The 576,716-nt window shown below is 44.0% G+C and overlaps 10 protein-coding genes, 2 long non-coding RNA genes, 1 other non-coding gene and 1 pseudogene across 36 annotated transcripts; 5 read left to right on the top strand and 9 right to left on the bottom strand.

Moving 5' to 3' along the window:
- Nucleotides 1–64,924: 64,924 nt before the first annotated feature.
- Nucleotides 64,925–134,235, top strand: LOC123847241 (fibrous sheath-interacting protein 2-like). The gene is made up of 20 exons (XM_064573621.1): nt 64,925–65,205; nt 65,595–65,720; nt 68,112–68,273; nt 68,950–69,039; nt 69,407–69,546; nt 70,645–70,786; nt 71,700–71,810; nt 79,166–79,736; nt 82,789–82,889; nt 83,312–83,403; nt 85,241–85,250; nt 88,287–88,347; nt 91,606–91,642; nt 96,394–96,427; nt 100,208–109,088; nt 110,228–119,568; nt 122,313–122,810; nt 123,834–123,934; nt 125,027–125,073; nt 133,940–134,235. The coding sequence occupies exons 1-20, from the start codon at nt 65,107–65,109 to the stop codon at nt 134,083–134,085; spliced, it is 20,790 nt and encodes a 6,929-aa protein (XP_064429691.1). The 5' UTR covers nt 64,925–65,106; the 3' UTR covers nt 134,086–134,235.
- Nucleotides 134,236–137,526: 3,291 nt separating this feature from the next.
- On the bottom strand, nt 137,527–154,011 carry RBMX2 (RNA binding motif protein X-linked 2). The gene is made up of 6 exons (XM_045879240.3): nt 153,886–154,011; nt 153,577–153,692; nt 152,411–152,462; nt 147,198–147,327; nt 145,174–145,351; nt 137,527–144,715 (listed from the first exon to the last, which is right to left on the bottom strand). The coding sequence occupies exons 1-6, from the start codon at nt 153,888–153,890 to the stop codon at nt 144,225–144,227; spliced, it is 972 nt and encodes a 323-aa protein (XP_045735196.2). The 5' UTR covers nt 153,891–154,011; the 3' UTR covers nt 137,527–144,224.
- Nucleotides 154,012–170,443: 16,432 nt separating this feature from the next.
- Nucleotides 170,444–171,451, top strand: GPR119 (G protein-coupled receptor 119). Its single transcript, XM_045867911.1, has one exon. The coding sequence runs from the start codon at nt 170,444–170,446 to the stop codon at nt 171,449–171,451; it is 1,008 nt and encodes a 335-aa protein (XP_045723867.1).
- A 14,377-nt stretch (nt 171,452–185,828) lies between these two features.
- On the bottom strand, nt 185,829–216,897 carry SLC25A14 (solute carrier family 25 member 14). Of its 3 annotated transcripts, XM_045882510.2 has the most exons (11): nt 216,801–216,897; nt 216,551–216,704; nt 211,172–211,265; nt 209,732–209,879; nt 206,631–206,725; nt 204,866–204,951; nt 200,222–200,317; nt 195,300–195,424; nt 194,079–194,214; nt 187,250–187,330; nt 185,829–186,273 (listed from the first exon to the last, which is right to left on the bottom strand). In XM_045882510.2, exons 2-11 carry the CDS (start codon nt 216,680–216,682, stop codon nt 186,232–186,234), a joined length of 1,035 nt encoding a protein of 344 aa, XP_045738466.1. In that variant the 5' UTR covers nt 216,683–216,704; nt 216,801–216,897; the 3' UTR covers nt 185,829–186,231. The 3 variants fall into 3 exon arrangements, with proteins under 3 accessions (XP_045738466.1, XP_064430636.1, XP_045738474.1); XM_064574566.1 differs by lacking the exons at nt 216,551–216,704; nt 216,801–216,897 and adding an exon at nt 216,174–216,382; XM_045882518.3 differs by lacking the exons at nt 216,551–216,704; nt 216,801–216,897 and adding an exon at nt 216,183–216,381.
- Nucleotides 216,898–233,443: 16,546 nt separating this feature from the next.
- LOC135362034 (uncharacterized) lies at nt 233,444–237,981 on the bottom strand. The gene is made up of 3 exons (XR_010406324.1): nt 237,893–237,981; nt 236,821–237,280; nt 233,444–234,299 (listed from the first exon to the last, which is right to left on the bottom strand). It is a non-coding gene; the product is annotated as an uncharacterized LOC135362034 (long non-coding RNA).
- Nucleotides 237,982–262,839: 24,858 nt separating this feature from the next.
- On the top strand, nt 262,840–338,618 carry ZNF280C (zinc finger protein 280C). Of its 5 annotated transcripts, none has more exons than XR_010406258.1 (26): nt 262,840–262,988; nt 271,264–271,309; nt 271,428–271,474; nt 278,542–278,688; nt 281,157–281,222; nt 281,320–281,456; nt 285,943–286,057; nt 288,967–289,137; nt 289,286–289,395; nt 295,199–295,416; nt 299,332–299,489; nt 300,164–300,264; nt 301,042–301,188; nt 307,704–307,835; nt 309,406–309,704; nt 310,423–310,563; nt 317,356–317,418; nt 321,171–321,289; nt 321,435–321,555; nt 325,207–325,351; nt 327,020–327,128; nt 328,633–328,915; nt 329,552–329,819; nt 333,410–333,481; nt 336,610–336,757; nt 338,482–338,618. XR_010406258.1 is itself a non-coding variant. In XM_064574565.1 (20 exons), the coding sequence occupies exons 3-20, from the start codon at nt 271,444–271,446 to the stop codon at nt 321,693–321,695; spliced, it is 2,292 nt and encodes a 763-aa protein (XP_064430635.1). In that variant the 5' UTR covers nt 262,840–262,988; nt 271,264–271,309; nt 271,428–271,443; the 3' UTR covers nt 321,696–323,530. The 5 variants fall into 5 exon arrangements, 1 of the variants encoding a protein (XP_064430635.1); XR_010406256.1 differs by lacking the exon at nt 338,482–338,618 and adding an exon at nt 337,823–338,361; XR_010406257.1 differs by lacking the exons at nt 333,410–333,481; nt 338,482–338,618 and adding an exon at nt 337,823–338,361.
- Nucleotides 338,359–349,612, bottom strand: RAB33A (RAB33A, member RAS oncogene family). The gene is made up of 2 exons (XM_045882501.3): nt 348,340–349,612; nt 338,359–338,930 (listed from the first exon to the last, which is right to left on the bottom strand). The coding sequence occupies exons 1-2, from the start codon at nt 348,595–348,597 to the stop codon at nt 338,475–338,477; spliced, it is 714 nt and encodes a 237-aa protein (XP_045738457.1). The 5' UTR covers nt 348,598–349,612; the 3' UTR covers nt 338,359–338,474.
- A 3,484-nt stretch (nt 349,613–353,096) lies between these two features.
- On the top strand, nt 353,097–386,061 carry AIFM1 (apoptosis inducing factor mitochondria associated 1). 3 transcript variants are annotated; one of them, XM_045882483.2, is made up of 16 exons: nt 353,097–353,334; nt 360,737–360,879; nt 368,196–368,295; nt 369,591–369,715; nt 369,843–369,973; nt 371,380–371,470; nt 374,309–374,393; nt 375,267–375,343; nt 376,255–376,363; nt 377,829–377,936; nt 378,281–378,369; nt 379,067–379,207; nt 381,700–381,842; nt 383,620–383,744; nt 385,278–385,474; nt 385,798–386,061. In XM_045882483.2, the coding sequence occupies exons 1-16, from the start codon at nt 353,229–353,231 to the stop codon at nt 385,867–385,869; spliced, it is 1,842 nt and encodes a 613-aa protein (XP_045738439.1). In that variant the 5' UTR covers nt 353,097–353,228; the 3' UTR covers nt 385,870–386,061. The 3 variants fall into 3 exon arrangements, with proteins under 3 accessions (XP_045738439.1, XP_045738447.1, XP_064430633.1); XM_045882491.3 differs by lacking the exon at nt 360,737–360,879 and adding an exon at nt 362,068–362,198 and having other exon boundaries at nt 353,098–353,334; XM_064574563.1 differs by lacking the exon at nt 360,737–360,879 and having other exon boundaries at nt 353,120–353,334.
- Nucleotides 379,191–401,289, bottom strand: LOC135361967 (uncharacterized). 2 transcript variants are annotated; one of them, XR_010406255.1, is made up of 3 exons: nt 401,152–401,289; nt 379,430–379,577; nt 379,191–379,327 (listed from the first exon to the last, which is right to left on the bottom strand). It is a non-coding gene; the product is annotated as an uncharacterized LOC135361967 (long non-coding RNA). The 2 variants fall into 2 exon arrangements; XR_010406254.1 differs by lacking the exon at nt 401,152–401,289 and adding an exon at nt 383,916–384,854.
- On the top strand, nt 392,779–436,216 carry ELF4 (E74 like ETS transcription factor 4). 5 transcript variants are annotated; one of them, XM_045882454.3, is made up of 9 exons: nt 392,779–392,863; nt 426,581–426,861; nt 430,053–430,224; nt 430,651–430,743; nt 432,125–432,316; nt 433,185–433,268; nt 433,345–433,537; nt 434,120–434,482; nt 435,359–436,216. In XM_045882454.3, the coding sequence occupies exons 2-9, from the start codon at nt 426,790–426,792 to the stop codon at nt 436,161–436,163; spliced, it is 1,974 nt and encodes a 657-aa protein (XP_045738410.1). In that variant the 5' UTR covers nt 392,779–392,863; nt 426,581–426,789; the 3' UTR covers nt 436,164–436,216. The 5 variants fall into 5 exon arrangements, with proteins under 5 accessions (XP_045738410.1, XP_045738418.1, XP_045738389.1 ...); XM_045882462.3 differs by lacking the exon at nt 392,779–392,863 and adding an exon at nt 401,118–401,250 and having other exon boundaries at nt 432,149–432,316; XM_045882433.3 differs by lacking the exon at nt 392,779–392,863 and adding an exon at nt 401,118–401,250.
- LOC123849670 (small ribosomal subunit protein uS17-like) lies at nt 415,243–415,712 on the bottom strand (annotated as a pseudogene).
- A 7,367-nt stretch (nt 436,217–443,583) lies between the features above and the next one.
- On the bottom strand, nt 443,584–507,708 carry BCORL1 (BCL6 corepressor like 1). 10 transcript variants are annotated; one of them, XM_045882411.3, is made up of 15 exons: nt 507,449–507,688; nt 506,096–506,175; nt 487,659–487,790; nt 482,750–482,840; nt 479,239–482,514; nt 473,474–473,639; nt 472,283–472,363; nt 469,889–470,287; nt 465,717–465,940; nt 461,441–461,662; nt 459,162–459,328; nt 458,077–458,222; nt 450,674–450,751; nt 449,331–449,484; nt 443,584–445,836 (listed from the first exon to the last, which is right to left on the bottom strand). In XM_045882411.3, exons 3-15 carry the CDS (start codon nt 487,742–487,744, stop codon nt 445,554–445,556), a joined length of 5,373 nt encoding a protein of 1,790 aa, XP_045738367.1. In that variant the 5' UTR covers nt 487,745–487,790; nt 506,096–506,175; nt 507,449–507,688; the 3' UTR covers nt 443,584–445,553. The 10 variants fall into 10 exon arrangements, with proteins under 10 accessions (XP_045738367.1, XP_064430630.1, XP_045738372.1 ...); XM_064574560.1 differs by having other exon boundaries at nt 479,239–481,230; nt 507,449–507,682; XM_045882416.3 differs by lacking the exon at nt 507,449–507,688 and adding an exon at nt 506,730–506,890.
- Nucleotides 507,709–512,689: 4,981 nt separating this feature from the next.
- On the bottom strand, nt 512,690–512,762 carry TRNAK-CUU (transfer RNA lysine (anticodon CUU)). The gene has a single exon. It is a non-coding gene; the product is annotated as a tRNA-Lys (tRNA).
- Nucleotides 512,763–545,315: 32,553 nt separating this feature from the next.
- On the bottom strand, nt 545,316–565,171 carry UTP14A (UTP14A small subunit processome component). 2 transcript variants are annotated; one of them, XM_045882398.2, is made up of 15 exons: nt 565,025–565,171; nt 563,932–564,004; nt 562,657–562,727; nt 561,629–561,693; nt 559,455–559,597; nt 559,002–559,157; nt 553,619–553,738; nt 553,426–553,520; nt 552,706–552,829; nt 552,544–552,621; nt 551,675–552,062; nt 549,346–549,752; nt 548,366–548,559; nt 548,137–548,236; nt 545,316–545,753 (listed from the first exon to the last, which is right to left on the bottom strand). In XM_045882398.2, exons 1-15 carry the CDS (start codon nt 565,048–565,050, stop codon nt 545,481–545,483), a joined length of 2,313 nt encoding a protein of 770 aa, XP_045738354.2. In that variant the 5' UTR covers nt 565,051–565,171; the 3' UTR covers nt 545,316–545,480. The 2 variants fall into 2 exon arrangements, with proteins under 2 accessions (XP_045738354.2, XP_064430622.1); XM_064574552.1 differs by lacking the exon at nt 561,629–561,693 and having other exon boundaries at nt 565,025–565,104.
- Nucleotides 565,172–576,716: the final 11,545 nt, after the last annotated feature.

Genomic DNA, 576,716 nt, shown 5'->3' with positions numbered 1-576,716 from the left:
ATTATTTCAACCCATGAGCATGGCATATATTTCCATTTATTTGTGTCTTCAATTGTTACCTCAATGTCTTATAGTTTTCAGTGTACAAGTTTTTCCTATCTTACCCCTGCATCTCCTCAATTAAATTTATTCCTAAGTATTTTAGTCTTTCTGATGCTATTATAAATGGGATTCTTTTCTTAATTTCTCTTTCTGACAGTTCATTGTTAGTGTGTAGAAACCTAACTGAATTTTGTATATTGATTTTGCATCCTGCAACTTTACTAAATTTATTTATTAGTTCTAATGGTTATTTGGTGGAGTCTTTAGGGTTTTCTATATAATATCATGTTATCTGCAAAGAGGGACAATTTTACTTCTTCCTTTCAAATTTGGATGCCTTTTATTTCGTCTTCTTGCCTAATTTCTCTGGACTTCCAGTACTATGTTGAAGGAAAGTATCTTTGCCTTGTTCCTGATCTTAAAGAAAAGCTTTCAGTTTTTCACTATTGAGTATGTTGTTAGTTGAGGGCTTGTCATATATGGCCTTTATGTTGATGTACATTCCTTCCATATTCAATTTATTGAGAGTTTTTAACATGAATGGATGTTGAAATTTGTCAAATGCTTTTTCTGCACCTATTTCAATGGTTATATGATTTTTATACTTTATTTTCTTAATGCAGTCTATCACATTGATTGATTGGCATATGTTGAACCATCCTTGCATCTGATGAATAAATCCCACTTGATCATGGTGTATAACCCTTTTAATGTATTGTTGAATTCAGTTTGCTAATGTTTTGTTGAGAATTTTTGCATCTATGTTCATTAGGGATATTGGCCTCTAATTTTCTTTTCTTGTAGTGTCCTTGTCTGGCCTTGCTATCAGGGTAATGCTGGCCTCATAGAAAGAGTTTGGAAGTTTTCCTTCTATTTTTTCTCAAAAGTTTTAGAACAGGTATTAACTCTTCTTTAAATGTTTGGTAGAATTTAACTTCTGAAGACATCTGGTCCTGGATTTTTGTTTGTTAAGAATTTTTGGATTACCCATTCAATTTTGCTACTAGTAATTGGGCTGTTAAAATTTTCTATTTCTTCACAATTCAGTCTTGGAATATTGCCAAGCTGATTTCACCCTGGTCCCTCAGGCAGCAGTTTAGTCAAACCCCTTCCAGGGAGAAACTAGGAGGTGGATAGATTTTGTGTGTTCCCTCTACATGGGAAGGGGTGCTCTGCACCTGTTTCAAAACTGTGTTTTTATTTGCTATGGGATTCATGAATACTAGCCCCATTGGCTTTTAGAGCTAGGTGATTTGGGGGCTTATCCTTCAGGTGGCAGTCATAAAAATTATGGCAATAAATGTGCAGTCTCTTTCCAGGGAGATACTGACAACTTGGTTTTATTGTTGTAGACAGCCAGAAGAAGATCGGAGAAGTGCCCACCAGCATTTTCAGACTCCAGGGAGGATTGCAGTCATCATCTAGCTGCACGCTAATTAGAAGCCCAGGCAGCAACTTGGAAAGTATGCAGTCAAACCCTTTCCAGGGAAAGACTGAGAGATGAGCATTGTTGCCTGCTCCCTCTGTGCTGAGCCTTGGAGGATTACCACAGTGAGTGCTTGCATGCCATTAAGAACTGCATTAAGAAATTAGAAGCATTAGGGCGCCTGGGTGGCTCAGTTGGTTAAGCGACTGCCTTCGGCTCAGGTCATGATCCTGGAGTCCCTGGATCGAGTCCCGCATCGGGCTCCCTGCTCGGCAGGGAGTCTGCTTCTCCCTCTGACCCTCCCCCCTCTCATGTGCTCTCTCTCATTCTCTCTCTCTCAGATAAATAAATAAAAAAAAAATCTAAAAAAAAAAAAGAAATTAGAAGCATTAGAAGCTTGTTCTGTGGAACTCATGAACAGAAGTCCCATTGGTTTTCATAACTTTGGGAGCCCATCCCTCAAGTGGGAATCTTAAAAGGTGGGGCACTAGATGTGTGGTCCAAACCTTCTGTTCCCCAGGGAGAAGCTGTGAGTTGGGAATTCCCTCCCAATTTTATGGTTCTGTGCTGGGGGTGGGGTTTATAGCAAAAGTGTGTCATACCCTTTCCTATGTTTCAATGTTGATATCTTCTCAGTTGCCCAATATTTAGGAGTCACTTAATCTAGTTTTTGGATTTCTCTCAGAGGGAATTTCTCCAGGTATAGCTATACATTTGATGCATCAATGGAAGGAGGGAAATTCAGGAGCCTCCTATGTTGGCATCTTGTCCTGGAATCCTCCTGGACTGGGTTTTTTTACTCAATGTAATTCCCTCCAGATTCATCCAACTAGATGTGTGTATTAATTGTTCATTTCTTTTCATTGCTGAATAGTAGTTCATGGTGTAGATGTACCACAATCTGTTTAATCATTCACTTGTTGAAGAACATTTAGGTTGTTATACTTTGTGGCTATGAAAAATAAAGCTGATATAAATGACATATTTAATAAGGGGTTAATATCCAAAATATATAAAGAACTTATACAACTCAACACCAGAAAACCAAATAATCCAATTAAAAATGAGCAGAGGACATGAATAAACATTTTTCCAAAGAAAACATCCAGATGACCAACAGACACATGAAAAGATGTTTGACATCACTAATCATCACAAATTCAAATTCAAATCAAACACAAATTCAAACCACAATGAGATATCACCTCACACCTGTCAGAATGGCTAAAATCAAAAACACAAGAAATAACAAGTGTTGGTGAGGATTTGGAGAAAAAAGAACCTTCATGTATTATTGGTGGGAATGAGAACTGGTGCATCCACTATGGAAAACAGTGTGGAGGTTCCTCAAAAAATTAAAAATAAAATTAACTTATGATCCAGTAATTCCACTAGTGGGTATTTATGCAAAGAAAACAAAGACACTAATTCAAGAATATATATACACCCCTATGTTTGTTGCAGCATTTTTTACAATAGCTAAGATATGGAAGCAACCCAAGTGTTTGTTCATAGATGAAGGGATAAAGAAGATGTGATACACAAACACACAGACACACACAGATTCACACAGACACACAAACACACACACACAGATACACACACACACAGGAATATTACTCAGCCATAAAAAAGGATAAAATCTTGCTATTTGCAACAACACGGATGGATTTAGAGAGTATAATGCTAAGTGAAATAAGTCAGTAAGAAAAAGCAGACAAACTAAAAAACAGACTCTTAAATATAGAGAACAGCTCAGCAGGGAGTCTGCTTGCGATTCTCTCTCCCTCTCCCTCTGCCCCTCTCCCCAACTCTTTCTCTCTCAAATAAATAAATCTTTAAAAAATTTAAATAAATAAATATAGAGAACAAATTGGTGGTTGCCAGAGAGAAGATGGGAGGGGGAATGGTTAAAATAGGTGAAGTGGATTAAGAGTACACTTATTGTGATGAGCACTAAGTAATGTATAGAATTGTTGAATCATTATATTGTACACATGAAACTAATATAACACTGTATGTTAATTATACTTGAATAAAAATATGTAGGTCATAAAAATAAATAAATAAAGCAGCTGGTAATATTTATGTATCGATTTTTGTGTGAACATAAATTTTCATTTCTCTGGAAGAAATGACCAAGAGTGCAATTGCTTACTGATGTCTTTTAAAGTATAAATGTTCTTAATTTTGTTGAAGTCCATTTATCAACTTTTTTATGCATTGGCTTTTTTTTAAGATTTTATTTATTTATTTGACAGAGAGAGACACAGCGAGAGAAGGAACACAAGCAGGGGGAGTGGGAGAGGGAGAAGCAGGCTTCCCTCCGAGCAGGGAGCCCGACGTGGGGCTCAATCCCAGGACTCTGGGATCATGACCTGAGCCGAAGGCATATGCGTAACGACTGAGCCACCAAGGCACCCCTATGCATTGGCTTTTGATGCTGTATCTGAGGACTCAAAGTCATGGGTTCCCAAGGCCATGATTTTCTCCTGTTTTCTTCTATAACTTTTACAGTTTTAGCTCTTATATTCAGCTTAATTATCCATTTTGAGTGGGGTTTTATATATGACCATGATGGGGTCCAAGTTCACTCCTTTTGCAAATGGATATTCAATTATCCCAACATCATTTGTTAAAAAGACTATTTTTTCCTGTTTAATTGCCTTGATGCCTTTGTAGAAAATCAGCTAACCACAGCATAAAGGCTTATTTCTGGATCCTCAATTCTGTTCGATTGATCTATATGTCTATCCTTGTGCCATCACCATCCTATCTTGTTAACTGTAGCTTTATAGTAAATTTTGAAATTAATATATTCCTCAAATTTTGTCTTTCTTTTTCAAAATTGTTTTGGCTTTTCTAGGTGTTTGCATATCCATATAAATTTATGATACATTTATCACTTTCTACAAAAAGAGGCCTGCAGATTTTGATAGGGATTGCAGTGATTTATAGATCAATTTAGTGAAAATGGCCATCTTGACAATATTGCATATTCCAGTCTATGAACATGAACTGTCTCTCCATTTACTTAGGTTTTCTTTAATTTCTCTCAACAATATTTTGTAGTTGTCATTGTATAGATCTTTCACTTCTTTTACTAAATGTATTCCTAAATATTTTTTGATGCTATTGTGAATGGAATTATTTTCTTAATTTTAGTATCTGATGGTTTATTATTACTGTGTAACAACACAATTGACTTTTGTACATTGATCTTATATCATATAACCTTGCTAAACTCATTTATTAATTCTAATAATATTTTGTGGATTCCTTGGGATTTTCTATACCATGCTATCTGTGAATAACAGTCATTTTAATACTTCCATTCCAATTTTGATGCATTTTACTTATTCATTCATTTATTTATTTATATTTTTGCCTTATTTCGCTAGTTAGATATTCCAGTATAATGTTGGAAGAAATATTGAAAGCACACATCCTTGCCTTGTTCCCAAACTTATGGGAAAGCATTCTGTTTTCACTATTAAGTCTGATGTTAACTGGATGGATTTTTTTGTAGATACTCTTTTTTAGGTTGAATAAGTTCCCTTTGATTTCTGGTTTGTTGCATCATGAATGTTAGCTTTTGTCAAATTCTCTTTTTGCTTCTCTTGAGATGATCATGTGTCTTTTTCTTTATTCTATTAATATAGTATATTACGTTAATTGATTTTCAGAGATTAAACCAATCTAGCATTACTAGACTAAATTTCATTTGTGTCATGGTATATAATCCTTTTTATATGTTACTGAATTTGGTTTGCTAATTATATTAGTTTTCTATTGCTGCATAACAAATTACCACAAACTCAGCAGCTTAAAACAACACCCATTTATTAGCTCATAATCCTGTAAGTCAGAAGTCTGGCATGTCATGACTGGGTTCTCTGCTCACGGTCTCACAGGCTAAATTCAAGGTTATCAGTCAAACTGAATCTCATCTAGAGGCTCTGAGGAAAAAATATGCTTCTAAGCTCTTTCTTGTTGGGAGAATTGAGTTCCTTGTCAATGTAAGACTGAGGGACTTGTTTCCTTTTTGACTAACATCTGGGAGCTGCTCTGAGCAGCTAGACACTGCTGATAACCTTGCCCACTCCATTTTCAAGTAGCAATAGCATATCAAATCCTTGTCATGCTCCTGATCTCTGACCTGCCCTTCTGAGACCAGCCAGAGAAATCTCACTGCTTTTAAAGGGCTTATGTTATTAAGTCTGACCCATCTGAATCATTTCCCTACCAGTCAACTGATTTAGGAACTTAATTACATCTGCAAAATCCCCTCACAGCAATACCTAGGTCAGTATTTGATTAAGTAACTGAGAAAAGATGTGTGTACACCTAGGGCCAGGAATCTTGGGTGACCATGTTAGAATTCTATCATACTAATATTTTGTTAAGTGTATTTGCATCTATGCTCATGAATGATATTGGTTTGTACTTTTCTTTCATTGGGATATCTTTGACTTTGATGTCAGGAAATACTGGCCTCATAATGACCCTTTTTCCTTTATTTCTGAAAGTGTCAATGATTGGTATTATTTCTTCTTTAAATATTTGATAGTAAAGCCATCTTGACATGACTTTTCTTTTTTGAAAATTTTTAAGTATTATTTCATTTTCTCTACTTGTTATTGGTTAATTCATATTTTCTATTTCTTCCTGAATCAGCCTCATTACTTTCTTTTTTTCTAAAAATTTGTCCATTGTATGTAAGTTGCCCAATTTGTTGACACAAAATTGTTTATAATACCATATGTATTTGATTTAGTGGTGTCCCCTCCCAAAATTCATGTCCATCCAGAACCTCAGAATGTGATTTGGAAATAAGGTCTTTACAGATGTCATTAGTTAAAAATAAGGTCATATTGGATTATGACCATTTGGACCCCAAATCCAATGACTAGTGTCCTTAGGAGAAGGCCATGTGAAGACATGGAGTAGACACACCCATAGTGGAGAAAGCCTTGTGAAGACAGAGATTATAGTTATGCCACAATCCATGGAATGCTAAAGATTGCCAACAATCACCAGAAGCTAGAAGAGGCAATGAAAAATTCGCCCCTAGAGCTTTTAGATGAGGTGTGACTCTGTCAATAACTTGATGTCAGATTTCTAGCCTCCAGAACCGTGAGACAATAAATTTGTGTTGTTTTAAGCCACCCAGTTTTTGGTAATTTGTTACAGCAGCCCTAAGAAACTAGTACCCCTCCTTATAGTTCTTTTAATTTCTGTAGGGTCAATAGAGGTCTTTCTTTCATTCCTGACTTTAGTAATTTGTGTCTTTCCTTCTTTTTTGGTAGTCAGTCTAGCTAAAGATTTGTCAATTTCACCTTTTTTCGAAGATCAGTTTTTGTCTTTGCAGATTTTTTTCTATTATTTTTGTTTCCTCTTTCACTGGTTTCCATCCTTCATTGTTATTTCCTTCTGCTTATCTTGAGTTTAGTTTGCTCCTTATTTTTGTTTTGTTTTGATACTTAGGGTAGAAGTTTAGATTGTTGATTAGACTCCTTTTTTCTTTTTCTTTTTTTTATTTTTTATTGTTATGTTAATCACCATACATTACATCATTAGTTTTTGATGTAGTGTGCCATGATTCATTGTTTGTGCATAACACCCAGTGCTCCATTCAATACGTGCCCTCTTTAATACCCATCACCAGGCTAACCCATCCTCCTACCCCCCTCCCCTCTAGAACCCTCAGTTTGTTTCTCAGAGTCCATCGTCTCTCATGGTTCATCTCCCCCTCCCATTTCCCCCCCTTCATTCTTCCCCTCCTGCTATCTTCTTTTTTTTTTCCTTAACATATATTGCATTATTTGTTTCAGAGGTACAGATCTGTGATTCAACAGTCTTGCACAATTCACAGCACTCACCATAGCACATACCCTCCCCAATGTCTATCACTCAGCCACCCCATCCCTCCCACCCCACCCCCCACTCCAGCAACCCTCAGTTTGTTTCCTGAGATTAAGAATTCCTCCTATCAGTGAGGTCATATGATACATGTCTTTCTCTGATTGACTTATTTCACTCAGCATAACACCCTCCAGTTCCATCCACATCATTGCAAATGGCAAGATCTCATTCCTTTTGATGGCTGCATAATATTCCATTGTATATATATATACCACTTCTTCTTTATCCATTCATCTGTCGATGGACATCTTGGCTCTTTCCACAGTTTGGCTATTGTGGACATTGCTGCTATAAACATCGGGGTGCATGTACCCCTTTGGATCCCTACATTTGTATCTTTGGGGTAAATGCCCAGTAGTGCAATTGCTGGGTCATAGGGTAGCTCTAGTTTTAAATTTTTGAGGAACCTCCATACTGTTTTCCAAAGTGGTTGCACCAGCTTGCATTCCCACCAAGAGCGTAGGAGGGTTCCCCTTTCTCCACATCCCCGCCAACATCTGTCGTTTCCTGACTTGTTAATTTTAGCCATTCTGACTGGTGTGAGGTGGTATCTCATTGAGGTTTTGATTTGGATTTCCCTGATGCCGAGCAATATTGAGCACTTTTTCATGTTAGACTCCTTTTTTTCTGACATATTTTCTGATAATAGGCATTTAAATCTATAATTTTCCCATGAAACACTGCTTTTAGTCACATCCCATAAATTTTGGTATGCTGTGTTTTTATTTCCATTCAATTCAAAATATATTCCACTTTTCCTTGTGATTTCTTCTTTTGCCTATGGGTTATTTAGAAGTATGATATTTAATTTCCAAATATTTGAGGGTTTTCAAGATTTATTTTGTTGATTTCTAATTTAATTGTGTTGTAATCAGAGAAAATACTTTGTATAATTTCAACCCTTTCCAATTTATTAAGACTTGTTTTATGGGCTAGTGTGTTCTATTTTGAAGAATATTTCATGTGTGCTTGAAAGAATATATATTCTGGAATTGTATAGTGGAGTATTGTATAAATATCAGTTAGGTTGAGTTGGTTGATAGTCCTCAAGTCTTCCATATCATGTAATTTTCTGTCTAGATGTTCTATCAATTATTGAGAGTATTAAAATCTCCAACTACAGTTGTCAAATTATTTCTCCTGAGTCTCTGTTTTGGGTCTATATATATATTTTTTTTCATTTCTGTCTTTTTTTTAAAATTTTATTTTATTATGTTATGTTAGTCACCATACGTTACATCATTAGCTTTCAGTACAGTGATCCACGATTCATTGTTTTCATATAACACCCAGTGCTCCATGCAGTACATGCCCTCCTTAGTACCCATCACCAGGCTAACCCATCCCCCCACCCCCCTCCCCTCTAAAACCCTCAGTTTGTTTCTCAGAGTCCATAGTCTCTCATGGTTCATTTTTCATCTCCCCCTCTGATCCCCCCCTTCATTTTTCCCTTCCTTCTCCTAATGTCCTCTATGCTATTCCTTATGTTCCACAAATAAGTGAAACCATATGATAATTGACTTTCTCTGCTTGACTTATTTCACTTAGCATAATCTCCTCCAGTCCCATCCATGTTGATGTAAAAGTTGGGTATTCATCCTTTCTGATGGCTGAATAATTTTCCATTGTATATATGGACCACATCTTCTCTATCCATTCATCTGTTGAAGGGCATCTCAGCTCTTTCCACAGTATTTATAATAGCTATACCTTCCTTATGTATTGACTCTTTTATACTTTTGAACTGTCTGTCCTTTTTCTCTAACAATATTTCTTAAACTCTATTTTGTTTGATATTAATGTTTTACTTTCAACCTATTTGTGTCTTTTGAATCTAAAGTATGCCTCTGTAAGCAGCATATATTTGGATCGTGGCTTTTTTTTTTTAATCCAGTCTATCTCTATGTTTCATTTAGGATATTTAGACTATTTACATTTAATTTAATTCTTGTTATAGTTTAATTACCTTTGCCATTCTCAATTTGTTTTCCTTCTTTTAAGATTTTATTTATTTATTTGTCAGAGAGAGAGCATAAGCAGGGGAAGCTGCAGGAAGAGGGAGAAACAGACTCCCCACTGAGCAGGGAGCTGCACATGGGGCTCAATCCTAGGACTCTGGGATCATGACCTGAGCTGAAGGCAGATGCTTAACCAACTGAGCCACCCAGGCATCCCTCTCAATTTGTTTTTTATATGACTGCCTTTGCTGTTTTTCATTAACTGACTTCTTTTGTGTCAAATAAGCATTTTTAATGTATCATTTTAATTCCTCTGTCAAATTTTTTACTCTATTTTTTGTTGTTTTGTTAGTGGGTGTTCTAGGGATTACAACACTTGTCACAATCTACTAACTTATTACAATCTATTTCAAATTAATATTAAATTCTGATAAGCTAGAGAAACTTTGTTCCAATATAAATCAGTTTACTCCTTTCACCTTTGTGCTATTATTGCCATATGTATTAGATTTCTGCATATTTTAAGCCCAGTAATACAATATTATAATTATTGCCTTATGTGATCTTATATGTCTTAAGGAAGGGAATAAATGAGAAAAATATAGTCTTTTTTTTATTACCCCACATACTTACCATTTGTGACACATGTCATTTCTTCCTGTGGATTTGAGTGTACCACATTGTCACTTCATTTCAACCTGAAGGACCTTCGTAAGCCCTTAAATCATTAAGGTTTTCTTTTTTTTAACTTTAAGGATTTCTTTTAAGGCTGGTGTGCTAACAAAAAATTATCTTAGTGCTTATCTGGAAATGTCTTTATTTTGCCTTTGTTTTCAAATGATATTTTTACGAAAAATAAAATTCTTATTAAAAAGATTTTCCTTTTTCCTTCAACATTTTGCACATGCTATCCCCCTGACTCATGGCCTCCATTTCTTCTACTGAGAAAGTTGATAATTGTATTGATGCTTCCCTATAACATAACGAGTTTTTTTATTATCTTGCTGCCTTCACAGTTTTCTTTGTCTTTAAACAGTTTGACTATAACGTGTCTTGGTGTGGATCTCTTTGTATTTTTCCTACTTGAGGTTTTTTTTTTAGGTTCTTGGATGTGTATATTAATATTTTTATCAACTCTGGGAAGGTTTGGGCCATTATTTCTTCAAATATTTTTTTGCCCCTTCCCCTTTCTACTCTTTTTCTGCTCCTGTATCTCTCTACTGCCATTACATGTTTGTTCATAGGCTTACAACAGTAAGGCTTACTGTTGTACCACAGGTCTCTGCTCATTTTTCTTCAATCCTTTCCCTTCTATTGTTTGTGTTGGATAATTTCTATTGAAATTATCTATCTTCAAGTCCACTGATTCTTTTATCATCTAGAATCTGTACCTGAGCCCCTGTAAAACATTTCTCATTTTAGTTATTATAAATTTCAACTTCAGAATTACCATTTGGTTTTTTTTTATCATTTCTAGCTCCTTATTGAGAATCTCTATTTGTTGATTTATTGTTGTCAGACTCACATTTAATTCTTTCAACATAGTTTCCTTTAGTTCATTTGTAATACATGCCTTGAATTCCTTGTCTGCTATATCCAACCTCTGGGGACACTTGGATGCTGTTTCCACTGATGTATATTTTCTTGGGTGGGGGTCAAACTTTGTTTATTTGTAAGTTTTTTGGGTTTTTTCCCTAAAAACTGGACATTTTATTTATTTTTTTATTTAAAATCAATTAATTAACATATAGTATATTAGTTTCAGAGGTAGAGTTTGGTGATTCATCAGTTGCATCAGTGCTCATTACATCAAGTGCCCTCCTTAATGCCCATCACCCAGTTATCCCATCTCCCCACCCACCTCCCTCCAGCAACCCTCAGTTTGTTTCCTATAGTTCAGAGTCCCTTATAGTTTGTCTCCCTCTCTATTTCATCTCATTTTGTTTTTCCCTCCCTTTCCCTATGTTCATCTGTTTTGTTTCTTAAATTCCACATACGAGCAAAATCATGTCTTTCTCTGACTGACTTATTTCATAGCATAATACCCTCTAGTTCCATCCACATCATTGCAAATGGCAAGATTTCATTCTTTTTGATGGCTGAGTAATATTCCATTGTGTCTATGTATAGATAGATGATAGATGATGATGATAGATAGATAGATAGATGATAGATAGATAGATAGATAGATATAGATACAGATATAGATATATATCACATCTTCTTTATCCATTCATCTGTTGATGGACATCTAGGCTTTTTCCATATTTTGGCTATTGTGGACATTGCTACTATAAACATTGGGGTACATGTGCCCCTTCAAATCACTATGTTTGTATCCTTTGGATAAATACCTAGTAGTGCAATTGCTGGGTTGTAGGGTAGTTCTATTTTTATCTTGAAAACTGGACGTTTTAAAGATTTTTATTTATTTATTTGAGAGAGACAGAGAGAGAGTGAGCACAAGCAGGCAGAGGGTCAGAGCAAGAGGGAGAAACAGACTCACTGCTGAGGAAAGAGCCCAACATGGGGCTCAATCCCAGGACCCTGGAATCATGACCTGAGCCAAAGGCAGATGCTTAACTGACTAAGCCACCCAGGCACCCCGAAAACTGGACATTTTAGATAAATTTTGTAGCCACTCTGTATTCTGGTAGTTTTCTCCTGAATGTTTTTGTTGTTGTTGTTTTGCTCATTTGTTTCTCTCTTTGTTTAGTAACTTGCCTGGACTTAATCTGTTAAATATGTCACACTTGCATTGTGCAAGTGTAGGGTCACTAAGGTCTCTGCTCAGTTGTTTTTCAATATTCTTGTTATTTTTATTTTTAAGCCTTGCTTCCTAGAGGTTGCTTCTGTATCTGTGTAGCTTAGTGGTCAGAGCTTCTGCTCAAACACCCAAGCCAGAATCATCTCTGGATCTGTGCCTCGGTAGGAGATTGTATTCAAAGTTCAGATTGTTTTCAGGCCTGCCCCTCGTTTTATTTTCTGTCAGGCCCTTTTGAGTCTCCTATAAGCATGCATACAGCCTGAGTTGGCTAAGTGGGTGACTGGTGTGGGGCCCCTCAAGGTCTTTGCTATGCATTTGAGCAGCTAGGAATAGGTTGTTAGCCACAACTATGACAACCTCAAGCTAGTAGAGCCAAGCTGTTGGCCTTTTCCCACTGGCCAACCTCCTAGAAGTCAATTCCACCGATAGTGATGCTAAGCATGGGCATTTGCTCTCTTAAAATAGAGAGAGCCCTGTCCCTCAACCTTGGCAGAGAAGCTGCCATGTCAAGATCTGGTAGAAGATCCACACCAATGGAGCTGAGGTGGGATAGGTACATCCCTAGGCCAGAATGACACAGATACCCATTGTTCTTACCCAAAGCTCAGCAGGTGGTCAAGTATAAATACCTCTCAGAGGGGCGCCTGGATGGCACAGTCAGTTAAGCATCTGCCTTCAGCTCAGGTCATGATTCCAGGGTCCTGGGATCGAGCCCCACATCTGGCTCCCTGCTCAGCCGGGAGCCTGCTTCCCCCTCTCCCTCTGCCTGACAATCCCCCCTGCTCATGCTCTCTCTCTGTCAAATAAATAAATAAAATCTTTTAAAAAAATAAATAAATACCTCTCAGAATGTTGCATGACTGATTAATTTCCAGAATACCAAAACAGTTGTTTCTGTCATTTTGTCCAGCTTTATAGTTGCTTTTTGGGGGATGGATTTGCTTTTATTTTCACTTAGCCACAGTCTAAAGTCTTGCTCCTGACAGACTTTGAAAGTTTTTTTGCCAGTCAAATGGGTATTTAGTGGTTTTTCACTGTGGCTTTCATTTGCATTTTCCTGATTATTAATCAGGTTGAGCACTTTTTATGTTTATTGGCCATTTGAATTTCTTCTTTTATCAAGTGCCTGTTTGAGACTCTTGTTTATTTTTCTATTAGGTTGTCTCTCTTTTTCTTTCTGATCTTTAAGAGTTCTTTATATATTCTGGACATGAGTTTTTTATCGCTTTATAAATTTTGCAAAATCATCTTTACATGTGTGGCCAGTCTTTTCACTACTTTCTTATGATGTCTCTTGATTAAAAGTTCTTAATTTTATTGTAGTTCATTTTATTAATATTTTCCTTGGTGCTTATTACTTTTTTTCCTGTTTTGTAAACCTTCTTTACCCTGAGATTATGAAGTATCCTCCTGTGTTAACTTATAAAACTTTTGCTATCCCATTTAGGTCTTTTTTCCTCTTAGAGTTGATTTTTATATACTTAATGTGTGTTGTAGGGGTCAGGTTTTTTCCTATGGGGACCCAATTCTTTTAGCATTATTAATTGAAAAATGCATACTTGTCATGCCACTTCAGTTTTATATGAAGCATCAATTTGTGTATGTGTCTCTGTAAGTATCTCTGGATTCTACTCTGTTCTGGATTATTTATTTCTCCCCATAAAAATGCCACCTGTCTTAGTTGCTATAGTTTTGTAACAAGTCTTAATTACACTAAAATTATAGATTGATTTAGGGAAGAACTGTTATCTTTCATATACTGAAATTACATCTGATTTTTTTTCCTCGAATTTTTCAAGGTGGCAGAATTACACAAATTTATTTTCTTGTGTTAAGCCAACTTGCATTCCTAAAATGAACTCAACTTGGTTGTTATATTTTAAAGCAGTGCTAGTTTCAATTTTCTAATATTTTGCTTAAGATTTTTGCATCAATGTTCGTGAATGAGATTGGCCTATACAGATCTTCCTCAACTTACAGTGGGATTATATCCCAATAAACCCAATGTAAATTGAAGATATCATAAGTCAAAAATGCATTTAATACATGTAACCTACAGAATATCATAGCTTATCCTAGTTTACCTTAAATGTGCTCAGAACACTTACGTGAGCCTACAATTGGGAAAATCATCTAACACAAAGCATATTTTATAATAAAGTTTTGAATATCTCATGTAATTTATTGAATACTGTACTGGAAGTGAAAAACAGAATGTGTGTATGGTTACACAATGGTTGTTAAGTGTGTCAGTTGTTTACCCTTGTGATCTCTGTGGCTGCCCAGCATCACAAGAGAGTATCACACCACATATCACTAGTCAGGGAAAAGATCATAGTTCAAAATTCGAAGTATGGTTTCTACGGAATTTGTATCACTTTTACACCATTGCAAAGTAGAAAAATAATAAGTCAAACCATCATAAGTCAGGGACTGTTTGTAATTATTTCACAGTTTTCTTTTTTTTTTTTTTAAAGATTTTATTTATTTATTTGACAGAGAAAGACACAGCGAGAGAGGGAACACAAGCAGGGGGAGTGGGAGAGGGAGAAGCAGACTCCCCGCCGAGCAGGAAGCCCGATGCGGGACTCGATCCAGGGACTCCAGGATCATGACCTGAGCCGAAGGCAGTCGCCTAACCAACTGAGCCACCCAGGCGCCCCTATTTCACAGTTTTCTTGTTGGGTTTTGTTATTAAGGTTAAGCTAGCTTTATAAAATGAGTTGGGAAGTATCCTCTTTTTCTATTCTCTGGATATGTTTGTACAAGTTTGGGGTTATCTCATTTTTGAATATTTGGTAAAACTCACTGGTAAAGCCAGCTGGACCTGGAGTTTTTCTTCAGAGGAAGATTTAATTACAGATTCAATGTGTTTAATGCTTATAAAAAATTCAGGTTTTCTGTTCCTTCTTGAGTCAGTTTTGGTAAGATGTCTTTTTACCTCCACTCTAGCTCTCCCAAAACCACCCTCTACACATCAGCTGATGAAATTGTTCCAAAAAGCAAAGCAGACCATATCATCCCTCTATTTAAGAGATTTTAATGGCTTTTGGTTTCATTAATAAAACAAAAATGAAAACTACTTGCCTTTGCCTATAATACCTTGCTTGAATTGGTCCCTGCCTAACTCCACAGTCTCATTCTGTTCCACTCTTACCCTTACTTACTCTGCTTTAGCCACACTGGCCTTCTCTCTGTTCCATAGTACAGAAACAGGCTGGTTTGGGCTTTGTGTTTGCTGTATCCTCTGCCTAGAATGCTCCTCTCTAAGTGTAACAATGCTGGCTCCTTCTCATTCTTTATATTTCTCTGCTTAATATCATCTCCTCAGTAAGACCTTTACTGACCACCTCATCTAACTAGGTTCTTCTGTCATTTTCCTTCATGGCACTTAATTATAATTTGCAGTCCTACTTGTTTTTTTTAAAATTCATTTAGCCTCTATTTCTTGCTCCAGACTGTAAAGTCTTGGAGGCCTGGAATATTGGTTGTCTTATTTACCATCATATTCCTAGTACTTAGCCCAGTGCCTAGAACATAGTTGGCACTCAATAATTTTTATGAATAATTAATGACCCTAATCAGAGCTCAGATATGGATGAAGGGCATAGCTTGGTTAGGGATGAATCAAGATATAAGCAAATTCACTCCAAAGGGTTAGTAAAGACAGGAAGTTCAAGTGGATCTGATACTCAAAAACAGTGAACAAACCAGAATTGAATAGGGGTCTTGAATGCCAGACTAAGGAAATCTTAATTTTATCCTAAACACACTGAGAGCCATTGAAATTTTGGCAGGAATAGATTAAACAAGGTGCCCCAGTTTTAATAGATAATTATGGCTGAGCCAGAACTAAAAGCAAGGTCCTTGATTCCAATTTCTCTGTATTGGGTTGCTACTCTAAGTAATAGCACTTGGGTTAGAAATATAAAAGTACAGTAGTTAAGTGATTGGGCTCTAGACTCAGCCTGCCCATGTTCACATCTCAACTCTACCACCTCTTAACTGTGTGGCTTTGGACCCCAGGTTCTACATCTATAAAATGGGAATAACAGTACTTATTTCATTAGATTATTTGGGGGATTAAATGAGATAGTGTATAAGGACATAGTAAGTGCTCAATAAATGGTAGTTATTAACTGCATGTATCCTCCTATTTCTTTTTCCTTATCAGTATTTTCTAATTTTTCTACAATAAGCATATTTTGTGTGAAAAGACTAAATGGCGGAATTTAAATAGATGAGAAAGTGATTTTAAAAAACAATATTCCTTGGGACGCCTGGGTGGCTCAGTCAGTTAAGCGTCTGCCTTCAGCTCAGATCATGGTCCCAGGGTCCTGGGATAGAGTCCCACATCGGGCCCCCTGCTCAGCGGGGAGCCTGCTTCTCCCTCTCCCTCTGCCTGCCGCTGCCCCTGCTTGTGTGCGCTCTCTCTCTGATAAATAAATAAATAAAATCTTAAAAAACAAAACAAAACAATATTCCTTCAGCTTAGAAGGACCATCTCATCCCATTTTTTGGATCCTCACCTGCATCATCTTTTGAAGAGACTAATGTGAATCATCAGCAATAAATCTCATTGTCTTTTCTGAATTCATTCTGATACAATATTAGAGGAAGGAACACCGAGTTGGATTGGGAGACCCTATTTTTCAAAGATTATAATTTATAGGGATCCAAGATAGAGAAGAGGGGAAATTTTAAAGGGAAGTCTTCATTCATTTTATTCAGAAATAAAAATTCTGAATTTCTATTCATTCCCTTGTTAAAAGGAGTAGGAAGGATGTACAGAGAGAGTTCTCCAGCTGAAGAATTAACTTCCAACTTGCTTGGAATTTCAGGAACCGCTCATGTGAATAAGCGCAATTTCACACTCTGTTCTTCTCATCTTCAATATCCAAGAAAGTAAATTCAACAGAAAACAGTTCTTTTAGGCAGTGCCACATCAATTTACTTAGTGTTTCTCAAGTGTTGATGCAGCTGGGAGAAGGCAACTTGGCTCAATCCAAAAGTACAGAAGCATGAGCATTGCTGAGCTACAATGCCTCTAGTGGCCTAACACATTAGCCTATTTCTTTTAGTTCCCTTTCTGTAGGGTTGCTGGTTTCCAGAGTTGAGTGACCTAGATACTTTCTACATGACAACTTTTTAACCTGGGACCCATTGATGGGCTTCAGGGGTTCTATGAACCCCCTAAAATTTATGCTCAGTTTTGTGTGTATGTGATTTCATCAGATTTCCAAAGGACACCATGACCCAAAAGCAGACACAGCTCTAAAAACAAATGTGGCTTTACATCTATCATTGTTATAGTTTATAAATGCAAAGAATTGAAACCTTACTGGATTTGCAAAGCCATAATGAAGAGGACGAGCAACATGAATTAGAAACCTGCATAAATGGTTTAAGTCGGAGAGACTCTGAAAAGGCCATTTGCCTTAAATATATCCCCTCTATTGGTTTACCAGAGTGCCCAAATTCTTTTCATTAGCTTATCCCTGTAAGGGCCTCCTTTGATTTGAGAGTCCCCAGAAGCTTTTGATGCTCAAAAGCTTCTGGGGACTTCCATTCCATTAATAAGAGGCTAGGTTATTCAGAAGAACCAACCTGCCAAAAACAAGAAAAAAAATCCTAGATAATAAACAAAAACATTCCCTTAAAAATATTTCCATAATTAAAGGATAGTGTGAGAAATGCAAGGTCATATTTTCAGGAGAAAGCCTGATCTCAGAGAAGTAAGCTAAATATCAGAACACCAAAGCCACTTGAGCCCTAAGAGCATTTGCTGATACTGTACACTCTGAGCATCAGTTCTACAGTCTCAAGGGGCAAAGTGCAGAGAAGTCAAGGCTCAGAGTCCACCTAAATTAAGGAGTCTGAAAGGATGCCTAACCCACAAAAAGCAGACACTGTAAAGGGCTCTAAGTTAGGGTATGGACAAATCACAACTAAAATAGCTTCCCTATAGGGGTGCCTGGGTGGCTCAGTTGGTTGAGCGACTGCCTTCGGCTCAGGTCATGATCCTGGAGTCCCTGGATCGAGTCCCCGCATCGGGCTCCCTGCTTGGCAGGGAGTCTGCTTCGCCCTCTGACCCTATCCCCTCTCATGTGTTCTTTCTCTCTCATTCTCTCTCTCTCAAATAAATAAAATCTTTAAAAAAAATAGCTTCCCTATATTAATGAGGGTTCGGTCAAGAAAAACAGAAGTCACTCTACATATACCAAGAATAAAGAGTTTTAACACAAGGAAATAGACTTACACATCAATTGGAAGGGCTAAAGGAACAAAGGTCAGGGAAGCTGCTGCCAGAGTTCTCACCCTGCAGCACCAAAGCAGGTGATTCTGAAGAGCTCACCCCGAAACCACTGTGACTCTCAAGAATCCCTGGGTAGTTCCCATCAACATGTATTTCTGACTCCTTTACAGTGAAAATCTAAGTTCCTAATAACATTAGCATACTTACTTGCTTTGTCCTATGATATATATAAAATTGTTTCAAAATTGAAATACTATTAACAATAAACCTAATGAGGAAAGCTGTCTTTGTAGTTCTGTGTCCTTAGAATATATCTCACGAAGTATTTACAGAATAGTGTGCTCATAAGTTACTTTAAAAATTATTTACTTTGTATATACAATTAGGTTCTTTTAAAGTGTGGTAGAACTTTGGTGGAGCCATCTCCATCTAGTCCAGAAGTTTCTTTATAGAACAATTTTCTCACAATTAAAAAAATTTTAACAAAATGTTGAAAGAATTGTATAGTGTATAGCCACATACCTTCTACTTAGATCCAACATTTTTTTTAACATTTTGCCATATTTGGTTTATATAAATAGATAGTAGATGTACACGTTTTATTTTTTGCTGAACCATTTGAAAGTTGCAGGGATCATGAAAGTCCACCCCTAAATTCTTCAGCATGCATCTCCTAAGAATACATTCTCCTGCATAACCACAATATTATTATCACCCAACACAATTTACAATAATTCCTTAGTGGGGCACCTGGGTGGCTCAGTCATTAAGCATCTGCCTTCAGCTCAGGTCATGATCCCAGGGTCCTGGGATCGAGCCCCACATTGAGCTCCCTGCTCATCGAGGAGCCTGCTTCTCCCTCTGCTTATGCTCTTTCTCTCGCCGTCTCTGTCAAATAAATAAAATCTTTAAAAAAAATAATTCCTTAGTAGTATCTAATATTCAGTTCATATTAAAATTTCCCCAATTGTCCTTAAAATATCTATAGCTTTTGTAAAAACAGAATTTGTGAAATGCATTTGGTTTTTATGACTCCTTAGACTCTTTTAATCAAGAACATTTCCTCTACCTATGACATTCACTTTTTCCTTTTTTTAAATTTTTCATTGTTATGTTAATCACCATACCTTACATCATTAGTTTCTGATGTAGTGTTCCATGATTCGTTGTTTGTGCATAACACCCAGTGCTCCATGCAGAACATGCCCTCTTTAATACCCATCACCAAGCTAACTGATCCTCCCACCCCCTCCCCTCTAGAACCCTCAGTTTGTTTTTCAGAGTCCATCGTCTCTCATGGTTCGTCTCCCCCTCCGATTTCCCCCCTTCATTCTTCCCCTCCTGCTATCTTCTTCTTCTTTTTTTTCTTAACATATATTGCATTATTTGTTTCAGAGGTACAGATCTGAGATTCAACAGTCTTGCCCAATTCACAGCACTCACCATAGCACTTTTCACTTTTCACAGGCACATGTCCTTTCTTTTTTTTTTAAATTATGTTATGTTAGTCACCATACAGTACATCATTAGTTTTTGATGTAGTGTTCCATGATTCATTGTTTGCATATAATACCCAGTGCTCCATGCAATACATACCCTCCTTAATATCTATCACCGGGCTAACCCATCACCCCACCCCCCTCCCCTCTAAAACCCTCAGTTTGTTTCTCAGAGTCCATACTCTCTCATGGTTCATTCTTCATCTCCCCCTCTGATTCCCCCCCTTCATTTTTCCCTTCCTTCTCCTAATGTCCTCTATGCTATTCCTTATGTTCCACAAATAAGTGAAACCATATGATAATTGACTTTCTCTGCTTGACTTATTTCACTTAGCATAATCTCCTCCAGTCCCATCTATGTTGATGCAAAAGTTGGGTATTCATCCTTTCTGATGGCTGAGTAATATTCCATTGTATATATGGACCACATCTTCTTTATCCATTCATCTGTTGAAGGGCATCTCAGCTCTTTCCACAGTTTGGTTATTGCGGACATTACTGCTATGAACATTGGGGTGCATGTGACCCTTCTTTTCACTACATTTGTATCTTTGGGGTAAATGCCCAGTAGTGCAATTGCTGGGTCATAGGGTAGCTCTAGTTTTAAATTTTTGAGGAACCTCCACACTGTTTTCCAAAGTGGCTGTACCAACTTGCATTCCCACCAACAGTGTAAGAGGGTTCCCCTTTCTCCACAACCTCTCCAACATTTGTTGTTTCTTGCCTTGTCAATTTTTGCCATTCCAACTGCTGTAAGGTGGTATCTCGATGTAGTATTTGAATTTCCCTGATGGCTAATGATGATGAACATTTTTTCATGTGTCTGTTAGCCATTTGTATGTCTTCTTTGGAGAAGCGTCTGTTCATGTCTTCTGCCCATTTTTTGACTTGATTATTTGTTTTTTGGGTGTTGAGTTGGAGAAATTCTTTATAGATCTTGGATATCAGCCCTTTGTCTGTAGTGTCATTTGCAAAAATATTCTCCTATTCTGTGGGTTGCCCCTTTGTTTTGTTGACTGTTTCCTTTGCTGTCAGAAGCTTTTTATCTCAATGAAGTCCCAAAAGTTCATTTTCGTTTTTGTTTCCCTTGCCTTTGGGGATGTGTCTTGAAAGAAGTTGCTGTGGCCAATGTCGAAGAAGTTACTGCCTATGTTCTCCTCTAGGAGTTTGATGGATTCCTGTCTCACATTGAGGTCTTTCACCCATTTTGAGTTTATCTTTGTGTATGGTGTAAGAGAATGGCTGAGTTTCATTCTGCTTTATATAGCTATCCAATTTTCCCAGCACCATTTATTGAAGAGACTTTTTTCCATTGCATATTTTTTCCTGCTTTGTCGAAGATTATTTGACCATAGAGTTGAGGGTCCGTATCTGTGCTCTCTATTCTGTTCCATTGATCTATGTGTCTGTTTCTGCAGGCACATTTTCTTATAGAAAGTCCCACATTCGGAATTTTACCTAATTGTTTCCTTCTGATGGCTTTAATCTGTTCCTCTTTCCCATGAATGTCTTATAAGCTTGAAGTTAGATCTAGAGTCATGCTGTCTAATATGTTAGCCACTGGCTACGTTTGACTATTGAGTGTTTGCAATGTGGTTAGATTAAAATGAAATGTACTGTAAGTATAAAATATGCAATAGAATTTGAAGACTTGTTAAAAAAATAAAATATTTCATTAAAAATTTTGATTCATGCTGAAATAATATTTTGGATATACTTGATTAAGTAAAATACATTATTAATATTAATGTCATCTATTTCTTTCTATTTTCAATGTGGTTATTAGAAATTTAAAATTAAGAGTGCTTGGGTGGCTTAGTCGGTTGGACGGCTGCCTTTGGTTCAGGTCATGATCCCAGGATCCGGGGATCGAGCCCTGTGTCAGGCTCCTTGCTCAGTGGGGAGTCTGCTTCTCCTTCTACCTCTGTCCCTCCCCCTCTCTCTCAATAAATCAATAAAATATTTTTTAAAAAGAAATTTAAAATTACATGTGTGGCTTCCATTATATTTCTTTTGGACAGCATTTGATAGAGGCTTGATTAAATTCAGGTTAAATTTTTGGAGCAAGAAAACTTCACTGGTGGTACTGTGTACATCGTATTGCATCACATTAGGAGACTATCTTAGTCCATTCACATTGCTGTAACAAAAAATACCATATAGACTGGATGGCTTAAAAACAAACATCTACTCCTCACAGTCAGGAGGCTGGGAAGTCCAAGATCAAGGTGCTGGCAGATTTGGTGTCTGGTGAAGGCCTGCGTCCTGGTTCATAGACAACCGTCTTCTCACTGTGTCCTCACATGGTGGAAGAAGCAAGGGAGCTGGCAGATTTGGTGTCTGGTGAAGGCCTGCGTCCTGGTTCATAGACAGCCGTCTTCTCACTGTGTCCTCACATGGTGGAAGAAGCAAGGGAGCTCTCTGGGGTCTCTTTTATAAGGGCACTAATCTCATTCATGAGGGTTCCACTCCCATGACTTAATCACCTCCCAAAGGCCCCACTTCCAAATACCATCACACTGGAGGGTAGGATTTCAACATATGGATTTAGGGGGATACAAACATTCAGTTCATAATATTCCACCCCTCATCCCTCAAAATTTATGAACTTCTTGCATGCAAAATGCATTCACTCTATACCAACAGCTCCAAAATTCTTAACTGGTTCCAGCATCAATTCTAAAGTCTTAAGTCCAAAGTCTAATCTAAATATCATCTAAATTAGATATGGGTAAGACTCAAGGTCTGATTCATCTTGAGGCAAATTTCTCTCCAGCTGTGAATCTATGAAATGAGGTAAATTGCATGATTCCAAAATATAATGGTAGGACAGGCAGAGACATTCCTATTCCCAAAGAGAGAAACAGAAAAGAAAGGAGGGGGTAATGAGTCGCAAGTAAGTCCAAAACCTAATGGGGCAAATTCCATTAGACCTTAAGGTTTGAGAATAATCCTCTTTGGCTTGATGCTCTGCCTTTCACACCCACCTCAGTGGCAACATCACCCCTACCACTTGGTAAGGTTCTTCCCATGACAACAGTCCTCTGCAGGGGCCCCACCCCTGAGGCCTGAACAGTGAGGCAGCCTCATCCTTGGAAACTCCTCCACCCCCCAGGCCCTTGCACTCTGAGTCCTAGTGGGAATGATACCTGAATCACCTTGGCGAGGAGGAGTTCATTCTTCCCTTGTCTTGAAGAATAGTACCTGGCTTCTGTTGAGATGGCTGTTTAAGTCCATGGTTCATATCCATTATAATCTCCTTATCAAACCATCACTTGGCTACACCCTTAGTTTTCTTTTTTGAATGCACCTTCTCATTCTTTGCAATATAGATAGACTGAGAATTTTCCAAATCTTTAAGTTCTGGCTCTTTTTTGCTTAATAATTCTGCCCTCAAATCATATTTCTCTTCTCACATTTTACTATACGCAGTCAGGAGAAACAAGACCACTACTTTAACATTTTGCTTAGAAATCTCTTCAGCTAGGGATGCCCAGGTGGCTCAGTCCGTTGAGTGACCAACTCTTGGTTTCGACTCTGGTCATGATCTTAGGGTCATGAAATCAAGCCCTGCATCAGGCTCCGCACTAGGCATGGAGCCTGCTTAATATTCTCTCTCCCTCTCCCTCTGCCCCTCCACTCACTCTCTCTCTCAAATAAATAAATCTTTTTAAAAAAAGAAATCTTTTCATCTAAATATCCAATTTCATCTCTCAGAAGTTCTACCTTCCATAAAACACTAGTACATGAACGCAATTCAGCCAAGTTCTTTGCCATTTTATAATAAAGATCACCTTTTCTTCATTGTTCAATAACATGTTCCTCAGGGCGCCTGGGTGGCTCAGTCATTAAGCGTCTGCCTTCGGCTCGGGTCGTGATCTCAGGGTCCTGGGATCGAGCCCCATGTTGGGCTCCCTGCTCCGCGGGAAGCCTGCTTCTCCCTCTCCCACTCGCCCTGCTTGTTTTCCCTCTCTCGCTGTGTCTCTCTCTGTCAAATATATAAATAAAATCTTTAAAAAAAAATAAAATAACATATTCCTCGTTTCTGTCTGTGATCTCATCAGAATGGTCTTTACTATGCGTATTTCTAACCACATTCTGTTTATGATTACTTAAGTGTTCCCTATGAGACTGAGGCTTTCTCCACAGCTCTCCTCTCTTTTTTTCTGAGCTCTCCTCAGAATTTCCTTTAAAATTCCTTTCACATTTCTAGCATACACTTCAAAACTCTTTCAGCCTCTACCCATTACCCAGGTCCAAAGCTGCTTCCACATGTTTAGGTATTTGTTACAGCAGCACCCGACTTCTCAGTACCAATTTCTAAGCCAGTTTAGGCTTCTATAACAAAAATACCACAGACTGGGTGGCTTAAACAACAAACATTGATTCCTCACAATTCTGAAGGCTGGGAAATCTAAGATCAAGGAAGATGCAGATTCAGTGTCTGGTAAGAACCCACTTCCCAGTTCATAGATAGCCATCTTCTTGCTGTCTCCTCACATAGCAGAAGGAGCCAGAGAGCACTCTGGGGTCTCTTTTATAAAAGCACTAATCCCATTCATGAGAGCTTCACCCTCATGACCTAATCCCCTCCCAAAGGCCCTACTTCCTAATACTATCACATTGGAGGTTAGGATTTCAACATATAAATTTGGGAGTGGTGGGAGGGACACAAACATTCAGTCCATAACAGAGGCATATAATGTCAGATCATCCCATGATTAATTATTGATTGTTAGGTTCAGGTGGTGACCTCCAGATATCATGTACAGTTTCCCTTTTGCAATTACTAAGTAAATTGTGGAGTGATTCTTCAGCATCGTGTAAATATGCTTTTTTCCTAACAACATTTTATCCAATGGTTTTAAAATACACTGATGATTGCTGCTTGACCCAGCCAGCAATTATTACATCAAGTGTTATAAAATAATGATATCTCTAATTCTATCATTCTTTGATAGTTACTATGAAGAAGAGCTTTTCTTTTCTCTGCTATTCTTTTATATAGATATAGATTACAATAGATGATGAGAGGTAGATAGATAGATGAGAGATATATAGATGATAGAGATATCACAATGGACTCATGGATTTTTAAAAAATCAATGTGTTATTAAACAATTATAATCATTCTTTTTTTGATACTCAGATTGTTCCAAATTTGGCCAGAGGGTTCCCCTTCAAGCTGTCTCCCATGGTCTTTCGATATGAGCCCATTATTCTTTGTGTACTTTGCTGCTTTCTGGCACAACAGGATGTCCTGTACATCCTGTACTTCCCCTGCCCCACACCTGGAATCAACTATTTCCATAAAGAGCCTTTGTTTTCTTTTAGTAGCAAATAGTATTTAGAAACCAAGGTCTGAATGCTGGATAAGCTCATTGATACTGAAGTATCATTACTTCTAGGTCATTTTAGTGGACAAAGATAGGAAATTGGTTTTTTGAGTCATGGATTTATAATCATACAAGTAAAATTACTGTGACGAACAACTTTAAGAAAAGCACATTTTTCAAGGTGCCTTGCTGGCTTGGTCAGTGGAACATGTGGCTCTTGATCTTGGGGTTGTGAGTTGGAGCCCCATATTGGATACAGAGATTACTTAAAAATAAAAAAATCTTAAAAAAAAAAAAGAAAGAGGGGCACCTGGGTGGTTCAGTTGGTTAAGCATCAGACTCTTAATTTCAGCTGGGGTTGTAATCTCAGGGTCATGGGATCGAACCCCACATCAGGCTCCACACTGGGCATGGAACCTACTTAGGATTCTCAATCTCCTCTCCCTCATCCTCTGCCCTTCCCCCTCCCTCTCAAATAAATAAATAAGAAAGAAAGAAAGAAAGAAAGAAAGAAAGAAAGAAAGAAAGAAAGAAAGAAAGAAAGAAAAAAGAAAGAAGAGCACATTTTTCTTCAATAATTTTTTATATCCTTAATACCTATATTTTTCTTACTTTTCTTAGGGTCATAATTATTTCTGGTTAGCAAATGAATATATGCTCATTCTAGAAAATGTACACAGAAACATGTAAAAAAAAAGCAAAAGTAGAAAAATCCCAGCAGCAACCATTTCTGATATGCTAGAATATTTCTTTTGTTTCTATATTTTCCTTGATGCTCCTAAGCGCATATTGTGTGTAAAATTTTGTATCTTTATTTTTAATGTTGTAAGCCTTTTCAAAACTCATTGAATAAGTTTTTATCAACACATTTTCAAATGGCTATTGTATTAGTTTTCTATTGCTGAATAACAAATTACCACAAAATTTTTGTTTTAAAACACGAATCTATTATCTCATGTTGTCTTTGGGCCAGGATTCCAGGCATGAATTAGCTAGGCTGTCTACTCAGGGTCTCGCCAGGATGAAATCAAGGTGTCAGCCAGAGCTGTGCTCTCATCTAATGCTCAGGGTCTTCTTGTCAGCTCATTCAAGTTTGTGGCAAAATTCAGTTCCTTGTGGCTGTTTTCTTGTTAGCTGTCTGTCAAGAGTTGCTCTTGGCTCTGAGAGGCCAATCCCAGGTCCTAGCACATGGCCCTCTCATAAGCCAACTTACTTCTTCAGAAACAGACAAGGGAGTCTCTATCCAGCCTGCTATAATATAAACATGCGAGTGACTATCTCATCACATTTACCACATAACATAACCTAGTCAAGGGAGAATTATCCATCATATCATATGTCTTGCCCACACTTTAGGGAAGGGGGTTATGCCAAGTGTGTATACCATAGGCTGGAAACTCGGAGGTCATCTTAGAATTCTGCCAACCACAACCATAGAATATTTCATCCTATGTTTGTACCATGAGTTATTTAACAAGTCTCTTATTATATGCCACTTAGCTTGATTTCAAATATTACATTGACCCGTCACTGAAAATGGCATATTTTTTGTCAAAAGTTTTATAGTTTATATAGTTATTTATTTATTCAATTATAATTCTCAAGATGAGAATTGACACTAACACTTCATCTTCACAATGAGGTTTTTAATAGGGGGTTACCCCTTTTCTATCATGTGACCCTTGAACTTTTAGACAATGATTTATGAACAGAATGTACCAGGAACAGGCATTGCAAAATTTTTACTCAACTCTTCTATTAGGTCTCCAAAGCAGCCACTGAGTATTGCAATGCTTTTGTGATATGTGCAAATGGCAAATCCTTTGTCATTTTTCACTAAGATTTGGACGCTTGACCCAATGCATACGTAAATTGATTCCTGGAAATTACTATTCTGACTGAAATGTCAAGAACATTTTGCCCATCCTTAAGTATAGTGTAAGAAAAGAACTCTGAATGAACTCTGTAAAATACAAAAGGGTGGGGGAGGAACAAGCATCTTGTATAAGGTTTAAAGAGAAACACTAGTAAAACTAGAGGGACTGAACTGAAATTTAATTTGGATATTTGAGGCTGGTTGCTCCTAGCATTCATCCACATGCAGTATTTGAGAACTGGATTCCTAGAATCAGAGATCTGAGATGACAGCATGGTATTTGAGGTGGCTTCCCAAACCTCGTCCTGTCACATACACAAAACATGGGAAAGTTAAATATAAGAGAGTATTGGGAGGACCTGAGGACAAAGTCCCAACCATAAGAGTGGGCTTTACTGATATCCAGTACACCTTGCCCTGGATTACATGAAAAAGCCTCTTCTAACTCTAGAGTTCAATGTTTCTATGGTACTCTGATTTAAGATTCATACCTACCCGCCAAATAATTTGAAATGAATTTTAAGATTAAACACAATCCAAAAATAGGACAAAAATATGAAAGCAGAATGGAGGCCATTAAGGAAGTAGAAAAATCATATAATCAGAAACGCAGGGAGACAAATATCCAGGTAATGTTTTTCAGAATAGTGACAAACTTTGAGACATTAGGAAGCCACCATTAATATCCTGCTAAATAAGCAGTGGTGCCATTATCCTTTTTCTTTTGCAGAAAAGGATTTTGAACCACTGGCCTCGGAACCACACTGCCTATGCTACAATCCTGGCTAGCACAATGGATGGCCTCTCGTGATGTGCCCATACTTTTTGCCAGCCTCATGTCTTCTAGCATCCCCTTCTCACACTAGGTTCTGGACAAACAGAAACATCTGCACTTACCCAAGTGTGTCATACTACTTCAAACCTCCATGCCTTTGCTCCTATTATTCCTCTGCCTGGAATAGCCTCGCCTCCACCCCCGATCTATCTGTCTAGTGAACCCCTGGTCATCTCTCATCTATGAAGCCTTCCCTGAACCTCTCCGGTAGAACTGACCATTTCCTCATCTATGACCCTGCCATGCATTGCAACACTTACATATTTTAGAACACTTTATATATTTCCTGCTACAACACTATGAACTCCCGAAGGGGAAAGAACATGTCTTTTCATCTCTGTATTCCCAGTGCCCGGCACATAGTAAATGACTAAATTAATCAATTTTGAGGCTAGGTTGTAAAAGTAATTTCATAACTGTTTTTAACATCATTTAAATTATTATATAATCCCACAGTGACTACTTTGAAGGCAAGAACATTAATTTGGGGAATTATAAATCCTGGCAAGTTGTTAAAAACCGGTCACATTAGCTTTATCCTCACTTTTCATAACTGTGTCCTCAAAGACACTACTACGTATTAAATTAAGGGACACTTTCCTTTTGCTTTCTCTGGCATATAAATCAAGATAGGCCAGGTTCTATTGCAATAGTAAACAATTTCAAAATCTCAGTGGGTTAAAACAGGCTAAGTTTTTTCTTTCCCACTGCAGGTCTGGGTGACTATCTTGGGTAGCTGTCCTCCGTTAGTTGGCTCAGCATTGCATTTCTGCCATCACAGTACTTCCCCATTTGGCAAGGCCAAGGAAGAGAGCACTAGAGAATTGAGAACTAACAATTAACTGCTCCACAGAGAAATGATGCATGTCACTTTCGCTCATATTCCATTTACCAAAGTAAGTCATATCACATCTCACTTCAAGAGAGGAGAAAACTATAGTCCCACCCTGTGCCCAGAAGAAAAAGCACCAGTAATATTAGTGAGCAGCACTAACGATTACCACAGTGGGGCACTGGCAGACCCCATCTAGGCAAGGAACAATGTTCCTCAGGCTACCTTTTGAATTATGAGCCCAGTTCATATGTGCTAACTTAATTTCACTCCTAATATCTCTGCTTTTTTCTTCATCATCCCCTTATGGAGCACTCCTAGGTGCCAGACTCTATGCTAGATGATTTCCCAGCTATTGTTTTACTGGATTCTCACAACTGTCCTAAGAAATAGGTCCTATTGGGGCACCTGACTGGCTCAGTCAGAAGAGCCTGTGACTCTTGATCTCGGGGTTGTGGGTTTAAGCCCCACACTGGGTATAGAGATTACTTAAATAAATAAATATTTAAAAAAGAAATAGGTCCTATTATTGCCTCCATTTGACAGTTATGGAAACCGAGGCTGAGATAGATTAAATGATTTCAACAAGGTCATAAGTTATGAAGTAGCCAAACCAGGAAGCAAGATCCAAATTTGTAATATTATAAAACCCGTGTGTTGTCCATTGTACCACACATATGCTCCTGTCCAAAGCTGAGCTCTCCAACTCTGCTCAGCCCCCTTCCCTTCCCAGTAACTCCAGGAGCTCACTCCATTACTGATTTCCCACCCTCACTGATTTACTTGAACCTCAGTCTCTCCTCTTCTATCCTCTTCCTGTCAGTTGTTCAAAATCACTTAGTATCCCCCTTTGAAACTGGTTTTCTTCAACCAGAGATCTCTCCTTCTCTCTGCCCTGTTTCTACCCAACCTCTGCATCCACCTGTGCCCTATTCTCTTTTCCCTTAATCCTCTGCAATCTCTCCTCTGTCCCCACCAGCCTACTGGCTGCAACTTCTCTGAAGCATCCCAAGTGACCAAATCCAACAATTGGGCACTTCCATGTGACTTTGTCCACTGCAGTGACTTAGAAACATTCAAAATTCTTGTCCCTGCACTCCTAAAAACCCCTTCCCCCACCAACCTCCAGAGCATAGCACCCCTCTGACCATCATTTCTGTCTCTATGGGTTCCTTTGCCTCCTTCTGTCTCTACCTGTGGACATTCTCAGGTTCTATTCACACTTTCATTTTTTTTCTCTTCTCTTCTCTTCCCTTCTGCTATGGACTGAAGTGTGTTCCCTCAAAATTCCTATGTTGAAGTCCTAATCCCCAATGTGATGGTATTTGGAGATGGGGCTTTTGGGAGGTAATAAAAGTTAGATAAGGTCATGAGGGTGAAGCCCTCATGATGGGATTAGTCCCATTGTAAGCTCGTTTGCATCCTCTCTCTCTCTCTCTCTCTCTCTCTCTCTCTCTCTCTCTCACACACACACACACACACACACACACATCAAGAAGGCAGCCTTTTCTAAGCCAGGAAGAGAGCCTTTGCCAGGGAACCAAATCTGCCAATACCTTGATCTTGGACTTCTACCCTCCAGAACCCTCCCATTGTTTAAGCTCCCTAGTCTATGGTATTTTGTTATGGCAGCACAAGATGACTAAGACACCTTCACTTCCCTTTTACTTCCCTCTCCTCTCTGCCCCCTTCTCTCTCTCTCTCTCCTCTGTCCCTCTCATTATCCTACTCAGTAAGCACATCTACTCCTAGAGCTTCAACTATCACCATTACATACACAGCTATGTGATATAATCACAGTACAATGTTAAGCAAGTTACTCTGCCTCTCCAAGACAGGTTCCTCATTTATAAAATGAGAGTAAATATGATGCTGTCCTTTACAGCACTGCTGGAAGGACTAAATGATCTGCTGAATGCAGAAGAGTTTATACAGTTTGTGGCACATAATAAGCGCTCAAAATATGTGGAGTTTTGTTTTCTGTTTTTCTGCATAGCTGAGTAGATAGATCCAGTGTAGAGAAAGCAGTTGAAGGTACAGTAGGGAAACCATTTTGGAGAAATGGCACAGACCTCAGATTCTGGCACCAGTTAAACCTCAGTTCCAGTTCTACTACTTATGCACCTTGAAACCATGGACAACTTTCTTAGTTTTTTGAGCCTCAGTTTCCTCATCTGTAAAATCAAAATAATTAAGTATACATTCATCAGGTAGGCATTGAAGTACGTCCCCTTATACTCTGGCTTCAGTGTGCTTTTCTAGTTTTCTGACCCACTATTTTCCTAAATATACCGTATGTTGTAGCCAAACCACATTACTCAGGGTTCCCTATGAAGAATTTAATCATTACATTGGATTCTTACTAGGTAGCATGGTGTAGTAGAGTCAAACAGACCTAGATTTCAGTCCCAGCTCTGCCACTTAGTAGCTATGAAACCAAGGGCAAATTATTTACTCTCTCTGAGACACAGTTTCCTTATGTGTAGAAAGAAGATAATATAATAATAAAACTCATCTCAGTGCCTCAACCTTAGTAGCAGAATCCACAAAACCCTTTATGTTCTGGCCCAGTTTAATTCTCCAGCTTGATTACTCACCATTCCATGCTCACATCTAAGTTTCAACCAACTGAACTGGTTTTGTCTCCCCAAAAGTCATGCCCTTCCTCATCTCTGGATATTCATACAAACTTGTGCCTAGATGTTCCCGTCTCTTCTCCCACAACCCCCCACTTTTTTTTTCTTTGCCTAACTCTGACTTACATTATAGATCTCAACCTGAATGTCATTCTTCCAGGACAACTTCTCTGCCGCATCTCAGCCCATGTTAGGTACTGCTTCTTTGTACTCCCACATAACATTCATGCCCCAAATTATATCTTTTGTTTACTTCCCTGTATCTCCAACTAGTTGTGAGAACTACGAGGGCAAGAGTTATAGCTTCTCCAATGTCACCCCCACAGTGAGGACATCTCTGGCCAACAATCTAAAATCACGGTGTACATATTACCTTATTTCAATTTCTTCAGAGTTTTAATTATCTGAAATTATCATATTTGCTTATTCATTTGTTTGTTCTTTGTCTTCCTTACCAGAGTGTAAACTCCATGAGAAAGGGATTGTATTTGTCTTAGTCCCACAGATTTTCAACTTCTAGAAGAAATGTGAAACATGATAGGATTTGTCCTCATTTGGGTTTAGAAGACCCAGGGAGTAGAGAGAATATTGTCCAAATTTAAGAAAAATTACATGCAGAGGTGTTTTGATACAAAGAGTATAAGGACATAGTGAATAGGAGAACTGTAGATAGCTTGGAATGCTGGGCCAATGCATTTTTTACTTAACCTGGTAAACAGAGGGAGCCATGGAGAAATTTTTTTTATAAAAACATTTTATTTATTTATTTTTAATTTTTTTATTATGTTATGTTAGTCACCACATAGTACATTATTAGTTTTTGATGTAGTGTCCCATGATTCATTGTGCCATGGAGAATTTTTGCACTGAGGAGTGACATAAGGTGTGAGGTATGTGCATATATATTGGAAAGATAAGAACCAACAGGATGATTAGAAAGCACCAACTATTTTACCCTTTGAAAACCAAAAGAGGGGCTGCACACCCCACTGTAGTAGACAAGCTTCTCAAGAGAAACAGAATCAAAAGAGTGTGTGTGTATGTGTGTGTGTGTGTGTGTGTGTGTGGTGTTTGTGTACAGAGAGAGAGAGAGATTATAAGGAATTCACTTCTGTTGATTATGGAGGCTTGATAAGAACAGAATCTGCAAGGCAAGCTGGCAGCCTGGAGATCCAGGGAAGAGTTGACATTGCAGCTCTAGTCCAAAGGCAATCTGGAGGCGTAATTCCTTCTTGCTCAGGAGAGATCAATCTTGGTCTCTTAAGGCCTTCAACTGATCACATGAGGCCCACCAACATTATGGAGGGTCATCAGCTTGATTCAAAGTCCACCACCAATTTATTTTTTTTTATTTTTTTTTAAAGATTTTATTTATTTATTTGAGAGAGAGAGAATGAGAGAGAGCACATGAGAGGGGGGAGGGTCAGAGGGAGAAGCAGACTCCCTGCCGAGCAGGGAGCCTGATGCGGGACTCCATCCTGGGACTCCAGGATCATGACCTGAGCCGAAGGCAGTCGCTTAACCAACTGAGCCACCCAGGCGCCCCACCACCAATTTATTTTTGGTCATTTTTTTTTAGGGTGGGGAGGGGCAAAGGCAAAGAGAAAATCTTAAGCAGGCTCCACACCCAGGACAGAGCCTGACACAGGGCTTGATCTCATGACCTTGAGATCATGACCTGAGTGGAAATCAAGAGTTGGACTCTTAACCAACTGAGCCACCCTGGTGCCCCCTCCCCCAATGTTAATATCATCCAAAAAACACCTTCACAGAATCATCCAGGATTATGTTTGACCAAATATCTAGGCACTGTGGCACAGCCAAGTGGATACAGAAACTTAACCATCACACCTACACAGAGCCAATGTGTACTGAGAACTCATTACAGGGACTAACTAATCTGGTCTTGTTCAGAAAACCATGCAGCCTAGGGGCGCCTGGGTGGCTCAGTTGGTTAAGCGTCTGATTTCAACTCAGGTCACGATCTCGGGAGTCCTGGGATTGGCCCCACATCGGGCTCTGTGCTCAGGGGGGAGTCTATTTGTCCCTCTCCCTCTTCCTCTGTCCCTCCCCCAACTCATGTTCTCTCTGTCTGTCTCTCTCTCAGATAAATAAATAAAATCTTTAAAAAATTAGAAAACCATGCAGCCTACTAGAAATCTAATATCTTCCTGACATAGTCTAATTTATATTTAAAAAGTAGAAATACCATCCATGACTTCCATAAACAAGCCCTTTTTGCTAATCTTTTCCTAGATATATTAATTAACCCTGCAGTAAGAGAGTCTCTACCAACTCTTGCCATTTCGGAAGCAATTTCACTTTCTCTATGTCAGAGCCTTTTTGAGTTTTTAGCATGAATTGCTTTGAGTGTATGTGGTGGGACTGGAGAGAGGTGGCAGGGTCAGGGAGCAGGGAGGCATATGTACTTGTGGAAGGACATACATGAGGTTACAACTGTATTTGTAATATATAATTATTTTAAAACTTGGTGATGAATGTATTTATGTTTGCTATATTATTCTTTTTTTACCTTTGCAGTATTTGAAATTTTCATATCTCTATTACTATATATAATCTATATAATTATATTTTAATATATTTATATTATATTTACATATATATATATATGGCTCAGTAAATTCAGGTCATATTTCTAAAGTCACAGAGAATTCAAAACCAAGATTTTGGGTGATGCCAAAGTCCTTACTATTTTCATTCTGCCTCATAGTACCCATTAATAATGCCCTCTGTAAAGTTATACCAATTTTCATCATCAGTTGCTTTAGTCATGGCTAGATAACCCCTGTTTCTTCTCCCCGAATTCAATGCAATCTTCACAGCATACTATTAGCCATACTAGTTCCAGCTAAGTTCCAGCCCCGGGAAAACACCATCAAGAAGATTACAAGCAAAGATCCCTGTTTATGAAAATTCCAAAGCATCTGTCATGAGGTCTGGTTTGGGTATTTCCCAGTGTAGATTAGCAATACATGTGTATTGACAATTCTTGGTAACTGCACCAGTGCCAGAATGGGGAAGAAGGTAGTTATTGGTGTGCATTTGTTGGCTTTTATGCTTGGCAATAAAACATTATCCTTGGATCCTGTCACTGTCCTGTGAGATTGCAGTTACAGCTGTATTACCAAGGCAATAATATAAAAGACCTTCTGTTAGCACGGCCCAGATGCATTGGCTTGAAAACAAGATGGAGAGAACAAAGGTATATCTGGAGAGTGCCACACAAGCAGAGGACCTACAACAATCCTCAAAAACTATAACTATGCCTAGAAAAACAATGTTGGCCATCACATCTACCCTATGTAACCACCAACCAAAATGTATTCATCACAAATCTTCCAAATCTCAGAATAAGCACAAGCAACAAAACAACAATAAAATGATTTTACAGATTCAGTAGAAGGCTTGGGCAAGCAATTATAACACTGACACCACGGACATTTTGTTTCACTCCCAAGTACAAATACAATGTAATCTAAAGCAGACAAGTCATGTGTGCTGGGTACTTACTCTTTTGACAAATTCCCCTCCCCGAGTTAATAATATTTACCCTTTGAAGATTACAAAAGTATCCAAATTGGGTGTATTCGTTTCCTTGGGCTGCCATAACTAACTACCACAAATTGGGTGGCTTAAAAGAACAGAAATTTATTGTTTCGGGCACCTGGGTGGCTCAATCGGTTAAGCATCTGCCTTCAGCTCAGGCCATGATCCCAGAGTCCTGGGATCTAGTCCTGCATCTGGCTCCTTGCTCAGCAGGGAGTCTGCTTCTCCCTCTGCCTGCCACTCCCCCTGCTTTGCTCTCTCACTCTCTCTGACAAATAAAAAAAATCTTTTAAAAATTAAAAAATTAAAATTAAAAAAAAAGAAATTTATTGTTTCACAGTTCTGGAGGCCAAAAGTCCAAAATCAAAATGTCAGGAGGGCCAGGCTTCCTCTGATGGAAAAGAATCTTTCCTTGCCTCTTCTTAGCTTCTGGCATTTGCTGACAATCCTTCCCCTTCCTCGGCTTGTAGACACATCATTCCAGTCACGTGGACATTTTCTCCTTGTGTGTTTTTGCATTATCTTTCCTGTGTGTGTTTGTCTCTGTGCCGAATTTCCCCTTTATATACAGACACCAGTCAGACTGGATAAGGGTGCACTCTAAAGACCTCATTTTAACATGATTACCTCTGCAAAGACCCTATTTCCAAATAAGGTTGCATTCTGAAGTATTGAGGGTTAGGACTTGAACAAATCGTTTTTGAGGGACATGATTCAACCCATAACTGGGAGGCCAGAATCAATTTAAAAATGGAGGACTTTGGGAATAAATAAATAAATAAATAAATAAAAAGAGCAGAATTGTCTGTAACTTATGGCTTAATAAATTAAAAAGCTCTTGACTAGTGTCAGGGACTTGGCCTAGCCTCAGATATGTCATGAATACCCTTCCTAGCCCTGAACAAATAAGTTGACATCTTTGAGTGTCAATTCCCTTTAAAACAAGTGGTTTGGGGGCGCCTGGGTGGCTCAGTCAGTTAAGCATCTGCCTTCAGCTCAGGTCATGATCTCAGAGCCCTGGGATCGAGCCCCATGTCAGGTTCCCTCTCAGCTAGGACTCTGCTTCTCCCTCTCCCTCTGCGCTCTCTTGCTCTCTCTCAAGTAAATAAATAAAATGTTTTAAAAAAAGTGGTTTGGACTTATGGTCTCTAAACATCCTCTGGACTCTGATATACCATGATTTTTTCATTTAGAGAAAAGCAAACTAAAAAATCAAATTCAATAAAATATATGGTGGATGGCATAGGAATCTAGCACTTGATTTAGCATCCTCTCCAGTCTCGAATGCCACCATCAGATTTATGCAGGGTAAAGAGAGAAAATAAAAGGAAGAGAAGAGAAGAGAAGAGAAGAGAAGAGAAGAGAAGAGAAGAGAAGAGAAGAGAAGAGAAGAGAATCGTGGTCCACTTTCCACCTCTTTTCTTTTCAGTGGAAGGTGGACAATGATTTCCAAAGGTAACCTTTATATCAACCATCACAAAGCCCTGGAGCAGCCCACACAGAGGGCCATACAGGTCATAATGTAAGGGTTTCTGGAAGGTGACTTGTGCCACACAGTGAGGAAGACACAGAGCCTTCTAAGGAGTAATGGGAAATGTGGTCTATTGCACTAATTAGGTCAGGTACACTAGAAACATTCGACAAGTTGATCACATTGAAGCAAGATGGCACAATCATGAGGATTCCTTAAATCCTTGGTTTGGGATCCAGTGATATTTCTCCTGCCTCCCCATTCTGTTTTCCAAAAACAAAAAGCAACTGGCAAGGGAGCAGGTAATGGTTGTGCAACTACTCAGGCTCTGTTCTAAGCTATTTACACACATGATCTCATTTTTTAAAACCCTATGTAGTAGGTATTAAAATAATGATCAGCATTTATTGACTGCTCACACTGAGCTTGGCACTTTTTATGTATAATTTATTGCCTCAAACAATACTGCAAAGTACAAAATACTGTTGAGCACAATTATTCCCATCATATAAACAAGGCACCTTTGGCTCAGAGAAGTGAGATAATTTGCCCAGGTTCACACAGCTAGTAAATGGCAGAACTGGACTACCTGGCTTCCCAGTCTCCTTATATTTTACCATGCTAATTCCCCATTTACAGATGAGGAGAGGCTGAGGGAGAAGGATGAGGGAGGGAGAGAGAGCATGATCCATGGACCGTTACATTAGTCTTCTGTTGGGATGCCTGGGTGGCTCAGTTGGTTAAGCGTCTGCCTTCGGCACAGGTCATGATTGAGTCCCATGTTGGGCTCCTTGCTCAGCGGGGAGCCTGTTTCTCCCTCTGCCTCTGCCCCTGCTTGTGCTTTTTCTCTCTCACACACACACACAAATAAATAAATAAAATCTTTTAAAAAATAAAATTAGTTTTCTGTTAATAGAAGAGACCACGAGAAGGACAGAAAGAAGGAAGAGATGCTACACACTGATGGAGGAAAATGAAAGTCTTCTACAGAAGTGATTCACAAATCATTCTTATCAATTACATTCTAAGTGACCGTGAGGATTACAGGGATTAGAGGAATTGTTGGGGGAAGGGGAGAGCCCAAGAAGGAGGACTAGCCATGAGAGACAGTTAATTAGTAACAGATGCACCAAATGAGATTGTGTGTGGGATGTGTGTCTGTGTGTGTGTGTTTGATGAGACAATCAAGGCAAAACAGCAGCAGATGCTGAAGTAATACTCTCCCTTTGGAGGAAGGGAAGTTGGGACAGGGCATGCAGCTATAAGACAAAAGCAAAAACATCCCAAGGAGACTGTTATTGTTAGTACTTATTATCCCATGGAAATGACCTTCAATCAGGATGCATAATCACTATATTGCATCCAATTACAAGCTGAAGATGAAACGTGATTGCTGGTGTCATGTTTGTATCTAATCAGAAGTTGGGAGACAATTATGGTAATTATGTGGGGTGCTGGGGGGAGCTGATATCAGGAGGAGAGTGCAAACCTTGCTTAAGGACTCATCTCTTCTCTGCAGAAGAGTAGAAGTGAACTGGGGCTCTAAAGCCATGCCAGCTAAAGGATACTAGGGGGTCTCAGACTGTAGAATGATTTGCACTGTGGAATGCCCAGGAGTGCCATGGGGTAGGGAGAGGATGGATCTCACTGACCCATGGTTTTCAAAGTCTGATTTTGGACCCTGGCATCTCAATCACTTGTGGTGCTTCTGATTCCTGGGCCCCATTCCAACCCTCCTGAACTGGAACCTCTGAGGATGGAGGTCCAAGAGACTAAATTTTTACAGAATATCCAGGTGCCAATTCTTCTGATGTGCCCATTTAAAAAATGGTGGATCAAAGAGAAATGAGATGTTGCATACCCCAGCTACATATTTTTTTTAAAAATGGATTGTTACCAATTGTAATAGTGATGTTATAAATTATGGGTGAAAAACACAGAAGTTCTTTGCAGTCTTGAATTTTGAGGATTTTAGCAAGGGCAGATTATTGCACCTTTCTTGTAACTTAGTTTAAAACCTTAACTATGAAACTCTAGAGTGCAAAGAAAATAGACATGTGGATATATATTTCTTACCCCTCTATCCTCACATTTATGCTTTCCTTTTCGAAGCACCTTTAATCAGGCCAAATAAAATGAATCAACCCCAAAGTACACACACATCCAATTCATTACATATTTGCTTTAAATGACTGTTATTAACATTAAACAACTAGGGGCACTTGGGTGGCTCAGTTCGTTAGGCATCTGACTCTATGTTTTGGCTCAGATCATGATCTCGTGGTCTGAGATTGAGCTCTGAGTCAGGCTCTGAGTTCAGCACTGAGTCTGTTTCAGTTTCTCTCTCTCTCTCTCTCCTCCTCTCCCCTGCCCCACTTGCTCTCTCTCTCAAACAAATGAATAAATAAAAAAATCTTTTTTAAGAAAACAAAAAAACAAACAACTATAATTTACTTGGCACCTACTGTGTGTTAGGCACTGGGCTAACCACTCCAAATACATTACTTCACTGAACACGTTCAACAATCCTCACAGGTAAGTACCATTATTATCTCCATCTTAAATAGGAGGAACTGAGGTTCAGAGGAGTTATGTAATTTAGCCAAGGTCACATAGCTGGTCATGGGGGAAGCCAGGATAATAATAAACTCTTGAGTGCCTTGCCCTGCAGCAAAGAAGGGAAGCCGCAATACAGATGATAGAAAATAATAGGAAATTCGCAAGCCCTTCAGAGTTTGCTTTGGAATGCAGTAGGTGACTTTTGGCAGCAGAGCAGCCTCCCTAATTAAGTTTGTTTGGGCCACTATTAAAATTAGTCTGCCAGTGCTGAACTCTTGTCAGCAGGGGCCACTAAGGAACAAGGCCTGACCTCGTTTTAAAAGAGCCAATGAATAATCCAAACTTAACAGTATTTAAAAGAGTAAAAAGTGATAGGAGAATAAGAATAAAGCAAAGAGTCTGAGCACTATGCTTGGTGTTCATATCTTGAATAGAAGCACTTGCTTTCACATTGAAATCTCCTACTTCTTCCAGCCAATTTACAGCTTTCATCTTCGTGCTCCCCACAGATTTACTCTTTATAGTAATATCCATGTCATCTAATGACAAGATGTGATAACTAATGTGAGGTTGTGGCTGACCCCTAATATTCCCACACTGAAACTCTATTCAATTCCACATTGACAGCTCCTTCTGACTCCAATCTACGAGCTTTGCACTGAGCCAAAGAGTACAAGGTCCCTCAAGAGCAAAGCAATTTATTTAAGTAACACAGTTAAGTAGATGGGAAAATGTGTTGCATTCAGAAAGTCAACATTCTCCAGCGGAAAGCAAAAGGCCCAGTGTGGCCCCCACTTCAGTCCTTCTGTTGGGTCATTTCCCAGTTCATTTCAGTGGATCCAGCTAAATTAGTTTCTGAAAGTTGTATTTGCAAGAGGGTTGTAAGCTTTCTGTGGGGAAAACCCAGACTTTGGCTTACTGCCCTCAACACCCACAGACTTCAGCAACCCCGGGAAGGACAAATACTGAGGAACCAACATGCCTGTGTCCAGATGGGTCAACAGAGCAAAACGCTTGAGCTTCCCACTGTTTAAAGAGTTGCCTGGACTCCTTTCTGTTCAGAAAGATTCAAGGGATCCTGCCTACTATCTAATGACTAAGAACTTCTGGGACTCCCCCTAGGGAAGGTGAAAACACCTAGTTTCTGAGGTCATGTTTACATCTTCCCTTTGCAGTCGTTGGGAACTCCTTGACTGTAAGGGTGTAATACGTACGAACATGGAAATGCAAAGTCTACTCAAGTAGAACTTGAATCGCCATCGATTCCTTTCAACTGATAGAGGTTTAATTGGTTGTGTAATGAGGCTGCCTAGGTGCTGAGCACAGCCTGAAATTGTGTCAACTCACTACAAGAAGGGCTGAGCCAACTGCAGCTGTCAGGTGGTCTCTGACAGAAGCTAAAGAGAATCAGTCAGGCCATAAATCTTTTAGAGGAACCCTGGGTGATGGGCAGGCATTGAGAGGTGTGTTCTTAGCATTCTGCCAAGACACCAAGGCTCTATATGTAGGCCTGAGCAAACTTCAGTTGCTCTTTCCTTTTCTTGTGGCTCATTCTCTTCCTCAAAATATTTCCTCTCATTTATCTTCCTTTAGTCCCATATCTGAAAAAGAAAATTATGCTCCTTTCCAAGGACAATCCTGCCACTAATTCCTATCTCAGCCCTCCCCCTCCATGATCTCTTTGTATGAATTAACCGCCGGGAGACTCCCTGTGGGGACTCTCTTTCTCCCCACAGGTCCCTTCCTCTCTGCCTTCAAAGATGCTTGACTCCATAAGCCTTCCATTCTGGCCCCCCAGGCCATCAGTTGCTAAGGCTCACTCACCTTCCTTCCACTACCACATTCATCCCTTTATGTCTTTGAAATCTGGCTTCTACTCCCACCATTCTACCATAAGTATTCTTTAGGGAGGTCTTGAATGCATTGTGATAACCAAATATGGTGGCCTTTACTTCATGCTCATTCTCTTAACCTCTCTCCAACTGTTGTTTTACAAAAAAGCAGTGGCCACCAATCTATGTCATTATTCTGATGCTCAAAAATCTTCAATGATCCCCTAATGCCTGCTAAATAAAGGGCAAACTCCTTAGCCTGGCCTTCCAGGCCATGATCTTCCTTCCCAGCCTAACTCCCCCCTCCTCCCTGACACACTTCTTTTGCTCTGGCCTAAACCACTTCCTGTTTCCAGTATACATTGTGACTATTTTATTTTATTTTGGTAAGAACACTTAACATGAAATCTACCCTCTTAAAAAAATTTAACTGTACAATACAGTATCGTTAACTATAGGCATGATGTTGTATAGCACATCTCCAGAACTTATTCTTCCTGCTTAACTGAGACTTTCTGCTGATTGATTAGAACTCCCCATTTCCCCCTCCCCCAGCCCCTGGCAACCACCATTCCACTCTTTGAGTCTATGAATTTGATTATTTTAGAGACCTCATATAAGTGGAATCATGTAGTGCTTGTCTTTCTGCGACTGGCTTACCTCACTTAGCATAATGTCCTCAAGGTTCATCCATGTTATCACATTTTGCATAAATCCCTTCTTTTAAAAGGCTGAACAGTATTCCATTCATGTATATGCCATATTTTCTTTACCCATTCGTCCATCAGTGGGCATTTAGGTTGTTTCCACATCTTGGCTTTTGTGAGTAGTGCTGCAGTGAACATGGTGCAGATACCTCCTCGAGATCCTGACTTCAATTATTTTAGATAAATATACAGAAGTGGGATCACTGAACCATATGGTAGTTCTATTTTTTTATTTCTTGAGGACCCTCCATACTGTTTCCTGTAGTGACTATACCATTTTGCCTTCCCACCAACGGTGTGCAAGGCTTCTAATTTCTCCACATCCTTGCCAACACTGGTTGCCTTTTGTTTTGTTTTTGTTTATTTTTATAATAGCCATCCTGACATTGTGACTGTTCTTGTCTCTACAATATTGCTCACACCATTCATTCCATTTGTGATACTCTTTATCATATTTTATCTAACTCCATTTTAATAAATATTTCTTGAGCACCTATTTTGTGCCAGAGCCAGATCAGATATCACTACCTTTGTGAAGCTTTCTCTAGTCCTACAAACACAGGATCCCTACAGATTTTTTTCTTTTTTTGTATTTTCCTTGTGGAAATTCAAGTCTACAAAGACTTTAAAGGTTGTTTTAGGCCTCTATTAACTCATACACTCTGTAAGGAGAGAGAGCATGTCTTTGTTTTCCTGCTGTCTTCAGCACAGTGCTTTCTTCATAACACACATTCAATAATTTTCTGTCAAATAAATTCAGATCATGCAATTAATGATTTCCATTCACAATTCCAATAAAGTCTGAGACATTTATCCTCCTAGGTCCTCACTCTCCCCAGTTCAACAAGACAAATATGCCCCCTTTGTACCCCTTTGCTGGGTAAGAATCATAAGGCTCCAGGAACACCATATGCCAGCAGTCCTAACCAGGGCATATGTGAGTGATACCTAAAAGGGCACGCTATTTCAAAAAAAGAAGCAACACCAAAGCTGCAGAGATTATCAGATGCCAGAGCCAACAACACCATATGCCAAAAAACTGAAGCCAAAGGTGAGTGCAGCATCACATAGAAGATGAGAAAGGCATATAGGTCTTCTGAAAATATGATGTTTCGAATTTCCTATATGCTCCAAACCCAGTACTAGCATAATTGTCACAAAGATACTGAGACTCCAGAAAATCCCTAGACCTCAGGCCCTTGTGTTTGGGGTGGCAGTAATCTACCTGAAAATAAAAAGCTGCCAGAAAAGTGGATGCTTAGCAGAAGATGAAAAAGCTGAAACATCAGAAACACCTTTGTTTCATGGAAATAACACTAATTTAGTGAAAAGGGGAAGTGGGCTTTGGAGAAGAAAAAATATAGTTCCACCAGACTGTAGATAACAAACAGCTCCCTTTCTCTGGGGTTGAAAGCGAGTGAAATGAGCAGCCAGGGTAGTTCAAGGGCTAAGGAGCATATTTGGGGCTTGTTATTATTTTGTGGTGAGAGCTGACTTGTGCTTTTCATTTCTGGGATAAGAACAATGTGTCTGGGAAACATCACGGAGTGGCAGAAAGATCACAAGCTTTGGGGCAGATCAATCTTAGTTCAAACTCTAGCCTTGTGCTTATTAATTGTACTTTGGACAAGCTATTTAAGCCCTCTAAGTTTCAACTTTCTCAACTATAAAATGGAGGTAATTCTACCTATTTTGCAGGTGGCTGAAAGGCTAATGATAATAGCAACAGCATTCACTGGGTAGCAGGCACTCCAAGGTTAGCACGCTTGTTATTATTTCACATGTGGCATCACACGAGCATCCAAGCTAAGCTCTTTTAGCTCCCCCATCTTACATATGAGGAAACTGAGACTCTAAAGAGTGCAGTGATTTATTCCAGGTCATACAGCTAGTGAATGACACAGCCAGGACTGAAACCTAAACCTGGATGTCCTCTTCTTCACTACAGTAGTCACCCTTGCTAAAGACCATCTTCAAAAGCAGTCACACTTTCTCCCCAGGGCTAAGACTGGGGATAGTCGTCAGCCTATTCCTTACTCCTTCTGTTGCTTCGCTTCTATACCGTTGTTCCTCCGCCATATCCCAAGAACCTTGTACTATCCTATACCCAGCTGTGTTGTTCTATCTGGCAAGAATTTTGGTTATTAGACCCTGAAACTTGGCCTTTTCAAAGCTATTGGATGTGTCTTATTCCAGTAACTCATAGTAGTAGAGGCAGAGATAGTCATAATGGTATCGATAGTAACAATAACAGTGATAAGAGCTTAATGTTATTGATAGCTTGCTGTACATCAGGCACTGCACCAGGCACTTCATATACATGAGCTTGCTCAACCTTCCAGTGGGGTGGGCACTATTCTTAAATAACATAATACATTTTAAGTGTCTGGCTTACTCTGTAGGCTTAATAATTGCTCATTCTTATTGTGAATATTATTTTTCAATAGGTCTGCAAAATACAAAGCACCCATAGAAGGGAAGGACCATCATTTTTCTATTAAGAGCAATTGTGTCAAAGGGGGCAAAAGACAACTTGAAAGAAATTAACTACATTAGGTTTTATGGGCAAGAAATAAAGCCCACTCGTTTTCACAATAAAAGGTAAAACGGTTCAATAAATAAAAGTGACTAAAGGAAACTTTGCTTCCATTTTATGTGTAAATAAGGGAGAGAGACCTTGGATTAAATGGGAGGTGGAACAGAGAGAAGAAGCCCCTCTCAGTCTTTTGGGGGTTCTGGATCTGGGCAAGTCGGAGAAGCTTACACAAACTACAGATCCTTTCCTTACCTGAATTTTCAAGGAGCTCATAGCCTCTCTGAAGTCCATCCTTCGTACTCTCTATCCCAGGAGGAACACGGAAAGAGAATGTAATCAGGTCAGCAAGAGGAGAGAAGAGAAACCATTTTTTTTAAACAGCCAGTATGCTCTGTTTGACCATTTATTAGCCACTGTTTCAGAAGCCTTTACCCCTACACCCCTTCCAACTTTGCCACCTTAATGTCACCTCCAGTTATCACTCAGCAAGGTTGGCATACCCAAGATCATCAACTCCTCACCTTCACTAACTTCCTCTCAAACTTACTCATGCTCAGCCCAAAAGTGAAGCAGACTCCATAACTTCTCCCATTGCTATCACCCACCCAACTCCTCCCCCCTGAAAACTAGGTCTCTGTGCAAAGACCTCTCCCGCTCAAAGGCCATCTCAGGCTACTGGGGCCTGCCTCTTAACACACAGAGGTCTCTTTTGAATTTATGCAATATTCACATTGGACTTGACTTGAAGAAATTGTCTGTATATGAGTGTGGGTTCGTGTAGGTGGAGAAGGGCGAGAACTCAGAAAATTGCTGCTTCAAGTTGTTCTAAGTTAAGCCCAAGGTCACATCCAAATGATAAGTCAAAGGTTTCTATGTCTTTGCACTATGGTATAAAAATAGTTTCTCCTTCTTGCTCTTGACTCTTCTCTATGGCAGTGGAATTATTTTTCCCATACAATTTCTATTTTCAATTCAAGGCTTTCATGCACTAACCTATTGTACTTCTCTGAAAAAGCCTGATATTATGATGTATTATAAGACTTCCAGGGACTCTAAGCACCAGAATTCAAGTGCTCTTGCAATTCACTGATGGAGAATGGAAGCAGGTGGATATTTATCATCTGTATGTGAACAATGACTATTAGTGATCAGAAGATCAGGGGCTGTACTACTGCATGGAAAGCCATTACTTTCTTTTTCTATTATTTTTTTTTAAGATTTCAGTTTTTTAAGTGATCTCTACACCCAAAATGGGGCTTGAACTCATGGCCCCAAGATCAAGAGTTGTATGCTCCATTGACTGAGCCAGCCAGGTGCCCCAAGGAAAGCCATTACTTTAATATGTTGTGCCTGTGCAATATTCATGATAAAAGGTGGAACTTTTTTAAAAATGAAATTTCTATTTCAGTCAGAAGGAGCATCTGCTGGGCGGGTAATTTTCTGGAAGGAATGGAATTTTACACCTGTCACAGAGACCATTCCCTGTTAGGCCTTTTAAATTAGAAAAGGTTAATTATTTCATGTCTGGTTATAACGACTTCATCGAGATTTCTTGTGAAATTTGATTAGAAGGCAAATATCTGATTGTTGGCCTGATAGAGATCACCACTGTGTCTTCTGCAGATGGGTAGGTATGCCTAAGCTGACAGAGCACATGTGGTGTTTGGTAATGAAGAGTAGTGAGTTAACATTAAAGAGTCTAGAGAGTTGGCATTAATCAGACATACATTACTATGACTTATTCTTTGAAACTAAGGAATTTAAAAAGTGAAAAGCTTGGCATTTTCCAATATTAGGCATGATAGAAATCAATCTTATTTTTACTATTTCAGGGTATTTTTTCTTTGTTTTGCAACACAGTCATTTAACAATTGAGGTTAAAAGGCTGTAAGTCTCTAAGTATTGCTTCTGTTTCCAAAACTATAGGAATTTTGGGACACTGTTGCAGATAACATGGTTCCCATTGCCCATCAACTTGCATCCAATGTTGGCATGTTCTTCATTTTCCTGCCCCCTTGCCAGCTGTTCAGTTGGCCACTACATTCAACTTTGGCCTGTGTCTATAACATACACGAATGGGCCTCCCTTCAAGGGCTTTGTTAATGGCTTTCAGCATCTGCTTGCATTCCAAGCATCGAGTACTAAATCCAGAGAGGGCCTGGCATATGGCTGCATTGTTCTACTTGTAGAAAATGAAAAACATAGGAACGCACCCTCAACTACTGAACTTTAAACTTCCATCCACTGCTGGCTTAAAGCAAAAAACTTAAAGAGCCCCTTTTGTGTGTGTGTGTGTGCGTGTGTGCATGCACACACGCACGTGCACACATTTGTTTATAGAAAAAGATCTGAAAGTATTCACATCAAAAATACATCAAGATATTAATGGTTACCTGTAAGGACTGAGATGGGGGTGAGGATGTAAGGAACTTTCTCTCTTTATACTATGTAGGTCTTTCTATTATTTGAATTTTTATAACAATTACACAATCCTCTTATTATTAAAAACAAAAACTACAATATATATAAGCATAGAAAAATGTTGGTGAGGGCCCACATCAAAGTGTTTAGAATTGTTACCTCTGGAGGGTAGGATTAGAGAGGTCTTTTACCTCTTTATAGATTATATATGCTTATAAATTTTAAATGGTTGGATTATGGGCTTGTTTTCTGTTTTTATATATATAACACTATGGTATTTTTAAACTAAAGTGTTAAATTACTTTAAAAAGAATAATGGGGGATGCCTGGGTGGCTCAGTTGGTTAAGCGTCCAACTCTTGATTTCGGCTCGGGTTATAATCTCAGGGTCATGGGATTGAGCCCCGCATTGTGTGGAGCTTGCCTAAGATTCTCTATCTCCCTCTCTCTCTAAAAAAAAAAAAAAAAAAAAAAATCATTACAGAAAAGTGTTCTAGACCTCATGAATTCTGTTAATATCTATTACTTGCAATTACTCATTTGGTTCTCCCATGTGTTAGTGGTATGATTTTAAGTCTAACAATTTCCATTTTGTTTTCCTATCATCATTGAAGGATTTGGGATTACAAACAATCATATGAGTCTTGGCCTGATTGGATAAAGTTGAGAAGTAAAACATAAACTTTCTGTACATTCTGTAGAATGTAAGTTTCACAAGTTCAGAGATCTTGTCTGCTTTGTTCACCACTACACACCCAATGGCTAGCATTTTTGCCTAATATATAGCATGTATTCAATAAATATTTGTTGAAAGACTAGATGAATAAATGTTCAAATCAAAAGACAAAATGAGCCACTCAGATATCCTTATAGTGAAAGAGCAGAGGATATGCCATGTAGATGGTAAGAGAAGAGAGGAGCATTGTTTAATGGGGAAAAACCCCCACTGAAATGGGGAGTCAAGAGATCTGGATCTAACTGACTGGATGAGTGAACTTGGACAGGTCTTTTCCTGTCTCTGGAACTCGATGTCCTCATTTGTCAAGTGAGAGAATTTGAATAAATTTATAGTATTTGAATTGTTTATAACAATGGGCCCATATTATTTAAAAGAAACCGAAGAGCATGTAAAATAGTTACAAAAGTAAAAATTCATACAGTTGTCTGAGATGATGTTCACCTAGCATTAATGACGGTTATTTGTGGAGGTTTATTTTCATTTTGCCTTCCTCAACTTCTGGAATATTTTATAATGATCATGTATCATTTTTATAAAAACAAACATCATTGCACTATTTTAAAGTGATGATCAGCCTATGGGGAAAAAAAAGTATTGCAATTACCTACCATGATTAAAAGAAAGGCCTAAGGGTTACAATTCCTAAGGGTAAGATCAAGCCTCTTCCAGACTTGACACCTCTCTGGAGAAGGTCACGGGGTGCCCAACGTCCTGCATGCTCTTGTTGAGACCACCACTCCTCTTCCCCTATAATCTCTGTTATCAATTGCTGTGCACTAAATAAGGCACCAGTCCCAAGAAGAGGTTACATCTAAAATTGACCATCTGCTCCCCAGCCAAGAGATCTTTGGGACTCATCAAGTTCTAAATGCCTATTTACTTCAGTCATCACAAAAATTTCAAACCACTTAGATCATCCATTATCACTCACCTTCTTTTGCACATGAAAATGAATTCCTACACCCATTAATCAGACTCAATCTACCACCCCTCCTCAAACTTCCCCAACCCTTCTGTTCTGCTCTCTGCAAAATCCCTGACATCCTTAATTTCTTTAAATTTTCCCTTGAGGGCGCCTGGGTGGCTCAGTTGGTTAAGCGACTGCCTTCGGCTCAGGTCATGATCCTGGAGTCCCGGGATCGAGTCCCGCATCGGGCTCCCTGCTCGGCAGGGAGTCTGCTTCTCCCTCTGACCCTCACCCTTCTCCTCTCTCTCTCTGTCATTCTCTCTCACTCAAAAATAAATTAAAAAAAAAATAAATAAATAAAAAATAAATTTTCCCTTGATTTTCATGCTTTATCAAAAACTTGGCTCCCTTCTGAAGACACTGCTTCCTGTACAGCCTTCTCAAGTGGTGGCTATTTTTATTCATACATGATGTACCACTCGGCTGAAGGGCAGGATATGTGTCCTTGATCTTCCTTGGCACTTTCTGTTCATGGGTCCTCTCTAAATCCCCTGGCCCAACTCCTTTTAATCACTTTGCTATCAGATTATATCACCTGCTAGACTTCCTTATTGCAGTCACCTATTCTCCTCCTGTTCAATCTCCCTTATTCATTCCTGGTTTTAGCTCATGGGTTCGCTCTTTCTCACAACTGCTTGTGTCATCATTCTTGGAGATTTCAATATCGATGTGGAGTCTACATACATATATACATACATACATTGTCTACATTGTAAACAATCCATGCAATACCCTGGCCTGTCAGTTGCTTGACCTCCAATCCAAAGATCTTATCCTCTTACCAAGCTCAGCCACCCATTCTAACACTCATTTCTTAGACCTTGTCAATACAAATTACTACAACACCTTAAAAATCTTGATTTTAGTACCCCAGTCTCATCTTTTTCTATCTAATTCCCTCTAATACATCCACTCCACCAATCCTCCTACCCCTAACCATTATTTTTTGCTCTCCATTACTTCCCTCATATCCTCATTTCCATGTTTATCCAACTTAGATCCCATGGTCCATTATTATAATCACTCTGTGGCATCCATTCTCAACTCTCCAACTCCCTCTTCCACCATCACAGCTACCTGGAAAAACCTGAACCAAGACTTAATTGGATTCTCCATCTTCTTTATATCTGTATTCCAGCAACTGATCCTAGCTGGAGCAAGTTTCAATTTAAGCTTCATGACCTCAGATCATAAGTGGGCTCTTATACTCACTAGAAATCACTCCCAAACTTTTATCTCTAGCTCTGAATCCTTTCCTAAATTCCAGGCTCATATAGCTAACTGCTTCCAGTACTGGACATCTGCACTTGAATGTCTAATAAGCATCTCAAATTTAATTTGTCCAAAATCAAGCTGTAATTTTTTCCCGTAAATCGGCTCTTCTTCTACATTTACTATCTCAGTTCTTGCTAATTTCATCCTTCCAGCTTCTCAAGCCAAATGCCTTGGAATCATCTTGCATTCATCTCTTTATCTTAGGCCTCAGTCTGTATTCCTCAGCAAAGCTTTTTCGCTCTACCATCAACATATATTCATAACCAGATCTATGCTGCTGCCCTGCCCCAAGCTCCCCTTATCTCTTGCCAGGATTACTGCAACATCCTCCTGTTTGGGGTTAAGTGTGTTCCCCAATAAGGTATGTTGGAGTCCTAACCCCCCAATACCTCAGAAAGTTCCCTTAGTTGGAAATAGAGTCACTGGGGATGTAACTCAATAAGTTAAAACGAGGTCATACTGGAGGAGGATGGGCCCTTAATCCCATAGGACAGGTGTCCTTATAAGAAGAGGGGAGAATCACAGAGAGGAGATACCCATGTGAAGATAGATACACAGGGAGAAAGCTACATGACAACATAGGCACAGACTGAAGTGCTGCGGCTACAAGCCAAGGAATTCCAAGGATCAACAACCAACAGGAAGAGGCAAAGATGGATTCTACCCAGATTATCAGAGGGAGCATGGCCCTGATGATACCTTGATTTCAGACTTCTAGCTTCCAGCTCTGTGAGACAATACATTTCTATTGTTTTAAAGCCACCCCATTTGTGGTACTTTGTTATGGTCCTAAAAAACTGATGTACCTCCTAACTGGTTTTCTTGTCTCTACCCTTGACTACCTACTGCCTCATTTTAATGCAGCAGCTGGAATGATCTTGCTAAGCCTCTGAGTCAGATCATGTCTTTCACCTATTCAAACCCTGCAATGGCTCCACTTTTCATATAGAGTAAAAGCCTTACAAAGGTCTCTAAGTCCCTAAGAAATCTCTTCCCCTCTTATGGATCTGGTCCCTTCTATTACTTTCCCCCTCATTCACTCTACTCCAGCCACACTGACCTACTTTGCTGCCCCTCAAACTTCCACAAAGGCTTCCATCAAGTCTTCTCATTTGATGCTATCTGTTATAACAATAACAGAGTCTGACCCAGTGCAAATTCCTGAAGGTTTGCTTAGCTTTAAGCTGAGTGTGGCCCGTATGTGCTTTGTGGCTTATACAACTTTACATATAAACAAATGCATACAGGCTGGAATTGAGGGAAAAAAGCATGGTTTTACAAACTGCCCACTTGGAAAGGCCATGTAGTTTAATGGCTAAGTAAATAAAACTTAGGGAGTCTGAAAGACCTAAGTTAAGTCATCAAATTACTTAATGGTGAAAGAAGGAAAATGACCTATCTGATTTTTACTTTAAAAAATCACCCCTCAGGGGTGCCTGGGTGGCTCAGATGGTTAAGCGTCTGCCTTTGGCTTGGGTCGTGATCCCAGGGTCCTGGGAGCCCGCATGGGGTTCCCGGCTGAGCGGGGAGCCTGCTTCTCCCTCTCCCTCCCCCTCTGCCTGCCTGCCTGCCTGCCTACTTGTGATCTCTTTCTCTGTCAAAAATAAATAAAATCTTAAAAAAAAAAAATCACTCCCCAGGCCTCTGTTTCCTCATCTGTAAAGTGAGAAAATAAAAATTAACTGCACTATTAAATTAGCTGATGCATGCGAGGTGCTTGCCACGTAGCAAGCATTGGTAAATACCAGCTATTGTTATTACTAATCAATGAAATTTAAAAGAAGTTTAAATATGAGTACTGAGACACCAAGAATAATTATTTTGAGGTCTACTGAAGAATAAGCTAGGTTAGCATTTGAATGGACGCATTTTCCTTTAGGACAAGTGTGGGCTTAAAAAGTTCTTAATAAAATTCATATCAAACATTTGTGGAACTGTAGGATTTCACCAAGTACAGATAGAAAATGATGCTGTTTGTTTAGGTCTCTCTCAGCACTGACACTTTCTGACTGTGTCCAAATGATGTATTCATCATAGCACCCATGAACTGGCACAATCCTGAGTCTTGCAATGGGCTTGCTTCTTGGCCAGATTTCCCCAAAAAGTATTGCCACCCTTAAACACCTCCTCAAATAAGCCCAGCTCTGCCCCCACACACACCCCAATATCAGGATTGATTTGCCTTTTGAACAAAGTAAAAATCCTTTACCTTTTTCTCAAAAACTATCAAACTCACAAAAGAAAAAAACCTTTAATCTCTAAAAATAAAAACCAGTCTCATAGCTCCAAAGGGAGGATGACCTATTAGGGCAGGATCATTGACAGGGTAGTTGTGATGATTTCCACCCCTGTGGAAATGTGAGGAAATTGTAAGGAGAACCTACAGAACCTCAAGAGGGTTCATATTACTACCTATGGTAGAGAAGTAGAATTAGACTTAAATAGAAAAGCCAATATTTTTGACAGTCACGGGGCAGACCACAGACTACACCTTCTCATCCTAAAAGTAAAGTAAGCAGACATAAGATAAATGAAAAGGATGCCAGGATACCATGCTGGTGTTGCAAAAGATGGATGGAAGTTAATTTTTGTTGTTGTTGTTAGATTTCAAAAAATGTTAACAGTATTTTAGTTTCAGAACTTTGTATGGTCTTTGATGAGAGTGCGCCCTCTGGTGGCTCCAGCCATGACTTGCAAGTGAACGGGTACCTTAAGTCTGACGCTCTCCACCTTGAGCGACTTCAAATTCTCTAGAGGTGAAAAAAGGAAAATGATCTGATTTTAACTTTAAAAAATCACCCACCCTTCAAAAGCTTATACCATCAAGTTCAATTTACTTTAATAACTCTCTTTTTTTCTGCCCAACAGACACATTTGAAAAAGTGCTCAACATCACTTGGCATCAGGGAAATCCAAATCAAAACCTCAATGAGACACCACCTCACACCAGTCAGAATGGCTAAAATTAACAAGTCAGGAAACGACAGATGTTGGCGGGGATGCAGAGAAAGGGGAACCCTCCTACACTGTTGGTGGGAATGCAAGCTGGTGCAGCCACTCTGGAAAACTGTATGGAGGTTCCTCAAAAAGTTGAAAACAGAGCTACCCTATGACCCAGCAGTTGCACTACTGGGTATTTACCCCAAAGATACAAAAGTAGGGATCCAAAAGGGTACATGCACCCCGATGTTTATAGCAGCAATGTCCACAATAGCCAAACTGTGGAAAGAGGCTAGATGTCCATCAACAGATGAATGGATACAGAAGATGTGGTCCATATATACAATGGAATATTATGCAGCCATCAAGAAATGAAATCTTGCCATTTGCAACAACATGGATGGAACTAGAGAGCATTATGCTAAGCGAAATAAGTCAATCAGAGAAAGACAAGTATCATATGATCTCATTGATATGAGGAATTTGAGAAACAAGACAGAGGATCATAGGGGAAGGGAAGGAAAAATGAAACAAGATGAAACCAGAGAGGGAGACAAACCATAAGAGACTCTTTATCTCAGGAAACAAACTGAGGGTTGCTGGAGCGGTGGGGGGTGGGAGGGGTGGGGTGACTGGGTGATGGACATTGGGGAGGGTATGTGCTATGGTGAGTGCTGTGAATTGTGTAAGACTGATGAATCACAGACCTGTACCCCTGAAACAAATAATACATTATGTGTTAATAAAAAAATAATTCTCTTTTTTCAACATAAAGGAAGATACCCAGTGTTCACTTTGTCTTTGAGTGATGAGTTCATGTTTGCTTTCTTCTTTCCTCTAATAAGCATGCAATATCTTTCATTTTCAAATATTTTTATTTTGAAATGTTATAATCAGATAGAAAACTATACCTGTGCATATACCACTCAGGTCTCTAGGATTATAATATTTTGCTATATTTGTTTCAGAGTTTCTAATTATTTTCTCTTTTGAAATTTACAGAAAAGTGACAAGTACAATTCAGAACTTTTTTCTAGTTGCTGATTTGATGCACCAAATACTTTAGTATTCAATATGAGCAAATACATTTTCCTACATAATCACAATGCAACCATGAAAATTTTCAGACCTCACGTTCTGCCAATTGTCTCAATAATGTCCCATGGTGGCTCTGATAACCCATACCAGACTGTCCACACAGATAGTCAGTCACCTTCCTCACCTTGCTTGAATTCCAACACTCCAAGCTAGGTCGTCCCTCCTACATGGAGGCCTTTCTCACCCCATCAGGCTCTGGCAACCCATACCAGACTCTTCCCCTCCTGCCCCCATGTAGAGCACAGCCTTGCTCACCTTGTTCAGTTTCAGAAATCTAGCACACCTCTCATAAATGCTCTCCTCATCCTGCTTGGGCTCATAACCCCTCACCAAGGTTTTTCCTGAATAGATGCCCTGCTCATACTGTTCAGGGTCTGACACCCCACACCATGCCACTCCTATGTGTGGATGTCCTCCTTACCTTGCTCCAGCTCTGATTCCCCATGCCAGGCTGCCCACACAAAAGAAGAATCTCTTAACCTTGTTTAACCTCTGTTATGGGTTGGATTGTGTACCCCCCAAAAAAGATATTTTGAAGTCCTAACCCATAGTACCTCAGTATGTTGCAGATGTAATTAGTTAAGATGAAATCATACTTGAGCAGGGTGGGTACCTAATGCAATATAACTGGTGTCCTTATAAGAAGATGGCTCTATGAAGACAGAGACATAGAGAGAGAGTGTCACATGGTAATGAAGGCAAGGATTGGAATTATGCAGTTGAAATCCAAGGAATACTAAAGGTTGCTGGCAAATCACTGGAAGCTAGGAGGAGGCAAGGAAGGATTCCCCTACAGGTTTCAGAGGGAGCACAGCCTTGCTGATACCTTGATTTCTCAGACTTCCAGCCTCCAGAACTGAGAATAAATTTCTGTTGTTTGAAGCCATCCAGTTTGTGGTACCTTAAGGCAGCCCCAGAAAACTAATACAGACTTTGGTATTGGGAAGTGGAGTACTATGAGGCTGTAACAAATACCTAACAATGTGGCTTTGGAATTGGCAATAGGTAAGGGCTGGAAGAATTTTGAGGTTCATGACAGAAGAAATCTAGATTGCCTTGAAGAGAATGTCTCTTGAAATATGAATGTTAAAGGTGCCTTTGGTGAGGTCCCAGACAGAAATAGCAAACAAGTTGTTGGACACTGGAAAAAAAACTGATCCTTATTTTAAAGTGGCCGAAAACTTGGCCAAATTATCTTCTACTATTGGGAGGAAAGTGGAACTTTTAAGTGATGAACTTAGATAGTTAGCTAAGGAAACTTCCAAGCAAAGTATGGAAAGCACAGCCTGGTTTCTCCTTACTGCTTGTAGTAAGGTGATAGAAGAAAGAGATAAAGAATGAATTGTTAAGCAAAAAGGAGCCAGAACTTAAAGATTTGGAATATTCTCAGTCTAACCACATTGCAAAAAAATGGGAAAGCATGCTCTGGAGAGAACAAAAAGATGTGGCTGGGCAATCTTTGATAGATTGTGTGTGACTCAAGGATCCAATCAAACATCTCAACAGATGCTAGGAAGAGATGCAGTTATCCAGTTAAGATATGTGGAGAATCTTCTTTTCTGATGGCTTGGACTTCTGTGAATTGCAGGGGAAGCTGGCAAATTTTTTGAGAATTTTATTCCTCATAAACACTACCAGCATGGACTAGAAGGAACAGAGAGGGACAAAATGAAGAAAGAATGACTGGAAGAGCCATTGATGCACCTGGGCAAATCAGGCCTGGGTTCCTGAGGGCAGAGCCACCACTTCCTTCTAGATGACAGAGCCACTGCCCAGGAATGAGAGTGTGGGGTCACCATCTAGAATGAGGGGGGTGGAGCTACTACTCAGGACAAGGGTGAGGGGGTGGCCGGGGTGGGGATGGGGGGTAATAATGGGACTGGTCATGTCCTGGGTTCCAGAGATCAGAGCTCCCTTCTGGGCTTACAACTGGGGCCTCTTCCCAGGGCTAAGAAGGCCAGGTCACCATCTTATTTCCAGAGGAAGGATCTACCTCCTCAGCTCTAGAGGGTAGGGTAGCTGCCCAAGACTAAGGGGGTGGGACCTCCACCCAGGGCCCAGGGGTTAGGGTTATTGTCCAGGCGTGATCGTCAGGGAGGCCACCTAGAGCTAGGGGCCAAGCTATCTCTTCTTTACAGATGGTGGACTACCACTCAGAGCTGAGGAGGTGGGCCCAGTGAACATAGCCACAGAGAATTATTCTAAAGCTATAAATCCTAATTGAATTGCCCTGTTATGTCGCAAACTGCTTTAAACCAGTGACACCTTTTTTTTTTCCTTCCAATTTCTCCCTTTTGGAATGGAAATGTTTGTCCCATACTGTTCCATCTCTGTATCTTGGAAGCAGATAATTTGTTTTCTAGGTTTCACAGATCCACAGCTGGAAAGGAATTTTGCTCCAGGATGAACCATACCCTATCTTACCCATACCTAATTTAACGACACTTGGATAAGATCTTGGACTTAGCCTTGATGCTGAAATGGGTTAAGACTTCTGAGGCTGTCGGAATGGGGGAAATTGCATGTGGGAAGGCCATGAACTTGGGGAGAGAGGGCAAAGGGCAAACTATTATTGGTTGAATTGTATCCCCAGAAAATGATATACTGAAGTCCTCACCCCCAGTGTCTCAGAATGTGATCTTATTTGGATATAGGGTCATTGTAGATATAATTAGCTAAGTTAAAATGCGATCATACTGGAGTAGCATGGGTCCCTAATCCAATATGACTGGTGTCTTAATAAGAAGATAACCACATGAAGACAGAGACACACCTGGAGAATTCCACGTGACAACGAAAGCAGAGATTGGAGTTATGCAGCTGCAAGCCAAGGAACACCAAAGATTGCCTGCAAACCACCAGAAGCTAGGAAGACTAAGGAAGGACTCCTCTGAAGGCTTCAGAGGGAGCATGGCTGTGCCAAGACCTTGAGATGGTGGCATCTCTGTTCCTTCCCCATGAACCTGGGTGGACTTTTGTAACTGCCTCAACCAATAAAATGCCGTGAGAGTGCACGACTTCTGGGGCTAGCTCATAAAAGGCAACATAGCTTTCACCTAGTGCATGCTCTCTCTCTCCCTCTCTATGTCCGTCTATCTGTCTCTCTCTCTCTCTCTCTGCCCTTGGAATGCAGATACTATGTTGTGAGGAAGCCCAGTCAATACGGAGAGACCAGGTGTGGGTGTTCTGACTGACAACCTCAGATAGGCTCCTAGCCAACACCTAGCATCAATTGTCACACATGTGAGTGAACAAAGCCTTAAGATGATTCCAGCCTCTACCTTCGAGTCTTCCAACTGAAACCCCAGATATCATGGAACAGAGACAAGCTATACCTTCTGATGCCCTGTCCAAAACAGAAGCCAAGGAGGTAATAAATGGTTTTGTATTGTTTTAAGCCACGAAGTGGAGGGGTAATTTGTTACACAGTAATAGGTAAGTAATGCAAATTGTTCATAGTTCATAGTTCTCTGGAATAACAAAAAGCTACCTCTGGATATACTTGTAGATGACAAATCCTGGACTTTGGAGCTGATGCTATAATAGGATAAAACTTCTGGGGTCTTGGGAAAGGTAAGTATATTTTGCATATAGGAGGAATATGAACCACAGGGACGAGAGGGTGGACTGTGCTATATTGTTATATTAATCACCTCCAATGAACAACACCTCTCTGTATCTAAGCCCTTGGTTAAGCTTCTCCTAGGCTTGACCATGTGACTTGCTTTGACTGATGTGATTCAATCACAATCTTGAAAGTACTTGTACTTTGGGGCTTGTCCTTTCTCAATGCTGGGACCTGTAAGATCACTATGTGAAGAAGCATGGCCTTACCTGCTAGAGGATAAAAAAACTCATGAAGAGAGGACCCAATTATCCCAGTCATTCCAACTGAGACCCCAGAATTAACATGCAAAAAAGGAGCATAGTCATGCAAGGCAGAAGGAACAACATGAGCAAGGGCACAGAGTTATAAACTAGCAGGCTTCATGCAGAGGACCAACTAAAAGCAGTTCTGTATTACTGTAGGGTCAATTTTGAGAGGTGGTATAGCAATAGTGTTTTGGAAGACCAAGCCACAAAGATATTTTATGCTTTGCTTTCATTCTTCCTGAGTATCATTAGGAGTTTTAAGCAGGGGAGAAACATGATCAGTTTGCAAATTAGAAAGATCACTTTGATGGCAAAATTAAAGATGGGTTGGAGAGGTGAAAGATAGAAGAGATATAATGAGGCTGTGATAATAGTGAGGACAAGAAATGATGAGTGGCTTAACTGGAGCAGTGGTAGAAGAAATGGCAAAGAGGGAAGAGATATGGGAAATATTTACGAGATAAAAACAGTAGGACCCTGGGATAGACTGAATGCTAAAGTTGCAGAGAAACAGAGATATCTAGGAGAGTCTCTGGTTTCTAACTTGGATAGAAGTGGTACCAGTCACTGAAAGAGGAAATACAGGAAGAGTAACGAGGCCTTTGTTTTGTTCTGTTTCACTGAGGGGAGGTTGAGTTGAATTTTGAGTATGTCAGTTTCAGTTGCTTGTCAGACATCCACATAGAGATGTTTGGCTTGCAGTAGAGTATATCACCAGGCTAGAGTTTTAAATGCAGGAGTTTTAATTATATATGTGGAATTAAAACAAGAACACATGCAAGAGTGCAGTGCATTAAGAATACAGCTTTTGGGGGGAGCCTGGGAAAATGGCAGAGTAGGGGGAACCTAAACTCACCTCATCCCATGCATACACATAGATTACAGCCACATCAGTACAACTAACTCAGAAAACAACCTGAAAACTGGCAGAATAGACTCTCCTCAGTTAATCATAAAGAGGAGGCCATATCAAGAAAGTAGGAGGGGCAGAGACCCAGTTGGAAACCAAACTCTTGGGGAGACTAACCACAAATGGGAGGGACACCACAATCATGGGGAAGGGAGAGGAACAGACCCCACACCAGGCACCCCACACATGGAGAAACTACACTGGAAAGACAAGTCCCCTTTAACATTTGGCTTTGCAAACCAGTAGGGCTTAATTTCAGTAGTTTATACAACCAGCGGGGCTTAACTCTGGGTACCTTAAAAATCAGCAGCCTTGGCTCTTGGACAGCCAGATGGTTACAGGAAACTAAGTCCTCACCCTTAAAGAGACAGCATAACAAACAACCCCTCAGAGATACAGCATAGAAGCAGCAGTTTGAAAAGTATTGGGGTATATGGGAGGAAGAGTTATTTACTAATCTCAGAACACATGCTGGAAGGGCAGAGATCTTTAGGAGACTTCTCCAAGAACAAAAGAGTTGGAAGGCAACATTTCTCTCCCTGCTCCTCCCAGCCTGGACCCAGACACCTGTGGGAACCAGCATGAACACTCTCCACCTAGCTTGTCAACACTGCAAACCCCACCCCTGCATTTTCCTGAGGAGCCACCCCATTCAAACTGCCCCACTCAGCAGGAGTCCCTCCAAAGTGGAGTCTCATTGTGCAAGCAGCCATGACAGTGACCAGTGCCACTCCAAAATGACTCCTGCCCTGGGGAGAGGGGAAGGTAACCACACATACCAGTTCGACTGCAGCCTGAGTGCAGCAGGCTGGGGGCAGACATCTGATCTGACTGCCGGCCCTACCCACTAACAAAAACCTCACAGGGAACAGCACAAAGAGAAAGCCCTGTAGTCTGGGATCACTGAAAACCTGACAGACAGGCAGCAGTCATCTGGTCCGACTATAGGCCACACTCACCAAAAAAAGCCACTCAGGGGTCAACACAGGGAAAGTGCCCTGCAGTTGGTGCCACCACATCCCCTGCAAATGAGCTGAGGGCAGGCATCTGGTCTGATTCAACTATAAACCCAAAGCAGCCTCAGACTGGACCCTTAAGGGCACAGGGACAAAACCCTGCCCACAAAGACAAAGTGGGCCATTGCAGCTGACTGGACTAAAGGCAAATGCAGCTCAGCCACAGAGTAGGGCGCATGCAACACACATAGGAGATACCCCTGAAGCACCTGGTTCAGGTGAACAGGGGATACTGCACTACAGGGCACTAAAGGATCTCTTCATAAGGACACTACTTTCAAGATCAGGATACATAGTTGACTTTCCTAATACATAGAAACAAACACAGAGTGTTGGACAAAATGAGGACACAGAGGAATATGTCCAAAATAAAAGAACAGGACAAAATCAAAGCAAAAGAGCCAAATGGAACAGAAATAAGCAATATGTCTGATAGAGAATTCGAAGTAATGGTCATAACGATACTTACTGGACTTGAGAAAAGAGTGGAGGATCTCAGTGAGACCTTCAACAAAGAGAAAATATAAAAAAGAACCAATCAGAGATAAAGAACCCAATAGCTGAAATTAAAAATATACTGGAGGGAAGGGCGCCTGGGTGGCTCAGTTGGTTAAGCGAGTGCCTTCGGCTCAGGTCATGATCCTGGAGTCCCTGGATCGAGTCCCGCATCGGGCTCCCTGCTTGGCGGGGAGTCTGCTTCTCCCTCTGACCCTCCCCCCTTTCATGTGCTCTCTCTCTCATTCTCTCTGTCTCAAATAAATAAATAAAATCTTTAAAAAAAATGGATCAGCAAGGTGGAAGATAAAGTTAACAGAAAGCAACCAAGCTGAACAGCAAAATGAAGAAAGAAAAATAAAAAATGAGTATAGGTTAAGGGAACTCAGCAACATCATCAAGCATGATAACATTCACATTATAGGGATCCCAGAAGGAAAAGAGAGAGAAAAGAGAGCAGAAAATTTATTTGAAGAAATAATAGCTGAAAATTTCTGTAATCTGGGGAAGGAAACAAACATCCAGATCCAGGAGGTACAGAGAGCCCCCAACAAAATCAACCAACCAAAAGAGGTCCATACCAAGACACATAATAATTAAAATGGCAAAAAGTGATGATAAAGAGAGAATTTTAAAGGCAGCAAGAGAAAACAGTTAAATACAAGGGAAATCCTGCAAGACTATCAACTGATTTTTCAGCAGAAACTTTGCAGGCCAGAAGAAAGTGGCATGCTATATTCAAGTGCTGAGAGAAAAAAAAAAAACAACCTGCAACCAAGAATACTCTATCAAGCAAGACTATCATTCAGAATAGGAGACAAAAAGTTTCCCAAACAAAAACTGAAGGAGTTCATCACCACTAAACCAGCCTTACAAGAAACGTTAAAGAGAATTCTTTGAGTGGAAAGAAAAGGCCATAATCAGGAGTAAGAAAATTAGGAAAGGAAAAAAATTTCACAGGTATATAGAAACATAATAAAAGTAATAGATTAATCACTTATAAAACCAGTATGGAAGTTAAAGCACAAAAGCAGTCGAATCAATTCTATCCATAAAAATCAGTCAAGGGATTCACAAAATAAAAGGATGTAAAGTATGACACCATATACATAAAACATGGGGGGGGGGCAGTAAAAATGTAGTGCTTTAGAAAGGGTTCAAACTTAAGCAACCATCAACTTGATATAGACAGCTATATGCATAGGATTTTTTTTAAAGCTTTTTATTTATTTATTTGACAGAGCGAGGGAGAGAACAAGCAGGGGAAGCAGCAGGCAGAGGGAGAAGGAGAAGCAGGCTCCTCGCCAAGCAAGGAACCCAACATGGGGCTCAATTCCAGGACCCCGGGATCATGACCTGAGCCAACGGCCAACACTTAACTGAGCCACCCAGGCGCCCCCATGCATAGGATGTTATATGTCAACATATTGGTAACGACAAATCAAAAACCAGTAATATATATGCAAAAATAAAGAGGAAGGAATCTAAGCATATCACTAAATAAAGCCATCAAACCACAAGGGAAGAGATCCAGAAAAGAAAGGAATAGATAAGAACTACAAAAACAATCATAAAACAAGTAACAAATCAACAATGAGTACATACCTGTCAATAATTACTTCAATTGGAAATAGACCAAATGCTCCAATCAAAAGACATAAGTGGCTGAATAGATAAAAAAGCAAGATCCATCTATATGCTGCCTATAAGAGACTCATTTCAGACCTAAAGACACATGCAGATTGAAAGTGAAAGGATGGGAAAACATTTACCATGAAAATGGAAGTGAAAAGAAAGCTGGGGTAGCAATATCTGTATTAGACAAAATAGACTAAAACAGACTGTAACAAGAGACAATGACACTACATAATCATACAGGGAACAATCCAACAAGATGATATAATAATTGTCAATATTTATGCACCCAACATGGGAGCACCCAGATATATAAAACCACTATTTACAGACATAAAGGAAGTCCAGACAAAAAATCAAAAGGAAACAGTGACTTTGCATGACAGATTGGGCCAGATGGATTTAACATATATTCAGAACATTCCATCCCAAAACAGCAGAATCCACATTCTTTTCAAGTGCACATGGAACATTCTCCAGAATAGATCACAGGTTAGGCCAAAACAAGCCTCAACAAATTCAAAAAGATTGAAATCATATCATGCATCTTTTCCAACCACAAGGGTATGAAACAAGAAATCAACCACAAGAAAAAATCTGGAAAAAGCACAAACACATGGAGGTTAAATAACATGCTACTAAACAATAAAAAGGTCAGCCAAGAAATCAAAGAGGAAATTAAAAGAATACATGGAGACAAATGAAAATGAAACCATAACAGTCCAAAATCTTTGGGATGCAGCAAAAGCTATTCTAAGAGGGACTATTATAGCAATACAAGCCTATCTAAAGAAGCAAGAAAAATCTCAATTTAACCTTACACCTAAAGGAGCTAGAAAAAGAAGAAAAAAATCCCAAAGCCAGTGGAAGCAAGGAATAATAAAAATTAGATCAGAAATAAATGATATAGAGACTTAAAAAATAATAGAACAGATCAATGAAACCCGGAGCTGATTCTATGAAAAAATCAACAAAATTGATAAAACTTTAGTCAGACTCATCACAGAGAGAGAGGACACAAATAAATAAAATCAGAAACGAAGAAGGAGAAATAATAACTGACACCAAAGAAATACAAAGGATTATAAGAGAATTTTATGAAAAATCATATGCCAAAAATTAACCAACCTAGAAGAAATAATTTCCTAGAAACATATAACCTTCCAAAATGAAATCAGGAATAAGTAGAAAATTTGAACAGACTGATTACTTGCAATGAAATTGAATCAGTTCGGTAGAATTCACCTCTGAAGCCATTTGATCCTGGACTTTTGTTTGTTGGGAGTTTTTTTTTGTTTTTTTTTTTTTTAAAGATTTTATTTATTTATTTGAGAGAGAGAGAGTGAGAGACAGAGAGCATGAGAGGGAGGAGGGTCAGAGGGAGAAGCAGACTCCCTGCCGAGCAGGGAGCCCGATGCGGGACTCGATCCCGGGACTCCAGGATCATGACCTGAGCCGAAGGCAGTCGCTTAACCAACTGAGCCACCCAGGCGCCCTGTTGGGAGTTTTTTGATTACTGTGTTCCAAAGTTAAAAAAAAAAAAAAAAAAGGAACACAGCTTTTGGAATCAGTTAACTTGGATTCAAATCTCAGTTCCCAGTTCCATCACATAATAGCCATTGCCATTAGATGAGGTTTTGTGAGGATTAAGAGATGAGTGTTTAGCATAGCGTCTAAAATTAGTAAATTCTCAATAAATGGTAGTTATTATTACTAAATGCCCGAGAGAACAAAGAAGTAGACCAAACACATGGAGACAGCAAATAGCCAACAAGCATATGAAAAGCTATTCAACATCACTAATCATCAGAGAAATGCAAATCAAAACCACAATATCACCTCACCCCATTAGGAGAGCCACTGTCCAAAAAGTGAGAAAAAAAATGAACAGAAAATAACAGTGAGGACATGAAGAAATTAGAACCCTTGTGTACTGCTGGTGAGACTTTAAAATGGTGCAACCACTATGGAAAACAGTACAGAGATTCCTCAAAAAATTAGAAATAGAATTATCACATGATCCAGCAATTTTTCACCTGTAAAATCCAGCAACTTCCAAGTATATAGCTAAAAAATTTTGAAGTAGGGTCTCTAAGAGACATTTGCACACCCATGTTCATAGCAGCACTATTCAAAATAGTCAAGAGGTGGAAGCAACATAAATGTTCATTGATGGTTGAATGGATAAAGAAAATGTGGTGTATACATACAATGTAATACTATACGGTCTTAAAAAAGGGAAAAAAAATCCTACCATATGCTACAACATGAATAAACCTTGAGGACATTATGCTAAGTGGAATAAGCCAATCACAAAAAGACAAATAACATGTGATTCCACTTATACCACTTATATAAGGTATCTGAAGTAGTCAAATTCATAGAAACAGAAAGGGTTACCAGGGGCTGGGGAGGAGGGAAGAAAGGGGAGTTGTTTAATGGGTACAGAGTTTCAGTTCTGGAAAATGAAAAATTTCTGGAGATCTGTTGCACAACAATGTGAGTATACTTATCATTATAAGATGGTAAATTTTATGTTTGGCCAGCTCTTTTATCACAATAAAAAGATGCATAAAAAAACATGGAGGCAAAGTACAAACTCTTGACACACCAGGTGCAGTCTCCAGCCCTTAATGTATTTACCGTCTAGTGAACTCCTAGGCAGCAGGGACTATGTTTTACTCACTGTTCTATCCTCAGCACCCAGCTCAGTGTCTGGCATAGGGCAGGCACTCAAGAAATGTTGGCTAAGCTAATGAGAAGGTAGAAAGAAATAGAAGAAAGGGGGAGAAAGGGAGCGAGAGGAGGCCAAGGAGATGATGAGCCCAAGACAGGAAAAGGGAAGACAAGGGAAGAAAGCATTGAGCCCTAAAAAAGTTATTGTGCCCTATGTGGGACCTGGAGAGATAGTATGCCTAGGGCAACGGGGGGTCATGGTATCTATAAAGTTGGCTGATGTGGAAAGCCAAGCCTCTGGCCCTAGGACAAACCACACAATTACTCGGGACATGAGTTGAACAGAATCACATAGCTTGTTGGGCGGGGGGACAGGAAGAACTCTAAGAATTACAGCCAGCTACCCACTGACACAAGTTGGTACATTCCGGTTTAGTTTAAACGAGGGAGTGTTGGGACGCCTGGGTGGCTCAGTGGGTTAAATGCCTTCCGCTCAGGTCGTGATCCCAGAGTCCTGGGATGGAGCCCCCCCGTGGGGCTCCTTGCTCAGCGGGGAGCCCGCTTCTCCCTCTGCCTGCCACTCCCCCTGCTTGTACTCTCTCTGACAAGTAAATAAATAAATAAAATCTTTAAATGAGGGGTGTTGCTTTCAGAGGGAAACGTAACCTCCGCCGCGCGCTCTCACACCACACCTTTGGACCACTTCCCCAAACGCTGAGGCTCTTAAACCCGCGCATGCGCTGAAGGTTCGCGGCAGCAGCGTGAGCGGTGAGTGGTCACCGCTTCCTTTCCCCTCCGGGTCGGTTCTGCGCGATGAGGACGTCAGCACCCCAGCGCGGAGCGCCGCACAGTGAGGGGCGTGGCCTAGAGGACGCGTTACCCTGGCGACCACCGTCTCGGCGGCCCAGACTTGATCAGAGCTTAGAGCCAGAAAGGTGTGCGTGAAGAGGAGAAACGGCTTGCAGCCCTAGCCCCCGGCACCCTGGGGGCTGACGGGCGGCCATGGATCTGTACCTCAACAACTGCTATAAGGCTGCTGAAGCCGCTGCCACTAAGGCAGCCGCCAGCAGCCTAACAGCCGACAGAGAGCACGGCGACACTGTGAGTGGCGCCGAGTCTCTAGTCACCCTCCTCCTTGCTCCTGGGAGGGGTCTCGGGGTGGCGGGCGGACGGAAGGGGCGGAGACCTCATCAGAGCGAGGGGGAAAGGGGTCGGTGCTTGACGACTCAGCTTCAGGCTCCCAGGCCCCGCAGCCAGTAGCGAGAGCTGCCTGTGGCCAGGACCCGCCTTGGGTGGGGCCCAGAGATAGGGCCGGTAACCCGGGGAAGCTGGGAGGCTTCCGGGTTGTCAGCAGGGAGGGCTCTTTCAACCCTGAGTGTAGGATTGTTTGGTTTATTTGGAAATATTAGCCCATTTTAATGTGAGTAGATTGGTCTAAACTAAAAGAACAGTTCGTAAAAATCGACAGACTTTCTCATTGTATCTGACAGGGCTCACACAAAAAAAACATTCCAGAGGTCGGAGCAGCTAATCTATTGGATCTTCCTCTTGGGGTCAAGCTGCCTATTATCCCAGGAAGCAACAATATATTCTATACTACAAATATAAGTGAAAAGGTAAACTGAGTTTTAATAGTGCTTAAGTGATTTTCTTTACCCTTTTTAATAGCTTGCTATTAAACTTGAAACACTGCTATGATTTTGCTTTATGTCAACTTCAACTTAACACACCAAGTTAAGTTAAATGAATTGATTGGTGTCTGAACTTCACTTTATGATGGAAGGCCCCATGATATGCCTCAGCCGTGCAGTTCAGCCTTATCTCCAACCCAGAGCCTCAGTTCCCAAAGGTTGGGTGGGGTCTTTTCTGCCTACCTACACTTATCTTGCTAATTCTTACATTAAGTTCTTTGTCCATCTGGCTCCCACAACCTGGCAGGCACTCTTCTCTCCTTTCTGACCTTCGATTTGAGCCATCCTTTAAGAGCTACTATACAAAGCCTTTCCCAAGTGTCACAACACCCAACTATCTCATCTTTCCTTAGAATTTACCTGCCCTTGGTCTGCACTATCTTACTCAGCACTGAGTCAGCACTGTTAGTGATGCAGTGTGTTGCACTCACATTGTTACACATTTTAAGTCCTCTGCCTAACACCCCGTGCTCTGTCCATAATTAAGGCCAAGCCCGAAGGAGGTTCAGAACTTTCTAGTTGAGAATGTGCTTTGATCACAATAGCAAAAGGTTCTACAGGAATAATTCTGACTTCCTTACTCTTGCACTGTCTAGCACATCATCAAGGATGAGTAGGGGCTTCTTGGTATTTCTGATAATTGTCTAATATATATGATTATTTTAGGTTTTATTGCTGGAAAACAATAGAGTTTCTCTTTTGAAAATGCATAATGTTCTACTAAATATATGCCAACCTCACAGAAATTGACTGAATCACACTCCCACAAATTAGCTTTCCTGAAACATACTCAAAACCTATTTCACTACTAGTAATAACACTGCTTCCTACTTTGTAACTGTGGCCCTATCTGCTGGGGTTTTTTCCTCAAATATCTTCTATTTGCTATTATTTCTGTTCTGTTCCTGTTTTTCACTTGCTAACTACTTCTTATTTCCAGATTTTTTCTATACTAAATTATATTGATTATCTCTGTACGTTATTATATTGATTACCCCAAAATATATGCATTTGATCACGATCAGGCACTATATTCAGGTACCCTGAAGACTAACTTTGTGGGACCTTTATCTTTTAGCAGGATCTCCTCAAGGAAGTAAGACTTTATATTTTACACCTTTAGGTGTTGTTGTTTTTTTAAACTCATTTTACCCTCATGACCACCTTGTAAGGTGAAGCTATGATTTATCTAAGGTCACAGGTAGATAGTAGCAGAGTTCAGACCAGAACCGCTGTCTCCTGATTCTTAGGCCATACTCTGTTACCTGACCTTGCTGCTTCCTCAGCTGCAGACCACTTTAGCAGATCACTACAGAAACAGGAAATTTAAAGGTCTTTCATGTTGTTTTGAATGCAGATAGAAGCAAAATGATGGTATTTGACTGTCTTTTTTCCAGTCAGATTAAAATGTAACAATATAACCTACCTATCTTTAGCTATGCATTAATCCAAACCTGACAACTGATCCTATACAACATTTTGATACCAAACTTATTCTCAGGTAATGTATTTATAAATTAGTTTGCTTATTAATGTACTATACTTAGGTAGCAACTGTTCACAAACTCCTTAAATTGCTTTTATTGAATGTTAATAGTAAATACTTTGCCAATTAACTTCGACATTCTGCTTTTAAGAAAAGATAACATGTTAAGTGAAAGGAACAATTTGCACACTTTTGAAAGTCTCCCTTGTGACCTCCCCCTGGCACATAGTGATGCTATAATAGACTCTTCAGTTCAGGGAAACCAATTACTGTAATTGACAATAGAAAGCTTACACTGGCCTCAACAAATGGATTTGTCTCTTGCTGGATAGGTCAGTAGCCCAGCGTTGGTCAACACATGTCTGTTACCAACAAAAGTCAACATCTAAAAGAAGCAATAATCAATCCACTAATTGCAGCAGTGTTTCAGCTGCCATCACTGTTGATCACTTCTCTTCTGGGAAAGATATGGGCTTCCTATCTAGTCTCACTGTAAATTAAATCATTGCCCAGAAGGATGTCTTTCTTTGCCCACATATGAAGCATCCTACCTGCCTTGCAGGACTCTTAGGGCCACACCTCAGTGTTCATGAATTGAACTGAGGTTGAGGCTACCACCCCAGCCTAAAGACAGCTCTGGTAGAGGAGAGGGGAAGAGAAAGGGCGTTAGATTTACCTAAATCAATCCATTTTCCGGATTCCCTCACTTCAGGTCCTGCTTTCATGTTTTATTTTCACTGACCAACCTAGTCATTTCAACAACTTGAGGTTTAAAAGTGCAACTTCATTCATTTTACACACATAATACTTTTGAATCCGTGTGTTTGCAGCTTTATCAGCCTTCTTATGACTTTAACCTGACTGATCCTTATTGCCAACTTTTGGAAACCAGCTATAAAAGTCTGCATGATCCCCATTTAAAAGCATACCATAAGCGAAAGGATATCCTAAGGAGATTAAAGAAGGGCGGTTACATCACCAGCAATAATAAAGTAGGTTGAAGCCTCCTTCCTCTTAACCAGTAGAAACCCCTAGGGACTTGATAGACATTCGGTTCTGTACTTCACTAGGAGCCTGTTTCAGCTTTGGTTAAACAATAAAGAATATTTATTAGAAAACTCAATTACTCAGTATTTGGATTTCTAAATAAGACTACTTGTTCCTTCTTGACTTTTTTCTTTTGTCAAATATGTAAAGACATACATACAAATGTTTTTATTTATGTATTTTTTCCCTACTGTAGTATAGTGCCTTTCCTCTGGCTTTAAAAGTAATAAAGGCACAGTATACCTATCAAGGGATATTTCCTATACGTTTTGAGAAGAGACAAAATGGAAACCTAGCAGAAAACAGCATGATGAAATAAATTGGGGGAGTGTTAAATGTCATTATTATACTGGTGTTTTAATAAAAAATTCATTGAGAATTGTAAATTTCTGATTATGATGTGAACCATATTATTGAAATAATACTATTTAGATAGAAATTTCCTGGTGATACAGCAGTTTTAGATACCGCTTTCCAAATTGCTCCCAAAATGTGCTATTATTACCCTTGATCCTAAAATTGTTACTAAAATGAATATTCTTATGACACTCTTCTCTGGAAAGCTTTATGATTGTTACAACTTTCTATTTATATGTTTGGTTTTTGATTTTGCTTTTATAGGTGATATGTACCTTGAAAGAATTGAATAAGTACAGGCAGTATCTGACCACTTTAAAATTAGATTTTGAAAGAAACTATGTAAGAGAACAAGTAAGTTAATACTTAAATTTGTTTTATTTTGGGGTCTGTAAGATAGTTTTTATGTAGGGTTTGGAAGAAAGGTTTGGTCCTTTGCAGAATATTTACTTATAATTACCTGACTTAGAATTATGAAGATAACAAATCAAATAAGAACCCTAGAGATTTATAAGATATAAAAAATTAGACCTTTGCCTTTAATTTACAGAGAGAAATTTTCACTTATCTGGAATGGAGACACACTAGACTTAAATGCACGTTAACAGAATTAACCATCTGTAAAGTGTAGGAGGTTTACCAAGCCCTACACTTAAGAGGGCCTATCGAAGGACAGGTCTATTTCTAGCCAGTATAAAGACTTTGATTTTTTTTCTCTCAGAAAATGATTGAAAAACAAGTAAATAAATTGTATGAAACCAGAAGAGCCTATAAGAGTTATGGAAACAAACCTTTCCAAGAATGGCTGTTACAGGAAGATACACAAGCAACTCCAGACCAAGAGCTGATAATAAAGCACAGGTACGGCTGAAGGCAATACATGGACATATTGTAGACCCTAGAAAGTTGTGAAAATACTAGAAAGAATTGCAAGCAGGACTCAAAAAAAGGATTAGACACTCTTGAACCCCCTATAGTTTTAATGTGGAGAGAAAGGAAAAGGGATTAAGAGGTAACGGGATTGGGAACCCCCTGGTACCAAGGCTTGGGGGGAGAGTTTCTACCTGAGAAACTGGACTCACTAGAAGCCCAAGAGGTAAGCCAAACTGAATTTGAAGAAATCCAAAGTCCAAATCCCTGAGCTTGGGAAACCCACATCCATAGTAGCAGAGAGAGAGAAAGTGTGTTAAGCATGTTTCAAAATTAAGTTGAAGGAAGTCACTGCAGGGTCAGAAAGGGAGAGTTCCTATAACTTTATCTGATGCTAATACAAACAGGTGTTGTTCCCCAACCAATCATGTATGTTCATTCAGCTACCACCCACACACATTCAGTGTTACTATTCAGAGGCCAAGCCCATGCCCCAAGAGGCAGAGATGAGCTATAGTTCTTTCTCTTCCTCCTTTATCAGGGACAAGGGCCAGTTCCCCTTACCCTGCCTCTTGAAGTCCATGGGTTCATGTCATGATATGCCAGAATACATGCTGATCCACCAGGGTCCCAGACTGGGAGTCTGCGGACCTCTCTGTACATGGAAGGTCATTCAAGGACTTGGGAATTACAGAGAGGCCAGTACCCACTTATTTTTAAAGGCAATTCAAATCGACTTGTGTTTTGAAGTCAGTCTGTAAGTTGATTTCAGCTGTCTTTGGAAATTCATGTTCCTAAAACTGCAGAGCTGTATGTAATCTCTATGTAAAATGCTTTTAATCACTCTGTTCCACATTTTGCCATTGTCCCAACCACAATAACAGATTTGTATAACAGGGTCTGGTAAAATTAGTGCAGTATGGTGAGCTGGTGGATCAGGTTAGCTTAAAGGTCCCTGAAAAACTCTACATTTTCTGTATTCAGGAAATAAAAAGCAACCCAGAAGGTGGTTTGGGAATATCAAAATTGATAATACCATCACAAGGGAAACACCTAATTTACCTTCCCTTATATTTGCACTTTTATTAGATATTTAGATATGATTAGTAGGGAATTAGACAAGGTTGAGCACACGGCAGAAAAGCAGAGCATACTCCGGATGAAGGAAGAAAAACAACGACATCAGGACCACATTAGAAGAAAACTTCATCTCCGTAGACAAATTGAAGAGGTGAGGAAAACCAAATTTTAAACATTGGAGGGGAAATTGCATATGTTTGTTGCATTGATAAACATTTTTAGCAGTCCCACCATATTACCTGAAGCTATTTCAGGTCTAAAAATTAAACCACTATTAAAAATAATAAAGAATAAACCACTATTAATCTTTTATCACTGTTATAATAGACACGCTTTTACTTAACATAGTGAGATTAATACCATAAATTATTTTGCATTTATAGTAATACCTCATCTGCTCTTAAAGCTTTAGAAATTAACTAGTGAAAAATAATCATGGTTGTTGGGGTGCCTGGGTGGCTCAGTCGTTAAGCGTCTGCCTTTGGCTCAGGTCATAATCCTAGGGTCCTGGGATCAAGCCCCACGTCGGGCTCCCTGCTCGGAGGGAAGCCTGCTTCTCCCTCTCCCACTCCCCCTGCTTGTGTTCCCTCTTTCATTGTGTCTCTCTCTCTGTCAAATAAATAAATACAATCTTTAAAAATAATAATAATAATCATGGTTGTATTCTCTCAAAATTCAGACAAGCCCATTTACTTATCTTCTCTACCAAAATACATTTAAGGGCAACAGATCACATATGATATACCCTTAGGCAATAAGAGAAAACCCTCTTGCCAACATCTTCGTAGATCTATCTTTGAAGCCAGGTTTATACTTGAATTAAGTTTCCAAAAGCAAAATAATTTCCTTCCTTTTGCCATTCCATTGCATCCACCAACATATTCCCAGTAAAAAGCAGTGAGAAGCCCATTCTAAAGCCAACATAAGATTTTCATTATTGTTAACCCAATTTTTGTAAGGCCCTTGACTTGATCTAATTTGCTTTTTGACATGATACCAAAAAAAAAAAAAAAAAGATAATGAAAGAGAACCCCTGCTAACTACCATAACATTGTGCTCCTTAGGAATGGAAGACAAAAGAGATGTTACTTTTGACAAAGATTGGAGAAGAAGTAAAAAGAGAAGCAAGAATTGAGGAACAACGTCAAAAAGTCAGGGAGGAAGCTCACCAGAAGGTAGAGTGAGCTTTTACTGATAACTTGGGCTATTTGAGGAAAAGCTTTTGCCAATTTTGATATTTTAAAGTTTGAATTAGCAAAAGTGGCCTAAACTCACGAGGATAGCTGTTGATGGAGAAACCTGGTTTGGTCTGAACCTGGACTTCAAGGACTACTCTGAAATGGGACCAGTCTGCAGAAAGAGCACTCTTCTTCATGCTGGACAACAAAAGGAAACTTACCCCTTACTACCTTCCTAGTTTTGTACTCATTATGACCAGAAATCTCAAAATAGGAATGAGGGTGCCCTTCAAGTAGACCATCATATTTGAAATATCTGTTTTGCATTTCCAGTAGCAAGCTGCTAATTAAATTTATAAATGTTAAATATATATTTTTAATATTTTAGAAACAAGCACTTCTAGAGAAAAAAATCGCTTATCACTTACAAAAAATGCAAAGAGATGACGTTAAGAGAGACAGACCGGAGGGAAATATATTTGAAAACAAAGGACAGGATAAAAGAGAAGGTGAGAGAGAAACAATAAATGATAAAGTATCTAAGTAGAAGATGCATATCTATATATTAAATATTGGTGGCTTGGGAAAAAAAAAAAAAAAAAACACCTCCATGTGCTTATGTGGTGAGGTCAGAAGACCCCTGGAAAGGGAAATCCTAGAAGCTCACACTACCTGTGCCAAGCACTATGCAAGGCATCTCCCCGTTACAGCTCAAGTTGTAAAGAATGTACACATACAATATTATTATATACATTATAACAAATTCAACACTTCTATAAAGTGGCTCAGTAGACAACACCGCCTGTACCACAGGCTTAAAAAGGAGCCGGGGCACCTGGGTGGCTCAGTCGGTGAAGCAGTGAAGCATCTGACTCTTGATTTCAGCTCAGATCATGATCTCAGAGTCATGAGATTGAGCCCCAAGTCAGGGTCGTGCCTGGCATGGAGCCTGCTTGAGATTCTCATTCTCTTCCTCTCCCTCTCTGCCCCTCTCCCCACTCCCGCTCATGTGCGCTGTCTCTCTAAAAAATTAATTAATTAATTAAAAAAGAGCTAGTAAGATGGGACAGTACAAAAAAAAAAAAAAAGAAAAAGATACGACAAAGAGGGAGAAAGATGTATATAAAGGGAGAGGGAGACAGAGAAGAGGAGCCAGTAAGAGAAAACATTACCAAAAAAATAGACTGCAACAGAGGGAGACAAAAAAAAATATTTAAAAAAAAAATTTTAACTGAGGACTAGTAAGAAAAGATTATACAAAACACAAAGAGAGCAAGCTAGTAAGAGAAAGAGAGAAAAAAAGTGTTTTTTAAAGGAGACAAAAGAAGAGTCATTTAAAATATACCAAGCATGAAACAGAGATAGATAAAAAATAAGACCAAAAAGGTTAAAAAGTTAGTGGCAGTAAGAAAAGATGGTACAAAAAGAAAGAATGAAATGAAGAGAAGAGGGAAAGAATGAATAAGAGAAAAAGAAAGAAAACTGAACAGAAGAAACCAGTAAGAAAACACACACACTAACACACACATATATACAACACACTGGATGAGGGCGGGTGGGAGGAAAACAAAGGCAAAGAGATAAGAGACAAAGAGACTAGACGAAGGATAAAGACAAACAGGCAAAGAAAAAAGGGAGTGAAAGAAAAGGGAGAAGAAACAGACATACAGGGGATAAAATATATGAACAAAGAGAGAGAAAGGGAGATGGAGAAGAAAAAATTTAAAAGCATAAGTCAGTAGGACAAAGCCAAATAAAAAGAGAGATTGTGAGAGTGAGAAACAAAGGAGTTTGAAAGAGCATCTAAAAAGAAGTCAGTTTAGGGGCGCCTGACTGGCTCCGCTGGGAGAGCACGCAATTTGATCTCGGGGTCATGAGTTCAAGCCCCATGTTAGGCATAGAGCTTACTTAAACTTTTTAGGGGCGCCTGGGTGGCTCAGTCGTTAACTGTCTGCCTTTGGCTCAGGTCAAGATCCCAGGGTCCTGGGATGGAGCCCCGCATCGCATTGGGCTTCCTGCTCAGCGGGGAGCCTGCTTCTCCCTCTCCCACCCCTCCTGCTTATGTTCCTGCTCTCGCTGTCTCTCTCTGTCAAATAAATAAAATCTTAAAAAAAAAAAACTTTTTAAAAAGAAGTCAGTTTAAAAATACATTAAAATTAGAAGGATGGATCAATCAATTCATAATTACTTACATACATACATTCATATACAGACACGTAGATCTGATTTTTAAAAAGAGAAGCCAGTAGTAAAGACAAGACAAAAAAATAGAGAAAAAAGGGAAAAATAAAGTAGCGAATATAATGAGATTAAAAGAAATGGGGGGAGTGGGGAGGGGATTGAATTAAGGGAAGGAAGGGGCAGGAAGTAAAGAAGTTTATATAAGGGGTGAGTCTGGGAAAAGGAATTACAAAGAGTATGAACCTGAGAGACAGAGAGACAGGATGCTGAAAAGAAGAAGCTAGTGGGAAAATTACATAATCATGGACAGGAGGGGGGAGATTGAGATCTAAAAAGAAGAAATTAGTTAAGAAATACAGTAAAATAAAATAGATACAGCGATACATAGAAAAGACTGGACTTTAAAAGTACATTCCACTGAGAAGGAAAAGGAGCATAAAAAAGATAAATAGGAAGATGTTCTAGGAAGCAGGTATGACAGCTTAAGAAGGGAGGAAAGGATGGAGGGATGGAATGGAAAGGAGGGAGGGAGAAAGCAAAGAATTTTGAAAGGGATGAGGCTAGGAAAATTGGTAAAATAAAAAATAACAGGATGTGAGAGTAAGGGACACAGGAGTTTAAAAAGCAGGAGCTACTGTGAAAATTAAGTGCAACTGAGGAAGGCAGGGAGAGAGAAAGATCTAAAAAGAAATTACTTAAAAATAGAGTAAAATAAAGACAGGTAAAGTGATGAGACAGCTCAACAGTAGTGGGTGGATGGATAGACAGATAGGATTTCATATAGGAGAAACCAGGAGTAAGACAGGACAAAAAAACATACAAAATGAGAGAGAGAAGGAAAGAAGTTGTTATAATGAGCCACAAAAAAGAAAAAGGAAGGGAGGGAGCAATAAGAAGCAAAGAAGGAAGAAAAGAAAAGTTTGTACAGGATGAGTCAATAGGGAAACATTACTTACAGGGGAGGGAAGACCAGTAAGAAAATCAAGTACAATTGTGTGATTTGCAAGAGAATTAAAAACTAGAAGGCAGTAAAGAAAGACAGTAAAATAAAGACAGAAAGATGATTGATAGCTGTATAGATAGCCAGCTAGGCAGGTGTATAGGTAGAAAAAAACCTGATTTTTTTAAAAATTTTATTTATTTATTTATTTGAGAGAGAGAGCACGTGCACGAGCAGGGGGAGGGGCAGAGGAAGAGAAAGAAGCAGACTCCCCACTGAGCAGGAAGCCTGATGCGGGGCTCAATCCCAGGACTCTGAGCCGAAGGTGGATGCTTAACCAACTGAGCCACCCAGGTGCCCCGAAAAAAAACCTGATTTTTAAATAGGGGAAAGCAGCAGTGAAGGCAGGACAAAGATGCATAAAGAAAGAGAGGGGAAAGGGGAAAAAAGTTTAAAAAGAGTAGTAGTAAAAAAGAGAGTAGAAGAAGAATGGCAGGAAGAAAGGAAAGAGGAAGGAGGAGAAATCGAAGAAAGGAACGCAAATGGGAGAGAGAGGGTGAGCAGATGGGTGAAGGTAAGAAAGAAGGAAATAGGAGGGAAGGAAGGATGAAGGAAGCAGGAGGGGGGGAAGGGAAGGGAGGAAAGAGGAAGAAGTAAGGCAAGCATGCAGGCAGGGAAAGAAAAGAAAGAAAAAGACAAAGAAGGGAGTGAGAAAAGGTAAAGGGTATCCAGAAGAAAGGGAAGGAGGGAAGAGGGAGGAATAGAGGATAGAGAGATGTAAAGAGAAGTCAGCTAAAAAAATAAGGGTGAGGGGCGCCTGGGTGGCTCAGTCGTTAAGCGTCTTCCTTTGGCTCGGATCATGATCCTGGGGTCCTGGGATCAAGCCCCCCTCCCCCACATCACACAGCAGGGGGCCTGCTTCTCCCTCTCCATCTGCCTGCTGCTCCCCCTCCCTGTGTTCTCTCTCTCTGTCAAATAAATAAAATCTTTTTTAAAAAATAAAAAATAAGGGTGAAGGGATGGACGGAAACCACGTAGATAGGTAGACAGGATTTTCTGAGGAGGGTCTCATACAAAAGACAATATTAAAAGGTAACAGGAGAGAGTGTGAAGGGGGAAAAGTTTAAAAGGGGAATCGGTATAAAGGAGTATATGAAGAATGGAGGGCAGGAGGGAGGAAAGGAGCAGGAAAAAGAAGAAAGGGAGGAGGTGAGGATAGAGGGAAGGCAAGAAGTAGGGGTGAGGAGGGAGGAAGGAAGGCAGAAGTGCAGGTTCACCAAAAGAAGACAAAGCAATCCAGAGGAGGAGTAGGAAGGAGATGTAGACACAGGAGATGGAGGTGGAAAGGTAGAAGGGAGGGGAGAGAGGGAAAGAAGAAGGCGAAAAAGAGAAGAATTCTAAACTGGGGTGAGACTAGGAAAATAGTAAAATAAAAAGAACAAATATTAGAGTGAGACACAGAGGAGTTGAAAAGGAGAAGCTAGTAAGAACATGAAGTACAGAGTGGAGGACAAGGAGAAAACAATCTAACAGAAGTCACATAAAATTGAAATAAAGATGGAAGGATGATAGCTAGATGGTAGGGAGGTGGATGGTAGCTATATAGATTTAAAAAAAGGTGGAAGCCACTAGAGGAGAATATATAGGAAAGGTAGAAGGAGAGAAAGGAGAGAAGGAAAGGAAAAGTGTTTAGAAGTGGAGCCAGTACAAAGAAAGTAAAGGGAAAATGGGAGGAAGGAGGGAGGGAGGGAAAAATGGGGGCAGAGGGGAGGAGGAAGGGAGGGAGAAATGAAGATGGGAGGGACGGAGGGTTGGAGGGTGAAGAGAGAAACAGAGAAGGAATGTGGCAAGGAGAAGGGAAGGAGGATGAAAGGAAGGAAGAAAGAGCAGAAGTAGGAAGTTAAGGGGGAAAAGACAAGTGGATGAGCGATGAATCCATAGAGGTAAGTGTTAAATACAGGAGAGAGGGAGACAATGGGAGAGGGGGAGAGAGGGGCCGTTGAGTAAAGCAAGTGCAATTATGTATAATGGGGGGGGAGGGGGGAAGACTTACAAAGGAGAAGTCAAGTGTGTGTCAACTATACTTCAATAAAAAGCAGTCAATAAAAGATACAATGTAATAAAGATGGATAGATATCTAGGTAGGTAAATGTGGGTAGATGATGGATGGATGGATAGATAGACAGGCAGACATGGATAGAAAGATATATACCTAAATAGATAAGCCTGATTTGAAATAGGAGAAACCGGTAAAGAGTACATAAAAGAGAGAATTGGAAAGGGAAAGAAAAGAAATGGAAAACTTTTTAAAAGTGGGCCAGTAAAGAGAGAGTAACAGAAAAAGAGTGGATGGGTGGATAGGATAGGATAAAATAGGGCAGGGGAGGATAAGATAGAGCAGGAGAGGATGGGGCAGGATAGGATAGAGTGGGGTAAGATAGGGCAAGAGAGGAGAGGATAGAGCAGGGTAGGATGGGGCAGGATAGGATAGGGCAAGGAAGAAGAGGGAAGGGAAGCAGGAGAGAGGAAAAGGAATAGAGAGAAAAGAAGTTTTAAAAGGAGTACAGAAAGTAAATGGCTTTTTAAAAGGTTTTATTTACTTATTTGAGAGAGAAAGAGAGAGCATGAGTGGGGCGGGGGGCAGAGGGAGAGGGAGAAGCAGACTGCCCACTGAGCACAGATCCGGACACGTGGCTCCATCCCAGGACCCTGAGATCATGACCTGAGCCAAAATCAGCCACTTAACTGATGGAGCCACCCAGGTGCCCCTATATAAAGGGCTTTTTTTTTAAAAAAAGAGAGAGAAAATATGTGCAAGAGAAAGTTTTTAAAGGACGAGCCAGTAAGAACAGACAATGTGAAAGGAAGGAAAGAATGAAGTTTAGGAAAGGGGAGTCAGTAAGAAAAGCTCATAATGTAGTTCAGTGAAATGATGAGGCTGTAACCTCTGCCTCCGGGATAAAAAAAAATCACTTCAGCAGCTATATTGCTTCCTCCATCTTTAACTGTTAACTCTTACTTTAGGTAGGAAGAAAGTTTCAGGTAGGCATCTTAAAGAGTGGCCACCTCAAATGGTTTTTAAAAAGGAAAATATAAAAAAAAAATCATGTTCACAGTATCATCACATAGGTGGACCGGAGAATGAAGAGATCTCTTTCACATATGAAATAGACTTCTACCACTATAATAAGGCTGTCATCTTCCACCACGTAGACCCAAAGGGATCCACATCTTTTTTTGTAAAGATTTTATTTATTTATTTATTTATTTATTTATTTATTTATTTATTTATTTATTTATTTGAGAGAGAGAAAGAGAGCAGAACGAGAGAGTGCACAAGAGTAAGGGGAAGGGCAGAGGGAGAGGGAGAAGCAGGCTCCCCACCGAGCAAGGAGCCCCATGCACCAGGAGTCGATCCCAGCACCCTGGGATCATGACCTGAGCCGAAGGCAGACCCCTAACTGACTGAGCCACCCAGGCGCCCCAGGGATGCACATCTTAAAACTCTAGTGGGAATCCAGTCAGCACACACAGTTTGGAATTTGTCTATCTAAATGATTAGCAACAGGAACTTCGGTCACCTCTTTCCCAGCTGAGGTCCATGAGCATTGTTGCCTCCACCAGAGCTCTGAGGTACGGCCCAGGATGATCACAAGCACTCTCGTGGGGTCTCCAGCATAGTTATTGCACTGCTGTGCCTCCCCACGCAGAGAAAAGGCCACATTCTCACTGGGCAGGCTGGAGGGTTGGAGTTTTTCCCTTCTCCCAGAAGACAACTCTGTTTCCCCGAGTAGAGCTTTAATTACACAAGATAATATCATAAAAGCGATTGTCCTGCCTCCCCATCACATCTCTCCTCAGGTTTCTCAACCTTGCCGTTACCGACCTCTTGGGCTGGATAGCGCTTTGTTGTGGGGGCCATCCTTTGCCTTGTGGACTGTTTAGCAGCATCCCTGGCCTCTACCCACTAGATGCCAGGAGCAAACCTCCCTCGCCACATCTGTAACAATCACCATGCCTCCAGACATTTCCAAATGTCCCCTAGGGGACACAAGTGCCTCCCACTGAGAACCCACTACTTACCCTCTCCAATTCCTCCCTACAGCTCCATATGTAGATTAGCATATGGCTCTCCTCCTACTGGGCCAGAAAGAATAAATAGAATCTATCTTGGATAACTTGGTCATTTCCACTATTTTAAAAAATAAATATTTTCCTGTGTTTCTTTAAGCTTCTTCAAAGATCAAGAAAGCAAGTGATACCGCCAGTGGCCAGCAATCGCACCAGGAACAAAAACGTAATTGAATTGATTACGACTGGAAGTGCTAGAATAGTAATTTGTGGAAAGACGGGATTTGGTACTGACCTCCTCTGCTTACAGGGCAGAGAGATCCTCACTCTGTCCCCTGTTGTGAAAGACGGATTTCGAGGAATGCCTACCCACAGGGCCATGGCCTCTCTTGCCCTCTGGGTCAGACTCCCTGCTTACACACTCAGTTCATGTCGCTGCCCCCACACGCCCAGGAGCAGGGCAGCCCGCATTTTGCAGCTGACAAGTCCACACGCCCAGTTCAGGGCCCTTCTTCTCCAGGGCCCCTGCTCCCGATCTCCTTTCTGTACTTTTCCATTACCAACAAGACCCCGCGGCATTTTTTTTTTTTTGAACCTGTTCCTCACTGGCCGCTACTGCTACCTCTCCTTGTTCGGCCTCTGCCTCCCAGGGAAGCTTTCACCTGCAGCTCATGTGTTGCCTTCCCCTGGAGAGTCATCCTTGCAGATTGCTGACTGGAGGTGCCACGGAGGTTTCTGAAGCCAGTGGCCCTAGGGACCTAGTGAGGACCGAGACCCCAATCAAAGCTCCTTCTCAAAAACCTGCCCTTCCTTAGACTTTGGACTTTCCGGGCCTGGAGTAACTTCTGTCGCTTTGCTGGCAGCAGAAATATTTTATTCTGCCACATATTTTTCTGCAGCAGTGGACCTGCTGCTCAGTATTGCCCATTCTCGATCCCCTGTTCCTTTTAGAACAGCCTGACAGAGTAGTAGGTGTTGTCGTTCTAAAATGTCAACCTATTTCTTGAGTAGGCTTTAGTACACGTAGGGCTAGCGCTGTTTGCTGGATCTAAGTGCCTTCCTTCCTTTTGCTTTCTCGCTCAGTCACCGATTTTTCTAACTCATTCCTCTGGACTTTGCCTTTGTGGGGCCCCCATAATGGCCCAGACTTTCAGGGAGCCTCCCCCCATCTTTCTGCTTCTTTCCTGAAGATGATGTCCAGATGTCTGGGGTCAGAGGTGTGGCTTATGTTCTTACTCCTCTGTGTGTCAGCAGTACGGGCAACACCTAAAGAGCTTATTAGAAATGCAGATTCCCAGGCCCCACCCCAGACCTACTGAATCGGAATCTACATCTTCACAAGATCCCCAGGGCTTTATATGCACATTAAAGTTTGGGGAACAGTGGCTTCCGTGACCTCATGGAGGTGGAATAAAGTCATGGCGCTTGGACAAAATGTCTTCTGCCTCTTCTGGTCTCCAGAGAACTGTTCTTCCCTGCACTGAGATAGTGCTTGGCCTGTTGGCATTTACAGTTCAGTGACTCATGGCCTGGTCTCACTGAGCTTAGAGTCCTCTGGCTTTCCCATCCCACCTCCATTCTGGCTGGCTGCCCCATAACGCTCAGGGTGGAGTGCTCTCACCTCCACCCCAGTTATCCCCTTGGCAAGCTCCCCAGCTAGACTCTCAGCCCTTTCTGGGCCATGTCCATCACACAGGAACCAAGAGTGGCTTGAGAAAGCAAAACCTCAAGAGGAAATAGGAAGAGGTTGGTAAAAAGGTACAAACTTTAGCTATAAGATGAATAAAGTCTGAAGGGCTAATGGAAAAACATGGTGACTATAGTTGACAGCACTGTATATATAACAGAAATTTGCTAAGAGAGCAGAACTTAAAATGTTTTCAACAATAAAATATAAATACGTGAGGTGATAGATGTGTTAATTAACTAAATGGGGGGGTCCTTTCACAATATATACATATATCAAATCACCACGATGTACACTTTAACTATCTTACAATTTTATATGTCAATTAGATACATCACTAACTGAAATTAGGAAGAGAGAGAGGGAAAGAAGGAAGGGAAGAAGGAAGGACCAACCTCAGAGAAAGCCTTGCTCTGCTTGACCATACTATATTGCAGAGTTTCTGGGCCATGTCCCAGGTGAGGAGGAGGAGGCAGCAAGTGGGAGGTAGCCTAAGAGATTTCTTTCTAGAGTCCCAAATGGGAAGCAGAGCAATAGTTCTTTTCTCTCTGTGCTAACTTCACTTGTCTGAAGCAACCAGGGCCCAAAGTAAGAAAAATGTGAAGCCTCATCTGATTCCTTTGTTCTCTAGCCTCTCCCACCACCCTTCCACTTTCCCACTATCTCTGAGCTATTGAAGGAGTGAACTTTCCCTCCTACCTTTCTTTAAGTCATGTCTTCCTTCTTTCTGAGCCCAGATAACTCTTGTTGGTGGGCTAGGGTATCTCCAGTACACTAAGGGAGAGTTTTCTGAGCTAAGTATTCCAGTCTGTTGCTACACAAAAAGGAAGGTTAAATTCTGGGAAGTTCTCAAGACAGTTGCATGGCCTGCAAAGCATACTGTCTTGACTATGTCATCCTATTTTGAATGACAGGTGCTGAATATTACTTGGGTGTTTATTGTGGCATCCCTCCTGTTAAAAATTCTAACCTCCTCTCCCCTAGTTCCACCCCCAAGCAGGTAGATGATTATGGAAGACTAGGGCAGAGTTCTTGTACTTAGGGAGTCAAAAATGAGAAAATAATAGCCCTATTGCATAATGGCTGTTTCGCATCTGTCAAGCCCCAAAAGTAGGCACAATGAAAGATGGGTCTCCAGACCTACATCTAGAAGGTATGCTCACTGTAAAAAAAAAAATTTATAGAAAAATATGTGATATATAGAATGCAACAACCTAATAAACATGGGGAAAATGCACTGACATTTTACTGAAGACATACAGATGGCAAATAAGCACATAAAAATGCTGCTTAATATTATTAGTCCTTAGGGAAATACAAAGTAAACCACAATGAGATACCACTACACACCCAGTAAAATAGCTAGAATTTAAATAACTGAATTTAAACAAGTATTTGCAAGGACTTGAAGCAGCTAGAACCCGGACACTGCAGGTTGGGGTGTAAAGTGGTAGAACCACTGTGGAAAACAGTTTGCTAACTTAGGTTAAACCACCATGTGATCCAGCCATTCCTCTCCAAGGTATGTGCCCAAAAGAAATGAAAATATATGTCCACATAAAGACTCAGCAGCATTATTCATAATAGCAAAAAAAAAAAAAAACTGGAAACAACCTAAATGCCCTTCAGTGGCCCAATGGATAAAATGTAGTACATCCCCATACTATGAAATACTATGTAGTAAGAAAAAGGAATAAACAATTGTTGCAGGCAACAATATTGATGAATCTCAAAATAAATATACTAAATGAAGGAAGCCAGACACCCTCCCCCCAAAAAAGAGAGAGAGTATATCCTGTTTGATTCCATTTATAGCAAACTCTAGAAAATGCAAACAATTTATAGTGACAGCTGATCAGTGGTTGCACAGGAGATAGGGAGAACTAGAGAGAGAGGGATGAATTATAAGGGGAACAAGGACACTTTTGGGGGTGATGGAAATGTTTATCTTGATTGTGGTGATGGTTTCATGGGTTCGTACATATGTCAAAATGGAACAAATGGTATGTTTTAAATGTGTGTGGTTCCTTGTACTTCAATTGTATTTTGATAAAATTGTTTTAAAATTCTATTACTTCTCTTTCATTTACTTTTAGAACCAGGCCATTCTCATAGTTTTGTAAAGATTCCTGCCAAAAAACCATCAGTCTTCGTATCTTCTCAGCCTGATGTACAGAAAAACAAAGCAGAACAAAAGGTAGATGCTTTGTATTGATCATTAATTTATCTGGTTAACTGTTATTTCTATGGGATATCCTCTACACTGGCATGGTACTGACTGGTCAGAGATAATGGGGTCCTACACAGATCTGGCTCCTCTCCCTAGCAGAGAAGGTTCTGAGTCAGCTTCATGTTAAATGTACCATACGGTTTAGCAGAAACTGACTTAAATATCTGATGATACTGATGATAGCTAATGTTTACTGAAAACTTGCTGTGGGCCAGGGCCCATGTGAAGCTAGAAGGAGGAGAAAGGGGCAAAACAGTTGACATAGGATACAGAGATGGAAGAGACATCATCACTACTCATGAGAACCCACTGTCCAGAGATTTAGACACATGTAAACAAAAGTCCTTACAATAAAATAAGAGGAGAGTTTTGATTTGTTCAAAATGCAGGAGGAGCACAGAGTATTTAGAGACTTGTCCTGCCTAGAGGAGCCTAAAAAGGCCTTATTAAAGGAGGGCTTCATCGAATTAGGTCTTGAAGTGTGAGTAGGAAGTTTCCAGATGAACAGATGTGAAGCTATAGTGAGGCAGTATTACAGACAGGTGTTAAAGTGTTCAGCGAGAGCCGCAGTGTGAGCCAGCGAAGCCAGGGCACGGCCACAGAGGAGACTGACAAGATAGGTTGCCGCCAAGGCTTTGTACGCCTTGCTGGAGAATGGGTTTAGCCTCTCCGTAGCAGAGAGCCATTGCTGCTTTTTGAGTAGAGATGTGAAATAAGAATGAGATGGGTTTTAAAAGGATAATCTGGGGACGCCTGGCTGGCTCGGTTGGAAGAGCATGCGACTTTTGATCTCAGGGGTCGTGAGTTCAAGCCCCACGTTGGGTATAGAGATTACTTAAATAAAGACACTTTACTTTTTTAAAAAAGATTTTATTTATTTGAGAGAGAGTAAGCCAGAGAGAGAGCACGAGGGGGGAGGAGCAGAGGGAGAGGGAGAAGCAGACTCCCCACTGAGCAGGGAGCCCGATGTGGGGCTCGATCCCGGGACTCCAGGATCATGTCCTGAGCCGAAGGCAGACGCTTAACCGACTGAGCCACCCAGGTGCCCCAAATAAAGACACTTTAAAAAAAGGGAGAGAGAGAAGTCTTTTTTTTTTAATTAAAAATAAAAAGATAATCTGGTTGAAGTGTGTGACATAGATGCAGTGTTTGAGGGAGAGGAGATTAGAGGGAAGATAGTTTTGAGTCTACTGGGATGGTCCAGATAAAAATGATATGGTGAGCGCTGTGAACTGTGTAAGACTGTTGAATCACAGACCTGTACCTCTGAAACAAATAATACATTATATGTTAAAAAAAAGAAGATAGTAGGAAGGGAAAAATGAAGGGGGGGGAGTTGGAGGGGGAGATGAACCATGAGAGACTATGGACTCTGAGAAACAAACTGAGGGTTCTAGAGGGGAGGGGGGTGGGGGATGGGTTAGCCTGGTGATGGGTATTAAAGAGGGCACATATTGAATGGAGCACTGGGTGTTATACACAAATAATGAATCATGGAACACTACATCAAAAACTAATGATGTAATGTATGGTGATTAACATAACATAATAAAATAAAAAATAATTTTAAAAAATGATAAGGCACTGGCAATGAGGATGACCCAGAGGCCACAGATTTAAGATATTTCAGAGTCAGACTATGTCCGAATTTGGTGACTCAATAGACGTGTAGATTGAAAGAGAGGGAGAGGATGAGGATGATGATGATGATGAAGATATAATTTTTGTATATAGGTTCTCTTGAAGTGGGATGTCTTTTCTCTGTGCCCCCATAGTGTTCACGCTGGCCTCTATGTCAGAACTCACTATACTGTATCATATTTTCCTGTCTGTCCTACTGGATGATAAACTTCTTGAGGTCAGGAATTGTATATCTTATTTTAATTCCAAGCAGTGTGCTCAATAAGCATTAGATTGGATTGGACTGGCCCTATCTGAAATAAATGGAGTAACTCTAAGCTTTCTAGAAGAGATCACTGGATAGATTGTTATGTCTTTAACCAAAAATATGGAAGACAGAGGAGGAGCAAGTTTGGAAAGATGGGAGTACATGGGCACATGATAAGCTTCATTTTGAACTAGTTAGTTTAGGTACCTGTGAGAGATATTCATCAAAGAGGTTGATCCTATGTATTAGCATTGAGACCAGAGCTTAGGAGAGAGGTAAGGGATCTGGAGCAAAGGGAGATATTATATCAATCTGCTTGCTCTAGAGCCAGCAAGTCTCTTTTAGAAGCTCAATTACTAATGAATGCTTTTTTCTTGAATGTTAGAACATACAGAAAGATAAAGAAATGACTAAAACATCACATACTTTAAATGATGAAGGTAAGAAAATGAACAATATTTATAATTGCTCTGTTATCTTTCAGTTAAATAATTATAGTTTTGTCATGTAGTTTTCCAAGTTATGCTTTTTTCCCGATTATAAAATCTGTGATTATTTGGATTAAGGAAGATGTAAAAATTATTCATGGTTGTAAATGTCAGTATCCCACATTTTTGAGTGATTGCTGGGTGAATAGGCCCTTAGGAATTTGCAAACCAGGGAGAAGTTAGAGTCTCTGCTGTGGCTGCCTATATGGATAGGCAGAGTAAGTTTCTGAAGTACTGCGATTTGTGCAGAGAATTCTCCCCCAGGAAAGTCTCTATCCTCTAATGTCATCCTTTCTCCCCAGACGTAAAAATACATCCAGTTTCCCATGTCCCCAGCTAGACTAGAGATTAGCTAAGTCTCTGTTAGTCTCAGCAAAAGATTCCCATGCATATTCTATACACACACCAAGAGCACTAGGACATCTCTGCCTGGGTGACCAATTAGCACCTCAAATCCAGTATGCACAAAACCAAATTCATCATCTTCCAGTCAGCCCCAAACCTGTTCTCGGTTCCTCCTTTTATTCAGGCACAAAGCCAGAGTCATCTTTGACTCTTGCCTATTGCCCATATTCTACATCCAAAAGTTGTCACATTTTGTCAAATCTGCCTCCTTTAACTATCTCATAATCTTCCCCTCCTTTCCATTCACACCACCTGTGCCCTTAACTACTGCAATAATTTGCCTCCAGTCTCTTTTTCCTCCTGTCAGTCTAGCCTACATTTTGTTGTGAATGTAATCGTCTCGAAATACAGCTTTGAACATATAATTCCTCTATTCAGAAGTCCTTGGTGGTTCCCCCTTGCCTACTGAATAAAGTGCAAAGCAGTTCATTCTGGGGCAGGGGGAGTGGTGGGAGATAAAGCTGGCAGAGTAATTTAGGGCCAGAAGTTAGGGAATTCAGGCTTGTCCCTCACAGTGGTGGTAAGACACTGGATGGCATCTTGTATTTGGAGATACTGCCTTTACTTGCATAAATAAATACATCCCTGACTGCAGTAATTCCAGACATTATGGCAGCAAGAACTATATCATTTTTTCATATTTAAAGGTACCTTTTCTTTCCCCCCCTCCCGCCAGGAATTAAAAGTATCTCACATCAAGCTCCAGATGCTTCTGCTAAAACAGAAAATGTCCCCACACATTTTATACAGGCTATTTTGAAACAAGAGGCAAGTAACATTTCTTTTGTCCCAGATACAGATAGAACAAATGAAGTATGAAATTATTATCAAGACTGGTATAACAGAGTTTCATTCATTAAAAGACAATTCAGAACAGCCTTATTCCCTGAAATTAGCCACCCTATAGTAAGATTTTATAAAAATTGAAATGCAAACCCACGGTAATAATGCTGTGCTACTTCAGACTTCCAAAGCTCACAGCTATCAGTTAGTGTTGTCATACTGTAAGTAGAGGGAATATCAGTAACAAGTTGTAAGCCAGCAAAAGTAGTAAGACTGAGACTTTAAATTTATTAAACGGATCCAAAATTTGAATGTTATATTTGCCTCCATTTTAACAGAGATTTACCAGAAGCAACTTGAATGCTCCCACTTAGCCCTTAGGTTAAAGGCTTCCTAAATGATGAGCTTCAAGAGCTTCAAAGTACAGACCTGTGCCCTGCAGAGAAAGCAACAAATCGGGCTTTGAGAATCATTTTCTTCTAGTGCTGATGGGTTGCGCAGAGACAGCCAGGCTGCCTTACCCTGTCCCCTCTGTGACCAGTGATCACTCACCTGATGGTGGAAAGTTGGCAGCATTCAGGGTGCGGCCTCTGGTCACAACATGGATTGCCTTTGTGGACTGCCAGATTGTCATTTTAAGAATCAAATCCACATCCTTGGCTCTGTTAGCACTGTATTAACCGGCTCAGCTGTTCTAAAAAGTTAACATGGTTTGAAAGAGATGTCATCAAGCAGGAAATTCACTAAAGTCTTCCCCAAAGTCTACCTTCACAACTAAGGTAGAAAGTGGCATCATTTGCAGTGTCCTACATGAAATGCATAGAAAGCAACAGACCCAATTATATATAGCTGCTCAAATGCAGCATGTTAGCCACAGTATGCTTCTCTGTATAGAAAAATATTTATCAAACACCTGCTGCGACAGGGCACTGTGTCACTGTGTCCACATCCATAATCGCTATGCTTAGTTTCCGAAGAAAAGAAACTTCACTACTTCGAGTTAGTGTAGTAGTTGTACATCAGGAATTTTTTTTTTCACTAGCCTCACTATAGAGCCAGGAAAAAAAGTATGCCCTGAGTTGTCACATGGATGACAAACCTCATCCTACATACTTTGCCCCCAAAAAAGTCAATAGACAAATTTAGACTATCTGTTTTTAAAGGAGGCTTTAAAATACACATGAACAATATGACTACATCAAATGGCCACAGAAACCTAATTTATTTGGAGAAATAGCATGACCACTTTTATTATAATAGAATAGGATACTATTTCCCAACTTATTTCACCCATTCCATCAGTGCCAGGAAAGGTACTTCTTGTGGCTTGTGTTTAGTTCTCAGACCTGGGAAAAAATTAGTCTACTCTTGTTGGATTTATCTTTCTGTACAATTATCTCGGTAGGTAAAGTTTTCAGCCAAATCAAAGAGTCATATCCTATATAGGCGGAAAACCTGCTCTCTGCCTTCCAGCTTTCTAAAATCATGTCCCCTATAGTTAACTTTGTTTAAAAACCACACATCATCTTTTTAGCTGTTCAATTGATTACCATCCATGCTGCTCAGTGCATTCCTCAGTTAATTTTAGAATACTGATGAATTCTACAAACCTGTGAATTTTATAAGTAATACATGTAGTATAAACCAAGTAAAACATGTACTTTTATCACAAATGGACTTCTAAAATCATTTTCTTAAATTTCTGTATTTTAAATGTGAGAAATAGCCGATGTTCAAATTCTTTTAAAACTCCTTTGAGGATTTTCATTGTTTTTTTTTTTTTTCTTGTGGCATATATAGGTGACATATGCTGATGTTAATGAAAAAAAGACCAAGAAACCAAGTTTTAACCATGAATCAGGTAAACAATAGCAACAGTTATTATGTAAATCCTGCCATCTACTCATCCATTCATTCCACGAACATTTATTGAGCTTCCACTACATGACAGACATCGTGCTAATTACTGCATACGTACAAGGTAGAAACCATACAAAATAGAAAAGCCATGCTCCCTATCCTGGATTTTACAGTTTAGTGGGGAACACTCACACCAATAACCACAACCCATTATGATAATTGTAATAATGGAGGTACGTACATAGTTCAGCGGAAGCATAGGGAAGCCAGGGAAACTTGTCCAGAAGAAGCCACAATTGGGCTGAGACATGAAGGATAAGAAAGAATTTCCTAAGCAGACAAATGCAAGGAGAACCTTCCAGGAAAAGGGAATACATTTACCAAGATATAGACATTAGAGCATAGTACGTTTTTGGAAATACAGATTTTCTCAGAATTGCTTTATCTAAAAGTTCAAGCTAGAGAATTGCAGGAAGTGAAGCTAGACTGCTAGAGAAGGGTTAGATCATTAAGTTTCTGGTAGGCCATGCCAAGAAATCTACCTTTTATCCTGTTATTGAAGGGCAACTATTTAAGAATATTGTCAAGGGTGTAATATAATCAGAATTTGTCTTTTCTAAAAAGGGAAAAAAGAATTAGAGGTGAGGGGACTAGAGGCAATGAGACAATAAAAATAATAGCATTTATTGAACACTTAACTATATGCAGTTACTACACTAAACTCTTTATATCCTCTCATTTAACCCTCCCAACAATTTACTGAGGACAGAAGTATTTTTATCTACCATTTTACATATAAGTAAACTAAGTCTCAGTAATCCTGCCCAGGGTTTCACAGTGTATGTGACAAAACCAAGGTTTTAACCCAGGTCTGTCTTACTCAACCAATTCTAGCCGCAATGCCATGCTGCCACTTAACTACAATTAGAGAGACTATTACAATAGTCAAGGCTAGAAATGAGTCTTGAACAAACTCAGTGACAGTGAGGGTACAGATTTGACTCAAACTAAGGAGGTCGAATGGATGAGATTTGGTACTGATTGAATATGGGAGATGAAGGCATTGAAGACAACACCCAGATTTCTAGACTGGGCAACTAAATGGGTAGTGAATAGTGGTGCCATTCAGTAGACAGGCAGTACAGAAAGATGAACAAGTTTGGAGGCGAAAAAATTAGTTCAGCTTTTTGAGGTAGATTATACTTTGGCCTCTTAATTCCCTCTTCGATCTGAGAGTTATCCATAAGTATGTTTCTTAATTATTAAGAAATTAATATTTTGGGTCACAATTTTTTAATTAAATTTGGAGAATATAGCCTGTAAATCTTGAACACACTGAAGTTGTTGAGGTTGTTGTTTTTGTTTTTGTTTTTTTGTGGCCAAATATGTGATCGCTCTTTGAAAGTGCTCCATGGACATACCAAAAAAAAAAAAAATGTGTATTCTCTATTTGAAGGATGGAAAGCTCTAAATGGATATCAAATTACATTTATTGATTTTATGTCTTTACAGATTTTTTTGTCTACTAGACTTTTTTTATTGTCTACAAATGTGTCCAGCTATTAAAGAGGTGCATTAAAGTTCTACACTCTAATTGTATATTTATCAAATTCCCATTACATTTGTAATAGGTTTCACACAGGCTCTTCAGGATATTTAATCCACCATATTCCTAGAAACCATAGAAGAGTTATTTATTTTTTCTAACAGTCACATTAGTTATCTATTGCTAAGTAACAAATCACCCCAAAACGTGGCAGTTTAAAAAATATATATATAGTTTCTGTGGTTAGGAATCCAGGAATAATTTAGCTGGGTCGTTCTGACTCAGGGTCTCTCATGAGTTTATAGTCAAATTGTCATCCAGAGCTGTTGCAGTCATTTAAAGGCTTAACTGGGACTGGAGGTTTCTCTTCCAAGATGACTGTCAGCAGGAGGCCTCAGTGCCTCACCTTGTGGACCTCTCTATAGGGCTTCTTAAGTATCTTCATGATATGGCATCTGGCTTCCCCCAGAGTGAGTGATCCAAGGTAGAGGGGTTGAAACCACAATATATTCTATAACCTAGTTTCAGAAGTTATATACCATCAGTTCTACCCTGGACTGTTCATTAGAAGCAAGTCACTGAGTCCAACCCAGACTCAAGGGGAAGAGAGTTAACCTCCACTTCTTGGAGGGAGTATTACCAGAGAATTTGTAGACATACTTTGAAAGCACCACAACAGTATTATCTTCACACTTAATTTTTCAGGTTTATACACTATTAATTCCAGCTCCTTCCAAAACTGTACACATGCAAAAATATGCTCATACACAAACTCAAGAAGGCACACAGAATTTTAAGCAAATGTTTTCAAACAGATCGTTGGAATTTACTGGTTACTCCAAATACACTTTACATTTTTTAGGAGAAAAATAGCAATTTGCCTTGACTTTGAACTGGCTCCAATTGGTAATACTACTTTCTATTACTCAGAGCATTCTGTTTGTCTAAGACTTTAGTGGTGTATGTGTATAATTGATATACACCATTCCAGTATTCCTATGGAGATATTCTACATGAAGACTTGCTTTACTATAATTACCTAGAAATATTTTCTAATATCCACTTATGGAACTTTGCTAGATGGCATGTTAGACAGTATTTGAGTGGGAAGAGATTAATGACTGTTAGACTAATAAACATTGATCCAACACCTGTGTTAAAGAATTGGTTCAATAAATAAGTGTTAATGAGTGCTTACTATATGCCAGACACTGTAAACTATAGCACAGTAAGTCCTATAATAGAAGGAAGTATAGGGTGCTTCAGGAGCATTGACAGAGGATGCCTGTCTCTGTAGGCAATTTCAAAAGGCTCTTTGAAAGAGGTGACACAAGCTGAGTGAATCCTAAAAGGTGAGGAATTTGGAAGAGCGATATTAAAGTTATAAACTAAATAGTAAGGGCACAGGCAAAGGGAATTGCATGTTGTTCAGGATCTCTGGAGCACAGAATATATGTAGAATGGTGACCAGAAGTGAGGCTGGTGAGGTAGGCAGTGGCCCCAGATCATAAAGTATATTTTATGCCTCCCCAGCAGTCCCTGGAGGGTTTAAACACAGCAGTGACAACAGGGAATAAAGACCTATTAATAGATGTTAATTATCATTTACAAGTAGCTTGGGAAGGCTACCAACAAGTAGTTATTTTCTTTTTCTCTCTGAAAATTCACCAACAAGTAGTTATTTTCTTTTTCTCTCTGAAAATTCACCTGTAGCTCAAGGAATCTTCCCTTCTTGTGATTCGTCAATTAAGTAAGTATCTAAGAAAGCTTAATAAATTAATGTGTTATTTTAAATTAACCTTTTAATAATTACACCAGAGTGCTGCTTGAGGGCAGATGCTCCCGTGGAATCTTCAGTTCTTGTAGTTCTACTTGCATTCATTTTTTGCAACCTCTCAGGACTAAGCAGGCAAAGTTATTTATGTTCTTTCACCTTCCCTCTAGTCTCACTTTTGTTCTGTACTCCCCTAATCCCCAGGGCCTTCACTCCCCTACCTCTTCTTTCGAGGTAACTTTCTGGGATCTGTATCTATTCTTTTCCCCTCTCCACATTCAAACATATATTACTTGTGCCTTTTGAGGTTATTGGTTCTCTAATGATGATGCATTAGTCTACCATATAGTATTAATGACTTAATCTGTTACCCCATCCTGAGGATATTTGTACTGTAATCTAAAGTAATAAATCTCTAATGATACAAAAATCAAGGACAATGGAGAAGTTTTTTGTTGGTTTTTTTTTTTTTTGGCCTAGGTGCCTTTCAGCCCTCAAACCTTGGTGGCCCCTTAGTCTGCTAAAGTGCAGTTCCCCTCAAACTTGAATATTTCATGCATATCAAATAACCCCTGATGGAACACACATATCCAACACCATCATCTTCTAAACCCTCAAACCAAATGAAGTCCAGGATAGGTTTTATAAATTCCAAATTCTGATGAAAATGGTTGGGTAAGGTGAAGTAGCATGTGGTGGTAAATGGTATTGACATTCAGAGCGAGCTTCCTAGAAGAAGGATTTTATGCTTAGGAGTGATGAAGTAAGTTTGACTTACTGAGTGCTCATAAGATGCAAAGATGCTGAAGGAAACTGACTAGCCCAATATTAGGACAGTTTAAAGAAATAAAGGTGAGGAGTGATGATTATGTAGTTTTAGAAAATATTAATTCCTACTTGCCTCTTCCTCCTGCCTTCCCACCACCCTAGACTACAGAGCTACAGAATCACTTGAGTCTTTTCAAAAGCACATGCTCTGGATACCCTTTTGCTAAAAATCTTAGCTCAGCTAAGATGAAGAGCTCTGCACAGGACCTGGAGCTTCTTCCCCATTCCTCTCAAATACACAGGGTTAAAGTACTTTTAGCTAGGGACACCTGGGTGGCTCAGTCGGTTAAGCGTCTGCCTTCGGCTCAGGTCATGATCCCAGGGTCCTGGGATCGAGTCCCGCATCGGGCTCTCTGCTCCGCGGGGAGCCTGCTTCTCCCTCTGCCTCTGTCTCTCATGAATAAATAAATAAAAATCAAAAAAAAAAAAAAGTACTTTTAGCTATACCTAGGACAATTCCAGGCCAGAGCCCAATAAAACATGGCTAACAAGACCATCTGGTCTGACTCTGCCCATTGCACCCATGTCACATCACCTTACCTTACAGAGAGGAACACAGGTTCAAGGGCTTGGACTTCGTCCTCTTTCTCTGATGCAGCTCCTTGCTTCCCAAGCCTCAGTGCTAGATGCATCACATGTGTTCCACCACTTACCTCTCTCCCTTCTCTCCTCTCAACTTCTTCTCTGTTTTTCCTAACGCTTACACAAAGGCCATACACGGTAAGCTTAACAAAATAGAATTAGAAACCAAAGAAATCAGGACAAAAGGAAGCAAATGTGATAAGATAGCCTTGGGGTAGACAGTTGGAATAATTAAGCTTTGCATTTAGATACTGAGTATGTTCTTGTGATTGGGATGGAAGATGAGAGGACAAGACCATGCTCAGAAGTCTGTATTTCATCCACTGAATGACAGTTTAATGGTTTTGAGTTGGGATATGATATTATCAAGTCAATATCTCTGCTGAACACCTGTGACAACAGCAGGTAGGACAAATGAAAGATAGTTAAATAGGTGCCCGTTACAGAAGTCCATTAATGATTTGTGGCCTTGTACAACGGCCTTCCTTTTGGAGTAGAGAGAAGTATGCATCTAAAACATGTTAAATGGGAATTTATGTGCCAAACTTTCTTGAGAACCTACAATGTTCAAAGTATAGTTCTGGGTATTAGAGGGATACCAAGATGAAAAAGCACTACCTCTGACCTCAGTTGTGCTTTACACAGCAACAGGACAAAAGACAGGGAGACTTGAGGAATGCCAGAGAGTGGACTGAGTGCAGGGCAGTAGATAAAATGTCAGGAAAAAGGAAGGCCACCGTGGTACCACCTAGTTTTGGGGTTTCAGATTAAACCACTGATGTCAGGATACAGAGGTGCTGCTTTAAATTCCCAGTTAGCCACTGGAATGAGTAAACAGATTTGGCAATAGGATAGACTACGTGTGTGGATGAGCAGGAGGTATCAGGCATCACCTCAAAGCTATGGGCCTGAGATACAAACAGAAGGCCACCAATTACATTAAAAATTAGATATTCAGAAGGATTAGGCCGACTAAAATTTAGGCTTGTCACATTAATCCTCAAGGGGTGCTGGCCAACCATATGAAGATGTCTTTAAGTTATCTTCTGGATTAAAGTGAGTTTGTATGGTGGAGAAGGTCAGAAGCAGAAAGGTATATTTATAGTTTTGTGACATGGCAAGTTAAACTGTGAAAAAGTGTGCCTTCTCTTTGGGGCTTCTGGACTAATGGTCATTAATATCACTGCCCTCTTTAAGAAGTAGGAAGTTAGCAGTACAGATAACCTAAACCTTAGGCACTTTTCTCTAGTAGCGTCAACCTGTCGAGGAAAACCACCTAAGACTAGGGAAAAGTAGGTGGAATATCGTGTCACTCCTGGAATGGTGATGGACCTTTCCAATATAACAGCAAGTTCATTTGCATGTTTCTGTTCAATTGACTCCAACAAAAATTTGATAATTCGTTGTGAATTGTAGATTGTATGTGGTATCACAACTATTTTCTAGTGGTCTTATATGAGGTTTTCTCATTTATCTGGTTAGTTTTGTTCTCAGATCTTTGCTATTTCCTTTTATCTAAATGCGTGCCTTTAGGACAGAAAGCCTTTGAGCACAGGTAGCAACAAATACACAGGACTCACTGGGTTCCACTTGCTGCCAGTTGTATGAGTTAGAGAGAGCAGAAAAAAGAATCTGTATGCGTTAGGTTGCAGAGAACCTACAAGAAGAAACTGAGCTAGAGTTGGCCTGAGAAACTAACTGAGTCTTAGAAAAATAAATGAAGCCAAAGGATAGGAACTGTGTCACTGACTCAGCACTCATGCTCCAGGTTCCATATTACAAGAAGGTACTAGTCTGAGGATGGGCTATTGCTCCCTAACCCTAGCTGACACCTCTAAGTTTTTCTTTTCCTACTAGGAGTTAGGTTGTAATTTCAGAGATGGGCTATATTTTTCAAAATTGAATTGTAGGCCTTGGGGGAAAAAGAAATTTTGATAACAGAAGGGCAGGCCAAGTAAAAATGAAGATAGAGTATGCTTTTTCCTTTAAGAAGGTCACGAAGAAGAGAAGCAAATGATCCATGTAGGAAGGAAAATAAATCGGAATTAGAGTCTTAGGCCTTGTTTTTTATAACTTTTTTTAGTATTCTATAATTTACATGATTGTGTTCTCTTGCTACAATTTAGTAAAATATATTTTTGGTTCCATGTAGTAGGTGATAATAAATAATTTTGATTAAAACAGAGAATAGATTGCAATGACATGGCTGGAGCTAGAGAGTATAATGCCAAGTGAAATAAATCAGTCAGAGGAAGACAAATACCATATGATTTCACTCATATGTGAAATTTAAGAAACAAAACAAATGAGCAAAGGGAAAAAAGAAAGGCAAACAAGAAACAGACTCTTAACTACAGAGAACAGAAGGATGGTTATCAGAACTAAAGGATGGTTACCAGAACAAAAGGATGGGAGAAATAGGTGCTGGGGAGTAAGGAGGGCACTTGTCGTGAAAAGCACTGGGTGATTAAAATAAAAACTTTAAAAAAAGAGAAAAAGGAACGCCTGGGTGGCTCAGTCTGCCTTCGGCTCAGGTCACGATTCCAGGGTCCTGAGATTGAATCCCGCATCAGGCTCCTTGCTCAGGGGGGAACCTGCCTCTCCCTCTGCTTTCCGCTCCCCCTGCTTATGCTTCCTGCTTGTTCTCTCTCTCTCTGCCAAATAAATAAATGAAACCTTTAAAAAAAATAAAATAAAACAAAATAAGACGAAAAAAAAAGCATAGAACAGAATACTATAATACCTAGAAAAGGGCTACATCTAATTTGGTATTGCATATGATCAGAAACCCATTATTTTAATCCATCGTTATCAAGAATCATCCATGGATCTTTTCCTACTGTAGGGTGAGGGGAGGAGACTAGGAGTTTTGAGGAGGTGGGCAGAAAGTGAGTTATCAGGAAGCTCTGATCAAGCAGAGCAGGCAGAAAGGACTAGCCCACCCCCTCTCTCCCCAGCCCCATGCTCTTCCCAACTCACTACGAAACAAACATGGCTAAGTGGTTCATGAATAGTAATATCAGACAGATGTTAGTTTATGCAGCAGCTGTTTACTATTCTACTGTTTATTCAGCTATCACTCTACTCCTGTGAGTAATGGAGCATGTCCTGTACCCACAGACCAATATCTAAGTAGGAGGCTAAATAAGGGAATTAGACAAAAAATAAAGCCTATTCTTTTTTGTGAATTGCTAGGGAGAAAAAAAATCTCCCAAGCACAAAGGATATAACCTGATTCAATGCTTAGGAATTGGGGGAGGGGGGAGTTACATAAATTATTGATCAGAAGTAATAAAATTAATCTCTTTACTTTTCAGACAACAACAATATCAAAATTGCTGTCAAGAAAAAGTATGTATGATGAAATTCACTGATAAAGCAACATGTTAAGGATATTTTGTAATATGAAATTAGAGAAAAGTCTGTGAATCAGACAACAAGCAAAATCATCTGCTGACATTAGTCAGTTCCCTCTTCGCCTTCTTCTCTTCTTGACTTTCACTCTCAGTTAATCTTGAGTTTTGCAGGGGTCCAAAGTTACTGTTATTGGCCCTTTGGGCAGGGGGCTCAGGAGGCTAGATTAAGGGAGCATTAGGAGGTTTAGTTATCATGAGAAAAGCATCAAATACCACAAACCGGCTCCATAATGGGAAACCATTAAGGGAAATGCCTTTGCAGACCATTGAGATCTGGCTTAGGGCTGAGCATCCTGTCCCTTGGGCATGTGAGCCAGGATGCCTAGATCTGTCTCCTAATTTTCCCGGGAGTAAGAAAAATCTTAGGATGGTACTCCATCAAAAGAAGGGACCTGGTCACCTGAGGACTGCAACTTGGACCAGGCAAAGATGAGGGTGAATGTGATGAGCCCCAACTCTGGGGCTAGACAGAGGAATCATGAACATGAGAGGGGTGCAGGGGAGTAGTGCACACACACAGTCTTTCACATCTACACCCACTCAACTCAGAGAACATGCAACAAACACAAAGACCTAGACATACTGGCACCCAAAGGATATTTCTTGGTTTAATGTATAGTGAAAATAAGCTGAAAATCAGATTCTATTTATCACATTTCATTTCATTAAAAACTTTAGGAATGCCCGTGGGTTTTTTTAGTTTTTATTGTTATGTTAATCACCATACATTACATCATTAGTTTTTGATGTAGTGTTCCATGATTCATTGTTTGCGTATAACACCCAGTGCTCCATGCAGAACGTGCCCTCTTTAATACCCATCACCAGGCTAACCCATCCCCCCACCCCCCTCCCCTCTAGAACCCTCAGTTTGTTTCTCAGAGTCCATCGTCTCTCATGGTTCATCTCCCCCTCCGATTTCCCCCCCTTCATTCTTCCCCTCCTGCTATCTTCTTTTTTTTTTTTTCTTAACATATATTGCATATTTGTTTCAGAGGTACAGATCTGAGATTCAACAGTCTTGCACAATTCACAGCGCTTACCAGAGCACATACCCTCCCCAGTGTCTATCACCCAGTCACCCCCTCCCTCCCACCCCACCCCCCACTCCAGCAACCCTCAGTTTGTTTCCTGCGATTAAGAATTCCTCATATCAGTGAGATCATATGATACATGTCTTTCTCTGTTTGACTTATTTCGCTCAGCATAATACCCTCCAGTTCCATCCACGTCGTTGCAAATGGCGAGATCTCATTCCTTTTGATGGCTGCATAATATTCCAGTGTGTGTGTGTGTGTGTGTGTGTGTGTGTGTGTGTGTGTGTGTATACCACATCTTCTTTATCCATTCATCTGTCGAGGGACATCTTGGCTCTTTCCACAGTTTGGCTATTGTGGACATTGCTGCTATAAACATCGGGGTAGGAATGCCCCTGTTTTATATATCAAGGTTGAAAATGCCTCTTCTCAGCTACCTTAAGAATAATAATGTACGTCTTCTGTACATTTTCTGTGGTATTAAGAAAATAATATATATTGAAATTCTTAGCTCATATGTATTAGAACAGATTTGGACCAATTTAGACCAAGAAGGTAAGTAACTTACCTATTAATGGTTAGCTATTATTCTGAGAAGTGTTTGATTTAGGACATGTTTATGTAAAAGAAGTGTTTTTCAACCATATGTTGTCATCCCAAACTATGTTTTTCAAACTCAATAGCCATGTTCTAGTCGGGGCAGAAGGTGACAAAGAATGCATTAAGAGAACTAGATAGTGGTGATGTTTGCACAACATTGTGAGCGTGCTTAATGTCACTGAACTGTATGCTTTAAAATGGTAAAATGGTACATTTTATGTTCTGTTTATTTAATCACAATAAAAATGCATTAAAAGATTTGGGAATTGGAGTGGGGAAAAAATGGCTTTATCTGAAGTGGTTCTCAAACCTTCTCTAATGGATCAGGAGAGATATGCTATATTTGACAAAGTGTTAACTTTTCATTGAATATTGGCCTAAACCTGAACAATCTGGAAGCTAAATCTGGAGGTAACTGGGAGGCAACAACCACATTCTAGGGAATCTGGTGCCCAAATGCCAGGATATCAAACAATGCATAGCCAGAATGCAAGGCATCCCACCTTTGCTGCCAACTTGTATCCACAGCTTTGAGAAATAAGAGTGTCTGCAGAAGGTATGCATTCTTGGTCTGGCTGTCTTGAGGGTAACAATAACTTAAAAACAAATACTATTTTATTATAGGCAGGAGGATTTTTATGTTCCCAAAATATATCTGCAATAAGAAGTACATAAACAAGTATAGAGTTTTGCAGGTGCAGTTTGCATCTGCCCCCGGTCCAGTCTAAGCTGTGACAGTGAGTACAACTAACCAATGAGGAAAAGGTCATTCAGGCCTGGTCCCTGGGTTTCTACTTCAGCTCACAGTGAAGGAGACCCCCAACTTCCCTCTACTGCCCAGCCTTCTGGCCCTTTGAGTCCATCCCAGTTCTAGCTCAGCCTTTTTGACCGAGATTAATGTGTTTCTTTATTTCATGAACCATCCTCTGCCTCCCTCTCCAAGACAGTTTACGCTGATAGTCTCTTGTTGGACCCAAAGCCTATTCATTTCTGCTAAATCATGACTGCTAATTGTTGACCATTCATTAAACCTTAACAAGTAGCTGTGGTCATCTGCATACATAAAAACACAGTGAATGGACAAAGGAAGGCAGCAGCCGGTGGGCCGCAGAGCCCACAGGCTGACCCTTCTGCTGTGGTACTTTTTCACCCTTACCTGCTAGCTGGACAGATGCCTACATAAAAGGAGGCTATCTCTGCGAAGGCACATAAATGTTTTGACTGCAAATTTTTTTTGTGAAATAGTTTGTTAGAGGTAATCTGGTTTGTATTTTTTTTATTATGTTATGTTAATCACCATACATTACATCATTAGTTTTTGATGTAGTGTTCCATGATTCATTGTTTGCGTATAACACCCAGTGCTCCATGCAGAACGTGCCCTCTTTAATACCCATCACCAGACTAACCCATCCCCCCACCCCCTTCCCCTCTAAAACCCTCAGTTTGTTTTTCAGAGTCCATAGTCTCTCATGGTTTGTATTTTTAAGAAATATTGCTTGGATCATCAACACAGTTTTACTTTTTGCCAGAGCATTTGTTTTCTTTTTTTTTTTTTAAAGATTTTATTTATTTATTTGAGAGAGAGAATGAGAGACAGAGAGCACAAGAGGGAAGAGGGTCAGAGGGAGAAGCAGACCCCCTGCTGAGCAGGGAGCCCGATGTGGGACTCGATCCCGGGACTCCAGGATCATGACCTGAGCCGAAGGCAGTCGCTTAACCAACTGAGCCACCCAGGCGCCCGAGCATTTGTTTTCTATGAGTCTAGACACCCTCTTGGCTATTTTTTAAACCAGGAAGCCATTTATGCTCAGCAATAAATGCTGAAAATCAATGTTCCTAGGGATTTTGAATCAAATGGAATCGTATTCAAAGAGCAGATCACAGCCACAGAGAATAAACCAATTTGAAATTAATCTCTTATTCTAAGTAGAGCCTTTCCTATGTTCTCTCTATACACCATGGCTGGATTCTAGCTATGCATTGTTTGATACAAGGAATTAAAGGTTAGCCCCTGTCCCTACAATAGAGTAAATTCATATGTGATTTCCCTTGTGTCCTGCTTACCTCCTTTCCAGGTAACTTCAGAAGAACTGAACAGTATAGTTCATAATATAATGACCTGGGTTGTGGCTGCAGTGACCAGTATATTATATCCAGCCATCACAAAATATGAAGAAAGGTTGCAAAATATTATATACCCGATGCCTGATGACTCTACCCTCTCTTCAAATAGTGCAAGTTGCTGTAGCACATGCAGTGAAATGCTTCTATATGAAACAGGTATTCAGGCAGAGACATTTCAGGCAGAGGCCTGTGCGGACACAGATGACAGGTCAATAGGGCAACCAGCGGCACCCGTAAAACCATCTTCTGCCCACAAAGAAAGAACAGTTATGGGAAAAACACATCACAGGAAAGGACAACCTAAAACCTCTGAACCTAAACATAATAAGACCGCTGAATCCCCCAAACTTAAAACCTGTAAACCCGACAGTCACCTTTTTGCATCGATTGAAACAGGCACAAAGAAATCTGAAGATGCTACCACTAAAACAGATGCCTTAGAACACCCACCGTCTTCTGATGAAAAAGCAAAAGTCGTAAAGGAGATGCAGGAGTTAAAGAATGTTTTTGATAACTTTAAATATCACCTAAAAGAGGAATCTGAGTTGATTTTAGAAAACATTTTTCATGAAATGATGCCTGAATTAACCAAGACCATCCCCACTCTTGCTTCTGTTACAGCCAAAACTTTGGTTGATCAAACTGACACTGACAAAGGAGACTTGCTCTCCAATGTCAGTATCTCCTCAGCAGCTGCTGAAATTATGGAAAATGTGCTTGAGAAGCTACAGTCTGCAGTTGAGAAAAAATGTATTGAGGTATTTGCACAAGAAAATTTGTCAGTTCACTTTAAATCAGACTTAACAGCCAGTGGGGAACATTTCATTTCACCAGAAGAAAAAACGTCAAAAGCTTCACCGCCTTATACTATGGAGAACATGAGTGGTATTGCAGAAGATATGGTTCATATGATTTTAGAAAAGCTGACATCTCTTGCATCTTCTAAGCAAAATGAACTTGCTCATCTTGAAATCACGACTGAACCTGCTTATCAGCAACACAGGAAAGATCCAACATATGCATTCCTTCAAAGAGCCAGCAAAAGTAAATCCAGTGCTGAACCTGATGCAGCCAATTTGATTAGCAAAGAAGACATAAAAAATTTAGTGTCAAATATTTTTTCCCAATCCTCTCTGGTTGGTTATATAGAGGAAGCAATCAACACTATACTAAGTTATATACAAATTGAACTTAATAACGAGAGACTCATTGCATCTGAGGAAACAGTGATCCTCCTTCATCTACTTGATGATGTCTTGGCTCAGTTACATCAGAAACCAGCAAAAACAGATGTCCAAAAGAGAAGACACCCAAGACTGAGTAGTCCTTCTGGCACTGAAGAAGAGCACAGACTCACCAGCACCAGCGTAGCTAATGATCCTAGACATGGATGCCTCTTTCCACCCATTAATGTTCCTGGCATGGTCCTTTATTCTGAAGACGAAAATAAAGAAATAGACAAGATTGTGGAAAATGTACTGATTTCATCTATCAAAGATGAAAAAGCAAAATTACAAGAACAGGCTCCTGATCACTGGTTAACAAGGGAAAATGCTGATTTAAAGTACAAAAGAAATATGAACTTATCGACAAAGCCTGCTTATCAAGACGAAGTAGCATTTCATGATTGGGGATTAAAGACTGACCTTCCAGCTTTTAATAATAAGGACCTTTTTAAGGACAAGCCATGTTTGAATAAAGACCTTTTGATTTTCAGCCAAGATGAAAAGCATCAAATACAAAAAGCCTCAGAAGATATAATTACAAGTATTTTAGCACAGATGCTCCAAGACCTATCTTCTGGGCTCTCTGGTCACTCAGGTTATAAGGAAGCTTCACTTCTTACATCAGGAAGCCCACAAGATCTGTCCAATCAAGAATGGATGAACCAGATGTTCTCTGCGTCAGAAATCCAAATAGTAGCTCAAGAAATTGTAGATGCTGTATTAAAAATACTTCACATAGCTTATAGTCACATTATCAGACATTCTTCATCAGTACCTCAAACTTCTCTAGATAATGCTGACGTACCAAATAAAGAGCCATTAGAAATATGGCTTGAGAGTAACAGGAAGATGAAATTTTTATCTGTACTTGACATAGACCCTACAAAACATCCCTGGTTAGAAACTGAAGAAACTGAATCAACACCTGAACCTGTAGTTCACATTAATGATAGGATCACTTACACAGCTTTTAAGAAGCTAAACTCATTTATTTGTCCAAAATTGCAAAACTGCTTTAAACTAGAAAGCCATGCTGATCATTCAAAACCTGCACCTGACAAGAAATCTTCATTTCAATCTTACCTTAGTACTTACACAACTAAAGTGGTAAAAATTGTTTTGGATGCTATCCAGAAAGAACTCAAATACAATAAGAAAAATCTAAATCTTGGGAAGTGTGGCCCTCCCAAAGACTTTATAGATACAGGAGTTTTTGCTGACAATGAAAAGGAATTAGACTTTGTTGTCACAAAGCTAAATAATGACATTATGACAAGTTCGTTAGCAACTTGCATTTGTGAACTGTTAAGTGGAAATACAGATAAAAGCAATGTTCTCCCTTCAGATAAGCTAAGGTCTAAAATCTCATATGAAACTGCTGAGATTGATCAACAACAACTTGTGCCTTCTCAGTGCCCTCATATGCAAGAGGAAGTCCACAAATGTACCAGATTGCAAGTGTTAGATAGAATTGGGGATACCTTATATGACATGTTACACAAGCTCACAGGAGACCGTCCATGTTCTCCCCTATCTGATGAACAAAATAGAGAGTGGATCAATGAGAATTTGAGAACAACCACTGTATTACAGTCTAATATTCAGCTCATTTCTTATACAATTCTAGAAGATATCATTAGAAAATTATGTAGTGCTGAGATGGATCAGATTTTCACAAATTCAGAATTTAAGGCTATCTCAGATTATATTGATACTGACAGCCTATCACTTGCTTTGCTTATTGAGGAAATGGGCATATGCTCTGACATAATCTCCAGCATGTTGTTCAGTGTGATCCAGCCAGGTAGTCAAGAGGTGACTAACAACAAGGGAAAGCCAACTGCCCCCAAAACAGGAACCACAAAAGAAGAGCACCCAAATAAACTGGAAGTCATGGCTTCTGATATCTTTGAAATGGTTTTTGCTAAATTGAAAGGGTTTGCCAAAAGAAATTTAGAAACTCTGGGCACTATAATCAATGGAAATAAAAAGAGCAACAAGAGGTACTGGGAAAGTGAAAGTATCAACATTTGCACAAACACACATGAGAAACAACTGCAGTCTGCTTTATACATGCATGCAAAGAAAGTATCAAGTACTATTTTGAAGGCTATTCAAACAGAATTAAATGTGAGCTTGCCAGATTTGGAAACAGGCATAACCAAGCCACTACAGGAGAAAGAAATGCTTAAGAATCTAGTCGATTTAATTTTAGGGCCTCCTCATATATTTAATGAAACTGAACCAGAAGAGCAAGGCATTGAAAATTACAGATACAGGCCAATCTATGGAAATTTTCTTCCAGGAGGGGCTGACCCAGAGTCCTATCTAGAAGAGCCTGCAGATACAGAGAAAGAAAGTGCTGGAGAGGAAAGACCACCAGAAGAAACTAAATCAGAATCTCTTAAGCAATGGGAACTAGAAAGAACATTTAAAAAATGTGAAGTAGAACTCAAAGAACCAGAAAAGTCCCCAGTTGTGCCCATTATAAGAAAGATTTTGAATGAAATTTTTCTGAATGACTTAATTGATCAATTAAATGTGCTTACTCTCTCCCAGTCCCCTTTATGTGACATTCCTCATCCTGGTGATAAGCCAGTTGCTCACAGATCAATTCAATCTATGGATAAAATAATGGATCCTTTAGTGTCTGAGGCAGATGTAACCGTTGTTGCAGATAATGTTGTTAGAACCATACTTCAAAAACTTTATTCTGCTGTCATGACAGATAGAAATGCAAGTGAAAATAGATCTAACATTATCACCTGTCCAGCAAATATCTCTTTTCCTGAACACACCAGTGGAGAAAAGGCCTCTCTTCAGTGTACCATCCTGGACAGAAATCCATGCACACTTCAGTCCACATTTAGTAGTGGTAAAATGACCAAAATGTATGTAGTTGAAGATATTATACAGTCGGTATTAACAAATTTAGAAACATTTGCTACTTCCAAAGTAAAAACTCTCTTTTGTCCTCACATCAATTTCACAATTCCAATGGCTTTGCCTCTACAAGAGGATGAGACTGCTTTCAGCCAACCATGGCTATCAATCAAAGATTCATATTCTGGTGATCAGTTTTCCTATTGCTCAGTGGATCATAACAAGTCAGGAAAGACCACCTCAATATGTCAACTGACTGCCTGTAAATTAAATTCATATGCAATAGAAGTGGCTAGACAAATTTTACAAGGAATCAAACATAAGTTAGATAAGGAAATGAAAAGTCCATTCTTAATCCATAATATTGTGGTTTCCAACAGTATCCCAAGCCAGGTTGTTAACACAGTGTTAAGTATTCTGTCTACTAAAGGCGAATATGAAAAAAACCTGTTTGACAGAGAAATTGATCCAGGTCAGCCAGAAGCTATTGTTGAAAAGCTGTTCAATAAAAGTGACTATCGAAAAAAACTTCAATTTCAAATACTTGATACCATCAAAGGTATCTTAAGTGACATCTGTGAGAAAACACTAGACGAGAATAATCTCCTACCTGCTGCATCCACTCTTAACAAGTGTAACATAAGTGGGAAACATTTAGAAGCAAACTCTGAAACAAACACCAAGTGTGCACATAAAGCTATCCCAATGCTTTTAGTTCCTAAGTCGTGTGTCACAGTGATTTCCAATGATATGGTGGATATTGTTCTTCAAAATCTAACTTCTGCTCTCATGCTTGGCATAAATGCAAAGGATTCTATTTCTCTGAAATTGCCCCTGACATTTTCTGATGCATTTCCCAAAGCAGAGCATCAACCATCTCCTGTTACAGACTCAATGACTGAGGGGGAAAAGGAGATAATTACATTTGCAAGAAAGGGAAGAGATGTACAGCTGAAATCAGTTTATTCTGATGATAATCGGACAACTGTACTTAAAAAACAAGATGCCAAGAACTCTGCTTCCAACCCATGTGAGGAAAATGTTCACTTTATTACTAAAGCCATTTTGAATAGATTAAAATCTTTTGCCACAGAAAGAAGAGATTTGATACTTACTCTTGATACTAAGACTACAGAAAAAACATATGTTGGCCCAGAATTTACAAGTTGTAAACAAAACAACAGTGTATTTCTTGAAGCAAACCAAATGCCATCGGATGTGAATATCCTAGAAATCTCAACAGTTAGAACCGTTCTCAGTCAAGAGGTCACAGATTACACATTTGCTAATTACAGGGGAAAACATGGACCTGCAATTAATATATCACAAGCTAGTCTTAGGGAATATGCTGACATAATTGCCAATACCATTTTGATGCTTATAAAAAATGACATAGATTCAGAAATCCAAAAGATGTATTCGTATCCAAACAATACTTCATTCCAAGAAAACATAATTTTGAGTGAAACTGTCAACAACATCTTAAAGAGTTTACATGATAAAATATCTTTGAAGGCAAGTAGGTTTTACTCACAGCAGAATCCCAGCCTGTTTACACAACTAGCTGTACAAAATGAAATATTGCCAGGTCAAAGGAAGATGGAAGACAACTCTGAACTGTCTCTTTTTTCAAAATACTCCTATCAAAACCAAATTATATCAGAAGCAGAAAACCTGAGAAGGGTTTTGGAAGAAATATTTAGAAATGGAGACTTTAGACAGGAAAAAACAACTGCCTTGTTAAGGGCGGTTAAGGAAATTTTAAAGAAGGCATATCAGAGGGTAATGGAAGACATAGACCACTGGCCTCCATTTAATGAACCCCCCCACTCTACATCTGATTCTAAAATGAAAACAGCAGCAGCTTGGAAAAAAACCTTGCAGTCACATATAAGCAGTGTTGCAAATGACATAGTTGAAAGTGTTTTCAGAAAAATGTTCTCAATAGTCATGACATCCTTATATGAAAAGAATGAGACCAGGGGAGAATTGGAAGCATCTGGCCGTGATGAATTACTGGCGACCCCATCAAGCTTTCGGGAATCAAAACAAGCAGAACGAAGTGTCCCCCCTGAACCTGTGATACTGCGAGTTTATCCTTACACAGGCAGTATCAGTGTCACTTCATTGGAAAACACCTTACTGCAATTTTCTCCATTGCAAGTGGGCGAAGAATTGGTCCAAAAGGTTCTCCAAAATATTACGAATTTTGTTTTGCTGAATCTAGAAGAGAATTTGTCCCTGAAAGATCAGTCTGATGGAATGCAGTCTCTGAGGCCACGCAGCTTTAATGCTAGTTCCAAAGGCAGCCCTCATGTAAGTTTTAAAACAGACTTCAAAGCAAAATCAAAAGTTATCTTTTTGCCTAAATTCGGAACAAAATCACAGCTAGGACCTGGTGGTGCTAAAGCCAAAAGTACGTCCAAGTTAAGTCCTAGAGAGAAGACTTTCAGAGGCAGTCAGTCCAGTACTGCCATTGGTCTGCCATACCTGCTATCCACAGGGGATGCCAAAAACTCCTTGGTGAGAATAAAACTCCCCACTGCAGAACTAAAAATGTATGCCAAGGATATAGTAAGCAATATTCTGGAAACAATTGTGAATGAATTTCAAAAGGTGAGGCAAAATAGACTAATGGTAAATGTAAACACTTTAACTTCTGATCAAATCATGACAGCAAGTACAATAGTTAATGCAGTTTTGCAAGGATTATATGCTACAAAGAATGACAATTTGGCCGACCAGATAAAAGGCTCATACTCACATGATCTCAAACTTTCACAGAGGAATTTTAAGACAATCTCTCTTGCAAATCCAGAAGTTCGTTTCTCTTTGGAGAATGTTTCTTCCCAGCTAGAGAAAATCTTCCCTAAAGAAGGTATTTTTAGTCAAATGTTTGATAAATGGCAAATGGAATCAAATGACATGGAAAATGAAAAATATAAGCTATTGATGATAGCTGAGACTGTTTTGAATGAAATTTCAATGAAAACAAAGGAATTAGAACAATCTGTTTCACTTTTAAATTTGTCACCTCTTGAGGCTTGTGAAAGCAGGTATCATAACTTTAAAAGCGCTGCTTCTGGAGCTGAGGGTTCCCAAGCACAAATTAATATATTTGGTCAGGAAATTGTTAAAAAGCTATTAGAAAAATTAGATGTGTACTTCATGACTCATAAGTTCTTAACAGATGGTAAAGAAATGCTAGAAAGCAAGAAAGAAACTACTGCTAGAAGTCAATGTGGCTCCTTAAGAACAAACAACCTCAACAATGTACCAATCTATAACGCAAAGCTGAAAGACAAAATACACGGGGGCTCTAGCCACCAAATTGCTCAAGAGATCGTGGAAGGGGTTCTGAACACCTTAGAATCATTTGTAGACCTACAATTTAAACATATCTCTACATACGCTTTTTCTGAAATTGTGAAAATACCTATTGAAAACTTTTTTGCTGTCCAACAGAAACCATTCATGAAAACAATATTGCCCAAGCTACAACCACTGAGTAAGTTTCCTAATGGATCTAAATCAAGTAGTATGATTTCCCAGGAGAACATGCACAATACCCTTCGACAGCTTCACTCGTTCCATTCAGAACTGCTTACTTACGCTGCTAATACTGTCAGTTACATGCTTGGTATACTTAAGAACAAGTTAGACAAAGGAAAATGCCAAGTGGAACCATCTTCAACAAGCATATTTGAAAAAAACATTGTGGCAAGTCAGATTATCAGCACACTGATGGACCAGTGTACTCATTTCTATGAGTCAATGATCAAAAGCCATCCAAAGGAAAATCAGCTCCAACTAGCTGAAAATGCCTGCACTGCCAATTGGCCCAGATTTGCAACTGGGACGGGAATGTTCACTTCAAAGTCAAAGGGAGTTAGCTGCAGGGATGATCTTCCACAAATCCCTGGCTTGTTTTTTTATTCAGAGGAAGATAGTAAAGTAAAGGAGAAGGCTTCATCAAATCTACCTTCATATGTCAAATACTCTGCAGGAGATACACTTAAAACCACAGAGCCATTGGAAGGGCTCGAATCAGAACTTAAACTGTTATATTCTAGAAGTGAAGCCCAAGGCCTTAGCCATTTTGATCAAGCCGTGAAAGGAAACCGCTCTCTCCCCTTACAAAAACCACTTCAGAAATCCGGGGACTCTGTGCAAGCAGCACCAGAGCACCCCATGTCCTTCATAGAAATGGAAGAAAGTGAAAATCCAAAAGTTCTTCACTATGAGCTCCCCAAGCCAGTTATTAAGCCAAACCAAATACAGACAACCGTTTCTCCACTCAAAATAGGTATAGCTGCAGAAAATATTGTCAATACCATGCTGTTGAGTTATGGCCTTCCAAGCCAAACCCCATATACTAATGAAAGTATAGAAACAATGAAGCCATTTTTTGTATCAAAGGAAGGGCCTTTGTCTGTGATGTCTGAAGAACAAAAGGATGAGAAAAGTTTGCTTAAAATATGGGAAAAAAGAATCAGCTCTAAAACCAAAGAAGAAAACCAAAGCCTTGCAGCAAGTGGAAAAGATTTCACTTTACTGGAAAAGTGGAAAGATAAGTACCCGAAGTTAGAGAAACCAGAACCTCCTGAAGAGGCTGAAGTCACTGCTTTTGCAGATCAGGAACTGGGACCACATGAAATCCACCTAGTAGCAAGATATGTTACTACAGCTGTGGTCACACATTTCAAGAACTTTGAAACCAGAGGTGAGTGAGGGATGACTTATAAAGAGTTGGCATCATTTTAGAGAAAAAAAGTCAATGAGTTTTGGCACTCTCACATCCAAGAAGCTGTATTCATTACTTCTCTGAAAATAGCCTTGGATTTGGGGTGGCTGATTAACTATGTGCTTTTAAACTGGTCAGTATGCTAAAAGAAAAAAATGTTGAGCACATTTACCTAATTGTTATTTGAAGGAGTATTGTTCAGTTTTTGCTATCAACAGATGAAATTAAATGGGCATAATTTAAAGTGAGATATTTTGGGTGGGCATGAGTTATGACTATGACATGATGAAACCAGTTGTCTTGCTTGGGACATACAACTGCTCTAAAGGCAATTCCCAAATTGAAGTTCAAAGAGGGTTTTCTTTTTCATGTGCTTTTTTAAAAAATGACTTCTTAAAGTATAGTCAGACTTCATACATAGTTGACTGTAATGATCCAACTTCTTTTTGAGATATACAGTTAAAGTCTTTGCAGTTATTGATGATAGAGTTTATAAGAACAATGGCATTAAATTTCTTGTTCTGTTCATATTCCAGTGTTCTGACTTAAGTTCTTTTTAAGTACAGTACTCCAAACCCATGTTTACAAATAGGATATCTGCACTCCCTTTCTATGAATGCTTACATGCATATATTGAGTTGAACCATATGAAATAACCATTTTGTGTGTCAAAAACTGTCAAACATCAGTAGTTTCATCCAGTTCAATTTAGTGTATACTATATAGTCCCAAACTAGATAATTAGTTAAACAGCTGAAAATATCTTCAAGAATTATATGAGGTCTGTAGTCATCACTGGAATCACTCTAGGGCTTTGCAACCAAAGCTAAAAATCATTTCTCTGCCCTAGGATTTCCAGCTTTTAATTCCTTATACAAGGAAGAAACCAGCAGTTAGAGATCTGAATTCTATTAGGCTATATTCTTAACTTCATGGCCGAAGTAAGGTTCCACAGGTGGGAAATAGAGATTTGAAGACAACTCAGTTCCGAAATTTCTTGACTAGGTTTTTCTATTTCTTGAGTTAGGTAAAATTCATTATAAAATATTGCTAGTATTTTGAATGCTCAACATTTTCCCTTAATGCATGTTAAAAATAGTAATGTTTTCTGTTTTAAGGTCCTCTTGATGAAAAAGTATTTGTTTCCACACCATTAAGGAAAAAATATAAATCAAAACAGCCTCTAAGAAGCATTAACTATGATACTTCACTTTATCAATTTTGTGAACATCTCACTGAATTGGTTATTTCCTATATAATGTCAAGCATTTGTGATTTTACTGAAGATGGTGGAACAAAACAGAAATCACTGGAAAACCAAGATGCAGCTTTTAGCAAGTTTATTTTAATTCATTCACAAGTATTTGTAAGTCGGTCAGTTTCTATCAGAGGACTTGCTTTAAGCATTTCTGAAATCATTATTCGAATCCTTTTTAATAGCGACATTTTAAAGGTAGACATTACACAAGAAATGGTTTCTGCGAAAACAAAATATATTTACTGCCCAAGAGTAGCTGTGGCTGACTTCGATGATCTCTTTCAGGATCTCTTAATAGGAGTGATCCATGTTCTGTCCAAGGAAATAGGAATAAAGCATCAGCCTGACAGGAGAGGAAGAAACAAACCACTCTCTGGGCTTAAAAGTCATAGTTTGCCCATTTGCAACGAAACCAAAACTATGAAAAGACAGACAGGCTCCAGAGGTTGGAAATCATCTACTCACCGAATTAATCAACTAGTACAGAAAAATGAACTAAATTCTCTGGCATGCAAATTAGGCACTCTGGTTGGTAGCCTAAAAACTCATGAATCCAAAGAAGTAGTCAATAAAATTTCTAATTTGGTTTTGCCAGATGTATGCCCAAACTGGAATATGGATTCTGGTAAAATACCACGAAAAAGGTTCCTATCTTCAAATAACCAGCAAAGTCATAGAATACCTAGAAATAACCCAGGGCTCTCCCCAAAATCAGTTTTTCTTCTGAACATTGTATGTGAGAAATTTATTAAAACACTTTTGGAAGAATGTACAGCCAACAACCTCCTTACAGATGGTGCTGTTTCTGGTGAAATACCAGCAGAAGGTCAACTGCCCAACATACTTCAAAACACAGAGAATTATTGCAGGGGAACAATGGACCGTGGCTCATCATTTGAAGAATATAACATGTCAGCCCTTTTGGAAAATCTGGCAGAAATAGATCAAGAATCTATGCTTAGTATTACTTCCCATACCTTGGTAAAATCCTTAATGGAAAAACTGTCCTGTGGTATAAACCGACCTCCCAGAAGCCCACTTTTTGCAAACAAGCATTTAATGAATAGAAGAAGACAAAGACTCCCTGGTTTCCCAAAAAGAGAAAGGCCAAAATTAAAAGAATCAAGACAGGGTAAATGCTCTGCAAGATTCATGAATTATGACAGCAAGCCTTTGAGAGAACCACTGAATAATCTCACTGTGACTCATTCCAAAATACAAGCCCCATTTGGTAAGCAGTTTTCAGGAAAATTCCCTCCTCTACCTCCTCTTCGAAGACCAGGTAAAAAGGAAGAGAATGCAACAGCTATTCTTAACATGCAATATCCAGGAGGCATGAACACAGGAGTTTACTCTGCCACATTTCTGGAGGAAATAATTGCAGACATTTTCCTTAATCTCTCCACCTCTTTGCAGGGCAAAAATGTAAACATCACTGAAGCTCAGCTCAATGAGATAAATATATTAGATGTCAACTCTGTGGTGAATGAGTTTAACAATGCTCGAGTCACTGTTTTACGAGATGTTGAAGAAAGGGTATGTTTTCCACCAATTGATAAAGAAACTGTTAGAAAGATTGTTGACTCAGTTAATAGTGCTGTTTCATGGGAATATGCATTACAAGTTACTGGTGGCAGTCATCTGACAGATGCTACCAGCTCAATAGCAGAACAGATAACTAACGGCATATTGAGAGAGAGTGCAGACTACCAACTCCCACTGTGCTTTGTAGGAAAGCTCATGCCTAATTCATATTACCCTCTTAAAGCTGAAAATATACTGCAGAAACTTCAAAACAACCTGAGAGAACTTAATTACCAAGGTCAACATTCAACGGGCTATACTACCATGTTATCACACTCATTTTTAGAAGATGTCATCAGGAAGTTATTATCTCAGCTCATTTCTCCACCCTGCAAGCCTTCGTGCTTGGGAAAGAAGTATTTATTGACTTCAGATTTTAATGAGGTATCCACCTGTTTAATAAATAAGATTTTGTCAGCCATTTCAAAGCATAAGATTTGGCTCACTAAATATGATTGTCAACATCTATATACAGAAAAAAGCCTTCAAAATATGGTGGAGTCTGTTTATAATAATGTTTTAGAGATGTCTGACTCTCTTGTGTCAGTCCAGAAAAGTATAGTAAGCCAAAGCCCAATTATGATTGACCGAATGGCCAGTCTCATTATTCAAGAGATTATTGAAAATCATCTTCAACCCTTTTTGTGTGGAGAGGGCTTACCATGTTCAATGACTTCACTAGATGAAATATCAGATATGGTTAAAGAGGTTCTCAGTGAGGTCACAGGGTCACATAGACCCCAGAAGCCATCATCACTAGGTATGGACTTTTATCCTAATGCATTTGTAGAAGATATTGTTGCCCGGCTATTATCAAAGATCTTCAATCCAATATATAACACTGAATGTGAACTGGATAAAATGACCCAAAAAATAGTAAACTCAATAAATAACCATTTTAACAAAGCTAAAATCTGCATTCTTCATGATGACCAAGAGCAGTCTTTCCCCACTGTAGATCTAGACACTGTGGATGAACTCGTCAGTTCAGTTTATGAGAATGTTCTGCAACAGCATGGACTAACCACTGAGGTTGATAATGAAGAACTCAAAGACAGTGATATTTTTGCAGAAAATGTTACCAATTTAATTGTAGCCGCTATTTCTGATTATCTTTTTCACCCACTGTTTTCTGGGGACTTGTCGTCTTCCTCCTATGCTACTTTAACAGCAGAGAACATTATTCAGAACATCTTTAGCAGCAGCAGTGAATCTACCAAACCAAGCCAGCATTTATCTCCATATAACACCTTGCTGCCATACACACTTTTAGAAGACATAATTAGAGTGCTGTTATCTAGAATCTTTCCTTCTACATATAACATGGTTCCATACAGCAAAACTCCAAAAGGTAGATCAGGAATTAATTGTGATGAAATCTCTTCAAAGCTAATCAGTGATATTAGGATGAAAATTTCCCAACATGAAATTCGATTTTCAAAAGATGAAGAAGAAACCAAATCTATTTATTCAGAGGATGATGTTCAGCATCTCGTTGATTCTGTATTTAGAAATATGTTGCAAAACTCTGGGTCTCAAGAAGCAGTTGAGCACAATATTACAAGCAGTAACAATGTTCTTATTGATAGAATAGCAGGTTTTATCATTAAAAATATCTGTCAACAGCATCTCCATCCATTTGTGTATGGAAAGTCATTACTTCCTCCATCATATACATACTTTGATGATGTGAGAAGGCAGCATTTTTTTGCCGGTGTTTACTCCTCAGCCTTTTTGGAAGATGTAATCTCTGGGGTTTTAAGCAAAATATTCCACAGGGTGTTAGGTATTGTGCAAACAAACTCATTAAGAGATTCAGGAAAAGAACTGTTAGAAACAGCTGAAAAACTCATATATTTGATAACGGAAGAATTCTCAAAAGCTCAAGTTAGCATCCTAGAAAATGCTAAGGAACAATTATGTTTGCCACCAGTGCATACAGAAGTAGTGATCGAAATTATTGACACGGTATATAGCAAAGTTTTACAAGAATATGAACTGGAACCTGGTAAAGACCTTCTCAATGATACAAAAACATTGGCTGAAAGGGTAACTAAAATTATCCTGGCTGAAGTTTTTGATTTCCAAATTCATCCAGATTTCATAGCAAAGCTGCCTTTTAAATCATATTCAAGACTCCATGCTGATGCTTTGATAAAGAGAGTTCATTATGCTATTAGTAAATCAAGACTCCAGAGACAGACTTATACACCATATACCACCATATTATCACATACACATTTGGAAAAAATCGTCACTCAGGTTTTATCTCAGATAAATCCATTGAACTGCAGTGCAGAAGACCCAGACATTTTGCAGTCAGACTTCCACAACACAGTTGTGAGGCTGATTGATGAGATCATGTCAATAATTTCTAAACATGCAATATGCATTATTAAACATGGAAATGAAAAACAAAATATGATTTCAGAGAAAGATATCCAGGCTATGGTTGATGCCATTTATGCTGATATTTCTCACTCAAATCTATGCCAGTCTCTTACAAAAGATAAAAAAGGCATAAGTAATATACCTATTACAAAAATAGCAAGTTATATAATAAAAGAAATATTTAACCATCATCTTGAGTCATTTTTATCTGCAGATAAAACTCTTCCTTCAAGTACAGTGGGTCAAACTTATCAACAGAGAGCAACAGATCCTCAACAAAGAGAATTGTTGTTTATTGTGAATTCAGCTGTCTTTTTAGAGGATGTAATTTCTGATCTTTTATGCAGAATCCTTTATGTATTCTCACATAATGTCTTGGCTGCCGAAAACCCATGTAAAGCAAAAACCAATGTAACTAACATTGTTACAACATTAGTAAAATCAATTGTGCTGGAATTCACCACATCAGAAATTTTAGTTGCAGATCACTTGGATGAAAATCTGTATTTTTCAGAAGGATATAAAGAAATAGTCAAAAAAACTGTCAGCCTAATTTATGAAAAACTATTAGATGATTATAAATCGCTGATTCATATTTATAGAGCTATACAAAGTGATGCTGTCAGTTTTGGGCAAAAAATATGTTATTTGCTATTAGGAGAAATTTATGATTATCAAGTGGAGTCATTAGTTTTGGGAGAATTATCAACCTCTTCCTATTCCTCCCTCCAAGATGAAAACATCATCAGAAATGTGCTTGACAGCATCAACGATGATAGCCGTGTCTTGCCGTCATGCATCACTGTATTGCCACGTTCCCTTTTAGAAGATATTACTTATAAGCTTCTAGCACATATATTCCCTTCATCTGAGACTGAAACTGAACTCAATGAGAAAGAGGTGCCACCAGATTATGAGTTTGTGAATGCAGCTTCAAAACTGACAGATGAAATTATAACAGAAATTTCTGAACATGAAATTAGACTGGCCACAGCAGGGGAGCACGTGGAAAGTATGCAATTAGAGGCAAGTGAGAACTTTGTTAACTCCATATGTAATGGTATTATGAAAAAACTGAAATTAGAAAATGAAACAAAGAGTGATACATACAAAAAGGGAGGCTTGTTCCTCAGGAAAATAGCTGGTTTCATTATGAAAGAAATTGTGGACCACCATCTGCAGCCATTTTTACATGATGAAGAATCACCTCCCTGTGACTTACCCAAAAATGACCATATCATTGAACTCTTGAATCCTGATAAAGAAAAAATACTCACAGGCTTCCCACAGGCTTCTGTGTATTCTGCTACATTTTTGGAAGATGTCATAATTGACCTTGTTCGCAAATTTTATACTCTCCCAAGTATTGCTGAAAACCCTAAGAACAAAGAGATATCAGAAAAAGACCCCATGGGCATGGCTATAAAATTTGCAAATGCCCTGGTAGGAGAATTTAGGAAAAGTAAAATTAAAGTCCTAGCAAATTCTGGAGAAAGGTTTTCTTTTCCACCAATAGATAAAGAGACAGTCAGTAACGTATCTGATTCTGTGTATGATGAGGTCATAGAAATGTATGGATCTAACAATGTTCAGAAAGATGATAGAAGTAACATTGTTATAGAGATGATAGCTGCTTTAGCCAAAAAGGCAATCTCTGCTTTCAAGATTCAACCACTTTTTTCAGGAGACTGGTCTTCCACCTTCTTTTCATTTCTAAATGTGGATAACATCATCCAAAGAGTTCAACACCTACCATATAATACCTTTACAAAAATAAATAAAAGCTTGAAGGAGAACCCAGTTTCTTCACTAGAACAATTACCCACACTTACTCCTCTAACCTCAGGCCTGAAAGACATAACAGACACTTTGGAAATAGGTAGAGGAGCACTTCATGGAAAAGAGAATTTCAAAAAGGAGAAGACATTTATGAAGACAAGCAGCATCCAGGAGCCGATATGTACTGCTCTAACTAGCATTGTGAAGGGCGAATTAACTACCCTAGCATCAGGTTTAGTTGGAGGTGTGGCAGATAAAAAGAAAGGGGATGAAAAGAAAAAGGAAAGGTCCATTGGAAAAGAGAATGAGAAGGCATCAAAAGTTACTTTTCCAACAACTACTGTGGAAAGTGAAGATACTCGGGGACCAGATTTGAGTATGGCACCTAAAAAGAATGAAAGCAAGAAGAAAGACACTTTGGGTATAAAAGAGGAAAAAGGGCAAGGTGATGAGGTATACCAACATCTTTCATCAGCTACTGATGATACAAAAAACAAGAAGGTTGTCCTGGAACCAGATTTAAAAATAGATAAAAAGAAAAGTGACAAGAAAAGAGGGAGTTCATTAGAAAAAGACAATAGACCTTCTGAATTACCATCTCTGAAATCCAAAGTGAGAAATAGAAAGATCCAAGAGAAGAGGAGAGATTCTCCAGCTTATGGAGTTACAGATGACAAAAAGACCTTGCGTCTTAAACGTGTCCAAAATTTCACTGAAAGCATTTACAGAAATGTTTTAGAATTGTCTCCTTTCCAAGAACCAGTAGATGATTCAAAATCCCCAAATCCCCTAGGTGATAAAGCGGTATATGTAACTCAAGCAGATGGCAAGGGTTTTGCCCAGCCTGACTCAACAAATCCAGCTAAACACAATGCTCCTGCAAAAGAGGAAGAGAATAAAAAAAGTAAAGATAAAGAGATTAAAAGTAAACCTAGTAAACCAGACAATCCACCAGAAAATAACCGTGGGATTTTTCCTGCTAACTTTTTAGAAGATGTTCTCTCTGAAATAGTAAACAAATTGGTTTTTGATTCCTCACTGGGTACAGATGATGCATGTCAAAATGTAACCAAAAATGTAAATCCGACTGAGCTCTATGACACAGCTATGAAACTGATTGATTCCCTGTTAAAGGAGTTTTCAGATGCTCAAATTAAAGTACTGAACCTAGGTCAGGGAAGTCAGTTCCTCCCATCTACAGATAAAGTTTCATCAGTTCACAATGTACCTCTCAGGCAAAAAGAACCATCTGTGAATAAAGCACCTCGAGAGAAAAAAACGGCAGCTGCAACTAAGATAGATTCTTTAGATGAGGCACCTTCTATGGCTAACATACCATCAAGTGATAAAATGTTGGTCAACAAGGTTGTCCACTCCTCTATATGCAGTATTTTGCAGGAATATAGATCTCAAGACTCCATTTATAAAGACATAAATAGTAATGGTGAAAATTTAGCAAGAAAGCTAGCTAATGCAGTGATAGAAGAAATTTTTCAGCATCAGCTAAACTTGCTACTTTATGATGAAGCTCCGGCTGCAGCATGTTTGCCTCTAGAATCTAAGGAGGTTATGAAAAAGGTCCATAAGGTAGTCCAAACAGCCTGCAAAGAATGTCAAACATCATCGCCATATACCATAATGCTACCTTATGAATTTTTAGAAAGTGTAATTTCTTTTCTTTTATCAAAAATTTTCTCAACAGTAACCAATGCTAAAACAGAAATATCCGAAGATAATTTGCACGCAGAACTGGATTTCCTTCAAATGAAGTTAGTAAGTACAATTATGACAGAGATCTCCAAAGATAAAGGCATGATTGTACAGTATGTAAAATCCTTACATCCTAATGATGATGAAATTATTCAATTAGTGGCTCAGACTATTTATAATAATCTCTTGCCACAATTTGGATCTCAAGAGCGCATACAAAATTGTGTCAGCAGTGGTTGCAAAATCCTTTCAGAAACCATAGTTAATTTAGTTGTACAGGAAGTGGCTGGCAACCAGTTGCAGAACTATTTTTCTGGAGAGCTAACGTCACATCAGTGTACAGAAGTTGACAGTGTTATTGAAAGTATCCTTAAAGATGTCATCCAAACCACTGAAGTTCCCCAGCCTCAGCCGTCACGGGCTTACAAACTGCCTTTTTACATAATAGAAGAAATTGCTGTAAATTTTTTGTCAAAGCTTTTATCTATGTTTCCAAAAGTGGATAAGAAACAAAACAATTCTCTAAACGCTGAAATGCAAACAATAATCTCAAAAATCCTAAATTCATTCCAAGAATATCTCTCTAAAAGTCGAATTATAGTAGTGCCACAGGCCAAAGAATCACCCACGGTATCTTTCGCAGACAGTACAACTATCGAAAAAGTAGTTACTTCTGTTTATAACAGTGTTTTAAGGTGCTCTGGCTCCCATATTTCAGTGTATAAAGATTTAATGGGTAAGAGCAATGTCCTTTCTGATATAATAGGATTTTTAATGGTGAAGGAAATTTCCAATTCAGAACTTCATCCTCAAGTGGAAGAAGAAGCATCAAGTTCAGAGTTAGTTCTGGAAGCTGTCAAAATTATGGAAAAAGTGGTTAAGATCACTGATGACCTTAAGTCAGAGAAAAAGCCTTCAACCAAAAAAGAGACTGTGTTAGATGCTAGATTTTTAGAGGAAATGCTGGCCTTGTTCTTGGCTAAACTAGTAAAGTTGCCAAGTGCCTCAAGCAGAGATGTGAAAAACTTATCAAAGTCTGAGGTAAATAAAATTGCATGTCAATTGACAAAATCTGTGACAGCTGAAATTTCCAGAAATAACATTAGTGTTGTAGCTGATAAACCTGAAGAAACATTTTTAAGTCCAGAAAGTACAGAAATTATTTCTCAGATCGTCGATTCTGTTTATAATCAGGTACTACAACAATCTGGAACTCATGAAGAACTTTATTATGACATGAAAGGTACAAACAATGTCTTCCCTAAAGAGGTAGCTTCTTTACTCATCAGTAAAATTTCCAATTGTCCATTAGAAACACTTAGCCCAAAAGATTCACAGGCTGATCTCTTTGGCGATTTGGATCTTAGTCGAATTGTTGAAAAGGTGCATGAGCATGCTGTTAAAAGAGGGCCTGAGCAAGAGCAAAAAGAATTAGGTCAAGATTTAAGTGAAGAGGAACTTCCAATTAAAATAATTCCTCACCGTGGGAAACAACCAATCAATATCGATCCAGACATTGTGGCAGATCACCTAGGAGTCATTTCTATAAAAACACAACCTCTTGAGAAACTGCAGTTGGAGTGTTTAACTAGAACCGGATGCAGCATCAAGGAACTGAGAAGAGTGTCAGTGAGTGGGAGGAGTCACTCAATGGGCACACCTGATGCAGGAAAGCAAAAGCGAGAAAGACGCATCTCACTGGATGAGATGGGACGACTGAATGTAAAACCATTAGAGGTAAGTGCTAAACGCAATGGTGAAAAGAAATGAGTAGTTACTGAGACCTGGTTGTCCTGTGATTTCCTTCCTCGGGGAGGTCTATGGGAATGCATTTATAAAATATGGTCAATTTCCTCTTGCCCAGCACAGTAGAATTGGGACACTATGATTCAGCCACTTCTCTGCTTTCCTGGGACTCACCCATCAGCAGTGTGGCTCAGTGTAAAAGTGGCAGGCTATTTTCCATTAGCCAGTCAGACTAAACTGCCATTTCTTGAAGAATGGAATACAGGGAAATACCCTTACCAGCAAACAGGACTGAATGGAACTGTAGTCCTCATTTGGCAACCCGAAAGAAATGCAATTTTTATAGTCCCCACAGTTCTTTTTAATGGATATACATTATCATAGTATTATATGGGTCCAAAAGGGCCAGTTAGAATAACAGGTCAACCTGTTAAAGATTGAAATCCTCAAACTTAAGGCTCCACAGTAGTATTGTTTTTACTTAGCAACATTCATCAACAAACATCAGACTGCAAGCTCTTTAGAGTTCATTTGCTTCTTCTTATTTCACTTCCATTACATAATACTCTCCCAGTTCCCTATACTCTTACATACTCAGGAGGGACCCAGTTTCTTTCCTAGTCTACCCTTGTTCTAGACCCAGCTGTCTTCATACTTCTATTTTTATGAACTAGTTTTTCTACAGTCTTATATTTGGGCTTTAAATATACTTTAAAGGGGCTTGAAATGCCAAAACACTGTCCTTGGTACAACATAACAATTGAAAAAGTAGTTCTGTTTACAGATCTTAGGGCACTAGGACATAGGGATGGTCTTTCCGGGAGATGGAGTTACACTAATCCAGTCCCACATTCTCACATAATACCAAAGTCTATCTGCATAAATGAGCCTCCTGCAAGGATGATGGTGTGCACTCACACTCAGTATATAGTCTGTGATTTACAAACTGAGCAAAGTTCTATAGAACCAGCCTGCTTAGAGCACAAGCCTAGGAGCGTGTTTTCCTTAGCATTATTTTCCAGCCCACTGAACTAAGTCTCAGAGCTGGTGAATACATTACGGATCTTTTTTTTTTTTTTTAGTCTCAAATACTGAGATTGTCGTAGGCACTGATGGAGTCTCCTTGGTCCTTAGTTTCTTGGACCAGTTGAAGGTCCTTTCCAGTTCTAAAATGTCCTTTTCTCTCTATAGAACATTACCTCTAAGTGATTACCTCTTAATCACCTGTCAGTTTTGGCTACCTGCTTTCTTCTTTTACATCCTTTATCAGTACTTTAACTATCTCTTTATAGCCCACAGAAAGTTGGAAGAGAATAGCTAATCCAAAGAAACTACTGCTGCTACTCGTAAGGGAAGCAAAAGCTATCTCAGGGAAAGCAAACAGACTTAGCTAGCTCAGTTAAGACAGATGCTTTGTAGCTAGGTGGACAGTGGTGCCGTCCATCCCCAACATGGGCATGGAGGTTTCAGAAAGAACGGGAGATCAGTTTAAGGAATCCAGGCAACTCCCAGGCTAGTCCTCAGTCAGGAATCCATAAGCAGTGCTTCATTTGCTATTCTGAGGTACCAAAGCTTCCCAACACACCAGACAAACGCCTCTCAAAGATTCCTACAGTTACACATCCTGGAGCCATAGCGATGACTCTGAGCTTTTGAACCACTATTTCCCTCCCCCAGATCATCAAGACTGATCATGTTTCAGTTTCTTACAGGAGTTCTTTCATTTTGTTTTGCACAAAAGATACCACTGTAAAGGCAGCATTTATCTGAAACTCTGGGTTGCAGTTTTACAGAGATCTAAGATTGATAACCCAAATTAATGTAAAGGTTCTGTGGCATCATCAAAGGCTACAGAAATGAAAAAGTCATTTATGACTGTCTTTTCCTTGATCTGTCTTTACCATTGCAAAATGGAAAGTAACATTTGACCAGGGAGGTGAGGAGGAATGAAAAGTTACTCTCTGAAGCTCCCTTTGGAAAATATGTTCAAGGGTTAGAATGTGGAGGGTGAAAAGTGAACATGCAAAGTCTTTCACAATCATGTTTTAAAATCCAGGTCAGCCAATACCTTCTCTTTTGTTCATGAAAATATATACATTTAGATTGCTCTTATGATTGACTCTCTCACTAAGAAGTTTAGAAAAACATGTCCTAAGTCTGTCACAGAACTTTCCAGGTAAATGATGAAAACAGAATGTAATTACAGTATTTGTGCATTTTGCATTTCTTGGCAAGTAAAAAGTAAAATTTGAAGCAAAAACAAAACTTACTAGGGTTCCCTTCTTTGGACTGGATAACATTATTCTTTTTTTTTTAAGATTTTTTATTTTTTATTAGAGAGAGAGTACAAGCAGGGGGAGCGGCAGGCAGAGGGAGAGGGAGAAGCAGGCTCCCTGCTCAGCAGGGAGCCCGATGCGGGGCTCGATCCCAGGACCCCGGGATCATGACCTGAGCCGAAGGCAGACGCTTAACCATCTGAGCTACCCAGGCGGCCCAAGGATAACATTATTCTTGAATGCAAAAAAAGAATTACTGAAATGAGCAAATATTGCTTATGATTTTTATTTATTTCTTCTTTTAAATATATCACATATTATTACTCTACCAGTAAGTGGCATTTGAGGATAATTTTACTAAATTGAAACTGAAAACCATGTGAAAATTGCTTTATTACTATAGAACCATAGGAAAAATGACTGAGGCAATAGTTTTTAATATTTTCTCTTCAATTCCAGACTGCTAGTAGGAATTCATTTCAGAACTTAATAAAGCCTGACATCACCAAAGTGGAGCTTTTAAAAGATGTCCACAGCAAAAAAGATCTTATCATTCGTTTGGTAACTCATGATATTAATCAAGAAGTTTCAGAAAATAAAGTGGAAGAGGGCTTAACTTCTGATGAAGATGAAGTTGTTTTACAAGACGTTGAGAAAGAAGAACTTCCAGAAGGCCCTTTGGAAGATCAAGTAAAAGAAAACATAAAGCCCATTATAAGCACAGTGGCTTTTCCCAAGCCACTGAAGAGCAAGAGAAATCTGAAAAAATTTTTGTCACTAGGAAAATGTTGTCATTGCAAATCCACTGAAACTACAGCAAATACTGAGGCATCACCAAATCAATGGACAGAATCTGAGGAGACACAACGAAGAATTGTTTTTAATGCTGATATGACTACCTCCAAATCCTCGACTGGCACAGATTCTTCCTTTTGGGAGAGAAAGACACAACTAAGTGTAAGTGACAAATGGGACTCTCAGTGACTGGGTTTCTATAGGGAAGGTAGAGTTTCACAAACTTAGTCCAAGTAATTTACATTGGGTAGGAAGAAGAGGGCAAAAACTGAATCCGGGCAGTCTCTCCCAACTTTGATGATATTTACAACTACAGGGAAATGACTAACAGATGAAGTCAGAAGCCTCAATTGAAGAAAAATAGATCATGGAAAATGTCCTAGATTAGTCAGAAGGACAAGAAAAACAGAAAAAGGAAACCAGTTAGGAGAAAAGCAGTCTAATTATTTAAAATCATATATTTAATTTTTCTTTGTACTCTGACCTATAAATAGTCACTGGAAGTTTTGTTTGCAGAAACTCCATGCCAGTGGGCAGGACCAGAAAATGGGCTGGAGGGGAGTAAAAAGATTCATGCAAATTCGGCCCATCTGGGTTTGAATTCTGGCTTTGCCACTTAGTAGCTATGTGACCTTTGGGCAAGTTACTCTCAAAAATTCCTTACCCAACTTGTTGAAACGTAGCAAGTTATTCAAAGTATGTTGAATATTCCTCAGTCCATAAGCCCCACTATCACTCTGACACACAGCTCCTGTCCCTGGTTCTGTATCATTCTAGTGACTGATCACTTATCATCCTCTTGGGTTAGCCCTACCAAAAAAAAAAAAAAAATTTGCACTGTACATGCATTTGGAAGATACACATGATTTAGGATTTCCTGGTGAGACAATCCCCCTGGATTATCCATTTGCAATGATTTCCAGGTTAACCCAGAAACTACAAGAAAACACAGAGATACAACTCTGGCCAATTCAGAGGCTCACCAGGACAAAATAGCCTCAACACAAACTCACATCTGTTTATTAGGATCTATTTATTAGGAAGCCATGTGAGATTTTAGGGGCAAACATAGTGTGCCTGATCAGAATGCTGGCTACATAGATAACTAAGGAAACATTATAGTGTATTTTACTTAATTTATTACAAAATCTCCTTTTTATAATTACCTGACTTGTACTTTTCCAGAGAGAAGAAAGGAAAGCTAGTACTGAACCGGCATATTACTTCTTACATAGAATTATGAGTTCATCCTCATACAATGAAGAGGATCTGCCTTCATTTTCTAGGTACAGTCAATTAAAGCAATATGAGTTGGCTAAGAAAATAGAAATCCAAAATGAAAATTACATTAATGCGAAGCACGGGCCCCTCAAGTAAACATGTGAGAAAGCCAGTGTCTCTCCCCTCAAACTCCCCTCACTCCTTCCCCTCATTCTCCTCTGTGGTTACTTCCTGGGCCTCCCCTTTCCATGTTCTCTCCTATTTCTATTTATCTGGTCTCTACTTCCTTCTTTCTAGTATAGTGGTCTAGTTAGTATAGTTAGATTAAGTCTTTAATGTGTTAGATTCTGGAACCTAAGAGGCCCTGGGTCAACAGTAGTTCCTGCACTAAGGGCTTCCTACTTAGTTTCCTTATGTACCTAAACACTCAACAGTGTGGCACTGACTGTCACAGGGATCCCCAAAATGGAGGGGTTATGTAAGTTGGAGCATTCAGGGAAGAATTCTCAAAAGCAGTGGAGTTTCAGTTGGGCCTTGAAGGATGGATGAGCTTTAGACAAGACCATCCAAATTGGGGAAGACTGTAAGAGAAAGGATGGACTCTGCAGTATTTATAGGAGACAAAGAGGAATAAAGTACACTGTAGACTTGAAGTCTGATTAACACTTTTTCTAGAATAGCCTAAACGTGCCTAAAATTGTTCCAGTGTTTATAAGAATATTCACAAACTGGGAAGGGTAGCATTTTGTATCATGGGAAAACTAGGGTATAAGGAGAAAAATCTACCTGATTTTAACTATATTCTTTTCTACTTGGCACTATGAAATTAAGGTGTCTTTTTGACCTGATGCCATTTTAGGACACCTACCCCTAGCCCACCATTGATCCTTTCTCCCTTCAAGATTGTAGTAACAGACCTAAGTAGTAAAGCAGGCGACTCTCAATTATTTGTGTCACCGGAGAAGATGAGAGGGCATATATAAAACCAAATAAAAGTCAATGTAGCAGTCATTTTCACTTGATTTGAGAACTCAGAGACATACCATTCTAGATTTACTTCTATATGAGTAATGATTTTGACATTGTTCTTTTACTTAACCAGTATTCCTTCATATATTAAATACATAGTAAATAAAATGTCTTTTACCTTTTTTTAGTGATGATGATGATCGTCCCTCATATCCAAGTGCCAAAATAACAGAAGGTTGGATTGATTTTTTTTCTTAGATACTATTTAAAGGAGACTTTGTTCTTTGCATTGATAAAATTTCCTCTTATGAAACATGAAACTAACACTAAGTTTTCTAATAGGTTGACCTACTTTGGGGGAATAGTTAACATGAGCCAATGAGTTTGCTTTTTAGGAATCACCAAAATTTCATTAATAATTTTGGTATAAAGTACATGGTGTGATATTATGGGTTTAAAATTGCCATGCTTCTGTAGGAAATATCCAGAAAATATGGGTTTATCGCATCTAAATGTGGACTGGAGCTCATGCTGCAAGGATTTAATCTCTCTTTAAGAGTATATCCTTTCTTTGTAGGACTAGCTTAGCCCCAGTAAAATATATTTAAAAAGCTTTTATTTTTTTAAGATTTTACTTATTTATTTTTGAAAGAGAACACTAGCATGGGGGAGAGGCAGAGGGAAAGGGAGAAGCAGACTCCCTGCTGAGCAGGGAGCCTGCCCTGGGGTTCAGTCCCAGAACCCTGGGATCGTGACCTGAGCCAAAGGCAGACCCTTAACAAACTAAGCCACTCAGGTGCCCCCAAAAGCTTTTAAAGCTAAAAATTAAACCTAAATTTATTTATGTTAGAATCTGGCTAGGGTAGACTCCACTTTATCTTTTGTCTCTGTTAGAACTGACTCATTAAAATATTTACAACTTGAGTTCTTAGTCCCCTATTCTTTTATTTTTTTTTTCTGAGTACAATGTACTTCACAATACAAATTTAAAGAATTTTTAAAGCATGAAATAATATACAGTTTTCAAATATTTATTTTCCCATGTGATGTGGCCATCTCCCAGGGTTTTTTTTTTTAATTTTTTATTGTTATGTTAATCACCATACATCATTAGTTTTTGATGTAGTGTTCCATGATTCATTGTTTGTGCATAACACCCAGTGCTCCATGCAGAACGTGCCCTCTTTAATACCCATCACCAGGCTAGCCCATTCTCCCACCCCCCTCCCCTCTAGAACCCTCAGTTTGTTTTTCAGAGTCCATCATCTCTCATGGTTCGTCTCCCCCTCCCGTTCCCCCCCTTCATTCTTCCCCTCCTGCTATCTTCTTTTTTTTTTTTCTTAACATATAATGTATTATTTGTTTCAGAGGTACAGATCTGTGAGTGCTGTGAATTGTGCAAGACTGTTGAATCCCAGGGGTTTTTTTTAAGGATTTTATTTATTTATTTGAGAGAGAGAGAGAGCATGAGAAGGGGGAGGGGCAGAGGGAGAGGGAGACACAAACTCCCCACTGAGCGGGGAGCCCGATGCGGGGCTGGATCCCAGAACCCTGGGATCATGACCTGAGCCAAAGGCCGAAGGTGGACGCTCAACGGACTGAGCCACCCAGGCGCCCCGGTCCCTTATTCTTTTAAACTGCAAAGGATCAATGGGTTCTCACAGTGGCAGCACTGGCCTAAAGTTGGGAGTGTAATGTTTACTATAAAGGTGGCCTTGAGGGGCGCCTGGGTGGCTCAGTTGGTTAAGCGACTGCCTTCAGCTCAGGTCATGATCCTGGAGTCCCGGGATCGAGTCCCATGTCGGGCTCCCTGCTCAGCAGGGAGTCTGCTTCTCTCTCTGACCCTCCCCCCTCTCATGCTCTCTATCTCATTCTCTCTCTCAAATAAATAAATAAAATCTTTAAAAAAAAAAATAAAGGTGGCCTTGAAATACAAACTGCAGGACTGGAGTTGACCTTGATTATTTCAAGCCTGCAACCCACTCAAAAGGTTACTCAAGAAAGCTATCCTCTCCATTTGTAAGTGGAAACATTTATTAAAAGATGAACCATAGAGTGTTGTTAAATTTGCCAGAATTCCATGGACAGGTCATAGTCAGAGGATGAGATAATGTATCAATGGTGTGCAGCCTGCAGTATGGAATCATCATAGGCTGTTAGAGCCAGAAAGAAGCCATCTACTATAACCTCACTTTAAAGATGAAGAGCCTGAGGTTCAGAGTGGGGAAGTGACTTGTCCAAGGTCATACATTGAGTCAGAGTATAGATCCTAAGTCTCCTAAACCTGAATCCATTTCATTGTTTTCCTCAACTTCATTGCACTACATTATGCTTAGTTCCTATATCCTTTGGTAATATTGTACCTGTCCAGTTGATTCATTCAATCACGTTCAACAAAGATTCTCTGAGCACTTTCTTTGTGCTGGACACTGTTCTGAGTTCTGGAGATAAAGCCATGAGTAAGAGAGACAAAGTCCTTACCCTCATTCTAACTTGGGAGCCAGGGGGCAATATAAACACAATAAATCTAGATAAAAATAAGTACCCCCCCATCTCACACAGGGTAAAAGCCAGTGGCTTACAAGGCTCCACATGGTCTGGACAGCATTCCCCCCTCCCCATGACCTCTCTGACCACCTCTCCTATGATCCCCTCTTAATCACTCCACTCCAGCCACACACACACCCTCAGACATGCCAGGCATTCTCCTTTCTCAGAACCTTTGCACTTACTGAGCTGCCGAAAACATTCTTTTCCCAGGTATCTGCATAGTTCACTTCTCACCTTCTTCAGATCTTTGCTTAAATATCATCTTCTAAGTAAAGCCACCTCTGAGCACCTTCTTTAAAATTGCAACCCCAGCACTCACGGCCACCCCAGCACTCCCTATCCTCCTGCCCTGCTTTAATTTGTTCCCTAGCATTTATACTATCTGATAGATTGTATGTTTTTGTTTGTTGACTGTCTCCTTCCCCTAGAATTTAGCTCCATGCGGGGAGGGATTTTTGTCTGTCCACTATATCCCCACATACCTAGAAAACAGGCACACAGTAGGCACTCAGTAAGTATTTGTGGAATTCGTGAGTGAATAAGAAGAAAAGAAAGAGAGTGGCTGGCTAGTGTCCCAGGCACAGGGTACAGTAAGTGCAAAGACCCTAGGATGGGATGAGCTTGGCATGTTAGAGGAAAAGAATAAAACCAGTACCTAGAGCCCAGTGAGAAGGAAAGTGTTATGAGATGAGGTTAGAGAGATAGATAGCTAGGGGTCAGATCATGTTAGGGCCTTTTATAGACAGTGGAAATGAGCGTAGGTTACTTTGGGGTTGCTGTAGGAATCCTGTGGGGGATTTTAAGCAGAGAAGTGATATAATCTAATTTATGAATTTTTTTAAATAAATCCCTCTGACTACTATTTGGAGAGTGAACTAAGTAGAGATAGGATTAAAGCAGGGAGAACATTTAGGAGGCTTTCATAATAATCCAGCCAAGAAATAATGGTGGCCTGGACTAGGGGTATAGCCATGGAGGTGGTAAAAAGTGAACAGATACAGAATGTATTTTGAAGGTAGAATCAGCAGGAACTGCTAATGGAGTGGATGTGGGAAGTGAAGAAAACAGAAAAATCAAGGATGATTCCTACAATTTTGGCTTGAGCAACTAAGTGGCTTGTGGTACCATGTGGTGAGACAGGCAGGGGAGTGAAGGTGGAGGGAACAAGAATTCCATTTGGGCTGTGTGAGATTGAGGCCATTGGACACTCAAATGCACAGATCACATGAGCAGTTGGATAGTTAAGTCTAGAATTCAGTGGGGAGGTCAGGGCTGGCAATACAAATTCATTTCACAGAAGAGACAATAAAATCTCAACTTGACTCTGACCATCTGGAACTCTCAAGTACCTGGAATGTTTCCATTCCCTCTTTATCAAAACAACTTCTTAGATATATCTAGAAGGGATGCCATGCATTTAGCCTAGATGCTTGAAAATTATGTTGGAATGATGGCCCGGATAAACCCAAATGGCCCCAATTACCAAAAAAAGTCAGTTCAAATATGTACAGTATACAAGACTTCCTAAAATAGGAAAGTACATTCAGACACTTTTGAACAACTAGCAACTGATAATAAAATTGAGTGGATATTCTGGTTAACCAATTTCATCAGATAATTCAAGTAATGGGATCTCTCTCATATTCAAGGTAACTGAGGTTTTACTGTATTTTTTCTAGAATCCTTGGCCCAAAGGTTAATCCAGAGAGAATCTTCTCATCTTGGTCCTTAATGATTACACATGTATAAAATGTATATCAAATACACATTACTTCACCTGGCCCTCTTGTGAGAAAGTAGTCACATCCCCATTGTACATATGAGGAAACAGAGTCAGAGAAGTTAGAACTCACCGTATTCACAGAGCTTTAGATAGTGAAGCTAAGATTCAAACACCGTTTTTCTGACTCCAAACAAGTCTATTGCCCCTTTTACTACTCGCTCCCTCCCTCGCTGTGGGTCTTTTGGAAACTTCCCTCTTGGTATCATATCCAGATCTGGAGAATGCAAGCAGTATTAAGGTAAATATTTTTCACTGGCCCCTTATTGTGGCTAGTGAAGCCCTTACAGAAATAAGGGACTCTCTTCAAATAAGGGACTGCTTGTGTGTCGTGCTTTGAGGGGCCTCAGGAACCTCAGTGTGATCCCAAGAAATTCCCCTTCCCTAAGGCGCTCTTAGGAAGTTTCCAATAATGGCTGAAGCCATAGATCTGCCTGGACCCTCTTCTCTGTTTTGTATCACTTTTGCTTTCCTCTAGGTTTACTCTAACCACTCCCCAGTGTGCGTGTACACACACCCTCTCATACACCCCTCATCGGTTTTCTAGACACTTCTCATTTAGCAATAGTAACATCTATTTGACAACCTCAGGCATCACTTAGAGGCCAGTCTGGAGGCCTGCTGACAGGCTTTTCCATTGCCAAGCTGATTCCCTGGCTCATTGTGACTCCTCTTACTGATTGTCCTTCTTGCTTGCTGAGTTTTTTCCCATTGTAAATTATAGTTAAAGGCCTGATCCATTAAGATATTCAGCATTCTTTATCGAGTAGCACAGAAATTCCTGCTTGGCATTCAGCTCCAGGTAAACATTAGTCACTGTACACATGAATACATACACTCTCCAGTGTCAAGACACAGAAAAAGAAGCCATCATGTTTCCCTTAATGCCAAAGGCCTTGCCGTAGTCTACAGGGCCCTATATGAGCTGCCCACCCTCTCTTCCCAACCCCCATTACCCGTATTGTCACTCTGTTACCCCTCTGTCCACTCACTGTCACTCCTCCAGCCACACTGGCCTCCTTACTGCTCCCCTAAACTGCCAAGCAAGCTTCACCTCAGGGCCTTTGAACTTGCTCTTCCTTTGCCAGGGACACAACTATCCCCAGATAGCTGTGTGTCTTCCTCCCCCATCTCCTTCCAGTCTTTGCTCAAAAGTCACCATCTCTGTGAGGCCTTCCGTGACCACCCCATGTAAGATGGGCACACACACACTATCCTCCCTTACCCTGCTTTATTTTTCTTCACAGCACTTGAGTCACTATTCAGTCAACCATTCATTCATTTAACAATTTTTTATCAAGTGCCTACTATGTGCCAGGCACTGGAGATTCAGCAGTAAAGAAAGCAGACAAATATTCCTGTTCTCATCCTCTGGTAGACTTTATATTCACTTGAATATAAGCTTCATGATGGCAAGGTCTTTGTTTTGTTCATAACTGTATGCCCAACACCTAACACAGGACTGAAATATAGTAGAAGCCCAACAAACATTTTTTTGAAAGAACAGCCTTAGCCGTCAGAACCAAATTTAATCTCTGTGTTGGGAGTTCCCTAGCTCTCTCCCCATTAGTCAGATGTATAGCCATATTTGGGAACTACTACACAGAGCAGAGGTTCTCGATCCTGGCTGCACATTGGAATCATCTGGCAAACTTTAAAAGTGGATTCCCAGGCCTCAGCCCCAGAGATTCTGATTGGTCTGGGTTGCAGCCTGGGCCTGGGGAGTTCTAAAGGCTGCCCAGGTGATTTTAATGGATAGCCAACATTGCAAACCATTGACTCTACCTACTCATGTCAGGCCATTCAGAAGCACCCACCCCCCACCTTCCTTTAGATCAGGAGCGCTCAGCCTGGCTGCACGTTAGTCACCTGGATAACTTAGAAAACAAATAAATGCTTGCCCCACCCTCAGGGGTTCCTGTTTAATTGGGTTGGGGCCAAAGCATGCCTATTTTTAATATTTATCCAGATGGTTCTCTTGTGCTGCTAGTGTTGAGAACTAGTTCTTTAGATTGTCCCTGTCCTGGTTGATCCCTGTAAATATCCTATTTTGCAATGTCTTAATCCATAAGCTGCCTCGAATCCTCTTAGAAGAATTAGAGTCAACTTTTACAATAATACTCCGCCCCATCAATATAAAACACAACTTCTCTCATCTTGCATGCATTTATGCCTCAGTTCATGGATTTGCTACTTCCTTTTTAACTGCTGCCACCATGGAGTGGCTACCCTGCAGCCTGTCCTTCTGGGATCAGGCCGCTTCTGCATCCTAGGTGGTGATAAAGGTCCATAGAGCAGAGCCAGCATCCGAGCCACTGGCCCTGCCCTACCACCTCCGTGCTCCTGCAGCCCCACGCGGCCACTGACTTGCTCCACACCTCACAACTGTTAAGAACTATTTAAAGGAAGACTGGGGTAGTGAACTGGACATCCCTTTTCCCCCTTCTCCCCTAAAGAACCCCCCCCCACCATTATCTTCTCTCAGAGAAGTATCTAAAACATGTCATTTATTCCAAGCCCCAGAAGGGGACAGGGGCACGCATGGCTGGCATTTTTTGCAACCTGGGACACTTGAGCCCTTGAAATGATCCTAAAGGGGCAGTGCATGTCCAAGCCTGGGGCCAATCCTGGGTGTCATAATTGGCAAAAATCATGAGAAGTCATGCCTAGGAACAGCCAGAATCCCAGAGAATTAGTCTTCGAGACTGCAGAGCACCACCACTGGGGTGTACAAATGCCATGTGGTTGTGCTTTGTCCCTTGAGGGTTTCTAGGTACTTCTGGTGTTTGCTGTCCAACAAAGGACAGAGGCTTAAGCTAGTATTTCACCTCTGTCTTGGCAGTTTATCACCCTCTATCAATGCAAAAGTGCTCTGGTCGGCCTGTATTCTTCAAATGATGACACTTCAGGTACAACATATTTATGATTTTCTAATAAAGCTTTCAGTGATGTCATTCTAAATATATTCACTCCCCCTGCAGTGAGTGGCTCCTGCCTTGCACCCTCCTCTGCCACCAATATGGGGTTGCAATAATATTACTATGTATATAGATTGTGATTTGCAAATTGGTATGCAGTTCTCAGTTGAACCTCCCAGCAAAGGGGTGACAGTTCCTAGCAGTAACATTTATCAGGCATTCTGCTAAGTGCTTTTCTCACATCCACCCTGTGAAGCACCATGTCCCAGGGCAGTGTCCCAAAGTGTTGTTCAGTGATGGCTCGCTTGTGTCATGATCACCCAGGATGCTTACTATCAATACAGAATCCCGGCCCCTCCCCAGAGCAGCGCGGTTCGTATCTCTGGGAAATGGGATCCAGGCATCTGCATTCTTAACAAGATCTTCAGACTGCAAAAACAAATCTTCATCTTTCCCCTCCAGTGAGATTTCCAGAATATGGCCTTGTAGCGCATGCCTCAATCCTGTAACTAAAAGTCGTTGGCTTGCTTTTTCAGACTGTAGATCTCTCCATTCAAGCCTTTGTCTTTGCCTCTGCAGATTTTGACTTTTTCCTGACTAATTTCTAGGTGGTTCTTATTTTGTTAACTACTAGCACAATCCAGTACTGCATTATTACTTTGAAAAGCTAAACTTTTTCCACTTATTTGGGAGCAAATTTGCTGTCTACCACCTTACTTTTAATCATAGATTCTTGAGATTCCCAAGGTTATGTGGCTGGAGATTAAAAGCTAGATAACTGCAAAAGCTAGAGGAGAACTTTGTCGTTTACTGGAAACAAGAAAGTCTGTGCTTTATTGCCCTGTGTCTTTTCATGACATCCTGTCATGATGCATCAGCAACACAGATAAATGCTCATTTCTGTCCTTATAGACAGAGTAATCATTCTGTTAACATAAACTATGAGATGATTTGCACAAAACAAGTGGTGCAGAAAAAATGGGTCCAAATGGAGACTCTTATTGGCCACACAAGTCCTTTATAGCTCACACAACAAACAGATCACTTGGGGTCAGTCAACTGAAAATTTACCCAAAGCAAGTCAGAAACGATAACCTTTTTTAATGCACTGCTGCTTTTACCTGGACATTCTGAAACGGATGCTCACACTGTTGAGAACTGGAAGTTACCTTTTCGTGTGGAATCAGCTCCTCAGGCTGTTTTGGATGAGGGAGAAGGTACTGCTGAGCGGGCTCGAGAAGCGTCACGTGCAGGGAGCACAGAGCTGCGCACCAGCGCCTGGGCTCTATCTAGTGCCAACTAAGGCCTCTGACATGAGGCATCCAACCTCACTGAATGTCTCTGCTTTCCTTCCCAGGGGGCTCAGAAGGAGCAAATAAAGAGTGTGTTATCATGATGAGTACTGAGTAATATATAGAATTGTTGAATCACTATGCTGTATCCCTGAAAGTCATACGCCACTGTGTATTAACTACCCAGGAATGAAAATTAAAAACTTTTAAAAAGGGAGGGGGGGCACCTGGGTGGCTCAGTCGGTTAAGTGTCTGCCTTCAGCTCAGGTCATGATCCTGGAGTCCCAGGATCGAGTCCTGCATCAGGCTCCCTGCTCAGCGGGGAGTCTGCTTCTTCCTCTGACCCTCCCCCCCCCATCATGCTTTCACTCTCTCTCTCAAATAAATAAAATCTTTTTTAAAAAAACTTTAAAAGAAGACTCTCTGTGAAAGCACTTTAAAACTCAAAAGTCATTATATAAATGCTTCTTTCTGAATCCTAAATCATCAACCCCAGCCTGACAGCCTTAATTGGAAAGCCCAATAATAAATGACCAGATTTCTCTTTTGGTTTGTTCACAGATGCTGATAAGCCCAGTACTTCCAAACAGGGTTCTGAAATGATGAAGAAGGTATCATCAGCTCTGTCCAAAGTATTTTCAAGATCTAATGCCAATGTTTCCAAATCTTCCTCACCCCCACCCCCCCCTCACCAGGACAGAAGCTGAGACTGTGACAGCTAACATCAATAAAGGTGCTGACCTTCCCCAAAAATAATAAATGGTTTTTAAAGCATGACATTGTGTCCTACACACTGATTCTTATAAATACTTTTAAATTCTTATAAATAAATAAGAGCAGAGAATGTACAAAAAGGCAGCTGGAAAAAAGAAGGATTTGATAAATGCTTCTGATAGGCATTTGGCACAAAAAGAGGGACTGTGCCTCCCATCGAGATACATCTGCCAGTAGGACTCAATCTCTGCTCTTCAGGGCACTGAAGCCTTGCTGGGAAGAGAAGACTAACTTAAAACCAAAAGGAACTGGAATTGAGGCAATCCTCAAAGGGCAGGTAGGTCTGGAAAGCACCAGGAAGGCTTTCACCTCTGGTCCCAGAGCTGCATATAAAGCCACCATGCCTGAATGATCTAATTCAGTGTTGTCCAATAGAATCTTCTATGATGATGGAAATGGCGTACACACACACATAGATATATAGATATACTCCCTCTGGCTACATTTTCATTCCAGTACAGTAGCCGCTAGCTCCACATGGCTATTTAGTCACTAGTGTAAGTAAAGAACTGAATTTTTCATTTTATCTCCATTTAAATAGCCATGAGGAGCTAGCGGCTCCTTCCTTCGATAGTGTCAGTCTAGTTAGTACATGGCTTCATGGGCAGTAGCCCATTCAGATCAGGAGAAGAGTTCCCTGAAAGTTCAGTTCCAAAGTCTATCCACAAATACCTAGGGCAAGGCAAGGATCTGACTCCTCAGAGGGGTTTTGAAGCCTCCAGTTACCCTCTTGGCGCCTTCAAGACACATGAACCACCGAAGTGGCCAGAGGGAGCTCATGCTTTCCAGTCATATCTCGGCTCCTGCACTTGCCAAAATTCCATTGATGGGGACACCTGGGTGTCTCAGTGGGTTGAGCGTCCGCCTTTGGCTCAGGTCATGATCCCAGGGCCCTGGGATCGAGTCCCGCATCAGACTCCCTGCTCAGTGAGGAGCCTGCTTCTCCCTCTACCTGCCGCTCCCCCTGCTTCTGATCTCTCTCTGACAAATAAATAAAATCTTAAAAAAAAAAAAAAAAAAAAAACCTCCATGGATGGAGAAAGGACAGGTCCCTTCTAGAACACCAAAGTCAAGGAATCACAAAGAGCAAATCAGAACCTGTACCTGCCAACTGGCTTCAAACACAGTGCTTGGCTAGAAACTGCTTCCATGAGACAGAAACACCACTCTGGTACTGAAACCACCACTCCGGCCTCCCTCTATGCAGTCAACAGGAAGAGGATCACTCAACTAGTCATTCTCATACCCCAACTTTATCCAAAAAGTTAGGTCAGAGGAAGGTCCCAGCCTTACCCAAAACTCCCTGGGGAAATATTTCCAGGCAAGTAAATTTCTTTTATGTTGTACCTATAGTCCATAAATGTTACGTTAACTGAACTTTTGCAAATAAAACGGCAGGCAGTTCTGCCCAGATATCACCTATTCCCAAGTTGGCCACCTTCATCTGTTCCCTCATTCCTTCCCCTACATACTGAAATTCATCACATGCAGCAGCCTAAGTTTTAAAGTCATTTTGTAATGGTTCACAATAATGACAAATACTAATCTTACATATGGATTTAATTTGTCTTTACTAATAATACAAATCCAGTTTGGAAGTCAAAAGTACAAATGGTGCGGTGAAAAGTAAGCCTCTCCACCTCTGCTCTTCTAGCTGCTACCTGGCTCTGCTCTCCAGAAGCAATCTCTTTTATCAATGGATCCCTCCTAAAGGCAGAAAACAGAGAAAGGAAGAGGTGGAGGGAGGTGAGAAAGGAAGGAGAGAATGCAACCATGCTATTTGACAGATACTATTGCCTCAAGCCACTGATTTGGTCTGTTTCTACGGTTTCATTTGTAGCTTCAAATAAAGTCGGACCTCGTTTTAAACAAATGTTTTTTGTCAAATGAGCTAAATGCCAAAAGGCGAGCCCCACAATGGGAGGAAAGATGCCTACCATAGTGATTCAAAGTCTGCTGGTCAAAATACACTAAGCATGTTTGAGCTAGTAGCTACACTCCTTGGAGATGGAATCATCTAAATGTAAAGAAATAGATGAAAGTACTAAAAGTAAAAATGCACAGCTTCACTTGCAATGAAAGAAAATGCAAATTAGAATAACCTGAAGTTATCACAATATACCTTCCAGAGAAGAAAAAAGGAAATGATAAATACCAGTGTTGTCCAGAATGTAGGGGAAAAATTATATTTGAACTCTACAGTGCTGATGGTCCCACAAATTTGATCTTTCTGGAAAGCAATCTAACAATAAGACAAGTTATGGTTCTGTCTGCACTTTTGGATCTGGTAACACCCCTTTGGGGAATGTGGTCAAGGGAATAATACAAAAGGAAAAATTTAAAAAGGACTCTGTATAAAAATGTTCATAACAGTAGTATTAATCATGATGAAAAATTAAAACAATCCAAGTGGGGGGAACTGGACAGCCTATTAACAAGAAAGAATGCTATATAGACACTGAAAATGACAAGGATTAGTGACAACCTAAACAAACAGAAATGCACATTTGAAATAAGCAAAACCAGCCTGCAAAATAAGATGTGTGCTCTAACAACCAGAGTATACTTTATGATTTGGTAATCATATGGCATACTAATAAAAAATCCAAAGAAGTTAGAGATTTAATAATCATGAAGGTTTTTTGCTGTTGTTAGCTACTTGCTAGTAAATGCCTTTCTCTTGAAGAAACATCATCGTATTCATCATCGACATCACTTCTTAAGCCACCTGTAACCCTCTTCTAAGCCAAATGGAATGATATCTAATACCTCAGTTTCTTATGAGGCATGACGAAAAGGAAAACATCAGTTCAGACTTTTTAAAATGGCTTCTTTAAAGAGGCTAGGTCATCTCCAATCATCCCCAAGGTACTCTTCTAAAGCCTAAGCTGGCAAAAGGTAGTCACATTTTTGACTGAAGTTCATTGTAGAGAATATACTGTCCTTAAATTAAATATACAATCACAACAGCCATATATCTGCATGATACACATATGTTTTATTTTTAAAATTTTTTTTTCACATATACTTTAGAGTAACAATTAACATATGTCATACAGTTTTGCCCCTTTATAGGACCTGGCACATCATTTCCGTATTTTTAGTGATTTATTTAGAGACCAATGTATCTTTGATGACATACTATTGGTCATATTTAATTTATAGAATACCAAATGCTTATCGTAAATGTAATTGTTGATTATTTCCTACTGAAAACTGACCTGCTCTTATCTATTTTATGACGCAGTTTCCAGTAACACTTGCAGGAATCAGGAGCCACTTATTTAGTAAAGGAAGAATGCTAGGTTAAATCCTTCTAGTGCAAATAATCACACCCCAAATTATGTCTTCAAAGTTTACATTTTCAGATAAAATAAAAGACATCAGGAAACATTTAACTTTATTCTTTGGTCCTAACAGCACAGGGAAGAGCATTTTACACTTCACTAGAATCCCACTTAGATGATGACCAGGTTATTCCTTTCAAAGAGCTTCAAAACATGTTTACAGGAGGGATGTCCTGTACCAGATAAGGATTATCTCCAATTTCGGATTCAATGAGTCCACAAACCGCTGAGATAGATACTTATTAGGTACATGCCCCAGTAGGTTAGAGGAAGCAAAAAGGGACAGACAGACAGACTAGGGTGTTAATTAGGCCACCATGAAAGAAAAGCTGATACGGCAAGAACCGAAAAACGTCCTTAAAGAGCACTTCATTCAACGTGGCTGTTTAGCCTTGAGATCACTGGGAATTTGCCCACCAATGAATTCCAACTGTCCTCTGTGAAGTGAATCCATTAAAGGAACAAGGAAACATTCACTGTTCCCAGCGATCCGCTAAAACCCGTTGCTGCCTGCTTGTGTCAGGCTTGGCTTGCTGCAGCGTGTACGTGCGCCTCTCAGATTTCTGACTGCAGGGGGCGCGGGTGACGAGCGGCTCCGGCTGCGGCCGCGGCAATCCGTTATCCCTGCGTTTCCACGAAGGCCAAGCTTCCGTCAGTGCCCGAATGTGGCAGGGACACTGAGACAGGCCATTCCTGTGAGACGCGGGGTTCCCTTCACAGGCGACTTGGGAGTCAGAGATGCTACCGGGGAAGAAGTCCAGCCTCACAAAGGACAGCAAGGACTAGACCTGTCACCACGTCACAGGGGCAGGAGGTAGACAGTGAGACTTACTGGCTTAGAACAAGACGGCGTATGACAGCACAGCAAACAGCAGCAGCAGGAGTACTGGCGTAGTTGTGCCGGTCCCCCTGTCCCAAGTCCCACAGGACAATGTAATGGGCTCAGGCGGATGCCACCCATGCAGTGGGTTGCATGGCAGCTGAGGAACCCGGGCTCGAGGGCCTGGGACTTTTTGAGCAATGAGCAAACAAACCAGTGTCCCTCCCCTGGGAAGCAAGCAGTTAAACGGGAGTCACACTGTGCTCACCTTGCCCTACAGAAATGGCTCAGTATTTGGAGACCAATAAGCCTGGCTTTAAAAACCCTCACCAAGAACGTGCAAGGATGCTCACGACCCACAGTGGACTGCCTCTCCCAACAGACGCATTTGCTTTGCCAGATGTTCTTAGAACTGCACCGCACAGTCCAAGGTCTTCCCTACCCACCGCTCCGCCCTTCCTGCTCTCCTCCACAGGATTTACACCTGCACCTAGTCTGTCCGGCAGCTCTCCTTGACTCCTCTGACATCAGGCATTGCCTGCTGGACAGAATGGACACGGTCCTGAGGGGGACAGATGGTCCCAGGCACAGGACGGCAAATTATGTCTTCAAAGGGGGACAGATGGTCCCAGGCACAGGACGGCAGTCCAACTGCTCAGGATTTCTCTGGAGATAACCTGGGAACACTGGGAGAATGGCCTGGCAGATGTGGTGACTCAGATCTTCGAAATACACGAGAAGAATAACACCTAGAGAGACGGTGGAGATGGCTGGACACTGTGAAATTGTACTGGACGCCCTGCAGCCGGGGAACGGAAATGGAAGACAGTTAATAAGGAGCTAAAGACCAAGCGTGAGGGCCAGAGGGCTTCTGCCGGAGCTCACAAAGCCCCTTTCTCCTGCAGTGAAGGAGCAGACCAAGGGAGAACATAATGGAGCGGCCGAACTCAAAGGAGATCAAATACTCAATATTTAACATGTGGCGTGTCTGCTTTGTGCCAGTCAGGGCCACATGATTCCATGTGGTTGGGAAATCCTGGGACCCTGAGACATGGAGTGGGAGCATCTGGCCAGACACTCCTCAGGGTGTTGGCTCTACGGACACCCCCACCCAGGCTTCAGTTTGCAGAGGGGACCACTCTTCCCTCCTAACAGCTAGCATTTCCTTTGTGCTGGAAGATGCTGCAGAGCCTGTTCCCCCGACAAAGCCACTCGCGTCCCCCTCCAAGAAGTTGTGCCTGGCCCCTCTCCTGGTTACTAAGCTGATAACTAGGATTAAATTCCAGCATAACCTGGCCTAATTAAGAGAAGAAAGTATACACCAAAGAGCTGCAAGAATTAGCTGATGGGTACTGACAGGAGCCACGGAAGCACTGGGGTTGGATTTCAAGGGTGCTATATCAAGAGGGGCAGAAAAGCAAAAATCAGAGACTCAGGAGCACATTCTCAAAATAGAGATTTAATCCCCTGGCAAGGACCCACAGGGGATACAAAGTCTCTACTAAGTGGTTCTTAGAGGCCTGGAGAAAGTGATGGCTACCACTGAGCAAAGTAGAAATGCCTGAGCTGCCCTGACCAATGGCAAAAGAAAGAATGAAAAGGCAGAAGGAAGCACACATGATGCAGTGGATAAATTGCACGAGGTAAAAACCCCCGTGAGAGGGTAGTGTTCCACGGTGCGGGGTGGGGGGGCTCAGCGGGAAGCAGAGGACACCTCATTTACCAAGGTCATCAGGAAGGCTGTGGTAAAAGGGGCACCAGCATCACTACATTCAGAGGTGACCTCCTCTGTAGGCCAGGGATGGCGGTAAGAGACCATCACAGAGCTGGGGCCCAGAGTAAGAGAAACCAGGTGGAGGTGCTACCCACCAGAAGCCAGGAGGCCACAAATACCAAAACAAACCACAAGGCCTGAGGGGCAGCCAAGGAAGCTTTACCCTCAAGGAGTTGCAGAGATGGCAAATGGACTAAGTGTCCCTAGGAATAATACAGATGGACAGCCAGCAAGGGTATTGAGATCTACAAGCTGAAAAAGACAACAGTGGAGGCGCAGGGGTGTGAGGGAGCTTTCCCAATAAAAAGTCCTCTAATTCCTTGCTCCATTTCCAGACTTCAGCTGTTTTCTGACCTCGAAGAGGTAGCTGGGTCCCTAGAAGGAAGGACAATGACGAATATCCCCCCCCCCCAGTACTTCCCCTAACGGGACCTATAGCCACTAACTTCAGTGTATATACACAGTGTACATAGTCGGACATTTGAGGAATACTGGGCTCAAGATCAAAGTTGACATTGATACCTAGAGACCTGAAGCATGACCACGGCCCAGTTAGACTGGGGGCTTCAGGGTTGAGTAATCACTGAAGTCCTGGCCTGAAACAAGACTCACAGGGGGCCGGCAGACCTACCTAGTGGTCATTTCCTACTCCTCAGGGGTGTAACTGGGATTGAGGTGGTGCTTGAGAGTAATGCCCACGGGGGCCCTGGGCCAGTAGGGCAAGAGCTGTCACGGTGAGGAAAGTCAAGTGGGAACCTCTGAAACTGATCCCCTCCCCCAGACACAACAATAAATGGAGATGGTTACTTTTCTGTGTCAACTTGGCTCAGGCTAAGTACTCAATTAGTCAATCAAACATCAATCTAGGTTTTGCTATGAAAGTATTTCATAGTTGTGATTAACATCTACCATTGGTTGATTTTAAGTAAAGGAGATTATCCTTGATAATCAGGGTGGGCCTTGTGCAATCAGTTGAAGAACTTAATAGCAGTTCCCTGAAGAAATTCTGCCTGTGGACGACAGTTTCAGCTCCTGTCCAAGTGTTTCCAGCCTGCCAGCCTGCCCTACAAATTTCAGACTGGCCTAATCAGTCCCTACAACTGCATAATTCAATTCCTTGCCCTACACACACACACACACACCTACCTCAGAGCTACTGGGGGTTCAGTTCCAGACCACAATAAAACAAGTCACTTGTATCTTTTCATTTCCCAGTGCATATAAAACTGATGTTTACACTGTAGTCTATTAAGTGTGTAATAACATTATGTGTAAAAAAAAATGTGCATACCTTAATTTAAAAATACTTTATTGCTAAAAATTACTAACCATCATCTGGGCTTTCAATGAATCATAACCACTGATCACAGATCACCATAACAAATGTAATCATAATGAAAAAGTTTGAAATGTGATTACCAAAATCTGACAGAGAAACGAAGTGAGAAAATGCTGTTGGAAAAATGACACCAAGACTTGTTCGACACAGGGTTGCCACAAACCCTTAATTTGTATAAAAATAACCACAACAGTCATCTGTGAAGCACAATTAAGCAAAGCACAATAAAATGAGGTATGCCTGTAGGCTTTCTCATCAGGAATTGGCTTACAGCAGGATACATATATCCTACTGGTTGTTTTCCTGGTAAAACCCTAATTGATAGATAAATCAAAACAATATTACATCTCAGGGGAGACAGAGTAGATCAGTGCAACTATTAAGACCCTAAAAGACACAGAGAATGGTAGCCCCTATATCTTTGCACCTATAGCCAAATGGGGGTTCCTGTGTGACCAGGAGAGGGAGAAAACAGCTTGAGCTTGGTTTATAGGTGGGTCAGCTCAGTATGTGGGTACAAAGTGAAGATGAATGATATCTGCATTACAGCCATATTCAGGGGTGCAGAAGGAAAACTTTTCTAATGGACAGGACCTCAAGCAGTGCACCTGACTTGGTGTAAAAGAAGCGGCCGAACATGAGAATATTTATCGGATATGCAGACTCCTGGGCAGTGGCCAATGGCCTGGCCGTCTCGTTGGGGGACTGGAAGGACCAGGGCGGAAGATCAGAGACAAGGAGAGCTGGTGTGAAGACTGTGGACTGACACATGGGAGGAGCAAAGTGTGACTAGTTCTGTATCCCATGCTAACAACCATCAGAGCATCCACCATGGAAGAGGCACTGAACTGGCAAGCAGACACAGTGGCTAAGCCAGGCGCACGGGCCTTTGGTCAGCGGCCACCACACAACTGGCACAAAGGACACATGAACACAGAGCCACACGACTGACAAAGGCCCAAGAGCAAGGACTCCCGCTTCCCAAGGCTGATCTCGCGGGACTCCTCGTGACAGGTGCTCTACCTCAAGGACTCACCGCATCATTGGTCTGGCTGACCCATTCTCAGAACTCCACAGCAGTGTGAGACTTTTCCTACCCAACCTTCCTTCTTGCCTTCCCTCTTCTCCAGAGGTTAGACCTCTATCAGAGTCTGACTGCTTTCCCAGACTCCTCCAACCTCCTTTCCCACTTTCTTTCATGGGCATTTTCCCCTTAAAAAAAAAAAAAAAAAAAAAATCTCTCGCACATCTAATCTTGGACCCAAACTAACATACCAGGTAAACTAATTAAATGTGCTCACTATTAAAGCTCTATTCCTTTGTTTTGCAGGGTCAGAAGTTCAATTTTAGTGATTCAGCAGCAGTATTAAGGTCCTGTGAATTAATTCCTACCTAACTCATAAGGGACTGATTGATAAAATAAAAGGACAAGATTCTCCAAATGAGAAAAAACTGCCAAGGAGACCAGAGAGATATGCAATGAAGCTGACAAAGTATTCCCATCTCAGCAATAACAGCTACTTGAAAAGGAAACTCAGCCCACAAGTAGCCTGGTAGGTCTGAAACTCGGAAAGGGAGCTGGCTAGCCAAAAGGTAGAAACAACCCACATGTCCATCCACTGAGGAATGGACAAACAAAATGTGGTCTATCCATACAATGGGATATTATTCAGCCATAAAAAGGAACGAAGTCCTGGGACGCCTGGGTGGCTCAGTTGGTGAAGCGTCTGCCTTCGGCTCACGTCATGATCCCAGGGTCCTGGGATGGAGTCCCACATCGGGCTCCTTGCTCAGCGGGGAGCCTGCTTCTCCCTCTGCCTGCCGCTCCCCCTGCTTGTGCTCTCTCGCTCTGAAAAAATAAATTTTTAAAAATCTTAAAAATAAAAAGGAACAAAGTGCTGGTCCATGCTACAACACGGATGAAGCTCAACAACATACCAAGTATGGCCCAGACACAAAAGGGCCACATGTTGTATGATTCCACTTATATAAAATGTCCAGAATAGGTAGTTCCACAGAAATGGAAAGCAGACTGGTAGTCGACAGGGACGAGGAGGAGGGAATGGAGAGTAACTGCTTCATAGGCACAGGGTTTCATTCTGGGGTGATGGAAATGTTTTCGAACTACACAGGAGCGGTAGTTTGGCACACTATGAATGTACCAAATGCCACTGAATTGTTCCCTTCAAAATGGTTAATTTTGTTATGTGAATTTCACCTCAATAAAAATAAATAAATAAATAAATAAATAGCAAGGAGGTGCGTGGATGTTAAAAAAGAGACATTTAAAAAATTTTTTAAAAAGAGGGTGGGGTGCAGAGGGAGCGGCCTGGCATTGAGAATTACTATCCCATTCACATCGAGCTGTCTAGACCTAGTTAAACCACCCTTCTCTACGCACGGCTGTACCTGCCAACTGGAAAGGTCACCTACACCTCTAGCACAAAGACTAGAATTCTAGAATTGCCTGCTATTTCCCCTTTCCTGGCAATTTCATCATACACTGGGGTCGTAAATTCAAGGACCACATTTATGAAACCAAATTTAGAATACCTCCTCTGGTAAGTACTGAGCATATTCCCAGGAACAATGGATTTCGCTCAAAAATCCAGGCCTATGAGGCTGTTAAAACTACAGCTCTCAATGACTCTAATACTCAAGGGATTGGAAGAATTCGGCCTCAGATATTTTACTTAGAGTAACAGTAAAAGCATAATTGAGTACGATTGCATTTTAAAGACCAAGTTCATTTCCAGTTCCAGTTCTACCAGGAAGAGAGAGAGGCCGCAGCTTCAGTGGTGTCTGCGGTCACCGGGGTTAGAGGACTCCTGGTCCCACGAGTGCCGGGCCCTCTTCGGCCTGTGGGACCTCTCTCGGCTCCTACTTCTACTTCGCTGACTACGCCCCTCAGAACGCCCATTGGGCCGGCTGGAGTGTGTGTCTGAGCTTCGGCCCCGGTCTCTATCTCTGTTCTTTTCTTCTCTGGTTGAGGACCTATGTTCATGCTTCGGCTTCTCCTTCTTCGGCTCCCTCTCTCTGTCCCCTGCTCCACCGCGGCAGGTCGCCCTGACCTCGGGAGAGCTGGGCTGGTGCTTCCGCACCTCCCTGGGCTCGGACTTCTGACCCCACTCTGAGTTCTTGTTGCTATGCTTTTTAGAGCCATGGTCGTCCTTTTCCTTTACCATCTTGTTTCTGGGTGGCGAAGAGGGGGCTGGCTGCTCCGCCTGTACCTCCCGGTCAGGCTTCTCTTTGTCTTTCTTTCTTCTCTTTTTTTCCTTTTTGTCTGGAGGAAAAAAGGGGCACAACCAATGAGGAAAGGAAGATGGAGGAGGGGAGGGGATGCAAAAGGAAAGCACTGCTGGCAGTGGTGGCAAGCAGTCGTAATCGACACTTCCAGAAAGTGTCTCCGAGAAGCCAACTTGGATGTCTGTCCCCCTTGATATGTCAAGTGGCTGTATAAGGCAATTCTCACCCTTAATTACCTGTCTGAAGACACTGCCTCCAAATACAGTCACATTCTGAGGCACTGCGGGATTAGGACTTCAACATAGGAATTTGGAGGAGACAGAATTTAGCCCTTAATATTAGTCTTCCACTGACACCTCTCCTTTCCCAGTTAAAGTAAGGTTCCCCACACCTTTCCCCTTCATACGTGAGAAATGATTATCAACTCTCAGTGAACGCTAGGAAGAGCAAACACTAAGACTACCCAGAATCTTCTCTTGGGTCTTAACGCTTTACCTTTTTTGTGTTTTTTTGTGGGCTTGTCATCTTCAGAACCTTCAGATGAACTCACTGAGGGGGTGTGAGCCCCACAGCCCCTCTCCTGGAGTTCTTTGGACACATCATCTATTTCTTCAGAGTCCTTGGGAGCTCGATAGTTGGACACATGATCCACTCGAATAGTTCTTCCTTTGATCTAAGACAGACAGGCAGTGCTTCAGCAGAGATGGCCCTCCCGTTGAACTATTTGAACCCAGCTGCAAAATGCCATAGTTTGAACCACACCCTTTACCTTCCTGCTAATTCTATTTCTGGGGAAATTACTCTGAAGGAGACCTGCCCAATTGATGTCACAGCACATATACCTAGATAATAATTTGCTCAGCCCTTGGGGCAGCCAGGTAGGGCCTGGGGCAGCTGGAGTCCCTGAGGCACTTGTACCAGACAGCCTCCTCAGTTTACCCCAGTGTGCCACAGAATAACCTTCATGTTCTACGTGTGCCATTAAGTGAAGAAAGGCTGGGCAGTACTGCCCCAAAGCACAAGCAGCAGGGAAAAATGAGAATTTACATGCATAAACAATGAATTACCCTCAATCTGTAACATTTATTCACAGTAAAACATACTGTGGCCTGGCAGCTAGAAAGAATTCCTGAAATCAAGTGCAGTGCTGCAGCTGTTTTCTTGATACAGCAGTCAGGATGAGGCCAAGGAAGACCAATAGCTAGAAAGGGGTAAGGAAGCTTTTTCTTAAGCCCTCACACCTTGCTCTACCCCCACCATAATGGACAACTGGCTCACACTGATATTTTTGCTGTGAATCACAACTCTCTGGGTGAACAACAAAAATTAACCCCTCACTTAAAAACATTCAGGCAGGGCACCTGGGTGGCTCAGTCAGTTGAGCGTCTGCCTTCAGCTCAGGTCACGATCCCAGACTCCCAGGATCGAGCTTCAGGGATCGAGCCCCAGGGATCGAGCCCCACGTCGGGCTCCTTGCTCAGTGGGAAGACTGCTTCCCCCTCTCCTCTGCCCCTCCCCCTACTCCTTCTGTCTCTCTCTCTCTCTCTCAAATAAATAAAATCTTAAAAAAATTCAGGCAGATACAGACCTATTCTATAGGCAAAATCATCCAAAATTTTAAAAGTCTGGCTTTTATTGTTCCCACACAAGAGCAGATTTTTATTCTTACCTTTAAGCCTGAGCAGTTGGTCATCTTTCCTATTCCCCTTTTGAAAACATTTTTGAAAACCTCCCTTTTATGGTGACTCCATTTGACTGCTGGCTCTCTTAAAAATCAAGCCTAGTACCTTGTTCCACCCTGTCCTATAGTCACCAGCTATTCCATACTGGTGCAATCAGTGACAAACTCTCCAAATCAAAAGTCACACCCCCCCCCAAGCTATGACAATGCTTAACCAACTGCAGTGCTTTTCCTAAATAAGCATCGGAACCAGGTAGAGCATACATAAGCCTGACTTGCCCATCACCTTCTCTCAGGCCAAGGGTGGAGTAAGAGCGAACAGAGGAGAAACAACTTCAGAATGAGTTACTTTTGTAGAATTTGTCATCAGACTTTTAACTAGAGAATTTCCAGGGCCCAGTAATGCTAAGTCAGTGGAGATATATGACAGACCCACAAAGCTATGTCTTAGAGCATGAAGCCATGAGAGAGCCCCAAATCCCCTGACAGAGCATAGCATGGAAGTCTCTTTGTTGCCCAATACATCAGAGATGAGAGTGGGGTTTGAGAATGGAAAGGTGAGAAACCAGAGACTTGGGCGGGAGTGGGGGGCATGGTACCTATGCTCCTGGGAAGATGAACATGAGGAAAAGGAACAAGTGTTAGCAGGGTCATACGCCAATGAAATTATTTCCTGGGATCATTTCCTGGTCAGTATGTCCCCACACCTCTGCAACTCTCTCAACGCACCCAGGTGACCAGTACTGCCCTTGAACCTGTGGCAATCAGGTGGGAAATTAAACCGAACCCTTACATACAGGTAAAGTCCAGCCAAATCCTGCTTAGTGAACACACTCACCTTGATCCCATTAAAATTGTCAACAGCCAGAATTGTGCTCCTCTGGTCTTCATAGCAAAGGAAACAGAATCCTTTGGATTTCCCAGTCTTCTTGTCCCGCACCAGATTAATGTTAACAATCTCCCCATATCTATTTATTTTATAAAAGAGTAAGACACTATTGATTTAAAATGCAAAAACTTTCAGACTGAATGACAAAACAAAATTCAAATAATATAATCTGTACAGGAGACACATCTAGAACAAGATAACATAAAAAGGTTAAAAATAAAAATTAGACAAGGACAGAGCAGGAACACCCAATTACAAAATGGGTGGTAATATTAAGATCAAAGATGAATTCAAGGCCAAAAAAGATATTTAAATGGGACTAAGAGAGCTCTTTTACACTGAAAAAGGTCCTGATATATTACAAAGATATGTCGTGAACCTTTATGCATAAGCTCACAAATCAAAAATTTAATTACAGAAACTATTAAAAATACAGAGAAACTGGTAACAAAGGTTATGAGGTATTTTAACATACTACTTAAGTTTATAACACATAAAATTGGTAAAAATAAGGTCAGATGAATTAATATCAATATATAATTATATAACATAAATATAAATAAATAACAATTATGTTAACAAATATTAATGTCAAACCAGTGGATATATAGATATATTTGAATCTTACAAAAAGAGGACAATTTCTTCTCAAGAATCCATGAAATATGTATTAAAATTGACTACAAAGTAAACCTCAATAACTTCTAAAAACAGAACAGAATATGTTCTCCAATCACAATGCTCTCCAGCTGGAAATAATATTTTAAATAAAAAATACCCTACTAGCTAGAACTTGAAACCTACTCTCCTAGCTAACAACTGGATGAAAGTGAAATAAAGAAAAAAATCAACAGCAGATTACTTAAAAAATAACAAAAATGAGAAGAATATATACCAAAACTTATGGGATGCAGCTAAAACCACACTCAGAAAAATCTGTAACCTTAGAGAATTTTACTGTTAAAAAGGCAGAATGAGTATAAAACAAATCGAAGGAAAGCAGATGGGAGTTAATAAAGATAAAAGCAGAAATTAAGAGAAAATAGAAAAAAATTCAACCTTACTCCTTATACAAAGTTAAATTCCAGATAAGTTAAAGATTCATAAATTAAAAAGTAAAGTCATAAAAATAAAATAGGAATTGGTGGATACTTAATAACATGATCACATACATACATTCCGGCCAGATATCTAGCATCTTACCTAACAGAAAATACAGGTTTCTCCCGCTACCCGAATGTTCATTTTATGTCACTTCGCTTTTACAAAAGACCTACATTAGTACCTGTTTTCACTAACCGAAAGAAAGCTGAAGAGGATTTTCACTCTTATGACATAGTAACTGCTTCATCACTTTATGCCGTTTTAGCTTAGAAAGCTTTCACAGAACACTCTACCTCCGAATAGCAGGGGAAACCTGTACTGGAGCTGATTCAACTAAGGTCAGGAACTATTTAACACTATTTAACATTGTAGGTATAGGCCAGTGCAATTAGACAGGAGAAAACAGATGTAAAAAAATGAAAAAGTAAAACTATCTCTATTTGAAGATTTATATATAATAGTATGTATAGAAAACCCAAGAGAATTAATGATAAACAATGATAAAAACAAACAGTAGAATAATTCAGGAAGGTAACAGGATATAAAGGTAAAAAAATAAAACACTCTCTTACAAAAACAATAATCAGTTAGAAGATATAACCAAAGAGAAACCCCATTTGTATTAGCAACAAAAAACTTAAAATACTTAGAAATAAACTTAGCAACAAGCAATGTACAAAGTCTATATAGAGAAAATTTTTTAAAACTGAAAGACACACACAGATTTGAACAAACATAGAAGACATCCCCTGTTTTTGGGTAGGATGACTCAACATCTTAAAGACAGCAACATCTTCCCCCAAGTTAATACTTAAATTTAATGTAGTACAAGTTGTGTTTTACTTTCCTGGAGCTGGATAAGTTAATTCTAAAGTTCTCATGGAAAAATGAACATGTAAGAGTAGATGGAAAAACTTTAAAAAAGGAACAATGAGGGAGAGTAACTCTCCCAGATACTAAACACACTGAAAACATTGTGATTAATTAGTGTGGTACTGGCACATGAAGAGACAGACAGACCAATAGAACAGAAAAGAAAGCCAAGAAAGAGACTCAAGTATATATGGAAAAATTAGGAAGATGATATGGGTGACATCCCAATTTGCTGGGGGAAAATATGAACTTTTTTATAAATGTTGGGACAACTGGATAGCCATTGAAAAAACATGAAATTGGATCCGTGTCTCACACTATACATCAGAATAACTCTAAATGGATCAGAGATTTCAATGCATAAAATTGAAACCATACAAGTACTAGAAGGGAACACAGATGGGTGGGTGGGGAGAAATACTATCTAATTATGACTCAAAATCCAGAAGCAACAAAAAAAGACTGATAAATCTGACCATATAAAACACTAGAGTGTGAGACTATACAGGGTCTGCACAAAGGAGTTTTTGGGGGGGATGGAATTGTTCTTCATCCTAACTGTGGGGGTGACTACACAAATCTATACACGTATTAAAGTTCACAGGACTGTACACTCCCTAAAAAAAGTCAATTTTACCATATAATTTAAACACATGAATAAATTTTTTTAAATTTTGCACAGCAAAAAAAAAAAAAAAGAAAGAAAGAAACCCCACAACAAAGTCAAAAGACAAATGACAAAATAGGAGAAAATATTTACAACTCATATCACAGATAAAGGACCAGAAAGTAATTTTTTTCCTTTTTGCTATAAAGAACATCATCAGGACAACTGGTAAAGCTGAATAAAGTCTATGGATTAGATCAGTGTTAACTTCCTGAATTTAATCACCATACCGAGGTTAAACAAGAGAATGCTCTTGTTTTGGGGGGAAACAAATATTGAAGAATTTAGGGATAAATGGGCATCATGCCTGCAACTGACTCTCAAACAGTTCAGAAAAAAATAATAGGTATACGTGGAGAGAAATGACAAAGCAAATGTAGTAAAATGTTAACATCTGGGGATTCTAAGCGAAGGGGAAACAGGTATTCTTTACACTACTTTATAACTTTCCTATTTTAAGCCTGAGATTATTTCCAAATAAAAAGTAAAGAGAATATAGAAACTCATTTAAATGGACTCCTACAGACCAAATTGGGACAATCTGAGCATCAAGAAATAATAATGATGGCAATGTAGTAAAACACATCAAATTAAGTAAAATAAGTCCACAGTAACACAATACATGACAAAGTGGTATAACAGAGTTGAAACCATTAAGAGCTTTTGTAAAATCACTAAGAATATGAGGAACACATCAACAGAAGAAAACAAGCAAAGGATATGAAAAGACAACTTAACAAAAAAACAAGAAATAATGGCATGTAAATCTATGAAAAGATGTTCTACTTCACTGATAATTAAATAAAGGCAAAGTAAACTCATAATGAGAAACCATATGACAAATATTTTTTTAAAATAACCACTGCCAATTAGGATTCAGAAAAATGGGCATTCTAGTGAGAGTAGAAACTGATACAACCTTCTCAGAGAGCAATTTGGCCATATTTACAAAACATCTTAAAAATGCTGATCTAGTAATTTCACTAAGGAAATTATCAGCAATGCATACAAAGGATGTATATACTACAATGTATATACTAAATATGTATATACATATACTATAATGTATATACTGAATATATATATGTATACATATAGTGTGTGTGTATATATATATACACTAAAATGCAATACAATTTATAACAGCAAATAATGCCCAACATTTAAAAAAAAAAAAGATGATAAAAAAATACACCAAAATGTTAACAGTTTTTCCTTAAAGTACATTCTGGTTTCTTCTCTATGCTTTCCCTTTTTGCCAAATGTTCTATAGTGATTACACATTACCTTGATAATCAGAAAACAAAACATTTTTTGAAAACCACTGTTACCAACGGCAAAGGCAATCTTCATGGAGAGCAATGTGTACAGCCAGAAGAGAGAATGAGAATAAACAAACACACTAGCTGATCATCACTCAATGCAAATAAGACAAAAACAGCCTCTAGATGGAAGGCTGGACCAGGCAGAGGTATCATAAGGGGTGGAAATTACAGGCTGCACCTGCTGTGACCTTCCAGCTCCCCAGAAGTAGGAGGAAACAGCCTCTGTCCCTTTCTGGGCGCTTTGCAGTGTGGGCTGCGGAGGCCCTCTCCCATGGCCTTCAATGTGTATTGCCCAATTGCGTTCCCATGGCCCTCTCCCCCATATGCTGCCCGACCACTCAGCCAGGGTCCTCCTCCTATCGGACGGCCCAACCATCCCCTGCCATGGCTGGCTGTGTTTGCTTCCCCAAACCCTTCCGCCACGGTCCTCTGCCTGTACATGCTGTCCAACTTCTCTGCAACAGTCCTCTGCCCTCGGGGCCCCTCTGGCCTTACAGACTGTCTAACCACTCTGTGTAGCTCTGGGTTGGGCCCAGCCCCTCTCTACCAGCTGCCACAACCAGAGCAAGCTGCCAAGACGCTCTCCCACCCAATGCTGCTGCTTTCATCTCATAGCGGAATGAAGAATATATGGTTGACCTATTCATTCTTGTTCCTCAACAGCCTGTAATTCTCAGCTTCTGGGTAAAGAGACTGGCTCTGCTCAGTAACCTTATGCTCATCTAGAAACAAAGAAAACAAACTACTGCCTAAACCTTTTGCTTTTTCTCCCATTCTTCTGTGCTTTGCCCTAATCCTGCAACACCACACAGGTGTAAGCCAGAAGGGCTCTGTGATCATGGAAACCCCTTAGTTTGCAGGAGCCCAAAGAGCCCAACATGGTAGCTTCCTGTGAGTTCCAGTCTGTTCTGGTGTTGGCCCAGGCTGAACAAGCCTCACTGAAGAAGCAATAAAAACAGTCCAGAATCCCCAAGACAGCCTCCTAAATCATCCAACTTCTTGGATTGTCCATATTGGAAGAGTTCTACAACCATGTCCTGGGGCTCATCTAGACTAGAGCAGAAGCTCCAGCCCTCCCCATGCAGGGAGGCCAGTGAGCCTACAATAAAATAAATGGATTCTGTGATGCCACAAAATGCATTATGGAAGCATACTCTGGTGACCCAGAAGGCAGGAAATGAAAAAAAACTTACTGTGAGAACACACAGATGATGTCCCCTTCAGTCAGTTCATAAGGAAGCCCTCCTAGAAGAGAAAACCACATTTCAGTTCCACAAACATTTACCAAGCGTCTACTACATACCATGCACCAGGCCCGGCACTGGGGGGTGCAAAGAAGAGTAAGCCACAGAGCCTGCTCTCAAAGAACTCAGTCTGATGACACAACAGAAGCATACATAAGGTGCAGCATTAGTGCAGCAAAAGAAGTGATTAACTTTGTGGAAAGGTTGGTGTCCCCACTAACCAAATACTCCTCACACCCAAAATCTTATGGACAAAGCAGATAGTTTCTGGCATAAAACTCTGCTTCGACAAACACATCTTGAACTCACCTGCTCTTTACCCACAAATTCACAGCTAAGATCCAAAAATCAGTTTAAATATGAAAATATTAACCCCACCTCACATAGACTAAGGAGTTTATAATCCTTAGTTGTCTTTATAGACAACTGTTCAGCATTTCATAGGAAATAAATTCCCCTGCAAATCTTTCCTTCCTCATCTGTAAAATGGGGACTTTGGTACTTACTTCACAGAATTGTAAGAATTAAATAAAACAATGGATATAAAGTGCTTAGCACAATATAACAGAACAAACTGTCAAATTACTGGAAGTGACACAAAGTGAATATAGAGATGACAATATGGCCATGGGCAGAAGGCAGGAGCTAATTAGATGAGGAAAATGAATTCTGATGGAAGGGGAAAGGGCAGGGGACTAGCAGTAATACAGGATCGTGCCTGAGACCATGAGTTCTAGAATCCCATAGTGCTGGCTGTCCCACTTACTAGCTGTGTGACCTTACGTAAGTCCATTAACTTCCCTGCACCTGTTTCCTCAGCTCTGTAATAGGGGACGCGGTATAACAATGGTCTCTGAAACCAAGAAACCAAGTGGCAAGACTCTTACCACAGTGAATGGCAAAGGGTAACTATCACGGACACTGGTTTGGCAGGGGGAGCAGACTAAAAATGGGAGAGAAAAGAGATACGGAAAACGGATTTACGGGGCAGCCAGCAGAAGGAAATAAAAGTGCGGGATGAATGCCGGGAGGAATGAAAGGCGGGAATACTGAAAGGTTAGGAAGTAGGCCAGGAGAGGAGGAGGAGCCGTGCAGGGGAAAGATGTGGACCTCACCCAGGAAGATCCAGGCGCTGTCTTTGTACTCGGAGTGCCAGGACACCTTATCTGCCACCCCAAGCTGGACCTCACGCTCATTCAGCTCGTTGATCAGCTTCACTTTAGTTAAAGGGCTGCAGAGAGGGCGTAAAACCGGACCTTAAGTGCGGCCTGGCCAGAGGTAAGGGTGAGCAAAACTAGGGGACTAGTTTCCAGTCTCCGCGCCTCTCCCGCCCCTCGGCCCGGCAGACGCTCTACCACCCCAGCCCTGGTGGACCACCTCCCGCGGCCCATCCCTACTTCTTCAGAGGTAAACTGAGTCCTTACTTCATCTTCTCAGGTTCGCGCTCAGCACCGAGACCCTGACTTCCGGGCGAGTCTGCACCGCGCGTGCGCAGCCCCGACGCAGCGCTCCCATTGGACTCCGCGGAGCTCGCGTCGCGCCGGAAGAGCTGGGCCGCGCCGGGGTGTGGCGCTTGCGCACTAGCGCGGAAAGGGACTCCTCGCTCTGCGTGTTTCGCTCCGCCAGAGAATTTTTGTCTAGTCCCTCGGTCCGTCCCTCTGTGGGACGGGAACGTGGGTGTGAGCCGGGTTTATTATAGGACCCTCAGCCCCTGCACGATGCCTGGCATTGATTGGGCGAGCTATAAATGTTTGCTGAATAAAGACTGAAAAATGTGCCCGTTATGGCGACTTAAGTCCCAGCCTTTGCTTGCTCTCAGTGCAAATCCCTACTGGGGCTTCATTCCCAGCCAGTTGCTCACGCACACACACACCCATCAAAGCATCCCTGTTCAGGAATTACAGCAGAAAAGTGAAGAAGATATGTGAGAGGGTAAATCTTTTTTTTTTTTCTTCCTCAAATTCAAATGCACAGGCAACTGACCAGTGTGCCTCCATAGGCTGAATTGAATACCCAGATTTGTGTTAAGAGCTGTTACCCTCAGCCACCCTTTTCCATTGTCTCGCTTCTACTTAAGCAGGAGGCAGAAAGAAATAGTGAAAAAGCTAATAATTGAGCAGATGCTAGATTGTGTGCTAAGAAATTCACATGTACTGGCCCTCCATCCTCACAACCACCCCCATAGAGTCTATAGATACAATTACCCTCCTCATTTTACAGAGGAAGAAACTGAGATTCAAAGGAGTTAATTAGTTAATTCAAAGGAGGTACTCTGCCTCTACCTATCAGGTCTGGTTGATTTAATCAGTTCTTACTGAGTATCTATATTTGTCCTATAAGGCATGTCTGTAGACAGGAATGTAAGGTGAGGTTCTCTGCCCGAAGGAGCTAATATCTTTGAGGAGACAAGATAAATTTGCTTGGTAGATTTCACTCCAGAAATAACCAGGAATCCATAGAAGAGATGGTGGCATATAATGTGTGATTTAAGCCATATTGAAGCTTTGACTCTGTCTCACATGTGTCCTCATCAATAACTGGTATCAGACCATGCATGGTATAAAAGTGAAGTTCCAGAGCTGTGTAGTTCTCTTTGTAAGCCTAGCTCAGAACCCCAGAAATTAGGCACTTCACCAAGTACTCTGATGATGATGGTGATGATGACAACTCTACCCTCAATGACTCACCATCTACCCATATCCTGCCAAAAAGCAGGAAACTCCCCACCAATGACAGTTTCTCTTCATTCATTCTGTGTTTGTGCCCCTCCCCCAGTCCAAACCAGCTATTCATTAACTTTGTGAAATTATCTTGGCAATGAAAACTAAACAGTGACAGATTGCATACAGGTTTCATCTGCTCCTGGGAATCTTAGGTTGCTTAGTTGTAGGGTTGAAGTAGCCACTGCAAAGTGGTAAACTAGCATGCAGCATTATCTGGCTGGATTCTTCAGGCAACTGTGAAATGAGAGAAATAGGGCTAAACCTGTGTCTTGGTCATCAGGACGGTTCAAAAGGAAGCTGAAGTGAAAGAGGAGATTAAGACCAACCAAAGGGAAGGACAGTTTAGTTGGAGGAAGGCGTGGGAAGATTGCTACTATCTAGCTAGTAGGTTCAGCAGAGATATTCTGAACCCGGGAGAACTTCAAACCATCCCAGGTTACCCGGGACATCTCCATTAACATGCTTCCAATTGGTAGGAATTGGTAGGTAAGATGATGCCTAGAGATATCCACAAGTGTAAGTGGAAAGGGGATGAGGATCGAGGGGACCCTCTGATCTTAGCATCTGAGAGGAGGACCAGGGTTTGCTATTCAAGGTGGCTACTAGTGATCTCCACCAGTAACATTGATTTAGCACCCACTGGATGGACAGTTCAGGTCTAGGTCCTCTGGGCAATGTTAAGGAAGCCAAAGGCAATCCTCACATTCAAGGCAAGGCCAAGCAACATGTCCAGCCAATTTCATCTCTTCACTTCCCACCACACCACATCCCAAAACAGCTTTCCCTCCTGACTTCCCTATTTCAAGCAATGCTATCACCATTTTTCTGGTTGCCCAGGTACAAACAGGGGTTTCATATTTCAGTCATCCTTATTCCTCACCCAAAGATATCTATCAAATCACTAAGTCCTAATAATTGTGCTACTGCAGTGTCTATAAAATGCATCTCATCTAGTCACAGTTCTGTTTCTTTTTTAAAAAAGATTTTATTTATTTACTTATTTATTTGAGAGAGAGTGAGAGACAGAGCACGAGTGGAAGGGGAGGGGTGGAGGGAGAAGCAGGCTCCCTGCTGAGCAGGGAGCCAGACACGGGGCTCAATCCCAGGACCCCAGGATCATGACGTGAGATGAATGCAGATGCCTAACCGACTGAGCCAGGCACCCCAACAGTTCTGTTTCATTATCACATGACTTCTAGTTCTTTCACTACTCTCAGAACTGCCTTGGCCCCTATTCTCCTGTCTTTCCTCCCACTGCTCCCCAACACAAAGCCTCAACTTCAGCCAGGTTACACTTCTATCCATTTCCTCAGGGGCTCCTTTCATTTCCAACCTAGACACCCTGCTGGGAAAGCCCCACACCCCTGGATGGCTCTTCTCTCTCTGAAATCTGCCCAAGCTCCAAACCCCCATCCAGGCACCCCTTAAGCAGGAAACATTTCCTGACCTCATCAGTACACAGTGATGGTTCCCACTTCTGAACTCTGCAGCACATCATAACATTTTCATGTTATCTCCCCAGAAAGAGTGTGAGATCCTGGAAAAGAAAGGTTCTTTCTTTTTAAGCCCTCAGCACCTCAAACACCTTTCTGCACACATAGCAAGCAACCAATACAACTATTGGTTAATGAAATTGAAAACACACAGAGCTATGGTTACCTTTGCGGAAGCAGATGAGGAAAGGAGGAGAGAAGCTTTTACTTACCCTTTGTTTCTTTCTATACTGTTAGAATTTTCTTCCCTGGGCTCCTGGGTGGCTCAGATGGTTAAGCGTCTGCCTTCGGCTCAGGTCATGATCTCAGGGTCCTGGAATCGAGTCCCGCATCGGGTTCCCTGCTCAGTGCAGAGCCTGCTTCTCCCTCTCCCTCTGCCACTCCCTCCGCTTGTGCTCTTCTGTCTATCTCTCTGTCAAAGAAATAAATAAAATCTAAAAAAAAAAAAAAAAAAGAAAAAGAAAAAAAGAATTTTCTTCCCTTTATCCAGATTATCACTTACATTTTTTATTTTTATTTTTTAAAAGATTTTACTTATTTTACTTGACAGAGAGCACACGCAGGGGGAGCAGCCGGCAGAGGAAGAAGGAGAAGCAGGCTCCCTGCTGAGCAGAGAGCCCAATGCAGGGCTTGATCCCAGAACCCTGGGATCATGACCTGAGCCAAAGGCAGATGCTTAACCAACTGAGCCACCCAGTTGCCCCATCACTTACATTTTTTATTGCCATGTTATCTTGGCAGACCTTTATTTTCTCACTTTTGTCTTTTGTTCATTCAACAAATATTCATTGAACAACTTTTACATGCTAGACACTGTTCTAGGTGCTAGGGTTATAACAATAAATAAGGCAAGGAGAGTTCCTTTCCTCATGGAGTTTACATTCTTGGGGAAGGAGGAAAATAAACATATAAATATACATCCAACGTTGAAAAGTGCTATAAAGGGTAAGGGGACAGAGAATGACAAAGTTTTGCTATTTTAAAAAGGTGATGGGTCAAAGAAGCCCTCCCTGATAAGGTGACATGGAGGCAGAGACCTGCAAGAAGATGGGGAGCAAGTCATGGGGATGTTCAGGAGAGGAATGTTCAGGCAGAGTGAACAGTAAGTGCAAAGGTCCTGAGACAGGAGTGTGTTTGAGAAACAATAAGGAGGCCAGAGTGGCTAGAGAGGAGCAGGCAAGAAAGAGAATGACAGATTTTTGTTTATTTAACAAAATCTGATTTAATACCCACCATGTACCAGACATTGTTCTAGGTACTTTATATACATTAACACATTTGCTTCTCACAACAATCCTATGTGGTAGACACTATAACCCCATGTTGCAGATGAGGAAATTGGGGCACAGAGAGGTCATTTGCCCTATGTCACACAGCTGGTCAATGGTAGAGCCAGGATTTGAATCCAGGTGGTATGGCTCCAACGTCTGCACCCTTAGATAAGTGGGGTAAGAGGAACAGATCAGGCAGGGGCATGTTGGGTATCAACTTTAGATTTGACTCAGTGTGAGGTGAGAAACCAACAAAGTATTCTGATCTGGCTTACAATTTAGCAGGATGACCTTGGCTGCAAACTGTGGGTTGGAAAGAGTGCCTAGGGTAGAGTCAGGGAGACTAGGAAGCCTTGCAATAATTCAGGCAAGAGATGATGGTGGTTTGCCTCAGGGAGCAGCTAAGGAGAGGGTGGCCCATGTTGGTATTTTTTAAACTAAAAAATATATTAAAAAGAGTAAAGAACACACATGACATCAACAGAAAGGTATATGATGTTTATGAGTGCTCGGGTGCTGGGCTAGATGCTGAGGATACTACAGTAAACAAGATCACAAGACCCAGTCCCTGCCCTTGAACAGCTCACAAAGTTGCCAGATAGTTGTATATGTGAATAAACATAATACAAAGGGATGAGGGTCAAAATGAAGGTGTGAGTGAAATGTCATTGGAACCAGTTGAGGAATCAATTAATTCTGACTACTGGGAGTCAGAGGGAGGTGGGGGTGGAAAGCAGAGTGTCAGGGAAAGCTACCGTGCAGCAGGGGACAGTTGAAAGGCAGGGAGGAAGACTGGGGTGGGAGAAAACAGATGAATTTGGTTGGCAAATTGTTGAGTTTAAAGCACCCAAGGAGCCAACAAAGGAGACCAAGGAAGAGGAGGACAGATGAAGATGAAGCAGCAGGAGAAAGTAGGATTCAAGAAGAGAGCAAAAAGGGGCGCCTGGGTGGCTCAGTCGTTAAGATTAAGATTTGACAAACAGACAAACAATGTCTGTTCCTTAATTATAGGTTGTCTGGAGGAATAGAGAATAAGAAATGATGGGTTGTGTTAATAGCATCTTACCATCTCTTCTGGGAATATTAACCTGAATCCATACACGGGCTTCAGTGAGTCTATAAGGACCCTGCATTTGTTCGTATGATGTCTATGTTACATGAACATGTGCATTTTTAAGGAGAAGGTCCATAGCTTCTAACAGATTCCAAAATGGTTCCATGGTTGGGAAAACAATAGCTGAGGACCACTGCCTTAGAGCATCTAAGCATTATCTGTGAATATCGTCATGTACAGATAATTCAGAGCAGTTTGCAAAGCTGTTGCAGGAGAACTGGCATGAGCTATGTGAGTCAGATATCGACCAATTGGAAGCACACCACACCCCCGCTGGCTCCCCCCAGGCTCAGCACAGCTGCTTGCTCCCAGCAATCTGACTCTTAGGTATAATCTTGAGGAGCTGGACAGAGAATCCCAAAATCTTGAGGAAGAGGAGGCCAAGTCACTTCCAGGGGTGAACATGCCTTCTAGAAGATACACGGCAGATGTCCTTTTATCACGTGCTTGTCGTTGTTCAACTTTTCTCCAGTGCCCAGGCCAAAGCAGTAGCTTTCCAAACCTCAAGCAACACAAATTTCAGAAGTGGCTAAGAATTCTGACGAGCTGACTTTAAAAACAGAATCCGGTTTCTAAAGAAGAAATCGCTGGGGCAGTAGACGGCTCTGATTCAAGTGGAGCCCACCTGTAATCACAAATTTACTCTCAATTCATGATGTGAAGTCCCCATTGGCATACAGGCCTATGGACCATGTGAGCAGAATTGAACTGAATGGGATCATCAGACCGGGTGGGATGAGGAGTAGAGGTGGGCCAATCGGACTGGAGCTGAATAGAAAAGTATTTTTGAGGGATGGCAGGAGCCTGCCTAGAGTAGGAGTTCCTAAAAGGTCTTGGCACTGAAGCAGGTCAATCTCCAAGCCAATGACTAGTGAGTGCCCTACCCTCTAGTCTTCAAAATATTCCTTGCATTACCAGCTTTTATTGCCCTCTCCGTGATTCTCACTGTTTTGAGCCAGACTTCTTCTAGGGTGTTCTGTTGCTGAGCCACATCATAGGATGACATACTGAGACCAAGGGGGAAGAAGCCATTTAGCAGGGGTGCCAGGTGAAACACTGATCCAGAGGGTAGGAGACAGTCTGTAGATTAGGAAAAGGGGTAGGCGGCCACGTGGCTGAGCAGCCAGACAACTGAGACACATGCTTGTAGAGACTAGAGCAGATGGGTGATCAGAGGGACAAACTGAGAAGCAGGCAAAGCCCTCAGAGATGAGACACGGGACAGGCCTGTATCTTGGCTCAAAACCCAGTGACATTGCAGGCAGGCTGACTGCTTTCCTCTTCTGCACGGTGGATGCTGGCATCTGTCACGAGGCTGGGCACAAGCTTTCAAAGCCATAGGGTGATGCCACACGGCTTTCACTCCGCCTCTGTTCAGCAACTTACACTTCTGTAACAACATTGCAATTCTGAAGAGACCGGCTGGCATAGTTAGATGAATATAGACTCCGAGACTCGGCAGGCCTGGGTTCAAATCCCACTTCTAGCACATGCTAGCTGTGGAACTTCGGGGGATTTAATTAGCTTCAATTAACTTTATGTGCATTGGTGATAATATCACCTCACGGGCATATTGTGAGGATTAAATGAGTTCATGCATGGAAAGTGTGTGTGACAGATCTGTACCTCTGAAACAAATAATGCAATATATGTTAAGAAAAAAAAAAGAAGAAGATAGTAGGAGGGGAAGAATGAAGGGGGGGAAATCGGAGGGGGAGATGAACCATGAGAGACTGTGGACTCTGAGAAACAAACTGAGGGTTCTAGAGGGGAGGGGGGTGGGGGGATGGGATAGCCTGGTGATGGGTATTGAGGAGGGCACGTTCTGCATGGAGCACTGGGTGCTATGCACAAACAATGAATCATGGAACACTACATCAAAAACTAATGATGTAATGTATGGTGACTAACATAACAATAAAAAAAAGAAAAAGAAATAAACCTTATTTGAAATAGATTGATCCCTCCCCAAACAGCTGATTACACATTGTGAAAGCATAATGATTTGAGGCATCATCAAATTAAAATTCCCATATTTTACAGAATGCCAACTTATATATCCACTTGGCCACGCTGTTTTCCTACTTGTAAGTTGAATTCCTGTTTTAAAACTGGGCCAACTCCTCGTGGGTGTTCTGGTGATGAAAACGACTTTCCTTAAGTTTTAGCCAAGACTTTTTCACTCTGGTATCTGATGAAAAAGGATGTGTGGGGGCACACACCACAATAACCAGGCAGGGGAGGGGGGAGAACTAATTTTTAGACAACTATTTTGATGTTTAAAATAAAAGGGGGACAAAAGGATGCATTAAAAATAATATGCTAATTGATTTTAATATATTCTGTGATTCCACATACACCAAGTTTACTGAATACTGAATTACTGATTTTTTTTAAAAAGCTGGATATGCTTGTTTAGAATATATTAGTGGGGCACCTGGGTGGCGCAGTCAGTTGAGCATCCAACTCTTGGCTTTGGCTCAGGTCGTGATCTCAGGGTCGTGAGATTGAGCCCCACATTGGGCTCCATGCTCAGTGCGGAGTCTGCTTGGGATTCTCTCTCTCCTTCTGCCCGCCCCCCGTGAAATAAATAAATAAATCTTAGAACAAATACATTGTTGTATATGTAAACACATGCAAACAAATCAAACCAAAGAAAGAAGAACACAGAAAATGATAAGCTCAGGGAAATGTGCATGAACCGGATGAGAGCAGAAAGTCTGACGGCTCTGAAACGCTTCTAACCCCAAGGACTCCTGGTCAGTTGAAGCAGATACATGACTGCTCTCTCACCCGAAAACCATTCACCTCAAGAGATGAGACAGATCAGCTCTGCTACCCAGAGACCTCTACAGGAGACGCAGTGTCCCAAGTTCCTGGAACTTCTCCATCTGTATATGTGGTTCGGTAAGTCTTTTTTTTTTTTTTTTTAAGGTTTTATTTATTTATTTGACAGAGAGAGACACAGCGAGAGAGGGAACACAAACAGGGGGAGTGGGAGAGGGAGAAGCAGGAGAGGGAGAAGCAGGCTTCCCACAGAGCAGGGAGCCCGACACGGGGCTCGATCCCACGACCCTGGGATCATGACCTGAGCCGAAGGCAGACGCCTAACGACTGAGCCACCCAGGCGCCCCTCGGTAAGTCTTTTTTTAAAAAAATGTGACAATACCACAGTCTAGGAAAAAGTAGTAATACCACGATTGAGCTGAAAAGTGACCCACTCACCTGATTGATGGAGTTGGCAGTACAGGATGCAAGGCCTGTGCCCAGAGAAGTAAGCAGAAAGCAGGGCCAGTCAAAAGGTCCTGGGGCCAGTGCAAATCCAGCCGAAGTGGTGCTGACGACCAGAGCTGCAAGACAGAAAGAGAGTGGACATCTCATCACTGAAGTGCAGTCCGGACCATAAACGCCAAAAACCCAGCCCTCTTCCATACAGACCAATCCATTTCATCGGTGACACAAACTGCAGGCTAACCCTCTCTCATTAAAAAAATTAAAAAAATTTTTTCTGATTATCAAAAAAAAAAGTGTGTGTGATAAGAGGTATTATGAATATTAATAATAATCCTCTTCTCAGATTCCAAATACCTCCGGCCATTGTTATGATCCCTCCACCCCTTCTGCAACCCCCAAATCTTACCCCCAGATCTTCCTCGGGAGGAAGCTGGAAATGGCCATCTGAGAGCCAGAGGGCTGCAATATAAAACTAGGCTAGAATGGCCCCTTGAGTGCAGTCTTTCTTGAAAAATACCCTGAATAGCCTTCAAGACTTTCAATGAAAAAAACCAAATGTTAATTGAATGTATACTTTCTCCCCTCACCCCAGCCCCACTGCACAAGCCATGGGAATGAACCAAAAGTATTTGTACCTCATTACCCAACTCCTAATCTGCAGGAGAGGGAAGGCTTTCCATGCTCTAGTCCCAACAATAAAAATAAATAAAAGGAGCAAGAAACTTCTGAGCCCTGGGTGGCAAATGAAAACATTTCTGTACTCGCCGTGCCCCTCTGGCCTGCATGAAGGCATAGCTAAGATGCAAAACAATCAGAGCAACCCAGAAGTGCCTAGAAGGAACTTTCTTCCTTTTAAAGACCCCTCCTCTGTATATAGCTAGATTGGAGCAAAGCTTTCCAAGGATTGCTTTCTCCCTGCAGAGTGCCTGCCCTCTGCTGGGCTTCATGGTCATTGGCATTTGGCACCTCAGTCCAGCAAGCTGCTCTTTCCTGGTAAGTAGAAATCTTCGTCGTATCACAACCAAATGTCTCTCAGGTGGCAGGCGCTGCCAAGCAGCAATATAACCAGAACACAGTTTTTGAACCGTCTCCTCATATTAACCCTTTAGTTCAATGTATGAGTTTCCTATTGCTGATGTAACAAATCACCACAAACCTATGGCTTATAACAACATGAAATTTATTACCTTACAGTTCTTGAGGTCAGGAGTCCGAAATCAGCTTCACGTCAAAGCATCAGCAGGGGGAAGCCTGGGTGGCTCAGTGGGTTAAGCGTCTGCCTTCACCCCAGGTCATGATCCCAGGGTCCTGGGATTGAACCTCTTGTGTCGGGCTCCCTGCTCAGCGGGGAGCCTGCTTCTCCTTCTCCCTCTGCCTGTCGCTCCCCCTGTCTGTGCGCGCTCTCTCTCTCTCTCTCTCTCTCTCTCTCTCTCTCTCTGTCAAGTAAATAAATAAAATCTTAGGAGTGCCTGGGTGGCTCAGATGGTTAAGCGTCTGCCTTCGGCTCGGGTCATGATCCCAGGGTCCTGGGATCAAGCCCCACATCGGGCTCCTGGCTCAGCGGGGAGCCTGCTTCTCCCTCTCCCTCTGCCTCTCTCCCTGCTCATGCTCTCTCTCTCTCTCTGTATCTCTGTCTCAAATGAATAAAAAAAAAACCCTTTAAATAAAATCTTAAAAAAAAAAAAGCATCAGCAGGCCCAGTTCCTTCTGGAGACTCTAGGGGAGACTCTGTCCCCTTGCCTTCTCTAGCTTCTAGAGGCCTCTCGCAATTTTTGTCTTGTGACCCCTTTCTGGCATCACTCCAATCTCTTGCTTCCATCTTCCCCAATATTACTCACTGATCTCCTGCCTTCTTCTTATAAGGACCCTTGGGATTATATCATTGGGCCCACCCAGAAACTCCAGGATAATCACCCCATCTCAAGATCCTTACTTAATCACATCAGCAAGTCCCTTTTGCCATGTAACGCAAGATATTCACAGGTTCCAGGGACTCAGACACAGACATCTTTGGGGGTCATTCTTCAGCCTACCACACCCAGGCTTCTGCAGCCTGGAGGAGCAAAAAGCTAGTGGACAAAGAGTGATGAGAACTGGATGCCGCTCCCAGCTCTGCAGCCGCTTCCTGGCTGGGTAACCTCAGGCAGGTCCCTTGGCCTTTCCAAGCCTCAGCTTCTTCACTTGTAAGCTGGGGAGAATAATACCACCTAGCTCACAAGGTGTCATACACTTGAATGTATGAAAAGCTCTAAGCATAGTAGTGAGCACAGAGCAGGTGCTCCATGAACACGCTGGAAGGGGAAGTTAACATGGGGAAAGATAGGACGAGCATTTAGAAGGCTATGACCACAACGCAGATGAAAGATAATAAAGTACTAGGGGCGCCTGGGTGGCTCAGTGGGTTAAGCATCTGCCTTTGGCTCAGGTCATGATCTCAGGGTCCTGGGATGGAGCCCCGCATCAGGATCCCTGCTCAGCAGAGAACCTGCTTCTTCCTCTCCCTCTGCCCCTCCCCCCCACTCATGCTTGCGCGCGCTCTCTCTCAAATAAATAAATAAAATCTTTTTTAAAAAGAAAGACAATGAAGTGCTAAATGAGAGAGGCACTAGCAAGAATGGAAAGCAGGAGTGGGAAGATAAATGGAGAAGTGTAAGTGAGTCCAGAATCCTATATTTCCTTGGGCTCAGGGTAAAAAATAATCCTCATTTTCCACAATCATTGGGCTTTAGTGACCAAAGAAGAGGGGAGGATCTTCTACTTAAGTTCAGCTCAAGCACCCGTGAAAAAACCTAAAGCATAGACGTGTCAGCTTGAAGGCCTGAAGTCGTAGGATGGGCAAAGGCACAGAGGCACAAACTGGCAAGAAAAGGGGACAACATGTAGTCTCTATGGTTGACAAGAGCCAGGACAAACTCTCGGTGGCTGTTCCACACAGGTTTCTGACCTGTTTCCAACACCTGCTGCTTATGAGCTATGTGGCCTTGGGCAAATAAGTCAGCCTCTGCATGACTGGGTTTTCCCACCTGTAAAATTGAGGTATTACTAGTACCTACCTTATAGAATTTTTGTGATGATAAAAGGAGAAAATGCTCGGCATTTAAAGTACTCGGCATTTAAAGGCCCCATAAGGGATACCTGGGTGGCTCAGTCGGTTGAACGTCCGACTCTTGATTTCGGCTCCGGTCATGATCTCAGAGTCGTGGGATAGAGCCCTGCATTGGGCTCCACGCTGGGCGCAGAGTCTGCTTGTCCTTGTCCCTCTGCTTCTCCCCCTGCTCTCTCTCTCTCTCTCTCTCTCGTAAATAAATAAATAAAATCTTTAAAAAAATAAAATAAAGGTCCGGGGCGCCTGGGTGGCTCAGTTGGTTAAGCATCTCTCTGCCTTCGGCTCAGGTCATGATCCCAGGATCATGCTCAGCGGGGAGCCTGCTTCTCCCTCTGCCCCTCCCCCTGCTCATGCTCCCTCTCTCTCTCTCAAATAAGTAAGAAAAATATTTTTAAAAAATAAAAAATAAAGGTCCCATAAATGTTAGCTTGTATCACTGCTACAAGGAGGCTCAGAAGCCCCAGAAACCTAGGGCCCTCCTTCAAGTGCCTCCCACCCCACGAAGAGACTAAAGCCTCAAATACGGATTGATTTCTCCCCCGTTTGGCCCTGCCACTTCTCCCAATCCGCACACAACTACAGCACAGGCAGGTAACAACAATATGAGCAAAACAAATACATTACTATATATATATTCATATATAAAATGTGTGTGTGTGCCACATACGTTTTTCTGCGGTCTGCAAAGGGCCTTGGCAAAGTGGTGCTTGAGCTGGAATGGGGAGGGGTTTGAGGGTTTTTTTCCTTCTGAAACTATATGAATACATCCTCGCTGTGAAAATACATAGAAAGTCAGAAGTAGTCAAAGTAAATTGTGACAGTTACTCTCCTCAGTTATTCTCTCTCTGTTAACATGCATTTATTGTGATTTCTATGTATTTTTCACAAAGCTGGGGTTGGGGGCTTTATTTTCATAAGTGGGTCCAGACGCTACATACTGATGTGTGACTTGATTTATCAATCAACAATATGCCTTGGAGGTCTGTGTCAGGACATAGAAACCTAGCCCGTTCTTTTCATACCACTGCATAATATCTAATAGCAATGGAGGTACCAGTCTAGTCATTCATGAAGAGATATTAAATGTCACTGCTGCCTTTGTCCTTGGGCAAGATGCAGCTAAACTATAGAAACAGATGGCTGGTCTAGGCACCACAAGGAATCAGGCATGACTTGTCTTGGATAGCTTCCTAGAGCTCCTCTCCCAGAGGCCCCACTCTGAAGGTGGTCTCTGCTGAAGCCTGGCTTCTCCTCCACACCCATTCCAGGTGAAGCCTCTGGTCCTCAGTCCCATGCCCTCAGGGTGGATGAAGCACCCTATTGCATCGTTGGTGACAGCCCGCTATGACCAACATTTAATGCATTGGTTACGTGATAGTTTGACCAGAGAATAAGCCCTCTCATCCTTTACCTTCCTCCCCTTTGTCAACCCCAGCTTGTTTACCTTGTCAGTGCTCCACTCTAGAGACTGAGAACCCTCAGCCTCAGGATTGTGAGGACCAACCACCGACCTTCCAGGAAGGAACCATGTTCTCTGTAGTTTTGATCCCCCAGCCTGGGCACAGTCATAGGACATACAGCTGAGTCCATGTGGTAGTGTGAGAAAGGGGACAGAAAAGCCCAAGGAGGACACAGAGGAGGGGATAGCTAAGAAGGAAGGGAGGGGGCTGAGGGAGGGAAAAGACTCCCAGGGGCCCATCAAAACCAGGTTGTATAGGGACTGAAAGCCAACTCAATGGGAATAACAATGTTTTGCAGATGTTTTGCACTGCCGCAGGAATTTCCTCTAAGGCCCTCCCGACAGGTGAGCATTCAGGTTCTGCTTGCATACTTCCAATGACAGGGAGTTCACTATTTTCCAAAGCTGCTGAGATTAGTTTAAATCAGCTTGTGGATGCCTGAGAGGACAAGAGAGAAAACAAGAAAGTGTTGATGGCTAAAAGAAATAAATGTCTAGGACACGAGCAAAGGAAGATTACACTGAGAAGAGCACCTTTCGGGAATGGAGGGAGAAGATGTGAGCAGCAGAGAAGACTGGTGTGGGAGGCAGAAAAATGCCCCCCCCAAAGGTGTGCCTGTCCTAATCCCCAGAACCTGTGAATATTTTTTTTTAACCTTACCCAGCAAAAGTCATTTTGCAAATGTGATTGAGTTAAGGATCTTGACATGTGGAGGATAGCATGGATTATCCAGGTAGACTCAATATAATCACAAGGGTCCTTAAAAGAGGGAGGCAGGAGGGTCAGAGTCAGAGAAGGAGATGTGACTATGGAAACAGAGGCTGGAGTGATGTGCCATGAGCCAAGGCATGCAGGCAGCCTCTAAAAGCTGAAAAAGGCAAGGAAACTGTTCTCCCCTGGAGCCTCCCAAAGGAATCCGGCCCTGCCAGCACCTTGATTTGAGCCCTGTAAGACCTATTTTGGACTTCTGACCTCGAGAATGGTAAGATAGTACATTTATACCCAACCTAAGTTTGTGGCGGTTTGTTACAGCAGCAAAAGTTAACGAATATAACCAGGCACCTGAGAGTGGGAGGGAAGAAAGGACAACTTGAATGTGCATACAGATCACCTGGGGATCTTGCTCCAAGGCGGACTCGGCTTCGGTAGGTCTTGGGCAGGGCTTAAGAATCTGCATTTCTCCCAAGTTCACAGGTCATACCAATGCTCCTGATGTGAAACACACCTTGATTAACAAGAGACTAGAAAGCACTCCACAAAAATACCTGTGTAACATTTTACAGTTCATTAAGCCTTTTAATATCTATCATACCTCAGGGGCACCCGGCTGGCTCGGTCCATGCAGCATGTGACTCTTGGTCTCAGGGTCGTGAGTTCAAGCCCCACGTTGAGTATCGAGATTACTTACAAATTATCCATCATACCTCATTTTGTCACCCCTGCAACATCAAAATTATTGTCCCCATGTTACCACATGAGGAAGCCAGAGCTAAGTCAGAGAGGTGAAGTCATTTGTCCAAGTAAAATGATATCAGAATCTCTTGGTGTACAACCCAAACATCCGTATTTTTGGAACCCCCAAGTAATTCCACAGCACAGCTAAGGTTAAAAAACATTTCACTAGAGTAGTGCTTCTCAAATGGGGTCCCTGAGTCAGCATCAGCATCACCTGGGAACTTGTTAGAAATGCAGATTCTCAGGCCCACCCCAGCCATAAAGAATCCAAAACTCCGAGTGAGGCCCAAGATTCTGGACACAAACACGCACATCCCCCTTCAGGGGATTCTGGTGCATTCTCCAGTTTGAGCATGGGCTTCAAAAGGACCATCCTGACACCATGCACGTACTCAAGAGCTAGGGAAACAAGAGCACAACCTTCGATCCAGGCATAAAATCAGGCCAGGTACCAAGCAAGTGAAGTCAGCTTCCTAACGGGGGTACCAAAGAATAAGAATAAGAACTGTTCTCAGACTGGCAACTGGGATACCGAGCCCCCATGCCATGGCCCTTCTGCTCCTTGTAGAAGAGACATCTGTCAGAGGCCCTCTCAGGCTGTCAAAACATCCTGGAATATAATATTTGCCTCCAACCCTGTACCTTGCTCTCCGCTCCCTCACTTAAAACACTAACCTCGCCCATTTGTGCTCTCACCTGAACTGAGTAAATACGCTTCAAACCACTCTTCTCCCCACCCCTCTCTTCTTGGTATCCGAGAGTAGCAGGCAAAAGGTTAGTTCTAATGTACCCGAACAAATGGATATACAACCTAAAATAGGAGTGACCAACACAGCTGCCTTCTTGAGCACATCTCCCTTACCTCAGCAACACTGCCACCCTTCAGCCTAACGCTATTCCACAATGGAAAATGGAAAATTCCACAACCAAACATGAGAACAGATACTTTGCAGAATGCAGCCCACCTCCTCTTCTCCTGTCTCAACCCCTGGGTCTACAGGATCAAGAAGGGCAGGGTTGGCGGCCACTACTTATGATCAGAGACATGTTTTCAATGAGTATACCCAACAGACAGCAGCTTTAAAAAAAAAAATTATTTATTTATTTGTCAGAGAGAGCACCCAAGCAGGGGTCGCGTCAGGCAGAGGGAGAAGCAGGCTCCCCGCTGAGCAGAGAGCCCGATGTGGGACTTGATCCTGGGACCCCGGGATCATGACCTGAGCCGAAGGCAGATGCTTAACTGAATGAGCCACCCAGGTGTCCCCAGACAGCAGCTTTAGACAGGGAGTGGGCTCTCTTCTAAACTGAATAACAACCATTAACAATTCTCTCCTTTCATTTTCCTGCCCCTCTGATTCAGCTGAGTTATGAGGGATGAGAACGGGGGGAACAGCACACCCTATTTGAGAGAATTAGAATCCGAGGTGTTAGGAAACAAAAGATAAAAAAAAAAAAAAAACAGCTTAAATGTGTGGTGACTCCCCTTAAAGTATGCTGGGCCCTGAAATTGCCTGCCTGCCCTCACTTCCCACTTCAACTGATTATGATCATCCTGCTGGACTGAAGGCAGTAATAGTAGTGACTGAGAATTCGTTATTAAGTAAATGCTTCATTAAGCCAAGAGTAGCTGTTAAGCTAGTCCTTGAGGCTTAGGAAAAGAAGTGGAAGTTCAATATCAAGCTATGGAGGGAGAAAAAGTGTGATTAGAGTCAAATGTCTCTGCTGCCAGACAGGAGACCCGATGAATGCCCCAGTCCCTCCAGAGAAAGTCCTTGAGGCATCAGTGAGGAAGAAAGCCTGGGGAGACAGGGTGCACCAGGTACTCGGGAGTTGTCTAGCAACTGGAGTGTTGGAGGGGGAGGGCCTAGCTCGGGGCCCAGGGGGAGGTCCGCACTGGGATTGCCGCCTTCAGAGAGCGGGAGAGGCAAGAGGCTGAGGACTGAGCGAGGGCGGGAGATTCGTGGGGAGCCGCAAGATCTCCAGATGGCAGGCTGCCGGCCTGCACTGCCAGCAGTGGCCAGAGCTATGTTGCGGTTCTGAACTCCGCTCTTTCTCCTGCAGCCCGTGACCACTTGAGCTGGAGAGCCGGCATGCCCCGGTAAGTGGAAATCCTGCCACTTCAAGACATGGAGTCATCTTTCCCATTTGGAGCGATCCTTGCTGTCCTGGCCTCCCTCATTATTGCTGCTAATGTGCTAGTGGCCGTGGCTGTGCTGTTGTTGATCCACAAGAATGATGGTGTCGGTCTCTGCTTCACCTTGAACCTGGCTGTGGCTGACACCTTGCTTGGTGTGGCCATCTCTGGCCTAGTCACAGACCAGCTCTCCAGCCCGGCTCGGCCCACACAGAAGACCCTGTGCAGCCTTCGGATGGCATTTGTTACTTCTTCCGCCACTGCCTCTGTCCTCACGGTCATGCTGATTGCCTTTGACAGGTACCTTGCCATCAAGCAACCCCTCCGCTACTTCCAGATCATGAATGGGTTCGTGGCCGGGGCCTGCATTGCCGGGCTGTGGTTGATGTCTTACCTCATTGGCTTCCTCCCACTCGGAGTCCCCATATTCCAGCAGACCAGCTACCACGGTACCTGCAGCTTCTTCGCTGTGTTTCACCCACGCTTTGTGCTGACCCTCTCCTGCATTGGCTTCTTCCCAGCCCTGCTCCTCTTTGTCTTCTTCTACTGCGACATGCTCAAGATTGCCTCCATGCACAGCCAGCAGATCCGAAAGATGGAACAAGCAGGAGCCATGACCGGGGCCTACCGGTCTCCGCGGACTCCCAGCGACTTCAAGGCTGTCCGCACCGTGGCTGTTCTCATTGGGAGCTTCACTCTGTCCTGGTCCCCCTTCCTTATCACTGGCATTGTGCAGGTGGCCTGCCAGAAGTGCTACCTCTACCTGGTGCTGGAACGGTACCTGTGGCTGCTCGGTGTGGGCAACTCCCTGCTCAACCCACTCATCTACGCCTACTGGCAGAAGGAGGTGCAGCAGCAGCTCTACCAGATGGCCCTGGGAGTGAAGAAGGGGCTCACCTCGTGCCTCCGCCTTCTCTCAGCCAGGGATGGTGGCCCAGAGGGGCGCAGGGAAAATTCCTATCCTTTTGCCATTATCTCCCACTCACATCTTGATGGCTAAGACGGTAAGGGCAGAGACGTTTCAAAGTGTCTTCTCCCTCCCCTCTCTGGGCCCCCAACTAGGAAATCAGATGGAGCTAGGAGAATGAGAGTCCTTGCTTCAGGCAGCTGACCACCCCTCACCTCAGACTGAGAGAAACCGAGGTAGGGTGCTGACTTTCTTCTATAATCCATTTCCTTCTCGGCAAATCTCCATTCCTCCCTATCTTTCTTTTGCAATGAGTCTGTTTCTCCTGTACAGGTATACTTACCGCAGGAAAGGTACTACTGAAATGATCATAAAAAATCAAATCCTATTTCTGAATGCCCTACAGCAGCACTATCCGACAGAAATATCACGCAAGTCACATATAATTTTAGATGTTCTCGTAACCACATTAAAAAGGTAAAGAGAAAGAGCCAGGCAAAATGTATGTTAATGTTTCATTTAACCCAACATATCTAAAACATTCTTTCAATATGTAATCAATATAAAAATTACTGCACTGTGTTTTTCATGCTAAATCTCTGAATCTGGCGTGTATTTTACCTTTACAGAACGTCTCCATCCAAACTAGCCTGATTTCTAATGCTTAGTAGCCACACACGGCTAGTAGCTACCATATCGGATAGCACAGTACTAGAGAAATGAGGTGGTTCCTTTTAACTGTTGACTGGTGACTGACTATAATAAAGTGAGGAGTCCTGCCCACCCTGATGTAAATCAGACTTTTTAGGCAGTGAGTTTGCCTAAAATGTAGGGACTTGAATTAGATTCTACAGCTTGTCTTCTTTTACATTTCATGGTGTTCAAAACACCGTCTCTTTGGAAATAGCCAATCTTGTGGTTATTTCTGCTACTACCCCTCCCAATCCACCACTTTTCTAACTAACTCTGTGGTGCCCTTTCCCCTCAGTTGGCTTCTTATCTCATGTGTAGCTACTTGCTGATAACAAAGCTGAACCACCAATTCTGAGACACTGGAAAGGGAAGGAAGAGGGAAAAGGGGTAGTACCAAGAAAGGCACTGCCAAGCTCTCCACACTGGACCCACTTTTTCCCTTTGAGCTTGACCTTCTTAAATCCGCATTTTCCTAAGAAACTCAGTGGCATAAGAGGATGCCTCTGACATGGCCCAGGAGACCAGCTGAGGAAGCGGTGTCTCCTCCTGCTTTCTGTGGGTACAGAAAATGGCTGTTGGCAGCCAGGAATTGTGGCCGGGCTCCCCCTGGGCACCCCTGGCAGCAGAAATTCAAGAACCGAGTGGGGAAGAAACCCGGGAAATATGCTCAATCTTCCTGAGCGTCCATGTAATCCCTTCCTCAATCTCCTGGTCTCCACAGTGGATTGCAGGAAAGTTTGCCTCTTAAGGCCCTCAACTAGATTATCTCCCTAGAAAGCTGCTGAGTGGACAACCAAAGAAGGCAAGAAGAAACCAATACAGAATGGATTAAATTTGTCTGGGATTTGGTGCCAAAACAACCTTGGAAGGTTAACCCCTTGATATGTGTAAATTGATGGCCTGAGGATGCATCTGAATCCCATGTGTAAAGGCTAATGCCAAGAGGCCCATGAAATTTTTCATTCAGATCTGAAACTATAATGTTTGGAACCAGGAGGGAATCTGGCCATCCTCCTCTCCAAAGGATGGCACCACACCATGATATTTTGCACTTGGGTTTTAATTCCCCTTCAGTCTTAGATTAATGCCCCGCTGGCTTCCCTCGGTTGTTTGGAGGTTCATGATCGTCCCTTTCCATTTCCATACTCTGGAAAATTCCCTTCTCTCTATTTTCACCCTCTTCCTTCAGCACAAATGGTCTGTTGCTCACTGATCTATTCTAATACACACCAACCCTCCTTTGGTAGACTTTTTTTTTTTGCGGTTGCTTTGCTTGCCACTCTGGCCCAGAGGAGAATCGTGTGTGCCTTCACCGCAGCAGGCTTTATGTTCCTACAACTGAAGAACTTTTTGGCTTCCAAGTGGATGATGGAACCCCATGTGCTTTGAAGTGCTGAGCACCCAGCAAGTACCACTTAGGCCACCAGTAAGGCACCCTCTTGGACTGGGGTAGGAGTTACTGGGAACTATGTAAAACACAAACAGTAACTGGGTTTGGGGACAAGATGGGAAGCTGGCTCAAATCCATGCCCTCCTTACTGGTGGTTCAAAGCTTAACTTCCTGGCCTTGCTGCAAAGGACTGATCCAGCCAAGGTAACACAAGCAAAGTGGAATGGAAATTAGTTACAGGAGAAAGGCAGGAGCTGAGGGGAAGCTAAGTGACTGCTGTGTTGTTTGTTAGGTTCAGTGTAAGAAACCTTGCTATCCCTGGGAGGCAGTGTGTTGAGTAGAAAAATCACAGGCTTTGAAGTCCGATAGACCAGTGTTCAAATTATGATTCATTTGTTTAAACTGTCAAAGCTACAGTTTCCTCATTTGTAAAACCGGGGTAATAATGCCTACCTTATATGATTATAGAGAAGATTAGCTCAGATAATGTATGGGAAAATGCCTAGTAAACTACAGCAGATGGTTAGTACTCAGAAAATGTTCTCTTCTTCATCCTTAAAAATCCTGAAGAATAAAATATTTAGCTGACCAATTTAGGGAGTCTGTCATATCTGTAGATATTATGGCCACCAGGACAAGGACAATTAGGCTCCAAACTGTGAATTCCTCAACCCCTGAATGTTTTTGAAAATGAGTGATGAGAGATGACTCAGGTTGAAAAAGACAAACAGTAAATCTAATACCTTAGCAGGATCAAGAGAGCAGATACAAACAAGGCACTATTATCATACACTTGGGTTTAAGAGTAACTACAATCATGGACACGGTATTTAATAAGCCACCAAGAGCAGAGATACAGAATGCTATGCAAAATCTAATGGCTCTTTGATGTAGGCTCCGGCACAGGTAAGGGAATGCATTGGGGAGGAAACATTTAGATTTTCTGACGCTGTCTCCTGGTGGACTTGCCAGATCCTGTTCAGCAATTTGATCAAAATAGCCAAAAGATATTACAAGGACAGAATGTAGGTCAATCGGTTCCATTTATAATTACCATAAAGAGCTTGTGAATTTGTTATAAAAACTGCGACATGACTAAGTTTTCTGCTACTTCTTTGGGTAGCTAACATTATGCATAGCACACCTGTTTCAGAGGACTACTCTCCAATACATAAGAACACACAATCCTCTGTCCGGGGGCATTTTGAGTGGTCTCACAAGTGGTAGAGGCAGGTTGCCCTGATCTACCAAACTCTCCTGCTTGTGTAATAAGCCCATCTCTGAGAGTTGGCCAGCCAGAGTTAGCCTTGGGATATCTTCTCCCCATATGGAAAAGTATTTACTGATTCAAATGGAAAATGAACTCGTGACTTTGATTTCATTCACACTTGCTCAATCAATGGCCAAACTGAATAGAGACCAATGAAAATAGCAAGCACAAGTTATATTTCAAGGACACACATAGAACAAGAAGAAACATGGTGTTGATAGCTGGGCAACAAGAGCAGCAATGGACCCAAGGCCAGACCACAACTCCTTAGCTGCCATCAGCCACTCATTTTGTGACTCCTTCAGTACCTCCCATGCCACCCTTCAAACTGCTGCCTGGTCTGGAATCTTCTCCTTTTAATTAACAAATCATTTGTTATTTCTGCAGTCATATAAACTAGATAATGGTACCTACAAGTGTCAACTGTTATTCATTCATTCATCTGTCCATCTATCTATCTACTTACTCCACAAACATTTTTTGAGAGCTAGGTGCTAAAATTTCCCCAGCTTTGCTGGGATTTCTTTCAGAGATATATGATGGTATATATGAGATTCGTTATTCTTTTCTGATTATAAAAATAATCTTTGTTCATTTCAGAAATTTTTGAAAATACAGAAAATCATAAAGTTCCCCGTAATTGTACCATCCAGGGATGATCACTGTTATTCTCTATGTGTTTTCTTGACTTAACATTATATTGCGCATATTTTCCTATGTAATTAACTTTTCTTCAAAAACACGACTCGTGGGGCCCCTGGGTGGTGCAGTTGGTTAAGCATCCAACTCCTGGTTTCGGCTCGGGTCGTGCTCTCAGAGTCTTGAGATTGAGCCCCGTGTCCCTCTCTGAGCTCAGAGAGGAGTCTGCTGGAGTTTCTCTCTCCCTCTGCCCCTCCCTGTGCTCGCTTGCTCTAAAATAAATAAATAAATAAATTTTTAAAAACCATGACTGGTAATGGTTGCATGTTATTTCAACATATGAGTATATAATATTCTAACCATTTCCCTATAGTTGTACATTTGTTATTTCCAATATCTCACTGTTATAATACCCCTATAAATACCTTTGTGTATAAATCTTTGACACATCTGTTTAATTCCTTAGGATAAATTCTACAAAGAAGTATTACCAGGTCAAGGAGCATTAAACATATATAAGAATTTTGATTCATATTTTTGCTGGCATTTCTTAAAGTGTAACATTTGCCTAAGATATTTGTTAAGAGAAGTCAAGAGCAAGCCACAAATGAAAAGACCACACTGATATGAATATCTCAAAGAAATAAAAGTACATGGTTTCTGAAGGCATAAACCATGCCAAGGGTTTAACCAGTTGTTTGTTGTTGTTTGTTTACAAAAGAAAGCCTATTGACACATCCTACTGCTAGAGTTAATCTGCAGATTTAGAAATCTGGATTAATGGGACACAGCAGTTTAAGAACACCTCTTAAAACTGCATCATCAATATGGCACTGTGTAATATTCAGGTATCAATTTCAGTGTGTTTTCACTCTTCAAATTTTCTGAGTTAGTTGCTTTGTGCAACACCATAAAATGCTAAGTAGGCATGAGAATATGAACACATAATCACATGGAGCCAGGAGACCGGTCGTGATGCACATGAGATCTTGAAGCCATAGTTTTGCTGAGTTGCTGAAAGTGAAAGGTGTGCTCCACCTAATGGATCAACCGTGCAGGGTAAAGCGCATGAGCTTAACATGCTACTACCCAGCCATATGTTCACTGGCTTTACAAGCTGTTGGGACCATAATCAGCCACTGGGCTCAAAGAGCCCTCTCATGAGGAGTCCTAGAAACAACCAATGCAGATGTTAAGGGTCTGAGTCTGTTTTAATGACAAAGCAGTTCCTGGTTCTGGAAAATGCCTTCTACACAATAGGGCAGGCAGGATCCATTTGCTCCAACACACAGGAGGGGACTAAAGTCATGTAAGACCCAGAGCCTGAGGACAGTCTCTTTATTGGTTTAGGTTTATTTTTATTTGGTGTATGTTGCCCAACAATCCCATGATTGAATCATATTTCCTATTTACTATAATAAATCTGTATCAGTTCCAGTTCTGTCTCGGTTGTGTTGACATTAAGGTACTAAAAAGCTGATAAACATGCAGAGATAACAGTCGTTGGCCCAATAAAATGCCACACTGTCTTGTAAAGCTGTTCATTGTGCTTTTACCACTCATAATATTTTTGCAGATTTGCCCACTGAGCCATTCAACAAATACTAAAGCACTTTCTATAGGAAAGCAAACTGGTGTCATGTCATCTCAGAAGTGGCTCAAAAAGTAAGACAACTAGGGGCACCTGGGTTGCTCAGACAATTGAGCATCCGACTCTTCATCCTGGCTCAGGTCATGAGATCGAGCCTCGTGTCGGGCTCTGTGCTGGGTGTGAAGCCTGCTTGACATTCTCTCTCTCCTTCTCCCTCTGCCCCCACCCCCCTTGCTGGCATGCTCTCTCAAAAAAAAAAAAAAGTAAGAAACCTAAACCAAGAAACTATAGCCAAATGGCTATGAGGTTATTTCAAGTGTGGAAAAGATTCATAATCCAAAATTCCAACTACCACTTTAAGATTACCAGGTCCCTTAGTAATCTTTTTTTTAAGGTTTTATTTTTATTTATTTGACAGAGAGAGAGCACAAGCAGGGGGAGCGGCAGAAGGAGAGGGAGAAGCAGGCTTCCCGCTGAGCAGGGAGCCCGATGCAGGGCTCGATCCCAGGACCCTGGGATCATGACCTGAGCCGAAGGCAGACGCTTAACCGACTGAGCCACCCAGGCGCCCCTCTCTTAGTAATGTTAAGCAATGATGCATTAAATTGTTTTTCTTATTTGCTAAATAAACAGGAAAGAATGCATAAAGAGTGTTTATAGTGAGTTAGGCACAGCCCAAAATACAACTGAATTCTGATGCTGAGAAAGTTATTAGAAGAAACATCCTCTAGTGAAATCTCAGGAATTAATACAGAGTAGCTACTATAAGAAGATATTTGGGTTTTGTTTGTTTGTTTGTTTTTAAAGATTTTATTTATTTATTTGACAGAGAGAGACACAGCAAGAGAGGGAACACAAGCAGGGGGAGTGGGAGAGGGAGAAGCAGGTTTCCCGCCGAGCAGGGAGCCCGATGCGGGGCTCGATCCCAGGACCCTGGGATCATGACCTGAGACAAAGGCAGACGCCTAACGACTGAGCCACCCAGGCACCCCAAAGATATTTGTTTTTTAAAAAGCAATTTTATGACTTTAACCTACATGCAATATTCTGACTGGGCTGGGCTAGCAAAAATATTACTCCTCAAGTGATATGCTTTAGTAAATAGAAAATAAGTATTTATAATCAGGTTCTTAGTAGTTTAATCATTCCTCCCATAAATCTGTTTATAAGCCTAACAACACATTTGTTTGTGCTGGAGGAGAGAGGGTGAGAAGTCTAGCCCCATGTCCAAGTTATTCCATTTCAAACTAGTGGCTTCTTTATCAATAATTCCAAGTTCTTCAACAAATATAACAACATACAACAAAAACAAGTTCCTGTGTGTATGGTGAACTGCGCTCACTTAGACTGGAGAAAGAAGGGGTGGGCTCGTGAGGAAGGAGGTTGTGGAGAAGGCCAACAGAGAAAAGAGAGGGAAGAAGTAGAAAGTGGAGAATAAGAGGGAAATTATATATTTGCAGTTACAGGTCGCCAGGAAAATAATTTAAAGCCAGTGTTACAGTGAAGTGTCAAAGAGTGACCCACCACAGCTATTGACCTCCTTTCTCCCACTCCCCCTCCTTGTGTCCCCTCTCTTGCTGTGTCTCCCTCTGTCAAATAAATAAAATCTTTAAAAATAAAAAATAAAAAAATAAAACTGGGATCATACAGGAGCGCCTGGGTGGCTCAGTTGACTAAGCGTCTGTCTTTGGCTCAGGTCGTGATCCCGGGGTCCTGGGATTGAGCCCCGAACTGGGCTCCCTGCTCAGCGGGGAGTCTGCTCCCTCTCCCTCTGCTCCTCCCCGCATGCCCCACCCCCGGTTGGGCTCTCTCATTCTCTCAAATAAATAAAATCTTTAAAAATAAAGAAATAAAACTGGGATCATAACAACAGGTGGACTTTTGTGTCTACTTCTTGCATTTAACATGTTTTCAAGGTTCGTCCATGTTGTAGCAACGTTGTCAGCCCTTCATACCTCTTTACAGCTGAATACGCCATTGTATGGATATACCACAATTTGTTTATCCATTCATCAGTTGATAGATATTTGGGTTGTTTCCCTCTTTTCGTTATTATGAATAATGCTGTAATGAACATTGGTGTACAAGTATCTGAGTCCCTGTTTTCAATTCTTTTGGGTACAGAATTACTGGGCCTAATGGTAATCTTATGTCTAACTTTTGAGAATGTGCCCAACTGTGTTCCAAAAGGGCTACATCATTTTACAACCTCTCCTGCAATGTACAAGTTCCAATTTCTTCACATCCTCACCAACTCCTGTTACTGTCTGGCTTTCTTTTTGATATGCTGGGCTTTTTACCTGGGAAAATCATTTCTCTACCACATCAGTGGTGCCTGCTCATCTTTGTGTTATACCTTTTCATTCTAGCATTTTTGAAAAATTAATAGACTTCATTTCTTATTGATTTTTTAAAGACTTTATTTATTTGAGAGAGAGAGCACGAGCAGTGGGGGGAGGAGCAGAGAGAGGAGAAGCAGACTCTCCGCTGAGCAGGAAGCCTGATGTGGAGCTTGATCCCAGGACCCTGAGATCATGACCCGAGCCGAAGGCAGACGCTTAACCGAATGACCACCCAGGCGCCCCAACAGACTTTGTTTTTTAGAACAGTTTTAAGTTTACACACAAATTGAGCTGACAGTACAAAGAGTTTGTCTTATTTTGTTTTTTGACCAAAAGGTTGTTTTTTTTTTAAGATTTTATTTATTTGACAGAGAGAGACACAGCGAGAGAGGGAACACAAGCGGGGGGAGAGGGAGAGGGAGAAGCAGGCTTCCTGCAGAGCAGAGAGCCCGATGCAGGGCTCGATCCCAGCCCCCTGGGATCATGACCTGAGCTGAAGGCAGATGCTCATCGACTGAGCCACCCAGGCGCCCTGATAAAAAGGTTTTCATCCAAAGTCCTTAGTCCCTTTAAAGACTGTTTCCTTGTACTCATGGACTCTGAAAGATTTCCCTTATCAATCTCCCTTCAAAAGACACTGGTGGGTCTATTTCATACCGTTATGTCCCTAAAAAGTTATTTTTCAATCAAAAATTGCAATTCATATATACAATGGGGAGCTATTACTTAAGGGAACTCTATGGTGAATATTTTTGTGAAACACTGAATTCTTCATACACGTAAAATAATTCCCTTCAAATGTTCTGTGGTAAGAGACGCTTACTTACTCTCTGAGGCGCTCTTACTGTAGTAGCCTATTTCACTATAGAAATGGGTTAGTCCCTAGTGTTCAATCAAAATACTCTCTTCATCATATTGGTTATCCGAGGGGCTACTGTATTAATCCATGGCTAAGAATAGGATAGGATAACACACCTAAAATAAAAATAACAAGTCAAATTCTTTAATTTGAATTACCTACCCATGATTATGGCTACTATAAAGGTATCAATCTTTAAAGCTTTGGTAATTTGGATAAAGATATCATCAGCTTCAAACTCTTTTTCTTCAAATTTTGTATTGAAAATAATTGGCCCTTCCTGCCCTTTTACTCTGTTTCTACCATTAAAATATTGGGTTTTTTAATACTTCAGACTGATTCTTAGTCATCACCAGTGTCCTCTGCAATGTCCTCCCCAAACTGTTTTATGCTGGACTGGCCCAGGCTCAGTTCTTAGACCTCTTCTCTTGCTACTGACACTCCCTTGGTGATCTCATCATGGCTTTAAGCACCATCTATATGCTGATGATTTCCAAATGTACATCCCTGGCCCATGCCTCTCCCCTGAACTCCACACTTCCACATCTCACTGCCTACTCTACATCTGTATTAAAATCTAGTAGGCACATCAAACTTAACATGTACAAAACAAAACTACTACTTTCCTGACCAAAAACAAAATCAACCTGTGCCTTCCAGAGCCTTCTCCATCTCTATGGCAATACTGCCCTTCTAGAGACTTGGGTCTTGGAGTAATCCTTACCACTGCTCACTTTCTCTCTTACAACCCACATTCTATGCCCTAGCGGGTCATTATTCACTCTTCTCCAAAATATATGAATTTCAACCACTTCTCAAAGCCTCCACTGCTGCTACCTTCATCCAAGCCATCATCACTTCTTGCTTGAATCATTAGACTCCACGTAGACTCTCACCTCAGAGACTTTGCATTTGCTTTAACCCTAGAATGGCTCCTTTTCTCACCCCCATAGACTTAAATTTGGCTTTCTCGGTATGTGACCTTACCCCAATATTCCCCCTCCCCTGCTTTATTTTTCTGTAAATGACTTATCACCATCCAGTAAACTATATATTTTACTCATTAATCTTTTTGTTATATCTCCCTTCTGTACACAGTAAGCTCAATGAGGCAGGGACATTTGTTTAATGATTGAACAGATAATCAATTAAAAAGATTAGGTGTATCAGGGTACCTGGCTGGCTCAGTGGGTTAAGTATCCAACTCTTGATCTCAGCTAAGGTTTTGATCTCAGCGTCATGAGTTCAAGCCCTGCGTTGGGCTCCACACTGGAGATGGAGCCTACTTTATTATATAAAATAACAATAACAATAATAAATAAAAGATTAGGTGCATCTCCCTCCCCAAGCACCTCTATTTATCCTTAATAACCTATTCTTTATCATTCCAGCCTTATCTAGTAATTCAAAACTTAATTTCATTCCATTTAAATCCCACAGTATTTGTTTAATCTTTGCCATGTTTTAGGTATTTTATCAGCTCTTTGGATACAGATAAATTCATTTTTTCATTTAACAAATATTTACTGAGTATATGTGCTAGGCATGGAGAACACAGCAGTAAACAAAATCAACAGAATCCCTATTTTTATGGAGCTTACGGACTAATGGGAGATATTGATATTAATCAAATAATCACACAAATAATAGTATGTAGTTATAAATATGTGGCATAAGAATTATAATGAGGGGCGCCTGGGTGGCTCAGTCATTAAGCATCTACCTTCAGCTCAGGTCATGATCCCAGGGTCCTGGGACCAAGCCCCGCATCAGGCTCCCTGCTCAGCGGGAAGCCTGCTTCTCCCTCTCCCACTCCCCTTGCTTGTGTTCCCTCTCTTGCTGTGTCTCTCTCTGTCAAATAAATAAAATCTTTAAAAAAAAAAAGAATTATAATGAAGAAAGTTAGACTGGTAGAGAGAAAATCAATGTAAGGTTTCCCCAAAGGAATAACATTTAAGCTGAGGTGAATAGAATGCCAATTTCCAATATATATAAACCCTTTAAGAAACTACCTTCCAGTCTATACCCTTGTGAAAAAATGACTTCCTTTTTGCTAATCTATTCAGGAATGAGTAGGGTATCTGACTAGTGTAGTAGTCTTAAAAAGCATATGTACACAATGGAATATTATTCAGCCATCAAAAAGAATGAAATCTTGCCATTTGCAACAACATGGATGGAGCTAGAGAGTATAGTGCCAAGCAAAATAAGTCCATTAGAGAAACACAAACACCATACAATTCCACTCATATGTGGAATTTAAGAAACTAAACAAATGAACAAAGGAAAAAATAAAGAAAGAGACAAACCAAGGAACAGACTCTTAACTATAGAGAACAAACTGATGGTTACCAGAGGGGAGGTGGGGGGATGGGTGGACTAGGTGACGAGCAGTAAGAGTACACTCATCATATGAGTAATGAGTAATGTATAGAATTACTGAATCACTATACTGTACACCCGAAACTAATATAACACTATATGTTCACTATCCTGAAATTAAAGTTGAAAACTTTAAAAAACTTTTTAAAGTGACAACTGATAAGAAAAAAAAACAACAAAGAAAACAATGAGATACCACTGCACACCTAAAAGAATGGTCAAAATCCAAAACACTGACACCACCAAAAGCTGGCAAGGATGTGGAAAAAGAGCAATTCTTGTTCATTGTTGGTGGGAATGCAAAACAGTACAGCTACTATTGGAAGACAGTTTGGCAGTTTCTTACAAAACTAAACATACTCTTACAATACCATCCAGCAATTGTACTTCTTGGTATTTACCCAAATGAGTTGAAATTTGTGTCCACACGAAAACTTGCACGTATTTATAGCAGCTTTATTCATAAATGCCAAAACTTGGAAGCAACCAAGACATGCGTTAGTAGGTAAATGGATAAATACACTGTGGTACATCCAAAAGAAAAGAAAAAGTGAGCTATCAAGCCATGAAAAGACATGGCATGAAAAGACAAGAACTTAAGTACATATTACTAAGTAAAAAAGCCAATCTGAAAAGGCTACATACCACTGTCTAACACTCTGGAAAAGGCAAAAATATAGAGATCATAAAAGGATCAGTGGACTGCAGGGGTTAGGGGAGAGGGAAGGATAAATGGGCAGAGCACAGAGGATTTTTTGGGCAGTGAAACGATTCTATATACTATAACAATGGATACATGTCACACATCAAAACCCACAGAATGCATAACCCTAAGAGTGAATCCTAATGTAGATAATGGTTTTGGGGTGATAATAATATGCCATTGTAGATTCACTAACTGTAACAAATGAATCACTCTGGTGATGAATTTCAAAGTAGGGTTAGGGGTACACAGGAAATCTCTGTACCTTCCACACAATTTTGCTATGAACCTGAAACTTCTTTTAAAAATAAAGTCTATTTGGGGCGCCTGGGTGGCTCAGTCAATTGGGTCACTGCCTTCGGCTCAGGTTATGATCCCAGGTCCTGAGATCGAGCCCCGCATTGGGCTCCCTGCTCATCAGGAAGCCTGTTTCTCCCTCTCCTTCTGTCTGCTGCTCCCCCTGCTTGTGCATGCTGTCAAATAAATAAATAAAATCTTTTAAAAAAATAAAGTATATTAAAATTAATTTTAAAAAGATAGTACTTTAAACTGATAGTTAAGAAAGCACTGTGGAGTGGTAGAATGAGACAGAGAAGAAATCTGAGAACTATGCGCTAGTCTCAAATCTGCCACAATCCAGTTATGTGACTTAGGACAAACTGTCTTCATTTTTGTGGACCGTATTTTATCTACCTGTACATAAAAAGGAGTAGATTTCAGCGGGTCTTAACCTTTTTTGGGTTGCTCCCCTCCAGGCTACCCTCCACAACAGGGTTATCCTCCTAAAATTAAAAGCTGGTTATATTATTCCCCTATTTTTAACTTCCTTTGCCTACCCCCCACTCCAGGATAAGAAAGTCAAACTCTTTCCTAGTGCATATAAAGATCCCTCATAATTTGACTCTTTTGGTCACAGTATTCTTATTTCATTTCATTCCAGCCCACAGTTCTGTACAAGTGCTTCCCAAAGTGTAGTCCAAGGACCACCTGTGTCAAGTATCCGTGATGAAAGCAAATGCCTTTGCCCCAGATAAGGTTAGGAGGGCAATGGAATGTAAGAATCTACATTTTCACAAGATCTCCAGGAGATTCTGCCTCACACAGTATTTGAAAACCACTGCCCTACATTTTAGCTACTGAACTTTCCCCTATTTCCCTGCCTGGAATGTCCTTCCCTGCCTTATCCATATGGTAACATCTGCTATTTACCTCAAATGTCATCTCTTCTATGAAGCCTTTGGCCAATCCCCTAGGTAACTGGCTGTTCCCTTCTCCGTGCTTCTAGCACTTTGTTCATCTTTCACATAGTACTTAGTACCTACTATAATTATCTACTTACATATCTCTTTCTCCTCCTATAATGTGAGCTTGAAAACAGAGACTCTCTCTTAACTTACTTTTATATTCCCAGCATCTAGGACATAATAGACACACAATAAATGTTTGTTGAACAAATCAATGAATGGATAAAGATGAAGAGCTAAACTATTCATTCCACAAATACTTTTTAATTTTTTTAATTTAAATTCAATTAATTAACATACAGTACATTACCAGTTTCAGAGGCAGAGTTCAGGGATCCATCAGTCTTATATAATACCCAGTGCTCACCACACCACGCACCCTCCCCAATGTCCACCACCCAGCTATCCCATCCAGCAACCCACCCCTCCCTCCAGTAACCCTCCCCTCCAGCAACCCTGTTTGTTTCCTGTGATTTTTTTAAATTTTTTAAAATTTTTATTTTATTTTATTTAAATTCAGTTAGCCAACATATAGTACATCATTAGTTTCAGATGTCGTGCTCAATAATTTATCAGTTGCATGTAACACCCATCATATCATGTGCCCTCCTTAATGTCTATCACCCAATCACCCTAGCCCCCTTCCCTCCAGCAACCCCGTTTGTTTCCTAGAGTTAAGAGCCTCTCATGGTTTGTCTCCCTCTCTGATGACTTCCCATTCAGTTTTCCCTCCCTTACCCTATGATCCTCTGCAATGTTTCTTATATTCCACATATGAGTGTTTCCTATGATTAAGAGTCTCTTATGGTTTGTCTCCCTCTCTGATTTCATCTTGTTTTATTTTTCCCTCCCTTCCCCTATGATCCTCTGTTTTGTTTCTTAAATTCCACATATGAGTGAGAGCATATGATACTTGTCTTTCTCTGATTGATTTATTTCGCTTAGCGTAATACCAACACCCTCTAGTTCCATCCACAAATATCTGAGTGCCTACAATGTGCTAGGCACTTTTCTAGTACAAGAAAGTAGCCAAAACTTTTTGCCTATAAGACAATTAGAACCCTGGACACAAGGTTCTATTTTAAGCCTCTTTTTACATTTAATCTGTAGAAACTTCCAAATGAGCCACTTGTTTGGTTATTCATGCTTAGGAAAGAACCATTTACCAGATGTTTACAAGTAAGTAGCATTATGACGACGAGTGGCAGTGGGAAAACACAATGCACTTTGTCTATTCCCATAAATGTGCTTTAAGAGTCCAGACTCAATTTCATAGTAACCTTTATCACTTTCTGGAGAATGTAACTTAAATAGCTGGCAAAAGAGAAAGCAGTAAATGAAAACAAAGCCAAAGTGATTCTGCCAATAAATACTTTAATGAGAACCGAGGTCTGAAACATACATAGCAGTAACTGCCCTGGCCTATGCCTTCTGCTCTAGCCCAAGTCTGGGGCTAACCAACTACATTTAACCAACATTTGAAAAGAAGGCCATGTTGAATGTCATCCATCAGTATCCATCTTCATAGAAGATACCAATCTGGGGCCAGAGTCTCAATGTTAACACTTCCTCTCAGGGAAAAAGTTAACATGGTAACACAAACACATGAACAATTTTGAACCATCCTATAGTTCTTCCATCAGGAGGCTCCTGGGAGATCAGTGGTTCAGTAAACACAACTTTGTCAAAATACATTAGAACACAGAAAAAGGGAAAAGAGTAGAAAGGTTGCAGGGCTTGGCTCACATATAATTCAGTCCTTAGATCTGAAGCCTCTTGAGCTGCTCGTATGTAATAAAAAACTGAAGAGTAAGTCATGGAAGATCACTGGATTGATAGTGAAAACCTAACCAAGTTCTAAAATTGTGTACTGCATTCTCTTACATTGAGGTATTTAGTCTGGGCTCTTCTGAGTTGCACTTGCTTAAGTCTTTTTAAAAACAATACCTGGCAAGTCAAGCATGTGCTGAGTGCCCACCATGTCCCCATTATGATTTGGCATGCAGTAATAAAAACAGATTAAAACTAACATACTTATCGTCTTCAGGGGCAAACGGGACACACACAGACACACGCACACACAGATACACCCACCACCACCACCTCCACCCCAAAGAATATTAATGACAACATATAATTCCATGCTAAGAGTAACTGTTACAGACTTTAGGTGATTAGATCAATCCCAAGGAGGGAGAAGAGATACTATCTCCATCAACCTATAGTCTCCGCAAGGGCAAGGAGTTATTTTTCAACCCTGCAATACTCACCACTATACACATAAACTACACACAATATCCAATTCATCTCTCTACACAGAGGAGGCACTCAAACATGGCTAAAGAAAGGAAATCCACCCATGAGGAAACAGCCCTACTTGGCCTGGATTCCTTTGCTCTAAGAGTGTTTTCTGTCTTATTATTTCCCATTACTTTGGTCCTATAGTTAGGAGTAGGAAATACGGACCACCTCAGCATGTACTTTCCTAGGGCAAATCCCAACAGGGTTTCCAAAAACTTCATAACCCATTCCAGCTTTGGTTGTACTTGTTCTGTTTTAAAGAGGAAATTTTGGTATATCTTTTCTGCTGCCTTCAGTTTGTACTAGACTCCAGCTGAAAGTCATTTCTCTATTAGTTCCATCCTCAATGGTCACAATTAGAATGCTTCAGTTTCTCACTTGCCTAAAGGTGTCAATAATCAAATTTTCCTTCCCATAATCTAGAATTACCTGGGAGCTTGAAGCATCGGATTTCATTCTCATATTCTAAAAGGATACAATGATGTTCCAGGGTCCAAGTCGAAGCCAGTTTGGCCAAAATCCTTTATAGAGTGCAAAAAATCCCTCATGTTTCCACATCTGAGGGACATAATAAAAAACAGAGTGATTTCCCCTTACTATTTATAACTGACAATAACTTTTATTTTAGTACTCCTTTTCCATGTCCCTCTCCAACAACTTATGGCTCCATGAATGCTGTTTTTCTAAAGACATACATTTTGAATTCATATGTACTCTGAATCTACCTACTCATTCAACAAATATTTAAGCACCTTCTATATGCAAGGTACTCTTTCTTGATGTTTACTATACTCTTCTCTAGTTTACTATTATTACTATTATAGTAACATTATTAGTAGTAATATTACTATTATAGTAAACCAGAGAAGTACCTGTGGCAGCCAGCCTCCAAGATGACCCCAATGAAAGCCACCGCCAGTTATTCATACCCTTGTGTAACCCCTCCCACAACATCCCAGGAGAGGTCTGTGTCACCAAGAGAATACAGCAGTACTCTGTCACCTCCACGTTATGTTGTAAAAGATATTTTATATCTAAAAGGCTTTTGCTTCTTTTTCTCTCTTGAATTGTTCACAGTAGAGAAAGCCAGCTGTCCTGTCATGAGGAGAGGCCCAAATGGTGAGAAAATAAGGCTTCCTGCCAATAGCCATGTGAGTGATCTTTGAAGCAGATATCCCAGCTCCAGCCAAGCCTTCAGATGGCTGCAGCCCTAGCTTGACATCTGACTACAATCTCATGAGAGAATCTAGGCTGAAATCATGGAGCTAGGTTGCTTCTGAATTCCTGACCCACGGAACAGCGAGATAATGTTTGTTGTTTTAAGGCACTGAGTTTTGGAGTGATTGGTTATACAGGAAGAGAGAACTTATACAGCTCCTCCCCTCATGGAGTGCATACTCCAGCAGAGCTGATAAACAAATACACAGATTGATATATATTATATTCAGAAATGACAAATTCTAGTAGGAAAACGGAAGTAGGGTAAGGGAATAGGGAGGTGGGTAAGTCACTATCCTTCTGTTTCATCAGAAACGTGGACTACCTCATGCAAATGCTTTCAGGATTACATGAGGAACAGTGTGAATTGCTTTGAGTTTAGGTTTCCTGTTTTATACAGTGGGAGCCCTACACACACCCACTGAGTGGTTATTAAAATTAAATGACAAATTATGCATACTAAAGGTCGTAAACTGGTGGTGTGTGTTGAATTCAGCCAACAGAAACAGTTCCTATTTAGTGGACAGACTGTTTTAAAATATCTATTAAGTAACTCCTGTATGTTAGGCACTGGGTCATTGAAAATGTTATTCTGCCCTTCCACTGGTAAAGTAAAATCCACCACTATACTAAAAAATGGATATATTTGGATAAGACAATAATATGAGAATCCAAACTTATAAATGTCCCCTATCCCATCCTATAGATTAGAATACTCAAGATAATTATCATAACCACTTTTTTCGAGCCAACAGTAACAGAGTAAGGGCACTTTTTATAGAAACAGAGTGGTAATATGCTTCCCCCCAATGGATTACCAGCCAATGTTGAAGGTCTCAGACCAAAATTAATGTTGGAAAATTGTGAAATTCAGCCAAAATAAAGCCCAGATGCAGATAACCTAGAGTTAGACTGCTAAAATGGCAAAGGACCTTAGAGATACAATCCAATATAATAAATAGTTAATTTATGTATTAAATCATAGTGTCACTTTCCTGCCTGATGCTCTCCAATGGCTTCCCTGTGGATTTCATCCTAATTGCATATTTTCTTCGATGACCTGCAGGATCCTACATGATTCAGCCTCTGCCAGTCTCTCCAGTTTCATTTCCTGCTACTCTCTCCTTCATTTACCACACTCAGCCACACCAGCCTTCTTTTTAACCCTTGAACATATCCAGTTCATTCCCAACTCAGGGCCTCTGTACCTGTTCCTTCTTTATGAAATGTTTTTCTCTCAGATTTTCATGTGGCCACCTTCTTCTCATCATTCAGACTTCTGCTCAAATGTCACCTCCTCACAGCATTTTCCTGGCTAGCCTAGCCGAAGTATTTCCCTACCATCATTACCAAGTCACTGTTTCATGCTCTGTTAATGTCTTCATAGCATTTACTTCTACCTAAAATTATATTATTTTTTGTGTTTATTGTCTGTCTCCCCCAACTAGAATGTGGTCCCCAGGACAACAGGGACTATGTTTATCTTGTTCACCATTATAACCCCACCACCTAACACTGTCTGCCACAAGAAAGTTCCCTATAAATACCTAATGAATATTTGTTGAGTAAATGAACATACAAACACAGTGAGGATCTCTAACACTCCCATGAGCCATATGAATCTTTAAAGAGCCCCAAAACAGTGACCAACTCCTTTAGAACATTAGGACTGGGAGACCCACTTTTGGGCTTCAGGCAGTTGTGTGAAAACAAACAAGAACTTCTGTAGATAACAGAGACAACAGACTACTTCGTAAAGTTATGCACCCATTCAATAAATAATTTCTGTGGATAAAGTGATTAAGATGCACATAGCCCTGCCTTCATGGAACTTACATGTCTAGGGGGACAGTCTAGGGGGACAGACGGACATTAAAAGCAATTACAATAAAATGTAACAAGTGTAAATAAATGTGATATAATCATACAATGGAATATTTTCCAGCCATAAAAAGAAAAACACAATGATACACACTACAACATGAATGAACCTTGAAACATTATGGTAAGTGAAAGGAGCCAGTCAAAAGGGTCACATATCCTATGATTCCATTTATATGAGATATCCAGAATAGGCAAATCTACAGAGACAGGAAGTAGATTAGTGGTATTTTAGGACTGGGAGGGAGGGAGGGAAAAGGGGGGTGATAACTAAAGGGTACAAGGTTTCTTTTTGAATTCATGAAAATGTTCTAAAATCAACTGTGGTGATAATGGTCACACATACCTGTGAATATACCAAAAGCCACTTTGTATAGGTAATTTTATGATATGTAAATTAGTTCTCAAAAAAGATGTCTTAAAAAATATAATAAATGTTGGGGCGCCTGGGTGGCTCAGCTGTTAAGCAGCTGCCTTCGGCTCAGGTCATGATCCCAGGGTCCTGGGATCAAGCCCCGCATCGGGCTCCCAGCTCAGCGGGAAGCCTGCTTCTCCCTCTCCCACTCCCCCTGCTTGTGTTCCCTCTCTCACTGTGTCTCTCTCTGTCAAATAAATAAATAAAATCTTTAAAAAATATATATATATATAATAAATGTTGACAGAGCAAGTACAAGAAACTATGTACACATAACCTAGTTCAACAGTCAGGGAAGGTCTTTATGAAAAAGTAATGAGATCTGAAGAATGAATAGGAGCTAGCCAAGTGAAAAGGATATTTAGGCTAGTGTGGGGGCATCTAACAAAGTATGTGGCATGGATGAAAATTTGGGAATGAAAAAAAGTCTACCAGAACTTGTACAGTCCATCTGGAATGTAGAATAAAGGTAGCAGCAATAAAGCTGTAGAAGGAAAAAGGGGCCAAATCATATAGAGCCTTCAGTCAATGAGAGGCCAAAGGTTTTAAGATAGAGGTGACAGGATAAGATTTGCTGCCGTTTGTTTCTAATGTCAGGATGAATGCATTAACTCCATTCACTAGTGCTCTGGGACTCTTACTGATGAAAAAAATAAAGCATGATGTGATTATATATAATGACAATATAGAGCAGTCATTATAAAGAATTTCAACAGCAAATAAGTGAATGAATGAGTAAATATAAGTAAAGATTACTGCCAATATGAAAATATGTTTCTGCCAATACAACACAACATGGTGGTTATATAAACTTTGGAATCAGAATCTGGTTTAAGTCCCAGATCTGCCACTTATTAAGTGTGTAATCTTGGGTAAATACTTAGCCACTCTGACCTGAGTTCCCTTTTTTATAAAAATGGAAAACATATCTATTCCATAGGGTTACTGTGAGTTAAAGGATATACCACAGTGTGTGGCACATAATAAGCATTCACTAAATGCTACCTATTACTCTATTATTGTGCCTTCTATCTCCTCTTAACCAACCTTCTTGAAAGAGCATTTTACACTTGTCTACTTACCCTTGATTCCTATGTGTTTATCTGTCTCTATTACACGTGTCATGAAGGCTGAAACTTTTTGTTCACCCAACTAGAACAGCACCTGGCACTTAAGACTTAAACATTTTGGGGGGCGCCTGGGTGGCTCAGTCATTAAGCGTCTGCCTTCGGCTCAGGTCATGATCCCAGGGTCCTGGGATCGAGCCCCACATCGGGCTCCCTGCTCTATGGGAAGCCTGCTTCTCCCTCTCCCACTCCCCCTGCTTGTGTTCCCTCTCTAGCTGTCTCTCTCTCTGTGTCAAATAAATAAATAATTTAAAAAAGACTTAAACATTTTTGTATTCAATGAATAATTAAACACACTCCTCAATGCAATCTAGCTTTTGCAAACACCAACCCAGCAAACCTCCTCTAGAGCATATTAAATCCAACAGATATTTTGTAGGTCTTATACGGGATCTCTCTATTCCAGTTGGCATTAAATAAGTACTCTTCTTGAAACTCATTACTCCCTTGGCTTCCATGACTCAAGTTTCCTCATATCTTTTGACTGTTATCTTTTGGTTTCTTTCCTAGGTTCCCCACCTGCCAAGCCCTTAGCAATCGGTATTCCCCAGAGTTATTTCCTTGGCCCTACCTTTGTCCCTACACCAGTTGTCACGTGGAAGGATAAGCATGTCAGAAATATTAAGGAGAGGCTTTTACCAAACTCTACTCCCCAGAGTCTGAGAATCATTTACTCTGAATCACTATTAATGGAAGGAGCTCATAATACTCTAGTGTGCTAGAAAGGCAAAAAAAGATGGGAATTCCTCTACCTTTTCTCCTTGGTCTTCCCCTCCACAGTTAGGTAACACCTGTACACTACTGATTCCCCAGGCTCCTATCTATACCCCCAAACTCTCCCCCCGAGTTAAGACTAAGATATCCAAATAGATCCACTGGGTGTTCCTCATGCACTTCAAACTAAGTGTCCAAAACTGTACTGTCTCCCAAAAAATCTGCTCCTCTTCCTGTGATGCCTGTCAGTGAGTATCACCACATGGTCACCAAAACAAAAAAACCAGGAAGATATCTCTGACACCTCCTTTCTCCCACACCTCTCCACACCCAGTCAATCGAATCCTATTGACTTTATCAACTAAATTATTCTCAGCTTTATCCCACCTTCTGTATCCCCACTACAATGCTCAAGTTCAGGCTTCATTGCCTCTAACTTAGATTACTATAATAGCCCTCTAATCAGCTTCCCTATCTCTAAGTCAGTGCTTCTCAAAGTGTAGTACCCAGATTAGCAGCATCAATATTGCCTGAGAACTGTTAGAAATGCAAATTCTCAGGTCCTACTCCAGACCTACTGAATCAGAATCTGGTGATGGGGCCTCTGGTGACAGGGCCCAACCAGCCATCTGCATTTTAATAAGCCCTCCAGGTAATTAGGTTCCATGTTAATGTCTTAAGAACCACTGCTCCAGGCTTATCCCCTTAAACTAATGACTTTCAACCTTAGGTGAACATTGCAATCACCTGAGGAGTTTTAAAAATACTTTCAACCTGGGTCCTACCCCCAGAAGTTCTGAGTTCACTGGTCGAAAAGGTAGACACAGGAGCTGTGAAAGTTCCCCAGGTGATTCCAATCGTGCATCAAAGACTGAGAACCACTATCTCAGATCCAGGCTCTACAAAGCCAAAGTGACCTAAAATACAAATCTGACTTGATTAAAATCTTTCAACAGCTCCTCATCAAGTAAAAAGAAAAAAGCCCAAGCACCTCAGCATGGCATTCAATATCCTTTATAACTTAATTAACCCTTAGCCATCAACATGAGAAAAGCACTATAGTATAGAGCTTGAAAATGTTGTTTTGAAGCCAAATGGTCTGAGCTGAAATCCCACTAGCTGTGAAACCTTGGTCAGGTTAGTGCTTCAGGATCTACCTCATGGGATAATGACGAGGATTAAGTGAATGAATATATGTAAGTCTCATTAGGACAGTTTCTGATACACAGTAAAGCATTCAATGGACGTGAGTTACTATTATTCAAGATGCCTATCCTAAACTTCCAAATTAGACTAAAATTCCCTCCCATAGGTCCCTGAGTTTATCACTTACCGAGCTGTGTTAGTTGTTTGCACACCTGCAGTATACTCTAATTTCTCTGTATCTACAAAATGGTGCCTCGTAGATAATAAATGGTTGTTAAACTAAACTGATAGCAGCAGAGAAACCATATGGAAATGTCATATTTTAGCCGCAAATTTGCTTTTTGTAGAAGGATGATCACTAGTGATTACATCATACATTTATGATATTCAGCTTCCTACAAATATAAGAGCAGAAACTTTTCAAAGGCAAAGTCTGAACAACAGCACAATACTAAACTGAAATTGAGTACTGGATTTTCTACTACAGGGTCTCCGTCTTGTCTGAAGCAGGCAAATGTGGGATATGTTAAGTCCCTTCTGTCAATAATTCTACAAGGTACTATCAATAAAAGTATCCTGCAGTCTCAAGCATTCAAATTGGAATAATAATATTAAGGACCAATGTGTATCAGCAGATTGCCAAAGAGATAGCTTTTCTACCTGGGAATTACTCTGAGAGGCTATTAAATATATACATCATGATTCTTCCATCTTCAAAATGATACATAGCAACTAAGAATAAGGACTGAATGTCTGAGATATCAAAGAAAATTAAAAATGTAAAACAAGTCTACAGTGTGTATACCTTTAAAATACCATCCAAAGTACCCTTGTAGAGGTCCACATGTCCCACGATTGCCCTCTGGTTCATCATGCGAGTTCGAACCACATCAACTGGATTGGAAGCCAGAGCCCCAGCCAAGCCACATGTAAAGCTGGAACTAAAGGTGAAAACTTTTAGACTGCCTCACTTCTAACCGTGACTAAACAGAAATTAAGCCAAACATAAATGCATAAATGTACAGTGAGTCAGACTCATCAGATAAAATCTGGCTCTTGCCCTTTCATTATAATCTAAAGAGAAATATTTTCTAAAGAAACATCACTCAAAAGTTATCTCCATGGGATGTCTGGCTGGCTCAGTCAGTAAAGTATGCAACTCTTGATCTCTGGGTAGTAAGTTTGAGCCCCATATTTACTTGAAAAGAAAATCTTAAAAAAAAGTTAGGGGCACCTGGGTGGCTCAATTGGTTGAGCTTCTGACTCTTGGTTTCAGCTCAGGTCATGACCTCATGGGTTGTGGAATCGAGCCCCTTGGGCTCCGTGCACAGCAGGGAGTCTGCTTGGTGATTCTCTCTCTGCCCTCCCCCCACTCACTCATTTTCTCTCTCTAGAATGAATAGATAAATCTTTTTTAAAAAAATTTATCCCCTTCACTTTTTAATCCAAAACTCAGCCTTTTGGGGGGGGGAGCAATTTTTAAGTCTAGCAAGATCCCTAAGCAGAAAGTATCACAAGTCATCTATTAGTTATATAAAGTTTTCATACCACAGCATCATATACCAAATGCATTTGAGCAGTAAAGTGTCATAAAAGTTGTAAGATGAAGAGAATGTAAATTGAGATTAGCAACAGTTTTCAGCCCAAAACTGTGGTTTTGTTTCACAGGCCCTATAAATTTTCACTTTTTTCTCATTCTCATTGAGAAAAGTTTGCTTTCTGATCCAAAATTAACCAGAGCAAATAACAGATAAGTTTAGATACAGAGGCTGTGTATGAACAAATTCAAATCCTACAGACATCTGATAGGCTATTGTAATAGACACTGCTACCAAGTACCAAAGTACCCATAGCATCTGGGATCTCTGTACAAGTACTGGAAGGCTCGAAGTTCTGGTGATAAGAAAGACAGGGGTATTTAGACCACCTGTACCCATTATTGATTCTATATAAGGACTTCAGTGAAAGATGCTTTTTGTGCTCAAAATAATGGAAATACGGAACAAGTACAACCTATCACACTTACACAAAGTGAGTTAAAATTGTGTCTCCCATCACCCCTGACAATATTAAGTGCTTCTTTGTAATATCATAGACCGGCAGCTCCACGCCCACAACGATGGCAGCCCGCTGAGCAGTTGGGACGACACCCTGCAAAACATAAGTGGTATTAAACACCAAAGAAATACACAAGTAGTAACATAAGTCTAAAAGTGAAGAAAATAGGTTGGAAGTTACAAAGTGACATAAAAATCCAAGTCTGAAGTACAGAGGCCATCCTTTCAAATCAGTGGCTAATAGTGGAACACTTATAAATCCCAATTCACTTACTGTACTAAAAATAAAATCACTGGTATGACACCAAAAGCACAAGTGACAAAAGAAACAAAAATAAAACGGACTTCATCACAATTAAACATTTTTGTGATTCAAAGGGTATCACCAAGAAAGTGAAAAGACAGCCCACATAATGGGAGGAAATACTTGCAAATCATATATCTGATAAGGGGCTAGTAGCCAGAATGTATAAAGAACTCTTACAAAACAACAATAAAAAGACAAACCACCCAATTTAAAAATGGGCAAAATATCTGAATAAACATGTCCTCAAAGAAGATACACAAATGGACAATAAGCATTAAGAAAATATGTTCAACATCATCAGTCATTAGAAAAGACAAATCAAAATCACAGTGACATACTACTACACACCAGTAGGATGGCTATAATAATAATAATAAAAAGTATTGGTGACGATGTGGAGAAATTGAAACCCTTATACACTGCTGGTGGGAATGTAACATGGGGGGCAGCCACTGTGGAAAATACTTTGGGAATTCCTCAAGGAGTTAAATACAGAATTACTATATGACTTAGCAATTTCACACCAATTAATTATTATTCAGCTATAAAAAGAAGTACTGATAAATGCTAAAACACAGATGAAACTTGAAAACAGTATGCTAAATGAAAGAAGCCAGTCACAAATGCCATATATTTTATGATTCCATTTATATGAAATGCCAGAATTGGCAAATCTAGAGAAACAGAAAGTAGATTAGTGGTTGTCTAGGGCTGGGAAGGTTGGGAGACATGGAAGTAATTGTTGATGGATAGGGGGTTTCTTTTAGTGGTGATGAAAATGTTCTAAACTTACACATTGGTGATGGTTACACAAGTCTGTAAATAAACTAAAAACCATTAAATTACACACTTCAAGGGGCACCTGGGTGGCTTAGTCAGTTGAGTGTCCAACTCTTGATTTCAGCTCAGGTCATGACCTCAGGGCCATGAAATCAAGCCCTGCGTCCGGCTCCCTGCTCAGCGGGGAGTCTGCTTAGGATTCTCTCTCCCTCGTCCTCTGCTCACGTGCCCACATGTACTCTTCTCTCTCTCTTGCATGCACGCACACGCTCACTCTCCAAAATAAATAAATAAATCTTTTAAAATTACACACTTCAAGATGGTGATTTTTACGGTATGCAAATTATCTCAATAAAGATGTTATTAAAAAAAATAAAACCATGAAGCAAAAGTCAATGGAGAGAGGAGAGCTTCCAAGTTTAATTTACAGAATTTTAGGATATGCAGAAAAGACACACCAGGATGACAGCAAAGGTATAATGCAGCCAGGGAGAAGGAAAGGCAAAGCGGTCCTCCTGTGGATGCTATCAGCATTTCACTCACTAGCAGAATACTCCTATCACAAATCATGTTACAACACAGGGCTGCTAGAACTTTAAAAGTCACATTTTTGAAGAATATTAATGACACAAGAAAATGCTGGTAACATTAAAGAAGGCAAGACATAGCATTATTCTAACTTTGGGGAAAAGGATATTATGCACAAACACCAAATTTTTATAAAGGATTAGAAGAAAATATACCAAAATATTTTTCTTTATCTGGAATTAGGGTAACATAAATTAATTTTTATTTTTATGCCTTTCTTATATTTTAAAAAATTCACAATGAATGTTTTACTTTTATAACTCTGTTTAAATGTTATTTAAAATTGAAAATACACCATGGGAACAACTGCTTTCTTGGATACCTGTTATATTAAAGTGCTCAATCATCTATAAATTGCCAAACTCAATTTATAAAATGGAAATGATATAGCTGTGCTATCACTAGGAGATGTCTGATTCTGCTGATCAGGCTGGCTGGCCCAACAGTGCCTTTCTCTCTGACCTTCCCACCTGCTCAACTGTGTTAGAAGATGATCTGCACAGAAGACAACCTTGCTGAATAGTAAGGCCCCAAACAGGAGCCCATGGGCCGAATTCAGGCCACAGAAATGTTGTGTGTGGCCTACAAAGTATTTCTAGAAGGATGAATTACCTGTCAACATATAAAAAACAGGATACTTCACACAGGAATGAAGATCTCGAGCTTCTCTTGAAAGCCCAGAAAATTTGGCCACACTGGATTCCCATCATGCATGACAGCAATGAACAGGGCAGGTGATCTCCAGTTCACCAGAGTCCCCATCACTCTCTACAGTCTCTCCAACTCTGATATAAGTACCAGTTACACTTTGTTACTGCACTTGTGCTGTTATTTCTTACAATGGAGTTAGAAAATAAAATGTTTCCAGTACCCACCCATGTGAAAATCAAAGCAGAAAAATAAAACACTAACAAAGAAGACCATGTGTTTGAAGAAAAATGCAAACCTATTTCCTTGTTGAAATGAAAAAATATTCCTGTATTTTAACATGCAAATGATACATGTCTGTGTCAAAAGAACACATAACACAATGTACTTCACTTCTTTATCTTACATGCCTGGATGATGTGAGCAGCCTGGATCATAAAAGTAGCTATGCTCTGTTCCTCAAAATATTAAACACAGAATTACCATATGATCCAGCAATCCCACTTCTGGGCATATACACAAAAGAACTGAAATCAGAGTCTTGAAGAGATACTTGCACACCCATATTCAGAGTAGCATAATTCACAAGAGCCAAGATACAGAAACAATCTACATGCCCATTAACAGATGAAGGGATAAATAAAATGTGGCATATACATACAATGGAAGATCATTCAGCCTTAAAAAAGGAAGGACATGTGACAACATGAATGAACCTGGAGGACATTATGCTAAGTAAAATAAACCAGTAACAAAAACACAAATACTGTATGATTCCACTTACATGAGGTACCCAGAAAAGCCAAATTCATAGAGACAGATAGAAGGATGGTCGCCAGGGGCTAGGGGCAGGGGGAAATGGGGAGGAGTTGTTTAATGGGTATGGAGTTCCAATTTTACAAGATGAAAAGAGTTCCAGAGACTGGCTGAACAACAACGTAAATGTACTTAACACTACTGAACTGTATACTTAAAAATGGTTAAGATGGTAAGTTTTATGTTATATGTATTTTACCACAATTAAAATTTTTAATTAAAAATAAAGTAGCTATGTTCCCCTGACAAAATCTCCCTGCTGTGTTTATTGCTCTTTGTCTTTCCCTTAGCATTAGTTTGTGAAAAATTTCTAGTTAGGCCCATTTTCTGGTTTTAAATTAATCAAGAAAGTGCACCCTGTTATCAAAAAGCAAACCTCACGGATCATTAATGGATGCTAAGACCATTAGGTGAAAGGTTATTAAATAACAGGATATATGCATATTGCTAGAATGTCATCCTACAGATTACTTGCTAATTACAAAGTGAGAAAACTTAAATCTTTTACGGTGGTGAGATCTGGTGGACACTGTCTTACCAAGTAATCAAATTCAGCATCATTAATTGTGGGACAACCTAACATGTGCTTCATGCTGTGGTGCAATATGAAATATACAGTGTCACCTATGAAGTTCTCACACCAAAATGTTTAACATGAATCTAATCAAGCCAATAGACCTAACTTCCAGTTTGCAGGAAATACAGGGGAAACATTCTGTAAGAAAATTGGCCTGGTCTCATCAATAAAGGAAATTTGAATATAAACTAGATGTTACGTATTAGGGACTTGTTAATTTTCTTAGGTGTGATAATGATATTGTTATTATGTATTACTATGTAGGAAAATGTCCTTATTCCTAGGAGATGCATAATGAACTATTTAGGAGAGTACCAGGATGTCTGCAACTTCCTTTCAAATAGTTTAACAAAAAAAGAAACACAAAAAACAAAGAATGTGTGTGTGTTTATCTGTGTATATACATACACACAGATAAAGCAAATATAGCCAGACTATAACAGTCATTTAATCTGGGTATGTTCTGTTCTTTTCAACGTTTCTGTATGTTTGAAAATTTTTATAGGAAGTTGGGGGAAAATATAAAGGAAGAAAAAAACAAAGCTCTCTTCTTTAAGAGCTTATTAATGGATTTCCCATTCTACTCTCTCTGCATATTCTACTAGTAGTCTTACTTAGTATTACAATATTAAGGGATTAAAATAAGATAAAAAGTTATAGGAACAACAATAAAAAAGGAGTATAGATAAAAAACTGGAAGATAATATGATAAAAAGTTAACAGTGATTATCTCTAGCTACTGAGACTACTGGTTTTTTTCTCTTCTATAGATCTCAAAATTTTATAGTACAATTTTTACTCTCTATAAGGTTAAAAAAGTTGTTTTAGGTAAACAGAGACTATCATAAACATATACTGCTGTGTTAGTACAAAACTAGCAAAAATATATATTGAAGAACTAAATTCACTGTCAATTTGAGCAAACCAAATGACTACCTCAAATAATATAATAACCTTCTCTCACACAACCCCCAAACATTAAGCAGAAATAAAGACAACTGGTAAGTTTTGGTCCTTTCATAGGTGATAAGAAGTTTCTTACCTTATCTTCTGGGTTACCAAGAATCTTAAACAGTGTAAGATGACAATTCATAATTATAGGGCTCTATATAAAAAGATTTCTTTGCAAAGTATAGGAAATGGGCATAAAATAATACCAGGAAAAGAGTACTCACCCTCCACAGACCTCTGGTACCTTCCTGTTGGTATATATCAATGAAGCTGCCGATCATGCTGCCCTGGAACAAACTCCCCTGGGCCTGCATTCGAATCTAAAATAAGAAGATTCTTACTCTCTGTTTTAACAGAGACCAAAATGAGATGTTTCACTTATTCAAAATAAAGAAAACAGTATTTAGGAATTATCAGAACTATTAGCCTGCTATGATGATGAAATTAATGACAAACTATATATTTTAAAAATGTAATTTGTGTCAAAGTATATTTTATAAAAATTATTTTCATGAGCCTCACATCCCTTATACTAAGTCCATCAATTCTGGAGTTGAAAGAAAATTTGCAGGAAAGAGAGAACAAGTACTCAATGAGGGTAGAAAATAATTCATTTAAAATGTGATCAGTTTAGTAAAAAAACTAGAAACAATCTGCAGGTCTAAAAGCAAAAACAAAGGACTGGTTGCATAAATTATGATATGTCCATTTAATGGAATACTATGCAGCCATCAAATTTTGTTGTAGAGTATCTGTTCACATTGGAAAATGTCAACAATTAACTGCTACATAGAAAAAGCATGTTGCAGAGCAGTATGCATGGTATGTCATTTTTATTAAAAACATGTAAACTAATGGATGCCTAGCTGACTCAGTTGGTAGAGCATGAGACTTTTTTTTTTTTTTTAAAGATTTTATTTATTTGACAGAAACATAGCGAGAGGGAACACAAGCAGGGGGAGTAGGAGAGGGAGAAGCAGGCTTCCTGCTGAGCAGGGAGCCCGATGCGGGGCTCGATCCCAGGACCCTGGGACCATGACCTGAGCCGAAGGCAGACGCTTAACAACTGAGCCACCCAGGCGCCCGAGACTTTTTTTATACATTTATTTTTTTAAGACTTATTTATTTGAGAGAGAGTGTGCATATGTGCATGAGTGGGGGTAGGAGGAGAGGGAGAGAGAGCGAGAATTTCAAGCAGACTTCCTGTTGAGTGCAGAACCTGATACGTACGGGGCTTTATCCCACCACCCTGAGATCACGACCTGAGCATAAATCAAGAGTCGGATGCTTAACCGACTGAGCCACCCAGGCGCTCTGAGCATGCAACTCTTTATCTCAGGGTTGTGAGTTCAGCCCCAGGTTGGGTGTAGAGATTACTTAAAAATAAAATCTTTAGGGGCACCTGGGTGGCTCAGTCAGTTAAGCATCTGCCTTTGGCTCAGGTCATGATGCCAGGGTCCTGAGATCAAGCCCCACATCGGGCTCCCTGCTCAGGGAGCCTGCTTCTCCTTCTCCCTATGCTGTTCCCCCTGCTTGTGCTCTCTCTCTCAAATAAATAGATAAAATCTTTAAAAATAAATAAATAAAAAATAAAACCCTTAAAAAAAAGATGTAAACTTAAAAATAACTATGCACAGCAAAGAGACTGGATGAACATATACACACCCAAATGTAGACAGTGGTTTAAGTCTGAATGATAAGACAAGGGAGCATTTTCCTCTTTTGTGTTTTTCTCCTGCCTTCTACTTTTTTCTACACTGAACATGCATTCTTTATGTAATTATTAAAAGCAAAAAAAGGTTTTAAAATATAATTTCATGCTTACAAGACCTTAAATAGAATTCTATTTGTAAAAAGCATGATACTGTATTCTGCAAAGTAACCTTTGAGAAGTGCAAGAAAGTAGAGCTAACATTAAAAAGCCCTGTGAAAGATTTGGTACAATTTCCCACTGACTGCACACTTAGAATCATAGTAGTCAGTCACTAAATATTAGTCGCCCAGATGTGGCCTGATTTTCATGACGTGCAACTCTAGGTTTCAATAAATGTCTCTGGGATATCATGGAACAGCATGTTTTTATGTGGAAAGTCAATTGCTACTAAGAGTTTTGAAATAAAAACCTAAACTCAATTAAATTGGAATAGAAACTGTCACAAAGACAAATGGGAACTACAAATATCCTATTCTAAGTAGGAGATTTCTTGAAGGAGGGGATTCCTGAGCAGGGCTGGGACTATGGTGAGGTAAGTGTGGCACTTTCCTCTAGCACAAAATGTAGGAGGGGGACTCAAAAAACCTCAGTAATCTAGACAAATAATAATGCAATATTTCAAAACATGAAAATTTATGCACAAAACCCACAATGAACCAAATATCAAAACTGTAGTTAACTAAAGACAGGATCCAAAGGGGTGAGATTCGGGTGAGGTGAGATGAATTATACAAAATATTGGTATTTTATTCATCATGAGTATTTTGCATTCATTTTAGTTTTTGAAAAATATTGCATAAAAGTGTTATTTCTCTTGATTACTGAATTTTTGGTGTCCCCTTCCATTTTGCATCCAGGGAATACCTCACTTATCCTAGTCCTGTCCCTGTTCCTGAGCAGCCTTGAAGGATAAATTCATGAAGAAAGGGGGAAAAGGCATTACAGTCAGAAAGACAGCTACATACACAAAGGCAAGGAAGTAACACAAAAGAAATCAGAGAAAAAGTTGTCCAAGGATATGTGAAAGGAGTGAACAGCTCAACTGTGATTATAGATCCTATATAGTTACTGTCATGGTCTAAGTTTGTGATTTTCCCCATTCCCAGCACCCTCAGCCCTACCTAGGTATAAGAAAGGAAAAGGGAGATTATAGCATTGGTCCATGGTTGTAATCTTACCAGGCAGGTCAGAGGGACAGGAACTTGAAGCAAATCACTTAGGTGATTAAATCGAGGATCCAGATGGATAAGAAAGGAAGCTTTAGGGAGTTAAGTATTGTTGTTCTTGAAAAGGTCAAGTGTAATTATATTGCAAATGTTCTGGACTTTTAGGATACAATCAATTCTCCTCATAAATACTTGCTCTGTAAACCTAAAGTGATATAAAAATTCTGTAGCTACATTACTCTCAGTTTAACCCAGAAAGATAATGTCATATCTTTTCTCCATCAACCATCACTGGTTTCTTTCAGGTGTGCTGTGTTTCAAGTCACCTCTCAGTTCTCAAAATTCTCTGAATTGCAATAGGTCTCTCTTTCACTAACCTAGTCACCTGTGGTTTCGAATAAATAAAGCATATGTCCTCTTTTTTCTCACATTTCCCCTAAAATAAATGACAAAAACTTAGGGACCCTCTCACACATTATAATCATATATTTACTGCTTTTAATTAATCATAAGTTTAAATAAGTTATTAACTATGCAGAAAATGTGTACCACTTTATGAGATAAAATGAGTATTGATATTATTAAATGTTTCATCCTGTTTTGATAAAATCTGAAAGAAATCAAAATTTGTTTATTTATTATTATTATTTTTTTTTAAATCAACACCACTGGGGCACCTGGGTGGCTCAGTTGTTAAGCATCTGCCTTCGGCTGTCATGACCCCAGGGTCCTGGGATCGAGCCCCGCACAGGGTTCCCTGCTCAGCAGGAAGCCTGCTTCTCCCTCTCCCACTCTCCCTGCTTGTGTTCCCTCTCTCACTACGTCTCTGTCAAATAAATAAATAAAATCTTTAAAAAATCAACACCACTAATCTATGCTATTCTAGTTCTGAATTCAAAATATCCCAACACAGACCAAAATATACCATTTTAAAGCCAAATCTCACCCTTCATGGAAATATAGGTAAGATAAGAAAACAGATGCATTATAGACTAAGGTACCTCAATTAGCTATTAAAGGAGGCTTCTCCAAAAACTGTATTTTAATTTATCCCTTTGTCCGGTACCCCAGATTACACCACAGGTCAATATACCATACTAAGATCTGAAATGTGTGGGGAATATGCCTTTCTTTTGTAAAGTGGAGAAAGAACTTTTAAAAACACAAATTTGGGATGCCTGGGTGGCTCAGTTGGTTAAGCATCTGCCTTCGGCTCAGGTCATGATACCAGCGTCCAGGGATCGAGTCCCACATTGGGCTCTTTGCTCAGTGAGGAGCCTGTTTCTCCCTCTGCCTGCTGCTCCCCCTGCTTGTGCTCTCTCTCTCTGACAAATAAATAAATTTAAAAAAAAAACATACATTCATTCTCAGATCAATTTTAGAAGAAAACAAATGGAAGTAAGGGATCTAGAAACTGATTCCCTTAAAATTGCATAGTCCTTGGAAAGAATTTTACAGGGGTTTGCGTACTCTAAGTTAAAGACCAATGGATTAATGCATATCATAATAAATTGACTACTATTTACTGAGCACCTACATCTACCAAGTATGATAGGCAGTTCACATATATTATCTCTAATCCTAAACAACCCTATGCAATAAGTACTGAATTATCTTCATTTTACAAATGAGGAAACCAAGGCTTAAAGCAGTTATTTGCCCAAGGTTTTATAGCTGGCAAGTGACAGAGTGGAGATCTAAACCCAAATCTGGGGGCGCCTGGGTGACTCAGTCGTTAAGCGTCTGCCTTCGGCTCAGGTCATGATCCTAGGGTCCTGGGATCGAGCCCCACATCGGGCTCCCTGCTCTGTGGGAAGTCTGCTTCTCCCTCTTCCACTCCCCCTGCTTGTGTTCCCTCTCTAGCTGTGTCTCTCTCTGCCAAATAAATAATAAAATCTTTAAAAAAAAAATAAACCCAAATCTGACTCAAAGTTCATGCTCTTTTCATAACACTTTGTATACATCCAATGCTACCAGACCTCTCTTACCTTTAGTACATCAGTGGGGTTGGCTATAGTGGAAGATATCACTCCTGACACTACCCCACAGATCATATTAATTAGAAGAGTTTCATCTGTAAAAAGGAAAAAAAAAGTCTGTATTAAGTACTAGTTTCAAAGAACAGAGTACTCATCTATCAGAGGAAAGGAACCCTGGGCAGAGAAATGACTGTAAGAAATGAACCACAGGGGCGCCTGGGTGGCTCAGTCGTTAAGCGTCTACCTTCGGCTCAGGTCATGATCCCAGGGTTCTGGGTTCGAGCCCCACATCGGGCTCCCTGCTCCGCAGGAGGCCTGCTTCTCCCTCTCCCACTCCCCCTGCTTGTGTTCCCTCTCTCACTGTGTCTCTCTCTGTCAAATAAATAAATAAAATCTTTAAAAAAAAAAAAAAAAGAAATGAACCACAAAGCTTACGAAACTAAAGAAACTCAAATATTTCTAGATCCCAAATCAGTACTGAAACATAAATCATTATTTTTTAAAAGTATTTCTAAAAGACACTGGAACATGTCCTATTATTCTATATACAGCAATTGCCAGTAACCCACATAAATTCAGAATGTGGTATTTCTTCTTCAATCATTTCAAACACCTAAAGAAAATTCTTTTGTCCTTTTCTGGAGAATCATCAACTCTAGAAGACTTAGGGACCAAATGTTAAAAAATAAAAACTTATGTGTTAACAGAAAAGATTACCTAAATATTGATTTTGACTGGCCTTGATATCTACTAGCTTCTATTTATTTAAAGAAGATTCTGTAGACAAATATGAAAAACCAGTCATTTGAAACTAAATCTGCTCAGCAAAAGAGAAAAAAAGAGGGCGCCTGGGTGGCTCAGATGGTTAAGCGTCTGCCTTCAGCTCAGGTCATGATCCCAGGGTCCTGGGATCGAGTTCCGCATCGGGCTCTCTGCTCCTTGGGAGCCTGCTTCTCCCTCTGCCTCTCTCTCTCTCTCTGTCTCTCATGAATAAATAAATAAAAAATCTTAAAAAAAAAAAAAAGAGAGAGAGAGAGAGAAAGAAACCACAGAGCATAATGTTCCAAAATGAAAATTCCATCTTCACCATGCCTCCTTACCATGAAGAGCCTACAAATAGAAACTAGGTAAACCCAAGTGAAGCATCTGTGAAAGGAAATTATTTTAGGAAGCAAACCCTTCCGAATCCTCAAAGAGGCTCCAGAAAAAGTCAATTTAGGACAATAAAGTAATTCAAAGACATTACTAATCAAAAGGCTCTCCAGCTATCCCCAACCATGCAAAAGCCCTAGGCCTGTGGTAAAATAACCATTAAGTACAGTATCAAGCTGGAAACACTGCAGCAGCACATTTAGAGACATAGGATAATGCTGAATGTGGGTAAGGTGGCCACAGTATAACAGAATCTAGAACAGTCTAAAATTACTCCATCTAACAAAAGCTTATCAAAATTGGCAGCTAGAGAATTGCTTATAGCTGAAGTCCTTTTGTTGATGAGGACAGCATTAATTTTCTGGACAAACTTACTCAAGTTCCCTCTGTGATGAGCAGAAACCTTTTTTTTTTCTTTGATAGGAAAAGGGACAAACTTAAAGAGCAGGTCCCTCTATCCCATATATCACCTCTGCAAGGATTAATCCCAAGTCAGTAGGACCTTGCTTTGTCCTTGCAATGACTGTCACCCACTCTCAGGCATCCCATGATGCATGCTTCTCAGTAAGCATGATTTCAATAATCCCTCTATTACCCTAAAAGAGAATGAGTGTATACTGACCTTCTAAACGTTCTACAAATAATCTCTTCAAGCTTTGGTAAATGCCAATTTTAATGGTGCCATATGATGCCTGTCTTAGTAAGGCAGGGGCAATTCTGCCAAAAAAGAAAGAAAAAGTCAATTATATTCAATGTGCACTTGTAGATTATACATATCTAGTTTACTCATTTCCATTACTCACCTCATTCCACCCAACTACATCAGAATATGTTTTTCAAGAACCCATGGAACATTCACAAAGAGAGCACATTTGGATCATAAAACAAACCTCAACAAATTTAAAAGAATTGAAGTCATACAGAGTATGTTCTCTGACCATAATGGAATTAAACTAGAAATCAATAAGGAAAATCCTCAAACACTTGGAAATTAAACAACACATTTCTAAACAATCCATGGTTCACAAGAACTCTCAAAGGAAATTTTAAAAATATGCAGAACTGAATGAAAATGAAAATTCAACCTATTAAAATATGTAGGATAGGGCGCCTGGGTGGTTCAGTTGGTTAAGCGACTGCCTTCGGCTCAGGTCATGATCCTGGAGTCCCGGGATCGAGTCCCGCATCGGGCTCCCTGCTCGGCAGGGAGTCTGCTTCTCCCTCTGGCCCTCTTCCCTCTCATGCTCTCTGTCTCTCATTCTCTCTGTCTCAAATAAATAAATAAAATCTTTAAAAAAAATAAAATAAAATAAAATATGTAGGATACAGCCAAAGCAGTGCTGAGAGGGAAATTTATGGCACAAAATGCTTACGTTAGAAAGGAGGGAAAGTCTCGGGCAACCCTCTGGGGTCCCCTCCCTCTTTAGGAGCTTTGTACTATCACTTTACTATCTCAATAAACTTTGCTTTGCTGCCCACCCAAAAAAAAAAGAAGAGAAAGAGAGGAGGAAAGTCTCAAATCAATAATCTAAGTCCCTAACTCAAGAAATTAGAAAAAGAAGAGCAAAGTAAACCCAAAGCAAGCATAAGGGGAAGGAATAATAAAGAGCATAAATTAACAAAATTGAAAACAGAAAAACAGAGAAAAATCAATAAAACAAAAAGATAGCTCTTTTGAAAAAAATCTAAAATTGATAAAACTCTAGCAAGGTTCACAGTAATAAAAAGAAAGAAGACATAAGTCACCAATATCAGGAATGAAATGGAGAGCACCACAAATTCTGCAGCCATTAAAAGGATAATAAGGGAATGCTATAAATGACTTTATGCTCATAAATTCAAGAACTCAGAAGAAATGGACTAATTCCTTGAAAACTACGAACTACCAAAACTCAAAATGAAATAGATAAAAATATGGGAATCATCAAAAAAAGATGAAACAGATAATCTGAATAGTCTCATAACCATTAAAACATTTTTAATTCATAATTTAAAAGTTCCCAAAAAGGAAATCTCCAGGCCCAGATAATTTCACTGGGGAATTCTACCAAGCATTTAAAAAATCAACACCAATCTTACACAATCTCTTCCAGAAAAGAGAAGAGAGAATATTTCCCAATTCATTTTATGAGGCTAGTATTACCCTGATACCAAAACCATACAAAAAGAGTACAAAAGCAAAAAAACTATATGCCAATATCTCTCAGGAATTTAGATGCAAAAATCCTTAACAAAATATTAGCAAACCAAATCTAGCAATGAAAAAAAGAAGTATACACCACTATTCACATCATGGAGATTTTTTATTTTTTTTATTTATTTGGGGGGGTTATATGGTATCATTTGTTTTTTATTAAATTCTTTTTTAATTTAAATTCAAGTAATTAACATATAGTGTATTATTAGTTTCAGAGGTAGAGTTCAGTGATTCATCAGTCTTATATAACAACCAGTGCTTATTACATCACGTGCCCTCTTTAATGTCCATCACCCAGTTACTCTATCCTCCCCCCAACCCCCTCATGGAGGTTTTTTAAAAATCAACCGTACTTCCTAACAATTGCAGATACATCTTTAATCTATCAAGGAGGTACAGAGCCAAGATTTCACCCTATTTAAGTTCTGCTTATAAACTGAAGACATTCTCACTCATACCGTATCCTTTGAGATTCTTCCAAATTGCAGAACTACACTTTAGTAGTTATAAATAGAAAGAAGACAGCAGCTTGGATGGTTATGATTTTTAAAATGATGACTAAATATGCATATTTCTGACATTATTGCTTGCTATTAGAAAAAAATAATCTTGTGATTATCCATGCTGATTAAAGAATAAGATGAAACAGCTGATCCATGATTCACTAGCTTCAGAATGTATTACTTGATCTTTTTCCCTAAGAAAATTATCTTTTAAAATTTAAGTCTAGGGGCGCCTGGGTGGCTCAGTCGTTAAGTGTCTGCCTTGGGCTCAGGTCATGATCCCAGGGTCCCGGGATCGAGCCCCGCATTGGGCTCCCTGCTCCGCGGGAGGCCTGCTTCTCTTCTCCCTCCCTCTACCACTCCCCCTGCTTGTGTTCCCTCTCTCACTATCTCTCTCTCTGTCAAATAAATAAATAAAAATCTTTTAAAATAAATAAATAAATAAATAAAATTAAGTCTAACACAGGTTAATAGTAAAATTGATGTCCATTTTCTGAGCAGTAAACTGGTAACCTGAATGCAAGAGTGACCTAGGAAATGGCAACAGATACATGGCAAAATGGATGATAAAGCACAAATCTATAGCTCATTAAAAGTTGACAAATAGATGGGTCTCCCTCTCTCTCATTCTGCATTTTATGTTTCAGCTCCCAGAACAGTATTTCTTTAAAGAGGAAAATTTTAAAAGAAATGAGTATTTGGCAACTCAGGAGGAATATTACAGAAATATATACAGTTAACTGGTGCTGCTATTCACAGTGTGCTATCGATGACTCTCAGGAAAACAGGAGAAAGCCAATGCTACAATGAGATATCCATTTTAAAACATATCACTTAAAGCCAGATGAACACAAAATCCAAAGCTCGAGACCTACAAGCAAGTGAAATATAAACTGGCACGTCAATATTGAATTACAAATTGGAATGGTGAATATGAAGGGCACACACTATCAGACAGCTGAAATACATGGCTCCTTTAAAAAGTATTTCCCTTCATGATGTAAGGAAAGAATCCACTCTCACCCAGAATACAGAGCCAATACACCTTCTTCTTTATAGATGCGGAACAAGGCATGAAACATTCCTCGGTATTTTATCTCTTTAAAGCGAACATCAATGCTTTGGCCTTGAACTTGAAGTCGCGTTTTGGTCAAGTCCACAGGGAACGTTCCTATAAAGGAACACAATGATTTATAAGTTTTTCCAAAGAGTCACAGTTAAAATTTTGGCCAAATTTAAGCCAATGACAATTTTAAAACATAAGACAAAGTTCTTTTTATAACACACAGAGGGTATCTCTACTAGGAGTACCACTGTCAGAAGAGTTGAATGTGGTAAAGTGAAATATACTGTACTGTATCTAGGCAGTAGGATTTGACCCACAGTATAACTGAAACTGTGAAGTGCTTTAAGATGGTCCTAATATACTATAAATACAAAATAATTTAAATGTTTTATTCATCTGTAACATTCAATTTGGCATTTGTCTCTTCCTCTGTCCCCCATCTCATCTCCCCACTTTGCCTTCATAAAATCTCCCCAAATTTTCACAAAGAGGATAAGAAAGCATGGGATTGCTGTTCCAGGTACCCTTATATACTATTAGAAAGCTTTGTGGTTTTTTTTCTTTTATCTGTTTACAAGAAACAAATAGTTCCCTAATATTATGAAAGATAACGGCAAAGTCCTATTTGGTCTACTCATCTGGATTCCCAGGTAATTTGGGACTAATGCCAGCAGAGTGCTTAGGAAATTTCTTTAACCAACTTCTTTTATTACATCAACACACAGAAGTGGCCATTACATTGACAAAATATGTTCCAGGGAATCTTTCAAAGTCTAAAACTAACAAGGTGATTATGTAGCTCTGGCCACTGATGACCTTGATATCACAACACCAGAGCATTTGCCAAGAAAGTCAACAAAGATTAATGGATTAGAGTCACTTATGAATATTTTAGGAAAGAGAAAATTTGGAAAATGAAAAAACACAATCTAAAAATATTCCAAAATTAAAACCAAATAGAGAAGAATCTAGTTTGATCTTATTAGTCAATTTTCTTCTAAAATGGGACTGAGGTTTGAAAAAAAAAAAGTTTGGATACTCTCTAAGAAAGCTATAAACAACTTAGCATAAAGGAAAGACCATTAGTGCAAAAATATAGCAGAAACCCCTATATTATCTAACTCCCTTTACCTTTTCATATTACTTAAGCCTAGAGCAAATTAACAAATCATTAAACTATCAAAAGAGCTTCTTAAGTTTGACTTTTCTTAATCTCACTCACCATACCATTTGTAGTACTTTCTCAGAAAATATTACTTGATGGCTTAGAGACAATAGTTTTAAAACAAACAGAATGAGCTTCTTTTCACTTTTTTTCTAGTTTTCACCAAAATAACTGTCACCATAAGCTACCATCTATAACATAGAAGCAGATTTGTCAGTTTTCACATTCTTACCAAACTCAGCAACAATAGAGGCAAGGCCGCCATATACAAAGGGTTTCCAATTCAGACCAGACATCTCATGGCTTACAGTGGCACTTTTCTGGTGCTAAAAATAAACACAAATCAGAACAAGGCACAAGAGTGAGGAGCATTTGTGTCTGATCATATTATTTATATCAACAAAATTGACAAATAAAACAGATGTAGAGGAAAAACCCTACCAAGTGGAATGAAACAAAATGGGGAATCCTGTTTTATGTGCTGGATGATCATGAATGTGTTCTTTACTGCCATTCTGTATGGGTAGGTGTGCAATTCCCTCAAAGATCAACTTGCACCCTTCATTCTCTCTAGTTTAATTTTATCCATGTCCCCACCCGAAGAAGAGGTTTCAGTCCATCCAGCACAACCAACTTAGACATTCAACTAGACAATTACAAGTGAAGGAACCTGGAGTTCAAATTATATAGGCTGAGGCATCTCATAAAAGCAGTTCATGGTATTCTGTTACCTTGATTCAGGTGCAAAGCAAAGGCTGACACCACTCCCCTTTCATGTTCTTAGACCTCTCATCTCTCTAATAAACTTCAGGGGTTTAGTTCATCTAGCTACTTCTAGCTGTATACAACTTCTCCCCTCAAAGCCCAAGCTGAACTAAGTACTTTTTCGTCTTCCTTCTGATTCCCAGAGGAATGAAAACAATATAATGATGTCTCTCTTCTCTCTGACATTTAACATATATCCATCTAGTGAATTTCTTTTTCCCTGGCCTTTTAAAGCACATACATATAAATATTGTTTTTCTTCGATGTTTAGACTCTTTAACAATGTACTTCTATTTCCAGCCCCCTATCCTTCTTCCCCATCCCACCCCCATTAGACCTGTCATCTTCAATCTTTTCATTTTTGTTTTTCCTGCCACTCTCAGCTATTTCTCTGTTGGATTTTATTTTTTTTCCACAGCTCTGCCCTTTAGATTAGTGGTTTTCAAATTTTAGGTGCACCAAAATGATCTAGAAGGTGAATTAAAACATAGTGTTGGGCCTCACCCTCAGAATTTCTGATTAGTGCCCAAGTTTGGCCTAAGAATATACAAGTTTCCAAATAATGCTGGTGCTTCCACACTTTAAGATCTACTACTGCTCTATGCATCACCTACTAAATCCTGGTCCAGATGGAAGTAATCTCATTTAAGATGGACTCTGAGATTTCTTTTAAATTATTCCTTTTCCAGAACTTCACAGTACGTATACTATTGAATTTCAAAAACATCTTCAAGTGTTTTACGGTCAGGAATAAAGATTCGGAAGTCAGACTGCCTACGTTCAAATCCTGACACTACCACTTACTAGCTCTGTGACCAAGTTACTTAACTACTCCATGCCTGCGTTTTCATAAAATGGGGATGATAATAAATACTATCTTATAGGTTATTGTGAAAATTAAATGATATATGTAAAATACCTAGAAAAGTAACTGGCACCTAGTGCAACTATTATTTTTTTTAAGTTTATTTTTTTAGTAATCTCTATACCCAACATGGGGCTCGAACTCACAACCCCAAGATCAAGAGTCACATGCTTTTCCAACTGAGCCAACCAAGCACCCTCTAGTTCAACTATTAGCTATTATCATTACTACATTTTGAAAAGTACTCAAAATTACATTTTAACAGCTATTACTTGCTGCTCACCACCCCCACTGCCCAAACTGAGGTTAGCACCATTGAGTCACAGTCTCTTTTTAGGGGAGACAAGGTTTTGCTTTATTTCCACAAAAGGAAATCTCTGTAAGTAAGCACAAATGAACAATTTTCCAAAGAGGACAGCAAACATGCAGACAAATGTTTTAGTAAGAGGCCACAAAAATAATTATGGACACTTCCTTTAAGCATAGTGTGATCAGCCAGTCCATCTGATACATAGAGTCTGGAATAGATAGCTCTTTTGGAGGAAAGTTGTTGAAAGAAATTCTAAAAAGCAAAGTAGGAATAGGCACTTCAAGTACGAGCTGCAGTTTGAAATGAGTCTTGAGTACTATTATCTTATTAACATTTTCAGTTATGACCACATTTTATTACAATTGATAGTAAAATGTGACACACATGGTGAGAGGGTAAACATGGAAAAGCAAGGACCATGGCATATCCCCTCTCTTAGTCAACAGAGAGGGCATTCCCCCCCCACACACACACAATTTAGAGATTTCCCAAAACAGTCAAGCATTTCAAATGGCTGCTATGCTTCTCTCCAAAGTTTTCTTTTTACAACTTCTTTCCACTCATCTCATTACAGAGAAAGCCTCTATCAGAACTTCACTACCTGCTGCCCAGACTTTTAATAAGGAAGATGTTCCCAGGGTTCAGGGAACAATACATCAGTTAAAGGCAGGGGGCAGAGCCATAGCAGGGAATGGAATTTTAGGTCAGTCAGCCCAGTGGTTCCTTAATGAAGTTTTCACAATTCTGAGGTGAAATGAAGAAAATAAGGGCACCTAGTGCTTTTTTCTTCAGCTGAATATGTTTAATTTAAAGAACTATCTATTAGGAAATCATGTTCTTCCTCCTGGAGCATTTTTTTAAATCACCTTTCCTGTATGAAATGTAGTTGGTAGTTGATTTGGTTTAGTATTCTTCTTAGTAAAATAAGACTGGCTACCTTAATTTGTGCCTCCTCCCCACACTTTCACTTAAATGTTATTGGTGCACGAAATCCAAAAGTCTAGGGACCACTGGCCAAATTCAACACTGCTACCACTCCCTCATCTGTCAGTAAAATCCCTTTTCCTCCATGTTAGGAAAGAATCTTGTTACGAAAAAGTCCTTTATATCTTTAATTAGGTCTGCTTTTAGACATTCTTTCCTCATACGGAGCCAAAAGTCTGCTTTCCTCTAGTTTTCAACCATTTGGGGAGGTAATATTAAACATATTATTTTTCCTTATGGGGGTCTTTCAAGTATTTAAAGACAGCTATCATGTTCTCCTACATCTTTCTCAGTGTAAACATCCACAATAATTTTCATCACTCACTATATTATACTCCATTTACTACAGCTGAAAATTGCAGTCACTTTTGTGGAGGCCATCTCACACTACTGAAATCATTAAAATGCCAGCTAAAACCTCTAAGTCTTTTACATAAGGCCATACACATACATGCATGTCCTGTTATATCTATTCCACAGTTGTGCAACGTTTTTTGAACATTCATTTACCCCTTCTGTATCTTAATTTCAGGCACATAGGATGAGGTTTCTCTTCTAGTTGCCCCATGTTATTTTCTCTCTTATCTAGGTAAGATTTCTGAAGGCAAACACCATGTCTCACAGTACTTTTCATAAGCCTTGCACAGAATTGGGTATATAGCCATTAAATACTTGGTTGATTCCAGTGAAATGTCCTTTATCTATGTAGGCAGTGTGTATGTAAAAGATTATGTGAGAAATTAGAAAGTTAACTTGCTAGACCTGAGCAATGCTACACACTCTGTACACAACACAGCGATTCTCTAATTCTCTTCCCTTGGCTTTTTGCAGAGAATTACTTGTGTAAAAGACCCCAAGAGTGCTAAAAATGATTTTTACTTGTGAGGGTTATCCCCAGATATGGGTAAAAGGAAAGAAGTCACATCTGAGTTAAAACAGAAATATAGTACCTTAAATATTTATCGCATAAAGCAGCCAATGAAAAATGTCTTTAAAATGCAAATGTGTTCTGAAGTCTAAGGAAAATCTGATCTCCTAAAGAGTGAGAAGAATGTCTTAGAACACAAGTTAGATAGCACTACACTATTCCAAATATCTGCTCAGATAAATCTGGGTGCTTTTCTCACTTTCTCCTTTAAAAAAGAGTAGGCATTACAGATTCTCAGACTTCAGAGGTAATAATGGAAAGAGAAGCAAATATTTATTGAAGGCATACTTAATGCCCAAACCTGCAACATGCTATGGGTATAAACGTCATGTTAAAAGAAAACAAACATATGTTCTAACATATGACAATATCTATCATTCAACCTATCTTTCCTGGATAATCAAGGAGATTGGGGTGGGGATAAAGTTGTACAAATTATAGCACTTGCCTTTCAAAAGCTTATAGTCTGGCAGAAGAAATCAAAGTAGTTCATTAGAGAAAAATTAAGCACTAAATTATATATTATAAACTACAAGAGCAGGAGCATGGAAAAGGAGACAAACAGCATGGGCCTGAATAATTTGAAAGGCTTCTAGATGTGAAAGACTTAAAATGGGCCTTGCCAGAGTGCAGGCAGAATCAGGATAGGTGTAGGTAAGAGAGGGGTGGAGGATGAAAACAGGATGAACAGAGACACAAATGTTGAAAAAGCACAGCAGGTGGAGGCAGGCATCAGTAGAGTTTGTTCCGAGAAGGAAGAGTGGAACCTAACTGGAACAGAGAATTCCCTTAACAGATTGAAACAATTATCAGACAAGAAGTACGGTAAGGAAAAGGTTACACTGAAAAGCTTAAAACCAAAATGCGTGTGTGGCAGCATGAGAGGGATACTATAAGTTTTTGAACAGGGAAGGGACATGAGGATATCCACATTTTAGTTAGCTTACTAGGGCTGCAGCAAGCAGTGGATTACAAAGGAGAGAGGCAAGGAAACTAGCTTAAGATGGTATGAAGTAAAGCAGACAAAGTAAAGCAGACAAGATGCTTGTTGGCAATGAGGTTAGAGATAAACTTATAAAATAGAAACACAAAGGAACTTGATGATGTAGGGAATGAAGACAAGAGTTCATAATAACTCCAAGCATCCCTAGCCTGGAAAAAACAAGCAAACACTGACAGAAAACCACAAACGTCCCTGCTGTTACCTTGTCTGAGAATCTAATTCATGTTGATAATGGCTGTCATCCCAATTAGTTAGCTGAACTGCATTTTAATAGATGCCTTCAATGCCTTGACCTTAAGGAGTGGCAGGGGATAGAAACTGAAGGGGAGCATCTTTTAACAGCATCCCTCACACTAACACAATGGAGGTGTTTGCTTACTCCGCTTACAATCACGGCCGCCGTTGCAAACTTCACCCTTAGAAAAATTAGGATTATTCCAGGAAAGATACCCATTCACCCTCTGGGTAGCAGGATCTTGCCAGTTCCTCAGCTGTCAGAGCGAGTTCGTGGAGAGAAGGGAGGCGCCTGAAGAAGGCGGCCTCCCAAGGGGGTCGAGGAAGCAGGGTTCAATCGAAGAAGTAAAACCACCGATGCCAGAAGAGTGAAAGACAGGGAAGGGACTCAGCTGAGGGGAGAGAGAGATCAAAGGACCGTTAAGCCCCTCCCAGGCCGGGAACCAGGCCAGCCCGGCCCCGCGCGGCCTGGCGCGGCCCAGCCCCGCTCCCCAGCCTGGAAGTCCAGGAGCTCCCCCTCACCTGCTCGGGCTCATCGGACGACTGGGAAGCCGAGGCTCCCACAATCGGAAACGCCACCGCAATGCCAACCCGGAAGCATTGAGACCAACGGAAGTAACCAAGTCGTCGCCCCGGCAACGGTGGCACAGGCATTCCAACACCACCTCCTCAAAGCCTAAAAAAGAAGGCACGAAATGAGAGGTGGAAACGACAGGGGTCTTAACGGGGGAAGTCGAGCCGGCTGCGGATGCAAAGACCCAGAAAGGGCAACCTTTTGGAAGGTGTAGGGAGAGAGAACTAAGGCGTGAGAATTTGACAGCTTCTGCAGCTCACATGCTCGCCAGTCGGGGGCAGAGATGTCGCCTGGTTACCGCGTTACCACCCACCTCGCGCGTACTAGGGCTAGGAAAGGGGCGGGGGTTAAGAGGAGAGCGGCCAGCCAGAACCTAAGTGACGCGAGGGGCGGGACAATCGTAGTGAAGGGGCGGGGCGGGGCGCCTGCGCGCAAAGTACGAAAAAGGAGGGAAAGTGAGGGGGCGGGGCAGAGGACTTAAAAGTAGGAAAATGAGGGAAAGGAGTGAAGGGTATTTAGTGAGGTGCCCGAAGTCAGAGAGAAAATAAAGATCAAGTAAATAAACCGCGGCACCGAATGGGCGCCAGGTATTAGGGACTGAGGAATCATACTTGGGCCCTGTACTCAAAGCACACAGTTGAGAAAAAACAGGTTGGAAACAGAAAGGGAGACCATAAAAACTTAAAGAATCTGAAGAGTAGAAAACCTAAAGGGAGAGTCCAAATTAATCCGTACCTTACAATCGGCCAGAAAATGAGGAGCGAGCCTGAGATGCGGCTTCTAGCTCTAGCCCCCAGGGACCGGAAGGAGTATTTGCAAAGCACCCTGGGTAATTCCGTTGACCAATGGGCTACATTCGATTTTTAAGCCGCTCACGCAAAGGTTCCATAATCCCGCGAGAATACAAAAATAACAGAGTTTGCGTGTTGCGTGTAAGTAAAAGTGGGTCGATGCAAGGAAGTGGCACTAAATTATTGTTGAATTAATAAGTATTTAGAATACTTTGTTCCGAAAGGATTTTTCTCATTTTAGTTAACACTTAGGTTTCTCCGCCCATTAAAAAATTTCTTCAGGCAGCACACATAATATTACCTGATGTGGAGTGCTTACCAAGGACAGTGCCAAGAGCTTCGTGTGCCGACAACTACTCCATGAGACAGGTACTATTATTTTCCCCTTTTGATAGATGAGAAACCTGAGGTTTTAAAGGAGTAACTTGGTATTGGCAGAGCTGGGACTCAAATCTGGGTCTGACTTCAGAGCTTAGGCTCTTAACTGCCCTGCTATACTGCTCTCGACTTTAATAGTACCCTTGTTACCTTCGCATTCCAAAATGTGAATTCCCTTCAATTTACATCTCAGCGAACACTCCCTTCTAGCCAAAAAGGGCTGTAGCTTAGAGTCCTTCTTACTTGGAAGAACTGTATTCTCTCCAACGATGTGAATTTTATGTCTCCAGCTGTGGCCTGGTCCTGTCCCTCACATCCAAGTCACTGAACTTTATAAAATTAAGGCTTTCTCTGTGAGCAAATCACTGTCTTAACTTTTCTACAAGACTGCACTTTTGCCTCTTCAGCCACTGCCACCACCAGCTAGTCTCACTGACCACCCAGGTAAACTTTGTTAAAAGCAGCTTTGTTTTCAAATGACTTATCTTAAAAGTTCTACAATAGATGAATTAAAAGGAGCATTTGTAGAAACATAAACACATACCACACTTTTATTTAACACATTTGCTATTTGATTGTTTAGTTTGTTTTCAACATTTTCCTAAAACAACATAAAAAAGATCTAATCCTCATTATCAAAGTTGACCATTTTCCTTTTTAATTACCTTCTATTTGTAGTCTCTATCTCACAGACCAGTATTTGATTATACTCTGTCTTATGTTATGCCTGAATTCTGATCTTTCCAGGAGAGAAGGTATTCAAGAGGATAGAATCCTGGAATCTTCAAGTTGGAGGGGCACTTAGAGGTCCCTTCTATAATATTCATTATGTACAGTTATCCAGTCTCTGCTAGAATACTTCCAGTATAAGTATGCATCACAAGTCAGCCCATTACACTATTGGATAACTGTTAGGAAGTTCTCATTTATGTCGAACCAAAATATGCTTTCCTCTTTCTACTCTCCCAAGAGAAACACCTGGTCTTAAAGAATGAAAAGAGCATTGTATTTGGAGCCAGAAGAAATCTTTTTTATTCATTAAGGTGAAGTTTACATCATTAATACAATATTATGTCAATTATATCTCAATAAAAACAAAAAATAAAATTGAGAACATTTTTATTTTTATTAAAAGACATAATTAAGAGAGGGAAAAGGCAAGCTACAGGCTGGGAAAATAGACTTCTAATCCATGTATCCTACAAAATCTCATATTCAGTATAAATAAAGAACTCCTAAACTCAGCAGTAAAAAGACAGGCAACTCAGTATGTATGTATACATACACATATACACACGATGGAATATTATTCAGCCATAAAAAAGAATGTGATCTTGCCATTTGTGACAATATGGATGGATCTAAAGGGTTTTATGCTAAGTGAAACAAGTCAGACAGAGAAAGACAACTACCATATGATTTTACCTATATGTGGAATCTAAAAAACAAACAAAAAACCCCGAAGACTCATAAATATAGAGAACAAAACTGGTGGTTACCAGAGGGGAGGGGGATGCGGGAATGGGAGAAATAAGTGAAGGGGATTAAGAGGTACAAGCTTCCAGTTATAAAATAAATAAGTCACGGAGATGAAAAGTACAGCATAGGGAATATAGTCAATAATATTGTAATCACATTGTATGGTGACAGATGGTAAGTACACTTACCATGGTGAGCATTGCATAACTTACAGCATTGTTGAATCACTATGTTGTACACCTGAAACTAATATAACATTGTATGTCAATTCTACTCCAATAATGAAAAAATTTTTCTTAAGTCTGCATACATGCCAAAAAAAAAAAAAAGGCAACTCAATTTTTTTAATGGGGAAAATACTTGAGAGGTACTTCATTAAAGAGTATATCCAAATGACATATAAGCATATGAGTAAATGTTCAACATTATTAGTCATCTAAAAAATTAAAATTAAAATCACAATACACACCCACCAACATGGCCAAAGTTAAAAGGACTGACAGTACAAGGGGTTTGGTGGAAAGCATCTCAAATTCTCATACACTGCTGGTAGAAGGATGTATTCGTTTTCTATTGCTGTGTAAAAAACATTGCCACAAAGTTAGCAGCTTAAAACACCACACATTTATTGTCTTCCAGTTTCTGCAGATCAGGAATCCAGGCATGACTTAACAGGGTCCTGGGCTCTGGGTCTCAGGAGGCACAATCAAGGTGTGTTTATCTCAAGACGATTAGGGAAAAATTCGCTTCCAAGCTCACTCAGGTTGTTGTGAAATTCACTTCCTTGCAGCTGTAGCACTGAGGGCTTCAGTTTCTTGCTGGCTGTTGGCCAAAGGCCACTCTCAGCTCCTGAAGCTGTCCCAGTTTCCTACAACATGGCCCTCTCCGTGGGCAGTTCACAATACGGCCACTTGCTTCTTCGACGCCAGCAGGAGAATGAGAGCCTAAGATGTGGTTTTATCAACACAGAATATAGTGAGACTATTATTTTTCTGTGATGAAGTCTACACCTATTTTTCAAAATTAGGATGGTTTCTTTTTCTGATTTAAAAAAGTACATAGTCATTATAAAACATTTAAACTGTACACAGAAGTGGAAAGAAGAAGGTAAAAATCACCCAAAACCCAAACATCCGAAGGTTGCTACTCTTAACAGTGTGGAGAACCTCCTTCTAGTCCTTCCTCAGTGCATGCACACATACTATACTATCATTCTTGGGATGTGCATGTTTCTGTCACATGTTCCTACAGGGTGGCCTCTGTGCTGAAGTCAGTGTCCCTGCTACCTCTTATGGTCCTCCCACATTTCCCCAATTTTAAAAGTTATGTATCTTTATAAAGGGAAAAAGAAAATATAAAAACCATAAACAAGAGGATAAAAATGCAAAAGAAGTAAAAAAAAAAAAAAAGTAAGCATCACTCCCACTACCCAGATAATACCATTAACATTTCTATGTGTTTCCTTCTAGTCATCTCCACTACCCAGATAACACCATTAACATTTCTATGTGTTTCCTTCCTGTCTTTCCATCTTTTATATAATTGTATATATACCTCATAAACCTTGCCTTACCTCCTGGCTTCTCACAAATCTCAGACCCCTACTCATCCACCCCCCCCATCCTGGACAGCCAACGTCTCCCTCCATTTATCCTTCTTATTAGCTTCATGTTCTTCCCAGGGTACATGGGAAGAGAGAAAATCTTCTAACCCTGTGTCACCCTCCAGATACTGCCAGATCACCTTCCATTCCTAGCCCTTTAAATTTTTTTTCCTTTAAAAAAATTTTTTTAAGATTTTATTTATTTATTTGAGAGAGAATGAGAGAGAGAGAGAGCATGAGAGGGGGGAGGGTCCGAGGGAGAAGCAGACTCCCTGCTGAGCAGGAAGCCCGATGTGGGACTCGATCCCGGGACTCCAGGACCATGACCTGAGCTGAAGGCAGTTGCTCAACCAACTGAGCCACCCAGGCGTCCCTCCTTTAAAATTTTTTAACAATATTTTACTTAACCCAGTATATCTAAAATAATATCATTTTGGAATGTAATCAGTATAAAACATTGTGATATTTCACAGTTTATTTAGATACTAAGTTTTTGTGTATTTTACACTCACAGTCCATCTCGGTTCAGACTAACATTTCAAGCATTCAATAGCCACATTGGTGAGTTGGCCACCATACTGGGCAGCAGCGATCTAACTCATTGCTCCATCTGATCACATACCTTCTCCAGCATCCCCCCCTCCCCACTCCAAGAATCATCTAGCACCCTGCTACTCAAATGTGGCCAATTGGCAGCATCAGTATCACCTGGAGCTTGTTAGAAATGCAGACTCTTAGGCCCCACACAGGACCTACCTAAATTAGAATCTGCATTTTAACACTATGCCCAGGTGAACTGTTTGCATATGAAACTTAAGAAGTCTGTTCTGCCTTGTATTAAACACTTCCAGTAACAAGGAACTCCCTATCTCATCCCTAAGGAAGCCCATCCCATCTTTAAATGGTTCTAATTATTAGAAAAACATTTGTTCTTCCTTTATTGAGGATTCCCTGTAAGCCTGGCATTGTGCTAAGAACTTCACATCAATTATCTCATTTAAGCCCAATACTCTATGAGATAGTTGCCAATTTTGACTCCTTTTGTTGTTGTCGCCATTTACTGCAATAAAATATACAAAACATAAAAATTTGCCATTTAACGATTTTAAGTGTACAATTCAGTGGCATTACCTACATTCATAATATTGTGTAACCTTGACCACGTACCTCATATAAGTGAAATCATACAATATTTGTCTTTTTGCGTCTGATTTATTTCACTTAGCATAATGTTTTCAACATTCATCCATGTTGTACACTGTATCAGAATTTCCTTCCTTTTTACAATAATTATTCCATTGTATGTATGTACCACATTTTGTTTATCCATTCATCTACTGATGGACATTTGGATTGTTCCCACTTTTAGGCTATTGTGAATAAGGCTGCTATGAACAGTGGTGTACAAGAATTTATTTGAGTCCTTGCTTTGAATTCTTCGGGGTAAATACCTAGGAGTGGAATTGGGGATCATATGGTAATTATATATATTTAACTTAAGGAACCACCATACTGTTTTCCACAGCAGCTGTACCATTTTATCATAGCCTTTAAAAAATAGGAGTCATCATATGTGGAATATAAGAAATAGTGCAGAGGGGAAAGGAGGGAAAACTGAATGGGAAGAAATCAGAGACAGAGACAAACCATGAGAGACTCGGACTCTGGGAAACAAGCTGAGGGTTGCTGAAGGGGAGGTGAGTGGGGGGATGGGGCAACTGGGGAATGGACATTAAGGAGGGCACGTGATGTGATGAGCACTGGGTGTTATACGCAACTGATGAATCATTGAACACTACATCTGAAACTAATGATGTACTATATGTTGACCAAGTGAATTTAAATAAAATAAATAAATAAATAAATAAATAAATAAATAAATAAATAAATAAATAAATAAATAAAAATTAATAATAGTCATTGTGGTTATTTTTCTGATCAGAAAATTTTTTAAAATGCTCTTTTAAGAAAACTGGACTATAGAGAGAAAGAAGATTTTTAAAAAATTGTAATCCCATTATCCAATGAAACTCTTCACATGTTCATAAAGATTCTTCCAGGATTTCTTTTTATGACAGTTGTTCCTTAAAATAAAGGTTTTTATGGGGCACCTGGGTGGCTCAGTTGGTTAAGCATCTGCCTTTGGTTCAGGTCTTGATCCCTGGTCCTGGGATGGAGCCCCAAGATGGGGCTCCCTGCTCAGTGGGGAATCTGCTTCTCTCTTTCCCTCTCCCTCTGCCCCTCCCCACTGCTCATGTGCTCTCTCTCTCTCGAATAAATAAATAAAATCTTTAAAAATAAATGAATAAATAAAGGTTTTGTTTGTTACCATGGAATTCTAAACATGCTTTTGAAGGAATAATATTTTAGAAATGTACTTGCTTTAAAAATACACCACTTTTCAAATAATATGCAGCCATCAGAAATTATGTTTATGAGAACTATGCAATCATAATAATAAGCTTTATCTTCTATTCAATGCCTACTGTATTCCAGAAACTTGACACATGCTGACTCTAATCCTCACCACAGCCCTATGTAGGCTTTACCATTGGATGGGCCAGGTTTTGCCAGCAGTGTTGTCTTGAATAAGTACCCAAACTTCCTGTCCCTACATTCCCTCACCCGTGAAAACAAAGAACCTACTCGCATCTACCTCTGGAGTTACTAGCATTCAAATGAGGTGATCCACATAAGGCACTTGGAACAGAGACTGGCTCATTATCAGCACTCAAGAAATGTCTATGTTCACCAAATAAATTTCAGGGACCCTGACAATTTAAACATGAAAAATGAAATCCAACCATGACAGTACTCACAGTACTCGAAGAATAGAATATACTAGGGCTCCTGGGTGGCTCAGTTGTTAAGCGTCCGCCTTCGGCTCAGGTCATGATTCCGGGGTCCTGGGATCGAGCCCCACATCAGGCTCCCTGCTCAGCAGGAAGCCTGCTTCTCCCTCTCCCACTCCTCCTGCTTGTGTTCTCTCTCTCGCTGTGTCTCTGTCAAATAAATAAATAAATAATCTTAAAAAAAAAAAAGAATAGAATATACTAGGGGCACCTGGGTGGCTCAGTGGGTTAAGCCTCTGACTCTTGATTTCGGCTCAGGTCATGATCTCAGGGTTGTGAAATAAGCCCCACGTCACATATGGCTCCATACTGGACATGGAGCCTGCTTAAGATACTCTCTTTCTCTCTCTATGCCTCCCCTCAGCCCCCCTCCACCTCCCCCCCACACTCTATGAAAAAAAAAATAGAATATACTAGAAGTATAACCCTGGGGGCGGGGAAGTCCTTCTAAGCACACTGTCAAAGGCAGAGACAATCAAAGCAAAGGATTATTAGAACTGACCACACAATACAAATCATGGCTGACTGACAGAAAACACCAAAAAGTTAGAAGGTAAGCAATAATTTGGGGGGAAAAAATGTAGCTAATTTGACAGATAAAAAGGTCTTTAATATACAGCAAGCTTTACAATAAAGAAAATACGAACAACGGTATTTTCCCGGAAAAATAGGTGAAGGATAGAAACAGTCAAGCAAGACAGTCCAATGTGTATGCCTGGGGACATTTTGGTGAGCCCTCCTGACGCAGCTGCCCTGACACCTGACACAGGGGCCTGTTCCCGCTGTCCCCGTCACAGGGCACCCCCCGACCTCCAGCCCAGAGAACTCTCACCGTGTAGTTCAGTTCTTTCTGCATTATTTATGTGTTCTACAAAACTGTTATTTCTTATCAAAAAAAAAAATTTTTTTAGACAGGGCTAAGCTCCAAGGGGCAATTAAAATCATCTTTATAAGAGAAGTTTTATGATATTAAACATAATGCTTGCATACTCGAATCCTGAGAGAAAAGTTGAGAATTTCATTGAGCATCTCCTCTACATTCTGGCATTCTGGAGCTGAGAATAAGGAATCTTACATGTTCCAAATACCTTCCTTCTTCTCCTCCACTCAGTGTCCGTAGACAGATAGATACATAGCTAGCTAGCTAGCTAGCTAGGTAGATAGATAGATAGATGCAATTTATTCATCCAGTTACTGGATAGGTACTTAAGAAGCACCTGTTGGGTGCCAGGCATTGTGCTAGGCAGAGGGATCTAGCAGTGAACTAGAAACAGTCCCTGCCTCCATGAAGCAGATAGTCTAGTTGGGGGAGGAGGGGCAAACAGAAAGGAAGTCAATATTCAGGTGAATGACATCGTCCGGTGTGAAGAAAAATGAGGCAAGGAAAGGACACAGAGAATGGCAGGGGCTGCTGCTTTAGATTAAATAGGAAGGACTCCTCTAATGCGGTGATATTTGAGGAGAGGCATGAAGGAGGTGAGGGAGTAAGCTATGAGGATTTCTGAGAACATTCCAGGCAAAGAGAACAACAACAAGAAAGGCCCTGAAGCAGGAGGTGTGTTTGATGAACCTTGAGGTCACCAGGGTGACTGGAGCAGAGGGATGAAGGGAGAGAGCAGTAGGAGATGAGGATGGAGAGGTCATGGGTTGAGAGAGATCAGGTAGAGCTGTGTATATTATGATAAAAACTTTAGATTTTATTTTAAGTGTCTGGGAAGGTTGACATAATAAGGAGAAAGCAAGCCTACAGAAAGCAGAGGTATCTATCCTTTATATTTTTAAACAAAAAAGAGAGTAATTTCCATTAAAACAAATGATTCCTAGTTATATGTGATTATAGACCAAATGGTGCCCAATCCCTAATCATCCTTTACTCCCCCATCATTAAGACCTTTACCTCAAATTGGCAGGGTTAGCAATAGGGAATTTGGGTGTTATGAGGAAAGAGTTAACATAGCAGGTTTGGTGGCTTACTCCTTGCATGTCTCCAAGAGAACCAGGATAGACCCTTAAGCAACTCATGAGAATGTATCTGTCAAAGTGTTCTTTATAATGCCAATGGATTGATGATTTTGTTGTGTACACCTAGAGTAATAGGCCATGCCATGCCATCTTGTTAGGATTACTTGGCACAAACACAAAGATTGATGATGTGAACCTGATTTCATTGTTGAGGTCAACATTGTTGAGGTCCTGAGTCTCCTGGTCATGGCCAGTTATCAGGATGTACATAGGTGACCAGCCCTCCCATCTGTGACCCATACCCTGAGACTCAAAATGAGCTTTACTGGGCATAGATATTCCACATGTGTCCCTGGAATTCACTGCTATAAAACATTGAAAGGGAAATCAGAAAGTATTTTAAACAAAATGAAAATGAAAACCTAACAACGTAACAAAAGCTGTGGGATACAGATCAAGCTGTATTTAGAAAGGAATTTATAGCCCTGAACTCCTATATAAAAAAAGAAGAAAGGCTTCAAATCAATAACTCCAGCTTTGATCCTCAGGAACTAGAAAAATAAGGAGAAATTAAATTAAAAGTAAGCAGAGGAAAGGAATTATTAAGGTAAGGGCAGAAATCAATGAAATAGAAAACAGGGAAAATATAGAGAAAAATCAATGAAACCAAAAACTGGTGCTTTCAAAAGATCAATGAAATTTATAAACCTATATCCAGAAAAAAAGAGAGAGAGAGAGAGAAGACACAAAGTGCCATTATCAGAAACGAGAGCAGGGATATCACCATAGATCCTCCAGACAGCAAAACGATAAGGGAATACTATAAACAACAAACAACATAGGAAATTTAGATAAATTGGAGTTCTTCAAAATTTAAAAATTTTTGTGACTTAAAAAAATAAAAAACTTTTAAGATGAGGTTCATATATACAATGGAATATTACTCAGCCATCAGAAAGGATGAATACTCACCATTTGCATCAACATGGATGGAACTGGAGAGGATTATGCTAAGTAAAGTAAGTCAAGCAGAGAAAGACAATTATCATATGGTTTCACTCATATGTGGAACATAAGGAATAGCACGGAGGATATTAGGGGGAGGAAGGGAAAACTGAAGGGGGGAGAATCAGAGGGGGAGATGAACCATGAGAGACTATGGACTCCGGGAAATAATCTGAGGGTTTCAGAGGGGAGGGGGGGTGGGGGGATGGGTTAGCCCGGTGATGGGTATTAAGGAGGGCACGTGTTGTAATGAGCACTGGGTGTTATCCGGAAACAATGAGTCATGGAACACTACATCAAAAACTAATGATGTACTGTATAGTGACTAACATAACATAATAAAAATAAATAAATACATGAAGTAAAAAAATTAAAATTAAAAAAATTTTTGTGCCTTAAAGGACACTACCAAGAAAGTGGTAAAATAACCCGCAGAAAGGGAGAAAATATGTGAAAATCATATATCTAATTATAGTTTAGTATCTAGAATGAAGAACTTTCATAATTCAACAGAAAGATAAACAATCCAATTAAAAGTGAGTACTACAGGGGCACGTGGGTGGCACAGGTGGTTGAGCATCCCACTCTTGCTTTCCGTTCAGGTCCTGATCTCAGGGTCTTGATCTCAGGGTTCTGAGATCCAGCCCCACGTCGAGCTCTGTGCTCAGCACACAATCTGCTTGAGATTCTCACTCCCCCTCCCTCTGCCCCTTCCCCCCCCAAAATAAATAAATCTTTTTTTAAAATAATAAATAAATAAAAGTGAGTATTACCAGAGACAGAGATGGACATAATGTGATTACAAAAGTGGGGGGGGGTAAATTTTGCAAGAGGACATACAATTCTAAACATTTTTTTTTAAAGATTTTATTTATTTATTTGAGAGAGAGAGAATGAGAGAGAGCACATGAGAGGGGGGAGGGTCAGAGGGAGAAGCAGACTCCCCGCCTAGCAGGGAGCCCGATGCGGGACTCGATCCCAGGACTCCAGGATCAGGACCTGAGCCGAAGGCAGTCGCTTAACCAACTGAGCCACCCAGGCGCCCTACAATTCTAAACATTTATACACCTAATAACAAAGCTTCAAAATACACGAAACAAAAACTGATGGAATAGAAATGAAAAGTAAGCAAATACACACTTAGAGATTTCAACACACCTTTCAATAATTGATAGTAAAGTAGACAGAAAATATGTAAGGATATAGAAGAATTAACACTATCTACCAACTTGGGGTGCCTGGGTGGCTCAGTCAGTTTAATGTCTGCCTTCAACTCAGGTCATGATCCCAGGCTCTGGTCATGATCCCAAGGTCCTAGGATGGAGCCCCGCCTCAGGCTCTCTGCTCAGTGGGGAGTCTGCTTCTCCCTCTCCCTCTGCCTGCAGCTCTGCCTACTTGTGCTATCTCTGTCAAATAAATAAATCTTAAAAAAAAAAAAAACACTATCTACCAACTTGACCTAATTGAAATTTATAAAACAGTCAACGAACAACACAATATACATTCTTTTCACATGGCCAAGTAAGGTTTACCAAAATAGACCATATTCTGGGCCACAAAACAATTCACAACACATTTAAAAAGTATTAGAATTAAAAAAAAAAGTATTAGAATTATAAAACGTATGTTTCCTGAACCCAATGAAATTAGATTTTACTAGATTAGATTAAATTAAATCAATAAAACAGAGATTTCTGGAAAATCCCCAAATATTTGGAACATGAATAACAAACTTTTTTTTAAAGATTTTATTTATTTATTTGAGAGAGAGAGAGATAGGAGAGAGAGCATAAGTTGGGGGGAGGGGGGAGGAGGGGCAGAGGGAAAGGGAGAAGCCGACTCCCCACTGAGCAGGGAGCCCAATGTGGGGCTCCATCCCAGGACCATGGGATCATGACCTGAGCTGAAGGCAGAGGCTTAACTGACTGAGCCACTCAGGCGCCCTGAATAACAAACTTTTGAATAACGCATGGGTCAAGGAAGAAATCAAAAGGGAAATTATAAAGCATCTTGAAATGAATGAATATGAAAACAGCAAAAGGGGTGCCTGGGTGGCTCAGTTGTTAAGCAGCTGCCTTGGGCTCGGGTCATGATCCCAGGGTCCTGGGATCAGGCTCCTTGCTCAGCGGGGAGCCTGCTTCTCCCTCTCCCTCTGCCTGCTGCTTCCCTGCTCCCTGCTCGTGCTCTCTGTCAAATAAATAAATAAAATATTTTTTAAAAAGAAAAAGAAAACAGCAAAAATTGTGGGATGCAGTTATACCCATAGTTAAAAGAAATTTTATAGCAGTAAATACTTATATTAGAAAACATTAAGGATCTTGAAACAATGACCTCAACTTTCACCTCAAGAAGCTAGAAGACAAAGAGCAAATTAAACTTAAAGTAAGCAAACTTAAATCCAAAGTAAAGGTGACAGAATTCAAACACACTGAAAATTAGAAGAAAAGAAAGAAAGGAAGGAAGGAAGGAAGGAAGGAAGGAAGGAAGGAAGGAAGGAAGGAAGGAAGGAAGGAAGGAAGGAAGAAAGAAAGAAAATTGGTTCTTTGAGAATGTCAATAATATAGATAAACTTCTAGACATACTGACCAGGAAAAAAAAAAGGACCCAATGAACCAATATTAGGATTGAGAGGAAGAGCATAAATTATACATCCTACAAATATTGTGGCAGGTAGACTCTAAAATAGTCCCCATTGATGCTTGTCTCCTGGGATTCATGCTCTTGTGTAATCCTCTCCCCTTGAGTGTGGTCTGAGGTAGTGACTTGCTTCTAACCAATAAAATACAAAAAAGGTAGTGTGGTATCACTTCCATGACTAAGCTATGACTACCATCTTGTTATAGTCTTTCTGTTGCTGGCTTTAATAAAGCAAGCTGCCATGTTGGAAAGGCAGCATGGCAAGGAACTGAGGGCAACCTTTTGCCAACAGCCAACAGAAAATCGAGGCCCTCAGTCCAACAGCCCACAAAGAACTTAATCCTGCCAACAACCATGTGAGTTTAGAAGTGAATCCTTCCCCCAGTCAAGTCTTTAGATGAGACTCTGGCCCTGGGTTACAGCCTTGTGAGAGACCCCAAACAGAGGACCCAACTAAGCTGTGCCTTCTGGATCTGCAGAATCTGTGAAATAACAAATGCCTGTTGTTTTAAGCTGTTAAGTTTGCAGTGATTTGTTATGTAGAAATAGGTAACTAGTACAAATGTTAAAATAAGGAAATAGTATCAACAACTTCATGCTAATAAATTTGTGAACTTTGATTAAAAGGAAAAATGGACAAACTTCTTATAATACATGAACTATCAAAACTCATTCAAGAAGAAATCAATAACCTGAATAGTCCCATTACTATTACAAAAATTTGTAGGGGCACCTGGGTGGCTCAGTCAGTTAAGCGTCAGACTCTTGATTTCGGCTCAGGTCATGATCTCAGGATTGTGAGATGGAGCCAGACGTTGGTTGGGCTCCCTGATCAGCGGGGAGTCTGCTTGAGATTCTTTCCCTCTGCCCCCCACCTCCCTGCGTATGCACATGCACTCTCTCTCTCAAATTCATAAATAAATATTTTCTAAAAATTTGTAGTTAAAAACTTTCCCACAAAGAAAACTCTGGGCCCAAATGACTTCACTGATGAATTCCCCAAGCATTTAAGAAATAATTAAAATTCTATACAAACTCTTCCAGAAAATAGAAGATAATAGCATACTTCCCATCTCGGGTGCCTGGGTGGCTCAGTTGGTTAAGCGACTGCCTTCGGCTCAGGTCATGATCCTGGAGTCCCTGGATCGAGTCCCGCATCGGGCTCCCTGCTCAGCAAGGAGCCTGCTTCTCCCTCTGACCCTCCCCCCTCTCATGTGCTCTCTCTCATTCTCTCTCTCTCAGATAAATAAATACAATCTTAAAAAAAAAGAATACTTCCCATCTCATTCTATAAGACAAGCATTACTGTGATACCAAAATTAAAGACATTATGAGAAAGAAAACAAGGACCAATACTGCTCAAAAACTGAGATGCAAAAATTCTTTGTGAAATTTTAGCAAATTGAATCTAACTATGTGTACAAAGGATACTTCATCATGACCAAATGAAGGTTTATCTGAGGAATTTAAAGTAGGTTGAACAATCAAAATTACTGTAATTCACCACATTAACAAAAGAATAAAGAAAAACCATATCATCATCTCATTAGACCTACAGCTAACATCACATTTAATGATGACAGACTAAATGCTTTCCCCCTAACATCAGGAATAAAGCAAGGCTATCCACTTTTACCATTTCCATTCAATATTATACTGGAAATTCTAGCCAAGCCAGTAAGTTAAAAAAAAAAATACATCTAGACTGGAAAACCTTAAGGAAAGGAAAACATTAAACTCTCATTAGTCATGGATAATAAATTGGCAAAACAGAAAATCTTCCGGAATGCATAAACAAGCCACAACAACTAATAAGTGAGTTTAGCAAGTTTGCAGGATATAAAGTCAACATACAAGAGTCAGTTGTATTTTTATATATTAGCCATGAATAACTGGACATTAAAATTTTTTTAAGCATCAAAAATACGAAATATTTAGAAATAAACTAGGTGAAAAATGGGCTAGGCCTTTTTCTACTACAAAAAAATTACTAAGAGAAATTAAAGAAGACTTAAATAGAAAGATATACTATACTCAAGAATTAGAAGACTTGGTGGGCGCCTGGGTGGCTCAGTTGGTTAAGCAACTGCCTTCGGCTCAGGTCATGATCCTGGAGTCCTGGGATCGAGTCCCACATCGGGCTCCCTGCTCGGCAGGGAGTCTGCTTCTCCCTCTGACCCTCCCCCCTCTCATGCTCTATCTCATTCTCTCTCTCAAATAAATAAATAAAATCTTTAAAAAAAAAAGAATTAGAAGACTTGGTATTAATGTCAATCCTCTTCAAATTGATGAATAGATTGAACAAAATACCAATCAAAATCCTAGGACACTTTCTTGCAAGAATTGACAAGCTGATTCTAAAACTCCTCATTGATATGCAAAGAACCTAGAATAGGCAAAAACAATTTTGAATAATAATGACAAAGTTAAAAGACATACCACTTGATTTCCAGATTTCTTATAAAGGTACAGTAATCAAGACAGTAGTATAGCCAAGATAGACCTATAGATCAATAGAACAGAATAAAGGGTCCACTGCTCTCTCCCAGGCTGGCCAGGGTCAGGCGCTAGGCGCGGAGGGTGGGGCCCTCGCTCCCACCCTCACCTTCCACGGAGGAGCCCCTGCAGAGGGAGTGCCAGACCCGGGCGGAGTGCGGGCTCCCGGGGCAAGTGAGCGCCTAGGTGGAGAAATGGATTCAAGTGAAACGGAGACCCCAATAACGGAAATGAAGGGAGGCAGAAGAAGTGTTTGAAAAGCCCCTTCCAGACCAGCTTGTCTTGCTTCTGGAGCATCTCTTGGAGCAGAAGACTCTGAACCCCCAAACTCTGCAAAGCCTCAAGAGGACACACCACCTCCCCCAACAGGATGCCGAGGGTCGCCATTGGTGGTGTGAACTCATTGTTAAGCACAAATGCGCAAAAGCGTAGGTGGAGAGATTCCTCCAGGAGGATCAGGGCATGGGCATATACCTCTATGGGGAGCCAATGGTGAGCGAAGACGCCAGGCAGCACCAGGTTGCCGGCTGGTGCTTTGTGCTGACCAAGGAGCAGATGGATAGATCCTCAGCCGAGGTGGTGGCTGAGATGTTATTCTGAAGAGGAAAAACCACAGCCAGATTCTTTTTCATGCATCTATGCCTAGCCCTGATGGGACCAGGATCTCATTAACCCTGGACATCACAGGAAGGGTAATGGGGCTGCTAAAGCCATCAGCCAGCAGCATCCACGTCTTGGTGCTTCTCTTTCCATAGGCTGCTCTCCCTGGAACTCATGGACGGCATGGTGCCTTTGTCCCCTGCCCTGAACTTGCCACCTCAAGATACTGAATCTGCACTGGATCTCTTCCCTGAGGTGAAGGCACTTCTTTCACACAAATGATGAAAGCTGCCTGAGATACATTGGAAAAGCTGCTGAACATTTTGCATCAATACCCTCAGCATATGGCTGTATTTCTAGAATTCCAGGAAGTCACAGATTCTGTATCCTGGGACCAGCGAACATCATTAGATAGTCTTCTCTAGATCATTTCAGAAAGATTCTGCAGGATTATTTTGATTGATATGTCTGTTGTTTAGATTTTTCCAAAATGGTAATACCCTTGGTAAAAGGGCAGGGTAAAATCCAAGATGTATTAATAATAAAACATAATGGATTACTAAACAAACAAACAAACAAAGAACAGAATAGAGGGTCCAGAATAGGGGGTCCAGGTTGCATATATGGTCAACTGATTTTTGACCAAAGTGACAAGGATAATATTTTCAACAAATGATGCTGTCAAAATTGGATAACCTTATGCAAAAAAATCAAGTTTGATTCATTTTGTCATATATAAAAATAAATTCACAGTGTACTATAGACCTACAGGTATTAAAATACTTCTTGAAGCTGTTATGCAGCAGTTAAACTTAATTCCTGATATAGAGGGATTCCATGGTGTTAAAAAAAATGTGAAGAATTATATTCCTCTCTTAAATATTTATAATGTAAAATAACCAATTAAAAACTGAGAAATACGGGATGTCTGGGTGGCTCAGTCAGTTAAGCATCTGCTTTAGGCTCAGGTCATGATCCCAGGGTCCTGGGATCAAGTCCCGCATCGGGCTCCTTGCTTGGGGAGGAGTCTGCTGCTCCTGCTGCTTGTGTGTGCTTTCTCTCTCTCTCTGACAAATAAATAAATCTTTTTTAAAAACTGAGAAATCCAACAATAAACAAATCTCTTTAATTTTGTTTAATCCAGTAATACACAAATGTATTTGATCATGGAGCTCTTTATTTGAACATTAGTAATATTCTATGAAACACACTTTGGAAACCATGATTCTGTTCATCACTTTTGCTATACTTGTGAGGAATCTGATACTCAGAGACAGTAACTCACTTGACCAAGACCACTTGTCTAATGATGTCTCCAGGCATAAATTCTCTGCTCCTTGTATTATGCAACAGATTATCATTTTCATTAGATATGGGATAAGTCTTGAAGGTTTCATAAGCAAGTGCTCTTTCTATTTCTGTGCTTCCACTACTCCAGGGCCTGTCTCTATTATAGCACTTATCATCATATAGTACAGTAATCTGTCTTCCCCATTAGACTGAGCACTCCCTCTGCCCAGGGAATGTGGATGGATAATTTTTGTTTTGCCCAGGTAGTTCCAGTGACTAGAATATAGTGGAATCTCAGTAAATGTTCCACGAATAAAAGGACTTGGGGTGGGGGAAGGACTTCCATGTGAACAGCCCAATAACAAGAGTACAGATATCCAAGAGAAGAGAACAAGACTCCAAGTTGGGAAAAAAGATACTGAGGAACAGTGATCTAGGGGAGGGAGACAGGATTGGAGAAAAATTAAGAACAGTATTCTCACAACAAGGAAACAGGAAAGTAGTCACCAATGCAGAGAAGATATTTGGTTCAGGACAGCTGGTGTGTTGTTGCATAATCTCTAAATAATTAGCTATAGTAAATGCCAAGAAAATGCTCTGCTCCCTGCAAAAAAAAAAAAAAAAACACATTATGACATAACCACATTAAAATAATTACTTCAGGGGCATCTGGCTGGCTCAGTAGAGCATGCAACTTTTAATCTCAGGGTACTCAATTCAAGCCCCATGTTGGGGTGGAGTGTGCTTTAAGAAATAGGTAAATAAATAATTATTTCAGTTGGGTAACACTGAATATCTATCATAAGTATCAGTTCAATATGTTGGGGGAAATCATTTCAAGCTTGTTATTCTCAAAATAAAAATCAAATATATGAAAACAAAATTACATCACAAAAAGGACATTATTGATCACAACAAGCTCTTAGCATACATAAGCTCATTTAGGTCTAATAACTACCCTGTAAGGTAAACATTTCCCTGTTCATTTTTTTTTAAAGATTTTATTTATTTATTTGAGACAGAGAGAATGAGAGAGAGAGAGCACATGAGAGGGGGGAGGGTCAGAGGGAGAAGCAGGCTCCTTGCTGAGCAGGGAGCCCGATGCGGGACTCGATCCAGGGACTCCAGGATCATGACCTGAGCCGAAGGCAGTCGCTTAACCAACTGAGCCACCCAGGCGCCCTCCCTGTTCATTTTAAAAAGATTTGAGGAGGGGTGCCTGGGTGGCTCAGTCGGTTAAGGGTCTGCTTTCAGCTCAGGTCATGATCCCAGGGCCCTGGGATTGAGCACAGGGGCTCCTGCTCAGCAGGGAGCCTGCTTTTCCCTTTCCCTCTGCCTCTCTCCCCTGCTCGTGCTCTCTCACTCTCTGTCTCTCTCTCAAATAAATAAATAAAATCTTTTTAAAAATTAAAAAATAAAAAGATTTGAGGAACTAAATCTTCTAAGAATCTGCATTCTGTCGTAAGAATCTGGGTTGCCCCAATTTTCCCTCCAATAATTTCCAAAACCAAAGTTGCTCTAATGTGGTGAACTTCTCCAGTGACCTCAATTTTATAAAGAGAGTTTAATTTTTCTGACTCACATAACTTCTTGTTGAGCACTTAATAATGATAACAGGTGCATCATCTTGTTCAGGACAAACTGTAGGAATTCAAAACAGCTGCCTCTCTAAGGAGCATCCAAGACTTTTAAGAGTTCCTAATATGGGTTTTGTATCAAAATCAATTTGTAACTTTTCATGGGAAGAGAAGAAAAAGAGGAACGAATGCTTATAGAGTGCTTAATAAATTCCAGATATTGTGCTAAACACTTTAAAAAGCTTCCTGTATATAATTCTCATACCCTCCTTTTGAGATAAAATGGACCTTGCTTTCGGAGTGTTTATAAAAAATTACGAGTTTTAAAAGTTAGGAAAACAAGGGACACAAATGGGATAAATGTTTAAGAATGGAAATTAGTCATAAATATACATTTAAGTAAACTTAAAGACAGCACTACTACAGGAATAAAACCTAATTTAACTTTACATATAAATTTCTATTCATTTATATCACTCAGTAACATTTTAAATAATAGTCCACAAATATAAGGCAACTATATTGATATTATTTCCTAACACCACTTGGAAATATTAGTTATGTTCTATTCTAGAAAACTCGTCACTTAGATGAGAGACCTTAAGATTAAGTTTAAATTGTAAAGTTAACCTATGATCTTCGCTTTGGAAAAAAGTAAATTTCATTACATTTACATTTACACAGATGCAGTCAAAATCGTGTTCAATAACTCTACCGCAGGAAAGATTCATTATAACACAGTTCTAGGGGTGCCTGGGTGGCTCAGTGGTTAAGCGTCTGCCTTCAGCTCAGGTCATGATCCCAGGGTCCTGGGATGGAGCCCCGCATTGGGCTCCCTGCTCAGCGGGAAGCCTGCTTTCTCCCTCTCCCACTCCCTCTGCTTGTGTTCCCTCTCAAGCTGTCTCTCTTGCTGTCAAATAAATAAATAAAATCTTAAAAAAAAACCAAAAACACAGTTCTATAGAGCAGGTATTGGTCTTGCCTCCTACCCAGCACTTAACAACAAAATTCAACCCATTAAAAGTAAGGGCAGGCCCTCTGGTTTGAGTTGATATATATTTTTTAAGTCATTAAGTTATTCCCCCCTTCCCCGCAAATTCCAAAGCAGTCTTAAAATAAAAGTGCCCAGCTCAAACGGCTGGAAATTCCAGCCCTGTACTGGCTTTCCTATAACTGACATTTCAGGTATCATAAACCATTATTAATCTGATCTTGGGAGGGGAATGGAAAGGGATGTTGAAAAAAATTAATATTCTTTTTGCATATAAAACCTGATCCCTAAATTCCTAATAAACAGCAGGATCAGAGGGTGACTCATGATTACACTTTTATCCTTTTTAACTGGTTAAATCAAATGACCCCTCTAGCATTCACATTTTAAATCTGCAAGTCTAGACATTACATCCAAATTTAGATGTCCAGCTTGGGGAAGCTGGACTCCAGCCCCAGGAACTACCACCCAAAGTAGATGGAGTTCACGCTACCTAGTCTACACATCGCCTTCCCCCCCCCCCCCCCCGCTTTTTCTTTCTTTCTCTTTTTGTAAACCTCAGCAGAAGTCCAAGATGCCGTGGAAAATTCTCAAAGGGCACTAAAGTCGAGCAGGTCGCTCAGCTGCTTGTTGATCCCATGCGCTGCTGCTGGGATTCATCTTTGGCCACTTCTAGGAGGTCCAAACGCTGCGAAGAGGGGCTCAGTAGGAGACCTCCAAAGCCCAAAGTGGAGAGTGGGGAGATGAGGCAGGGCGTCAGGAAAGAGGCATAAACTTGGGGGCGCTGGGCTGACTTCCAATGTCCCCTACTCCTTCCCAAAGCAGTGTGAACAGGAGGCGGCAGAGCCCGGGACGGGTGAAGGCTCAGTTCGGCGTCCCGCCAGCTGGGCGGCGAGGAGAGACGAGAAGTGACCCGTTGGCCCCGCGAGGATGGAATTGACAAGCTGCAGGGCGCACGTCTGAGGCGTTACATCCGCCTTACATCCCCAGGCAGGTGTGCAGTCGCAAAGCTCCCCTCTGCAGGTCCAAGGCGCGTTGTTACAAAGAAAACAGAGACACCGACCACTAGTGTCACTCTCGCCGGGCCCCCTCCTGCCTTTGCTGCCCTGTCCGCGAGCGACTAGCCCTGGACGCGCCGAGCCCACGAAGCCCGCTGCGAGCCAAAGCCACGTGCTCTCCCACTTGCCCGGGAGCCCCGGCAGCCGCCCGCGGGCTCGTGACCGTGAGTCGCCGCCCCGCTCAGCTCGCCAACGTGGGGCTGACTCCGAGTTCGGCACCCTGCGGAGGAGCGCGGGCCAGGGGCGCCCCTCCCCCCGCCTGAAATTGCCTGCCACCCTCTGGCCGCATCCAGCCACCGGGATTAAAGTTCCCCTTGGCTGGGTTTACTTTGCGCCAAAGGGCTCTGGGTCCGAGCGAGGGCGGAGGGTGCTCCCAGCCCGCCCCTTCCTCCCAGGACCAAGTGACCGCCCCCCCCCCCCCCCCCCGGGACTTGAACTGGTGGGTCTGGGGCGGGCATTTGTTCCCTGGGGCGGTCTTAGCCCGGGGCTTGGCCACGGCTCCAGCTCTGGCGCCCTCTATGCCTGGAAAAGCCCCTAGTTAACCCCTTAGTCCCCAGCTCGCTGGCGTCACCTGCGCGGAGGAAGTAGGGTGGGTGGGGGGACGCGGAAGAGCCGGCGGGAACCGGGAGAAACCGCTGTGCGCGCCGGGACAAAGCCCTCAGTGGCGGGAGGGAGGGAGGGCTGGCGGGAGAGGCATGCAGGCCCCCTGGGGAACGCAGCGCGGCGGGCGTGGGCACAGCCTGCCTCCCGCTCTTCTCACTCCTTACTCCGCCCCGAAGCGGAGCCAGAAGGAGAAGCAGCTGCGGCCGCATCTGGATCCATTGCCCATGCCACGGCTAGCTGTCGTCCCCCAGCAAGCTGCGCTGGATGCTGGAGATTACTGCCCCGCAAGGTTGCGCTGCGCTCCGCGCTGAAGATGGGCGCGTGGGGGAAGGGAGGCCAGGCCCTGTCGGCCCATTTCGGCCCACTCTCCGAGTAGGTTTTGGTTGGTCAAATTCGGTGCGGCACCCAATGCAGAATAAAGGGCAGAACCGCCCTTGAATTCCACAAAGCAGCGTGGGCTTCATGTTTCCAAACACTACAATCACTCAACCCCCTCCCTGTCCACAAATCATGTCCTCCCATCCGAATCCTGTTCGGAATGCTCCACGGAATTTCGCAGTGGAACCAGTCCGTGGAAATGGACCAGAACAATCCTTTTCATTTCACAGAGGTGAACCAGACAGGTGTTGTCACATAGCCACTATCTGGCCAAGTTTTGAACTTGGCTTGAGGAAGAAGCCCCAAACGGAGAAAGAAAACATTACTAGACCTCTATTATGTTCAATTCAGGGATGGAAGTAAGGACGTCTCCACTGACAACCAGGCAGTTTTTCGGTCAGTGAATGCAGTAGAACCGGTAAGACCCAAGCAGAAGAGGCAGTGCGGAGAAAGAAGACACATCCAGAGTAATAAATTGAAGGAAACAGCCAGAGCTGAGGGCAGCACCATGACAAGAAGGAGCCCTTGGTACTCTGAATTGGATGAAAACAGGGAGGTAGAGTCAATGGAAAATATATGGATATAATTCCTTACAAAAGAAAGTGTCCGGGGGCGCCTCGGTGGCTCCGTGGTTAAGCGTCTGCCTTCGGCGAGTCCTGGGATCTAGCCCCGCATCCGGTTCCCCGCTCCGCGGGGAGCCTGCTTCTCCCTCTCCCTCGCCCCCTGCTTGTGTTCCCTCTCTCGCTGTGTCTCTCTGTCAAATAAATAAATAAAATCTTTAAAAAAAAAAAAAAAAGAAAGAAAAGAAAGTGTCCGGCAGGGAAGGCGATTGTAGCTTGGGGGTGGGAATTTCCATATCAATGGTGTAAACCAAGACCCTGAGGCAGACTGACCGTATGGTAACTTCCCCAATATCTGCTTCTCCTTGTTAGTAACCGCCTCCTGTTCTTTAATGTTACATCCCTGCCCTGACTCCCTTCTGATATGTGTGATTCCAATCTTAGCGAATTAGCACAATTCAAATCTAAATTAATCAGCATAATCCCATTCCCTGCCATTGACTGACTACGAACATGACCCAGTTGGGGCCAGTGAGTGTAGCAATTTCCTGGGGGCTTTGGGAAAAGTTTTTCTTTCATGTTCTGGAGGAGTTTCAGAGGCAATCCCCTCTTCTGCATGTGCTCAAAGAAATAAGGAGCTCCTGATACTGTGGGCAGCCATATCTCAACATAACAAAGAGCCAAGTTAAAATAAAGCAGAGGTCAAGAAAACATAGGCAGAAAGAAATCTGACTTTGGTGTCATTTTTGATCCTCTGAATAGTGGAATTTTTCATATCTATTATGGCCCATAATATTTTATTTTATACTTTCTTTTCCTTATTAGACTGCAAATTCCATCAGGGTTCGAGCTGCCAGGCCTCTTTCTATAACATATAACTAACACAGTAGACATTTCAGAAATTGGGGCTGGAATGATATCTATCAATCACATGACGTTATAACAGAAATAATTTCTATGCTGTAATACAGTCTTTGCATGTGTCATTGTTAATGTTTTTAATGACATATTTTGTTATTCCCCCCAGTGGATTTCCTATAATAGCTCTATCCACTTGGGACTAGAGGGAACAATATGATATAAAAATTAATAACAATCAAGTTCATGCCTTTAGTTCACAGCATGCCAATCACCACTGAACTAAAATCCAAGATTGAGATCTACTCTATCATAAGCCATGTTCAGCATTTGCCCGCAGTTCCAAAACGGAAATACCTAAATATCCATCAAATGATAAATACATTAACAAAATATGGTGTATCCGTACTATGGAATACTATACAGCCATAAAAGAGGATAAAGTACTGATACATGCTGCCACATAGATGAACATTAAAAATAACTATGTTATGTGAAGATGCCAGGCACAAAGGCCACATTTTGTATGGTTAAATTTTATGAAATGTCAAGCATAAGCAAATAAAGAGAGACAGCAAGTAAATTAGGGGTTTATTAGTGCTGAGGGGTGTTAGTGTTAATATGGTAATACTCCCCAAATTGACCTCTAGATTGAATGTGAGACCAGTCAAAACACCACCTGCTTTTTTTCTTTTTTCAGAAATGGATGAGCTGGTCATAAAATTCATATGAAATTGCAAAGGACCCCAAATAGCCAAAACAAATTTGAAAAAGAACAATGTAGGATTCCCATTTCTCCATTTCAAAACATTCTACAAAGCTATAGTAATCAAAAGAGTGTGGTCTTGCCATAGGATAGAAATATAGACAAGTGGAATAGAATTAGAGCCCAGAAGTAAACCCAGACAACTATGGTCAATTGATTTTTTACGAGGGTGCCACAACCATTTAGTGAAGAAAATTAGTCTTTTCAATGAATGCTTCTGGGACAAGTGATATCCATATACAAAAGGATGATTTTGTCCCCTATCTCATACTATATACAAAAATTAAAATGGCTCGAAGACCTAAAACTATGATTTTCTTAGAATGAAATATATGTATAAATCTTCACTTTGGATTATTCAGGTTTCTTTTTTTTAACAGTATTTATTTATTTGAGAGAGAGAGTGAGAGAGTGCACAAGTGGTGGGGAGGGGCAGAGGGAGAGGGAGAAGCAGACTTTCCACTGAGCAGGGAGCCTGATATGGGGCTTGATCGCAAGCCCTGGGATCATGACCTGAGCCAAAGGTAGCGGCTTAACCGACTGAGCCACCCAGGCATCCCGGATTATTCAGGTTTTTTAAATATGACACCAAAAACACAACTGACAAAAGGAAAAAAGTAGATAAATTGCACTTCATCAGAATTAAAAATGTTTGTGCCTCAAAGGAAACTAATAAGTGAGAAGACAACCCACAGAATTGGAGAAAATATTTTCAAATCCTATTTCTCATACAGGGCTAGTTCAGAGTACAGAAATAACTTTCCAAACTCAACAACAAAAAGAAAAACAATCAACTTAAAAACAATCAAATTCAAAGGACTTGAGCAGACATTTCTCCCCAATGGCTAACAAACACACAAAAAGATGTTCAGCATCATTCCAATGCAAATCAAAACTACAATGAGATACCATTTCACATCCACCATTATAAGTACTCAAAAAAAGAGAAAATAACAAGTGTTGGTAAGAATATAGAGAAATTGGAACCCTTGTATATTGCTGGTGGGAAAGTAAAATGGTGTAGCCATTATAGAAAACAGTTTGGCAGTTCCTCAAAAGTTAGACATAAAATTATTGTCTCCGTCGGCCTGGGTAGCTTAAACAACAGATATTTATTTCTCATGGTTCTGGAGGCTGGGAAGTCCAAGATCCAAGTGCTGGCCGATTCTATTCCTGGTGAGAGCCCTCTTCCTGGCTTACAGATGGCTGCCTTCCTGCTGTATCTTCGCATAGCTCTATCTGTCTCCTGTCTCTTCTTATAAGTACACCAATCTCATCGTGGGACTATACCTTTATCACCTCATCTAAAACCATTTACCTCCCAAAGGCCCCACCTTTTTTTTAAGATTTTATTTATTTATTTGACAGAGAGAAACCCAGCGAGAGAGGGAACACAAGCAGGGGGAGTGGGAGAGGGAGAAGCAGGCTTCCCGCTGAGCAGGGAGCCCGACGCAGGGCTCGATCCCAGGACCCTGGGATCATGACATGAGCCGAAGGTAGACGCTTAACGACTGAGCCACCCAGGCGCCTGATAAGGCTACTTCTTAAAACCATAACAAGAATACCAATATTATAATTTTTATAATAATTTTAATAGCATCAACCTTTCGGTCGGTGTTCAGATTTCCCCCAATTGTATCATGAACGCTTTTGCTATGGTTTGTTTGTTCAAACTGGGATCCAAATAAGTTCTACACACTACAATTGTTTGATATATTTTAGGTGTGTTTTAATCCAGGGCATCTCCCTCCTTCTCTTTCAATGCATTTGTTGAAGCAATTCTGGGTTGTCTGTCCTATAGAGTTTTCCATAGTCTGGGTTTTCTCATTGTGTCATTTAGTGTGTATTTATCCTCTGTATTTTCTGTGAATTATTATTTAGAGCTAGAGGCTTAATAGACTTTAGTTAGGTTTTTCACAAGAATACTTCATATGTGGTGTTGTATACATGCCATCAGGAGGCAATTATTGTCTGCTTGGCTCTATTTTGGGGAGGCTAACAGCCACTTAAGATCCCATCCTAGCTACAGTTTTTCACCAAGGATAATAAAATTATGACACTCTATCATTTCTTCTCCATTTATTAACTGGGCTACTTCTGTAAAAAAAGGAAATGTCCTCTTATTAGTTATGTGGATAACCTTAAGAACAATATGCATATGAAAGGTGAGATAAAGGGGACGCCTGGGTGGCTCAGTCGGTTAAGCGTCTGCCTTCGGCTCAGGCCATGATCCCGGGGTCCTGGGATCAAGTCCCGCATCGGGCTCCCTGCTCTGCAGGGAGCCTGCTTCTCCCTCTCCCTCTGCCTGCCACTCCCCCTGCTTGTGTTCTCTCTCTCTGTCAAATAAATAAAATCTTAAAAAAAAGGAACGTGAGATAAAGATACTTCATTCTTTTTTATTTTCCAGTTTTTAAAATTATGAGTTGGTTCCCTAGCATTGTTTTAGAGTATCAGTCTGACCTAATGCACTGAAATAGATTTGATATATTTCAATCCATTAGTTATTCTTCTCATTGCTACTCAAATTGTCCCCTCTTTGAGCAGCAGGAAGATCTTCAGGTTGGCTCCTGAGTCTTTCTTTGCATGACCCAGTGGTCTTTGATACTTAACCTCTTATATGACAAGATGTTCAAGGATCATTTTATAATTTTCTTTTTTAAAAAAAGATTTTATTTATTTATTTGAGAGAGAGAGAGAGAGCAAGAGCAGTGAGGAGGGGTAGAGGGAGGGAGAAGGAGGCTCCCTGCTGAGCAGGGAGTCTGATGCGGGACTCGATCCCAGGACCCTGGGATCATGACCTGAGCCAAAGGCAGACGCTCAACCGACTGAGCCACCCAGGTGCCCCCATTTTGTAATTTTCTGCTCCAATCCTGAATTCAGCTATATCTCCAAGGAGACCTGGAAAAGTTTATTTTTAATGGCTGCATGTTTTGGATGTACTATTATTTATTTAACCAGTCCACTATTTGGAGGGAAAGAGCTTTAGATAATTTCTAATTGTTTTGTATTATAAATTAAATACTGAGCTATTTTATAGAAATAGTATATATAAGTTGACTGATGGTATGCTTATAAATGTTTTATTATTGTACTATGGGAAAAGATATGTTTTTAGAAATTATGAAATGTATTTGTAATTTTGCCAGTCTAAAGAATTCCAGTGTAACAGACAGTTGACAATTGGTTACTACTTAATTTTCAGGTTTCCAAGAGTTAAAATTCTGCTAAATGTAATTAAGACTGCTAGAAATGATAAGGAAAGCAAATCTGTATGTAGGGAAGTAGGAAATGTGTAAGGAAGGTATAAGAAATGAATACATTTTGTTGAGAGAAAAAGAAAGTTGTAGAAGGTTTGTGAAGGGAAATTTATGGAAAAGAATTTTATATGTGGTCAGGACTAAGATTGAAATAAATGGATTTTAAAAGTACCAAAAAAATAAATAAATGTTTTCTTTATTATTTAATATTTAACGAAAGCCTAGTCAGTTGACTTATTTATGGCCTGACTCATGAACTAGTGTGCATCATTAACCTATTAGAAACATCTGCCTTGGGACGCCTGGGTGGCTCAGTCGGTTAAGAGTCTGCCTTCGGCTCAGGTCATGATCCCAGGGTCTAGGATTGAGCCCCTCAAAGGGCTCCCTGCTTCTCCCTCTGCCTGCTGCTCCCCTTGCTTGTGCTCTCTCTCTCTCCCCTTCTCTGACAAATAAGTAAATAAATAAAATCTTAAAAAAAAAAAAAAGAGAAACATCTGCCTCTAAAGAGGGGCTTGCAAATAATGAATTAAAAGGTGGCAGCAAAAAAAAAATTAATTAATTAAAAAATAAAAGGTGGCAGCAAACATGAAATAAAATCTCTGGAAGGAAAAGTATGTATATTTAGTCCCTAATACTCATTAGCCCTTAAGGATGTTCTGCTTCCTGGAATTATAATCCCTTCACAGTCCCTGGACATTTCATCACCAGCCAGCTCGGTAAGACTTGGTGGGAATAAAATAACTGAAAGGTTTTTGTTGTTAAGCGTCACTGGAGATGGCTCACTTCTTATTCATCTCAGCAAGAAGCTTTTATTTAGAAAACTGCTCTCTTACTCCTAAGAATTATAAACAGAAAGTCACTCTCTCCCAACCACCCAAAATTCCCTGTTTGGTTGCTTGGTGATATTTGTATTGGCTGAAACGTTAGAGTGACTTAAGCCATTTCATACTTGGTATAAATATCAAGGCAATTGGTATATATTTTGGAGTACTAAAAGTTTTCTTTAATTTTTGACCATGATGCTTCTAATTCCTATTGATACATTATAGAATCTCTCTCTTTCTCAGACAGAATGTTTGAAAGCTATTTTTCTAAGACTCCTAGACATGGGCAATAACTCTTTAGGAAGAAAACGAAGCATTCTCCAGAGAAATGCCAGCACATATTTTCATATTTTTTAATTTACCACATATTTTCTTTATTTACTTTAAGACTCATTTCATCCATATTTTGAAAGAAATGTAAGTCAGGTTCTATGGGATAAAGGTGTTTTTGATCAAATTTCATTAAGTAAAAGTAGTTGCAATTCATAGTGTATTTGGGGGGAAAAAAGACTTCATTCTATAGAATAGTTAATAGGGGAAGCCACTCTCCCTTCAAATTATAGAGACCCAGGCATGGACTGCTTACAACAGAACTCAGTGTGCTTGAATCTATGTAGAGTTTACTGTTCTGCTGTCATGCTCTCTATAATCTACCATGCCAAAACAGAAAACTGGTTTGCATGCATTCCTGTAGGCTATGTTAATTTTTCCTTTTGTTCAATTTGTTAATTGTGGGGAGAGGGGTATATGGATGAGTGCATGTGCCGGATAAAATACAGGCCATGCTTATACTAAAAATTATTTATTGTTTATCTTGAAATTCAAATTTAACCATGAGTCTTGTATTTTTATTTGCTGATTCTGACAGCCCTACTTATGAGTAGAGGGTAATAGTGACTAATCTTTAGAAATTAAAAAGGACTATATATTGTATAACATAAAGCAGCACTTCTTTATTTTTTCTTTTTATTTTGAGAGAGAGAGAGCACTCAAGTGGGGGTGGGGTGGGAAAGATAGAGGGAGAGGAAGAGAGAGAATCCCAAGCATTCTCCTTGCCCAGTGCAGAGCCCAACGCTGGCCGATCGATCCCACAACCCCCAAATCACGGCCCGAGCAGAAATGAAGAGTCGGACACCTAACCGAATGAGCCACCCAGGCACCCCTAAAACAGCACTTCTAAACTTTAATGTACATACAAATTATCTGGGGTGCTTGTTAAAAACCAGATTCTGATTCTGAGGATCTGGAGCAGGACCAGAGGATTTGCATTTTTAACAGCCGATGACAATAATGCTGGTTTGTAGACCACAATTTGAGCAAGGCTGTGGTGGAAAATTGTGTGTGTGTGTGTGTGCGCGTGCACACGCATGAGTTTTAGCTGCCCAGCGTCTGAACTCACTTTCCATAGGGAATTCACCAGTGTATGATTCTTGGAGGAACGTAGAGCCTGGTTTCCACTATGGAAGCTGATAAAAGGTGTCGAATATTCATTTTACCAGCCTGCCTTGCAGCCTGGATTTAGCTGTATGATCTACACTGGACCAATCAGAAACCCCTACAAAGTGATCTGAATCAAGAATTAGTATCACATAAAAACAATGACGGCAGGGCGCCTGGGTGGCTCAGTTGGTTAAGCGACTGCCTTCGGCTCAGGTCATGATCCTGGAGTCCCGGGATCGAGTCCCGCATCAGGCTCCCTGCTCGGCAGGGAGTCTGCTTCTCCCTCTGACCCTCCTCCCCCTCATGCTCTCTGTCTCTCATTCTCTCTGTCTCAAATAAATAAATAAAATCTTTAAAAAAAAAAAAAAAAAAAAAAAAAAAAAAAAAAAAAAAAAAAAAAAAAAAAACAATGACGGCAGTGAGTTCTCTCTCTGACAAGAGCCACAGCTGTGGCCAAAATGAGTTCCCAGGGCAGTAGGGGTTGGTGGAGGAAGGGGCAGAGTCCAGCATGAGCAGGAGCATCAGTAACAGCAGTCCTCTCGCAGGGTTGAATCTGCAGCATGATTTTAGGCATTGTTCCTGACTGCACAGCTCTGAACTTGGTTCCTCGTCCTTATAATGATTCTGTGAGCTGCTTGATTCCTTTCCGACCTCAATCACTCAGAACTGATCTTTGTGGCTTGAAACGAAGACCTCTGTTTGATCAAGCCAAAAGATCTGCCAAAGGCTAGTTGATCTGTATGGCCCTGTCGGTTGGCAGTATATGTGTGAGATACTATCAGGTCACCACTCAGGGTCATCTTTGCCTCGCAGGGTGAGCTTCATTCTAAGAGAGAGGCAACCTCCACTCATGGGAAGGATATCTATTTCTTGGCATACATTTCTATGTCTCTTCTGTTATTATTCTGGTGATGATTGGTCTTGGCTTAATAGGACAAGGTTCATATACCCACCCTATCACTAACCAGTTATGTGATTTGGGCAAACCACTTAGTCCTCTGTTTCCTGTTAAAGGGGGACAAGGCTCCATGATTGTACTATTGCATTTATTCACATTATTTCATAATTATTGTTTTTTTACAACCTTACTGAGATACAAAGTACACATCATAAAATTCACCCATTTCAAGTGTACAATTTAATGACTTTCAGTAAATTTAGCAAGTTGTCCAACCGTCACCATAATCCAGTTTTAGAACATTTCATCATCCCAGTAAGATCCCTAAGGCCCATTTACTGTTAGCTAATCCCCATATTCACCCTCAGGCCTGGGCAACCACTAATTTACTTTCTGTGTCTATAGATTTGCTTTCTCTGGCCATTTCAAATATATAGGATCATTCGATCATAATTATTTGCTACACAGGTTTTTTCCTGCTATATATGAGTGCCCCAAAGGCCTGTGTCTAAGAAAAGAAATCAACAAAACTGAGAACAGAAAGACAATAATCAACGAAACAAAGAGCTGGAGCTTTGAAAAGATCAGTAAAATTGACAAATTTCTAGCAAGTCTGACAAAGGAAAAAGGGCACAATTACCAATATCAGGAATGAAACAGGGAATATCACTACAGATTCTGCAGACATCAAAAGGATAGAAGAGGAATATTACAAAAAATTCTACACACCTGTATTTTAGAATTTAGATGAAGTAGACCAGTTGCTTGAAAATCACAAACTACCAAAAATCACTAAAAACAAAAGAGATATTCTGAATGTTCCTGTAACTATTAAGTAATACTAATTCATAATTTTAACCTCCTCAAAAAGAAATCTCCAGTCTCAGATGGTTTTACTGAATAATTATACCAAACATTTACATAGAAATAATACCAATTCTACCCAACATCTTCCAGAAAATAGAATAGGAGGTAACACAATACAAAAAAAGAACTTCAGAATAATATCTGTCATGAACTTAGACACAAAAATCTTCAACAAAATACTAGCAAACAAAATCTAATTTTAACTAAAGAATTATATACCACAACCATGAGGGATTTATTCCATGTACGAAAAGCTGGTTCAACATTTAAAAATCATTCAACGCAACCAACCATATCAACAGCCTAAAGAAGAAAAATCCTCTGATCATATCAATTGACAATGAAAAGTATTTGTCAAAATCCAAACTCCATTCAGAATAAAATCTCTCAGTAAACTAGGAATAGAGGGAACTTCCTTAGATTATAAAGTACATATACAAAAACCTACAGCTAATATTATACTCAACAATGATAGAGCATCATACTTAACTGTAGAAACTGAATGCTTTGCCCAGGGGAGCACAGTCCGCCCATGTGACTCCAAGAGTGTAGCTTTGGTCCAGTCCACTCACCTCCCTCTGGCCCAGCCTCTGGGTGGTAGAGCAGCTCTAGAGAAAAATTTGTCCTTCTGCAGCGGGGGGTCCAAGACTCAGGGGCCCCAGAGACCTTGTCTGCTTGTCTGGCAGAATGAGTGGCAGAGATTAGCCTAGGGCTAATGCAGAATCTCTTCGCTCGAGCAGCCTCCACCCCCATGCTTGCTCCCCTTCCCACTCAGCATCCTTTCTTCCACAGCCTTTCTCCTTTGAACCTTCTCCAGTTCTACACCCTGCCGTCTGAACACCGTGATATTTCTCTCTACAGTGAAAATGAATGAGCCAAGAGGATGTTTGTTAGAATAGTAATTAACATTTCTGTCAAGGTTTATACTAAACGTTCCACTGCTGTCCAGGCTTTCTTAACAGATTGCGTTTAAAGCAATGCCATGGAGACTTCTCAGTAAGGAGGGAGAAAGAATGCATCTCTCCTGATTCTTTAGCGACTCTGTGATGAACCCTTTCAACATTCTGAGTGTTCTCTATTAAGAGAATCTTAAACTGGTGAATTTCTCATTTGGTTTTCAGCTGTGGTCCATTCAGAGCATTTGATATATCTTTTACTTTTTATATCTTGGGGGGGGGGAAGCACCACTCCCTCCTGCACACATTTTCAGACTTATGAGCCACACTTGATGCACATATTTGAAAGAGGAAAATATTATATTGTGCCTTGTTTTCTCACTTGCATTACATCCTCCTGAGACTGTGGCTGACCTGTAGCCCGTGGTGTTCCTGAATTTGATTGGCACAGGTAATCAGCAAGCTAGTGAGAAAGAACAAAGAAAGTGATATCAAACAAGTACATAGAAGGACATCAGAACAATGGCTTCAGAGCCTGAGGACTTAGTGGACCACCCTAACTCTGCACAGATACCCTCTGGGACCTTGGCCAGGTTAGATCAACTGGATGTATCTTCGCTTCTTCTTGGTAAATTAAATTAAATTAAACTCTTCTTACCATTCCTTATCTCACAAGTATGTCATAAAAATAAACTTACATTTTTAATCAAGGTGAAAATATTGAAGGTTTTGCTTGGCAAGGGAAGGGAGTGGTGGGTGAAAGGAGCTCTCTGAATGGAAGATTTAGTAGAAGAAAGCCATTTGACCTTCAGTTTACAAGCCATTCATTTAATTAAATTCAATGCACATCTATTGAGTACTAACTCTGTATATGCAGCATTTGAGGTTGTGTGCTATGTGGTTTTCATAGGAGTTATAACCCAGGGGAGCCATGCCAACACCTGTGCACTCTGACCTTCTCTTATGCCTCTGCCAGTTCCCAGCCCTGAGGCTGGTCCATTTTCATTCTCTTCCTATTTGTGCTCAAAGGCTGCAGAGCATTCTAAATACAGGCACAAAATGGTGTGGAAGTTGGGGCTCTCCACTTGAGCCTAAGTTGTGGGTTGGGATTCAGACATGTCTGATTACTCCAGGGACTGAGGAACCTCCTGGGAGAGCACATGTCCTCAAGGAAGAAAAAGCCAAACACAATAAGCTTGAGCCAAAAACAAAGACTAGGTCATCAGAAGGGAGAGATCCTCTGAGCCCAGTTCTGTCTCCTGGCCCTTGTCTGAGTCCAGAGGGCAGTGAGGTGGGATGGGGTGAAGAGAAAGAAGAGGGAGGGGGGCTATAGGTAAAAGCTGAAGTATCTGTTTCAAACTTTTCAAATCCCAAACTTTATATTTATCACACATGCTCTCATTTCTTACTTTACTTGAAGGATCAAGGCATCAACACAAGTGCAAGCAATAGAATACCTGACTAGAAGTGACTTTTTAAAAATAAGAAATGTATTATCTAATAAAATAAATTTGGGGGAAGATGATTCCAAGGTTGGTTAATTGAGTAGCTCAAGTACATAATTGAAGACCCAAGTGGATTTCTTCTTTCTACTCTGCCACACTCAGCATGATGGTAATATCTCCTATCATCTCCTGTCAGGGCTACACCACGGCTTCAGCATTCCTTGGCATCAGATGCAGAGAGGCATCCAGCAAGGAGGGACGATGCCTCCCAGATCTGTGATTCATTCCTTACACCCTCTCTCTCAACAAAGGAAGGAAAAGCCTTTCAGGAGGCCTCTAGCAGAATTTCCCTTGGGTCCCATCAGGCAAAATTGTGTCATGCACCCATCCTAAACTAATTCCTTGTAAAAGGAATGAGACTAATCATAATGAGCTCCTCATGCTGAGGAAGAAAATCACCTTGCCAAAACATGTGGCAGAGTAGGCTCCAACAACATCGATTTTTTTCCAGAAATAAGGAAAGGTGACTGTGGCTTAAGCCTCAAGTTCCTTCACCTTCCCTCTCCTCCACTTCAAAGGTTTGTACGTACTTCCTTCTACTGTAAAATCTTTGTGGATCTATCCCTCTTCATCACCTGTATATTGTTCTGTCTTCATCCAGATTCTGTACTATTGCTATCTGAGAGGTAATACCCCTCCATTTCAAGACCTGGCCCTCTGTGTACCTGATAGGTCCTTGACCTTGCTCTTGTCCTAGCCCCTCACAGTGATTCCTGAACCACACCTACATATGTTCCACCTGGCACTCCTTAACTGAAAATCAGAGAATATCTGAAGACCTTTTATTTGTCCCAGAAGAGTACAGATTTAAAGATTCAAGAACACTTTCAAACCCTATGAGGTGGGACAGGAATGGGGGCAGAGAGGTAAGGACCAAGAACATGCTTTATTCTTTCCTACCAGGATTCTATACACAAGGATTCTCTGTCCCATTCTGGTATGTAGGAGTATCATGTGGTATCCACAGCCTGTTTTGAGGCTCCCTCCTTTCCCCACCAGCCACAATCCCCTGGAAATTGAGTTCCACTCTAATTTTCTGTGTCCCATTCTGGAGATATGAGAATGACTGAGAATGATTTGGCTTGAACTTGAAACTTGTTCCATTTTCTTACACTCCATTGATGCGTTTATTCATTCAACAAATGTTCAACTCTGTTTCAAGAACAATATGCTGGGAAGACATTGGTAAATGAATCAGGGTTCCCAGCCTCATGGAGCTTATATTCTGGTGGAGGAAATTGTTTCTCTCACAAGACTTGGCTTGAAATTCATGGCTCTCTGGCAGGGACCAGAATGGAAACAAAACCTAACAGCAATGCTGAGTTATTAACTCTATACAGTATAACTCATATTTTAATCCTTCACAAATAACTACTATTATTAGTCTAAAGTATTTTGATCTTTGTACAACTCATAACATATCGTATTTTTTCACTGAGGGCGTTGTTTCAGTCAATTACAGTTTCCAATAAGATAAACACTGTAGGGCAATGTACTTGTGATACAATATGCTTTATTAACAACATGCCTTGTCATCTGAATGGGCTAGGCCAAGGAGCTTGTATCTGATTCAAGTTTATGTGCCATCAGAGTTGTTACCCTCTCTCTGCTCATGGTCAGGAATCGATCTGGTTATTTATCAGAATAGTTTGTAGATGATTTTTTAGGAGATAAAGTATTTACTGTTACCCACTACCTTTTGGCTACACTTACTGGAGAACATATGGTAAAATCGAATTTTATTTTCTATTTTAATGTTTAAAAATTCACCCAAGTTTATCATTCCTATTTTTGCTCAGAAAAAAGAAATGTTTCACAAATAGTGCTACACTATATGGGAATACAATACTGCTGTTTTATATTTTCTACTTACAGTAGTTTCGCTTCAGATGGTATCATGGACCCTTGGTTTCTAATTTATTCTGACAGTGTCCGAAGTGGAACTAAGCCAGTTCAGAAATATGAATCTGAGAAGATGGATGTGAAATGAGAGCATTTAAATGAAATATGAACCCCAGGCAATCTGAATGAATTCCCCAGCACCTTGGTTCAGAGAAGAACCTGTAAGGGTCTTAATTCACTCACAATGGAGTGCATGACCCCAAGCGAGTCACTTAATTTATCTCTGTTTCTTGGTGTCCCTGCTTTTATAACAAGGTTAATAGGACCAATAGCGCAACTGCACTTACAGGAGAAAAGAGAATTACACCCTTTCTGTAAGGTACTTGATAATTATCAATTATCAAGAGGAATTTACTGAGCCTTGGGTGTACTCATCATTATATGCCCAAGGCCTTCTAAGTACCTTACATATAAATACTCAAGAAATCTTTGTTGCATAGATGAATGAGAAAATGAATGAATGAGCCATTTACTGAGTGCCAGGTCCTGTGCTATAGAAGATCTGAGATGCATCCCTGCCTTCAAGGAACTAATCATCTAGTCAAATAAGACATATATAGATAAGTTATTTAACAATTTAAGGTAGTAAGCACCAAATGAATGTTATAGTTCATCATCTTCAAACTAGAATTTCCAGATTCTCTGCTTCATTATGAATTCTTCCCTAAAATTTATTTGCTTTATCTATGATTTTATTGCATAGAAGTACTTGAGGATATTTAAAGACTTCCAAATATAGAAATATATTTAATTAGGATAAAATTCTGTAGAGAAGTAGAATGGAAATATAAGTTCAAGGGGAAAAAAAGAAAGTTATAAAACATTTCCATCACTCCCAAAGTTTTCTCATGCCTCCATCTTGTGCATTTCTCCCTCCATCCCTAACTCCAAGCAACCACTGATTTTGCACATTGTCACTATAGGTTATTTTGCATTTCTAAGATTTTATACAAATGCTATCACACACTATGTACTCTCTTTTCTAGCTTCTTTCACTCAGAGCGGTGATCTTTTTTTTATGATTTTATTTATTTATTCGAGAGAGAGAGAATGAGAGACAGAGAGCACGAGAGGGAAGAGGATCAGAGGGAGAAGCAGACCCCCCGCCGAGCAGGGAGCCCGATGCGGGACTCGATCCCGGAACTCCAGGATCATGACCTGAGCTGAAGGCAGTCGCTTAACCAACTGAGCCACCCAGACGCTCCCAGAGTGGTGATCTTAAGATGCATCTATATTGTTCCATGTATTCATAATTTGTTCCTTTTTATTGCTATATTCCATTGTATGGATATGGCCCGATTTCCATTGTATACCACAATTTGTTTATCCATTCATCTGTTGATAGACATTTGGGTTGTTCCCAGTTTAGGCCGTTATGAATAAAGCTGCTATGAACATTTGTGTACAAATCTTAATAGGGACATATGTTTTCATTTCTCATGGTGAATACCTAGAAGTGGGATGCCTGGGTCATATGGTAGGTATATGTTGTTGTTTTTTAATTTATGGTAGGTTTATTTTAAACTTTTTTATTTGAGTAGAGTTTGCACACAACATTACATTACTGTCAGGTATACAACATCGTGATTTGACAAGTTTATACATTATGCTGTGCTCACCACAAGTGTAGCTACCATCTGTTACCATGCAATGCTATTACAGTATCAGTGACTGTATTCCTTATGCTGTGCCTTTTATTCCCGTGACTTATTCATTCCATAACTGGAAGCCTGTATTTCCCACTCTCTTTCACCCATTTTGCCCACCTCCCACCTCCCTCCCCTCAACTATCCATTTGTTCTCTGAATTTGTAGTTCTGATTCTGCTTTTTGTTTATTCGTTTTTTTGATTCCACATACGAGTGACATCATATGGTATTTGTCTTTCTCAGTTTGACTTATTTCACTTAGCATTAATACCCTCTAGGTCCATCCATGTTGTAGCAAATAGCATTATCTCATCCCTTCTTGGGCCTGCATAATATTCTAGTGTTTGTGTGTGTGTGTGTGTGCGTGTGCATGCACCACATATATAAATACCACATTGTACATATATAGTATATATGTATATATATTTATATATACCACATCTTCCTTATCCACTTACTTATCATTGAACGCTTAGGTTGCTTACATATCTTGGCTATTGCAATAAACATAGGGATGCATACATCTTTTTTTTTTTTAGATTTATTTATTTATTTATTTGAGAGAGAGAGAGAGAGAGAGCGGGAGTGGGGAGGGCTTAGGGAGAGGGAGGAACAGACTCCCAGACTCCCAGCCAAGCAGGGAGCCCAACGCGGGGCCCAATCCCAGGACCCCGGGATCATGACCCGAGCCAAAGGCAGACGTCCAACCGACAGAACCACCCAGGCGCCCCAGGGAAGCATATACCTTTTTGAATTAATTTTTTCATTTCTGGGGGGGTAATACCCAGTAGTGTAATTATTGGATCATATGGTATTTCCACTTTTAATTTTTTTGAAGAATCTCCATACTGTCTTCTACAGTGACTATGCCAATTTACATTCCTCCACATTCTTGCCAACACTTGTTATTTTTTTTGTCTTTTTGATTTTAACCATTCTGACAGGTGTAAGGGGATATCTCATTGTGGCTTAGTACCATGTTGAAGTGGTGATAGTGGCATCCTTGCCTTGTTTCTATCTTAAAAAAGAGTAATTCAATCTTTCACCATTAATTATGATGCTACGTGTTGGTGTTTTATAGATGCCCTTTATTCATTTGAAGAAGTTCCTTACTATTTCTAATTTTCTAAAAATGTTTGTCAGGAATAGATATTGGATTTTGTCATGTGCTCTCTGCATCTACTGGAATAATCATATGGGTTTTCTCTATCCTGTTCATATGGTGAATTACAGGAGCACCTGGGTAGCTCAGTCAGTTAAGCATCTGCCTTCCACTCAGGTCATGATCCCAGGGTCCTGAGATCGAGTCCCCCATCGGGCTCCCTGCTCCACAGGAAGCCTGCTTCTCCCTCTCCCACTCCCCCTGCTTGTGTTCCCCCTCTCGCTGTGTCTCTCTCTGTCAAATAAATAAATAAAATCTTTAAAAAAAACTATGGTGAATTACATTGATTGACTTTTAGAAGTTAAATTAACATTGCATTCTGGGATAAACCCTCTTGAGTCTTGAAGTATAATTTTTATATGCTGTTTATGTTATTTGCTAATGTTTTGCTAAGGAAATTTGCCTCTATATTCATGAAGGATATTGACCTACAATTTTTTAAAATATTTTTCTTTTTTTTAAAGATTTTTATTTATTTGAGAGAGAGAGAGCAAGCATGAACAGAGGGGAGGGCTAGAGGGAGAAGCAGACTCCCCACTGAGCAGGGAGCCCAATGCGGGGCTTGATCCCAGGACCCTGGGGTCATGACCTGAACCGAGGGCAGATGCTTAACCAGCTGAGCCACCCAGGCACCCTTTAAAATACTTTTCTTATGTTTTGGTATGAAGGTTATGCTAGCCTCATAAAGTGAGCTGGACAGTGTTCCCTCTTTTTCTGTTTTCTGAAAAATGTTTGTAAGATTGGTGTTATTCAGTAGTGAAGCCATCTGGCACTGCAGTTTTCTTTTGGAGAAATTTTTTTTCTAACAAATTCAATTTGTTTAATAGATAAAGTGATATTCAGATTTTCTGCTCCTTAAGTCTATTTTGGTAAATTGTATTTTTTCAAGAAATTTGTCCTTCCAGCTATGTTGTTGAATTGTTGACATAATGTTATTCATAGTGTTTTCTTCTTATTCTTCAATGTCTGTAGGATCTGTGCTGACAACCCTTAGCCATAATCATAATCATTACTATATATGCCTTTGTCATGTATGTTAACATGTAATAGATTTATTATTGTTAAAACAAATTAATAAATAATTTTTAAATTTTTCACACATTTTACTTACCAGAATTTGGGTTTTATTTTTAAGGTTTTATTTATTTATTTGAGAGAGAGAGAATGAGACAGAGAGCACGAGAGGAAAGAGGGCAGAGGGAGAAGCAGACCCCCTGCTGAGCAGGGAGCCCGATGCGGGACTCGATCCCGGGACTCCAGGATCATGACCTGAGCCGAAGGCAGTCGCTTAACCAACTGAGCCACCCAGGCGCCCCAGAATTTGGTTTAAGGAACACCAGTCTGAGACAACATGGTTCAAATTTCAGTTATTACCATATATGGAAGTTAAGGGAATACTATGCACAATTTATTTATTTATTTATTTGAGAGAGAGAGACAAAGAGCATGTGCAAGTGGAGAGATGGGCAGAGGAGGAGGGGGAGGGAAAGGGAGAAAATATTTGAAGCAGATTCCATGCTGAGTGTGGAACCCCACATGGGGTTCAATCTCTTGACCACGAGATCATGACCTAAGCCAAAACCAAGAGTCAGACACTTAACCGACTGAGCCACCAAGGCGCCCCTATGCACAATTTTATGTGAACAAGTTAGATAACTTGGATGAAATGGGCAAATTCCTAGAAAGACACAAGTTATGAAAATGAATGCAAGAAAAAATAGAAAATCTGAATAGGTCAATTACAAGGAAAGAAGTTTATCTAATAGTTCAAAATTTCCCACACAGAAAAGTCCAGGACCAAATGGATTAACTGTAGAATTCTACCAAACATTTAAAGAAGAATTAATACCAGTGTTTCACAAATGCTTCCAGGAAATAGAAGAGGATGTGATGCTTCCCAGCTCATTCTATGAGGTCAGTGTTACCCTAATACCAAAACCAGAGAGAGACATCATATAAAAAAGAAGGAAAAGAAAAGGTCCCTATGGATATAGACTCAAAAAATCCTCAATATGACTTAAATAAATGGAAAGACATCCTGGATTCATGGGTTAGAGCACTTAATATTGTTAAGATGGCGGGGCCCCTGGGTGGCTCAGTCATTAAGCGTCTGCCTTCGGCTCAGGTTATGATTCCAGGGTCCTGGGATCGAGCCCCACATCGGGCTCCCTGCTCGGCCGGGAGCCTGCTTCTCCCTCTCCCACTCCTCCTGCTTCTGTTCCCTCTCTCACTGTGTCTCTCTCTGTCAAATAAATAAAATCTTAAAAAAATATATATTGTTAAGATGGCAATGTTACCCAAATGATCTACAGATTAAATACAACTTTATCAAAATTCTAACTGGCTTTTTTTCCCAGAAATGGACAAGTTGACCCTAAAATTCATGTAGAAATACAAGAGACCCTAAACTGCCAAAAAAAAAATCTTGGAAAAAAAAAAAAAGAACAGTTGGAGAATTTCCACTTGCTAATTTCAAAACTTAGTACAAAGCTACAGTAATCAAGGCGCCTGGGTGGCTCAGTCAGTTGAGCATCCAACTCTTGATTTTGGCTCAGGTCATGATCTCAGGGTTGAGGGATCAAGCCTTGAGTGGGGCTCTGCACTCAGAAGCATGGAGTCTGCTTGAGATTCTCTCTCCCTCTCCCTCTGCCCCTTCCCCCACTCGCACATGCTCTCTCTCTCTCTAAAATAAATAAATAAATAAATAGATTTTTTAAAAAGCTACAGTAATCAAGACAGTACAGTACTGGTATAAAGATAAATATAAAGGTCAATGGAATAGAATTGGGAGCCCAGAAATAAATCTTTGCATTTACAGTCAGCTGATTTTTGACAAGAATATCAAGACCATTCAATAGGGAAAGAATAGTCCTTTCAGAGAATGGTGCAGGGACAACAGGATAGTCACATGCAAAGAATGAAGTTGGTCCCCTAAGTCACACTGTATATAAAAATTAACTCAAAATGGATCAAAAACCTAAATTTAAAACCTAAAACTATAAAACCCTTAGAGGTGCCTGGGTAACTCAGTCGGTTGAGCATCTGCCTTCGGCTCAGGTCATGGTCCCAAGGTCCTGGGATTGAGCCCTGCATTGGGCTCCCTGCTCAGCGGGGAGCCTGTTTCTCCCTCTCCCTCTGTGCTCTCTCACTCTCTCTCAAGTAAATAAATAAAATCTTTTAAAATGAATAAATAAATAAAATCCTTAGAAGAAAACATAGGTAAATGTTTGTGACCTTCGATTAGCCGGCAGATATGATACCTAAAGCATATACAACAGAACAAAAATATAAAGTGGATTTCATCAAAATTAAATTTTGATGCATCAAAGGACACTATCGAGTAAATGAAAAAACAACTCACAGAATGGGAGAAAATATTTGCCAACCATATAACTATATATCTAATAACAACCTAGTATCCAGAATGTTTAAAGAAGTCTTACAACTCAACAATAAAAAGATAGGGGCACCTGGATGGCTCAGTCGGGTAAGCGTCTGCCTTCAGCTCGGGTCATGATCCTGGCATCCTGGGATCGAGCCCCATGTAGGGCTCCCTGCTCAGCTGGGAACCTGCTTCTCCCTCCCCCTGTGCCCCTTTTGCCTGCTCATGTGCTCACTCTCTCTCTGTCTCTCTTTCTCTCTCTCAAATAAATAAAATCTTTAAAAAAGATAAACAATCCAAGTAAAAATGAAGAAAGGATTTAAATAGACATCCATCCAAAGAAGATATACAAATGACCAATCAGTACATGAAAAATGCTCAAATGCATTAAGTGAATCAAAATTACAATGGGGGCACCTGGGTGGCTCAGATGGTTAAGCGTCTGCCTTCGGCTCAGGTCATGATCTCAGGGTCCTGGGATCGAGTCCCGCATCGGGCTCCCTGCTCCTTGGGAGCCTGCTTCTCCCTCTGCCTCTCTCTCTCTCTGTCTCTCATGAATAAATAAATAAAATCTTTAAAAAAAAAATTACAATGGGGCGCCTGGGTGGCTCAGTCGGTTAAGCGACTGCCTTTGGCTCAGGTCATGATCCTGGGGTCCCGGGATCGAGTCCCGCATCGGGCTCCCTGCTTGGCGAGGAGCCTGCTTCTCCCTCTGACCCTCCCCCCTCTCATGCTCTCTCAAATAAAAAGAAATAAAAATCTTTAAAAAATAAATAAATAAATAAATAAATAAATAATTAAAAAAAATTACAATGGGATGCCAGTTTATATCCATTAGGATGGTTTCACACCCACTAGGATGGCTATAACAAAAACCAACCAACCAACCAAAAAAAAAACCAAAAAACAAAAAACCCACCACCAAACAAACAGAAAAAATAAAGTATTGGCAAAGTAGTGGAGAAATCGGAATCATAATAAATCCTAGTGGAAATGAAAGGTGGTGCAGCCACTGTGGAAAATACTGGTAGTTCATCAAAAAGTTAATCAGAGTTACCATATGACTCAGCATTTACACTCTTAGATAGATACCAAGAAAATTAAAGAAATGCATATATGAATGTTCATAGCAGCATTATTCATAGTAGCCAAATGTGGAAACAATCCAGTTACCCATCAATTGACAAATGACTAAATAAAATGTGCTATATGCATACCATGATATATTATTTGGCCATAAAAAGGAATGATGTATGTGCTACAACATGGATGAACCTTGAAAATACTATTCTGAGGGAAAGAAAAGCCAATCACAATGACACATTATATGACTCCATCTATATGGAATGTCCAAATCAGGGAAATCAATAGAGACAGAAAGCAGAGTGGTGGTAGCCTAGGGCTGGGGAGTAACTGGTGGGTGGGTAGGGGCATGGCAGTTAATGTGTATGGGGTTTCTTTTGGGGTGGTTAAAATATTCTAAAATTAGGGGCGCCTGAGTGGCTCAGTCAGTTAAGCGGCTGCCTTCAGCTCAGGTCATGATCCCAAGGTCCTGGGATCGAGCCCCGCATCGGGCTTCCTGCTCAGTGGAGAGCCTGCTTCTCCCTCTCCCTCTGTCCGCCGCTCTGCCTACTTGTGCTCTCTCTCTATCTCTGTTAAATAAATAAATAAAAATCTTTAAAAAAATTATAAAATTGACTGTGGTTATGATCACACATATCTGTGATTATACTAAAAACCATTGAATTGTACAATTAAATGGGTGAATTGTATGGAATGTGAACTATATCTCAATAAAGCTGTTTTTGAAAAAGTCTTATACACAGTGTTCATAGCTGCATTATTTATAAGAGCCCCCAAAATGGAAACACCCCAAATATCCATCACCTGAAGAATGGAGAAACAAAAATATGGTATAATCTATATGATGAAATATTATGCAGCCATAAAAAGGAACGGAATACTGACACATGCTACCACATGGATGAACCTACCTCAAAAACATTATGTTAAGTGAAAGAAACCAGACACAAAAAGCTACATATTGCATGATTCCGTTTATATGCAATGTGCAATGTCCAGAAGAGGCAAATCTGTAGATTACACAAAGTTAATTAAAGGTTACCAGGGTATGTGGGCAGGAGGGAATTGGGAATGGCTTTAAACAAGTATGAGGTTTCTTTTTGGGGATGAAGGAAATGTTCTGAAGTTAGATAGTGATGATGGTTACATAATATTGTGAATATATTAGAAACCACTGTGTTGTACACTTTAATTTTTTTTAAAGATTTTATTTATTTTTTAGAGAGCGAGAGAGAAACAGCATGAGAGGGGCAAGGGTCAGAGGGAGAAGCAGGCTCCCCGCTGAGCCGGGAGCCTGATGTGGGACTCGATCCCAGGACCCTGAGATCATGACCTGAGCCGAAGGCAGACGCTTAACCATCTGAGCCACCCAGGCGCCCACTTTAATTTTTTTTTAAGATTTTATTTATTTACTTGAGAGAGAGACAGAGAGAAGGGTAGAGGGAGAGGGAGAAGCAGACTCCCCACCTAACAGGGAACCCAATGTGGGGCTCGATCCCAGGACCCCGAGATCATGACCTGAGCCGAAGGCAGACGCCCAACTGACCGAGCCACCCAGGCACCCCTGTAATGTACACTTTAAAATGGTGAGGTTTTTTATGTGAGTATCTCAATTTTTAAAATTGCCCCAAAAAGACTATATAGGAGTAACTCCTCATTTAATGGCAGTCTTGAAAAGAGAAAAAATAACCAGTGGCCAGTTAATTAACAGAACCAACAGACTGGTTTTCTAGAAGCTTGAGGAGGAGTTTTAAGGAGAGTCAACCATTCAAACAATTTCCCATGTGTTGACTCCATTCTCACCAGGCATCCTTTTTATTATAGTTTGGCTTCTGTGTACATTTCCTTTTGAGAGAAAATTTGCTGACCAGGGTTTTCTGGTCTTCTTGGTTGTTATATTTTCCACGAAGAAAGAATAACCTGGATTGGAATTTTGATTTGGTTTATAAATGTTTTCTGATCATCCCACTGAGGCAATTTGACCCTCCCCCCCCCCTAATTTTAGATTGGATGTAGAGGCTCATAACCCTCTATACACAGGGAGAATTACAAATTTTATTTTATTTTATTTTACTTTAGATTTTTATTCATTTATGTGAGAGAGAGAAAGCAGGAGCGGGGGGTGGGGGGTGGGAGCATCAGAGGAAGAGGGAGAAGCAGATTCCCCATCGAGCAGGGAGCTGGACACCAGGCTCAATTCCATTATCCTAAGATCATAACCTGAGCAAAAGGCAGATGCTTAGCCAACTGAGCCACCCAGGTGCCCTGAAAGAAATTTTATTACTCAAGGAACCTCCCTGGAGAGCAGGAAAGCAAACAGGTCTGGGTTGGCTTGTGAGAGGAAGAGAAAGTATGCTGGGCCTTTAGGGTCTAGAGGATGGGACTGGGGAAAAGCTTCCCTTCACGGACTGTAGATTTGCAAGTTTAAAATTTCATGCCTGTGCCAAAGGAGATGGTGGGCAGGCTGCAGAGTTGACAGTTTTAAATGTCTCATCAGCACCAAAGGAAGAGGCCAGCTGGAGAGTTGCGAGTTTTAAATTTCCCACTGACAACAAATGAGAAGGCACTGGGCTTTCCTATTAGCCTGTCCAGAAGTGGGGAGGAATCTATGAATGCCCCAAGATTTTGGAACTTTTAACTTCCCATAGTTGTTATTTTGATTATTCTGTTTTTCTTGTAAAGCTTATTTTCAGGACCAGTAGCAAAGTGTAGTATAGATGAGAAAGAAGAAACTAACTCAAATAGAAGAATTGGTAGGATTCAGTGACTGACTGAATTTACGTGTGTGTTCAGGAACTAATGAAGCAAGATTTTAAGTCTGGGTAATTTGAGAGCGGGACCCCTAGTGCCATAGACCTTCTGAAGGTCTACTGGGAGAAGAAATTTTTTTACTCTTCAGAACACACATGTTTAGAAAATGTTTGTGCAAGCAGTATCTTGACAAATGTTTTTATTGTAAATGTATATTTTTCTTAACATTTTAATAACTATTATAGACATCTATATGCCAAGACTAACGGAGTTGCAAGCGAAGTTATATTATTTAAAACAAATTTGGTGAAATTAACCAATAATTCAAATAATCTGACTTTTATTCCTTTTACTCATCTGGTTTATGTCTTTGCCTCTCAGGTACAGTACTAATTTTTATTGGTGTTCCTGTCTCTTACACTCAAGAAAGACCCGGAATTCACATTTTCAAGGTGTGCAGCCCAAATTTCAAGATTGCAACTCAGGTCGAATAATGGATTCACTGAGGAGATCGTCATCAGCGTGGGACCCTTACCCTGGCCCTCCCCCCGCAGCCCGTGGCCCAGAGTGCACTGCCAGAGTGCCTCTGCCTTCGAGAAAGTGTAAGACCACGCACATGTCCGCGCCGCCCTTCCCGGTCTGTTAGAAAAGAAACCCGGATGTGCACGGGCGGGGTGGGGTGGGGGGAGGAGTTGGCGTCTACCCATGAGGCAGTGCGCGTAGTTATATACTTTTCCCTTGGTCTGAGGCGCTCATTCCGCGCTGGGAGTCGCCGCGGCTGCCGCCGTTTCTGTGGCCGCCGCCTAGTGTCTTCGCGCTCCTCCCTTTCCTCCTCCTCTTTCTCCTCCTCCTTCGAGTCCCAGTCAGGGCAACCTGCTCTGCTCACGGTAAGTGATCCCCCGCCCCCGCCTGCTTCTCGCTGAAGCCGGCAGCGGCTCTGCCACACGGCCGTGGCCGTATCGCTCTGAGGGTGGCGGCGCCGGCTCGGCTCTGAGGGGGGCAGGTTGAGGGTCCGGATGCCGGCGTGTGTTGCTAGGATCGCCAAGGGAGCGGGGGAGGGGACGAACTTGGCGGCGCGGTGGCGGGTGGGCCACCATCTTGCGCCAGCCCCGGCGGGGGAGGGATCTCGGAAAGGTAGCTGCTCGGCGGCTGGGTTTGGCGGCCCGCTCAGGCCGTTGGCCGGGCGGGCCGCCGCCGCTGCCTCCTCACCAACCGGGGCCTGTGCGTCTTGTCAGTCCTCAGCCTGGTTTTGGCTTTTCTTTCTGGAGGCAACTCCCTTTGGTCTTTTGTATATTTGATACCAATGTTTGGTGAGACCCGCCCACCCTCAAGTCTCTTCAGTCTTAAGAGACCACAGAAGGTTCTGAACTTTCTGGCTTCTGGGCCTCTTGGGCCCCTCCTTTCAGTCCTGGTTCCCCCATCCAGGTTACTGGTCATTCAGTGCTGATACCCTTGTTCTTGCCAAAGGGACTGTGCTGTGCTGCTCGTTGTAGAAATCGTGCTCCATTCAGTTATTGTTTAGAAGAGAAGAGCCCTAAGGAGAAACGTGGAGTTAGATACACAATTTTATAACAGTGAGCTTTGCACGTTTTGCTTGGATGGAAAAAATTATTTCATTTTGAGGTTTTATCCTTCTCTAGACACAGAGGGAGTTCCTCTTAAGTTATCTCAGTTTTAATGCTTTTTTAAAGGAGAAATCATAGAAGAAAATGTCAAGTGAGCCAGGTTCTGCAAGCACAGGAGATCTTCATCTAAGGGATTGTCTTTGTTTGCAAAGATTTTTTAGTTGTTTTTTTTAAATCTGTGAACTTAAAATTTGCCTTTATTGTTTTCTGGTTTGGACTGAATTTTAATGTGTTTTTGTGCCATTAAAAATAAAATTGAAACCAAGAAATAGAGTTTCAAACTACAAAAGTCTCCTCTTAGCATTTGTGAAATGTCCTGATTTGGGGGTTACTGTAAAAACTCAAGCTGTCTCCTTAAGCAGAAACTTTACTGAGCTTATGAGGGAACTGGTTTGCTTATAAAATTAAGTTAGGACTGTGTGCCCTTGGTGCTTTAACATCGGTACAGATTCCGCTATAATTGAGTCTTTCATTTGTATAGTCATTGATAATTGGTCCTTTTAAGGTGCTGTGGAGTGTTGGTAGAACTGTTTAGAAGGTGAGAAGACAGCCTCAAGGAGAAGACTTTCCCTGAGGCGACTTGGATAGGAAGTGATAGAACCAGTTCTTGAACCTAGGTCTTCTGACTTCTCCAATGCTCAGTTCACTGTATCATGCCCCACTTCTAATGGGAATGAGGTGGTCAAGGAGAATAAGCAAGGACACTCACCTAAAAAAATATAGGAGCTATTTTTCAATTTCCCTTTCCTTTATATTTTCATTTTTAAGACTTAATATCTTTTCAACTTTTTAGTATTTAAATGATATCGTTATTATTTCCAAGCATGTTGAAATGTTGAAGAATAGCCCATTCTTCCAGTAGCTCATTTTTCCATCAGAAAAAGTTGTGATGTTGAAGGGCTCCAAATTTCAGCTTCCCTGTTCAACCCATTTTCCTCACTTAAGTTTTCTAGTCCAATCTGATTTCTTCATCCCAGTGTTTTACTACCCAGCACCAGCATTTTTAGTAAAAAAGGAGACTTAAGTGGAAAGAGTATATAATTCAGTATCCTTGCTTCTCTACCATTTGTTTTCTTTATTCAAGAGGACATTTAGAGCCATATCAAAAAAATTGTTGTTGCTGTTGTTATACTAACTGGGCAGGAAAAATACTTAGCTGAAAAGTGATTTTTGTGAATAGAAAGTAATCCATAGTTTTAGTGACTGGATATAGGAAACATATTGAAAACATAGTTTGTTGTTTCAAAAGTAACTTTTCAAAGAACAGAAATATTTGTGATATATTCAGTAATTAAATATATAACGCTGAATATTTTTTCTCTCCTCCCGCTTCAGAGAGGGACTTGAAAATGTTTGGTTTTTATAAGGTTTTAAATAATGACTCAGGAAGACATGGTTTACTCAGTAATTTGTATCAAAAATGTGTTTTTGATTCATTCTCTGCAAAGCAGTTTTATTTTAAGGAGTGGTTTTATTAACCCTCAATATGTCAAGGAAAATAGTGATCCCTATGTATCATCTGGATAAAATGGACCATTTTATTTTATTTTTTATATTTTAAGTCCTTTTACAAATAATTTACATAAAAATAAAGAAATAGTGAAATCAACTTTATTAGATATTTAATAAGGATTGAAACATGGTGTACTTTGTATATATTTAGCTGATAAAAGAATCTGATAAAAGAATCCAGCTGTCTTTTATTAAACAGATATTAAAGACATTTGCAAAAATGTAAATCAGTGCCACTCTTCTCATTAAATTTTTTGTTTTAGAAAATAGTTATTTTCATTAAAATATTTATATGAACATGTAATGGGCTTATTACTTTAAATAATACATATTTAATTTTTTCTCATTTTCAATTTCTATTATGGTAAATATCAATAGATATAATCCATATAAACAAGCTCATTTGGGTCTTCAGGTTTGAAGAATGCAAAGAGGTCCTGAGACATCCTGAGATCAAAAAGCTGGAGAACTACTGGTCTGGTGTACGTTATTGGTGACAACATCTTAGCAGTTCTTTACATGAACTAGGATTTTGTTTTCCTTTAGTGTTTATATTCATCAACTTGTAATATGACTTCCATTAAAGAAGGAAAAGTTGAGTAAAATAATGTACTGTACAATAATTTTTCTTGTGCTTTATTTAATCTTCCTAATAGTGCTGCAAGGAAGATACTACTGTTTTTACTTTACAGGTAGTAAAACTAAGCTCAGAGAGGTTGATTAAACATCCTGTAGGTTTGGCAATCAGAAAGTGGTAGATTCAAAATTCCCAGTTATTCAGCCCCTATGTCAAGTGTTTTCATCATTGTACTCTACTCTTTTACTTGACATTTTCCACAGTGGATGTTTTATCCCTATAAAATGTGAATTAATTAATAATACTTCCTGAGATTAGTAATTAGTGATTATAGAATATCTTATGAAACTTATATAAAATATTTATTATATAATTTGGCTTTGAAAAGCCAATTATTTTAGCCTTTTTTGCAGATTATGCCTTCTACATATGAAGTGCAATAAAAACATTCTTATAGGTAAAATCTTTACCTTGAGTATGATATAAAAATTACTTTGCAGAAAGTAAATTTTATAGCACCCCACCCAAAAAACTAACATAAAAGAAAATGTTTTAAAATATAAGCAATCTTGGGGCGCCTGGGTGGCTCAGTTGGTTAAGCGACTGCCTTCGGCTCAGGTCATGATCCTGGAGTCCCGGGATCAAGTCCCGCATCGGGCTCCCTGCTCAGCAGGGAGTCTGCTTCTCCCTCTCCCGCTCCCCCCTCTTGTGCTCTTTCTCTCTTTCACTCTCTCTCTCAAATAAATAAATAAAATCTTTAAAAAAAAATATATATATATAAGCAATCTTGGCAAAGTATTATGCTAATGAACCTCAGTTGTAGTGTCAACTAGCTACTTTCCACAAATAGATGAAATCTGAATGTCGACAGAGGGGAAAAAAAATGAAAACCTAAATAAAATAAGGGGGAAATAGGAAAATTATTAAAGAAATATCTTCTCAAAATATGCCAGGACTTCATGTGTTCAGACTTGAAAAAAATAATTCCCACAATATAAAAATTTCTTAAACAAAAAAAAGATGATGAGCCTAAGTTTTCCTTCTAAATTATATGTGATTTGTTCCCAAAACCTGGTTTGAGAGTTTGAATTGTTTAGGTGTCAATGAAATTGTCTAAGGAATTAAGGTATAATCCAGTGTTCCTTTTTTTTTTTTTTTAAGATTTTATTTATTTATTTGAGAGAGAGAATGAGCTAGAAATAGAGAGAGCATGAGAGGGGGGAGGGTCAGAGGGAGAAGCAGACTCCCCGCTGAGCAGGGAGCCCGATGTGGGACTCGATCCAGGGACTCCAGGATCATGACCTGAGCTGAAGGCAGTCGCTTAACCAACTGAGCCACTCAGGCGCCCTAATCCAGTGTTCCTTGCATTTGAGTACTGTAGCAATTAATTTCTGTTATAAGAAAACATTTTCATAGACATCTTCCTACTTAAAATGTTTAAAATATTTCTAGAGCTCTTACACAATCATAAAACAAAATCAAAACTATAAAATCAATGCTATTGGAATTAACTTTAATACATTGAGTGAATATACATTTTGATGAAACAAAGTCACTGCCTACTTGTATTGCATTTTTCATACCTATCTAAACAATGGCAAGATTTTTCTATTTGAATCTTTTAAATACCATCATTTTTATAGCTAACCATACTGTCATTTGTCCATTTAGTGCAAATGCATCATTTAGATATTTTCTTCCTATGTTCTTTAGTTTGTTATTAGCCAGCAGCAGTAAAAGTGATAGTACTTGATGAAAATGCAGTAGTAAAGACAGACAAAAACAGCAGTACTGATATGATCCAACAATTCCTGCTTCTGGGTATTTATCTGAAGAAAATGAAAACACTAACTCGAAATAATATTTGCATCCCCATGTTCATTGCAACATTATTTACAATAGCCAAGAGATGGAAACAACCAAAGTGTCCATCATTGGATGAATAGATAAAGAAAATTTGGTGTATAAATATAAAATGGACTATTATTCAGCCATAAAAAGGAAGGAAATCCTGCCATTCATGACATGCATGGACCTTGAGGGCTTTATGCTAAGTGAAATAAATCAGAAAGACAAATACTGTATGATCTCACTTACATGTGGAATCTTTAAAAAAGGGGAGGGACTTATAGATACAGAGAACACATTGGTGGTTGCCAGAGCTGGGGTGTGGGATGGACGAATTTGGTGAAGATGGCCAAAAGGTACAAACTTCCAGTAATATAAGCCTTGGAGATGTAATTTATAGAATGGTGATTACAGTTAATAAGACTATTGTATATTTGGAAGTTTTTAGATAGCAAAACAATATATTGTTTTAGATAGAGCACTCTTGCACCATCCGCATTATCTTTTCCCCAGAGGTCTATTAGTTTGAAAAATATGGGGGTAATAAGCCACTGGTAAGTGTATTATTACTCTTGGATGCAAGTACCAGAAACCTCGCTCAAGGTGGATTAAACCAGAAATGAACAATTATTCCTCCTCTTAACTGAAAAGTCTTAATAGTTAATTAACTTCAAGCATGGCTAGCTTCAGGTATTTAATGGTATTATCAGAACTTGAATATCTCCCTACCCTACTCTTTCTCTACCCCAGAATCTTAAGGCTTTTCCATTTTCTTTGTTGGTTTCTTTCTTAGACATTCTTTCTCCACATAGTGACTCCATTACTCCCAGGCTTATATCCTACCAGCTTATTATTTTTCTTAACAGCTTTATTAAGATAAAATTCACATAATAGGGGCCCCTGTGTGGCTCAGTTGGTTAGGTGTCCGACTTGATTTTGGCTCAGGTTATGATCTCAGGGTCCTGGGATCGGATTGAGCCTAGCATTGGGCTCCATGCTCAGTGGGGAGTCTGATCAAGATTCTCTCTCTCTCCCTCTCTCTCTGCCCCTCCCCACCCCATGCTCTTATTCTCTCTAAAATAACTAATCTTTAAAAATTTCACATAACATTCAATTCAGCCATTTGAAGTATACAATTTAATGGTTTTAGTATATTCACAGTGGCATGTAACCATCACCACAGTCAATTTAGAACATTTTCATCACCCCCAAAAGAAACGCCATATCCACTAAGAGTCACTCCCCACTTTACCCCCAGCCCTCCCAGCCCTAAGCAACCACTACTGTACTTTCTGTCTTTATGAATTTGCCATTTCTGGACATTTCATGTAAATGAAGTCATATAATACATGGTCTTTTTGACTGGCTTCTTTCACTTAGTATGTTCCCAAGGTTCATCCATGTTATAGTATGTATCAGTATTATTGCTCTTATGACTGAATATTATTCCATTGTATAGGTATATCACATTTTGTTTATCCATTCATCGGTTGGCATGTGGGTTGTTTCCACTTTTTGGCTATTATAAATAATGCTGCTATGCACATTCCCGTGTATAAGTTTTTGTATGGGCATATGTTTTCAATTCTCTCACTTGGAGTGGAATTGCTGTGTCATATGGTAACTATGTATAACTTTGTGAGTGACTGCCAAAGTATTTTCCACAGTGTCTGCACCATTTCATATTCCCACCAGCAGTGTATGAGGGTTCCAATTTCTCCATATCCTTGCCAACACTTGTTATTATCTGCCTTTTTTATTATAGCCATCCTAGTAGGCACGAAATGCACATAACATACAATTTACCATTTTAACTATTTTAATCTATTAACATTTTTTGAAAATTTTGTAGAATTGAACTCTTAAAAGATAGGTGAATTTTAAATATATAGAAACTGAAACCATAAAATATCTAAATAGTAGTTATTATTTATACAGGCCGTCTCCAAAAACTGGATTGTATTCCAAGAGGTCTTTCATTAGTTACTTGGAATTCATTTTTCCCTCATAGGAACAGTGTACTAACATGGGCATAGTATCTCTACCTAAGTCAATAGCTGAAGTGGAGAGTTCTTTTCTGTTCTGCCTATTTTGGTGCCAGCTCTGAGTTGCAGAACCTAGAGACCCTCTGGAGCTGCTATTACGGGAGCTTTAAGATCCTCATTGCACGTTTTGCTGGGTATTCCATTTCTTTGACAGATGACTTACTTCCCATATAATTCCTTGCATTGTCACCAGAACTCTGAAATTATGACTTGAGAGTTTTTTTGTGGTGATAGTTTTGGAGGGCTTGACTACTTTATTGGATAGTGCAGCTTTAGGTGAAGTTATGGTTCTAATGGCATCTGAAGATTTCTGACTTTTTAGAGTGTTTATAAATGTACCAATTGAAGCTCCTTGGTGGCTGTTACAGGCCTCAGAATTCATCTCTGTAGTCATAGGCAGTGGATATGACTTGTTTATATAAACTACATGTATGTTCAGTTCTAATTTCAGGCTATTTGTGCTAATAGATATTTTATGTGAGCATTTAATAAAAGTGTTATACATGAATCTCCATAGGCTATGCAGTTGTGACTCTTAAAAAAAAAACTTGTGTTCCTAGTGGCAGTAGGTCTTTAATACTGAGCAAGAATTGACATGTATTTTTCTACTTGACATATGCAGTACCTTAATTCTAGTTTAGGGAGAAATAGTAACTATTCAAATAATTGAGTTAAAGAGATTTGAATAGTCAAACCTCAGGACATTTACTTAAGTACAGAATTCACTTGAGATCCTTGTGATAGTAATTCAAACATTCATACCAGTAACTTCTTCTGGAGTTAAAGTATGTTTTTTCCTTTGGCCTAATTCAGTCTAAATAATTTGGAATTGGAAAAAGCAGGAAAGCTTGCTTTTATCAGTCTGAAAATAAAGACAACTGTGAATTCCTGCTTTAAAGAAAGCAATTCAAAAACAATTTTTGATAATGTTTAATACAACAGCTTTTTTAAAAGCCCAAAGAACTGTAGATATATTAGACTATAATCTTCTGAAGGCAAGGACTATGATTTATTCATCTTATTTTTTCCCTAGAACTGAGAATATCACTTTGAGCACAGAAGGCAATGAGTCATTATTTTTTAATGAATTAATCTATAATGAAGTTTATCCAACTGATTTTCTATTCCTTGCAGTTAGTGTTAATAAGAAATAAAAATATATAAACTAAAACTTTTTTGTATGTGTTTTCTTGTAATAATTACATTTATTTCTGAAATATGGAGAATAAGTAACGGTTAAAGATTAATGTCACTTAGCATTTCAAAATTGAGATTGACTAAAACATGTAGTACAAGGTGATTACTCATATTTACACAGAGGTACTTTTCAAAACTTATTTGTAATTTAACAGTCCATCAGATTTCTTCGAGTAATAAATGCTTAATACATTTCAGCATTTTATTTACTAAATTTGCATTTACAATTAGGTAAAGTCAGTAGCATGTGTATATCAAACATATCAAACTCAAAAGGTAAGCTCTTTGTAGGAGAAAATGATTAAATGTGAATGCATTTAACAAATCCACCCTAATAGTAGGTATCTTTATCTTATAGGGCAGAAAACTAAGACTTAACTTGCTTTCTTCTCTGGAGTCATATGGTGAGTTTGCTGGAGATCAAAATTAGACCCAAAGATTTCTGAATCCCAAGTTTCATGTTTCAATATTTGGTGTTAAAGTAACTCATAAAATTGATTGATGTCATGTGTTGGTGCTTAGGTGACTCTGCAACTTGATGGACGACGACAACCCTTTTCAATCAAAAAGTAAGTATTCCTGCTGCAAGTGATACTAGTATGCGTGGCTTTTGTACTGATGACCTTCCTTTGTGAGAAAAGGTAAAAGAAACAGAAGTATGCACATTTTAAAAGAACACTTAAATTTATTAAAGTAATACATGCTCATAGTAAAAAAGAAAATATACAATAAAAATGTCAGTAAAGTAGAAATGAAGTGTTTCTTCCTGATCTCCAGAGATAACTACTATTATTGGTTTGGTACACATAATCACAAGCTTTTTTCTTTTTTTTTTAATTTAAATTCAATTAGGCAAGGTATAATACATCATTGGTTTTTTATACAATGTTCAATGATTCATCAGTTCAGTATAACACCCAGTGCTCATCACATCACATGTCCTCCATCCTTAATGCCCATCACCGAGTTATCCCCCCACCCACAAATTTTCTTCTATGCATAGTCAAAAATTTTCTAAATAAGACCATACTATATATGCTATTATGTGCCTTTAAAATTTTTTTACTCAACAATCTATCTTGAATATATTGACAATGGCAGTACCCCGTTAAAAAGAATGAGGAAGATCTATGTGTCAGACATGGTATCAAGACCATGGTATCAACATAGATATAAATTATTTTTTTTATTATCTGTATACATGAGTGTCCCTCATTTCTTTTTAAATTTGGCATTGCCTGACTGCCTAGTTTCTTAGTTCACTGATTGTCATATTAAGTGCTGATGCTTATCCAGTAGACTACTATGTATAGGAGGAGATACAAAGGAAGAAGAAAATAAGTTCTTCACTCTTCCTTTGGATCTTACTTTGGTGTTAGACGTGTACAGTAAAGAAACACACATTAAGAGGGGTGTCTGGGTGGCTCGGTGAGTAGAGCATCTGACTCGATCTCAGGGTCATGAGCTCAAGCCCCACATTAGGTGTAGAGCTGACTTAAAAAAAAAAAACACATTAAGAAATAGTGAGCAATTTGAAATTATATATAGTAAATCTTGAACTATATGGTATAGAATGCCAATGTAGTAAAAGGTGGAAGACAAACAAGGTCTACTGGTTTATTGAGGAAGTTGTAACTGAACCAAGAGTTGGGAATTAAGATTTTGTTGAGTATTTGCTTGAGGTTAGGTTAGGTACTTCATATGACATTTTTCTCAGTCTACATTGCCACTTCTATTAGGTAGATATTGTACCCATATTAGAAGTAAGAAAACAAGATCCAAGTAATTTCTCCAGAGTCACGTGATTAGAAATGGTGCAATGGAGATTTCAGCTATTCAATTTGATGTCAAGTCCATGCTCCTTCTACTATACATGAATAACGTGGACAATATAAGGTAAGAAGGAAGAATATTTTAGATAGAATAAACCCTACAAAGGAGGACTCCAGGGGACACAATGAGGATGGTGTTTTCAAGTATTCAGAATATGAAGATGCTAAACTGTGAGTTACTCTTAATTATTTGACTTAGACCATTCTGTATATGTGTTTTCGAAGTAAAGTTAGAAAAGAAAGTTCATAAAACTGGTTACATTTGGAAGGGTGAGAAGGTTTTTGTTTTGTTTTGTTTTATGGTAAGTAGACCACTAAACATTAAACAACATTATGCCAAGAAATGATTTTGGCATACCTATATAGATGAGGAAATTAACTTTAAATAATTTTAAAAGAATAGTGCCTATTTGGGTTTTTTTTTAAGATTTTATTTATTTGAGAGAGAATGAGAGAGAGCATGAGAGGGGGGAGGGTGAAAAGGAGAAGCAGACTCCCCACTAAGCAGGGAGCCCGATGTGGGACTCCATCCTGGGACTCCAGGATCATGAGCTGAGCCAAAGGCAGTCGCTTGAACCAACTGAGCTACCCAGGCACCCAAATGGTGCCTGTTTGTTATGGTGTTTCTTTTGTAAGCCATCCCCAAATCATTGTTTTCACACATGAATTTTGAGTCAAAATTAAAAATGACATTTAATCTAGTAAAATTACCTTTAGAAATGATTGCATTTAAAAAGTAAAGATATCATTGTCTAAGAAAAACAGATGATTATTGTCTAAGCCAGAATCCTGGAATTATTATTTTGTTTCTTTTTAGTTGTTCCTCCACCTACATCTCACTGCATATATCTAGTACCACTTGTATCCATCCCCATTGCTATTATATTAATTTAGGGGCTCCCTTAATACTTTTTTTAAGATTTTATTTATTTGAGAGAGAGAGAGCGTGCGAGCACAAGTGGGAGAGGGGCAAAGGGAGAGCGAGGAGCAGACTCCACTGAGCAGAGAACCTGACATGGGGTTCAATCCCAGGACCCTGGGATCATATGACCTGAGCTGAAGGCAGTTGCCTAACCAACTGAGCCACTCAAGCACCCCCCTCAATACTTTTTTAAAAGCAGAACAATGCATGCATAATTGTAAAAAATAATCTGAAAGTTATAAAGTTGCATAACCACAGTTTCTTGAAGGGTAAGAGTTTGAGAGTGGTGTGCATGTGTTCTGGGCTTGTTACTCCTTGTTTTTGCAAGCCATTCACTTTCAATATTTTAGCTTTTTTTCCTAATAATTTCCATATTTCTAAATTTAAAAAAAAATTTTTTAAAGATTTTATTTGAGAGAGAGTGAGTGAGAGAGAGAGCACAAGCCGGGGGGGAGGGGGGAGAGGCAGAGGGAGAAGCAGACTCCCCGCTGAGCAGGGAGGCCCAATGTGGGGCTCGATCCCAGGACCCTGGGATCATGACCTGAACCGAAGGCAGATGTTCAACTGACTGAGTCACCCAGGCGCCCCTCCATATTTCTAAATTTTTAAAACACATACACATACTCCTGTCTCTTAAATCATCATTTTCTTGCCATTATCTAATTTTTCTATCAACGGAACATGATGATTTTAGTTTTCTTACACTTACTCCTCCCTCTAAGCATCTCCCACTGCATTTATATCTCAGTTTTTGGTTAAATCATATTAAATGTTTTTATTGTAATGGCCATAATAAATATTGTTCACTGATGAGTATAGTGCTATGGTATTAATATGTTATGGATATATTCCCTTTTTCTCTTTTTTGTATATACCCAGATATTCAAATTTTTAATTTTTTAAAATTTGCTAAATTTTTTTTTTATTGAAGTATAGTTGACTGAATTTGCTAAATTTTATTAAAGTCTATAGCCAAGTCTTCTTAACCCCTTCCGTAGCCTCTTAACTCAATTTTCTACATGGTAAAACTTGCCAGGTAATCTAACATTTTAATTTTTGAATCTTTGTGTGTGTGTCTGTCTGTCTGTGGTTTCCTGGAGACATTCCTCCTGGGAGTCATGTTCTCTTGCCCTATTCTGGCTGGTTGTTATCTAGACCTATTGAACAGCTATTATCCTGGGACTTTTCCTTTGTCTTTGTATTGTATTGAATGTCATGTTTTCTGCATTCTGTATCTTTCTCCTTCTTAAGTCCCATATTTTGGTGGATTCTTCCTAAGAAAGAAAGGGTGAATGGGGGGGTAAATTTTGTGTGATGTTGGTGACCTTTATTTTTGATGAAAGAATATGTACTTCATGCTTGATGAAAACCTTGGCTGGTCGGTATAGAATTCTAAATTGAAAATTATTTTCACTAATACTTTTGAAAGCATTATTCTAACTCTCTCTCTCTCCTGCTGATTTTAGGATAGTTTCCCTCTCCAGCATTCTCAAGTCTCATGAGAGATTCCTCTACTGTAGACTTTTTTCCTTGATTTTTGTGCTGGGTCCTGGTAGGCCTTTTCAATCTGGACATTTGTGTCCTTTAGAACTAGAAATTTCTTTTGTATTTTTCCTTTGATTACATCCCCTTTCTTTTTTCTCTTTTTCTGGAACTTTTATTAGGTGAATTGTACCTTTGAAATTGATTTCTAATAATCCCATCTATTTAGTGTATATCTATTTTTTGTCTTTTAGTTCCACTTATGGGACAGTTATTCAACTTCGGCATTTGTGTTTTTGGGTTTTTCTTTTACTGAATTTTGGCTGTCTTATTCTTAAACTTTTATTTTCTGAGTGTTACTTTTTATAACATACGTTTTATAACATTTTATAACATTTATTTCTCTAAAAATGCTAATTACATTAATAACTTTTGCATTCTGTACCATCTCTGTTTTCTTTAAGAGCTTTTAATCTGTTTTATTGTTTTGGTCTTTCACATTGGAGGTTTAGTCATATTTCTGGTATTCACTGGTTGTCTATCCATATTTAGGAGGCACTAAAATGCTTCCTCAGAATTCTGAATGCTTGGTCAGTACTAGTAGGCTGGTGGTATTCACAGTATGTTCTTTGCTTAGTTTCTTCAGGTGAGAAATGTCTAATCTTTCCTGGGATGGAATAAGCCTCACTTAAGTCCCCTATTTTCATTCTTGCACTTCATCCCTGCTTTGCTCTGTGCCTGGTGTTTATGAACCTAGTTCAGTTTTTCTAGTGTATCTCCAACCTGTTGCCTCTTATTCTTAGCTTACCTCCTTTTTGTTAACATAAAAGTTTATGGGTTTTTTTTTTCAGATATAGTTAGGTACAATCCTTTAATAGATATATTCTGTTCATAAAACTGAAACTGCTTTTGATTGGATTTGATTATTCTTTTTTTAAGTTTTTATTTAAATTCCAGTTAATTAACATACAATGTAATATTAGTTTCAGGTATACAATATAGGGATTCAGCACTTCCATAAAACACCTGGTGCTCATCACAAGTGCACTCCTTAATCCCCATCACCTATTTCAACCATCATTCCCAAACCCCCCCAGCCACCCCCCACCCCGCTCTGGTAATCATTGGTTTGTTCTCTAGAGTTAGGAGTCTGTTTCTTTGTTTGCCTCTCTCTCTTTTTCCCCCCCTATGCTCATTTGTTTTGTTTCTTAAATTCCACATATAAGTGAAATCATATGGTATTTGTCTTTCTCTGACTTACTTCACTTAGCATAATACTCTCTAGCTCCATCCACACTGTTGCAAATGGCAAGATTTCATTCTTTTTATGGCTGAGTAATATTCCACTGTATACACATACCACCTTTTCTTTATCCATTCATCAGTTGATGGACATTTGGGCTGTTTCCATAATTTGGCTGTTGTAGATAATGCTGCTATAAACATAGGGGTGCATGTATCCCTTTGAATTAGTATTTTTGTATCCTTTGGGTAAATACCTAGTAGTGCAATTGCTGGATCATGGGTAGTTCTATTTTTAACCTTTGAGGAACCTCCATACAGTTTTCCAGAGTGGCTGCACCAGTTTACATTCCCACAAACAGTGCAGGAAGGTTACCCTTTCTCCACATCCTCACCAACACCTGTTGTTTCTTGTGTTCTTGATTTTAGCCCTCTTGACAGGTGTGAGATGGTATCTCATTGTAGTTTTCATTTGTATTTCTTTGATGATCAGTGATGTTGAGCATGTTTTTACGTGTCTGTTGGCCATCTATATGTCTTCTTTGGAAAAATATCTCTTCATATCTTTTTTTTAAAAGATTTTATTTATTTATTTGACATAGAGATAGTACAAGTAGGCAGAGAGGCAGGCAGAGGGAGAGGGAGAAGCAGACTCCCCCCTGAGCAGGGAGCCCGACGTGGGGCTCGATCCCAGGACCCTGGGATCATGACCTGAGCCGAAAGCAGACAACCTTAACCGACTGAGCCACCCAGGCGCCCCATCTTTTTTTTAAAGATTTTATTGATTTGTTTGTTAGAGCACAAGTAGGCAGAGCGGCAGGCAGAGGGAGAGGGAGAAGCAGGCTCCCCATTGAGCAGAGAGCTCGATGCGGAGCTCGATCCCAGGACCCTGGGATCATGACCTGAGCCGAAAGCAGACAACCTTAACCAGCTGAGCCACCCAGGCGCCCCTCTATTCATGTCTTTTGTCCATTTTTTAATTGGATTGTTTTTTGGGTCTTGAGTTGTATCGGTTTTTTATATATTTTGGGTACTAACCCTTTATTAGGTATGTCATTTGCAAATATCTTCTCCCATTCCATAGGTTGCCTTTTAGTTTTGTTGATCGTTTCCTTCACTGTGTAGAAGCTTTTAATTTGATGAAGTCCCAGTACTTTATTTTTGCTTTTGTTTCCCTTGCCTCAGGAGACATATCTAGTAAGAAGTTGCTACAGCTGATGTCAAAAAGATTACTGCCTGTGTTCTCCTCTAGAATTTTAATGGTTTCCTGTCTCACATCTTTCATCTATTTTTTTTTTTAAAGATTTTTATTTATTTATTCATGAGAGAGAGAGGCAGAGGGAGAAGCAGGCTCCCAAGGAGCAGAGAGCCCAATGCGGGACTCGATCCCAGGGCCCTGGGATCATGACCTGAGCTGAAAGCAGACGCTTAACCATCTGAGCCACCCAGGCGCCCCCCCCCCTTTTTTTAAAGATTTTTATTTATTTATTCATGAGAGACAGAGAGAGAGAGAGAGGCAGAGGGAGAAGCAGGCTCCCAAGGTCTTTCATCCATTTTCAATTTATTTTTGTGTTTGGTGTAAGAAAGTGGTCCAGATTCTGGGGCACCTGGGTGGCTCAGTGGGTTAAGCGTCTGCTTTCGGCTCAGGTCATGATCCCAGAGTCCTGGGATCGAGCCCTGAACCGGCTCCCTGCTCAGCATGGAGCCTGCTTCTCCTTCTCCTGCTCCCCCTGTTTGTGCTTTCTCTCTCTCTGTCAAATAAATAAATAAAATCTTCAAAAAAAAAAAGTCCAGTTTCATTCTTTTGCATGTTGCTGTCCAGTTTTCCCAACACCATTTGTTGAGGAGACTATCTTTTTCCCATTGGATATTCTTTCCTGGGTTTGATTACTCTTTTTTTTATGTTTCAAGGTTTTTTTGGATTTGATTATTCTTAAAATTTATTGGCAACTACTAGTAATTACTATCGTCTGTTACTTAGCTAGCTTAATTTTACTAGTTTACTAGTTTAGATCTTAGAGATTGAGGTGAGTTGTACTGACTGCAAATATCAATTCAGTAATTAATATTAAGATTATTAAAGTATATCTTAAATATCATACTATGCATTGCAAAAAGTTTTTAAAAAAATAAGATGCGTTTCTCTCTTGAAAATTAGATAACCCAAAAATGGCAGAACTCTTTATGGAATGTGAAGAAGAAGAGCTGGAACCGTGGCAGAAAAAAGTAGAAGAAATTCTGGATGAAGATGATGATGAGCTGATTTTTGTTGGAGAGATATCAAGTTCAAAACCAGCCATTTCAAGTAAGCATTTATTTCAGTGAAGTAAAGTTTTATAAGTTGCTGTTTCTAATAGAAAAATCTGTGAGCTGTCTTCTGTGTCCTTGTTATTCTGTAAGGAGTTGAAGCATACAGATCAGTGAGAATTTGTGAGAATCAGAGGGGGGATATGGTTGGGGACTTGAGTAAGGTCAGAGGTTAAAATACCATTTGAGAGAAAAGGGAAATGTTAACTAAGGTAACTAAAGGTTAAGATTACCTAACAGCATTATAGGCCTTCTGAAATTGGCAATCTTAAGTTTTAGTGGAGCTAAGTAGCCTATTCACCTGTTTGTTAATTTTTCTTTTTCTCCCTTAAGTCCAAAAACACCTAGAATAGGAAGTGTTTGGAGTGCTTTGCTTAAAATACCAGAATACTGAGTAAGTTTGTTAGTCTCTGATGAGGGTTCTCACAGCCAGACAACTGCCTCATCACAGTGTCATCTTGAATCATGGCTACAAAATGAACAGGCACTGCATGATTATACAGTCTCTGGTATGTGTACCAACCTGAGCTATAGTTTCTGGCCACACGCATCTTCCAACAACTCCTGATTATATTCATGAAGGAAGGAGGGAGGGTCTGGTCTTTAGCTACTGTACTAGTACAATGCAGGCGGTTAGCACACTTAATCCTCATGGCTTTCTGGCAGAACACGTTCAGTAATTTTGTAGATTGTTAGATTTCAGTTAGAGTTAGAATTGCCATTGTGATAATGTTATAGTGAAGATACTGATGACACTTGTTAAAATGTCCAATAAAAAATGTGTAAAGTGCAGAGGAACAACATACTGAATTTCAGGGGAGAACGAGAAAATAGATTCTTTTCCATTATACTTACTTTTTTTTAAGCCAGGAGAATTTAGCAAAGAATGTAGGCAGCCATACCAGTGTTTTCTTACCTATCATGGCAGTGCGAAATATTGTGGTTAAGAGAGGAGTTTTTTAATTTTTTGAAAGCCCGGTTTTTGCTTCTCTTGACTCTAAACTTCGAATAGCTCTTCTATTCAGTTTTATCAGAGATAGAATAATTTAATTCTCAATATCATTTCCTGTGGCAAATTGAGAGGTGCTAAGTGGAATGTCACTTCAATTATAAAATGAAGTATGTTGGCATGTTTGTTGCTGATAGTGGAACAGAATAATATAAATATTGTTTCCTAGTTGCTGTGATTATTTTTATCCCAAAATACTATCATATTTCAAATTATTATTCAGATCATCTTATTGAAAGCCTGGCAGTTCAGGTTGGGTTTATATCAACTGTAGATAACTGTTAACAGTACTCAACTTGAATAATGTGTGTTAGTTTTAAGTGATTCTATCAAAAAGAAAGTTGACCCCAGTGAAATTTCTTTTCTAAATGAACTCAAAATTTAGGTGATTTTATTGATGTTTTATGTGTGAGCCATAAAATATTTTTGGCATATGGAATATGAGCTAAATATTTATATAGAACCATCATTAAGTTGGAGGGATGGTAAAAGGTTGTGTTTGATAGACTACAGTCACCACAAAGTACTATAGGTTTAACTCTTTAATGGCTTGAGTAAATATTTTAAATTTCTTTCTTTTTTTTATTTATTTGACAGAGAGAGAGACACAGTGAGAGAGGGAACACAAGCAGGGGGAGTGGGAGAGGGAGAAGCAGGCTTCCCACTGAGCAGGGAGCCCGATGCGGGGCTCGATCCCAGGACCCTGGAATCATGACCCGAGCTGAAGGCAGTCGCTTAACCAACTGAGCCACCCAGGCGCCCAGTATTTTAAATTTCTGAATGAAAACAATATCAAGTTGTTTGAGCAGATTTTTCTCCTAGGAAACTTCTGTAGTGCCTAGGTTTAGAGAATTGAATTTCCATTATCATAAAACAACCCTACTTTTGTGTGACCCTTTACTTTATGGAATTAATCTATGAGATCTGGTTCTTTTCCACTAGGAGGGGAAAAGGAAATTTTTTTGAGGTTTTATGGGATTTTTAAAATATACCTTTTCCTGATTAGCAATTTTAGGCATATCTCTACTCTTCCAAATTTTCATTTGATTCCTTAATAACCTAGAAGTTATGGGTTCACACGGGTACAGGAGTGAGCATCTTAAACTGATTCATAGGGTCATGTCAGGCTCCAATTGACTTTTGGTATAGTAGTAGATTTGAGATACTATGGTAAACTCTAGATTAAATTTAGTCTGCAGTCTTCAGTAGTGTCCCTCTCAGAACTCAAGAGGAGTGGTACAGATAATGTGACCAGCTTACCCATAATGAAACTTCCAGGCTTTTAGGGGGTATGAATGTGGCATGGGAATTGGGGAAGGGTTTGATCTGAGGTCACCACTAAGAGAAAGAAATATACTTAAATTATTAGTTGTATGTGGATATATTTTTGGAAAGTTTTTTATTGTCTAAATATACAATTCAAATAATGAGTTTTAAAATAAACATAATATTTGTAGATATTTTGAACAGAGGTAACCCCAGCTCATCTTCAAAGGGAATAAAGAATGAGACACTCACTCAAGGTATAGTATTATACCATTTTAATTTTAAAGTGAAGTATTTTAACAAAATTGGTTGTATAGAAAAATATTCAATATGTTGTGTAATTTTAAAATGCAGGTGTTACTGATCCATTCAAGCCTACAAGTCAACACTGCAAAGATCCAACATCAAATCCAGTGGCTGCCTTGCCTAGATTTCATCCTGAATCTAAATCTTCACAGAATTCTGTTATTGTTCAGAACGTGTCTAAACCTGTAAGTGTTTCTGAAACTATAATTAGCTCAGGGATGCAATGGATATTATAGTACCCAGTTAGAATTGTGGACTATCATAGCTAGTCACCATTCCACTAGAAGCATGATCACAATCAGAAAATGTCACTATCTTTGACAGCTCAACCAATACCCAAAGTAATAACTGTAGGAACTAACCAACTTGTCAATAAATCAGGTAATATGCTTAAATTAAATAGGTATAATATTGAAAACTAGGCTATCTAAAACTGAGTAAAAAAAAATGATCAGTAATGAATGTTGCATAATGGCAAAATTCTTAAGAGAGTAAACGGAACCAGGTATTCTTATTTGGGAAGATCGTTCTGAGGTCATTGTTGCTGTTTACTCTGAAAACCTACTTTCATGGCTTAGCTTTTAAAACTTTTAAGAGAAGTAATAGTTAATGGTAATATTTAACATTTGTTATTCTGTTACTATGGGTAAGTCTTTATTCTGAATGTTGTATGTAAATTAATCTTTTTTTTTTTAAAGATTTTATTTATTTATTTGAGACAGAGAGAATGAGAGAGACAGAGAGCACATGAGAGGGGGAGGGTCAGAGGGAGAAGCAGGCTCCCTGCTCGGCAGGATGCGGGACTCGATCCCGGGACTCCAGGATCATGACCTGAGCTGAAGGCAGTCGCTTAACCAACTGAGCCACCCAAGCGCCCCTAAATTAATATCATTTAATTCTTACGATTTCCCTATGAGGTAGGCACAGTTATTATCCCCATTTTATAGTTGAGGAAACTGAGACTCAGGCTAAATAATTCACTCAAGGCCATATGACTCATAAATAAAAGATGGATCTGGGATTTCAATCCAGGTTAGCCCAGAGGTTTGATTTTATTTTTTTAAGATTTTATTTATTTATTTGAGAGAGAGAGCGAGCATAATCAGGGGGAGGGGCAGAGGGGCAGAGAGAAGCAGATGATGCAGGGCTTGATCCCAGCACCCTGAGATCATGACCTGAGCCAAAGTCAGATGCTTAACCAGCTAGGCCACCCAGGTGCCCCAGCCCAGAGGTTTTAACATATGCATACACACATCCATTCATACATTTAAGCATTGCTATACATAGAAACACTGCCTTAGAGCAATAGTACAGTGCACAGACCATTGGGGTTCCCTGAGACCCTTTCGGGGGTTCGTGAAGTTAAAACTGATGTGATAATTACACTGAGACATTTCCTCTTTTCACTCTGTCAACGTTTGCACCGATGATGCAAAAGCAACGGAGGGTAAAACTGCTGTGCTTTCGTATGAATGAAGGCAGCGGCGCCCAGCAGCGCTGGTAGTTTTTGTATTCGTGACCATCACAAACACTCAGAGGAGAAAAATTTCACTCACTTGAGACTAACCTTGAAGAAGTGATAAATTGTTCCTAATTTAAAATTTTTTTTTATTTATTCATGAAAGTCAGAGAGAGAGAGAGAGAGAGGCAGAGGGAGAGAAGCAGGCTCCCCGCCCAGCAGGGAGCCCGATGCGGGGCTCGATCCCAGGACCCCGGGATCATGGCCTGAGCCGAAGGCAGACGCTTAACCAACTGAGCCACCCGGGCGCCCCAAATTGTTCCTAATTTTATTAACTCTCAATCCTTGACTTGTATCTGCATTCTGAAACAATAATAATTGGAGTCCTGGAGGAGTAGTCCAAGAAATCTAGGTTGAAAATGAAAGACTTGAGTGTTGATTCTGTCTGTGCCTAGCTAAAGCATTGTTTACAACCTCAGTGGGCCTCACTTTCTTCATTTTTAAAATGAGAATCTTTACCCAAACCACCGGCTCTCAAACTTGGATCCTCTAAGCAACCACGGGCTGTTCTTAATAAAAACTTAATAGGTGTACCTGATAATGGCAGGCTGCCAGAAATGCTAAAATTATTTTATTTTAGCTGGAATCAGACTAATTCAGCTGTTTGGCATTTAAGAAAAGCAAAAACAAAAAAAAACAAGGGAACATGATTATTTACATGGAGATAGACGAAAATTATTCCTACCTTGGACCTAGAGAAGGAGAACAATGGGGGGGGTGGTATCTTTCATATTAAAAAAAAAAAACTTAGAAACTAGAGGTCATTCAAACTCAGAACTTTTTGTTTTTGTGGGCTTGGGTGTTTAATCGAAGCTCTTCAATCAGTTTCCCAATCCTAGGGAGCTTTAAAAAACAGTTTTTTATCATTTGATCTGGGGTGAGGCCTGGGCATGATAGATTTTTTTTTTTTTTTAAACTCTCCAGGTGATTCTAATGTGAGCCAGAGTGGAGAATGACAGATCTATATTTTCAAATAAATTGAGAATCCTATGTGAGGGAATTTTCTCTGAAAATTTTAAGTTTTTTCTTCTCTTTACCACAACTCTTCAGGGCAGTCTAGAAGATAATTGTTATTGTCCCTTTTAATGTCAGTGTGATATAGCTTAAGGGCATAGGTTGTTGTGGTTTTTTTTTAATAGGCTCCACACCCACGGGGCTTAAACTCAGGACCCTGAGATCAAGATTTGAGCTGAGATCAAGAGTAGGATGGATGCCTGGGGTGCCTGGGTGACTCAGGCTTCCAGCTCTTGGTCTCAGCTCAGGTTGTGATCTCCATGCCATGTGGAGCCTACTTAGAAAAAAAAGAAAAGAAAAGAAAATTCGGACGCTTAACCCGACTGAGCCACCCAGGTGTCCCAAGGGCACAGGCTTTATAATCAGGCCAACCTCGGTTCCAATTCCAGCTTCATCATCGAGAACAAGCTGGATTGTACTGGGAACCTTACTTAACTATACTGAACTTTAGTTTACCTATTTATAAGGTGGGAGATAATATTAGGTCTTTATTAGTACTGTTGTGACAACTACCTGATATAAAACACATGGACTGTAAAAGAGTCAAGTACGTTTTAAACAGACAATTGGCAGCTATTATTTCAGTTGGAAAGGTGAAAACTTGAATCTCAAGTGACTGGCCCAAGGTTCCACAGTTAAATAAATGGAGGTCTTTTAAATCCCAGTCTATTGCCTGTTGTACCTCACTGTTGTATTTGGTATCTTGCTGAACTATTTTATGAGATATAAAAAATTCCCAATTAGAGAATTATTTTAATAAGTTATTTGTTGACTAATATGTCTGCTCTCTGAAATAATGGTACTTAATTGGCCAGAGTTATCACCTAGGAAAAGGTTTAAAGTATTAACTTTAGGGGCACCTGGGTGCCTCAGTTGGTTAAGCAACTGCCTTCAGCTCAGGTCCTGATCCTGGAGTTCTGGGATCAAGTCCCGCATCGGGCTCCCTGCTCAGCAGGGAGCCTGCTTCTCCCTCTGACCCTCCCCCCTCTCATGCTCTCTCTCTCTCTCTCTCTCTCAAATAAATAAATAAAATCTTTAAAAAAAAATGAAGTATTAACTTTATTTGGAGGAACTTCTGTGAAAGAACTGTTTGGAGAATTGCTAGTGAATATTTTCCATTTGTAAGTACACATATTTGGAGAAAATATTTACCTTGCAGAAGATTATGCTTGGTTACAGTTAAGTCATAAAGCCATCATTGAGTCATACAGCCATTTTTTATAGTACATGTTAAGGCTCAAATGCAGAAATCTGCCTGTTATGCTCAAATTCTAGGAATGGAATGGTTTGGTTCAGTTCAATATCTGTCTCTATAACTTCTTACTAAGCCTATGTAAACAGAAAACGATAACAAAGTAAAATTCTTAAAACCTGATTTTTTCTCAACTTGTAAGCACAAAACACGCAAGCAAGATCCCTATATTCCTATTTTATAAAGGTACTGTATATGGGGGCGGTAGTTAGAAAAGAAACAAGACAATACATACTGTACTTTGATTTCCTTTTTTGCAGATGGTTAGTGTAGTATATAGAATATATCAATCAGGATTATATTTTGTACACAGATATGTGCTCCTCTTTTTTCACTGAACTTTATATTGGAAACATTTTTCTTTGTTTTTGGTTATTTTTCAAAAGCATGATGTTGCATTATAGTCTGTCGTTTAATTTATTTAACCATTCCTCCATTGTTGGACATACAGGTTTTTATTTTCTGCTATTATAAATAATTCTCCATTAAATATTTTCATTTCCTTAGCATAAATTAGTGTAAGTGGAATATTTGGGTCAAAGGATATGAACTTTTTAAAGCCCTTGATAGATATTGCCAAAATTTTCTTGCAGAAAAGTTGTACCAAAACATGTCTACTTTGCCAATAATATTATCGTTATTTCTTAACTTTAACTTTTAATTTCAAACTAACTTTAGATTTATAGAAAAACTGCAGAAGTAATCCAGAGAGTTCCCATATAACCCTTACCCACTAAATGCTAACTCTGACAGAATAATAATTACCTTAGTGTTTTATAGCTTATTAGTAATTAAATTATTAAGGTGTTATCTTTATAGTATTATGATACAATTAAACTTACCTTTATAAAAGTTTATGAAACAAAATAATTATAACTTTTTACAGGATTTTACAAAGAATTCATTACAAGTTGAATCGGATGATTCTTCAGACTTACTATTTGACTTGACCCAGGATACAATTCCACTGTCCCAAGAGGGATCAACAATTTATATAGAAGGTTTGGCTTAGCACTTTTTTTGAGTATAATAAAAAGAAACTTGATGCATATAGATGTGGAATGAATTTTTATTTTGAAACCCATACCTTCATGTTAAGTTTTTCATATACCATAAAATAGAAGCTAATAATCCCTGAATGCCTTTCTTGTGTGATTTCTTATTTAATAATAGAATATTGTATCTCTTTCTATTAAGTTAGCTAACATGTATTTTTTGAGCTCATTCTCACTTAGAGCCAGCCATGGGCTGAAAAATCTTAATATAAATTCTGTGAGTCCAGGAAGTCTCCTAATGACCTAATACTATCATTTTTTTTTAAAGTATTAATCATTTGGAAGGCCATTAGTATGAGAAAAAGTACATGGTTATAGTTGATTTTTTTAATAGACTGGTGTCTTTCTTTCCAAATAAATGATGTTGATATGATAGTTAAATATGATTACAGAGTATCATTATAAAAAGGAAGTATTACAAAAATAGTAATTTGTGCATAGTAAGTACTTAGTAAATATCCATTAAAGGAATAATGTAAATTTTTAATTGAAGAATTACAGTTCTTTGTGTACAATAACAAAGTTCTTCATTAACTTGAAATAAATTAGTATGCCCTGAAAGAATTTTATTTAGTTGAAAAATTCCCCATAATCAAAGCAATTGCTGTTTGTATATTAGTAAATTTGTTATATTTCAATAATTGGACAGAGGTCCATAAGTTTTTAATGTTTAAATTGTTTACTAACAAATTCATATACATTTACCAAACCAAAATAGAAAAAAAATTATAGTAATATGTTTGCCAAAAATACTTTTCCCATTTTGATAACACATGGCTTGTTATTCACCTATCTAGGTGTCACTTATAGTTAGTAAAATAGCCAAGAACCAAAATAAATGAGGAAGTAAAATAGTTGTCTGAAGTCTGATTTTATAATGCACGTGGTCTTTATTCATAAAAAAGTCTGAATTCTTGAAGATTCTAGGGGGTAAAACAGTGATGCCTACTCTCTCTGTAAGTTGTTGTATTGCAGAGAGTGGAACTTTGCCTTGATGGGAAATAGGGTTATAGTCAGTTAGGAAGGTGTAGATTTGAGCCTGTATCCTCAAGATTTTTGTGGCCTTTATCGAGTCACCTCTTTACACTTCAATTTTCTCATTTTATTGAAATATATACTTTTATCTTTCTCAGATAATACATTCATTCTCCAGACCTGAAGTCACCATTTGGAGATATAATTTTAATTCTTGCTCTACTTATCTCAGGCCTTTTTTGAGGTTCAAATGAGATAAGTGAGAAATGAAAAATGCCTTAAACCTTTAAAGGACTTGACAGTAAACAGTTCTTAGAATGATAATTATGAATGATAATACGTATTATGTGTTCAGAAGCATGATTAATGGACTCCTGTCAAGGATGATCATAGAAGGTTCTTGGAGAAGGTTGGATTTGAACTTGATTTTGAAGAATGAGAATAGGATTTTTATTGGCACTGTTGAAGATAGTGAACAGCACAAGCCAGAGGCAATAGAAATAAACAAGTTAAACGGTTAGAATTTAAAACTATTGAGCTCAGAGTGATTTTATTTAACTTGGAGATTTACTCATGCTTAAAAAAATTATATACAAAACAGTCTATTTTTACTATACAGCCTGCTAGAGAACTAGTTGCCAAAATACCAGCACTCATTGGTTGTTCAAGTAACCTAAGCATCTGAGAAAAATGTTAGTGATTACACAGAAATCAGTCCCAAGTGCCTGCAGTATGGCTGTCAGTAACTATGTGCTTGCAGATGGAAAAAAAAAAATCATTTCTGTTATCTCAGAGAATGAAAGACAGATCTGACAGGGAGCCCACTAATGCGATGCTCTCCTTTTCCTTGTATTTCTCTATTCTACTGCTTCGCCTATTAGTGTACAGTTGGGAGCATTAAAATACGATGTGCAGTTTTAGAATCTTTATCACAAAGTACAATTGTGTGTTATTTTCAAACGGACTTTTGCTGTGTCTGGTTATAGGCTAAATAGCCCCACTTTTCTTGCAAATGCCCTGAATTACACCATCCCTAAGCCTTTAAGGTGATGGTTTTCAAGCTCAGAACTATCTTTAGTGATGAAATCTCCTCAAACAAAATTTTATGTAAAAATCTAATTTTTTAAAAAAGGTAAAAGAGTTTTTCTATCTGACATGCTTACTGTATTCCCTAAAGCAAAATCATTAGCCTCAGGGGAGTATCATTTGAAGACCATTATACTAACTTCTTAAGACTTTTCATATGAATGAGCAAGGTATTATTCAAGATTAGTTGTTTGTACTTTGTTCATAGGGAGTAAACAGATAATTTAAACCCATCAGATTGTTAATAAGTGGAAAAAGAACCAACTTGAGTTTTCCATTAGACATCTTAAGTTTTTTTTAAGTATCTTAAAGGGTTTTTCTAAATTTTTAGAATAAAGGTGGTTTTTGTTTCCAAGCCCAAATGTATTTAAGCATCTAAAGATAAATTCATTTTTGGGAACTGAGCTTAGAACATTCTCTGTGCTTTAATTTTTTTGCTTCGGATTCTTTTGGTCTGACCTCTTTTATACCTATTTATATATTTCTTTATTTGAAAGTATTTTTAGAATTTTCTTGTATAAAAAGTTTATTTCATGAATTGTTCAAATACGTGTAGTTCATAATATCTGTACAATTTCTTTTTACCTATTGATCATATAAATTTTTTCTTTTTTTGATCATATAAATTTTGATCATTCTTTGTCATTTGTATGATATAATTCAATTATGTTATCTTTAATTTAGCTTCAAAGTGTTTTTACTTAAATTCAAATATAAAGCCATTTTAGTAGCATTTGTAAGCAGTGTTCTGTACATATTTACAAATATTTTTCCCACTATTTAAATCATTGTAGGTATAGATCAAACTCTGCCTATATTAAAACGTTCTTCTGCTTCTAAAGTAAACAGTGTTACTCCAAAAAAGCCAAAGACCAGCGAAAGTGTTTCTGAAATAAGTCCTTGTGCTTCACTGTCTCTAACTAACTCTCCTCCAGTGACATCTTCCCATGTTATGATATCAAAAGGTAAATATGAATCTAGCATATAAAATAGAAATTGTATTATTTATACATAAATTCTAGAAATTCTGATGAATTTTTAAACTTTTTTTTTTACTGGTTGTTTAATGTTTAAAAAAGAATTTGAGTCGTAAAAGTTCTTAATCTATTTTAGGTACAAATACCTCATCAGCTCACTATAAAACTGGAACACCTTTTCTAAGATCTTGTCCAAAGTGCAATGTAAAGTTTAATCTTCTGGATCCTTTGAAATATCACATGAAGGTAAAACTTTTTCCAAAATTTGATTTTTAAAAATATTGACAAATCTCTGAAAACATTAAGGATTGATATATAGTAAATGCTCGTTTGTCCAGGTATTTAGATAAGAAATCTTCTCATTGGTATTTCTATATAACTTAAGTAAAAATTGATATTTGTGATGACTATCTTTTTTTTTAGATTTTATTTAAGGAGGGCATGTATTGAATGGAGCACTGGGTGTTATATGCAAATAATCATGGAACACTACATCAAAAGCTAATGATGTAATGTATGGTGACTAACATAACATAATAAAATAAAATTTAAAAAAATATTTTATTTATTTATTTGACAGAGAGAGACACAGCGAGAGAGGGAACACAAGCAGGGGGGAGTGGGAGAGGGAGAAGCAGGCTTCCCGCAGCGCAGGGGGCCCAATGTGGGGCTTGATCCCAGGACCCTGGGATCATGACCTGAGCCGAAGGCAGCTGCTTAACTGACTGAGCCACCCAGGCACCCCATAGTGATTATCTTTATACAAGATTTTAAAATCTTTCCCAATCATGAAATCTTAAAAATTAAGCTTATATGTACTATCGTATATGCATATTGTATTTTGGGGGGGATATTAGAGGATACGAAGTAATCCTTGATAATTTTATTAGATGTGATAATGGCTTTATCAACCATAAAATTATTGGTAAAAATATCTGTTTTCTGGAGCTGGATGCTGAAGTAAGGTGAAAGTGACAATGTGTGGGAGTTGCTTTAAAACTAATGATGCTAGATCAAAGCTTTAGTTGTTGCTTTGTCTAAGAGATGTGACTGTCATTGATCTCTCTGAGGCTTGAGAGAATACATTAAACACAGTATGTAGTACTTTAAGAAATGGAAGAAATAGACCTACCTCCGACCTCTTTAAAGTATTATATCTGGAAGACTTTGCAGAAAGTCCGATGTTTCTCTTAGTGACAGCCCTGAGTGTTTGCGGGTATTAGAGCTTTCCCAGGTGAGTCATTTATTTCTCGGATCTTTAACATTTCTTTCTCTTCATTTCTGACATTTTGCCACTTGTAGAGCAGATGTCTGTGGCAAATCTCATTTGGAAAATCCTTTGCCGCAACCAGCAAAAATGGTTCAGGGGTGGGGGAATCCGCTCCCTCTCTGGGGTGGCCTCTAATCGCATTGCTTTATTCAATCCCGCACGGTTCCCAGCTAAGTGAGTCCCACGTACCACAGCCACCGAGTCATGCAGGGGCTGCAGCCTTTGTCGGGTAGGGTCCCCAGGTGGATGGCACTCACACGTGACACTTGAATCTCTGTGCATATTGTAGGGCACTTGGGTGGGTCAGTCAGTTAAGTGTCTGACTCTTGATCTCTGCTCAGGTCTTGATCTCACAGTGGTGCATTTGAGCCCTGCATTGGGCTCCACGCCGGGCGTGGAGCCTACTTAAAAAAAAAAAAAATTCTATGCATGTTGTATTTTAACTTTTAATGACAATAATGTATTAATCAGAATATTTTATTGACTAGATCACGCTATTCTTCAAAGCTCTTGTAAAGCAGGCATTTTGTTTTGTGCTTAATCTTTCCTATAACTTAAAAACTCCTTTTTTTAACATGATTTTTTTGTCTGGTGACATATGAATGTCACATTACTCAAAATCTCAGTCTTGCATTTTAATGTTCAGCACTCAGACATAAACTCATAATAGTGGAGCATTTCTCAAGAAATCACAGTGTTAACTCAATCCAGAATATAGTTTGTATAGTTGTTATAAATTCTACCTTTACGTTGGTGTAGGAAGCTCTTAAAATTAGGTTTTAGGTAATTTTAGAAGTACTAATGAAGTATGAGGTCTAGGTATTATTCCACTTAAGATATTTTAATAGATATTGCAGTGTTCTGTGTGTCTGTGGAAAGATAATCTGTATTCTTCTTGCATGCCCAGTATAAATGGCAAGAAGGGAGAAAGGAGGCAGGAAAAAACGCAATGTAGATTATATTCAGGAAAGAGGGGGTGAGAAGACTGCAAAGCAGAGAAGCAACTTAGAAAAAGTTATTGCTTGCTATTTCAAAGATCGGCAATTTTTTCATTGCAATTCAGCATTTTACAAAAAATGTAGAAAGAAAAGAAGTGTAAAATTCCAAACACAATTTCTTTATTCTTGGACAAAACTGTATTTGATCTATCACTATTTCTACCTCCCTGAGGGTGATTCCTGTGAACTGGACTTTGGGTTTTGGTTTTATATAAAAATTAACTTCTGCCAGTGTTTTCAATCTTCCAATCTATGTAATATGTAATATTGTATAGAAATACTTGATGTTTTATGTTTTGCATCATAGATGCATAGACTGATGAATCACAGACCCGTACCTCTGAAACAAATAATACATTATATGTTTAAAAAAAAAAAAAAAAAGACGATAGTAGGAAGGGAAAAATGAAGGCGGGGAATCGGAGGGGGAGACAAACCATGAGAGACTATGGACTCTGAGAAACAAACTGAGGGTTCTAGAGGGGGGGGGGGGTGGGGGGATGGGCTAGCCTGGTGATGGGTATTAAAGAGGGCACGTATAACTGGGTGTTATACGCAAACAATGAATCATGGAACACTACATCAAAAACTAATGATGTAATATATGGTGATTAACATAACAAAATAAAATTTAAAAAATAAAGTAAAAATTTTAAATAAAAAAGAAGGTATACAGTGAAGAATCCCACTTCATCTATTTGCTTAGTTCCCAATAGGACTTGCAAAAGAAATCATTTTTTATTAATTTGTTTTATGTCTTCTTTGACTTTAATTTCTGAATGTACAGGCACACATGAATGTCTTATTTTCCCTCTATTTTATACACAAATCATAGCACATTATATATATTTCTGCACCTGAAGAAAGTGGCAAGCATTCTCTAAAATGTAGCTTTTATTTATTATAGCATTGTTAGTCATTAAAAAAATAAGTGAGACTTTCACATGTTAGCTTATGCATTTTTTTTTTAAAGATTTTGTATTTATTTGTCTCTGAGAGAGAGAGAGAGAGCACAAGCAGGGGAGCAGCAGAGGGAGAGGGAGAAGTAGGCTCCCCACTGAGCAAGGAGCCCAATGTGGGACTCAATCCCAGGACCCTGGGACCATGACCTGAACCAAAGGCAGATGCCCAACCGACTGAGCCACCCAGGCATTCCGCTTATGCATTTTTATATATCAGTTAAATTTATATAATATTACAGTAAGGATTTCCATTTTGAAAAAAATGTGAATTTTAGATTATTTGTGAATGATCTTTTGCTGTTGTTATAGGTAAGGAGATTGGTATACCACAAAGGTAATCTTTTCTTCCAGAGGAAGAATTTTGGGAGTGTAAGTCAAACATCCTATTGATCTAAGACACCATACTAAGCTTTAAAGTATTATTTCATTTAATCCTTAGAAAATTCTTTAGGCCAGATCTTTTTCTCATTGTTTTATAGCCAATTAATTGGCATAGCTGAGATTCAAACCTCAGTCTCTTTGCTGGCAATGCCCAGGTTCCTTTTCTCCCCATTTTGAAATTTGTATGTGCTGTTTTCTTGAATGTTACATAGAAACTTGAAAATAAGGGGTGTTAATTTGTTTTTGGAGTATGGAATTTGATAGTTATCAGTCAGATCTAACATACTAATAATGTTATTGAGGTTCCTGTGTCTTCATTTATATTCATCTATTTGCTCTGTCATTTTTTGAGTAGGTCTCAAAGTCTCAAATTATCACTATTTTCTTTGATATCTTACAATTCTGTTTTATGGCTGTTACTATTTAGGATATAGATGGATCTATCTCTTTTAACTTCATTGTGAATGTATCCTTTAGCATTTTTATTAAGTGTTCCCTTTTTGGCCTGGATTCTATTTTGTTTGACATCAATTTCACAACCCTTGTTTTCTCATTATTACCATTTGCCTGTTATATTCTTTGTTTATCTTTTTATTTTTTTTTAAGATTTTATTTATTTGACAGAAAGAGACACAGCAAGAGAGGGAACACAAGCAGGGAAGTGGGAGAGGGAGAAGCAGGCTTCCCGTGGAGAGGGAGCCCGATGTGGGTCTCAATCCCAGGATCCTGGGATCATGACCTGAGCCGAAGGCAGACGCTTAAAGACTGAGCCACCCAGGCGCCCCTCAAGCCTTCCAATCACTTTGTTTTTGGTATATTTCTTAATTTTCACAGAGTCATTTTTTCTTTTGTGATCCTATGTGAAATTTATTTTTTCAGTAGCTGAGTTAAACCCACCCATCTGTATTCATTGATAGGATGGATTTAATTGATCTGATAGGTTTGATTGGTCTTGATTCTGTCACAATTTTTTGTTCTTTATTTTTCTAAGTTTTTCCCTTTGTGGTTGCTTTGCGAGTATGTAATTTGGGTTTTTAGAAAAGTTTGTATTTTTGCTCCCTAGTTACTCTTAAAGAATTCTTCTAGTGAAATTCCACAACTGAAAATTGTATATAATAAATGAACTAGTTTTATCTCATTGAAAATTAAAAGTTAACGTATGAAAGTATTCCAGGGGCGCCGGGTGGCTCAGTCGTTAAGCGTCTGCCTTCAGCTCAGGTCATGATCCTGGGGTTCCCAGGGTCGAGCCCCGCATCAGGCTCCCTGCTCGGCGGGAAACCTGCTTCTCCCTCTCCCACTCCCCCTGCTTGTGTTCCCTCTCTTGCTGTGTCTGTGTCTGTCAAATAAATAAATAAAATCTTTAAAAAAGAAAAAGTATTCCCTATTAGGGTCAGTTTATATGAGGTCTTAATTTTATTCATGAGATTGATTTCCCCTTAACATATTTCAGCATTCTAGATAGACTGTGTTGAGGTTTTTAAATTATAACTTATGCTTCTTTTTTTGTGTCCCATACGTTTTCCAGTACCTTGAATCTGGGGAATGGCAGGTTACCTGTGCTCAGCGTCTAGTTCCAACCAGGCTTTACCAAAATACTACTATATTATTGGATAATTTAGCATGTGCAGAATGGCATATAAAACTTCCTTTCCAGGGCACTTGGGTGGCTCAGTCGATTAAGCGTCTCTTTTCGACTCAGGTCGTGATCCTAGGGTCCTGGGATCGAGCTCCGCATTGGGCTCCTTGCTCAGTGGGAAGCCTGCTTCTCCTTCTCCCTCTGCTTGTAGCTCCCCCCACTTGTGCTTTCTCCCTCTCTGTCAAATAAATAAAATCTTTAAGAAAAAATAAAATAAAACTACCTTTCATTTTAAGCTATATCCTGACAGATATGAACGATTTTTGGCCAGGGATCAAATTATTATTAAATATTTATGTCTGAGGGGTGCCTGGGTGGCTCAGTCGTTAAGTGTCTGCCTTCGGCTCAGGTCATGATCCCAGGGTCCTGGGATCGAGCCCCGTGTCGGGCTCCCTGCTCAGCGGGAAGCTGCTTCTCCCTCTCCCACTCCCCCTGCTTGTGTTCCCTTTCTCGCTGTCTCGCTCTCTGTCAAAAAAAATTTTTTTTAAATCTTTAAAAAAAATATTTACATCTGAAAATTGGAATTACAAGGAAAATGGTGTTAGATATTTAGCCATCCCTGGCCTCAGGTTTTTAATTTGTTTTTGAAGTTATTTCTTTATTAAGGTAAGAGGTGTTTATTGTTTGAATTTTTTTAGACTCTATAAAGAAAGAAGCCAACATTTTGGTGACTCTTTCCAGATATATTGCCAAGCATAGTTTTACATAAGCTGGCCCTAGTTATAAACACAGAATCAATTTTTTTCTATCTAATTTTTTAAAGAGATTAAGTAAAACTTACATATATTTTTTTCTCTTTCAGCGTTGTTGTCCAGACATGGTAAACAAATTTTTGGAAATGATTAAAGCAGAACTTGCGATTACTGAAAATAAAAAGACTGGTGCAGAGAAAGGAAAATTGATCATGTTAGTTAGTGACTTTTACTATGGAAGACATGAAGGAGCTGTTGATGATGAACAGAAGACTTACACAACCTTTAAATGCTTCAGTTGCTTGAAAGTTCTTAAAAACAATATTAGGTATGTAAATACTTATTTCTCTTTCCATCTGAAAACTGGGATGCAACTGATGTAAATATTGTATCTTTATTTTCCTGTGCTATCCTAGATAAGCAATTTAAACACTTTCTAAGAATAAAGGCAGATTATCATGTCAAAGCATTTGTTTTTTATTGTATTTTAGGAGTTTAACACTTGATTTGTATTTAATACAGCTTTAGAAAGGGCGAAATTTATTTTAACTTAGAGAAAAATCACTTATCTATATAACCATTGAATTCAGAATTTTCAGTGTGATATTTTTACTATTTAGCTTCTTTTGAATCTACTTTTCCTATCACAAGAAGTGCTTTATCCAGTTTGACCTCTTCCATATTAGTCTTATTTAATGTTCTAGTTTTTCAATTCATTTTATCATTTTTACCACATTAACCTTGCAGAGAAAGTGACATTTTTGATGATCTTTAGAGAAGTGCCAGTTTATGAAACATGTCTGCTTTGAGTTTATAATTTAACACATTTTAAAAGTAGAGATTTAATTTTCAATTTTGAAGGTTTTGAAGACTTACACATGTATGTTTTAAATGTTAGGAACTTATACTTCGCAGTCTTGGAGTAATATGGCATATTACATATCTACAATCCTAAGTAAGATAGTAACCAAAGCAACGTAACAAGATAAGCTGATTGGTATTTTGCATTGGCTATGTAATCTGACATTGTCTTTTCAACATTTTATTATAAAAAGTTTCAGATATTCAGCAAAGTTGAAAAAAATTTACGGTGAACATCTGTATATTTACCACCTTGATTCTACCATTAACATTTTACCTCACTTGTGTTACCGCATACCTGTTCATCCATAGACTCTATCTGATTTATTTTACATTTCAGAGTAAATTGTAGACATCAGTGCACTTCCCTTAGATGAGATAGTCATATGTATGTATGTTGTGGTCCACACACATACACACGTGTATATGTAAGCTTTTAAAGATATTTACCCTGATGGCTGTCTTTTTTAACTAGCATTCTTAAGTGTCCTGTAGGTCATTTCTAAGCCTAGCATTTATTTTTATTGTCTGATGAATCCTTGAGTCCAAAATGAAGTACATAGAAAAACCCTAAAATGCACTGCAAGATAAACCTGAAACAATTATGCATGCTACATTTGTGGTAGCTTCTTGTAGTATTCATAGACCTTTCACATATATGAGTTTTCATACCTCCTTACCTCCTTTTATCAAGCCCTAACGGCCATCAGTTGCTAATGGCCCAGTAGCTTAACAGAAGAGAATTGTGCTTTGAGATATAACACTGAAATAATGTCACAATATAACTCTGTGACCTGCTTCCATATCTTTACCTTTTTACAGTAAAATATATCAGAAAATAAAATTAGTAAATTTGGTGAAATACACAGAAAAGTGGGTCCCTGTTTAAGTTCCTTATTATACTTAAATGTTGGGCGTATGATATTAGAAGTTCTTTCAACAAGTTAGTCCATTTACTCTTAAACATGAAATTTCCTTTTTTTTTGTTTTCCTTCCAAAAGACTGGTTACAGATTATCAGAATATCTAGAAATTTTAAGCTAACCATATTTTATAACATTTAGAAAAAAATTTTTTAAGACTTTATTTGTCAGGGGTGCCTGGGTGGCTCAGTCGTTAAGCAACTGCCTTCGGCTTAGGTCATGATCCCAGGGTCCTGGGATCGAGCCCCGCATCGGGCTCCCTGCTCCGCGGGAAGCCTGCTTCTCCCTCTCCCACTCCCCCTGCTTGTGTTCCCTCTCTCGCTGTGTCTCTCTCTGTCAAATAAATAAATAAAATCTTTAAAAAAAAAATACTTTATTTGTCAGAGAGAGAGAGAGCAAGCAGGGGGAGCTGCAGGCAGAGGGAGGGGGAGAAGCAGGCTCCCCGCCGAGCAGGGAGCCCGATGTGGGACTCGATCCCAGGACCCTGAGATCATGACAAAGGCAGACGATTAACGACTGAGCCACCCAGGCACCCCAACATTTAGAAATTTTGTAGCATTTTTGACATATGGTTGAGTAAATAAAACCTGACCAGTAGACAGTAGGTAACCAAAGAGGTTAATATGTGTTAAATAACATTTTACCTAATGGTAAAATCTAGGATGGCAAATTGATGGTTTTAGAGGATGATAGAAGCTAATAGTTCAAGATTTCTACTCTCTGCCCTGTCAAGATATTGTAGGATTATTCTTTCCTACATTAAGTGTCACTAAAACCAGTTAGGGCTATTTTATTCTGAGAATAGCTTTGTGAGGGGGTTGCTTTTTCCCACATCTCCATCTGCTGGTTTGAGAAACGTGCACTGCTGATGGGGCAGTGTAATAATTGAGAGCTAGCTAGCTAGTTAACAGATCACTTTATACAGATAGATTTTATGTATTAAAGTTATGAGCTGAAAGGTTAATGGCTCATGACCTTTATATGTAAATATTTTGGCAAAACTAGGATTTTTTTTAAAACAGATTTTAATAGAGATGATGTTAAAATTAAAGGAGGAGGGGGTACCTGGCTGGTTCCATTGGCAGAGCATGTGACTCTTGATCTCAGGGTCATGAGTTCAAGCCTCACGTTGTGTGTGGAGCCTACTTAAAAAAATTAAAGGAGGATAAAAGATATTTCAAAGTGTACCACCAGCAGGAGATGTGAAAAGATAAATGTTAAAGCCTGCATATTACAATTGCTATCTAGGTTAAAGACATAATCACTTCAGGATTATATCCTTTTGGGACTCATAATGAATAACTTAATATTTGACTCAGTATTAAAGTTAATTTGATTGAATAACTTTACTTTGAAATTTAAAAAGTTTTAATAAGCCCTATGAAATAGATCTGCCTTTTTATATTGTACTCTCTGCCACTGAAGGTCACAGTTCCTTCTCATAGGAAACCTATTATGGAATCTGACAGCGGAATGTAGAGCTAAAAAATGGACTGTGTTTCAGAGGGCACAGTCTGTGAAAAATGAAGTGTTTGTGCTCACAGTAAACCAGCATCATTAAATAAAACAAAAAGTTCTTGTAATTATAGGTATTAAGATTGCTAGTACATGCATTTAGAAACCAAACCACAAATTAAAACACTAATTTGCCATTAAGCAGCTGACAACCTATTGTATATCTTTAAGGCCTTTAAAAGATTTCTCTCGGGACTCTGTAGCTGCTTTTGGTAATAGGGTTTTCTTTCCTTAAGGATTTTATTTTCAAATGTAAATAGTACTTCATGTATGGAAAAGAAGCCCGTTCTTTTTTTTAAAAAAAAGATTTTATTTATTTATTTGACAGAGAGAGACGCAGCGAGAGAGGGAACACAAGCAGGGGGAGTGGGAGAGGGAGAAGCAGGCTTTCCGCTGAGCAGAGAGCCCAACACAGGGCTCGATCCCAGGACTCTGGGATCATGACCTGAGCCGAAGGCAGACGCTTAACGACTGAGCCACCCAGGCGCCCCTGCAGCCTGTTGTTCTTTACAAAATTTTTTAAATCTGAAATAATGATGAAGAGTTCTAGCAAATTAGTGGTATTTCATATGAACTATATTAATGGATTATTTTAAAACAAAGATGCAAAGAAAAATGTTTACTGAGCCACTTAATGAGAGAGATCATTGGGACACCTGGGGGGCTCAGTCGGTTAAGCGTCTGCTTGCAGCTCAGGTCGTCATCCCAGGGTCCTGGGATCGAGTCCGCCATCGGGCTTGCTCTACCTCTGCTCTCCCCGTCTGACTGACAAACAAACAAGTGTGATTATTTAAAGTGCATACTTTTCTGGAGGACTTTCAAGCTTTGGAGAGATTTTGAGTACTACAACTGCATTTTTACCGTTTAGCTTCAAATCCTTATTTGAGAGGTTTTTTTCTCTTGGCTATAAATCTGAAATTTGCACCTGTTGACGATCACTTACAGGTTTATGAACCACATGAAGCACCATTTGGAACTTGAGAAGCAGAACAGTGAGAGCTGGGAAAACCACACCACCTGCCAGCACTGCTACCGTCAGTATCCCACCCCGTTCCAGCTGCAGTGTCACATTGAGAGTACACACACTCCCCATGAGTTTTCCAGTAAGTCACAATTTTATGGGAGTCTCGAACAGTCATGATTGTGGTCATCTAAACTCTGAGGAAGCCTCAAGAATTCTGATAACCTAAAAATAAGAAATAGACTTTGGGTTTGGGGGCACAGTTGAAAAACAGATTTCAACTTGTACAAACTTTCCAGTAGAATTGCTTGCAAAAACTGAAGTCCTTCTTGTACACGGAAACTTCCTTTTGCATGACTCACGCATTCATTGTATGTAGGGGGCTAAGTTAGAAAATCAGATTCTCTGGTTTGCAAGTATGAAATCAGTGGTCTTGATTCACGCTCTCATAAGAAAAGTAACTGCAGTGATAGTTAAGAATCACGGAGTCCGGGGCTAGCTAGGATTTAAGTTGCAGTTCTGTATCTTAATACGGTTGCGAGATCTCAGGCAAGGTCCTTAATCTTTCTGTGCCTCAGGTTCCTCCTCTGACCAATGGGGGTAAGATAGCAGTACTCTGTCAGTGATGGCATGAGAAGTAAGCCGATATAAGTGAAGCCCGTGGAACAACATTGCGGAGTTAACAACCATAGAGCTGTTGGGAGCCACCACCACGATGACTGTTACTACTTATTGCTGTTGTTGTGGATGTACAAAATGAATCTTTTGTTTAGATACATCCATAAAATGGTGTAATGTGTTTTTTTCCACTTTCAGCTATTTGTAAAATCTGTGAATTATCATTTGAAACAGAACATGCTCTTTTGCAACATATGAAGGACACTCATAAACCCGGTGAAATGCCATATATTTGCCAGGTACACATTCATTTTACGATGTACTTAGGTGTTTGTTTTATTTTCATGTGCCACAAAATAGTAGTATTCTATCGCTCTTTTTAACCGTTAGAATAAAATGGATTACTGAAATTGAAGACCCTCTTCAATAGTGGAAACTCCCTTGACATAACTCTTGTATGTGGAGATGGTGGCTTGGACTCGGACTGGAGGCTGCAGTTTACTGACCCCTCTCCTAGACAGACAAAATGCCCTGCTGGAGAAGACAAATATATGGATTTTCTTACCATGTAGAGAAGAATATAGCCATGACAGAGAAATAGGAAATGCTATTAGTTACGGGGAACTCAACTAAATGCTTTGGGACTAGTATTTTTCCAGAATTTGAAGTGGTTCCCAATAAGATAGCGAGATAAGAAAAATTTCCTCTGTCATAGCCTGGATGCTATTTAAAATCCAAAGAAAAGAATATTCTATTTTATACAGCAGGACAAACTTTCTAGGACAAGAGATGTCAGAGTTTAAAAATTCAAGCAAGGTAGGGAGGGTAGTAGATCTGAGAAGAAGAAAATCTGGTTATATTTAGGAATATATCCCTAAACTTTGAAAGATAACTTTTCTGTTTCGAAGATTATACTTATTATTTTCAGTGCTAGAATTCTTGGTTGTATAGGCAAGAGAGCTGAATTAGCAGTGCGTAATATTCCTCTAAACAAGTGACTCCTCATTGCTACTTTGATGTAATTGCGTATCAGGTATAAACTTTCAAGTTAAACTAAACCTTCTTTATATTTCTAGGTGTGCCAGTTTAGATCATCAACATTTTCTGATGTAGAAAGTCACTTTAGAACATCCCATGAAAACACTAAGAACTTGCTATGTCCATTTTGCCTCAAAGTTAGTAGAATGGCAACTCCCTACATGAATCATTACATGAAGCATCAGGTGAGATTTAGCAGTTATTTGCTCATTTTGTCTTAGTAAAAAGGTAGATATATAAAACTTTGAGCATTTGTTAGATTTGTTCTAAAAGGAAAGTTAAGTGGTTCCAAATGACACAATTAATTTACAATTTATGCTGAATGACTTTTGAAACTTCCACTTCTTTTCTTTGTCTGCTTCCTAGTGGTGATGAGGCTCTTGACTAGTGAAAATACGGAAACAAAGGTAGAAATAGGAACCCTAGAGTGGAAGGGAAAAGGGAAGATGGGTGAAATATTTCAGTTGAATATTTCAGGTGTCTAAGAGTGGTGAAAAGGGAAAGGATTTTGAAGGTAGTTAATCGAGAGTAGGGAAAAGGATATGTTTGAACTGGGGAATAAGATTGAGGACTCAATCTTTTTTCCTCCTTCAAACTTCGTTTCTACTTTCTAGCTTACTTTTCATTATGAAAAGACATGTGGTTGTCATTAGCAACCCAGAATGGTCTTTTGTAGCAGCCAGTGACAAAGGAAATAGCAATGACACTTATTTCTAGATATGTGAACTATGCCAGAGAACTATATTTAGGTTATAACTTGTTTCCTGGATGACTTTTGCCAGTTCTGCTATGTAATTTCTGGGATACCAGTATTAGTGCTTGTACCTTTCTCTTGAATTCTCATTTTATTCTTGCTGGGTCTTCTACTGACACAATTAGACCATCCTTTAGTTAGGCTGAAAACTTCGATGAAACCGTAAGCCTATTCTTGAGTGTTTGAAAGAGCAACGGTACCTTTGCCAAAATGAGAAGTCAGTGAGTTTACTTAATGTGATTATGTAATCAAGTTTTGTCTCCTCACTGATCAGCTCATTACATTTTCTTATTATTGATTGCATTGCCATGGCCAATTTACTCAGCACTGGTGCTAACATTGTTTTCAGTTCCAGTCATTAGATGATCATGAAATCAACTTGTAGTTGTTAATTGAAAAAAAAAATTACAAAAGTAGACTATCCGAGTACATTCAGGATCACCTATGTTATGAATGGGATGGTTCCAACATGCTGGTATGGCATATTACCGTTAAGAACCTCTGGCAAAAATCTTTCTATTCTAGAGTTTCCCCAACAGTTTTCCATCAGATGTTAATAAATGTTCCACTCTAAAATTGCTCCTGGAAAAACAAATTCAGTAAATGGCTAGATTTATAAAATTAACAGTTTTTTATTTTTAAGATTAGAGCTTTTAAAATGCTGGAAAAGCTCATAAATCTCCAAGGAAGGGATATTGTACATATTGTTTCCAAGACTTATTTAACCATTTATTTGCACAATACCTATTAACATTTCTTGAGAAATAGTTCGGAAAACGCTGGTCTTGGTTCTCTATTCCATCTTTTGACCTTTGATTTTGTTTTTTTTAAATATTTTATTTATTTATTTGATAGAGAGAGACACAGCGAGAGAGGGAACACAAGCAGGGGGAGTGGGAGAGGGAGAAGCAGGCTTCCCGCCGAGCAGGGAGCCCGATTGCAGGTCCCTGGGATCATGACCTGAGCCGAAGGCAGACGCTTAACGACTAAGCCACTCAGGCGCCCCTGACCTTTGATTTTGAAAGGAAGGATGAGATGTAAAACAGTAGCTCTATTTCATTATGAAGCTTTTAACATAGTGCTTTCTGCCATGCTTTCCTAAGCTCCAGAGTGAGATATAGATGTAAGGAGAGTAATAGTATCCTTAGAAAGGTAAGAAAGAGATGGATGGACTTGGTATGGGGACTGTGTCTCTTAAGTGGTTTACCTGATCTGTAGTCACTCTTCATACCCTAAATTGTATGTTTAACTTGCCGTGTGTATAGGAAAGAGTTAACCCAGCAGGTCTGAGTTCTTCAAATCGTGTACATTTTCACAAGGGTCTACTTGCATACTTGCATAATTGGCCCTTGGCTAACTCCTGGAAATGGAGGCTTTGTTATTAATTGATGAGTGTTTTGCATGCCTGGAACCTTAAGCCATATTGTACCAGCTTTTCTAGATCATTTGTACAAAAAGTATGATTATGGTGAGCACCTGCTTTTCTTCTGGAAGACTGAAGATTTGGTAACTGAACCCTTTAAAAAAAAAAAACAAAAAACCTGGCCTCTTAGACTCAAGAGAGCTTTCCTGGTAAAAAGCACTTCATACATGTTGCTGCAGTTAGTTGCTGGGGGATTGATTGAGGCGTGTCCTCTGCAACTCCATTGGGAGAGGGCGCTTGGAAGCTGTTGCCAGTATCCTCCAGACTCCACCCAATGCACTTTTTTCCTTTATTAATCCTGCTCTGTATCCTTTCACTATAATACACCATATCTATGAGTATAACAACTTCTAAGTCCTGTAAGTTCTACTGCATCATCAAACCTGGGAGGGGTCTTGAGGACTACTGACACACCATTGGTGCCCAGTTTTTGTGACTTCGGAGTACCTGAGAGGTAGGCAGTCAGCAGTCAACAGATGAAAGACTCTGTTAATCAGAAGGATCATCAGGCATTTTTGAAAGCACTTGCAATTTACACAATTGTTCACAAAAGACTCAAAAACCATAACTGAGCAGGACTATACTTGTAATTGAGGTAATATAGGTGTGATTTTAGATATTAGGAATTACTGAATATATGGCTCATTTTATTCTTTTTAAAGACTTTAGTTGTAACCTTTTCCTAAAAAGAACATATTATCGGGGCGCCTGGGTGGCTCCGTCGTTAAGCGTCTGCCTTCGGCTCAGGTCATGATCCCGGGGTCCTGGGATCGAGCCCCACATCGGGCTCCCTGCTCGGCGGGAAGCCTGCTTCTCCCTCTCCCACTCCCCCTGCTTGTGTTCTCTCTCTCTCTCTCTCTCTCTCTGTCAAATAAATAAATAAAATCTTTAAAAAAAAAACATATTATCATGTCCTAAGTGATTTTAGAGCTAACAAATACAGTTCACACAATTTTTAAGAAAGGATGAGGGATTTTAGATATGTTAAATATTCTTATTAGATCTTTATAAAAATCACAAGTAGTTAATATATACTAATCACTTGCCATATGACAGTCACAGTGTTTTTACTTGCATTATTTTGTTTAGTCTTCTCGACCACCCTACAAAACAGGTATCTGATCATTGATAAGGAAACAAAGCTTTATAGAGAATAAGTTACTTGCCCAATATCATATTCTCTAATAAACGGTAGAGCCAAAAATAGACTTAAAGCCCAAGGTTTTATCATAGAGTCATATCCTTTACTGACACTGTCTCAAAGCAGATATTACAGATAGTCAGAATTAGCCTTGAAAATTCCTCAAATCACCCAGACAATACAGTATGTTTGTCAAAACGTTCAACCCGGACAGGTTATTCTCTATCCTTGGAACTGATCACCAATTTTTTGGTTGAATGTCTTATTATTTAAGATGTACTGTATTATCCTTCTTACCACATCTCAAGCATACATGCATAAGAGAGAGATGCAAGACTTGAGTCCAACTAAGGGAATAGTAGATGAATGTCTCTCAACCCAGGGCTTTGGGTAAATGCTCATTGAATGAAATGGCAGACATTTTGAATTAGTTAAATTGTGCCTGCTTCTCATGTGCACACTCTGTCAATCTCTTGCTGTCTTCCTCACTATTTATTTAACAAATATTTATTGAGTGCTTAATATATGCCAGGGACTGTTTTACAGAAGTGAACAAAGCAAAGTTTGTGCTCTCTGGAATTTGCATTGTAGTGGAAAAAGTATGTGTATTATGTCTGAATGTATGTGTGTGCCAGCTGGTGATAAATACCGTGGGAAGGGGCGCCTGGGTGGCTCAGTTGGTTAAGCGACTGCCTTCGGCTCAGGTCATGATCCTGGAGTCCCTGGATCGAGTCCCGCGTCGGGCTCCCTGCTCGACAGGGAGTCTGCTTCTCCCTCTGACCCTCCCCCCTCTCATGTGCTCTCTCTCTCATTCTCTCTCTCTGTCTCAAATAAATAAATAAAATCTTTAAAAAAAAAAAAATACCGTGGGAAGAAAGCATGTGAGTGTTGGGAGTGCCAGGACTTAGGAGGTGAGGAGCCCTTTCTGTTTTATATATGGTGGGGGGGGGAGGGGGTTGGTCAAAGAGAGCCTCTCCAGAGAAAATAAGCGGGTTAGCTGTGTGGATATCTGGGAGAGAACATTCCAAGGACAGGGTACAGTAAGTAGGCAGTGAGTTGAGCATATATGTAGATGTTCAAGGAGCAGCAAGGCCAGTGTGGCCGGAGCATGGTAAACAAGTGGGAGGAAGAGTGGTGGTAGGAAAGGAGATTGTACCAATAGAGTGCAGAGCAGATGCTGTAGGGTCTTGTGAGCCAGAGTTAGGGTTTTGGTATGTATGGAAAGCCACTGGAGGCTTTAAGCATGTGAGAGATGACTCGGGCAGCTGTGGAGAGAAGAGACTGTTAGGAGGAAAGAGTGGAAACAAGAAGGCAGGAGGCGACTGTCAGAGTCCAGGTGAGTGGCTTGGACTGATATGGTGGCTGAACAGATGAAAAAAGTGGAAAGATTGTTCCTGAAGGTAGAGCTGACAGGTTTTATTAATGGGTTGGTGGATGTGGGGTGTGAGAGAAAGACGAGTTAAGAGTTACCGAGTTCTTTTGTCCTGAGCCACTGCCAAGAATGGTGTTCGCTTATATTGAGATATTGGGAAGACTAGGCAAGGAACAGATTTTTTTTTTCTTTGCAGGGTATATGGGGGGAAATCTAGAGTTCAGTTTTGTCCATGTTGATTTGAAATGCCTATTAGATATCAAGTAGTGATGTCGAGTAGGCAATTGGATGGATACTATTTAAAATCATGAAACTGGGGCGCCTGGGTGGCTCAGATGGTTAAGCGTCTGCCTTCGGCTCAGGTCATGATCTCAGGGTCCTGGGATCGAGTCCCGCATCGGGCTTCCTGCTCCTTGGGAGCCTGCTTCTCCCTCTGCCTCTCTCTCTCTCTCTCTCTCTCTCTGTCTCTCATGAATAAATAAATAAAATCTTTAAAAAAAAAAAATCATGAAACTGGATGAGATATAGGTACAGGCAGAGAAGAGACCTCTGGGAACTGTACTCTGGGGAATTTTCTATCTGTCCTGTTATATTGCTGTCTCTTTCTTGATTGAGATCTTTTTCCCTCTTTTCCTTCTCTCTCTCGAGCACATATTAGGTGAATCTGTTTATACATTGCCTGTACCTGTGAGACGATCTGATGCACCATACTTCTCAAATTGTCTTAAAAATGAAACTAAAACAGTAATATACAAACATATTTCTATATTGCCTTGAGATTTTTAAAAAGATTTTATTTATTTGACAAGAGAGAGAGAGCGCGCACAAGCAGGGGGAGCGGCAGGGAGAGGGAGAAGCAGACTCCCTGCTGAGCAGGGAGCCCGATGCGGGACTCGATCCCAGGACCCTGGGATCATGACCTGAGCCGAAGGCAGACGCTTAACCGACTGAGCCACCCACGCGCCCCTGCTTTGAAATTTTTAAAGAACTTTATATTTATCAAATGCCTGCTGTGCACCAGTAACTGCTAGTTACTTTCGTTTATGTTAACTCATTTGCTTTTCCTAAGTGATTAGTTGTGCTTTACATGGAAATAGTGACGGGCCTGTGGAGATATAGCTTTGGAGAAAACATTCTTTTGCATTTGTATGTTCTAAATTTACATATAAATATAAATTGTATTTTTTAATTAGTGAGAGCGTATACATAAAGATTGCAGTTGATAATATATACTAGAAGACCAACTAGCTGTGAGCAAATGACTTAGATCTCTCTTGGGTCCTAATTCCCATTGATAAAATAATAATAGGCCTGAGTTTGAGAAGGGACCTAGTCAAGGGGTTCTCTGACAGTAGTTTGGGATCCGTTGTTATGATTTGTGCTTCTACACCCATGCTGTCCAATAGCACACCCACTAGCCACCTGTGTCTATTTAAATCTAAATTAATGAAATTTGTTTGGCGGTAGGAATTTCAGTTTTTTATGAAACAAATTTTAAAAACTAAAAATAACTTGGTCTTTTCTAGGATTAAAAATTAACTCATTTTCACGGTATCGTGTGCTTGAATGGTTTATACTTCAAATTTATAATTAAAACTTTCACACTACAAAGGTATAGGACTCATCACATTTTAAACTAACTGATATAATTTTCATTTTGATTGCCTATATGGTAACAAATACTTTTTTTTTTTTAAGATTTTTTTTTTTAGGTAATCTCTACACCTGATGTGGGACTCCAACTTAAAAACCTGAGATCAAGAGTTACTGTATGCTCTACCGACTGAGCCATCCAGGCACCCCACAAATACTTTTGAAACTCAAATACTAATGCAAGCGGTGTTTTTAAAAATGAAATAACATTTTGGCATTATTTATGATGGGATATGGTAAAATACTGGTTTTTAAAAATTATTTAGCAATTACAATTAAGAGCAACTTCAGGTCCCAGGATTTGTAGTGGTAGAAGTTATTATTTCTGATAGTATTTTTAATGTTTTTTGTAAACAGAAAAAAGGAGTTCATCGTTGTACAAAATGCAGACTGCAATTTTTGACCTGCAAAGAGAAACTGGATCACAAGACCCAGCATCGGACCTTTATAAAGCCTAAAGAGCTAGAAGGATTGCCTCCTGGTACAAAAGTGAGTTTTAAATATGTTGTATTTTAACATTTCGTGTGGTAATAGAAATAAATTCCTGCCTGGCTTTATCTGTAATATTAAAAATTAACTTCTGCTTCTCATTAAGATTTAATTTTAGGTTTTGTCATTCTTTTTTAAAGATTTTATTTATTTATTTGTCAGAGAGAGAGCACAAGCAGGGGGAGCGGCAGGCAGAGGGACAAGCAGGTTCCCCACTGAGCAAAGAACCTGATACGGGACTCGATCCCAGTATCCTGGGATCATGACCCAAGCAGAAGGCAGACACAACCGACGGAGCCAGCCAGGCATCCCTTAGGTTTTGTCATTCTTATGTTTGGAAAGAAAAACTAATATCTTTTTTTTTTTTTTTAGTTAGTTGACACATGGTATATTGGAGCAGATTCCTTTATAGTGAGTGCAACTAGATTAACTGGAGACTGAGTCAGTGAGTTGTTTCAATACTGTATAGGCTGTTCGTGAGCTTTTCCAGCATATATGTCTGCTTCAGCTGCTAAGGTTAAGAATCATGTTTATTTTATCTTTGTGTCCCTAGCATCTATCATAGTGCCTTGAATGCCATACTTTGTTGAAGTTGATATTACTGAGTCTACTCTCAGTTCCTTATATATTCTGTATACCAGTCCCTTATTAGAAATATGACTTGCGGGATGTCTGGGTGGCTCGGTTGGTTAAGTGCCTGCCTTCAGCTGGTCATGATCCCAGGGTCCTGGGATTGAGTCCTGCATCCAGCTCCTTGCTCAGTGGCGAGCCTGCTTCTCCCTCTGCCTGCTGCCCATCCTGCTTGTGCACTCTCTCGCGTGCTCGCTCTCTCTCTCTCTCTGACAAATAAATAAATAAAATATCTTTTTAAAAAAGAAATATGATTTGCAAATACTTTCTCTCATTGTGTGGATTGTCTTGTCACTTTCTTACAGTGTCCTTTGAAACACAGGAGTCTAAAATTTTTATGAAGTCCATTTAATCTATTTTTCCTTTGATCGTTGTGCTTTTGCTATCTTATCTAAGGAGTCATTGCCCAGCCCCAAGTTATGGAGATTTCCTCCTATGTTTTCTTCTAAGAGTTTTGTAGTTTTAGCTCTTATAATTTGATCCTTGATACATTTTGAGTTCATTTTTATGTCTAGTATGAGATAGGGGTCAAAATTCATTCTTTTGCATGTAGATATCCAGTTGTGTTGGCACCATTTGTTTGAAAAGACTATTGTTTCCTCCACTGAGTTGTTTCGGTATCCTTGTCAAAAACCAATGGACTGGGCGCCTGGGTGGCTCAGTTGGTTAAGCGACTGCCTTCGGCTCAGGTCATGATCCTGGAGTCCTGGGATCGAGTCCCGCATCGGGCTCCCTGCTCAGCAGGGAGTCTGCTTCTCCCTCTGACCCTCCCCCCTCTCATGCTCTCGCTCTATCTCATTCTCTCTCTCAAATAAATAAATAAAATCTTTAAAAAAAAAAAACAATGGACTATAATGTCAAGACATGCAGGGAACTTTTTAATATTAATGCGACGATTAATTTTCTAAAATATGTATATATTTTGCCTTCATTTTTATAGGTCACTATTCGAGCCTCAATTGGACCGCTTCATTCAAAACCAGTTATATCATCTCCCAGTAGTAGTGTTCCAAGCACTTCTTCTTTTCAGCTCTCACCTGTGAAGTCTAAAAGTATAACTGCTAAAAATTCCACAAAATCTAATACAAGTAAATCTAAGACAAGTAAGCTTCATGGAACTAAACCTAATACCAGTAAGCGAGGTAGAGGTGCATCTAAATGCAAGACTAAAACCTCTTACAAGCAAAAGAAACAACGCAACAGAAAGAATAAAATCAGCATGGCTTTGAAGAACTTAAGGTAATATCTTTTATTCCAGATATATAATACTAATTGAATATTAAATATTAAAGGTTAGGGGCACCTGGGTGGCTCAGTTGGTTAAGCGACTGCCTTCGGCTCAGGTCATGATCCTAGAGTCCCAGGATCGAGTTCCGCATCGGGCTCCCTGCTCGGCAGGGAGTCTGCTTCTCCCTCTGACCCTCCTCCCTCTCATGCTCTCTGTCTCTCATTCTCTCTGTCTCAAATAAATAAAAAATTTGTAAAAAATTTAAAAAAAATAATAAATAAATATTAAAGGTTATTTTAATATAATTTACCATATCACAAAGGTCCCTTGCACGGTTACATGCTGATCACTTGTCTGGCATAAAGGCTAAGCAGATTAAAAAAAGGTACTCTTTACAACTGCTGAGCAGAACTGGAATTAGTGTTCATTATATAATTATCATCAATTACACTAATCTATTTTGTGCTTATATCTTGTGATAGTTGAATTGATTAATGTGATCCTTTTTATTCCAGGGAATAAAATGTGATCCTTTTTATTCCAGGTGTTTGATTTTTGACACTTTATTCTAGCTTATTGTTTCAAATCAAATTTTCAAATTATGTCTCTACTTAAAGATGTTAATTTAAGCATTTTAGCTTTAGTTAATAAAACGTGAATAAGGCTTTACCTTATTATTTTTGTTTCATGATATATTTTCATCTTTTTTTTTTTTTCTGTCTCTACAAGGTGTCGTCGGGGAGTTCACAAGTGCATTGAGTGTCATTCCAAAATAAAAGATTTTGCAAGCCACTTTTCAATATATATCCACTGTAATTTTTGCAAATACAACACTAACTGTAACAAAGCCTTTATAAATCACATGGTGAGGTAAGTTAAACATGTACACCACCAATGAAAATTCCCACTTAAGATGTTTGTTTTTTAAAAATAAAGTTGTCCTAATAGTTGTCCATGTCAAGGAGCTAAAAGGATTGAGCAATAGGGAACTTCTAGGATATTACTTAATATTATTTTCCAGCATAATAAATCGTGAAATTAGGGGGACAGAAATTTTTAAGAACAGTTAGACCAATGAAATTAGAATAGGTTTGGGAAATTTGTTTTTCTAAGTCTTAAAAAGTGGTTATTCTCAAACATAAAAATGTTTAATGTTTTCAAAATATTTATCACATAAATACGTGTAACCCCATGAGTGTTATCCTCTTCAAAGCAGTCACTTTGAGAGACTTCCAGGTTTGTCAAAGATGCTAAGAATTTCTCCCCCTCCTTCTCCCCCCTTCCTTTCATCCATCTTTCTGTCCATTAGTCATTCAAGCCGTTTATCTTTGCATTCAACAATGAAATGTGAAATGAGAGACTATAGGGATATTCTAGTCATGATGCTACTGTTAGAATTCCTTTTCATACATCAATTCAATTTATCTTATTTGAGCACCTACCGTGTACTCTATGCTAGAGAAAGACGTCAGAGACCACATTACTTTCATTTGGACCTCGTTAGTAGCAGCTTACTTTATTCTTCCAGGAAGGATTTATTTAAATACATAAAAATTATTCAGATATAAATATGCTAAGTTGATTATTCAAACTGAGGTAGTTCCATTTATTTTCAATCAGAAATAACTAATAAAAGTGGTTTTCGTGCAGAGCATAAGACCTCTGTTCTATGTTGTACCCCCTTCCTTACCAGTGTCCCAACTTAGCTCATCATATACAGTATTCATTTTGAATTCTCATTACCTCATAATTTTTATTTTTTTTATTTTTTTATTTATTTTTTTAAGATTTTATTTATTTGCGAGAGAGAATGAGAGACAGAGAGCATGAGAGGGAGGAGGGTCAGAGGGAGAAGCAGACTCCCTGCTGAGCAGGGAGCCTGATGTGGGACTCGATTCCGGGACTCCAGGATCATGACCTGAGCCGAAGGCAGTCGCCTAACCAACTGAGCCACCCAGGCGCCCTACCTCATGATTTTTAGAGTCTTGACCCTTCTTTCCAGTCCAGCTGCACCAATCTAACTTCCTATCAACCTCACCCTTAAGGTCATCTGTTTTGAATGTTGCTTGCTTTTTTTTCCTAGAATCCTTTTCATATTCAGACATGTTTAACCTTGCTATCCGTGAATCTCTTATCCTTTTCAATCTTTTGCTGTGCTCCTTTCCAAACTACCAAACTGCACTTGATTTAATTAGCTCTGAATTTGTGATTTTTAACTTTAATTTCGTTCTGTGTTTTTAAAAATACCTCTTTGTTTTTTTTATCTACAACATCTGTTTAAATCCTTTTCAATACCCTCAAGATTTTATTCTAGTCTCTTTGTTGTTAGTCTTGTTCCTACTAATTACTCAGAGGTCATCCTTCTCATTTTTCCCAAGATTAACTTTTTTCTACCTCAGGTTCTTCTCCCTTTATCCAGACATAAATCTCAGAAAAAGATATTTCTCACTTTTTGAAAGCAAATACTGCCCCTCATCTCTTCCATTTTCCCCACAACCTTATTCAGTTATTTTGTGTCTTCATTTCATCTCTTTTTCTCTACCACATTCCTTCTGCCTGCACATATTTTCAGGCATTTTTTTTAGGATGAAGGAGATTTGCCTTCACTGTGCGTATTTTTTGTCTTCCTTTTACTGTCAACATTTTAAAGAGTTTCTTTACTACCTATTTGCCACTTCTTTACCCTTTGTAATTTGAGTATCACCCCCACCTATTAGTTAAAGCTGCCCCTTTAAAAATTATCAGTCATATCCTAATCACTAAATGTACTCAATAATTTCCATTCTTACTTTTCTGTGACTTCTTAAGAATATTTGATGCTTTTGATCACTCACTTTTGAAAATCTCAACTTCTCTTAATATGTTACCATAATTTTTTTCTTCCCTTTTGGCTACTCCTCTATTTCATTACCTTTTCTTTTTTTGCCTCTTTTTTTTACTTTTTAAGTTTTTCATTTGAAAACCTGTATAGTTAACATACAGTGTTAATATTAGTTTCAGGTGTACAGTATAGTGATTCAACAATTCCATACATTACTCCGTGCGCATCATGATAAGTGTGCTCTTATTCCCCATCACCTATCCCACCCTCCCCCCTCCCCCCCCCAACCATCAGTTTGTTCTCTGTAGTTAAGAGTCTGTTTCTTGGTTTTGTCTCTTTTTTACCTTTGCTCATTTGCTTTTTTCTTAAATTCCACATATGAGTGAGATCATATGGTGTTTGTCTCTCTCTGACTTATTTCGCCTGGCATTATACTCTCTAGCTCCATCCACGTCATTGCAAATGGCAAGATTTCATTCTTTTTATGGCTGAATAATATTCCATTGTGTATATATATACATCTTTATCATTCATCTGTCAGTGGACACTTGGGCTGCTTGCATAGTTTGGCTATTATAAATAATGCTGCAATAACATAGCGGTGCATGTATCCCTTTGAATTAGTGTTTTGCATTTTTTGGGCAAAAACCCAGTAGCGCAATTACTGGATCCTAGGGTAGTTCAATTTTTAACTTTTGAGGAGCCTCCATACTGTTTTCCACAGTGGCTGCACCAGTTTGCATCCCACCGACAGTGCATGAGGGTTCCTTTTTCTGCACAATCTTGCCAACACTTGTTGTTTCTTGTGTTTTTGATCTTAGCCATTCTGACAGGTATGAGGTGATATCTCATTGCAGTTTTGATTTGCATTTCCCTGATAATGAGTGATGTTGAGCATCTTTTCATGTGTCTGTTAGCCATCTGGATGTCTTCTTTGGAGAAATGTCTGTTCATGTCTTCTGCCCATTTTTTGATTGGATTATTTGGTTTTTGGGTGTTGAGTTGTATCAGTTCTTTATATATTTTGGATACTAACCCTTTATTTGATACATCATTTGCAAATATCTTCTCCCATTCAGTAGATTGCCTCTATTTCCTTACCTTTTCTTTTTTTCAACTCTTCTTGCCTCCTTACATTCCTTTTCTTGGTACCTTAATCACTCAGAATTTTGTTTTACCTTTCAACTGTAAATCCTCCAGTTTCAATGCTGAGTTTTCCTGAGATCCATCTCTTCATCAGTTTGATAGATATTTTCATCTTTGACCCACTGGCATCTATAAAGAGCAAAAATAAGTCAAACATCACTGTCTGTCTGGGATCCAAACTACCATCACCCCAATACTCTTTAAGCTCAGTTTGTCTCAAGGTGTCATTTGCGGAAATGTGGAGCATCAACTGAAAATAATACACGTTTCTGAAGCCTATGGTGCTCTCTTGACCTGCCACCATTCAAAATGGCTTCCTGAATGTCCACCTTCTGCAATTTACCACTCTGCCTCCCAACTACTGCAGGGCTTTCTATACCTTGGTTGCTCTAAACCAGGCCCCAGCAAATCTTTCTCTCAGTATACTGCTGGGAAGAATGCTGGTATTTTGTTAATTTAAGTATAATTAACATACAGTTGTATTAGTTTCTGGAGTACAGTATAATGATTCAACAATTCTGTACATTGCTCAGTGCTCATCAAGATAATTGTACTCTTTTTTTTAAGATTTTATTATTTGAGAGAGAGTGAGAACACAAGCAGGGCAGGGGAGAGGGAGAGGGCGAAGCAGATATAACATTTGCAAATTTCTTCTCCCATTTAGTAGGATGCCTTTTTGTTTTGCTGATGGTTTCCTCTGCTGTGCAAAGGCTTTTTATTTTGAGGGCCCCTGGGTGGCTCGGTCAGTCAGGCTTCCGACTCTTGCTCTCAGCTCAGGTCTTGATCTCAGGGTCAAGTGAGTTCAGGCCCTGTGTTCCACACTGGGCATGGAGCTTACTTTAAAAAATAAAAAAAGCTTTTTATTTTGGTGTAGCCCCAATAGTTTAATTTTGCTTTTGTTTCCCTTGCTTGAGGAGACATATCTAGAAAAATGTTTCTACAGCTGATGTCAAAGAAATTACTGCCTATGTTTTCTTCTAGGAATTTTATGACTTCAGGTCTCACATTAGGTCGTTAATCCATTTTGAGTTTATTTTTGTGTATGGTGTAGGAAAGTGGTCCAGTTTCATTCTTTTGCATGTAGCTGTCCAGTTTTTGTAGCACCATTTGTCAAAGATACTGTCTTTACCCCCATTGTATATTCTTACCTCCTTTGTCATAGATTAATTGACCATGTTAAGTGTGGGTTTATTGCTGGGCTCTCTGTTCTGTTCCATTGATCTATGTGTGTGTGTTTGTGCCAGCACCAGACTGTGTTGATCACTACAGCTTTCTAGTAGTATATCTTGAAATCTGGAATTGTGATACCTCGAGCTTTGTTCTTTTTCAAGATTGCTTTGGCTGTTCGATGTCTTTTGCGGTTCCATACAAACTTTAGGATTATTTTTTCCAGTTATGTGAAAAGTGGTGTTGGTATTTTGATAGCAATTATGAATGCTGGTCTTTTATTCTGTGCCAAACACATGGCTGCCCCAATGGAGCTTTATTTCTGCCCCTAATTTGTAGGAGATTAAATTGGAAAATATTTTTAGTGTTTCTTAAACCCATGGTCATTCTGTCCTCCTGCCTCCCATTTTCCATAGGTTCTTCAGCTGTCTTCTAGGACCTCCAATACCATTCTGTCCCCGAATATTCCCAGTTGGCCTCAGGCTTCCTCTATAACCTTTTCCTAATTTCCAGTGAGCCCCAACCTTGCACTGCATTGTTATAACACACGTGGAGCACTTACGCATTATTAGCCTCATAAAGAACTGAAAGTATCCACTTCGGCTTTTCTAAGGGCCTTTGCATTTCTCCTAATTCAGTGGTGTCTTGCTTCCTTTGTTGCCTCAGGTACCTCCCTCTGAATGGTACACCCTGACCCAGTGTGGACTTTTGTCATAGACTTGAGCTCTGTACCTACAGAGTCTCATTTTCTTAGAGGTTGAGTACCTTTATTCCCAGCCCGCACTGACTCTGTAACAAGTCAGGCCCCCCCAAATTAATCTTCCCCAACATATAGTTTGTTTCATATTCAATATCTAAAGTGGTTTTCCATATTCTTTGTTATTCCTTGGACTGCTCCCCTTCTTCCCTCTCAGTTTACCTTCTTCTGTGAAGAATATGATCACCACAGCCACTCATAGGAATCCTTCCTTCCTTTGAGTTCTGTACCATTGAGCTATTCTGCCTCATATTAAATATGTGTCTTATCTACTTGAGAGAGCAGTTCTTTGTATTCAGCATGGCACCTATTCTGCAGCTATTTTCATGGGATTATAGCTAGCCAGAATCATTTTTTTTTTCCCATGCGTACATGGTATGCTGGTGATAGTTACCTTTTGTCTAATGATAATCATTGACCTGGTGTGTTGGCTGGTTTGGGTCTGTCAGTGCAAGCTAGGGCAGCTAGTGTTTCTCAAACTTTAGCTTGCATAAGAGTTCACCTGAAAAGGGGCGCCTGGGTGGCTCAGTCGGTTAAGTGGCTGCCTTCAGCTCAGGGCATGATCCCAGGGTCCTGGGATCGAGCCCCGCATCGGGTTCCCTGCTCAGCGGGGAGCCTGCTTCTCCCTCTCCCTCTGCTACTCCCCCTGCTTGTGCTCTCTCTCTGTCAAATAAATAAGTAAAATTTAAAAAAAAAAATCACCTGAAAAACTTGTTGAAACTGATTTCTGGGTCTCAGTGCCAGCAATTAATTCAGCAGGTCTAGAGTGGGGCCTGAGACTTTGTGTTTCTGCTGAGTTCCCAGGTGATATAGATGCTGCTGGTCCATGAACCACACTTTGAGTAACACTGGGCTATGCTAGTCCTGGCTAATCCCGCCTGACTTTCTAATACAGGAAGGCTTTCCTTATCAGTTTAAAAGGGGGTACTGGGTGGCTCAGTAAGTTAAGTGGTCGACTGTTGATTTTGGCTCAGGTCATGATCTCAGGGTCCTGGGATCAAACCCCATGCCAAGGCTCCACACTCAGCAGGGAATCTGCTTGAGAATCCTCTCTCCCTCTGCTCCTCCCCCTGCTCACACGCTCTCTCTCTAAAATAAATAAATCTTTTAGAAATAAAAATAAAAGGGGGTATAAAAGCTAATGCCATTGGCTGCAAAACTTGGTTAGTGGTTTTTTTTTTTTTGTTCTGTGCATAGAAGAAATATTGTTTTAACTCATGAGCTCTGCTTTGCTTTCCCTAAAGGCTCTCCTAATAATTGCAAAAGATTCTTTAAATGTTTCGTTTTACTGATGGCAGGTAAAGGTAATGTAATTTAGCCCAAGTAGCATTTACTTCAAGGATCATTCAGATTCTCCCCACTTGCTAAGTATATTAAGATAAGAAAGTGTGAAAATTATTATTCATAACAATTTATATTATAGCAAAATACATTATTAACAAATACCTTTTAAATTGTTTTCAACTCTTAATTATTGTAAAAATTTAAATTGATGCTCTTTGCATTTTTAACTTTGAGAGGTTTTTTTTTTTATAATGGTGAGGGTACTGATCATTTAAGAATATTCTCAGGGAAATATGTTGTTAGAAAATACACAGGTAAAATGAAATGTAAGATAAAAAACGAATTAAAACAAAAGAATAGAATTTAATAATTTAGGTCATGATCTTTTATTCAAAACTAAGAAACTAAACATGGACTTTGAAATATGGTCATAAAATTAATATGACTTATTGTATAATAAAATCCCACTTGTCTGTTGTCTCTCCAGCTCTCATAGCAACCATCCGACTAAACGGTTTTATATTTTTAAGAAGCATTCTGGAACTCTCAGGTAAGTAGTTGATCTTTTTCCATTCTCTCTTTTGAAAAATTGTAGTAACTTTTTTTAACCTGATGTTTAAGTACCTAGTTTGGAAAATGAATGATTGCTACCAGACATAAGACAGTTCTATTCATTATATCATAGATCAAAGAGGAAATAGCTATGTTTTCTAGCTAAACTTTGTTGCAGTGGTGTTAGGCATCAAGATGAAACTTTCATGGATTTGCATTATAAAATAAAAAAAATAAGGCTCTCCAACAATATTTGAAGATTAAAAAGATGTTTAAGATATCTACTAAATTGAATAACACCGGTTTCGATCAATATATAGCCTTCACAATTCTTAGGGGTTTTTAAAATTTTGAAATAAAGAAAAGTACACAACCTGTTTACAAAAGGAATTGCTGATGAACATTTCTAAAGGCATTGATAATTAACTTTGATTATACCACACACCCTTAGCTCAGAATCCACTAAGCATCATTTTTTTTCCACATTCTTCTGATTTCTTTTGACTTCATATTCCTTTAATTATTTTGCTCATGTCGTCATTGCTATTTGAAATTACAGTGCCAAGATCTTGGTAGCACCACCAGGCTAAGACAAAGACTTAAGTTTAGCCAGTACTTATTTTGATGCTTTGGCTTAGTGGGAAAGTGGAGGAGGGGATGATAGATCTCAGGATCTTTGTATTTATTATTCTTTCTGCTTGTTGACTCTTCCCTAGATATCTGCAGGGCTAACTCCCTCACCTCCTTCAAGTCTCTAGTCCAATGAGTGAGGCTTTCTTTGACCACTTCATTTAAAATAGCATTCTTTCCCCTGGGCTCCATTCCCACCACTCCCTATCCCCCTTTATTGTTTTATTTTTCTTCACTTTTTACTTTCCAACATGTTGCATACTTCACTCTTTTGTTAATTATCTGTGTCTTCTCACTAGAATGTGTATGGTTTGGATATTTGTCTATGTCAGATGCTTACTAAGCATTGAGTAGTGCCTGACACATGGTAGACATTCTGTAAATATTTTGAGTAAATTAGTGTATATGTTGAAAATGACATATGTGGATGATGGACCAACAGCTCATAGGCAGGGGAAAGTTTGATTCTATTGTAAAAATATATTCGTGCTATTTTTAAAATATTACTAAATTCAAGGAAGTAGAATTTTACTGAAAAATTTTATAAGAATGAAAAGGGATTTATTAATTCTAAAGATTAGAGAGTGTAATTTTATTTACCTCACTATTGTCAAGCTTAGTTGTGTGCTTGATTCTTGAATTCATTCTGTGACTTTAAAGATCTGAGATGCTTTTTTCTTAACTTGGGTGGGCCTCAGATTTAAATAGAAAGTTGATAAATTTCTGTGTATGGGACTTAGCATATTTATAATTCTGTAAAACAGTAAATTTTGTAATTACTCTTTTGTTAAAATGCAATGTTCATTTTTTATTTATTGTGCACCTATTATGTATAACACAACATAGCAGTTCCTATTAAGTTGACAATGATGAAGAAGGCTTGGTACCAACCTTCAAGGAATGTACAATTTATGATAAGGTGTGAATATAAGTAACTACAGTAATACAGGAAGGTTCGTAATAAGTGCCGTGAGAGTTACTGATTTCAAAGGGAGGAGAGACTTCCACTTAGAAGAAACACAAGGGCATTCTAGTTGGAAGAAATAGTATAAATAAAAGTACAGAAAGGAAAGAGCAGAAGGCATACACAATGAATGACTAGTAGTGCAATTTAGATGAAGCATGAAGTTTATATAACATAGTATTAAGATCAGAGTCTGGGGGAATAGTTTTGAGCTCAGATCTAGATTATGAAATCCTTGAAAACTAGGCTAGGGAGTTTGGACCCATTGGGGAAACTGTTGGTGTTTTGTGTAGAATTAAGGAAGGTCAACGTGGAGGGTATATGAGGTAAGATGTAGCTGCATGGGACACAGACTGTTGAAGATTATTACGGTAGTTAAGTCTGATTTAATAAGAATCTGGGTTAAGGTGGTGAAATGGTATCACACTGTTTAAGAACATGGACTCTGGAATCAAAGGGCTCATTTTCTTTCTTTCTTTTTTTTTTTTTTTTAAGATTTTATTTATTTGACAGAGAGAAACAGCGAGTGAGGGAACACAAGCAGGGGGAGTGAGAGAGGGAGAAGCGGGCTTCCCGCCTAGCAGGGAGCCCGATGTGGGGCTCGATCCCAGGACCCTGGGATCATGACCTGAGCCAAAGGCAGACGCTTAACGACTGAGCCACCCAGGCACCCCAAAGGGCTCATTTTCAATCTAATTTTGGCCTTGGTAGGTTATTAAACCTGACCTTGTCCTTTATAAAAAAGTAAAAATTTTAGCACCTACCTCTTTGGTTTGTTATAGGATTTAGATGAGATAATATGTCTAAAACCCTCAGCCTGGCACACAGTTAAGTGTTCAATAAATTGTTAATATTATAAAATATTTGAAATATTGACTGTTCTAAGAACAGAGTCAAATAATTTTGAGCCTTTGTGTTGGGAGCATGACATCATAAGAAAGATTATTAGTTAGGAGGAATGGTTTTCAGGGGTGGGGACGAAAGTACAATTTCCGTTTATGAAGATCATTTTTGATGTGCCAGCATGACAGCCAGGTATAAATATACAGCGGGCTGTTAAGACTAGAGCTGCAATAGGAGCACCTGGGTGGCTCAGTCAGTTAAGCGTCCGACTCTTGGTTTCAGCTTAGGTCATGATTTCATGGGTCATGGGTTCAAGCCCCACTCTGGCAGGTAGGCCCTGCACTCAGTGGGGGAGTCGATTTGAAAGATTCTCTCCCTGTACCCGTCCCCCTACTCTCTCTCAAAATAAGTAAATCTAAAAAAAAAAAAAAAAAACTAAAGCCACAGGGGAGAAGTCAGTCTAAAGTATGCTACTGGTTTTTATTCCTATACAAGTACTTAAATTTAAAGTATTCAATGAACTGTAAAAGTATGTTTATGCTCGTTAACTGACAGAAAATAATAATTAAATTACATGATTTATTTTTAAAACTTTCCCATTTCTTTTCTAATTTTATCACCACTAAAATAAGATATTAGATTATAGGCTCCACAGAGTTTACCCTCTTTTTTGTTCACTCTTGAATCCACAACACCTAGTAATATGGAGTGTGTAAAGAAGGTCCTCAGAAAATGTATATTGAGGGGCGCCTGGGTGGCTCAGTTGGTTAAGCGTCTGCCTTCGGCTCAGGTCATGATCCCAGGGTCCTGGGGTCGAGTCCCGCCTCAGGCTCCCTGATCAACGGGGAACCTGCTTTTCTCTCTCCCTCTGCTGCTCCCCCTGCTTGTTCTCTCCCTCGCTCTCACTGTCTCTCTGTCAAATAAATAAATAAAATCTTTAAAAAAAAAAAGCAAATGTATATTGAATGAGTATTATATCCTTGTGTTCCAGATGGGTGAAGGTACAGAAAGGATGTTAGTGGAGCCACCACTAGGTTTTAGGTCTCTTAACTCCTGTCTTTTAGCAACCAATATGAGAGGGGACAGTTTACAAAGCACTGAATGTTAGCATGACTTAAACATGGCTCTGTCATTTTCTAGAGTACCGTTTCAGATAAATCAGGCTTGTATAACAAAATTGGAAATTGATGGTCATGACACATAAAAAGCACATCAAGAGTTGTTACATGGAAAAATAATTATTGAACTTCTATATGGACTTTCATAAAAGATTAAAAAGATTAAAAACCTTTGCTTTCTTTTTTTCTTCATAGGGGCATTACTCTCGTGTGCCTTAAATGTGACTTCCTAACTGATTCTTCTGGTTTAGACCGTATGGCTAAACACTTGTGTCAACGTAAAACTCATACTTGCCAAGTTATAATAGAGAATGGTATGTATGTATAATTGTGTTACTTTGAATTTCTGATATTGATTCCAGCATTTTTGATCAGCCACAATATGGGCTCTTTTGCATTAAGTTAATAGTCTCACTCATTATCTATACTATTTTAAACGTAAAACTCTTCTAATTTCAGTTCCCGAAAGTACCTCAACTTCTGAACCCAATTCTGAACCCACTTCTGAACCCAATTCTGAACCCAATTCTGAACCCAATTCTGAACCCACTTCTGAACCCAGTTCTGAACCCACTTCTGAGTAAGTTTTATTTTCATTGAGTGCATTTTTCTTTGATGGATTTTAGCACTGTTGCATTTTTAAATGTATCATTAATAGAAATGAAAAATATTAAAGTATTTTGTTTTTGTTTTTGTTTTTAAAGCCGCTTGTTGAAATAGATTCCTGCTCTATGGAGCTCGTGCAACCTGGTGCAAGACAAGTTGGAATTTCCTAAGTTCAAACTTCTGAAGTGTTTTCTTACACAAAGGCAGTTTCCTAAGTTCAAACTTCTGAAGTGTTTTCTCACACGAAGGCGGTTAAACAGCCAAGTTCATGACACTAGCTCTGATTCAGCTCTTTTCAGCTTTCAGATGGCACTAGATTCTTATTCCACCTTATCTTTGTGTCAGGTTAACATATCTTAACATATGCTTTTTTCTCCAGTTGACTCTCTCCAAAAATAACTTTTGTTGCTATGGTCTTTTTTTGCTTTGCTTAAAATAATTTGTGTTTTTCTCTGCTGTACTTGCCTTCAGAATATTGCATTCCAAATGATATGGCTATTCATTTTCTTTGTTTTGTCTGGTTTCTTAGTTAATTTCTTATAAGTCTTACATTTTTAGGTCAGATAGCTGTCTTTTTCCTCTTTCCTTGTCTGTCATTGTTCTATTTTTCATATTTTTCAGATGCAGAAGCAACACAGAAATTTCAAAAAATGTCCAGGATACTCCTGGTCAGTGTCCCCCTTCGATGGACACAACTGATGCCTGTTCTCTCTTTCCAAGGAATGTGAATTATTTGACTGTGAGACCTCCTCTAGATTGTGGCCTTAAGAAATCAGACCTTGGGGAGAGTCCCTTCCTTCATGACTGGCCTCCCATAAGGCTGATGCTAATTTGGCCAGAGATGACCTCAAGGCCCACCAAATTGAGCACAACTTCCCACTGGGGGCTTTGGTTTTTGATCTTATGCTTATTGGGTTCATTCTAACCAAGAAAGACCCATCAAATCCGTGCTTCAACATCCAAGTTGAAGTTTAATCATTTTGGCTGCTGCCCTTTAATCTTTGTCTAGTTTGCATGCAGTCCAAGGAATATAAAAACTGGTTGTGTAGGGAACCAAGGTTACTTTCATGTTCTTGGAAAACAAGTCTCTAAAATTACAGTTCCAAAGTTATAGTTATTTGTACTGTCATTTGAAGTTTTATCCAGTATTAACCCTAGGAGTCTTCAGCAATACTAATATTCAAATTTTTTTAAGTTTAATTTTATCTTGGTTTTATGTTGTCCTTCACCAAATTTATTAATGTGTGTTTTGTTATGTCCACTTTTATCTCTTCTCTTTAAAACTTTTGTTTTGTGTTTGTTTTGTTTTGTTAAGAACCTCAAGAAATTCTTTAGAATTCTCTACAAATTTCATGTAGCTACCTATTGATGGCTTCTAGATTTGGTAATTAGACATTATTACATCCTCTGCCTATCTTGGGACTATCATTATCTTAGTGATTATCAATTCAAAGACATAAATAATTGGCAAAAAACACTTCCTACAGACCTTAAAATAAATTTTAAAGCTATGTTTCTGTACATCTAATACATAATATCTTCTTAGCCATTAATGTAATTCCTTTGGATAAAGATAATATATTCAGAAAATATTGGGACCAAAAAATGCACTTGTTTCTTGCCCATATATATATAGATGTATATTTTTTTTATTTTGGTGTTTGTTTATTTTGGTTACATTGAATATAGATTTGCTGAACAGTTTGATGTTATTACTTATTTTTTTAATAAAATTTGTATTGGTAAAGTGCCTCAGGAGTTATTCATGTAAAAGCTGTAGATTTTATCATGTAAGTAGGAGCATTGCTTTGCTTCTTACATGGAAGCTTGATTACTTGGCCTACAGACTGAGAGCTTTACTGAGTGCATCTTACAGTCTTTCCTCCAGCACAGTTAAAAGCTCACTATGTATATTTTACTAATTTCTTGAACTTCAGAGACTGGCAAAGTCCCTTTGTGACCTTTAAAACCATTAAGGTGGTCAGGCTCTGAAGTTGTTTGACTCAGTCATGAGTGGTTTTTTCATCTTAACAGCAGAACTTCTTGTGCTTTGTACTCGTAATTGTACTTTGAAACGGTCTTAGTCCCTTTGGGCTGCTATAGTAGAGTATCACAGACTAGGTATATTATGAACAACAGAAATGTATTTCTCACAGTTCTGGAGGCTGGAAAGTCCATGATCAAGGCACTGGCAGATTCAGTGTCTGGTGAGGACCCACTTCTGGTTCGTAGAAGGATATTGCTGTATCCTCCTGGCGGGAGGGGTGAGAGAGTTTTCTGGGGTCTGATGTATGAGGGTACTAATCCCACGCATGAGGGCTCCACCCTCTTGATGCGGTCATCTCCCAAAGGCCATACTTCCTAATACCATCACATTAGGGATTAGGTTTCAACATACGAATTCAAACATTCAGCCTATAGCAGAAACATATTGAAAACCAGTTTCAGTGACCACTTCTTACTAATTCTTATAATTCATAGTCAAAAAAGTTGAATCCATTAGTTTTAATTTTCCAGACTGATTCTGCTGTAAATGATTTTTCCAAAATCTCCAAAAGTGTTGTTTCTTAGTAGTGTTTCTACTCCTACTTGTTTCTTTTTTTCTTCTAAGATTTTATTTATTTATTTATTTGAGACAGAATGAGAGAGAGAGAGAGCACATGAGAGGGGGGAGGGTCAGAGGGAGAAGCAGGCTCCCCGCCGAGCAGGGAGCCCGATGCGGGACTTGATCCCGGGACTCCGGGATCATGACCTGAGCCGAAGGCAGTCGCTTAACCGACTGAGCCACCCAGGCGCCCTCCTACTTGTTTCTTAATAGTAGACTTGGCAGTGTTCGAGTCTTTATTTCTGTATCAGTCCCCAGAATGTTTCTTCATCCACCATCTTTCTATCCATTTTTTTTTTACTTTTCAAAAATTGTAATGAAAATATATAACATAGATTTTGCCATCTTAACCATTTTCAAGTGAAAAATTCAGTACTAATTACACCAAGTTTTAAACTTTTGTCCAGATAAAAATTCTTGTGGTTTCAACATAGATTCTCTTTTTATATGCAGATATTTTCCCTGGCTCTGTTATATTTTGAGGATATGATAAACTACACTGTTGCTATAGCAATATTTTAGGTAGGGGTACATCTTTTTGTTCTTCCATAGGATTCTATTTCTAACAGTATGTATTAGGTTCATTTTCTTAAAGTATAATACTCTTAAAGTTCTGTGTCCTGTAGCACCATATTTTTTTACTTTCTTTAAATAAAACATTTCAAACAGTAAATACTAAGCTTGCTTATTATAGGCAGTTAGTTGAGTTTTAATTGGGGCAAATGAGTTTTAGCTTGACATTTTGATCCCATTACCCTCAGGTTTTTCTAAATAGTTCTTTCGCTTGATTCAGAAATAGCCAGCTCGTGCATGTGTGCTTTTTAAAAGGTTACAGCTGAATAAAAGTTGTGATTGGCTCAGTTTCAATCTATCACCATTCTTAGAAAAATAGCCTCTGAACTACAGAGACAGTTTCTTGCTCCTTTTTGTCACACTTTGCCAAAACATCTCTTTGGGCCTCACTTAACTTGTTCAGCAAATATTTATTGAGCACTTACTATGTGCCTAACACTATTCTAGGTGCTGGAAAAAAATAGACTGAAATCTCTTCCCTGGTGGAGCTTACATTTCAGTGGTTGAAGACAAGACGATAAAAATTAAGAAAATTAAGTAGTGTGTTAGATGATCAATGCTATGGTGAAAAATAAAGTGGGCAAGGAGGATGGTAAGTGTGGGCTGGGGGTGGGAGGTTGCCATTTTAAATTTGGTGGTCAGGATAGGCCTCTGTGAGAAGAGGACATTGAGTATAGACCTGAAGGAAGTGAGGAAGTGGGCCACTGGATTATCTATTGGAAGAGCATTCCAGAGAGAATAACAAATGCAAAAGTCCTGAAGGGAAAATTGGAACCCTCACACATGGCTGAGGGGAATGTAAAATGGTTTAGCAACTGCGGAAAACAGTTCAGCAGCTCCTCAAGAAGTTAAAACATGGAATTACCATATGACCCAGCAATTCTGCTCCCAGGTGTATATCCAAAAGAATCTAAAGCAGGGACTCAGATACTCGTACGTGCATGTTCATAGCAGCACTATTCCCAATGGCTGAAAGATGGAAAGAGCCCAACAGATGAAGGAGTAAATAATTGGTAGTATATTCATACAATGGAGTAACATTTAGCCATAAAAAGGAATGAAGTACTGATACATGCTACAAGGTGGATGGACGTCAAAAACATGCTGGGTGAAAAAAGCCAGTCATAAGAGATCACATATTGTATAATTGCATTTATGTGTAATATCCAGAATAGTTAAATCCATAGAGATGGAGAACAGTTTGGTGTTTGCCAGGGGCTGAGAGGGCAGTGGGGAATGGGGAGTGACTACTTAATGGGTACAGGGTTGACCTTGGGGTGTGATGAAAATGTTTAGGAACTAAATAAAGATGGTTATACAACATTGTGAATGTATTAAATGCCACTGAATTGTTCACTTTAAGATGGTTGACTTTTTTATATGTTTTTTAAAGATTTTTTTTTATTTATTTATTTATTTATTTATTTATTTATTTATTTATTTATTTATTTGAGAGTGAGCGGGGAGAAACAGCATGAGAGGGGAGAGGGTCAGAGCGAGAAGCAGGCTCCCCGCTAAGCCGGGAGCCCGATGTGGGACTCGATCCCAGGACCCTGGGATCATGACCTGAGCTGAAGGCAGTTGCTTAACCTGAGCCACCCAGGCGCCCCAAGATGGTTGACTTTTTAAATTTTGATTTTAAGGTATGTGACTCTCACCTCTACAAAAAAAAAAAAAAAAAAAAAAAAAACCCTTAAGCTTAGCAAGTTAGGAATATGAAGGAAACCTTTTTAACCTAACCTAATAAAAATCAGCTAACAAGGGGCGCCTGGGTGGCTCAGTCGTTAAGCGTCTGCCTTCGGCTCAGGTCACGATCCCAGGGTCCTGGGATCGAGCCCCGCATCGGGCTCCCTGCTCGGCTGGGAGTCTGCTTCTCCCTCTCCCCCTCCCCCTGCTTGTGTTCCCTCTCTCACTGTCTCTCTCTCTCTGTTGAAAAAGAAATAAAATCTTTAAAAAATAAAAATAAAAAATCAGCTAACATAACAATGAAAGGTAGAAAGAATGAGTCCTGAAGTAGGATCATGCCTAGCTCAAGGAACAGCAACAAGACTGATGGGACTACAGTAGAGTGGGGCTGGACAGGGGGCTGTGTAGTAGGAGATGGGGCCTGTGAGGTGATGTGGACCATGTAGTATAGGGCCTCCTAGGTAGTTGTAAGGATTTGGCTTTCATTCAGAGATAGGAAGCCATTAGTGGATTCTGAATGGAGAAGTCTTTAATACCTCAATGAAAAACAAAAAATCTTTTTTTTTTTTTAAAGTAGGCTCCATGCCCAGCGTGGACCCCAGTGCGGGGCTTGAACTCATGACCCTGAGATCAAGACCTGAGCTGAGAGCAAGAGTTGGACGCTTAACCGACTGAGTCACCAGGTGCCCCCACAAAAATTCTTTATTACAGTCTTAACAGGCTCACCCTAGCTGCTGTCTTGAGAACAAGCTGCAGGGGACCAAGGGCAGAATCAGGAAGATAAGCTAGGAAGCTGTTGTAATAATCCATTTGGGAGTTAATAGAGGTTTAATTAGGATGATGAGAGTGTAGGTGATAAGTGGCTCAATTGAGGGTATATCTTGAAGGTTGAGCCAACAGAATTTGTTGGTGGTTTGGATATGAAGCATGAGAGAAAAAGTGTTGTGGAGGATGGCACATTAGTCATTAGCCTAAGCAACTGGAAAAGTGGTATTAACTGAAATGGAAAAGACTAAAGGAGGAGTAGGTTTGGGAGGGAAGATGAGGACTTTGATTTGGGACATGTTTGCATTTGAGATGCCTAATAGATATCCTAGTGGGGATGCCCTGGACATCCTAATGTGTGAGTTTGGAGTTTAGAGGAGAAGTCCAGGCTGTCAGTAACCTTTAAATTTATTAAAGAGTCACAGACTATGAGATCACCACAAATAGAACAGGAATAGACAAAGGACAAGGTCCATAGACTGAGCTCCAGGGCATGCTAACAATAAGAGGTTAGAGAGATGAGAGGAAATCAGCTGAGGAGACTAAGGAGTGGCTGGTATAAATTGTTCTTAGGAGAAAATGAGTTCAGAATGCCACATACCACCATCCCTAATAGCAGAAACAGGGACTCTTTAAACATTGAGAGAACAAAATACCCCCAATTACTCCTACGCATGATAAACTCCCTTCCTGGACTCTTGTAAAAGTAACACTTGTCCAAAAGAAAGTATCTAGATCTGGAATGAATGTCCATAATTTATAAATGGTCTGCAACAAAGAGGTGCCATGGCCAAATGTAGGAAATACTGGGTCACAGTTGCATAGATTCTTTATTACGGGATTGTTCGTGCTACATGTGGTCTGTGGTTCTCTAGGAGAATTTAGTGAGCACTTACTGGATCCTGGAATTTCCCCCCTTACTTAATAACTTCTAAACATTCATCTCCATAAGATACAGTATGGAGAATGCTGACCTAGATTAATTATTGTCAGATTTTCTGAATTGAAAAATAAAAAATAGTTGAATGAGGGCATTGACTAAGATGAACTTCTAGACATTTCATTCATGTTCATGAGTCATTTGTAAGGTGGCATATGTAGCTGGAGGCTAGTAATACCATTTTCATAGTCGTAGAAATTATATCAGGAAAAAATTGTATGCTCATTACGATGTTTGTAAAACTTCAGAAATATATAACTGGAACAGACCAGTAACTTGTGTTGGAGGACATCGTCATTTTACATTATTTCAAATTCCAAAAGCTTCAGACTCTTACTGTGATAACGTCTAGCTTCTCTCTATAGCTTATGCTTAGCTTATCAGTCTACCCACTTGCCTACTTTTCTTGAAACCATTACAATTTTCAGCCTATTATTATCTATTAAGGAGTATCTATTAAAGTTTACTTCCTGCTTACACAGCTTCAAGAGATCTTCCTTGATTCTGAGCTTCAATACCAGACTCCAGAGTAAACCCTCCCTGTACCTTCAAGGGGCAGTGTGGCGGAGGAGCTACGAGTCCAGACTCTGCAGCAGACTGCCTAGGTGGGATGGAGTTCCTACCCTACCAATGACTAAATGTGTGTGACTTTGAGCTCTGTGCCTCGTGTGTAAAATGTAAACAACAGCACCTACTCATCGGGCTGAGGGAATTAAATGACTTCATAACGTGTGTATAGCAGAACGGTGATTGGCACACAGGAATGTAAGTCACCATTGTTACTATTATTGTTAGTTTATTACCACCCTTCCTGATTTTATTTTTGTTTTCATTTTATTCAGATAGAATGGCCCTAATCTTCACCCTGTTTTTCTTTTATTTATTCATTCATTCATTCATGTAATTTATAGAGAGCGTGTGCAAGAGCAGGGGGAGAGCAAAGGGAGAGGGAGAGGGGATCCCAAGCACACTCCCTGCTGAGCACGGAGCTGGAGGCGGGGCTCAGTCTCACGACCCTGAGACCACAACCCCAGCTGAAATCAAGGGTCAGATGTTTAACCAACTGAGCCACCCAGACGCCCCCACCCTATTTTTCATTATGACCTTCCTACAATCATTTCTGGTAATTTTCTTTTCCTTAACCCACTGTGTCTTTCTTGAGAGTCATTGGTGAAGCACACAGTACTAAAGGTGGGCATACCGTTAGATTTTTCATGTCTCAAGCCCACCAGACTTCTATTTTTATGGAATGTCTATGAATGTTTCTAGGTGCGTTTGAGTCATAACTGCCTTTTTAAAATAGCATTAAGGTATTTTCCCTAAATTATACTGCCTTTCCCTTAACCACACCATGGTTCGCCTCACACTCAGACTCACACACCTCACTTCTCTGATTTTGAGATCCTTCTGCAGCCTCCCTCCTGTCGCTTTGTTATTCGACTCCCTGGAAAAGCTTGCTGTCCTCAACAACCTCGGAGAGGCTAAGGTGTATCTCTTCAATTGTTTGTAATCCTTCACACTAAAAATACCTATTTATCCATACCACCGTGATGTATGCTGGTGTCCATAGAGTTCAGCCTTGAAATAAGCCAGTCCTAGGTTTACATCGTGGTTTGTTGTGTAGCCTCAAACAAACTACCTCAAGGCTCGGCTTTCGCATCAGTGAAAGGTATGTAATGACGACTTTCTCACAAGTCTGCTTTAACAATTTGTGTGTGTGTGTGTGTGTGTGTGCGTGCGCGCGTAAGATCTGACACTGGCTTGACGGAAAGTAGGCAGTCGATAAATACTGCTGCTCCCACTACGACCACTCATGTTAGTGCTCTTCCTGCGGCTTCTGCTGTTACTGCTTCCGTTGCTGTTACTATTACCACTGCTGAGAGGAGACCCTGGAAGCTACTCATCAGTAGAATCTTCTTGACAGTTTTAGTGGCAGTCCATCAGCACTGTGGTTATCTGGAACCTTGTGTTGTAGTTCCCAGGTCTCGCAGTACATTCCTCCGAACTGCTGGGTGGATGATGTTTTATCACAGTGCTTCAGTTACATGCGGTGTAATTCTCCAACGTTGGAAATGAGTGTAGTTCTGTCTAAAGACTATGGAACGACACTGCCTTGTTGAAAACTAGTATAGAATCCAGTCTGCTTTGGAGAAAAACATTGTCTTTCGTGCTTAGAGAATCCTTTCCTTATGGGAGGCTTTTTAGTAATTATTACCAGGAATTCATTTTCAGGAATCTCGGCTACTTGTCCAGTACTATTAATTTTGTGGGAAAGTGTCATTGTAAATACCAACAGTAAAGCGGCCTTTCTTTTTGTAGGACTTGGAAATGATTAAGAAGTTCCCTTTTTTCAGAGGTTAAAGATAGTGTTACTCAGTCTTGGAATTGTTCTGTTTGCCCCTTATCTCCTTCCCCCCTCTCCATCTTCTCCAGTATATCTACCTGACTAATTATAATGCAGAAGAACATTTTAAGTTGTACAATTTTCTTTCTTGACAAAATTTTGAGAATTGAATGGGGTAATTCTATCTAGCAAATCTTCAGAGCCTTAGAGCATAAGAATTCTTTTTTTAAACATTTGTTTATTTGAGAGAGTATGCACGCACGCAAGTGGAGGGGAGGGGAAGAGGGAGAATCACAAGCAGACTCCCCGCTGAACATGGAGCCCTATGCCAGGCTCGATCCCACAACCCCAAGATCATGACCTGAGCTGAAACCAAGAGTCGGATGCCCAGCCAACTGAGCCACCCGGGCACCCCTGTAGCATAAGAAATCTTGAGTGAATCAGTAAGTATCTCAAGCTTAGAAAACTTAGGCTATTGAACCAGTTGTCTGATTGATTAAATCAAATGTCCTAAAGACCACAATGTGAAGTGATTTTAAAAGTTTATTTAGTTCTTTTGGTGACTTTCAAGTAGCTTTGTGGTCAAATTATTTCAATTCTGAATAATTTAAAAGAAGAATATATTCAATGCAGCTTTATTTTCAAAACTGAATGATCAGGAAAAACCTGAATGGTCTTCCATTTTCATTTCGTCCCGCTGCCCTTTATATCAGAGGAATTGAATAAGTATAATATACAAACTTTTTCCATAAACTACATTTCACATGTATTATCTTATCTTAGTTAAATCTTCAAAAAAATCCTGTAAAGATGATTTTCAATCCCATTTTACAGATGAGCAAACTGATTTCACTTGCCATTCGGAAAAAAGTATCAAGAAGTACTGACTTGTTCACATTACAGAAACATTATCCTCCCTGCCCTGGTTTTAGTCGAATCTGAGCATTCTCATTAATAAAAGATATGCACAATTTCAAAGCTGATTCTGATCTGTAGACAAATGAACAATCCTCATTCAGAGGCCTAAAACTGCATTATCTTCATAGGTGGCTTAAAATACATATGGACATTGAAAAAAAAAACTAATGCATGATCACACCGTTTGTTGTTCATAGTAATGGAAAGCTGGAAAGGATCTTAGAGGTCATTTCTTCCCATTTCAAATGGTGCAAGAAGGTCTTCTAAAATACCTCTTTTGAATGAAAACAGTTCCAATCGTTAGAGCCAGCCCATTCCTAGACTTTCCATCTCCCTATCCTGCCCTCCCATCCTAGGAGGACAGTTTGATCCTCGGTTGCCCACTCAGTCCCTGTCCCCAGGTTCTGGGCCTATAGCTGAGCTAATAGTGATTAAATCAGTTCAAGACCTGGCATCTAGCATCAACTCCCAACTCATCTACTACTTAGTCCTAAATGCAGCAGCGGTGGAGCCCTTAGTCTCAGGCCCAGGAACACATCCTCGTCTTGGGCTTAAGAGAAATAGAGAAGAGTAAGAGAAGTTAGCATTGTGACTAGCTCTGCAGTTAGACAGATCTTGGTCATACCCTGCTCCAACACTGGGCAGCATTTTGACCCTAGGCAAGCTACTTTGATCATTCCATGCCTCACAGGTTATTGTGAGGATTACACATGATAGTCCATGGGAAGCACATAACCGAATACTTGGTGCATAGTAAACAATGTTGGGCACCTGGGTGGCTCAGTCCATTAAACGTCTGCCTTTGGGTCGGGTCATGATCCCAGGGTTGTGGGATCGAGTCCCACATTGGGCTCCCTGCTCAGTGGGGAGTCTGCTTCTCCCTCTGCCCCTCCCCTCTGCTCGTGATCTCTCTCTCTCTCTCTCACACACTCTCTCTCAAATAAATAAAGTCTTTTTAAAAAGTTCGCTGCCGGGCGCCTGGGTGGCTCAGTTGGTTAGGCAACTGCCTTCGGCTCAGGTCATGATCCTGGAGTCCCGGGATCAAGTCCCACATCGGGCTCCCTGCTCGGCAGGGAGTCTGCTTCTCCCTCTGACCCTCCTCCCTCTCATGCTCTCTGTCTCTCATTCTCTCTCTCTCTCTCAAATAAATAAATAAAATCTTTAAAAAAAAAAGAATTAAAAAAAAAAGTTCGCTGCCATTAATGTTCTTTCAGTTAGAGGAATAGAGGTTGGAAACTAGGCTAGGTCTGATATTCTTCCCATCTAATGATCTCCCTGGAAGGATAGGCAAAACCACAATACCTGGGGTACATCCTCTTTATCTGAAGCATTGGGATTTCCACCTGGGATTGCTGGGTAAGGATCAGGTAGGCCAGATTTCTTATCCATGATTTTACCTGACGCTTCCTCCCGTACTTTAAGATTAAATGCAAAGGGTCACGGTACTTACTTTGTCACTAGGGAAGGGATTAAGTACCAACTATAGAGTCAGCTCAGGTCTTGAGGTCTGTTTCTCAGTCTTTCTCAACTGGTGTAGAGGAATATTCTTGTGCCCTCAATAGTATCTCCTAAGACTCTCAGGCTTCCTTACCCACCCAGCTTCAAAATCTAGCTCCCTGGGCAGGTGAGGTGCTTCACAATGTCTCTGCTCCCTCCTTGCTGCCATGCTAGTAGTTCCTACCAGGGTCTGCAGATTTCCCTGAGCAGAGGTGAGCCCTAGTGATTCGGTAGAGGTAGCTTACTTCGTAGAGTAACCCTTACCGTGAGATCTCCTCTCTTAACAAATTGTAGGTGTTCTTACCACACACACGAAAAAAGGGCACAAAGGAACTTGGAGGTGATGGATATGTTTATTACCTTGATTGTGGTAATGATTTTATGGGTATATGCCTATGTCCAAACTCATCACATTGTATAAACTAAATAAGTTCAGTTTTTTTATGTATCGATTATACCTCAATAAAGCTATTTTTTTTTTTAATTAGTAACCCTTCTAGTTTCAGGTGTCTAAGTGCCCAAACTGGGACCAGGAGTAGCTTCTTCTGTACAGCCTTCCAACCAAGGAAATGGTCAGTACCAGTCAGAAAAACTCCTACTGGTGAACACTTTCCAACCGTCATGAATTTTAACCAGCAGAGGGCACACAGCAGACGTGCAATCTCTATTGAATTATCAAGCTGTGTCTTGCGTGGGGTGGTCTTCACGCAGCTGGGTTCCATGGTTGCCCAGATCACTAGTTTTGAAGCTCTGGCTTGGGAAAGGTAGTTTCTGATTTGAAAGTTCATCAGGAAGCCTGGGGACGCCCAGCTACCCAGAGAGAGAGAGCATGTGCCAGAGAGAAGAGACCTGGGAGGCACATGAGAACCAACTATGGACATTTTAAAAATACAGATTCCTGAGCTCTGCCCCCATGCTCCAAAATGGTGGCTCATGATGCTAAAACTTTCCACTGGCTTCCCACTGCACTTAAATAAAACCCTAGCCAGTAGACTTGGCCTTGCCTACTGTCTGGAGCCGCTAATCTAAGGGTATTTCTGGGACCCCTATCTCGGTCCTGCTGCCCCAGCTCCAGTTGTTAGGGTCGTGGATATTCAAGGGGACTTGGAGTCAGAACAAGATTTGAAAGCAGTGGAGCTTAGACCAGTCCTTCCAAAGGGAGCAAGGCCTCTCCCAGTGCGGGGGATGAGGGATGGTGAGTGGAGGAGAGCCTGTAAATTAAGGCAGTGACTCTGTCCCCTCAGGTGTTACAAGAGGCTAATCATTGACCTCTTTCTGCATCTGCTACTCGAAGTTGCTAGAGAAGCTGAGCCTTGCTCTCCAGGGAGCTCTCAGCACATCTCCACACTCTCCATCCCCACCCCACACTCAGGGTGGGCTGCAGTCAGTTTCACTTGGTGGGCTTCTCCAGCTACTCTGGGCTGGGTATCCCTCCTGGGCACTGCTCTAGGTGGTGGTGCTCAGAACAGCATCTGGTCTTGGGCTCTTTGACTGAAGGATCCTGCTGAGACAGTCCTCAGCCTCAGTGAACTTGGCCAAAGCAAGTCAGCAGGCTGAATCTGGAGGCCTGAGCAAATGCAAGATACTGGGAGAGGGATAGTTCGTGGGGCAACGGGGGGGGACCAGTGACAATATCCTACAGCCCCACAGGCTGAGCAGCAGAATCCAGCTGTCTGTGTGGTTCCCAGCTGTTGTCCAAAGGCAGGGATATCTTGGGACTCCTTTGGCTCAGAGCTGACAATTCTGTCAGCCACTTGGGCTTCTTGCAGAGACCTGATCAGGGCATCCCATTCAAGAAGGAATGTTCCCATTCTGGCCTCCTGGATATTGAATGACCTGCTTGCCAAACCCCCATGGGTCAGGGGGACCAGCTCTATTGAACCTGTAATCCCTGCAAGGGTTCTGGAGCTTGGAACTAGCTAGAAAGACAGTATAATATCACTGAAAGAGCCTAGACTGAAGTTAAGACAAATCTCGCTTAGCCACTTACTATATCGGACAAGTCACTAAATCTGTCAGCACATTTATATTCATATATGTAAAATGGAAATCATTATCCCCACCTCATAGGGTTGAGGGAGCATTAAATGAGCTAGGGAAGGAATGTAGTGTTTTACTATAGGGCCTGGCATATAATAGGCATTCAAATGTTGGTAGTTATTTCTCTGGGTTCTGTCTCTGTCACACAGGTGAAGATTCAAGGGCATAGCTCCAAAAAGTAAAGAGGAGCTGTAGAGGAGACATCCTGGCCATCATGGATCATTCCAGAGACATAGTGAGGCTGAATGAGAGGCCTAGAAGCACCTCACTTCACTTGATTCTCTCTGCTCCTCACCACCCTCACAACAACCAGGGTGTCATGGTTCTCTGGCCTCCTGAGTCCCCTCCCTCTGGTTGCATTCTAGGAACAGCCCATTCCCAAATCTTTTTGCTCAATCTAATGGAGGCCTGAGTGCCATTGTGCCACCCTGCTGATGCCAGCAGAAAGTTCTAGGGCTGGGAGACTGGGTGAAGCCCGGAGGTTCTCAGGATTCTCTGTTCCCAGGTACTTGAGGGAGAGCAGTGTTATTACTGCAGGTAAGGACAGGATCACGAAGGTGAGGCTCAGAGGACAGAGGCAGGTAGGATTGGTGAGTGCCTGCTAGTCACTGCAAAATTACCAGAGCCTTGGCAGGACCAAAAGATGATAGTCTTGGGGAAGGTCAGAGTCTGGTTTTTGTTTTGTTTTTTAAAGATTTTATTTATTTATTTGACAGCGAGAGAGACACAGCGAGAAAGGGAACACAAGCAGGGGGAGTGGGAGAGGGAGAAGCAGGCTCCCTGCCGAGCAGGGAGCCCGATGCGGGGCTCGATCCCAGGACCCTGGGATCATGACCTGAGCCGAAGGCAGACGCTTAACCAACTGAGCCACCCAGGTGCCCCCAGAGTCTGGTTTTTAAGATGGGGGCCAGCCAGCATGGAAATGACAGCCCTGAGGCCCACACTCAGGAGTTACCCAGGAAGGGTGTCTATTCCTCTCAGAGGAGCTAAGAAAAGTAGAGGCTTTTCCCTCTTTCTTGCTGGTCAGCAAGCCTTCTGAATCTTTCCAAAGGTTACTGAGTCTAGATGATGCTAAAACTTTCCACTGGCTTCCCACTGCACTTAAATAAAACCCTAGCCAGTAGACCTGGCCTTACCTACTTCTCAACCCCACCTCCCATATTTCCCCCCTTGCTCACACTAGCCTCTTGGTTGTTCCTCAAACGCACCAACCTCACTTCTGCCTCAGGGCCTTGGCATTTGCTCTTTCCTCTGCTCGGGGTTCTCTTTCTGATCTTACCCCTGGTTGCTTTTCTTCATTCGGGTCTCAGCTCAAATGTTATCTCTTCAAATGTATCTTTTGTGTTCACTTTATCTAATATATTGCTCTCCTGCCCCCTCCCTCACTTTCTATCCATTTACCGTTTTATGGCCCTCAGAGTCCTTACTGCTCTCAAATTCTCTCATATGGATCTCATTTCTTGTTTAGTGCCTATCTCCTTTATGAGAGCAGAATTTTATATTGTTCACCTCCATATCCCGAGGGCTTAGCACAGTGGCTCATAGTAGATGCTCAGTAAATGTTTGTTGAATGCCTAAAAGGTGTCAGAGGCAATTCAGGTCTAGAAGAGGCAATCCTGATTAGAGGACTTAGAAGGTTGTTATCTTGACCCTGTTACAGCAGAGAAGGTCCCTGACCAAGACAGGCCAGGACGCAGACTGAAATGTACCCACTAGAATGGACGAGCATACCTGCGGCCACTGAGAGATGATCCAGCCCTGCAGCCAGGTCAAGAGCCAAAAGACCACAATAGCAGGTCGTGTCCCAGGTAAGGAGTCAGCATCTCAAGTCTGAGACAAGGCCCAAGGTTATTCTGCTGGGGAGAAGCATAGCAACAGGGGTTTCGGCAGACAGTTCGCCAACAGACAACAGGCTCCCAGCCCCTTGGGTGAGATTCAAGGGCAGGGCATTGGGTGGGGACAACTTGTAAGAAAACACAGCCCTAACCAGGGTATTAGGCAGGTTCCAAAGACAGATCCAGGCAGAAGCCAAGTGATGAAAACCAGACTGGGGGCTGGGACTCAGCTTGAGGCCAGGTGGGGGGTGGGATGGGGATGGGGTGGGGAGTTAGCCAGTTCTAGAGGAAGAAGGTTTTAGGGACAACTAGGCAGGACCGGACAGGCTACTTGTTTGGGTGGGAAGCACATCTGGTAGTATTACCTTTCGCTGGGGTGACGGGGAGGAGGACAGGGGACAGACCTGAATTCACCTGGCAGAGGAAAGTGCTCAGGGCTCGTCTGCCTGGGACCCTCTTTCTGTGGGCTTCTGACAAGAGAGCAGCCTTAAGGAGCACCCTCAAAACAAAGAAATCCATCTGGGGCTATTGTAGCTCTGCCTTCATAACCACTCTTAGTTGCTTTAACAATTGGACAGGGGGCTTTCACATCCATAGGACCAGACATTTAAGAAATACCTACAGGACTCCTGCTGGAGAGCCACCAAAAACTCCCAGTGACTCAAAGAGCAACAAACTGTCCTGCCTCTTGTACAGGCCTCCTTATCCTCAACTCCCCACTAGGGCTGCTCAGCTCTTGTCTTTTCACTCAACCCCCAAGGTCAATCCTGCCTCCCTACTTTGGCCCACCCCCCTCCTCTTTACCACTCCAAATGTAACACTATTCAACATACAAAATAAGGTCAGTTATTTTTCAGTGACTCCTCCCTAATGTTGAGTACATAACGCTCTCAATTCCCATGGCACAGACTCGAACTTGGTGATGTCATTGTCTAATTTTCGTTCACAAGTGGTTTCAGTGTGTACATTGTTCCCACAAGATCAGAGGGTCTTTGAACATAGGGGACAAATCCTCTTCTTGCTATGTTTCCTCCATAGGACCCAGCAAGGATCTGGGGGCATAACAGATTGTTGGCTTGAGTCTTACCCTCTTCAAGAAACACCACTCTGGGTATCAGAGACTGCATGGTGAAACATGGGAAGCAGGATTTAACTACTTTGGAAGCCAACTGAGCCCCTTGGGAAACTTATACTTTTTATTTTTAAGCTTTGGGAAATAAGGAGAGAGCCACCTACTCTCGACATCCAGGGAACCTAGGAAATATTTGTGAGTCAACATCTCCTTTCAAGATTTCTCTATCCTCCACCTCCATTGGCACCCTAGAAAAACATGTCTGGCCTGTATCCCACCCCCTTTGGGTGTTTCTGCCCACTGATGACACTGAGTTAACAGAAAGAATTAGTCCTGAAGAAGTGACTCAAATGATTCAGGTGGCATAGAAGGCTGGTAGGGAGTGTGCCTTGGCAAAGTGTACCACTCTAGGAGGGCAGGCTGCTCTTCTACTCAGCACAATCAGAAATGTCTTCTTGGAGGAAAGCAAGACATGAAGGCATGTGATAATCTATACAAATTTTATTTTAATATCAATTTTTATGGAAACAAGCAAGTGTCAGCGTTACGCAGGCACAGAAAAAAAAGGGAAAGAAAAAACTCCAGTAATAATGGATCTTGTATTTACACCATTTGGTTTCAACAGGGACAGGAAGTTTTACTGTTAGCTTCCTGTGGGAACTCCAGTTTCTGCATCTTCCCCTGCTGCCTCTCAGCATCACGATAGAGCAGGGATTTCTGAGCCTTTAATCGGCAAGCCAGGCACATGAAAATTGACTCCACGTTCTGGCTCTCTTTGGGGTCCTTGGCTGAAGTCTCAAACAAGAGCATGTTGTGGGCATCGGCAAATTTCAGGGCTAAGTTGGAGGGCACCTGGATCTGTTCCCTCAAGTCACACTTGTTGCCCACAAGCACTTTGGGGACTAGTGGGGGCACGGCATGCCCATTGCATTCTTGGATCCACATCTTGAGGTTGGTGAAGGATGTCATCTTGGTGACGTCATAGACAAAGACCACTGCATGCACATTGCGGTAGTAATGCTCGACCATGCTTTTGCGGAAGCGTTCCTGACCTGCTGTGTCCCACACCTGAACCTGGAAGATACAAAACCCGTATCTGGAGTCAGAAAAGGAAACAAGAATGCATAGGAGAAAACTTGATTCTGTGATCTTATAAAAAACGTGGTGAGAGGGATGCCTAGGTGGCTCAGTCAGGTAAGCGTCTGCCTTCGGCTCAGGTCACGATCCCAGGATCCTGGGATCCAGTCCCGCACTGGGCTCCCTGCTCAGCGAGGAGCCTGCTTCCCCTCTGCCTGCCGCTCTCCCTGCTTGTGCGCTCATTCATTCTCTCTCTCTCTGACAAATAAATAAATAAATTTTAAAATCTTCAAAAAACAGGGGCGCCTGGGTGGCTCAGTCGTTGAGCATCTGCCTTCGGTGCTGGTCGTGATCCCAGGGTCCTGGGATCGAGCCCCACATTGGGCTCCCTGGTCAGCGGGGAGCCTGCTTCTTCCTCTCCCACTCCCCCTGCTTGTGTTCCCGCTCTCGCTGTGTCTCTCTCGCTGTCAAATAAATAAATAAAATCTTGAAAAAAATAAAAGTAAAATCTTCAAAAAACAAAAATGTGGTGAGAAGCCCTGACACAGACTGGCAGAGTGGACTTATCAAAGTATAGAGAGAGGTTTCTCTCAGGGATGTAAAATATTTCTTAAAATTTTTAGTTGAAAATCTTGAGTCAAAAAATCTTGGGGGCACCTGGGTGGCTCAGTTGGTTAAGCATCTGCCTTTGGCTCAGGTCATGATCCCAGGGTCCTGGGACTGAGCCCCACGTTAGGGTCCTGGGATTGAGCCCCACGTTAGGCTCCCTGCTCAGTGGGACCCTGCTTCTCCCTCTCTCTGCCGCTCCCCTTGCTTGTACTCTCTCTCTCTCTCTCTGTCAAATAAATAAATCTTTTTTAAAAAATCTTAAGGCTTTTAGTTGAAAAATTAATGTAAATTGGTGAACTTTTCTGGAGGGCGATTTGGCAATATTATTAAGAACCTTAAAAATATTCAAAATTCTTCAAGTCTGTAATCTCACTTCCAGAAAGCTATATAAAATAGAGATGTGGTCAAAATTCTGTACAAAGGTCTTAATTGCAGTATTATTTATACTTTTTTAAAAACAGGAAATAACCTAAAATATCAGTAAGAGAACAGCTAAAATGAATGTACATATCTATACAATGGACTATTATGCAGACATTAAAAATAATGTTTTCAAAGAGGAAATTCTCATAAAGTATCAGGAAGAGGGGCGCCTGGGTGGCTCAGTCGTTGGGCGTCTGCCTTCGGCTCAGGTCATGATCCCAGGGTCCTGGAATCGAGCCCCACATCAGGCTCCCTGCTCAGCGGGAAGCCTGCTTCTCCCTCTCCCGCTCCCCCTGCTTGTGTTCCCTCTCTTGCTGTGTTTCTCTCTGTGAAATAAATAAATAAATAATCTTAAAAAAAAAAAAGTATCAGGAAGTAAAAAAGCAGGATACAGAATCTTTCATATACTATGGTCCCAATTTTTCAGAAAAATATTAAACATAGATATATGCCTAGGAAAGACTGGAAGCGTACGTACCAGGAGATTAATGGTTATTTATGGGCCATGGGCTATAGATGGTATTTATTTTCTTTCTTTTTTGTATTTTCCAAATTTTCTACTATAAACATATATCATTTTGTCTTGCATTCTTTGCATGACTTTTTAAAGAAAATGAAATTAGTGTTAAAAGTCTCATCTTTTAGCTTATTTTAAGTTCACTTTTTTGGTATGTAAAAGGCAATTTAGCTCACTGGATTTTTCTTCTGCATCTCAGCTTTTAGGATAAAGGCCAAATTATGAAGGAAAAATGCTGATATCAGTAACATATACAAAGATGCAACTCCCAAGGGATACCCTGGAGTCGACACACATTCAGCCCCATCTACTTCCCTTTATACATCCAAAGTCTTGGACAAGAGAAATTCATAATCAGAATGATGGTCCCAAGGCCCTATACAATTCTCAGTTATCAAAGAAAATTGGATTATGGTCACTAATTGACTACTACAGCTCTTTAAAACCAAGTATAGCCTTTATTTGGAGTTAGCAGTCAGTGAGTATCTGGTAAATATAATTGAATCTCTTTGCTGAGTGAAGATCTTACAGGGCCCCAGAGTCCTCATCATTCTGAACATCAATTTTCATTGTCCAGGCTCCCTTTCATCTCCTCTAGGGACAGGACTGCCACATTCCTTTGGCACAATTGTCAGATTCACCCCTTCTTCTATTTTTTTTTAAAGATTTTATTTATTTATTTGAGAGAGAGAGAATGAGAGACAGAGAGCACGAGAGGGAAGAGGGCAGAGGGAGAAGCAGACCCCCTGCCGAGCAGGGAGCCCGATGCGGGACTTGATCCCGGGACTCCAGGATCATGACCTGAGCCGAAAGCAGTCGCTTAACCAACTGAGCCACCCAGGCACCCCCCCTTCTTCTATTTTGATTTTCATGTCCCTAGGCCAGACCCTCCTCTCCTCACTGCTGGACTACAGCAGAGTCTTTTTGATTCTAGAAGTCTCCACTCCACCCAGCCTGGTTTCAGACTGCTCGGCTACACCCGGTTTGTTCCCTCGTGCTAGTCCATCCTTCCCCAGCAGAATTGGGTGCCCCCTCATTGCCCTATCTGAGTCTCACCCATCCTTCAAGGCTCAGCTCACATCTGCCTTCTTCCTAAAACTCCATTTTTCTCCAACTTCTCTTAAATTCTCTTTCCTTAAAACTTTCTATTGCACTTTGAGTCTGTACCACACCATTTATTTTTTTAAAGATTTTGAGGGGAGGAGAGAGAGAATGAGCAGGGGGGAGGGGCAGGGGGAAAGGGAGAAGCAGGCTTCTGGCTGAGCAGGGAGCCCGACACAGGGCTCAGTCCCAGGACCCCAAGACCACGACCTGAGCCAAAGGCAGACCCTTAACCGACTGCGCCACCCAGGTGCCCCTGTACCACACCACTTAGAATATATGATTTGTTCTCTAGTTATTTAATCAGTGCTCTTGGCATTTCTCCAGCCAAACTTGTAAGCAGTTCTTTTTCTGCATCAGATCACTTGTCACCATGGTTGCCACCACCACCATCATCATCATCATCATCATCATCAAAAAGCAGTACTGGCCTGAGCCACCAAAACTACAAGCAGTCTGGCATCCTACATATCTGCCAAGGCGATTTCAGAGAGAACATTCGATTTTGGTTACGCAGAAAAACATAAGTCCTTGAACACTGATTTGCGTCAGAAAGCAGAGACAGAAAAGATTTCATTTCTTCCCCCTCGCCAGTGCTCTGAGCAGGGAGGAAGGGAGAGCGGGCGAGGAAAGGGATGGAGGTCAGTGGGAAGAGAGCGGGTATAGCACAAGAATATCATTACCACTTGGCTCCCCACCCCCACCCTCCAGTAGTCCTAACTCCTGCCTCTGAGCAAGGCTGAATCCCTACCAGCCCTCAGGCATGTGGCAGATGCTTTAACACCATGAGCTCAGAACTCTAAAAATACCTGCCACTAGCAGGAACACGGGTGGGAGTGTGTGAGGTGTTTGGGGCTGAGTAGGTTGGCTGTTTGGCTTTTCTTTGGCTTCAGAATTGTATACACCATCCAAACTGCCGGAGCTGTGGGGGAAAGACCCTTTCTGCTGTAGACCTCCTCTGCCTTTCCAATGCCATGGGGAGCCCTGAAGCTTTTGTCTGGAGGCTCAGAATTTAAACTGTAACCCTGCTCCCGTTCTAGCTCCTTATAAACCCCACCTTGAAGTTCTTTGCACCCCTCTCTGTGGACAGCAGTGAGCCAGGAAACAGGCTGCTCACAGCAGAAAATCAGAATGGATGGTTTGGCCTCAGAGCCATCACAAAGGGAGAGCACAGCAGTCGGTTCACTGCACACAAATGACCTCATTTTGTTTGGGGGTTTGGTGTCCCTGTTCTTAGCATCCTCCCAAACCCACGATCCCTGCCAGACAGTGAAAGCATCTCCTTCCGCTTTCCAGCTGGTACTCCTCTCATCCATTCTTCCTTTCCTGTGGGCCCTGCATCCACACAGTAGCCAGGGGTGCTGACTGCCCCTTAGCCACCTACTTGCTCCCCAGATCCTCTATTCTCTCCAAGGGCTAGTGGGGGCATAGAGGAAGCAAACCAACTTGGATACAAACCTCAGCACAATCACGTGCTATTACTAGTCAGGTGTCCTTAGGCAAGTTACTTACTCTATCTTCAGTGTCCTCCCCTGCAAACTGAGGATAACCTCAGCAGTCTTGTGGGGATGCTGTAAGCATTAGCGTTCCTTATAAGTACAGGACACAGCGCCTAATGCGCACTCTCCCTTCCTCCCTGGCCCGAAACCTCCACCATCAAGTCTGGCCTGACAACTAATTGAGCAGGTGCTGTGGGAAATGCAGCAGCAGTAGCCTTGGAATTGAGAGACCTGGGTTCCAGCTCCTCTACTTAGTAGCGGAGTAAATGACTAGGCAAATTAAATAACACACAAGAAAGAGCTTTTGCAAAATATAAGTGTTCTGCAAGAGCTAGTTGTTGCCATTGTCTCAGAAGGCCCATCAGCTGTCCTGGTAGCACTGGTCCTTGGATCCACTGGTTCTCCTCCTGGAAAGCCCAGAAAGCTTGGCTTCTTGATGATGGGCGAGAGCCAAAGCTAAGGCAGTCACTGGGGAGGGGGAGAAGAGAGTAAAGCCAGCAACATGCCATGGGTGGCTGGGGGCAGGCCCAAAGGGACAGGGGGTCCTGTCCTATTGGAGGAGGGTCGAGGGGCAGAGTGTGGGGAGCTGCCAAAGACAAATCTAGTTTTTTAAACCATTTTCCTGGGGCTACCGCTGCCTGAGCAAGTTTCAGCAAGTCCCCCACCCCTGCACGTGCTCTTAGCTGACATGGGTATTTCTTTTCCCTGGGGAACATATCTGGCAACTTTCTATAGATGAATGTCCTTTTGTTGGAGGCCGGTGGGGGAGGGTAGAAATAGAAAAAGGGAGACAAATACATCTGTAACCTTCGGAGGATGCCCGAATGGATGATGGAAAAAGTCTAAAACAAATCTTTTTTCAACTAGCTGGACTGTCCCATCTGCGTCTAAGATACACACGCATTCACACAAGACGCTGACACAGAGAATGGCAAAGGAGGACAGAGACAAAGAGAAACTCACGTGCAGAAAGAGAGGCAGCAAGGCCGACAGAGAAACACACACTAAGAGATAATTAGCCATTAAGCGAACTGGCAGAAGATGGAAGCTCAGAAGCCCTAAGGAAGACATGATGTCATTCTGACTGCAGGCAGCTTCTGAGGGAACACTTAGCTCAGCCTCCATCCACTCAGTAATGTAACACAGGAAGGTGTTGGTCCAAGTGCTCAGCAGAGGAAGAGAGTCCACAGTCCTGGGCAGCACCTGCCCACGGCCATGGCTGACCTGCAGTTCGCCCCTGGTCTGGAGGGCTGGGGCAGAGGGGGTGCCCAGCTGTCGGGGGGAGAACCAAACTAGACAGGAGCAGGGGTAAATTCCATGAGAATTTACAAAGAATGGCTCAAAAATTAGTTCTGAGCCTCCCCTCTCTTACCTCCTCCATCCGCCCCCCCCCCCACTCCTATCTGGCATTTTTCAGTGCTTTTGGGCTGTGGCAAGCTCAGTATGATTGAGCTAAACCTGTAGGAGATGGACACATCCTGTCCTTAAAGGCTCATGTCAGGAAGACCTGTCATCTTTCCTATATGATGCCCCTCGTGTCCCTGTCACAGGTAACTGCATGGGTTGGGCACACCATGGGACTAGCCCAAATTGCCAGGGAAGAGCACTGGCCAGGGAATGGGGAGACCTGAGCGGTAGGCCTGTCCCTGTGTGATCTTGGGCAAGTCACCTTCCCTCTCCAAGCCTCAGTTTCCTCTCTGTTAAATGAGGACACTGGGTTAGAGATTCTTTAAGGTCTCTTCCATCTCTGAACATTCTCCGATTCTCCACATCCAAAGGGAGACAGTCAAGGTGCAAAAAGTAAAACCCAGGCACTCAACTCAGTGTCTGGGGTGCAGTTGAAGGAGACATCTTGAAGGCTCCTGAGTTCCAGGGCTATAACCCCGGGTCCCTGGCCTAGAAGAGCCCACAAGGCTGGCTGCCCCGCCTGCTACCCACCCCTGAGCACACTGCCCGGGGGCCAGAGATTGCCCCCCCAAGAGCAGAGAGCCGCGGTAAAGAGCATGGGCTCTGAATCTACGTGGAAATCCGGACCCTGTCCCAGGGAAGGCAGGGTAGTGAGACAGAGGAGTGCTTGGGCTCAAGGGTCAAAGACGGGAGCTCAGATCCAAGTGCCTTTAGGCAAATTATTTAACCTACCTTTGATCTCCGTATCTATAAAATAGGAATGATAATAACAGTCCGATTTGCATAGGGCAGCTGTGAAGATCAAATTAGATAGTGCATGCAAAGCACCTAGCCCGGGCTCTTGGTTTAATCAATAAATAGCAGTTATTATTATTATTGTTGTTGTTGTCTACTCATTGGAAGCTTTCCTGGATGTTCATGTTAACCAGGAAACACTGGATTATAAATGTTGTGATCGGGAGGGGGCGGGGATACATGATTGGAGACACCAAATGGGGCTTTGAAGCCCTAGAGATGGCCCTGGTAATTAAGAGAGTAGCCCCCAATCCAATAACACAGTCCCCCATCCCCCTGCAGGGGCCCGGTGAGGCAGCCCAGCAGAGGCCACACCCTGTTCCGGGGCCGGGGAAGAGCTTGCCCAGACCTCTCCACCCTGGCCCTGTGGGGGCTGGCACTCCTATCGCTGGCTGTGGTCTAGGGCCACTTCAGCCTGTCACCCTGGACTTCTCTCCCTCCCCCGAAGGGAGAAGCCTTCAGCAGTCACCTCGCAGGGATTCGGCATTTGTTCCCTGAAAAACGCCCAGCCGGCGGGAGTGTTGGGCAAAATCGCCTCCCCTCTAGATCCGGAGCTAGCTGCTGCGCGGCCACCTTCCCACAGACACGCCGCTCTCGCCTGCTGCCTTGGGCCCCCGAGCTGCAGCAGCTTCACAAGAGGCAGGGTCACCCTCTCGCCGCCCCCACCCCGCACCCTGAACTCCTTCAGAATCTGCACTCAGAAGGCCCCTCGGGGAGCAGTGTCACAAGGCTCTGCCCTCTCGAAAATATCATCTTCCAAAAAAAGCCTGTATTAAGCACTTATCGGCACATGGTGTTGTGCTGAGCTCTGTTTCTGGTGAGTCACACTGTCACAGGCTCTGCCCTCTGGGAAAAAGTCTGGAATCTTTGGCAAAGACTGTAAAATCCAGTTTCGCTAAGTACTGGGGTGTTAGAAGGGAAGGAGTCTTCTAAAAATTTCCCCAAGGCCATTGGGCAGTGGCCCTCTTCCACTTGTTTTTCCCTCCCATTTCCCACTTTCTGGCTTCCTCCTCTCCTCTCCTCCTGTCCTCTCTCCTCCCTCCTTCCCCAAACTCCCAAACGCTTCTTTTTCCTCCATATGAATTTCAGGTGGACTTATTTCCCCTCTTTTAAATCCAGAGAACTCTTTGGCTCAATGGGACACTTGATTTTAAGCAAGCAATAGCATTAAGCATTAAGGCCTTTGAGGGTTGAAGAGCACATCCGTAAGTATATTCCCACTTTGCATTAAAAAAAGGCATGTTTTAGAAATTCCAGAATCTTACAACCTTGCATGAAAGAAGTTTGACACACAAGAGAAAGTCCAAAGCAAGTAAACCTCAACATAAGAGCCCTAGAAAAGGATAGAGACGGATAGCTACTTTTAACTTAAAAAGGAAATGTAGCAATTCCCCTCAAAATGCAAGGAACAAAAAGGTCACTATTTCAAAACAGTGCCCTATCTTCCTGACCCTGGGACTCACTTGTTCTCCAGAGCTCTCCCTTACCAGGACTGAGCTGCCCATCTTCCTGACGTCTAGTGCCTTGGCCCAGTCTCTGAAGCCATTTTAACACATTCATCCAAGAAATAATAATAATAAAAATAAAATAAAACACCTTCATTTTAATAATCAAGGAATCCGGAGTTGTGCACAGTTCAGAGTGTTTCATTCTTCTCCACTACTCAGCCCTTCTCTCCACTTCACCCAGAAGAGGGGCCTTGGGGTCCTTTGGGCTCTTTGACCAGCAAGGGGGAGGCTGACCTTCACCCGACAGGGTCAGACCATAGCCTCGAGAAAAGCCCAGCTGTGGGCCTAGGGGAGTTGGCCTTTAGTGCCCAGTGCCTTTTGAGGTGCATTCCTGCCCCTCATCCTGTCCCCTGTGCTCCCCTGACACATGAAGCTGCCCTTGTCATGTCCTCCTTCTGCACATAGAAATATTTCTGCACATTGAACTATTTCTGTCCTATTGGGTTTCTACCTTTTTTTTTTTTTTTTAAGATTTTATTTCTTTATTTGACAGAGAGAGCCACAGCGAGAGAGGGAACACAAGCAGAGGGAGTGGGAGAGGGAGAAGCAGGCTCCCCACTGAGCAGGGAGCCCAATGCGGGGCTCGATCCCAGGATCCTGGGATCAGGACCTGAGCCGAAGGCAGACGCTCAACGACTGAGCCACCCAGGCGCCCTGGGTTTCTACCTTATCTGAACTAAAGTGAGCATAAATGGTCAGACAAGATTATCTGTACTTAGCCTATTTGATAAATAAACTGATGAGGGGGGAGGAGCAAGACACTTTTCCTTGGCCTCCAGATAAGTTGCTCTGCATTTTTACGAAGGCCTACTGAAGACAATACCAACAGAATGAGTAATGAAGCAGTTCATTCATTAGGTATCGCAGACAAATAAAGAAGAGACCATTGGAGAGAGACTGCTTCAAGAGAACAAGTTTGTCTCTTATGCAGGGCTGGTGTGTGACCCTGTCTCAATTGCTTTAAAAGGGCTCATGGCTTTGTGCCAGAACCACCCCCACTTCACCCCTATTCCACCTCAGCCCTAAGCTTAACCATAAGCCATAATTTAAAATAAAGCTCTTTTCATTCACTATGGATTTCCATCTTTTCCCCCTCTCTAATGCCTCAGGGCTAAGCCCAAGTGGGTTCTTGCAGCCCATTCATACCCAAGAGGCAGAAGAGACCCCAGGATGTGTAAAGTGCTTTGGGATCTATCCCACGGACCAGGACCAAGAGATGCCTCATTCCTCCCTCTGCCCACAGGTGCCATGCTCCTGGCTCAGGGTCAAGGATGGGATCAGACAGGCTTTTCCTGTGGCAGATGTCAGGCAGGGGCAAAGGGCAGGACTGTAACCACTCCCGCCAGCCCTAAAAAGCAAAACAAAACGGGTGAGGTGGGAACCAGGCCACTGAGAGAAGCGAAAGGGAATGAGGAGGTGCCGAGGGTCTTGGGCTCGGCAAGCGGCCACACGGCCACGCGCTGGACGTTTACAACCACTAGAGCGATGCCTCGGGCGAGGCCCCCCTCCCAGATCCCTCCCTTCCCGGACCTGACCGTCTGGATCACCTTGATCTTCTCGCCCTCGATTTCCACGGTCTTCTCCCTGAAGTCCACGCCAATGGTGGCCTCAGTCTTGTCCGGGAAGGTCCCCCCGCAGAAGCGGAAGGTCAGGCAGGTCTTGCCCACGTTGGAGTCCCCAATCACGATGATTTTGAAGATGCGAATCTGCACGTACTGGTCCAGCGACGAGTCGAGCTCCAAGGACGCCAGGCCAGCGGCCGAGGCGGGCTGCAGGCTCCCATGGCCCAGGATGGGCTGCGCCATCTCCCCCAGACCGGACCCGGGCCCCAACCCCCCTCGAGGGCTCCACACAAAGAAAACGGCCACGTTAGTGCGCTCGAGGCGAGCGAGCTTTGTGCGTGTGAGTGTGTGCGTGTCTGTGAGTGTATGTCCGCGCGTGTGTGCGTGCGCCGGCAACGTGTGCGCGCGCGCGTGAAGGGGGTGCCTCTCTCCCCAGGCCCCCCTCCTCCGCCAGCGCACCCTCCTTGCCGCTCCGAGGCACCGACACAAAAGCCGGCGAGCCGGAGAGAGATGGAGGAGAGTGAGCCGGCCGCGAGCCTCCTCCTTCTGCCTGCGCCCTCGGACCGGACGCTCGGGCAGGCGGTCCTACAGCACTCCCCAAGCGGCTGCCGCCGCCGCGCCGTTGCCTAGACCCTCCCCTGCCTGGACCCCGGGGACACACCGGAGGGAGGAAGCCTAAAGAGGGAAGGGAGGGGGTGAGGAGAGCGGCACACGCCGCCCCGGGAAGGTCTTCCTTTCTCCTTGCCCCCGTTTATTTTATAGGTTGCGGGCTCCCCGCCCCCACGTTCTCGGAGCGCGCGGGGTCAGTGGGCAGGGAGCACAGCTGGAGAGGACAAAGAGAGCTGCACCGTAAGGCATCTCTGGACCACTTCGGCCCCGGAGCGACACGACTCGGAGGGGGGTGGGGAGGGGCAGAGATACCTCTTTCACCTCCCGCGCCTCCTCGGCCCCCTCCCAAGCCTTGGGATAAAGGGATGCTCTGTCTTATTGAGTAAGCAGGTGCACTCGCGCGCCCCACGGAGCCGGGGAGGGCGCTGCCAAGACATGCCTTGGGTTGTGGGGGCCCGCGCAGCTGACAGGAGGGAGCCGGGGGCACGGGATGTGCGTGTGTAGGGGGAGTTACTGTCTCTGTCACCGACTTGCCAGATGTAGGGGGCCGCGTGCCAGGCGCCAACCTCCCCTCATCACACCACGAGCACCCATCCTCTGAATGTTCAGGAGAGCGGCCTCCATTGGCTGTCGCAGTCGGTTGTGTTTGGCTGGCCAATGGGGAAGGCCCGCCGCCGGAGAGGGCCAAACGGGGGGTAGGAGAAGGGGGGAAGCTAGTGGTGGCAGCGCCAGCCAAAGGGAACCTTGTTTTCGGGGCTAACCATTACTGACCCAGGTGGAGGGATCTTGGGACACGGCATAAGCCTCACAGTGTCTCCCATATGATATAATGTCCATATAATCATAAGTCCTTTCAGAATGGTGGAGTTTCGAAAGGAATTGGAAACCCCTAGGAGGGTTCACCCCTCTGCAACTGAATGTAGAACAAAGTGGTTGAGTCTAATTTGCCAGAAGCCTAGATTATGCTTGGAAGATGATAAATGAACAGAACTTTCTTACGGTATTAGGGGGCAGCTTCCCAAAGCTTACTAAGCATCACGCATCTTGGTGGAGACCTGTATTCCTTCTCTTGAGGATGATTCAGGTTCAGAATTTGCTTGTTTGAAATCACCTTTACTGAGGTACAATTCACATACAATAAAATGCACCCATTTTGTTTGCTTTTAAGACTTTATCCCTCCTCTCACACATTTCACAGGCTAAGGCAAGGCAATATTGACATATGTCAGTAGCACCCACATATGAGTTACTTGCTAATGCCATCGAAGTCAGGGATTCCAGCGGTGCACATGAGCTGCCATCTTATTTGTGTGCGAGGCTGAGCGGCAGAAGAGACAAACGTGACCAAGTCCATTCCCACTATGAGAAGAACAATTCAGTGAATCGGTGATAGATCTGTAAGCAAGTTGGAATGTGACCGCTCAGCCAAGTCCAAGTTACTCAAAATGGCTGGGAAAACTTGGGGGTCTTCTGTTAATAAGCTGTTTAGCTGAGTTAGCAGATATACTTACAGCTAACTCTTTTCCAAAATATGTGAGTTACCCATTTCTAAAACCCTAGATTATACTATTCACTATTAAAACCATCTCGAGGATTTAATCTTAAGTGGCTAATCCAAGGTCATCATTATGAATACCAATTATTATGGTACAGTGTGAATAGCAATCTTCACTGTACAGTATTTTGGCTTTTTGATTGGCTGATGTCTAAGTATAGTTTGCTGCATCATTCTCCTCTGTATTTGTGATGCTCCTGGTGATCATTATCTACAGAAGAGTAGTTACAAAAGTGGGAGTAACTATTAATTAGGCATACCCAGTACGTAGAGTGAAAAGAAGCCAACTCACAGTCAGAATCAATGCTAACTTTCTGAGAGATACAAAAAACATTACATCCACATGAGATTATTTAGATGTGTGCTTCCAGCAAAAACTTGTCACTCTCAGAGTTTATATTATAGCTTTAAGGTAGAAACACTCATTTCTGGAAATATGGTATCTCAAAATGGGCACCATGCCCTAATAAAAAGTGCTTGTTACCTCTGTGGGGTGAGATTTTGGGGAAATTTTCACTTATATCTTTGGAGTTAGTTTGTTGTGTGTTTATTGCTTTTGCAAAAAACATGATGAAATATAATTTTTAATTAGAGATTTTTTTTAAAGTACCTCATTGCATCTATTGCAAAAAAAAAAATGTGCTATACAGCACCTGTTCTTTGTGTTAATTGTGCATCACTAAATGATTGTCTTTCAAATATACCCAGCCATTTTCATAGGCACCTGATCATCATGATTTTGACTGTGTTTTCCAAAGCCTCTTTCCCCAACAGATATGATTAATTTTGTATTCCATGTTTATTATTGTTATTGGCTTTTAGAAATAGTAAGAAATATCAATGTCTGTAAGGCCTTTAATATATTAAGTACATATAAATAATTTTACCCTATTGTGAAATTGATATTTTCAGTATTTATCCCTCAAAGCAGCCCTAGGTAAAAAGTCACCCATTGCCTGCGCTTCTGAACATTAAGGGAACCCTGGACCTTTTTCACCCAATTAAGACTGCTTCCTGAGTTAAACTTCCTAAAACGAGGTCTTGTGATTTCATTCTCTATCCCTATTCCACTAGAAAAAAAACTTCATCACCTACAAGATTAGGGCCAAATTCTTTTGCCAAGTCAGCTCTGGCCCCAGAATATTAACCTGTCCTTATCTAATTCCTAGTATATATTCTTTGTCATTGTCCCCCAGAAATGTGCTGGGGTTTGTTTCTTTGTTTTACACCTCTAAGCCTTTTAAACAGCATGGTGCTTCCTCTAAGATACTTGACAAATATTAGCTCATTTAATCTTCATAACAACAACCCTAGGAGATTGGTAGATGAGGAAAGTGAGGCACAGTTAAGTGACCTGCCCAAGTGGTAGAGCCAGGATTCAACCTGGGTGAGACTGGATCCAAAGTCAAGGGGTGCTCAACCACTAAAAATATTACCTTTGGTCCCAATGTATTCACCATCTGAAATGTCATTCCTCCTCCTCCACTGTCTATTTGAATTTTACTATACATCCCTCCAGACAAAGCTCAAGTAACACTTGCATGAAGTCTTTCCTTAGCTACTCCATCCTATTCACTTTTCTCTTGCTCTGGCACTGAAGGAGACATTCCATATTATTTAAATGATAGTATGTGTCATCTCCCCAACTAGTGACCACTTCCTATACTTTCCACATGCTCCAGAGCCCCTTTCATAATATAGTCCAAGTGGCAAGTACTCATTATACACTTGTTAAATGAATATGTAACCCCAAACTTTGAAAAAGACCTATGTTTATGTTTTGCAAACAGTCAAAAAATTTATTTCCAACTTAGCTTACATTTGGGAGAGTCAAAACACCTATTTACACTCAGCCCCTCACCCTACTCCTCCCGCAACTCGAAAGTCCTGCTTAGCATTTCTCTGCAAAGCACAAACTCTTTTTGCCAGCATCCTTGCTCTCAAGCACAGAAGCCATAATAGTAGGAGATTATCCGCAGCACCTGGTACAGCACCTAGGAATAGAATTGCACAATATAAAAACGACATGGGGAAAGAGAGCACGGAATGATTACTTCTCCTAGAAAAAGGGGCTGGGTGGGAAAGTGCCAGCAATTTGTAAAAGACGGAAGTCCACTCCGAATCTGGTAAGCCAGGTGCTCTGGCTCGGACCTTATGGAAAGACTGGAAGTGGAATACAGCCAGAGAATCAGGAAGGCTTAGTACCGAGTGGTAGCCTAGGACAGGAGAACAAAATGCGGTGCTACGGTGCTCACGCTTTGTGAGGTACTGTTATCTGTTCCCGCCATCGACACAGCGGCAGCACCGGCCACAACCGCCAGGCAAAGAGGCCCCACGACTCCCTCCTTTGGAAACTCGCTCAGCGGACATTGCCACCAACCCGAGGAAACCTGCGAACACCCGCTGCCGCGGTCTTTGCAACAGTGTGGGCAGCCAGGCGCATGCGCAAATCTCTAGCCGTACGAGCCAATCGCAATGCGGCGCTGAGTATTACGCCTGCGCAGTAGGCCTCCAGCCGCGTTTCCCCTTCCCCTGCTCTAGCAGGCCAGTTTAACTGTCCAATGCCCTCCCGGAGCTGGAAGGAGGAGCCTGCGTATAGTGCGTGTGAGGGGAGCGGGGGGGGGAACCGGCCGGGGCCCACCGTGTTTGACCGGTCGGTGGGTCAGTGAGAAGAAAGGAAAGGAGGAGGTACAGAGTAGCGGTTGCCGAAATGTTCCGGTGTGGAAGCCTGGCAGCAGGTGCATTCAAGCAGAAGCTGGCGCCCTTGGTGCGGACAGTGTGCGTCCGAGGCCCGAGGCAGCGGAACCGGCTCCCAGGTGACTGACCCATTCCAGGCAACCCTGACCTCGCAGACCAAGGGCCTGGGTTCCATAGGCTCCCTGGGCCTGGTAGTCCTCCCCCTGCCTCCTCCCTGGGAAAACCTTAACCCACTCACAGCCGCGTGAATTTTGAATTGGCGGGATCCAAACCATGAGTTTCGCAAGCCGTGCCGACCTGACCTTCAAGGGATTTGAACTCAGTAGTCCGCTTGAGGCCTTTTCCTGGGAGGGTTTGCCGTTCAGGGATAACAGAACAGCTGGCTGTTTGGTATTGTCCAATACCACCTCCAGGCCACCCCCAGTCCGCCTTTTTAGAGCAATGAGGTCAAGTAGACTTTGTCATTTACCGATTGTGAGACTTGAAACACGGCATTAAGCCCGATGCTTTAGTTCCTTCTGTAAATGAGGATATTACCTGTTCTACTTTCCAAATCCCAGATGAGATCCATAGATTCGAGTGCCCAGTGAAAGAGAAACAGTGCAGTTCAAGTAAGGAGTCAGTCGGTTGTGCGCCAGACAACAGGAGAGTCGGCCCAGAATTAATTTGAAATGTCTGGTCCATGTAATTCTTGGTGGTCTTTAATGCTTCAAAGAAACAGTTTGCAGAGCGCATTGTATTTGCTCTCCGTGAAGTTGTTTCATCAGATTTTAGAGCTGGAAGGGATTTTGTGGTAAAGTTCAACCCACTCACTTTATAGATAATAAACGGAGACACAAGAGAGGTGAAATTATTTGCCCAAGGTCACATACCTAATTAATAGGTAGAGCAAAGGATACTTTGCCATCTCTAGGCCACTAATCCACTTGCCACAACTCCACATGCTTCCTAAATTTTGACCTCAAAAGGTTAAGAATGCATCCGATTCCCCTTTAGCCCACTGTGCATGAGATATCCATGAACTTATCTGAGCATGTCTTGAGCTTGCTCATTTTCAAACTGCACAACTTAATGGGGATAATGAATTATCCACCTGTAGGAGGTGCTGGGTTTTTTTTTTTTTTAATCTATTTTTGAATGACCACCTGGGGACATTCACATTTGCAATGTCAGAAGTTATCCTTGAGGCCTTTCCAATGTGGAACCACCTTCTGGGTGCTTTAAAAATATAATGTGGAAAATATTTCCCTTAGAGTGTTTGCAAATGTGCATTTGAACAGTTTTCCCAGTTGCTATGCCTCAAGAAAACATTTCCTAATTTGTGTATCTGAGGACATATCCTAAAACAAATTGCTCTTGGAACTTAAAAACCTCTGCCTTAGCTTTTAAACTAATATCCCATCTATGGTGTCATCTGTATGGGTTTTATGCATTGAAATGATAGTGCTCTATGTAAGCTGTACAGAAATTTACACAGAAACTTAGGTAAGCTGAAGATTTTCATCCATACTAGCCTTTCAAACTTTGTGTACTTATTTTGCTTACAACTCACAACTTTTACCAGCACTCTGAAGTCTAACCAAAAGTTCTCATTTAAATAAGTATGGATTTTTAAAGTTAAATTGATTTTTTAGATATTTGAAGATGTTTGGTGATATTAGAACTACTGAAAAGTACAGACTCAAAATGGTTTTTTCCATTGCATGATTTTGTTTGGAGGCAGTCTGCTGTAGAATATATTCTGACTTCTTGACATACCCATCCATCTCTTTGTATACACTTAATCTTTGTCCTTTGGCCAAGCACCACAGTACATCATATGCCTTTAGAAATGGGCAGGGTGGGGTTACAATTTCAAAAAGAAATGATTCTGTCATTTTAGGAATTAACCCTGTTTTGTAGCTTGATTACTAATTGCTTATAATCTGATTTCTTTTTCACATCGTAGCAACTGCTCTATGTTTTTGCGTAGATAGGAGAGAGGCGCTCTTTGTTTATATGCCATTTCCCCTCCTCTTTCCCCTTTCTCCTCCCACCTCCAATTCTTTGTCAGGATGTTAGCAAACTTGACACCCACCTTGAAATGATCTCATCCACATCTGTCACCATTGTCAAGTTCATTTTCATTATATGCTGCCTTTTGCCTTAAAACCTAATTGCTGTTATTTGTTTACTTACTTTATTTGGATGTTCTGCCTCTTTCCAGAAATGATTGAAGGCAATTAATAGTGACTACTTTATGTCTGCATTTGGCACTGAGTAGCAGATAGGTTAGGTAATAGATATTTTCTATTCTGTAGTATTTTATTTGGTTACCAAACATTGTGCTGCCCATGTGATCAAACTGATCACCGACCCCTGACCTGAGGGTCAAATGTTTGAACATTTTTCTCTATTCAGAATCCTTCTTACCTCCTTAAAAAGGAAACTGGACTCCTTGTGGGCAAGGATCCAGACTTTCTGGGAACTGCCAAATGACACTTTTTTTTCCGAAGCCTAGAAGATGAGCCCTTCCCCACTTTTTCTGCTGAGGCAAAGCTTTCCAGAAGAAAATCTGTAGCAAGTCAGCCTTTTCTGCATCCAGTCAATAAGTTGTATTTTCTAGATATTTCCTAACATTTTAAAGGAGTTGCTGCATATTGTAACATTTCTCTAGATCATGTTTCCAAAAATTACCTAGTCCAGTAAATCAAGTGGAGAGCTGACCCCAAACCTACTGAATGAGAATGTCCTGGAGAGAGCCCTGGGAATTTTTATTTTAACAGGCTCTTGATGTAATTCTTATGATCAGGCAAGTTTGGAAAATACTGTTTTAAGGCTTAAACAGACTGAGCAGCCTTGAGTCTCCTGTGATTTGTATTAAGCCCATTTTCTGATACTCAGAATAGTGGCAGCCGTTGTCCCTTCCTATACTACACACTACCTGAGACCAGGGATTATGTCCTGTTTTTGTGTCCTCAGTGCTTTGCATAGTCTGTGGCACATGGTAAATTCTCAGTGGCTGAACCCTAGTACTGTGAAGGACTTAACTTTGTAGAAAAGAGTGAGATTGCTTTTTTGTCATCTAAATCATTTTTCCTCTGGTGCCTTTCTCACTGCACTCTAGTTATTACTACTATGATACATCTAAAATAATAGCAAGGGGGGCGCCTGGGTGGCTCAGTTGGTTAAGCAACTGCCTTCGGCTCAGGTCATGATCTTGGAGTCTGCTTCTCCCTCTGACCCTCCCCCCTCTCATGCTCTCTATCTCATTCTCTTTCAAATAAATAAAATAAAATATTTTTTAAAAAATAAAATAACAGCAAGGGTTATGCTAAAGAAAAGTTGGGGAGCTGATAAAGGGAAATAGTTCTTAGATACCTAGTTACAGTGGACAGATCATGTAGGCTTGTCCTATCTTGTGTTTTATCCATGTCAGAAAAGTCAGTTTGACATTCAGAAAACAAGACTCCAGAGCATATGGACCTCTTAACTATTTGAGAATCCTAGGAGCCTCAGTTCTGTGGGTGTATTTCTGGAAAAGGCTTTCTGGGAGTATGAAAAAACAGGAGATTATGAAATCTACAGAAATGAAATTGCTGGTTTAGGCACTATTCTTTTTTTTTTTTTTAAAGATTTTATTTATTTATTTGAGAGAGAGACACACACAGCGAGAGAGGGAACACAAGCAGGGGGAGTGGGAGAGGGAGAAGCAGGCTGGCTTCCCGCGAAGCAGGGAGCCCGACGTGGGACTCGATCCCAGGACCCTGGGACCATGACCTGAGCCTAAGGCAGTCGCTTAACCGACTGAGCCACCCAGGCGCCCCTAGGCACTATTCTAATGCTAGTCTGTAGTATTTGAACTTACTGATTTATTATTAAGCAACCTGAAATAAATGAGATCTGGCTAAACTTCTTTGCAAAAAATTCTTCAAATGTTTAGTCCTTATCATAGAATTGGAAGGAATTTCTGTTTCCTTCCTTCATTAATTAGTCCAACAAATATTTATCGAGCAAACACCTACTATGTGTTAGGCACTAAATACAATTGTAACAACAATTCAAGAATCAAATCCTTGAACAATATAGTGAATATAGACAACAATACTGTATCCTAATCAGACTTCCTAAGAGACTAGATCTTAATTATTCCAGCCACTAAAAAGAAATGATAATGGGGCACCTGGGTGGCTCAGTCGTTAAGCGTCTGCCTTCGGCTCAGGTCATGATCCCAGGGTCCTGGGATAGAGCCCCACATCGAGCCCCACATTGGGCCCCACATCGGGCTCCCTGCTCAGTGGGAAGCCTCCTTCTCCCTCTCGCACTCCCCCTGCTTTTGTTCCCTCTCTTGCTGTGTCTCCCTCTGTCAAATAAATAATAAAATCTTAAAAAAAAAAAAGAAATGATAATTATGTAATAGAGGTGCTAATTATTGCTACAATGGAAATCATAATATAAATGTATCAAATTGAAAAAAATTGAATCCCAAGTGTGAGGAAGGAAGTGCTACCTCTCTGTGTGGTCTGATTGTGAAAAATCTAAAGGAGAATCTAAAACAGACTGCTGTAATGAGAAGTCAAGGAGTAAGTTGGCTTCTCACCTTAGCAAGACAAGTGAAAAGACATGTTTAGCCATGATACGAAGTTTCCTAAAATCTTGAAGCTATGGGGGAAAGGTGTGGGAGTAATTTTATGGGTAAAAGAAAACTGGGGGCAGGGGGCGGGGAATATAAACATCCATACAACATCACTTCTTACAAAACTAAAGTCACTTGGTAGGTATGTAAAAATTTGGTTTGTTGATAATAATAGTATATTACATTTCTTTTCAGGCAGTAGTTTAAATGTTAACCAATTTACTTTTTAAAAAGTTAATTTACTTTTAAATGTCTTTTTTTTTTTCTTTTTGGCAAATTAAGGCAAAAACTGCTGAACTTTCCCAAATCTACACTCTTAGTTTTATCTGTGAAAAGCAAGCAAAAATAGAATAAACACATCAGTATTACATTAAAACAAAGTTATTGCATCTGGGTTTAGGATCTTCTAGAGGGACAATAAACGAATTTTTTTAAACTACTTATTTTCGGGCGCCTGGGTGGCTCAGTTGGTTAAGCGACTGCCTTCGGCTCAGGTCATGATCCTGGAGTCCCGGGATCGAGTCCCTCATCAGGCTCCCTGCTCAGCAGGGAGTCTGCCTCTCCCTCTGACCCTCCCCCCTCTCGTGCTCTCTCTATCTCATTCTCTCTCTCAAATAAATAAATAAAATCTAAAAAAATAAAAAATAAAAAAATAAACTACTTATTTTCAGTAAATAAACTTGGGGTGAAGGTGGGGGACACAACTAAATTCGCTGAACTAAACCACGTGGAATTTTTTCTACCCAGTTTCATTTACTAAGCTCTGAGAGTTGTCAGTCCCTACTTTTGGTGCTTACTCATTTTATGGGTTTCTGAAAATCAAAAGCTTGTCCAGATCAAGATAAGCTTCCCCACCCTTGCACATTTTCATTTTCATGATTTGTTATTTCCAAATATAAACCATTTTTTTTCATGTGGTGATAAAGGATTCTAAAGCAGGTAATAAATAAAAATAGTAAAGAAAAATACATTTTCACTTCTAAGGGTGTAGGTTTATAGTCTCTTATCTGTAATTCAGAAATGAAAATAGGACTAAAAATCAGGTTTTTATAACTCATCTGTCACTGACACCTGACCTAAACTGGAGAGAGAGGCTGCTTATAACCTTTTGTTCATCCCACTTTGAAATTTTTCATGGAAACATTAATGTGTGTGACTGTGGATTGCTGCCTTTTACTGTGCTGGGTGTTATTTACTGTATGGTATAAACACTATATACTTAAAACCATACAATTCTGAGTTCTGGAATATCCATGTTCCCGAGGATTTCAGGTAAGAGACTGCAGACCTGGTTTGGACCAGTTTTTACTCTTCTGTGCCCTGAAATTGTGAAAGCAAGGGGGAAAGCTCCATATTTCTAATATGAAATGCTACTACCAGTGCCCATTCTGTTAATCTTTTAAAGCCTGGTCAGACCAGGAATCTGCCTCTAGACTGTTGGTTCTCAAAGCAGCATAAGCATCACTAGGGAGCCTGTTAAAAAATGCAAATTCTTGGGCCCCCATTCTAGATCTCCTAACTCAGAAACTCTGGGGTGGGTCTGGCCATCTGTGTTCTAACAAACACTCCAGAGGATTCTGATGCACGTTCAAGTTTTAGAACCACTGCCCTAGATCAGAATTGGCAAATTGCAGCCCACAGGCCAAACCCACATGCTTTTGTATGCATGCCCTTGAGCTAAGATTGGTTTTGACATTTTTTTAAATGGATGAAAAAGATTAAAAATAACTATTTTGGACACATGAAAATTATTTAAACTTCACATTTTAGTGCCCATAAAGTTTTATCAGAAAATGGCCGTGGGACTCCTGGGTGGCTCAGTCATTAAGCGTCTGCCTTTGGCTCAGGTCATGATCCCAGGGTCCTGGGATTGAGCCCTGCATCGGGCTCCCTGCTCAGCGGCGAGCCTGCTTCTCCCTCTCCCTCTGTCTACCACTCTGCCTACTTGTGCTCTCTATCAAATAAATAAATAAAATCTTTAAAAAAAAAAAAGAAAGAAAGAAAAACGGCCTTGCCCATTCATTTATACTTTGTCTGTGGCTGCTTTTGTGCGACATCAGCAGAGACCATATGGCCTGAAAAGCTGAAAATGTTTACGATCTGGTCCTTTACAGAAAGAGTTTGCAAACCCCTGCTCTAGTCAGTAGTCAACATGAGGAGTATCATAAGCAGAGAAGGTAGTCCTGAGACCTTCCTTCATTTCCATGTGTGAGAGTTGTTCTAATCATCAGATCATTACATGGATGTACAGAGTTTTACATCAACATAATATTTGTATTATTTTGGAGGACTAAGAGCCAAGTAGTTGATATTTTAAGTTTAATCATTAAAAAATATTTTATAATCTGAAATTCTTTAGTTCTTTGGAAAAGATAAATCCACTTAACAAAAAATTTTTTTTTTATTTTGTGCTTTAACATTTCTGTCTTCAAGGACTGTGTCGCAGGGTTTTATTATTTTGTGCAAGGTTTGAGCCAGCCATTTAAATTACCCTTTAAGTGGTGGTTATAATGCCCCTAGGTAGTCTATATTTAACTTTTTGTATCTGTTCAGCCATTGCTCTGTGCTTACTTTGTTTACGGTGAGGATGTGAAGAGAGAAGTGTTTTTGATGAACTGCCCATTTGTTTTTCATTATCTTTTCTGGGAAGCTGTAATTTCCTCCCTGGGCAGCATTGACTTATACTCTTATTAAAAACTCCCAACAATTTAAGTGTGTGGATTCTGATATCTGCATTATTTGTACAGTTTTGATTATTTTTTTTCTTGGTCGTTTAAAAGTGAACATCATGCACCCCAATGGGCAGTAAGTCTTTACTTGTACAATGCAATGACCTCTAGTCATAAACATGTATTAACTATTTTATTTTTGTATGTGTGTGTGTCTTAATAAATTGTGTTCCTTAGGCAACTTGTTCCAGCGATGGCATGTTCCTCTAGAACTCCAGATGACAAGACAAATGGCTAGCTCTGGTGCATCAGGGGGCAAAATCGATAATTCTGTGTTAGTCCTTATTGTGGGCTTATCAACAATAGGAGCTGGTGCATATGTAAGTAGAAAAGCAGCTTGTGTAAAGAAGCTGCCAAACAGCTCCCATTAGTAGACTCAGTACTACTCTGCTTTAAAACTTTTGCAACTAATTCCCCTTTCTCCTTTTGAAAAAATTTCCAAAAAGCCTTCTTTAAAGTGCCTACTGTCTAATAATCCTGTGAGAGCCAATTTGGGAATGACTGAAATTTAATCTCCTGTTGATTAGCTTTGTTCTTTTCACTTGTCTTTTTACTCATTACTCGAAAGCCACTGTGTTTTCTTAGATTTGACTAATCCACAAAATTGTACCTTTTCTCTTGGATATGACACACTAACCTGTGAATAGGTGAGAATTCATTGCAGCTCCTTAGCACAATATTTGATTTTGCCCCATTTGTCAAATATTTTATTTTTTCCTCAGCTTGGGATAGACATTAAACAACAATAACAGCTTTCAATCCAAAATATTAAGTGTTCCTAGAAGGAAAGCTATCCCTGAATCTCACCCAAAGACTAAATTATAGAAGTTGGCCTAGTATCTAATTTCAGAATGGAATTTGTGTGAGGTGAGAAATACGGTTTTAAATGCTATGTAAAATTAACATAGTTATAGCTCCTTAAATGAACTCTGATCAGCTTAGTTGGTCACAGAGGAATTACTCTGTGGTGCTTTTTTTTTTTTTTTTTTTGGCAGGGTTTGCTGTGACTAAGCAGATCAGTCTAAAGTTGGATCATGTAAGGTCGAGTGAACCAACTTAGATAACACCTAGTAACACCCTTGATTGAAGGAAGCTGTTTGTTTGACTCCCCAAGAGCAAATGGTTGGGTGCCATTACAATTTTAGTTCTTTCCACATTGGTAAGACAGTGAAATTATTTTTGTTCCTTGGTCACTAGGTTGTAAAACAGGGAGATGAAAGTGACTTGAAGTTACCTAGATTGTCATTCCCTGACCTGACTCCCAAGTGCACAGAGACAGTTTGGGCCAGGTGTGAATGAACCCAGTTAAGTAAGAAGTAGGTGAGCTCCGTCCGCTAACCGGCTCTGAGGAAGTACACATCCTCCAGTCCTGGAGCAGCACTTTTTTCTTTTGTAGCACAGGGTAACCAAAAATGCTTCCCTGCCTTTGTGTTGAATGTGTCTTCATTAATACTTAGTGCTTTTTCTATTTCCTTTTGTTTCTTTCTTGGCCTTATCTTTACCTACAGTTGTGCAGTGTCATCACCTAGGATCCCCTTCTAGATCACTAGCGTCTGCAGGTGCTTCTGGGAAAGATGGCAGCAGCCTAGTATACTTCTTAATTGTAGGAGCAACAGTCACTGGGGCAGGAGTTTATTATGTAAGATGCTTACACTAAAATATATTTCGGGGTAGGGTGGGTGAGACCATGGCACTAATGAAAACTTGATCCATTAGAATACAACGAAGTATTCACAGCATGTGCTTTCTTGGTATTTATTAAAGGGACATTGTCAGTCACCAGGGAGCCCTCAAACCTCATCTTCCAAACTGTTGAAGTCCTACCAGATATATGTGAAGCCATACATTGAATGATTATTTTTAAAATCCTCATCATTAACCCTTCCTTCAAAACTTTTACCAAGGTCATAATTCTTTTTAAGATGCTAAATTATATTGTGCTTTAGTGCTGCATACCTAACAAGATAGTCTCAAAGAGTAAACGTCAAATAAGCAAGTAAAAGTAACTTGAATGCCACCCATTTTGGATCATTTTAGGTAAAACGCCATCTTTGTGTTTTGTCAGAGACAGTCAACCCGACTTTTACTGCGAAAAGGCATTTTATTGAATGCTTCTGAGGAGGTCCAAAGAGCCACAGAATTACAATATTCTCCCCACCCACCCCCAGCCTCTATTTCAAAGTAAATTCGTTTGGCAGTGTCCCTTTTGTAATCTCTAATTTGGTCAAACTAGTGGCTGAAGTGGTACAAGCTATAACACATTCGTGTAGACTGCTTTTGTAAACGCCTCTCATTCATGATTTAGATACTGCCCTCTGAGCCTTACCTCTTCCATTGCCTAGCTCTCGACTTCTGCTGTCAGTGCCACCCCATTCATTCCAAAATAGATGTGAAGTGTTTGCATCTGATATGTTTGTACCAGCTGAAACCTATTGAACCTCTGGTTTATGTTGCTGTACCAGAGTTGGATGGCCTTCACAGAGCTGGCCAGGCAAATCTCTTGATGCCAGGCCACAAGACAGGGCCACGAGTCACTGTTGCTTTCTTCCTCCTTGGAAATATCTCCGAAGCACAAGTTCCTCTCAAGCCATTCACTTAAATGCCTCATTGCCCTCTGTGTTTATCCAACACTGGTAATAGTAAAGCTACTAGATTATAGTGGTTTCAGGTTAAATGATAAGCTTTTGTCTACCTACAACTGTTATTGAACTATTCTGTAAAGTTTTATATTGGGTTTTAAGTCATTTAAAATGTGGTCTGAGGTAGCTTAGGTTTTTATCCTCTGAAATTGGTCTTAATCTAACAAGAACTTAAAAATTGGAGTTCAGATTTGATGAGATGTGGCTAGAAGTTATTTAGTGTTTGTTAGTCTGCTCTGACTGCCATAACAAAATAGCACAGACTGGGTGGCTTAAACAACAGAAATGTATTTTCTCACAGTCTGGACGCTAGAAGTCCAGTATCAGGGTGTCAGCATGGTCGGGTTCTGGTAAGAGCTCTCTCCCTGGCTTGACCACCTTCTCCTATGTCCTTACACGGGGGAGAGAGAGAGAGAGTGAGCATGAGCTCTGGAGTCTCTTATTCTTATAAGGGCACCAGCCCTATCAGATTAAGCCCCCCCCTTATTTAACCTTTATCACCTCCCAAATACCATCACATTGGGAGTTAGGGCTTCGACATAAGAATTGGAGGGGGACACACATTCAATCCACAGTGGTGTTCCTTCATAACTTTTCTCTCTCACATGAGGAAGTGTTCCTAATTTGAGTACAAATACTATTTTAGTGACTACTGAGTTGGGAGCTCTTTACCACATCCCCCCCCCCAAAAAAAAAAAAAAAAAACTAAGAGAGCAGAACTAAGAACAAGGGAAATTTTTCTGAAATGTTTGCTCCGGGTCTGTACTTTTTTTTTAAGATTTTATTTATTTATTTCACAGAGAGATAGCGAGAGCAGGAACACAAGCAGGGGGAGTGGGAGAGGGAGAAGCAGGCTTCCCACCGAGCAGGGAGCCTGATGTGGGGCTCGATCCCAGGACCCTGGGATCATGACCTGAGCCAAAGGCAGATGCTTAACGACTGAGCCACCCAGGCACCCCTGGATTGGTTTTTTTTTTTTTTTTAAAGATTTTATTTATTTATTTGACAGAGAAAGAGACATCGAGAGCAGGAACACAAGCAGGGGGAGTGGGAGAGGGAGAAGCAGGCTTCCCGCCAAGCAGGGAGCCCGATGTGGGACTCGATCCCAGGACCCTGGGATCATGACCTGAGCCGAAGGCAGACGCTTAACGACTGAGCCACCCAGGCGCCCCCCCTGGATTGTTTTTTTTTAAAGATTTTATTTATTTATTTGAAAGAGAGAGAGTGAGTGAGAGAGAGCACAAGCGGGGGAAGAAGCAGAGGGAGAGGGACAAACAGACTCCCCACTGAGTAGGAAGCCCAACAAGGGGCTTGATCCCAGGACCCTGGGATCACGACCTGAGCCAAAGGCAGCTGCTTAACCAACTGAGCCCCTAGATTATTATTTACTTATTTGAGAGAGAGAGGGAGATGGAGAGAGAGGGCACGAGCAAGGGGGAGGGGGAGAGGGAGAAGCAGACTCCCCACTGAGCAGGAAGTAGGACACAGGACTTGATCCCAGGACCCTGGGATCATGACCTGAGCCAAAGGCAGACACTTAACCAACTGAGCCACCCAGGCACCCTTGGGGTCTGTACTTTAAACCAGTGGTTTTTACATTTCTCACCACAGTTCACAGAAAAGTACATTTTATCTGGCAACCTGTTATATAACTATAAATACATAAAACTCAAACAAAATTCAAAATAATACTTAGTAGGTGTGACATACTCTGATAGTTTTATTCTCTTCTATTTGTTTTTTTAATGCTGATTATAACCTTACTAAATTGATTTTACCACCCACTAATGGGTTGCAACCTTAATTTGAAAAGCACTGATCTGAACAGCACTTCTTTGGCTTAGATTGCAAGTAGGAACTCCTGATTGGTGTAGATGTGGACATTCCTCCTTGTCTTGCTAGTGACTTTCTCTAGGACTGTAGACAGATCTGATCTCAGTCCTGTTACTTGTCAGTGAGCAGAGCCTAAGTAGCCTTTAGACTATTTAATGAGATTTAGTATTGGGGCCCTTTGCCCAACTTGTTCAACTGGTTGTTCAACTGGTAAAATCATATTGCCTCATAAAATGACCTTTTTCCTTTCAAATTTCTTCAAGACAAATAAACACTGCCATATTAATCTGTTTAGAAAAGTTGCCTCCAGTGATATTTTTCACAGATTTGTAGTTTTTCTTAACGCGACACGTATTCATGCCACTAATTGGAAATCTGTGCAAACTGGGAATACAGTAATACTTGGGGGAAAAGTAAATTTTTATTTAGTATGTCTGCAAACATTTTTATATCAGAATATTTACTTAAAAACTAGATACGTAAATATGTATATAAATATATGACGACCCTCATTTTTGTCCTTTCCCCACTAAACCTCAAGATTTTTCTTGGTCGGGCGCCTGGGTGGCTCAGTCGTTAAGCATCTGCCTTCGGCTTGGGTCATGATCCCAGGGTCCTGGGGTCGAGTCCCACATGAGGCTCCCCGCTCAGCAGGAGGCCTGCTTCTCCCTCTCCCACTCCCCCTGCTTGTGTGTCTCTCTGTCAAATAAATAAAATCTTAAAAAAAAAAAAAAAAGAACAGTAAATAGGCTAATGTGGTTAAGAAGAGCACCAAGAGATAAGGTCACAGATGCCATATTAAAAAAAAAAAAAAAAATTTTCTTGGTCTACTCTACCCCTCACATGTGAAGCCACTGGGTCTAGGCTATTTTTGGCTATCTCTCTCCATCCAAACATGACCCCAGTTTATTTCTCTGTTTACTCATGTTGACCAGCTTTAAGCCATCTTTTTATGTAAAATTCCCTTTCTTAAAAGAAATTTTTTTTTAGGTGTGGGTAAATACTGGATTCGTGTATGGTATCTGATGGCAAGGTAAAAACTTTATTCCTGAAATTGATGTCAGTTGAATTCATTTTATTAATGTGATGAATTTAGTGGTGAATTCAAGGAATAGCCATTCACTTTTAACATACCGTCCTTAATTTTCTAACCCATTCATACCATATGTTAGATATTTCCAGGCTGATAAATGTTAAGTCTGGGGTCCAGGTTCCTCCTTATAGCCCACTGCCTAATGGGCTGCTCTGTATAGGGCTCATAGAAATATTCTTCAGGGACGCCTGGGTGGCTCAGTCCATTAAGCATCTCCCTTCAGCTCAGGTCATGATCTCAGGGTCCTGGGATTGAGCCCCACGTCAGGCTGCCTGCTCTGCAGGGTGCCTGCTTCTCCCTCTGCCTCTCCCCCTGCTTGTGTTTGCGTGCTCTCTCTCTCTCTCTCTCTGTCAAATAAATAATAAATGAAATCTTCTAAAAAAAATATTCTTCAAACATGTTTTATGACACTTCTGATTGTCCTTACTTTCTCCATTTTGTGATGAATTCACCACTAAATTCATCACATTAATAAAATGAATTCAACTGACATCAATTTCAGGAATAAAGTTTTTACCTTGCCATCAGATACCATACACGAATCCAGTATTTACCCACACCTAAAAAAAAATTTCTTTTAAGAAAGGGAATTTTACATTAATTAACGACCTGGGATTTCAGTTAACATCAATTACTTAAGTTTTCGTCTTGTTGAGCCTTTGGGGTACAAAAGAGCAAAAGTAAAACAAGTCATTCTTGCCTATTTTTTTTTAAATTCCAATAAATTCCAGTGCTGTACGTTAAAAAAAAAAAAAAAAACTAGTCATAATGCTAACGGACACTTCAAGTTGAACAGCTAGAGAAGATAGTAGATTTGAAATAGGTGATTAAACAAGGTATTTAACCCTTGGTAAATACCTAAGTGTCAAAAGCAGGATAGACTATTGAGGGAAAGATGAGTTACTCTGTAAGACTAGGATATAGGCAGTCATGTTTCAGGGCATTAGCCGAGTACCCAGCAAAACTTGGAACGTCTCCCAAGAAAACGTAATGTCCCAGCTTCCTACCCAGAACTGTATAGATTCGTTTCACAGCTAGTATCCACAGCTAAGCATGGTCCAAAACCCCTTTTATAAAATTTAACCCTGGAGCGCCTGGATGGCTCAGTCGGTTAAGCCTCTGACTTCGGCACAGGTCATGATCTCGGGGTCCTGGGACTGAGCCCCACATTGGGCTCCCTGCTCGGCAGGGAGTCTGCTTCTCCCTCTCCCTCTGCCACTCCCCCCACTCGTGCTCTCTCTGTCTCTCTCTTAAAAATACATAAATAAGGGGCGCCTGGGTGGCTCAGTCATTAAGCGTCTTCCTTCGGCTCAGGTCATGATCCCGGGGTCCTGGGATCGAGCCCCGCATCGGGCTCCCTGCTCCGCGGGAAGCCTGCTTCTCCCTTTCCCACTCCCCCTGCTTGTGTTCCCTCACTCGCTGTGTCTCTCTCTGTCAAATAAATAAAATCTTTAATAAATAAATAAATAAAACCTTTAAAAAATAATAAAGTTTAGCCCTTTATTCGTCTAGTATAAAATGATTTTCTTTTAAAAAAAAATTTTAAAAAGATGGTAAAGACAGCTTAAGAGGGGAGGAAAGTCATTCAGGTATTAATGAATATACATTTGTTTTATTTCTTTATAAAAGCTTGTAAAAATTAAAATCAGTGTAATTCAGGGCGCCTGGCTGACTCAGTCGTAAAACATGTGACTCTTGATCTCAGGGTCATGAGTTTGAGCCCCACGTTGGACATAGAGATTTCTTTTAAAAAAGAAAAAAAAAAAAAGAAAAAAAATTATTTCCTTTTTTTCTTTAGCTGTACCTTCAGACTTCAATATAAGGAAAATTCTTTACATAGAGCCTAAGGAAATTTGAAACTGGAACCTTTTCATCGGTGTACCTATGTTCTTTTTAGACCAAGTGTGTACATACCCGATATTTTTTTGAGAAAATAATTTTGCCTTAAGTGATTTTAACATAGAACTTACTTCATGTAGACAAAAGTTTCTCATTTAATTGAAAGATAATGATATTACTTACGGTATGAGCTAGCTTTATGATGACATTTTCTCCATGTTTGGATCTGCAGGCCTACAAGACTATAAAAGATGATCAAAAAAGATATGATGAAAGAATGTCAGGGTTAGGGCTGACACCAGAAGAGAAACAGAAAAGGGTCACGTCACCTGGTGAGTATTATTTGAGACTCAGTATATGAAGGGCAAGTTAAAAACAGTTTGGGTGCTATGCTTTGCAGATGTCTTATTGACATGACAATGCTGTGAGATTGTAAGCTTCCAGAAACTGTGGAATTACCCCAGACCTGGGAGCAATTTGTTAAGGTATTTGACTGGAATTTGGGTTTGAGAATAGTTATTAATGAGGATTATGATTGGCTGTTTTTTTTTTTAATATATTAGACTCTTAAAAGGCAAGCTTTATTAGCCTGGTGATGGGTATTAAAGAGGGCATGTATTGAATGGAGCACTGGGTGTTATACGCAAACAATGAAACATGGAACACTCCATCAAAAACTAATGATGTAATGTATGGTGATTAACATAATAAAATAAAATTTAAAAAATAAAAATAAATAAAAAATTTTAAAAAGGCAAGCTTTAAATTCAAAAGGCAAGCTTGGTGAGGATAATTGTTGGAAAAGACATGAAGGCTTTTTTTTCCCAATGAGGAAATTCTTTTGGTTTGTTTTGTTCCCCTTTAGAGTCTTTGGAGTTTTCAAGTTGTTAAGGATATATTTGTTTTCCTAAAGCATATAGCACTAGCTGTCACTTCCATCCCCAAGACTGGCTTGATTTTTCAGAATGAAATGTTTTAATCCCTTAATAAGCCCTACAACTCTGGGTGGGCGATTTACATTGCTTTCTTCAAAACACCTCCTTTTTCTTGAACATTGTATAATAATCCCCAATTGACCTGCTGGGTTTTCCCCTTTTACTGCTAACAAAAGGTGAAACTGAACTTGGTATTTTTCTGTTGATCATTAGGAAGTTAGTGGGAAGAGCAGAAGCTTTCTGATATATACTTTCTGATGTATTTTACAAATAGACTATTTAAGCTAGGTTCTGGTTCTGACAGATGTAATGAATGAATGACGTTGGCCAAATCATTTGCCTCTTTGGGGGGTATTTTTCACTTATGAAATGAAAAAGTACTTGCTTTTCTTGTTCATCAGGCTGCTGTGAAGTTTGTCAAGATTAATGTAGGTACAGTCTTTGCTAGCTTTATGTAAAGGATTGAAACAAGTACAAGGTGATTTTTTTTTTTTAATAGTGGCAAGGAGAGGCAGCTGGCTGGCTGGCTCAGTTGGAGGAGCCTGTGACTCTTGATCTCGGTCAGAGTCATGAGTTCAAGCCTCATGTCAGGTGTAGAGATTACTAAAAAATAAATAAGTAAACTTTAAATAGTGGCAAAGAGTCATCTGAGATTTTAAGAAAATTCACCCTGTCTGGTGTGTTGCTTCCAGCTCCAGAAAGAGAACCAGTTCCTCAAGTCAGGGTACCAAGTCACGTCCCATTCCTGCTCATCGGGGGAGGCACCGCTGCTTTTGCTGCAGCCAGATCCATCCGGGCTCGGGATCCTGGGGCCAGGGTAAGGCACACACTCTTCCACTTGGCACGGAGGGTAGAGTCTGCAAGTACTTAGCCAGTGTCCGCACTTTGACATCTGCCTCTTAAATGACTTGGCTGTGATAACTGTCATCATTTTCTATCTGAAGGTACTGATTGTGTCTGAAGATCCTGAGCTGCCATACATGCGACCTCCTCTTTCAAAAGAACTATGGTTTTCAGATGATCCGAATGTCACAAAGACGCTGCGATTCAGACAGTGGAATGGAAAAGAAAGGAGGTGCGTTCACTTCTGTAAAATGGGCCTGACTGGCAACTTGAACTGAGCACAGGGCATTGGTCAGGAGTTTGCACAGACCGTGTGGAGTCTGCTGTGGTGCACACTTGGCACAGTGTAGAGGCAATGGCAAGAGTCCTGGATTCTGTTACCCGATCTGCCAACAAGTAAAGCTGTAATGTTGGCCTCCGAAGGACTAATGCACCTATTTCCAGGACCTTGCTGTTAGACTTCTGCCGTGAAGATCAGCTCGGCCTGTGTTGTCACTTCCTTACATTACACTTGCCGAGGTGTCTCCCGTAAAAGCAAAAGAGAAGACACTGTTCTCTGGAGTGTTCCTTGACACCCTAGTAGGCGTGCAGAATTGCGGGAACAGAGTGGAAACACTATAAGGAAGAACCTCGTTATTAAGATGTTTGCATGAAAGACTTGGAAAGACAGGTCCAGAAGCCTTCTCCTTCTATAGGACTCCATGGGTCTCTTGATTCCAGTACCATGTTTTTGGGTTCTAGTTTTTTTCTCACTAGTGATCACTTTGATACTGGACTAAGTTTTACAGATCTACCCACCTCCCTCACTCCCATTATCATGTTCTATTCTCAAGCAGGATGCATACTGTCAATTATGTTAGCCATCCCTTCATTAATATCTCATAGCTAATGTGGCAAAGTCCTCTCAGGTGCGAGACCTCGCTGTCCATTGATCAGCACCATTCTGGACAACTCATTCGGGTGGATGTGTGAATACCAGCTCCCTGGGTGGTGTTCTTGTTCTAATTTGGGGGGTTTTTTGTTGTTTGTTTTTTTTTAAGATTTATTTATTTGAGAGAGAGAGAGAGTGTGCAGTGGGTGGAGGGGCAGAGGGAGAGGGAGAGAAAGAATCTCCAGCAGACTCCCTGCTGAGCACAGAGACCGACACGGGGCTTGATCTCATCACTCTGAGATCATGACCTGAGCCGAAATCAGCAGTCAGACGCTCAACCAACTGAGCCACCCAGGCGCCCTTTCTTGTTCTAAATTTGAACCTAAATCCAGAGCAGGGTTTCTCAACCTTGGTACTATTGGCATTTAGGGCTGGATAATTCTTTGTTGTGGGGGCTGTTCTGTGCGTTGTAGGATGTTTAATAGCATCCTTGGCCTCTGCCCACTAGATACCAGAAGCCTCCCTCCCCCTAAGCTGTTACAGCCAGAAATGCCTCTAGGCATTGCCAAATTGCCCCCAGGTGAGAACCACTAGTCTAAAATACCTTTGTGTAAATAAGTCACTACCAAGATTTATTGGACTTGGAAACTTACTCTGGAAAATGTTCCTAAGAGTTTTCATGATTGAAACAATTTTACTAAAGCTTATGGGGGAAGTTAATGGCAGTTCCAGGTGCTTATAACATTTTCTCCCTCTTCTCTATACAGCATATATTTCCAGCCACCCTCTTTCTATGTCTCTGCTCAGGATCTGCCTCACATTGAGAATGGTGGTGTGGCTGTCCTCACTGGGAAGAAGGTGAGCTAGTAGGCCACTTCCCTTGTCAAACTCCATGTGGGCTGCAAGTATGGTGACTTGTATTCGCACTACGATTTACATCTGTCCTGCCATTGTAGTTCATCAAAGAAGGATCGAGTCATTTTAGGCTTGGTCTTGCCAGTCTTCACTGCGTGGTGTTTCTTCTCGGGGGAAGCACTAATCTCAAAGCCTAGAGAAGCATGTCAACTAAACTTTCCCAGGGAAGTCAAACCATTGGGGACAGTGACCCTGAATCTGATCCTTCTCCAGATTTGCTCCTCTGCCCTTCCTTTGTCTTCCTATTTTCCACACTAACATTTCTTTGGGATTATTGATGACAAGAGATTGACAGCAGTATATTATTCAGGATAGTAAAATAATTTAGGCATTATGTCAGCATGGGAAGTATCGTTAGACTTTACAAAGGTGAGTGCCTGAGTAATGGGAGCAGTTATTGGAGGGCATTTGTGGGGTCCAGGGAGGGTTTTGTTTTGCTATGTTATGTTTCATTTTTGTTAATGAGAGGTGTGAGAGTGTATTTGTAAACTAATGGCAATGTTCCAGTGGAGAGGGAAGGGTTATCAGAAGGAGCAAAGTCCAGAGTAGATGGGATCCAGAGCACAAGTGGAGAATTGACCTTTGCTAGGCATAAGCCCACTTCTTCTATAAGGAGACATAGGCAGAGGAGGTGGATATAGGTTTATGGATAAGCTGGTAATGAGGGGCGCCTGGGAGGCTCAATCGGTTAAGCGGCTGCCTTCGGCTCAGGTCATGATCCCAGGGTCCTGGGATCGAGCCCCATATCGGGCTCCCTGCTCTGCGGGAAGCCTGCTTCTCCCTCTCCCACTCCCCCTGCTTGTGTTCCCTCTCTCACTGTGTCTCTCTGTGTCAAATAAATAAATAAAATCTTTTTTTTTTAAAAAAAAAGCTGGTAATGAGACATTAGGTATTAAGTATCCTCTGTGTGTAAATAACACACAGGCCCTGCTCTCTAGGGCTTAACAGTATTTAAGAAAAAACAGGAACGATAATCATAACACATAGATGTGGAGTAAGAAAGATAGGCACAGTGTATTGTGGGAATTACTGGGAAACCTGCCCAGTATAGAGGTGATTTCAGGGAAGGCTTTCTGGAGGAGGAGGTCTTATAGAATGGGAAATTTTATGGAATGAAGAAGAATTCACCAGATTCGTGGTAAGTGAAGAGAATTCAAGTAGAAACCAGCATAAGCAAAGGTACGGGGGTATGAAAAAGCACCTTTGGTGCAGGGAAACAAGCAGCTAGCTCCTGACAGAGCAGAAAGTATAAGCTAAAGAATGGCAAGAGATGAAAGCGAGACGTTACACAGGGTCCTGACCATGGAGAGCTCTGTTGTATAGAAGAACTTGAGCTTTTCCCCATGGGCCCTGAGGGGCTCTTGCATTTTAGACAAGGATATAGAACAGATCGAGTTTTAAGTAATCCCTGTGTTGGCTCTGAAGAGGATGGATTTCAGGGGGACAAGACTAGAGGTAGACCATTTGGAAGACACTGTAGTAATCTAGGCGAGAGATGACAGAGCAGATTAGGGCAGTAGCGGCCGTGACGGCCGCGGTGATGGGGTGGTGGTAGCGGTGGCGGAGAGCCCGGTTCTAAAGTGCTTTACAGCTGTTATCTCATTTTCTCATGAGACTCTTACCAGCTAGGTACTATTATTATTGCCATTTTATAGAGAAAGAAAGTGAGATTAAAAAGAGGTCAACTGTGGGGCGCCTGGGTGGCTCCGTTAGTTACGCGTTCGACTTGATCTCAGCCCAGGACGTGATCTCAGGGTCGTGAGTTCAGGCTCCACACTGGGCATGGAGCCTACTTAAAAAAAAAAAAAAAAAAAGTCAACTAACTTGCCTAAGATCAAATAGCTAATAAATGGTGGAGACAGAATTTGAGCCCATATCTGTCTGACTCCAAAATTCTGACTCCAGAGCCCAAGGTCTTAATAACACTGTTGTATAAGTGCCTTTCCACGAATCTGGAAGCAGCAGCAGCAACCAGCACCCCCACCCCTGGGTGTGATGGGGGAGGAGTGTGCGTGAATGAGCGGCCTCTACATGTGAGCTATCCTTGGCAGGAGAGCTGAGTTCTAGCGAAGGGTAGAAGTTAGACAAAACAGGGCGCCTGGGTGGCTCAGTTGGTTGAGCGACTGCCTTCGGCTCAGGTCATGATCCTGGAGTCCCAGGATCGAGTCCCGCATCGGGCTTCCTGCTCGGCAGGGAGTCTGCTTCTCCCTCTGACCCTCACCCCTCTCATGCTCTCTCTCTCATTCTCTCTCTCAAATAAATAAATAAAATCTTTATTAAAAAAAAAAAAAAGAAGTTAGACAAAACATTTTGTAAAAATGTTGAGGATGTAGGAGCGTTGTTAACCAGGAAATAAGGTTTCCAAAAAAGCCAAGCAGAAAAGTCTGTCTCTGTTCTCCATTTCCACAAATTGGGCAGGGACTTTGGGGACTGCAGGGATTTGTTTTAATGTTGGCTGCTTAAGAAAGTATGACCACTTGAAGAGGCTGGGTACCAGAAACTGTGGTGCCAGTGATTACTTAGAAATGGTTTCTTGAGGATCACCCTGGGTCAAGAACGAATACTTCTCCCTGGGCTGATGGCTGAAAGGTACAGGGTTCCTTTTTGGGGTAATGGAAATGATCTACAATTATAGTGGTGATGGTTGCACAACCTTGTGAATATACTAAAAACCACGAATTGTACACTTTAACATGGTAAGTATAATGTTATGTGAATTATGTCTCGATACCAAAGCATTTTAAGCTAACTCATCTCTCCGTCTTTCTGTGTGTGTCCCAGGTAGTGCAGCTCGACGTGAGAGGCAACATGGTGAAACTTAACGATGGCTCTCAGATAACCTATGAAAAGTGCTTGATTGCAACAGGTGAGTATTTCTCCAGACAGATTTCTTCCCTGGTACAGCTCATTCGAGTTTTAGTATAGAAGGCATTACTTAATCTTAAGAAAACCAAAACCCAGTCTCTCTGAAGTGGGTGGCTTCTCTTGGTGCAAAGCCCAGCTAACTACAGGCATCTGATCAGCAGCCCTTCTGGAGTACCCCTGCTGCTCCTTTGGGTAAGGGCACAGATGGGTATTGAAGAGGATGGCCTTTTTTTTTCTTCTCCCCGTTTAGCCGCTGCCCTCTGCTCTCCTACCTGTGCCCCAGAAGTGATACAGCCTCACAGCTTCATTGCCACTTGTGATCAGAAATCAAGAGAGGGGGCGCCTGGGTGGCTCAGTTGGTTAAGCGACTGCCTTCGGCTCAGGTCATGATCCTGGAGTCCCTGGATCGGGTCCCGCATCAGGCTCCCTGCTCGGCAGGGAGTCTGCTTTGCCCTCTGACCCTATCCCCTCTCATGTGTTCTCTCTCATTCTCTCTCTCTCAAATAAATAAATTTAAAAAATCTTTAAAAAAAAAAAAAAAAAGAAATCAAGAGAGGAGACTGAAGCGGTTGCTTAAACAAACATAGCATGCTTTCTGGCGATGCCCCTAGAAGGGATTGGGGAAGGAAAAACCGAGGCCTTGTGGCCATCTCCAGGGAGGGCGGGCCCTTTGTAGAGACTCACAAATGGCTTCTCCAAGGAAATTGACAGAAGCCTGCTGGGAGGCCAGGTGAAGGGAAACAAAGCCTCTGGGTCTTGTGGATGCTGAGGTGGCACCAGCAGAACCTCACTCGCCACAGCACCACCTTTTGGGGGGGAGCGTTTGGGCTAGCTCCCCGCTCGGTGGGCTAAAGGGTTTTCCTCCTATTTCCAGGAGGCACTCCAAGAAGTCTGTCTGCCATTGATAGGGCTGGAGCAGAGGTGAAGAGTAGAACAACGCTTTTCAGAAAGGTAATTGTCTGCTTTAGGGCTTTGATTGTTTTGGTTTTTGAAGAGGTAGCATAATCATGTGGTCCCCAAGTAACCACCCAGGAATTGGGAGATGGGAGTTCTATTTATGGCTCTTCTATAGACTTGTTATCTAGCCTTGAGCAAGTCACTTCCTCTCTCTGCACCTCAAATACCTCACTCAAGGGTTTTCAGCTCCTAGGTGAAAAATACATCTAGTGTTTTTTTATTGCTTGCTATAGTTCCTTCCGATTGCTCTTCCATAGTTGTTTTGTTCCTGATGCCTTTGAGTCATTGGAACTCCTTATAGCCTCTTGGCATTTTGCATTGCAAATGTTACTGCGGAGACTTTGAAGAGAAAACTCGAGTACCTAAGTGAAAAAGGAAGCGGGGGCTTTGCTTCTTAACACTGTGCTTTACTTGGGACACCTGCTGAAATTTTCCAGCCACTCTTACGGGTATTTGAGAAGATTGCTGTCATCCTTTAAATTCTTGATCAAATAAGGTTTGTCAGCTTTTGGCACCATTGCCATTTTGGGCCGGATGACTGTTCGTCATGAGGGGCTGGCCTGTGCATATAGGATATTTAGCAGCATCCCTGGCCTCTACCTGCTAGCTGCAAGGAGCACTTCCTCACCCCCAGTTGTGGCAACCAAAAATGGCTCCAGAAATTGCCAAATGTCCCCTGAGGGGGAGGGGGCGAAACTGCCCCCAGTTGAGAACCACTGATGCTAGAAGGAATGTTCCAAGGGTGAGAAATTTACATCAGTAACAGAAGCTATCATTGAGCCACTTCATACAAGGAGAAGATTTTATGTGCAAATTACATGTCAGAGATTTAGCCGAAAATATTTCTTGGTATTATCCTATGCCCCTTTGGGAAATGAGTGGACTAAACTGGTGTGATCCTGCAGATTGGAGACTTTAGAACCTTAGAGAAGATCTCCCGGGAAGTCAAGTCAATTACGATAATCGGTGGGGGCTTCCTTGGGAGCGAACTGGCCTGCGCTCTTGGCAGAAAGGGTGAGTACTGGGCAGTGACCTCAATTTTTCTTTTCTGGTTTTATATCCCATGCTTTTTGGGGCTCTCACAAATTCCAGGGATGCATTTGCCAGGATCAGTAGAAAGAGTTTGATTAAGATTTATGTGGTAAGGGGTGCCTGGCTGCCTTAGTTGGTAGAGCATGCAACTCTTGATCTTGGGGATGTGAGTTCAGGCCCCACATTGGGGGTAGAGTTTACTTAAAAAAAAAAAAAGATTTATATGGTGAAAAGCTAAGCACTGAGCTTAGTTCTCGTGAGGAATCCCTTAGTGACCAAAAAGCTGCCATCTGAGCAACTGAGCAGAAATGCTTTCTTTCCCTTCCTCTAGCCTCTAAGCCAGGACTCCTCAGAAATAAAGTATTAAGGGGATGCCTGGCTGGCTCAGTTGGTAGAGCGTATGACTCTTTTTTTTTTTAAAGATTTTATTTATTTATTTGAGAGAGAGAGCACATGAGAGGGGGGAGGGTCAGAGGGAGAAGCAGACTCCCTGTCGAGCAGGGAGCCCGATGCGGGACTCGATCCCGGGACTCCAGGATCATGACCTGAGCTGGAGGCAGTCGCTTAACCAACTGAGCCACCCAGGCACCCCGAGTGTATGATTCTTGATCTCAGGGTTGTGAGTTTGAGGCCCACATTGGGTATAGAGATTACGTAAAAATAAAACCTTTAGGGGTGCCTGGATGGCTCAGTCGGTTAAGCATCTGATAAATCTTTTTTTTTATTTTTATTTTTTTAAAGATTTTATTTATTTGAGAGAGAGAGCGCGCGTGCGCACACACTGAGGGAGAAGGAGAAGCAGACTTCCCGCTGAGCAAGGGGTCTGACATGGGGCTCAATCCCAGGAACCCCGGGATCATGACCCACACCGAAGGCAGACGCTTAACCTACTGAGCCACCCAGGCGCCCCCTGATAAATCTTTTTTAAAAAAATCTTTTAAAAAAGAAATAAAATATTAAGGAAAGTGAGTTATTAAGATAAGGGCAATGTAGACTACAGAGTTGTATGTATATTTGAACTGCTATTCCCTGTAAAAGTCAGACTTTCTTCAGACGCACGATGGTTCCCAGTTCAACAGCTCTGTGTGTTCCAGTTTGAATGTTTCGTGACAGCCGTTTTCCTTAATGTCAGTTTTCGGCTGTGTGAAATCAGGGCATCTTCTCAGGAGGGTGCTTCCTGTTCAGAGGCCACAGGCAGAGGTGTGAGCCTGAGCGGATGCCTGGGTGTAATGCACTTAGTACATGGTGCGTAGTTGAATCCAGGGACAGCAGTTCTGGTGCCCGTTATATTTGCCTTGTCAGTGCCCCACAAATAGGAGCTCTGGCCTAGGTCGCAGCATTGCCCTGTGTGTCACGAATGGCAACCTGCTGCTCCTTCACTTCTCTTCCTGTCTTCCCAGGATTGGCTTTTGCCTCCTGCTCTACCAAGTCTGTTTCTTCTTCCCAGCTCGAGCTTTGGGTACAGAAGTGATTCAGCTCTTCCCTGAGAAAGGAAATATGGGAAAGATCCTCCCTGAATACCTCAGCAACTGGACCATGGAAAAAGTCAGACGAGGTAGAGAGACTTTCCATATGCTGCCGCTCTTTCCTTTGAATGAGGCCTACGCAAAGTTGGCTTCTTTGGGAATCCCCTTGACATAAGCCATATCACCTGGCAGATGAAATATTTCTACCATTCTCCACTCAGCCAAGTTCCAATAGGCGTTCTGAATCTGACGCACCAAATTCCCGGAAGTACTGAAAATGAACTGTGGGTGTGGGTTCTTGCAGTTCCCCAAGGCTGCCTGCGAGCTGATGATTACTGGTTTTATGATAGGGGGTGCCTTTAGTCATCTTCCCTACTCGTCATGAAGGTGGGATGCTCGCACGCCCAGCCTCAGGTCTTGTTTGCCTTCACAGAGGGGGTTAAGGTGCTTCCCAATGCTATTGTGCAATCAGTTGGAGTCAGCGGTGGCAAGTTACTCATCAAGTTGAAAGATGGCCGGAAGGTAAGGAGGGGAAGGTGGGCTGCCAGACCTTCCAGCTCTCCCCTCCCCTTTCCTCATTCTTACTCCTTCGTTTGATAACAGTAGATAGTTTTCGTGGCAGCCACCGTTAACATTGTCATAATTTTCTGAATGAACTCTTCCCTCCATTAAAATAAGAATGATGAGAGCCAGAGTAGACACCTGTGAACCACTTTCCCCCTCCCGTCTGTATCACAGATTTTTGAGATCTTACAAGGGTGGCAGATTTCTGTTCCGACAATGTAGGGTAGATTTGTGTTGGAGGAAGTTTATAAAGTAGACCTTTAAATCTGTTTACCAGAGTTATGTAAGTTAATCAGTGAGTTGGGTTTTTTTTTTTCATTTTTTGTTTTTTTGTTTGTTTTTTTTGTAAAGCTCCACTTCTTAGTAAAATAAAGTACAGTTGCTGTGTCCATAGACATACATGGAAACTGTGGTAACTGGCTGAATTATTTCTTTTTTTTTTAAGATTTTATTTATTTGACAGAGACAGAGATAGCGAGAGCAGGAACACAAGCAGCGGGAGTGGGAGAGGGAGAAGCAGGCTTCCCGCCGAGCAGGGAGCCCGATGCGGGGCTCCATCCCAGGACCCTGAGACCATGACCCGAGCCGAAGGCAGACGTTTCACGACTGAGCCACCCAGGCGCCCCTGGCTGAATTATTTCTTTTTTTTCCTCAGGTAGAAACTGACCACATAGTGGCAGCTGTGGGCCTGGAGCCCAATGTTGAGTTGGCCAAGACGGGTGGACTAGAGATAGACTCTGATTTTGGTGGCTTCCGGGTAAATGCAGAGCTCCAAGCCCGCTCCAACGTCTGGGTGGTAAGTGTGCGACAGCATGAGAGGGCATGGTTCCTTGTGCCCAGCCCGTGAGCGAGTCTGCCTGGCAGTGCACGAAAGCTCGTCAGCACCTTGCCCAGATAGAGTCAGAATGTTTGGAGGCTGAGGGTCAAGAACAGAAACTTCATTACTTGATTTACAAGGTCAGGTATGGCTGCATGCCACAAGCTAGTGGAAAAGGAAATGAACAGTGTGTGCACCTACCGAAATAGAGTTCTTCCCGTTCTGTGGTTGGCAGCTGCCATCGGCATTGCCCTGATGGGCATGTTCCCAGCTTTCAGATGGATCTGCTGTTCCCTTTGCCCGAAAGTGAGCCCAGGGAATGGAGGATGAGGCAGTTTTATAACATTCCCTAGAAGGGAAAATTACTCTGTTTTCGTTATCCTTGAGCACTATTTTTAGCTGTTTTAAAAAATGTTATGACACAAACAAGACTATAGTATGTAGGAACCATGAGGTAATTTCCCCATTGTTAGATCATTACAAGTGTATTGTGTTTGATTATGGACTCTGCAACTAAGAAGGGTGTTTTTCCCTTAAAGCTTTTTTTTCATATAGTTTTTTTTTTTTTTTTTTTTTTTTTTAAAGATTTTATTTATTTATTCATGAGAGACAGAGAGAGAGGCAGAGGGAGAAGCAGGCTCCCAAGGAGCAGGGAGCCCGATGTGGGACTCGATCCCAGGACCCTGAGATCATGACCCGAGCCGAAGGCAGACGCTTAACCATCTGAGCCACCCAGGCGCCCCAAGCTTTTTTTTTTTAAAGATAAAGTGTACTGCATTTTTTTTAAAGATTTATTTATTTATTTTAGAGCGAGCATGAGCAGGGGGAGGGGCAGAGGGAGAGAGAGAGTCCCAAGCAGAGTCCCCACTGCTGAGCGCAGAGCCCGACCCAGGGCTCGATCCTAGGACCCAGAGATCATGACCTGAGCTGAAATCACGCATTGGATGCTTAACTGACTGAGCCACCCAGGTGCGCCTAGAGTGTACTGGATTTTTAAAAACTTGTTATAAAAGCAATATGTAGGGGCACCTGGGTGGCTCAGTCAGCTGGGCATCAGACTCTTGATTTTGGCTCACGACATGATCTTGGGGTTGTGAGATCAAGCCCCACATGGGGCTCCATGCTCAGTGGGGAGTGTGCTTAGGATTCTCACTCTCCCTCTTCTTCTGCCCCTCCCCACCTCTCTAAAATAAATAAATCTTTAAAAAAGCAATATGCACCCAATATGGAAGACAGACAAGAATGAGAAAGGGGGACAGATAAAAAGAGAAAGGAGGGAAATCACCTACAGCAACCACCGATATTTTGGTGTATTTCCTTCCCTTCATTTTCTTCTGCATAGGTTTTTTTCCCTTTGTTGTAGATGGTCATGGTGAGTGTACTACAATAAACATTTGTGTTCTTCTCTTTTTTACTTACCATTCTAATGTATTTTCCACATTGCTTCAGATTCTAAAGACTGTATAATAGTCCACCAAGTGGATTTCGTAGTTTATTTCACCACGGCTCACATGTTAGATTTTTAGGTTGCCTTGGGAGAGTCTGAATAGCCACAAAGGGTTAGAGCACTCACGTGCCACATCCTTAGTGAGGTTGGCCTTGTTCACCTCCAGCCGGAGGCTCTCTGCTTGAAACACTGAGCTCACTTACTCTGTACCTGTCACATGGCACCCTGCTGGTTTGCATTGCATTCTAGTGAGGAATGATGCTGCATCTTCCTCAGGTAGGTTATATGCTTTTTGTGGGCAAAGTGGGGGGTCAGGTTTGTCACGGCCACCCAGACAGTATAATGCTTTGTACAGAAATAAGTTTTCCATAAATATTTGGTGAATGAACGAATAGATACTGAATGACCAAAAGAAAATCTTATCTTGGGGTGCCTGGGTGGCTCAGTCAGTTGAGCATCTGCCTTCCACTCGGGTCATGATCCCAGGGTCCTGGGATCGAGTCCCACTTTGGGCTCCCTCGCGTGAGAGTCTGCTTCTCCCTCTGCCTCTCTCTCTGTCTCTCATGAATAAATGAATAAAATCTTTAAAAAAAAGAAAGAAAGAAAGAAAATCCTATCTTGGAAAAGATTTCTAGGTGAGAGGCGGTCTCGTACCTAAAAACTGGTTTCCATGCATAGGAAAGAATATTCTGCAAATCACAGTTATTAAATATTCGGTCTCTGCTAAGGGCAGAATGAGAGAGGAAATAGGTGTGAGCTGCAGCATAGAAGATTTAGGTTCGCTTTGTGGAAGCATAGAAATAGTTTTTTTGTTTTGGGGGGTTAGCATAGAATAGTTTTTTAAAAATGGAATCTCAACTTTTTTTTTTAGTAAGTGTAGGTGCGATTCTGGCCCATACATGGAAAACACTAATTAGTTAATGGCACAAGGGTTTTTTTGAGCCCTCAAAATGTATGTTCTGTCTTTGTTTTTGTTTTTGTTTTTGTTTTATCACGTGCTCATATAATGTACTTGTTTCCAAAGGCAGGAGATGCTGCATGCTTCTACGATATAAAGTTGGGTAGGAGGCGGGTAGAGCACCATGATCACGCTGTTGTGAGTGGAAGATTGGCTGGAGAAAATATGACTGGAGCTGCTAAGCCATACTGGCATCAGTCAATGTTCTGGTAATAGTTTTGTACCTTGCGGACTCAACTGGTTAGAACACGAAATTAATGCAGCCAGAGTTACAGTTTGGTTTCCACGTGGGCCAATTAGCTTCATACAGAGGGGAGAAAAATTTCATCTTGTTTCCATGCATTCTACACCCAAGCAGCCTTCTGGTAAAAGGCCCCACCTGGCATAAGTTAGACTAGGTGAATGCATGGAGATGGCATCAGCACTTCTGATAAAATAGCTCAGAGTTTGAGCTACAGTAGGCGGTACAAACGTGTACTCTTAGCTAGAGACGGCAGTATGTTTTCATTTGTTCTTCGGTGCTAACCCTCATGAGCCCAACGTACTGACAGAAAGGCAGCCCAGGGGCGCCCGGCTGGCTCAGTCGGTGAAACATGCAACCCTTGATCTCCGGGTCGTGAGTTTGAGCCCCATGTTGGGTGTAGGGATTACTTTAAGAAAAAAAAAAAAAAAGCAGCCCACTCATATGTAACCCTTAAGATCAGCAGTTCAAAGTCAGGCATCTATAGACAGTTCTCTGAATAGCAAAAAGTTAGCAAGGGACATTCCTGAGTACTGGGATTGGCCTTATTTGGCACACTCTCCTCTTATTGCTTTGAAAGATGGGATACATAAAAAACTTCAAGGTTTCAGAAGCCTCTAAGCAGTTTCTGTTGGGGAAATTCTCAGCTGGTGAGAATACATTTCAGGACAATCACACACAGTTTTGTGAGCGGGCAGCAGAAACATAACAGCTGGGTTTCGGGGTCAACACCTGTAAGACACTGCGGTTAGGAACAAAAGAGTCCATAGGTAGATAATCATCAGTTAGGTCTCAGGACCAGTATCCGAGAAGTCACTGTAGACCATTCCCTGAAGATCCCAGTCCAGTGAGCTTCTATGGTCAAGAAATGACAACACAGGAATAAAAAGCAGAGCATAAGGAATTTAGTCCATGATACTCAAATAGCATAAGGGGACAGATGGTAGCTATGCTTGTGGTGAGTACAGCACAGTGTGTCAACTCATCAAATCACTAAGTTGTACACCTGAAATGAATGTAACACGGTGTGTCAACTGTTCTCAAATTTTACTTACTTACTTACTTAATCACTTAATTAAATGATGGCAAAAGGTAGAGCACCGGAAACAAAACCATGAGTAGTAGCCTCACGTGATTACAAAACCATCGTGTGTCGGTGGCACAAATACTCTTCGAAGTTCCTGGCGTAGTAAAAACAGTGTGATAATGATAGGAGAAGTTTCCAGGAAGAACAATTAAAATAAAATGATCAAGTGGATGGAGGCATTCCAGCCTTGAACAAATGAAGGCTCAGAGGAGATACCATCCATTGATGAAGCCGTACAGGATCTCAGATTCTGAATTCTGTAAATATGGAGCAGCCTTTACAGCGCCAGCAGGGCACTTTTTCAGGTTGAGTTAAAGGAACGTAGTGAATAGTAAAGTTGATGAACCCATCACGCCCCAAGGGATAAAAGCATGGATAAATTTCAGGAAGTGTAGATTAGTGTATGGATATGTGATATGTATAATGGCTTCTTAAGGAAAATAAAAGCTGCTTTGGGATAACAGTGCTTTCTCACGATTGTCCCCAGATGCCCTGGCAAGCAGACCGATCAGTTTGGCATTTTCCCTTGTTGTACACACCAGGTTCTTTGGTTGGCACGAATCAAAGTGTGGTGTCTTAGAAAAAATAAAAAAATATACCACCGTGTCATTCTTTGCAGTCCCCTTGACAGAACACCCTCTTCTCTCTCCTTCCTTAGGAGTGATTTGGGCCCCGATGTTGGCTATGAAGCTATTGGTCTTGTGGACAGTAGTTTGCCCACAGTCGGTGTGTTTGCAAAAGCAACTGCACAAGACAACCCAAAATCTGCCACAGAGCAGTCCGGTAAGGAAGCCCAACTACTTCTCTGAGACGAGTCTTGAGAAGCAGTGGTCCAGATTCTCCTGAACAAGGGGTTTCTGTATTGGCCAGAGGGAACTGTCAGTGAAAGCCTTTCTTCATGTTGTGCTTTAAAATAAACCCGACTTTAAAATAAACCCAACCCGAAGTCCTTACTCTTTCGTGGACTGAGAGCTGGCAAAATCAGGTATCCTGGTCAGAGCGTAGACTCAGATGTGGTGGGTGTTCGTCCTATCCTCTGGGCAGCGACTGGCTCGGCGACGCTGGTTTAGTTTGCCTCTAGGGACTGGGAAGCCCTGCGCACTGAAGAAAACCTGAACTTTTAAGATTTTTATTTTTTATTATCATTATTATTATTAGCCTCCTACTAATCCCAAGAACCTTAGTGTAGGACCTGCAATCCTCCACGGACCCTGGGCCATGAAGAACTGGGCCGAGTAATTCTTGAGCTGCCTGTAATTCCATTTGTCACATCTTACTGCCAGGTTTTCTTTAGACGGGAGGTACCTCTCACGGAATGAACTTCTCTCCCACACACGACTCTTTCATTAACTCCTAGACCTATTCTCTCTCCCTTCCATGACCCTAGCTGAAGTTATTTAACCTCTGTGTCCTCTTGTCAGAGGCGTTTCAAGAACAGGTTGCTCTTTAAAGGAGAGAACAAGACATTACATGGACATGTAGGTCCTTTTCCTGTGTAATTCAAGCGGGTAACATACACCCGCTCCTTCATCCGGCCCTCTCCAGAGAAGTGGATCCAGGAGAGAGCCCCGGGGACTTAGAAACTCCAGAGCACTACTCTGTACCCTGGGCAGTATTGTTCGGAGCCTGACCATTCTCAGAGGCCAGCATGCCCCCTCCCCAGGAGGAACCCCTTCCACTGTGGTTTGTCCATATGGAAGTGCCCTCTCCTGCTTTGGCCAGAGGGCCTCTCTAGCCACACGGTCTAATGGCCCTTTCTGCTCCAGGGGCAGTGTTCTGTTTCTGCTCTGTCCGCTACAGTAGCCCCTAGGTGCGTGTGCCTATGTCGCACTTGAAATGCGGCTAGTGCACAGGAGGAACTGAATGTTATGTTTGATTTAATTTTGGTTAAAATCAATTAAATTTTCATTACTTTTTAATAATGGAACTGGAATTGCTGTTTGTGGCTAGTGGCTACTGGACTGGACTGTGCAGCTCTCGACTGTTTCTCAGAGGAAAAGAGCAAGTCTTCTGCAGTTTGAAGAAATCCAGATACCAGGAAAGAATCTATAGCATACATTTAAAACGAAATGGTAAGGGAGGGAAGTTCTGGGTCAGACTGACGCAGTGCCCTGGAGACGGCAAGGAAGAGCTTTTGTTGGCTTTGCCAGTGGAGAGGAGCTGGAGACGGCCAGTGTTTACTAAGGGGGCATAAAAACAAATCCTCTAGGAGCAGGTTGAAGCAGGTGTCGGAAGATACTTGCCTTCTAGAATTTCCTAAGTTCATAACTGACTCTGTTTTGTTTCTATTTTGTTTGTTCTGGGGGTTGGCCACAGGGACTGGTATCCGCTCAGAGAGTGAGACAGAGTCTGAGGCCTCAGAAATCGCTGTTCCTCCCAGCAATCCTGTAGTCCCCCAGGTCCCTGCCCAAGGGGAGGACTACGGCAAAGGCGTCATCTTCTACCTCAGGGACAAAGTGGTGGTGGGGATCGTGCTGTGGAACATCTTCAACCGAATGCCAATAGCAAGGAAGGTGGGTACCTGTCAGCGCTCCTCGAGGAAGATGGGAAAACGCACCCCGGACTTCATCGGGTGCCCTGCTGTGCATTGTCCACCTGGGTCAGGCTGTGCCTGAGCGGAACAAAGGTGTAGCCTTGGCTCAGGAGCGTTTCTTTTTCACTCAGGACTTGGCTGGGTGGCTGGGGAGTTGACACATACTCATTTGGGGTTAACAGAAGGCTGTTCCCACAGCTCCCTCCCAGGGCGATGTGGGGACTGGCCCAGGCCTCCCCATTGTGCAGGCCGGCCTGGCGCACACGAAGCGAGTCGGTGACCCATTGTTCCTCTCTCCCTCAGATCATTAAGGACGGTGAGCAACACGAAGATCTCAATGAAGTAGCCAAACTATTCAACATTCACGAGGACTGAAGCCCCCCAGTGGAACAGGCAAGCACTTTGCTGTCCCTGACAGCAGCTTGGATGAGTAAAGGAGCATTTTTTATTCAGCAGACTTCCTCTGCATATGAGTGTGAATGGTAAAGTCCTTTGTGAATATTTCAACCATGTAGGCAGATTCTTAATGTTCACATCACTAAATAAAACCTGATTCTTCTAAATTAACTTCTGTTCTCTTTGAAAGGGAACGGGTGGGCGAAGGGAGGAAAGTTGTGCATATCAGTGAGCAGGCACACTGGAGCTCCTACCAAGTGCGTGATTTGTTTCAGCCTTGTATTCCCTGCTCCACACTCTCAACTGCTTTCAGTTCCTGAATGTCTCTCTGGCCCCATCCACTGTTAAATGAGCGAACACAGAAACCCACGGAACAGATTCTGCTTTACCCGGAACAATTCCTTTTGTCCTGCTCAGAACTGGCTTGGACCTGCGAGGGGCTAGAGAGGTCACTTACTGCAAAAGAAGCAAGGGTTCAGAGACTTGGTGCTTCATGGCTAAACCTGAGACTGACTCCTTGAGGGATCGTGATCTCTCAACTCCCATCTCAACTCCTCAAACTAGAAATCTCTCCCCTCGCCCCTTTGACCTAAAATAGGCTTATAGACACACCTCACTTTACAGATGATTTCCCGAGAACAGAAGTCAGAGGTTCATAAATCAACTCATTTTTTATATTTCAAATTAACTTTATTTTTTTAAGATTTTATTTATTTGAGAGAGAGAGTAAGCAGGAGAAGGGGCTGAGGGAGAGGGAGAAGCAGACTCTCCGCTGAGCAGGGAGCCCGATGTGAGGCTCGATCCCAGGACCCTGAGATCATGACCTGAGCCGAAGGCAGACGCTTAACCAACTGAGCCACCCAGGTGCCCTCAAATTAAGTTTAAAAAATCATCTTGGGGCGCCTGGGTGGCCCAGTCATTAAGCGTCTGCCTTTGGCTCAGGTCATGATCCCAGGGTCCCGGGATCAAGCCCTGCATGGGGCTCCCTGCTTGGCGGGAAGCCTGCTTCTCCCTCTCCCACTTCCCCTGCTTGTGTTCCCTCTCTCGCTGTGTCTCTTGTCAAATAAATAAAATCTTTTAAAAAATTAACAAAAAATAAATAAATCAAATCTTGGGGTGCCCAGCAGGCTGTCAGAAGAGCATGCAACTCTTGATCTCAAGGTCATGAGTTCAAGCCCCACATAGGGTGTAGAGATTACTTAAAATCTTAAAAAAAAAAAAAAAAAAAGAATTAGCTGCACCAGGACAGGTTCTTACTATATGTATACAGGTTTAGTGAAATATGATCTGATGCATGGCACATCCAAATGCATATGTAGAAAACTCACCTAGCGTATGAAATAGGATCGACTCTTCGGTGCTCATTGCTACTTACAAAGATGGTGGTAGTTCTAAGATCCTGAAGCAGTTCACAAATCATCTTTTAAAAGATCAAATTGTGAATTATCTTTTTTTAGTGGTATGTGCAATTTAGTCTAATTTTTTGACAGTTGTTATCCTTGTATAGAGTGTCATTGTAATTCAGTTAAGTAAAATGAAATGGGGGCGCCTGGGTGGCTCAGTTGGTTAAGCAACTGCCTTCGGCTCAGGTCATGATCCTGGAGTCCCAGGATCGAGTCCCGCATCGGGCTCCCTGCTCAGCGGGGAGCCTGCTTCTCCCTCTCTCTCTGCCCCTCCCCCTGCTCATGCTTTCTCTCCCATTCTCTCTCTCAAATAAATAAATAAAATCTTTAAAAAAAAAAAGTAAAATGATTTATTCATCTAGTCAGTGTTCGTTGAATATCTACTGTGAGTCAGGTAGATGTCAGAATAGGCAGATGGAGGAGACATGGCCACTTGAGGAAAGCAGACACGTGAACACAGGAGTACCCTACAGTGAGATGTGTCCATCGAAAGACACAAAGTACTGTGGACATGCCAAGAGTGGAGATCAGCCAGAGCAACCGTCCTCAACTGCTGCTAGATCACTTCCTAAAGCCTCAGTCCATGTCCTCCCAGCGGCACCCCCTCCCTCCCCCGTTGAAGAATGTACAGTGACTCCTTGTCATCAACCATACCAGGCCCGAAGTCTTCCCCAGAGCTCCTGACCTCAGCCCACTCTGCCCCCATCCAGCCTCCTTTCCCACAACAGACACACGTGCACATGTACACATACACATCTGGTTTATTGACGCCTTTAAACTTTTGTTTGTGCTCTCCACATCTGGAATGTCATCCCTGTTCCCTTTTACCTATCCCCTCCTGCTCACCTCTCAAGGCCCAAATGAAATTGCACCTTGGTAACGCGGTACCAGTTGGATTAGTGCCCGTGCATGATTTCATCTCTGAACTCCAATTGCACCTGCTACCTTTGAACTTGATTGTTTATTAAGTCATGCTCCGCATTATTAACGTTCACTCCCTGAATTGATAGTAAGCTATCCCAGAACAGAGACTTTTTTTTTCTCAGAATGAGGACAATGTGCCCCATCCCCCCAAACCCCGGCAGAGTCCTGAGCAAGTCCTTGGTCGCTTGGTTGGATGATGCTAGATAACAGGGCCTACTGCAAAAATGACCCTCTGCCTTGTAACCTCTGTTCTCTGTAATCCAGGTTATCAGACCCCCATCACTTCACCCACTGCCGAGACTTGCCACAGATACCCAGGATGCATTTGATCTGTCCAGGCCCCCAAGGATTGCAGGGACCTTTTTCTAACCAGACAGACGAGGAGCAGTGCCAGCTGAGTTCTGGCCCCTGAGAGCCGGCCTGGGAGCAGCTGAGCCACCACACAGTGCAGTACAGGGCCAGCCACGCCCTGCAAAGAAGGGTTGGGGCTCTGCCAAAACACTGGGTGTTTGCAGCCCACCCACTTGACTTCCATTTCACTTTTCTTTGCCATTTTGCAAATGATACCCCATGGCACCTCAGCACCACATCATGGTGGTACTGGTCTCTGCCTGGCCACCTCTGAGGCACCCAGGAGATGGCCTCACGCTGTAGCTGGAGAGATGGACCTGAGTGAAGGAAGCACGTTTGACTCGAAAGGAGTCAGAGTAAGCCTCTTAGTGGAGGATGAGGTCAACATATGTGACTTTGTTGTCATTGTTCTAATCAACAGGTCCCATTTGGGAGACAAGAAGCTTACAGCAGAAAGGGATGGGGGTGGGGATCCACAGTGACCTACTGCAGGCTGCTTCCTTGAAGGAAAACCAGCAGCTTCTCTAGAGACCCATTTATACAAAGGAACTCTCCCCTCCCTTCCACCACTACCCCTTCCCTTTCCCGCTCCTCTAAAGTTTGGCTGCTGCAATATCCCCTCGGTCCTTCCCTGACTCCACCTAACGCGGGGCACCCTTGCTTCCCTGGAGACTGTTGGGACCCCCAGTGCCTTGCTCTCTGGGCAGAGGGGAAGTCCTGCTGGGCCCAGAGGTGAAGTAGAACCGCCTCTGGCCTCTTTCCCAACTTATCAGGGAATTTCTGGCGGGGGCACGGACACATGTACACAAAACCACACACAGAGACACACAGCCCAAGCCAGTGATGACGTTCCCTTGCCTGGCTGGTTCTACAGATGGGTGTGACCGGGTCAGAGTACAGGGAGGGTCGAAATATTTAGATACCGGACTGCCAAGCCCTGGTCGGAAAACAGGGCTCATCTCAAAACGGATAGTTCGAGAAAGAGAAATGCAGCCCCTGACACCCGGAGGCTGGCCTGGGGCAGGGGGGCTGTCAGCAGGGCAGTGGTGTCGCTACAGAGGGCCTGGCGCTCACGGTCAGGCCCGGGTATTCTGTTGAATGTAAACAGATTCACGAGACGCTAGCATCGCACCCGGCCGCTCTGACCATGGTGGAGGCAGACAGAAACAAGACCACTTCGTAATCATGTGTGAATACAGACAAAAACATGACCGTTGCCCAAACCACAGAGATGACCAACACCCACCCACCCCCATACTGTCTCATGGGAGCGATTGCTGCCGTCTTACCAGTTACAGCTTGAGCCTCACTCTCCTCTGCCCTCCTATAGGATGAAACTTAGCGAATAAGGCGCCCAGCCGTTGGATTACTCATGCTTTTTGACAGCATCCAATCCAAAGCAAAGCCCTGCTTCCTTCAGCCCTCCCCCAAATCACGCAGCCTGGCCCAAATCCTTTAATAAATCTTTTCTAGTACCCTTTTCCTGACACACCCTGTGGTTCCCCATGCACATTCCTCGTCACTGCAGTGAGCAGCAAACCTAACTTGTCCAACCCCAGGAGTGTCCTGGTGGTCGTTGGCTGGTGGGCGTTGGCAATTTGGAGACGAAAAGCAAAAATATCTGCCAGAAGCCCACTACCAGGCAGAGGCCCTCAGGCATGTTGCCTCCTCTTGTACCTTCCCCAAGACGCCCCAGTGGAGCCTCGGAAGGCTGTGTGTCCCTTGGGAAAAGACCAGGAGTCGCATCTGGTGTCTGTGGACAGAGGTGCCCGGCTTCCCGGGCAGGTTCCCACCTACTGCGATGCCTTGGCACTTGCCACGCAACAGAGATGCTTCTGGAGGAGCCCCAACCATGGGCGTTGAATTTATAAACAGACTCATAAATGGAGTTACTGGTCAGCTAGCAAACACGCACCGCACAGTTCCTGCGTGCCACGGTACGGTAGGCCCTGGAGATAAGAGGATGAGTAATGCGTAGTCCCTGCCCTCGTGGCCCTATAACCTAGTGGTGGCCAGAGGCAGGGCAGCGGGGACCATCAGCGCAACACCAACGCTGGTAGTATGCTGTGTGAGTTCAGATCGGACCCTCGCGAGCCTCACGGAGCTGTATGCTCTGCTTCTCTCTAGTCGAGGCTTTTCTTTCACTGACCAAAGGACTCCATCCTATGGTTGTATCCTCTCTGTCCATCTCTGCGAACAAAATATGAACATGTTCACTATGCTTAAGTGAACGTGTGTAAGATGCTTATTACGGAAGATGGAGCTGATGTTCTTCTTGCCCAAAGACAATACACCTCTTTCTCGTCACTTTTCCTCAGCCCCTTCATTTTCCGTCCTTCCTCTCAGAATCTCTGCAGTCTCCCCCGCTTGTTTTCCTCCTCCCTGTGTGTCTTCCTCAGGTTCCTCTCTGCCCATTTTTTTTTTTTTCTCCCAACAGTGGAGGGCAGTGGAAAGAGCACTCCTGGATGTGAGTCTCAGCCCTGCTGTTTGAGCCTGCATGGCCCAGGGCAGCCACTTACCTAGGTCTCCGTAGCTTCATCTGTAAACTGAGGGGAACAGACTGGATTATCCCTCCACCCTCAGTTCTAACCTCCTGCGTAGGGAAAAGTCTCTCAGGTGCTTGCACGGGACTGCACTCACCTTGCCATGGGCTCAGTTGCCTTTCATCTCTAAGGTCTAGAGCAGACGCTAATGGGACTCAAACCTCTTGGCAAGTGTCTCCCCACATGGCCTCTGCTGTCCCTTGGGCTCAACTAGATTTACAGGTTTGGTTTTTTGGGTTTTGTTTTTTAGCTTATGGCTTGTGATTCTTCTTTGACCCGGCAAGTTACAACCAGAACCCCTACAATCCCTAGGAATTGCACCTTGCCTTATTTGCTCTCCATGGAGAGCTTTACAGCCTGAAAACTGGGATCCAGGAAAGGTGGCATCCTTCAGCCCCTAAAAAATGTTGACTTCAAGCCCAGAATTTCCCCAGGAAAGCTTTATGGCGGGACTATTCTTAGCCATGATCCTAGCACATACACCCCTACCCAACCATTTAATGGTTCCCAATCCCCCCAAAAAACACACCCTGCAGAGCTGGTGGCTGGATAGCCACCATAACCCAGGGCAGCCATCAACTTGATGCTGACAGAAGAGCTCACAACACCGCCCCTCATGCCACATAAGGTCTGAGCCCCTAGACCAGCCTGTACACCCACTTCGCTCTTGGTCCATGGCCAGTTTTCACACTGGTTATGGCCTTGGCAGAACCCTGCCCCGAAGTGGTGACAAGAGAGCCAGGAAGCTTGCAAGCTTTACCACCCAGCTCTTACCATAGAGACAGCTGGAAACTGTATACAGGGAAGGAAAGAAAATCCAGTACCATGATTTGCTGGGTGGACAAGAATGCTTAAGGATCACTGCCCCTCCAGAGGGAAAGGGGAGCTTTAGGTGTTTCAGGGAGGCCAGCAGAGCGCCTCCAGCTTGAAGCCTACCCTGAACAGGCCCCGAGGCCCTCAGCCACCTTGTTGAGACTAATACCCCAAGCAACTGTTGAGGGATTCTGGTCCACTCCAGTGGCATAGTGGGGGCGGAGGGAGGAGGGGAGTGCTGCAAATAGGGAATCCTTGGCCTCAAAGTCACTCCTACCTCAACCTGGACGGGGCCAGTACCAAGTCCTAAGAGGAAGGGCCACAGTGACCTTTCAGGTGATCAGCTTGACTTAATGCAGGGTGGAGGGCAGCTCAAGGCTCAGAGCACTCTACACTTGTCCCTTTGGTGGCGCCGAGCCCTTATGGGTCCGTTCATTCCAACAGGAGGTTCCAAAGAGACCTCAGCTACCAAGTGAACTCCAGGCCCAGAGGAGGGAAGAAGGTCCCGGGCCGCCCCCCTCTCAGCAGGCGCGCACTGTGTGAGGTGCCTAATCACGAAAGAATACCTTGGTGGGAGTTTTGCCAGAGGTTACAAACATGCAGCTCCCCCAGGGCATTCCCTGTGCGCGCAGTGGCCGGGCTGGGACAGAAGCGCGGAGGTCTCGGTGGGGACTCTCGCCCGCCACTTCTCTCCCAGCTGCCCCCATCGAGTCCTCCCTGGGAGTCCTCCCGGAGCCGCCCCTGCTCGCCTGTCGGGACGGGAGGAACGGGGGGCGGGAGCAGGAAAGAAGGGACTGAGGGGGAAGTTTCAAGGGGTGTGCCGGGGAGGGGGGAGGATTCTCATGAGTCAGCGGAGCGGGCTCAGTGTGACTTCATTGCTTCCCGAGAAGAGGCGCCCGGGGCAGGAGGCCGCTCAGAGTGCAGCAGCAGGAGTGGAAGGTCGGAGGCCCCGGCCGCCTGCGCCGGCCAGGGCGCGGGGCAGAGCTCAGGGCTGGCCAGGTCGCTCGGGGCTGGGGTGGCGAGGGGAGGCTGCGCGCGGGCCAGGAAAGCTCCGGGCAGAGGCGCCGACCTCTCCTCTCCTCCTCCTCCACCCTCGCGGTCGCCAGTTCCCGCCTCGGCCCGAGACGCCGCGCAGCGCGCGTTCCGCCTGCAGGTGGCGCTGCAGAGGCGCCCTGGGCGCACTGCTGGGGGTCGGGGGTGGAGCTCAGCCCCAGCGGGTATCCCGGGCTTGGAAGGCGCGCGAGCCCAGAACGGGGGGGCGGGGGGGGAGGCGAGGGAAAGGTGGGAGGGGCCGCCAGAACCTCCACTGCCCCTCGGGCCCCGCGCTCCAGCCCAAGAGGCGGGAGAGTCCGGAGAGCCGACCTGCTGCGCTAGCGCCGCGGCGTGGGGCTGGCTCCTGCGTGCTTAATAGTCCCTTGGGCCACCTCCCGGGCCCCGCAGAGCTTGGGGCGGCTCACTTTCAGCAAAGGGATTGTGGTTTAGGGGCCGTCTTTCCTCTCCGGGGATGGCGCTCTTGACCCGCGGGCAGTAGAATGGAAACTTTGAGTCGCGTCTCGGGCGTTGGGGGTGGGTTTCCCTGAACAGCCACTTTCTAGCCTGGCTCTCCTGAGACCCAGAATGCATCTCCTGCACAGGGATAGACTGGGGCTGGGGCTGGGGTGCAGTCTGGAACCAGGGCTCAGCCTAGGTGAGGGGCAGGGGTTCAGCTTTGGGTTGGATGTAGGCCGATGGTTTAGGGATTCCGCGCGTCTCAATCCAGTCTTTGGCAGCTTTAGAAGCAAAAAAGCTAAGAGGCCCATTTGGGGCTCAAACTTGCAACCCTGTTCTCGGTAGATAGAGCTTTGTGTTCTACATCCTTGCAGGCCCTGAGCTCTAGAAGTCATCATGCTGCTGACCTTCCCGTGTTGGTTCATGGTTATGTGGTGGCTCTTTAGTTAACATATTGAGAGTATCAAGGCTCAAAAATAACCTGTGGCCAGACACCTTTAAGCTGAAAAAAAAAAAAAAGTTATTGGGGTCTCCAGCCTCATCCTTTCCAGAGGCTCCAGTGGCTATTCCCGTGATAACAACTTCACACAGAAATACATGGGCAGAGTGTGTCTCCCATTTCTGTGCCGAGACATCAAAGCTATGCCCTGTGCTAGTGTTCTGGGTGCTTCTCCTCTGTCAGTCAGCCCAGCTCCCCTGCTTTCAGGATGTCCAAAGCCATCTGAGAAAGTTATCCTTAGGATTTTCCATAAAGAAGAGGAAAGGGGTAAAAAAAAAAAACACACACACACACAAAACCAAAGGATCCTAAACGTTTCACTGTGTTTCACTGTGTGCCAGGAGAAATACCGTCTGTCTCCCGCCCAGACCTCAGAGCCCGGGCCTCCTTCCTACAGGGCGGTGCCCAGCTATTCCTGGAAACCCCCTCCTTTTGACTAACCCCCTCCCCAAGGTGTCTCCTCCCAGAGCACGACCTAGGAAAAGGATCATATTGTCAACCTTGATGTCTCCATCCCCTCTTTCGGTCCCTAACCTGACCAGCGGCGGTCTTCAGCCTGCCCACTCCCCTGGTGCCCTCGTGCTGCCTTCTCCTCTGGGGAGCAGGGCCTGAGCTGTGGCCTCTCCCTCCAGCCTGGCCCTGCGCCCCACTAGGTGACTGCGAGAGGATCTGATATACTAATTTGTGTTAATGTGATAATGGGCGCTAATGGGGTCACGTGCTAACCACAGGCCAATTTCTAGCCGGCCTCACAGCCTCAACCCCGAGTGGAGGCTGTGGGGATGGGAATTTCAGGCTGACTAATCTCCACAGCCCGCTGGAGGGGGCGGGGGAGTGGGAGGAACCGAAGCCCCAGGACGATCCCAGAGTGCTGGTGCCTCGGTTTCAGTTTCATCCTTGGCTGACACTTTCCTCCGACGAGTGGAATTGCTTTGGTTTTCCTCCAGCCCCTCTCCCCTCCCCAGCTGCCCCCCTTTTGGATCGCTAGCTTCCCTCGGCCAGCCCTTCACTTCGGAGGGGAGAGATGGGAAGATAATTTGGCAGTGATGAGGAAAAAAATGTACACGTAGACACCCTCAGACGCACAGGCTCACATACCATGCTGCCTTGCAGACACACACATGCGCACGCCCTCCACAAACACGCATGAGGGGACTTGCCACTCACATCCAAGAGTCAAGCTCACACACATGCATGCGTGCACACGCGCGCGCGCACACACACAGCCCCCCTCCCCGCCATGGGTGCACCCTCACTCACATCTGAGAGACCCACACGGACACACACATAGGCAGGCAAGGCCCGACAGAGACCCATCCCACACACGGACCCCCCCCCACACACTCTCACACACAAACCAGCAACAGCAGTCGAGTTGGACGGCTTCCTCAAAAGAGGGCTGGAAAGTTTGTTTGCTGCCAACGAAGGGGCCTAGACATTCCGTGAAATGACTCATACTGCACCTTTATAGACATTAAATGTTGTATTTTTCTGGATGAAACAACAACAACAACCCTCGACCCCCGCTGCGATGGCAGGGCGGGGAGGCTGCAGTCCTATTGGGTCTCTGTCTGGTGCACGTCGTCTCCGGCTTGTCCTCGCCTCCCTGTGGGATGGGGCAATCCCCAAAGAGCAGAATCCTCTACCTCCTGCTACAAACCTCAGCCCAGAAACGCCCATTGGCAGGATGTGAAGTGGGTGAAATCCAGGCTCTCCGGGGCCCCCTCACAGCCTCTCCCTACTCCTCTACTTCATCCCCAGACCCGAGGATCCCCAGACACCACTCTGGTGTCCCAGTCTGAGCCGTTCCCGATCTCTCTTTCCATCCAAGCACCCCATCCCCACTTCTCCTGGGTCTGTCCGAACTGCTACCTCCAAGCACAACTCCAGGGGGCGCCATTCACCATGTATATAATAGGTAGCACCCCGTGCGATGTGACTGGTGCCTCGCCCATTCCCCTGAGCCTCCTCTCCATCTGAGAAGGGAACACCCAGCTCGATGGCTGCCTGTTCCCTGTTCCCCAGCACACTCAAGGGGCCACAGAAATCACTTGGTGCTCTCCTCCAGGAAAGCCATTACATGTTGACATCCCTCTGCGCCTCCATCCCAGTCTCTGCCCCCTGGCAGCAGCCCCTTGGGCCAAGGTCCCCTTAGGCCCACTCATTTTTTCTTGCAGGCCGTGAAGGGAGGCGCCTTTGGAGGGTCATTTGGGATCTCCACAAGGGCTATGGAGCACAGGGAGGCTGCCAGCCAGCCACACAAGATGGGTATTGGCCTAGCAGATGGCAGAGGCTGAGGAGTTAACTCTGGCTCCCCTGGACAGTGCCCCAAAACTCTGGATGCCCCGCTGCCTCTGATAGGTGCCCCAGGGTAAGTGCCTGCCCTTGGCCCTGGTCCCAGGGACTTTTCCAAGCTGATCCCTGGCTCCAAGATAGGGGCTAGAGGCCAGTAGGATTAGACTTCAGGGTACCTGCCCTCATTTGCTGAACTCTGCTCGAAGCCACTTCTTCCTTATTTTTGGCAAATGAATCAAATGATTGGGTCCCTCCTCCTCCCCCCACCTCAAAAATCTCCCACCAACCCAAGAGGGCTGGCCTGAAGGTCACTGAATCTGTTTCCCAAATGCTAGGCCCACTCTGAGCAGTGCCTGCGGTGGGGACAGCACCTCACAGCAGCCACCGAAGCGAGGATGGACATAGGGAGCACTGACTCAAGGCCCGAAGCACCTGCTAGGTCACATTGTCATCTCACTCCAGGCAGACCCCTGAACTGCTGGCCAGCCCTCCAAGAAGTGAAACCTGGTGGTCCTCTGAAGTTTTGTAGGGGATCTTTGGTGTCAGAGCCTATCCCAGTCAAGGCCTGGAGGGGAAATGTATAACTCTCCATTTTAATGAGAGCAGCGTGGAGTGGGGGGGGGGCCAAGCGACTTTCCAAGAGCCTCAGCCAAAGAAGGTGGCCGGCCAGATGAAAGTCATGATCTGGGAAGTCGCTCCCAACTACACCTTCCCATCTGCATGCCTGTGCTTTGGCCTGGACACACCCGCTCCCACCCCCGTCGGCCTCCAAGATGGACCTGGGCAAGAGATGGCCATCTGGGGAAGGAGCCGCTTGGGTATAACCTATCTCAAGGAATTCTTATCTTTTGCAGCTACTCAACAATCTTTCTTTAAAAGATTTTATTTATTTGTCAGAGAGAGCGAGCCCAAGCAGGGGGAGCAGCGGAGGGAGAAGCAGGTTCCCCGCTGAGCAGGGGGCCCCCCAGGAACCTGGGATCATGACCTGAGCTGAAGGCAGATGCTTAACCGCCTGAGCCACTCAGGCCCCCCGCTACCCAACAATCTTTTTAGAAGAAACACTTTTTATGATGCTCAGTCACAACCTGGGACATAGAGATTTCTGTCTGCCATTTGGAGCTTTCTAGGGCCTTGTCGTGTAAGCCCAATAGAGGCAAATCCGGAGTTATAGAGCATATCAACACAGGAACGGTTGCTGTTTGCACAGAAAGGATTATTAGGGGGCTTCTCAGCTTTACAAGTGGGAGGATTTCTTTTTTTTTTTTTTTAAAGATTTTATTTATTTATTCATGAGAGACAGAGAGAGAGAGAGAGAGAGAGAGAGGCAGAGGGAGAAGCAGGCTCCCAAGGAGCAGGGAGCCCAATGCGGGACTCGATCCCAGGACCCTGGGATCATGACCTGAGCCGAAGGCAGACGCTTAACCATCTGAGCCACCCAGGCGCCCCGGGAGGATTTCTTTTAAACTATAACTTCTCTCCTGGCTTTTGAATATGCTTCTCATTCTGAAAGTCCGATTATTGGGTGACTTTTCTAGCGTGTGTCTGTGGTGGAAAGTAAGGGCCATGGCCACAGAAGCTGTGGCACTGTGGTATTTTGTTTTAGCCACAGGTTCGAATAGAATTTGTTGAGGCCAAGGGGTTAAGGGAGGAGGGGGAAGCAACCAGCCACCTTGTCTCTAAAGAACCTGGGGTGATTTGCAGACAAACGTAGGCACTGCTTGAAAGACGGGACAAAGGCTGAGAAAGCTGCCAAGGTGGAAAGGCAGGTTGAACACAGGAGTGGCGAGCGAGCTGGCCCCACACGGACTATGTGAAGGACCCAGGTTCTGAGGCTTGAGAGGACTGAATCGGAGTTGGAGAGTGGGGGTGGGGGAGGACAGGTTGGAAGGAGAGAGGCTGAGAGCACACACTGGATGATGCAGCGCAGCCTGGGCATCCATGGGCAACTCGAGAAGGGGAATTCCTGCCAAGTCAGGGACTGAGCCATTGGCAGAGACAGCGTGGCTGTCGTCAGGGGCAGTGATCTCAGTCGGCCAGCCCCACCTGGCCGGGGCTCACCCAACGGGCAACTGGAAGAGCGGGGAGCCAGGTGGGGAAGGGCTGGCAGGCTGGGGAGCAGCAAGGTCATCGGGAAGGGCAGCCTGGCTGACCTGGAGCCATGGAGCCGGGCAAGTCACTCCTGTGGCCCATATGGGGCTCCCCAAGGGGAGGTCAGCACAAGATTTTCATCAAGGGGGGTGGGGCTTGCTTTGGCCGCAACTCCCAGATCCTGGAACTGTGGTTAGTTCCGAGTGGCTGGGGAAGGTGGGAACTTATGGGATTCCCATAAGTGGGCTCCAGGTCATTGGCAGGTAATCGGGCCAGTCACCGGTTAGCTGTTAGCTGGTCGGCACAGTGCCCTCTCCCCCTGCCCTTCCCAAGAGGAAGACCTCTCCTCTGGCTTTTCCGTGCCTTGAAGCTTCAGCTCTGGTTTAAACCACACTCTTAAGAGGGACCCACCATTAGTCCTCAGCACCTTCTGGCCTGGCCTTATCAGACTTTCTCCTGAGAACTGGGGATGAGAAAAGTTGAAATGAAGATGAAAATGCTGCTGAAGGTAGCTAGCATTGATTGAGAGCTTACTAGGCACCAGGCACCACCTCCATAGACAGGTCATTTCATTCAGTTGTCACCACTGCCTTTTCTTTTCTTTCTTTCTTTCTTTCTTTCTTTCTTTCTTTCTTTCTTTCTTTCTTTCTTTCTTTCTTTCTTTCTTTCTTTCTTTCTTTCCTTCCTTCCTTCCTTCCTTCCTTCCTTCCTTCCTTCCTTCCTTCCTTCCTTCCTTTCTTTCTTTCTTTCTTTCTGTTTGTTTTTTTGTTTTGAGAGGGATAGCAGGGGAGGGGCAGAGAATCTTAAGCAGGCTTCATGCTCAGCGAGGAGCCGAGCGGACGCAGGGCTCGATCTCACGACTCTGAGATCAGGACCTGAACCAAAATCAAGAGCCGCATGCTTAAATGACTGAGCCACCCAGGCGCCCAATCACCATAGCCATTCAATGTAGGTTCTTATTATCCCCAACTTAAAAATAAGGTAAGTGAAGCTCAGAGAGTTTAAGTGACTTGCCCAAAGACACACAGCTGGTAAATGGTGCAGCTGGAATAGGAAACTAGGTCTGTCTGATGTTAGGGACCATTGAACTCTTAGCAAGATTTTGGAAAAGTATATGTGTTTGTATCTATTAGTGAGTCTCAAGGTCAAGATAAAGGGAGCTTAGGGATGGCTGGGACCTACCACGATTTCAAGAGGGGAGCCTCATGGACAAGAGACCAGCAGAGAATGGTGTGGCTCCAGGATCAGGAATCCCCTGAGGAAAGCATGGCCACTTAGAAAAGAAAAAAAAAATGGAAATCTTCTCTTGGGGCTTATTTCAGGGACTTGGCTATAGGTAGGCAAGAGATCTCAAGGGCCAGTGCCCCAGTCCAGCCCCTAGGTTTTTCCCCAGAAACCTATAATCTGCAGCTGCCTTCACTGTCATCATCCACCACCATTCCTGTCCCCCAGTCTTGTGCCAGGGACCATCCTTTCCCAAGGCTGGGGAAGCAGGCAGATGCTGGTGGTTGAGCAGGTCCCTGAACTTCAGGCCCTTTGGCCACCCCTGCCCTTCAGAGAGCCTTCCTCCTCTGGGGCCCCTTCAGCTTTCCTGCTTTCTGCCGAGGAGCTGCCAGGGCTGAGGCTTGGATGGGCCCTTCCTCCAGACCATGCAGAACCATAAGAAGTGACTATTTCCAGCCATCTCCCTCATAGATCCTCCTAGCTGTGGGACCCGGTGGAGTGTGGGGGCTTGTATGGATGCCGAGGCAGGTCAGAGAAGGTAAGGGGGATATAGAATGGGAGACTGGGGTTCATATGGATGCCCCAAGCAGGGCAGCTTGGCTTTGGAGAGAAGGGGGGCACGAGCTTTTTCCCAGCACCCCAACTCTGGCTGCCTCTGCACCTGCTGTGGCAGTCCCGCTCCCCCCCCACCCCAGCCCTTCCCCTAATTCATATCTGCCTGGTCTCCCCCACCAGAAGCCCTAGGCTCGACTTCCCTAAGAAGTCCCCCAAACTCTCCAGTCACCCCCAAGCACACGATGAGGCATTTGGCCCAGGATTCCGCAGTGTTTGGCATCTAGCTCCTGAATTGTATCCTCTGGGCATCTCCCGGCCTCACCACCCGCTCCTCCCGCCCTCGTCCTCCCGTCAGGTCCGCACACAGCAGGCGCTCAATGATCTGGAGTGCAAGGGTGTGGGCCAAAGGCGTCAAGCCAGTGGCGTGTGCAGGCCGAAGGGGGTGGACATAGCCATCCAGGGTCCCCGGGGAATAGAGTTCTCCCCGAGGCATTGTGTGGGGGCTTCCCGCCGGGAAGGGCCCCCACGGGGAGCGGAGAGCCCCGGCCCCGCCGCGTGCTAGCGGACTGAGGGGCGCGGGCCAAGAAAGGGGTGCGCGACGTGGGCTCTGCAGGGGCCCTGCTCTCGCGGTCCCCGGGGGCGAGCGAGCCGCGAGGGGAAGGAGAGGCCGCGCGGGCCCCTGGCACGGCTCCCCCTGCCGTGCTGGCGACCGCGGCGGGCCGGGGGTGGAGGGGCGCTGTTTCCACCAAGACGCCTCGTCCCTCCCTCGCTCCCTCACCCACCCCGCCCGCCCGCCCCGTGGTCCCTCCCGTCGGTCCCTCCCTCCGGCTCTTCCCTCCCTCCCGCCCTGCCTCCTTCGCGCCCGCCCCAGCCGCCGCCTGCGGGGACGTGTGTGTCTCTAGTGCAATTTCCCCTTTCGCTCGGGTGTCTCAGTGCAGGGCTCCGCCGGCTCGCGCCCCCTCCCCGGGCGCCCCCGCCGCCCCCTCCCTCGGCGTGGCCCTCCCCGGCAGCCACCCAGGTCCCCCCCGCACTCCACCCCGCCCCCCGGAGTCGTTTTATCGGGGCGCCGCCGTCTCACCTGGTATTTGCATCTCGCCCTCCAACTTGCCATTGGCGGCGCGACGTGTGGGAGAGCCCTGCGCCTCGCCCGCCCGGACCAGCCTGCCCCGGCGCCGAGGTGAGTCACGGGCGCGGGGCCGCGGGGGCAGGCGGGCAGAGAGGAAAGAGGGAGGGAAGGAGGGAGGGGGACGGTGGCCCCGGCGGCCGCGGGGACCGACCGGGCGCCACGCTCAACTTCCACTTCTCCTTTCGCCGGCGCCGAGGTCCCGGCGCCACTGGCCCGGCCCGGCTTCTGAGGGGCGGAGGCGGGCTGGGCGGTGGGGAGGGGGGGGAGGGCGGGAGGCAGCTGGGGACCCTCGCCTGGGCCCCCGGAGCGGGGAGGAGACCGCAGCGACCGACCCCAGCCCGGCGATCGAGCCCACTCGGCCTCAGGTACGTCGATGGCGCCGGTTCTTCGAGCCTTCGGGGACCTCGAGAAGTTTGCCTGAGGGCGGGATCGGGGACGCTGGGGCCCCGGCGTGTCGGGGTTGGGGGCCCAGGGAATGGTGGGAGAGCCGCGGCGTGTTGAGTCCCGCCCTTGCCTCGCCCCACCGCGTGTGTGTTGGGGAACCCGCGCTTCTGAGCCGGGGTTAGAAACGGAATCGAATTCCCGAGCCAGGGTGGGAAGCCAGTTTTCCCGCGCCCCGGGCCGCGGGGGTTCCGTGACGGGGCCGATCGTGACGGAAGGCCCCCAAAAGCTCGGTGCTCGAGGGCGGGAGGTCAGACCGTGCGGTGGCGGGGCAGCCAGATTGATCGGGCGGCCCCTAGCGCCTCCGGGGCCAGGAGCCTTAGTGTAAAGTACACACTCACTAGTGTAAAGCACACACTAGTGTAAAGCACGCGCGCGCGCACACACCTACCCACCCACCCACCCCTATGACTTGGATAATTGGATCGCCAAAATAGAGACCTCTTGGCAGGGGCCAGAGTTCCCGTGTGAGCAAGACACCAGCCTTCCCGCTCCCGCGTTCCCGCTCTCCCGGTTTCTCCCGCCACTCGGTTCCCTCCTCTGCTGCCGGCGAGGGGATTGAGTGGCCGCACAGCGCGGGGTGCCCTGCCGCCAGCGCCTTGCTTTGGGGAACTGCGGCGGCGGTGTCCGCTTTACGAATTTCTCGTCCCTCCACCGCACCCTGACTCTGCTGCCCTCTCCTCAGGACTGTGTGTAGGGACATGGCCTTCCTGACCAGAGTCACCTCCTGACCCCTTGGTACCTCCGCTCAGCCAGGTTCTCCCTGGCTGCCCCCCCACCCCCGCCGTGGGATTTGATGGCAGTTTGATTCCTGCCCCTCATCCCTATGCTCGAGATAGAGGCCTGTCTGGTCCTGCAGCTTCTTCTGGTTAATGTTTGACAGTTCATTGTGGCTAATCATTTTAATTAGCTCTTAAAGTGGGGAGGAACAGTTAACCTTGGACTTCTCGATTTTGGCCTGGTGGGGCCTCAGATGGGAGGAGTGCTAGGGAGGTGGGGAGGTAGGAGCGGAAGTGAGGTCACCACCCCAGGGCCTGAGCCACCGCTGCTTGGCCCCAACAGCTGGTGGGCACGCCCATCGGGGACTCACCCCCTGCAAGCTGACCCCTGGCCTGAGTGCCAGGTTGGAGAGGGGTGAAGGGAACAGATCTAGCTCTCCCCTTGCAGGGAGACCAGACACTTTGGCACTAAAAATGCCTAGGGCACACGTATGCCCGGTAAGAATGCAAATCCCTCTTCGCAGTTAGTTACACAGGGTTTTACCGGTTAGAAGGCACTTTCTCAACCATTGATTCAGTGGACCCAGAGCAGAAACAGCCTAGCGGGGGAGCTGTCTTGAGTTAAGTGAAAGACTTAACTATCTTGGAGGACTTGTTATCCTGGCCCGTGTGGGGAAGAGGATGCCTTGCATGTGGTTGTTTCTGGGGCTGGGTTCTGTTCAAAGCCTGGGATGTTGGGGGGGGCGGCTGTTGAGCAGGCTCCACGTTGCCACCCTCACCCAGGCTCTAGCTGTGAGCCGAAGGAGTGGCTTGTTTGCAGCTATGTCTGGCATTCCTCCCACTGCTGCACTGTTTGCTCCGTCGTTGCTCAGGAACTGGCGCCCACCCCTGGACAAGCTGGGGGCCTGAAATCTGCTCTCCCCCTGACTGGTGCAAAGTGGTGGTACAGTGGCTTCTGTCTTCTCTGTCCTATGTTGGGATCTAAAAATGAGGGTGTTGTGGTCTGTCATTCATAGGCCTGATTAATAGACTATCCAAAATGCCCCTGGCCTGCAAAATTCAGGGCTTTTGTCTCTGAAGAGGCCCAGCCAGGCGCAGGCTGAGGGGATTGCTTTCCCAGGGAAATCCCTGCTCCTAAGCTTGGCCTTGGGCCTTGCCGCGCCCCCCACCCCCACCCCCAACTTTCTCATTTTACCTTCCATCCCTAGATCCAGACTGTCTGGGTCTAAAACCCAGCTTTGTTATTTACTAGCTATGTGATCCCAGGCAGTTGTATGCCTCAGTTTCCCCATTTGTCAAATGAGCCCTACCTCATAAGGTTGCTCCGAAGATCAAATACATCAATAAACATAAGCTGTTTATTAGAAGAGTATATGGCACATAGTGAGCACGAACCAGCATTATGGTATTATCTTAATACAGGGCCTAAAACTCATTCCACTCAACAAACGTTTGCCAAGAGCCAGTCCCCATAGCAGGCATCAGTGAAGTGGCAGTGAGAAAATACGGAGGTGAAGAAGATGCCACATGCCTTTCAGGATTGTGTATAGCTTCTGTTGTAGGCCAGAGTTGGGGTGCAGGGTGTGGGAGGGAGCCAGGGAGAGCGTCTAGGTCATCTATATAAATAACCATAATTCGAAGCCAGGCTGGAATACTTGAGCTAGTGTGGGGAGCCAGGCATCCCAGACTTGGAGACTTCTCCTTGCCTGGGGACCCCAGCGGGGTTCTGGTCTGGATGCACCTTCTGAACTGCTTTGGGAATTGGATGAATGACGGGGAAAGGGAGACCTGCTTCCTTCATGGGCTGCAAATGGCATGATTGGGTTGGGTCCCAGGGCAGGACAGCATTACTTAGTGCCACCCCCCAAACACCCCTCTAGCCCTCTGACACACCCCCACCACCTCCCGGAGGTTCCCTGCTGAGCTGGGAAGGGCTTAGGGCAGCCTTCTCTTCTCAAGCTTGGGCCTGACCCCAGCCTCGGCTTGGTTATCTCTCCAGGATTTCTAAGCTGCAAAGAGGTTTCTGGCTTCACTGCCAATTTATTCCCTTTGTGGTTCTCAGACTGAAAACTAGTTCTGCAGGGGAGAAAGGAAACTCATCCGAGGTACCCAGAATCCCATGGGCACTTTCCTAGAGGTCAGGGGCTTTTCTCATCAACACCAACCTGCCTGCAAATCTCTGGCCGCTGAGCCTCACATGGCCGGTAATCGTGGCCTCGCCAGTAATGCCCTCTAGCTCGGGCCCCAGTGCTGGTTGCCAAGGAACTGCTGGTCGGGGTGCTCGTTGAGGGTTCTGACCTCACAGGGGCTGCTGAGTTTCAATTCAACAGCCATTTATTAACACCTACTGTGTGCCCAACCTGTGCTAGGCACTGTGGAGGAGACGAGCGAAGGAGGTGGTGGGGGAAAGATGACTAAGACACTGAAACAATCAGAGGCGAGGACAGGCAGCCAGGTCAGTGGCTGGTCAGGTGCTAATTGTGCTCCTCGGAGCAGGGGCCAGAGGCGGCCAGGGCTCTGAGGTCGGCAGCTGGAGGGAGGGGGGGAAGCCTTTGTGAGGGCCGAGCTCGAGCTAGACCTTGAAGGGAGGGGGGGTGGGGCTGCGCGGGGGAGATTTGGCTGGGCGAAAAGGGAGAAAAGACGCCTTTCTCTGTCTTCCCTGGCCACAGACTGACCTTCGAAGCCTGGATAATTGTTTGGCAAATGCATGTCACATAAAAGACCAGGTCAGCCAGTGTGGGTGGCTCAGAGCAAACCCCCCAATCTCCACTCCAGGAGATAGAAAGTGGCCGGCCTGGACCAGGAGCCCAGGGAGCCCAGCGTGTATTGATAAGACACAAAGGGTAGGCAGGCTTCCCTGCCACCCAAGCTGAGGGGATTTCATTTTGAGCTCCCCACCCCCACCAACACACACACACACACACAGGCCCTGGGGGAGGCGGGTGGAGAGAGGGGAAGAGAGGTAGAGGGCACCAAAGGGACAGGAAAACCGACACACCAGTGGTGTTCACAGCGGGCATGGGTGGTTGGATCCCACCTTTCCCCAGGGGTCTGGGATTCCTCTGAAAGCCAGGAGGTTCAGGTGAAGGACAGAGATTTTCATTTCTTCAGTGGGAACCCAAGAGTCTCGACAGTCCCACTGTTTCTGTCCAGACCACCCAGGCAAGGGCAAGGACTAGCCATGTATTTGTTCTGCTGCTTCTGTGTCTCCCATGGCTGAGTGGAGAGGGGAACTGGGCTCTTGTTGCGTTTAACTGGAGCAAAACACCCAAACACACACATATCCTCCCCTCCCCCGCATCAGTTTTCCTCTCTCACTGCCCTCTTTCCCTGCCCCCTCCCCAGCACGTTGCAACACCACAGGGACACACCAGAGTGCCCTGGCTTCTTGGCTGGGGAATCACGTCCTAAGGTGAATTTTTTGGCAGAGACCCCAGCCTTCTATAGGAGGAGAAGGAGGCTCAGAGAAAGGTGTCTCATGCAGGAGGTTCTGCAAGGGAAAGTGCTGGAACATTTCTTAAACCAAGAGGAAGAAAGAGGTTAAGCAGCTTGCCCAGGTTGAGCAAGCTTGGCCTTAGGTTCCCACCTTCCTGAGGGACCATTTTATTGTCCCACTGCTGGTACTCCCTGCTTCTCAGTCCATCTGCCCTTCCTCAAGCTTCCTTTCCTCTTCCAGTCTAACCTAATATCCTTCCAGAGAAGTGCGTTGTCTAGAAGGGTGCGGGGGGGCGGAGTACAGGCTGTGTTCTCACTGCAGACCTACTGCTTACTGACTGTGTGAGTATGGGCTAGTCACTTAACCGCGCTGGGTTCCCGTGCCCACCTCACAGGGTCGCAAGGAGGATTAAACGAGAGACTGCACGTAGGGCACTCCGCATGGTGCCGGGCGCACAGTTACCGCCCCACGGGGCTAGCTGTTGTGATGCCCGTGGCTGTTCTTGCTGTCACTTCCCTTCATACACCCTTGGCTTTGCCAACTCCAGGGATCAACTGCTTCTCTGGCAGCGTTGGCACGGCCTGCCGTACCCATTCCTGAAACTGAGAGGGAGATTTTCCTTATCTTCCTGCTAACGCTTTGTTAAGTCTGCCCCCACACAGGAGAAGGAGGGGACCCGGAAGAAGTGTGTGTGGAATAGTCTTTCCAAGTGGCAGGCTTAGAAAGTGGTGCTGTGAAGAGCAAAACTCAAGTCCTTAATGTTTTTATTAACATTGCCATCTTTATCTCTTCGCCACTCTCATCTTTTTTTTTTTTTTTTTTAGATTTTATTTATTTATTTGAGAGAGAGACAGACAGAGATAGTGAGAAGAGAGCATGAGCAGGGAGGAGAGAGAGAAGCAGACTCCCGCTGAGCAGGGAGCCCGATGTGAGACTCGATCCCAGGACCCTGGGATCATGACCTGAGCCGAAGGCAGACGCTTAACCAACTGAGCCACCCAGGCACCCCACCACTCTCATCTTGAGTATCATTTGCTGCAGGAATAAGAAGTTGGTTCCTTTGAGAGAAGGCCTCATGTTGTACCCCTGGCAAGAATTTAGCAACCATTGGTCTGTTATTACTCTGCTGAGTGTAGAATTCTAGGAGCCAACTGACCAGCCACTTCTCACTTTCTCTGTCCTTTTACTAGAATTAGATGATGCGTCCATTCTGGGCCAATGCCCAGAGGCGTTTGGGTTGGAGCTGGGGCACTGCGTTTGCCCAGACGAGTTCCCGGGGGCTGTGCGCCATCCCCATTCGAGGCCTCCCTGAAAGTACTTTGGAGGTTCCATCTGCTATCAGATGGCTTGTGTTTGCCCAGGAAAAACTGGACCACCCATGGACCACCCCTGAGCCACTTCACTCAGTCCCTTGGTCTCCTCCCCTCAGGTTAGAACTGCTAGGCCTTGGGGGATGGGAGAGTGGGCAATTAGTCTTAACCTCCCCAAATTCCCGATGACCTGATAGCAAGGAGGTACTTAAACATAGATTTAGGAGATAATTTGTCTTTTTCCCATAATGCCCCCAGAGGATAAAAGAAGCTAGTTCAGCTTTACTGGTTCTGTGAGAATCCATGCACAGAAAACACCTATCTCATTACATTAGCTGACCACTTTCTTGGTTCCACACTGATGAAAAACAGAACAAAACAAAACAAAACAAAAACCACCACAGCAGGCCCAGCCTCCTGCTCTGAAGGATCTAAACCCAATTCTAGAGCTGTATGTAGTAATACACATGCACTTAGCCCCATAGTGGGCTATTTGCATATTGTAATGTGGTTACCATTGTAATGATAATTAGCACCTCTATCACGGTACCTAATTATCCTTTTTTTCTAGTGATTAAAGAGCAATTCAAGACTGTGTGGGATTAAGAGACTCTATAGCAAGTTTGATGATTATAATACAATATTGTTAGCTATATTTACTATTCCGTTTATTAGAGCTCTAGGGCTTATTTACTACTCATTGTAATAGTTTGCATTTTCTAGAGTTTTATATAATGGAATCATATACCATGTACTCTCTTTTTGTATGGCTTCTTTCATTCGACATATTTAAGATCCGTCCATGTTGTTATATACATCCATATTTCATTCCTTTTTATTGCTAGGTAGCATTCCATTGTATGGAGATACCACACATTATTTATTCATCAGTTGATGGACATTTGGTGGCTTCCCCCCACCCCATGTTTGGCTATTACAAACAAAGCTGCTATGAACATCTGTGTACAAATCTTTCCATAGCTATATATGTCCTTCTCTCTTGGTTAAATACCTAGGAGTGGGAATAGCTGAATCATACAATAGTTGTAGGTTCAACTTTTTAAGAAACTGTCAAACTGTTTTTCCAAAGTGGTTGTACTATTTTACATTCCCACCAGTAGTGTGTGAGTTCCAGTTACTCCGCGTCCTCACCAATACTTGGTGAGTCTTTCTAATTTTAGCCCTTGTAATTGATGTGCAGTGGTATCTCATTGTGGTTTTAATTTGTCCTTCCCTAATGATGTACTTACTTGTCACCAATATATCTTCTTTGGTGAGGTATCTGTTTAAATAATTTGCCCATTTTTAAATTGATTTGTTTGTTTTTCTTGTTGAGTTTTGAGGGTTCTTTATATATTCTGGATACAAGACCTTTATCAGATGATACGTGCTTTGTAAAGGTTTTCTCTGAGTCTGTGGCTTGCCTTTTCATTCTCTTCATAGTGTCTTTTGAGGAGCAGAAGATTTTAATATCAATGAAGCCCAGCTAATCAATTTTTACTTTTATGGATCATACTTTTTACTTTTATGGATCATACTTTTGGTATGGTAAAAGATACATACTGTTAGGGATCATACTTTTGGGCTAGGTGAAGAGCCTAGCCCAGGGTCACAAATAACTTGTCTTATGTTTTCTTTTATAAGTTTTATAGTTTTAGGCTTTACATTTTGGTCTTTGATCCATTTTGAGTTAATTTTTCTATATAACGAGAGGTGTGAATTCACATTCATTTTTTTCTTTTTACATATGGATATCCATTTATTCTAGTACCGTTGAATGGAAAAGCTATTGTTAGGCTCCTGCAGTTGTCCTTATATATGTGGGCTTATTTCTGGACTCTATATTCTGTTTTAAGATTTTATTTATTTATTTGAGAGAGAGAGAGAGCGAGCGAGAGAGAGTACATGAGCAGGAGCAGAGGGAGAGGGAGAAGCAAGCTCCCTGCTGAGCAGGAAGGCCGATGTGGGGCTTGATCCCAGGTGGGATCATGTCCTGAGCAGAAGGCAGACGCTTAACCGACTGAGCTACCCAGGCGCCCCTGTTCTCTCTCTTTTTTTTAAGATTTTATTTATTTATTTAGTTGAAAGAGAGCGAGTGAGCGCACACGTGCATGAATGGGGGGGAGGGGCAAAGGGAGAGGCGAGGGAGAAGCAGGAGAGCCCAAGGTAGGGCTCTATATCCCAGGACCCTGGGATCATGACCTGAGCCGAAGGCAGACATTTAAGGGACTGAGCCACCCAGGCACCCTTCTATATTCTGTTCTGCTGATTGATCTGTTTATCTTTCCACCAATGCCAATTTTTTTGATTACTGTAACTTTATAATCATTTTTTTTCTTAAGAGTTTATTTATTTATTTGGCAGAGAGAGACACAGTGAGAGAGGGAACACAAGCAGGGGGAGGGGGAGAGGGAGAAGCAGACTCCCTGCTGAGCAGGGAGCCCGACACGGGGCTCCATCCCAGGACCCTGGGATCATGACCTGAGCCGAGGGCAGACGCTTAACGACTGAGCCACCCAGGTGCCCCACTTTATAATCATTTTTGAAAACAGGTGGTGCTAGCCCTCCAACTTTCTTTTTTTCAAAGTTATTTTTGCCTATTTTAATTCCTTTGCAATTTCATATGAGTTTTAGAATAATATCCTTTTCTTTTAATACTCGAATTTATCCTATTTACAATAATTGTTATAACAGATATGTTTGGCTGTGCTTTTGTGATCTTTTTTTATAATCATGGGTGACCCTGATGTAACTGTCACTTTAGCAGATGCTTTATCTTTTCATTGATATTCTTCAGCTAAAGAGTTCCATAAGTTTACAAACTTATGTATTTGCAAAATAGGACTATTTATTATTTGCCCTTCATTTATGAGCCATGTTTGGTGACTGGGTCCATGATTATCTGCTCTGTACATCATTTTTATAGATGCCAGTTATATCCCTTTCCAACCTTTTCTGTCTAAACAACATAACACCTCTTTTTTAAAAAGCTTGTCTTCGGGGCATCTGGGTGGCTCATTCGGTTAAGCATCTGACTTCAGCTCGGGTCATGATCTCGGGGTGTTGGGATCAAGCCCCGCGCCGGGCTCTGTGCTCAGCAGGGAGTCTGCTTGTCTCTCTGCCTCTCCCCCCGCTGGTGCTCTCCCCCTCTCTCTCTCAAATAAATAAATAAAATCTTTAAAAAAAATAAAGAGCTTTTCTTCATATAGTTACCATCACACCCCCATTCTTTTTTCTTTAAAGATTTTTTTTTTTTTTTCCAGAGAGTGAGTGTGTGAGCACACAAGCCGGGGGCGGGGGTGTGGGAGAGGGAGAGGAATTGAGAATCCCAAGCAGGACTCACTGCTGAGCATAGAGCCAGTCCCGGGGCTTGATCGCAAGACCCTGAGATCATGACCCTAGCCTAAATCAAGAGTCAGACTCCTAACCAACTGAGCCACCCAGGCACTCCACACACCCTATTCTTCTGAATCATTTTAGGTCTTAGACCTGATCCAGAATCATGAAATCTTTCCCGAGACTCCAGTGATCAGATCAGCACCTAATATTCCCAGGGTGGAAACACTGTGGTTTTGTACAAAGAGAGATGACCTGATTGATCATCAACCACCTTCTCGATGCAGCTTGGAATAAATGACTCTAGCTGGTATATGTTTCCCCAAACAGAGACAGGGAGCAAGAGAGGTCAAGTAGTGTTTGAGGCTGGGGACCTTTGTCCCCCAACTCCATCCCTATCCCCACCCTTAGACTGTAGCCTTAAAGATCTGTCAGCACCTGGGAGGGCAGGCATTCTTTGTACATTGTCATCATCTCTATCTGCAGGCTATGGGGACAGGAATGAGGTGCCTTGGTCGCATGGATTTGACTGCCTGTTGGGCAGACAAGATACACACATGAAATAATTAAAGAGCAGTTCAAGCCTGTGTGGCATTAAGAGATCTTGTGGTCGAATTTGGGCTCTCAGCACTTAGAAAAGGGGGCTCCATAGGTGTGCACTCTACTTACCAGGGTGTAACCAGTTCAAGGGGTCTGGGGACCTTGGTTGGGACCTTGCTGGATGGGCATTATTTGATTAACCCAAACAGAGCAGCGAGGGCATGGCTGGCCTGAGAAACTCCTGAATGAGGCTGGAATGTTCCCTCAGGGGACCATGAGGAGACCACTGGGCTTCAAGCCCAGGCTTGAGTTGGGAAATCCTGGGAAACAAGGCGGAGTAGGTAGGGTGGGGTCAGCCTGTGAAGGACCTTTGGAAACCAAGCAGATGAGTTTGGACTGGAAAGCTTTGCCGAGTACAGCTGGTGTGGCCACAGCCGTAGATCTGAATGTGTGCCCTGGGGTAGGAGTTGGCGCCAGCTCAAAGGCTGAGGGAGGGGCTAGGCAGAGGCATGGCCACGACGGCAACTCCATCTTCCTCACACCCAGTCGGTGGACTTTCTGCTGCGCCGCGCCTAGTTGTTAGCTTTTCCAAGGCTTTCACGTCCACGCCATACAGCTTCCTAACGGCCTACGGGCAGGGGGAGTAGGTGGTGCGGGCCAGATCGCCCCATGGCGAACGGTGCGAGGGGAGGCAGAACCACTGAGAAATACCCACCTGGCTCACCTACCTACTGGTCTGCCCCACTGTTGCCCCGGAGCCACTCTCTAGACTAAGGCAGGGTAGCTCCAGATGGCCTTTCTCAATGAAAATGTGTTAGGATAGAAGTGACACATTAACCTAATATCACCCACTAACACATTAACACTAAATGGTTTGTGATTTTTCAGAGTGGTGGGGAAGTCATTCCTGGGGAGATGGGATGGTGGCCTGTGGTGTCCTGGCTGCTACTAGGGTCAGTCAGAAGAGCTCTGGGTAGCATGAGGTCTGTAGTGGAGAAGGGGACAGGAGGCCCAAGGCTGTGAGAGCCATGTGACTGGGCATGCCTGTGGTTACATAGCCCATTAAGGGCAAAATTGCCTTAGCAGAGGTTTTCCAAACTTGCCCACCCAAGTGCCCCAGACTATTGATTTATATCCTAGAGGCCTAGAAGGACACAGTCTCGTAAATTTCTTTGAAGTATGGCATTTTATCATAAGTGTGAATGTTGCAGTCTACCGCCTAAATATATTTTCATTGATTTATCAGCAAACAACATGGAAGCTCCGGAAAGATGCACTGGGTTGGGACTGTGGCTTTGATTCCTGCTGTGTGGCTGGGTCAACTTTAGCAAGCAGGCCCTGTCCCTGTGAGACCTGCTTCTGGACAGGTCAGAACTTACAGTTTCGGGATCTTCGCCCGAAGTGCTGGAAGGCAAGTCCGTCATCTGCAGCGTGTTCATTTGCCTGCTGTCCCCATCCCTGTCCCGCTCCTTCGTTCAAATTTACTTGATGGAAAAATCTAAGCCTTTGTGTCCCCAGGGAAAGTCGTTGGACTTGCTCAGTGGTTAGCTCTGGCCTTATCCCAGCCTTTGGTGGGTGAGCAGATCCCAGGGTGGGATGGAGACAGTGTGGGGCTCATGAGACTCCGAAGTAGGCATGGATTAGCTGAGGCTGTGGTCACAGATTCCCTAGCCTTCCCTCCTCCACCATGCTCAGCCTGTGGCCCCTCATTTGGTCTCACCTTTAGCTTGGAGTGTTTACAGTACTCCCAGTTAGAAAAAAGAAAACCTGCCTTTGCTCTCAGAGCCTAGCATTGCCCCTGCTCATCTCTTGGTGGCTGAGAACAGAAGAGCCGTCAAGGCCTCCAGGCCAAAGTTATCCTCCTCAGTGACCCAAGCACCTCATTCCTGTCCCCATAGCCTGCAGATAGAGATGATGACAATGTACAAAGAATGCCTGCCCTCCCCCAGCTTGGGCAAAGTGGATAAAGCACTATGAATATTCAGGTTTCACTCTGGCAGGCAGCAAGCCTTCATCCACACCGCCCTGCCGGCCAGGGGTGCAATGGGGGGTTCCAGACTCCAGTGCCTGGAGTGACGAAACCACAGCAGGTAGGGCCCTGGGCAAGCTGTCTGGGCTGGGCGGGGCGGGGCAGCCGGCTGGGTGAGGCCCAGATTCCCCAAGCTGATAAGACAGCCTGTAAACACCCAGCAAGGGGAGGGGGCAGAGGGCAGGCGACCAGATGGCAGGAGAAGGGGGGAACCGGAGCCCAGGGCTAGCGGCAGGAAGTGGGGCTTGATGTGGAAACATCCTGTCCAGCGGGGGCTAGACCATTGGCCATCAGCAGTCACTCCCTCCACCAAGGAGGCAAGCTCAGCACAAGGTGGGGCTGCCTGGGCACCAGGCCGAGAACCTGGTTCCCCACATCTCCAAAGAACATGATTAATGGGTCTCTGTTATGGGTTATCCTACCACCTAACACTGCTGGTGGGGGGGAATCGGGACCAAGCTACCCCCCCCCCATGGAGAAACTCAGCAGTGGACTTGTCTGAGAGAATCTGACTCTCACAGGGAAGTCCTGGTCACCGTTATCAGTGAGGAGCATCGATTGGAACGCCTAATTGTGTCCAGGACCTCCTGCAGCCGTCTGAGAAGAAGCACACATTTGACGCGCCGTTCTGTTTCATCTCGTAGTGCTTTCTAATTAGAACCTTAGAGGGTCAGAGCTCGTGCGTGGGGCCTTTAGCAAGGGAGCGCCAGACTCATTCGCTTAACTTTACAGACGGGGACACTGGGATCCAGAGAGGGGCACTTGGTGACGCTCATGGCAGACCTAAATTAAAGCCCCTGGTCTACAGCATTTTCCACTGCCTACCTACCCTGTTGCTTTAGGTCCCGCCACCAGCCCTCATGCATGGCTGCTTGGCCCTGCTTTGCACACTCGCCCAACCTCAGCATTTATCCTTGCTTAGGGTTGTGGGGAGGCTGATAGGAGGAAAGTGCCTCAAAATCAGAAGTCTGGAGTCTGGCCTGAACTGCTGTGTCAACTTGCACATGGCCTTGAGTGAGCTGCTGCCCCTCTCTGGGCCTCATTTTGTCTGTTTGTTTGTTTTAAGTAACAGTTTAATTAGGGGCACCTGGGTGGTTCAGTCGGTGAAGCGTCCAACTCTTGATTTCGGCTCAGGTCATGATCTCAGGGTTGTGAGATGGAGCCCCATGTCGGGCTCTGCGCTGGGTGTGGAGCCTGCTTAAGGATTCTCTCTCTCCCCCTCTGCCTCTGCCCCTGCCCCCCTCTCAAAATAAAAAAATAAAAATAATAATGAGCAACAGTTTAATTCGATTTAGTTCATTGCCATACAATTCAATTATACACTCAAAGTACACAATTCAGTGGCTTCATATATTCACAGAATTGTAGTTTCATCACCACAATCCTATAGAGTGTTGTCATCACCCCATAAAGAGACTCTATACCCATTTTCTGCCAACATCTGGGCCTCGGTTATGAAGAGATATTTGCTACAGATGTATTTTCGGGAGAAAAAAACCCAGCAATATTGATTAGGTAGATGGACTAACCCAGCTTACCAGGAACTTAGATAGGAAGAGAACCTACCTCGAGGAGAATAGGGTGGGCCTGGTGATAAGCCCCTGGCCATGGGCCTTCCATCTATGAGGTGCTCAGGGCTGACTTTCCATAAATATTTGAATAAACATGTGCATCAATACCCTGAGATAAGAACCCAGACTTATATTATGTGTAAGCCAAGAGCAAGTGTATATTTATGGGGCAGGGCCATGACATGGCCACTCCAGGTCTGGATCCAGGAACTCTCTGGAAACAGTAGGCCCCTTGAGGTATAGGAATAGAGTCAGCGTCCTTCATCAACAGAGCTGGAAGCCTTCTATTCCACTTCCCCTTCCTCCATAGCTGGCCACAGGAGTTCAACTTGTCACCATTTTGGCGCAGACTTGGCCCAGGAAGTTAGGATTCACTTATTAGTGAATTAGGAGCTTTGGTTGGGATTGAAGCCCTGAAGGGGGTGGGTCACAGACCTGGGAAGCTTTTGTTGAAGGAGCATCACAGAGGTCCTGAGCCTTCAGAGTTGTGTGCTGTGAGCAAGCCCTGAGCTCGGGATCTGAGCAAATGGGCACCAGCATGGGACAGTGGGAAAGGCACAGACTTTGAGATCGAAGGCACACAGTCTGGGTTTGAGTTCTGCCTCCTTTTTTTTGACTGGGAAAATGGCTTTATTTTTCTGGTGTGGGCGGATGTCTAGTCTTAGAAGTTGAGGAGTTGCTTCTTGGTGCTGGCGGCCTTGCTGACCTTAAGCACGTTGAAGAGCACAGTCTTTCAGAAGGCCTGGCACTCACCTGCCCTGACAGTGTCACCAATCTGGAGGTCCCTGAAGCAGGAGACCGGTGTGCAGAACTGTTCTTGTGGCATCTCTTGGATGTACTTTCGGGTGTAAGGGGAGTAGTCACGGTGGATGACAGTGGTCTCTGCATCTTCATCGTGGTCACCGTGCCAGACAGAATCTGCCCTCGGATGGAGACATTAGCAGTATAGGGCCATTTCTTGTCAGCATAGGTGCCCTTAGTGGCCTCCTTGGGCATCTTGTAGCCCAGACCAATGTTTTTGTAATGTCGCGGGAGTCTGTTCTTGTCAGTTTCTTGAAGCAGGACCCTCTGCTTATGTTGGAAGACAGTCAGCTGCTTTCGGTAGGCACCCTCCGTCCAAATGTCCGCCATCTCACCCACCGCCCGAGAAAAGGTCTGCCTCCATTCTTGACGGGCCATGTGACCTTGGTCACGTTACCTAATCTTTTCTGAGCCTCGCTTCTGCTGTTTTTAAAACGGAACTATTAAAACAGGATTATTACCAAAAGAGATTTCACTGAAAACGAAGTTCAGAGAGCGTAGTAGTTGGAACTAAACCTAGGTTCGAACCCCAGCTCTGACGAGCTACTTTGTAAGAATTAAAGGAGCTAACCCCACAGCTCATACCCAACAAGTGTAAATCCCTGCCACCTTCCCTCTGTGCCACGCTGTCACCCTGTAATTTTTACCGTTTGGCCCTTTTCCCCAGGTGCAGAGGGAACAACTTGAAGTGCTATCAGAGGGCACAAAAGAAAATCTTACCCACATTTACACAATACCCACACCCCTCTGCTCCTCCCCCAGTGGGCCCATGGCAAGGCCATAGTGTGCACCCGCCGTCCCAGGCCCACCACTAGCTCAGATCGGTGCCAACCCCACAAGCACTTGCCCTGAGCTGGCACTGATCTCAAGTGCTTGCACCCCTCCACCCGGGCTAGATGCACTTTCCAAACACGTGCCACCAGCTTTGAGTCAGGCTTGTAACCAAACCCTGGCCCTGGGTTTGCACTGCAGATGTAGGGAGGGCCTGGCAGAAGCCCAGGTGCACATCCAGATGTTGTCTCCAAGGCTTCCTTGGCGTCCCCCATACCAGCTGTGAAGCAGGATTTACTCCAAATTGCAGGGGTGGAGAAGCAGGTTTGTGTGGGGCCCTGTCACTGGGGCACTGGGTCCTGTTTGCTCTGGTGGGGGGGTATGGAGGGAGAGGGGACAGGGAAAAGAGAGACTCTGTTCTCCTGACAGGAGGCCTGGCTGGGCAGGGCTCTCAGCCTAAGTCGCAAGAGGATGACCTCTCAGAACTGAGAGAGGTATCAAAACCATCTTCCCGTCCATTTTTTGTTGGCTCACCCAGTACCATCATGTCTAGGGGTCCCCTCAACTTCTCCTACTGCTGCTTGGACCTCATGGAACAATATAACCACAGGGGGACCAAAGAGACTGTGTCTATCCGGTACGAGGCCCCCATCCCAGGCATCAGGGCTTCTAGAACCATTATCATGTACTTGTAACCTGTCCTCAGGAGGACCGGCAGCTAGGCAGAGGTCCAGGGCCTCGGGCTTCTACTGCTCCTCTGACCCATCGCCTTGGGAAGGCCTGGCAGAGCTGGTCACATGCCTGCAGGATCCCTCATGGGCACATAGTCCCAGTGCTAGGAGCTCCACCTTGCAAGGGCAACTGGGAGGTATTTACAAGTGCAAGTCACCACACCGAATCAGGAGCAGCGATGGAATGTGATGGCTTCCTTTTCCATCGCTACCCTTGACCCACATGTACTATAATACTTTGTTCTCCATTGTTGTCTCTCTCCATTGGTGCCGGGGACAAAACTATGCAAAATTGTCAAGTGGCATTGATCTCAGTGTCACCTGCCCCTCCCAGTTAACCCTTACTGTCGGCCTGCTTTCCCCAGGCTCTTGCTTCAGCCCATCCGTCCATCCTAAGCCACCCGGGGCTGATCCAGTCTTTCATCCAGTCCCCGAAGGCCAGGCTCATTCTGCACCCGCCCCCTCAAGGTGATAGCTAGGGAAGGTGATAAACCCACTTCTCCTCATCCGCTAACAAGAGAGGCTTTGGCCGAGACAGCCCCAGCTCCCTCCCAGCCCCCACGCCCCCCCCCCCAGCCCAAGCAGGCTGGCAGCGGAGCTGTTGGGGCGTCCCCTCGCGTACACAGCTATCTCCTCAGCCTTCCTGTGAGGGATCCTCCCCGCCCTGCGCTCTCTGACCTGTGTGGGGCAGGGGCGGGGCGGGAGGGCCTGCAGGCCCTGAAGGGGAAACTGCTGAAACCCCTGGGACAGGAAGTGGCAGAGAGGGGCTGTTTCCTCTGGCAGAGCAGGGGTGCGGTGAGAGCTGGCCCTATCCCCTACTTGACTGCCTGTCTGCCGGGGCCCTGGGAGGCTGGGGAGAGCTGAGCACCCTTCTTGCCCTGGCTCCACCCCCACAAAAAAAATGGATGCTCCTGGCCCACCGGGTCGGAGGGGCGGGGCGGCGGGGGGGCTCTCAGAGGAAGCCATCTCTCTTTTGACAGGAGAGGACTTCAGAGAGAAGGGCAGACAGGTCAGCTAGAAGGGAAGGGTGGGGCAGGGCAGGTGAGTATGGGGTGAGGGGGGCCCACAGTGGCAGCGGAAAACCACAGCTGGGCAGGGGAGCCTTCCGTAAGTTCTTATTCTTACAGAAGATGATCAGGACCGTGTCTGCTCAAAACTGTGTGAGCTGGAAATGCAACAGATTGCTGACCCTGAATCATAGGGCTAGAAAGGACCTTAGACCATCCAGTCCAACTCCCTCACTGTGTAGCGGAGGAAACTGAGGCCCACGAAGCAGAAGTGACTTGCTCAAGGTCACACCATGGGCAGAGCCAGGGCCAGGATTTTCTTTCTCAGAAGTGAACTTAATCTGTTCACACTGAAGGGGAGTGAAGCCTTTAGCCCAGGAGCCAGTAAACTTTTCCTGCAAAGAGATTGTAAATATTTTAGGCTTTGTGGCCCATATGGACCCTGTCACAGTAGCTCAACTTCTAATGCAAAAGCAGCCACAGACAATATGAAAACGAATGAGCGTAGCCACATTCCAATAAAACTTTATTTGTGGACACTGAAATCTGAACTTCGAATAATTCTCATGTGGCATGAAATATTATTCGTCTGCTTATTTTTTTCCTAATCATTAAAAAATGTAAAAGCCATTCTTGGCTCGTGGGCCATCCAAACAGATGGTGAGCTGGCTTTGGCATGCAGGCCCTAGTTTGCCAACCCGTACTTTAGTCTAAGAAGTCAATCTAAGGTGTCAGGAGGAGGGGGAGAGAATATACTTGGTGGGGAGGAAGCAGGTAAGGCTGTGAAAAGGAGGTGACATTCACTTCAGATCTTGACCACTGTGTGGGAATTGGAGCTGCAGAAATTGGGGAAGGGCACAGCAGGCCTAGGGCATGGTGTGAACAAAGGCACGGAGGTGGGGAAGCTGCTGCAGAAGTTAAATGTGTTCTGCACGTGTGTGGCCTCATTGTTATTTGCCAGCCCTGGGTCTTTGGCTGCTGTCTGTTCTCACCAGAGGAAAGGGTTGGCTGTATTGAGGCTGCCCAGAGACAATGAGGAGGGGAAGAAGAAAGGTCGCCTGGGAGTCATAGCCACGGGCTGTGTGACCTTGGGCAAGTCATTTTTCCTCCCTTAGGAACCTGGTGTCTGCAGCTGGATGATGGGACGGAGAGATGCCATGATCTTTCAGGTCCCTTTTAACTTTGACATCCTGGGACTCTTGAGTCAGGAAGAGGCTTTGAGTAGTGTGGGTGAGGGGGAAGGAGGAACCCCAGGAGTCTGCGGTGACATCAGAGCTGAAGGTGCCCTCCCTGATAGGCTGTCTTTCCACTTCCGCCCTGCACCCTCCCCTCCATGAAGGCAACACCGGACTGCCCTTTGCTTTTGCTGGCCTGGGAAGTGGCCAGTGGTGGGGGGTGGGGGGGCATTTGGAAGGGGCACCCCAGCAGGCAGTGAACCCAGCCCCGCCCCTGCCGCCTGGGGGAGTCCCAGATCTGAGCAAGGAGCCTCCGCATCAGTTTCTAGGACACGGGCTGGCAGGGGCCTTGACAGAGAACACTGTCCCTTCAACAAAAGTTATCTGACTTAATATCCTGTTGGTGCCGAGTCACAGATTTCCCCAGCCTCTAAAAAAACCCACTAATGAATTTAATTAGTCTCTGGTCAGTGTTTCTGTTACCCTCCCTCCCCCCACCAATGGACGCAAGCAGGCCTTCCTGGGGGCAGGGGTGGGTGTGTGCTTTTCATTCATCACATGCCACTTTCTGCCACAGCTTTGTATCTGGGTTGCCAGCCTCACGGGCCCCTTTGGCCACTGAAGGCCTGTAGAGGTCCCTCCTGCTGGTGGGGTGTGTGTGTGTGTAGCAAAATGACTCTCCAGGTCCTCTTTTTTCCACCTGGGTTTTTCAAGATAATCCCAACTTCAGAATGTCCAAGGTGAGCTCATCTTCTTGCCTTATTTCCTACCGCAATCACTTCATATCTTTTAACAGTCTTTACGGTAAGAACAGGCTCCACATCTCGGGGACGCTACAACTACTGTGTTACCCCAAACTCTGTCGTTTTATTCCCTCGGGGTGGCTCTGGGCTTCACCTCCTGGGTTCCAGCTGCCCCACTGGGTCTCCTTCCATCTACTCCACTCATACACTCAGACCAAACGGATCTGCCTAAAGAACTGCTTGCCTTAGGCCCCTCCCTTGCTCTAGAATCTCCAGGAACTCCCAGTAGCTGTCTATGTTAAGTTCAAATTCCACCATCTGGTGGATCTTGGGCACTTATCCAACTGATCTCCCTGACCTCCCAGCTAATCCCTGTCCCCCATAGCCAAGCTGGTTTCCTCTCTGTCCCAGGAGGTTTCTGGTTGTTGGTTATGTCCTCCCTCACCTTCTTCTCCATGTCCCTATCTTCCTGTCCATCCAGGTAAAGATATGCTGAACATTGGACGAGTGACTATAGTCAGAAGGACACAAATCAGACCAGGAAATTGAAAAACATGTTTGGGACGTAACAGAGAGTTTTCACCTACATTAACTCACTGGCCTTTTGTGACAACCCTTTGAACTAAGGAGGATGTCCCCATTTCACAGAGGAAGAAGGTGACCTGGCCAAACCCCAAGGCAAAGCTGGATCTTCTCTTGGGGAGGATCATGCCCTTATGATCTGCAGGGACTTCTGGGGTCCCCTCCTAAGCTGTAGCTGGCAACCCACCATACTGGGGTTCAGTAGCTGCTCTGGACTAGGCTTTGCCTTCTTTCCTGTAGTGTGTTCTCCTTGTCATTGGCCTGTCCTCCACTTCCCAGAAGGGCTTAGTGACTCTCTCAGCAGGTCCCTGGAGCGGTAGAGATGAGGATGTGGTGGCCACAGGCACCTCCAGGGGGTGCTCTTTTGGCTTTCTCAGGCAAGGCCCCTGGGAGTCAGGGCGGCTGGGGAAATAGGTTCACTTTGTCGGTAACCCTTCCCCCCTCCCCGACCATCCTCCCCTATTGGGGCTTCTGTAGAGCTCTTCTTGCCACATAACCACAACCCCAAGGGCTGGGGCGGGGTGAAGGTGATGAGGACTGGGAGCACCTCTCCAACCAAAGCGGCCTGCCCCTCTCCGCGGGGGGCCCCCCAGCCCCCGCCAGGAGCCAGCCCCTTCAAAACCAACAACTGGAAGCCTCCAGCCCCACCCCGTCTATGTTCTGGAGCCAAAGGGGGACTTCCGGGGGCTTCACGGGGCCCCAAGCCCCCTTTGCTCTCTGGGAGGTCACCTGAAACTCATCTTATGGATGAGTGATTTTTAATTTCCAAAGTGCTTTCCCACCACCATCTTCATTCACCCGAGACTCCCCAGTGAGCATCTGCTAAAGCTGGCTTAACCCTCAGCCCTCCCCCACTGTAAGGATGACAGAAACCACAGCCCAGAAAGAGGGCTGACTTTTCCAGGGTCTCACAGCTGGTTGGGATAGAGCCAGGAGAGGGCTTCCTTCCTCCTCCCTGCAAGCTGGGCAGTGCACACCGTGGGGCAAGCTTACGGGTCTCCTGGAGAAAGGGGGGCGGGGACCTGCCACCTCCTGCAGCCCTAATCACCCCCTCCACTGGGACAGCTCAGGGCCTGGGAAGATAGAGGCCAGACTGGAGCACGAAAGGACAAGGGCAGTTGGAGATGAGCTCCCGCCTCCCTCACCATCGGAGTTGTGACAAGCCCTACACTGGAAGCAGGCAGTGACCCAGGGCCAAGGAAGGAAACTGGGTTTCTTGTAAATAAGCAAAGAGAAACCCCGACCAACAGAGCTTGCAAAACCTTTATTTTTTTCCTCCCTCTTCCTGATTTCTTCTCGAATGGAGGGGGTGGTGAAAAGAAAGGAATAGAGGAGAAGGAGCTGACAAAATAGTTGTGGCTGGGCCCCTTGGCTGGGCATCTGCTCCAGGAGGAGGGCTCTGCTCGCTGGTCGGGGTCAAGGCTGTGGGAGAGGCCGACGGACGGATTACTGCTGCTCCGTCCATGGCTACAGACTGGACCCCTGGGTCTGGCCCTCCGGCTCTTAAATACACACTGCTGGTCACGTGGGGCAGCATGCAAATCGGCCTCTGGATGACTATTAGCCAGAGGAGGGGCTGTTTTTAAGTAGAGGGTACAGCTGTTCCTGGGGTAGTTTCCATTTTGTTTGTGGTTGTGGGGGAGGGGCGGTGAGAGAGTGGGAAATGGCATGAAGGAAATTGTCACTTCCTTTCCAGAGAATTCCAGAAAGGTTTCATGGAGGCCTGGGTATTTCAGGAGTGAGGGCTGGCTCCGAGAGGATGAGGAACTGGAGAAGGAGAACTCTGCTTTGTGGCCTGGCTGACCATCCGGCCCCCATGTTTCCTGGCGTGCGTGAGATTGCCACGGGTGTTACTAGCAGTTCTGTGAGAGCCATTGGCTCAGCTGAACGGGCGTAGATTTTTTTTTTTTTTTTTTTTTTATTCATGAGAGATAGAGAGAGAGAGAGGCAGAGGCAGAGGGAGAAGCAGGCTCCCCGCGGAGCAGGGAGCCCGATGCGGGACTTGATCCCAGGACCCTGGGATCATGACCTGAGCTGAAGGCAGACGCTTAACTGACTGAGCCACCCAGGCGTCCCTGAACGGGCGTAGATTTAAACTCGCTCCACGGAGACTGTGGATACGGCTTCCACATAGGGGCTGCTTCCTGTATGCAGAGGAGGCCCAGTGGGTGGGTGCTGGACACCGCTTGACGTGCTCCAGTGACAGCCCCAGAAAGGGTCTTGAAGGGGGCCCGACTGTGATGACGCAGAGAGTGGCCCAAACCACTTCTATTTTGCTCTTTTGGTTTTGAAATGCAGTCAGAACCACAGCGAGCCCGAGGTGTGCGTTTGCAGGCTGGGGATGTAGGCGCCGTCGCTTGCTTGCTCCCCCCTGTGGCACACATTCGCTCACACACGGTGTCCGGGGCCATCTGCTCTCCAGACGCCGTGCTTTCAGTGCAAGTAGGACAGGCCCTGGGAGCTAGGGATCCTGCCGTGGCCTCCAGGGGAGTGAAAGGAGTGGAGCTCTTGCCACCCTGGGAGCCGACTCCGACTGGAGCCAGCTGTGATCTGTACAGTGATGGGGCGGGTGGGGGCCTTCCCAGGCACGTCTGTCACTGAGCCAAGTGTCTGTGTGTACCCACCTAGCGCCCCGCTCACCGTCGAGGCAGTGTCGGGGGCTCTAGGCCACCGAAGCTGTGTCTCAGTGTGTCTGTAAGGACACCAGGGAGGAGCGCCCCTGGTGTGGGCCTCTCTGGCCTCCAGCAGGGCGGGCCTTCTGTGGTGGTGGTTTTTTGGGTTTCAGGTTCCTGGGAGAGGGAGGTTATTTTGAGGGACCTGGGAGGGGGTGGTTCGCTCCTCTGCCGGGGAGAGTGAGTGACATGCAAATGAGCGTCTCCCCACCTCTCACTTTCAAATCCTCAAACATCTGAGGGGGGAGGGGCAAAGCTTTCTGGACTGGAAGGTTCCATGGTGGGGCTGGGATGGGAGTTTTCTTAGCCTTGGCCAACAAACCTAGGACAGCTACTTCCCCCCTCACCCCAACCCCAGCTGGAGGCTGGCACTGGGACAGAACAGGACACCGGGCTCAGCCTTGGGTCCCGTGTGCAGCACCCTCGCAGTGCCCCCGGCCCTGGGTCAGCAGAACCTGCACCAACCAGGCCCTGAATTTAGGTACTTAGACATGTGGACACCGAAAGAATGCAGTTGGATTAGTCTCTTCTTTCAAAGCCCTCTGCATCGATGGCCCAGGTTTCCGTCCAGCACCGTGCGCGGGCGGCCTTCCCTCCCCCACCACCTCCATATACTGCGGCCGGCGCCGTTCCTTCCCGGGAAGCACAGGACTTTGGCTTTTCGGTGGCCGGGGTAGGGGGCAGCAGCGGTGGCAGCCCGTCCCAGCCCCCTCGCCGCGGCCCCGCTGGAGCCGGCGCTAGCTCCGCTTTGTCCTTCTTCTTCCCACGAAGGCAGGCGTGAAGGAGGAGGAGCCCAGGACGGAGCCTGTGGCGCTGCTGGCCCGGCCCGGGCAGCCCTCCGACACACAGAGGCCCTCGTGCACACATCCCCACGCTTGGGGCACATGAGCACAGCCTGCACACAAGTAAATCCGTGGTGTGTTCGCACACCCGCAGTGAGAACCCCCATCGTCGATTACAGTGCAAAACTGTACAGATGTAACACACACACAGCACACATTTCTCTCTCTCTCATAAGCCTGGGTGCACAACACCCACCCCACAACCAATGTACACGTGGATATATATATTTTTAGAGAGGCGGGAGAGGGAGAGAGACTCTTAAGCAGACTCCCTGCTGAGCACGGAGCCCGCCGCCGTGCGGGGCTCTATCTCGCAGTCCTGAGATAGTGACCTGAGCCGAAATCAAGAGTCAGGTGCTTAACTGACTGAGCCACGCAGGCGCCCCACATGGATATACTTCTTGCCCAGAAAATACACCTCACTGGTACTGACTGACCAGTATCATTCATGCATTCGTTCGTTCATTCATTCATTAGTTCATTCATGTGTTTGTTCTGCAAACATAAATCGAGTCTGTGCTACATGCGAAGCACCGTGCAAGGTGCTAACGTTTCACTGATGACCACTGATGTCCCAGCCCTCCAGGAAGCCACCGCCTAATGGGGGAGGTCAGGAAGGTGCACGGAAGGTCCACACGCAGAGAGCACCAGTGAACACGCAAACATCAAGTGCTGATCTGGGAAGAGAAGCCAGAGATGAGCAAACCTGGAGGGAAGGGCTGCAGCGGAATGACCTCGTTGAGGGGAGCGGGGGCAGACACCGGAGTTTCGTGTTTAGACAAAGTGGGATTAGGTGAAAGTGATCCCTTTCATTTGATTAGTATGAGAATGCTTCCTGGGGGCAGACAGCCGGCCGGAGGCAGGGCGGGGAGCTGCGGAATGCGGGCCTTGGGGCGCTTTGGCTAGAGGAGACAGACCTTCCAAGCATAAATGGCCCTGGGAGGCTTCGCAGGCGGGCCACAGGAGACTGGGTCACAGGCGGGGCCGGGTGGGGGTAGGGTGGGGTGGGAGGGGTGGAACCCAGGCCAGACCGTGTTTTCCCCTGGGCCTCCTCTTCGTCCTAGCGGGGCTGTCTCCTTCACCCAAAGGAAACTCAGACCTGACAGGTTGAGTGGAGCGACTTCTTGAAGTTTTGTGTTGGGGGGCGGGGGTGGAAAGGTGCGGGGGGTGGGGGTGGGGGTGGGGAGCGGGCGGAGCCAGCCCTGTGGGCTAACGGAAAGGAAGTGGGAGAGGCCTGGGTGTCTCCTGTGGGGGAGAGCGGTCATCAGAGAGGTCACCCATGGTCCTCCTCCCTTTCCTCCCCTTTGCCCCTCTCTGAAGTTCCTCATTTCTTTCGGGGCCAGGAGAAGGCTTTGCCACCCTGGCACTGCCAAACCTGGAGAGCAGGTGTGTCGCTCCTGCTGTGGTGCGTGGACCCAGTTCTTCAGGCGTTCGTGGTTGAACCGGGCTGTTCGTAGACCCACCCCATGTCCGCACACACGAGCGTACCATTAAAAACAACCCTACGGGCCAAAGCCGAGGTGCCCGCAAGTGGCAAAGCCCAAGCGTTCGGGAGGAGAGGCGCAGAGCGGGCTGGCAGGGGGGCCATGGGAGTGGGAGCTAGGCTTCGGGGGGTCGGCACGCGGGCCACCACAGCAGACCACTGGAGGCCCGGGTGCCGAGCGGGGGTCTGAGGGGCATGCTGTCGGCACCGGAGGCACTGGGGAGAGGAGAGACGTGTGGGCTGCAGAAGACAGGTGTCCTGGAAAAGGGGGGGGGGGGGGGCTGAGCCAGCCCTGGAGGATGGGGAAGGTTCTGTGGGCCCCTCCCTGAGCTGGGGCTCTCCTCTCAAGTTCCCAGGGTGACAGTTCAGTCTTGAAACTGAAAGCAAAGCTGCAGCAAGAGCTCGAACCCACACAAGGCAGCGGGTGGCGGCGGGGGGGCGGGGGGGGCGGGGCCGCGATAAGTGCGCAGGGCCTGTGGCCCACCTGGCCCTCTGTCTCGGGGCTCTCTGGGGACGTGGCCAGTTCCCAGAGTCCCCTCCCCAGGAGCAGGGTCAGACCTGCACTGGCCCTGACCGCACAACCCCCCACGCTGAGATGTTTCTTCCTCCGTAGACTCTGCCCTTCAGAGCTGAGTGGCCTCCACGTCCAAGGTAGACTGAGCCAGGCAGAGCCTGGAAGAGCACCTGGTACCGCCATGTGTCTCTAACCCACACCCTCTCACACAAGATTCTTTCTGAGCCAAGGGAATTTTAAGGATTCTTCATGCTGCTGTCCCATCTATAAGGACGGATGGGGTGCCCTGATTTCCCCTGTGGCCACACCCTGGAGATTAATCTTCAGGGTGGAGAGAGCCCAGAGTCCCTCGATCTGTCACCTCCAGAGGAGGCAGGAGAGAACGGAGGGAGGCTGTGTGTCTTCGTGGCCGGCTCAGGTGCAGACGCTGCTGACAGACTGACACTGAGGCTCGGCCACTTCCCACTGGACGCAACTGTTAACTAACTTCCTCTTTTTCCTTCTTTTTTTTTTTTTTTTTTAACCTGCCTCCTTTCTTCTTCCCCTTCCTTCTCCTATCATCCTCCCCTTTTGGCAGTCTGGCCCTGGTGGCAGGGTCCCTGCTGTTGGCTAGCGTCCTGGGAACAAAGCTCAAGGAAGGTGACTTACTCATTGCCCCTGTCTCTCCCTTCTCCCTAGGTCACCCCCGTGGTTGGCCCGGCCCAGCATGCAGCTTTGAACCTGGCATAGGCCACCACCTACTCCAGCTCTCTATACCCCCTATTTTACTGTGGCTCGGGGTGTAGGCTCTAAGCTCCAAGTACCTGAAGAGCATCTCTTCATCAAAAACACCCCCGCAGCTCCAGAGGGCCCTGCGAATCCTGCTGTCAGCTCTCTGAGGAGACAGCATGGCTATTACCTTGCAGCCCAGTGACCTGATCTTTGAGTTTGCAAGCAACGGGATGGATGATATCCACCAGGTATGGCCCCAGAGAACAGAGCCCGGTCGGCCAGGCGGACGATCAGATAGACACAGGCCGGCAGACAGCAAGCCAGCCGGAACCCCCGACTAGCCAGTCGGCAATTATAGATCAAGCCCCTACTAGGTCCAGGCCACCGGGCCTGCCTGCCAGCCAGACTGTGCGCCTGCTCGTCACTCGTGCGGCCAGTCACTAGTCCTTGGGCGGTCATTCCATGTGCAGTCACGGGCCATGCACCGTCACCCAGCCAGCCGTGCGGCTATGAAACACAGCAGCTGGGCTGTCAGTCGATCAGCAGTGGGGGCCGGATGCACAGGTGCCCATGGACCCTCATGTGCATGTCTGTCCCCTTCCCTTCACCTGCAGTATCACAGTGAGAAAGCTGCCAGGACAACCACATAGCAAGAGTGAGCTCTGCCTGCCGGCCCCACAGGGCACAGACCAGTCCCTGGCCCCTTCAGACTCCCATCTCTAGCCTGGTTGACGGGCCCTTCCAGAACCAACTTTTCAGCCTCGATCTGAGGATTCAGATCTGGAAATGGGGTTCTCTGGTGAGGGAAAGGTGAAAAAGTGGACAGAATTTCAGCACTTAGGTCCCTACCGCTCCGTGTCTTGCTCTGAACTGGGGCTGAGAGAGCACGTTTTCCATGCACTTGGCCGTACCCTTTGGATGGTGTCTCGGCACACCCATCGCTGCCCTCCACTCCTCTCCTTCCACAAACTGGAGAAGAGGCAGCCAGGAATGGTAGAAGGAACAGAAGATTAAGAGTCAGGAGTCCTGGTTTCTGATGCCAGTTTGGCCACAGTGTCACTTGGGCAAGTCCTGTCCCCTACCCTATCTGGCTGCCATCTTCCCCTCTTCACCAAGAGGAGATCCAGTTGGATTATTTCTAAGGGCACCCCAGCCGAATACTGATGCTCTCTGTGCTGAATCCTTGTGAGGACAGAAAACTTCGTCCGACCTCTAGCGGCCTACCCAGGGCTGCCCCCTTGTGGGCTCTGAGCACATTGTACTTTCTGTCCCGTGGGGTCTTAACCTCAAGTTGCTCAGTCTTACCCAACATCTGTGGTGTGCCTCGCCTGGTGGAAGGCACCATGGGAAGAGAAGGGAAGAAAAATCTAACCATACCTGGGTTCTCGATACTACTAGTCATTTTTTGCCTGTTTCTGATCTGCTCAGCAACTGTTAACTGTTCTTCATGGAAGCTGTTCTTCCCTCCCAATCCCACACCTGCCCCTCCGCCCTCAGCAGACAGCTTCTGCTCCAATTCACAGAGAAGCCAAGGACACCCTCTGTTTCCCTCCCTTCTCCCTTCTACTGATAACATCACTGTTCCTGTTTCCTTCCCGCTGACCCGGGACGAAGAAGTGTCCCTTTTCCTTCCAGCGGTATCTCCTCTCCGTACTTATTAACTCTTCTCTCCTGCTTCCAAGACCTCAAACCACTGGTCACCTCCAATGTCTCTCTCTTAAATCCTTCAGACCTTCCAGACCTTTCTCCTCAACCTAGAACATCTTCAGGTCTTCTCTCCCTTCTACCCACCTCCTTCAAAAAACCACCACCTTTTTTTTTTTTTAAAGATTTTATTTATTTATTTATTTGCGAGAGAGAACGAGAGACAGCACGAGAGGGAGGAGGGTCAGAGGGAGAAGCAGACTCCCTGCTGAGCAGGGATCCCGACGTGGGACTCGATCCTGGGACTCCTGGATCATGACCTGAGCCAAAGGCAGTCGCTTAACCGACTGAGCCACCCAGGCGCCCAAACCACCACCTTCTTAACTCCTTTCTGTTCATCAGTATGGTCTCCACCCTCTGTGCTTACATTCTTACCTCCTTTCTCTCCCTTTCAGGAAACCATTTTTATTGAAAAATGTATCATTAATACAAAAGAGTATATAAATCATATATATATATATATATATATATATGAATAATTACAAAATGAACACCCATGAACTCACCACCCAGATTAAGAAATAAAAGCATTACTAGTCTCCTAGAAGTCCCTGATACCTAAAACACTCGATGAGAGCCGACTCTACACCAGTCCTGTTCTATGCGCTTTATGTGCATTGATCTGTTTACACAACCCTATGGTGTTGTTTAATATGGCCACCCCAATTTTATAAATGAGGAAACCGATGCACGGCAAGATTAGGTGGCTTGCCCAAGGTCCCACTGCTACTAAGTAGCAGAGCTTGGTTTCAAAGCCAGGTTGTCTAGCTCTAGATCAGGACAATCCAATGGAATTTTCTGAGCTACTAGAAGTGTTACGTAATTGCCCTGTCCAGTACAGGGCCACTAGTCACAAGAGGCTATGAAGCACTTGAATTGTGGCTAATGTGACTGAAGGACTGGACTTTGTATCTTGGAAAAGTTTTACAGTTAAACAGCCACCCATGCCTAGTGGGTACCATATTGGACAGACAGCTCTCAACTCTGTAGTCTTCATCACTACATCTGACCGCCTGCCTCAGTCCGTCCTCTCTGAGATCCGCTGTAATGTGCCTTGGGACCCCAGCAGTCCCCTAAAAGTGCTCTAGCCCGGGTGACTGCCCAGTGGCCAAACCCAATGGCGTTTTAGCAGTTTTTTTTTTTCTGCATCCTTCAGGAACGTTAGGCGGAACTGAACATTCTCATTCTTTTTTCATGAAAAAAGAATTAACAACCCCATGAAAGAAAATTTGGAAAATACAGAAGACTGGGAAGAAAGGGAAAAAAGTCACCCAAAGTCCCACAATCAAAGTATAATTATTATGAACATTCTGGTATAATTCCTTATATACGTAATTTTTAAAAAGAGTTGCAGGGCACCTGGGTGGCTCAGTCGGTTAAGCGTCTGCCTTCGGCTCAGGTCGTGATCCCAGGGTCCTGGGATCGAGCCCCACATCAGGCTCCCTGATCAGCTGGGAAGCCTGCTTCTCCCTCTCCCACTCCCCCTGCTCGTGTTCCCTCTCTCGCTGTGTCTCTCTCTGTCGGGTAAATAAAAAATCTTTAAAAGAAAAAAAAAAAAAGAATCCACCCAAAGCATCACCTAGTGAGGTTGGACCCAGAGCAGTGTCATCCCAGACAAAGGACAAGCCCTGGGGGCTGCAAGAATTAGAACTTGCAAGAAGGGCCAGATTCTGGTAGGGAGGGCTTCCTGGAAGAGGCAGGTGAGCCTTAAACCGGACCCCTGTCTTGTGCACAGCTGGAGGACCCCTCGGTGTTCCCAGCTGTGATCGTGGAGCAGGTACCCTACCCCGAGCTACTGCATCTGTACTCAGGACTGGAGCTGGACGACGTTCACAATGGCATCATAACGGATGGGACCTTGTGCATGACACAGGATCAGATTCTGGAGGGCAGTATTCTGCTTGCAGGTTTGTTTCCTTCCCAGGCAGGAGCGTGTGGAAGAAAAAGGGGTACTGCCATCAGGGAACATAGCAGCCTGCAGTGGCTTTCTGTGACCCCACGTAGCAAGGGCAAGGCCCGCAGGAGTGGGAGATTAGATAGCGTGGTTAGGACAAACAAAAGGTAGTCACTTCATAGAGGAGGAAACCATCCAAATGGATCTGTGGTCTTTCAAGATGCAGTGGGACGAGGCAGAGTGAAGGGGAGACCAGCTGGGGTGAGTGGAGAGAAAAGGTGGAGAGTGTCAGTAGGTGGCACGCTAGCCCCTTCCGGGTCCCTTGGCTTCTTAGCACTGTTCTCTGGGCTGGCCCCATGAGAGCTCTACCCCTGCCCTGAGCCCTGAAGGAACTTTTTTTTCTGCCCCCTGCTCCCCACACCATGGAACCTGGAACCAGATGACAATGAAGCAACCTCACAAACCATGTCAACCACTGAAGTCTTGCTCAATGTCGAGTCTCCTAACGACATCCTGGATGAGAAGCAGATCTGTAAGTGTGAACCCTGGTGCCTTAACTCGAGGCAACAAAAAATGCCATTTAAAAATACCACGTCCATGTACTGGATTCGCAGGCACGTGTGCACGCAGATATGCGTGCCCACAGCCGCTGCAGCCGGGTAAACGTGCTCTTGAGCTGGGGCAGGAATGGCAGGGGGCAGAGGGGCAGTGTAGACAGGGAAAAGGTGGCCAGGGGGACTTTCCTTTTCCAATTTTTAAATTGTGGTAAAATACACATAACATAAAATTGACTACCTTCACCATTTTTCAGTGTCCAGTTCAGTGGTATTAAGTACTGTTGGGCAGCCATCACCACCATCCATCTCCAGAACCTTCCATCTTGCAAAACTGAAACTCTGTGCCCATTAAACACTAACTCCCTATTCTCCCCTACCCTCAGCCCCTGGCAGCCACCACTCTACTCTCTGTCACTATGAATGGGACTACTCTAGGGGCCTCACAGGAGTGGAGTCACACCGTAGTGATCTTTGGGGACTGGCTTATTTCATTTAACATAATGACGTCAAGGTCTGTCCATGTTGTAGCATATGTCAGAAATTCCTTCCTTTTTAAGGCTGAAGGCTGACTACTATTGGCCAGGGTGACTTTTCGGTCCCCTCTGCTCTCTTGCTGGGGCCCCCAGAAAGACTATGCAGGGTGTGGCTTATTTAGAAATGTGCCAGGCTTGGAGCTTGGCTCCCCACCTTCCCAGAAGGCCCCCCACGTGGGCTCCTGCCCCACCCCACCCCCAGGCCTTTGCCCAAGTCGTGGACAGGAGGGCTTCTGGTCCTAACTGCCCCTTCCCGAGGACAGCCTGGGGATCCCGCAGGGGGAAAAAGCCCGAAGCTGCCAGTTAAGAGTGCCAGCACTTCTGTTCCTGACCCTGTCACTAATGTGCACTCAGGCTTCAGCAAATACTTACTGAATGCCTACACGTACCAGGCAACCACTTGCTGTGTGACCTTGGACACATGCCCTGCCATCTCTGGATCTCAGTTTCCTTATCAAGAAAGCAGAGGAATTGGGCTAAATGATATCTAAGGCGCCTTCCAGTTGTAAAACAAGTGAATGACGAAATCAAGGTGGCCCTTTACCCTGGGTGTTGCCTGGAACTTCCCCACTGCCGGCAGGGGGCTGTAAATGTGGCAGCCGTGATTGGGACCAGCTCATGCCCACAGCCCTGCAGATGTTTCCTGTCCTCGTGGTGTGAGACACATGAGGCATTTTCAGGTGTATCCTGCATCTGGGGCCGTGGGGAGCGGCTCCTCCGCCCTCCCCAGGAGCCCACCATTCTCTTAAGTGCCGGGAGACCACACTCCCGGCCTGCCCTGGGCCTCAGGCAGCTCAGGCACCTCAGGCCTTTCTCCTTGCAGTCAGCACCTCCGAAATGCTTCCAGACTCAGACCCTGCTCCGGCTGCCACTCTGCCCAACTACCTGTTTCCCGTCTCTGAGCCTGATGCCTTGAACCAGGCGGGTGACACTGATGACCAGGAGGGGCATTGTCTAGAGGAGAAGGTCCCCAGAGAGGAAAGTGCCAAGAAGACTGGAAAATCAAAGAAGAGAAGTAAGAGAGAGAGAGGGAAAATGTGTGTGTGCACGTGTGTGCGTGTGTGTCTGTCTGTCTGTCTTCAGGGGGGTGTGGTAGGAGGGGGGCGGGTCAGGGAGCCTATCAGGGGTGAGTGGGTCAAGGCTCATAGACACATTCAGAGGACAGCTCTTTGGTGTGACAGGGGATGGATGAAAAGTCCTCCCTTCTGTACAGCTTGGCCTGCCCAAAGCCTGACATTTCCCACGCCGCTCCGGTCAGCCCAGCAGATAGGTAAACTCGTGCAGAAATACCGACGGTCCCAAATGGGTTGAATCCTAGTCTAGGTGTCCGGACACCAGGCTTGGCCCCCTGGCCAGTCCCTGGCCCTCTGGGGCCCTCTGCCTATAAAAGACGCCTCATGCTATGTGCTTATCTTCCTCCTCAGACCTTGTGGAGCTTGGGCTATTTGCGCGAGAGGACTTTGGGCTTTCCCAAGCCCTGATGTTATTGATTTACTCAGGCAAGGACTGCTTAATACTGCCTTGTCGCTGTGGCGACCAAAACCCCAGTCTCACCCTCACCTGGACAACAGCCGCACCTTGAGGCCGCCTTCTCATTTCCAAAATCAGGCTCGGCGGGTTGGGTTCTTCGAAAGGTGACTCATTTGTCAGCACTATGCTCATTGGCCGCGTGGGCAGTAGAGTTCTGGTCTACCTCTGGGGCCTGAGCGTGAGGGCGGGCCACTGGGCGGGCGCGGGAGCCTGAGGGCCGCGGTTGTGGAGAGCAGTCCTGGGCCTCTAGCCCCAGTGGCCTGGTTCTTGACGTGGCACCCCACTCGGGAGCCTGCCCTGCAGCCCTCCGTGTGGTCTCAGCCTCATCCTGCTGCCCCCCCTTCCCCTCCCAGTCCGGAAGACAAAGGGCACCCGCAGTACCTCACCGGTCACTGACCCCAGCATCCCCATACGGAAGAAATCGAAGGACGGCAAAGGTAGGGCTGGGAGTCAGGCCAGGTGGGAAGGGGGTCGGGGTGCCCAGGCGGCTCCTCACCAGCTGGCCCTCTGCAGGCAGCACCATCTACCTGTGGGAGTTCCTCCTCGCGCTTCTGCAGGACAGGAACACCTGCCCGAAGTACATCAAGTGGACCCAGCGAGAGAAGGGCATCTTCAAGCTGGTGGACTCCAAAGCTGTGTCCAAGCTGTGGGGGAAGCAGAAAAACAAGCCTGACATGAACTATGAGACGATGGGGCGGGCACTGAGGTAGGAGCTGCTGGGGCCCCGAGTCCCTGCCCTGGGGGCTTTCCGAAGCTCTGAGACGTCCCTCCTGCTTTAGAGTCTGCTGATGCTCCCATCTGCTTGCCCCTAAGCCCATCCCCAGGCCCCTTCTGGGGGGCACACTCCCCGCCCTCTTACAGTTCTATCCTCGCTTTTTCTCTTTTTGTAGCACAAAAGCCTTTGGGGGTCTCCCATCCCCACGAAGGGCATTCTGCTGGCCAGAGACCTCGGGAGACAGGCCTGAGTTAGCCATCATCAGTCTTGCAGGCTGGGGGACAGCTGAGCTCCCCACCAGCCATCCCCTCCTATCCTTCATTCCCCCCTTGTCCTTCGCCCCAATGCAGGGTGGGGCTAGCCTTTGAAACCCCTTTTCATGGCCCTTTGTGTCCTCAGGGGGAGCGCTCAGAAATTTCATAAAAGCCTTCCAAGTCCAAGAGTTGTCCTCACCCCTTCCTTGACGCGGGGCTCCCATCTGGCTGTCCGGCCGGCCTCCGCCGCCTGCCCGCCCTGCCCCGGAGGGCGGTGTGTCCCTGCCTAACTCCCCACTCCCTGCCCCTTGTCCCCCAGATATTACTACCAAAGAGGCATCCTGGCCAAAGTGGAAGGGCAGAGGCTGGTGTACCAGTTTAAGGAGATGCCCAAGGACCTGGTGGTGATTGAAGATGACGAGGAGAGAAGTGAAGTCACGGCGGCCTCCCCTCAGGCCTCCACGCCCTCCACCTCCACCACCGGCACCACCCGCCGAGCCAGTTCCAGGGTCTCGGCCAGAGCTGCTCCCCAGGGCAAGGGAGGCCCTTCCTGGGAGAAGCCAAAGGTTCAGAACGTTGGCTTACAGCCATCTGCGAATCTGGAACTGGGACTGTCTGTAGATGAGGAGATCCCCACTACCTCCCTGCCAGAGAGCCAGGCCAAACTCACCAGAGCCGTGAGGTAAGGGCCCCGGAGCCGTTAGACACCCTCCCGTAGTGCCTCATGGCGGGGGGGGGGGGGGGCGCGGGGGGAGGGCGGGGGGTGGACGTGGTCAGCCTCTTGCCGAGTTCTGTGGTGTCTCCAGTCTCACGGGAACCTCACAGGATCCCTGGGAAGCCAGCGGGGCGCTTGTTGGTCAAGAGAGGAAAAGTGACTTGCCCACGGTTGCACACCACAGTGGTGGCAAAGCCAGCCCCTCTGCCCTGGGAGGCGTCTGTCACCCGCTGGGGCTGTTCCCGTTATCTCAGAGTGCTCCCCCAGCAGCCACCAGCGACCTCCACATCGGGCCCATCTCCCCAAGCCGCCTCCACTCCAGAAAAGAGGCAACGGAGAACGTGACAGAGATGCCCGTTCTGCTTCCCTCGGGCCCTCCAGTTCCCCCTGGAAAGCTCTCGCTGCTTCCTGTCCATGCTAAGTGTCTCCACATTTTCCCTGAGAAGGTTGGGCTTTGAGTTCTGTGTACGTGGTGCCCGCTAGGCTGGCAGGGGCAAGGTGCCCTTCTGAGGCAGGAAGGCGCTGGAGCGGCGTGGTGAGGGACAGGAGCTCTGGGGTCAGAAGGCCTAGATGTGGGTCCCCGCGACTAGCTGTGTGGTCTGGGGCAAGTTACATAACCTCTCTGTGCTCCCATTTCCTCAAGCTGTAAAGTCAGATTATTAATCTCAGTGCATGGGCTGCTTGGAAGATTCCTGACCTGTACTAAGTGCTCAGTAGACGTTCGGCGATCCAGCAACAAAGACAGAACACCTTCAACCAGCTCTGCTCCTCCTGGGCCCTCCTCCCCAGCCCGCTGGGAAATGCCTCCTGCCTTGACCAAACCTGTTTTCTGTTTCTTCTCAGTACTTCTTCAGTGCCCAGCAACATCCACCTGGGAGTGGCCCCCGTGGGGTCGGGCTCCGCCTTGACCCTGCAGACGATCCCACTGACCACAGTGCTGACCAGCGGGCCCCCTGCCAGTACGCCTGCTTCCACACAGCTCGTTCTCCAGAGTGTTCCGCCTGCTTCGACCTTCAAGGACACCTTCACTTTGCAGGCCTCCTTCCCCCTGAGCACCAGTTTCCAAGAAAGTCAGGTGGCAGCACCGGGGGCCCCGCTGATTCTCAGTGGCCTCCCCCAACTTCTGGCTGGGGCCAACCGTCCGACCAACCCGGTGCCATCCTCCATCGCAGGGGCTGGACCGGCCGGGTCCAGCCCTCAGCCCCCCGGGACTGTCATTGCCGCCTTCATCAGGACTTCTGGTGCCACTGCAGCCGCTGGGGTCAAGGAGGGGCCGCTGAGGCCCTCCTCGTATGTGCAGGGCATGGTGACTGGGGCCCCCGTGGAGGGGCTGCTGGTTCCCGAAGAGACCCTGAGGGAGCTCCTGAGGGATCGGGCTCACCTTCAGCCACTTCCAACCCAGGTGTTTTCAAGGGGTTCCCACAATCCGAGCCTTCTGGGGAACCAGACTTTCTCTTCTCCCAGCCGCCCCACTGTTGGGCTGACCCCAGTGGCTGAACTTGAGCTCTCCTCAGGCTCAGGGTCCCTGTGTATGGCTGAGCCTAGTGTGACCACCTCTGGGAGCCTGCTGACCAGATCCCCAACCCCAGCCTCCTTCTCCCCATTCAACCCCACCTCGCTTATTAAGATGGAGCCCCATGACATATAAATGAAGGGGCCGGGGGCCAAGTTGAGCAGCCTTTTTCTATGGACTTCCGATAGCAGAGACTGACCGGAGCAGAACACGGGCCCTTACTTTTCGGTGGGATCTCAGTACACCGGATCCCCTGTCCCCGACCTCTGCCCGGTGTCACCTTGGCCAAGCCATGCCCAGTTGGAGCATCCCTGGCGTCAGACCATGGCCTTCAAGAGCACTAGGGGATATGCTCTTGTCAGGGTCGTGGGCTGACTGGGTGATGGAGGGAGGACCTCCTGAGAAGTCTGTGGCCAGGGCCGATGCAGGGGCCTCGTGGGGAGAGTCCTTTCGTGGGGCTTCTGACCGTCTGCGTTCCCTCCACAGGGAATTCCCTATCCCATATGTGAATATCTCTGTATGTATGTGTGTGTACTCGTGGGTCTGTATCTCTGTTTCTTTGGGGAGGAAGGGGGTGGAGCTGTGAGGTCTTCAAGGGTGTGTGTCTCTGGGTCAGCTGCAGAGATGGGGATTTTTTTTAAGGGAAGCATTCTCTAATTCCCTTTGGACAAACCATTCAGTTGCCCCGAGGCTATGGGGTATAGGCTGAATCCAGTTGGGAGAGATGTCACAGAGCTGGAGCAGATCCAGGGTAGGAGGATTTCGATGGGTGTGTGTGCTGGGGAAGATGGGAGTTCAAAGGGACAGGGTCGGACCCAGATACGAAGTCCCCACGCAGGGCTGGATTAACTGAATGTTTGTGCCAAGAGCCTGGGCTGTAATACCAGCCTTCACTGGCACACTGGCCTATCCAACCCCGCCCCGATCCGGGGGTCCCTCTTGATTAGTGTCGCCCCGGTATCTCCCTCCTGTCGGCGTGGCCGGGGGTAGTCGTGTAGCCGTGGACACTGGGGCTGCCTCCCTTCCTGCCCGTGCGTGCCCGCTGCTCAGCCTGCCTTCTACTCACCTTGTAGGTTTGCCACACACACACCCCCCCCGCCGCAGGATGGCTACCGCAGACCTCGAGTGAACTGTTGGCTCTCATCTCCCAAGTCGCGCACCTAGCCCTGACTCCCACACCAAGAAGACAGGAGCCAGCGAATGTGAGCCCCCCTGACACTTCTCCTGTCCCAACAGGGTTCCCTGCTTCCATCTTTCCTTTCTGAGGACGTTTCAACCCATCCTCTCCTAAGTGAACCCCTCGGCTTCACTCCTCCTTCCCCTTCTTTGAATTAGCTTGCCTCTCTCCAGCCAGATTTGGGGGCAAGGCTAAGAGCTAAGACATGGCAGCCTCAGAATCGATTCTATTATCTGGTGAATTTGGTTAATGTGAATCAGTGCCCCAGGCCCTTGGCTATGTCCTCAGTAGAAAACCATCCACTTGACCTAACTACCTCCCCAGGTTGTTCTCTCTCTCCTTCTGGTCGCTGCCAAGCCTCCTGTGTTCTCTCCCACTCTCTTCCTGTTCTTCCCTCTTCTCTCTCTGGAAAGGAACCATTTATGGGTGTGCAGGTGTATTTATTACACGTCTCCAGCACTTGGCATTAAAATGCCTTTTTCTAATCTGTTTATTATGACAAATTCCTGATGGTGGAAAGTGAAACATCCTGCGAAAGAGTCACCTTAAAAAAAAAATTTGCACAAAGGCGCTGCATGGGTTAGGGGTGCCTGCCCCCCCAAATTCCACAGAACCCATCATCTGAGGGTCACTGATACCCTTACCGTGACATCAAATGTCGTCCTCACAGTTCTCAGTCCCCGTGAGTCCTGGCGGCTCGTGACACCACTTCCCACCCCCTCGGGTAGCGGCCGCACTCCGGCCACGCGCGCTGAGTGTGCCCCCCCCCCCCCCCCCCCCGGCTCTGGTCCGTCTCCTGGCTCTGGCTCTGGCTCTGGCTTGGCTCTTCAGGGGCGGCTCTGAAGTCAAGAGCTGCAGCTCCTGCTTACATTTCTAGCGGCCGGCTGGACGTTTCCATCCAGACGCCTGTCCTGCCTCAAAGACAGCCCCTCTGTCAAACATGGATTTAAAACAAATGAATTTTAAAGTCTTTACACACATACACACACACACAACCTTTCCCCTCAAAAAACAAACAAAAAGCTGTCATGACTTGCCTATTTCTGTTCATTGTACCACCATTTTCCTGACCTTCTAAGCTTGACATTTCAGAGCCATCTGATGGCTGCCTTCGTTTGACCCTGTCCCCTCCCCCATCTCCTGAAGTCCAGGCCGTTTGGCACGTCTCTGAAATCTCCCCTTTCTTCCACATTCCCGGAGCCTCCAGCCTAGCTAAGACTTACCCAGAGCTCATCCCCCCCTCCCAGGCACATCAACACGCACCACGGTGTGACCTCTCTCATCCCCTCCGATCTGCCAGGGCACCGATTCTGTTCTTTCTCTGCTAAAAAGCCTTCAGTGGCTCCTCATTGCCTCTAGGTAGGGTGATACTCAAAATACTGAGCCTCCGACCTGTTGTCAGAGGCAGCTGGGCATTAACCCTGTATTTGCTGAATCTTGAGGCAGGCCAGGGGTCCTGGAGGAGGGAGGAGGGAGCACTTGCAGGCTCAGGGCTGTAATTCCAAAAGTGAGGTCCCAAGTCATTGACCTGGCAAGGCCCTTCCCCATGAGGTCCCAACTGACTTCCCTAGTCGTCGTCTCACTTGGTTTCCCTGACCCCCAAGGTACTGCTCCAGTCAGAGTTAGGGATTTGCTGGCCTTTGAGCTTGCCTCTGTTTGAAGTTTCCCACCTCTGTGGTTTTGCTTTACTTGGTTCTGCTCAACCAGAATGCTCCGCGAATCCTTTAAGACTCGATTTGTGGAAGCTGCTTCCCCACACCAGCCTACCGTTACAGGAGTTCTTCATTTTACATTCGTAGCAATTGCCGCTCTTTGGGCAACTGATCGAGAACAGCCTGTGACATCTCCTCTGTTATAATCACAAACTGTTACTTAAATCTTCAATGACCTGGACCTATTTTGTCTCCCCAGTTAGTGTGTTACCTTCTGAGGGCGTGGGGGGGGGGGGCCGTGGCACCCACAGCAGGGCACACTACGAAGCATCTAGTGAGCACCAGCGAATATTGCCCATTGAGCTGGTGAGAGATGGGGACCAAAGTCTGAGGCTGGCGACCTCTGACCTCCCCCCTGCACAGGCACTCACCCCAGGTGCTCCACTGCCCAGGGCCAGCCCTCCCTGGCTCAGTGCCCTCATGGTACCCCCACTCCCACCCCCCAGCCTTGCACCTGAGAGTTGTTACTACTTTGAACATCCCCTGCCCCTAAAGAAACTTCCCTGTCCGGTTTCTTCCCTAATTCAAAGTGTTAAATTAGCTCATCTGGTTAACTAACCTGTGCTGATCTAGTTACGGGAGAGGGCTGGAGGAGACCCTCAGGAGACAGGTTCATTTTGACCAGAGTCCTGTGGCAGCACCATCCTGGCCTCTGCGATGGTGTCATGGAGTCAGGAGCCGGCTCCTCACCCCCAGCAGCCGATGTAGTACAGCTTCCTCTGGGCCCCCACGGCACTTTGCGTATACCTCTTACTGTAGCACTTAGCACATGGTAGCTCCTTAGCTATGTGTTCATGTATGTTGCCCCTCCAATAGACTGTGAGCTCCTCAAGGACAGGGACTGTGTGTTAGTCACCGATGTATCCCCAGCGCCTAGCACAGTGCCTGGCACACAGTAGGTGCTCAATAAATGTTTATTGAAAGAAGGAATGAGTCTTGGCTCTAATCACGGGGATTTCAGCCCTACACTGTGGCAGGCAGAAGGGGGAGGAGGAGAACAACCCAGACCTGGGGGCTTTCACAGCTTTTGGACCCCTCGCGTGATACCGCAGGCCGCTGCTTCCTCGCCCGTGTCTGCGCCCACCCCCCCCTCCGCAACAAGGCTCCACGAGGAGGAACCCGAAGCCGCTTCCAGCTGTGCGCCGCTGCCACCGGGAGCCGCGGGCGACTCCTGAGCGCCCGCCCTTCGCCCCGCCCCCTTCCCGGCACAGCTGCGGCACTGTTTCCTCACCCCTGGGGGGAACCCAGTGGCCGAAACGTCAGGCCCGATGGAAGGGGCGGGGCGAGAAGTTATTTTCACCATCCTAGGTCTTTCTGACCCCATAACGTATTTTTAAAGAGGCGGTTCGGCTGTCGCTGGTTCCAAAGCTGCTGGACCCGAGGTGGGCGAGCTCATTCTCCTCCCGCTCCCACGCCTGCGAGGCCTCGAAGGTCGCAGCCTGCGAGAACCCCGGCCGCGGGCGCGCCGGACGTGGGGACCAACGTCCAGCAGGTGGCGCCGTCGAGCTGGCCATGGCGGGCTGCCGGCGCAGGAGCGCCGGGGAAGGGAGAGGCGGCTGGGGTGGGGCCCGCGTCTTCCCGTCCCTCCGTCCCGACTCTGCGCCCCCGACTGTCCCAGGGCGGCTCCGGCCCCCACCAAGGCCTTGCACGGCGCCGGAGCTTCGAACTTCCCCACCCCTCCACTTTCCAGGGAGAATTTAGCAGGGGGCTGAACGCCCTCTCCCCATTGGCCTGCTGCGTCCGGCCCCGCCCCCTCCCCCCTGCGGCCCCCTCCCCCAGCCTCCGGGACAGGCAGGTGAGCACGCGGTGGACCCGGCCTGGCGCGCCGGCCGCCGCTCTTCCCCGGTGGCGGGAGGGAGCCTCCGCCGCCGCCCCCCCCTCCAACGCCGCAGGGCGCCCGGCCCGGCCCGCCTCCCCACCGCGGCCTGCCTCTAGCTGCACGCCCGCGAGGCGCCGCTTTCCACCTGGAAATTGGAGAGCGAGCGCGGCGTCCGATTGCCCCGGAGGGCCCCGACCACCCGCAGCATGAGCCCGGGCTCCCCGCGGGGCCGGTGCGGGGCCGGTGCGGGGCCGGAGAGGCGTCTGCACCCGGCGGCCCGACGCTGCGGCGTGCCAGCCCCCCTCGCGGCGGAAACCCGGGGTCTGAGAGACCACGTGGAGTCCTGGCCCGCCCCGCTGCGGGGTCCAGAAGGCCCGAGCCCGGCACCTCCCCTGGGCTGCTAAGCAGGCCGCCCTTGGGGCGGACCCCATTCCCCCTCACACACACACACCCACACACACGGCTTCGCTTGGGGCGGACCCCATTCCCCCTAAAACACACACCCCACACACACACCCCCCACAACCCCCCCCCCCAACACACGGCTTCGCAGGGGCGGGACACAATAGAACACTCAACAAGCTCCCCTGTTACAGGTTAGATTATGGAAGGGTGGTTTACTGCCCAATTCGCCCCCCTCCAACCCAAATGGGGATGTGCCGAGAGCGGATGGTCCTTTCGGCAGAAATACGGAGACTTGAACAGGGCCTCCTTTTAACCCTGCACCCCAAAGAGGAACATTCTGGTAAAACCATCATTAACAGTAGGCCCACGACCTCGGCATGTAGGAGGAACTAACTTCAGCTAAACAGCCGTGTTTGCTCAGTACGATTCCCTTCCTCCGTGGGTAAATCGAGCCGTTTGGCAGATGGAGCAATGAAGACAGAATGGTTAGGTTCTCACCAGAGGTCAGCCTGGGCGGGAAGTGCTGGAGCCGGCGCCTTCCCCTAGGCCGCACTGGAAGGATGAGGCGATCCATTCAGTAAGAAGGAGGCCACCGCCCTCACTCCGGTCTGGAGCGGGGATGCAGAGCCTATCACAGCCCATACCTCCTGCCTTGGTCTTCCCACTCTGGCAGAAGGGCAGTGAGGGGTCTCTAGGAAAGGTGTGGGGAAAGGAGCCCAAAGGCAAGAAAACAAGGAACTGCTGGTTGGTTTTGCTTTTAACTCACCTCCTTTCTGCAGGGAAATAAAGGGCTGTGTGTGCCCACACACCCAAACCCAGACGCCCATGGCTGTCCCCGGCTCCCCAAAGGCCCCTCACCCATTCCCCTGGAGTCATTCTGACTCTGCCCGCAGCATCTTCCCTTCTGCCTTAAGTGGAAAGCCTTACAGTAAGTACCCTCACCACTCTCCCTTCGTCCTTTCTTCTGAATCTCAAGCGATTACCTTTCTACCTCTCCGTCTGGCCCACCTCCCAACACATTTTTACCAGTTTATTCAAACAAAAACAAAAAACCCTCTATGGTTACCCAGTTTAAAGTTTGCCCATGGTTCCCCATCACCTAAAGCAAAAGTCCAGACTGTGCTCCTTGGCATGCCTGGCAGGTCTCCTGCGCCCTCCCTCCCAATCTGTCCCCTCCAGCTGCAGTGACACTCAGGTGGGTTGTGGTTTCCTGCACGTACTACCCTCTTGTCTCTAAGCCTTTGCTCCGATTGTCCCCTCAGTTCAGAGACTCTTCCCTACCACCCCTAATTCCTGTTTTTCTACTGAAGTGTCAACTGAGCACCCTCTCCCAGGAAGTCCTTCCAACCACCCCAGGGCTCTTGCCCATCCCTTTGAGCTGAATCCTTGCACTCACCACATAGCTTTGGTGACCTACTGACATATCTGATGTCTTAACTACAAGTTCCAAACAGAGGATTGAGCTAAAATCAGTGCTGTTATGCGGTTGTTTGGAAACATGAAGCATCAAGATCAGAAAGAGGTTAAGCAAAGGCCAATGAGGAAGATTAATGCTGTGGCTCAAAGGAATGGATGTTCCTCCACCTGGACAAAAAGACCTGGGGCTTAAGCAAAAGGCAGCTCACAGTTCACTCCGGGGGTTGGCTAGCCTCCAGTTGGCCAGACCCACAGATCCCCTCACCTGTACACTGACAGGGTTCCCCAGAGACTTAAGCCACAGGGAGAGGTCCTAAGAATATAGCTTAAACACCCCAAACCTATCAAACATCCCCTTCCCCTCAACCAGTAACAGGCCCATTCTGGAGCCAGCAGTCAGAAGGAACTGGAGCTTCTACCACTGCTTTTCAGAAGTGGGAAGAAAAGGTGTAAAATCCAGGATGGGCATCTTGCCTCCACAGTAGCTGGCTCTTAGGAAGCCAGAACCACGGAAGGCCTGCACTGTGCGGGTGGGCAGGGGGAGCACGGGCACAACAGTGAGGGAGTGAGAAGACTGTGTGCTCAGATGCAGATGTGGGTGGCCCAGGGCAAGGGAACCAGCAGGCAGGTGATCTCCTTGAGTTAAAGAGGGTCATTCCTTATAGCCTAAAAGAGGGCTCCTCCTTCCAGTCCTGCTACTCCTGTGGCAAACAAGGAACACACACACACACACACACACACACGCGTGCGCACACACGCATGGCTCAATGGACGCAGGTAGTCCATTCTTCCCACTGCTCCCTGTCCCCGCACGCCACCAGGATGTGCCCCTGCCTTGCCTTTTCTTTCCAGATCTTGCCCCAGTGGCCCCAATATTCACTAGCCCCGCCACCTTGTCCTCATTTGTGGTACCCAAACTGCAAGGCAGGATCAGGGGTTTCCCATCAGGACGCCCATCTGTTTTAACCACGGAAGAGCCAATGCGGGGAGAAGAGTAAAGACAGGAGACAGAAGCCCTGACACAGGTTTTTCAGTATGCAAGTGTTTTTGACTCCACAGCCAGTTGCTTAAAATGAAACATAAAGGGCAGCCAGAATACACACCCAAATGCAAAAAGGTAAAGGCAAACATAAAATAAACCACACAATACCATGAACCCCCACAAAACCAAAAAATTAAAACCCAAAACCCCTCAACTTTATATATATATATATATATATATTTTTTTTTTTTTTTTAAAAAGGGAGAACAGCTGTTCAAAACCAACTGGGCAGTATGGTGGGGGTGGGGAGCAGTCCTACAGAAGGGGGCCTAGAACTTCCCCCTGGGAACAAAGAACAAACACAATACAAAGAAAATAACCACCAATGCTCCCGCATGGGTCAGGAGTCTCCAGAGAACAGATTGTCCCACCCTCAAACTGGCTTTTTTTTTTTTTTTTTGCCTTTTTTTTTGTCTTTTTTTTTTTCCATTTTCTTCTTTTGTTGTTGTTTTAGCACCTGTACAATAAAACTGTACCATCTCCAACCAGAGCCGGCCACAGTGAGGCCCTCCTGCCTTCGGATGGTACATACTCTCTACAAGGATTGTTTGGAAAAAATAGCAATTGGTAGAAAAATAAGAACAGGAGTAGGAAAGACAATGCCACAGAGCGGGGCAGGGACAGGGAACCGCCCCCCCCCCCAGCTCCTCCCTCTCTCCCTCTCTGTCCCAGAACAAACCCAGCGCAGGAGGCCAGGAGGGAGGCCTGGCAGGGCCCCACAGTCAGCCCCAGGTCCCTTAGCAGGAACGGAGCCCAACCTCCTGCCCTCGCCTAGCAAACAGCTGAGGCCTGGATCTCACATCTGGCAATCCGTCCCAGAGCCCTCTGCAGATTCCAAAGGAGAATGGGGGGCAGAGGGAGAAGCAGGGAGGAGAGAGGAAGGGGGTACTGAGTCTGACAAGGGGGAGAGGTGAGGGTCAAGGGCTGGTAGCTGAGAGGCTCAGCATCGAGAAAGGGTGAGGGCCGGAGGGGGTGGGGTGGCTGGAGGAGGGGGGTGGAGATGTGGGTACAAGCCCATATTGTGCACTCTTGAGGGGAGCAGTGAAGGAAGTGTGAGGAGGGGGCGACCTTAGCCTTCAGGCCCATTCTTGACTCTCCCCAAATAGAGTGACCCATTAACCCCGCCACCCTCACAATCCACCTCTCCCCAGAAACACTAATCTCAAGATAGTGGGGCTGCTGCAAAGGGCAGGTGGTGAACAGAAAAATGGAGGGGAGGGAAGCACCAAAGCCTCAGGATTACCCTCAACCCCCCAGCCCCAGGCCAGCACCAGCCACCTTCATTAGTCACAGGTCCTCAGGGCCCCCCTCCACCCACCCCTCTTGCCCCCTCCCCAGTGGGGTGAAAACAAACCTGGGAGTCACTTTGTCAGAGGGAGGGGGCAGCTCCGGAGCTGATCAAGAAAGACAAAGAAAGGAGGTGAAGAAAGTCCCTCAATACAACAAGTTGTCTCAAATCGTCACAGTGATACAGACTTATCAGAAACCAATGAAACAATACAAATTAAATACTAATAAAATAAATACTATGGAAGACAGAAGAACACAGGGGAACGGAGGGGTCACTCAGAGATTTGGGCTTTTCTCATTTCTCCTCCGGACAGGCCGAGGCCACCCCAGCGCCCAGGTGTGGTCTTGGTCACACACAAAGGAGGCCAGTCCAATGGACCCTGGCGCCACCTCCCACCATCCCCGGGACCTCTTGTCCTCAGATGTGGAGTTCAACTTTCCACTCCCATCACCAACCACAACAACAAAGACGATGACAGGGAGATGAGAACTAATCATAACCGGAAAAAAAAACAAATCCAGTCACTAATGCTGGCATTGATAAGGCGGCTTCTTGTTGGTCCGTATTATTGCCTCATTCTGCAGTCTGGTGCTCGGCGGCGGGGGGGAAAGACCCGGGGGGTGGGGGAGGAGAAAGAAGAAAAGGGAGCGGCCGTTGGCCTGGTCAACTGTTCCAAGGCTGGAACTCCACCTCAGACCCCAGAAGCCGAAGGAGCTCGGGCTCGTACCGCACCAGCTCCACAGTCTCAGAGGAGCCTGGGGCTGATCTGTCGTCCATGCCTCCGGGCCTCTCGGCTGGGGTCAGAAGCTGACTGGAGGCCACCTGCCGGTAGAACTCAGCCTTGGGCAAGGTGGCAATTTCAAAGTGCGGGAACCGAGCCTGAAAGATCCTGGAGGAAAGCTTCAGCCTCTTCAGGACGTCGGTAAAGAGGAACCAGTTGCAGGGTCTGGAAGAGGCAAGAGTAGGAGTTAGGGAAGGGGGTTGGGGGGAAGCAGTGGGGTGCCGGGAACACTCCGGAGGGCCCAGGAAGGCTGCCAGTCTGGCTACCCCCGCCCCCAAACTAAACCATGGGCTCCTTGGGTGTCGCTAAGGTAAAACTTTCCTGTTCCCTCCAGTGGCCGAACCGCTTTCAGCTCCATCTCCAGCACTCAACCCGTGACTGACCTCTTCCCAAAAAGTGGGAGCGGGAGGGAAAAGGGGCCTTCCAGAACCTAAAACTCAGAGCAGGTATCCCCAGGCTTTCCCCCACACCCCGCGACTTGGAATTTACCATCTGCTGGGACCAGTTCTTCCCCCAACCTGACCCCGGCTCCCCCGTCTGGTTTCCCTTTCCTGTTCTCACTCCTGCTTCCCCTGCCTCCTTGTTCTCTGAGACCTTCCCCAACAGACGGGGAGCCGTGGAGAAAGGCCTAAACTGCGGGTAATCTAAAAGGCATTTCTCTTTGGCTCTGGAATGCATTAGACAAGTTTTTTCTCCAGCGGCAGCACCGTCCTTTCTGCAGGGCGGGAGCTCACATTACAGCCAGTCTGACTTTGCAGAGCATACCCGACTGGGCGGCAGCCTGGGGACAGCTGGGAGGGGTGCTAGAGAGGCCGCTCAGGGGCCACAGCTCCTCCCTTTGACCAAACCAGGAAGACACGCTGCATCCCCGCGTTAATGGGCCCCATTCCAAGGCGGTCCCTCCTCCCGTGGCACTGTCCGGCTCCCAGCGGCCGCATCGGCCTCCCAACTGGCTGCCCTCTGCCAAGAGTCACTCGGCTGCACCCCCACCCGCCCTCGCTGGATCCTCTCTTACTATTCGTTTTCTAAAAAGAAAATCCGACCTTCTCACTCCCTGAACTGCTTTCCATGGATCTCCATACCTCCAGCAAAAAAAAAAAAAAAAACAAGCCTCCAAATTCTTTACAATATTGCAAGACCTTTCAAACAGGACCCCATCCAACCTCTTCAGCCCAGTCTCCCCCGTCACACACAAACACACACGCACACACACACTGTATCCCCCCACCCCACCAAGTGCCAGCCATTGGATGAAGGACAAGCCCTACTTTCTGAACTTCCTGAACTTGTTAGCCTTTGCTTGTACCACACCCTCCATCGGCCTCTTGGGCCCAGCTCAGATGCCAGATCACCTGTGAAGTCTCCCCCCTCAACCCCCCCACCCCGACCCGTGAAACTGGTCGCTCGTCCCATCTCTCACCGTCCCATGGCACTTGGTTCATACCCCCTTTATAATCCTTCGAACACAGCCTGTCTCAGAAAGGCTACAAAAGCAATGGAAACTGCTGTCTCCGTGGCACAGGAATGGGGGCTCAGGGTGGACTGGAACTCCCATCATTCACTTGACACCTTGCTCAACTGTGTGACATTTTTATTTTGTCTCTTATTAGAACTGACTGTATACTCGTCTGTCTCCTCCACTAGCCTGGAGATGCTCTGAAGACTGTATTCTGGCCCTCGGGGTTTGCCCGGTGCACCTGCTGAAGCCACGGGTACAGGACGGACTGTTCTGCACACCACATACCACTTCTGCCCAGACTCACACCCTTCTCCCGAACATGCAATGCCTTCCCAGGGATGGTAAATGCTCTTTTCGCACCATCAGGAAATGGAGTGCTCTGGGTTCAGAGGAAGGGACTATAGATACCATACACTTGGACCATCGCTTTAAAAAAATGGAAGAGAGCCCTCAGAACAGTTGGTAATAAGAATTCAGCTTTGCTTTGATGATTCCGAAGGCAGTTATGAACCCTGCAGGGCCTCAGGGTCATCATTCTACACCTTCCTTACTTCTTTTTTTTAAAGATCTTATTTATTTGAGAGAGAGAGTGCGTGCGTGAGCACCAAGCACAGAGCGAGTGGAGGGAGGAGCAGAGGGGGAGGGAGAAGGAGGGGGGAAAGAATCTCAAGCAGACTCAGCACTGAGCACAGAGCCTCACTGGGAGCTCGATCTCATGACCCAGAGATCATGACCCGAGCCGAAACTAAGAGTCAGGAGCTCGACCAACTGAGCCGCCCAGGCGCCCCTACACCCTCCCTACTTCTTGGAGAATCTGTATTTCCCATCGTGCTGCAGCTGTGGGGAAGGGCAGATTCCAAAGAGGCACAGGAGGACAGGAGGCCGGACTGGCAGGAGACCCAGCTTTGCCCGGACCAAGCTCTCAGCTGAAAACCTGCTCGCTGCCTGGCTCTCTGCATGGCCAGTGGCCCTCGGTTTCCCCGTGTTCCGTCCACACCTGATGCACACTACCCTGGTCTTTTTACTGCCTGGGGCCCAAGATCCTGTTTCAGAGAAGGAGGTGCTGAATACTCTGGAGGAATTAATTAACTGTGCAATACTATAGCCCAGAGGCCCTGCCCCGCCCTCGGGGATCAGCTGATGCCCAGAAGAATAAGGACCAAAAGCCCCTGAAACCTGATCCCTACCAGTGTCATCATATAGGCTATTTTTATTCTTATCAGGCCCTGGGGGAAGGGATGCACAGAGCCTTGTGGCCCAATGGTTAGAGTTGTCAACTTGAGGGACTCACTTGAAGGGCTCCCGATCCCCCGTCCTCCCCTCTCTCTGCCATGTGCGCTTCATGTACCATCACTTTTTAAACAAAAACAGGGTCGGGTACTTTAAAAATAAATTATCAAAGGAAAAGTATCCTTAAGAGTGTTTACAAAGGTATTTGAACTATGTGAAGACACCAAGAAGAAGAAAATACTGAATGATGGGGGCTAAGAACAAAAGCACAGGTCATCCAGCATCCTCCTAAGGAGCACGGCCACACGCTGCCATCCGGTGAAAGCCGACCAGAACCACAGCCCCGCAGGCCGACCAACTCCCTTCTGGATCATCAAGTAAAGATTAAACCGGGTTCGGTCTAATGGTGTCAGGTATATTCTAGTCTCCGAAAATGGGTGACACCCGTTAGTAATATCCAGTCATCTGAGAGGACACTGCCCGTGCCATTATCTCTTCAACACGAACGCTCCGAGAAAGCAGCCCGTGGGCTCCTTAAGGACCCCAGCAGCCATGGCAACCATATGTCGCGGCTTGTCCAAGAATCTCAGTTTCAAATATTCTGTCTGGCTGTTCCCAGAAACCACAAAAATGTTCCAGAGATTCTAATAGTTCATCAGCCCAAATATCTCCCAGATCATCTCTTACACCCAGGAACAGCAAGCAGAATCCTTCAGAGAGCGAATCTAGATTTGGGGTTTGGGAAGGACATACAGTCAATACATCCGGAGCTTACAGCCTCTGTTCCGAACGTAACTGAGCAGGGCGGGAAAGTCAGGCTGGCCTTGGTCATATGTCAGCTTCCCCGAGCTCCAGCATTTGCTCGCCAGGTCTGGGCTTCCTTCTGGAGAGCTCCACCCTTCCCAGGGAGGCAGGCCAGGGGTTGCCAGGATCCTGGCACTCGGTTCCTGGAGATCTCTTAGACACTTACCCTCGGGACACTGACACTTGGAGGTTGTAGCAGGGGAGAAGAGGCTTGTCTGAGAGCTCAAACATAAAATCATCCTCTTCCACATCATCTCCTTCTTGATCAGAGTTCCCGGGAGGATTGTGCAGGAGGTCACAGGCAAAGCCATCTTTTTCCTCTGTAAGGAGAGCACATGGGATATTAGGACTTAGCTACATGCACAAAACTGAAGAAAAGAAATGCTCCAACAAGAAAAGGGGCCTGGGGGCGCCTGGGTGGCTCAGTCGTTAAGCGTCTGCCTTCAGCTCAGGTCATGATCCCAGGGTCCTGGGACCGAGCCCCGCATCGGGCTCCCTGTTCTGCAGGAAGCCTGCTTCTCCCTCTCCCACTCCCCCTGCTTGTGTTCCCTCTCTCACTGTGTCTCCCTCTGTCAGATAAATAAAACTTTTTTTAAAAAAAGAAAAGGGGCCTGAAGGTGGGTGATTAGGAGATAAACAACAAGCCCACAGACCCCTGGTCGGGGCCCAGTTTCGCTGATCCCATGGCTCCCACCCTTGGGAGGGCCCATGAAAGTTCTATCCCTGGGAGACATTATTTTGTGGCCAGAAATTCATTATACTCCTCCACCTTTCAGTTGGAATAAAGCCAGGTGATATGAAGCCTGCCGATACTACCAGCAGTCAAAGGCAAGGTAGAAAAACACCTGCCGGGCCTGCTGGGCCCTCAGAAGCCCAGAGGGGCCGCTCAGCCAGTTCCCTTCCCCAGCCGGCATGTCTGGGTGTGGCTCACTTCATTCCATCCCAACCTTCTCCTGCTCCAGCTTCCCCAGGGCTTCGGGGGTGGCCACCTCCCCCAATCTGCAGCCCTGGCCCAAGGGATGACTGTGAGCTGATGGGGTCACAGATAAAGACTCTTCCAAGAGAGGAAAGCCTGGGTCAGAGGCTAAGGGCTCGGGAGAGGGCAGTGGTCTCAGAAAGTGTGCACGGTAGGGGCAGGGCAGGGAGGGAATGAGAGTGGCCAGTGTGAGCAACGCCAGAAGAGAGGATGATGCACAACAGGGGCTTCTGGCAGGGTTAAGACAAAGCAAGGGAGGAGAAGGGCCCTTGGGGGACAGAGAAGGAAAACAATACCCGAGGCAGAAGGGGGAGAGGGCTAATGAGGGGTGGCTTTGTGGCATGAGTCTGGGGGGAGCATGGGCTAGGGTTTGGGTTGAAAGGGTCTGTAAGTTACTAACAGATGGAGAAAGGCTGCCTCCACAGGTTCACTCCTGTCTTTGAGACATTACACTGAATGCTCCATGAAACCCAAAGCAATCCCCCATCTCTGAGCCATAGGCAAGCATGGAAGGAATCCGACTCCAAGCTTACCCAACACAGAACTGCTGTAAAAGTCCCAGGACACGCCAGGGTCACCCTCGGCCCGGCCCTGAAGATCCGAGAGGTGATCTGATGAAAGAAGAGAAAGCAGTGAGACAAGGAGGGTAGGCTGGAGAAGGATCTAGACACAAAGTACGTCCATAGAGGGCTAGGAGGACGGGAGAAGGGAAGGAAGGACCACAAGAGGGCCTGGGAGCTACGAGAGAGAGATACATTTCCTCCTGTTAATCAGAGGTTGCCAACCAGTAGACAGGAGCCAAATCTAGCCTACTGACCACCTGGAGTTTGGCCCAGTGTTTTAAACCAAAAAAAAAAAAAAAAAAAAGTTAATTAACGTTTAAGTTTTTAAAATTGAGAGATTTCACCTAAAAATCCGGATTTCCAACTTTTCCTGAAAAAAAAAAAAATCAGAAAATCTGGCAACACGGCATCCCGCATTCCTGCATGTCAACAGTTGGCTGGAGGGAGAGGCGACATGTGCGTTCTCCGGCTCAACAGTCCCCACCCAGCCTGCTCTGCTCTCCTCCATGATCAGCCCAAAGGCATTTAGGTCTGGGATCCCTGCTCTTAGTGGTGTAAGAACTGGACTCTGCGAGCAGAATCTTAGACCTATCCCAAGATTTCAATTCCCCCTGCAGGTCACAGTGTTCATATAGCCAATCAGGATCTCTCCAATTCAAAGTAAGATAAGGAAACATAATTCCTTCTGTTTCATCTTTGGAAAACATGGGGGAGAGGGCCAAGTTTATCCTCATAAAAACCTTTTGCTCCCACTCCTAGGTATATACCCAAAAGAATTGAAAACAGGTGTTCAAACAAAACTTACACACAAATGAATGTTCATAGCAGGTCTACTCACAATAGCCAAAAAAAAAAAAAAAAGTGGAAACGACCCAAATGTTGTTAAGCTGATGAAGGGATAAACAAAACATGGTCTAGCCATATAATGGAATATTATGCAATTATAAGAAAAAACAAAGTACTGAATGAACCCTAAAAACATTACACTGAATGCTACATGAATTAACCCTAAAAACATTACACTGAATGAAAGAAGCCAGACACGAAAGGCCATATACTGTATGATTCCATGTATATAAAATGTCCAGAACAGGCAAATCTAGAGAGACAGAAAGCAGACTGGTAGTTTGGAAGGAACAGGAAGTAACTGCCTAATGGGCACAGGGTTTCCTTTTGAGGTGATGAAAACGTTCGGAAACTCAGCGGGGATGGTTGCACAACGTTATGAATGTACTTAATGTCACTCATTGTACACTTCAAAATGGTTAAACTAGTACATGTTTTGCTCTAAGTATTTTGCCACAATAAACATATTCTAAACCACCTCTGCTTACTTGACCCGAGGACAGACAGCAGGTCGCCGCCCCGCCTCCTTATTTCCTGGCTGAGCAGCATCTGTGCGATTGTCTCACCTCGCAACCCCGCGGGGACAAAAAGCAGGTTTTCATGACAAACTCAACCGTGTCATCTGTGGGCCTGTGGCCCCGTGGCTGCCAATATGCTACCTAGCCCTGCTGGCAAGCTGACTTAGCTCTGTATGCGTGCTACCTGGCCTCAAGCGACACCTGGGCACAAGGACGGGCGAGAGTCCAAAGGGCATGGGCGACCTGAGGGCGCCCTCGCTGAGCCAGATCCCAGGGGGAAGGCGGCAGCCCCTCCTGAAGGCCCGAAGCTAGTCTCCCCCAGTGAAAGGCACCACCACACTCCAACAGCCTGCCCTTCTGGGTCACACATCCTCTCAGCAAAAATGCCTATTAGCTCTTGTGAGCTACTGAAAGAAATAAGTTTTTAGCAATCTTCTAGGAGATTACAGCTTTCTTCTGGCAGGAAAAAGCAGCCAGAGAGAGCTTTCAAAATAATGGCTGAGCAGCTACAGTGGGAAACCTTTAGTCACATACATTGGATCTTTTTCTATGTACTCGGCAAAACAACGCTGAGGTCACGACTGGCCGTTTGGGCACTTTTCTGGACCCCGTGCCCCTTGAGACTTGGAAGGAGTCTCTGCCAGAAGCATCAGTTAGGTACGTGCCCATTCTGTGCCTGGCCTTGTGCTAGGTGTCCTGGGAGAGGAAGGTGTGAGAGCCGAAGTTTCTAGAAGGCGGGCACCACGTCTGCCTTGCTCATCCCTCTCTCCCCATGGCCTAATAAGCCCAAGTTCCGGGCACATCGTAGGAGCGCAATAAATACACGGGGAAGAAAGGGAGGGAGGAATTACCACGAGGTGAGACCAAAAGTAGCGTGCTTGCTTAACCAGCAGGCCGAACCATACAGGTCCCGATGACTGCTGCCCCTGCCCCCCGAGGAGGTCACACGGGGACTCCGGCAGGCGGAGCAGCCCTCGCTCACCACATTCCTGGGGCTCCTCTCTAGGGCCTGCCTTCAGAGCCCCCAGCATGGCACAGGCCGCTACTTCTCCCCGCAAACCTGGGGCCCCTGCAGGTGAATGTGCCTTTCCGAGGCAGCCCGGTGTGAAACGGCAGGAAGAGATGGGGCGGGGAACGGCCCGCGAGCTGCGCCTCAGAAGCAGCTGCGCCTAGGAAGCAGCTCGGACCGGCCGGACGGTGCGGCTTCCGGTCCCGCCGCCGCACACGCCTCCGCGTACAATCAGGACAAGGAGTGCCTTGCCTCTCCCTTGACTGGCCCTTGCCCCCGCCCACCACGTCCAGTCCTTTACACTTTTCCTCTCCTCCAAGAAGTGCCCTCAGCCCGGCAGTCCTGCTCCCGGGTACGTGGCCGCGACAACTGCAAACAGGTGCTCACGCCCATGCGCTCACACGTGTTCCCAGCAGCACCGGCCACAACCGCCAGCAGGCGGGCACCACCCGCACGTCCCGCAGCCGGGGAGCGGCGACAGCGTGCCAGAGCCGTGCAGTGGCATTCTCCTCAGCCTTCAGAAGCACGCACTGCAACACGCCACCACGTGGACGGACCTTGAAAACGTGACCCTACGTGAGAGGTCGGACTCAAAAGGCCCCGTGTTGTGCGACTCCACTCACATGTAATGTTCAGAATGGACACATCCATAGAGACCGGAAGTAGATGGGTGGCTGCTGGGGGCTGGGGGCGGGGATGGAGAGCAGCTGCTTAGTGGGTGTGGGCTTTCATTTTGGGGGTGATGAGCATGTTTGGAACCGGATAGAGGCAGTGGCTGCACAACGTTGTGAACGCACGAAACGCCACTGAATCGTTCCCTTCCAAGCGGTTGATTTTATGCTCTGTGAATTTCATCTCCACAAAAGAAAATGTCTTAACTACTCAGTGCGAGCGGTCACCCTGGCAATCAGAGTTTCTCTCTTTCCCAGGGTCCCACCATACCGTAGCTCCCCGTGTCCTCCAAACAAGTCACCAGCCAAGGGACATGAAAGGGGAGAAAAACCAAAAACAAGCAGTCTTCAACACGGGGTCATATGGCAGAGGTCTCCGGCAGGAAAAACAAAACCTGTGATTCCGTGACCTCGAGGGGGTACACTGCTAAACCCTTTCATCAGTGGAAGAAAAAGCAGTGCCGATATTTCTTCCTCAGATGCTCCAAACCAAACTGCAACAACTCCCCTCGGCCCCCACATTCCTTCTGACAGAGCAGAGACACGAATCTGTTTTCCCTTGACTAGCTTGGATATTATTCTTTTCTTCAAAGGGTCAAAGGCAAATCGGTCACATGCCTGCCTGTAATTTGGCCCAAGGAGAAGGTCTTCCAAAGGCCTCTCCGAGAGTCTGGATGGCCTGGTGCTCCAAGCCTGAGGACAAGAGAAAGGGCTCTGCTGCCTGACCTCCAGTACCTGAAACCCAACAGGGGGTTCAATAAGCACGCGGATGAGTGAACAGATGAGGGGTGCCGCCATACCCTTCCTGATCTCAGGAGAAATGGGCCTCACTTTAAGCCAACTCAATAAAGAAAAATCCACACTTACAACCCAGATGCAAAAGGATTCACTCCAGGATATTTGTAAATAGTGACATTCCTTTGTGTATTTAAGAGGATTCGATTCCCAGACTTTTCCAAAACAGGGGCCTCGTGCAAAGAGAGGGAAGCTCTACACCATGAGCAACACCGAGGCTCGTGCTCATCTTCTCCACCTGCAGAAAATGGAGCCCTTCGCAGCCTACCAGGATGCGCCTTCATCTTTGGCCCAGTGGGATCTCCGCCGGGGGAGGAAGAAGACAATCTACAGAGAGTCTGGTCAGGCAAATGCTTGGGGATGAAAAGCAAAAAGCTTTTTAAATACCTCAGCCAGATAGGCAAGGTTAAAAAAAATTAATAAATCCAGGGGCGCCTGGGTGCCTCAGTTGGTTAGGCGACTGCCTTCGGCTCAGGTCATGATCCTGGAGTCCCAGGATCGAGTCCCACATCGGGCTGCCTGCTTCTCCCTCTGACCCTCCCCCCTCTCATGTACTCTCTCTCTCTCAAATAAATAAATAAATTTATCTTTAAAAAAAAATTAATAAATCCAGAAGTCCACCCAAATGCATCCAGGTTTAGGGGCTGGGGAGGGGGGCAGTGAGGGGAAACGCCTCCCAAACTTCCAAGCCTAGGGTGCCTTCTGCAGCCACTATGCCGCCCTGTGCAGTGGTTCCGTGAGATTTGCTGGGGGCGGGGGGGGGGGGAGGCTGCCGGGATTCAAAAAGAGAAAAATACGAGGTTCAAGGAATTAAGCTCCTGATGACTCACATACCATATTGTGAATACACTAAGTGCCACTGAACCATTCACTTCCAAATGGTTAGATGAGGTGAATTTCACCTCAATTAAAAAAAAAAAAGCTTGAGTATTATCATCTCATCCCCCCAAAACAAACTTTGGGCCCAAGTCCCCTCTCCCAGGAGCCTCTGACTGCTGCCGTGCCTGCCTCCCCAGGGTGTTGGGCCAAGGTCCTAGCCTGGCTTGCCGTCACTGTCCCAAACAGCTGGCCGGAGATCTGCCTTTGATGGGCACTTGATATTTGCATGGAAAAGAGGTGGCCCTGTTCCAACACTCCCTTCAGTTCCTGGCCCCCATTACGGCGCTGAAGCTCCGTGCCTATGAGGCTGAGAAGCAGTGTTAAGATTTGAACGAAGGTGTTTGGCCTGGACAGGCTACCAAGGGCCAGAATTAAGAAAACTCTTCTCTTGGGGCACTTGGCTGGCTCTGTCAGTAGAGCATGCGACTCCTGATCTCAGGGTGGTGAGTTAGAGCCCCCACGTTGGTTATAGAGATTACTTAAAAATAAAATCTTAAAAAAAAGAAAAGAAAAAAGTCTCTTGATTCTGCAACATGGGCTGGCATTTGGGTTAGTTTAAGAAGGCATCAAAAGGCTGGCTAGTGGTTGGGATTAGCTAATGGAAATGAGAGGGAAAAATGTGTTTGTTTCTAAATTTTTAACTACTGAAAATGGTTTCAACATTTGGATTCCTTTGGGATTTTGGAGAAGGGGTCAGGGAAGAAAAGAGTTTGTCTGCTTACTAAGGTGGTCAGATAGCTTTATTTGGATCCAGAGAGCCCCGAGACCCTCGGGAGGGCAGTTTCTAGCCCCAGGAGAAGCCCCCGGATTAAACCTGTTGATCAGAGACAGAGCTTCATGCAGTGTTTTTATCATGTTGAGAAGTTCTGGGTGTTCATCTGTGCCAGCTTCTCCTGGTCGAGGGCAGGTGTGTGTGTGTGTGTGTGTGTGTGTGTGTGTGTAAGACAGTGCACGTGGCACATGGTATGGGAGAAAAGGCCACAAAGGGTGGCTTGCCCTGAGCCCTGCGCCTCCATGACAGTGCAGTCAAAGTGAACAAGAATCATCACTAGCCCAGGACAAATGACGAAACGAGCACCCCCAAACTGCTCTGCCCTTCACGGACAGGGGCCCAGGACCCCAGAGCTGCGAGGAAGAAAAAGGCAGTCCTGCCCCTAGCCAGAAGGGCTGGGTCCCAAAGGGAGGCCTGAGGCCTGTACACGGTGACCAGTGACTGCAGGATCTAGCTGGCTTGACTGGGGGCTGGATGGAGGCTGGCTGAGCAGGGGTCAAGGTCTCCCTCCATGGCCTCCCATCACTTCCCCTTCAGCTTTTGTTAGTACGAGGTGGTGCTTCCCACCTAGTCCTCCTCCCGTGGGGACCTTTAGTTCGTGTTCCTTTGTTTCTCCCTCCATCATCAGCTATCTAGTTAACCTTTGTTCAAGAAATAAATGATCCCCTGGCTGGGAACCCAGAACTGTATCTTCGGGGAGGTGGGCCTTTAGGACTAATGAGGGCCACAGCCTGGGTGAGAGTGAGTGGTCTTGAGCAAACCCTTGGTCCTGTGGGCTCCTGCGCTGAGAGGGGTTCAACCACAAACACGGAAGCCTCCACAGAGGGGCAATGAGACGGCTGCTAGCTGCTTCAGGTCTGCCCAGCGCTCTGGCAGTCTGAAGAAGAAACTGCTAGAGCAAGGGCCGAGCTGTGATGTCACTAAGGAGGTGGGGTTCCTTCATTCGGTCAAGTCTGAGCAGATTCCCAGTGAGCATGCCCATACTAGACTTCTCTCCTTCCCTCTGCCCTGCTGCCCAACTCGGTAGCGCTATCAAACTGCAGACAAACAGTGGCTATCCACTAATGAGAAAATAAATGCATGTTGCCTTGTGGCTCTTGCCATGGGCCTGAATACCAGGCACTTTTCTTGAGGGGCCAGGTGAGGGAGGAAGAATGAGGGACAGGGAGGCGCCGAGGGAACGTCAGTTACCACAGGCAGGGGCTGTGAGACACAGAGCATCAGGGGTGCCTGGGTGGCTCAGTCAGCGAACCGTCTGCCTTCAGCTCAGGTCATGGTCCCAGGGGCCTGGGATCGAGCCCTGCATAGGGCTCCCTGCTCCGCGGGGAGCCTGCTCCTCCCTCTCCCTCTGCCCCTCCCCCCGCTCATGCACGCACAAGCTCTAAAATAAATAAAATCTTTAAAAAAAAAAAAGAAATACAGCATCAGGAGGGGGCCCAAGGGTTCCACTCTGATCACCAACAAGGAAAAAGTACAAAGACAAAAGCAAAACGCTAAGTGTCATTTCTTTGTAACTAACATCCCACTCCGAACAGGGGTCAACACATTCTGCCCACAGCTCAATCTATTAGTGGGGCCACTGTCTCCCAAGGAGGCCTACCCCACATACCTCACTGGGAAATGGGTCCCTGTGGGCTGCCATGGCCCTGAAGAGGATGCATGCGATATGGACACTCATGACACAGGAATAAGAGGAAGTGGACCTCTGGGCTTTTTAAAGTGCATAGAGATTTCTGAGACACTTCAAGCAAAGCCTGTAAAGAGGGCTGACACCCCTCATGGGAGCTGTTTGAGGTGGAGAGAGGTGAAGAATACCTCCTCAGGAGTTCAGGAATGAGAGGCCAGCCCCAAGGGTGATGGCTTCAAGCCTGGGCCGCGCTTACCGCTGAGAAAGCGCTTCATGGTGTCGCTGCTGGCCAGCTTCATGGCTGTCTGTCCCGAGTAGGTGGCCAGTGTCGGGTCAGCCCCATAGGACAGCAGGAGCCAGATGGTCTCCAGGTTGTCGTTGACCACCGCGTCATGAACTGGCCTGCAGAGGTGACACAGGGGGAGGACAATGGATGGGAACCTGGGTGTCTAGCACCGGGCTACTTCCTCAGGGGAAGGTAACGTAAAATGAGCCCAGAATAATGTGGGTGAGAGTTAGGGTAGAGGAACCACCTCTGAACTGTACCCACCATCAGATCTCCCCACTTCCTTCTCCTCTCTCTGCCTCTTTCTCCTCCCTCCCATTTCTCTCTTATGTTCTCCCAAACTTTGGGACAGTCCCTAAGGTGCACTGTAGCCCCACTGGTTGCTCTGGAGTTTGGGAGAGAACGGGCCCCCCTGACTGAGGATAAACTTAAAGCAGATGCTGGGGGTATGAACAGAAAGATCTGGATGACCACCCTGGAGCAGGGATGAGCACAGTGGTTCCACACACTAGGTGGCGGCCAAGCAAAGCCTGCGTCCTCTGACCCAAGTCCCCTTACTTGGTAAGCAGCTCATGTCTCAATGTGGCCCAGGAAGTAGGCCCTCTGATACAGGCGAATGGGTACAGTTTCTTTAAGACACAGCAGGTGTGTTTTTTTTTTAAAGTGTACAGACATCAAATCAAGAATCAAATCTGGGACGTGACCCTAAGGTGGGCCTCCCCGTTCCTAAAGCCTAAGACTCTGCCGAAGACAGATGCACCACCGGGAGGATGTGAGGGACGCCTGAGTGGTGTTCCTGGTAAAACTGCATTTGACAGGATGATCCCTAAATAACCCCAACCTCTCCTTAGTAACCGATGTGGGCTGGCCAGCCAGGAACTCGTCCACCCCTGCCCTAAACCGCTTCCCCCTGCAGTCTGTAGTCGGCTTCCTGAGGCACTTCCTGACAAGGCATGGCGTGCTGCGAAGGTCCAGGCCGCAGCAAGTTCTCTGGAGTGAGGGGCTGAGCTGCGGGGGGGGGGGGGGGGGGGGGGGCTGGGGAGCGGCCTTCTTGCCTCGTGCCATCCTGCGCGCTGCAGTTCACGTTGGCCCCGTGCTCCAGCAGGATGTTCAGGATGTCAGTCCAGCCCCTGGAGCAGGCCTCATGCAGGGCCGTGTAGCCAGCATTGTCGCGGTGATTCACGTCTTCACTGTCCTTCTGGAGGCAGTAGAGAACAACATCCTGTAGGGACAGGGACAGCTCCATAAGCAAAGAGAGGCCTAATTCTTGAGATCACCCCAGTTAGGCTCGAAGCTCTCCAAATGTCCAAAGAGGAAGTCTCAGAGCCTGCACTTTATCCCGGGGAATAACAGGCAAGTCTCAAAATCTTTCGTCAATGAAGTCAGCCCTGAGGTGCCATGGCCAGGGCCTGAGCTCTGGGCTAGTTCCTTGGAAGTGGGGAGACACATCTTATGACCAAGGATACTCACTCATCTGGGTGTGGGTTGTTGGGGCGAGGTCTGCAGAGAGGCTCACCTGCCCACCTGGAGCTCAAACTCTCAGGCCTCAACTCCCCGAGCACCGGTTCCCTAGGCCGGGCCTTTGTAAGACAGCATCAGCCCAGAGCAACGAGGCATGTGGCGGCAAGCACGGCCTCTGGTGGTAATTGGAGAGCAAGGAAGAAAAAACTGGTTGAAGTTCTATCTCTGGAGGCTAGTTTTAATTGTTTTCAGCACCGTCCCTGGATGTTTATCCCAGGGCAGTCAGTTCTAGCCCTCCCCTCAAATCAGGATTGCTCTGAGCATAACCCAGTGTGGTCATTCATTCACAGAGTAATGATTAGCTTCCCTGGGCTACACGACAAGACCAAAGGCAGGACTCCAGGACTAGAAGCACCCCAGCTGGTCTGGGATGAAGCTGGTGAACCAGCTGAGGGGGAGGGGAGAGGCAGCCCCTCTTCTGAGGGGAAGACGTGGGCAGCAGTACCAGGGGCCCATTACCAGCCCTCTCCCAGGCCCTGGGGACACAGGTGGCTCAGGCACCCTGACTGACAGCTAGCTCACAGGCTAGCCGGCTGGAGCAAGTGAGTGAGAAATGAGAAAGTGCGCGAACCAGCAGGCGATGTGTGCCGGTGTGGGGGTGCGGTCTCGTGGGTGTACAGGAACTATCCCGCTCCCTGCACTCAGGAGAGCGCAAGGCCCCTACCCTCCTCACCAATGCAGACAATGCTGGCCTCTTCCCTCAGGCCTCAGACTGCTCCTCCCACCCTCCCCTGACAGGCTGCCCCCCCTGCTCCTGTCCTGTCCTGGTTGGTTCTCCTGCGGTCTCCTACTTGCTGGTTTGGCCCCAGGTAAAAGAAGATTACACTTGAGGGCAGGGGTTGGTCATCTTTTTTCCTCAGACCTCTCTTGGCACCTACCCCGGCCCCCAAACCAGGCGCTCAAGAAAGATGGGCAGCTCGCCAGTGAGCCACTGCCAAGGTAGTTCTCCTGTGCCGAGCAGCCTGGCTGGGAGTGCGACCATCTTTAAATGAGTCAGTTATAGGGATCGGAGGCCTTAAATCAAGGCCTACTCTAAAACCCAGCAGTTCCACCCTTAAGAGCAAATCCTTAGGAAATAATTGGTGTGGTGGGCAAAGATACATGGTCAAGGAGTTCGTATCAACAAAAGTGTCCGAAAACATTTTATCATGGTCACGGAGTCAGGCTTCCACCCTACCCTGGCACTTGGGAATCAAAAAGACCTGGTGGGAATTCAGAATCATACATACGTTAAGAGTTGAATGGTCTTGGATACACCATTTAGCACTGCTAAGCCTTGATGTTCTTATGCGTAAAATGGAGCGAATAAAACCTACCTCCACAGGTCAGTGGTGAAGATGAAATCATATGAAGTAATCAGAGCTCTTAACATGACCAAAGTGGTGCTCGATAAATGCCAGCTCCCTTTCCTGCTTTCTCTCCACCCCCTAGGGAAGCAGTGTCGGGGCAGGGAGCCGACGCACCACTGACTCTCCCCCCACGGGAGTTCAAATGAGGGGAAGCTGCAGGGTGTGAAGTGAGTGATGATCACCCCTGTTCCTCTCTGAGTGAGGGAGCCGTCACAAAGCGAAGCTCAAGACAACATCGAAACCCCGTTTCTGGCCTAGGAATGTGTTGGGTTATCAATATTTCAATTCTTTTCATCCCCAATTGATATTCAAATGAGCTTGCGTACCCACACTCCCCGAGAGTGGCTAGGCGGCCCCAGAGACCATCTGGGCAATAGAAGGAGTCTGGGGGGGGGGGTTGAAGCCCAGGCCACAGAAGAGCCAATGGGGAGAAGCTTCTCCACAGACGCTGGGGCTCTCCCTACCTTATAGCCAAGACGTGCCGCCCGCTGCAGGAGGGTCTCGCCCGCGTTTTTGTTCACTATGAGCCGACGTGCCTCTGGGGGGATCTGCCGGGCTGTAGGTGACTCGGAGGCCTCCTCTGGGCCGGCACTTCGGGACTTAGAGGGTGTGCATGGTTCCGTGGGCTTCACTGGGGTGGGAGATTTGGGAGATCGTGTCTTCTGCTGGCTCCAACGACCTTTGCCCTAGAAAGCAGAGATGGGGGGGTGGGGTCCTGGATCAGCGCAGGCTCCCATCCGCTCCCACCCGAACAGCAGATGCGGAGGGGCTCAAATCCTCAACCACATAAACCAACGAATGACCAAGGGATCCGAAATCAGAGACCGAGGGCACATCCAAGCTTCCCCCAAGCACTCCACTTGCCTTCTTTACCTGCCTCAATCCCCATTTGCTGAGGTTTTGACAAGTCCTGTTTCTAAATGAGCAAAGCAAACTGAGAGTAAAGAGAAGTGGAGACAGCTATCTTTGACTGAAGAGGCACAGCTGCTAAGGCCTTCACTCTTGTGGTAAAAACTCGCCTTCTAACCTACCCCAGCCTCTTCCCACCTTCCTCCACACCATGGCCCTAGATCACATTCATGCCCGCCTTGGGTGGTGGAAAGCACTCGGGCTCAAGAGTCAGACAGACGTAGGTCTGGTATCTTGCCTCTGCCACCCATTAGCTACAAGACCTGGGTTAAGGCCCAACCTCTCTGAGCCTCACTTTCTCCCTTGTGGGCTCTTCATGTGGGGAGTGTTAGAGGAACTGTGTTCGAGGAACTGAGCTCCAGGAACCAGACCCAAGGAGCCTCATTTGCACCTGGACCTAAGTTAGATGGTGAGATTCTAAACTGGGAGCTGGGGGCACCTGGGTGGCTCAGTCGGTGAAGCGTCTGCCTTCAGCTCAGGTCATGATCTCAGAGTCCTGGGATGGAGCCCCGAGTCTGGCTCCCCGCTCAGCAGGGAGCCTGCTTCTCCCTCTGCCTCTCCCCCCACCCCCACTCGTGCTCTCACTCATTCACTCTCTCTAATAAATAAAATTAAAAAAAATAAAAATAAACTGGGAGCTGATGTCATAACTGGACAAGACTTTGGAGGGCCTTGGGAGAGGTAGGTCTGCCTTGCGTGTGGGGAGGGACATGAATCATTGGGCGACCAGAGGGCAGACTTTGCCCTCATCAGATTCTAAGATGGCCCCTGATGACCCCTCCTGATATTTGTGCTCTCATGTAGCCCCCTCGTGCACTGGACAGGGCTGACCTGTGTAGCCAACAGGAGAGTGCAGAGGTGACAGTGTTTGACTTCCAAGGCCACTTCCTGAAAGACAATGTGGCTTCAGCCTTTCTCTCTTTTGGATCACTTGTTCTGGGGGAAATCAGCTGCCATGTCATGAGGACACTCAAGCAGTCCTTTGGAGAGGCCCCCAGGGCAAGGTAAAGAGGCGTCTCCTGCCAATGACCAGCCATGTGAGGGAGCCCCACTGGAAACGGACCCTCCTGCCCCAGTCAGTCCTTCGGTTTAATGGAGCCCTGGCTGACACCTTGACCGCAACCTCATGGGAGACCCCAAGCCAGACCCAGCTAAGCTGCTCATGAACCCTTGACCACCAGAAGCTGTGGGAGATAATATGTTTGCTGTTGCATTGAGCTAAGTTTGAGGGTAATCTGTTAGACCACAAGAGACAACTAATACATACCACTTATCCAAATCCTTCAGAGTATTACCAAGGTCTCACGGAAATCCTATGTCTTCTGTAACATTCTATAATACTCTAGCTTTCCTTCTCCACATATCCAGGGCACCTAGCCTGAAACAAATAACCTGGTACTTGATGCCAGACTTTTGACTTCCTCCTACTATTTCATGGGCAAGTCTGGCCTCCCCTGTTAGGTTTGAGGCTCCTTTGGGGCAGGGTTCGTACTGTCATCTTCACTTTTATTTCTTACAGCACTTCACTCAGGGCTGGACACATCATCACAACAAATATTTGTTGACCTAATTCAAGCCAGCTCTGTGCAGAGCCCTGGGCAGACTGAAAAGTTACCTAGAAAATCATGAAGCCCAGGAAGGGATGGCAGCAGGGAAAAGACCAGAGCCCAGGGCATTTGTCTCCTCTGGTAAATCCCCAGACCACCAGAGCTGCTATCCATCCCCATCCCCTAAGGGCAGAGAGGTTCAGTCACTAGCAGGAAGGCACTGCCGAGGAGTGTAGAGTGGTGCTCTACTACCATGAGGACAGAGGTAGAAAATGGCACTACTGGAGGATGCTGGGTAAAGTGCCTAGGTTTTTGCTAAGCCAAGCCAGGAGCCAAAGGGTGACTCTCCTTCCGGGGGCAAGAGCCGCCAGAGACAAGCGAGGCTGCCTGAGGGGGAGGAGCAAGAACAAATGGGGGCCCCCTCCCCTCTTCCTCCCTGGCTCAGAGCCCCTGTGGGAAGAAGCCTTTGGCCAATGCCCTAGCTTTAGTGTCGCAGGCACGTCTCCCACCCTCCCCCCGCCCCGCTTCCCACTACAAAGCACCATGCCATGGGGGCATCCAGAGCAGGTGGTGGTGACTGGGAGAGAAAGAAAGGCGGGAGGGAGAAAGGGAGGCCCTGTGAAGGGACAAAACCTCTCTGGGAGGAACATTTCTGCAGACACACTGCCAGGCGGAATAACCAGACACAACTCTGAGCGTGTGTTGCTGAATGTCAGGCAGCCAGTCACCTTTGTGTGGGACAGGGCCATCTGAGTGTCTGGGGAGGAGCCGGGGGGAGAGGAGGGGGACGCCCACCTTTCACCAGAGCCTCTCAGTGTCGCAGTGTGTCCCTGCCTGGCTGCTCCCCGCCCCAGCGTCTCCTGGATACAGACAGAAGCCACCCATTGACCGGGTGGAGGCACACGGGAAGAGCTGAGGCAGTGAGGCCTGCTTCCCGTCCTGACTCTGTCACTCGTGACCCCGAGTAACCTCGTGCCAGTCCCTTAGCCTCCCGGAGCCTCGGTTTCCTCACCATAAAACAAGGACTACAGTGCCTACCTCTAACAGCCACTGTGGGAATTTAGAACGACCACGTGAACGGAGCCCTCAGCACAGACCAGACTTCTTTATTCCCCTGGCCCCGCCCCCTCCGGGGGTCTGAGGGAATGGTCATACTACCTTGCCACTCCGGGCCTCTGTCCTCCCATCCTTGCCTCGACCCGAAGCTCAAGAATGTACACCAACCTCAAAGAGCACTTTACGGTGATCAAAGCCTTTTACATCCGTTGCCTCCTTTGTTCCCCCAAGCACCCTTGTGAGATGGAAAGGACATGGAGTATCATCTCCATTTTTAAAGATGAGGAAATAGGCTTGAGTACCTTGTTTGAGCTGGAACCAGATTCCAGGAGGGGGAAGGGAAAAGGAGGGGGAGACGAGCACCTGGGTCTCCCGCCTTTTGCCAGTGCCACTCAGGGATCCCTGCTCTGGAGCTGGAAAGAGCTGGAAAAATCACAACCACCAAACAAGACCACTATGACCTTTTTTTTTTTTTTTTTTTGGGTTGCCAATGACATTGGGGCCTGGACCTTCGCTTCTCTCAAATGTAAAGCTCACCTGAGGACTGAGGACCATGTGATTTTTTGCAAATGGTATAATGTGGAACCTGAAACCAATGATGTGAACATCAGAACCCCCAAAAAGATGTCAATTATGAACAGCGATTCTAGAATGCTGGCCTGGCTACTGACTGGTGAGTGCCCACTTACCTGCTCCTCTGCTTCCCCGAGAAGCAAAGGAACTGGTGAGTTGCCAGTGGGAGGGCAGCTCTAACTCCTTCAGCCTACCCTCAAGCAACCTTTGTCTGGACATCAACATCCTTGCTTCTACAAGTTCTTTTCTACCTTGATTGATTCAGAAAACTCTCTGACTGGTTTCCAGGGAGTTAAGCCCAGACAAAAGCTTCTTGATTGGATGTTAACAAGCTATTCAGGCTAACATCCTGCCATATTCTTCAACTCTTCCCTAACTCAAAGGAGATCCAAGAGCTGTTGAGGAAAAGCCATTAAGAACCAAACCTGAGAGTTTGCAGACTCTTATTGTTAGCTGATAACTTTAGGTCCCATTCTTCAAATGTAACCCCCAACTCTTCTGGAACTACTTCAAAATACTTTAATAAATATGAGCTAATTGGGTCCTCCTCATCCACTTACTCACTCACTCAGATGACTGTTGTTCAAGGAGCCTGTGGAAAGCCTGCCACCCTAGCCCACTTCCTTCCCATAAACTCCCCTCACTGGCAACGCACCTTGGCCTCTTCTGAGACATTTGCCATGTGCTTGGTCTTGCACTTTCGTTTTCCTGATGGCTTTTCTGAATTTTCAAGGCAGGCTGGCTCCTCCAGGTTATTTGGGAGGAAACCGTTTGGTGAATCCGAGATCCCCTGGGCTTTGTTGGGCAAGAGAAGGTTCCTGTTCCTGAGGCGGTGCTCCGAACTTTGGGAGGAAGTCTTCTGCTTACGGGCCTTTAAATCTGAAGGCAAGAAACAGGAAAGAATGGATGTCAGGGAAATGGAACACAGAAAAGCAATGCTTTCCTCTACGATGAATCAGAAGGCTTTGGGGAGTCGAATCTCAGTGCCGAGCTGTGTAACGATCAGCTACCAGTGTCTAGTGTGGTACCAACAATGCCACTAAACGCTTCTCAAGTGGACACTGTACTTCAACATCCAAGTCTTTCCTCTCCAAGCCGGTGACAACCCCCAGCCCTGCCAGCAGGGGGCGGCCCAGCTGGCTGTCCCCAAGATGAGGGTAATTTTAAAAGGATTTCCCCATAGCCCAGAGCAAATCAGAACCTTCTTTTCAGCTTTTCCCCCATCGGCTTTGTCTCTTTCTCCATTCTAGTATGAAAACAAATTTAGCAGCTCTGCTGAAGCGAAGTATGAAGTATACTGGGGTGGGGCGTAAATGGAGAAGTCTTCCTTCATTGCCTCCGCCCACCCACCTGACTGCCTGGTTGGTCACTCTCTGAGGATGCCAAGATCAAAGCCAAAGAAACCCCCTGAAACCAGAAGGTGCCCTGGGCCTACTTAGCTGATGGACAGTCACAGAAACCTGCTGCCTTCCCTGGTTGGAAATCAAGTCACTGGGATACACTGGGCAACATCTCTAATTCTAGCCACAGCTCACTAGACAAAGCACTTTCTAGTTTCAAAAAGTGTGGCTGTGATTCAAGGGGCGCCTGGGTGGCTCAGTTGGTCAAACAGCTGACTCTTGGTTTCACCTCAGGTCATGATCTTGGGGTGGTGGGATGGAGCCCTGCATCAGGCTCCACACTTAGCACGGAGTCTGCTTGAGATTCTTTCCCCCTCCTGCTCCCTCCCCCCACTTGCCCCCCAAATCTAAAATAAATTAACAAAATTTTTTTTTTTAGAAGTATGTTGTGATTCTTACAGCTCTTTCCAGATGGATCCCTGAGCGGCGCTGGGAACTTCATTGCCAATAGCCTCATCCCACAGGTCAGTCCTAAACCTCAGGTATAGGGGGGATAGATTAAGTTTACTCTTATCTCTTAACTAATATTAGTGTCACATGGCTTGGCCACTAGCTGTGTAATTGGCTTGAGGCAAGTCATAATCACCCACATAATCTCCCACAGTCTCAGTTTCTATGTCTATAAAATGGAGAAAGTATATTCCACATCAGAGGACTGGTATGAGAATTAAATGAGGTCACATATACAAAAGCCCCTTTATAAGGTGTTATAAAGAGGAAGGCATCCTTATCATATTATTGCAGTGCAAGCTCTTTAGGGAGGGCCATGCCCATGTGTTCTTTATTTCCCCCACAGGACTGAGCACATGACAAAAGATCAGTATGTCTAGGAAATGAGTAACTGCAGCCTCAGTTTCTCCAATTTGTGAACCAAGGGAGTTAAGCAAGATCCAAGAATTCTTAGCTAGCCTCCCTTGACCGTGGCATGTGTTCTCACATGTGACATTACCAATGGCAAATCCAGATGCGGGAGCCATCACTAGAATATGAGGAATTGGCTCTGGGTTACGCACAGCTCTTAGCCAGTTATCATACCAACGTTTTCTCCCAACTAGCCCCAACCCACCAGTGGGTCCTCACACCTGTCCAAGAACGGCTGTGTTAGATGGCTTCTAATGGCAATTCCAACCAGAACATTCTAAACTGGGACTTTTGATGCAACAAGTCTGGGCTGAGGCGAAAGAGGAAGGAACAGAACTGTGCCTTGTGAGGGAGGACCTCAGGAAACATGGGGACGCCATATTACAGCATTCACCGCCACAGGAAAAGCAGCAGCTCCCTACCCCGTTGACCCAGGGATGGGCAGGCTCTGGAGCTTATTCAGCTGCAGTGGAGCAAGAACTTCATAGTAGCACGGAAAGAAACAGAGTGGAAGCAGTAGCTGGGTAAGTGGAAGTGGCTCTTCCACTCCAAACCCAGAGCCAATTCTTATCCCCTCTGCAGGTCAAGGAGGGAGATACCAAAGTCCAGGACAAAAGGAAAGGTCATGAGGGTGCCTGGGTGGCTCATTCGGTTAAGTATTTGCCTTCGGCTCAGGTCACAATCTTGGCATCCTGGGATGGAGCCCCTCATCGGGTTCCCTGCTCAGTGGGGAGTCTGCTTCTCCCTCTCCCTCTGCCTTTGCCCACCCCGCCCCCCACCCTGACTCATGCTCACTCTCTCTCTCAAATAAATAAATAAATAAAATCCTTTAAAAAAACAGAAAGGCCATGAGGCTCCGACAGAAGTAAGGTGACCTGTCTAGTTTGGCCTCTGCCTGACTCCCTCATGTCAACCTGAAAGATAGGCAGTAATAGGAAGGATCAGAGCTTTCCTGAGAAGAGAGATGTTTGCCAGGCAATCCCTTCATGAAGATGTCACCATAGGATCTGGAGGAAGGTAACCAAACCATAAGCCAAAGCCAACAGCCTTGACTCAAAACCCTTAGACATATGCACGGAGGGAGAATGACCTACGTTCCACAGCTGCAGCTGCCCCCAAATCAAACAGGACGCCTTGCCAAGCAGTTGTTCTCCATGCTCCCAGGGGTGTTTACATAAAGGCTACCTATCCACAGTGCTACAGAGATCTCTGCTTTGGGTGGAAAATGGAACCAGATAACCTCAAAGGTCCTTCTGATTCCAAACCAGTAAGTTCCACAGGAAGCATCCAAGCTTGCAGGGAACCAGCTCTCAGTAAAGAAGACTGCGTGACACAAAAGCTCTTCTTCATCCAAACACAAGTGGCTGAGACCAACGGCTTGATGCCTCATTCTTGACCAATCCCTTACGGCTCTGGCAGGAAAAAGGGAAAATCATCCCCACCCTCTCCCACAGTTGATGAAAATTAGTTCTCTTACCCTCTGCAGTATAGGGACGGTATCGTACACATCTATACTTAAACTGAGCTGGAAGTGAGGGTTAGCCTTGTTTGCGTTATAGCAAACCCAGAATCTATTACCCCCTCAGAAGGCAGCTATTCTGTTTTCAATAATAGGGAGACTGTAGATACTTCCCAGCAGCGCAGGATAAATACATTATCAGAGACAATCAAATATTGCTTCAAGGGCAGAGGTCAGAGAAAGAGTGAGAGAGAGATTTGCTCTTACAGAACCCAGAAACATACTTTTTGCTCATCTAGAAATCTGCTATAGAAATGCCCCCCCCAAAAAACCCCAGAAATGGGCCCGAACAATACTTAGCAGAACATACTGATATTAGCCTTGGTGACAGTCTGTGCCTCCATGATTATATATTATAGCATCTGACGTAGCCAAAGAAAGCCTGGTTTTCTCCTTGGTCTGCCTGCTCTTCCAACTTGGGTCCAACAAAACTGATGGCACCTTGGGTCACCTCAAAGCTTCACTCTGCCTCTTAAGAACCTTTGCAGCTTTAATGGAGAAAGCATAGTTGTGCCCGCTTCTACTTGAAGTTCTTCTGTTAAGTTGAGGAAACTTGGTACTTCTCTTTAGTGTAGGGGCTGGAAGCATCCCAGGAAAGGCAGCCAATGCCTCTTTCTTCTTGAACCCAGGATTCTAGGAGAAAGAACCCAGCCTCCCAAGAGCCAGCTCCCTCAAGCCAACCAGAGAACTCCCTGGTATCGAGTTGTCACATGCCAAGGATGCCACTGTGGCCTTGCTCAGAGGTTCAGACTCTTATATGAAATTGGAGGGCTCGGGCCTTCACGTCCTCCGCTCCCCTGCAGGTCAGTCCAAACTCATTCAATCTGAACCCCAAGCCACAGCCTGGGGCTTGGAGTTGAGTGACCCCCTCTGGCAGCTGGAGCTCACAGCACCAGGTTTCTATGGGTGCAGAGGCCTTCGGCTGGCGAAGAGAAGGCAGAGGTGGGAACACCCAGGATGCCCGAGGGTCCCCAGAAGCCAAAGTCACTGTGGCCTGGGGATGAGTGATAGCAGCTCGCTGAGGCAGCAATCCCCAGCCAGCCTTACCTGCTCTCCCTTTCCGCCGCTGCTCTTCTTCTTGCTCCGTCAGGTACTCCCCAGTCTGATATTTTCGGCTCTTCTGTCGTCTCCGCTTCTTCCTCTTCACCAGGCCCTCCTCCTCATCTTCTTCCTCCTCCTCCTCCTCCTCATTGGTGTCCCACATTTGCCGGGCAGCCTCAGTCCTCCAGGGCATTTCTCGGGCTCGCCACAGGTGCCGGCGGCCCTGGCTCAGCAGAGTCTTGTCCTGGGCATGGTGGCTGCGATACTGGGTGTCCTGTTGGGCCTTTCTCACCTTGCGACGCTTAGCCGGGGTGGGGGTCACATCTTCTTCCTCCTCTGTGGGGAAGACTTCCTGGCTTCCCATGTCACTGTCTGCCATACCAGCAAAGGAGCTACAGATGCTTCCTGTGGATGGGATGTACAGAGGACGGTCAGGTACCTCTTCAAAGGACAAAGAGTATGGTGTCGAAGCAAGTGCCCTGGATTAGGAGCTTGAAGGTCTGGGTTCAAGTTCAGGCTCTGCCAGTTATTAGCTGTGTGCTCTGGGAAAGTTCCTTCACTTTTGTTTCCTCCTCTTTAAAACGGGGACACTGTTCTCTGCCTTACTGGCCTCACAGGACTGTTTTGAGGCTCAAATGAGATAATCCGCCCATAAGCATTTTACAGAGTCCAATATACCACACAAATATCGAGTATCCAAGCCACACGCCCTTCCTCATCCACGTTGCTGTGACTTTAACTCATTGCACAAACTCTTACTTAGTGCTTATGAGGCGCAAAGCACTATGTGAGGAGCAGGAGGAGGCCACAGGTCCCTGCCCTTTGGGAAATCAGGGTTCAGTAGCAGGTGAGGGAGGGCAGATCGGCAGGGCACCCCCGCCCCTGCTCGCTATGTGACCACCAGTCTCACTGACAGAGCCACCCTGGGCAAGCAGAATCATCACAAAAGAAGAGTCTCAGGAAAAGCGAAGCAAGGAGTCACTTTCCTGTGACACAGCCTGGGTTAGTCCCGCCCAAATGCTCCTCCGCCAGGCCCTCTTCCCTCGCGTTGACCCCACCTCCTATTAAGTGGCCAAGAGTCCAGGGGTGGAGCTCTCTCCCTGCACACCCCCCTCCTCCCCACCGCAGCGGCTCCTCGCCGCTGGACAGGCACTTCCCTCCCCTCTCCCCAGCACCCCGGCACGATGGTACCTTTCCTGCCCTCCTCCACCATCTTGCCAAGAGGCCATTTTCATCCCCACTCCTTCCTTCATAACTCTGCTAACCACAAAAGTACGACCCTAAATTGGCCCGGCTTAGCACAACAGCAGATCTGATGATCTTCTTCAGAAGCTGCTCTGAAACACCACCATCCTTCTCCCAAGGACTCGCTATTAACTTGACAATCCCCAAACACAAGCGAGGTCAGTGGAAGAAAGAAATGGTTTTGAAGCAAAAGGAATAGTCCTTAACCAAAGCTTCAAGTCAGTCAGACCGTTTAAAGACAGCAAATATCCAGCAAAATCTCCATATACAGACAGGCAAGGAACGAAGTGTTCTGGTTAATCTAATATTCTGGTTAATACAGAATCACCAGAGAGATCACACAGGGATCACCAATTTCCAAAGAATCAAATGCAGTACAATGTGTTTAACAGTAAAATGAGACTGGGCATAATGTAATCACTCTTTGATGATTCAGAAGACACTTCAGGATTTTGCGAGGCCTCCAGGCCGTCATTATGAGCCCCAATTACCACTGCGCTCTCCGTGAGCTGAGGGTGCCAGTTAATAGAATGTCAGCTAGCTGAGTTTACACTGCGCCCTGCTTCCCCATTCTAGCCACTCCGCATGGAAACACAGGTGAAGCAGGGCAACCACTTCTAGTGCTACACACCAACGTGGAGGCTGGCAGGCAAAGGCGGGGGCCAGAAAGAGCTATCTTTCTTCAGACACTGAATACAAATTCAGGGGGCCAAATGCGATTCCACCGGCCCTGACAACTCAGTGACCACTGCCGATTTTGTTGACGCCTGTCACATAGGGCGGTAAGTCCAAAGGTTGCATGTCCGTGCCTGAGACTGGCCCCGCTGACCATGAGATGCGAAAGCTTGGAGTAGGCCGGTTTTCCTGAGTGGCACAGGCCTTTCCTCCTTCCACCACTGGCTGCCAACAAGAGATGTCAAATCCCTGCTCGGAAACGCCCTGTTTGGAAAAGTGAAGCAAGCAGTCCTAACATTGTGGGCTGTGTTCCCCCTCCCCACCCTGGGCTCTCTTGTCTCTGCAAGGAGCTGGGCATCTTAGCATGGTGAGTCGAAGTCTCAACTCTCCACCTAGACCAATGGCAAAATCACTCGACCAGATTTCTACCTCTCTCTGCAGAGAAGGGCCAAGATGGGCCGTGGCTTCAGACTCACTCACCAGACTGACTGCGCGTCCGCGTGCTCAGAACCACGGGGATGAAGTCACGGAAACTGCTCTTTGCTTTCTTCTCCAAGGAACCTGGAGTGACGTGTGGTTTCAGGGCAGAAGGTAGAAATATCACAATCAGGAGTCCAAGGACTGAAAGCCCCACACCCCGCCCCCCCATCCCGGAGAGGCTTGGGTGGAAAAATCAAGGGAGGATTTGTGTCTTTCTGGGCGTCGCATTCATCGGCTCTCCTCAGGCTGCTCTCACCTATGTACCTCTCTTGGAGAAGGAGCAATTCCCAGCGGTTTTTGAAAACTGGGAGTTGGGTCATTTTTGCTGACACCAAAGAAAGGGCTGTGTACAGAATCGATTCGCCAGCTCGCCAGCAAGTTGAAGGCCTGGCTGTCTGTAGGACTGTGAGGCTGCCGCACCTCCACAAAGTTAGAACTAAGCTGGAGCAGGTCCCAGACGAGGGCAACCTCAATGGATCGTAGAGGACTGGGCAAGGCAGGAAGATGGGAGCAGGGCGTAGTGGAGAAAGGAAAACTGCCGCATAAGAACAGACTAGAAAAAGGCAGGTCGGGTCAGACAGGCAAAGCCATGAAAACAGGCTATGTACGCAGGAACACGTGGGTGTCTCTCTCTGATGAGGGCACCAAGGAACTAGCGTGGCAGAGCACACAGGTCAAGTACACACCTCCCGACTCCAAACATACTGCGTGTCTCTCGATAATAAGAGTTCAGTATTTCCCTAAACGCTTCTGGCTAGCTAGCTGGGTATTAATTTTTTAACTTTTTATAATGGGAGTTTTCGAATATACCAAAGGTAGAAAAACATGTGTCATGAACCCCATCCTGCTGTTTTGATCTCAGTCCTCATGAACCCCATTTCTTCTCTGAGCCTAGACCCATTGCAGGGTAATGGCTCGGCTACTCTGTCATAGGACTGACTTGTGTTTGTCTGAAAACCACCCTCTTTGGCCCTCAGAGCGTACCTTATTCTAGTGACCAGGGTGAACAGAATAAGCCCCATTCTCCCTTGCCTTTGATTTCAGAGGTGTCAGTTTTATCTTCTTTCCATAATGAGGAAGTCTCACTATTCTGGGCAGTGCAGAGTCACCCCCACCCCCCAACCCGCCAATGACCTGCCATGGGGATCCCTCTATAGCCCAGCCCAGAGGGCGAGGAACTGAGGAGCCTACCTTCCTCGTGGCCATCAGCTCGCTTTCCTGGAGACTGGGAATCCGGCTTTGCTGGCTTCCGGTGCTTGTGCTTTACCCTGACTCCATTGTGCTCTTTTCCTGAATCTGAAGCCCCCCTGGGGCTTTTCTTGGTGGGTTCCTGGGGGTCACTAGGCGGCTTCCGGCACTGTGGAGAGGTAGAGAGAGTCAAGTCTGAGATCAGTTTCTCTTCTTAAGAAAGCTTTGCCAATGATAAGTCTGGGGCCCCGTTCTGACACACGGACAGAGCTCAGAGCCCAGGTGGGGGCCCAGGGCAGGGGCTTTCTGGGCCTGAACCCTGTGCCCTAACTAATCTCCATAGACATCCACACGCCATCATTTTTACAGGTCTACGGAGGCTGCATTCACAAGCCACATCAACACCCAAAGTCATTTTCAAAGGCGCAAAGTCAGGCCCATGCTCTCTACATCCAAACAGCAATAGAGACGGGCAGCAAACAGAAATGCCTCTTCGGCAAGTCGGGTGACCACACTGGTCAAATACCTTCAGTGCAAATGGTACAGACACCAACAACTGAAAACAATCCTTAGCCTGGGCCAACTCAAGAAAAACGGTCTATCTCCGTGTGTAATAGATTCAACAAAGGCAAGAAGAAAGGCATGACACGGGAGCAACTCACACTGGCCCGCACTTACGGAAGACAAGGAAAAGGCCGAGGCATTATTAATAATGCCACTTGATACTCTGCAGTACTTTCAACGTCTCAAAACGTTTCCTTCTCTGTTATTTTATTTGATCTTCCTGACAACCCTGAAAGCAGAAGTTAGTATCATCCCCACTGCAAAGACCAGGAAACTGAGGCTCCAAGACTAGAGGTTAAATGCTTTGTCCAGGGCAACACACGACCCCGGGCGTCCGCGCGCTGGGGGGCGCCTGCCACTTCCCAGGCAAATCTGCAAATGAGCTCATTTGCGCCTGCGGTGACAAAGTGGCAGGGCTGGGACTGAGACCTAGGGCTCCTGGCTCCCCACCTGGGCCTCTCTCTGCAGCAGCTCTCACTCTTCTCCTTCCCCACTCACGTCCTCCACTGTTTTTGCTCAGCCCTGCTCACTCGCCCACTCGGACAGGCACGCCGGCCGTGCTTGCACAGCACAAGGACACTCCCAACCTCACAGCTGCATACGCTCACAAGCTCTGAGGTCTCTCCATGCCACCAAACAAGAAATAGGGCAAGGTAGGGATTTCTAGTATTCTAGCATCCAGGGAGTGCAGAATAAGCAAAACGTTTTAACATGAAAGCAGGCCCTAGGAAGAAAGGAAGAGTTGTTTTCCCCCTAAGCAGACCCACATGCACCTCCTAGAAGGTTATCACTGTCTAGCTCCAGCTAAGGGGATAGCCGATATCTTATCAATAGAACATTTTCCGGGGTGTCGCGGGGGGAAGTGTCTCAATTCCCCAGGGATAGGGAGTGACCATTCCCCACCAAATTCCCAGGACTCCTACTAAACTGTGATTTCCTCCTGCTTCTTACTCAGCAGAGGGCTGAGCTAAAAATTCAAGTTCAGTTGCCCCCTTTGCCTGTTGCTGGTTCCTACAAATCAAAGTGTTAGGAAAAAGAAAGAACTGGGGAGGAAAGAAAGATGGGGAACCGTTGCTTAAAATCTCACCTTCAGGAATGGCCAGAGAAAGACTACTTGAAGTCAGGGGGAATAAAGTTAAATGCACATAAATCTGAACATGTCCTATTTATTTCTGAATATCACTTTTAGCTGGCTCTTTCAAGTGCAGATCATTAACTTTTATTTCCTAAGGTAGTCAAAAACAAGTAAAACAGAACATCTAGAAGGGATTTCTGTCCAAATGTTCTGCAAGGGCAGCACCGAGAGTAAAAATGTATTTGCATGCTCCAACTTAGGCAAAAAGTTGGGTGGATGGGGAGACCGTGTAAGATGAATGTTCTGGTTAACAGAGTTTTGAAAGGTTTTCCAAGGAATTTTCCAAAGGCTGAGAAGACAGTAAAATATACCCAGCACCAGATGAAGCAGAACTCTTTCTTTGCTGAGGATTCAGCCAGCCCTTCAGGATTCCATGAGGCCTTGGGGCAGGTGGTGTAGGGGACAGGAGACTATTCTGATTCTTGGCCATACCCTGAAAGGGGCTGTTTTGAATTAAGCCCTGATCTGACTTTGCTTATCAAGTTTCTTTCTCTGGAAAAATAGAAGATAAGAAAAGAAAGATCTAAGTTATTTACTCTCCCCCAAAAATGGACATTTGCTAAATCACTACAGGAAGCTGCGAAGGGCTGCTGCAAGGCCCCTGATCTCGTAACTTTATTCTCTGCCCTCGGCACCTGTCAGTGGGCCCAGTGAACTGTTCATCTAATAGAGTAAAGGGCAGAGCCTGCCTGTCATCAGGTCGCCTGCAAGACATAAGCTCCATGAGAGCAGGGAGCATGTCTATTTTGTTAGTAATACTAACAATAACAACCAGCAGCCACGAACATTTACTGAGCACTTACTACCTGCCAGGCACTGTTCTAAGCATTCATATATATCACCTCATTTACTTTTTATTAGTAACAGCTTTATTGACATGTTACTTTTTGAGATATGCCATACAATTCATTTGATTAAGTTTATAATTCCATTGCTTTTAGTACAGAGTCATATAACCATCATGGAGTTCCAGAACTTTTTCACTGCCCCAAATGGAAATCCCATCCCCATTTCCCCATCTCCTCCAGCCTTAGTCAACCACGATTCTACTTCCTGTCTCTATCGATTTGCCTATTCTGGACACTTCATGACATCATCTCATTTAATCTTTGCACAGCCTTATGGAAGAGGTACTATTTTTTTTAAAGATTTTATTTATTTATTTGAGACAGAGAGAAAGAGAGAGAGCACATGAGAGGGGGGAGGGTCAGAGGCAGAAGCAGGCTCCCTGCCGAGCAGGGAGCCCGATGTGGGACTCGATCCCGGGACTCCAGGATCATGACCTGAGCCAAAGGCAGTCGCTTAACCAACTGAGCCACCCAGGCGCCCAGAAGAGGTACTATTATAGTCTCATTATACAGATGAGGAAACTGAGGGCCAGCGAGACTAAGTCACTTGACCGATAGCACACAGTTAGGAAAAAGCAGGACCAACACTTCAACTTGGGCACTGTGCCTGGCTCCACAAAGCATCCTCCTCACCACAATGCTGTACCGCCCTCCTGAAGATGTAGCTCACGCCTGGGAGGGACTTGCATGTAGTAACTACTCAACAAACACTTGCCAAATGGCCAGTGAAACAGTTATACATGAGGAGAGTAGAAGACAGGGTGGCACAGCTGAAGATGGACATGAACTTTGGAGCCAACAACTAGAGTCTGAGTTCTAGCTCTGCCATTTAGTAGCTGTGTAACTTTGGGTAACCTGCCCATTCAGTCTGTTTCCTTCATCTTCTTATCTGTAAATTGGGTATAGCATTCACCTCATAGGGTTATTGTAAGGATGAAGTTAGACGACGTCTGTAGAAAGCACTTGGCATATAGTATATAGGCTACGTGTGTGTGTGTGTGTCTGCGTGTGTATAGCATACAGTACATGTAACAACATGAATTATTATTCTTATTACCACCAAGGACAAATCACAGTTACTTGAGCAAATGCTATATATATGCTCTACTATGTCATGACCTGTGTTCTTTTTTTTTTTTTTATGACCTGTGTTCTTACTTGGCATGTCTCTGCCATACAGAGGTGGCTGTGAGATCATTGAGAAAACCCACCCCAACTCTATCCCTGGGGTTCTTCATTTGGAGCCCAAGGGCGGGCTTTGTGGAGGGGCTGGGCCCATGAACTCCTTGAAATTACTGGCAAAATTCTGAGGTCATGTTTCTGTGGACAGGGTCTTACAGTTTCCCAAAATGCTCTACGGTCCAAAAAAGACTAAGAGTTTCCACCACAAACCCAAATTCCTTGTACTCTGGCTAGAAATCTGTTCATTAGTGTATATCAACATTCAATTTGAAAATGAAAAATCTTTTTTTTGACAGAGAGAGACAGCGAGAGAGGGAATACAAGCAGGGGGCGAGGGAGTGGGAGAAGCAGGCTTCCTGTGGAGCAGGGAGCCCAAAGCGGGGCTCGATCCCAGGATCCTGGGATCATGACCTGAGCCGAAGGCAGACGCCTAACAACTGAGCCACCCAGGCGCCCGAAAATGAAAAATCTTAAAAAAAAAAAAAAAGAGCATGGCTGCATTCTAATAAAACTTTATAAAAAAAATAAAACATGGCAACCAGCAGCCAGAAAAAAAGTGGGGCGGCTGGGTGGTTCAGTCAGTTAAGCATCTGTCTTCAGCTCAGGTCATGATCTCGGAGTCCTGGGATCAAGCTCCACATTGGGCTCTCTGCTCGGCAGGGAGTCTGCTTCTCCTTCCTTGCTCTCCCCCACCCCCCTCTCTCTCAAATAAATAAATACAATCTATTTCTAAATTTTTAAAAAGATTTTATTTATTTATTTGACTGAGAGAGAGCACAAGCGGGGCACGGGGAGAGGGAGAAGCAGGCTCCCCACCAAGCAGGGAGCTCAATGCTGGGCTCGATCCCAGGACCCTGGGATCATGAGCTGAGTAGAAGGCAGACTCCTGACCGACTGAGCCACCCAGGTGCCCCTAAATAAATACAATCTTTAAAGAAACATTCAATTTGAAGGCTTAACATAACTTCAAATTGCTCCCTATTTTTTTTTTAAAGATTTTATTTATTTGTCAGAGAGAGAGAGAGACAGAGCACAAGCAGGGGGAGAGGCAGAGGCAGAGGGAGAAGCAGGCTTCCCACTGAGCAAGGAGCCCGATTTGGGACTCGATCCCAGGACCCCAGGACCATGACCTGAGCCAAAGGCAGCCACTTAACTACTGAGCCACCCAGGCGTCCCGCTCCCTATTTTTTAAAAGTTTTTTATTTACTTAAGTAATCTCTACATCCAAAGCAGGGCTCGAACTCATAACCCCGAGATCAAGAGTCACATGTTCTTCTGACTGAGCCCATCAGGTGCCCCTAAATTGCTCCACATTTTTGAGAAGACCTATCTTCAACTGCTTCAAGAATCTCCTTGGATCACCAGCGGCTTCTGGATCCCCTCTGGAACACCACTGGATTCAAGTCAAATCCTCTTGGCCCACCTTTTTGCCTAGATCGCGGCCACTGTTAAGAACCCAGACCCAGATGCCCACCTGCCTTGCACACCAAATTCCCAGTGGGCCTACACACAAAGCTGCCACCCCAAGCCCTTGGGCAGATAGGAAACTGGCGGATGAGCCCAGAAGCCAAATTGGCTTCGGCCCCACAAAACTCCAAGCATATCCTGAGCAGGCTCCCCCAGTGGTGCAGAGAACAACTCTGTTGAGAATCCCAAGTTCTCAAGGCCAGCAGTCATCTCAGAAAAGGAAAAGGAAGAATGGTTATGTGGGGAAGGGCCTGTTATTAATTGATTTCCCTCGTCAATCCCTTCTTCCGCTTTCCAACCTCATCTGGGACAATGGCTTCCCTGGCCTCAGGGACCAAATCATTTCCCACATCCTACAAAATACGAGCCGGCCCCTCTTCGTGCTAAAACACCATATATGGACAATGGGACTTAGAAAGGGGACAGCAGGTCATTATTCACTTTACACAAGCCTTCCAAGGAGTTCAGTTCACAGAGCTACTCAAGAACACCGCCGTGGGAGGCTGACATCTGCAGGATAAAGCAGACCTCCGGTGTGCGGGCCCTGCCCTCGACCTCAGCCCCGCACTCACCTTGGGTCCGTGGGAACTCCGAGCTGTGACCTTGGCTTGTGGTTGCTGCTCCTCACCATCCTTCTCTTTGCCGTACTTCATCTTCTTGGGCGGCAGAGATTCGGTCACCCCATCGGTCACCACCGAGTCTGGCTGCCACTTGTTCTTGCAAGCAAAGACACCTACGCTTTCCTGTTTCACTCGGGCCTGCCCGGCCTTATTCCGAACTTCAGCTTGGCCCCTCTGGGGAGCTGCTGGGAGGCCATCGGCCCGGAAGCAGGTGGCTAAGTTGAAGACCACGTCACCATCCACCTTCTCCATTTTCACCCGTCCCAGGTCCACCTGGCTTCCAAGCTGTGAAAGCTCTGTGCTGGAGCCCCTCTTGCTGCTCGGGACCACATCCAAGATGAGTTCCTTGGGGCGGTTGTCATGAGGTAGCAAAGGCAGCTCGGGCATCTTGTGCAGGTTCTGGGGGGTGGCCAGGACTAGCTCATGGGACATGTAGGTGGCCAGCACTTGGTTTTTAGGCTTCGTGTCTCCTGCCAGCTTCAGGCCACAAGCCCCCTGGGGACCTTCTATCTTCGGAGTGCTGTCGGGGCAGAGGTGGCTCTCTGATTCCTCAGGCCCCTGATTCACTTTTATGTCCCCACTGCTAGGCTGGACAGACAGCGCCAAGGTCCCCGTCTGAGGGCTGAGAGTCAGGAGGACGGGGTTGACTTGTTCTTCGTAAGGCTTGGCAGCAATCCGGCAAGTTTTGTTCTTTGTGCCAGTGCCCTGCTCTGGAGCAAAGGGGCCCCCAGGCCGCGGCTGCCCCTCGGGAGGTCCGTGCACAGCTTCACTGGGGCCAAGAGACGGCACACCAGAAAACTCAGAAACAACACTGGTGGGCCTTACGGGCACCCCCTGACTGGGGGTCAGCTGCCCGGCACTGGAAATGCCAATGGAAAGCAGAGACGCTTGGTGGTATGGTGACCAGCCAACAGGCAGGACCTGGGTGCTGGTGGGTTTCCCATTGACTGAACACCGTGGGTAAATATTTGCTGGCCCCGTGGGCTTCCAGAGAGAGAGCTCCTTGGTTTGGCACCCCGGCAGCCCAGGGGCGATGCGGGCTGGGGTGTAACGTTTGACTGTGCTTGGCTGTCCCTCAGTCGCAGCCTGGCTGCCCTTCTTGCCACAGGGGGCACCGGAGCTCTTAGGCTCTCCTTGATCGATGATGGAGATGGGCTCCTGCTTGGGGAGATGGCGGGGGTCTCGGTTGATGCCCAGGTTAGGGTCTTTGTTCAGCAGCAGGGAGGCAGGCACCGGGTTGGCCACTCCCACATAGGTGCCAGGAATGGTGCTGATCAGCGCAGTCGAGTTCTTCACCCAGGTGCTCGGGTCTCCATTCCTCACGATCTCGGGAAAGATGACGAAGGGCGAGGAAGTGGAGCCCAGGCATGAGGTGACATTGCTACCGGCAGCCTGGGTTGTGCGCTGAGACCTTGACAAGACCGTGGAGAGGAGGGCCTTGCTGCTGGTGTGCACGGGGGTCAACACGGGCATGGGGGGTGTCTTGCGTTGGTTCGGCAATGGAAGCTTCTGGCGGTTGGACTTGGAGGAGAGGTCGAGGGGCATCTCGCTGCACTCAGGTGGAGAGGCCATCTCTCGCTCCAGCTGTGGAGGTGACTTGAGGGGAGAGAAGGTGACGGAAGTCCCTTCTGCTTGCTGCTCACCACCACCTGGCACCTTGGCAGGGTGCGTTGGGGCCGAGCTCACGCTGGGGGCTGGCAGCAAAGGCTGTGGGGTTGGAAGCACCTTGGCAGAAGCAGTAGAGAGGGAAGTATCTGCCAAAGGCCCAGGGACCCCATCGGGCGCAGGCTGGGTGCTGGTGCTGCCGGATGGGGACGCACAGGGAAGCCTGTTCACCTCCAGAGAGACCAGCTTGGAATCTGAAGTCAGAGGCCGGGCCACAGAAAACGCGTATGGGTAAGACCGGAGCTCTGGGGAGGCCAGCACACCAGGGAGACACCTGTCCTGAAGGTAGGAAGGCAGGACAGGCAGTGTAAGAGTGGAGGAGACCCCCAAGGTGGTTGGCAGTGTGGCCACACTGAGCGGCTGCCCACAGCTCGGAGGTGGGATATATACCAGCGGCTGGCTTGGGGTCAGTACTGTCCCTGGCTGAAAGGACAGGGGGACTTTTTGCATAGCTGGTGCCTGAGCTGCAGGAAAACATACTCGACTCAGACTGAAAGAGGCTGGCATGGGCGCAGAGGTGGGAATGGCAGCTGGTGCGGCCGCCGGCATGGGCGTGGGGGCTGGAGTAAAGATCGGGGCTGGGGTGGGAGCGGGCACGGGTGTAGGAGCAAAGGCGGGGATGAGGGTGGGGGTTGAGGGCGGGCCGGAGGACGGAGTCGGGGTGGGCATCGGCACTGACGGAGGGTTGGGAGCCGCTGGAGGCGTGGACGCCGGCATGGGAGCCAGAACTGGTGTGGGGACAGGCGCGAGGACCAGGGTTGGAGCTGAAGGGGGCACAGGAGCCTGGATCAGAGCCAAGGGAGGAGCTGATACTGGGACTGAGAGGGGGGGAGGGGCTGGAGCCGACAGGGGAACGGGTCCCGAGGGGGCAGCCGAAGCTGGCACAGGCACCAGGACTGAGGCCGAAACTGAAAGGGGGTTCGAATCAGAGATGAGCGTGGGCACCGACGGTGGTGCCGGGGCCAGAGCCGGGACCGGGGCTAAGGGAGGGGAAGGGGCCGGAACTGAAGTGGCAACCTGGACGGGAACTAGCCCAGAGTGGGGCACCGGGGTGGGGACGGAGAGGGGAACCTGGAACGGATCCGGAACAGACGGGGGGACGGCAGCCGAACTGGGAGCAGGGGGGCAGATGGGCGCTGGCAGTGGACTGAAGTTAGTGGTCACCAGAGGCAGGGTTCCCTCCACAGGGACTCCAGTTCCCAGAGTGGCCAGAATGAAAGTATTCTTCTCCCCCACGCCATGCCGAGAGTCCAGAGCCTTTACCCCCGCTGCTGAGCAGTCCACCTGCTTGCTCATTTGGGTGCTGAGGGGAGCCCAGGAGCAGTCGGCCGTGCTGTCGCTGGCCTCGGCAGCGCCGTCAGCCGCAGGAAGCGCGAGGCCGTCCCCGGCGCTGCTCAGCGGCACCAGCAGGCCCTCGGCCTCAGCCACATTCCCAGCATAGTCCATTTGTGGCTGGGGGTCGTCAGGCTTGTCTTCTGACTTGTGCCCAAGTTTTTCTGCTGTCCTGCCATCTGGGTCTGCCCCCCGGGCATTGCTGCCGCTTCCAACTGCCGTGAGCTCCACCTGCAACGACAGAGCAGCGTGCCCGTCTCAGCTAGCTCTCTGCAGCGGGGCACACATCCCGAGGCCCGGGGCGGGCGGCGGCGGGCCCGCTTTGCGACTCGCCCAATTTCTGTCTCACATACAGCAACTTCTGGGAAATACCCCGTTCCTGCCTGCCCCCCTTCTTGGGATGGCAGACTGGGCACATCAGCTCCGCCCTTTGCCGGGTGACATGTGGCGCCACATGGCCCCTTACCTTGGAAAAACTGCTGCTGACACAAAACTCCTGAGATCCAAAGCGCTGGCAGTCACCTGTCGTGGACTCCTCATCAGAAAGAGGTGCTCTTCTAGCATGGGAGACACAACCAGAGAAGGGCCATGAGGCCTGGTCTTTGGGCCACCACTACCTTCGGCAGAATGCCTCCTGCCTGCCCTGGTTCCCATAAAACCACTTCCCTTGGTGGCTTGGAGGAAATCACAAGGAATTGTTGGGGGGACAGGTCACAAGCCGAAGCCTCCAAGCCCAGCTTTGCAAATTCCTGCAAAGGAGCCCAGTCTGACTAGACTCCCCTCCTTGGGCTGTGTATCCTGTTCTCTGGGGCTCTCACCAGGAACGTGGAGGATGGCCCAGCACCTTTGCTTTGTCCCGAGCTTACCTGTCAAGGTGACCATCCAGGAGGTACTGGGCATTGCCAAAAGGCAGATGATCTCAAAAGGCATGGAAACCAGGTTTTCTCTTAAGTGCAATCTTATTTTAAGTCTATAAGGGAAGCTGGCTGCAGATATCATAAGGGTAATCCTTTTCTAAAACAAATAGCCACCTCCATTGTGTGTCATGTTCTAAATCTGAATCATCACCTATTCACCTGATGGGGTTGCCTAGAGCGGATACACATTTATTAGCGCATGTAAGGATACTGATTCGAGGCCACCGGGTCACTGGGTGCTGAGGGGCATTTCAAGGGCACGACTTCTTTCCCTCCAGGGTACCTCTTCCCCTATTTTAAAGTACCACCGAGCTCCAGCCAGCACCTGCCCTCCTGCCTGCATCCCATGCCCCGCCAGCCCCCCACGCTCCCCTTGTTCTCCCAGCACCACCACGTTCACTCCCATCCCAAAGGGAGGCCTTCAAGGCCACTGACCCCAAATTCAAGTTGGTATATTGCAAAGGGAAGGGCTCAAGGCCAGAGAGCTGGGTCGCAAAGGAGGAAAACCTAACTGAACCCCAGCCTACTCCAAAAGTCTTCTCCAGGTTTTCAGGAAGAACCTTAGGGGGGAAAAAAGACTAGGAGGGTGAAGCTGAGGAGAGGACAAACACCCACTAGAAGTTCCATTTTTGGGGTACAGCAAAAATCCACCACTGTCTGCCCAAGGGAGGATACCACTGGGGCAAGAGCCCAGGTAAGTGGCTGAGTGGAAGGTCTGGGTAGAAGAATAAAGCTCCAGCAGAAGCCCTGTGGCGCAGCTCCGAGGGGGAGAAGCACAGGAATGCTCTGTGCACCTCTGGGGGAAGTGGACCGCCTTGGAGTCTGCTCCTCTTCTTCGCCCTCAGCTCTACAGCAGCCCGGGAAGAAGCTAACACCTGCCTCACCAGCCACCCTAGTCTAGGACAGTCTGGGAGCCTGCAGCCCACCCCCATAAAAATGGGGAGGGGTCCTGCTAACTCCCTCCCTCTCACTGGAACAGGGCACTACTGATGGACTCCAAAATTGTACCTGGGCCAAGAGAAGCAAAAAAGACAAGGGAGATCACCGCAGGCCTCTCCCTCCCATTTCAGGGCTCCAGGAGGGACTAACTGGGGAAGGGGGGTGGAGATCTGTTCCCTTTAAAAGGCAGCTAGGCTGGCAGAAGTGGGAGGGTTCCATCGCTGGCAATGACTGCTGGTGACAAACAGAGATGACTGTAAGGACAGGCAAGGGCTGGAGAGGCAGTCAGGGGTCTCGAGGAAGGGGAGGAAGGGGGGCCCTGAGGGAAAGGGAAAACATACTTGGACATTGGCTCCTGGGAGACCAGAAAAGCCAGCCCTACACCCAGCCTTGGGCCGGGGAGAAGCATGTTCCAATGAGACTGGCCAGCGAGGGCTTTGGGAGGAGGGCAGTAGCAAGGGGAACGAGGGGCACTGCCCTCCCCTTCGCCAACCCCACCTGAGGGGCTGCAGGGGAAAGATGTTAGCTATTTCCGTTCTTTCCTCTCCTGACCACAGGGAGGGGAGCTAGCTGCCCTTACTGGGGTCCCACCCCACATAAAATCACCTTGAACTGAACGCAGAAAGCCTGCCACCTGCCTCCAAGGCAGACCCACAGAGCCCGCGGCCCAGGGACTCTGGGGGTGGCAGCGGCAGTGGAAGCAACAGTCCCGGCTACCCCAGCCATGCCCGGGCCCGAGTGCCAGCCCCCGAGGCTCTGGGAAAACGTCGTGTGGCCACGTTTCAAATTCTCTGAGGAGAGGGGTGTGCAAAGCTAAGCAAACATTAAATCGCTCCATGGAGAGAGGAGCCTGGGACAGGAATAGCTTGCAGGGGAGGGGTGCACAAAGAGAAGTGGGTCAACCAGGCAAGGTTAGGAGGGTGCAGGCGGCAGGGAGGAGGGAGCAGGGGTCAAAGCAGGCTTCAATCAGGACTGAAAATCAATCCCACCACTTCTTCCCAGCAGAGATGACCCTGGGCTGTTGCGCTTCAGGCTTTGTTGAACTTAAACCAGAAATGGCGATAACCTTTCAGGGCTGTTTTCCTAATTATGAAGGGCTAGCACCACTGTCAAACCAGAGCTTTTTTAGTGCCCACTGGGCCCTGACCACACCACCCACACCGGGCTCCTTAAATTCCAGCCCCTGCAGACTTTCCCTGCCTGAGTCCTACCACACCCCAAGACCACCTTCATTCCAGCCAGGGTCTTCCCCAAACATACCGTGTGGGACATACCAACCCTCACCTCAAACTCCTACTCATCCCTCAAGCCACCGGGTCAGATGTCATTGCCTCTGGAAAGCCTTCCCTTATTCCCCCAGGAAGTCTACCGTTCTTGCATCTAGACTCCCACAGGGCCTGTGCGTGCCACTCTATAGCACTCACCATCAGCATCCCGTGACTGTTGGTTTGCTCCTGCTGGATTTAGTAAATGGTGGGTGAATGAAGGAATGAATGGATACAAGAAAGGAAGCAAGCAAGCGAGAAAACAGAGAAAGTTAACCAGAGGTGTGACTACAGTCAGCCACCTGGGGCCTGCAGAAAGCCCCTGTCCCTGTCCCTGCAACAGCATCGGTCCTCAACTGCATCTAATGACGCCGGGCAGGTTTCTCAGTTGTTTTTTTTTTTTTTTAAAGATTTATTTATTTATTTGAGAGAGCGAGAAAGTACATGAGAGGGGGGAGGGTTAGAGGGAGAAGCAGGCTCCCCGCCGAGCAGGGAGCCCGATGCGGGACTCGATCCCGGGACTCCAGAATCATGACCTGAGCCGAAGGCAGTCGCTCAACCAACTGAGCCACCCAGGCGCCCTTCTCAAACAGTTTTAAGAGTTAACCCCCATGTGCAGCTTTACACCCGAAATGTCTAAGTTCTACAAGTTGTAAAGGGCTGAGGAAGATGGGTTTTTAAATAAGGTGAGATCACATTTCAGAAAGCAGCTCTAGCATGGCCTAGACTGTAGAGGAAGGCAACAATAAAGGGTAGATGAGATCAAAAGTGACAATGCTTAAAAGGTCATCTTAACCACTAGGCATATTTGGTAATTTAACATCCCAAGAAAGGTCCATAAAGAGGGAAAGGCGGGTTTGGGGCTCCCTTCCTGTTTCTTTCTCAGCAGGGATTTAGAATGGACAATGAACCAAGGCAGCTTGTACACCTATTTGTTAAAGGCTCTAGTCCAGATCTCTGCACCCAAGGCTCAACTGCCTATAACGAGTTGCCAAGTTGCGGGTGAATGCTTACGCAAATCAATACTACCACCCTCCCTTTCCCCAGTCCCCCTCCTGGTCATTACCTAAGGCCATACCTCACATGCAAAGGAAAATATCTTTCTTATGCAAATCTGAGAGGAATTCTGTCTTATTTTCCTTAGTCCTGACTTTTATATTCTAAAATCAAATTCCTTTTAAGTCCGTCTCTAACTTGTTCCTCAGTATAGAGAACATTAAACTATTAGGCACTAATGGCTTTAAAAAAAAAGGTCTCTTCTCCTAACCTGAACCTCAGACAAGTACACACTTCTCCTGTTAAGAGCAGAAGAAAAAAGAAGATACCCACGAAGACACACATTCTCCCACATGCACACACAGCTACGCACACACTTCCAAGATTCACCCAAGGAAAACACCGGATTTTAATCCCGGGAAAAGCCGTAACGGTCCATGTTCTAGGGGACTGATCTGATGCATTGGAATTTAAACAGTCGATGGACTGAAACAACAGCTGAACACCAGCAAGCATGCCTTTTCTAAAAAGGAGAGAGGTACTGCGACCATCACACATAGCTCTTTCTTTGGCCAAAGGTCATGAGAGTCAAAAATATAAAATCTGAAGGCCATTTTGGGTGTCCTTCCTATGGGGCATGATCAGTAAATGGCAGAGCTTGGTCAACCAAATATTTTGGTGAACAGAACATTTAAAACACACACGGATTAGGCAGGCATCACCAACTCTCAGTTCCGTACGACAACTACATTAAGCAGTTGGCTCTTCCTGAGATACTTCAGAAGGATCGCACTGCGAATCGTCATTAGCCTCGTGAGGCAGGAAAGCGCTGATCACCAGAATACCCACTAACAGTTCCCAGTATACAGCTGAATAATAAAACTGCCTTTCTTCCAGGCTTAGATCAAGGACCAAAAATATCTTGTGCGTATCCTTGAGCACCGAACATGGATGCAGCAAATAAAAATTGCAGTCGCCTGAGCTTCCCCTTACTCCACAGTCTGACAGTTCTTAATGAGCAGACAAATGTTAGTTGGCAAAAGGTCATCTGCTGGCCTCCTCACCTTCATCTGAACGGGGACAGCATGGCAGGGCAGGCCACTCATACGGCCCCAGCTCCATCCCATCCCAGGAAAATTAGAAACAACCGAAGACTCTTCCCCTGGGGTCCCTCCCAGGGCCCTGCCGCAGCTGCCCCACTGGTGAGTAAGGACCGCTCACTGGGAGCCAGCACCGGCCACGTTCCCAGCCTCCTCACCTCTCCTCGTTGATGCCACACATGCGAATCCGGTCAGAACTGGTCCAGTTGTGCACGCCGCTGTAGAGCGGGGCTGTCGAGATCATGACAGCCGCTCACCACCAGATAGGACCTGCTGTGGCCGCGCTCCCCCTGAGGAAAAAGAAGGCCAAAAAATCAAAACTCCTAACAAGGACAGCTGCTTGAGCCACCTTTAACAGGGAAACATTTAAATAAAGGTGATTACGGTACCAAAATGGTAAAGCGGTCTCTCCCACAAGCCAGCCTGCTATGGAAAATTAAGGCCCAAACGGGGATGAGGGCACCAGCTTTCCAGGAATCCATAGGTTTCAGGATGGAGACGAGGATGCTGTTAATCACCTAGAGTGATTTTTAAATCATCTTAAAGACAGATATGCTTGAGTGTTCGAGGAAATTCAATCTATTCCAGACAAACGAGATGACAATATATTTTTCCACACACATTTAGCCCAACCAACTACAATTAGAGGGTTGTTCCCATATATGAACAATGCATTGAAAGACTACTGGGGATCTTTTTCTCGTCAACTCTCTAATCCATGGGTACTGAAGTATTTGAGTGACGTACCAATTTAAGTTCTCCAGAGGAAGCACATGCTTTCTTTAAAAGCCCTTCAAAAATATTCTATTCTGATTTCGACTGGGGAGTTATATAGATATAACACACATACTTAAGCTGGTTTAAAGCTCCCTCAAAATCAGATGCAATACTCTTTGTACTCTGACCACAAACAAGCAAACAAACAAAAAACAATGTTCCATCACAAACCACACATTTCTGTCCTTGTCCCTTTCTATCAGACTTGTCATCCCCATGACCTACCACCCCCTTCAGCAGCTAATGTCCAGCTGTCGCTGTTGACAACCACTGCACAGCCAATTGTAGAGGAAATGAGGCATCAAGAAAAAGCGGTTTACCCAATGAGCTTGTCTTGAGACCCTTAAAGTCCCGAGTTAGCTAAAAGTCTTCTTCATTGGAGCTCAGCTGAACAGAACCCTCAGTGATCAGAATTTTCTGCTGTTCTCCACTTTCCCAAGAAGTAAATCAGTACAATATAGTCACATCAGGGGTTTGTTTCGCTTATTCTTTATATAACCTTCAGAGATTGTCCATATTCAACACAAGAGCACTTGCTCATCCAACAAATATTTATTGAGCTCCCGCTATGTGCCAGCACAGTCCCAGGTACTGGGGATTCAACGACTACCAAAAAAGACCCCAAATCCCTGCCTTCATGGAACTTATATTCTCGTGGGATGAGATGGACAATACACTCGTTAAATGACTCCTGTTATAGAAGGTTAGAAGGTGGTATAACACAGGCTAAGGGGCATGGCGATGGTCGGCGGGGGGAGGCACGCAGAATGGGCTACAGTTTTGAAAGGGGGTAACCAGCATAGGCCTTGCTGAGAAGGAGACATTTAAACATCCTGAAGGAAGCGAAGGGATGAGCCATGTGTGTATCATCGGGGGGGAAGAGCATTCCCGGCAGAAGGAACAATCTATGCAAAGGTCCTAGGGCAGGAGGCTGCAAGCTAAGATCCAGAAAGAGCCAGGAGGCCAGGTGGCTGGTGCAAAGTCCCCAAGCAAGGGAGGGAGGCAGCACCAGGACAGCAGAGCCACAGCCCCACAGCCCCCCATCCTCATCCTGGTCCTCACCCTCCTCCCTCTCTCCGAAGCACAGGTTACTGCTGCCCTTGCCTTTCTTTGTACTTGCCCCTCTCTTGGCTTCCCTGACCCAGTGCCTGCTTGCTTCTCCAAGGCTCTCTCTCCACCCACCCCGGAACCCTAGCCCTGGTCTTGCCTGGTCTCTCCTCACCTCTGCCAGCCCCCGTCTCTTCCCCTTGCCTCTTTTCCTCCCTACCCCCATCTCTCTCTTTCCCTTTCCCCTTCCCTCTCAATTTCTCTTTCTCCTATTCCCCTCTACTACTCCTCCTCACCTCCCTCTTCCCCCTATTATTCTCCCAGATGTCTCTCTCTTCCCCTCTTCCTTGCTTCTCTTCTCCCTCTCTCCCATCTCTCTTGGCGCAGTCTGTGCTCCTCCACCTTCCTCCCCCTCCCACCTTTCCTGCCCGGGTCCTTTCCCCCCTTTCTTTCCTCATCCTTGGTTTCCCTCTGGCTCCCTTCATCTCTTCCTTCTCTTCCTCCTCCTTCCCTTCTTCCTTCCTCTTGTGTCCCCCTCCCCTCTACTCTTTGTCCTCGCCTCAGCCGTCAGTCTCCCTCTCTTGTCTTTCTGTCTCCCTCTGTCTCTCTTGCCCTCCTTCTGTCTCTGGCTCCCTAGCTCAGTCTGGCTCTCGTTGGCTCTCCCCTACCCCACTTCTCTCGGTGTGTGTGTGGCGGGGGGGGGGGAAGGGGGGTTGTGTGAACCCCGCTCTTCCTTCTCTCCAGCTCCAGAGCTCCCCCAGTTACAACTCTCCCCTTCCCGCACCAAAGACTCCCAAATCTGTATCTCTAGACCCGACCTCTCTCCTCAGACCCAGACCAGAATTTCCAGCTGCCAGCAACTCGCTGTTAATTGGATGTCCACCGAGCCCCTCAAACTCAATGTGTCTCAAACCGAACTCATTATCTGTTCCCATAAACCCGCTCCCCACCCCCCACACCCAGCACGTTTCCTATCTTAGTTAATGGCACCACTATCCCCCCGCCTGGAAATTTCAGTGGTGTCATCTTCAACTCCTTCTTTCCACCCCCACAACATCGCCGCCCACAGCCAATCAGGAGTCAAGCCTTAATGCCATCTCCATCCTCTCCTTCTGCCCCTCTTGCCACCACCCTGATGCAGGCCCTCATCATCTCTCATCCAGAATATTACAATAGCCTCTTAACTGGTCCCTCTGCCTCCAATTTCTTGATTTTACAATATATTCATCTTCTAAAGCACCAATTCGACCATGTTGCCCCCTGCCACCAAAAGCTTTCAGTAGATTTCCTGTCTTCAGAATCAAGCCCAAATTTCTTAGCACAGCATTCCGGGCCCTCCTTGACCTGGCCTCAAACCTCCTCTGGCCTCCTCTTTGGCCACATCCTGCTATTTCCTTGTGGCCTCTGCCATCCCAGCTCCTGACCCTTCCCTGAACAGATCAACCAGTTTCAGGACTTCGCTGTTTCCTCACCCTGAAATGGCCTCTCCTGTGCCCCTCCTCCTCTCTCTGTCACCCCTCAAAGCCTGGCTTAAATGTCATCATGTCATCTCCCCAGCCCCTGATCGGTTAACTCTTCCCTCTCTGGTTCTCCTCAAATGTTTCATCCCTACCTCTCCCACAGCACAGATTCTTACTCTTCTCCACAGTGTGGTTAGCTGGGGGTGTGACATGTCTGTCTCCCCCACCAATCAAGCTACTTAAGGTGAGAAATACCGTCTTTTTGGTGTCTGGTTCCTCTGTAATGTCTTTTTTTTTTTTTTAAGATTTTATTTATTTATTCATGAGAGACAGAGAGAGAGACAGAGGCAGAAGGAGAAGCAGGCTCCCCACGGAGCAGGGAGCCCGATGCGGGACTCGATCCCAGGACCCCGGGATCATGACCTGAGCCGAAGGCAGACGCTTAACCGACTGAGCCACCCAGGCGTCCCTCCTCTGTAATGTCTTAGAGATAGTAAGTACTCAGTAAATGAGTGTTATATGGAACTGAATCCTGGATGAGAAATTGAGGTGATGACTCTGAGAGATTACAAGAAGCAAAATCAACCCCCCCAAAAGTGTCCACCAGGCTTAGTTACTGTAGAAAAGAAAGCTGTACTTCACTGAAAGCACCACGCACTGCCCATAGCACACCCTTCGCAGCTGCCCCATTCCAGCATAGCTCATTGTCTCTGAGCTGGTTTGCACCTCTGTAAATTGCAGATAACTGATGGATATGCAAACTCTGTCTTGTCCCATAGAGTTTGGACTGACTTCCCTCCCCACTGTGGAAAAAAACAGTTTTGCCTCCATTTGCAATTCAATTCCTTTACTCCATATAAATTTGTGCTTTTGGACTTTTTCTTTGAACCTGCTCTAATATCTGTCTGGTTCCCTTGTTGATTAACGAGTAAAATAAAATCTTTAATGCATGTTCATTTTTATATCGGTACGAGACTCATGATTTTACCTTTTTCTGGAAATTATCCTTAACATTACTAAGACAGTTATACGGGTTAACATATAATTTTAGAAAGATTTCAACAAGGGGTAAGACAAATGGATTGACTGTCTGCTTCAAATCAGTTCACCCGGATCCCATCCTATCCCTGAACATCCTGGTCAATCAAGTTTTGACTTTTTCTTAGAATCTTGGAATATCCCAGTTCAAGAAACAACAGTTCAGGGACCTGGGTGGCTCAGCCGGTTAAGTGTCAGACTCTCGATCTCGGCTCGGGTCTTGATCTCACCGTCATGAGTTTGAGCCTACTTAAAAAAACAAAACAAGGGGCACCTGGGTGGCTCAGTCATTAAACATCTGCCTTCAGCTCAGGTCATGATCCCAGGGTCCTGGGATCGAGCCCCGCATTGGGCTCCCTGCTCCGCGGGAAGCCTGCTTCTCCCTCTCCCACTCCCCCTGCTTGTGTTCCTGCTCTCACTGCGTCTCTCTCTGTCAAATAAATAAAAAAAATCTTTAAAAACAAAACAAAACAAAACAAAACAACAGCTCAGCCTGTTGACCAATACACCAGGTACTTTTAAAACATCTTTTCTCTCTATGAAGCATGAGAAGAGTCAAGCAATGAAAGGGGTCATACTTGCATAGGATGAATTTTAACACAAAGTATAAATTTTAGTGCTTATCTGAATACTTGTAGGCAGCAGATATAAGTCAGTCACCATTGCTTTTACACTCTTGGGCTTATTTTTGTTCTATTTAGAAGGGATTAGTTGTTTGTAGGGCCTGGGACAGAAATCAGAGGCGGGGGGAATGAATCCTGGCATTTGAAAACAGAACATATAAAATATCACCACCTAAATAAAGGAGTTTTTAGACCCCCCCCAAAACCACAATAACAACAACAATAAAAAGAAAACCAAGTAAAAACCAAAATAATTACCAGACAATACCACACATTTTAGGACTACCTGGAGGCACCCTCATTTTCACAAGATCCTGAAGATAGAATATTTGCTTCACCTTGGCTTCCCACTCTTCTGTTAGGAATTTCTCAGGGCAGCCCCTCTTCCTATGTAGAGCCCACTGCTGCTATTAACAGTAGCCTTTGCAGAGGAGGGGGGAGGCGAGGTAGATATCACAGACAAGAGGGCACTGAGCTAAGTGGTCTACACAGGAAGGCAAGACTGGTCCTCTTGAGCCAGAGAGTAAGCAAAAGGAACTTCCAAAGAGGCACTGATGACGTCAATACCCACACAGGACGGGAGGAGTCAAGATGGCCAATGTACACCAAGGTCTCCCAAGCCAGAATCACCAAGGAGCTTGTTCAAGATACAGATTCCTAAGTCCCAGCCCTGGAGATTCTGGTCCAGGAGGCCTAGCATTTCGTTTCATCACCATCATGTCCAATCAAATTAGCAACCACTCCACTGTACACTCCTTCTCAGGAGAGGTGAGCAAAAAGGAAAAACCTTACAGACACACCACACTTGGTAGGCTCCTCTGGTGTGCACACTCATGTGCCGACTTGCTTCTACTCACAGAGCCTGCACTCATGTGTGGTGTGCTTTCTTCATCTCTCTGTTGCTCTCTCTGATGGGAACCATCACATCAAAGGCTAAAGGCAAAGGTCCTAAAAGGAACTTCGAAGAAACCTGGTAATCCCGAGTGACCCAGGAAGCACGGGCACAAGGATACGAAATACCTCAAAGGATTTTCCCAGATATCACAACCATGTAATTGTTAAGAAATGAACAGCTGCATGGCCCCAGAATCAAATGCTGGTCACTGCCCGAAAGGCAGTGGGACCACTGTGAGCTATCCCCACTCTGGGGGGAAAAACTCGAAAGACACATCCAACTCAGTGGGAACAAAGGAGCACATGCGTGATCAGCAGGGCTGAAAAAATAAAGAAATATAACATCTCAATCTAGCAGGCACATGCACACACACTTAAGTAGAGGCACTGACCAAGATGCAAGGGGCTGAATCCAGCGAGCAGACAGCAGAGAGCAGGCAGTCAGACATAATCAGCACATTATAGAACAGGGGAAGCCAAAAAGAAAATGGACTAACAGGAGAGCAATAACTTTAAAATGGTGAAAATAGCAGCTAAGCTGAGGGTGAGCAGATAGTAGAAGACAAACCATAATGAAGTAGAGATCTCTCCCCAAAAAAATCCAAAAGAAAAAAAATAACTGCTAGAAGATAAGGGCAGGTGTGAAAGGCATAAAAGAGAAGCCTACAGAATATAACAACCAAAAGAGAAAAAATGAAATAGGGGAACCTGAAATATTTCACCATCGTGGGCCAAACTGAAACGCTGTGGGGAAGCACTGAACACAGACATTTTAGAAAAGTTTAGAGAGAATGTTATCAAAAGGGGAAGAACATCAAATTATAATCCAAGTCAGGGTTAGGGGGAACTGGTAATAGGGGATGGGCAGCACTAAAAGCTCAAAGGAGATTTTACCGATTGGGTGGACAGGTTTTGTTTTGTTTTGAAATGTAGATGCCCAAACAAGCAGATTTCACAACAATTACAAGCAAAAGTATGGTCGTTGTGCGTATGAGGAAGGGAGGACGCGGAAGGAGATAATACAGCATCTATCTGACAAAATGTCTTTACCTTGGTAAAACGTTAACCTTGAACATGGCTGGCCAGGGTGTTTATCCGGTGAACTAGTTCCCCAGAATCACATAGCTTCCTCTGGGGCCAAAGACCCCCTATGTGCAGAACAATTGGCACTGGCAACATATGGAACCCAACTAGGCCCTTTATGCGTAGCATGAAACCTGCCCATTTATTCATGGTTGGACTCTTACCATCCAGCCAATAAATTAGAAATTCAAGATTAAGAAGGTCTCAGTTAAACTAAATCTGGTAGTACTCCCCCAGGCTTATTTTGGTTCACATTGTCTGGTGACCTGGAAGCAATTATGATTTTTAAAAAAATGAAAGAGCCGGAAAATATTCTTCTTGAAGCCTGGCCCTGAGTCTGTCCTCAAGAGAATAGGCGTGGCCAATAGACAGTTTAAGAAGGAGGGTTGGGTCAGCAATGACTAATGTGTAAAGAAAACCAACTTTGGGACCTATTGCTCCAACAGAAATCCAGAGCTCTGGGTAAAGCTCCCATAAGACAGAGACATTCACATTCAAACCTCACAGAATCAAAGGAGAGGCCAGCCCATTACCCCACTTTGGGAAAAGCAGCATCTAAGACACCCCCAAGGAGATCCAAGAGACCACTGACATTTAGATCTTGGGGCTGAAGGGAAGAGGCCAGGACTACCACCTAGTCACTGAAGTGCCTTTAGAGAGAGGTCAAGATGTCTCAAAATCAGTGTTTTCTTTTTTTCTTTTAAAGATTTTGAGGTGCCTGGGTGGCTCAGCTGTTAAGCGTCTGCCTTCGGCTCAGGTCATGATCCCAGGGTCCTGGGATCGAGCCCCGCATCAGGCTCCCTGCTCGGCGGGAAGCCTGCTTCTCCCTCTCCCACTCCCCCTAAAAAGATTTTATTTATTTATTTGACAGAGAGCGAGAGAGGGAACACAAGCAGGGGGAGTGGGAGAGGGAGAAGCAGGCTTCCCGCCGAGCAGGGAGCCTGATGCAGGGCTCGATCCCAGGACCCTGGGATCAATACCCGAGTCAAAGCAGACGCTTAACCGACTGAGCCACCCAGGCGCCCCTCAAAAGCAGTGTTTTCAATAGGCAAGTGTACATGTACCCAACAAGGATGACTCTACCTGGCTTTAGATATGGAACCCTGACCACAGACCTTACCCTCCCTGCCGCTCCACCTTCTTCCATGTGGACTCAACTGGAGACTAACGTTCCTGTTTTCCCTATTTAATCATATATCCCAAACCTCACCTCCTAATGAGGAAGTTCTCCCAGTGAAAATTGTCCTAATTTAGTGATTTCCCATATAAAGGTATTCTAATATTCTCCGCAGGCTTTCCCTCTAACTACATCCCCTCACCTTTCCCTACCATTAACCAAATATCATTCCCTGAAACTCAAGAGTCCCTATACATGCCCCAATCACTTTACTTTGCCCCCCTTCATGCAAACAATTTCCTCTATCACTACACACCACCACACACACACACACACACACAATCAACTGGAAATAATCTGCTGGGCAACTGAAAGGAGGAAGGGGCCCTCTGCACTGTTCATCCCAGCCTTCTGCCTGACTAATCTACTGTAGCACTTTCTAGTTCCCCTCGGGGTTTTTTTTCTACCCAAATATTTCTACTGGTTCTACCCCAAGGGATAAGTCTTATAGGAGTCATTGCATCCTCTTCCCAGATACATTTAATTCCTCTATTTACCAGGAAGACTAAGTAGTTGCCCGCACATGGCTATAGTGTGGACACCTTCACAGACTGCTTGGTACCTCCATGTTTAAAAACCTGGCCTATAAACATTTATGAGACTGGATACAAAAGAATTTTTAACTATCTGTTAAACACATGAGAACTTACTCATTCAAATGAATGTAGTTACCTCCAAAGTAGTCACCTTGGGAGGCTAGCCGTTCATCTCAGTGGAGTGGCCAGGGCTTGCGATCTCCCTGGAGCTAGGTCTTCAGCAAATATTATCACCCCGACCCTCTCCAATCCAAACCATACCCTTTCTCAATCTCCTCACTAGTGCTGGATCCCCACTTATTCAGAGACAATTTGATGTTTAAAAACTGCCAAAATCCATTCAGAGCCATCTAGTCACATAGCAGCAACACCCTTGAAGAGTGATATAGTCTACTATCCACAGCCTAAACTGGGTGTGTGGGGGGGGGGGGGATTTGGGCTTGCCAGCCATCTCAGGTACCTCATTATGTCCATTTACTATATCACCTGCAAAATGGGAATAAATGAGTCCCTACTTAAAGTTGAGAATAGGAAGCGCCTGGCTGGCTCAGTCGGGAGAGTATGCAACTCTTGGTCTTGGGGTCGTGAGTTCAAGCCCCATGCTGGGCACAGAGCTTACTTTAAAAAAATAAAATAGGGGCGCCTGGGTGGCTCAGTCGTTAAGCTTCTGCCTTCAGCTCAGGTCATGATCCCAGGGTCCTGCGATCAAGCCCCACATTGGGCTCCCCGCTCCATGGGAGGCCTGCTTCTCCCTCTCCCACTCCCCCTGCTTGTGTTCCCTCTCTCGCTGTCGCTCTCTCTGTCAAATAAATAAAATCTTTAAAAAATAAATAAAGGGGCGCCTGGGTGGCTCAGTCGTTGGGCGTCTGCCTTCAGGTCGTGATCCCAGGGTCCTGGGATTGAGCCCGGCATCATCGGGCTCCCTGCTCAGTGGGAAGCCTGCTTCTCTCTCTCCTACTCCCCGTGCTTGTGTTCCTTCTCTCGCTTTGTCTCTGTCAAATAAATAAATAAAATCTTTAAAAAATAATAAAATAAAAAATAAAATAAAATTGAGAAGAGTACAAAAGCCCATAAAAGGAACAAAGGTAATCAATTCCAACAATGAAGGAGGCAAAAAGCAAAAGTTTTCATCTCTCACTCACATTTTCATACCACCAGTTCGTTTAGCTTTTCTACCCACTGCCATACTATTTTCCTGTTATTCAAATACTACTTCCATCTCCTGCTTTAAGGAAGTAATTTTACCGCATTTAAGGACAACACCTCATCACAGCTTTATGCTGGACCTAGGATCTAGCCACAAGATTTTATACAATTTCTAGATGGCACCGATATCCAGAAAAACTAAGCAGTCCCCATGAAATTAATCAGTCCTTTTCAAAATGCAAAGCCACCTCAAAATGGCATGCTAAGTTACTAGGGTCATTTTTGGTTTTGTTTTTTTAGCACTTCTCATTTCTCTTAGATCAAAACTAAGATTTGGCTTTCCTTAGTCTTGGTCTTCAGCAGAACTATATGAATATTTGGTGTGTCTTTCACACTCCAAAGTTGAATCATTGCAATCTGAGACCTGAATCCCTTTTGTGATGCTTGTGTATCTTCCATGCCATGGACTGTGGCAGTGGCCCTCGGGCGTCTCCATTTCAGTACACAGCATTCGTGATAAGGATTTTTTCATCTAAAGAGGATTCCTCCTCACCGAACTTTTACCTTTTTTTTTTTTTTTAAAGTCTCCTGGACCTCTCACACAAATATTTGGAAAGGCCATTATCAGACTATTTTTTTCTACTCTCTCCAGACTATGGGCTCAATTCATCTTGTATAAATTACTCATATATATAAATATATATACATACATATATAGTACATATATACATATATGCTCACCATAGTGTATATATAATATATAGTACATACATATAATGTGTGTGTGTACACACACAGAGTTATCTCAGTACTGACCCAATCTCCTACCTGTCTATAGGTTCCCCAAGGCCAGCAAGAATATTTTCTACTTCTTTTAATAGCCACTCCCAATACTGTGTAGCATGATACAAAGCATATAATACATGCTCAGTAAATACTTGCTAAACTACTGGGAAAAACTGAAATTCTCTCTAGGTCATATGGAAACCAAGAAACCCACGTAAAAAGCACTGGGTCTGTGGATGCCTTTTACTTCCCTTGCTCTCTCATAAACTTTCTCTTCTTTCTTTTCCTTGCTTCCACAACAAAGACAATCACAGAAATAAAATCAGGCCAGGGCAAAGCAACAAAGTCAACCTCCAATTATCTGAGCATGGTTTAGCCACAGCTAATTTTTAAACCCAGCCAACTTATGGACAGCTTTCTGCCACTTACAGTAGATGTGTACTCAGGGAACAACTCATTTTAATGTCTGCCTAAGCAGAATATAAATAGGAAGGTGAATCTGCTGGGTAGGGGGGCAGGTAGAGAATAACGCATTTCCAAGCCAAAAAGAAATTATTAATTTGTTAACTGATCTACCGTTTTAAATTGGCCTGCTATCACTCTCTCCCTATATTGGCATAGCTGATTGTTGGCATCAAAATCCACTCTGGCTACAGAAAGGATCTCTGTTTTATAGCCCATCTTTTTTTCAGTGTTCAGAAGTTTGGTTTGGTGATACCTGAGCTATTTGAAACACGTTTTCTCCAATCCAATTGCTGATGAACCTCTTTGTCATAGAGCCATACAAGACCTAGGCTCTATCTACCAGCCTTTGTAGAACTTTCAGATGTCAGAGACATCTGGAAAGCCCAACCAGTCGTAATTAAATACAGCAGCCCTTTTCAGAAAGCAATGGTTTTTTAAAATGTCACCCTAGTAAACTAGGTTTGGGTCATTTTTTAAGCATGGCCCAAAATGTCCCCTGAAGTTCCAACTGGATATACAGTCTTCAGTTCCTGCCCCAAAATACTGAGCAGTGTTACAGCACAGCTGTTAAAGAAGCTTAGCCACTTCCACCTCAAAGGTGGATGCAATAATGGAGTGATGAGCCAAGCTATTTCTTCCTACCACATTGTAAATGCTAAATATGTACTAATACAACAGGAATATGGAGAAAGAGCACAGAGAATCAAGATATATGGGGAGTGCTCAGGAGCCATTGATAGTTTTAATTTTGCCACCATGTTTACCATAGCGTAATATAAAAGGTCACAGGACTCAATGGAATAAGAAAAACTAGATTATAACATAATAATAGATGTCATTTATTGGGCTCCTACTATGGACCTGGTCTGCCATGTAGATGATATCTGTGCAATTCTCATTGTCCTGTGAGACTGGGATTTTCATCTCCATTTTATAGATGAGAAAACTGAGGCTCAAGAGAGTTGAGTGATTTGCTTCCTGTCACGCAGCTAGGAAGTAAAAGAGCAAGGGCTCTAACTTAGGGCAGTATGTCTCCAAAGCCCTCCAGGTAATTCTGAGACATGCTAAAGTTTGAGAACCACTGCAAGATACTAACCTATACAAGGCACGACCAAGTTAAACTGAGTAAAGCCTCATCATCACAAGACACCTACATCACCTCATGGATCCAGGTAGAGAGTGTACTGACTCATCCTGGGGATCAGAGTCACATACAATACACTCTTCTATAGTCTATAGAACTTGGAAAAATGAAAGTCTGCTTGTTTTCCTTATCCCCGGACACCAACATTATAACAAAACTTGACTGTACCCTTAAATGGCACTAACGCTAAGATTTCTAGGCATACCTTAGCAGTGAGGTAACCAAATTTTGTTTCTTAGCCGACAATCGGTAAAGAACCCTGAAACACAAAGCTCTGCTGCCCCTCAGTACTCTCAATTCTTCACGAATGCTTAACTTAAGATCTTCTTAAAATTCAAATAAAGACGTATCCTGCCTCACATACTCTCAAAGAATAAATCTGAAAATTACCACATTTTACAAATAATAAATCATCGCTCTTCAAATTCATCACAATTCATTGACCAGGGAAAATATGACCTTGACACGCAGCCTGCAGCCACTTTTTAAACAATTATCCATTTTTAAATGTTTTATGGGAAAAGGGTGGCTTCGGCTTAAAAAAGAAAAAGAGGGAAACAGAACAGCATATTTGAATTATGAGGATAGAAGCACAGTTAAATTTTACTCTTGACCAGAATTCAACTTCAGTTCACCAAAGAAAGTTTTCATCATGAAAGACTGCTTTCAAGTTATAACAGTGGGAAAGGGTACGATTTAGAAAGAGAACAGTTTCTACATTACTTTAAGGATAACCATTCAAAAACTGGCATTAAGAAAGCCTAGTTAGTGAGATTATGTAAAATACTGTACTAGCGGCATCCTAGCGGCCAAAAGGTAGATTACCTATTACCTCCCTCTTTGGCCATCCTGGCACTAAACCTTCTGGCAAGCATAGACTCATACCTAACTGGAACTCCAGCATTAAGAAATTTCCTTTCCTTCTGAAAACTCAAAGGTCTAGGGTCTTCCTCCCCCCTTATGCAATCATCAGTGGCTTGTCCTCTTTTATCCCAACAATGCCCACTTTCCCCAGGGCTCTCTGTTCCACTCTAGTTAGTGTTCATTTTCCCACCCAACTTAACCATGAACTCCTCCTCTCTCGATCCCAGATGCTGGCTGACGCTGGAAAACAGCTCTCTACCCCACTGTGGCCATTCTATTCCATCTCAAATTGAGTTCAGCCTAGAATCAATGAACCAGTCCAGATGCCCAACCCCTGATTAGCACCTCTCCTCCATGCGCCCATCCCACCCTCCAATTCTGGCCCAAGGCTCTAAGGCCACTGTTCTTTATCCTGTCTCACTCTGGAATTTCCATAATTCACCTCCCTATATCTAGGATTCCTTCCACTTGCAGACTGGAAAAACTGGTGTATTCCCACTTTCAGCTTCTTTCAAGGCCATTCTACTTAGGTTGCTGAATTCCTTCTCCCATCCAGGACGCTTATTTTAGCCTGAATTTTCTAACTAATGCTTAGACTTATAAGCCCTGGATCTCAGCTAACCTCTGCTGCCTGGGCCCTCCCAGGACAACAGCTATCAAAGGCAACTTTTTACCTTCCCTGAACATGTGAGTAAACATCTTCCTTTGGCTCCTTATTCCGCCCTCTGTCATATTCTGCATTTTTTAGCTTATATACTATCTCTATATTCTCTACATCCCTATGGGTAAATATATGTATATTCCTTCCTACATGCCAGTTTCTCTCCAACCCTATTTTTACCCAAGATCGTCCTCTCTCACGCACCAACCATAGTGATTCTAGCATGAAAGTGTAAAGAGCCTTCAAGGTTCTTCAAATTTTACTTTGGAAAACCTAGCCTGGAAATTTCAGGGTTCCACTTTTTCTTTAGTTGGCCCTGATGTGAAACCAGGGATGATCACTTTTCTTCCCCCTTCACTGCCTAATCAGTCCTCTTCCTGACTTTTCTTTTTGCCTTCCTTCTTTCTAGTATTCAAGTCTTTTTCTCCCATAATTCTGTTCTCCTAAAAGAAGCCCCTCTCTGAAACCTGTAATCCAGACTCATCATGTGAGATTTTCTGCCACCTGTACTAAACATTTTTCTCCTATGGAGTGAACTACAGCATGAATAAAGCAAACAGAACCCTGGAGGAAACCCTTTTGCTTCCCCAAAGTCTAGGCCACTGGGAGTCTATGCCCTACCAGCTCTGGGCAATCAAAACAGCCAGATCTCTGAGTTCCCTTGGTGCTGCCACCATTTCCTCTGGAACTCCCCTCCACTCTGCCCAATCCAGACTCCAACAAAAGAACGTGCCAGGGACTTAGCTTTCCTCTGCCCTATCCCAACAATTTGCTGTCTTTTCCTTATGGCTTATTCTAAAGAAACAGTCCTCCTTAACCCCTTCCTCCATCAATGACTCTCAGAGCCAGGACAGAAAGAACCCTACCCTTGCTGCATAGCTGGTAACAGGGTCAGCCCGCTGAAAGTCAAGTTGAGTAAGGCTCTGTGCCTGATGGCCGGTGCCTCTTGTCCTCACCATCTATCCCAAAGGCAGCGGCCCCAGTTGCCTTATCAAAAGATGAGTCTGCCTAACAATAGCCACATGGCTTACTCAAAACGACTATGTCCCTCCTAAACTCTATCAACCTTCAGATTCTCTTGAGTCACCAAGTCCCCTGCTCCTCCTAGCTCCCCCAGTCCTTCTTACTAACTTTGCCTCTCCATCAAAATTTTACAGGTTCCTCCCCCAAACTTTTGCTTCGATTCTTGGGATTGGGTTATCCCATTTAATCCCCAGTGGAATCCTCCAAATTTCTTTCCTACATACTGTCCTCTTCAGTACCACATGGTGACATCGCCATCCAATTTGAGTACCCCTAAACCCTGCTCCATCTCCCCCAAAATAAAGCTCCCTCTATCCCAACATTCAAGGACAGGTCAGGTAAACAGAGAACGAGATGACCTTTAAAATCCCTTCCAACCTTGGGATTTTATTATAAACCTAATCTGCTTCCAACACCAAACGCTTCCCCCTGTTCATTTCCCCAGCGTCTCAGCAGCGTGACTTTGAGAAATAGCCTTCTAAGTTGAAAGAGCCAGGCCAACCAGAGTAACACTAACCTACAACTGCACCCCCAGAAGTCTCACCAAAGATTTTTGCAATTGTACTCCACCTCTGTGCCCGGGGACGACCTCCAAACTGCCTTGAGTATTTAGCTGTCGCACGAAGTTAGCAGGCCCCCTTCCCACTCTCGCGTAAAGAGCCCCTAAACCCTGGGCTAGACGCATCCTCGCCAAGCGACGCCTGTCCTTACTGTCTACTCTAGGAGACACCAAGAATGAGTAAGTATCACCACATCGACAGCTTCCTACAGTCAACACTGAAAATTTCAAAACAATAAAACAGAAACATAGTGCTTGCACTGGGAGAGGGGGAAGGTGCGGGCGGAACAGAAGGGCACCTCCACTGGCCTGGGCTGTTGGCCTCCCGGGCTTGCAGTGTGTTTCCCTCTCGCCTTTCCCCTCGACCACATCTTTCCCTACAACATTCTCCCGCCCCTCCATAACACGAAATCCCCAGCCGAGGTGCGGTCGGCTCCTCCCAACCCTACCCCGGACGTCCCTCCGGCCCAGCCTTCCCCTCGGCGGGACCCCGGAGAGGAGGGCCCCCTTCACCGTCCAATTCACCTCCCTGTCCCTTCCCGGGCCTCTGGGCGCCCCTGCAGGGCTCTGTCCCAAAGCAGAACCTCGAGGAGCCAAGCCCACGAGGCCCGTCGCGGGACCCACCCCCCCTTCCTTCTCCCAGCACCTCGTCCTCCATGCACCCGGCCCCCGGGGCTCTTCGTCGTCGTCGTCCGGGCTCGTACCGCCCCCCGTCGGGGGCTCCACCCCCCGCCTGCCCCCGCCCCCAGGACGGCCCCCTCCCCACCACGCACCGCCTGCGCCCTCTGCCCCGGCACGGGACTCCCTTTGGCCTCCGTTCCCCGCCCAGAAGCGGCGGCGGCGGCGGCAGCAACGGCTGCAGCGGCCCCAGCAGGAGCAGCAGCGGCGGCGGCAGCGGCGGCGGCGGCAGCAGCGCCGCCCCGGCCCCGCCCCGCCGCCCGCCGGAGCCCCACGCCCCGCCCGCCCGCCCCGCCGCCGGACTGCTCCCCCCGAAGCCCACCACTAAGCCCCCCCACTCCCCAGCCGCGATCCGCTCGAATCCAGCTCCGCTGGGCCTGCTGTCTGTTCCTCACGCCCCTTAGGACCCGGGGTGGGGGAGCCCTGGGGTTCGCGGCCATCCCTCTCCCTCCTTCAAGGGCTGGGGGATTGCCCCTGATGCCGAAACCCGGCCCCGTAACCGGAGCCTCCCTCCTTCCACCCCTCGGCTTCGCTCTCAGACCCCTTGCTTCCAGGCCTGGCGCGGAGCGGGTGGAGAGCTTGCACGCCGGATCTCCCCCTGGCTTGCCGGGGCTAGTATGAATTGCCCCCATCTCATCCTCCTTCAATTTAAGCCCCCTCCCCGCCGCGCCCGGCCCGGCAGCCCCCGCCCCTAGAGCGAGGGCAGCGGAGCCAGGGCGCTCCGAAGTCATCCCCCGCCTTTTTTCCAGGGACTCGGATAATTGCCCCTGCCCCCATCACAGCACTCCCACTCCCGAACCCAGGCCCCGCCGCCACCTAGGGGTACCCCTTACCCTACGGTTCCCGCACCCCAACACCGGGGAGAAAGCAGCCCTGAAGAGCAACCGTCGCACCTCCCCTCTGAGGTTGGAGGGTATTTTCTCCAGGTCTCTTCAAGACTTCATCACGGACAGCCACCCCCCCCCCAAAAAACAAGCCCTTTCTCGCCCTGCCCTCCTGGCCAGCCTCCCTTCGGATCACTGGATCCTTGGATGGGGGGTGGGGGGTGTTAGGGCCAGGTAGTTAACAAGACCATAGTCTCCACCTCCCTTTCTGAGGAGTGGGGTAATTCCAATGGTTCCCCCCCAGGATCAACCCGACCCCCGTTTCCATGGAGACCCCCGCCCAGCCAGGAAGAAGACTCTCAGATCGTGGCGAACAAGTCTCACCTGGCTAAGGGAGAAGGGGGTGAGGAGGGGGTAGGGTAGGGCAGGGATGGGGTACGAAGGTGGGAAGTGGAGGGGAGCTGTCCCGAAGGGAGGGGCGAGGACAGAGCGAGCTCCAGGGAGCGCTACGTCCGGGGACACGAAGAGGACGGCGCCCCCGGGGGGCAAGCAGAGCGGCCGCCGGGCGAAGGGACAGGGTTGGGAAAAGGCTTAAGATAGAAAGAAGCGGGTGGGGGGATACGAGAAAGCCGGGGAGTCAAAAGGGGTGGAGGGGTTGGGGGAGAGAAAAAAAAGACGCACCTGTTCCCGGGTCGGCTCCGCGGGGAGGCTCAGGCCGCCACCCGGGCTCCCTCTTACCCACTCTGAGCCGCCACCCGCCTAATACTGCCCCGATCTGATGCCCCCCCTCCGCCCCTTATCGCCACCGACCTCCTTCTCCTCTCTCTCGGCGGCGGCGGCGGTCGGACTCTAGGAACTGAGAGGAAGAAGGGAGGGCTCGGCAAAGCGGAGGAGAGACAGAGCCACACACTGGCAGCAGCCGCGGCAAGCGAAAGAGTGAGGGGGAGAGCGGTGTGTGTGTGTGTCTGTGTGTGCGAGCGAAGCCTGGCGGAGTGGGTGCCGGTCGCAGGGCTCGACGGGAAGTGGAGTCCGGCGGGGTTCGCGGGCGGCGCTAGCCGTCGCTCCACGGGACTACAACTCCCAGAGTGCCACCTGCCGAGGGGGGAGGAATGGGGAGGTGGAGGCGAAGGGAGGGAGCGAGCAAGAGAGGGAGGGACGAAAGCAGGGAGCAAGCGGCGGCGAAGGGGGCAGAGCCAAGCAGCCCCGGTGACACTGGGAGGGGAGGGGAGGAGGAGGGGATCGCTGCGAGGACCAAGCGGATTCCGGAGAGGGAGGCAGCAGCAGTGGCTGCAGCAAGCCGGGCAAAAAGCTAGACTCCCAGGAGAGGCGGAGGCGCTCAATCCTAGGGGCTGCAAGAGCCCCACGCCCCCAGCCCTCAATGCCCCTCGAACGGGAAGACTGAGGAAGGGAAAAGATCAGGGCGCCAAGGCCAGGGGTTTCTGTCTCTCTCCTCCAAGGCTCTCCACCATATGCCCCGACCTGACTTTCTCAGGCCACTGGTGCCCGATCCAGTGTGCAAATCCAGAGACCCCAGATCTCCCCTGCCGGGCAGCACAGAACAGACACATTCAGTCCCCTTCTCCCAGGGGCCTGAGGGAAGCTCCCCTTGCTGGCAGGGTGTGACTCCCCCCTTCCTCCCTCCCCCCGTCATCGCCACCCCCCATGTCCCTCCCAGAACTCCTCCCCTGAAGCCTGGGCTCGCTTCTCCCTACCTTACAAGAAACGGAGTCCCTCCAGGGGCGACTACCCAGCCCCCTCCTTTATACCGGGTCCCTACCCACCATTATCTCCTTAGCGTTGCCCCCCTCACCGAAGTAATAGTGGGAGCGACCCGAGTTGGACTGGTGGCTACTTTCCCTCAGAGACTAGCCGTCCTTGGCCACGCCGACCCTGTGTAGAGATAGAGAAGCACATTAATACCGCCCCCCAAAGTTCGGATCCCCGTGGAAATGGCTTACAAGGAAAGGGGTTGGTAGTGGAAGTGAGCTGGGGGTGAATCTCAATCCTTAAACCTCGTTCTAGGCGTGGAAATCCAGGGATTCCTCCCTTTCCTTAAAAGCCATCAAATCGCTTGAGGGGGTGGGGTGGGGGTAGGTTATCTAAACCCCAATGTCCACAAGACTCGAAGCGACGCTACATGTAGGAATAAGATACGAACTAGGCTGCTGCCGCGGGAGGGAGAGTATACCGCCGCCCCCCCCACCCCACGCCGTCGTCCACCCCCAAACACATACCCCTAGGAGAGTCAGATGGCCTAGGAAGGGGGGAGGCGGTGCGAGCGCAGGAGAGTGAAAGGGTTGTGGCGGGGAGGGTCCGCGGCCCCCTGAGAGCAAAATCCAGATGCTAAGAGGTGGGTGGGGGGTGCGGCATAATTGCAGACGGTGTCTTTCCTTGCTTTTCCCGGAATCGCCGCCGAACACCGTCTAACACTCGCAGTTGCTTACCAGTCAGTCCCCTAGCCCCATTTGTGCGCGTGAGGCGGCCCGAGCCCGGGAAGCCCGGGCACAAACTCCGCGGAAGCTGGCCTTCGCTGCCGCCGCGCTGCCGCGGGCCTCCCTCCCTCCGCTGGCGGCCCCGCCGATCTACCTTCGCCCCCGGCCGAGGCCAGACCCCGCTCGCAACTCCACGCCCCTACTCCACCCCCGGCTCCCCCCTTCACCCTCTCCCCGCGGGTCCGGCCCAGCCCCTAGCGCCGCCCCGCCCTACCGCTCGGTCCCGAGCCCAGCAAGTGCCCCGAACTCGCCCCCCGCCCCCACGCCCAGGCCAGTCCGGCGGGGCCTGGTTTCCCCCTCCCGCCGCGCCCCGCCCCCGAATCCACGTCCTACTTCGCCGCCCAACTCGGCCCGGTCCGGGTTCGGCCCGCGCCCAGGCCACCGGAGTCTCCGGTTCGGTCCGGTGTATGGCCACCCACCCCGCCCTTGCCTGGGTGCCGGCCTGGCCCGCTGCCTGCGCCCGCCGAGCCGGCCCAGGCGCGCGGTCCGGGTCTGGGTCCCGGTGCCGGCCTCGGTCCCAGCGGCGTTGCCGCGTCTCGCCACGAGGGCTCGGTCCACGCAAGATCCGAACCCGCGAGGGGTGGGGGCCGCGGAAAGCAAGTTTCTTTATCTTCCCTCCGCCCCCGCCGCAGGGCCGCGCCATCCCCCACCCCCCACGGCGCCCCCTTCACCTGGGCAGAGCCCCCCGGCCGCTGTCGCAACTTTGCTCTTCTCCACGCCGCCGGGGAAGCGGGCGAAGCGAGAGGAGGAGGGAGGTGGCGGGGGGTGCTGGGATCAGGCCGCTGGGCTCCGGGAGGACACGTGGGGGAGGAGGAGAAGGAGGAGGAGGAAGGGGGGGCGGGCCTGCAGTTCTCGGGGCTCCCCCTGCCAGCACCGGGGAAGCCGGAACCTCTCCGGGCAGCCGCAGACCCCGCACTGGCCACGGGGGAAGAACGGAGCCACCTTCCCCCGCCAGCCCCCGGCTCCAGGAAGGGGGGGGGCGAGTAACGCCGCTCGGGGTCGGAGAGCGAGCGTTTTCGCTCGTGCTTTATGTGTGACTCTCTATCTCCGTTTAGCCTCCGTGTATGGGGGGGTGCGTGGGGTCTTGCATGCGGGGGGGGCGCCCCCGCCGGACGCCCCGCCCCTTCCCTGGCCCCCCACTTCCCTAACCCGGGCGACCTCGGTGCAAGGCTCTGGCGCTCGGGCACCGAGGCCGCCCGCGGGCGCAGCCCCAGCCCCGGCGCCGAAGTGGGACAGGTGCTGGGGAAGGGAAAATGCCGGGGCTCGCTGCCTCGCCTTGCGTCTCCAGGGCGGCCCACCCTTCGTGGCAACCTTGCGTGCTGCAAACCCGCTGGGCCGACTTCAAAGGACAGCCCCTGGCCTGGGCGTGGAGGCACCTTTTTTTGGGGGGGGGGTGCCTGGAGCTAGAGGCCTGAGGGAGGAGGAGGGAAACGAAAGGTCTGTAAAGGGGGAAAGCCTGCACGATTTTGGGGCCGAAAACCTGGCTCGAGGAAAACTCGACTTCTGCCCAGCCCCCCCTACCAACCCCCCCCCCCAGGCTCCTCAGTCACCAAACCGAGCCCCCTTGACCCTTACCCTTTACCCTAACGACTCCCCGCCTGGCCAAAGGAATAAATCCTCATATGTGTTTACATCCCAGGCCATCCCGCCATCCCCAAGACTGAAGGGCTGAGAAGCCTGCGGACCACATTGGAACTCTGATGACTTTACATTAACTCCGAGGAGGAGAGCAGCTTGCGAAGGAGCTGAAGCTGCCGGCAGACTTGCTTTCAGTCTTAGGGTGTTTCTTAGCAGCTCCAACCCTGAGACCGCGGTTGGGACTTCAAAGGCATCGCCTCAGCCTAAAGGGTATTAGGGGAGGTGCCCGGCAGTTCCTGGAGGGTTCAGGGCTTTGTAAACACGGAATGTGAAATGAATAGCAGGAATTTGCAAAAAAAATCTTTATGTGCAGATATATTGATATTATTTATTATATATTTATCTATACTAAGGAAGCCAGAGGGTCATTTGGACTAGAAGGAAGCCCTGACGGATTAATGTCTTCCTCCTCCTCCTCCTCCCTGCCCCTTTCCTTTGTCCCAGGCCCAGAGAGTTTCCATCTCTAAGCTATGGGGTGTCTTCTCTCAGTTGGAAGGACTTTAGAGATGGCAGGTGAGACTTGCCTGGTATGTCTCCCTCACCTGGTTTAAAGGAGGAGTATTGCAGAGGAGGGTAAGCCACTGAGGTAGCAGGGGCTTTGCTGTTGTTTAAGGCCTGCTGTTCTATGACCCCTCTGGCTTGTCCTCACCAGCCTCAAAATCTACCGCCAGCAATGGGGACCAAACACTTGCCACTTTGCTTTGGAAACTTATTCACTAGCTGTCTTACTTGGCCATTCCCACCCTCCTGTGCATCCCCCCCACACACACACACTTTAAAAAATGTTTGGCCTAAGTTGCACAAAGGGAAAGTGAAAATTTGAAATGATTCCTTTAGACTAATCAACATACGAGTTCTACAGGCATTATTAAGGTGTGAGGGATCACCTCCATTGGGCCTGATAATGCAGGCCCCAGCAATTCTGCTTTGATTTAAATTGGCTGTCTTCACTGATTTTAATTCATCTGGTAATTGCTAAATTTCCACTTCTCTTAAGGGCCTTAGGCCTTGGGGCTACTTTGCTCTTTGGTTTGAGGCTGAAATGGATTCTGGACACCTCTGTTCCCCACTCATCTCTATCTCACCATTTGGCTGCATCATTTATCTGGCGAAATGAAGATTGGGGCAAGATGGTTATTTCCTGGCTGAAGCTCTAGCTTCTCTGAGCCCTTCCTGTTGGGGGCCATGCTTCCTGCCCTACAGGAGGTGATGGGAAATCAAGGAGCAGGGTGGGGAGAGCTGTGGGAAACCTTGAAAAGAGTAAAGATTAATGATTATTTTATTTGAGGCTAGAACCACAACATAATAATAATAGTAATAATACCTTTGTACAATCTCAGGATGTCTACGAAGCCCTTTCACTTGTGTTCTTCCATTTGTTTTCTCACTCCAACCCTCGATTTTGTAATTGAGGAAACTGAGTCTATGAGCATCTATGAGTGGCTTGCTCAAGGTCACATGGCTAGTGAGTTCCTGAACCAGGACTCAACCCCAGTAATCCTGACCCCACATCCAGAGTTCTTTTCAACATGGTATAGCACCTCCATTTAATGCCAAAATGTTCCTTTTCATGCAGATTTTTAAATGATTGTTTCTTCCATCAATAACAGCTACTGGCCTGGGCCTGGACTCTCAGAGAGTCAGCTTGGTGTGATGGAAAGAGGATTGTTTGGAGAGTTTTAAGAACCAGATCCTAGTTCTGTCCTGTCGATGGCTAGCAGTGAGACCTCAAGCAAGCCCTAACATTTGAGTAGGGCCTGCCCAATGCCAGGGACTGTGTTTTGGGTCTTCCTCCCAACTCCAAAATATGGGAATCAATGCACCTGTCCTCCCTCTCTCACAAGCACACCCCTGAGCATCAAATGAGATAGTGGATGGGAAAGAATTTTGTGCACCGTAAACTACTGGACTCATGCAAGTTTTTACTATTATCAGCCTCAGCATCACCAGCCTCCTTTGCACAGAGACCTAGGGGTGACATGGGCCTGGGCTCTGCCCTCCTGGAGCCAACCAGACAAAATAGGGCATTTGGGGTTCATGGGGGTAATTTAGGCCTCACACCAACCTCTGACTTAATTCATAGGATAATTGCTCCAATTCTCTGCTTTGTTCTGAAATCAGAGGCCTTCCTTGTGTCTCTGGTAAAACAGTCCAGTCCTGTGACAGCAACAACAACAACAATGACAACAATTTCAGTGGCTTAGATCGCTGGAGTGTCAGAAGGAAGTGAATTTGAAGCTTCTGGTCATCCCTTCACCCCCTGCCCACCCCCCCCAACACCCCACCCCCCACCCCCCACCCCCCGGTCAATTGAAGGTGAAGTCAGAGCTCGAACTCAGAGTCTTAGGACTGTCAAAGGGCTCATTTTAAGCCACTGCAGTTGAAAGCAGACTAGGGGAGTGAAGGGTACAGAAAGCACCCTGCAAATTCAGGAAAGAAAGAGTGAAGCAGGGCTGACCATGAGTTACATACACTATGTGCTCTATAGTGTTTCCCTTTGTGCCCTGGGAGGGGCCGTGGGGGAGAATTCATCGCCCCTGTTGGCTCTTCATATATCTCAAATGCATGAACCCTACTGCAGCAGGTTGCTGCTGGAGACGCATTCCAACAGCCCACTGCATGCTGAGGAAGGCCTGTTCTCTGCCCTCTAAGAGCCCTGGGTCTAGATGGGGAGACAGCATGTCTGGTTAAACTAAACTCTGTAAACAACTAACAGCCTTTCTGGATTTTATAGCCAAAGGGGGGAAAATGAGGAAGGGGGCTAAAATCACCCCAGAGGCTTCTCAAGGTCAAGCCTCCCTGCCTCCCTAAGACTCTTTTTTTTTTTTCTCTCTAAGACTCTTAATAAGGTTTTTAATCAAACAGACAGTGTTAGAGATGGAAGAAACTAAGAAATCATCTGCCCTCCCAAAAACTGGCATTGGCTGCCCATTGGCAACAAAATCAACTCCATAAGCCTTCACCTAGCTTCCACGGCCCTCCCTGATCTTGCTCCAGCCTCCTTCCCATCCATGTCCCTCACAAAGCCTCTGTTCTCACCAAACCAGCCCTCTCACCATTCCTTGGACAAGACAAGCGCTTTCTGGACTGCTCCTTCAGCATTTTCTATGCCCTTCTGGGCTTGTTGAAATCCCACTCAACCATTACTCAAGCTGGTTCTTTCATGCCACTTTCCCTGACCCCCACTCCCTCCCCATGGAAGTTAACTTCTCCTCGGGGTTTCCCCCACCATACGGAGCTTGGCCCTCTATTAAGCACTTCTACACTCTGCCTATCTGTCTCTCCAACTAGATTTCCACTTCCTTGGATGAAGGGACCCAGTATTTCTCAATTGTGTATCACAGCCTGCTTTCTCTCCCCCCAACATCCCCTACGATGGCATGGAGTAGGCCTTCTTACAAGTATTTGTTAAGTGAATGAATGAATGGATGATCTAATCTTTTTTTTAATACTCTTTTTTTTTTTAAAGATTCCATTTATTTATCTGAGAGAGAGAATGGGAGACAGAGAGCACGAGAGGGGAAGGGTCAGAGGGAGAAGCAGACCCCCCGCTGAGCAGGGAGCCCGATGTGGGACTCGATCCCGGGACTCCAGAATCATGACCTGAGCTGAAGGCAGTCGCTTAACCAACTGAGCCACCCAGGCGCCCCGAATGGATGATCTAATCTAATCCTTTATTTCGTAGTGGGGAAACTGAGGCCCAGACCTGGCTTCCCTTCTTGCCCGTTGAAGACTCAGTTTTAAGTTTTAGCCTCCTTTAGTCTTTCTCTTCCCATTTAGTACCTACACACAGTCTCTGAAGTTAGACAGACATGGTTTGAATCCTAGCTCTGCCACTTCCTAGCAATATCACCTTAGACCTTTAATTTCTGTTTGAGCCTCAGTTTTCTGTTATAAAATGGGTGCTAATAAATACTTCCTGAAAATGTTATAAATATCAAATGAGTTCTCAGACGTTAAGCACTTAGAACAGTGCTTGGCACCTAGTAGATACCCCATAGTAGTTGTTCTTTTTTTAAGCATGACGAGTTTTTACTTTTTATTTATTTATTTTTAAAGATTGTCTTTATTTATTTGACAGAGAGAGAGAGAGTGCAGAAGCAGGGGGAGCAGCAGGCAGAGGGAGAAGCAGGCTTCCCTGCAGAGCAGGGAGCCCGATTGCAGGACTCGATCCCAGGACCCTGAGATCATGACCTGAGCCGAAGGCAGATGCGTAACCGACTGAGCCACCCAGGCGCCCCCCATTTTTTAATTTTTATTTTAAGTAGGCTCCATGCCCAACGTGGGGCTCGAACTCACCACCCTGAGATCAAGAGTCTCACACTCTACCAACTGAGCCAGCCAGGCGCCCCAAGCATGAGGAGTTTTTAGAGTTCAGAACTTGGGAGCACCTGCTTAATTCAAGCCTGGGGATAAAAGCACAACCTAAACATAAAGAAAAAGAAAGGTGGATTTTTGGCAAGGTGAATGGAATAAAATTTAGCAAGACCTTTCAGCAAAACTATTATCTCTTCCCCCAAAGAGGCTAAAGAATATTGAGACTAGCACCCAGTTCAGTGGCCCACATTCAGTGGGTGCTCACCCAATTCCACTTCCTCTGGCTGTGATGGTGATTCTATGTAGGCTCAGGGATGTTGGCATGGGACCGAGATACCCTACTGAATTAACACATCTCTATGCTCACTCCTATCCACGTGCCCACACTTGAGTTCCTTTCCCCCTGGCCAAATCCTTCAAGCCCCACTTCCACTGAGCTGTCTCTGAATGCTTTTGCCTCTGAATTCTTGGCCCCGTAGGTAAGTACTGCTTAGCACTTAGTGATTTTCTGTGCTTTGTGACTTAGTTCTACCTCCCCATCTGAGGGCAGGCACTTTGCCATAGAAAGCAGCATCCCCCACAATGCCTAGCAGTGTTTGAGCAAACAGCACTCCATGAATACTTGGAGACTGACAGTAGGCGTTCAATGGGGGCATGGGTCCCCTCAAGTACTGCCCAGCATGCAGTTTCCCACACCCCCATTCCCCACATATACACCACTTCTCAAATCCCCCACTCACACGATGCCCAGCCTTTTCAGTAGCCATCTTGTCTCTTAGAACTTGTCAGCACCTGGAAGGCAAGGGCCACGTTTTACTGTGTCCTCCACACAGTCCAGCATAGCACTTCCAACATTCACCGAATGGAGGAAGCACGTAGTTTTGCTGCTATAGATAACTTGGTAAATATACCATTCTTATTTCGGGTGTGTGTGTTTATATGTATTCTTTTTTTTTTTTTTAAGATTTTATTTATTTATTTGACAGAGAGAGACACAGCGAGAGAGGGAACACAAGCAGGGGGAGTGGGAGAGGGAGAAGCAGGCTTCCCTGCTGAGCAGGGAGCCCGATGTGGGGCTCGATCCCAGGACCCTCGATCATGACCTGAGCCGAAGGCAGACGCTTAACGACTGAGCCACCCAGGCACCCCTATATGTATTCTTGTGTGTCTGTTCTTGCTCATTAAACTGGAAGGGGCTCTAGAGGAAGAATTGTCCTAGGGGCTTTAGAAGAAGAATTGGGAAGAAAGTCACAAGATGATCAAAAAATAAGTTGCGACCTGGGATTTTGATTTTTTTTTAAATCCAGAGAACAACATTCCGCCTTCCACATACATTCAACCTAAAGTCTCACACCAAATTTTCTCAAACTTTAATATACATAATAATCACTGGGAGGAGCATGTTAAAATTCAAATTCCAAGGCACCCTCCCACCCAGGGTCTTCCTGAATAGGTCTGGGGTGGTGCCTCATACTCTGAATTTCCAATGTCTACTGAGAATTAGAAACCAGAGGTCTCTTGGACTACACACTGAAATACATGGAGCACTTTTCCACTTTCATCTTTACCAGAGGTCCCCAAATTTGTTACTACCAAGGGTCTGATTATGTCTTTCCCCTCATGGATCCCATTAAACACAATTATACATTGCTTAGTATGTACCAGACACTGTTCTGAGGATTTTACAAATGTAATGCATTTAATACTCATAACAAGCTCATAAGCTAAGTACTATTATTTCCCCCTTTTACGGATGAAGAAATTGAGGTACACAGAGGTTCAGTAACTTGCCCAAAGTTGTCCAGCGACTAAGTTTTTTTTAATTGAGGTCAGATTCACTGACATAATATAAATTAAAAACTACCATTTTAAAGTATAAGATTCACTGTCATTTAGTACATTCACAACTGGGTGCAACCACCACCTCTAAGTAGTTCCAAAATGTTTTCATCACCCCAAAATAAAACTTCATACCTGTTAAGTGGTTGCTCCTCTTTCCTCCCTACCCCCAGCCTCTGGCAACCTCCTATCTGCTTTCTATTTCTATAGATTTACCTATTCTGGATATTTCATTTGAGTGAAATCATATGATCTATGGCTTTTTGTTTTTGGCTTCTTTCATTTAGCATATTTTTTTAAAGTAGGCTCCACGCCCAACACAGAACTTGAACTCATGACCCTGAGATCAAGTGTCACATGCTCTATCGATTGAGCCAGCCAGGCACCGCAGCATAATGTTTTTGAGGTTCATCCACATTGTAACATGTATCAGCACTTCATTCCTTTTTATGGCTGAATACTAGTCCATTGTATGGATATACCACAGTTTGTTTATCCATTCCTAGCTAATAAGTTTTAAAGTTAGGATCTGAATCCAGACTGTCTGGCTCCAGAGTCTGGGCTCTTAACCCTGTGTGTTCAAAATACTTACCTACTTAAACAGGATGTATTTTCAAGTAATAATTTGCCATTTAAAAATGTATCAGATATGGGGTACCCGGCTGGCTCTGTCAGAAGGGCGTGGGGCTCTTGATCTCGGGGTCATGAGTTCAAGCCCCACACTGGTACAGAGATTACTTAAATAAATGAAAAACTTTTAAAAAATAAAAAAGTAAACATGTATCAGATACAAATAAAGCTATATCAAAACTTCTGATCATCCCAAGATAGTCACACTGAGGTCATTCAATTCCAGCTAAAGCCAACAACACTTGATGTTATAGTTAACCTCTGCAGCATCATGCGGTTATGTTTCTCTAGACTTTATGAAATACAGACATAAGTCAGAGACTCTCTCCCAGGCTTTTATGGGTTTGGAGACCCTGATTTAGAAAGTGGGCTCATGCACGTTAGATTTTCCACACCAAGAAGCTAAACGAGAAAGGAGCTGGAGGTTACCCTTCACTAAACTAGAAAATTCCAAAATCTAGGAAGTCATTCTGCCTGAATGTTCTAGTTAACTAACCAGAGTTCTCCCACCAAGGATACACATGGCCATATACTGAGGACCAATAAGACAGCCCTTTAACTGACCCCCAAAAGGTGACAGGCTAAGTTGGACTTACTGGAGAGGCCTTCCAGATCCAAAGCATCTGCTCTGACAGAATCTGAGGTGAGAATGCTATTCCAACACAACACTGATCGCATAATTTTTCTCCTGACTTTTCAAGTGTGTGGACAAAAAAAAAAAAAAAAAAAAAGGCTCTCTCTTCTGGAGTTTGTAACACCTGTGCTCCATGTCCAAGAGCCCCATTTGATGTTCTGAGCACCTCTCTCTCCAAAGGGATCCTTCGTTGCCCCATCAGAGACTGAACAACCAGACTAGATTCAAAACCATTAGCCCTGGATTCACTCAGCAGAATAAAATGAACATCAAGGAGAGTCTTGAAGGGGAAAAGATGCCACAAAACATGTTGCTTGAGAGCTGAGAGAGGGATGGTGAGCGATGACGGCTTCTTCATTTTTCTAGCCCCAGGGCCTAACAGAAGTCCTGGCACAGATGAGAAAGCACTCAAAACATGTATGTTGATTGAATGACTGAAAGAGAACCTTCTTCTTGGTCTGGAGGTCATTATGGAAGCATTGTAGAGCTGTTCTGTGGGGCCAGAGAATGGAGCGAGGTTGGCATGTGTCTGGAGTGCCCTGCCAGGACCTACACAGACCATGTTTTTCTCTGCCTGAAAATTTCTCCCAGGCAAAGTTCTCAGAGCCTACGAGTCTCAAAAGCAGATTCCTCTGAGCTCACTGTGTGCTTTATTCTACTGAACTCAAGTCAGAGGTACTTAACAGTGGCATAGTGTTGTAGGGAGAATCTGATGAGAGCACCTATATGAAAGCATACCGAAAAAGATAGAGAGCCAGGGAACTCTTGTTAACTTAACCATACTGGCTTTGCATGACCTAAATGACTCTTTGTGCCATTTGGCCAGGTAGCTTTGTATCTATGGGTCTTATCACTGAACACAAACATGCACAGACATCCCCTGCCCAACACACACATTTTATAATGCAGTAAACTCCTGTTTGCCAAAATCCAAATAACCACAACTGTCAGAGAATCAGAATGTTCTTTTTGCAATACAGTGCAATAATCCCTTATATTCGCATGGGGTTTTGCTGGTCACAAAGTGCTTCCCCATCCATGACCCCGTTTTTTGGTTGATTGATGTTCAGAATGGTCCCGAGGCTTTGCAAGAGTCTGGAAGGCCTTGTGAAGAATCAAATAGTAATGACATGTGTGGTGTGAGTGGCCTTGGCTGTGTGCTGGGCCTCTGAACACCAGCCTTCTTATTGTGGCAGAGACATCAGGGGTATGGTGACTTGCTGCGACAGACTTGCAAGGATGTACCAGCACTTGGGGGACTGGGCTGGTGGGACAGGACTCCTGCAGTTGAAAGGAGCTGAGATGCACGGGATCAGAACTGTAGTGGCAGAAAAGGAGGCAGAAGGCTTGGAGCACCCCTCCCTCATTTCCTTCCATCAGTCATTAAATGTGCAGACATTAATGGGGGCAGCTTGTTCCGGCTATTGAGGGTACAGAGACAAACAAGACTTGTCTCCTAGACCTCTCTGGCCATATGATTCGCGAGGTCTCCCCCTTCAAGTCTCTTCTTGTTCATTATAGCCCATTTTGCCAGGGGACAAATGTTGAGGGAAGGGGTTCCACCTAATCACTCCCTCTATTTCTTTCTCTCTCTCTCTCTCTCTCTCTCTCACACACACACACACACAAGCTGCTTGCACTCACGACGCTTCACTCAGGGCCTCAAACGCCCCAAGGCTAACCTGTCTGTGTCACGTACCTCTATTAAGAAGAGTATTGAATAAACCAGATCCATGGGAGCAAAACGAAAATTTGTAATGCATAGTAATAATAATGGTAATCCCTCATATCTGTATAGAACTTAATAGTTTACAAAACACTTCCATTCCTATTCCTTTATTTGATCCTGTGTCCTGTCATCATGTCATATTCAAAGACAGTCTTTTTTTTTTTTAAACTTTTTAAAAAAGATTTTATTTATTTATTTGAGAGAGAGAGAGCACATGAAGGGGGGAGGGTCAGAGGGAGAAGCAGACTCCTTGCTGAGCAGGGAGCCCGATGCGGGACTCCATCCAGGGACTCCAGGATCATGACCTGAGCCGAAGGCAGTCGCTTAACCAATTGAGCCACCCAGGCGCCCCAAAGACAGTCTTCTGGGTGTGCCTGGCTAGCTCAGTCGGTTGAGCAGCTGAGCTTCTGCCTTCAGCTCAGGTCATGATCCTGGGGTCCTAGGCTCAGGTCATGATCCTGGAGTCCTAGGATTCGATTGAGTCCTGCGGGGGGCCAGGGCTCTCTGCTCAGTGGGGGGCCTGCTTCTCCCTCTCCCTCTGCCTGCCGCTCCCCCTGCTTGTGCTCTCTGTCTGTCAAATAAATATATAGAATCTTTAAAACAACAACAACAACAAAACCCCAAAGACAATCTTCTGATTGTGATTTCCATCTGTGAGTGAAGCAAGACAAAGGCAGGGCTAAGAGTCCTGCCCCCGGTTTGATTTTTTGCACTTTTTTCTTTCTCTCTTCCCTCTCTCTCTTGATGTGCTGTCTGTGGAAGTTGCCTATGACTTCCCAGACTCCTGGGAAGCTGGAACCCCAGGGAAAAGGCTGCTGATCAGTAGCCCGCCCCCCCAAGCTTCTGCAAGAATCAGTACCATGGGGAGGGAAGACTTTCCTTTTTGGGCAGCCCCAAAGTGAGCACCAACCCACCTCAGCAGATTAGGCAGGCCCCGGAGAAGGGGAGAGTTTCAATGGAAAAGGAAAGGAGTGTGCCATGAAGCTTTTAGTAGGTTGTGAAATGGGGCTTTGAAGCTGGGGAGGCAGCCGCTAAGTGCAGGCTTTGCAGGGTGCAGACATACCAAAGGAACCTGGGCTTGCAAGAGAAGATCCTAGTGAAGGGCAAAGAGGAGCCCCCATTGTATCCACTGGGTTTGTAGACCCCCCCCTTTTTTTTTTAAAGATTTTATTTATTTATTTGAGACAGAGAGAATGAGAGACAGAGAGCATGAGAGGGAGGAAGGTCAGAGGGAGAAGCAGGCTCCCTGCCGAGCAGTGAGCCCGATGCGGGACTCATCCAGGAACTCCAGGATCATGACCTGAGCCGAAGGCAGTCGCTTAACCAACTGAGCCACCCAGGAGCCCTGTAGACCCCTTAAAAAAAAAAAAAAAACAACAACTATTTCATTCATCCCCGTTACCTCCCGTACTTCACTATCTTCTTCATTCCTCCAGTCTCTTCACTGAGCCCCCTTCTACCCCATTCCTCTAACGTAGTAGCCACGATTTTCTGAGCTAAAGATGCTTTCAGAAAGGCCACTCCAGAGAGTTCTCAAGCTACCCCAGCCAGACATTCTCCAACTCTCTATCCCTCTCTCTACAAGGTACTTAGCCCATAGCGATGGCCACACCAGTCCCACCCTCCACCTAGCCCAGTGCTGGCCCCACATGGGAATGTCTGAGAAGCTAGGGAGTAATAGGGGGTATAAAGCCACTGTGCTCTGGTGGTTTGCAGCAGAAGATCAAAGCCTGTCCTCCTTGGTAGGAGGGGTCAGGGCTATCCTGACAATCGCAAAACGCAGGGGCCAAACAGCAGGGGAAAGCTGCTTTTAGCTAGTGGCCAGGTTAAAAAGAGATGGTGGTGCTGAGTGGCTGCCATGCTGGGCTGGGGAGGAAGACCCACGACCCCCTCCCTTTATCCCTGGTTGTGACCGGCAGAGAGTTGAGGCTTCCAGCCTCCCCCAGCCTTGGAAACCCCCTTCCATCAGGGGAAGGAGCTTCATTCTGGCCCAGGAGCCCCTGGCTGAGCCCTCTTCCAGCCCCTACCCTTCCTGACGTCTGGGGCCAGCCGACTTAGCACCGTCGCTCAGGCGAGGCAGCCAGTGCGGGGTCGGGAGTGTGTAATTGCAACCACTTCCTGCCCCAGCCTGCCCTAGGGCTGGCCCCGCCCCTGAGGACAGTCGGGGCGGGGCCCAGGTACAGTGAGGGAGTCCGATTGGTGGTGGGGGGGCTGCGGAGCAGGGCGGCTCTCAAGGGAAATCAGCTGAGACTCATAAAGGGAGGGGGTGCCCTCGGTTCGAGCCAGGCTGCACGAAAGGGACGGGGCCTCGGGGCATTCTATCGGCACAATACGTCCCTGCAAAGAAGGATCCAGAGAACAGTCCCTCTCCGACTGGTATACGACCAGTTCCAATATTAGCTTTATTCATGAGATCTGAACTCTCCAAGGCCCCAAAGGAGAGGGGGAGGGGAGAGCTAGGGTCTACGCCCATAGGGATGATCTCCACTCTGGCTTTGGCACTGCTCTCTCTGAGCAAGTGAGGACAGACAGAAGACATTAGGGGTGGGGGCTGCTGAAAAGACCCTGGTGGTACACACCACCAGAGCTGGCAAATGCCTCTCCCTTCCTGGAGATCCCAGGATTTGCTGTTTGTATCATCAGTCTGTCTACCTAGGCCTTGGAATGCCCATTGTGTACAGAGCCAGTCCTACAGCAGGTAGCCTGGAGGTCCAAAAGAAGTAGAAAGACGGCTCTCTCCCTTTGGCGAGCCGGACATCAACTGGGCACTAGAGTGGCGAGTGGGTAAAGTGTGCACTCTGTAGTCAAAGATGGAGATCGGGGTATTAGCTGTGTGACCTTGGGCGGCTTGCTTACCTTCTCTGAGCTTCAGTCTCCGGGTGTGTGAAATGAAGGTACTAATACTCGACTTACAAGCTTGTGGTAGCGATAAAGTCAGACACATATGGGAAAGCACTGTGAAAGCTATAAAGCACTCTATAAAGCACCCGTTAAGTGGGGTGGAGGTGGGAGGGAGGACCCTGATGGGGGAAAATGAGTAGGCACCAACAACTAGGGTGCAAACTATCCACAAGAGTGTTAAAGGAGCACGTTGTAATGGGGCTGCCAGAGGCGGGGGGGGGGGGGTTAAGTCTGCATCGGCTTCCAGCTAGAGGTGGGTCTGAGAGAGGAGATCCGCCCCCCCCAGGGAAAGGCGGGCAGGCGAAGGTGGAGAAAAAGCCTTAATCGTGCCCCTGTGAAGAGAGGCCAGCGGTGGGTAACGAGTTTTGTTTGGGGGGAGGGGGCTGCCTGTCAGCCCTCGAAGTGTAAGGCAGCCCGGGGAAGCGCGCCGCTGACTTACATACCACGCCTGCAGTGTGCACACGGCTCGCTGGAATGAGCCCGGAATGTCTCCTCTCCTCGCCCTCTGCAGACGGAGGGGAGCCGAGGGGCGCTGGGCGAGCGGAGCACATTACATGACAGCTGCAAACCTGTAGGCTTCGGCGTCCCTTTCTCGCGCTGGGAAGGGCTGCCCAGGCCCAGGGTGACCCCTGCCCTCCCTTCCCAGATCAGCAGCCACATGGGGGGTGGGGCCGTCCTCATTTGCTAGGTGGATGTTGGGGGAGGGTGTGCCTGGGCGCAGTGGCGGCACGTGTTGCGAGGATGCACCCACGTCTATGCATGTCAGCAGCCACTTGTGCAGATCCAGGCAGTTGTCTGCACACATACATGTGTCATACATATGCATGCTCCAAGTGGTGAGAAGGCAGGACTCACATTTCTGCTGCTGCGTGACTTTGGACCTTGTCATCTGTAAAATGAAGTGTTGTACCAGAGCATCTCAGAGGGCCCTCTCAGCCCGAATGTTCGCTGTTTTCTACACGTAGGGCTATGGCTGCTTAAAAAGTCAGGGCAGTGGGGAAAAAAAAAATATCAGCCGAACCAGTTGTGATGTTGGCTGTCGACACTTTAGATGTTTAGGTTTGGAGATTCAATTTTCAAAAGGCCAGTTACTTGGCATCATGTAACATCTGTTCACTTTCCAAGGAGTGGTCTCACACTGACACCCGGACTGTGGCATGATGGTGTTTGTCTCTTTGCTCTGTTTGTGTGTTTTACACATGTGCCAGTGCATCTCTGGGTGCATGTTTAAATTGCATCACAGAATATTAGAGCTGAATGAGATCCTGGAGGTCATCAAATTGAATCTCTTCCATTTCTAGTTCATTTATTCAACACTCCTTTTGTGAGCTAGGATCTGTGCAGGGAGCTGCAGAGATAAATAAGGTATAGTTTCTGCCCTCCAGGAGCTCACCGTCTAGCAAGGGCGAGAAACATGGAAACAAATAATTACAATACAATGCGATAATAGAGGTATAAATCCTACTAGGCTATGGGAGCATAGCAGAAAGACTAATTAATTCGGCCTGGGGGTGAAACTGTCTGGGACAGTCTCACAAGCACTCCCCAGCTAGTGAGTTTTTACCTTCACCTTCCTACTTCCATTCATCCTGTTCTCCTCACCCCCCCTTCTCTCAGGAAATCTAGGAAGATGTCTTCAGCACCTGAAAAGGATTGGCCAGTGGCATACTAAGATCCACATGGCCCACTGGGATCCACCCTGACCTATACCCCTCTCCGCTACAGGCCAAGAGAGGCTCAAGTGGGGCTAGCTGAGGTTGCCCGTGGCACTGGTGTAGCTCATTTTGGCGTGGAGATGGAGACCGAGAGGGAGGCCAAGAGAACGGAGAATTCAGTCCTTCCTGCCTGGCCAAAGGGGTGTGCAGAGAGGAAGGAGATCACCTCCAACAGGGCATGCCCTTTGCGTTTTCTGCCCCCGGAATGGGTCGCATTAGGCATCCCCTCTCCCTTGCCCGGTGCCCCTGGTGAAGAGCAGTGCCCTTTAATGAGATGGTTGCTGAGGAGAATGGGACAGCCTTAGTGTGGAGGGCAGATTAGAGCGAAGCTATCTAGCAGAGGGAGGGGAGACAGTAACTCTGGACTCAGCACCAGGTTCCACCCTCCGCCCTACCTGCCCAAGAGATGGCCGTGGGAGGCTAAGTTCCAGCCCTCCACCGGCCACCCAATCGAGCGTCTTTCTCCCTCTCCGCGGGCAGAAGGCGAACCACCCTCGGGGCCTAACACCCCACCAGGAAGGGAGCACTCCCTCCCCCCTCCCACCCCTCGATCCATAAAGCCGGGAGATGCTACGGCGAAGGGAACCCTGGGAGTGTGCCTTGAATGACCCCCAAACACATCTGGATTTTTGGAGTTCAGGCCAGCCCCCGAAACGGACCCCAGGGAAGTGCGCCAGAGGGAGGGGGCGGGGGAAGGGAGAGGCAGCGCGGAGTTAAGGGCCTGCCGTTTAGGACTCCCGGCCCCACGACTAGGACCGTCCCAAACTTCCTGTTTCTTCCGGCCGCTCTGACCCCGGGGCTGCAGCTCCGAGATAGCTCGGGGCCTGGAAGTGCATGCTGGGTAAGCGCAGACGGACGGAGTAGGCGAGCAGCTCGCTGTCGCCGCGGCGCAGGGCCGGTGTGGGCGCGCGCTCGGCTTCCTTCCCCGGCGGTCACGCTTTGCATGTGGGATGGGCAGCGGGCAGGTGGCAGGGAGGCCCCCACGCCGAGGGCTCGGGGCGGAGCCTTCGCCGGGGCGGGGGCGGAGGGGGAAGGGGGAGGAGGCGGCCCGAGGGGCGGGGGTGTGGGCCGGGAGTTTCTGCATTTTCAAGGGAAGCCGAGTTGCCTTCGGCGGAGGCCGAAGTTCGAGCAGACCTCGGGGCGCGGAGTGCAGGAAATCCTGGAGGGGCTGCGCAGCCGGCTCGGCCCCGGCCGGCCCCGAGCTCTCGCGCCCGCGCGAAGCCCTGAGGGGGGTCGTTAAGGATGAGTAGAAGGAAGCCCTTCTCTGCTCAGCGGGGAGAAGACTTAACAGAACTGGTGACCCCCATCCCAGAGACGGGCCACATTGGGGATTAAAAAAAAAGAAAAAAGAAAAAGTGCGGGCAAATGCTCGGCTCCAGAGAGAAACTAAGGCGATCTCAGTCATTGAAGGGTGGAGGTCGGGACGGACAACCGATCCCTCAGTGCCTCCGTCCTAAAGATGGACAGCAAGGGGCGGGAGGGGCTGAAGGGGCTGAAGCAGGCGACACCTGACTGCTATTCCTGAGGTGCCTTCTCCCCAACAACCCGCTTTCCTCCCCCAGAGCTGCTCCCGCTTCAAGACGGTGGGGGAGAAGAGGGGCTGTGGAAAGGCGGTTAGATACACAAAGATGGTTGCCTCAGAATAGAGGTTAATCCTCACCTTTACCTGCACCTTCCTTTGGGGCCCACACCCCTTGTGCGCAAGGTGCATCTCCCACTCCCACCACCTCTTGATATTCCCCATTCTCCCCAACTCTGCCAGATGTCTGCATGCATCTTGAGGAAGCCCTTATGATCTCCCTCGGGGGTCGATGTTTGATATAGGACCAGGCAAGGTGGGAAGTAGGGCACACAGGACACACAGGGGCCCACTTCACAAATTATGGCTCCCATTTGAAGATGAAGAAACCGCAGCAGCCCAGAGAGCTTAAGCATTTGCTGAGCTCACACAGGGAGTTAGTAATAGAGGTTAAAAAACATAGCTTGGAGATGGTGGTGGTGGTGGGGGGGGTTAATGCTTAAGACTCCTTAAGCAATCACACCCCCCCACCAAGTCTCTCCAGACTCCTTCCCACTGCTAGATGAATGCTACCTTAGCAGGCTTCTCTTATCCTCCCTCTGATGGCACACCAAGCCAGGGTTGTTTGATTATGTTTCTGTCACCCATGCTCAACTAGGAGTACTTCAATGATGGAGACAGGGTCTTAAACTTATTATGTTATCTCAGTGCCTAGTAAAGTGCCCGGCACATAGAAGACACTCAGTAAGTATTTCTTTAGTGAACAGTAGAAATCAGGAGTCCAGACTCTGGCCCTTTTCAAGTCAAAATGCTCCTTATACACTCATCCACTTGCACACCTGGCTTAGAAGTACCCCTTTAGGGACAAGATCTTTCTATTGCTACATATGGCTGGTGCTGGATTCTGCACCTAGAGGGGCTTTCAAAAGTAGGCACAGAAGGTGAAGGGCCATCTTGGGCTGGCTGGTTAGTTCACCTGGCCAGGAGCAGGCTCAAGCTGCCCAGTTACAAATCTGTTACGTATATTATGTTCTGTGCCCTGGTGCCCTTCTCCTGAACCAAGATATAGCGGGCGGTGCAAACATTTATGCAAATGAGCCAAGAGCCCTGCTGCTTTCAAAAATAAATGATGGAGCCCATATCAGTAGTTGCAGTGTGTCTTGGCAGGGTTTGGAAGGGGCCCTACCCGCCCCTTGCTAGCTCTCTCTCGGGAAGCCCAGCACAGTGAGAAGCAGTGTCCCCTACCCCTGTCGTTCCCCCCTCCCTTCCAAAACTACAAACAGCCACAAACCACATGGCCCACAAGCAACAGAGATTTGTGGCCTTTGGAACCTCCCAGGGCAGGGGTCAGTCAGGAGGTCAACGGGGGTGTAGGCATCACACAGCCCAGAGTCATTACTCTAATGCCCTCTGGGAGAGTTTCGAATCAATGGGCCTATTTGTCCTCCCTCCAGGGAGGACTGGGGGTAGGGCAGTGGGGGTCCATTATCAAGCCCACCCCCACCCCCCATAAGACTGCCTCCAAGAAGCTCACTCTTGGCCTGGCATCCTGCAAATCTCACCATTACCCAAGAAAGACAGTGGGATGATTTCTGTGTGGATGGTCAAATAGGACAGGTCCTTTGGATTCTGCTAGAAATCTAGGATCTAGACTTTTATTTGGGAGGCTGTGGCATTTACGAAGCCAGCAGGATGACTTTGGGCCCCCGTTGACCCACATTTTGCTAAGTAGCCAATTTCAGCGAGATTGTGCCCTGGCGCGTGATTGTCCTTGTTCCTTCTGGGAGAGTTTTAGAATCACTCCTTGTGGGAAAGAGGTGGGATAGTGTAGTGGTTTAGGGCCTGGACTTGTGCATCGGCCAGACCTGGATTCCAAACCCAGCTCTGCCCCTAACCAGGTGTGTGACCTCTTCAAGTTACCTCCTCTGAGCCTTAGTTTCTTTATCTGTTAAAGTGGGATAATTATAGTGCCTACCACATGAGACTGTTATTGGGATTAAATATGATGCATACTATGTCCTTGGCACTTTGTAGGTGCTCAGTAAATTGTAGCTGTGGTGACCATTCTTACTAGGTTTTATTGCAAGCAATAAAACTGGTACCAGTCAAGCCTGGGGCATTTCTCAGCTCAAGTCCCTCCCTAAAATCCTGGAAAGATGGGATTCCATCTGGCACCCATCCTCTCCCAGCATTCGGGCAGTATGATATTGGGGTGGGCCTGGGATATGCCTAAGATGCAGCAGGTGTGGCTCTGGCCACAGGCAATATCCCCCAAGGGCATTGAGTTTCATTGACTAAAATGGTTTTAGGTGGTCAAATGGGGGGCTCAGGGCAACTGTTCCTCCATAGGGTCTAAAATGCATACTCAGGGTATCTAGGGCCAGGCTAGTACCATGGCTCTTGCCACTAGCTAAGTGTGCATTCACAGTGAGGCGGCTTTGAAAATGTCTTGTCTGATCCATCTTAAATGGCCTTTGTTTAAAATTTTACCCTGGTGTGAGACCAGAGAGTTCACGTTTAATTCCAAATTTTGGCGGTGGGGGTTGGTAGGATGGGGAGCAGCAGTGCTGGACTAAGTACTAAGTGCTGAGCAAGGTGGGCAGGGAAACACGATCTAGTTCTGCCCGAAGTTCACGAAGATGTAGGTTCAGCTCTGCTTTTGCATGGCACTTTCACAACACTTTTAGATTCGTCCTTTTTTATTGAGTTTGTACTGCAAAGAGTTTGTCTCTTCCATGAAACTCAAGCTCCCTTAGGTTGCAGACCTCGTCACCCCCACAGACCAGGAACCTTCCGACGGACGGCGGGGCCCGAGTCTCCCCCCTTCCCCTCCCCAACCCGCTCAGGCTGCTCGTTCCCCAGCCTGGGAACCGAGAGCTGCCTCCGTCCTCTGAGCGTCTTCCCCACCGGCGACCGGTGCATTCCTTGGTATTCGAGACGCCCGGAGGCTCAGCACCCTCGGCGGAGCGATTGGCGCGAACAAGGCCGGGAAAGGATGGGGGGGGCGGGGGCTAGGGGAGGCGAACTCCCCGGACCTCTGGCTGGAGAGAGGAAGGGGGAGCTGCACCCGTCCCCGGAGGGAGGGGGCCACGTGGTGGGGAGCTGCAATAGGGTGCCCTCGAGTCTGTCCGGGCCCTTTTGTCTGTCCCCCGCGCCGAAGCCCCCTCCCCAAAGAGGGCTGGCAGCGGGGGAGGAGGGAGGCCCGGCGCGGGGGGGGGGGGTGACGGGGAGGGGAGAGGGAGCGAGCACTATGGGGGCTGGGAGCGGCTGGAGGGGTGGAGGGCCAGAGGCCGAGCCGAGAGGAGCGGCCGGAGCTGCCGGAGAAGGCGAGGAGGAAAAAGCGGAGGAAGGAAACCCATCCTGCCCCCAACACCCGAGTGTCTCCTGTTACCAACCGAAAGGTGCAGCCTCAGGAAGAGGTGATCGGAGCCGTTGAGAGCAGGCAGTCACGTGAACCGAGGAGGGAGAGAGACAGAGAGAGAGAGTGAGAGAGAAAGAGAGCTCCGGAGAGCCAGCGCGAGAGAAAGCCGACAGACAGACCGACCGACAGACAAAGAGCCCGAGAGGGAGGCCGGCGGGGACCACGAGAGAAAAGAGGAGCGGGAGGGAAGAGGGCGGCGCGCCCAGCCCTCCCCCTCCCTTTCCCTCTCCTCCCCAGCTTCAACTCTCTGGTCACACACTTGGGGGGCCCAGTGACTGAATGGGGACCAGAGAACACGTCCTCCTGCCGAAGGGGCCCCTTGTTGCTCCGCTGTCTCACTGCGATGCAGCTAGGTTTGAGACTTCCTCACTCCTGGAAAGACGAAATCAGCTATCATTAGGCCTGGTAAATACTCCTTTCTAGCTTGCAAAAGAAGGACAACTCCCTGTTATCCGCAGGGGCTCCCCCAGGGTCCTGGGAATCCGGAATCTCCCAGACCATAGAGATCCCCCAACCTCCAAATCCGTGAGTCCATTCCACTGGACAAGAACAGATGAGGCAAGGGCCAGGAGCCCCCTGTCAGGCACCGTGCTAGGTCCGGGGGGGTTCCTGAGATGGACAACACAGCGGAAAGGCTGTGGCCTCCCTTTGGGGATCTTCTGCTCTCCAGGGAGAGGAGATCACAGACAGAAATGGCTAACTGTGAAAGGGGCTCTACTCAGTGCAACGAAAGTGCTAGAGGGAGTATGGAAGAAGGAGAAAAGACTGAAGAACTCCAAGGCCTCTGGGAGGAAGTAGGATTTGAAGGAGGCCTTGAGGGCTGAGGAGAGCTCTGGATTCCAGGGGCTATGGGTGCAGGTGGAGGGCTTATTCTGAGCAGGAGGGCTGGAGCACTGGCCAGTTCCTTCTAGCAGGAACCTGCACTGGTTCATAATTATAAAGGTAAATCTGTTGTTTTAAAACAAATTGAATTGTAAACATCACTATTTTTCTTTATCTAATTGCAGACCCTACTGCTGGCCCCTTGTTGGTGCTGATTACTGGGAATTGGCTATAATTTTCCAAAGTGCTACCAGTTCAATGAAAACTTTCCTCGGTCCACTTTTTCCACTGGGGAAGCTCAGGCCAGGAGGAAATGAAGTCATTATCCTGTTCCTTGTCCCCCTGCCCCACAGGGATAGGAGGTGGCTACCCACTTGGTGAGTAGAGGACAGGGGGCACCCAGAGGTTTGCCTTAGCCCTGACCTGCCCTCTCATCATGTGCTTGGCCTCACTGGTGGAGTCACTGAGCAGGGATTCGAAATCCAGATTCCAAGTCCCTGTAAGCAGGTCAGATGTTCTTTGGCCATCCCGGTCCTTTCTTCTTGGCATATTAATCATGTGAATTTCTTTATCTGTTATCCTTTTCAGCTTGCAAAACACAGTCGACTTCCTGTTATCTACAGGGGTTTCCGGGGTGCTCTAAAATTCCAGCATCTCCCTGACCTTAAACCTCTTTCCCCTCCAGCCTGCTAGGAGCTGGGGCCTGACAAACAAAGGGGTATTTCAGTGTTCAGTGTGGGGAGGGACCTGGTAGCAATAAGCCTTGGATGGCAGGCCCGTACGTGGAGTTCCCAAGGCTAGTGATATCACTTGAGATACAGCTGGCTGGCTGGCCAAGTTGCTCAAGGCAAAGGGACCCAAGCCTCATAGGAAAACTTTAGACGTAATGGCACCCTTCTCAACATTCTAGTGAAAAGGCTGAACCCTCCACAAGCACTCTGTATATACAAAGCATTAACAACATCACAATTAACTTGTTCGTTTTTTTAAATAATTTTTTTTGGATTTTATTTATTTATTTTTCATAGAGAGCACAAGCAGAGGGAGAGGGAGAAGCAGGCTCCCTGCTGAGCAAAGAGCCTGTTGCAGGACTCAATCCTAAGACCCCAGGATCATGACCTGAGCTGAAGGCAGACGCTTAACCAACTGAGCCACCCATGCGTCCCAATTAACTTGTTCATGACTGGTACTCATGTATTCCTTCATTCAGTCTTTTATTCCACAGACATCTGTGTGGCACCACTGTGTACTCCTCTATGCTCAGGACCAGGGACTTAGTCTCTCCCCACCAGGAGCTTGTGCTCTGCTAAGAAGGAGATCACAGATTCTATGGAGCAGGAGAGACTGCTACCCTTTGTTCCTAATCCAGGAGGATTAATTAGATGAAGATAGGGACAGTTGGGAAAAGGTAGAAAGCACGTGTTCATTGTCAAAAATTTGGAAACTAGAGAATAGCAGAAACGTAATTTTTAATCAATAATTTTTAATGATGCCACTTCTGAGCTGTGTGGATTTTAGCGAGTTGGCCTCTGGGAGCCTCAGTTTTCCTTCCTGTAAATTGCCACCCGGGGTTGTTGGGCAAAGGCGTGCGGTATTTAAGTAAATTAAATGCCAAGATGGAACCTGGTACATAAGAGGTTCTTCATATTTTGTAGGGATCTAGTAGCGTTACACAGCTACCGTCCAAAACAATCAAATGCTGCTAACATTCTGGGTGCATTTCCCCCCCGTTTGTTTTAAATGCATAGTTTTTTCATGCAGTTTGTGATTCAACTCAGTATACCATTGTATAACTTGCCCCTTTAGTTTTAATTAAAGTTATAACAAGAATTTCCTGGGGCGCCTGGCAGTCGTTAAGCGTCTGCCTTCGGCTCTGGTCATGATCCCAGGGTTCTGGGATCGAGCCCCGCATTGGGCTCCCTGCTCAGCGGGGAGCCTGCTTCTCCCTCTCCCACTCCCCCTGCTTGTGTTCCCTCTCTCGCTGTCCCTCTCTCTCTCTCTGTCAAAATAAATAAAATCTTAAAAAAAAAATAATTTCCTCATGTTATCAAAAAAGGTCCCTAAAAACATCATCTTTGCAGCCATGTAGTAGTCCATTGTGTAGATTCTGGTCCCTTTCTAAAAGCTCCCAGGTTATATGTCAGTTATAGCTCAATAAAGCTGGAAAACAAGAGCTTTCCAGCCTACTGTCTCCTTTATCCTTTACCCTTCACCACCCTGGCCATACCAGGTCTTTACTGAAGACAGTTATGGAACCACGTTTCCCACCTCCACCCCACCCCCATTCAGATCCAGTTATTTCTGGAGACATTGATTGCAATTGGTCCTTTCATTTGGGCATTCCTGCCCTATCATACACTCCTTGGGCAGCCAAGACATCCTCAGACCTTGTGGTCCCCTGTTGTAACTCAATGCAACCACTACCTCCGAGGACACCTCCTCTCTCCCCTCAGCATCTTTGCCTCTCTCCAGCCCCCAGCCTGCCCCCTAAGCTTGGGCTGGAGGTTCCTCAAGGACTCTCCGGATGCCAGTCCCCTCTGCAGCCAGAGATGGCACCTCGACTGCCCTACAAACTCAGTTTTGATGTCACCAAGAAAGTAGGCCAGAAGGCAAACACTGTAGCCACTGGCAGGCCTCTGGAGGGCAGATCAAGCTCCCGTGTCAGGAGGGAGGCTAATAGGTCCTCTTCTCGCCTCAGTCTTGCCCAGGGTGAGAATGAGAGTTACGGACTAGGGAGCCAGGGAGGGTGTGGCTGAGAATGGGTGTTTGTCTTGGGCCATTTCTCTTTCTCATTAGGTAAATCCCTGTAACCCTTTTGAGTTTCTCCAAAGTGGAACAAAACTTGTCAAATAGATGGCATGGCTTGCTGCAGGGCGACCCAGAGCCAGCAGACACGTCTCCCAACACAGTCCTCCAGCTTTTAAGACAGGGAAATCCTTATATGTCCGGAGGGTTCAGTATCGAGCAGGCAACCTGGGGTCCTAGAACATGACACTTTTCTTGGACAGAAGAGTATAGAAAACCCTCTGGGGTTCTAGGAGAGGCGTGGGATTCTAGTCAATAGGACAGTCCCAAAGGGCGAGAGGTCATTTAATAGAAAATGTCACCTATTTCAAATCAGTGGGGGAAAGAATGGATTATTTAATGAATGATTTGTGGATATCTGATTATTTGGGGTGTGTGTGTGGGGGGAAGTTAGCACCTCATGCCACCTACCAAAGTAAATTCCAGAGTTAAATCATAGTAACCTGATCAGTCAGGTTCTTGGTTGCAAACCACAGAATCCAATTGTAACTGAAGCAGAAAAGGAGTTTGTTGGAAGGCGACTGGGGATTTCACTGTGAGTGGAAACACAAAGAACCAGCCTCAGGAAAAGAGTAGGAACCAAGGGAAGCAGCCACAGTCAGGACCACGCCACAGGATGGCCTTGCTCAGGATGCTGTAAGTGTGTGGTCCCCTCCGGAGACTTGCCGATGCCCTTCTGGAGGTGGGGCTGCTGAGACCTTCAGGAATAATTGCTGCTCTCCCCTGCAGTCAGTGCTGTATGCTGAAGTACCAAATTCCAAAGGGAGAGACAGCATCTGACTGGCAGACCCTGGGCCACATCCCCACTACCTTAGCTGCCAGTGGGTAGGGAGGGGGAGTATCTATCTACCTTCTTTGTCTCTTGAGAGATTTGCTTCAAATCATCACGGTGTTTGGGTACTGAGCAACCAAAACCAAAAATGTCCAGTTATAGTCGCGAGTGTTTCTTGAGCACTGGCTGTGTGCTAGGTGTTGGGCCAATTGCCTTACATATATTATTTCATTTAATCCTGAAAACAAGCCTGCAAGTTGGAAACTATTATTTATCCCCACCTTATAGAGGCGGAATCTGAAGATGCCCTTGGTTGCAAAGCTAGTTAGTAAGGGATGGAGCTGAGTTACGGTCCCAGGATGGGAACTTGTGTTTATTCACTGTGCCCCAGATTGGTCCAGAATGACAATAAACAAACAAACAAACAAACAAACAATCAATCAAACAAACAATAAGACCATAAGCAACCTAGAAGAAAATAAGTGAATGAATATTCCTTTGATCTTGAGAGTAGGGAAAGTCTTTCTAGGCATAGAGATAAACCAAGAAACAATAAAGGACACAAAAATATAGTTTTGGCTATGTAAAAATGTAAAACTTCTGCACTTTAATCCCCTTTACCCATTTCTCCTACCCCTCACCCCCCCACACACACACCTCTGGCAACCACCTATCTGTTCTCTGTATCTATGAGCTTGTTTTGTTTTGTTTTTAGATTCGACGTGTAAGAGAGATCATTTGGTATTTGCCTTTCCCTGTCTGGCTTAAGAAAAAAAAAAACTTCTGTATTTTAAAAATGATAATGCCACAAGCAAAATTAGAAGGCCTAAAAGCAAGGAGTATTTGCAATATATGACAAAGCTGTAGTAGCGTTGAGATATAGAGAAGACTTACAAATCCACAAGAGAAAAACCAACATCTCATTAGAAAACCAGGCAAAGGACAGGAATTGGCAATTCACAAAACAAGAAATACTAATGACCACTGAACTAGGAAAAATATTCAATATTACTAAAGAAGCACAAATCACATATTGAGATACATTTTTTTTTTTGAGTCTCTACACCCCATGTGGGGCTCAAATTCACGACCCTGAGATCAAGAGTGGCATGCCCTACCCACTGAGCCAGGCAGGCGCCCCTCGACATGCACTTTTTTGCTCATCAAGGTAGCAAATATATATGTATACATTTTTATTTATTTTAATAATATTTATTTATTTATTTATTTGTTTTAGATTTTATTTATTTATTCATTCATTAGAGACAGAGAGAGAGAGGCAGAGGGAGAAGCAGGCTCCCAAGGAGCAGGGAGCTCGATGCGGGACTCGATCCCAGGACCCTGAGATCATGACCTGAGCCGAAGGCAAACGCTTAACCATCTGAGCCAGCCAGGCGCCCTAATAATATTTATTTATTTAAATAATATTCTGTCAGTTTAGGGAATCGGCTTTATTTGAGGGATAATTAGTTACATCCATTTAAATGGTACAATTTAATGAGTTTTGACATAGAGATCCCCGCATGAAAGTACTGTCACAATCACGATACAGAACATTTCCATTGCCCCTGAAACTATGCTCATTCCCCTGTTTAGTCCACATCTTCATCTTCTTCCACCTCTGTCCCCAGGTAACCATTGATCTGTTTTCTGTTATTATGGTTTCATTTGTATCTTCTAGAAATGTATATAATAGGGTTATGCATTGCATAATATTTTGGTCTGCTTTCTCTCACTTAGCATCACGTTTTTGAGATTCATCCATGTTGTTGCATGTATCAGTAGTTTATTCCTTTTCATAACTAAGGAGTTTTCTGTTGTAATAAATGTACCATGTCTAAAAATTCATTCACCTATAAGTCGTTTGGGTTGGTTTCCAGTTTGTGGTGACTGGCATATTGTGAATAAAGCTGGTATGAATATTCTGGTGGGAGTGTAAACTAGCGAGATCTTTTGATAGGTCAATTTGGTACTGTGTGTCAGATATTTAAAATACATATACTAAAATTACATGATGTCCAGGATTTGCTTCAAAAATAATCCATAGGTAGGAATAAATGGGTAAGGGTATAGGTGAAACAAGATTAACCATTAGTTGATAATTATTGAAACTAGGACATGGGTATATGGGGGTTTGTTATACTATTTTATTTTTGTATATGTTTGAAAGGTTCCATCATAAAATTTTAATATGCATATGTCTTGATCCAGTTGTTCCTAAAATCAGATATGCACAAAGGATGTTCACAAGGAATTATATTTATAATAATGGAAAAAGGGAAAACAACCTAAACACCCCACAAAAGATAGGTTAAATAAATTATGACACATTCATTGGTTGGAGTCTCTAAAAATCATGTTTTCAAAAAATAGTTACTGACATTAAAAAATGCAATGTACATTTTATATGAAAAATGCAGGTTACAGATCAGTTATACATAGCATGCTTCCATTTTTATTTAAAATATAAATATAAATAAAATACTGGAATGTTAATGATGGTAAGTTATGTGGTAGGATTACAAATGATTTTTTATGATCTTTATAGTTTCCTGTATTTTCCAAATTTCTACAATGAGCATGGGATACTTTGATAATATTTTTAATGGGGGAAAAGCAGTATTTCATTTCTTTTTGGTACTTTGCATGTTTTCAGATTCTTTTCCCTTACATTGTCTTATTTTTAACACTACAAGATCAATAGAACAGCTTTTTAAATATTCTCACAGACCCAAAGTAGTACATTCTCAGAACTAGATGGAACCTTGGAGATTAAAACTGATTCCTCTATTGTTTAGATGAAGCAGTTGAGGATCAAAGAAGGGAAGTGACTTCCTTGACACCAGGCCCACTCTAGGGACCTTTCAGTGCCTCTCAGAACAAGGGATCCCAGTGAAACCCAGTTCCTGACAGGGACTGGACATTCTTGAATAGGATGCCTCGAAGATGAGACAACTGCCCTGACTTCTAATACTGGTTCTAACCCTGACCACAGGCTGAACCCTCTCCCGGTTAATCCAGGCCCCCATGGATGCCCTAACTCCACACACAGACCAATCACCCCAACCCTGGCCAGAGCCTGAATTCCGATCTGTGCTGTACAATGAGCCTTTTTCCACCCCATCTCTCCATCCTCCATCATACAAATCTGTATGTTCCAAAGGGGGACGGGCAGAATATATGTGAATCAGTGCAACCTCCTCGCCTGAAGGGTCAAGGGAGGCACTTTCTTATAGGCAGGAAGGTGCAGACACCTTTTAAGTAGAAGGGTAAGGGCAAGTCCATGGCTCCAATGGAGGATGCTCAGAGCTAGCCTTCTGACTTGGGGAGAGTCTGGCTTCTCTTGAGAACAGCTCTCTCACTAGTCCATGAGGCTATCTGGGGCTCTCAACCGGTTGGATCAAAACGGCAAGGCCCAGAGCCTTTCCCTGGGTCACCAAGTTAGCTCAGGGGAGGGAGTGGCCCTGCACTGGGCCCTTCTTGAAAGGCCTTTGGGAAACGGGCGGGGCGCAGGGGCGGGGAGTGTTGAGAGCTGCGGGAGGAGCTCCAGAAAAGATCCAGGGAAAAGAAGATGCGACCCGTGACGCCTGGTTAAAGGAACTGGAGTGACAGAAAGGAATGGACCATCCCCTCTTCACCTCCATTTCCAGAAGCTCTGTCAAAACTCCTCAAAGCTGGGAGCCCTAGCGGAGGTGACAGGGACTCCCCCAGGGATAAAGAGGTCGCCAAAGCTAGAGAGGAATTTCCCTTCCTGCGTGCGAGATAACTGGACCAGTCTGTTTCCCTCAATGCCTCAATCCCCCACCCCCACCCATCTGTACAATGGGGCAGCATAACCTTGGGATATATGAGAACGCACAAGACAGAATTGGGTACAATGTTCTTCTTCTTTTTTTTTTTTTTAAAGATTTTATTTATTTGAGAGAGAGAGAGCACATGAGAGGGGGGAGAGTCAGAGGGAGAAGCAGACTCCCTGCTGAGCAGGGAGCCCGATGCAGGACTCCATCCAGGGACTCCAGGATCATGACCTGAGCCGAAGGCAGTCGCTTAACCAACTGAGCCACCCAGGCGCTCCGGGTACAATGTTCTTGCAGCGTCTCTAGTTCCAGGCTCAGCTGGGAGGGAAGCAGAGGTAACTATAAGAGTTACAACCAATTTTGGTGCCTTTACTGACAGCCACTGGAAGGCTGGGCATTTAGCCTAGACCTTTTTAAGGGCCAGGACACTGCTCACCACCACCCCAGCTTAAGTTGGGGGGAAGGGAGCTCAACCTTTGCTTCTCAATCCTCCCTGGCCTGGCAGGGGAGACCTATCCCAACTGTCACTGCTCAAAGATTAAGGTGAGCCCTCAATGCCCAGCAATTTGCTAAAGTGGAAAGAATTCCTTTGGTGGCATGAGGTGGCCCAATCTCAGGGTCTGTAGGACATTGTCTTCCAACACTGCCCTGCTCCTCCTGAAATCTGGAAAGTGGACTCTGTCTTTCTAGCTGTAATTGTGTGTGGCAGAGATTGTTTTTGTTTTGTTTTGTTTGTGGGTTGTTGCTGTTGTTGCAGTTTGCAGGAAGGGGGTAAGGAAATGGAGCTGGGGGAGGTGAAAGAGATACAGGGGAGGGAAATGCGAGGTAGTGTTGCAAGCATTAACATGCCCAATAGATTTGGCTTTCTTTCCCACAGATGCTCAGGCAAAAAGACCTGCAAAGCTGGAGAGTAGCTTCAGGGTGAATTTTCTGTGGTTTAAGGCTTTTCAGACCCCAGTTAGCCCTCTACCCACCTGAGCACATGAAAGACAAGAAGGAAAAAAAATAAAAAGGAGAGATCAAGGTAAACACGTGAATCTCCTTTTTACCTCCTGATCTTTGTAGAGAAGATGCCAGTGGCAGCAGAGCTGGAAACGCCAGCGACAACATGGAGGAAGCAAGAGGACCATGGGAAGAAAAAGGAAGCTGACCACATGTCTTTCTTGAAAGACTTTCTTTTATTTCTCTGCAGCTGAAACTGTGAGCTCAGAGGGCTTAAAGTGTGGTCAAGGAGACAGCTTACAAGAAACAACTAGAGAACAAGGCAGGAGAGCAGAGAATCGAGATTCAGGTAAAGAAAAAAAAAAATCAGACCGGATGAAAAAGTTGATGAGAAGTGTTCAGAATCAGGGAAGACTTCTGGGAGGAGGTGAGTATTGAACCTGGACTTGGAGAATTTCGGTTTGGAGGATGGTGGGGAGGGTAGCCCAGGCTGGAGGAACACCATGAAGCATCTATGTGGGGTGGGGGGTTGTGCAAAAGAACAAAGGCTGCCAAGAGCAATGTTTGTTGAGGGAGGCAGCCTGGCTGTAGAGGAGGGTGCTGGTTACAAGGTCATTGTGGAGATCGGAAGAGAATGTACTGTACTGCTGGGAGCGAGGAAAGAGACTTTGTTTCCCTTTTGAGAAGGGGGTGTAGGAGACTGAGACTGTGAGGGAGGCTCCCCCAATTCCCTCAACCCCGTGCCCCCCCCCCCCCACGGCTCAACCCACTGCCCCCCTGCACTTCCCTCCATGCTTGCAGGGCTAAAGGGTGACTTCTAAAATGAGCAGACTGATTCCCACAGATAAAACTCAGTGTATTATTTTACAATCCTACTGTGAGCACGCGGCTCCCTGCGTGGGTGTGCGTGCGTGTGTGCACGCATACTACTCTGTAAGGGCACACACAAAGCATGTCTTGTACTCTGTAAATCTGAAGCAGAGCAGGTGGCAGCCCGTTTGGCACCCTTTGAGGGAGGCTGCATGGCCCAGCGAGAATGGCACAGGACTTGGATTCAAATCCCAGCTCTGTCACTGCCCATCTGGGGGACCCTTCACCTCTCTGAGCCTCATTTCCTCATCTATATGGTGGAGATCACAGTACCTACCCCATAAGGTTGTGCCAAGGGTGAAATGAGATAAACTGTAAAGCACCCGGCTCCTAAGAGGTACTTGAGCAGGGACAACTTTTGACAGGGGTTGCCCGCTCCCCCAGCCCATGTCATCCCCAGGAGCCTGCCCTGCGAGCCTGAATTCCCATTTCCCAACAAGTCCCAGCTCCTTTGTTGAAAGCACGGTTCAAGGCAGTGCTAGGCACGGTGGGTGTGGGAGGGGGCCACAAACATGAAGCAGAAACAAATGTGGCAAAATCTTGACGGTTGTGGAATCCAGGTGTGGGGTTCACTGCACGGTCCCTTTGTTTGTGTAGCTTGGAAATCGAAACAAACTATAAAAGAAAGCAGAAGCACTTCTTGTCCTGGAGAAGGTTACATTTATCTCATAGGAGAGAAGCCAGCCAGCAACTAATTTTTATGTCTGGCAGAACATGCAAGGATGCCCTCGAAGAGGACTAGGAGGTGCAGTGCACCCCTGCTGGAGGGAAAGGTGACCTCACCTGCAGTGGGTGGGCCACTTCCTGGAGGCAGGGGCGCGGTTCAGCCCATCCTTTGAGAAAGAGAATTTGATTTGCAGAGAACGGGGTGGGGGGCTGCTGGTTATAGTGGTCCAGGCTCAGAGAACAAACTGGTGCCAGCCACCCAGACTTTGGAACAGAACGTGACTGGTGTGCTTTGAGAACTGCAGTCCAGTTGGGCGTGGCAGGAGGGAGAACACATTTTAACCCCTTAGCACTCAGTAAGCAGTGTGGAGAGGGCTTCATTGATCAAGTTAACCTGCTCTTTGCTGGTTAAGTGCAGAGCCAGGAAGGGGCCTGTTTCAGGGCTCAGCTGGGAGATGTGGATGGTGGAGAAGCTCCTTAACCTCCTTGCTGGGGTGGGGGTGCACTCCAGGTGCAGTACGGCCGAGGAGAGGGCCTGGTGGGGTCTGGGTAGTCTGCTCAGGGGCCTGAGTTCAAGGCAGAACATACAAGCAGGCAAAACAGAGCGTGATGGACAATGGAGAGTGGAAGTTTTCTCCCGCCCAAGCCACCTCAGCCTGTGGAAGGCCCAGAAAGCGCCATGCTCTGTTTTCATTCTTTTCTAGGCACCTTGAGGATTTTTTTTTTTCAAGTTAAAGAGGCCACTCTGCACTACAAGCCCCGGGGAGGAGGTGGTATGTTTAGCCACTGTTAACACTTTACCTGTGCAGGGAGGCTTATCTACACTAGGACTTACCGATCTTCCAGGTGGAGAGCAAGACTCTCCGAACTGGAAGGGATGAGGGGAGAGCAGAGAGTCAGTGAAGGAGAACAGGGCTGGCAAGTGAAGAGGGAGACTCCCTCTGGCTGAGGACCGACCTTCTTGGCAGGTGACAGGGAAGGCAGTGAGCTTCAAAAGGAGAGGGTGGGGCAAGGAAGCAAAGACCAACCACTCTGTCCAGGTCACAGTTCTCTCTCTTGGGGGTCCCGTGTACCCCTCTCTGCCCTCCTTCCTCCTCACCCTGGCCCCTCTCAGTACTGTGATTCCCACCTGTCTCTACACACAACAGGAAAGAGGCAGTCAAGAACGGTCCAGAATATTCTTTACAGGACAGATCTGGCAGGCTGGGGAAGGATGCCCAGGATGCTGCTGGGCTGCTCTTCCCCTGCAAGGACCAGCTTAACCCAAGCTTCTTAGGTAAGTGTCAGGAGAGAAGGCCCTGGAATGCAGCAACCTTGGCACACGACAGTGATCCTTAAGGGCTGGTTAAAGGGATGGCCCTAAGAAGTTGGAATCAACCAACCAAAAGCATCCCTTTGCCAGTTGTGTTTGGGAGGATGTGGGGACACCAGGGGTCCCACTAGGGGTCCACGTTCACCTTTAATGGCTCATATCTAGCAACCACAAGTCATTTCTTTTTCATCTTTATTGCTGACTTTTTTTTTTAAAGATTTTATTTATTTATTTATTTGACAGATTAGAGACACAGAGAGAGGGGGAACACAAGCAGGGGGAGTGGGAGAGGGAGAAGCAGGCCTCCTGCTGAGCAGGCCCGGGATCATGACCTGAGCCGAAGGCAGATGCTTAACGACTGAGCCACCCAGGCGCCCCATTGCTGACGTTTTTTGAATGTCTCCCATTTCCTAGGTACTTTACTGTTACCCATGACAGCTAACAGACCTTGAACGCTTATGAGGTGGCCGGCTCAGCAGCCAGAACCTGTAGCATCTCAGTTCATCCCCACAACAGCCCTGCAATGTAGATGCTGCTAGTGTCCCCACTGGACAGAATAAGAAACAGAAGGCCACACAGCTAACAGCCGGTAGAGGCAGGATTCAAACTCAGGTCTTACTGGCTCCCAAGCCCACATACTGGGCGTTGCAGCTGCGTACTCCCCAGTCTCCAGCATGCTTTGCAGCCTTGCTCCTCACTAGCTCACAATTAGTAGATTAGTCATGTGTTGACACTTCTAGTCTCAGTCTAATGGCTTGTTTATTTAACTGATGGATGCTGCTCCCCATTTGAGGCCATTAGCATTTAAACAAAACAAAACAAAACAAAACTGTTGAGCGACACTGTGTTTACTGTTTTTCTCCCAGTGTTAATTGTGAGCATTTTCCAAATATGTATTTTGATGGGCTAACGGTCCCTAAAGAGAACCACCCAGATTTTAGTAATCTTCTCAGGCAGCTCTAGTCCCACTCCCCTTAATCTCCTTGGTGAGGGGGACAAATGGCCCAGGGAGCCAGCCTTGGCTAGGATGAGGAAGAGGAATGGTGACAGTCCTATTTTGAATAATGAAGCAGAGAGGCTGGGCTGGGCCAGCAACTCTGTTCTTGGGGGCTAAGCCCTGGAGCACCCCCCCCTTCCACGCTTGGGGAGGGAATTTCCTATTTCTTTCCAGGACAATAAGAACATCTGTGCCAAGGCAGAGGAGGAGGCCGGGCGCTCCGAGGCATCTCTGCCCGAGTCTCTTGACACTGTCCAATTGTTACTGTTTCAGTTTCTGCTTGGATCACTGACCATGTCCGCTTAGAGCAGGCAGGCTTGGGTGAAGGCAGTGTAGGGCTGAGTAAAGACAGAGAGGACCTGTCTACCTGGGGGACAGGCTGTGAGGTGGGCAGGAAGCTGTAATGACTCTCAAAGTGACCAGGTTACAAATGAGCCGCTGCAAAGTACAGGGTGAATCTTGCATCCATAAGTGGGAGGAAGGAGCACTTCCCACTGTCCCTCCTTCCCTGGAGTTAACTGCTGTTGACGGTGGGTGTCCAGTTCTTTGCAGCCTCCTGCCTCTGACAGATTGGGGTTTAGCTTGGCCTTGGGGGACATGGATGAGAGAACTACAGGTTTGATCCTTATATGGGACAGCCTGCTTCACACAGAAAAAACCGGCTACTTCCTTCCTCCCCGATCCAGTTGCAACTGATGGGAGTGAAAGTGGAGAGTTTATGGCTCCCTGCAAACCCATTCCCAGTACTAGAAAGTCACATCACACCGTGGGTTCTGATAGTGAGTGCGACGGGCATCTGGCCCCAGCAACCCAGTCTCAGATTGGGAGTGAGCTCAGGCAGCTCCCTTAGTTTCTTCCTCACTCAGGACAACCAGCTCTGGAACTGGGAGTTCTGGGGACCAGGAGAAGGTAAGCATCTGCCTCCTCCATAATTAGCTCCATCAGTCAAAAAACATTCATGGCCCATCTCTTTGGGCATCATGCTGTGCCTGGCACGAGCTAATAATCCCTACCCGGTCCTGGCCCTCCCAAGTTTACAACCTTAAGGCACACAATAATGACACAGATCCCAAAGGCCGGCGGTTAATAAACACACACACTCGTCCGCCAGTCACAAGGGATCCATTGATTGAACCACAGCGACTAACAGGGCCCCCTTCAAAGAGCTTCCAGTCTGGTGGGTAAATACGTAAGACTAAATGAGGGCCCAGAAGAGGTTCAGCAGAGGAAACATGGTCAACTTGAGCATCAACGAACAGACATTAAAGTGCCTATTGGCACATGGCTGGGTTTTCTGTCCACCTGAGCGGCGTCCCCAACCCCGGATTGAAGGTTTATGCTGGTCCTCCACGCGGGTCAGTACAAAGGGCCAGAGGCAACATCGCTCTGTGCGGAGTGGTGGGGAGACCCGGGCCAGGTGGCGAGGGCCCGGGCGCTCGGAGTGGGCTCGCCTTTTCTGCCTGGGTGGCCGGGCGTGTCACCGGCCCTCGCCCCGCCGGGCCTCACGGTCCGCAGCTGAGGTCCCTTGCGGAATTTTCGGGACAGCCCTCCCCCCAACCCCGTCCCTCCAGCCTCGCGTCCCAGGTACGCGCGGTGCGCCTAGGTGACACAGGTTTGGGGAGGGAGCCGGGAGAAGGTTCGTGTAAAACCATCGCGGGCGGTCCGGTCGCGGCGTCGCCACGGGCGTTCCAGCCAGGCCTAGGCTGCGGGAGGCGCCGCAGCCGCCGGGTCGCCCAAACACTTCCGACGGGCGCCTGCGTTCCGGACGGCTTCCGCGGGCCGGGCTGGGCTGGGCAGGGGCGACCCGGCCCGGGTTCGCGCTCCCGGGTCGTGCACCCGCGCGTGAGGTGCCCGTGGCCCCGGGGCGCCGAGGCTCCCCCGAGGGCGGGCTGCGTGCAGCTCCGGGCCGGGCCGCCGCAGGGCCTGGGCGAGCGAGCAAGCGAGCGAGCGAGGCGGGGCGGAGAGAGCGCGTGTGCGGGGGGAGCGCGCGGGAGCGCGAGCCGCCGGCCCGGGAAGGATGGGTCGGGGAGCGGCGGCGGCGGCGGCGGCGGCGGCGGCGGCGGGAGGAGCGAGCCGGGAACCCGGGAGGTCGGCCGGCCTGCCGGGCCGGAGCCGCGGGGGGGAGGGCGGAGCGCGGAGGGCGGAGATGGGGCCGCGGGAGGGAGGGGGCCGGCGGGGCGCGGCCAGGGGGCGGGGCGCTGGGACCTGGGGAAGATAAGAGCGTGCTCGCGGGGAGCGAGGGCGGGAGTGAGGGAGGGGCGGGGGACTTAGAGACCAAAGAGGAGACAAAAGGACGGGGTGGGTGGGAGGGGCATAGACAAGCGGGGATAGGGGAGGGCGCCGGGGGACGCCTCGGAGGGAGGGGTATGAGTGTAGGGGGGAGCATGGTGTGGGAGGGACTTAGAGAGGGACGTGAAGGGACAACATAAGAAGGGAGTGCGGGGGTACGGAGAAAGGGGGGTGGGTGGGCCGGGAGTGCTCCACCACGCTGGCCACGAAGGGGAGGGAAGGCCACGAAGGGGAGGCCGTTGGGAGGAACGGCCACACGCAGGGAGGGGGATCCTGGGGATGGACAGTCCTCGAGGAAGGGGGGCCGGGGCTTCGGCAGGCTCGGGAGGGGAAGGGTGAGCAGACACGGGGAAAGGGAGTGCTGCGAGAACCCGAGGGTGGAGGCGGATGGGCGTGCGTGGAGCGCCGAGGGCAGTGATTTAACACTGCTGGTCGGGATGACCAAAAGACCACGGTGGGGATCCGCACAGACGGGACGGGGCTCCCAGGGCAGGACGAAAACTGCCCAGGGGAAAGTGGGACCTACGAGGGCTGGAGAAGGGTGGCGGGGGCGGCCTCGGGCTCGGCAGGAAGGCGCCACCACCGCCCTCTGCCCGTCCCCAGCGTGCCCCGCCCCGTCCGGGGGCCCTAAGGGCAGTGGCCTGGGCTGTGGGGGAGCCGAGCCAGGGCGGTACCATTCGGAACAGAGAGGGGGGCTTGGGGGGGGAAGGGAGGAGCCAGGGGTCAGAACCCTGTTGGGGGCGGGGGGGGCGCCACACCCTGGGAAAAAGGCTTGGGCACATCCAGAATGGACCAATCAGCGAGCAAGGCCAGGGTGGCGTCAAGGGGCAGCTTTGGCCAATGGGAAGGGAGAACACTTCGGAGGTTCGGAGGAAGAAAAGAAAAAAAAAAAGCTCCACGAAACAACAATCGAATCCGTTTGGGGGCTTGAAAGCCTGGGAGTGGGCGTCGTTTATAGCACGTTCCAGCGCCTGCCCTCGCCTTTGAAGGATGGGGTCGCTTGCATCACTCCTGTGCCGCGGGGAGCACCCGGAGCTGAGGAGGGTCCCGGGAAAGTAGATGAGGATTGGCCGTTTACTGGGGGCACTTGATTGGGCACTTCAATTTGGGGGGTGGGTGGGACAGGGGTGGCAGCTTTGTGCGCAAAAGAGAGAAGATAAGGTTATGGTCTCTCTAACAGGCAGGAGTGGGCACAGGTCCCCCATCCCCCCACTGGCTACTTAAGTGTCAACCAGCAAGTAGATCGAGGATAATCTCAAACCAGTGGAAAACTTAAAAATACAAACTGGGCTCTAAACACGATCAACGTACTCATTTCCCTTCCCAGCCCTGGGCTAGCTCTTGAGAGGATAAGCAATGGTATTAAGGGCTCGCAGCTACCATCGGGAGTTTCATAGAAATTTATGGTGTGGCTTTTGGCTTTAGAGTTAGCCTCGGTTCCTAGTGCCTACTCAGTCATTAATGTGTAGCACTGGATATATCACTCTACTCTGCATTCTTTCACCTATAAAATAAAGGTATCGGGACTAGTTACCTTTGAGGTCTAAACATTTTGGAATGGATCTGGAGAGTGGTGTGCTTGAAAACCAGGGCCATATCGATTTGGGGGAGGATTGCAAAAGAAAATTCCGTGGAGTTTGCAGAGCTTTTGGCCCAGGAATTCCAAATGTCTGTAAAGTTCCTCAAACTATATGTAAAATAGTGTACATGTTTGTACATTTTTCTGGGGAGGGTTCATAACTCCCACCAAATTCTCAGAGGGCTCTGTATACACACAAAAATGAACCCACATCTTGGACTAAAAGGGCCAGGGAGTGGAGCACAGTAGTGGTTATGTCCTTTTGGAATCTTAAGAAGTTTCTCCAATTCCTTGTTAGAAATCTCAGGTGTAGGGGCTCTTTCCATATTGTATATATAATATAGTCAACCAAAGACAAGCAGGTTCTCCAGAGCTGAGAAGCCCCGGTGAACTGCCATATAGCAGTTGGAGTGAGAGGCTGGTCCTGAGTTAGGAAGGAAAGGGAACAGAGCTTTACTTTTGGAAGCTCATCTACCTCATCTGTAAGGTAAAGGTAAAAACTGTCTTAAGAATGAGAAAAGAAGGGGCGCCTGGGTGGCTCAGTTGGTTAAGCGACTGCCTTCGGCTCAGGTCATGATCCTGGAGTCCCGGGATCGAGTCCCGCATCGGGCTCCCTGCTCGGCGGGGAGCCTGCTTCTCCCTCTGACCCTCCCCCCTCTCGTGTGCTCTCTGTCTCTCTCATTCTCTCTGTCTCAAATAAATAAATAAAATCTTTAAAAAAAAAAAAAGAATGAGAAAAGAAGGGGCATCTGGGTGGCTCAGTCGTTAAGCGTCTGCCTTCGGCTCAGGTCATGATCCCAGGGTCCTGGGATCGAGCCCCACATCGGGCTCCCTGCTGGGCAGGGGGCCTGCTTCTCCCTCTCCCTCTGCCACTCCCACTGCTTGTGCTCTCCTGCTCTCTGTCAAATAAATAAATAAAATCTAAAAAAAAAAAAAAAAAAGCGAGAAAAGAAGTGCCAACTACTCTAGGCAGCAAGCCCTGCGAGCTCGGCGGCTCACAGGCGAGAACAACAGTAGCAGCTGGACTAAAGCTACCACCAGCTTCAGCACCGCCCCAAAACCAGCCGAGGGCACGAGTGCATGGTTCGTGCATGCTGTTTTTAGGTTCAGAGGTTAAGAGTATACAGTATTTAGTCATTATCCCTGACTCTTTGAGTGTGTTCTAGGGGATCATGTCTGATATGTATTTAAGATCATAGGCTCTGGTAATTTCTACTTTAATTTAGGACTAACTACATAATCCTTGGTGAGAAAGTGAGGTTTCTCTGACAAGTGTGACTAGAGAAGTGCCATGGGGAGCACCCAAAGGTGTCCTGACTTGTGACAACATAAAGTACATTCCAGTTAAATAGATAAAAATGCATTTATTTCTAAAATGTGGCTTAACTACACTCACAGTGTGCTAAGCCAGTCTGGGAATGGATCCTGCAGCTCAGAGTCAAACCCGGCCAATGAAGGAGCAGTTGGGGCTCCTAGTTCTGGGCACCAAGATGTCACTCCTGCAGCAACTCAATCTACAGAGTTTTTCTTCAGGTGTTTTTTGTGACGTATGGAGAGTTGTTTTGGATTCCTCTGTACGACAGAGAGGTCCGACCTGGAGGAAGACCGGTAGCCCACATCCTCTGCTTTTATAGGCTTAATGATGTGACCTGGCTTGGTGACAACCTTCGGTGTAGTCAGCTTTTGGAAGGCCCTCTGCGTGTTCCACGTAGATCCTATAGGGGTCTGGATGGTCCTTTCAAATTGCCGATGGTGTGTGAATGGATATGGAAGCACCCGCACCTGGAAAGGAAAGTAGAGTGACTTGTTACGAGCTGGCCTGGGGTGTAGTTGGTAAACTCGAATGGCAACTGGTCGGTAGTTTAGTGCCAGGCCACAGTTCTATGTGGCTGCAGTGAGTGAAGCTACTGAGACATCAAGGAATCCCAAATGCCCCTGTCTAACCTTAAAAGTTCCAATCTGCTTGAGGACATCTGGGAGTGGAAGGGACTAATTGGGATTAGACACCCTGCTGGCTTACCCAACAACCGGAACTGAAATATACGATACTGTGACCACAAGACACGTCTGGGCATTTGTGGGTCCCTGTGAATGCTGTGACCCTCCTACCCTCTTTGAGCTCTTAATCCCTTGCTTTCTTCTCCTTGAGACACAGGTTTGACGTTTTAAAGAACCCAGAGGTTGACCATGAATCCTGAACTACACCAGGCTGTGATGCTTAGTTAGCTTCATCCTTTTTGGCATCACAGAATGTCAGAGCTGGGAGGCCCTAGATAATGGCAAAGGTCATCTCCCTTGGCTTCAGAATCTGGCGTAGAGAGGGGAAAGGATTTACCCAAGTAAATTATGAGCAGTGAGGGAGAACGGAACCTAGGGTTCCTTTCCTTGTCTAGTACTCTTCTCCACTCCAAACAGCGCTACCTTCAGACATTTAAACAACAATCTTTAAACACTTCCCCTGAAGGCCAAAGAAGAGGCGGGGGGGAAATGTAAGCAGAAAAATCAGGAAGTTATAATCAGTAGTCTTTGGAGATGTTCAGTGGAACACCTGAGAAGCTGATACTGCTGGGTGGTCCTGGTGGTAGTGAAGGACACAGATTTTCTTTAGGTTAAGGGAATGTGTTGTCTTAGTGGGGTTGCTGCCTAGATCTGTGCATGTCACATAAAGAGAAAAAAACACCTGGGCAAAATGTTCAGCCTTGGGAGGCTTTTCTTTCTTCCTTCAGCTTGAAGCACACTTTATTCTACTGCATGCTGGGACCTGCAGGCTACAGCTTATTAAAAAGATGAGGAAAATCAGGGAGATTCTTGGAAAACTGTCAGTTTACTGTGACTATTTTTTTTTTAAGACTTTTTATTTATTTATTTGACAGAGACAGCGAGAGAGGGAACACAAGCAGGGGGAGAGGGAGAAGCAGGTCTCCCGCCGAGCGGGGAGCCCGATGCGGGGCTCGATCCCAGGACCCCGGGATCATGACCTGAGCTGAAGGCAGACGCTTAACGACTGAGCCACCCAGGCGCCCCGGTATTTTTTTTTTTTTAAAGGCAAGACTCCTGATTTTACTGAGGTCCACACTGCTCTTCCTGTCCTGGTGAAGCACCCTTTTAACCCTTTTTTCTCTCTCTTTTATCCTATAACTGCCTGATCATTGCCTCTTTTGTGGTTATAGATCTGCAACTGGGATTACAATTCAATTTCCGCAGGGATTGGTTCACAAAATAAGAGCAGTAGAGTATTACTGAAATGATCATTTCTTACTTCTCTTTTGTAGCTATTAAATAGTTCCCCCTCTTTTTCAGAAGAAAAACTACAACTCATTTCAATATTATACTGGCTGGGGACAGGTCTCAGGGTCACAGACTTTTAGAATTGAAGGGAACATAAAAGTCATCGAGTCCAGTCTCATTCCTGAGTCCCCTCTACACACACTCATATCCCCAGGGCAACCCATTCTCCCTGTGGAACAGGGGAAAGTTTTTCTTTCTTCCTTTTTTTTTTTTTTAAAAGTGGGCTCCACGCCCAATGTGGGGCTTGAATTCATGACCCTGAGATCAAGAGCCACCTGTTCTATCGACTGAGCCAGCCCCAGAGTTTCTCCTCTAACTGAACTCCCTCCCTGCTTTTCCCTTAACTGCTACTTTATGTGACTGCACTCCACATGACAACCTTCAATATACTTGAAGACCATGATCATGCTCCAGTTTGCTTCTCTCTTGGGTAAATATCCCTGGCTTGTCATTGGACACAATTTTAATTCCACTGGCTGTCCTGAACGAGTACCAGTTTGTCTTCATTTTTCTTAAGATGCAGCTCAAACCTATGGCCTCTCAACATTACCTTGACTACAAATACAAGCCTGAGGAATGGTAATTCTTAGCTTGGTGAGACCTGTCTGCATTGGAATTATCTGGGGTGCTAGCTGAAAACGCAAATTCGGGGGCTTCACCATTGTTGCCAAGATTTTCCTTTAAGCCTCAACCTCTTCCTAGTCAGAAATTAAAACACCAGAATTGATCTGGAATTATTCATCTCAGAGCCAGTCAGTGATAAAGAGAACAGCTTTGATTCTGTGGTCAAGATCACACATCCCTCTTGACCACAGAGCACTAGAATATTCCTTTCAAGCAAGAGAGCTAGGCAGCAAAGGGTTTCTCTCTTCCTCACCTGATGAGCTGCTGCATGGACATTTCGCTTCTCATTGATAATCACATTTGGCAAATTCTTGTCTTTTCTTGGAGGACCCTCAGGGGTTTTAATGAGAAACCTGGAAAGCAGAACAGCAGGACGCCTGACTAAGAGCATTAAGGACTCAGTCAAAAGGGCAGGGAGGAGGCATGAGGGTGAAGTGGGAGAACCTGGTGCACTTCTGACAGGCTTTCTTCCCTGTTCTTACCGGCGTCTCTTCTTGGCACTGGGCTTTAGGCCCATACCACCCCACTCGCCCCAGCCAGGCAGAGTCAGGTCCACGTCCTTTGGCTTACTCGCCTCCACAGCTTCCCTCTTCTCTTTCAAGAAGTCTCTGATGACATCATCCCCGGCAAAAGCTTCCTTTATCATCTGCTTTTGATCTCTCTCCTCTTCATCTTCCTGGGAAAAAACAAGAGTGAGAGCTACAGCTTGCCTTAAGAGCCGTGGGAGAGCCGTGGTGGGAGAGCCGTGGTGGTTCGGGGCAAGAACGCTTGAATTTTGGGTTGTGACATTTTAGCGCCCCCTAGGGGGAAAGCGCTGAACAATTATGGTCTTGCAATCTTAAGGGATCGGTAGGCAATCCTGCTCTAATTTTCTTCTCTCTAGGGTAAATATCCCTAACTCCTTATCATATGACACGACTTTAAACTTTCAGTAAGGAAGCTGCAGCGTGGAGAAAGGGATGGCCTGTGTTAGGAGGAGGAGCTCTAAGCGGCCTGGCCAGAGCATGCATGTCCTCCGACTTACATCCCTGAAAAGACAGGCCCTATAGGGCTCCTCACTCGAGCAGTTTCAATTACTTAGGCAGTCTCGGACCATTTCAGATCCCAGTGAATAGAGTCCAACCTTGGCAATAGCTCAATGACTCACCTTTGAGTTGTCCTGCCTGGGATCTGCTCAGAGCTTTGAGTGCCTCCTTTCCTCTGAGAGCAGTTTTAGAATCGCCCCAGGGAATGTTTGGTGGCTCAGGATTTAAGATGTGGGAGTCTGGGCAGCACTCACATAGTGGTGTCTACTGAACGGTCACCGGGACCAGCCTGGCCCCTTACTGTTCTGGGCCTTTCAACTACTGATATGTGCCCCCAGCACAACAAAACTTCCCTGATTCTACTCTCCTTGCAAGAAGGACACTTTCTGCACCAGCTCGGATCCCCCACAATGGCCCACGACCCTGGCTCTGCTCACCAACTCCTCTACTGTCATGGGAACTGCCAAAGACTTCACAGAAGGAGATTTTGTGGTCAGGAGGTTCTGTAGATCAATCATTTGCTCCTTCCTTTTCTTTTCCTTGGGAGCATCAGGCTGATTATCTGGGTTCCTCTCCGACTGCTGCCCTTCCCCCACAGGCCTGGGGACCTCTTTATTTTGAAAACATCCTTCTTTGCCCAGCTCTTCTAGCTCCTCCAGAGTGTGTGCTCTCTCTGGCCTCTGCAACAACAGGGGCTCCTCTTCTGCCTCGGTAGGTTCCTCTCTCTGGACTGCCAGAACTGTCCTCACGGAACTCACGTTCTGCTTTCCAGACTGCTGGCTTTCCTTGTTGAGTTTCTGAGACAGTGCCCTCAGTTCAGACAGCACCTCCTGGCTGCTAGAACCTGGGGAAAGAAAGGAAAGCGGTCAGAAAAGGAGGCTGGAAGTTGCCTTGCCAAGGAGCATTTACTGAGCACACTCGACGAGCATTTAGGTGCTCCCATTCATGGGGCTCGGCACCACAGGGAAGAGAGGATTCCCTTCGCTAGATCTTTTGGAGAGTTCACTATCATTGCCTATCAAGTAGCATGCAATAGAGGTTAGTAGTTAAAAGCAGCATGTTGGGAAGCAGATGTCCCGGGTCCTAGTCCCAGCTATGTCAGTGACTCACTGCCTAACTGGAACTGTGGCTTAATTTCCCCCTGCAGTAAACCCCGCTTGGAGAGTTGGCCCCAAGTCCCAAATTAAAAAAAAAAAAAAAAGCCGTTTTAACAGGTAGCCTCTGAATGCAACGTCACTGTAATTTATTATTTGTAATTTATAAAAATGTGATTTACCATTTGTAATTTACGCTGTCATTTCCTTTTTGTCCCAACCAAATCCAGCACTGTTTTATCTGAAAGCAGCATTTCATAATCTGCTGTGGCCAAGTCAGGTTGCTTGGCATTTTCCAGTCACCGGCAACATCTGAGCAAATACCACTAGGCTCTGAGAGCCCTGAGGGAAATATGGCAGGGACATACGTCTAAACTCTTCTTTGTTTGACTCGAGTTGCCTCCATTCCCAAGTTTATCCATCCTATTCCCTAGCTTTGGCCTGAAGCCTCTGAGAAGCTACTTAAATCTGCCCTTTGGACACATGTATATTTTTTCCATAAGGATCAAGGTCCTTGGCTCATTTTATTTGGGGCCCACAACTTCCCACTATTTTAGGATGCTATTTGCCTGAAGACTTGGAAACATTCTATTAATTTTTCATCCAAGGAAATCCAAATCCACCTTTCATACCACACAACCAACTGCTCTATACTTTTAGCAAGAGGATCAGCTTTTGAGGAAGCTCAGGACCATACGGCTGGTGTCCTGGGGTCGTATAAAGACTGCCCCCATGATCTTGGCCTGCGGTGGTGCTTTCCAAAGGCCTCTTGGAAGTGACTGCTTGTAACTATTAATCCCAGAACTCTCCAGCTGAGAACCCTAAGTAAAGGTCCTATGATACATTCTAAATGACAGCTCTTTCAAAATACTGTTTTACATGGAAAAACAGATTCTTGCCATCATCTGAATGCATTATTTTTATAGGAAATAAAATCAGACCCAAGAATCTGCCCAGATAGCCAAGTGATTTCTAAATGTAGTTTCCTGAGCAGACTTTCTCCCCAGAACGGGAGCTTTCTGACCTGTCTCAAGGGTGCTAAGGTTGTTAATATGAAATCTCTTGAAAATAACAGAAAATATAATACACAAATCGAGTGTGAGCATGGGGTGACAATTCTAATTTGCCACGTAGCCTGTGGAGTCCTTCATTCCTGTCAAGAAAGTCTTATCCCACATTCGCACATATCAACCGACATCGTGAAGTGCTAAAAATGCCACTCCTACTTTACAAACAAAACCGGAAACGGCAGCAGTAATTCGAAGAAATTTCATAATGCCTCAAAATCTGCCTGTGTCTGTGGGTACGAACGGCCTTTCGGACTTGCCGTGCTACCACATGCAGTTGGGTCTGGTTTGTGGGCACCAGTCATGTTAGCTCCTGCCCTTACCTCAAGGATGGAGAGGTTCTGTCTCTGATGACCATAGGCCCTCAAGAGCAGAAAACATATCCGAATACACCTTGTACAGCCATGCAGATGACTGTGTATTAAATGCCTTTGAAGAAAAACGGTTATTATGAATCTGTCTTCTCTTCAGGGACCCACAGCATTCTCTGGAAAGTCCCGAGAGCCGAATCACTCAGCAGCCGTGTGCGTGGACAGTTTGCCTCTCTCGGTCCGTCCACAGCACTAGCACTGGGCAGCTCTTCAGTCCAGTCCACCACAACTCACCTTTTGGCTCTTGTCTGCTCACCAGCTCGGCGTCCTGGTTGAGCCCAGACTTTTTCCGAAGTGATCGCCTTTCCTCGAATTCATTCAACAAAATTTCTTCCTCTGCCCCTGGTCTTTCTTCTTCCTCATTCTCAGAAGCCTCGTGGGCCACAGGCTCCGGAAGTTGCTCAGGGTCCTGGACTTTGATCTCTTTTGTGCCTCTGGAGTGATTCCTGAGCATCCACGGGTTCGGTCCATTGGCATCCATCTGGATCTCATTCACTGCATCAGGGACAAGTTCACCCTCTTCCTCCACACCTTCCTCCTCTTCCTCACTGTCGGAGGCCACCTGGAGCTTCTGCGTCAGTTCTTTGTTCCTGGCCAATTGTTCCTGCATAGCCTGGCGAGCCTGGAGGAAGGAGTCACAGCACGAGTGCCTTGTCATTAGTGACTGCAACGACACCTTGCCTGGTTCATTTCGTAAAGCTGCCTCCTCTCAATTTGACTTAAGTATTTCTTACCAGTACCTACTGTTTAAACTGCACATATACCACTGTGTTAACGGCTATGGAATAATATGGGAGACAAATTCTTTGTCCTCAAGGAAATCAACACGTGAAACAAGGTTAAAAAAAAAAAAAAAAAAAAGCTCCTCTCCCCTTTAACTGGACTTGCCTTCAATGCTGTTTCCCTTTCATCTCTCCTTTTCCACCTTGTTCCTGGTTCTTTTCCTCTCTGCCTTAGAGATTTTCTGATGCCTTTTTAGAATCCTGGTTTTCCATTCTTCCTCAGGGCTCTTCCCCAACTCTGCTTCTGCTAGCATCCTTATGGACTGATTTTCCTTTCTGTCCTCCAATTCCATCTCTTCTCTCACCCCGATGATCTCTTACCTCCAGGTCATATTTGGCCATAATTGCCTTTGACTTGGCCCATTTCCCACTGTTCTGGTGCTTAAGGCTCATTCGCTCCTGGAAAGAAAGGGCAGAGTGAGATTCTTACCACTTTCTGGGGGAAAGCCGGTTCAAGGGGTGGGGGGCAAGAGGCAGCCTCACCATCATTCTGGCCTTTTCAATTTTTTCCAGTTCTTCCAATGCTGCGGTAGGATTAACCTTCCGCAGCTTCTCAAACTCTTTGAGGGCTTTCCTGGCCTTTCCTTTCTTCAGAACCTTGTGATACCTATAGAGTGAGAGGGCAGAGATTTAGCTGAAACACTGATGCCACACACAAAAGTGTCCCCGCTCCCCAAGGGGTTTCCCTATGCAGGGGCTAGAAAGGACATCACAGAGCTGGCTGACTACAGGGAACCAGTTTGGGACCTGAGAGGTCTGGCAAGCCTCTCCGTCCCTGCAGCCCCCAGGGGCACACCTCTGCAGGGCAAAGAGTCCCCTCTGCTTCTAGAGCGCAAGGCAAGAGTAGAAGTTCCAAAGAGGCAAAAAGGCAGGAAGGAAGCCCTACTGGCCTCAACAGCTGTAGAATTCAGAGCTCATTCTGCAGAACCACTCCGTGATGTCCTGGAAGGGAGAGAAAGTAATTGAACAGTCCTCTTTTTAGCAAAACCAAGATTGAAAGCCAAAGCCAGAGGAGAGGGCACTACCGAAGCAGGCAAAACTATGAGGTTGGACTGAGAAAAAAAAAATGCTAGTCACTCCTATTTGGGACCTCTTCCACATGACCCCAGCTGCTACGTCAAAGGCTCTTTCCTATGGACTCATGATTAGCCACATCACTTTCTTCCAGGGCACCCATGGCCACTTCAATAGGGGCCTCCTTACTTTTTGCTCTTGATTTTCTTTTCTCTTCGAGCCCTGGCTTCATAGTAGGACTGCAGGGCCCGGGCCCTCTGAAGCTCTGCTCGGCGCACCTTAGCCTACAATGAATGACATTCACAGTGACTCCTGGGCTTGAGGGCAAATACTGGGAGGAACAGAACATGTCTGGATGTATCAAAGGGCCTGTTACACTTACGTCTTCCAGGCTCATTGCTTTGAGAGAGGCCTTTTCCACTGGAGTCAGTAAAGGGTCCGTCACTGGCTGCTTGTTCTTATGGAGGAGGTTAAAAACTTCCTGCTCCAGGGGAGTTCTTGCCTTAAGGAGGGAAGAGAGCATTCTAAGTCGTAAGCCATGCTCCTGGCGTCCCTGTTTACAATCCTATGACCATCTACTTTATAATACTATAATGGGAATCACAAACTGGAAAGGATTGGCTGTTACAGTAAGAGAAAGGGTTTCAGTCTCGCTGTTCAGCGGTGTAGATAAAACCTCATTTTCTTCCGATTTAAGACAACTTCAGCAAGGGGATTCTAAAACTACTCTCTAATATTATTGAGGGGATCACTCTGTTCAGATTACCAAAATATGTAAAACAGAATACCATTCTCTTAAATATCAAAGCAGGATGCCCTTAAGGTAAATGCTGGCAGGACGGAGGGACAGCAGTACCAAACTGTCAGTTCTGATAGTGGCAAAACAAAATGGTCCCTGTATTACGTATATTTGAAGTACGTATGTGTATTATTGTTAAGTTAGGAATTGAAGACTTGGGGGCGCCTGGCTGGCTCAGTAGGTTAAGCTTCTGCCTTCGGCTCAGGTCATGATCTCAGGGTTCTGGGATGGAGCCCCACATCAGGCTCCCTGCTCTGCGGGGAGTCTGCTTCTCCCTCTGCCCTAACCCTGCTCATGCTCACTCTCGCTATCTCTTGCTCTCAAATAAATATTTTTTAAAAAAAGGAATTTAAGATTCTTACAAGCCTTTTTTTTTTTTTTTAAAGATTTTATTTATTTATTTGACAGAGATACAGCGAGAGAGGGAACACAAGCGGGGGGAGAGGGAGAGGGAGAAGCAGGCCTCCCGCGGAGCAGGGAGCCCGATGCGGGGCTCGATCCCAGGACCCTGGGATCATGACCTGAGCCGAAGGCAGACGCTTAACGACTGAGCCACCCAGGCGCCCCTCTAGTCATTTTTTAAAAGGTTTTTTCTCAATCCTTTTTTTTAAAGATTTATTTTATTTTATTTATCTGTCAGAGAGAGAGTGAGAGAGCGCAAGCAGAGGGAGCGGCAGGCAGAGGGAAAAGCAGGCTCCCTGCTGAATAAGGAGCCCGATGTGGGACTTGATCCCAGGACCCTGGGATCGTGACCTGAGCTGAAGGCAGATGCTTAACGACTGAGCCACCCAGGCATCCCAACTCTAGTCATTTTCTAATTTTGGTTCCTATCCCTTAGTTTCCATTTAACTTTGCATGCTACGTAGTCTATATATATGAAATGAATGGACTGAACCAGTTACTTCACATGTCAACAAAAGACGCTGTTTACTCCTTGACTGATACTGTGTAGATGGTTAAAATAATCAGGCTGATCATGCCATGGTCCACTTTGGCAAGGCACAAAGATAGCCCTAGGCAACAGAGCCAGTTTCAAACCTCACACATGTATTATATGAGGTTTTCTTCAACAGCCATATACATCATGGTGGGTATTAACAAATATCTGGACAAATGCATAAACACAGATCACCACAAGTTACACGGCGCTATTGATTTAACCATAAACCTATTCTACTGAATGGTAAAGGTGCATGTTCTTCCATTTTTAGTATTTGCAGTAGTGATCAATCACAGGCTACAAAATGATTTATATTACAATGTTGTAATCTACCTCCAATTCAATTTACAAACATTTATTGATTGCAGCTACATTCCAGGTACTTGTGCAGGGTGCTAGGAATACACAATTGATTAAGATTGTTCCTGTCCTCATAGAGCTCAGAGCCTTTCAGAGGGAAGAGACACAGGTACCACTGGCAACATAATGGGTCACATATTAATCCATCGGAGCGATCACAAAGGAAGTGAACAATAATTTTGATTAGGAGGTGGGTTATGCTTGGGGAAGGACTTTTTGAATTAGGCTTTGAGGCATTAAGTACAATTCTGTAAGGGCGGGGGGGATGGAGATGAGTGTAAATAAAAACACATATATGGAGAGATATGTAAGGGAAAATGTTTTGTCCAGCGTAGCTAAAACACGAGGCACTTCTGTCTTGTTCTATAAGTAAAGAGCCTTTTGAAGGATTTTAAGCAGGAGACACTCAGTTTTGTGTTTTGGAAAAAAAATCCTGGCGCTCATGTAAGGGTTTATATGTAAAGTGCCAAATGACAGGTGAAAATGAGAAGACGAACCAGGGATCTGAGAGCTATTACAGAGAAAATTTACAGGAGTAGCCCACCATGTGGGCTGGGGAGGGGTAGCAGTTAAGGGGGGAGGAGCGGGAGAAGGGGGAAGAAGAATCAGATGGCTGAGGTTTCCAACCTAAGGGACCAGGGTAGGGAGTTATACTGTTGACTGAGTTACAGAATGAAGGAAAATGCCAAGTTTACTTTGTTGTGTGTGAAGTTTAAGTTGCATATGGGAGATCCAGGCGAGGCCTGCTGGTCATATGGAATATGGGACTGGAGCTCAGAAGAAGGCATCTAGAGTGATCTGTAGTATATACGGGTGATAGCCAAAAGCTATGGAATTTACAGAGCAATAATAAAAAGAACTAAGGAAAAGTCAGATAGATTAAAAAAAAAAAATCAGACTATGTCATCACAAAAGCCAAGGGAGGAGAGTTTTTTTTTTTTTTTTTTTAACCAATGTGATGTGTCAGTAGCGTCCAATAGGCTGAAGCCTCAGAGGGCCTAGGATTTGGTGATTCAGAGGCCTCTCACTAATACCCTCTGAGAGAAGATTCAGTAGGGTAGTAGGGAAAGAAGGTAAGAGTACAGAGGCAGCAGTGGAGACAGCTCTTCCCAAAGCAAATTCCTCATCAACTAACAAGATTTACTTTATTTTTTTTTAAGTTTAAAATTAAATTTATTTGCTTTTCGTTTGTACACTCTGGGTTAGAGTAAGTCAAAGAGGTTTCTTTACTGTCTTCTCATAGCCTTTTATTTATTTATTTATTTATTTTTAAAGATTTTTTTTTTTTTTTTAATTTGAGAGAGAGAGAATGAGAGACCGAGAGCACGAGAGGGAAGAAGATCAGAGGGAGAAGCAGACCCCCCTGCTGAGCAGGGAGCCCGATGTGGGACTCGATCCCGGGACTCCAGGATCATGACCTGAGCCGAAGGCAGTCGCCTAACCAACTGAGCCACCCAGGCGCCCCTTCTCATAGCCTTTTAAATGCTAGTGTATATTATGAACTGCCAATTTCCAGCAAGGGCATGCAACATTTTCTAGCAACAGAACCCCACCTTTTTGAGGGCGTATTGAGAAACTAGGGTTTTGAGGAGAACACTTTGGGTAACGCTAGTGTAGGCTGCTAGGGGCTGGGAAGGTACCTTACATCATTTCTAGCACTTTGCAGTTTACAAATGCTTTCTCATGCATTATCCCATTTAAATCTTCTTGGAGTGAAATGGGATTTTCAGAAGCTGGGCCAAAACTATAGTGCAGACTTTTTGGATTCTTAATCTCTGGAGTCCTTGGTACTTTGCATTCTAGGTTATAAGAAGAGAACTCAGTTGCTAACCAGAAAGCATGCCCTGACCTAAGCATTTCTTTACTGCTCTGTGCCATACTGGCCTAATTTCTCAAAAATGGATCTTAGAGGGCGCCTGGGTAGCTCAGCTGGTTAAGCGTCCCAGGGTCCTGGGATCGAGTCCCACATCAGGCTCCCTGCTCAGTGGGGAGTCTGCTTCTCCCTCTGCCCATACCCCTGCCCATATCCCTGCTCATGTGCATGCACACGTGCTCTCTCACTCCCTCTCTCTCGCAAAAATAAATAAATGAAATCTTTAAAAAAATGAATCTTAGAATAAATGGTAGATTCATGTATAGCATTTGGTGGGGGGGGGGGGCTCCACTCTGTCTTGCACAGTGGTTCTGGAGAGCAAAGGTTGTACCATTCTTAATGTAACCTACTCCTCCATCATCTCATGTTTAATAACCAACTAGGCATTTTCCAGCTATTTCCAAGATGACACTGTCATTTGGAAAAAGCAAGGTGCAGAAGAATGTGTAGTAGCGTGCTACTACTCTTTTGATTAAAAAAACGAGGTAAACACAAATATAGCAATGAAACTCTCAGGTTAACAACAACAAAAAAACTTACAAAAGTGGTTATTTCTGAGTGAGTATGGGGGTAAAAATGAGCAGATGGGGGACAGAGGTGGGGTCAGGCTTTTTACAATATATCTTCTATACTTTTTATTTTTGAATCCTACAAATTGTATTACCTCCTAATTTTTTTTTCCTAAAGTCTCCCTTCCATCCTGCAGCCACACTTTAAACCTGATCTCTTTTTCTTGTGGAAAAGGAAGCATCCTAGAAAGAGAATGGTAGTGACTTCAACAACAATATCTGAAACAGAGCTTATCCCCATAATAAGCAATGGCTTGCTCAGTGTCTAGCTACGGCAGCAAGCCATGTTTACTTTGATTAGCGTTAATTAGCTCAACTTCCTGACAAATAGAACACTATTATTTCTGGATTCTTAGGAAGCAGACAAGAAGCATAAAGAGGGCATCTATCCATAGTTTGGGCACTGCTGTTTTTCACCATTCCTACTTAAGACAGAATATCCCATTACAAACTCCATAAGCAATGGCGTATTGGAAAAGGAAGTCTAATTGTTCGGAAATTGTTCACAGACTAAAAATTGAGACTTTGGGGACGAACACAGGATTACCAACAAGGGCATAACTACCGTTCCACCCCCAGTCCCATCATTTCATAAAAGAAAAGCTATTTTAATGCTATTAAAATGGAAAGCATAGCCTCATAGTAAAGAAGAGCTGGTTAACTTTATATCCGCCATACTCACAATTATCTTTTTTAGTTCAGATGAATACAAAATTTGCCAGGGATTAGTGTCTGGACAACCCAGCTCTAAGATAACTTTTTTATTTTCTGCAGCTCAGAGTCATAATGAGCTACTTGCTAAATTTCTAGTCATGACTCATGATACATTATTTGTTAATGTGGTAGTCCTTTAAAAGCAAACTGGTTCTACTGCTCAGATGTCATCCTACTACGGCTCAGTAATGCTGCTGAGTTCCTGATTTTCCCCAGATCAGAATGCAGCTTTAAAAACTGGGGTATGAAAAAGAAAACAGGACTCTGTTCCCTCTCTACTGGCAAAGATGCTTTCACACAAAAACATGGACATAACCATGTGCTGTGTGCTTACAATTGGGTGAAGGGTGACTATAGAGCAATTCTGGCTATTGCATGACTGACCATGAGTCTTGCTGCCCCCTCTCTCCCTTCCTTGACTGCTAAAGACTGCAGCCGGGGTCTTGGCTTACCAGGTCCAATCCCATCAATCTCACCTGCCAAGGTGCAGTTTCCTGGTGGGGCACTCACCTTCCAGCCACTGAGCACATGTTCGATGGGAGCAAAGACTGACTGCTCTTTCTTCAGGGGAAAAACCAGCTGCTCTGCTTGCCGGTTCTTCAGGACAATGGGATCCCATTTGGAGAGGGCTTGTGAGGTTTTATTGAATGCCACTTCTCTGTGAATCTGAAACAGGCAAAGTACACGAAAGGAAAGAGCCACAAAATTAAGCACTGAACTCAAAGGACCAGCAGGGAATCAGGGGCCAATGTTTCTCAGCCCAAGAGTCAGTATGCTAGAGAGTAGCTCTTGCTTACTTCTCAGGACGCAGTCCCTCTGAGGTGCGTTTTAATCTTTTCCATGGCAATCACAATTTCCCCCTCTCCCCATGTTCCAGGCTTCCCCCCACCTTCCCTTCTTACCCTATTTTTCCTTGTCAGTCCGCTTTCTTCCCCTTAATAGACCACTTTCTCTACAACTCACCCGCTCAACCTCTTCTTTGTTAAGGGGTAACTCCACAGTCTTCTTTGATTTGACTCTATTCAGTTGCTTTTTCACAGTGGCCAGTGAGGATGAAGTTTTAACAGGCCCAAGTAGATCTGAAAGGACTAGCTTTTCTCCTGATCCTGCAGAAAGGCCAAACTTTCTGGTCAGACTGAGAAGTGAGGCAAAAATCTCAATATAACATACGGAGACACCTCAGTAGAAAATGCTGGTAGACAGGCCAATGTGTAGGGAGGAAGCAGGAATAATTCTCTTACTTTAACCGCCATAGTGACACCATCGCTTTCCTACATTCCCAAATGTGTTGAAGGGTGGAAGAGAGGAGAAAATTATTTATTTTAAAAAGTCATTTGCGGGATGCCTGGGTGGCTCAGTCGGTTAAGCGTCTGCCTTCAGCTCAGGTCATGATCCCAGGGTCCTGGGATCGAGTCCCGCATCGGGCTCCCTGCTCCGCGGGTGCGGGTCTGCCTCTGTCTCTCTCTCTCTCATGAATAAATAAATAAAATCTTTAAAAAAAAAAAGTCATTTGCTTTTCTCTTGGTCTTTCTGTTTCTACTTTTGCCTCACTGCACTTCATTCTTCACACAGCAGCCAAAGTGGTATTTTGAAACTATAAATCACAGCATGTCAGGATCCTGCTGAAAATCCTCCAGTGGCTCCCCTTTATACTTGGAATCACATCATTCTAAAGGACACAGCCCAGCCAAACTAAAGCAGCCACTCAGTCACTTTACTGCACCACCAGGTTTTAATCCTTATTATCTCCCCACTTGATCTTCCTTTAGAATGTTAGACTCCATGAAGCGTTTCTCCCATCTTATTCTTCATTGTAGCCCCAGTATCTATTAAACTGTCCTGAAACTGATACATAGTAGAAACATAAGTATTTGTTGAATGAATAAGCTTGAATACACTGTTATTTGTTCTGAGGAGTTACATTAGTGGTTACTAGAAGCCTGTAACTCATTGGAGCTGCCTAAATTGTGAATATGGTGAAAAAGATACGGCATCTAGACTTCGTATCAGGTTAAAATCCCAACTCTGCAATTTATTAGATCATGTATTCACATTAGGGGTGATTATCACTCACCCACTCAAGGGATGAAAATTGGTTCTGGAGGTGGGGGAGCGGTGAAAAAAAAAATCTTTTTTTTTTTTAAATTTTTTTTTTAAAGATTTTTATTTATTTATTTGACAAAGAGAGACACAGTGAGAGAGGGAACACAAGCAGGGGGAGTGGGAGAGAGAGAAGCAGGCTCCCCGCGGAGCAGGGAGCCCGATGCGGAGCTTGATTCCAGGACCCTGGGATCATGACCTGAGCCAAAGGCAGACGCTTAACGACTGAGCCACCCAGGCGCCCCCCCCAAAAAATCTTAAGATATTCCCAACTTCTGGTGTTCCTCCAAAGCTCAACTCTATCCAACAAAAATCTTATTCCTTGTTATCTGATTTCCTGGCTGTGGGGGTGGGAGTGGGGAGGGGGAGAGGCAATGAAAAAAAAAAGTCTAAAAAGGCTTCTCAGGGAACAATACAGAAAAGAGGTTGAGAAACATTGTACTAGGAGAAGGCCCTTGAGTAAGTAACTTGACTTTTTTTTTTTTTTTAAGATTTTATTTATTTGCGAGAGAGAGAATGAGAGACAGCATGAGAGGCGGGAGGGTCAGAGGGAGAAGCAGACTCCCTGCTGAGCAGGGAGCCTGATGTGGGACTCGATCCCGGGACTCCAGGATCATGACCTGAGCCGAAGGCAGTCGCTTAACCAACTGAGCCACCCAGGCGCCCCAGTAACTTGACTTCTTGAGCTCCAGCAGATTATCTGCCTGTCCAAACTCAAAGCACTGTAAGAACTGAAATAAAAATAAAATCGTGAATGTGATTAAGCTAGTGAGAGGTAGCTGCCTTCATTCATGTCCCTGTACCCTAGAAGTAGCTCATTGGTGGGAGACCTTGACTGTGGCCTTTAAGGCTTTCTTCTAGAAATGGAAGAAACTCAAGGGCATCTGACTGTCTTTCTTCACCCACTCACAGTTAAGTATTTATGGTATGATCCATTAACCATATCAAAAACAGTTCCAGGGGGGTGGGGGTGAAGTGACCATTATGCTTTTAACTCCATAAGCTCCACGAACAGATTGCTTCCTTTGTTAACTTACCTTCAGAAGTGACATTGAACTCTGACACCTTCAGACTAGCTTCAGATCTTTCAGCCAATTTCCTCCTGAAATTAGGCAAAGCAGAATATAGTACATTTCCCCACGTTTTGCTGGGGAAAGCACTTCTCTTTTCAAACAAGGCTTTGGTTTCAGGTATTTCTCTTCTAGAATCAGGTTTTGTCACAAAGAAACCAGGAAATCTGTTCCTAACCTGGACTTGGTTGTCTAACCATCTCTTAATGTAGACTCAGCCACTCAAAAACACAAGGCAATATGAGGTAGGCATAGCAGAAAAGGTACTGGACTTGGATTCAAACATACCTAGATCTGAATCCTGGATCTGCCACTTATGAGCAGAATGACTTTGGAGCAAGTCAATTAACTTTTCTAACGGAGATAAGTAGTTCCTAGTCAATGCTTCAAAAGACTATAATTATGGATTAAGAATTCAAATGCACAAAGGCCTAACACAATAACTGCTAAACAATTACATAATGCTTATTATATGCTGGGCATTGGTTTAAGATCTTTATGCTTATTAACTCATTTAAATGTCATGATGACCCTCTGAGGTAGGTAATGTTATTAATCTTATTTTCTAGTTGAAGAAATTTAGGTGCAGAGAGGATAAAAATTTGCCTACACAGTGTGTCTCTAAAGTATGTGCTCTTAATAATGATGCTGACACTTGTGTTTTCATTGTCTTAGGCACTCAATAAATGTTTTTTTTTAGATTTTATTTATTTAAAGATTTTTATTTATTTACTTGAGAGATAGAGAGAGCATGCGGCAGGAGCACAGCAAGCAGGGGAGGAGTAGAGGGAGAGGGACAAGCAGACTCTGCGCTGAGTGCAGAGCCCAACTCATGCTTGATCCCAGGACCCTGAGATCATGACCTGAGCTGAAACTAGGAGTCAGATGCTCAAATGACTGAGCAAGCCAGGAGCCCCAGCACTCAATGTTAGTTGCAGATCTGTCTCATGGAATCAGCTATAATTATAACCTGTTCAAATGGACGGGAGTGTTACCTATTCTTTCCATCAAGGGAACTGATTGCTTCCAGAAGCTTTTGATGCTTTCTCTCTCCATCAATGTCCCCCTAGACACAGAAAAGGAAAAACCATCAGAATAAGGGAAAGGAAAAGACAGCATGGAAATCTCTTGTTCTTTTGGTCAGTGGAGGATTGGGGAATCAGATGAGGTCTAGTGTGCAGGCATTCAAGCTCAAACAAAGAACAGCTTCAAGAGCCAAACTTCCTCATAAAGACCATAGTGCCTAGTGATCCGTAGCTAATGTCATGCCTCTCTCTTAATCAGTCTTGAGAAGAAAAGTGCTATGAGAATGTCTCTGTATAGAATATATAGCATGATCTGACACAGAAACATTCACATTAAAAAAACACAAACTTTCAGTAGTTTTGTCAAGAGAATAAAGAGTTGGAATTCCTATAGCATTTGATGGCGAGCCAGCTTAATTACGTATATGTGTATTTCAGTCAGACACAGACAGTCCATTACTTATGATGGTTTGACTTACAATTTTTTGACTTTATGATGGTGAGAAAGTGACAGGTGTTTAGTACAAACTGTATTTCAAATGTGAATTTTGATCTTTTCCCAGGCTGGCAACATGGGATATGACTCTTGTGATGCTGGGCAGTGGCAGTGAGCTGCAGCTCCTGTCAACCACACAATCATCAGGGTAAATAACTGATACACTTAGAACCATTCTACACCCACACAACCATTCTGGTTTTTATTTTCAGTACAGTAGTCAATATATTACATGAGATATTCACCACTTTATTCTAAAATAGACATTGTGTTAGATGATTTTGCCCAACTGCAGGCTAATGTAAGTGTTCAGAGCAAGTTTAAGGTGGGCTAGGCTAAGTTATGATGTTCAGTAGTTAGGGGCATTAAATGCATTTTCAATTTATAATATTTTCAATTTATGATGGGTTTATCAGATGTAATGCCATCTTAAATTGAGGAAGATTTGTAATTAAATACCTCTACAAAAATCCAAACTTGGGTAATAGGGAAATCATATAATGAAGATCATGTGTTTTGGTCTTATATACTCAACTATACTTAGGCAACTTGAAAACAGTGTATCTTATACAGTCTTCAAATTCCCATAGCACTTAATACAATATCTTATACATGAAACACTAAATGACTATTTGTAATTTATTTGCAAGACCTGAAAAAAATATAAACAATGTTGCCACCATTTTTCTGTCGAGTAACTGTGAGGCAGAAGGGGAACCAGAGAAGGCAGTTTAGCAGCTGTCACCCACCTCATCTTCACTGGGGCTCAAGGGGTCGTCTTTGGACAAATCTAGTTCTTCCTGTTGGCTTAAAGCCAGAAGGCTGTTAAAGGAGATAAAAGAGAAATATTATCAATTGAAATAACTTCTATTACAACAATCTCTAAAACATAACTTCGGTATTTAAGCACAGAATGGTCCTATCCCCTGGAAGAGGTACAAACCAAGCAATGTGGACACTTAAGAGATTTGTCAAGACATTAAATTTAGAATGAAGTCAGGCATCATCCCCATGGGGTAAGCAGTGGGTGGTAACACCCCTACAGAATTGCATGGAATGAAAAAGAGCTAACCCTCTTCAGTTACTGGTACTGAATTTTCCACTGACCTCCGGGAGGCTGTAAAAATGTTAAGACTCTAGGTAAGGAAAAAAAAAAAAAAGACTCTAGGTAAGGTGACAGAAGGCACTGTTGCTGGCCCTTGAGGCAAGGCAGTTTCACCATTAATATTTCTAAGCATCCTCCAAATGGAAGACACCTTTATAGGTGCAGCTTACTCAAAAGTGACATGTCGATCATTTGTTCCCAGGAATGGGGAAAGGGGGAATTGGACGAAAGCAGCTGAGTTAACAGTTTTTCCTGGGGCCTTCTCGGCAAAGTAGGTACTTAACTAAGGAGACTGGTACCCTGAACCAAGTTATAGATTCTATTACCTAACAGTATGTACCAATCTTTACAAGGCAACCATTACAACCATTACATTTACAAGGCATCCAAGATAAGGGGAATTTATAACGCAGGAACTCCCGACACCGAGAGTCGGAACGCGCCTCGGCAGCAGCAAAGGGAGTCACGTGATGAGGAAAGTGCAACAAATTAGCTGGAGAGGGAGAGGCCGCATCAGGACCAATAGGCATGAGGCTAAAAAGCTGGGGAGCGGAGGGAGTGAATTAAATTAAATCAGAAGGACTTTTCAAGGATGTTATCGCGGAAATTGTAATGAATGGTGAGGTCTTGGAAGCGGAACAACTGTCGTCTGTTAAAAGGCGGCTTCCATTCCTCAAAAGCCGGGGGGCCCGGCCCCAATGACACCCAGGCCCCCCGCTCCGATCTTTATCCCTCACCTTTCCGCAGCCCGGACCACGTTCATCTCGGCAGCCTGTCTCTCACATGGGCCACAAGCGGAAGCCGAAAGGAAATCAATTTCCGTGCCGGCCGCAAAGCAATTTCTGCTTCCGCCAATCACGCGCTGCGTGTCGCGTCACTTCCGCCCCGCCCCAAGGCTTGCAAGAAACTGGAGACGCTTCGGGAGGGGCCTGCAGGAGTCCCGGACACTGGAGTTTAAAGCCTGTCAGCGGGCGGAGCTTTGCTCCCCCAACCTCCCCGTCATCTCTGGTTCGCGCTCCCGGCTCGTGGTTTCCTCGTGGCCCAAGGTGGGTGAGCTTAGGGCGAGGGCGCTGCGCTGTCGGGGACCGGCCGAGCCTTGGTTGTCGCTGCCTGATCTGAAAGGAAAGGCTCCCGCGCCCGTCCGTGTTCCACAGAGTCCTGAGAGTCCGGCACCGGCCAGCTCGAGGCTTTCTCGAACGCCAGTGAAGTGGCCAGCATTGTGCTAGCCCCCGAGATTCGGCGGTGAACGAAGCAAGTTTCCTCCCCTCGGAAGGAAAAATCCCCTTTCGTCTTGTGTCCCCTTGTAATTGCAGCTCCAGGTTCCTCCTACCGTAGGTAACAGAGGTTCTTCCAAGAATGGGCTGTGTTGGTGGCTGCAACATCCTCACCTCCCATCAACTGTTAAGACTTTTTTTTTTTTATTAAAAAGCAGAAAAATAACATACGAAAACGTTCTTGCCATCTCTTTTAAGCCACTTCCATTTTGCTTTTGCCCCACTATTCCACTGAAACTGCTCTGAACAAGATCCTCAGTGACACCCTAGGTTGCTAAATAAAACAGACACTTCTCACTCAGTCTTTGTCCTCCCAGAACTTTGTGTGGTATTTGATACTGTTGGTTTGTTTTCTTATTCATATTCAGGAAATGTTTTTGACCATTTGCTATGTGCCAGGGGGAACACTGGTGCACAAAACAGACATGTTCCATGGCTTCATACGACTGACTTTCTAGAGGGATTACAGATAATTTTGTCGTTATTGAACTCCATCCTGGGCTTGCATGACACCCCTCTCTCCTGGCATCTTAGCTTCATGGCCAACTTCTTCACTGCTGGATACTTTTTCTGTACTTACTCCCTAAATGATGATGTTCCCCAGGCTCTGTTCTCAGCCTCTTTGTCTATTCCGCATGCTCTTCTTTTTTTTAAGTTTTTAATTTTTTTTTTAGTAATCTCTACATGCAATGTGGGGCTTGAACTCATCACCCCAAGATCAAGCGTCGCAGTCTCCACCAACTGAACCAACCAGATGCCCCTCCACATGCTCTTCTTAAGCTTTTAACACTTGTATGAGAACTTCAAAATCTATATGTCTAGCTCAGATCTTTTTCTTGAGTTCCAGACTAGTATCTCTGATGGCTTCCTGGCAGTCCTTTTTGTTCCACAGGCACATCAAACATGAAGTGTCTAATAACTTCTATCTTTTCCACCAGAGTTCCTTACTTTCCATCTCTGTGACTGGCACCATCAACTACTAGTTGGTCAAGTCAAAAGTCTGCGAGTCATCCTTGATTCCTCTCTACCTTATACTTCACAGTTGCTTCTCATATTGTGTGTTTTTTTTAAAGATTTGTTTATTTATTTCAGAGCACACAAGCAGGGGGAGGGGTAGTGGGAGAGGGAGAGAGAATCTCAAGCTGACTCCCCGCTAATTGCGGAGCCGGACCTGGGGCTCGATCTCACGACCCTAAGATCATGACCTGAGCTGAAATCCAGAGTCCAAGAGTCGGCTGCTTAACCGACTGAGCCACCCAGGAACCCCTGATCTTCATATTGTTGGTTTGACTTCCCAAATCTCTCTCCAATATCTCCCCACCTTCCCATCATCATCCACCAGATTCTTGCAATTTCAAGTGTGTGGTACTGCTGAAAACTGTTACAGTGAAGGGGAGCATTATAACATATTGAAGAGCATGAGTTGTGAACTGGACTCTCTGGGTTTGAGTCTTATCTCTGCCACTTACTAGCTTTGTAATTCTCGAGTAAATCACTTCTCCATGCCTTTGTTTCCTCACCTTTAAAATGGGTATGAAGTACATTGGGTAGTTGCAAGGACTAAATGAATTAATATACATAAAACACTCGAATAAATGGAAAGCCCTTAGAATAATACCTGTCACATTAAATGCTCAATAAATGTTAGCTATAATAATTACTTTGTACTGACCTTTCAGTCTTTAGTCTTTCCTCACTCAATCCTGTAAGTCTGATCATGTCACAACCCTACTGAAAAGATGCAAATAGACCCTCATCACCTTCAAGATAAAAGTAAAAAAATCTCTTTAGTCTTTGTCTACCTCTCCAACCTCTTTGGAATTGCTTGCCGCTTCCCCCAAGGCACTCCAAATTATATATATATATATTTTAAAGATTTTATTTATTCATTTGAGACACAGAGATACACAGAGAGAGCATGAGCAGTGGGAGAGGCAGAGGGAGAGGGAGAAGCAGACTCCCGGCTGAGCCAGGAGCCCGATGTGGGGCCCAAATTACATTTTTATGGACAGATGATGTTCTCTTAATCTTACAGAAAGTATGAATAAAAGCATTTTAAGAAAACATTGACATTTTTTATTGATCTATACTTAATCTAAGTAAAGACAGTGTGTTTGCTATGCAAATGCAGCTTTGAGGCAAGTTCCCTAGGTACTCCCCTTCTCCAGCTCTAACCAAATTGCTGCCCCATTTCCCTCTTATGTAGAATTATGAAACAGCAATGCAGCGTTTCAGCTGAGACCTAAAGGAAGAGAGGGAACCAGCACTGTGGAGAACAGGGAAGCGTGTTCTGGGCAATGAAACAATGTATACTCAGGCCCTCTGGGCTGTGAAGAACTTGCTATATTTTAGCAACAGAAAGGCCACTGTGGCTGAATGGTAGTGAACAAGAAGGTAAATATAACAGAGAGGGATGGAGAGATGGGCAGGATTCAGGTCTTGTAGGGCTATGGTAGAATTTGGATTTTACTCTACATAAAATGGGCCACAATTTATTTGTTATGCAGGGGTTATGTAGGAGAGTGACATAATGTAAATTTTACTAAAAACACTTTGGCTATTGTGCAGAGAATGCATTGGCTGGGGTGGGAGGGGACACAAGCGGAAGCAGGGAGACCAGTCAGGAAGCTGCTATTGTGTAGTACAGCAGGAGATGGTGGTGGTTTGCAATAGGAGATGGAGTCATTGATGGACCCACCAGAGGAATGTGGGGAGGTAAGGGAAAGAGAAAGATTATGCTTACATTACTGGCGTGAACAAGTACAGTAGACTATTAAGATGTAGAAGACTAATGATGGAACAGATTCGGAGAGTGAGACCACAAGTTCAGTTTAATACTTTCGAGGTTTGAATGCAAGGTACCTAAGTGGAGATATCAAGTATGTAGTTGGCTATAGGAGTTGTGAAAGATAATTAATTAAGAGCCTTTGATCTCAACGATGGCTATTAGTGATTATCAGTAAATAAAATAATGTTTTCTCCCTACAAGTATGTTTACATATTAACTGACTTATATTTCACAAAAATGACCCAGGCTCAGCCAAAACTTGCAACATGGCAAAAATTGTGATTTTACCATAAATTCATGATGTTGTATGCCCTGCAGCATCTAACATAGTCCTTGAACAATAATAAGGGACTCAATAAGTGTTTTTTTTTAATTAATGATTGAATAAAGCCGTAATAGTTCCACGCTATTCATTCTCATAAAAGATGCATAGTAATAACTATTTGTACATGCAGAGATATTGCGGGTTTGGATCTTGACCTGCTGCAATAAGGTGAATATTGCAATAAAGTGAGTCAAATGAATGTTTTGGTTCCTCAGTGCATATAAAAGTTATGTTTACACTATACTGTAGTCTGTTACGTGTACAAATAGCATTATGTCTAAAAATGTAAATACCTTAATTAAAAAATGCTTGGTGCTAATACATGCTAACCATCATCTGAGCCTCAGTGAATCATAATCTTTTTGCTGGTGGAGGGTATTGCCTTGATGTTGACTGCTGACTGATCAGGGTGGTGGTTGCTGAAGGTTGGGGAGGCTGTGCCCATTTCTCAAAATAAGACAATGAGGTTTGCTGCATCGATTGACTCTTTCTTTCACAAATGATTTCTCTGTAGCATGTGATGCTGTTTGATAGCATTTTACCCACAGCAGAACTTCCAAATTGGAGTCAGTCCTCTCAAACCCTGCCCCTGCTTTATCAACAAAGTTGATATAATATTTTACATCACTTGTCACATCAACAATCTTCACAGCATCTTCACCAGGAATAGTTTTCATCTCAAGAAACCATCAATCACTGGGCGCCTGGGTGGCTCAGTTGGTTAAGCGACTGCCTTCAGCTCAGGTCATGATCCCAGGGTCCTGGGATCGAGTCCCGCATCGGGCTCCCTGCTCTGCGGGGAGCCTGCTTCTCCCTCTCCCACTCCCACTGCTTGTGTTCCCTCTCTCGCTGTGTCTCTCTCTGTCAAATAAATAAATAGAATTAAAAAAAAAAAAAGAAACCATCAATCACTGATCACCATAACAAATAATAATAATGAAAAAGTTTGAAATATTGCCATGAATTTCCAAAATGTGATACAGAGATACCAAGTGAGCAAATGCTATTGGAAAAATGGCGCTGATAGACTTGCTCAACACAGGGATGCCTCAAACTTTCAATTTGTAAAAAACATGATATCTGCCAAGTGCAATAAAGTGAAGCACAATAAAAACAAAGTCTGCCTGTATATAATTTTTAGAGTTTGCAGGGTGCTTGCTATGATGTGAATTCATATGTTGAAATTCTAATCCCTGAGGTGATGGTATTAAGAGGTGGATCAGTTTGGAGGTAAATAGGTCTTGAGGGTAGAGCTTTCATGAATGAGATTAGCAACTTTATAAGAGCCCTCAGAGAGTTCCTTTGCCCTTTCTGCAGTGTGAGGACACAGAAGGAAGGCTATGAATCAGGAAGAGGGCTCTCGCCCAGCCAGGCTGGCATCTTCATCTTGGACCACCAGCCTCTAGAACTGTGAGAAATATATTTCTGTTGTTTATAAGCCATCCAATCTGGGATATTTTGTTATAGCGGCCTGAACAGACTAAGTGCTTTTATATCCATGGTGCCATTTTAATTAAACATTTTATTTTGAGATAATTGTAGATTCACATACAAGGTGTAAGAAAAAAATATAGAAATGCTGTGTATCTTTTACCTAGTTTACCCTAATGGTAACATCTTGCAAAATTCTAATACAATATTACAACCAGGATATTGATATTGAGATATAGTCAAGACACAGAAAAACTCCATCAGAGCAAGGATCAGTCATGTTGCCCTTTTACAGTGCACCCACTTCCCTCCCACCACTGCCTCCTTAACCCCTGGCAACCACTAATCTCTCCATTTCTGTAATTCTGTCATTTCAAGAACATTATATAGGGTGCCTGGGTGGCTCAGTCGGTTGGTTAAGCGTCTGCCTTCAGCTCAGGTCATGATTTCAGGGTCCTGGGATCGAGCCCCACATCGGGCTCCCTGCTCGGCGGGAGGCCTGCTTCTCCCTCTCCCACTCCCCCTGCATGTGTTCCCTCTCTCGCTGTGTCTCTCTCTGTCAAATAAATAAAATCTTTTTTTTAAAAAAAGAATGTTATATAAATAGAATCATCCAGGATGCAACTTCTTGGGATTGGATTTTCTCACTGGAGATCCATTCAGATTATTGTATATGTCAGTAGTTTCTTCTTTTTTTGTTTTTTAAGTGTAGAATTCAGTGGTTCTCAGTATATTCACACAGTTGTGCTACCACCACCACAGTAAATTTTAGAAGTTTCATCACCCCAAGAACAAACCATGTACCCTCTTTGGCCATCTCCCCCTGTGATATAATAAGAAATATATTTGGTCTTTGTCCCTGGATCCTGGCAAAAAGCTCCCAACACCCTTGGAATTTTCTGAGTGATAGGAGTGTTTTTCATCATTCTTAAGGAGCCCTTTTCATCACACCTGAGTTTTTTATTAATGAGGTGACTTCTGGAAAGCCCCTAAGTACCCTAATTGTGGGGGCTAGTTGCCAGGGAACCAACCATGATTAATGGGTTGAAACTCTCAGGCCCCTGACCTTACCTCTAGGGAGGGGAGAGGGGCTGGAGATAGGAGTTCATTGATTGGAAATCTTTCTTCTTTCCTCATATAGACATTTATTGCTATAAATCCCCTTCAAGTGCTGCCTCCTTAGCATCTCACAAATTTTCATATACTGTTTAAAAATTTTCTCTCAGTTAAAAAATTTTTATAATTTTCCATTTGATTTCTTCTTTCATTTCCTGGGTTATTTAGCAATGTGCTATTTGGTTTCTAAATATTTTTTCTGTTACTGCTTTCTAGTTTAATTGTGATTAGAGAACATACTTTTTATAATGTAAATCCTTTACAATACATTGAGATTTGTTTTATGGCTCAAAATATGGTATGTACAGGTAAATGTTCTATGTGCATTTGAAATATATGTGTATTCTGCTATTGTTGGTTGGAGTGTTGTATAAATGTCAATCTGAGGGGCGCCTGGGTGGCTCAGTCATTAAGGGTCTGCCTTCAGCTTGGGTCATGATCCCGGGCTTGTGGGATCGAGCCCCACATCAGGCTCCCTGCTCAGCGGGAAGCCTGCTTCTCCCTCTCCCACTCCCCCTGCTTGTGTTTCCTCTCTCTCTGTCTCTCTCTCTCTGTCAAATAAATAAATAAAATCTTAAAAAAAGTCAATTTGATTTAGTTGGTTGATAGGTCAAATTGGTATGGCCCTCAGTCATGTGGCCACAAGGAAATAAACCCCTCAAAGTCACAAAGACTTTTTTCTGTGTTTACTTCTAGAAGTTTTATAGTTTTAGCTTTTACTTTAGCTCTGATCCATTTCGAGTTCATTTTTTAAAAGATTTTATTTATTTATTAGAGAGAGAGAGTGGGAGGAGGAGCAGAGGGAGAGGGACAAGCAGACTCTGTGCTGAGCACAGAGTCCGACATGGGGCTCAATCCCACAACCCTGAGATCATGACCTGAGCTGAAATCAAGAGTTGGATGATCAACCGACTGAGCCACCCAGGTGCCCCTCGAGTTCATTTATTGTGTGTGGTGTGAGATAAAGGTCTAAATGTATCTTTTTGCCTATGGATATCCAGTTGTCCTAGCAGCATTTGTTGAAAGGACTGTCATTCCTACATTGAATTGCCTTGGTACCTTGTCAGAAATCATTGACCATAATATAAGGGTTCATTTTGGACTCTCCATTCTGTTCCATTGATCTATATTTCTATCTTCATATTAGTATCACAGTCTTGATAATTGACTTTATAGTAACTTTTGAAATATGGAGGCAAAATTCTCCCATTGACTCTCTTTCAAAGTCATGTTTGTTATTCTGGATCCTTTGCATTTCCATATACATTTTAGGATCAGCTGGATAATTTCTTTTTTTTTTTTTCCAGCTTGTTAATTTCTGCAAAAGAAAAAAAAAGCCTGATGGAATTTTTATAGGGATTTCATTTAATTTATAGATCAATTTTTTTTAAAAGATTATTTACTTGACAGAGAGAGATAGCGAGAGCAGGAACACAAGCAGGGGGAGTGGGAGAGGGAGAAGCAGGCTTCCTGCTGAGCAGGGAGCCTGATGTGGGACTCGATCCCAGGACCCTGGGATCATGACCTGAGCCGAAGGCAGACGCTTAACGACTGAGCCACCCAGGCGCCCTATAGATCAATTTGTTGAGAATTGTCATCTTAACAATACTGAGTCAATTCATGACATAGAATTTCTCTCCATTTATATAGATCTTTAATTTCCCTCAGCAATGTTCTTACAGTTTTTTGTGTATGTTTTGCGCTTTTTTGTTAAATTTATTTTTAAGTGTTTTATTTTCTTTGATGCTATTGTGAATAGAATTATCTTCATTTCATTTTCAGTTTTTTCATTGCTAGTATATAGAAATACAATTTATTTTTATATTTATCTTTTATCTCACATTCCTGCTAAACTCACTTATTAGTCTAGTAGCACTTTTCTTGGGGATTTCATCTGAGTTTATATTGGCGATTGTCATCTCTCAAAAAAGCCAGTTTTACTTCTTCCTTCCTAATCTGGATGCTTTTTATTTCTTTTCCTTTCCTGATTGCACTGGCATAGTAATCTCCAGTGCAGTGCTTAATTCAAGTGGCAAGAGTGGGCATCTTTGACTTGTTTCCAGTCAAAGTGGGAGAGTGTTCACTCTTTCACCATTGATACTATGATGATGTTATGATGTGAGCTATAGACTTTCCTCATGTCCGTTTTCAGTTTGAGAAATTTACCTTCTATTCTGACTTTGCTGAGAATTTGTTTTTAATTGTGGTAAAATATACATAACAAAATTTACCATTTTAGCCATTTTTAAGTATACTTTTAACGGCATAATGTACATTTGCATTGTTGCACAGTCATTACCACCATCTACCTCCAGAACTGTATCATCTTCCCAAACTGAAACTCTTGTACCCATTAAGCAATAACTCCCTGCTTTTCTTCCTCCCAGCCCCTGACAACCACTATTGTAGTTGCTGTCTCTATAACTTTGACTACTCTAGGTACCTCATATAAGGGGAATCATATATTTGTCCTTTTGTGACTGGCTTGTTTCCACTTAGCATAATGTCTTTAAGGTTTATCCCTATTGTAGCATGTGTCAGAATTTCCTTCTTTATAAGGCTGAATAATGTTCCATTGTATATATATATACACCATATTTTGTTTATCCATTCATCTGTCATTGGACACTTGGGTTGCTGCCACCTGTCTTTGTCCATTTGGGCTACTGTAACAAAATACCACAGACTAGGTAGTCTATAAACAGCAAAAATTTATTTCTCACATTTCTAGAGGCTAGAAATCCAAGATCAAGATGCCAGTATGGTCAGATAAAAGCCCTCTTCCTGGTTCATAGCCAGTGCCTTTTCTCTGTTTTCTTACAGGGCGGAAAGGGCTAGGGAGCACTGTGGGATCTCTTTTATAAAAACACTGATCCCATTCATGAGAGCTACCAGAGAAGGTGTGGCTGGCTGTTGGCATGCTGGCACTCTGGATGCCACTGGTTCATGATACATCTGCTGAATACTGCCATGATCTTCCAGCTAAATCAAGGAGGACCTCAAAGGCATGCACTTCCATGGCACTCCTCATTTAGTCTCAGGTGCTAAAGTCTTGGATAGTGGTTGCCAATTCACTAGTTATCAACTTACCTTGGACAGCTTGGTCCACTGGTCCAAATCGGATTTCCCTGGTTTGACACACTTAGGTTCCAAAAGAAAAAAAGGGGAGAGAGTTTAGCTACCTAGAAATACAGGTCATTTTGAAAGAAAAAAAAAAAAAAAGCTTAAATGGGGACAGGGATGGTCCCAATGAGAGAGGTTGCTTAGAGGCATGAGGTCCCTTCTCTCTCCCTTCTTTCCCTCTTATCAGTTGGAGACAAAAACTAAAGATTGTGGCTTCAGGTGGCTACAAGCCTAAAACAGAGGAGAAAAAAAGACTGCAGTTTTAGGTAGATACAAGCCCAAGGGGAAAGAAGGGGGAATTTTAAACCTTATGTACTGAGCAAATTCTAGTCTAACAAACATAATACTATCCCTAGATTACTTATTGATTTTATTTTTTTAAGATTTTTGTTTATTTGAGAGAGAGAGAGAGGGCACAAGTGGGGAGGAGGGGCAGAGGGAGAGGGAGAAGCAGACTCCCCCCTGAGCAGGGAGCCCGAAGCAGGACTTGATCCCAGGACCCCAGGATCATGACCTGAGCACAAGGTGGATGCTTAACAGACTGAGCCACCCAGGCACCCTTATTGATTTTATTTCATTTTTTAAAGATATATTTCTTTATTTGAGAGAAAGGTAGGGGAGGGGCAGAGGGAGAGGGAGAGAGAGAATCTCAAGCAGACTTCACGCCCAGCGTGGAGCCGATGTGGGACTTCATCTCACAACCCTGAGATCATGACCTGAGCCGAATTTGAGAGTCAGATGTTTAACCAACTGAGCCACCCAGGTGCCCCAGCCCTAGGTTACTTAATGATTTTAAAACAAACTTCTAGATACAGGGGGAGAAAATAAAATGTAATTAAGAAATTATGTATACCTTATGTTCCACAAATAAGTGAAACCATATGATAATTGACTTTCTCTGCTTGACTTATTTCACTTAGCATAATCTCCTCCAGTCCCATCCATGTTGATGTAAATTTTCATATGGTTTCACTTATTTGTGGAACATGAGGAAGAGCATGGAGGATATTAGGAGAAGGAAGGGAAAAATGAAGGGGGGGAAATCAGAGGGGGAGATGAACCATGAGAGACTATGGACTCTGAGAAACAAACTGAGGGTTTTAGAGGGGAGGGGGTAGGGGGATGGGTTAGCCCAGTGATGGGTATTAAGGAGGGCACGTACTGCATGGAGCACTGGGTGTTATACGAAAACAATGAATCGTGGATCACTACAACAAAAACTAATGATGTATTTTATGGTGACTAGCATAACATAAGAAAATTAAATTAAAAAAAGAAATTACGTACACCTATATAAGATTTTAATATAAATATGTAATAGATGAATTGTATATGTATCCATATATGTAATATATATATAACTAAATTAAAACAAAGCCCCAAATTTGATCCAGTTTGAAGTCCAAAATTTACGTACTAAAGAATTTATATAACTAAATGATAAAAGGACTGCTGATTGGCTGTTGTGCCTCTACAACCTTTGTTCTAAATTAACTTTAACTTTTGCTGAAATACATCAATTGATAAGACCTTTATGGACTTAATCAAGATGGGGCTCAAATTATAGTTGTATTTGGGAATCCCACTGAACTTAAGCATTGTGTCCCCTATAATCTTAAGAAGGTAACTAAATATAAAGTGAAGAAAAAAATTGGTTTGCCAGATTCCGAGATGCTTATAGCCTTGCCTAAGTTTCCAAAATTATAATATGCATTGACTTAAAATATTCCATTTGGACGGTCTGATACAATAAATAGTAAATTAAAATTAAAGTACGTCTTTGAGACTTACAAACTGGCTTAATGAAATGGAACCCCATAGACCCCCAGTTAAAATAGTTAACCTGTCCCAATATAAGTTAAAACAGGGGGATCAAGGATTAAAACTCACTATATAAAACCTAATTAATAAAGGGGTGATTATCTTCATTGCCTCTTCTTTGACAGCCCAATTTTGCCTGTTCTTAAATCTAAAGAAAATAAAAAAGTTGTGTGTGGGTGGGTATTCCTCATGGTAGATCACTACTGTCTTTATGCTGTGGTCCCATCCATTAAGGCCCCCACACCAGACATCCAATATTACTAAAATTACTGATGCTGTTCAGTGAACAACTAGCAAATATTTTGCTCTTACAGATTTGGCTACCATTTTCTGCTCAGTATTGATTTCAACAGCCTCTCAGCTGCAGTTTGCTTTTACCTCTGAAGGGACACAATACACCTCCAGGCTACCCATGGGGCACCTCAACAGACGTGCCATCACACACCGTCTTTACGGAAAAGATCTTTTTTTTAAAAAAAGATTTTTATTTATTTATTTATTTATTTTTAAAAGATTTTATTTATTTATTTGAGAGAGAGAATGAGATAGAG

Source organism: Mirounga angustirostris, unplaced genomic scaffold (genome assembly GCF_029215605.1).
Source record: "Mirounga angustirostris isolate CCGP_5_RB_7025 unplaced genomic scaffold, mMirAng1.0.hap1 SCAF_11, whole genome shotgun sequence".
Taxonomy (NCBI): domain Eukaryota; kingdom Metazoa; phylum Chordata; class Mammalia; order Carnivora; family Phocidae; genus Mirounga; species Mirounga angustirostris.
The sequence above is the reverse complement of the archived record's forward strand: the minus strand, read 5'-3'. Positions and strand labels throughout refer to the sequence as shown.

Bases quoted from the DNA above. Each gene is read 5' to 3' on its own strand.
- LOC123847241 (XM_064573621.1), top strand. From the start codon at position 65,107: ATGGATCTGTACCTCAACAACTGCTATAAGGCTGCTGAAGCCGCTGCC. The intron at 71,811-79,165 runs GTAGAGTGAGCT...TGTTTCTTTAAG, and splicing joins GGGAGGAAGCTCACCAGAAG to CTTCTTCAAAGATCAAGAAA. The intron at 91,643-96,393 runs GTAAGTATCTAA...TTTACTTTTCAG, and splicing joins TCTTGTGATTCGTCAATTAA to ACAACAACAATATCAAAATT.
- RBMX2 (XM_045879240.3), bottom strand. The intron at 152,463-153,576 runs GTGAGGTCCACA...TTTCTCTTCTAG, and splicing joins CAGCGCCTGGATCTTCCTGG to GAGGGCTTCCTTATGAACTG. The intron at 145,352-147,197 runs GTGAGTGTGTTC...TGTCTGTCTTAG, and splicing joins ACAATTTTAATGGGATCAAG to ATCAAAGGAAGAACTATTCG.
- GPR119 (XM_045867911.1), top strand. From the start codon at position 170,444: ATGGAGTCATCTTTCCCATTTGGAGCGATCCTTGCTGTCCTGGCCTCC.
- SLC25A14 (XM_045882510.2), bottom strand. From the start codon at position 216,682: ATGCCTGTGCCACCGTTGCCGGGGCGACGACTTGGTTACTTCCGTTGG. The intron at 204,952-206,630 runs GTCAGTATACAC...TCCTTTTTACAG, and splicing joins ATTTGTAGAACGTTTAGAAG to ATGAAACTCTTCTAATTAAT. The intron at 187,331-194,078 runs GTATACACACTG...TATGTCCCTCAG, and splicing joins CTTTGGATGGTATTTTAAAG to ATGTGGAAACATGAGGGATT.
- ZNF280C (XM_064574565.1), top strand. From the start codon at position 271,444: ATGGACGACGACAACCCTTTTCAATCAAAAA. The intron at 281,223-281,319 runs GTATAGTATTAT...TTTAAAATGCAG, and splicing joins GAATGAGACACTCACTCAAG to GTGTTACTGATCCATTCAAG. The intron at 309,705-310,422 runs GTAATATCTTTT...TGTCTCTACAAG, and splicing joins ATGGCTTTGAAGAACTTAAG to GTGTCGTCGGGGAGTTCACA.
- RAB33A (XM_045882501.3), bottom strand. From the start codon at position 348,597: ATGGCGCAGCCCATCCTGGGCCATGGGAGCCTGCAGCCCGCCTCGGCC. The intron at 338,931-348,339 runs GTGATCCAGACG...TGTATCTTCCAG, and splicing joins TCGAGGGCGAGAAGATCAAG to GTTCAGGTGTGGGACACAGC.
- AIFM1 (XM_045882483.2), top strand. From the start codon at position 353,229: ATGTTCCGGTGTGGAAGCCTGGCAGCAGGTGCATTCAAGCAGAAGCTG. The intron at 375,344-376,254 runs GTAATTGTCTGC...GTGATCCTGCAG, and splicing joins GAACAACGCTTTTCAGAAAG to ATTGGAGACTTTAGAACCTT. The intron at 383,745-385,277 runs GTAAGGAAGCCC...GGTTGGCCACAG, and splicing joins ATCTGCCACAGAGCAGTCCG to GGACTGGTATCCGCTCAGAG.
- ELF4 (XM_045882454.3), top strand. From the start codon at position 426,790: ATGGCTATTACCTTGCAGCCCAGTGACCTGATCTTTGAGTTTGCAAGC. The intron at 430,744-432,124 runs GTAAGTGTGAAC...TTCTCCTTGCAG, and splicing joins CCTGGATGAGAAGCAGATCT to TCAGCACCTCCGAAATGCTT. The intron at 433,538-434,119 runs GTAGGAGCTGCT...CTTGTCCCCCAG, and splicing joins ACGATGGGGCGGGCACTGAG to ATATTACTACCAAAGAGGCA.
- BCORL1 (XM_045882411.3), bottom strand. From the start codon at position 487,744: ATGATCTCGACAGCCCCGCTCTACAGCGGCGTGCACAACTGGACCAGT. The intron at 482,515-482,749 runs GTAAGGGGCCAT...CTGTCGTTGCAG, and splicing joins TCAGCAGCAGTTTTTCCAAG to GTGGAGCTCACGGCAGTTGG. The intron at 470,288-472,282 runs GTGAGTGAGTCT...TCCCATCCACAG, and splicing joins GCGGACGCGCAGTCAGTCTG to GAAGCATCTGTAGCTCCTTT.
- UTP14A (XM_045882398.2), bottom strand. From the start codon at position 565,050: ATGAACGTGGTCCGGGCTGCGGAAAG. The intron at 552,830-553,425 runs GTAAGGAGGCCC...CTCACTCTATAG, and splicing joins AAGAAAATCAAGAGCAAAAA to GTATCACAAGGTTCTGAAGA. The intron at 552,063-552,543 runs GTAAGAGATCAT...TCCTTCCTCCAG, and splicing joins TGGCCAAATATGACCTGGAG to GCTCGCCAGGCTATGCAGGA.